The 570,609-nt window shown below is 43.7% G+C and overlaps 10 protein-coding genes and 1 long non-coding RNA gene across 34 annotated transcripts; 5 read left to right on the top strand and 6 right to left on the bottom strand.

Moving 5' to 3' along the window:
• Positions 1–2,004: 2,004 nt before the first annotated feature.
• Positions 2,005–45,777, bottom strand: DPYSL2 (dihydropyrimidinase like 2). Of its 3 annotated transcripts, XR_014887949.1 has the most exons (15): positions 45,390–45,777; positions 33,964–34,052; positions 32,565–32,749; positions 18,873–19,037; positions 18,211–18,272; positions 17,396–17,476; positions 16,490–16,558; positions 13,053–13,173; positions 10,286–10,442; positions 10,043–10,184; positions 9,749–9,919; positions 6,924–7,103; positions 5,497–5,662; positions 4,138–4,872; positions 2,005–2,940 (listed from the first exon to the last, which is right to left on the bottom strand). XR_014887949.1 is itself a non-coding variant. In XM_085242761.1 (14 exons), exons 1-14 carry the CDS (start codon positions 45,738–45,740, stop codon positions 4,781–4,783), a joined length of 2,031 nt encoding a protein of 676 aa, XP_085098887.1. In that variant the 5' UTR covers positions 45,741–45,777; the 3' UTR covers positions 2,005–4,780. The 3 variants fall into 3 exon arrangements, 2 of the variants coding, with proteins under 2 accessions (XP_085098887.1, XP_085098888.1); XM_085242761.1 differs by having other exon boundaries at positions 2,005–4,872; XM_085242762.1 differs by lacking the exon at positions 45,390–45,777 and adding an exon at positions 36,417–36,807 and having other exon boundaries at positions 2,005–4,872.
• A 22,336-nt stretch (positions 45,778–68,113) lies between these two features.
• On the bottom strand, positions 68,114–81,275 carry BNIP3L (BCL2 interacting protein 3 like). Its single transcript, XM_085242820.1, has 6 exons — positions 81,066–81,275; positions 75,576–75,762; positions 74,696–74,768; positions 73,440–73,543; positions 72,447–72,596; positions 68,114–71,345 (listed from the first exon to the last, which is right to left on the bottom strand). The coding sequence occupies exons 1-6, from the start codon at positions 81,148–81,150 to the stop codon at positions 71,297–71,299; spliced, it is 648 nt and encodes a 215-aa protein (XP_085098946.1). The 5' UTR covers positions 81,151–81,275; the 3' UTR covers positions 68,114–71,296.
• A 3,762-nt stretch (positions 81,276–85,037) lies between these two features.
• On the bottom strand, positions 85,038–120,089 carry PPP2R2A (protein phosphatase 2 regulatory subunit Balpha). 3 transcript variants are annotated; one of them, XM_085242760.1, is made up of 10 exons: positions 119,849–120,089; positions 117,822–117,896; positions 95,030–95,127; positions 90,995–91,160; positions 90,537–90,649; positions 90,058–90,235; positions 89,632–89,796; positions 88,840–89,009; positions 88,217–88,308; positions 85,038–87,929 (listed from the first exon to the last, which is right to left on the bottom strand). In XM_085242760.1, exons 1-10 carry the CDS (start codon positions 119,853–119,855, stop codon positions 87,650–87,652), a joined length of 1,344 nt encoding a protein of 447 aa, XP_085098886.1. In that variant the 5' UTR covers positions 119,856–120,089; the 3' UTR covers positions 85,038–87,649. The 3 variants fall into 3 exon arrangements, with proteins under 3 accessions (XP_085098886.1, XP_085098885.1, XP_010721395.4); XM_085242759.1 differs by lacking the exon at positions 119,849–120,089 and adding an exon at positions 118,489–118,570; XM_010723093.4 differs by lacking the exons at positions 117,822–117,896; positions 119,849–120,089 and adding an exon at positions 113,754–113,838.
• A 10,645-nt stretch (positions 120,090–130,734) lies between these two features.
• On the top strand, positions 130,735–269,703 carry EBF2 (EBF transcription factor 2). 5 transcript variants are annotated; one of them, XM_085242754.1, is made up of 16 exons: positions 130,735–131,007; positions 151,295–151,451; positions 152,372–152,435; positions 152,710–152,765; positions 153,105–153,178; positions 158,804–158,872; positions 237,009–237,090; positions 246,850–246,967; positions 248,734–248,864; positions 249,410–249,536; positions 256,459–256,547; positions 257,367–257,432; positions 257,520–257,697; positions 259,008–259,193; positions 259,894–260,061; positions 266,293–269,703. In XM_085242754.1, exons 1-16 carry the CDS (start codon positions 130,820–130,822, stop codon positions 266,319–266,321), a joined length of 1,782 nt encoding a protein of 593 aa, XP_085098880.1. In that variant the 5' UTR covers positions 130,735–130,819; the 3' UTR covers positions 266,322–269,703. The 5 variants fall into 5 exon arrangements, with proteins under 5 accessions (XP_085098880.1, XP_085098879.1, XP_085098881.1 ...); XM_085242753.1 differs by having other exon boundaries at positions 130,736–131,007; positions 268,803–269,703; XM_085242755.1 differs by having other exon boundaries at positions 130,736–131,007; positions 268,902–269,703.
• On the bottom strand, positions 266,315–355,875 carry CDCA2 (cell division cycle associated 2). 7 transcript variants are annotated; one of them, XR_014887947.1, is made up of 21 exons: positions 355,765–355,875; positions 354,692–355,224; positions 353,923–354,053; positions 353,287–353,434; positions 352,248–352,444; positions 351,788–351,866; positions 350,992–351,227; positions 350,610–350,691; positions 349,887–350,110; positions 349,716–349,794; positions 349,051–349,106; positions 348,449–348,589; positions 347,939–348,113; positions 347,329–347,483; positions 346,024–346,908; positions 275,949–276,076; positions 271,254–271,371; positions 267,924–267,998; positions 267,375–267,470; positions 267,193–267,254; positions 266,315–266,450 (listed from the first exon to the last, which is right to left on the bottom strand). XR_014887947.1 is itself a non-coding variant. In XM_085242751.1 (16 exons), the coding sequence occupies exons 2-15, from the start codon at positions 355,038–355,040 to the stop codon at positions 346,060–346,062; spliced, it is 2,901 nt and encodes a 966-aa protein (XP_085098877.1). In that variant the 5' UTR covers positions 355,041–355,224; positions 355,765–355,875; the 3' UTR covers positions 337,500–337,743; positions 346,024–346,059. The 7 variants fall into 7 exon arrangements, 5 of the variants coding, with proteins under 5 accessions (XP_085098877.1, XP_085098878.1, XP_085098874.1 ...); XR_014887948.1 differs by lacking the exon at positions 275,949–276,076; XM_085242751.1 differs by lacking the exons at positions 266,315–266,450; positions 267,193–267,254; positions 267,375–267,470; ... (1 more) ...; positions 271,254–271,371; positions 275,949–276,076 and adding an exon at positions 337,500–337,743.
• A 93-nt stretch (positions 355,876–355,968) lies between these two features.
• KCTD9 (potassium channel tetramerization domain containing 9) lies at positions 355,969–364,058 on the top strand. 2 transcript variants are annotated; one of them, XM_003212393.5, is made up of 12 exons: positions 355,969–356,116; positions 356,562–356,683; positions 357,696–357,739; positions 358,153–358,249; positions 358,731–358,789; positions 359,320–359,448; positions 359,967–360,034; positions 360,137–360,232; positions 360,648–360,797; positions 361,067–361,172; positions 361,427–361,560; positions 361,818–364,058. In XM_003212393.5, the coding sequence occupies exons 1-12, from the start codon at positions 356,069–356,071 to the stop codon at positions 361,932–361,934; spliced, it is 1,170 nt and encodes a 389-aa protein (XP_003212441.1). In that variant the 5' UTR covers positions 355,969–356,068; the 3' UTR covers positions 361,935–364,058. The 2 variants fall into 2 exon arrangements, with proteins under 2 accessions (XP_003212441.1, XP_085064589.1); XM_085208463.1 differs by having other exon boundaries at positions 356,054–356,143.
• A 148-nt stretch (positions 364,059–364,206) lies between these two features.
• Positions 364,207–369,283, top strand: GNRH1 (gonadotropin releasing hormone 1). Of its 4 annotated transcripts, XM_019622611.3 has the most exons (4): positions 364,207–366,160; positions 366,603–366,744; positions 367,426–367,521; positions 369,028–369,283. In XM_019622611.3, the coding sequence occupies exons 2-4, from the start codon at positions 366,604–366,606 to the stop codon at positions 369,067–369,069; spliced, it is 279 nt and encodes a 92-aa protein (XP_019478156.1). In that variant the 5' UTR covers positions 364,207–366,160; position 366,603; the 3' UTR covers positions 369,070–369,283. The 4 variants fall into 4 exon arrangements, with proteins under 4 accessions (XP_019478156.1, XP_019478155.1, XP_085064591.1 ...); XM_019622610.3 differs by having other exon boundaries at positions 364,207–366,744; XM_085208465.1 differs by having other exon boundaries at positions 367,426–369,283.
• Positions 369,284–369,432: 149 nt separating this feature from the next.
• DOCK5 (dedicator of cytokinesis 5) lies at positions 369,433–459,188 on the bottom strand. Of its 5 annotated transcripts, none has more exons than XM_085208458.1 (53): positions 441,902–442,242; positions 441,581–441,762; positions 426,149–426,232; positions 421,930–421,970; positions 420,891–420,946; positions 419,965–420,061; positions 416,533–416,681; positions 415,534–415,669; positions 415,231–415,388; positions 414,479–414,560; positions 414,056–414,185; positions 413,245–413,317; positions 411,641–411,783; positions 411,109–411,234; positions 410,422–410,546; positions 409,962–410,060; positions 409,751–409,823; positions 408,850–408,953; positions 407,987–408,179; positions 407,346–407,443; positions 406,866–406,955; positions 406,609–406,709; positions 404,276–404,410; positions 403,801–403,912; positions 402,639–402,709; positions 401,632–401,738; positions 401,062–401,198; positions 400,288–400,383; positions 399,296–399,394; positions 396,706–396,800; positions 396,142–396,220; positions 395,503–395,603; positions 395,334–395,392; positions 394,663–394,817; positions 393,172–393,257; positions 392,386–392,542; positions 391,693–391,733; positions 391,491–391,581; positions 390,760–390,879; positions 389,971–390,060; positions 389,086–389,190; positions 387,328–387,469; positions 384,930–385,011; positions 384,640–384,724; positions 383,932–384,018; positions 383,623–383,799; positions 381,784–381,867; positions 380,938–381,075; positions 380,671–380,837; positions 380,015–380,192; positions 377,540–377,681; positions 376,357–376,472; positions 369,433–374,233 (listed from the first exon to the last, which is right to left on the bottom strand). In XM_085208458.1, the coding sequence occupies exons 2-53, from the start codon at positions 441,729–441,731 to the stop codon at positions 374,132–374,134; spliced, it is 5,745 nt and encodes a 1,914-aa protein (XP_085064584.1). In that variant the 5' UTR covers positions 441,732–441,762; positions 441,902–442,242; the 3' UTR covers positions 369,433–374,131. The 5 variants fall into 5 exon arrangements, with proteins under 5 accessions (XP_085064584.1, XP_085064585.1, XP_085064587.1 ...); XM_085208459.1 differs by having other exon boundaries at positions 377,540–377,678; positions 441,902–442,240; XM_085208461.1 differs by lacking the exons at positions 441,581–441,762; positions 441,902–442,242 and adding an exon at positions 459,167–459,188.
• On the top strand, positions 435,926–441,536 carry LOC146542818 (uncharacterized). 2 transcript variants are annotated; one of them, XR_014879518.1, is made up of 2 exons: positions 435,926–440,804; positions 440,923–441,536. It is a non-coding gene; the product is annotated as an uncharacterized LOC146542818 (long non-coding RNA). The 2 variants fall into 2 exon arrangements; XR_014879519.1 differs by having other exon boundaries at positions 440,968–441,536.
• Positions 459,189–478,354: 19,166 nt separating the features above from the next.
• NEFL (neurofilament light chain) lies at positions 478,355–483,153 on the top strand. Its single transcript, XM_003212395.5, has 4 exons — positions 478,355–479,458; positions 480,223–480,347; positions 481,228–481,550; positions 482,582–483,153. The coding sequence occupies exons 1-4, from the start codon at positions 478,409–478,411 to the stop codon at positions 482,752–482,754; spliced, it is 1,671 nt and encodes a 556-aa protein (XP_003212443.1). The 5' UTR covers positions 478,355–478,408; the 3' UTR covers positions 482,755–483,153.
• A 4,172-nt stretch (positions 483,154–487,325) lies between these two features.
• On the bottom strand, positions 487,326–491,871 carry NEFM (neurofilament medium chain). Its single transcript, XM_010723089.3, has 3 exons — positions 490,785–491,871; positions 490,456–490,580; positions 487,326–489,323 (listed from the first exon to the last, which is right to left on the bottom strand). Exons 1-3 carry the CDS (start codon positions 491,847–491,849, stop codon positions 487,940–487,942), a joined length of 2,574 nt encoding a protein of 857 aa, XP_010721391.2. The 5' UTR covers positions 491,850–491,871; the 3' UTR covers positions 487,326–487,939.
• Positions 491,872–570,609: the final 78,738 nt, after the last annotated feature.

The raw sequence follows: 570,609 nt of genomic DNA on the forward strand, positions 1-570,609 counted from the left end.
GCACAAACTGAACAGGGATGGCCTAGGAGACCTCTCAGGCACTTGAGGAAGACTCCTGGGGGACCTAGAGCTCTGCAGGTGCATTTGGATGCCCAAGAGCACACAAGGGTGGCCCTGGGAGGTCTCAAGGGCACTTTGGAGGACAAAGAAGAGCTCTTGGGTGCCTCTGAGCACACAGTGGGGCACTGGGTGGCCCCTTGGGCGCCAGGAGAGGTCTCTCAGACTCCCTGCCAAACTCTGCTGGTACTCTCAGACACCTGAAAGCACACAAGTGGCCTTGGGAGGCCACTCAGACACACATGGAAGCACCTCAGGCACCCTGGAGCACTGAGAAAACTCTACTGGTACTCCTGCATGCCTTTGGGATCACCAAGGGTCCCTCAGAGAGCTCACTGGTGTGCTCCAGGGCACCCCAGAGGCCTCCCTGTACCCCAGCCTGTACTCTTGGGTGCCCAAGGGTACCCACAGTGCTCAAATGCATGCTCCATGGCGGCCCAGAGGCTTCCCCAGGTGCCCTAGGGGCCTCGCAGGGCACCCTGGTGTCCTACCAGGTGTCCAAGGGCACTTGCAGAGCTCAGCGTACTGCAGGGCCTCCCCAGTTTGCTCCAAAGGCCTTCGCAGTGCGCCCGACAGGACGTGCTTTTCCTGGGGCGGAAGGTCTTAAGCTGCATGAACACTGGTTTTACCCATCACAAAATGCAAAACAGTGCAAATCAACAGTGAAAAACTTGCTGGGTCAGAGATGTTCTTTTACTTACCTACTTGGAAGATAGATATGAAAAAGCCCCGGGTCACAATAGCTTTGGTTTTGAAAATCCTGTGCTACTTCTACTTCCTTTTTCTGCTTTTAGCTGCTAATTCTGTATCAATACTAAGCTCAGATTAGACCTATATTTGGCCTTATATGCACACAGAGCAGTTAATGGCAGGCTCGCAGCCTAATGAGCTGTGAGCTGGATCTCAGTGCTGCCAGCATAAGGCATTACCTGGATTAGTGGGCTGACAACACAGCTATTCCTGTGCTCTTCTGCAGCAGCACAGCCCCACCGACCTCAACGTCCTTCTGTGATTTATGGCTGCTCTGTTCCTCAGTGCATTAAGGTCAGTTAATGAATTAAGATTGATTACTTCTTCCTGACCTCAGGTTCTATACACTTGTGTTAATTTCCCCCCCCACAGCATTGCTCTATCACAGGCTCAGAGTCCCTGGCACTGATTTCCTGAAGGAGACATTTCTTCCTTCCAATTCAGAATCTTGAGGAAGAAATAATGACAGAACAAAACCAAATGGAAGTTCCACAGATGTGTGTTAACCAAACAGCAGCGCTTTAGGCTGCATCTATTGCTGTGATAAGCTAATATACCATACAGCTACCCAGCAAACCTGAACTACGCCATTTCACCATGGGTGCTGATGCCTGAGCCCAAAAACCACACCTCACTGCTAAGAGTCAGGAACCCCACACCAATCCAAGTGCTTTATTAGCAGCTGACTGCTGCGTAGTGCTTCTCGTGAAATGCTCACCCAACGATGTTCCACACCATGGATGGGTGACCTTCACCGTGAAGTGGGTAGAAGTTGGCAAAACCCCTCCTCCATCCATGCCCAGTGCCATCTCCAGCACATCTCTTGGACACGACCCAACCACTATCACTGGAAGCTTCACTGGTTCTCTTCCAGTCAGCCCCATCGCCCCCCAGTCCATTATTTGTGTGTAGCTTCCACTGACGGCTGTTTCTCTCTCCTCCACCACCACTGTGATGAGGTTCAAATAGAATGGCTGAGGATATGGCAATAATACAGGAAATCACACTGTTGGCATCTTTGCTATCACCTTCCAAGGAACCATATGTCTGCTGCAGTCTTCCTCCCTCCTACTCAAGACCACGACCAGCCCACATTACAGCAATCTGAGAGCCCAGGCACTTCTTGTCTGCTGGAGGCACCAGCCCAGGTGAGCAGTTACACAAACACATACCGCCTCAAGACACAGATGCACCTAGTGAAACAACAACATTTTGTCTTTATTAGGAGTTCCCATGGTAATATAACACAGAGTTCTTCAGGAATAAAACACAAGACTTGGGGTTGGGTGTTTTTTTGTTGTTTTTTTTCTTTTTTTTTTTTTTTTTGCCATTGAGACAATGGTCAAATATCAGTACTTCTGTTTGTCTACACACATGATCAGCTTTAGCACTTACAGCTCCTCCACTCATGGTTCACAATCACAAATCCAAGGGTTAAATCCAGCTAGTATTAAATCCTACTTTTTTTTTAATTATTATTATTATTATTTTTAGAGCTTCAAGTCACTGCGGTTAATTAATTAAGTCGTGTTTTTTTTTCTTTAAGCATTTACATATGACATTCAGTAAACAGACACAAAGCAGACGAGCTCTCACAGGAAAAAACATGCTTACACAGCCTGCAAAAAATCTCTTTTTTTTTGTGATTTTTTTTTGCTTTTTTTTTTTCCTTTACCCTTTCGAAGAACAAATTGAAATCCAAAAGTCATCGTGAGTCAATGAAGGAAAATAAAAGGAAGACTTAAGTGAATACTGAAGAGCCGCGTGTGTTTTGCAGAATCGACATGGATCCCAATTTCTTTCTTTCTCTCCCCAACTCGTTCAGATTGGTTTTAACACACAGGTGAAAGACAGCTGCAATATATATTACGCTCACAGATTACTTCACAAAGTGCAAACTCTTATGCAAAACTAACCACCCAAGGGTTAAACCTAGATACAAAAGGCATGGATGAGTATGGCAAAGTCTTAGCATTGATGTTCAAAGGGGCCTATGGGAATTGTGCTGGGAGGGGTTGGGTACCTACATTGCTCCCAGATCCTTTGACAATCCCAGCGTTGCTACTGCATCACAACAAATTTGGTGGCTGCTTCTTAAAAGCCTTCTCATATATAGTTTTTCATTACAAGAACCTGTAAACACCATTTAAGAAAATGCTCACAAATAGGGAAAATGAGGTCCATGCACATGGTGAAGGACAAACAGAAGAGAAAGCAGAAGACATAGCCAAGCACCAGGGCTACAGACAGTGGAGGCAATGCTTTGTTAACTGTGGGTAGAAAAGCTCTCTGTGCTCAGACAGTCCAAGCCCTTGGGACCATCAAGCCCTGCAGCGAAGCGTAAGTGGGACTCAAACAGTGCAGATTTATGCTCCATGCCCTGAAAACCTGAAAACATGAGCCTCCAATACTAGGGCGAAAAGACCTCTAAGTCCTGGGTTCAAATGATCCTGATGATCAATGATTAGTTGGAGGACCACTCCTACCCTCCGGTGCCCAAACCTGAGGCACATACCCGAGCAGGGCCGGGGTCTTCTCAGGAATATTTGCACAAAGGCAGATCCCTGAAGGAATGACAGACTGTGAAATTCGCACATGGATGAGAGATTCTCAGCTGCTGTTGACCCATCGAGCTGCTTGGAGGCTCCCAGTTACAACAGCTGGGCTAACTGGAATTGCCACAGATGCTCAGGCATGCACACAACAGAGCAGCCTTCCAACAAGAGCTAAAGATAAGCTCTCAGAGTTTTAAATAACCACTCATTAATGGCCAGGAAAGGGGATGTGGCTGCTACAGAAATCTTTCAGGCAAAGCATTGCCCGTTGCCTATGGCCCTCTGCTCACTGACTGCTACCTGTGGGAAATAAACCAACTGCTAAGAGCTCCTCCAAGGCTCTGCCCAGCTCTGCAGCTGGCGCCCAGCCCCGGTGTTTGCACCAGCTCAAGACCCAGTATGCTGAAGTGAAGATCATAGCTTACGAACCTGCACTGCTACCTCCTATTGCAGCTAAGTGGGAAGAGTTGGCTGGAATGATGCATCCTAGGAGCACCAAAGTGCCAAAGGGGCAGTGACACCGGTGGGGGTCCGTAACTCGAATGAGGCTCGGGAAGGAGCAGGGAGAACTGGGAGATGCCCAGTTCTGAGATAAGGCTTTATAAACATGATGAGACAAACGTATTAGAAACACACACAGACATTCAAAAAAAAAAAAAAAAAAAGGAAAAAACTCCTCAAGGACCTAATTTGCAGCAGAATCAGGAAGGAAAAAAAAAAAAAAAGGAAAAAAAAAAACCCAACAGAACAAAAGTCTCCAATAGTTCTAGCTCACCCGATGGCGGGGTGCCATGTGCTCTGTCAGCTCCTAGTGCTGGGTCCTGGTTCTCTTGGCAGCAAACAGCTGTTCTGTGGCCTCAGAGGTGGTGGTGGGGAATGGTGCCAGACTGGGATTCGTGGCCCTCCGTTCTCTCCTAGCTATGCTGCTGGAACACAGAACCCTAAAGAACATCCAGTTTATAACCCTTGAACTACTCTTCTGCTTGACATTGGGGAAAAAAAAAAAAAAAAAAAAAGCTATTTTTTTTACATTTAAAATTTATTTACTCTTTTTTCTTTTCGTCTGTGTCTTAAAGGCAGCTCCGGGGAAATTCACTTTATCCTTCCTTTATTAAAAGAAAGATGCTGAATGGGACATAGGCCACATATCTCAAACATCCTCTTCACATTTACTTTTGCGTGTCAGAGGTGTCAAAACAGGGTTGGTTGCTTTTTCTTTAAACGTGTAGGGGCTGACAGGGAAGTGAGAGGGGTTGGTGAAGATGAGGAGGGAATCTGAGGGGACCGAAAGAGGCGCATTACTTCAGCCCCCCCCATTGCCCGCAGTAACCATCACAGGCTCTAAAAGGATCAAAAAGGGTCTCCAGGTGCCCCCATCCCCTCCCCTGGTCCGCTGGGCGGGCGGAAGGGGTCGGTCCTTAACCCAAGCTGGTGATGTTGGCACGTCCGCCCGGCGGTGCCACGATGCGCTGGGTGGTGCGGCGTGGGATGTTGTCGTCAATCTGTGCGCCTGTGGGAGACAGGAGGGACGTTGGGTTCACCACGGAGACTGTGTGAGATGGAAGGGGTCTGGAACAGGTTGCCCCGTCCCTGCAGACCCCCGTGGATGGGGCTGCTCTGAGCACCTGATCGAGCTGTGGGTGTTCACTGCACAGGAGCTGGAGCACACAGCCTTCCTTCCAACTCAAACCATTCTATGGGCAAAGTGCATTGGTTTCCAGTGCCTTAATTCTGCTGAAATCTGCTCTGCATTGATACCACCACACTGAACACGGGCACCCAGCCCAATGCAGAACTTACGCAGGTGAGAACTGGCTAAATGCTTTTCCCTTCACAAGCCCCTGTCTCCAACTTTCCTTGCTGCTGAGCCTCTTGCCCTGTAACACTCGGCTTCTTTTCTAGTCTACTTGTCCTGACCCTGTTAAGACACTTGCGTCCTGTCCAAACTATTCCACCCTCAGTGCGTGGAGAAATCCACCTGCTGCATGCCAGACCCACAGCTGCTCTCAGCTGGCAACTGGCACTGGTGCAATCAGCCCTGCTCACACACCCAGCTGAGCACCGAGCTACAGGGCACACAGCACTCAAGAAAATGAACAGGGCTCTATGAGAGCTGCTATACAAGAATACGTACCAGACAAGCTAAAGCCAGACTGGTGCAGGTTCCTCACGGGTGGGGCTTGCTGTTTGGCAGGAGATGTTTTAGCGGAAGATGCAGGAGTGACCGTCTTCGGCGTCACCGACACTTCGCAGACCGGCCCATCATAGAGACCTCGAGGCACACCGCGCAGCTCGGCCAGCTGCAACACACAGCAGCGGGGAGCTTTAGGGTCAGACAGCCTTCAGAACGGCCCTAAGCAGCTGGCCAGATGTTGCTAAGCCAAAGATGCGTATTTCAAGATTCATCTCTACGAAGAGGATTTGAAAGCAAACAGGATCTTCCTTTCCCTTCCTTCTGGTCCCCTTTCCTTTTCCCCTTCATTTTCTCCTTCCTTTCCCCTTTCTTTTCCCCTTCCTTTTATGACCTCAGCCAACCTGCTGTTGTATTAAATGCTCCTGGCCACTCTAAGGAGCTTATTGCTCCTGCCCCAGAAGGAAACCACGCTGCTGCAGAGCAGAGCTGCACGAACAGAAGCCAGGGCAACTTCACTTCTTCAGCTTCAGAGCTTTACATTGGGTTAAACATAATTATTCCAGCTGAGATACTGCCCAATTGGATTTATAGGTCAAACATACATTTCTGCAGGAGGGCAGAACACAACAGAATCTACAGATCTCTTCTCCCCAGTGCTGAATTATCTGTGTTTGTAATTCTGGTAACTTGTAATTCATTCAACAGAGTAATTAAGGAAAAATCTGCAAGGGATGAGCAGATTGCCTACGGTCAGCAAACCAAAACAGCTCTGGTTTTGTCCAGGAGAGGGCAATACTTCAGACTCTGAAACATCTCAGAAACCCGACTTTGTCTGGAAATAAACTTCTCAAATCCCCTGCAGTTCATTTGCAACTGATTTTAGCACCAGCTTTTCACCAACTAAAGGCATATCAGAAGGCAGTCTGTTTCGAATGGGTGCATTTTAGCCTCTTAAAAATAGAAATGTTCCCACTTTTAAGCAGTCGTGGGCTGTGCCTGTGACTCACCAGTCACCAGACAAGAGCATCTGATTGTACCTGACAGAAGGGAAAGGAGCATCTTTAGCAACAAACCAGAATGCTAAACTGTTGCTGGAAGATTTGATGCATAACTGCTATCAATATCAGCACGTTCTGTTGGCAATCTGCAGATTGACTCAAATCCAATGCACACAGCTCTCACTCTGCCCAGGGGTCTCTAAGATAGCAAAGAATCACAGAGCAAAAGGAACAAAATTTGCAGAAAACCCAATCTGAAGTCAAAGTAGTGACTCAAGTGAACAGCAGAAATGAAAGAGGAATGAGCTACACGTGGCTTCTATCCAGGCAACGTTCCCTCTTGCAGAGTGCATGCATTGAGCCAGGGACAGCCTCTGCTTTCCACCCACTTCAACTGGGGAGTTCCGTGGGACAGCTGCTTGCACTCACCCTGCTCCTTGCTTTGATGCGCTTGTAAACGAAGTCAGGGAATGGTTTCCTGGGGATATACCGCCCAGATCCCTCCGTTACGTGGAGATTCCCATCCTCCAGCACGATCTTCCCTTGGCTGATAACCACCAGGGGAGACCCACGGCACTCCATGCCTTCGAAGATATTGTACTCCAGAGACTAGAACAGACAAAGAGACAGCGTGAGGCAAACATTCACACCAGCAAAGCCCAGCAACCAACGGTCATGCTCATTCCTCAAGGCCTGGAAGCAGTGCCAATAGCATTTACCTCAGCTGTGCACACAGTGCTTCAACAGAATTCGTTTTAAATGAGAGCACTTTCAAGCACACCTGGTTGAGATGGACGTCAGCACGTGCCTTCTCTGCACTGCATGGGATTTAAGAGCCAAATTAAGTTTTATCTGAGTTTCATATTAAAAATGATGGTTATTCTCAAAGACTGTACTTGGAGCCAGAGTTTTGGTTGATGGGTCAGGGACCAGGACAATCTTTTTACTCTAATGGGATTGCTCATCTTCAACTAATAGGATTTGAAACATCACACCATGGAAAAAAAGAGAAGTTTTAAAGGAATCGCTGGTAGATGTCCCACCCAAGAAGGGTCCTGGAAGGAGATGCACTACAACCAGGCTATTTGGGGACTCTTACTCAGGCAGCCAGCTCTGAAAGGAATCCAAGTCTTTTTCACTGAGTTAATGATGGAGTTGAACCTTGAAGTGTGTTATAAGTATGGGTAGGCCTGAGTGCAGATTTACAATTAGCTAGAATGGTGGTTAAACCGACAGCAAACCGGTTCCAGTATGAAAAAAGTTGTGGTGGCAAAGGAGGAGGCTTGGTTAGAAACTTACGAGTTAGGCTGTTCCAAGAACAACACCATCTCCCCCTCCAGCTCCTAACGTTTCCCTGCCAGACAGTGGCAACAGCAGTGTGAATTCTTGGAAAATGTTTGCATGTTGCTCTAGCATTAAAAAATGTAACAATCATCCGATGCCACATAATCAGTATGTCTCCTTGTGTCGTGGCAACGGCTCTGCCCGACTTTCAAAGGGCTTTTGTTTTATCCTTGTGATTTAAATAGGATGCCTTGACTCTATGGGCATCGCTCCTCTACATTTCTTCTTTCGCAGTGTGTGAGATGCACTGCAGGAGTTGCAGTGGGGATCTGCAGTCTCCAGCCCACAGACCATTTCTGAGGAGTGGCCTCGAGATCATACAGTCATGGAATCATTAAGGTTGGAAAAGACCATGAAGATCATCTGTGTCTGGTGGTCCTTCAGCCTAGCCCAGATAAATGGCAAAATGAGGAGGTGATGAGCGGTTGGTCCTGATTGTGCTGGAGAACATCTGCAAAAGATACCTGAATTTTGTGTTAGGAAATGTCGAAGGCTCCACTTCCTAAAAACAACACCCATTAAAATGCAGTGGCTGTCAAATATTCAATCCAGCAAGCTCCTTCCAGCTCTCAGAGCTCGTCAGCTCCCATATGCACAGACTCAGGTTTAGACCACTAAATCCAGCACTCTGTACGTGAGCAAGTCTTCTCTCTTCAGACTGAATGTGATGAGTCTGGAAGAACTCAAAAGCAACCAAACTTCTGAGTCTGGACGCCTGTGTTGGACGTTACGCACAGGTAAAATGAATCCAGGTCATCTGTGCCCAATTCTGACACAGAGTTAAGTCACAGGAAAGCAAACCAAACCTTTAAAAAAAAAAAAAAAAAAAAAAGGCTTCTTTGTGAATGTGCCCAGGGATCCAAGTGTGGAAGAAAATTTTGCTCCTTCAGCTCCGGAGTGAATGAAAGCATTCATGGAAAAAAGAACAAGGAGTTTTTTTCCATGGAAACATTCCATAGGTTCATCGCCAGCAGTGAAACAAGTTGTCAACAAATGCAAACAGGGGTTGCTTTCTCTGAGACAGAGCTAAAATGTCACAGGGAGACTCCAACCGGTACTTTGTGCGGGGACAGTGCTGCCACTGCGTGCAGGCTGGGATGGTTCTAGCACTGCAGGAGCCAGGTGTGAGGTCTGGGACACTGCTGTGGGCCACAAACCTCCACCAGTGCCACCATAAAGAGACAGGGGAAGGGCTGCTTGGTTTGGGAGCTGCCCTGTGCCTCTGTGCCAGCTAATGTTGGGATGAGCATCAGGAAAATCATGTCTGGCTCCACACGTGTTTCCCCTATGGCTTCACTCAGCTAATGGTCCCTGCCATGGTTCTTCGCAACTTCCCTCATCCTCATGGATATTCACCAAGTTCAGGGCCTCCACCACAACACTAACCCTGCTTCTCCATGCTCCCAAGGTGCAGGACATCTGCATCAAAGCCTGAATGCTGCCAGAAGCCTGCAGCAATCAGGGACAGATTAGTGCTCAATGTAAATCCACTCAGACTCACTGACCTGGATCACATCTCCAGAAAAGGTGTCTGGAGTTGATGTGCTTCACTGGGAAAGGCACAATCCTCATTCCCAGTGCTGCTGAGCCAAAAGGTCATCAGTGACACATTGTGATGAGTGGCCTTTTGGTGTTTTAAAAGATTCAAAGAGCCAGATCCACACGTCCAACACTCAGAAGCTCTTTGCTTTGAGAGGAATATCTGGGTGTTCATGTGATTTCAGCTTTGGACTCACACAGCTGAGCTGTACTGGGTGTAAGACCACAAAGGGCTTGGGGCAAAGGCTTAAAGAAAAATAAATTAAGTTTAAAAGCCCTCAGTTGTCACAGGCTCTGGTTCCTATCAGCACAGTCTGAAGGAGAGAGAACAAAACATGCAGGAGAAATCACATCATAGAAAACATCCTTACTATGTTGTGGGTCTTGGCAGAGATTGTCTTGACGCAGTCAGGATCCCAGATAACCAAATCAGCATCAGAGCCCACAGCGATGCGGCCCTTCCGTGGGTACAGGTTAAAGATTTTAGCTGCATTTGTGCTGGTCACAGCCACAAACTGGTTCTCATCCATCTTGCCAGTCACCTGCGGAGAGGTGGAAGGAGGCGCAGCATTAACCAGGGTGGGAGCACTATGGAAACCAGCCCCAGGGCTCACAAGAGCTCCTTCTCCAGCCATAATACAACCAGTCCGTGACGTGTGACATACCACAGCCTTGTCCCAGATGATGGACATCCTCTCCTCGGTCCCGTTGGTTCCCTCAGGGATCAGGGTAAAGTTGTCCTTCCCAACAGCTTTCTGAGCAGTGTTGAAGGTGCAGTGGGCACTGCCAGTAACTTGGAGGTCTCCGCTGGAAAAAGATACCAGCAGATGGGTTTTGTGTTGTCACAGCCTTTTGCTAGCTGGCATGATGAGACACATCTTGTAATGAACACAAAGAGCTCTACTCACCAGGACAGCAGTGAGTTGAGGAAATCAGGAGTGGTTGGGTCAGGACTCAGTGGTGGGGAAGTGACAAAAGCGGCCGCCTTCGCCCAATTCTTGCTCCAATAATGAGATCCATCAGTGCCCAAGCTGGCTGTGATGGGCTCCCCGTACACCACAGTGCCTACAAGACAGGAATACAGGCAAACCCACTGTAACTGCTGAGCAACGTGCATCTCTAACCTGGCTTCCAGGAGCAAAGCCTCTTTCTGGAAATGAATGTTTCCAAACCTTTACACTCCTGAGTTTATTATAAAGATATTGCTACAGATAAAAGCATGGAGCAGCAAAAGATGCCTGCAGTATTTTTATAAACATACATGCAATTGAGATCTAACAAGGCTGGGTTTATTGCAGCAGGCTCTGTGCGCAGATCAGATAAGAGAAAACTCGTGTTAGAAAAGCTTACAGCCTAAAGAGAAAGCACATCACTGAGAGGAAGCATCAGTGTTTCTGGTTCCTGAATGCAGCTCAGGAAAACTAATTCCCCCAGTGGTTCATGGTAAATCCGTGGCAGAACCAGGAAATGAAATCAGATCTTCTGACTCTCTGTCCAGTGCATTAACCACCAGTGCACCCCTCCTCTTCATTAACATTTCTGGAACCACATGAAGGAAGAGCTGATCCGTAAGGCCACGATTCTTTGCACGTTGGAATACAGCAGCACATCTGCACGCCAACCAGATGCAAGGCACTGCGACTTCAAAAGCAGCACAGGCTGCAGCCCCGTGGGTCTGCTCACCAAATGAAACCCTCCCAAAACCCCTGCAAAGTGCCTGTCCATCTGGCTTCTGGGTCCAGACACCCCGTGCATTCACAGCAGCCTGCAGAGGATGTGGCTCAGTCAGAACCAAGGCAACCCAAGAACGGGTCAGCAGGGTCTTGCACAGCTCACCATGCAAATACAGCCTTCCACCATACTGTCCATATCTCTGAATGGGAAAGAGTGTATCAGCTGAGGCTGAACAATGCACGAAGTGCCTTCGTGCTGCTTCCAGAACCCAGTGACACCAGAGGAGTAGGATCAGTGAGATCAGAGGGGATCCACCAGCAAAGGAAGGGGCTGCCTGACATCGCCTGCCCCTATTTGGGTTATGAAACCAGAACAAGGCAAAAAACACACGCTGCCTATTAATGGGAGGCCTGTTGTGGGCCAGAACATTGGGAGGATTGTTCTGCAGAGAATGAGCTCCAAGATCTGCCAGCGATGGAGTCTGCGGGGAATCTCCTCCATACAAATGCCACTGGGAGCATCTGGCTTTAAATAACAGCCCCTCTTTTCCATCTAGCCAATCAGTTCTGTTCTGTTTTTGCTTTGGATAGTCCTCAGCTATGTTTCCTCTGTTGCTTGGGAGGGCAAGGATGATGTGTGTGGCCCTCCTGGGCTATCCAGCTGGGTAATTGCACAGCATTTAAATTGAATTATTTGAATAAAGGAGCAGAGAATGGCGTGCCATTTATACCCCTAATTCTCCTTATAAGGAGAAAATGCAATCCAGAGTCGGCTTCCCTGGCCTATAGGATTAAGTTGCACAGACACATCAAGTTGTTTTTTGGGGGTAATGCAACGTGCAGCCACTTTGCCATGTCAACACATCTTCTCATTTCAGTGTGATCTCCACTACAATGGAGCTAGGGGAGGAAAGTTCATTCAAAACAGCTTGAACTGCTTCCACATCATGAACAGAGAGAGATGCCTTGGAGCTCAGTCCCCTTACCAGCTCTAATCTCTCTGAACAGGAATCATGAGATCAAAACACTCCTGAGCTAATACACACACACACACACACACACACACAAGCCTGTTTGCTGCAGTAGGAAATCAGCTCCTCGAGCACCAAGCACCCAGATGGAAAGTGATGTCATCTGTGTATCTGTTCAGGCTTACTGAGACTGCATACAATTAAACACAACCCTTCCAAGGAAAGGAGGGGAACCATCATCCCTCGTGCTTACTCACCCACCCAGAACCACTTTAAATAGAAAAGAAGGGTTTAGTTACAGAAGAAGGGAGACAGGCGCTCACTGCGCTCTGCAGCCTTTGCTTCTTGGGGGCAAGGCAGCATGGACAGGACCTGGAGGAGCTCCTGCACCACTCAGAGCAGTACAGCTCCCTCATGGACCTCACCATGAGAAGCAGCCCTCGAGGTCTGGGTCCTTCCTGCAGCATCCTTAGAGGCAACAGGAACTCCAGCCAACCCCAAACTACCAATCCCAATTCCTGCTTGGATGCCAGGCTGTGAGCTACAGCACCAGGAGCGTCTATTTCACAAGCAAAGAGCTGGAACTGGTAACCACATCAGCTACTCCAACCAAAACCAAGAGGGCCCACGAGTCACAGAGCTCCATCAGGACTCCTGGCATCGCTTCTGACCCCAGAAGCAGCTCAGCAGGAAGCAGTAAGGGAAGAGCACAGGACTGGAGAGAGGACACAGCTTGCTGTCTCCATGGAGATTTGTCAAGCAGGGAATTACTCTGTGATGGCACATGGCTCAGTGTAGTGGGATGGGTGCGAAGAGGCTGAACAGAAAAAACAGCTTCTGGCACTGATAACGATCCCTGAATACTTCTCTGCAGGAGATGAGACAGAAGCAGCTGCTTGGGACCTTTTGAACAACAGCCTGGACAGTAACACTGGAAAAAGAAACTCCTCCTGTAGGGTTGAAGCTTATGTTGGCAAGGATTTGCACGGAATGAGCTAATAGGTTGCTTCCATCCAAGGGTAATAACTTACCCTTTTTCCTGGCTTGAGCAATGACTTCAGCAGCGCTTTTGCTCATCACCTTGGTGATATAGAGAGGGCAGTTGGTTTGGTTGGCGATGGTGATTGCCCGGTTCACAGCTTCTGCCTCCACCTGAGAAACAAAATCAGCAAATCAGCAACATCCCTGTGTGACAGCATAACCCATCCTCCTCGTAGGGGAAATCAGGGTGTGCAGGAGTGAGGTGAGCTCTCACCTCTCCAAACCTGAGCCAGAAAAATGTACCATGTAATCAGGATAATTAAGATGGCATCAAGCTACACTCCCCTCTCATTACTCCCTTTCCTCCCAGGCTGCTTCTGAATTTCTCTGCAAGCAGGCTAAGTCCTAAAGCAGCCCCCCAGGTGCTTGGGGTCAGTATGGTTAAGCCCCTCCTTTAACCTAAGCAAAAATAAGCAACTAAATGTTAGCTCAGCAGAACTATTCGTGTTCCAGCCCACACGGAAGAGAGATGCTGTAGCCACATATTCTGGTAAGCCACATTTGCAAGCAAGCCTTCTAAATTGTACCCTCCACTACGATATCTGGCTTGGGATCTGACAGAGCAGTGAACCACCCCATAAATCAACTACTTTGATACTCGTAGGGAGAGCCTGAGCAAGGCTGAGGCACTACATGCTAGCTGCTCTTAGAATGAATGCAATCAGGAGTTTCCCAAGTCACATATCCCAATCAAAGCAGTCCAGCTGACAAACTTAATGAGAGGAATTCTCATAGTGCCTACTACTATGAAGAGCTGCAATGCCATGGACATCTTCCATGCAAAAAAAAGGAAAACCCACAGCAACCAGGCACCTGACTTCCAAAAGGAACCCCCCAGGGCTGGCACACGCTCAGCACTCTGGAGATCAGCTCTGCAGTGCTTTGTGTCAGAAGCAGCCCCAGAAGCAGAACGCAGCAGCTCTGGGCCATGCACTGAAAGGAGCACCTGAAATAAAGGAGCTGGCAGCTGAATTTGGCACAAGGATGCCCAAACAGCTCCCCAAACCCAGCAGGGTTAGAGGGCCACGGCCCAGGCCTGTCGTCACTGCAGGGCTGCTGACAACCTTCCCTAGAGAGTGCTGCTGCCAGAACAGGGACATGTCTGCCCCAAAAGGGATAGGCTGCAAGGAAGGCTATTTTCTCTTTAAGGTTCCACAGTTAGCAGCAGGAAAAGGGAGGCTGAAAGAAAGAGCAAAGAAAAGCGTGATTGTCCATCCTGAGAAGCAAAGAGCAACGCCAGATGGGCTGATGTTCCCAATGGCACCAGTTTGCAGGCACACGCACTGCTCCTCCGCTGCAGCACTCACATTTCCACCCCATGCTTCAGTTTCCTCACTTGCAAACAGGGATAAAACAACGCCCAGCTCCGCAGCTCTGACCAAAACGCCTCCAAGCAGCTGCTGAGCAGGAAGAGGATCATTTCTGCCCAGAAGAAAACGAGGCTGCTGAATTCCTGCCTTGTGCCCAGATGCTATGGTGACAGGCACATAACAATAACCCAGCGACTAGTCCAAAGGGGAATGTTTGCAATTACCAGCATGCATCAGAAGCCCTAACACAGCAGTTCTCCTGAAAAAAAAAAAAGAAAAGAAAAGAAAGAAAAAAGAAGACAGACATTTCCTGGAGCGTTCGGGCTTTCGGCGTTCTTGTGGCTGAAACAGAAACAGCAAAAAAAGTGATGGATGGCTCTGAGAAGTCATCACAGAACGATCCGCTCTGTGAGGCTGGGAGCTACAGAAAGTGACGGGCGATGCTGCCTCGGGACGGGGTGGCTTTGTGAAGGATGGGACCGAAGGCTGGCTGTGACACCAGAGCCAGCAGCAAAATGCAAGGCTCCATTCGTGCCTCCTGCCCAACCTGCAGGCTCACAGGGGGCGCAGGACATGGCCTCGATCAGCCAACGTAAACAGCGCTGCGTGCTTTGAAAAACACAACAGGGAAAAAGGAGGGGAGGGAACCAGATGACATCGTTTCCTGCTCTGTTTCCTACGACTTTGAAGGAGGAGAATGTGGGCTGAGGGCTTCCACCCTGCGCAGACGGCACAGCTGAGCTCAGAGCTGCCCAGCTGCTGGGCCGTGTGTCCTGGGGCAGCCCTCCTCACCCCACCACCACCAACACACTCCTGCACAGTGCAGGAGCAGACGGAGCACCAAACCCGAGCCAGGGGAGCACACGGTTCATGCTTTGAAGCTCCTGCTCTGCTAATGATGGTCTTTGAAGCAGCCAGACGAGACCGGGCTAATTTGATGAGATAGGAGCAGCCTTTCCTAAGTCCACAGCAGCTACGGGGTGCTCCACAGATGAGCCCTTAAGTGTCGAGTCGGCATCTGTTCCCGCTCTCCTGATGCAAGGCAAGAAATATGTCCCATTGAAAAAAATGCAGGAGTGGGTGGAAGGCTCGGTGTGTGAGCTCACAACTTCCAGGAAGCAAGAATCCCAGCTCCTGAGGCCAAGCAGCTCTGCAAGGGCTCAGCCCAAGCTGAGAGCGTTCCCTTCACTCTGCCTGCAGCAGTTGAATGATTTATGTTCCTACTGAAACGCCTCTGGATGCTGCTTGTCTGAACCAAGGGGAGGAAACAGGGAGCGTGAGGGCACGTGCAGATGATCTCACACATCCAGCTTCCAGCAGGACCACATCTGGCAGACAGCACAGCCCCGTTATCTTGGGGGAACAGAGATAACTTATGGTGTATAAGTACACAGATGGACATCCCAAACCTCAAATGCCGTGGTAAGGTACTGAGCTCAGAGATACAGAAAGAAAGGAAATGAAGGACTGAAAGGGCAACTTGAAAGAATGTGAAGAGCAGGAAAGAACTCACAAGGACTTAGAGAGAGGGAGATAAATGGGATTAGGGTGCTCAACCCCAGAGAAGATGAGGGGTGAGGTGTGCAGAGGTGCTTGCCTAGGACCTGAAACTCAGCTCCCCTCTCTGGTACACATTTTCTGTGCCTTCAGTACATCCTTTGGGTCCCTTGTGGTAAAAAAATCCACCATCTGTACAACATGTATAACAATCAAATACAACAGAAGATACAAGTGTCTAAAACAGTGTCACTCTGCTTTAGACACCTTATGTGAAAACATCTTCCCAGACCCTCTCCAATAACCTACAGAAAGAGATGGGCATTTCCAGAGGGTGAATTAAACCTTAGGGTGGAAGAATTGTTCCCTGAAAGCACTCCTCTCTCCAGCAGAAAAGCTGAGGGGGGTTCCTCAATTTCTCATAAGTACCCACTGTAGTTAAGGCAGCAGTTAGAAGGGAGCAGTTACTGATTATTTAGTAGGAGTTAGTCCCTAGAAGAGTCCTTGTCTCCTCCCTTATCCCACACAGCAATACTGCTTATAGCCTGGATGAAATCCTGCTTCTGGCTACATCCATCCCAATGGGAGCCTCCCAATGGTAAAGGTAAAGGCATCCTCACCTCTTCAGGTCTGCTCAACACGTGCCCTTCAGGGCCTGTGATTCCCAGCTCCAGGATCCTTTGCTGCTCCTAAGGCAGATTAAAAAAAAGAGCAGAAAAAACAAGATTTAAAGCAACGTGCATTATTCTTGCAGCAAACACAGCTGTTTGAAAGAGGGACAAGCGAGATCCTGAGCATCTGTCCCAGTTAATGGTCACATGGGGCTTTGCATGAGGGCCTTAGAACCAGAGTTCTGTCCAATATGCACTGCTGAGAATAACCAGAGCTCTACAACAGCCCAGCTGATTTGCTCACAGGAGCTCGGGGAAGCCTTGTATATTAATTTGCTTCACAATGGGCTCATAGTCCCCTCAGCTTTCACTGCTCATTCACATCTATAAAATGGTCTCTCTACGATGTCAAAAAACAGCATCTCATGGAAACATCATCCAGCGACTGCAGGCAGCTGGGCTCAAGGACTCAGGTGGTCTTCTCCACACCGAGACAATGCAGAAACCCTTTACGATGCCACATGCAAGAGGCACAACGTGTAAAACGAGCTGCAGATCAGATTACATCCAATTAGCAACACTCCCTTTTTGTGGCTATTTCAAGGATTCCAAGTGTCAGCATCCCAGGTACTACACGAAGTTGTTTTCTTTCCCTGTTATTGCAAAGCATTTTTCTGCATGCAGTAGCAGCCACAGCCAGGCACAGTCTTTCAGTTATGGCCAGAAAGGCAGGGATGGCCAACAGCTGCCCCAGAAACCTGACTTATCCCTGACAATGAAGGGAATGACATTCAATGCACAGCTGCGTTGTGCTTTTAAGTGGCTCAGAGATATCCTGGTTGCAAAGAAGGATGTTGAGTTTAAACCTCTCCCAGCAGTTTGAAGCTGATAATCCACAGAATAAACAGAACATACCTCGGCAATGATGTCACCATTCTCAGCATGCACTTGAGCTGTGGCACCAATATCCCGGATAACGCTCAGGACCTCATAGATCTGAAAGAGGGAGAATACACATAACAATATACACCAGGTCTGTGGTCTACAGCTGTACATTTGACCTCCTTCAGCATACAGAATTTGTCAGAATGGAGGAGAGAGGGGCGTGATTTCCCACTCTGCAATGAGTTTGAGAGGGCTCAGGTTGACCAACCCACAACTGATGCCTGCTCTGTTAATGGCCGCTCATTAAAATGCTCAGCAGAGTCATTAGAGGTAACTGTCATCCACCACTGCCTCCCACACGGTTCCCAATGACTCCCAGGCATTCCTCTCCTCCCTCCACATTTAGAAATATAAACTATCCATCTCAGCTCAATTAGCTGTGCTCAGATGGATCCGCTGGAAGGGCAAACAGGAGGGCAGTTCCTTTCGAAGGTCCCAGTGGTTCCAACACAACAGCCCCAAACCCACTTTCCGGACCAGGATGTGTTTGTAAACTGAAACTCATGCCAGGGATCTCATTGTCCTGCCCTGTATTGATGCAGAAAGCAGCAATTTATAAAACTGCCACTGCTTCCACATGAAAGGAGTTGGGATAAACCCTCAAAATGAATTTTACCATTGCTGCCCCTTAGCCAAGACTTGAAAGAATTCTTCGAGGCAGAGCTCTGGGTACTGTTACAAACCTCAGGTACTGTTACACATACAAAGATAGAAACCAGAAGAATGCTATCTACAAATATAGTGAATTAAACCCTGATAGAGACTGATGCACTGATCCTTCCTACCTGGGAGTCAGACAGCTGGAAGCGGTCTTTGAAAGCCATGTAAACCAGGAAGGAGTTCACACCTAGAAGAGAGCGATGGAACTGTGTTTAGCATACAGACTGCAGGCACAGATAAGGCTCAGGACAGAAAAAAGACATCCCACTCCATCAGCCCCTTATCAAGCAGTAATTATAGATACAGAAATTACTTTAACCTGCTGTGAAATGCATGCACGTGATATATGTGCTCTCTTAGCAAATTGGTGTGAAGGCAGTGAAACTACAAGCAGGATGGAAAACGACTCAAGCTTAAGGATGAAATGTCATGGAAATCACAGAGGGGAAAAGCCTGTGAGGTTGCTTAATTCAGCTCTTCCGACCCTGATTCTTCCTTTGTTTCACATCTGAAGCGATCACCCACCTGCACTCACGACACAGAGCACTTGATTCTCAAGCTGATGGGTTTCCACTGAACAAAGGTGCTCCTCTGCATGGCAGCAGCCAAAGGCTCACCTCTGTACATCAGTGCTCCCCACATCAGTGGGACAAGATAACAACAGGGCCTGATGTCGTGAGGATGTAAGGATAAAGCACATCTGAAAAGCCAGTCTTCAAACATAGGAGGCAATTCTGAAGAATAAGGAGGGGAAAGGCTTCCCTCAGCTCTCTCTAACTGCACGTACCGTGATCTTTAACCAGAGCTTCCATCTCCTCCTGGACACCTTTGTGCCACTCGGTGATGTCCACGTGCAGGGAGTAATCGCAGCAGGATTTGCTGTCTGCCCATTCTCGCCACTGGTCAAACGCAGTCAGCAAACTGGTCCCCGGCTCAGGAACAACATGATCAACTGGGAAAGACAACAAAAACACCAGTAAGCTGCTGCAAAACCGAACCATCCCTTTTACCCCTTAGGATATGAGCTGGTTTTTACTCCACATCCCCAACAAGAGGCAGTGCAAAGTGAAGAACAAGCAGGACCAACAGCCTGTCCTGAACGCAGACACAGCCCCGCTGCCCACGCCATCCCTTCGGTCTGATTTCAGCCCAGCACATTGGGTCTAACAGCACCAGGGCTCATAGGCAGCTATGGCATATTCCACCAGTCCTACAGAACCGCCTCAAAAGGTAACTGAGGGGATTTGGTAACGATGCCTCCAGTTTCTGAGGTGTGTAAAGGCTGTACAAAGGCAAGAGGATTACCCAAACCAACCCTATTTCCTGCAAAGTTACCCACTCCCTCTCTGCCTTTTACATGACAGCTAGCAGACAGCTGTTCAAATATTTGCTTTTTTCCAAAAGGCCATGCCTGCCCCTCAGGGCACTGCTCTGGTTTGCAAGGGAAGGATGTGACGTGCAGCTCTTTGTACCACTGGCACAACTTGCACCTCTGGGGGCTGAAGGGTTCAGGACCAGGAGGGCTCTATCTGCTCATGAGGATACAGGCTTCTGCCCATTAAAGAAATCTGTGCTACGGGTGAAAGCTCTGACATTTGCTTGGCATCAGCTCACGGATGTCGTTTTCATCACCTCTGGGAAAATGAAGCCAAACTCAGCTGACAAACAGTCCTGCTGTTGGAAAAACCATCCGATTTCTCCTCCACCAGCTCCTCCTCTCCAATGGTCAGAACCCTTCCACGAGCTTCCAGACTGAATTGTTTCCTGGCCACTCTGCAGCCCACTGTCACTCTGCCAAAGTTAATCTTCAGCTTAAACAGTGCGAACAACAAGGAGAAAAATAACATTCCCTCTGCATTACCAAAGGGACATGGAGAAAACCCAGGTTTGCAGACATGGCCCAGTCTTAACACAAGAGCTGTCTTCCTCAGCCTGCTAACTAATTAAAAAGCCAAAAAATCCCCTTTAATCTCAATGGCACCACAGTCATAAATCCATCTCTGCTCAGATGAAAGGTGCTGTAAAAGTGCTTTCAGCCCCCAGACAACACGTGGCCTATGGACATTAGGGAATTCTGCCTGAGGGCAGCAAGGGTTAACACTATGGTCTCTGCACCCAACAGAGTCCCTAGGACTGACTCTGGTGTTTAGGATCAGAGCTTTACTTTATCACCATCCCATTCCTTGCACTGCCCAAGTATGACTATATGACTAATGGGAGTGCAGGGAGGGGGGAAAGGGACCGGATCTCTGACAAAGTCAGACTACAGCTGGTTATAATAAGGATAAGGGATGGGGGTAATAGGGCACGCGTGCATGAAAGTCAGCTCTGTGGATTTGGGATGCGCCACATGGAAGCTGTACCACCAGCACATCCTGTAGCAGCTCCCTGGGGCTCACTGGCAGCCATACAACCCACTGGCCCCATCCAAACACACTGCTTTGCTTCCATCGCAGCTCCCTGCCAGGCAAATGCTACCAGTGATCCACTTGGTTACATCCACGTGGAAGGACCCAGCAAGAGGCAGGCTCAGGTGTGCAAGGTAACCACCAGCCTCCCCGAAACTGGGATCAAACAGCTCCAAAGAGATCTGGGGAAGCAGCACAGTGCTGCTCTGCAGCCACATCTGACCTGCAGCACAGGGGAAAGAGCTGCATTCGTAGAGTCACAAAGGCTGGGAAACCACGAAGATCACCGAGTCCAACCATCACCCACCTGTGCTGCTGCAGAGGCAGCAGATGCTGCACAGAAGGCACAAGAAACACGGACGTAAGGCCCAAGTTCCAGTCTAGAGCTAATTCAGGCACGCACACTGCTTCTCAATTTTATCTCCTCTCATTACTCCACTGCAAGATCACGTCCTGCATTCCTCCATGCTAGGGCTTGGGGCTTAGTTCTTGTTTGGTTGTGTTTTAGTTAAAACATAATAGCTAGAGCCCAAACAAGCAAGAATGAGCCCAGGTCCCTTCAAGGAGAAGAGTTAAGACTGGTTCTTTGCCTGCTGTTAAATCAACCAAGTATTGCAGCTACTTCTGCTTACTGGGCACGGGTAGGGATTGCCCTCACACAGCTCAGAGCTCCTTCCAGCCCTCGGGCAGAGCTCAGACTGCAACAAAAAGCTTTTTCTTTACGGTCCCCTTGCAGAGAGCAGCACAGAGCAGCAAATGAAAGCTCCATCTGCCCCGTTCCCACAGCCCCGAGCTTCCTGAGATGACCCCCGGGTAGCAGCACGGACGCGAGGTCTCCTGACCCAGCGGAGCACACAGTGGGGGTTTGCCATGTGAAAAGCAGAGAGCTTTGCCCTCAGTGAGCGCTGCTCCCCAGGGAACCCCCCCAGCTCACTGTCGTGCCTGCAGGACGCGTTCAAGGCAAACTGTTGCAATGCACTGCAGTCACCCCTTTGCTCTCCAGACCACTGCAACCTTCATCTCGCCTTGCTTCCAAGCCCAGATGTTTTCTTCCTGCTGTACAAATGATGTCAGCTGCTGAGTACCGAGGAGGAAGCTGCCAACTCACTTCGAGCTCAAAGCATGCACCAAAAAAGAAACAAAAGGAAGAAGAAAAGGCAGAAAAGGAAAGATCGTTTCAGTATCACTTCATTAATGCCGAAACCTCGAGGAGGAACTGCAGAGCTGAGGTCCTCAGAGCAGCTCCCTGCATGGCACTGAACTTCAGCTCCAATCCTCCTTGCTTCTCAGTGGCAAAGCCGGGGTTTGGATTGCAGTGGTTTCTCAGCTCAGAGCAGAAAACATTCGGTAGATTTATCTTTTACCCTTCTGGGACACAGAATCCAAACTGCAAGAGGCTGTAAAGCAAGCTGGTCTGCATCAGGAAAGCAACTGCTCCACAGGAAGAAAAACAAAAAGATGATGTATTTTACAAATCATCTCATTTTTCTCTTGATAAGAAACCGATGGGATTCCAGCATTACTGGACAGTTTATTTGTCTTTTTCTCAGACAAAGCAAAAGTTCACCGCCCTTTGGAATGCAGTGGGATTTGAGCACCTGTGCACCCACATGCCATCATCAAACAGCCTTTAATTACCCCTTTGATGTGCTGGGTTTTGCTCTCCCCCCATAACACTGTTTATGAGGTGCATCTGTGCTTACTTCCACCTCTTTGGGCTCCCACCCACTCACCACCCATGGCTGTTCTCTGCCCCTCTCCTGATCCTTTGCTCCCCTCCTTGGGCAGATTAATCAGCTCAAGATTAAAAGCAGACAATAAGCCAAAGTGAGACAACAGCACTAACCACTGTGAGCTTATCCGTGTGGCTCCCACGTCCAGGGCTGGCGTTCAGCCACATGAAACATCGTGTATCCTACCATCCCATAAGGCTGAATGCTGCAGAGAAGAGTTAACACTCAGCGTTAAGTCGAAGGGGAAGGAGAAAACGTAGAGGCACCGATTTAAAGGAAACTCTGAGTCGCAGAATGGTTTGAGTTGGAAGGGACCCTTAAAGGCCATCTGCTCCAACTCCCTGTAGTGCACAGGGACACCCACAGGTGCTCAGAGCTCCATCCAGGCTGACCCTGGGTGTCTCCAGGGATGGGGCATCCACCATCTCTCGGGGCATACTGGTTTCCTCCTCCCACTGGAGCTTTCCCAAAGCAGGGGCTGCCTGCAGCTCTCCCCCAGCAGCACCCAGTTGGAGAACAGAAGTAATGGGCAGATGGGATCACGGGCCACTTCACCAACAGCCTACAGGATGCTCTGGGACTGACAGACATCACTTCAAAGAGCTCTCTGGCACCTGAAGATCTCAAAAAAAATGCAGGTTAAGAACTCAGCTTAAGAGAAACAATTGCTTTTCTAGACCTCAGTGGCACAGCTGAATGCAGCCCTGCGTTGGAAACACAACGTTATTTGCTGGATGGATGCCCTGATGGGTGGGGATTAATGGGTTTTATGGCTTCCTGGTATTGTGGCATGTTCTGATTTTTTTTCTTTTCTTTACATCCTGCCTCATTTGAGCAGGGCTTGGCTCACTGACTGCTCTTCCTGGAGTTTCTATTAATAGTTTTTTGCTTCCAGCTTTGCCCTCTAAAGCCTTTTTTCAACCTGTTTAATTATGTGACATCTAAAGCATGCACAAAACTCTTCCTCCATCTTCAGCTAATGAATGCCACTACCAGGAAAGAGAAAAACTATTCGATATGGACAATATAAAACTGAATTAGGCCAAAAAAATTGGATATGTCATACAACCACGTGTGCAGGGTTCCATTCACTGTTATAAACTGCAGTTGCATGCATTATTTCAGGCAATGACCCGCACAGAATGCACCTATTGTGTAAGACCAGTTTATAAGGTGTAAATCCTCAATATTTAACTGTTAGCAGTCAGGTTTTAAATAGCAGCTTGATTACTACAAACACATCTGCCTTTTTAATACTACTTAATCCTCGTAGCCACTGTGTGTGATCAAATCTGGTGTATTTATTGAGTTGTATGTACTGTTGGAAGGCATTTTATGGAAGGGTTGTAATTAAATTCAGCCCTGGTAATTGCAGAGCTCCCTGGAACGAGGACTGGAGCTGCTGCTGCAGCAGTGCTCTCCTGGCACTGGGGTGGACTGGGAGAGATGCTGTGGAAGCGAATGGGATGCAGTCAATACACACAAAGGGGAAGTCAGGCCCCTGACCAACCCAAGAGAAGATTATGCCATAATCTCCACGCCGTAATCAGAGACCATTATAACCAAGGTCAAGGCAACGTGCCTTGTCCAGTGACAGCGCTGTTCTAAAGCCAACTCTCAGCTACAGGACAGAGACCTCAGCATGTCTTCTGAGCTCCAAAATCCCCAATCAAGCGACCTGGAAGTGCCTCACATCCCCTACATTCCCATTACAGACAGTTCTTCCCCTAGAACACACTCCAGGGTGTGTTTATTCCATCTAGAAGGAGGAAGGATCGCTACCAGCTCACCTTTAAGGTCCCTGCTTCACCTACCTGTCGTACCCAAGCTGATGCATTGCCCATAGAAAGACAGTGAGGATATAAACAAAGAAACCGCTTAACAGCTCACAATGAGATTCAGTTTGCATAGCTGGGGGTCCTATCCCCAAATTATGCTTTTTGAAGCACAGAAGGGATCATCCCGAGGAGTAACAGCTCTCTGCACCCATGGCACAGCCCATGCTAACACAAACACGCCGAGGTCATTCGCTTGGAAGCATCTGCTGGACCAACAGAGGGAAAGGCAGAGTCAGTGACACCACGGGTTGTTTTCTGTCAGTCTTGGTGCAGTTTATTAGGCTCCATGCAGAGAAAGTCAGGAACTGGACAGGACTCAGAAGGACTGGATATATCCAGGCTGGTGACATTTTCAGACTGCAATGTTCTGTTACTCCCCTGCTGATGTCACGTAGATATTTCCCTTGTCTTTTCAGCCGTCTGATCAGATCCAAAATATGATTAATAATGTCTTCTGGACACAAGTTTAAGGAACAGCAGGCTGTATGTCCAAACAATAATTACTAACCCCAATTCCACAGTCGGAATGACTGCATCTTTAGTTCCTTACAGAGCAGGTTTACTGCACACCCAGGTCATGGTAAAGGAGCAGGGGAGCCAAGTTCAGATGAGATATTCCAATGATTCCAAAACTTACACCCGACTGTAGGCACACTCCACACTTGAAGCCCAACACTTCAAAGGCAAATTGGCCCGAATGCTTTGTGGAATGGGACTGAGCAAAATGCTGCTGTGGAGCTCAGGTCAAGGCAACGCACAACCACAACAACAAATGCAACCACAACAGCACCCAGGGGCAAAAGTGTGATCAGAAAGAAGCGGACACGCTGTCCCTCTCAGGTCAGCAGAGCTATGCCCTGCCCAGCAGGCTTTTTCCACTGGTTGGGAAGCTGGAACAGCTCTGGGTCTGCACTGCTGTCCCCAGCATCATGCTCTGGCTCTCTGCCTTCTTTCATTGCCCATCACTGCCTCACGGGAGCACAGAGATGAAGAGGAGCACAGTTGTAAATGGGAATTTTTGCAGCGAGGCTCCTCCAACCCACACTAATGGCAGAAGCTTGCACAGACGAGGCTCTGTCTTTTGTTTCCACCACGGACCAAACCTTTACAGCCATCTCTCACATTCGTGACTTCAGTTTCTTTGCTGGTAGCAAACAGATCCAGAGCTGCAGGGCGGCTTTATGGGACATTTCCCCATTCTATCCAGCTGCCGTTTCCCCCTTCTTTAGGGTGTCTGCACAGCAAACTGCTCCACAAACTAACAGGAGCAAACACTGATCTTGGAGCCACTGCCAAATTCTACGTGACAGAAGAGCATCTATGGATTTTCCAGCTCCAACGATTTCACCAAACTACTCTGCTTCATGGTGGGCAAAGAGCCTCCATGCAAAGAGCCTCCATCCATCAGTCTGAGAAGTCATCTGAACCCCATCAGGGGCTGAACTCATCCCTTCGGACACTGCTACAGATCCTGAAAAACTCCATCTGAAATAAATAAAACTCTTGGAAAGGGATGGATCAGTTCCCATGCCCCGAGCTGGGAAGAATCCTAAAAGGACACGTTTATGGGGTGAGATGTTGTAACTGCTGGGTTACTCTACCTCTTGCCGTGCAATTATTTGGGAATTTCCCCCCTTCCTCCTCTTTGTGCTGTGTAACAGCATGGGATGGTTCTCACAGAGCTCCTCCACCAGCTCCTGCTGCCCATAGGCTGCACCAGGGGATGGCATTCATGTGTAAACCACCACAGAGACCCCCAAAAACACACAGACAGCACACATGGAACTGCTTTCAGGAAAAGAGCAATCTGCTGAAAATATGTCCAGGAAGGGGAACTTGCAATAGCACAGCCCTTTTGGATGGGCTTTGAAAATTCACCGTCAGGTTCCCCATTTGCATCAAACCCAACGGTTCCTCCCACTGCTTAAAACAGGGAATTCAGAAGCACGGAGAAATTAAACGATGTGCCCATTGGCAGCACCAACAGCGTTGTACCAAAGGAAGAAAAGAGAGTTCCCAGCAGCCATAACTCCTCAGTGCCCATTGCTGCATTCCTTCCCATTGCGCACGGCTGCCACGGCAGAGAGATGCACACCCAGCCCCAGCAGCCAGCAAGCAAAGCATGATTAGATTATACCAGACAGGGGGGCTAATTGGTATTCCTCTAACACTTCTTCTCAGCAGAAAGATTAAAAAGGTCCCGTTTCTAAGAAACAGAGGGGATCCCTGAACTGAAGGCACAGTGGCTGAGAGATGGAAAAGGGCTCTGCTGACTCAGGGCACCAAATTCCACTGCGCCCACGCGAGAAATAACGTGTTTTGTTCTGCCATCCTTTCTTTCAGGCATCATTTGCTTCCTTCCCCTGACAAGCAAAGCTAATTCCCAGTGTGGAAAGCTAAAGTTCCTGTCTGACAAGGATGATTTCTGCTGAGTCAAGCTCACAAGAGGGCAAAAGAAGCCAAAGAAGGCCAGCAGGAAGGCAGCAACCCATGCAGAGCCAACCGTGCCAAAGGAAGGGCTGGAGGCACCATTTCCTGCTGCTTTTATGACCTTGTCTTAATCACCCTCAAGTTGAGACAGGCTATCTAGCAAGATTTGATACGTGCCCTGAAAACCCATCACAGACAGCGCTGATGGAGGTGGGTTTTTGTTGTTTGGGTTTTTTTGATAGGTTTTTTTGTTGTTTTTTCAGACTGCTTTTCAGTCTCCAGTAGACAAGCTTTAGACAATGATCATCTGCTCAGGCAGCTGAGGACCCAGCTCAAACTTGGCAGCACACAAGAGGCACTGTCAAGTGACACCCATTAGCTCCATCCTTCTGTGTGTCATCCGTAAGGCATGGGACTTGGGGCTGAGAGCAGTGGGCACATGAAAGGAAGGGAAGCATTTAAAAGCAGCTTTTCAAAGAAAAGAACGTGGACTTCATGCAGCGGGAAAGCAGTACAGCCATCCCGACCACTACATGGAATAAGAGGGATTAAGTGCTATTGCATAAACATACAACGCTGGTTACTTCTCTTGAGCGAGAGCCAAATCCCTCTTTTCAGATGCATGGAAAAATGTAGGTCAGTTCCATCTGCAGGAAGACGGCTGCACTGTCAGCGCTGTGGACATTTCAGCACTCATTTGTGCACAGCTACATTGGATGCGCTGGAGTATCCAGGCTGCAGCACGTGCAGGACAGCCTGCAGCCACTCCTTCCTCCTCATGGAACAAAACAAACAGTGCTAGGGCCTCTGTCAGAAATCGGGGCTGCCAAGGATGCAGGAGACCAGAGAGAAGGCAGGCACGGTGCGCAGAGCAGCTCTGGAAAAGACAGAAGATGGGAAAATACGGGAAATCTACTTACAGGCAAGCTGTGCTGAACAGCAGTGGCTCACAGGACTCCATCCCCAAGCTGCTGATGCTCTAAGAAAGGAAGATGGCTCAGCCAACAGATAGGGCCACTGGGCAGGGCCAGCAAGTACGGCCATCAGCCAGGGACCACCAGCTCCTGCACAACCTCAGGCAAAGCAGCACAGCTCTTAATTGTTCTCTGCAGCAGCAGCAAAGATGCTACAATCACTGCAGCCCAAAGGGAATCCAGCGCACAGAACAACGCACAACGTGAGCAGCTGCTTCCTTCTGTGCTAACTGGCAAGAGACATCAAGGACTTGGCAGATTGGCTCCAGAGAGACCTCTTAGCAAATCCCAGCAGAACAACAGGCACAATCCCACCCAGCAGAAAGCAAAGAGGGGACAGCAGGAAGCACGGGCAGCAGGGCAGGCTGTCAGCCCATGGGCACCACGATGCCTAATGGCCTTAGAGGGGCTTAAAGCCAGAGCAGTGCAGCAGCCCACAGGGGACTGCCCATCCCTGCATGCTGACGGACTTTCTCATGAATGATTTTAAGCCTGGTCTGAATGAAAGCACCAAACACATCAGCAGGGAGCTGGAGGGCAACAAAGCAAGTGAGGTTAAGCATGAATTGGGGCAGAGCCCAAGGAGCAGGAGGGTATAAAAGGCACTGAGAACTGGAGAGAGGAGAGAAACGGCCGGAGGAACTTTGTACTCCTGTGTGGTCACATCATTATCTTAATACCAGCATCCAAGGGAAGCCTCTCCCCATACAAACATCCAACTTTCAAACAAGTGGATGTTTCCATTACATTTCTAGAGAATTAAACATTTCTCTGCTGCAGAACTGCCAGCAGCTGCTGGAGGTGAAGCAGGCATGCACCGCTGCCTGGCATGGCTGTCCCTCCCTGCACAGTTCCTCTTTATCTTTGCTTCTGGGTGCAAAAAGGAACAAAATTCAGGCTGGTCTCTGTACAACAGTGCAATGCACGCACACACTGCCATAGGTTCCCCATCCATTGCAGGGGGGTGGACTAAACGACCTGTAAGGGTCTCTTCCAACCCAAACCATTCTGTGATCGGGTGAGGTGCCGCAGCTCTGTGGCCACTGCCCTTGGACTCAATTGCTTGATTTATGCTCTGTGCACGACTGCTGGGTCACCTCCCTCCCTGTTTGCATCCTTTTCCTTTCCCCACCATCCAGACTCTTCCTCTCTACCAGGACAGGACTCCCTCACAGCAACCCAGCAACCACACACGTAGGTGATCCCCACGTGCGGATCCAACATCACACCGTGCCAGCCTGCCATTGCCCCAGAGCGCTGCCTGGCCCTTCCTTCAGCCCCTCTCCAACCTCCCTCTATTACACCTGCATTTCTGAAGCCCAAAAACTGAGAGGTGAGGCACCACACTAGGTTGGGATCGCCCTTCTAAGCAGATGAACTTTGAGATGGGGAGCCCTCAGGATGACCCAGGAGCTGTGAAGTCACCCTGCCTGCACTGCTGAGTGGAGCCCAGCAGCCAGCACTCTCCTGAAGAGCCCTGCCATCCTGCTCCAGCCTCCCTGTAACAGCAGGATAAAGCATTAAGAAGCAGAGTGCATTCCATTCAAAGTTCCCCTTCGTATTCTGAACCTCCCCAGATACAAAGCTCATATCCCAAGTGCATATTCTCCATGTTATTAGGATAACTGCTAGTCAAGTTCAAAAGGCAGCTGGCTCCCAAGTCACCAAGCCAAACAGAGCTATAATTTCTCCTCACTGTAATTTCTCCCTATGATTATAACAGCGGTTGACTGAGTCAACACAGGCAATGTCAGCAAGCAGTTGGACTCAAAGACTGCAGATACCCAGGAAGAAGCAGCGTTGGGGAGGATGAAACGTGTGTGGGAGCTGCCCTGGATGGACATTCAACAGGCCAGAGGATCGGGGAGCCAATAAATACACACAGCTTAGCTTTGTCCTTTCTGCAGGGTAAGAAGCAGAGAGGGGAAATCCTGCCTCTGCTGAAGTCAGGGGGAGTCAGACCGTGGGTGTCGAAGGGGATTTCACCCATCACAACTAACAAGCAAGCACACGATCACAGGGCTTTAAGAGACCACCCTGCTCTTAATTTCTCCAGCAGCTCCAGCGAATGCCAGAGGGCATCAGCCTCTCTCAGGCCGAGACAAAGGGTGCTCACAAATGCCATCTTGAGCTCAACATAAACTCCATAGGCTACACAGGTGAGAAAAACACTCGCAAAGGACAACTTCAGCTGAGCCCTTTTCCCAAACTCCAGAGGATCTTTCCACATAACATGGAATCATTATGGCTGGAAAGACCTCTGAGACCACCACGCCCACCCCACAGCGCCCACTGACCTCCAGTGCCACATCTCCATAGAACAGCTCCCAGACGATGGCCCCAGCACCCCTGGGCAGCTGTGCCACTGCATCACTGCTCTTTCAGAGAACAAATTGTCCCTAATACCCAACCTGGCACAACTTAATGCCACCCTCCCCTGTCCTACTGAATACAGGAATAGGGGGAGCTCAGGGAAGCTGGACGAGCTACAGCCCCATACAGCCTCCTCTTCCAAAATCAGCTGCGGATCATCCTGGAATCCTTCTCCCCTCAACCACTTCATTCCAACGTTAGAAATGGGCCAGAATCCAAGTCTTCCCAGAGCAATATTCTCCTGAGACACGCAGCGCTGCTCGCCCTCTGCTGACACAACCCGCAGCAATGCTGTTCTAAGGCAGGGATGGAGAAAGGAGTGCAGCAAATTACGCTTTCAGAAGAACAACTGCATCACGGTGCCTCTCTTCAGCCTCGCACAGCAAACCTGGTTTTGCTTCTTTGCATGCCAGCCAGGCCAGCCGGAGCCTCGCAATGTGCCTTTGGCACCGGGGGCAGAGACAGAAGGATCACAGCAGGAATTCCTGCTCAGAAATCGGCCCCAGTTTGTGAGGAGAGGCTCAGGAAGAGAAGGGCTGGACAAAAATCAGGGCTGCTCTGTTTAATACCCATCGATAACCCGATGTTCCCATCATGGATGTGCAGCAATGGGATTACTGTAGAGGGGAAGTAAATAGGAACAGGGCTTGGAAACAATAGATTACATTCTGGAATTCCTGCGTGCTTCCCTCGGATGCCGTCCATGTGAGAATTAAAGGGACAACGTTCATGTGATACGAGCCGAAAGAGACAGCACAACCAACCCAGGCAAACCAGGTGAGAAAAACATACAGATGAGACTGGGAAGCGTGGGGGAAGCTCTAAAGGGGGGCTTCCCTCCAGTTTCCCCAACTCAGAGTCACGTTATGAGCACCATTACACAGACATTTAGGCACTGCAGTCGTAAAGCCAACCAGCGTGTGTGCAAACAGAGGCTTAAGCACTTCTGAAGTACAACTGGGCCCCAGCTGATCCCTCTGAAGTAAAGGGCTGCTTTAGAAAACTTGACTTTCTGCTTGCAATGGTTTCCCCCGTTGAGGGAAATAGTGCTCCCAGAGCCCAGATGCAAACGATAGGGAAAGTTATTTTGGTCTAATTCAACTTAACAAGGAAGAACAAAGCGACGACTCAGGTGGACAACGTGAACCAGGTGTGCTAAAAACACAGACAACCAATTAAACACAATCAATGAACTGAAGCTGGAAAGCAAATCCCATTTAAGCCGTATTAACTTAGACTGACAGCAAAGATTTAGAGGGGAAAAATGGATTTTAGTGATAAAATTGAGACCATCCACAGCTGCATTCCCAGTTTACATTCCCTGAACGCGTGAGGTTATCTCCACACTCAAACCTCATGCCCCAATTGGTAACATGATGCAAAATAACTTCCCAGGTTATTTCCTGGCCACGTTCACACACCATTCAGTGTGGGCCAGGTCCAGAACAAGCTCTGTTTCCAAAACAGATCCTGGCTGCGTTGGCACCAGTGGCTCCTACTCCCAGTGTCAGTCAATCCCAGTCCCCCCCCCATTGGGACAGGGATCAGAGAGCTCTTCTCTAAGAGCTGAGGATGTTCTCAATCATATGGAGCTGGGTTTGAACCAAGGAGAGCGAGGGCAGCTCCTGGCTGTGCCTCACATCCCTTTATATACACCTGGGTGGGACAAAAGCCACCAGAACTTCTGATTTGTATTCTTTCATTTCTCTGCATCTCAGCTCCCTTCCTGTGGAATGGCAGCACCTCAGAGTACATGAAAAAAAAAAAAAATGCAGTGTTCAGATACTGGGCTGCTTTACACCTTTGTCCCTCATTGCCACGTGCAGCAACACGCTGCAGGATGCCCTGCTTTACATGTGACCAATTGCACTGCAGTGTTTTATTTTATATTCTCTTTTTCCACACCTCCAGCCCAAACAAAGGCAACACCAAACTTCTGCAGCCAGCATCAGTGGGGTCAGATAGTCTGGAAGTCACCTAGGAGACACTGGAGAGCCAGAGGGGAACACGATGGGTGTCTGACCCTGCAGGACGCCCAGTGCATGTCTGTCTTTATTTTGAGATGTTTTCATTTCCCGATTTCTGTCTTCCTCCAAAAGAGGATATGAGCACAAAAGGAACAGCACTTAATTGATGATTCAATGTGTGTTAGATTGGGACCGTGCAAACCTCAAATAAGTGGCCCAGTTTTTAAAGACACATCAGCACGCAGCTGCTCACCAAGAACTGCACTACGGACACCAACCCTTCCCCTGACAGCCCTGCACGATGCAGCTGTCCTTTCTCTCGCTGTAAATGCAGCAACTGCTGTTCCAGAAAGGCTGAGCTCTGCAGGTGAGCGAGCACAAACCTCGGACATCACTGAGAAAGGGAACAGACACGGGGTGTCCGAGGTGCTGCTCGTACTGGAGCCAGAGCTCCAAGTCTCACTGCTTTCAGTAGGAGCAGACCTATGGGAAAAGCAGCAAAGTCACAAAGTACCAAAGTCAAACTGTGCCAGCAGGGACAGCGGGAGGGAAGTGGCTGACAGCTGCAGATGTGGAGACTGCAGTGTTTCATCCCCACTCCCTGCCCCTACACAAGCTTTGCTCAGCAACCTGACCAGCCATGGGAAATCCCCTGCTGCTGGTACACCCCTCACAGCTCACAGCCTCTCTGCAGGCTTTCTGATTACCACCAGAGAAAGGTAAAGCTCTCCTGGAACAGAGAAGCGGCCAGCTTACTGATCATGGTGGTGCCCCCAGCCAGCGCAGCCTTGGTCCCTTGGAAGAAGTCATCAGCAGAAGTCATCCCCTGCTCCGGCATCTGGAAGCGGGTGTGAACATCAATCCCTCCAGGAATCACCATCCTGCCGTGGGCTTCGATGGTTTTCACTCCTCCGGGCACGATGAGATTCTCTCCTATTTGCCTGGTACACAGGTTGCAAACAGGTCAGACAGACAGCAGCCGAGGCACACGCTCTGCAAACACACACCCTGCGCTGCTGAACCCGGCCACTGTTTTCCTTTTCCATATAAAGCAAAGCACAGGGCTGGCAGACCCAGCTGATACAGTTTTATTCTTCCCCTTGAAGCAGCTGCATAATTGAGAGCAAAGCATGCAATTACTTCGGGACCTGGGGGGAACATTAGGTATAAGAGGAAGGAAAAGTCGGAGCCACACTGGCAGCCAGCTGGAGGAGGGACCAAGCACAACAAGCAATGCTCTGCTAGGACAGGAGTGGGTCACCAAGTGGCAACGCAACACCCAGTGCTGGCTGTCCAGCAGCAAGATGGATGTTAACACAGGTTTGGAAGCACGGGCAGAACTTTGGCCCCTGTACTCTCCTTCCATGCACAAGTATCACGCAGCTCCTGCACAAACAGGAGGACACGCAGTGCTGGTGGGAGCTCCTCTCACCCGCGGGTTGTGAAAAACGCAATGGTGGGTGACAAGGGGCAATTAATGAGCTGCCTGTGGCTGGCTCCTCCAACTTCTAACCTTGATGAACAAAGCACATGTGCCGCCTGGGAGAGCCAGCACAGGAAAACTCCTTGTTTGTAACCTCTGGCTTGGCTGCTTTTTTCCTAAGTGTAATTTTCCTGAGAAACCTCTGATCTACTTAACGTGCCAGAAATGCGTGCTTTGGGAATGCAAACACAGAAGTGCGCTGGGAAGAAGTTTGTCCACACAACAACAGCATCCTTATTAACTCAAAGGGATTTCGGATTGATCCCTGCATCACTGAATTGCAAAAAACAGCATTGCAAGAGACCCCGAGAGGTCACCTCAGTCCAATTTCCTGCCCTAAAACAGAATTAAAGGCATCCGGGTACTGAATCCTGCGTTCAAAATGCCTTCAGCCATAACTCAGCTCACTGTACAACACAGATAACTCCAAACATATGCGCCATCTCAGCATGGGGCTGTTTGCATGGCTAAAATTAAGCACATTTAAAGCACCTCCTTCAAACCACACTCGAATGCCAGATCAGTTTGGTTGTGTTTTCAAGGTTCCCGCATTGATCAGTGTGTAGGTGTGCAAAATACTCACTTCTCTTGGCAACCCAACCCAACGCACTGAGGGTCCAAGCAGTGCCTTTCCCCACACTCCAATCGCAGCATGCCATCACGTTCACTTACTTGATGAGCCCATCTTCCATGTAGATGTCTGCATAGAAAGACTGGTCGTCATTGACAATCTTCCCACCTTTGATCAGAAGACGATCGCTCTGCAACAAAGAAGCACACGGCAATTCCTAATTACACTGACAGTCTGCAGTGTCACCCCTGAGATGAAAGAGGAGGGCTGGAAAGAAGCCCTGCATTATTCAGGAGTCAGAACGCAGCTCCATCCGTCGCCGTGCTTTCAACTGCAGAGATAGAAATGCTTTGTTTCAGTGCAAGTCCTTTCATCGTGCAAACGATCCCAAGGAATCAGAAGGGAAAAAGGCATCGGGTTGAGGCTTGGCAGCTTCACTCAGCCCTGCAGCACCACCATCACCTGCAGCAAAGGCAGCGCACAGAGCTCTCTGGGGATGCTTAATGGCCACCGCGCTGCTGCTTCCAATGCCTCGGTCGCATGCAAAGTTTCCCATGTGCACCCACAGGCTGCAGCCACCACTCGGCCAACTGTGAGTCAACGGCTGTCAGGGAAATGGCCCAAAGTCTGTTGCCAGGGGTTACTCCACACAAACAAACCCCGTTTGTCCAACTCGGGGACGTTTGGGCGCAGCGGATGCTTTTACTGCCTGTCCAGATCACTGCCGCATGATCGGATGGAAAACAAGCCCAGATGAGCAAAGCAAGCTGGAAAGAAGGGCTTTAAGCACGGCCTCATTAAAACACCCGCAGACTGGGAGGCAGCTTGGCAGGAACAGAAAGGTAGCTGTGACAAGGCAGCTGCTGGGCACTCTTTCATACACCACCCAGGTCACCTCCTGCCTTCCCAGCCGGGGCAGCTCCAAAGCAAATCCGCCCTTTTTTGCAGCTGTGAGCAACAGCAGAGCAGGCGCTGCAGAGCTGTGCTTGGGGACACAAGCTGGAAGTGACTTCTGTTCTGCTGGCTCCTCCACCCCTGCTATGACCTACGCTTCAATCACGGCGCATACAGAGATGCAGCACTGCGTTCAATCTGCAATTGGCCCCAGTGCAGCACTCCGTCCCCGTCCCCCCATATGACAAAGCTACAGCACAGCGTGGTGATGCCAAAAGTGACTGCAAGAAAGGGCAGAAAGCAGAACAGGAACTCAGAGCTGCCTCAAACTCAAGCAAATGGACGCACGACTGCGCAGCTCAGAGCCCTTATTCTGAATTAGGTCTGACAGAAGAAAGGAATCGAGCATCCTCCCGAGGAGCTCATAAGCTGGAGAGGCACATTTTCAGCAGTCTGAGTGCTAAAACTGCACCAGCTCCTAACTGACACCCTTAGATCCATCCTTTATGCAGCAACTATAGGAGACGTTAAATGCTTCTCCTTCCCCCTCCCTTTTTCTCCCCCTGCTGCAATGGAGAGCTTCCCCCAACAACGCCTGCTTATGAAAACCAACACACCAAAACCGCAGGAAAAGCTGAGATTTAAACACAGGAGCAGCTACAAACACCAACAGGACCAAACAAATTAACTCAGGGCGTGAAAAGCTGCCCACCTCCCAGTGCCAGGCAACAGAGCACTGCCCTACATGCTTTCCATTCCCAGAAGCATTGCAGTGTCGGTGCCCACCTCCAATGCAGGCTCCCCGTGCTGCTACAAAGGCTGCAGCCATGGGGATGGGTTGAGCTTTGGCCACCTGCATCACGGGCAGCAGAAAGCCCAACACAGCCAGCAGTGGGGGCCCAAAGAGCGTCACGGACCGCTCGCCTGGAGGATGCTCTGCTGCTAACCGGGGCTCGGGAAGGCTCTGAAAGGAGCACGGATCCTTCTGCTCGCTTCGGCCGCCCCCGAGACAAAAGCAGCACCTGCACGCACGGATGCGGTCTGCAGCAAAACGATGGGAACGGGGCTGGGCTGCCGCCCCGCACGGCGCATCCAGCACGGAAACCCGAGCGTTCCGTCAGCACAAAAACGCGTCAGGCGGCTCCCGGCCCACGGGAACCATCGCCACACCGTTACGTCCCTGCGGGCATCCTGCCGTGCGGGTGGAAAGCTCTTATTTGTCCCCGAAACACCTCGACGGGAGGCGAGGGCAGCGCCGCTGTCACGGCTCGGAAGGCGACGGCGCTGGGTGTGTCCGCGGGGGGGGCCGACGGAGCGGCCGGTGCCCGCAGCGCTCCGACGAGGGGAGCGCCCACCTTACGTAAGGAAAAGTTGGGGCCGCAATACCTGCCCTACATCGGCTCCGCAACGGGGGGAAGCGAGGGAGGGGCTTTACATAACGGCGCCGGCCCCGCTCCCCCAGGATCGCGTTGCGAGAAGCTTCGGGGGAAGGGAAGGAGGGATCCGCCGGGCTGGGGGCTGCGTGTCCCCGTCCGGCCCCCGGCGCAGGAAGGGCCGCGCGCGGCGCTGATCTCATTACCCGGCCCCGAGCCCCGGCCGCCGGCACACAAAGGGCTTTAATCCCCGCCACCCCTCCCCCTTCCCCGCGCCCCCCACTCACCGTGATCCGCGGGATGTTCTTCTTCCCCTGGTAAGACATGGTGCGAGCTCGCCTCCGCTCTATTTATCCACCTATTATTATTATTTGTTTAAATAAAGAAAAAGCAGCGGGGCGGATGCTGTATCCCTATTGTCTCGCGTGCGGCAAACGCTTCCCAAAGGAAAAAAAAAAAAAAGAAAAAGAAAAAAGAAAAAAACCAACAGAGGAAACAATACCAAAAAAATAAAACAACAACGATCGGCACGAGCCCAAATCACCGCGATGCTACGGAAAGGGGCGCGGGGTGCGCCGGGGAGGCGAGCGCGGCTCTCCGCAGCGCAGTCAGCAGCAGCCCAGCGCCGCGCCGCCTTTCTTCGCTCTGCGCGCAGCTCCGCGCCGCCCCGCCCCGCCCCGCCCCGCCCGCGCAGGGAGGGGCCGAGCGCCGACGCAGCGCCAGCGGCGGAGCGCGCCGCGCACGCGCAGAGAGCCGCTCTTTTCGCTCGCTCCAGCCGACGCGGAGCGCCATTGGCTGCGCGCGCGGCGGGATGCAAATGAGGCGCGGTGCGAATTGGCGCAAAGGAAGGGAGCGGGAGACGCCCGCGCGGCGCCGCGCTCCGGATCGGAGGGGGGGGGGGGGGGGTCGCGGGGCACCGAGCGCGGCTCCGCCGGCGGAGGACGCACCGCCCTCCATCTTCTTTGTCCCACCCGCCCTTCTTGGCGCTGCCGACGCCTTAGCGGAAGAAGGGGAAAAATAAGGCGCAGCCGCTCCCGGCTCTTTCGTATCCCAGCTGACAGCTCTGCTTTCTCGCTAAGGCGCAGAACGAAGCCCCTTCCTGCAGCCACAGCCGAGCTGAGCGCCCGTGGGGCGATTCCTGCCCTTGTGCTGCTCTCAGTGCTTCTGCCGCACTGGGAGATTTCCGTGTCCCTGTCCTTGTTCTTAAGGAAAGAAAAGCATCAGGCAGCACATCTCCCTCCTTCCTCGCACGTGCGACACAAAGAAATGGGTTCGTGGCTGCAGTGCAGGACAGGTGATGGGGACCCATTGCACATCTATCCTGCCTTCTGGAGAGCCCCAGCATCACAGGGTTGGGTTGGAAGGGACCTCAAGGATTATGAATCTCCAGCCCTCCCCATACACACACACCGCATGCAGGGCCGCCAACCTCCCCATTTCATACCAGCCCAGGCTGCCCAGGGCCCCATCCAGCCTGGCCTTGGACACATCCAGGAGGGGGCATCCAATACATCAGCCCGAGCCCACCGTGTCTGGGGGTCGGGACAGCCCCAATAATGGCCAACCAGCACTTACCTCCTTCCCTCAGTCACGTGCGAATTCCACGTCCCACAAAGCAAACCAAAGCTGCTCCTATCGCACAACAGAGCGCTCCTTACACACCCAAGCTGCTCACAAGCCGTCACGACCCTGCTGCAGTTAATCATTATAGAGGCAACATCTGTGCAAGCAGATGACTACCAGGACCTTCCATGTGTGTTAGTTCACAGGAGCCTATGAGGGAAAAAAGAGCTTTTCCTGAGTATAGGTGGGGCAGCAGGCACTGTTTAAATAGCTAATATGCCAATCAGTTAGTATCCAATTAGTAGCTAATGATAAAGCGTCTCATCACGACAGCAGCAAAATGATTAATTTGTCAGCCTGCCGGGATTTATTTTGATTAGAACTGACAATATTAAAGGGGTTATATCCTGCAACTTTCTGGTCTGCACTGATGTTTGGAAACCTCGGCACATTTTTGCTCAAAGCACCTACACCACATCCCTACACGTAGGCAGTGCAGCTGGGCCTTTTCTCTCTTTAATGCTGGTTTTGCTCCTCACTTTTGTTTCTGAATGGCTTCTTGCCTTTGCTTGCCAGGTAACGGAGTGTCGGCAGCTATCAAGGAAGCCAACAGTAAGAGTTTGAGAGAGCATCAATGCTATGATTCTGTGATCAAAGCAGCGGATCTGAGACGTGCAAAGCCCAGCTACCATCTCAAAACCCTGCCTGAGAGCAGAAAATTCACTACAGACAAACGAACACAACAATGGGTGTAGGAAACCATCAATCTCCAGCACTCACTTGCATTCCTGAGCAGCTCATTTCTTTCCCAAGCTGTGAAGCAACAGCACTGGTAGCAGAAATAGAAGCACCTCTAAAGGGAAGAGGTCAGCAACACACCAATACTCCTAAAGCTATTCTCACCTGCTCAAACATATCTAAAATACTTTTTGGAAAGGTAATCCTTACTGCATATGGGCCTAATTTGGAGCAGGAGTTCTTGAACTTGGAATATTTTCCATAACTTGGATCCAATCGTGACAAAAAGAAATAATGAATCTTTACGTGACTCTGAGCTTTTCCTTCCCATCACCGTGCTGCAAGAGCCTAAGTAGCATAGAATAAAAGGAGAGATTAAGTGGCTAGAAACCATGGTTGTTTGACATTCAGCATCTACACAGCACCTAGTTTTAAAATCTCTGCGGCTCAGTGTGTGCCTAAAGGACCAGAAGTGCATCTTTCCCTGAGATAGATGTAATTGGGAGGGATGAACACGGGCGAGCAAAGCCACAGAACGACGTCCAGATGAGAACAAGTGGGAACTGAGCCTGGTCATACAGAGATGCACCACCACGTCTCTTACAGAAGCTGATTCATTCTCCCAGTAAAGCCACCATTTGTGTATAAACGCTTCCCATTAAGTCAAATTTAGGAAGATGAATCCTTACGAGAAGCCAGCTGCAGCTCCTGGGTTAGCAGCAGTGCACTGGGCTCCATAAATCCTTGCAGCCTCACATCCAGTCTCACTGCCGTAATGCTGTGCCATTACCTGCTGAGGTGCTGTGATGGGTGCTCTAGATAATGCTTGCACACTGGGTCTTCCACAGGTCTAGGAGAGGGCTAATAAGGTGCTATAGAGAATACTCCGATCTTCCTTGCTAGAACGGAAGCATGAAGGACAGCTGCCCAGCCCAGTGCCCTGGCAGCAGTCATTGCAGTGGTGGAAGAACCCCAAAGCAACAGAAATACCTTGAATTACACAATGTGAGCACAGCTTCACTTAATGGCAGGGCAGGGGAGGAGCGCATCGTGCCCAACCCCCAGCCCCACCCTGACTGCATGCAGAAGAGTTCTGTGTTAAAGGAATATCTCTGTCTAAATGTGCCTTCTGGAAAGGTCGAGAAGGAGAACTGCACAACAGTAGGAGAGTCTCGGAGCAGCAATAAAACAAATCATCACAGGCATGGGAACCAGTCTCCATCAGCTCTGAATCTTAACTTCACGTGGTCTGTGGGAGACCACCATGCACCTAGCAGGGAGCATCATTCCCACAGCAGAGTCACTGGGAAAAAATACCAGAAGTCTCTCTTTCTTTGTGGCATTTTAGTGTCATTGCAACAAATCCCACAGAATTTCTGCAACAACCAATTGCTTTTACTCCTACTGAATTCTTAAAGGTCTCTCCAGAAGGACACGTTGCTGGGAAGTCTTAACACTCAGAAACAGAAATAGACATTTAAAAACGTAACAGAAATTGAGATCAGAGTTGGACTGAAAGCATCCCTGGAAGTAGATCTGAAATTCTAGCACTCGTGCATCGACAGCCTCTCCATTTCCCTTTGGGCTGCTGGCTGCTCACAATCCTCACCCCTGCTGGGGAATCGCCCACTGCCCAGGCCAGAAAGGCTCTTCTCACTGCTCTGGGGGCAGCAGGACTGGGCTAAAGGCTTCAAGCACTCACTGGTCAGGCTCTAGTTTTCTCTCTTGATTCTGCCATGCCAATTGCTGCGTTGGCTCTTAGTCTCGATGACTTCAGAAGTTTCCTATGGACCAGCAGTGCTTCTTATTGAGCACTGGGAAGACGAAATGCAAGCTGGTGCATGGCAGAGTACTAGAGAATGATAGAATCAGATGATTCGGTGAGATAGTACATTCTGCCTTTCCTAAAAGGCTACCAAAGAATTGCCCTTACTTAATCTCTGTAAATTAAATTCGATTACAGACATAAACTACCCTCGCCAATGGGCATCTTTGCTTTATTGTCCTACAGGAGAAAATCAGAATTAAGTGGCATGCTATGGAAATGACCATAGGGGTCAACTGTGAAATCATGAACTTCTCAGAGAAGTAACCTCTGAATACACAGCATCTGAGTTTGTGAGGGAGCAATTCACTTTGCAGCCACACAAATAGGTCAGTTAAAAAAATGATCCACAAATGAGAATTAACTGCTCCTCCCTTACATCCAGAGCAAAGAGATGAGCACCTCCAGCACAATGGAAACCAAGAGCAGGGTCCAAGAAACAGTTGTTCTTGGTGATTTACACCATTTCTTATCATTCCTTCCCCTTCCCCAGAAATACAGGCCAAAGCCTTGGGCTCTCAGCTATCACTCTATCAGCCAGCTGTGTCCACCTGTAGGGCACAGCACAGTCATCACTCCAGACACAGAAACACTCAGACCTGCATTCTCCCCCCTAAGAATCAGTCCAGCTCTCCAGGAGGTGCACTGAAGAACAGGATAATGCATTTGTACGTGAATCTTACAGTAGCAAAGTTTGATATTTTTGGTAATTTGCTACAGCTCTGCTCCCGAATGCCATCCCTTCTCACAGGAGGAGAGGGGCAGAGCTACACAACTGCTCCATGCCTGCTAAAAACAAACTGCTCGTGTCAGATGAGCCCCAGCACTGGCACGAGGGTGGCACGCAGAGCTGCCAGGCACCACATCTACCCCTGTTTCACCAGGTGCTGCCGAAAGCCCAGACCTCCAAATTAGTTCTGCTCCAAACTGGGAGGAATAGGATTTGGCCCAACGTGTTTATGTTTTCCTTCCAAATCAGCTGGCCTTGTGTCAAAGCCCTCTGCTCTGTGTTTCTGTGTCAGAGGGAGCGGTAGCGGAGGATTCCTCGCATAGCACTGCAGACCACTTGGTGATCCGCTCCCTGGGCGCACAGTGCATTCCAGCCATGCATGTTGATAGCTTGAGGGGAATCTGAGAAGTCAGAGGAATGTGACATTTGTGCTCATTATCATTTTTTTCCCCCCTATGGTTTATTTTTCTAGTAGCCAGATAAATTACTGTGCTCCATTGGAAAATCGTGCAAGTCACCCTCCTGTATCATTATTTTGAAAGCAATAGTGTTGAAACAAGACTAAAGAAATTACAGGCAAATTAAAATCCTAACTGCATTTGCAGCTGTCTGGAACGAGGCCTTTGCTTTACACAACAGTTCCATCAGTGCTCCGGAGTCTGTGATTTTTGGGCACTGACCGTGGTGTCATCCACCACTCCTCTCCAGGAATGACCAACCACGACCCTGAGAGATTCAAGGTTTTAGTGAGAGTTGCACCCGAAGCTTCAGGTGCTTTAGGATTCTTTCCTCTCGTGTCAGCTCTAAAATAATTCCTAGCCTACTTTTGTTATTTTTATTTCCCATATGTAGCTTTTTTTTTTTCTGTTAGACCAATTGTTTGCACTCAGTGCTCTACACATCCCAAAGGCCTATGGACTGGTTTCAAGAGAGCAAAAGAAGGTGAAGACAGTGGCTTATCACACAGGAAATCACGTGGATAAGTTTGGCATCTGAAGATGGGTGGTCCCAGGGCCTGTGTTTGGATTGAAGGCTCTTAGGACCCATTCAGGGGTTGATAGGACAAGGGGAATGGTTTTAAACTGAGACAGGGGAGGTTTAGGTCGGATATTAGGAGGAAGTTTTTTCCCCCAGAGGGTGGTGAGGCACTGGAACAGGTCGCCCAAGGAGGCTGTGGATGCCCCATCCCTGCAGGCATCCAAGGCCAGGCTGGATGTGGCTCTGGGCAGCCTGGGCTGCTGGTTGGGGACCTGCACACAGCAGGGGGTTGGGACTGGATGAGCGCTGTGGGCCTTTTAACCCAGGCCATTCTGTGATGCTGTGATTCAGGCTCTGTAGAAATGAGATTAAAGCAGGCCATGAGCTTACTGCTCCCTGCCCCAGCTGGTGAAAGCCAGGCTGCATGTTGGTCGTCTCATCCACGCAAACCCTGGGCTTGAATGTGACATCCTCACCACAGCAGCGTTGGCCCAGTGGAGGCACAGCCTCAAAGCACAAAGCAGTGCTCCAACACTGAGCAAACAGCTGCAGGACCGGGCAGAAACCATCCAAACAGGGACAGTGAGAAGGATTTCAGACTGGAGACGGAAGTGTGGTGAATTCTGGAAGGCAGGGAGCAAACTCACCTCATCTCCCAAGTATCCGCCTGTTGCCTGGGCCGCGCTGCCTCGTTGTGAGGAGCTGCTTAAACTCAGACAGAAAGCCTTCCTGCTGCCTCTAGAGATGGTCTTAACCCTGAATTATGAGGCAGCATGGCCCAGAGGCAATAAAGCAAGGCTGTGATAGATGCCTATAGAATAGCCCAGAATAGGCACAAATAGATTTGATTACCCTTATCTGTGTCTGCAGAACAATATACTGAAATTTAACGTGGAATAATTACATTCCTTTCTTTATCCTCTGGAAAGTTAAGACCCCTGAACAATAAAAAAATAGCTTGTCATTCTTGCTTTGTTAATTACTTCCATGGAGATTAATGCAAGATCTTTCTATAGAGTGACAGAAAGGATGACTGTGCTTTAAACCCACTTGGATCCAGTCACTGGCTACACACTTCCATGTATCTTCACTGAACCCAACCATCCTCTATGCCTGTATGTTTTCAGCCTCAAGTTAAAGAAAAAAAGAAAACGAAGCATTAAGATTTCTAGCCCATTGTAAAATATTTTGTATAATTTCAAGATCTTATCTATTAGAATACTATTTCTTTCCACTACAGTTTAGATTCACATCACATGAAAATAACATCCAGTCAATGCAGGTTTGAAAATACTGGGCCAAATTCAGTTGCAGAGTTTCAGAAGGCCTTCAGCATTTCAACTCCTACCTGATTTTAATACAGTGCTGCCTTTAATGCCATTTCTTGCAGTATCTTTATTTTAATGTATTTGATCATTTTTTGTAAATGCATTCCTACTAATTGCACTGAAGCAAAGCCAGCTTTACTTGCTGAGACTCTGACCACTGATTCAAGCTATAGATGCAGTCAGCTGGAAAACCATTAAAGCTAAAACACTCTCGCTATAAAGTGCCAATCCACAGCAAGACTAATAGAAGACTGCACTTACCCAGATGCACACAATCCCTCACAGCACAATCCACTGGCACCAGTGCTACACAAAGGTAAGAAGAAACAACTCCAGTGTTGCACTATCCCATCATTTCACACCTTCACAGTTAACATTCTATGATAAACCTCAAAAATAGAACCAAAAGAAAACCCTTTAACAAAAATGTGATTAATATTCTGTGTAGATACCTGATTTTTTGCCATTTTATACTTGCAGGTTTTAATATCCTGTGCCCCTCAACCACACAGTAATTCATCTTTTCAGAATGAATACGTTACCTGTTTACATTTGCATCTTTTCGGACATCAACACACCAAAGTATTCCAAATCAGTCCTGAAAATGTCCCAAATTGTAAAACCTTTGACTTCCCAAGATACATAGGCCTTTATTCCTAAGGTGCTCCTTTGCCAGTCTAAGACAACTAATTAACCACAGAGGGTGAGCAGGATCATAACCATATTCAAATCAAGCCACAGGTATCAGTGGAGGCAAACTTTTCCTTGACCTGATGAGAAGAGGCGTGGAGCATCACCCACTTCTAATTAAAGGTCGATGTGTAGAACTTCTGAAAATCAGGGCCTACCTTTGTGATCTCACAGTAAACCACAGCTGTTCACACACATAAGCGTGGCTGGCTGGAGCCCTCAGGTTACTGTAGTAGGAAGAATCAGAGAAGGGTCTGACGTGGGGAGGGTAAGACCCCAGCAATGCTCCTGGTAACATTTCACATTTCTGACAGCAGGTGAAACCAGGGAACGAGCCCATGTTACCAATTCCAGACAAACCCCCACCCTCTGTATGCAAACTGTATCACTAGTGAAAATCAAGAGGCTCATCTCAGAAGCTCAGAAGAAAGGAATGCTCTTTAAGCCCACTGGGGCACCACTCAATGAAACTCTATCCCAGAATACTACTAGAAATCTACCAGTTTGCTGGTGGGTGCTTCATTCATTCTAGCTCTTCCAGACTATGCATAGGAGCCAGCATTGTCAGAGGAGCACACTGAGTATTTCATGGCTCGGATATGAATAAAGCCTGCTTAAATCTATTTATGGAGGGGGAAAAAAATTGTGCACGGTCAGCTTGAACCACGTGGCTTAAAAGGCTTTTGCCTCAGGAAAAGGATAGGTTTGTTATACCATGACACACACAAAGAGTGAGAAAATAGCTTCAGGAGTCTTAAAGGACTGGGACGAGTTCAGCAGATTTCTTGAGAGAACACCACATTCCTGCTAAAGTCCTGGCACGTTTTCCTGAGGCAAAAATTGCCCCCGTAGCCAAAGGCCTTCATCAAAATTGGTACTGAAATATAGCTCCCATGGGTCACTCCTCCCTTGGGAGGAGGAGGAGGAGTGCATTGCTGAGCTTCCCCTGGAAGAAACCTGCAGGGAATCGATCCCTGTGGGTGGAGGCTCATTGATGTTCTTTTGCTTACAGTACGTTTCTGTTCCCGTGAGCTGCATTCAGTATCTGGGTGGGGCATTTTGCTACCGTTGTGCTGGGGAAACAAAAAAAGTCAGTCTCTACCACCAAATGGGAAGGCAGGGCGGGGAAAGGGAGGGTGTTTGTGTGTGCAGGGGCTCCTTTCTTCTTCTGCCCTCCTCCCCGTGCACATACACACACACCTGCAGAGAGCACAGGGATAACATTAAAGGTCTGCCAAGAAGGCTGTAGCAGAGATGCTGCTTTTTAGGGGAAGACATTGACCACTACATACATGCAAGTGACAAAAGCAGGAAACCGCAGGGTGGAAATGATGCATCCCTCCTGCAGCCTACTGCGTGTGCAAGTTGCATCCCTGTATCAGACACACACACACACATGTGCACCCACCTTGTCATTCAGGTTCTGCAGTGCCTCCTTCCCAGTGGCACTCCTGATCTCCACCTTTCTTCCGAAATCAACAGATGGTTCCCCTCCCTTCCCACTCTGTCTGGAATAGACAGACTGAGCATCCGGACCCAAGTGGGCGACATCCTTCTGCTTTGCCACCACTTTGTTAGATCCGCGGCCCACCGAGAGGGAGTCGAAGTCGATGGTCTTGTTCTCCAGGGAGCCTTCCACTGGGCAGAACATGCCACAGAATTTCTGCCGGGGCTTCGGACTGCCCGAGCCCAGGTTTTTGAAGAAGGCTGGCACTTCTTCCTCCTCGCCTTGCCGGCCAGACTGCTTCTTCTCAGCCATGGCTCGTGTGATCTCCCTGCTAAGGGGAAATAACAACAGCGGTAACCAGGAGGATCCTTCACACACACACACACACTCACACACACACACACACACACACACACACACACGCACACAAGCAAAAAGAGGAAGAAAAAAAAAAAAAGATCGCTCAGGGTCCTAGAGACACGGCAGCATCAATTGCAAAGGGCTGTGCCTGGCAAATCCCCTGCCCCCATCGATACAATATAGTCTGTGGCTCGCTCTCTTTTCTTTGATGCAGTGCAAAGTTGAGGGAAGGTTGGGGCAGATCCTGCTGCAATCAAGGGAGGAGGGTTCAAGTTCCCAGCATCCAGATGGGGAGGGAGGGAGAAGGAGAGAGAGAGAGAAAAAAAATCCTCACTCTGCAGCAGAAACTGGGGACCGATCCGGAAGTGATGCGAGTGGTGAATTGGCAAATGGACTCGATCAGGTTGGAGCAACGGCCCCCATCGGTGCTCGCCGCCTCCTCCAGCGCGCTGCTCTCGCTACAAGTTGCGGAGAGGCTGGCGGAGCCCGAGCCGCCCCCGCACCTCCGGAGGCGTGTTCCCCACGCGGGGGAGAAAGGATCGCTTCCTTCCTCCCACCACCCTCTCTCCTACCTCCCCCAGCCCCGCAATGGTGGAGTCGGGGAGTGCTCCGGGAATCCTATTGTTCCTCACTTTTCTCAAGGCAGCGCAGCCGGAGGGCGGGGAGCGGCGGAGATCGCGGCTGGGCTCCTGGGGCCGGCGGGAGGCTGAGCGCTGACTCATCTTTCAGGGGTTTGGGGCATCGCTGGTGCCGGGCCTCTGATAGCCCCTTTTGGGGGGGGGAGGGGGAGAGAAGGGGCTGATAGATGGCACTGGAGAGAGAATGAAAAAGAGAAACAGATGGGAGAGGGGTGTGGGAACCGAGGGAGGGGAGAAAATGAGCCGTTAACCAGTACTTACCTCGCGAAAGCGAAATTAGTGACCTAGCGAGTCAATTAAGCCTGGGCAACGCCAGAAGCCCCCCAGTCCCTCCCCGGGGGGGGGGAGGGCGGCGGTCCGCAGCCGTGCGGGGGGGCAGAGCGGCAGCGGCCCCGCCCGGCGGAGCTGTCCGTTCAGCACCACCCGCGCCGCGGGGCTCGGCCGCCTCCCGCTGCTGCAGCCGGGATCATCGCCGCCTCGTCCCGCCGGGTTGTCGCTAAACACGACGGCCCCAGAGGGTGCCGACGCCGAGGGAGAGTTGTCCTTGTCGTTTCTATGGGGCATTTTCTGCGAGGCCGGGGAGATGGGTTTTTCTTGGGAGATGTTTTTATTGCAAAGGTAAGAGGTGAAGCACACAGTGCTGTTCACTTGGTCTCCACCTTTATCACCACCACTGACTCGGGCCCTTAAGGCTAATTCATGTGCAGTATTGCTCTGAACCAAGCCCAACCACCAAGCTATGTATTACTATGCATTATTCATTGATATGCATCTTTGCACATGCACATTAAATGGTAATTTAGAGGCATCTGTGTCCAAATGGTTACCAAGCACCTTAGCAAGACTCAGACCCCAAAAATATCAAAAGCAGTAAATAAATAATTAAAAATAAAGAAATCTCAGAGCTCTCTCTCCCTGTGAGCAACACCCAACTCAACGCATTTTTACCAATAGGTGGATGGAGAAAAAAAGAATCACCCAAGGTCACAAACAAGTGAAGCCCTATAATAAATGCACAACACAATGCATTAAGACTCCAGACTAAAAGGAAAGAAAGAAGCCTGCAGCTTGGCCTTGAAGGATGATGGCGATGTGCTCTGGTAACTAATGAAGGAGGGAGGAGGCCTTCGATAGACGCCCTTGGGGGAAAAGCTCCAACCCTTCCCCTTCTGGGACTTGGACAGAAGATCAGCCAGGCTTGTGGTCACAAGGATCGCAGGTGCTTTGCTGGGAATTGGAGGCCAACATATGGTCTCTCAGGTACCCTGAAGTCCTGTATTATTTAAGGTTTATAAATATTAATGCTCATAGCATTGCTGATCAGGCAATCCACAGAAGCTGCAGAGTGCTGATGGGCCCCAGCGAGCCGAAAGCCTTGAAGCGACTGTGTTGACACGTTCTGCAGTTTGCTGAAATGCATGCAGTGGCTTTCAGGGAGAGCCTTAAATCGAGCTCATTCATCACTTGGCACATCCTTGGAAGACACTCAGATGGCCCCTTGTGAAAGGACAGCAAGAGAACAATCTGCCAAAAAAGCCAGGCTGGGGGCTGGGAAATGGCTGAGACAAGAATCAAATCCTGCAGATGAATCTGCAACTTCCAAACATCTCAGACCTGATGAAGGTCACTCCCAAAAGGACAGTGGAATTACTAAAAGGCATCTTCTTTGACTACATCCCTCTTACTGGCTATTTCACAGCAGTGGGACGTGCAAACACTCTGTATCTCTATGGTCCACTTATGGATGCTGAAAAACGGTGGGGTAACTTTTAAAAAGTTTCTACTCCCACACCTGAAACTCAGGTAACAAATCTTGAGAAATGTTTAGTAGTAGCTAATTCAATTCTTCTTTTTGTTGTTGTTGTTGCTATTGTTATACTTGAACTAAAACATTTTGATACGTCTACATGCCCCCATAGTTCTACTACTTCTCTTGTAAAAGGAATGCTACTGTGACTAAAGCTTAAGCTTAAGCTCAGAGATAACCAAACTTTTCTGAAACATCACCAGGATCTGATAATCTGCCTGCTCAGTAATCCCATAGGGTGCCTATTTTCACTTGGAATCTTAGAAGTGACTGAAACTGACTCTGGTCCTCATCTGAATTTCATACACCTGGCATCAATAAGAGCTCCATAGGTAACAGCAGACGGCCCCATCAGCAACACTGGAGAACCACAGACCAGCCCATAAATATAAGCCTGAGAAAACAATCAGACCAATCTAAGTTACATGGCAACCTCCAGCCTCTGTGCAACAGATTTTGTGTTCCAATCATGCAATGAATATCAGCTGGCAGTAACAATATCAGAGCAGTATAGGTATGCAGAGAATAAATAACTTCAACAATTATTTGCAGATAAACTATTGAGTGATACATGGAAAAAAAAAAAAAAGATCTTCAGTTAATATTATCCACACCTGCTATAACAGAGATGGAAGTTGAATGTTATCACAACGTTGGCTTTTCCCAATATCAAAACACTCCGGACAAGTGACTTCTAGTCATATTATCTCAACACTGAAATAAATAAAGTGATGAATTGAGGACTTGCACAGCTTACCCCAAACTGCAGAGGAAAGAAGTGGCAGAATAAGCTTAAATTAAGGTTCTTTTATGTTAGTACACAGAAGTTCTAAGTGACACAAGTACTCACTACCTTAAGCACTGCAGCAGCACATGAGAGAAGACAACTCCTAACTGAAGTTTACAGCTGAGTCTACAAAGACAAGAAAAAGGACCACATGGAGAACAGAAGGACTTCACAAAGATCCCTTTCCCAAAGGGGAAAAACAAACAAACAAACAAACAAAAAAACCCAACCTGATGCAGAGGGGAAAATGTGAGCACAAAGACATGAAGTAGGCAGACTCTTTGTCAACAAAGTGGAAAACGGAGTCTCTTCCCTTACATACTAATGCTTCCACTGTGCCACCAAATTCCAACATCTGTGGCCTGCCCAGACAAATCCAGGAGCTCAGGGCTCCTCTGCCAACCTGCCCTGCATCAATGGCTCCAGTGATTCCTGATCTCCAGTTCCATCTGGCTGAGATGTGCCCACTTCTTGTGCATCACATGATGAATGGTGCTCTATTAAATTTCAGTGCTGTAGTTACTTGCACATTTGAAATGGAAACAACGCAGTGTAGCTTGATGCTGACTTATTTGTCTACCGTCCCCTTAGGTGAGGGGGCTGCTGCAAAAATAAACTTCAGATACTAAGAATGCAGTCAGAAATTACAGCAGTATATTTACAGCCATTAAACTGACATTATCAAATTGACAGCAACCACTTCCAAATCTGGGGCTCTTCCTACTGCAGATGATTGTTAATATTTCCACTGGGTGCAAGATTTATCGTGAAAAGATCCCATGGAAATGCAGATTCTTGCGGAGGCAGAGCTCCATAAAGTCAAAGCCTTACCAGGGAAAACAGCAGCCACCCATAGAAAGGAAGCAGGTGTATGTGCCAAACCACAGGCTTACATCGAGTGAAGCACAGGAGCAAATTCTAGTGAAGAACTCTTTACTTTAATGCCAGCCCTTCCATTAAGTCTAATTGGCTCATAACTTAAGAACACAGCTTTGTTCTCAGAACGACATCAAGTTGATATGGCATTTTCAGCTGGGTCCAGTGAGAGAGAGGGGACACAGCAGTGAAGTCAGCTGATTGCCCATACTGAACGTAGAGGAAAATGGTGGTGCCTGGGAGCAGGGGGTGAAAAGCACAGCTTCATCGAATTTCCCTGCCTGACCAGAGGCTGGGGTAGCCCACCCTTCCTCTCTACCTTACCTACTGCTGATCTCTGCATCTGATTCTGGAATTTTCCTTTTCTAAGGTGTAGGTTCACCACAAGAGGTGGCAGTGATTAACTGCGCTTCCAGAATATTCTTGAACATCACAAGTCAAGCCAAATCTTTAAATGCTTGACTGGGTTGGAATTGTTCTGGCACAACACAAAGACTGAAAGACCAAGTTGTGTGCAGAGGAATCATTAACCAAGTTCCCTTTGGGATATGATAATTGCTGGAGTGGTTGACAGCTTTTTTTGGCACTGAGCACTCAAAGATGAGACATTATTTCAAAAACACTGAAGAACAGAAGAAAATCTTTTGATAAATGAGTGAAGTCCATTCAAATGCAGACACAAAGCTCATTTATTTCCACGGACCTTCTTTATTTCTGCCTATCCTATGCCTCTGTTTTGCTTTATGGTTTTGTCCTCAGCAACCTCAACTGATGTAAATCAGCCTCGGTGAGTTTCTGCCAATCAAGGTTTGTTGCCAGTGGGTTTTAGTCCCTGAAAACAGATGGTTTGAAAGCCACATTGTGCCACCATGCCCAAAGCCAACAGTACAAATATTTAGCCAATTAGAAGGGGATTTTCCAAAGGCACAAATGGAAATTAGGTGTACAACTCCCATTGACTTCCAGAGAGAGTGGAGAGCCTTACTGCCTTCAAAACCTGTTTATTAATTCAGCCTCCACAAAATAAATGCAGTGAAGGGCCCCGGACTGCTCTGAAGTCAGACATTTTCAGCTATTCTCAAGATGATAATCCTGGGTAACAGCAGCAGGAATCATTCTGAACTGCTCAGTGCTTAAGACAAAAGTTCCACCAAAACTGCTGATTGCATCATGGTCCATAAACGTCCTATGACATTTTGAAGCCCTAACAATAGGCTGGCGTGGATGGATTACAGCTGAGTATTGAAGCATCTTTCTTCCAGACAATGTCATTAAGAGAACTCACCCGTCTGACCACAAAAAGGCATCATTAAATATTAACATCTCCTCTGAACACCTCTCTAAGAATATGACAGCTCTTGGTGTACTGTCATTAAAATCTGTACGGAACTGGGACTGAGCAGGAAATGAGTATTGATGTGTGAAGTGGGACTTCTCTACAGTTTTGCCAGCGGGTTCCCAAAAGGACCCAAAATGGACACTGGCAATCTCTACCACTGCATCCCTGCTTTAAAACAGAGACCTTCCAAGTCAGGGGCTCCCGTCAAGGTGGGGAGGAGAATGGGTGAATGTTACTGCTTCCCTGTTGCTGGAGCCGCTCTCTCCCCCTCCAGATAAGATCTTCTTACTGAAAGCATGCCAGAGCCGTGATCCACATGGCTTCACACACCTTCTAAGCACTGTGTTAATAAATTATGATGACAACAGTAACACTAAGGGTCCTAAAGCATTTCATGCTCTATGAATGATTCACTCATTTGACTTTGAGCATTACAGCTCTCTGGCTTGCTCTAAGAGGGAACACAGTATCACTGAAAATAAAAGTCAGCAGTAAACTAGACACTAGAAATAGCCCATACTTGGGATAAACAAATACTATTTGGCTTAATATGGTGCTACTGTACCAAAGATGCAAAGTGAAGCTCCACCTTCCCTTTCTGTTTCATCCTCGCCCTTTCAGCAGCTCTATAATTGCTCTCTCCCATTCCAGCTATTTCATAGCAATTCATGTAGTACTTCCAGCAGACAGAAAAGCCTCCCCATTTACTGGGATGGAAATACTCAACCCCACAAAATATCTTGGAATATTATCTACGATGTTGCAACCACAACATGTAATGATGGTTTGGAAAAGTAAAGACTTCCTTAGGCTCTGGAACCAGTTTTCTGCGCTCACAGGCAGCAACGTCATCAACGTTTGGACCAGAATCGTGCTTAGAATACTCTTCACATGCACAGAAACCTGTGTTGGTCTGTCTCGTACTGCTCAGTTTCTTCATTTTGCTGACACAGCTTGAAAACCTTGCCAGGCCTTACTGCTCAGCAGGAGAGCGCTCAGTCACTTCTGAAGACGCCTTCAGCAAAGCACTCATATGGGGCACTGAAAACCATTTGTCATTTTTTAAAATCTCATTACATTTTAAACAGACAGGACAGACAAAGGCAGCATTATTAGCCTCACTGTACGCATGGGAAATGAGGCATAGAAATTCAAATGGCCCACCTCAAACCACAGAGGAGCACTGTGTCACGTGGAGCAGAAGCAAGACGGTCCAGGTTCTCCTTTGCCTGCAGTCAGCCCAGTCTGGGGATCTTCCTAATCACCACCACTGCTCTGTTCACGCTGCCTTTTCAGCCCTTCTCTGCCTCCAGAAATGAGCAAAACCCAGGAATAAGGAATAACAGCAGTAGTATGAAGGAAGACTAAAACCAGTAACAGCAGTGGAAAAACCAGATCTCTGTGCTGCTCTGTAGAACCCATTAGGTCAGGGGGCTTTGCTGCTGCTACTAACATGAGCTGATGTCCTCATGTTGCACTTATTAAATAAATCTAATCTTATTAAACTGCATTACAAGCTTTTATTTCATAAATCTGTATGCTCTCAGACTGCCCAGAGAATTAACTCCTGCAGGGATGATGCCTTCCCTCTCCTTGGCCTTGCAGAAGGCACTCCTGTCAAAACCACCATCCCTACTCATTATGCTGCTCGCTGCCAAGGAGGGGAATGGGCCCAGAGCGCTTTGCAGGCGATATGGGCTGAGAAATGCCCTAAGCTGTGACCACCAGAACTGGAAACCCCAGCAAGCAGCAACGGGCTCCCTTGGGTTAAGGGAGGGAAAAGACAAGGAGGAGTTTGCTCTGGCAAGGGGCTGGTGGAGGGCACTTGCATTCTGCTGCCATCTGTGGCATCTCTGACTCTCATCAGAGGGCTGCCAGCTGCTGCTTTGGAAAGGAACAGCCGTGTGTCACCAGCACACAGAGACCCCTCAGCATCCCTGCCAGGATGTCCCTGCACAGCGAGGGGGTCGTGCCAGCGGTACACATCGCTTTCCTTGGGCAGGATGAGGCATGCAGGGCAATTGTCCCACTCACCAATGAGATGTGCACTCCTTCAAGTGAGGAAGGAGGGGAGCATTAAATTTAAACATCCAGACAAATTTGGTACCGGTGCTTAAAAAAAAAAACAAAAAAAAACCAAGATTTATACCCTCAGATTTGGGCTGCATACTTGAAAAGGCTTGTCTCAAATCATCCAAAGACCTTCCTGCAATACAGCACATTACTAAATCACAGAGAAGCAGTGCTAAGAGGTCAGGCTCCGTATTACTTTCTGCACAAAACAACCTTTCCTCCCCCCTTGCATTCTACTATTGCACTTGGGTGATCCGAGGTCAGCATGAAACAAACTTCAGTGAATCAAAGTAAAACACGACAGACTGACCTGCCTATCGTGACACGAGACATCCCATGTGAGGGCTGAGCAGAGCTGTACTGCTCACTGAATCCAGGGAAATGTTTGCAGAGAAAGACATGCTGATTTCAAAATGATGAAATCTGTTGTGTTTTTTTTCCCCCCAAGTATCGGCATGAATATTTTAACCCTTAAAAAAAAAAAAAAAAAAAGAAGGAAAAGAAATTCTCTCTCCAGCAAACTGAAGAAGTGTTCAAGTCCATTCGGAGGATGGCTAAATGGATGGGCTGGATACACAAGCGTTTGGATGAAGAATACTCACAAGGGCTTTGCACTAACTGCTGCACATCTCCAGGCCTGTTCAGCTGAGCTGGTGTGTGGAAGGCATATGCAGTTTGGGAACGCCCCAGGGATCCCCACACTGCTAACACCACCCCACTGCAGCATTTCCAAACAGCGAGCATTTCTTAATATGCCAGCAATCCCAGCTCCTGAGTCCTTCCACAGTTCCTATGTTCATTCTGTTGACCTAAGCAAGGTGCTTTCATTCTGTGGCACCCACCTATGCATTTGTTAGACTGCAGTGATAATACTGACCCGCTGCTCACAACTGGTTAAAGAACAGATTCGCTCGTGCTTGATTCTGTTTTCCATGGTAGCAGCAAATCCCATAGGGAGAGTGTGCTGGCAGAAGGAAAAGAGCTGCATTGTGTCTGGAGAGGGGATGCCTGGATCGTGATAAAGCAAGACAAAGTCAGCCTTCAGAGCCCAGTGCTGGTAGCTGCTAAACCCCACTGGCTCTCATTCTTCCCAGAGAAAAACACCACACACTAGCACTCCCCCAAAACACCCAGCACTTTCTCCCCTGTAGACTCAGATCTTTGCCTGCATAAAGCTGCTCGCTCCAAATCACCCCTCCTGGTTACAGTGGACATATGGCGTGGTGTTGAATGCACAGAGACAAAAGAAAGAGAACAGATTCACAAAGGAACCCCAGCTAAAAGGCACCATCCGTTCATGGGTTAAAAAGGAAAGCAAGCCTTGAGGATGTTGGAAGCAGCAGGGTATCAGCTGGAGCCTGCACAGAGGCTTTCCTACCGCCATTCATAACAAAATCAGGAGGCAGAAAGTTACTATAGCGATGGCTACAGAATGCAGAGCGGGTGCTCTTCAGAGGGCAGCAAGAGCTCTTAAAGAAATGCAATGGTCTGTTTCTCTGCATCCTTCAGGGCTGCCAAACACAGATCAGCTGCAGTTCGCCCACACGTTCCCCTCCCTATGCAGGGCTCACCGTGCATAGCCGAGTTTTAACTTCAGCACCTTCAGCACTGAACTGAGACCCTGCTGAAGACAAAAGATGCCAATTCACCCCACTACTCTCCAGGTACCCAAGTAGCCAGAAAGCAACCCATGGCTGCACAATAAAAAGGCTGTGCTCACTTTATGCTGCCAGAAGCACAGGCAGTAACAACTGCTGTGTCTGCGGATCCCTCCTGCCACTGCTGCCTTTGTTCAGACCAACGTGGCCCCTTCCAGGCTGAAAGTCTGAAGGTGAACGGCTGCGATCTCACAGGCCAGCAGTGGGACAGGAGCACTGCAAGGGATTCTGCAGCACAGATGCTGAGTATCAGAGTTAAATCTTGTGGTGAGGTCACCTGCAGAGCTGGACTGACTGAACTCCTACAATGGGACACAGCACAGCTGAGGCTCATCTGAAACACATACAGTACTGCTGTGTAAACTCCAGGGATCAAAGCTTCCGTTCGTGCTTAACCAAAACTAAGCTTGTCTCTCAGCAGACCTAATTGTGCAGGCAAACTCGGGAGCGCCTGGGGGACACCGGATCAGAAGAACCCACTGGGACAGAGAACAGCCCCTGCAAATGCAAGGATCCACAGCACCGAGATTCAGAGGCACCCATACAGCATCCTCTCCTTACTGTGCAGATCAGTTTCTACAAGACTAAAATCACAACGTGAGTAAAGACCAGGAGAGATGCAGGGCGTGTTGCAGGGATACCAAGGGAAGAGCACCAACCAAGGAACATTATATCGTGGCTGTAAATTAAAGCAGCCACAACAGCTGCTTACCCAAAAGCCTTTAGCAGATGATCACAGCACAGAGCTAACTTGAAATTGCCACTCTGGACTCAACTCCCATTTATCTCTATGTCAAATCAAGCAACCTGCAGGAATTTTTCCCTTAAGTGAAGGGCTAAGTTCACACAGACTTACAGCATAAACAAGACCAGGCTGTGGCCACTTTGTTTTGCATCAAACCTTTCTTTGCCATCTGTATTTTCATTTCTCCATCAGCTGTAACAACCATCCACAGGGCAGCAATGAAAAAACCATCCATGAACATTCATCCCTACGTGGGATGTGCTTTAATTTAGTCAGCTGGACAGCAGGTCCTTCCGACTGCCTGGCAGCTTTCTTTGCCCAAAAGATCTTACCTCGTCTCCTCTAATTTTCAATGCTGACCATCTCTGTGCACAAAACGGGGGTCTGTAGCATGCACTTATTTCAAAAGAGCCCTCGTTGCCTTGGTTACCACTAATCAAGCTCTGCAAGCTCGATCAGAGCCTTCCTTCTCCTTGCTTCCCTCCTGTTTCCTGTAACACTTGAAGATTTCTGCCCTCAGACAGCAAAGCAGAAAGCTGGACCTAAATAAAAGAATCAATACACAGGAAAATGCCCTAGGATGTGTGTCGGGTCTTGGGTCTTGTCTGAATGACAAGATCAGTGAGAAATAAAAACAGCAGCAGAACGCAACATCAGTAGCTGACCAACAATGCTATCACAGTAATACAGAATCATACAATCTCCTGGCTTGGAAGGGACGCACTGTGCAAAATACCCTCAGCCTGCATCCCGAGGAGCTGGCGCTCGCTCTGCTGTCAATTAGCAGCAGTGGAGAGAAGTAAAATGGAGCACTGCTGGTGCTGGGTGTGCCTGGAGTCCTGGGCAGCCCCCGGTGCTCACAGACCACATCCCTGCAGTCCAAGAAGGGCAAAGGAGGAAAGAAACCTCGTCACACCCACTTACAGAAGCAGGACGGAAGCTCAGAGTGTGGTTTCTAGAAGTGCAGCAGATGGGGGTCTGCAAAGTTTGGGGCTGAGGGAGGGATAAAGACAGAGAAAGGCAAAGCTGTGGCAGCCCGCTGGAGATCCTTACTGGGCACACAGACACTGGATCCAGCCTGTGCCCCTTAGCTGAGACCCACACAATCCCCACGATCAGCTTCTGTGCATGTGTTCCTTTGGCACACGTACTCAAAGCAGCTTGGATTTCGAATGCTGAACGCTCACCAAAGCGCAGACCAACATTCCCCCAGTGATTAGTCAACGTCTGCTTCAGATAAACAGATGTGTTAATAAACAGCCCCCAAAAATGACACCCTCCGTGCATCAGCAGATAAACATCAAGGAGAAAAAGCCAAATCCAGTGAAAACAGTGCTCACTGCTTCTACGAACTTCCCAGAACCCAGCCATCTTCACAGTTAAAAATAACATTAGGTTTTATTTCTGAGCACTGGCTGGCAGGATTGATTCAGGGCCCACTAAAATGTTAATGCATGCTGAGAAAGTCCACGTTCTTCTGCATGGAGAGGCCCGAGTTGGTTAATCCCGCTTTTGGAAAGGGCAAGGCACGTCTTTAGTGCTGTGTGTCAATGTGACTCCACTAAACGACCATTCTTATCTCTGTTTACGGCATTTCAAATTGTCACATCAAGTGCAAACGATACGAGAACTTGAAATAAATAAGATATCGTGCAGCTCTCATGCCCTACCTATGCCGAATGGAAAAGGCCACCTCCACCTCTTTATCATCTTTCAGTGCTGCAAGCTTAATTAGATCTTCCAGACAGAAACAACCTACCCTACATACAGGAGTGCCAGAAAGGGAAAAAGAAAAAGGACGAGGAATTTTAATTGCACTGTAATCCTTTCAGCTGGGTTTCTTGCAAACGCTGCATTTCAGGAACCTAACAGACTAGAACCAAGCAAAATTCAACACGAACCTTTAAGAAGAAAACACATTAAAATAAATGGGATCTGCAAGATCCATAGACTGTGCTAATCTCCAGGCAGTGGGACACGCTGTCGTTTAATGTAAGGAAGTAATGTAAATTAAACCACTTGTCACTGCTAACTGAATGGAAAAAAGGAAACGGCCAATTTGTCGGCTGACTTTGCCTCCGACCTGATTGCTGCATCCATCTTCCCTGCAGGTCTGAACCACCAAAGGCACAGCCCGAGCTGCCAGCAGCTCTTACAGGGTTGTCACCGAACGCCTCGTTCTATAGATCATATATCTTGATGAGAGGCCTATAAATAGCCACTATTTCCTGCCCGTTACTGTGCTGTATCCATCACAGTAACAGCAAAATTACCTTTCAGCAAGGCATTAAGTCATCCATTCTCCAACTACAAAGTGCTAATGTCTGACCAAGGGAAGCGGCCCACCGAGCTGCCCCACGCAGCAAAACAAACATTTTCATTATGAGTTCCATTACAGTGGTCCCAAACTCCACGCGATATTCAGTGTTGACTACAGGCTGCCATCCAGTTCCTGGCAGTAGGCAGATCCTTCCTCACTTTACCCGTTGAGACCAAAAGGGTCCTGGCAGCAAAGGCTTATTCCAAGACCTGCAAACACAGGTGGAGCAGTTCAGCTGCTTTTCCAGACAGCAGGATTTGATGACGTGGGACTTCAAAGGGGTTCTGTGTGTACATGAGGGTGTTTTGAAACCCTCGGGAAAAATCAAATTGCATGTGCTTGTTGTGCTTGTCCCTGATTGCCCTTTTTAATGAGTTTTCAGTGCACTGAACCCTACTTAATACGTTGCTTAATAAAATGAAAATAATTAATCAATTATCCAAGAGGGCCCAGTTTATGGCCGCTCTTACAAACTCATCCCATCAGACAGAGCCTGCTCTCCAGCATCACAGACCACCCCATTTCAGTGACTAGATACAAAGAGGGTCTTTGCTTCTCCAGGGCAGTGGCAGGATGAGTGGCTTAACATATCTGCCAGCCATGCTTTGCTCCTTGCACAGACACACTTGCCTGCTTCCAAGCACCGTGTTGCCCACTGTCCCTTTCCAATGCTCTCAGGTGGGCTCTGCTGCTCAGAAGTCCCAGACTGGGTGACACCTTTGCAGTGTTATGACTACACTCTGTGATGAAGGGGAGATTTTTACCTAGACTGAACTCTGCTAGGCTGTCAGTGCTGCTATCAGTCTGGAACTCGTGGCTTTGTTGCAGCTGTTTGTCTTCCAGTTGTGAAGTGCAAATCCATTGCACCGCCCTGCAGTCGGGCAGAGCTGCTCCGATCTCCTCACCATTTAAATAGGAAGGGAAAGAGAGGATGACACAGAAGCAATTGACTCAGGTTAGAAGGGTCTCTGAGCACTCAATAAGCTGTACATGTCCCTGCTCATTGCAAAGGAATTGGACTAGGCGACCTTTGAAGCTCCCTTCCAGCTCATCTCAAGTCACACACCAAATTAGTGGTGGAAACAATCTCAATCCACAGTTTTAACCAGCGGGTCACAGCTTTTCCCATAATGATCTCGCTGTGCATCTTGCAATCAAGTGTCTCAGACCAATGACAAGACAGCATTTGTTTCAATACATAAAATTGCTACTGCTGGTAGAGCCCCAGGCATCTTTTCGCTATTCCTACCTGGGTTCAGTTTTCAGAACATCTACTGTGCCAGTCATGACCTCTCCTCCTAGTTTGGACCGCTGAAGCTTCCAACCTTCTTGAACATCGTGGTATAACTGCCACACTTTTGAGCTTTCTGCTTTGTAGGAGGACAAGACAGCGCCTGTGTGGCAATCCAGCCTTCAAACACATGAGGTGTGCAGAATAACCTTTAGGTAGAGATATGAAAGGAAACAGAAGAGACTTAAATGTCCGACCTCCACCGGGCAGGAGGAGCCCTCATTTAGGCAAAGATCATCAGAGAACTTCAGACCATTCCATTTCATTCAGTTATGCCTGGATACATCCGAATACACCCAGGTCAGGCTGCCAGAACAATTCATCCACTCAGTGACTCTGCAGCTCCTCTTCCCTGTGCTCAGACACAGTAAAGGAGGGCTCTCAGCCACAGAACTCCTTCCTTCAGCTCATCCCTGCGAGGCAGGGAGGCACTGAAACCTGCAGGTCTCAATAATTCTGTGGGATTCTTTGCCCCTGAATAAACGCACAAGCAAAGCTAAATTCAGCAGCAGCAGACACAAGTCTGATCAAGGAGCACCTAGCAGAAAGAACAGGCTAGAGCAAACAGACCCACATACCAGCAAGGGTGGATCGGCTGTGACAACTCAGAAAATATCGGGTCTGACAGCCAGGCTGCAGCGCTGGAGGGCAGCAACTTCCTGCCACCGAGTTTGTTTTTCTTGTGATTCCTCAGCCAGGGCAGTCAGACAGCTGATCCCAGGAACAACAGCTGGGAGCAGCCCAGCACTCAACACCACTGTCATGAACATCTCTTCTGAAGGCCCTGATGTTAAAGGGAGGGTGCAGAACAGAACCCACTGGCCAGACGCCCATCCTAACTGGAAAAGCCCTCAAGTGTTTACAGCAAGGATTTCAGAAGTGCTCGGCAATTAAGATTCTCAACTTGAGACGTCTCACAGAGGCCCAGACTATTAGTGTGCCTGCCTCCAGCAAACTGTGCATCAAACTCCCTGGCACACAGACAAGGAAACCGAAGGAGAAGCAGCAGGGAAAGAAGATTTTATTATTCCCTCCCCTTCGTCTGCCAGAGCCTGAAAGAGGCAGAAGGATGCCACCAAGCAGTGGCCTCAGCTGCAAGGAGATTTAAAGCCCAGGAGACACCTTTAAATGGTGGCAAGAGCCCGTACTGCTTTGCTAACACCAAAAGCAGAGAGAAGCACGCATGCTAGCAATGCACACAGAGCAGTTCTGCAACAGCCCTCTGAAGAAGAGTTCTTCAGCTCCTCCAAGTAAACCCACGGTACCCCAGAATCAACCTATGGCATAAGAGGCTCCAATCCATAGGAATCTCTCTCCATTTTCTCTCCATTTTCCTGAAAAGGTCTTGGAAAATTACATTTTCTGGAAAGGAAATGTTTTTGTTAGTCAACCAGACAGCGGAAGAACAGCCTGCAGCAGGATCAGGGCATTAATTGACACAGAATGGGTACATGGTTCAGTGGCAAGAGTCTGCGAAAGCACAAAACGCTTATTGCTTGAATCTAGGGAACTCTGTGTCCCTCTTGAAGAGGGAGAACAGTGCCTTAGGAGACATGTGGCATCCCACTCCATACCCCTGATAAGTTTAGGTACCAACAGATAGCAAAAAAATACAGCCTAGCACATAAAACAGAAGGCTGCCCCGCCTGCTGTGCTTTAATGCTTCACAGAAGCATCTTCAGGCTAAAACCTACTCCTTACTTTCCTCACCGGTCCTAACACTAAGAGTATCACACCTTTTCCCTTATTCATACGACCAAATCCATTGGAATGAGACAGATTTTACTCATTTCAGTCCCCTTCACCTTGGGCCAAATCTTGTACTTATCCTCAAGGTGAAACACCGTCCAGTTTGTGCACTGAGCAAAACTTCTTGTCTCAGAGAAGCATCCCTCAGGCCCCAGCGCAAGAAGACTGCACACTTCCTTTTAAACCTTCAAAGTAACAGTGAAACATCTCTGCAGCTGGGAGAAAACGTGGCACCAGTTTTGCCTTCATTAATCTGATTTAAAAAAACAAAAATGTTGGGTTTCCTTCACGAGCCACAAAGGACCAGCACGCACCCATAGCTCACATGAAGCATCAATTTCCATGGACTCAACTTCTGGGGGGGAAAAAATCAAGTCAGAATGAGAAGCAAGTGTGGTTTTCTAAGAAAGTTGCTGCTTTATCAGGAAGGATGCTTGGTTAATCAAGCTGCTGAATGGTTATCTGTCTCTCAGAATACACATGGGATGGGGAAGAAATGATTATGAGGCACTGGGTTGCTAGGGAGTAGAGGTTTTAGGAACAAAAGGCAAGCGGGTGCTCGGGGCAAGGAATCGCCATCCCTCTCTTTGCAAAGCGTCGTGAGCATCTGCAGCATGGTATTAGAGCTGGTTAATAATGAACTGCAGTGCTCGGCACCTGCTAGGCTAATTGCAGCACAGCATGTCTGAGTGCTGCATGGAGAGCATCTGGAGACAGCGCTGAGCTCAGCCTGGCATTTTAAGAGCTCACAGGAAGAAACCTTGCTCCTGTGCTGGCTGTCGAGTGCCTGACCACTACTAAATCTCTGCTCTGGGGTGAGGAATGCAGGTTGCTTTAACAAGAAGACAGAAGGAACAGATGTCTACTGTGACTCCAGAGCTCCGTTCCTCACCCTGAAGTCTGCCGAGGCCAGTGGGAAAACACCCCAGCTTTTCTCACCACTACCACACTGTGTGGTCATGGCAACTCAGAATCACTTGGGAGGTCACAGAGCTGGAGAAGGGCATTGCATTTGCTTCCTAAGAGCTGAGTGAGGTTCAGTTCCGAGCAGAGAGCTGGCACGAGGCCTGAGCAGCACCTACGTCCCACAAAAGGAGGTCTGTACACAGGGAACTTGACTCGCATCTCTTATCACTGCAGATGAATTAAACCTGCTTGTGTTTCATACATTCTTTAGAAAATAAGCCTTTGCTTGAAATCTGCAACTCTCAATAAAGGTTAGGCATGGCAAAACTTGGGTTACAGTAATGCTAACCCAGCGCCCAGCACGCCTGTGGGTCTTTTGGTCTCTGTTTCTGATTCCTGAAACCAGAGGGAGAGAAACCGTTTTTTTGACAGCTCCAAGAACACTGGACAACCTCCACTGCTTCTCCAGAATCCTTGTAGGGATTTTCCCCATCTTTCTCTGCCACAGTCTTCTCCAGAAGCCCAGCTGTGTGGCCCAGCACAGCATCACCAACCCTGGAGAGCAGGTCTTGCAGCGAGCACAGTCCATCCAAGCTGCTGTTTCACAGGCAGAGATGATAAAACAGAATATATTCAGTCAGTCTTTAGAAGCTTAACCTTAAGACATAAAAACTTACTTCAGCAGAAGGAAAAAGCGGCTGATTATTAAATTTAATCACATTTTTATAGAAGAAACCACTGACAGCAGCAAAACACCTGAACCTCAATCAAGCCTGGTGTCTCAGAGTAAAAGAAGATATTCAGTGGTGTGTTGGAGAAGAGCCTTTAGGGGGTTTTAACTATTCTATCCAACCAATTTTCTAATTGCTCTGCCTAACCTCTAGAGATTATCATTAGGTTTCTGGCTCACTGCCCCACTGTGTGTGACAAAAGCATTTCAGGCTTATCAATGAGGTTTTCAACACTCTCCATAGGAGGTCTGAGAGGACCACTGGATTCTGCAGCAAGAACAATGCAGATTTCTTTGCTGATGAGAATGGTAGGAAAAAAGCATACAACAGGCTCTGTGCATGCACTGAAACAGAAAGGATCTTAGCCTGACAGCATCAGTCACCCCACTTCACATCACCAGCATTCTAATGCACAAATGTGACTCGGCTTGAGTTGTGCTGCATGGGTTGGCCCCAATTCCCCCGCGTGGCTCACCTCAACTCTCCGATGCCCACAGACACTGAACAGAGCCCCACTGCTCTCCAGCAAGGGTTCACATTTATTTAGTAACCGCAGAAACAAAAGCAACAGATTTTCAGTTTCAGAGACCTGAACCTTATGGTAGAGCACACGTGACACCAACCACACAGGGATCAAAACGAACAGCACAGTACTGTACACTGTCAGAAAGAGGCCAGGAGTGCCCTTATTTACTGTGCATGCTAACACGTGAGCCAGCCTGAAATTAAACAGCACTGCTCCATACGGACAGCAGAAACAACTCACCAAAAATCACTTGAGTTCCACACAGATTTGAGTCTCACTGGAATATTTTTCTACAGAGATATAAATTTAGTCATCAATATGTTGTCAAATCTGTCCTTATGAGCAAAGACACAGACACCATGTCATCTATTTCCAAAACTAATCAAATGGGAACAGGTTAGAGAGCACAGATCAGCAGAGCATTTACTGACACTGCACTCATTTACACTGGTTAAGAATCTGGAAAGAATATCATTGCTGGCTGAGATCTTCACACAGAAGGATTATAGAAATCCTTCGCTTTTAAATGAAGTCATTAACACTTTTCTACAGCAGATTAACATTTCCATTTCACAGATGAGGATCAAGTCACAAAGACTTTCCTACAGTCATTATGAAGTCAGTGGCACGAAGGCAGCTGTCCCTTTAAGTTCTCATCCTGGAAAAAAAAACAAAACAAAACAAGTCACATTTCTAAGCCCAGTCAAAATAAAAAAAAAACAGCAACCCTTAGCACTTGGGGAACAAATTCCAAGCGAACCACACAAAATCTGGTCAAAATCACCAAACAGGGTGAGTTAGCAGACTGGTGAGAACGAGCTGTAAGCAGTGACGCTGTACAAGTGGTGCTGATTGGCTTTCTGTGGCTGTGTTCATTGTACACATCTGCACGCTCAGCTACGAGTGCCCAACAGGAACAGCGAGTGCTTTGGGCAAAAAAGAGCCCTTCTTGGTTTGTTTTGGAGTCACGAAACCCAATAAGAGGGTGCAGCCATGGACTGGAGGACAATTTCTTCTGTTGAGCTCCACCCCTCTTTTTTCGTGTGTCAATCATTCATCTGTAAAGGCTCACGGCTCACACGATGCTGCCAGCAGTGCTGTTTGTCTGAGCCCTGCTCACCATCCATCCGCGTAAGCGCTTCTGGCAGCTCTGCTTACTGCATAATTCTTGTGCAGAAATATGAAAACCTAATTCTCCCCTCCACTAATTTGCATTAGCTTTGCTCCTAAGTGGAACGGAAACGATTTATAACCGGCTCTTGCTTTAGCAGCAGGAAATGGAAGTTGGCACTTTCTGCATAACGCACATTTCTGCCCCAGCCCAGGCTGAGAAGTGCCAAACGCTACTTGTGAACGTCCCGCCGGTGACATCACTTATCATGGTGACATCACTTATCATGCCACCGTGCTGCCGGCCAATCGGGGAGGCAGCTCACGCAGCCCTCAGCTCTCACCTCGCCGGGAAGCCTATAGGAAAAAGCTCAGCTCTGCCAATGGACCCCACTTTGCGCCGATGCTTATCTGGCCACACCTCCTCCTTCCCATTTCCCACTCCTGTATGCACACACACCACACACAGAAAACACAGCAGAGGCAGAACAGCCACACACTGCAAAAATCCATTTCCGAGCATTAGGCTTTTGGCAGCGATTCAGATATGAACTTACTTTTGTCCTGGAGATTTATGGTTTTGAGCAGCAGTGTCAGTGAAGGACGCCTCCTCTTCCAAGTCGCTGATGATTTTAACTCATTGGTATCACACTGCACCGCCTTGGTGTTTCTGTCCAACTCACGTGCAGCCAGAGCCAGCCCAATCGAGGCTGCAACCCCATGAGCAGGCAGTGAATTGTGCTGTAATCGGTTGATTTGGCCACTCAGGAGCTGATCACACTCAGCACACAGAAGCAAAGCCCAACAGTGGAAGAGGCAGAGCTGCAAACCAAGGCTTGGAAGTGCATGCAGTGTTTCCAGCACAGAGATGCTTCACTGTAGGTGTGTTCTGGTAGGAGAAATAGGAAATGGGCACACGAAGTCGTGGGATGAAGCAAGCCATTAAAACATCAGTAGGAACCAGAATCCCAGGGACCTCATCTACTCTTCAAACAGTGCTCAGGAAGAAGGTGCAATTGTCTATTAAGTCTCATCCTAAAGCAATAAGGCAGTTGGTACATCCAAGTACAGCCTGTATAGTCTGCTGGAACCAGTACTGCCTACTTGTGAGAGAGGGAAATAACCACGGGTGTGCTGTGAAATTCAAAGGGAGGCTGGAGGTTGTACTCCAGACACACAGACCCAGGTAACTCAGCAGCACTAAACGATTTCACTCTAAGTCCACAGAGGCCATGCAGCATTTTCCAGGCCTTCAGGAGGACTTCTCTGGCAGAAAAGTCCAGAAGATTTCTGAGATGAAACCAATTTAGATTACTTATTAAACCCTCTTACCTCTGACCATAACAGACTGCTTTCTTTATAACTTATTTCATTTGAGGTGACAGCAAAACAAGCGATTCCTGAACAAACCCTTCTGGACAACAGTAGAGAACAGAGAAACCAAAAATTTATGAGTCCAAATGTAAAACCATGGGATATCTACAAATACCCACCTGAATAAACTGTGGGTCTCAAGGGATCAGAAAGCAGGCAAAACAAGGCAGTGTTTTGTCTCAATAATTCAAATTCTTCATGGAATTGGTGGGAACTCAGAGTGTGAGCTTCTGTTACTTGAGGAGCAATGAGCAGCAGCACGAGAACACAAGCAAATAAAGGAAAAAGGAGTCACCAACAAACAAGAGCGGGCAGACCATAAGAAAGAGGAAGATTGGAACAGAAGGCACCCAAGCAATGCACAAAGGGTTTCACAGGTCAACAATGGAAAAGCAAAACCAGAAGTTCTCAATAAATAGTAAGCTGCAGGAACAGGCATGCTGTCCTAGCTGAGCATCTGTCAGAATGGCCCAAAAAACTTCACACGAGCTGAAAGACAACCTGATTGTTTGCTCCTGTTCACAAAAGCACCTGGAGGAACGATGCACCTTTTGGATTCTGCTTGGTCAAACGTTCGTGAGACATTTTTGAAGGCAGAATACATCTTCTCAGTGATGGGGGAGGAACAAATAAACAAGCATTTAAAGATTTCTACAAGCTTGCAATTGTCAGCATTTAACCATACAAATTCTACATTTTTTCACAGAAATATGAGAGAGATAAAACAAAGGATGGCATTTCCAAATGGAAATGCAATAAACTGAGCCACCAATCCCAAATGAAGTTAATTGGAGTACATCCACAGTCATCTCAAGGCTGCAACCAGCACTCCACATGCTGAAATCTTTGTGAGGTTACGTGCCCTTCTTACTCACCCCAGCTTTAAGAGAACTTAAGCTGTTGTAGGACTCACACTATCCTTGCCCTTCACTATATACAAAAGAATAAGCACTCGTGGAATTTTCTGCCCTTAAGGTTCATTAATTTCTCCCTAGACACCAAACTGCAAGTTAAACAAATGGTACTAATGCAAAAAAAAAAGTCTCTCTGTAATCTCTGTAACTCCACAATCTTATCATAAAGGTGTTAGGGAATGGTCTGAAATAGAAAATGCTACTTTCCAAACTCAATCTTCTGGCAGCAGCTCAAGAAGTCAAGTCATGTTTACTTTCCTTAATGGAAACCCACCCCTCGCTCCCCCCACCGCCAGCAGATCACACCGAGAGCCGCAGGCAGCTGGGCTGAGCCGAGCTGAGATCCAGTGCAGGGCACACAGAGCGACTGAGGGAGACAGAAAGTAACACAGCTGTTCCTTTTTCACATGCACATTTGGTGGATGGAGCATGAGATTCTTCCAGAAGTGTTTAAGGTACTACAGACTGCTTTTCAAGTGAGGACAGAAGTACACAGCAGTTCAAAAGTCCAAAACACAGAGGAGCCCTGGTATCCAAACACTCGCACGGAGCCAGGATTTCACTTTTAGACAGAATTTTCACACGTATACTCACACACATCAGTATATAAAGAACCTTTTAATATAGGGGAACTTTTCATAAAGCACAGAATTCAAAGTTAATTGTAATATTTTCATCTGCATACAGCTAATAACAAAAACAGGGTAAGTAGGAGTCAATATCCCACGTTGTGTGAACAGATAACTTGGAAAAACCTCCAGGTGCATTATAGTAAGTCAGGATAGCAGGTATCTCCCCCTGAATGTAACATAAAACACTTGGTACTGATAACAGGGAGAACGAAGACACTACAGTGCTAACTTGCCCAGCTTATCAGCTGCACAGATAAGCAAGATCAGCACGTTGCTCTAAATGAAATATGCAAGTCCCTTCTCTTCGGGTCTTACTTGAGTATTCTTGCAGCAGAATGGAAAGAAGCTTGAATGAAATAGTAAAGTTCAGTCCAGCAACATTCCACTGCAATGTGATTTGTAACAGAAAACCCAATGGTTGTGCAGAGGCACTGCTGCTCTGTGCAGTCCCTCCTGCACTCTTTCTCCTGCAGAACGCCTCGTTAGACTCAATCGAGTGTGTGACACATGTTTGTCCTCCAGTAACTGCTGCAAAAACGCAAACACCACAAACCTGTTCTGTAGAATTGCTTCAAAGAATTGGTCATTCAAAACCTCCAGCACAAGTTGCACCAGGAGCTCATGAAATCTAGTAGATTTATAATGCTATACATGTAGCTCCCCTGGGGGAAAAAATCGTCTTCCAAGAATTCTGGATTTTTTTTTAACATTAAAACCACGGAAGAAACCTCCAGGTAAATAAAACAGGCAGTAAGAGCGTCGGAATCACATCTCTAACTACCAGCTGAATTCCTCCAATGTGATGCTCCCAGAAGTAAACGGTGCTTGAACCAAGAACATGGAGGCAGATTAACAACGAGGGATTACGTCCCTTATTCTTTAATCCACAAATTTAACAGAATTGGAAAACAGGAAAGGAACAAACAGAGCAGAGTTGACCAACAGTACAAAACCTTATCAATTCTACTTTACATCTCATATGCTGCTATGTTATTTTGCTTTAGATCCTCCCTTTGACACAGTGCTGGAGGGAGAGCACAGGTATACGCTGCCAACAGAAGTATTTTTATTAAGTGCTTCAGAAAAAGAAGCTGATGGTATTGAGACACTCAAATAAACCAACCCAAGCCACCTTTAAGAAGAATTATTCCAGTCTATAAATAGCAGCTTCCACATTCACATAACCCATGCGTTACACAAGGAACACGGAGTGCAAGTCCCATACAACATGATGCAAAGCAGCCCTGCTTTTAAAAGAGGAGAAAGCAAAGAAAAAGGCGCAGCATGAAGTAATGTCAGACAAGGGGTTTTGTGAGAGCTTTAATGGCACAAAATGTTTATAAGCTACAACTTATACATGTACTGTAAACTGTATAGAATGTTACAAAGTGCTAACTAATTTATGAGGAATGCATAATCACTTTGGCTCAGTTCACTCCAATATTTCAATAAATGTCAATTAAAAAATTTTGAGTTTCTTATGATCTTCAGCTTTCACTTTTTAAAACAGTAAATGTGTTCTGACTGCAGTTACATTACCTGCTGCATTTTCAATGTGTGAGTTTATGCAATCTTTAGTTGATCGTATTTACAAATATTGTAGGCCAGTTTTCAATGCATGTAAGAAAAATGAAGCCTGTTTTTTTTTTTCCAAAACTGTAAACAGGTATAAAGCTTTTTAAACATCTACCTTAACAAAACCTCAACTATCAACAGCTGAAACCCCTTTTCAAATGAAATAGTCTGTTTCTGTTCCTTGTAAAACTAGAAGTTGTAGACTTTCATTCCAAGTTTATAGTAGGGCATCAATAAATATGCATCGTATCATGGTACAGTGATCATGGACTCATCCCTCAGCTGTAATCATTACCATTTTTTATTTCACGGCTCCTTCAAATATTATAAACTAAATGTTGATACTCCAGCCACAAGCTTGCAGTGTTACTTATCAGATATTCTAAGAAACATCTTCTAATTTAGAAAGGGGTAATTTTATTTTGTCAAAGGAAAGTATTCCCTACTCAGAAAAAATCTACTTTTTCCACTATTCCAATTTTGATACAAAACAAGGTGCTACAATTAGAACTGAAAGTGTATCAGCCTTTCCCCATCCCCTTTCCAGGACTACAAAGCTCTGCACTGGGTAGCACCTAAACCACCCTCACCACTTCCTCCTTACCTCCCCCACCTCTGGGTGAAACCCAACATCCACACTTTAAACAAAGATGCAGTTGTAGCAACTCGGGTGCCAGCAGCACTCCCAGCTACAAGCAGCAGCAGATGTCTTCAACAGAATGGCTGGACTGCTTTTACCCCGAAAGCATTCTCCAGCAGCATTCAGAAGTAGAGGATACAAATGAATGCAGGTTAGCAGTGGATTTATGCTCAGCTGTGCCTCTTCCTGGGAGCTAACTACGCCCTCTCAAACCAAACCTCAGTTGGGATTTAGCTGCTATGTAAGCTGGTCCAAGTGATCACTGCTGAATCAAATATTCAACTTCAGAAAATCTGATGCAAGCAAACAATCCAGGTGGCTGTTCTCTCCAAACCAGCTGACTGTATTTTCTTAATGTTTTCTACAAGTCAGACTACTAAAGTTTTTATTTAAATGAGATTTTTGCTAGCCTTAAAATTAGCATTGTTCCCTAAATACTTAGTATTAAAGTCTATGCCATATTTTTTATATATTCATATATATATATATAAAAGAGTATTCTATCCTTCAGAGTCATGCTACATGTTCTGAAATCCAATAAAATCTATTCAAGGACACAGACGTCCCAATGCTTTGTAACAATTTGGTACTAAAGCTTCACATTTTGAAAAGAAGTGTCACTGAAGGAGGACAAGGCTTAATGTTCCCTAAGGTAAAAGTTCAACACCATGAGCAAGGAGTCTACCTAACATGAGACATCACAAGCGACGTTCAGGTTCCGTGTGCCCCCGAAGGAGATTGTACAGTAAACAGTGAGAGAGGAATATTGAAAACTCATTTGCAAAAGACATTTCAGAGCCTTACAACCTCTGAATCTTTACACACCTGCAAGATTGTCCCCCTTGAAGACTGGTCAACCACTTCATCTTCTGAAACTGCCCCGTTATCGTAATTGTAAAATGGGTCCACGACAAACGGAATCATATCCTCTTACACAGAGTCTCACTACACCTACAGCTGCTGGGTTTTTCCTTAATTTAAAACTACATTTCATAGGAAGAGTTCACATTTAAAATTCTCCCTCAAGAAAACAAGTAAGGAAAAGAAAAAGCTTCTTCACATGCAAACAATGCATTTTTTTCTAATCACTTCTAGGCATCAGACAGATTTCCTACAAGGAATAAGGAGCTGACTTCATAGAAAAGACAAAATTACAACAATTATCTAATATTAAAATATGCTGATGGATTTAGGTATTCTACTTTAAAACTTATGCAGTCTTTGCCTCCTGCAAATCAAATGGTGATAGCCAACGTAAGGGGGAGCATATAGGAAATTCCCCTGTGAGCTGATTTAAATCATGTTTTATTGCCAGGAATTTCTTAGTTTATTTCACAACCGGTTTGTTTTTCAAAAGCAGAATTCAATTTCACTCCAATCAATAATTTTCTTCAGAAGATACTTAATTTTATCACTATAACACAGTCAACATTTACACCATGCACAACTGCAATTTAAGTCAGGTTGCACTAAGGAGGCAACAGCATCACTGATAAAATTAAAACTTGCTGGTGGCATTTTGCATTGAGAGAAGCCCTTGCAACATATAGACAGTTGTAAACTCTGTTCAGCAACTCTGACGTGTCTTGCAGGCCAAGAGGCAAGGGAATGGGAGGAGAGAGGAAAAGAATGTGGATAGCAAAACACCTCAACAGAGTTCCAACACAATACTGAATTCCAGAATTAGCAAAAACCTGGATATGTAAAGAAAGGGTGAAGTCAGGGTCATGCTTAGAACGGTCTCAAGTCAAATGTACTAAACGAGACAGAAACACCTTCACAGGTCACGTGGGTTTCCAGGTTCTGCCCCCCGTCTTTCAGTAAGTGCTGGCTGAAGGTGTGGTCAGTCGTTTTCCGATGTAGATGCTGAAACAGAAAGTATACAGCACATCACAGCTCACAGGAATACCCCCTGCCTCGCACAGTTCTCATGCACTCTGCTATTCCGAGTTGTCTTTCAAGCTTGATGAGGTTCATCCAAGGACTTCGTTTCATTTCTAAAATGACTTACGAGTGACACTGTCAGGTGAGCCCAGGACTGATGTTACCAGTGTTCAGTAAAAGCGGGCTGCTTACAGTTCCAAGCTCATCTGAAACACCCAGCCCAGGAGCTCTGATGCACTTTGTAGGCCACCTGTCTGAGGGGCTCTTGAAGAGCTCAGCAACACTCCCTGATGATATTATAGCAAAACAAAGTATTGCTATAACAATAAGCACTGAGACCTACAGAAACGTGGGCCTCTGACATTCAGATATTCAGGCACATTTCACAACTCATGCATTCAACATTTCACACTTAAGCACTAGTACAACTATCTTACAGTATACTTTCATAGATTCTATCCTCCTAATTTACTCAATGCACGCCTTTCCCTCCTTCACAAAAGAATATAAGATGGATAAATGTGTTAGAACTTAAGCTCAGAAATGTCAGATTTCGCAGGCATGGAAAACACTGCTGAGCAAATCAGCAGCTGATCTCACAGGACACATCCAGAATTTCATGCATCAAGCATTCAAACCTTTATATTTGCTAATATCAGAGAACTACAGCATGAGACAGAAAATGCACCATACAGAGATCTTCAGCAGCCAGTATTTGTACACTGTGGTTTTGTGATGGTTAATAAACATTGCAGCAGCTTTCCACCTGCTCTTACTTTCCCTACATAACCTCAAGTATTTGAGAATGCATGGATAACCAAATGGTACATGTTGTAACTGCAAAGGTTATCTGCAAATTCATGATAATCCATGCATTTTCAGTATAAGAAACTTGACTATCATTGCTGCAACGTTTTCCTGCATTTAAAAACAAAAGCAAAAGGGCAATTCTCTTGAGCAAGGTGCAACAACACTCGAGTTACTCCAGACAAAGCCCTTTTCAGCAAGCACCCAACATTCAAGTAAAGCAGAAAATCAAAGCCAGATGCAAAAAGTTGAAGTGAGAATGAGGTTAATACTTACCCTAGTCCCAAAGCCAAAACATGAGATATGAACAGAGATGGAATGAAAACCTTAAGAAATTCTGCAGAGAAAATGCCACCTTTCTTCATTGCTCCACTTTTCCTCATACTTAAAGACACTGAACGTTTAGGATGTCTGAAATGAAATTCCCTGAAAGAAAAGGGGGAGGAGAGAAAAAAATTCAACACTTTCTTCTTGTTGCCTTTTTTTATTGCACACATGTGCACAGACCTCTGCAGAAACTTTTTTTTTTTTTTTTTAAAGTACAAAGAGCTGCAGATCAAAGCACGAGATCCCTTACAGAGTAGGGGACCAAAGAGAAAAATAGGAGGTATTGTGAAGAGACCACTTACATAGACAGTATAGAGACAAAGGGAGCAGTAGTGAAGAGAGGGAAGTCAGAGAGATGGATGGGATTTGTTAGCAAGAGCCTCATTTTTTGTTCCAAAGAGATACAGAAGTCTGCCAGATACAGACAGCATCCTCTACTTTAATAAAAATGCTCTGCATCCAAGGTTCTCAATGTTTACCTCCAGTGGATGAACATTACATATTTTACACAGAAAGAAAAAAGGCACAGAGAATTTGTGAGACTTGCTCAAAGCTCTTCCATTCAATAACCCAGAACGAAATCCCATTAATACCAGCTCCAAGCAACCAAGTCTCCCAGTAATTCTGCAAAGAAACCTTGTAATCAACTTGCCATAGATTCAGGTTACTTTCAGCAAAAGGCAATTCTGATGTTATTATGATTTGCAAACTTCACTGCCCCAACTTTTTGTAGCCTCCCAAAAGAAAACTCTTTTTTCCAGAGATGGTCTCATTTGCACAGACAGAATAAGTGCTTCTGAGTGAGTCTCACGGTTCTTCCCTCCTCCATACAGAGGAACTCTAGGGAACCTGCTTTAGCAGGGAGGTTGCACTAGATGATCTCCAGAGGTCCCTTCCAACCCACACAGTTCTGTAAAATTCATTTTAAAAAGTTTAACTCACTTGGGAGGAATGTTTTCAGGCCTACTCGACCAGTCTGACACCCAGTCAGCACTTTTCTTCAACACTTCCAACTCTTTCTCTCCTTCTACTGCTTCTTCTTCAGACTGAAAACACACGAGACAAACTGTAACAGCCAGTTAGCTCCTGCTCATGGCATTCAGTTGAGAGCAACAACAGGACTAAACTGATAAGCACCAAATGGCAGCACCTGATAAATAAGCAAGTGTTCTCAGGCTACCCTCTATTTAAAAGAGATTTCACTGTTCTAAAAGAAGGCATTGCAGACGTCAGCATGTCACTAATTATGTTATTACATCTAGGAGCCCAACATCACAGTAAGTTGGGTTTTTTGCACATGGATCTTGTTGTTTGGGTATTTTTGTTTGGGTTTTTTTGTTGTTTGTTTAATGATAATTGTAACTAAACACAGTTTTTACAAAAAAAAAAACCAACAATTTCATGACATTTGATTTAAAGCATACAGAATGTAGATAAAGCACAGAAAGGCAAAATAAAAATGCTTCAAAAACAATACATGGAAGGTCTTAAAGGAGTTACTTAAAATTATTGTTACATGCAAGCAGGGGACTCTCGTGGGTGCACCTCAGGTGCAGAAGGGAAAGTCAAGCACTCAGCTGCCTTCACCCAAGGAGTTAACATTACATCATTTGATATAAGAAAAAAAAAAAGTTAGCAAAAAGGACCAGAGAATTTAGAAGAATAAGACACATGACTTTTAAGATAAGTGGGAACCATGTTAAAAGTAATCAAATTCAACAAAATAGAGATGGCAGACCTAGCCAGCAACTTCATTCAGAGAGCTCTGGCTCTCTGCAGGGCTCCAGGCTCCAGTGCTACTCTTTGGCCAGATCTTAGACACAATTAAATGCAAGGTTTCATTCTTCCAGAATTGCTTTCTTATGCTGCTGAAGACAGCAAATTCCATTTCATTAGCAAACTAACTCCGGCATCAGTCTCCTCTCACTCTGCACTATGCAGACTGCTCACTATCTTGTGAGCTGGTTGATTCCTACAGCCATCCATCGGGGTCCCAAAATGAAAAACCTGCTGGAAAGCAGTAGTTTAATGGATTTCTTTTGACGGGTAAAATATGTAGTATTAAAGACCTTCTGAGGTGACAGAAAACTCGCTCTGCCCTTCAGGTACTCCAGGATCGACCTATGCATGATTTATATGCACAACACCTACAACTTTAGCATATTTCTCACAGTTAATTGATTTAAAATGTTAAATACCTGAGAACTACTGTCTTTACTTGTGTGCATTTCCACATCAAATGTTATCTGTCCATCTTCTTGAGGTGAAGGGCTAAAGAAAAATTGATTTCATTATGTCACTTTTGTCACACTGTATTGTCAGCTGAAGAATAATTAGCATTAATAGCATCTCAGCTCAATCATTTCCACACGTGCTTCTGCACACTATTCAAATGACAGGCTACAGTCACAATCACCAGGATAAGAATGTCTTCAAAAAACCTTTGCTTTCCCCCCCCACCCCCTTTTTTTTTTTTTTTTTTTTTAAATAATCCCACCTCTCTCAGCAGGGCTGACTGCCATTCCACAGAATTTGGACTGAAAATACTAAACTACTGGCAGTTAAGAAAACAAGCTAGTTCCTTATAAACAGTTTCTTACCTCTTTGTTGATTTTCTATTAAAGCAAGAGTTCTGTTTTAAATATTGTATGAAGTGTCTTCAAAGATTGCCTACTACGGTCTGTAATTAAATCAGGCCTAACTAATTTTAAATATCTTTTATTACTGATCAGCTACTTAATGTGTACAGTAGACAGGAGAGTTCAACAGACAGTCATCATTCAGAACATCCATAGGAGACATAAGCAGATGAATATATAATATTTCATATCCTAAATGGCTTATGACAATGTAAAATTTAAATGTAGTGTAGATGCAACGGCTGCTCCTAGAGTCCATGGCTTTCTGTAACAGTGACTGTAACAGTGAAATGATTTATTTGATAGTCAAGAGCAAGCAAGTGCTCCAAATGCTGGGGCATGTCACACTTAAGCTGCAGAAAAAACATCACCTTCAATTAACAACTACAGGATTAAAGCCTGCAAACAACAGAATGCAGGACAGCAAGCGTTCACTTACCTGTCACAGTGGGAACTGCCTCTTGAACTGCTCTGTCCCGATTCATGCTGGGCATCCAGAAGAATTTTCTCCATGTCTCCATTGTGGATGGAGGATGATGATGGGACGTGCTCCAGCCCTCCGTTTTTCCCATTGCCATTGTCATTGCTATTGCCATTGCCGTTCATCTGCAACTCCACCCAGGAACCTGTTGGGCAAGCCAGACATCATTTCATTAAAGGCAGTGAAGCTAAAACCACGTCAAGTTTATCAACTGCACACAGAAAAAGGGCCCTGAACGTGGTGAATTCAGATAACACACACTGTGCTGGGAAAAAGCTCATAAACACGTACTGAAGACAAGGCCGATGTGTTTCTTCCTTGCATAAAAAAGCCACCTCTGAAATGTTATGTTGCTTCCTACCTCTGGAGCTGGGCACACCAACTGTCCCCCACCTCCCCACATATCACATTTCTCCCTACAGTTTGAAGTTTCCATTACCTGTGTATCACCCAACTACACTGATCACTCCCCTTTCCCTGTTCTACTCCCACGTTCCTTTTTCAAAGGAAATTCTATTCAGCCCGTTTCCATACAATTCCCCAACCTACAATTTTATACTATCCTTCTTCCTTCCACTTCCAAAGGTCCTCATTTCCAAACCAGCCTCCGACTTCACATTTACTTACACAGAAGTCACACCATAAAAAAGACCCCATACAGCCCCAGACCCACAACACAGCTGAGGGTTGATGCCCATCAAGTCCGAGCCCAGCCAGCCCCGCAGGGCCACCCAGAGCTGCTGCCAGCACCACATCAGGCAGCTGCTGAACATCTGTGTAAGATCTCACACCTTCCTGGGCAATCCCTGCTCAGCCACCCCCTCAATAAAGAAATGCTTCCTGAGATTGAAATGGAACTTCTTGTGTTCCTGCTGCAATTTAATGTGCAGGTTAACTAAACAAAAAAAGTGTTTACCACCATGTTCCCAAGAGCCGTGTTTCAATTTGCACCACTCAGTGTCCCGAGGGGTGAAGGTAAAACAGATCTCCACCCTTCAATCTGTTGCAAATATTTAAATACATTCCTTATCTGACTGCAGCCCCAACCTCCTCATTAAGATATAGCCAAGAGTCCTATGACTGCAGGGCCACAGAAGACCTCTTGGCCTGACACAGCTGACAACTGACAGATTTCTCTTGCAGTCACCACCTCAATTTCTGAATTTCGCACTGCATTTACCCATGCTATAGAATTCTGTCCTTTAGCTATGTTCCAAGGCTCTGTGTAAGAAAACACTTGCAGTTAGAACCTTCTGGTGTTCCATTTTGTCAGTTTTGTTAGGAAAGCTGCAAGGTCTTCAGACACTGCTGCTGTTAAAGCCTCTTCAACTACATTAATAACCTTATAAAGTAGTCTTGCATTTGATGCAGCCACCGTTTCAAATACTTGATTAAAAACTGAGCTGCAAACACAATGAACTACTTGAAACATCATCAGAACATCAAGAACACACAGCATTAATTCCATCATCTCTAAAGTTTCTGTGTCCTCCCAAAGAGGTCACAGCAGTTCCTGAACATAAATACTGCTTCTGTTTAATGCTGCACAGCACATGGAGCATAAATAGCGCTTTCCTGTGAGGAGATCCTGATTAGGGAGAGCAAAGATCTCTGTTTCTCACAAGTATCACGCCTTCAGTGCAACATTATTCCCCATTATCAGTGAGACAATGATTTCACACCTATATTATATCACCACTGACACTACCCGAGGGCGAATGGTTTATCACTGAGGTAAAAACAGTCAAAAAGAAAGAGAAAATGAAGCCTAAAAATACAAACATAGCGGCTGAAATGACTTCTTAGAATTACCTGCATTGGTTCAAAACTTCAACACTGGCTTCTTGTCTTATGAAATGCACCTTTAAGGGCTCCATTGGTTTTAACAGCCAAGCTCCAGCTCTGTGAACTCCTCAGTGACACAGGAAGGAGCATATGACCAAGTTCACAGATTATCAGCTTGTTTTTGTCAACCTGGAATAGTTTATCCATGGTATCAGTTACTAACACACCGCTGTACATCACGCTCTGCCGAGTCCCGGCGGTTTACAGCCTGTTTTCCCCACGCCGTGTTCACAAGCAAGGAATCTGGGCGTGCACAGAGCTTACACTCAATTACACCGTGCCCAACCAACCCCAGGAGATACTGGGCTGCTTCAATCAGCCTCCAGACAGCCCTGCGCAGCACTGGGTTTCACGGAGGTTTTATTGCTGTTCAGTCTGGACTGACAAAACTCGCTGTTTATCTCAAACGTGCTGCAGCCACGCCAGGCAGAGCAGCGAAATTAGCTGTGAGCACAGAGCCCCAGCGCGCCGAGCAGTGGTTTACATGACCAGCAGCACGTTCCCTGTCTGACCTCACTTTTAATGAATCAAAACACACTCACGGAAGCCTAATCTGACATCAAGCCACAACACGCCACATCCTCCCACTGGGAACTGCAGCCAGCAAACCCTGCAGCCTCTCGGAGCCACGCAGGGACGGCAGCCTCTGCCTGCGGAGCAGCAGCAGCAGGAAACACTGCAGGGCAACCCGGGCTGTCGATCACCCACAGAGTGCCCAATTTACTGCATTTCCCATCGGGTTCAGCTGGAGGTACGGCAGACCTCGGCACTCTCACGCGAGCCATCGATGGAGCCTCCTCAGTTTGTTTCCTCCTCCCTTCCGAAATCACAAAATTTGGGGGAAAAAAATAAAAAAATCCAGAGCCTGTTTATAAAAACGGTATTTCTCTCCCAAATTCTGTATACTCTGGCCATCTCTAATGCAAATTATGTCATTATGAATGAATACATACAAAATTTTTGTAGCTATTTATGAAGAAATTAACCACATTGCACGCTTAGTGTTTTTCTGAAGAATTTCAATATTTGTGAAAAAGTGACAAAGTTTTTTTCATAAGTTTGGTAGGAAACAGCATTCAGATCGTGTTCTTAAGAGAAAAGCCAGCAGAAATACCTGTTAGCCATTTCATACCAGGCCTCTGGTTAATGTAAATTGCACTATCATAAGGAGTTACACCTCCTTACTTTTCTTCTCTAAGAGCCAGGCTGACATACTTTCTTGCCCAAGTAGAAATAATTAAAATAATTGAAGTGTGGAGTATTTGCTCCCCATTTCTACTGCACTGCAGCCAATCCAGCAGGACCCCACGCAGTCAGGGGGAGCCCACAGCGTGCCGACCAGCCCAGGGTCAGCTTTAACAAGGACTTACGCAGAAGCATTAAGTCGGTTCACAGGCAAGCCCTCCCAAATCCTGTTGCAAAACTGAAGCATCAACAGGCTGGCACCTGGCGTGCAGCCACCCTGCACACATAGCTTTCATTAAATAGAGAAATCCAGAGTATTTTCAGGTATGTGCATATGCAGAAATAAAAGCAGTAAACAGCTCACGAGTCTGAGCCATGATCAACCTGAATAAACTAAGAAACAGCAGTTCTTACAAAGAAGTACAACATTATCAAGGAAAAAAAAAAAAAGAAAAAAGAAAAGCAAGCTGTTCAGACTCCCACAGCAGTAATTATTAAGCAAGTTTTCCATGACAGAGCTAGATGGGCTCCTGCCTGAGGTGGGACTGATGCCTTGTCAATATGTAACAGAGTCCTATAATAATTAAAATGGAAGAAGCATCTAGGATTCCCAGTAAGCTTTTTTCGTTTTCTTTTCGGTGAACCCAACAAAGCTAAGATTCAGTTACCAGTTTTATTCCCAGGTCTTCTGCCCTTCGATTCAACTGCTTGGAGATCTCTGAATGAAAGGCCTTAAACACGCACAAATGACACACAGAGCAAAATGAATAGAAGTCTAAACTCATTAGCCTGAAAAGGGACACTGAAAAGCTTATATAATGGCAGAAAATGCACCTATAACACCAAAGCATTGTGGAGCACTGAACATCTGAAAGCAGGACTAAAGCCATGTGCTTTGGTTGCACTCGTTTTGTTCACCAAGCACAGATTATTGAGCATTTCCTCTCATACCTTGTGCTCACCACCTCCAGTAATCACACTGATTTTGCTAAGCCTTTATGCACTGACCCAGCAGCAAGATCTACGTGGGCAGATCCAGCCTGGGCTTACAGTGCTCATCCCTCGTGGTTCCCATCTTACAGCTGATTAATGTGTTTCACAGAGTAACTGAATGTACCAGCAGAAAACAGCGTGGAAACACTGAAGTACAGAAGCAGAGATGGCAATTTATAAATGAAGCATCAACACATCAAGATAGAATCATAGAATCCTAGAGTGAAAAGGCCCACAGCGCTCATCCAGTCCCAACCCCCTGCTGTGTGCAGGTCCCCAACCAGCAGCCCAGGCTGCCCTGAGCCACATCCAGCCTGGCCTTGGATGCCTGCAGGGATGGGGCATCCACAGCCTCCTTGGGCGACCTGTTCCAGTGCCTCACCACCCTCTGGCTGAAAAACTTCCTCCTTATATCCAACCTAAACCTCCCCTGTCTCAGTTTAAAACCATTCCCCTTGTCCTATCACCACCCACCCTCACAAACAGCCGTTCTCCCTCCTGTTTATCCGCTCTTTTCAAGTACTGGTAGGCCACACTGAGGTCTCCACTCTGCAAATTTAAGCCATCACAACTGTTATTTAGCAACCCTGAATAACTGGGAAGAAATACCCGTTTTGCACAGGTGGGCACAAACTGCACTCCTTATCACAAGGCGTAACACCACCATCACACAACAGCAGCGTTACGAGACAGCCGCCGTTTATTCCTTATTGCAATTCTCAGCGAGTGACAAGAGCTCAGCCAACCCCTGCATCTCATCGTCGGTTTGACTCCATCATAAACCCCGAGGGGACGGTTGATCACTGACACCATTTATCCGGCTCTTCACCCGGGCCATCCTCAGCACTCACACCGAGGCCGCAGTTTCGCACACGGGATAAGCGCCGCCAGCTGAGCACCGGAGCCCACGGGCAGCGCAGGCAGGGATGCTCCAGGTGAGCGTTATCCCGGGAACAAAAGGATGCAGCGAGCAGCTGACACAGATGCCGGATATAGAGGAAAACAGCTCACGTCAGCGGTATCGACTCAGTCACTGAATAAACTCATTCCCACAGCCGCGCTCCTCCCCCCGCCGTGCCGTGTCCCCATCTTAGCTCCTGAATAAACTCAGTTCAACCACAGCACAAAGCCTCTCCGCTCCCCTCGGCTTCGCCCCGTTCAGCGCAGCCCCTCCGGCCGCACGTCGGCCCAGACCCCGACACCCTGAGCTCCTCGCGGCTCCCATCCCTGCCCCCCTCAGCCCGCCCTGCCCGCCTCAGCGCCCGCTCCTCGCAGCCCCTCCGGACGCCGCCGATTGGCCCCCGGTGGCTCGCGCGGCCCTGCGCTCCGCCAATCGCAGCCCGGAGCGGGGGAAGGGGCTCCGGGCCCCGCCGCCCCCCGCCTGCTCGCGCTCCGCTCCCGCACGCCGGCCGGGGCCGCACTCACTGTTGAGGCCCGGTTCGGTTTGCGTCCCCTCAGCCGGCGGGTTGTTGTTGTTGTTGTGCTGCGGCGGCTCCTGAGGGCTGGACATGGCGGCGCAGGAGCGGCGGCCGAGGAGACGGAGAGCCGCTGGGGCTGGGACAACAACAACAAACCCGGACTCCGCTCCGGGCCCCGCCGCCCCGCCTCCTCGCTCTGCGCGTGCGCGAGCTGCGCCGTTCCCACCCTCCGCCGCTGCGCACGCGCCGCCCGCCCCGAGGCGCGTGCCGCGCAGCATGGCGCCCTCTGTGCTTGCGCACGTCCCGCTACCGCCGCCCCGCGCATGCGCCGCTTCGCAATCGGAGCGCCGCGCCTGCGGATGAGTGCGCGTACGCCCTGGGTGGGCGGGAAGAGCGGACCGTGAGGGGAAAGGCGCGAAGCGTGAGGGGGGGGAGCAGAGCCTCAGACACAGAGTAACTGTGAAACGAGTCCCCACGGCGTCTGCTCCTCACTGATCCTTAACAGAGAGAAGCAATCGCATTTCCCTCTATTCCAAGCCTTCCTGGATCCCGTTCTACCATTCACAGCCCAACAATGTCGGCCTACACCACTTCAGCCACCCAGGGTCCAGTTGTGCCGCCTCTCTATGAAGGATGCAGGCGTCCTCCTCCCCGGGCTCAGCTGCTGTGAGGGAAGCAGTCGAACCCGTGCAGCCAAAGCGTCGTTCTCCAAAACCTCTCCCCCTGCTCAGCCATCTTGATTTTGCCTCAAATAATTTAAAGCCAACAAAACTAGTAGCCCTAAAAAACATAATTAGGTCTCCCAGTATTAATTAACTGAATTTTTAAGACTTTGGCCAAATAAACCTCTAAGACTTAGCCTAAGTCAGCAAAGTGCAGCAGTTTACTTAAATAGTGGCAGAGTTAAGAGAGAAGAGGGCACCTATGTAACAAAACTGGACTTGTTCTTAGCTATAAAAAGTGAAATTGTCTGCACCCATTTTCTCTCAATATGAAAATGAGAAATAACCTCAGGCTACTTATGCACCTACTGCTGTACTGTGAACAAGAATAACACTGAATTTCCAGGGAAAACAGACCTGAAAATGCAATGAAATACTTAAAATGCAGTGAAATACAGGTGCCAACACGTACCTTACCTTGCTGAGATTTCTTCAGAGTAGCTTCTGCATCAATCACGTATTCTAAGTAGCTAATATGAAACAGCCATATATAGAACATGAGGTTCTTCTAAAACATTTGACTTTTAAGATAACAGTCAACATCATCTTGAAGATCAAGTGTATAAATGCCTGAAGGCAGAGCCAGTTCCCACAGATACTTTGTATTGCAGATAGCAGAACTTTTACGAGGATCATTCTGCTTCCAATCTCCTTTTTCATGGAGACTCTTGGGGAATGATCCAGCAAGACTAACTTCACTACAGACGATTTAGCTTGCCTTCATTTCTCAATAAATCAGTTTTACTACCTTCATTCCATGTGATATCACCCAAACTCCAATGTCTGTTTTGAGGCCTAAAGTATCTCTGATGGAACTCTGTAACCAATCCCATCCCACACAAATACATACAGCGTTCTACTTCCTAACAGCTCTAATGGAGGCCTTCACACAAAACCAATCCAAGCAGCCTTGAGGATATAAATAGGGGCAGGGGATCACTGTTTTGTGTGATAGTGCCACTATTGCTATCAGAAACTGAAACAAATTCAGACAGACCCATTTGCATTAATGTTTTCCTTTATCTCCTCATTACTCAGCAAAAAAGATGACTTTTTATCAGGACTTTATCAGGACTAGGGTGTGTACAACTGTCAGAGTTATTCCATCCTAGATTATCATTAGCAAGTATTTTTCTTCGTTTTTTCATCTATGCTATGCTGCCTAGCATCCAAATAGTGATGTGTGGACATTATAAATCTGCCTTATGTGACACTGATCTTTCCTACCAAACTGACTGTATGTGCTCACAGGTCCATACCAAATGTCTGATCTTGTCAAAAATCTGGATGCCCCTCGGTTATCACTGGTACAGAATTCGCTGTGTGTTATGAAAAGACAGCAGCAATTTAGACGTTCTAATAAAACATCCCTTCACAGGTAGAAGGCCCACAGATGTGTTCTAGATTAGAATCAGAAAAACAAGCTGCTTATGATGCTGAACAGAGCCCCATCCCACTTTGCAATCCTAACAATCCCAGGCTAACATCAAGCATCATTTGTCATCTCCATCATCCAGGAAGTGTTTGCCATAATGCTCATGGCATGAATATTTATCAGCAAAGTGGGACTATTAAAATTTCTGAGTCAGACAAATTAATCGAGATTACAGAGTGAGTCAATGCAGAGCCAGAAATAGCATTCAGAAGTCCTGACTTTCAGACCTGTTCTCTAACCACTACACAGGTTCCCTAAGGCAGCTGAATGACTTAATTCATGCTTATAAAGTAATTGAATCCTCAGATGGAAAATGCTATGACAATAGCTAAGGCGGAGGGACAAAAAGCCACGTGATCACAGAAGAGGAACAGAGGCTGTAAACTTCTGGGGAAGGCCTTTTGTGCAAGAAAAAGGTTTTTCTTATAGAAAGCCTATCAGTCAACTCAAGTCAAACACATAACAAGCTACCTGATCATCTCTCAAGAGCTGCCAAACTAATGGCAGTTTTATGCTCACTGCTCCAAGGTGTTTTTTGTCCACCCACTTCTTCAGCAACATTTTGCCTCCTAGTGGAGGAGACCAATATAGAAGCACCTGCTTTTTCTTGTGAAAGAAAAATAGATGTATTGTTTGCAAAAAGCAGAGGTTGTTAGAATTCAAAGGTAGGCCATACAGAAAATCCAGGCCGCTTCTTGGCTCTGAGCTGCATCACACTAGAAAGAAATGCCTGCTGTTTCTATTCCAGCCACTACTGTGACTTCTACCGTTAAGTCCTTTCTCTACAAACCCAAACCTTCTATACCAGGTTAAATAAGGCATTTGCTGTGAGCGAACAATAGAAACTATTCAAGACACCGGTAGTCATTAACAGCAACCTCGGTCCCAGCACACCTCTCCCCACCTCAACTCTCTACATCAATAGTTCAACTTACAACTGCTAATTATATGGGAAAGGGCAAAAGGAAACACCTCCTACTGCTCAGTCTAAGTCAGAAGTTATGGTGGGAATGCCAGAGATGAAGAAACGAAGACACGAAATCCAGCACACAGGAAATTACTGCTTCTTGCTATGTCACCCCTATGACCGCCCAATTCCAGAGCAGTAACGATAAATCAGCCTTCCAACAGGCAGCAGCCTCTCCCCAGGGGGACAAAGCTACCAGTTTCTGCTCACCAACACCAGCATTTCCAAGGTAAGCTGAGAAAAAGATAAATGTATTTAAATTTGGGACAACTGAGTGGAAACTACAGCCCTGCCCCAACAGAACCCTGAGCACAGAGTAGGATGCTGCCACAATCAACACATTTGATGGCTTAGCTACTCCTCACCAGAAAAGCAGCAAAGGGACTTCAGCCTGCACCGCAGCCCTGTAGCAGGCAGGTAACAATAGGCTGCACATTAATTGCTGGCAGTATCACTGTGGTCTGAAGTGTGGTTGCCATTCCGCAAATATTAACCACCTAAGTGCAGTTGTAAGTGATCTGGCAGTATCAAAGCCTTCAAGACAGACCCTAGGGAAGGGTTTGGTTCAGAATTTAAGGGCTGAACAGCTGCACAGGTTGTACTGGGAAGCGAGGGAGAGCACTAGAACGAAGCAGCTGCTTTCCTCTAACCGTACATGATGGAGGAGGGCAGGATTGCCTTAACAGCCACCCACCCTGTCTGGCAAGCTCTCCGGGCTAAGGCCCAGAAATAACACCACAGAACCTAGCAAGAGGGGTAATACTCAACGTGCAGCAAGAAGGATGAGTAATTTCAAAACGCCTGTAAGTAGAGAAAAGGGATGGGAAGAAAGATAAAAAGCAACCTGACAAGATGTATTCTATGCATACTTTTATTAATAAAATATAAGATTTACAGCATATGTCAATGGACAGTGTTTTTAGAGAAGTATCTAGTTGGATAGCATGACACCAAAGTCAGTAGCTGGTTTTGTTGAGGACAGGTTAAACCTCAAGCGACATGCCAGAGATCACCGCTACTGCTGAAAGCAAAAGTATTTCCCAAGACTAGCCTTAAAATTCCTGAAACCCAACAAGCACAGCTGAGGTCCAAGAGGCAGTTCTGCTTGAGTGTAGTATTGCTAGAAGGCTGCACTTCCATCTACGAGAAACCTACGTGTTCAGTTCTGTCTGTGCAGCTTTTCATGTATTCAGTGCATCATTCAGGATATACAGACACACAAGTAAAAGCAGCAATCTTGCTCTCGCAAACCTCAATACTCCCAAAATAACAATTAAACCTTCTATGCGAAAACGGAGATGAATTTTTACCAGCTCTGTTGCTGAAGCAGTGCCTGATTTTCTCTTTGCTCTCGTGATAAGGTAACAAACAAATGTTGGGCCTGATCCCGTGAAACACCTCTATGGACGACAACCAACATGTTTCTTCAACTGCTAGCAAGTATTATTCACCCACTGGAAAACAGCTGCTGTTCCTGGGGCTGTTATTCTTTGTTAAAAAGAAAACAAAAAAAACAAGGCTAACAGGTGGAATATGGTAAAATCCTTACAAAGGCTCATGGTCAGGCATGCATGTTACAAGACAAATACTGTATTTAAGAGAACCAGATCTAATATTACAATCTTTACATTTTCAAACCTCTGCACAAGGACTTAAACTAAAGTATGGTTGCAAGTGCAGTCTTGTTAACAATCTCTAACTCAGCCATAATTTTACAGCAGAAACAGTATCTTAGTTGATCAAATAATAGAGGCATTATCATAACCACCTATAACTAAGCCATAGAAAAATTTAAATCTAGGTAACTGAAAAGTGAAAGTCCTCCAAGTCAAGGTGAGTTCACTACGACTTTAAGCTTCATTCTGAACACCTCCCTGAAGGAAGAGTAAACCTAAAAGCACAATTAGCAAAAATATCTGGAGGTAAAAACTCATGAGCCTTATAAAGCATCAGTATCTAGTTCATCTTTGGATAAGCCTTATTTGCTGAAGAGTTTAAATCTCTCAAATAGCTATGAACACTTATTTCATGCAGCTTCTGTACTCCACATATTTTCTGATCATTGCACCATTTAACATTTCTGTAAGTGCAATAACATTGCAAAGCCAAAAGCCAGAAGAAACACTTGCATGGTAAAACTACATTTCCACTCAGTTACTGATAGCAATAAAATACAGAAAATAGAGCATCTCAGAATGCAGTGTAGTAGTTATCTATGTCATCACTTGTTATTTTGAACTACATAACATCATACTGCTAGACAAGAATTCAAACAACTCGTTAAAAAACCACAGGGGACTTTGTACTCTAAACAAGGCATTAAAGGTATTGTATCCTAAAACAAGGCATTAAAGAAACCAGGGTGAAACGAAACATTAAAAGTGAGTCCCGTAGTGTAGATTTTAAACCTGCAAATTCTATTCCTGTTCCAGCTTAAGCAATAGTTTAAGAAAAAAGAGCTTTTAAGGATACTGGAACAGTACCTGGTCTGTTCAGATAATGGCAAATCTGACAGGAGTTCATGATTTTGAAATGAAAGTGGTCAACACATCCTAAGGCTGGTATTATTGTCATTCATGAATGAATGCAGATACTTGTGAAATCCCTCCCTCTCTTCATTCCCATTAAAAATAATTAATACTGGTTAAAATCATTACAAAAAACATCATTTTATTTTCATGCATCTAAGGTAAAACACAGAGTATTTGTATAAAGAGGTAGATTAAAAAAAGAAAACAGATTCTCCATTCTTTGTCACTTTTATTCAGTAGTTTTTTTTTTTTTCTCCTTATTTTCTCTCTTTTTTTTTTGGTGCCAGACACGGCAAGGAGTGATTACAGTCAACTGTTTATTAAAACATTTGTTGCAACACAGACCCCCTTTACCACTGACCCCAAACGGACCCATCTCATGTGCTTTATTTTGTGTTTTTTGTTTTTTTTCCTCTATACACCACCACCAGGGCGAGGTGGAGGGGGATGAAAGGGAAAGGGGGAGTCCAGGAAGCCAGAAGGAGGAATGCTACAAGCCACAGCAAGAATGAGCTGTATTTAATAAAAAAAGGGGCCACAAATGATACAGTAATGAGGTTACACAATTAAATCCCATAGCATGATTGAAGGCTTTCCCTGTGTTTGACGTCATCACAATGGAAGGCATAAAAAGTGGAGTAAACCGATGTTGATACAGTCCAATCTAGTCCATTAGGCAAGATGGTGCAAGTAGTCATTTAAATTAAAAAGTGCCCTATCCTCACCTAAATGGCTAGCAGACATGGAGAGCTCAGCGACACATCAGCAGAGCTTTCTCCATGTAGCTATAAAAGTGTGTTGTCATATGGCACATTTTAAACACTGGAAAGGGGTGCCATAATGGACCTCTCATTCTCTTTCGTTTACAGGTACAAATGCTAGATTCAACTATTTCAACTATGCAGGAAGTGGACTCTTCAGTTAGGAATGCCAACCCTAATTCATTTTGTCTTGAAATATATACAAGTTGTTTGTAGTAGCTACAGCAATGATGTTTTCCTTAGGATGCCAGGCCGTGTGTAGAATCTTCTTGTTGAAGTCTAAGCTGTCAACACTAATTTCATCCTTCTTTCTCTTACCACTCGCACACACTTTGCGTGGCTTCAGAACCGTGCGGGGTTTGTTGTTTTCCCGCGACGCCTCTAAGGTGATGTCACGTTTTGTGTTTCTGTCAAACATTCTGAAGAAGTTGTTGTAAGATCCTGTCATGACAATGCTGCAGAGAAGGTGGACAGAAGGAAAGGTTCAATTGAACATCATTCCAATTCTACATCTGTTTAACTAAGGCCATTCCAATAATCCAGCGCTACGGGTCAGCTAATTAAAAGCTAACACACATATGTTACAGTCTCTTTATCTCAAGTACGTGGACAGTAATTACAAGAATAGCACCCAACCCAGTCCAGGAATAAAAGCAAATACATTTGAGGCTTCAGGCTGTCTGCCTGTTTCGATAACAACTTGGAAAAGCCTTACATGCATACAGAGGAGCATTCAACTTACCTGTCTGATCCATTCCAGCAGCATTCAAATTTGTCAAAAATGCAATCGTTTTCATACAGTGAACAAAGTTTACTTCTGAGGTATTCATGCACCTGCGAAAGAGTTAAAACAATCAACACTGAGCATGACAAGCCTGTAAAATAACCTCTAGAACAGTGTCTGGCAAACCTGGCTGCTTCCTAGAAGTCCTGTTTTGGTGACCCATCACCTTCCTACAGATGATGAAAAGGATCCCTTCAAAAGTTTTCTTATAAGATAGCTTGGAAATTCAGCAAGTGTCAGTGCTAGCTGAAAACCTGTTCTACAAAGCAGAGGTTTTACCTCCATGTACTCCAGGAGGTAACAGGACACTATGAAATCAACTGAAGACTAAAAGAGACGAGCTATCTCACAGCTGGAAATTTCCCTTCCTGCATTTCCACTGTATAAGAGGAAGACTTTCACACCAAAACACAGTTTGAGGTTCTGCCATCAGCCTGCAAACAGCAAAGTCCTTTAGCACGTGTGGAACCCACTCACCTCACTGACGCTCTGTCTGGCCAGTCACTTACAGACACATCTAACAGCTGCATCAGGACTAGTAGTAAGACCATCAAGTGTCCACCAGTGTTTCAACCAAATACCTGGTATGTTTCCACAGGTCTGTTCTCCATATTTAAATCCCAGATCTTCACTGACAGATAATCTCTAGTCATCATGTAACGACCACTATGGCTAAATTTGACATCAGATATGGAAGAGATGATTTCAGAGAAAAACGATCTGTTGCTAGGATCTTCTGGTTCTTCAAACACTGCAAGGAAATAAAGCAGGCATTTCAAGAGGTAAGCTTCTCTCTCTCCCAGAATGCACTCAAATTAGGTGTTTTTTTTTTTTTTAAGCACACCACGTTGGACTATAATACCTTATGAAACTCTTTCAAAGGTTTCATCTCACTGCCATATTTTGGAAACTCTCTGAAATGCTTTATTGCCATTGCAAATCGAGGTTAACTTCTAAATAAGCCAACTGTCTGGTAGTATTTGAAGGCTTCATTCACAACGTGAGATTTCTGGATTCAGGTGCAGAACAAACAATTCTGCAGCTCCAATACTCATCAAGTCTACGGAGGTCATTCCTAGCCCTGCTGTCTGGGCAGACTCCCACCTTAAGCTGCTTTTTATTCACGACTTTAATTCTACCAAATAGGAAATCTAATTTTAAGACTCATTTAGATTTTTGGTTTTAGATCTACTGAACATACTACAGCAACTACAGCAACCCCATCTAAAGATGCGTCACACACGATTTACTACTCAGTATTTTAACACTATTCACTGCTTAGCAGTTTAATACGTGCTTACTGAGTGCTCAGTTTCACCTAGCAGCACGATACCAGAGTCCACAAACGATGAACACCACAGGCCAGAACTTACATTTCGAATGCCTGTCACAGAGTGCTGATGCTCTCATATCACAGAGACGAATCGTTCCTTTACTGCTGCTGTATACAAACGTATTACAGCTGTTTGGGTGGAACTCCGCAGCTGTTATCACCTCCGTCAGCTCCTCCATGTTGGCAGGCTTAATATCTACAATATCTAAACCATTTTGTTAAGGAATTTCCTCCAGTTTCCACAACATATTTTCTAGTTTAAAGGTATTCAACAATTCATCAAAACACATCTGAAATAGCCAAGCAGAATTAACACAAGCCAACAAAAATACAAAAGGAAGACTGTGCTTGAAATCTGGAAGCAGAGCAACGCTTCAAAGCCAAAGCCATGCTACACAAACACTTCTCATGAAATAGAAAAGCTTTTTTTATACATATGCCATACAAAACAATGCAAAAAAGATACTAAAACTTCTGTCTGTAATTTCTAGGTGCCACAAATTAATCCGCAGGTCATCTGCAGACAGGTACGTTTCATAATCACTATTAATGGAGATGGAATTGATGTGGTACGTGTGAGCATTGGCAAATATTCTTCGTGGACTAGCTTCAACCATGAGGTCCATGGGCCTAAATACTGGCACCTGCAAAACACACAGCAATGCAAGTTCGAATCGTAAACGTACTATAGACATTAGCACAGTCCTGCAATACACCAAGGCTCGTTAAGTTATCTAAGTAAATATCCCTGCAAAACAGCAGGCACAGAAAAAGAGTTCCAGCAGACAACACCCAGAGCATCACAGAAAATGTGAACGCAGCTGAGGGAGTGAGTCCCCATCACAAGGCTCACATGAGCTCAGGAAAGAGAGCACCTCTCCAATGCGTGTTCGCCTGCCCTCAGATGGAAACAGTGATGGCCAGTCCATGGAGGAAACCACTCACCCGTAGTGTTGTAACTGTAGTAGGATCCCTATACCGCCCATCCTCTTCCTTTAAGTTATAGCCCTCTGGTCTTTTGTCCCTTTCACTGATTTTCCATAACTTTATTGTTTTATCTGGAATAAAACAGCCACAGTTGCAAATCAAGGCTCTAGCAACGACACCAGCCTTCACGGCTGACGCTCTTTAACACAAAGCCTTCAAACAAGACAAAAATACTTGGAGATAAGGAACTCATTTAGATATAAATTTTGCTTCATCTCAAAATTACGCAAAGAAAAAAAAGACAGGATAAGAAGCATTAAAAAGACCTCCTCCACAGTTTGTTCTTTTAAGAAAGTTAGAGCAAGTTTTTTTTGCTTGTTATGAATGACTAATGGAAGAACTCACACAGTTCACACACCAACAGCCCGCCCATGCAACAACAGGTCATGCAGAATTAATATTAAGTCATCACTTACCGTTTGTAGACAATAAAAATTGAGCAGCATTTTTCTGGGGTAACCACCTAATTTTGTTGATCTTCTCTTCAATTTCTAAACTTTTCAAGTAGTCAAACTCTGGTTCATGGCTTTGAAAGGTACTGTAAACATTGTATTCTCCCCTACTGTGAGACTGGGTTTTGTTCTAAAAAGAGAATTAAATGATCAAGATAGGTATGCAATGTACAGAATGCTTTGCAAGGCTGCAGAGAGAAGCCAGAACTAGATATTTAGGCAGCAGCACACAGGCCCACTGCTAATTAACACAAAAGCTGGATGAGATTTCTACACTCCACCACTGCCCACATCAGATTTGCTGCAAGGATCCTTTGGTGTAAAGTTCACCTTATTTTAACAAGCCTGCAGATCAGACTAAAGAAGGATCATCTCTACTGCAAGAGCTTCAGTTTTCATTGGATTAAAGACAAGAAGTCTACCACTCCCTCATCACTAGTTTTCCCACCTTTTGTTTACGGAGGAGATTTTCCTCACGAGAAACACAGCACCTGGAAGGCAAATCCATCCAGCGCCACATTCAGCTTGTTTGGCACCACAGCATTCCTACATCTCACCTCTCCAAGCAGCTCTGCTATTCTGATGAACAACGTCCACACTCCCTGAAGAGTTTTCAACTGTTTTAAGAAGTTTTTCCTCCCTCCTCATTCTGAAGGAAAAAAAAACCAACAAAACCTCTCTCATGAATCCATCTTTGCTAGTCCCAGTCCCAGCTGCAGCTGCCTGCTAAGGATGGAGGGACTGCTTGGGGCACTGAGAGGTCGCCAAACTTGAAAAAAAATCCCTCATCTTTCTAAAAGCTGTGTTTCAGACAGGGGCCTTCTAGCTCTAATACTGCGCTGCAGGAATGGAACCCAACATTTCCTCCAGTGCGTGACAGAACTGGAATCCTTCCTGTTCCACCCCTTTCAAGAGGCTGCACCATCAGATGCCTTTCCTCTGAGATGTTCTTGACTACAGACTTCATTTCCCTGTGCATCTCATGTCCACCCGTTCATTCAGTCCCTTAACATGGCACAAAAATGCTTCTCCATAAGATCCCAGCTAGTCCACATTTGTCATATTCCTTGCAGTGTTGTTTCACTTCACACCCCTACCTAAAATGGTTGGCAGGAATTCTTATTTTTTCCAGTATGCTTATGGGGGGAGAAGAAAAAAATGGCAAAAATGCCTCAGAAGTAGGACTTGGCACTAGAATATTGTACCACACCTATCAATTACACTGGCCTTCCACCCTAGAGAAGAGAAGAAACTTTGTTCCAAGTTTCAGTTATACCTAACGAATGAAGCAGGGTCACTGCATTCAATGGGCAACTTCTAAAGTCAACCTACTGAGCTTTAGGAGATGCTGGCCACAATTCAGTGACCTTTTCTTCCATCCCACACTTACCACACTGATTTACTCTCAGACATACTTGCGTTAAAACTCTACAGAACTAGAACATGTAGGATCAGCAATACATGAAATCCATCCTTGGGATTTAAAAGCAAAATTTAAACCAACAGATCGTCTCATGGCACTCTTAAAAATCAAAACAAGAAGGTGTTGGCCCAAGTGCCTTATGTGAAATTCCAATTTTGGCAACTGCAGGCTGCCTACGCGAATTCCGCCTTCAGTTTCAATGAGATTCAGCATTCATTTCCTGCCTCTGAGTTATGTAAAGTCGCTTGCTTCACTACAAGAAGGGCTGCCACGTTCCAGCCCAGAGATGGCAGCAGCTCAGCAGTGGGCGAAGTTGCACAAGGCTGAGAAACTCAAGAGCTTGTGCTTCCAGGGGCTGCCTTCCTGTATGCATGGCTCGTAATGCAGTCTGGTGAGAGCTGCTGCTTAAATCCAACCAAAAGACATAAAGCCACAGTCTTGTGGGCAGTCTTAGACACAACTTGCCCTGGCCAGTCAGCTAATAAATTAGCCTCAGTGTACCTTCAAGTAAAAGAATCTGTGAAGTACACGAGCAAACTGAAACCCCACGAGTTTATGCCTGCCTGCAAAGCAGTGGATAAGGAAACCACGTGCCACATTCGTCACGAGCTCTGGCCAAAGCTTAGAGGTTGGTCAGCCAGGAGGGCCCCACTAGATGGCACCAAGTGACCAACGAGATTTATTCGCAAGTCACTGCGCTCCAACCGCCTGCATACCTGCAGCAGAGAGCAACTCACGCTGGGGAACTGGGGCTTTAAACTGTAATTGCATGAAACAACGATGAAAGAAGTACCAGCACGGATGGCAGAGTGCCTTTCTCCAAGCGCCGCCTTCTCTTCCCCTTCAGTAAATTCTCATCAGGTCGACTTCTACCTATGGACTTCAAATCAAACACTTCATCTCAGCTTTCCCACTTTTAAGATAAGAGTGGGGACCCTTCCCTGGCATCACAGGAGTTGTCAGTAGAACTCCAAAAGAACAAGTATAAAATGGAAACAAACCCTTACTTCTGCAGTGTGAAGCAGTTAGGTTACAGCTCTTACGGCTCCCTGCACCACAAGAGCTTTTGCTTGGTTGATTCTGTGTTGGGGTGTTGTTGGCTTTTTTGTTTTCATCTCCCACCCATTTGTTTTCGATTCTCCTTAAAATGTCATCTGTCACATACAAGACATAACTAGATGGATTCCGTTTTTAGCAGGTTTTTTTCATCTCTGATTTTAGTATTGCTCAGCTGCGCACTGCGTAAACTTGGCAACACGAGATCTTGCTTCAAGCCTGCATCCTAACACTTCCACACTAAAATAATAAGTAGAGGAAAAATATTTAGTCATCTCTCTTAATAAAAGCAGATTGCTTTGTCAGGTAGGCTAATAACAAACCTTATTATTGCTCCCATGCAAATACTGACTGCTTATTTGAACACTAACTTCCAGTATCAGAGTGATGCCAGAGATTTAGTGAGCTGTTTTCTCTGAAGATCAGATAATAACAAATAGATTTTGCATTACTTTGCTGAGAAATAGAAGCATGTCTGTGCTGGACACTACTTTCTAACTCAGGCCTTGGAGAAACAGAGTGCTTGTGCAGGAACATTGGCAAGTACACGTGTGAAGAAACAAGCTCACACTCTAAAAGAGGAGATGGAGGAGTTCTGTACCTGATGCAGAGATGGGGAGCATCAGAGAAAGCGTATCTCACAGGGGGACAAAAAGCTGTACTCAGTATATTTACAGCTCAAAAACAGAAGTAAATGCACTGAGTGCAGCAACCCATACTGTTTATATTCAGAAAGAATAATGCAGACCCACCCACAAACACCTTCTGAGGGGAGAACATCTGTTAAGTACTGGCGTTTATAAGATCAACTAGGAGTCAAACTAAAGCCTGCTTTCCTTCCATGTTTCCCATGGCTGTACTTTAAGTCATACACGAAACACTACCAACAAACACCGTTCTGCATCAAAGAGAGCAGCTGGTCAGTTCAACAGCCAGCTTCAGATGTGAACAGAATTACTGCAGACACAGGAAAAAATACCTCCAGTTCCACAGCAGCACGAGGGATGCAGCCAAACAGTTTTAAAGGAAAACTCCCTCTGGCACAAAGACTTGCATGAGATACACTTTAACTGCACGAAATCCTAGGTCTTGGTAAGAAATGAGTGTTGACAGAACCTTCAAATATTTTACCTGATTGATATCAAAGCAGAAAAGGACATCTTAGGCCACAGCTACAAATACATTTAAGGGCAATTTTTATTTCCCCAACTACAGTGAAATCTGAAATAATCGCAGCCAAGCAGCGCTCTGTAAGGCGATGAATTTCAGCCTCCCTGGGGTCTTCACGTGTCCTCCCCTTCCTTTTTAACAGTGTCTACACTACAGCTGAAGGCCACACTCTTAAAATTCAACTCATTGCTAACACTGTCTCAGCTTTCAGTAATTCCTTTAAATTTCATCATCGTTTATTACACAAACACACGCTGCCCACGAGGCAGCTATAAAAGCACACACCTTTCCTTTAAAAGAGCGAATGGGAACAGAGGTAAACGTGACATCTACTTTAATTAAGCACTCACCTCCTGCTCCTGTTGAAAGATGACGACTCGCCCTCCTTTGTCTCCTGTTGCTAACAGCTCTCCAGAATGGTTAAATTCTACCGTAGAAATTATATCCGCTGCGTAGGAAAACAAAGCCCACAGGTTAATCACACCTCTGCGCCCAAGCGGTGAAGAAAGCTGTGATGATAGGTAAAAAAACAACAGCAGTCTACGTGAATAAAGCAACTGAGGTACGAAATACAACGAGGAGCTCCTTGGAACGCACAGAAGCTGTTTGGAGAAGTTCTGCATTTGAAACCAGATCAGTGAGAGTTCAGGATTTGTGTAGTTACTTCTCAGAACTGTTTTTCTGTTAGGAAAGTAACTAAGCATAGAAACAGATTTTCAGTACTGCAACACCAGTGAGAATCTGTAGCAATACCTGTCTTGCTACATCTCCTCCACTCTCATCAAGGCAGGGGACAGGAGCAGCACCCATCTGACAGCACGGCTGCCTTGCTGGGAGCACGGAAAAGCTGCCAGGGTGGGGACAGTCAGACCTGGGCATGTAAGGAATGCAAGGATGTGGGACAAACAGCCAGAGCAGGATCCAAGTTTAACACAATGACTCAAAAACCCGAATACCTCTTCTGGATGAGCAAGCTTTACATTACCACCTGTTTTTACACAGAGTGCTAAAATTAAATGGCAGATATACAGAGACAAAAGAAGTCGTATCTAACACTGAATTCATCCTATTTGTGAGGCAAAAAGACAGAAGGGTTAAGGACAACCTCCCAGCTCTCAAACACACCCACACCCCGCAGTGTCTTCTGATGCCAGAATCAGAACCCAGGCCATCTTCTGAACAACATCAGACTGCCATTGCACTGCACTATAACAAATCCAGCTTTCTGCAGAAGGAAGTACCCAGGGTTTTTTACACGTGCAATTCAGGCTGCTGCACATCCATGCCAGTCCGTGGCAGACAGCAATGCGCCCATCTTCCCCACTGCTCAGTTCCTTCATTCTGTGTCTTAGAGTTAAAAAATGAAGTCCAGTATCTGCTCTACAAACTGCAAGCTGCTGCTAAACATCAGCTCACAGCTCTTAAGGCAGCACGTTGAGGAAGTGAAACACGTAAGGTTTTCCTCTTATTTAATAACAAAATGAGACTTACATCATTCTCCGGCTGCCTTAAACACACGGGCGGTGGCCTCTGAGGACATCAGCAATCTGCTCTTTAATAACTGCATTACACAGCAGCTCCAAGCACCCTGTGCATCTGTCTGGGAGCTGCACAACAAACACAGCCCAGACAAGCAGGCCAAACCCCGCTGCAAAATCCTCCAAGGTAAAAGATGCAGAGTCAGAAGCCTGGCACGAAGCTCAGCTGTGTTTGCTAACATACAGCAGTGCCACATCACAAAGCACGAACAGGAGCCCATCTTCACTGCCACAACTACGTGGCATTGCTGCAACAAACAGGCTGAACTTTCTGATCTGAGCGCACACCAGGAGGCACGCTGTTTTTGCCTACTGCCACCTGGGCCATTTATTCACACACCTGTGAACAAGAAGCGATTTCTCATGTCTGTAAGACTTGAGACTGCACAGCACTTAAATGAAGATGTGCCATTCAGTTCTACCTTTCACATCTGGGCAGTAAGCAGAAAAGTGCAAACCAACCTAATTTTGACTATAGCACACAATGCAAACCTCCTTGCTGTGATCCTCTGACAGGAGGAGACCTTAAGGGAGCCATCAATTACATCAGGAAAAATAACTCCTCTTAATACAGACGAGTCTACAAACTGTGACCATTCTGAAAAGCATTCAGAAACAACACTGCCAGTCTTCAAACTGATAATCCAGCACTTTATCATCAGATTTAAGTATGCACATGGAAGGAGAACAAAAACTGTCTTTGAAATCTAGCATACACGTCTAAGAACATTCTCACCACATTCTTTTTTGATGTAATTTACCAGAAAGTTTTGCAAGGTCAAAAGCCTGAAGTTTGAAAGCCTTACAATCTATACAAGAACAGTCTGGAAGTTCAAATGCACCTTTAGCATTTATTTTAAGACCATCCAGCCTTGAGATCAGCAATCTGCAAGTCGGTGCAACTCCTGCTGTCTGCAGGCTCACAAACCTCCAGCAGCAAACTTCCAATGCTCGCATCCCCTGCCCTCCAAAAGCAGAGTGCTGACATGACTCCCGTCATCAGCTCTACGCAAAAGGTATTTGCAAGTACATGGACCAAATGTAGCATTTAGTTCAGAAAAAACGCATTCCTTTTATCAGCAATTGCAAGAGGAAAAGTAGTTTTCTAAGCTCAAGATACATCTACAGAATTCCATGTGCCTTTACTGTAAGCCTGGGCTGCTCCTTCTCCAAGGACACAACAAACGTGCCAAGGAAGGAGGCAGAAGGCTGCCTTACAGCAGCCCCACAGCAGGGCTCAGATGCACATTTATCCAAAGTCAGCGCTGAAGAGCAAAGCGACCAATCATGCATTTTAAATCCAGTAACTCACCATTAGGACTGTCGTATTGCCATACCTTGCTCAAAGACAGACATCAAGGCACTGGTGTTGAACTGGGTGGATTTAACAGTGTTTGAGAATTGACAGGGGAAGCATTTCATCTTCCGCAGCGCACCGATTCGCCTGTGTATTTTCATCTGTATTAACACTCTTGTTGCCAGACAAAATCGATGTTATCCCTTGTTTTTCCAACAGCAACTGTAATTCCCATGAATTACGTGTAGGGCTGATTTCAGTCTTTCGATGCTGCAACGGGCAGAGCAGGAACAGAGCACTGCCTGCCCCCTGCCTCCTCCCTGCTGCGATGCTGTTTCTGTTGCTGTCTCTAGGTGGGAGTCGCGCAAACACAGGGCTGCTCACTGCCCAGGAGCTCTGACACGATCCCTACACCAACAGCTCTAAGGGGAAACAGCCCAGGGAGCAGAGGCATTGGTGCCCTGCACTGCTAACACCAATAGCTTTTGGAAAGAGACGTTCCACGTCCACTGCTGCTGTCACCCGAACGCCTCCCCTTCAAACACCAGACTGTCAGAGAGAAGAAACCACCACACCCTTATCTGATAACCACAGCCCCACACTGTGCAGCTCCTCAGCACCCCATGCTAAGAGACGTCCATGAAGTTACCAGTACGTCCGCAGTGCCCAAACGCTGAGGGATGTTTCTCCTCCCCCCAGGCATCCTAAGACATCTCTGACACCAGGATGAAGGACGACAACTTTGACTGCTGCAATTTCGGAATGCTACAGCACAGCATCAAGCACACAGGACGAAGACATCTCTCTACCAAGACCAAAAAGCAGGACAGAAAAGTATATTTACCCTACAGTGCTCCTCCAAATCTGTACTGAGTTTATTTGCTTGGGTAATGCAGGACAGACAGCTCAGGGCTTACCACAGAGCTTAACTGCAACTTTGCATGGATGAACACAGCTGTCATCTGGCTCCCCTTCACACTCCTGGTATCACTGTAGACCATTAAATACTTCAAAATAATGGCTTTCATTCATATGAAAGCAGAGGAAGAATATGCACGACCCAAAGCCCATTTATGTGCCATGGCACATACACAGCCAATAGAAAATGCTGTGCAACGCTGACTGAAATGCTACAGACCCCAGATAGAAGCACTGTGCAGGTCAATTCCTGCTTCCAAGAAGCAAACCACACTACTGCCAAACTCAGCCAGCAAACTAAGCATGTTACAGAAGTGTAAGAAGGTCCTGGTCCGTCACCTGGCATCACACAGCAGCAGGACAGAGTCTGCTTTCTCAGGAGTGCTCAAAGCCTGGTGTTCTTCCCTGATGCAGCACCTACAAGCTGATTTCTCACAGCTGCTTCCAAAGTTACTTTTCTTCTGCACATCACCTTTATTTTTACAGCCAGCTCTAAGCTTTTTATGTATGGCATCAGTGATGCATCTTCACTTGAAGTGCTCCAATAAACTTGTTGCCTCAGGAGGAGTGGCTTCACAGGTTTTCCTTCAGAGATGCGGAGACAAGAACCTGAAGCTCTCCAGCTTGGCTGGAACCAAAGGAACCTGAACAAGGTGTTTGTGGGAGAACCAGAGAAGACATTCATCTCCAAGCTCTAGTAATGGTTAAATTAAGTGTTCACAACTCACTGTGCCAGAGGGAGCCATGCCAGAAGCCCCCAAGCAGTTCTTAGCAGCAGCAGACACCTCTTGCTACATTAGTCTTGAGAAGAAAACAGCCACTCAATACAAGCCTGATTTGTTCCCTAGAGTTCAGAATTTTTACCCAATATTTGTTACACCAACTTCTGCTATTCTGGGCAACTCACCTTACAAGAAAGTGACAGGAATGAACGCCCAGTGCTGTAACACATGAATTCAGGGGCAGCTGCATTACACTGGGACCGGGTAAATACAAGCAGATAAAAAGGCCCAAAAACCGACTAAAATAAGGCCACATGGGACAAGAACAGAACTGAAATCCTGCACGGTATCAGAAGGTGGGAGCCAAGGTCGCCTTCATCTCAAGCCAGAAAGTCCTCTTGTCTTAAAAATGTTTTCAAGTGGGACCAACAGCACAATGATTACCAAGGCACAAACCCTGCAACTGTTAGGAAATGCTCCCTTCTGTGACTGTTTTGTTACCGCATTTCATTCTGCTAGTAGATGTATCTGCAGCTTGAAGCACACAAGTTGCATCTGTGTCATAAGCATCTCACGAATGTTGCTCTGCTCGCAGCCCCTCACGTGCCAACGCTGAACCACTTCTGAAGAGCCAGAAGAGAAACTGCTCAGTCTGGGTTTGAGAAGTAAAAGGTCCTTAAACTCCCAAATAACTCGACTCCAAGACCCAGCGCAGAAAGGGAGGGCTGTCAGACACAATTCGGACGATTTGAAAACTGAAGCTTATGAAAGATGACCGGTTTAAATGAAAATAGGCAGAACACGTCGTTCTAAAATTGGTGAAGAAACGTATCTGGCATCAGAAATGCTGCTGCTTCCCTCCGCTTTAAAGGAGAGCAATGTTTGCAATCAGCAGGGACCAAAAACGCTCTCACACTTCAGGGGCTCTCCGTGCTTTTCAACGAAGGGATCTGAATGCTGAATGAGAATCACAGGTTCAAAACTATCAGCAATTTTTTTTTTTGGCTGACGTTTTTCCACTGTTGACAAGGCAATGAAACAGCTTCATCAATTCAAACAGGCAAAAGATATTTTAACCCAATGATTCGGTTTCCAGAAAGCCCATTGTGAGCCTGAAAAACAATTCTGTATAAAAATTTGTTTCCAATAATAGAATAAAAGCTATTTTATTAGTACAGAAGAGGCTATCTATTTTAATGTACCATGAACTTATAAACTCTGCTTGTAGAACATGCTTGGTAGGCAAAACGTGTCACCTACTCTCCAGCAGCAAGTCAATCACAGCAGCCAACAAAGAGCCTCTTTATTCCAGCAGACCTGGAAGGTTTCTGTGCAAGTTTTTGGAATCACGTTGATCTGCTGCCCCAGCAGCCAGCAGTAAATCGGGGTGTTTACACAAGTGGAGCGATATCCTGATGTGTCCAAGTACTGAACAAAGAATTGTAGTATTGAAATGCCTTTTGCTGCTCCCTCATTGTTTATACACCTTCCCAGTGGCTCCAAGTGCTGCCCTGGGAATTTTCCACAGGAGCCACTGAAACATCTCGGCTGCAGAGCAGATTGCTTACAGGTTGCAATTCTGTCCTAAGGAGCAAGAAGACAACTTGCTGACCACGTGTGCGGGCTGTGATCTCAGTTTGCCAGCCTTATCTATTGTCAAATCTCTTTTTGATCCAACTAAACATCAACTCATCATCCCAAGGACACTTCAGAAACCATCTGGAATGGGAGCACTTCAAGAAAGCAACTTTTAGGATTACTACTAAAATCCAAGGAAGCTCAAGCAGTCTCCAACTGAGGAGGCAGAACAGGAATGGAAAAACATAATGAGCTACAAAGGCATCATAATACACTGCATTCAACAAACAGCAGCGTGTGCCTCTTCTTCCCAGGTTACCCCCAGAGATGAAGTCAGCATGTCCAGAACTGAGCAGGAGCATCTGCACAGAACTCGCGTGCCTTCGGTGGCTGGAAATAACTTGTGGATGGTTTGGCACTTTCTAACCAAGGGTTATTTATCATGCTTATCAAGAGTCCTAATTTATTGCTTGTTAGGTATCTGAAGCTAGATAGTAAAGTGTTCATCTCAAAGTGAATGGGAAAGCTGTATAACAAGATTAAAGAGAGTGACAATGCGTGTATCTGCGGAGGTCTCCCAACACAACTACACACACCAGGAAAAGCAGAGAACCAAATGATGAGCACTGTTTAGTACTGACAGTATGAGAGAACACCCGCTGCATTCCAGCCTCATCCCTAATTTGTGTGTGCAGAGGGGGAAGGGAGCTCCAGGATTCTGTAAAGTCACCATGACCAGTTTTGCTATTGACTTCATTTCCCTTTTCTTCACTCACTTTCAAGAGTGATTCTCCACACTGATCCCATCTCTCAGAAGTGACCAGGCAACAAAAGCAAAGGCAGCCAGGGGAAGGCATTCCAACTGCCCAAAGGACTTCTCAGAGTCATCCCACGCTGCTTTTTAAAAGATCTTCTCTTTGCTAGGAGGGGGCATTAGAAATATATTATTTCTTGAGAAACACGGGGATGGGATGGAAATATATGCAAGACAGAAGGAAAGAAAGGGGTTGTCGTCTGTGGCAGCGCTTTTCATTCCGGTGCCATGCAGCAGTGCAAGGGGCAGCTGGTTACTTGGTCCCTACTAGGTACCAGCCTGCAATACTGCTGCACAAAGAACACAAAGCACTCAAACACAGAGGGGAGGGGAGTTCCTACGATCCCCAGCTTTGTGCTGGAGCTGGCCCTACCAGAGTCAGAACACAAACATGCAGAAGCCGGAGCTGCAGTTCAAGCAACCAAGATGGTTTTGTTGGCCTCTGGAAGTCTGGGAAATCCACACACAGGGAAAACGTTCAGAGTATTCTCCATCTCCCACAGAGAACTGCTAGTCCTCCAGGCCGTTGTGCTACAAATAATAAGCACATCTCACTAAAAAGCTTATCTCCCAATTTCCCCATTCCTTCTCTTCCACCCAACCATGCCAAACTTTGAAGGAAAAAAAATAAAGCACTCTATGTAATTAAACTGGGACTTGTCTGTTACATGTTCAACTCTGTATTTGAAAGCCTGACTGATTTACTCACTGTTATCACATACTTACCTTTAACTTTCTACCCAGTTCCCTAAATCAAAGGCTGGACCCCTCCTCATTAAGCAGATCCCCTCCCCCTGCAATGACAGCGACAGGAACTCCAACCTTGCTGGCGTGGTTTGATGCACGGCTGATAGTTCTCCGATAGCTCTGCTAAGCTCAACAACCAGAGAGAAAAACAACCCCGAGTCCATCTGCTCTGCACAAAAGCAGCTGCTCCTGTCTGCAAAGCAACTGCAATGACATTAAAATTGCAGAAAGAACTGAAATAGAATTAAATCTCACGTTCCCTTACAGAAGCGCTACTTGTGAAGTGGAACGAGAGCTGAATGTACAGGTGAAATGTTTCAGCAAGGTAATAGCAGAAACAGAACAGTCACCAACAGTCACCTACCAACACAGTGCTTCCACCTGGGAAACCACCTCCTCAAGCTCCCTGATGCTCTGTTTTCAAACTAACCCTGTTTGCAGGCACTTCACAGAAAGCCCACCCAGCGAGCCATACAACAACTGACACTGGGCAGGGAGCAGCACCTGCCTGCTTTATTACTTCTGTGTCACTGGGCTGCTGTCTGTGGGTCAGCACTGCTGAGCTCCCACCCCCCAGCCGCTCAGCGCAGGTTTCCCCAGCAGTCATCACCCATTTCCTTTATGTCCCACCTCCAGATGAGGCGAGAGCCCAACCAACAGCCCTGCTGCAACTTCCACAGATCACAACAGCACAGAAAGGCACTGCCATCACCTCACGCTTTTTTGAGTGACCTGCCACATCTCTCAGTTACACTAAGCAGCTTTTTGCTCAACCACCTGAACTCCGTTTGCTGGGGGCAAGAGGGAGAAGAGGAACAATCTCACCTCCAAAGGCCACAGCTGGATTTGCAAAACACCACTGAGCTCACAGCCAACACTCAATGCATTCTGCCCACCTGTACAGTGAGTTCACACTTCCAACAACAGCTCCCTAGAAGTAACAATTTGGTGATGCCGAGACAGAAAGGAAACGTATTTAAACCTCAGCCCAGCAGCTTCCTCCCTGACTATAGAAGGAAATTCTACGTCTCCAGCACACACAGCTCCAGGGCCCCTGTGGTGGCACAGGGAAAACAGGACGAAGTCACAGCAGCCCTGAAAACAGGTGGGATGGACGTGCAACAGCTCAGTGCTTGTCACTGAAAATGACAAAATTACATGTTTCATCTCCGCAAAATGAGTTAAAGCATTCACAAATTAGTACAAGCTTTGGGAAAGAACTTTTAAGTCTTAAATTGATTTAAAAATTGATTGATCCACTATGGACCTGGTGAAGCATCCGCTGTACCACAATTACTGCAACCACAGGGTTTTATTCCTGCTCACCAAGTCTGGAACTGTTTCTGTAATCCCCTCTGTGCACACAGCAATCACTGTAAATTTACAGAGGAGAAAAGCTAGAGGTGAGCAGCTGAAAAGAATCTGAGCAGCTGTCCCGAAGCCATTCCATCTGATGAAAGCACTAAATAGAGTTTGGGGGCTGTTTTTATTTTTTAAACCCCAGATTAGTTTATTAATAAGAACTTCAGAAACTACTGTGAAAATCTTCCCTTAGTAAACTCATAACAACAGCAGATAAAAGAATGTTGTCTCAACAGAAACAAATGCAAAGCTGTTTGGTTTCCAGGTAGAAACCATTAACCCTCATCACCCTGATTAATTACTTTCTATTTTTAAACCTTGAAAAGGACATCACTGCAGCTCCTTTCAGAACACAGCACGGACAAATCCCCACCTTCCCAGAGGTGGAGCAGCACAGTGACCACAGCAGCATCTTCAGCTCACCAGGTGCTGCACACCAACACACGTCCAGCAGCTGCGCCTTCCTGCAGCAGCCAAACGTCACCGCACGAAGGGTCCATCGAGCTGCAGTCGGAGCACACAGCCACAGTTACAACATCAGCCCAGATGCAAACAACAAAAACACCCGCTGTCACGGCTGCTCAGCACTGCGTATCTAACAAGCGGGGTCAGACTGGCTCCAGCAATGAGAAAAACACAAACTGGAACGAAGGGAGCACTGGGGCTGTTCCCAAGTCCTCTGGTGGCTGCCTCACCTCCGTGCTGCTCAGAGAGAACATTTTCTGCACACACCTGAGCTGATCTACCTGCGATCCTCTCCCCACCCTGAAACTGTGGGGGAAGAAAACCTTTCCAGAGCCCTGCACATGAAGAGGAAAGAGGCTCTGAGCGTTAACCAAACCCACCGCAAAACGGAGTAGAGCCGTTCTTCAATTCAACCAGCTAGACCAGCCTGGCAATAGCACAAACCCAGTAAAAATGGACTGCTTAATGCCTAGCAGGAATTCCCTTCAGTCTCCAAAGGCATCTTCTATCCTGCAGCTTCAAGTACTGTTGCTGGGGACCTTTACAACACTCTTGGAAAGCCTCGTGAGCCTCAAGGCAGTCCAAAAGCTTTGCAAAAGTCCAAAACCGAAGAAGGAGCCTGCTTAGGAAAACAGCTGAGACACGTCCCCCCTTCATGCTGTTTGGTTTTTCCCTTGAACGTCATCCTAAAGAATCTATCAAGCAAGCGAGACTATGTTAATTTATTAGCTCAGCAAACATATTTAGAAAGGCCACCATACACAACATGGGAAATTTTACTTGGAAAAAAGCTGGAGCACTCAGTCCTAATCCACACGCTTCCCCAAACTCCAGTATTCCTTAAAATATGCCAGGAAGTGCCTATTTGCTTTTCCTATTCACGCTAATTCAGGTCTATTGTTGGCTGAAACAAAGGTCTTTCAACCCGCATCACCCGTTCCCAGGACATTTGACACCGGTTTATTAATATCATAAACAGAAGAGGCACAAGTGGCAGAAATCCAGACCCACTCCTGGTGCCCGTCTTAAATAACCTCAGAAAGGCGGGTGAATAAATCCCATCGCTCGTGGAGCTGCGGTATTTATTCACAATTAGGAACAAGCACTTAAAGGTCACAGTTTCTCCTCGGGCCCGTTCTGTACAGCCACTGCAGCAACGCCTTCCCAAGCAGCAGCTCAGCTCTGCCCCAAGCTTTCCTCCCTCCAACCAGCAGCACTGCCCTGCCTTCAACAAAAAGTAACCAGTGGCAAAAATCAACATTTCAGCATTCTTAAATACCAGCCAGCTGCTTCATGCGAGTGCTTGTGTGGGGCTGGCTTCCAAGTCACAAAATGCAGTTGCTGAGAGCTTCCAGCCTGTGAAGTTTGCATCTGCTTGGAGGTAGAAGAAGGGGAAGAGCCAACTGGGCCTCCTGCTGGGCCGGGCACAACCCCTCCCACTGAAGGGAAGCTCCTCTCCCTGCAGGGCTGGGATGACCAGGATGACCCCAAACAGTAGTTGCTAATCTGAGTAACATCACTTCCAGAGGCTGTGCACCGTACGTTGAGTTGCCCTCTAATACTCCATCAGAAGGAACGCTTTGGATGTAAGGAAAAAAAGGACAGAACAGTGCATCATCTCTGCTTCATAAGTAACACCTGTATTTGAAGGAAATCTGAGCACGCTGCAGCTGGAAAACTTTTTCCTTCTGAAAGTATCTATTAAATAAAATGCCACCTAACATTTTGGATTTGTGGCTTTGGGACGTAGCTTCCCCCAGCATACAACAGTCACACCTCACCTGGAGGAATCGACTGCCCCGTTAAATGCAGACAGAGCAACCCAAACACCATTACTGATACAAGAAATGATAGTGGCTGCCATTATGGCAACGCCGTATCCCACCCACAGAACAGTTTGCAGCAGCCCAGAACACTCACATAACCGAGCTTTGGCTGGTTCACACACACCAAAAGTAAGTGGAATAAGCACATGCTCCTTGGTGCTGCAGTACAGCACTTAAAAAGTCTTTTTTAACCCTAAGTGACACCTGAGCTAGAATGCAAGCCCAGCAGAACACAAAGCTCGTGGTTTGCTGGAAGGGAGGAGCTGGCAGTGCTGCTGTTCTCTGCATCCCTACTACTGAGGGAGCATTTAAATACTCCTGAAAATGGAGCCATGACTAAGTGGCACAAGAAAGTACAGGGCCTCCTCCATTTTGAACCTTCTTGCTCCAGGTACTCAGTATCACAGCGCTGCGCCTTCCCAGCACACACGAGTCCTTTAGAGAAGGTAATTGGACCAAGCAGTAACAAACACAGCCCACGCCAGTTACATTTCCAGTACTGAAACCCTATTTAGCTAACAAAATCTACAGAGATTTACGAGATGCTTTCCTGGAAGACGATGACAGAAGGGTTAAGCTATATTTGTATCATGCAGAATTTACAGTTTCTTGTCCTTTATACAACTACAGGCAGATCAGGCATTAGTTAATTATAAGGGAATGAAATTAACCCAAGCAGCAACGATCCTTGTGCAACTCTGCTGGAAAACCTGCAGCCCTGGAGCTCAGCTGCACTACTATGCATGCAGCTCCTTCAGGATGGATGCTGCTTCAACCAGCACTCCACGTTTCTCAGGTAAGACAACACTGATGTTCAGGTTATACCTAATATCAGGATTCCCCAAAGTCTTTTAAAAGAATTAGTGTTACCGAAGCTTTATTTTTACTGAGATAAAGATAACACACTGGCACTGCAGCCCTTTCCAAGAACAGCTAATTACTCCTTGTGGCAGAAGTGTTTTACTGTATTGCCAAGCTGTTTTATTTATATATTCTCCTACTTTGGGATCTGTTCTCAACATGCCTGGGAGGAACAAAGAATGTTCTCGAAACATCTTACACTCAGAAGTACCACGTAGGTCCTAAAAAAGGCAGACGTGTCAGCAGCTAAGCTGCTCTTCCCATCCAGATACACCCATCCCCACTCCCATGGGTACCCAGGCTACTATCCGAGACCAGGGTGCAATCCCCACGCATAAACTTTACCTGCACCTTCGCTAAGCGTGACTTTAAACATTATGAAAAAACACCATTCAAGAATACGGGAGGCTGTGCTTTAAGCACACGTTTCCCAGGCTGTTCACTATCCCTAGATGAAGGCTTTTTACTAAACATCCATCAGCAGTAACGTGGGAAGCTGGAAGCTCCGCATTAAAGGCAGCACTAACGAGCTCCCAAGGCCTTCCCAGCTCTCTTCTACGGTTCCACCCTCATTCTGTGCTGACAGCTGATAAACAGGTTTGATAAGCAGGACTGAGCCTAACGCTGCAGAGCACGCTGCTCAGAGCACAGATTGCACAAGGGCCAAACTCACATTCAAGCTCTTTGACTTCTTTTAAATGAGGTTCTCTGCTTGATAAAATATTCAGTAGCAACAGGCCTAGAGGGACAGCAGCCCTGGGAACCAGGTGAATCACTGAAGTGTTTGCTCACCTCTCCACGCTCAGATGGTTTAGAAGCTTCTCAACACAGTAAGGTATCTTACTCGAGACAGCTCGCACCCATTAGAACAGAACACATCCGCACCAAAACTGCCCCCCATCACTTATCCAAGGGTTCACCCACTGAGATGGCACTGAAAAACCTGCACCAAGTGAGCTACGTATCAACTCACAGCACCAAACACCCGCTCAGTACGGAATGTTAAAAGGATGCTTTCACTTGGATGGCTGCTCTTTAAAAGAATCAATTGTTTCTACTTCATGCTGTATTTACCTACTACATGGCATTTGCTTGTATATTTGGAGTTTTTGATTAAAATACCAATATAGTTTCTGCACTACTGAGGAAAACACACCTGTTTCTGCCTACATTTGTGCATTTTATCACCTTTTTCTTCCTTTACTTGAATCAGGTGATGGAGGAGCCCTTGAATTCACAGACTCACAGAATTGTAGAATGCCCTGGGTTAGAAGGCCCACAGCACTCATCCAGTCCCAACCCCCTGCTGTGTGCAGGTCCCCAACCAGCAGCCCAGGCTGCCCAGAGCCACATCCAGCCTGGCCTTGGATGCCTGCAGGGATGGGGCATCCACAGCCTCCTTGGGCGACCTGTTCCAGTGCCTCACCACCCTCTGGCTGAAAAACTTCCTCCTTATATCCAACTCAAACCTCCCCTGTCTCAGTTTAAAACCATTCCCCATGTCCTATCACCACCCACCCTCACAAACAGCCGTTCCCCCTCCTGTTTATCCGCTCCCTTCAAGTACTGGAAGGCCACACTGAGGTCTCCCTGCAGCCTTCTCTTCTCCCAGCTCAACAATCCCAGTTCCCTCAATCTTTCCTCATAGGAGAGGTGCTTCCAGCCCTCTGAGCATCTTAGTGGCCCTCCTCTGGGCTCGTTGCAAGAGCTCCATGTCCCTCTTGTACTGTTCTGAGCTCCTGCTCACAGTCCCACCCCTCAGCCCATGGAGGCATTCATTCCTCACCTCCATCACAGCACCCACACCGCAGCACCAGCCACTAACAAAGGCCAAGCAGCCCTCTCTGAAGACTTACTTCAGGTATTTTCAGGAGCTTGTTTGTGTTCTGAAGTATTGCAGAGCTATTTATGGAAAAAGTCTGCTGGAATCGCAGCCAGAATTTCAATAGGCTGCACAGCACAGAAAAGCCAGTGGCTCATTCTGTTTGCAAATAACAATATATTTGGAAATAACACGCTGCACCATTGTTCTGCTTGGATGTAACAGAAGCCTCTGGGCAATGCCCTTCTTGATTTGTCACTGAGAATGCCAGTTAAGAGCATGGGAGTATCTTGATTTTCTTTTTGCTGAAGCCATTACAAAACACACAGCAAGTTAGCAGGACGTTAGGAAAATATCAGGATTTGACTGCCTTTTAGAATGAGCAAATGGAACTCTGCAGCCTGGTTGGCATTTCAGCAGAAAGCAATTCTTGGAAACTATCGTGCTGTTTCGGGCTCTTCCCATACATTCTTTGACTAGAGCTTTTATTTCAGGGAAAAAAGCCAAGGCCAAGAATTCCTATGGCTCTTCATCTTCAAGTATCGCATTGTAGAATGTGAGAAACCTCTGCCTATCAGACACATCCACTGCCTCCTGCTAAGGAAGGAAAATAAAAGTAAGAAAATAAGAAAACCACTCTCCCTGCTCTGCGTTCTGGTAGTAAGAGGCACAGCACGCAGGTGAATGCCAGGCAGCGTGCCGAGCAGCTCACAAGTCCTGCTGGTGTTTCCAGCTGAGATGAATGCACAATTCTGACTATTAAGAGACTGTGGAATAGAAACTTCTGATTGCTTCACTATGGACAACTTCTCCAGGTGATACAAAATGGAATGGATGCATCTTAACACCTCTGTAAGGCAGGTCTTCATGCCGCAGAAAAAAGGACCCCACAAATCTGAACAAAACACTGACCCGAATTCTTAAGGGAGTTACTTTACATCTCATCTCCTCTATCTATAGATGAGGATCCCTTCTCTGATCTCAGAGAAGTTTTACAACAGCTATAAAACCAAGGTTTGGAACAATTAGTTACATGACTACCCTGCACGCATCTCCAAGATTCAGAAGCCCATTTGGGAACAGGCAAACCAGCCTTACAGATAAAGAACGCAAAGCACTGAGGGTTGAAATGATTTACTGCCCTTTATGAATCCTGACTCATACGATTGCTTTTCATTACCTTACTTTTCACTCCCCCTTATCCCTTCAGGATAATTAAATGTAAGTTTTAAACTTGGTTTAAAAAAAAAACACCACCACCACGCGGGTATTCAAGAAATTTAAGCCCCATTTGAGAGACACTGGTTGAAAAGAGCAGGAATTGCATGGCACAAAGCAGCTTCCACTTTAGTAAGGCTTCTCGAAAAAGAATCTCAGCACAAAGGTTACACGACAGAGGAGGGCTGTGCACACGTGCACTTCTTCATAGTGACAGCAGCCAGCAAGGAGGGCAGGTGAAGCCAGAAGTGCTCCTACACGGGCTGTACTCCTCTGTGCCATCGTTTTTTTCCCTATCACCATCACCACGCTTAGTCCTCGCACAGGAACACTGAGTAACAGCACAGAGGTGACCTCAGAGCACAGTCATAGATGACAATTTAGATCAGAGATTTGCAGGAACAGCAGAGGGATGAGGATGTTATACAAGCAAGCAGGTGAGGGACTCCCAGGTTTGGGATGAGCATCACGTCGAGCTCCAGGGAGCCAGCAGTGACACCATGCAACGTTCTGGTTCTGAAATGCTGCCTGCTTGCTCTTTGCCAGAGACAGAACTGCTGGGCAGCACACATCCTGCTCCAGTAACAGCACCAGGTTAACCCTTCCAGAAGGGGCTGCTGCAGAATGAAGACGTTACCATGAGAAATGCACGCTTCAGCCAATGCCTCCAGAAGCAGCTGCCAGCTCTATGACAGCCAGCCTGGAGGGGAGGATTCAGGCTGCATTGTGCCTAACTTCTCATCCCACTCCCAGGCCACATTTCAGTACAAATGAGCTTACCAGTAGTTATTCAAAGATTTTTTTCAGTCCTTTCAATGTTTCTAAGTGACCCCGTACACGATGCACTAAGAGCACTATCTGATCGTTTCAGTTTCAGGAGAAGGTCCAGCAACTCTCAGAAGGGTCTGTCAGAATCAGACATCTAGAGTTGAAGATTTAAAAAAGTATTTTAATAGACGGATTTTGTCTGAACATACACAGTTCTATTTCCTGAACTTTTCAGAGCCATGCAGCATAACTGTGTGCCTGGGCAGCACGCAATTCCAGAGCTGCAATGCAAGACACTACAACCAAAAACACAAGGGGAAACACATCCAAACAAAATGCATTCTGCATACCTGGGAAACCAGTCTTTCTTACAGCACAACTCTTAAATCCTCTCCTCCTGACCCTGATTTTTTTTCCTCCACAAATAGATGCAAGCCTATCTGCCAGAGGGGTTAACACATGACCCCAATAGGCTGGGTTCCTTAATGGTGCTATCACTTGTGGATTGCTGGGAGGAAAATACATTTTTCCAAAGGATGCCTGACCACATTAATAATTTCTCCTCCAGTGCTTCCCAAAAGCACGAGAAGTTGGAAGAAAAAAGCTCACAGCTACTTTTATTTCTGTAATCAAATCACAGCCACGCACAGAAACCTCCAGTAATTACCTTCAGTAATGTTATCAACCTATACTAACAACACCTCCCTGATGTCTTGGTTGCTCTCTGTACTACAAATATTCTAAGTATTTATGGTGCTGTGCATTATAAAACAAAGAAAGGTCTGGAAAATATCCTTGTCTGGAAAATACCCTTAAAGCAGTAGAAAATTAAGTATATATATGGATGTTGTAGTAATGAAACAGCTTCAAGAGCAGCATTTCCTAAGGAGCACATGGAACGAGTTTGGTGCCATCACTAATTGATATTTTTTTTCTGGGGGTGAAACGGGACATCACAGGTTTAATTGTGTGCACAGCAGCCTCCTTCTACAGCATCTAAATAGAAGACAATACATTAATTTAAATGAAGGAAAAACCCCAAACAAGGGATCAGTTTTTCAAATCATATTAAGAGCGGTAAGACACAGCAAGAGAAGATTATCATTCGTTAGATTATCTAAAGTGCTTTACTGTAAAGCAATCAGTAAGTAATCCAGCTCCCAATTAACTGCTATTCTTTTCTACGAGAAACTAAACCATACTGGTAGCAAGACAGCTGGAGAAAACAACCAAACAACAAAGCTAATGGCAATGCTAAACACGTCAAGTACGGCTTCTCTTTTCACACACTGCTCGTGTGGGTGCTGGGGGAAAAGTATCTGTCCTATGCACACTAGTTCTGTGTAGCTCAGCAGTACTGACAGCCGGTGATGGATGGCACCGTGCTCAGCATCGCTGGGTGTGCGCTCACACACGTGTGTGACTGGAAAATCAACAGCTGTCAGTGCAAAGCAGCTTGACCACTGGTGTGTCCCTCCATCCACACCAGGCAGTTCTGCACTCCCAGCCCCCCAGGCACATCTTCATCTCCCTCTCTCTGCACTGTCAGTGTCTGCACACCCACACATCCGTGGAAGTTCCAGCTACCTTATCAGACTGAACTAAAATCCAGCCTGGGATCACCACCACAGCAGTGGTAGTCGATATATTTATTGCTGGCCTTCAAACAGCACAAAGCACATCTCAAACAGCAAAGTTCTAAGTCCCTTTTGCTCACTTAGTTTACCATTTGCAGTAGCACAGCACTGGAGATCAGCTTCTTGTACTGACTGTACTTAAAATCCTATAGGGAGACTGACTCTGCCAGAGTTCCTCCTCTTCCTCGAGCTGCTTCATCTCTTCACTCCATGCTGTCGCCAGCACACAGCATTGAGAACCAGATCAGGGTTCAGTTCAGCTGAGAAAGAATCCAGTCAAAAGCACAATTTTAAGCATTTTTCAGCTGGATCAGCTTCCCAGGCGAGTTCATTGTGCAGTTACATGAATGCTGGTGCCAGCAAAGTGGGAAGGAGTGCCTCTTTAAGCAGAAATGCTGCCAAACATGTAGCCATGGCCTAAATAGGCAAGTCAGAAGACAGCAGGAGCAAAAGAAAGGCAAACAGCACAGCTAGGAACACCCAGCTCTTAACTCTTACATCAGCACTGCATCTGCCAGCTCTCCTGATTTTAGCTCTGCCCTGCACACGTTTTGTGTAGCTACAGCTACCACAGAAGCCCACTGTGAGGATAGAAGTAACCAAAAGAGAACCTCGAGGAAGCACCTTTAAAATTCAAAGCCACAGAGCTGTAATCCAGCAGGGCTTCAACAGACAGCAGAGCTGTGTTCCTTCGTACGGCGGCTGTCTGATGGCCTGATCATTAACTGCTATATTAACAACACAGAAATAAATTAAAAATCAGACGGGAAAAGGAGTGTTAAGTGCAAAAGATCCCAAGAACAGCAGAATGCCACAGAAAGAAATAGCACAACACTGGCATGACTGCCAAGACATTTCAAGCTGGCATTTAAAACCTGTTTGCAGTCCTTGCTCTTCTGCACTAATGCTACTTTATGGGCACAGACAACTTCAGCCCAGCCCTCAGAAAGGGAAGTTAAGCTCCTCACTACAACGGCACCCCAAGCTTCTGGGGGGGAAAGAACTCCTCCTCCCTCCTGCTGCAGCAGCGCCTATTACCGAAAAGCCCAACCACTGCTTCTGTAACAGTGCCACCGTGTTTATTCTGTGACCGCTGCCCACAGGCCCAGCTGGGTAGGAGCCCTCCTTCCCAAGTGATCCCAGCAGCATCCCTCGATCCAAAGTCAGTTAGCAGCTCAGCCAACAGAACAGATGTGCCACAGCCACTCAGGGCACAGAGGAGGTTCTGCAGCCCTAACCGCAGTACTGACAGACGCGACTTGACAAGGAGAAAGTTTTCTGATAAGCCAGGAGAAGATAACAAACTTCACAAGGTGGTAAACTGCTCCTTACAGCAGTTCCCATTCCTGATTTCAGTTTTCCTCACTGCTAATGGCAGCTATTTTGGTGTACTGAAGGCAAACCACCAGCACTACCGAAGCAGTAAGAGCCCACAGCTGCTCTGCAATTTTGAAGTCAGCCAAAAATAAACACAAAACTACATTTGAAAGTTATAACATACCTAGAATCAGACAGAGAAAACATTCCCGAACAAGAGAAATGTCAAGCCTTGTTCTTATCTCTGACCACATGCAATTTGTCCAGGGACAGAAATGTCAGGGACTTCATCTGTCCATCATGTCACCAACTGCAGACTACAGCACCGCTGTGGCTATAAAGAAACACAAACAAGTGACAGATCAACAAAGCAGCACAGAACAGCGTCAGAGCCAGCAGCACCACACCTCCTGCAGAGGCACCCAGGCACCAAGGAGTTAAACAACTTGTCAAAGACCATGGGTAATCACTCAGGGCCAAAGCTTAGGACTTAAGTTCCTGGCTTCCAGCCTTGGATGGAGACTATCAGACTTTTACGTATCTTTGGATTACACTTGAAAGAACATTTAGATAGAGCAGCTTGACTCTTCTCCCTCTGCCAAGTAATTAAACAAATTTGACTTAATTTGTTCTGAAGTATGAACTCATTCCATTAAGCCAGCATCCAGTTTTCAGGCAGTCTAAACTTAGTTCCTAAGTTGCTTCCAAGCAGAGCTGCCACCATGCTGTATCTTGGAGAACTTAACAACAGAAGAACAAAAACAAACCACGTAACAAAGAGACAGAAGAAAATCTCTCATCCTTTTCAGCAGCCATTCCCACAAAGGAAACTTCTAAGAAAATACGGTAATGTCTCCTTTCGAGCACTTCTGGACAGCGAAACAGCGATGGCACCCAGGGGACAACACTCACACATTACAGCTGCTTTGAACACCCTGACCACTGAGCTCACAGTCTCTGAGCTCGTGTCCTGGCTCTGGATCCTCCAGAGCTGATAGAACAAGATGAGCACATCTGCAGTGGGACTGAGCTCCAGCAAGACAAAGGTAAATGGAGAAGCGAGGAAGGCTTCTGCGGAGCAAAGAATTTGCTGTTTGAGAAGCAGAGACAGCAGAAGCCGTGCTCCCCCTGCCCTGACACAAGGGACAGCCACGTGACAAAAAAAGGCAGCATTAAAACACCATCAGCTAGAATTAAAGACCAAAGCGTAACAAAGCTGATGCTCAGATTTCAACTCAGAACCCAATTTCTGTATCTAACCTTGATGTGACAGAGCCAGGCCAAAGCTTACAACCAAAGAGCAGCTCCATACGCACTGAGAGGCTCTTCTCCACCGCTCCTCATGGAACCAAAGCCCTTCCAGTCGTGAAGTCTTTGCCAAAGCAGAGTGGCACTGAAAGGCCCTTAACAATCACTGCCATCTTCACTCCTCAGGCTTTAGTAACAGCTTCCCCCTCCTTTTCCTTCCATCCCTCGAAGAAATACTGTCACATCCACCTACCACACTGCACTTAGAAAGCCAAAAATTAAGAATTGTCTCATGTGACAGTTTGTGCTTCAGCCATCAAAGCCACCAACTCCGACTCAGAAGGAGCCGCTCTGGCCAAAGCTGAGAGCTGTCGGTGCTCCTGCTGCTGAAGGCGAGGAGCTCACACCTGACTCACACGTGCTGGAAGCTGCACACCAGCACTCTCCACAAACTTTATTCATTTGTAACTATCATCGTATTATCACTGCTCTCCCCTGGCTTATTTATAGGCAACATTTCAGGGAGTCTATTGGGTTAAACTCTACTGCTGCTGCAATTAAGCAGATGCAGTTTTCTTGATTGACACTCCCTGGTTTACGTTAACTTTTCTATTTAAATATCCTAACATTCTATTAAGAACAGGAAGAAAACAGACAGTGAAACTCCTTCCATTTCAGCTTTGTTTTTCCCCCCTCACTTTCTGTGAGCGAAGTTTCAGTATTCCACAAAAGTCAGCTTTCTAAATTTGAGTTCCAATGCTATTTCATAAGCCAGAAACCCACCCCCTGGTACCACCTCAGCAAACTGGCACTGCCTTCACTCAGGGGCACGCAGAGCCCACACTCATTAGCTTGCAGACCACAGCAGCTAAAGGAGCATTGAAGTCTCAGACAGCACCGTTTTCTTAAGGTCTGGCCGTGGAGCCTGCCACAAGAAAGCAGACAGGGGAGGGAAAAAGGTCACAGCAGGCTCAGAGCCACTGACAACTTGTCTGCTGGTATTCTGAAGGAGGACCAGAAGCCTGCAAAACTGCTGTTCTAATTCTACAAGAACTACACAAGGCTTCATCTTGTTCAAGTGAGTTTAACTTAAAGCCAGAAATGTAACTTCAGAAAAAAAAAAAAAGGTTTAAGTTTTAGCTTGATGCATTATTAACCTTTACAACAGTACTATGGAGAAACATTACAAAGCTTAGGAGAACTCCAAGGATTGCATGGAAGGTAAAACTGCATTACAGTTACGACAGCCAGCTTCCAATAAATTTCAGCAAGCATCCTGAGACCCAAACACCCAGAAGAGCTCAGAACTTCAGCTCCAGATTGATTACAACCAACTATAACCCCAACTCCGAGACCCTGGCCCAGACACACATCAGATGTTCAGCAGAACAGTGAAGCTTTTGGGTCTGCACTGTAAGCTGGCAATGACACCAAACTCTTCTCTGGATCACAGAACCACAAGCCTTTGTATTCCATACTCCTAAAAACTTTCTGGAAAGCATCAGGACTGGCTTGCCAGCACTGAAGGCAGCTAAGCTGGTTCCCCTGCAGCAGAGGCTCCCCTGACCTCCACCCGGGCTCACAGCACAGCTCACCTGCCAGGAAGCAGAAAGCTTTGCAGTCACCTCTCATGGTGCAAAGTACGAGGCCCTGCAGCAGCCAAGGACAAGCAGCTTCCTGACCCCTGCCTTCCCACATCCCTGTAAAAGCCACCACCGTAGCTCATTACTATTACATGCAGTCAACGTGTTTTAATGAAGAATTATTTGCAAGCATCTGCCACACAACCATCATTCTTCCAGTATTTGCACCTTGAGGATTTAGCTTGATGTGCAATTAAAATAAAGGTTAGAGAATTTAAACTTGATCAGAGGAAAAATTTACTCCTTTTAACAGTAGTTCACAGCTCGTGCCTCTAAAGATACTTTCTCAAAAACTCTTAATTTAAGCTTTAAAATAAACTTGCAATATTTTTGCTTCCAAAGGTCATCCTTCAGCTCACAAAGTAACAGCAGCCTTTTAAAGTGCCTTGTCTGCCACGTGCTGTAGCTAATAAATAAAAATCAGACTCTTATTTTCTGCCTTTTAAAATTCATCTGAATCACACATCGAATGGGGAAATAAAAGGAACTGCAGCTACTGCCCATCTAAACCCAACATTCATCTCACTTGTCAGCAAGTCAGAGCATTTGGGACACATTAAAGAAAAGTTACAAACTGCACAATTGACAAGGCCAACTGCCTGCAAAAGAAAAACTCCTGATCTTACAGGTTGTATCATGCAAACTTGTGGCCAAATGCACTGAGAAGTCCAAAACTTTCTCAAAGCAGAGAGGAAAGCAGAAGCGCTGCCCACCAGCACGGCCATCCGAGCAGCACACAGCACTCCTCCAAGGATGCCCAACCAGATAACAGCAAACATTTCTTGCAGTCACAATCAGAAGCAGACATCTTGTAAGAGATGACATTTGTCACTGCCAGCCCTGTTGCTGCGTATTTATGCAATTTCCGTACTGTTTCTAACACAGAACCCCCCGGCAGCTTTGAGGTAAGCAAGCACACACAGATATTCTGATTTCATCCTCCTCTGGTTAATAGAAGCTGGGAAGACCGGGAAAAGTCACTCCATCTTTATCAAATACTTGGATCTTCAAAGAATATCAACATTAATTAATTGCTACACCACCTCCCTGTGGAACGCAAGCATCGCATGCCCCATTCTGCAGGTTAGGAACAGCAGAAGGCAAAAGCTGAGCGATGGGGAATCTAACAGTTTGGGAAAACAGCTACAGGTGAACACTTCATAAGGCTGAATGGAGTCCTTCAAAGCACGAGGAGAACCCTGCTGGTGTGGTCTGATCCTGACCAGAGGGCTCTGAACGCACATAAATGCCCATCTGCTGTACCCAAGTCGCATATGATTGAGATTGGAAAGATTAAGATCTCCTAAAGAGCAGCTACAGGAAGCTGGGGGAAAAAAGATACTCTGAAAGATTGCTCTTACCTTCTGCTACATCATCATCCACAGCGCCTTTCACCTGAGAAAAACACCACTGAATGTCATTTCCTCCTCCAGCTCCTGAAAAACACAATACAAAAGTGAGACCCCCCACCGCAGCAGGAGCCGCCAATTGAAGCTTTCAGACAACACTGCTCACACCCACTTCCTCAGCAGCGGGGCTGGCACGGCCACCCCTCCCCACCTTTTCCCTTTACAGATATTGTTTTTGTCCTCAGCAGTTTGCTGGCATCCAAAGCAGCGTTAGAGGGAAAGAGCAGAGGCAGAAGTGGACGGGAGCAGCTCGCAGGGCTCACAGGCTGGCACCAAACCCACAGCGGGCGCTCAGCACCAGCATCCTATTTCACACAGAGCTGCTTCCTACTTTAGAAATCAGAGCCCTCTCCCAGCAAACACAAAACTCGGTTGGTAAGCGGCAGAAAAGCTCTGAGTTTTCAGAAGATTGCAATCGACACAAACCAAGCATGCCAATCATTCCCTCCCATCCCAAAAGCCCCGAGCTGAACTTACACGCTGAAGGCTAAAGAAAATAATTCTACCACAAGTTTAGCTCTCTTAACAGCAGTAATGAAAGCAATTATCAGCTTAAAAAAAAAGCAGCAAACCCGAGCAGAAACACAAAGCAGCAATGTGAGGTAATGAGCTCTACTACCATAGAACACGGATCGGAGCGAAAACTTCAGGAACATCCCTGCCCCGGCGGGAGGCGGCGATTCATTTGAACCCTGAACCAAAACACGCACAAAAACCACCACCCATTTCTTTTGCATTGCGTTCTGAGCAAATCACCGCCGGGCTGAGGACACACAGGAAGGGGCTGACATGGGCCTGCCCTGCTGCCTCACCATTTGTGTTTGCTTTTTTTTTTTTTTTTTGGCAAGCCAATGTCAAAATGGAACTTTTCCTCAACGCGATTCAAGCAGGCTGAGCAACAGATGGCATTTACACGTTAATCCAGAGGGCTGCAACCGCTCCTGGCACAACAAAGAATGCAGGAGGGATTTCACCCCTCTCCTATATCCATCCGAGGGGTTAAAAAAAGAGCAAAAGAGGTGGGAATCCGAAGCTCAAAGCAGTCCTTCCAAGGGCAACCCAGCGCTTCAGCCGTGCTGAATGCAATCGGTGGGTGCTCGCTGCTCGCTCTGCTTTCCTTCCTGAAGGATTACAGCGAAGCAAAGCAGGCAGCCGGCGAGGGCTCCAGCAGCGCTCAGCTGTACCAGAGATGCCAAAACGTCTTTAACAGCAACGGGGCTGCAGCCACAGCCCCCCCAGCCCCGCACAACCCGCTCTCCTCCTCCTCCCCAACCTCCTCCTCCGCCATTCCACGCTGCCATGGTGCCTGCTGCTAAGAGGTGACGGCTGCTAAGAGAAATCAATCACTGCCCTCTTTGCACGGTGGCGAAACGCTGCCTTTCGCACGGCTACCTCGAACCGTGGCATTTTCTCCGCTTATTTTTAATAAAACAAAAAGAGGAGGGCGGAGCGTGGGAGAGCGGCGGAGGGAGGAAAAGGCGAAGCACAAACCCGGCACGGCCGCCCTCGCTCCGCTGGAAGGGCGATGCAACCTGCAGGAGAAGGAACGCGCTTCCAAACGCAGCTGCCAGGAAAAGTGAGGAGGAAGGGATCCCGCATCGCACGCGGCAACAGAGCGCTCCGGGATGCGAAACGGGGAGCGAGCAGCGCAAGCGATGAGAAGGGGCGCCCCGAAAGCCGCGTTACCGCATTACAGCCCGCGTTACCGTATTACAGCCCGTCATTCGCACAGCTGCGCCCGCGGCCCCAGCGCCAAGCGGCCGGGAGGGCGGCGGGCAGAGCGCCCAACTTCCCCGCCGCTCCCTCGTGCCATTTTCAGGCAGGCCGGCAGGAAGGGACGCGGGGCCGGCCGGGCAATCGCCGACCCGGGGGCGGCTCCGCCGTTGCGGCCCGACCGCCGCCCCCCCCCCCCCTCAGCCCCGGCCGGCCGCAGCCCCACCCGCGCCCCCCGCCCCGCGGCAGCCGCCCCTTCCCCTTACCTGCCATGTTGGGCTCGCGAGAGCGGCCGCGGCGGGTCGGGCGGGCTCGGCGCTACGCGGCGGTGCCGGCGGTGCCGCGCTCGGGGCGGCCGCGGGGGGCGGATGGCGGCGGATGGCGGCGGGGGTGCGGCCGGCTCCGCTCCTGGGGCTGCCCCCGCTCCGCGCCTCGCTCCGGCCCCCCCCCGGCAGCTCCACTTTCAAAATGGCGCCGGGCGAGCTGGGGGTGACGTCACCCGGAGGGGGGGCGGCGGGGCGGAGGGGGGCGGGGCGGCGCGGCCCTGCGCGGCTTCCGTAGCGTTGCGCCGCTCCGCGTGCCGCGCTCCGGGCTGTCCCTGCGCTTTGCTCATTCATTCCCTTTTTTTTTTTCCCCCTCCTTTTTTCCCCTCCCCTCCCTCCTTCCCTCTCTCCCTCCTGCCATTTCCTCGCGCTGCCGTCGCACAGCTTCCCGCTGCGCCTTCCCCGCCCTCCTGGACGCTTCCATCCCACCCGCACGCTCGGGCTCTGATTTCACCCTCACTGCCGTTCCCCCCTCGGAGCCATTTTTAGCCGCCTTTCCCCGCGCAGAGCCCCGGCCCGGCCCTCCTGCACCCACCGGCCGTCGCTTCGGCACCATCTGTTGAAAATCTCGTGAAAGTCATCGGTTGGCAGACATTTGTGCAAACGCTGCCATTCTTGGCGGGCAGGGCAGGGTTTGCTCATCCAGGTTGCGCTTTGAGCGTCATGAGCTCATCCCGCAAACCGGGCGCCCCATTGACGTGCCTTCACACGACTCTTGTGCACTTCCAGCTCAAAGAAAGACCGCCATCAACCACAGCACAACAGGGGCCATAGAATGGTTAGAAGGGACCCCAAGGATCATTGAGTTCCAACCCCCTGCCACAAGCAGGGCCACCAACCTGCAGACCTGCTAGCCCAGTTTGCCCAGGGCTCCATCCTGCTTCCCTCAGATACCTCCAGAGCCAGAGCATCCACAGCCTCCCTGCATTTGGGCCCATTGAGCACCCCAAACAGGCTCCCCATGCCTGGTGCACACCAGAAACCCAGAACCAGTCCAGCCTGGGGGCTGCTTTGTAGAAAAGCATCTTTATCAGTACATTCCTCAAAGGCCATGAGTGCAAATCAATTCTTGGGAACGAAAAGCAGTATTGGGAACTCACCACGTATGGGGTGTGCTTTAGAGAGGCAACTCACCTAAGTTTGGGAATATCTGGAGCCACATGTTTTGCTTAGTCCATTTTGAGAGCAAGGCAGAAACCTAGAGAAGCAAACACATTGGAAAGCGTTCACAATCAAGAGCTCCTCCTGGATCACTGAGGTGCTGAGGGCCTTCCCTTAACACATGGCCCACATTTCCCAGAGCTCAGGAACAAATCCACTCTACAGATTTCTGTTTTCACTTTATTCCAAAGCTTGCACTGAAGCTGCCATCCCTCGTGCTTCAGGATCCCTCTAAGCCATCCTCACCCCTACACAGAAGGAACCATTCCAAGCAAAGCCCCATTTATCCATTGCATTCTGTAGTGCTACTATAGAATTTGGCCCTTGTAGCAGAACGAGCTTTGTTGAAAAGGACTTGCAATTAGCTCTGTAATATAAATTAATGAAGCTTTAGCACATACCTTATAATTAGAACAAAGTCCTTCTTAGAAAAGATTTAATATCACGCTGCCAGAACGAAGGATCATAATTCCAACATTTCAGGTTTTTGTTTTGAGCTAACTGAGCTATAGAACATAATGAAGTATAATAAATAATTAACATTAAATCACAGCCATGGTAATTAGTAAGACATCTTGGGAATCACAGCCTTTGCTTGCTTGCTAATTCAGACACACGCATTCACCATAGCATTAATGGTTGGGGCAAATTAGCAGCAGCATTTTGCAGCCTGGAAGTTTGTAAGCACATACAGGGGACCCTTTGATTTCACTGCAGTTTAAGCATTTCTTCAGGTGCTCTGGGGAGATGGTAACTGTGAGATGTTCAGTTCACAACCAACAGCACAAAGGTTCCTTGGATGTTTGTTCTAATTATGCTTGAATCATTAATTCTTGCTACACATCGAACCCCTTCAATTCAGAGCAAAGGGCCGCATCAGGAAATGAGAACACTGCAGGGACAAAGACTCACAGAAAAACATCTCCAGTTCTGCTTGTTAAGGACCAGTGCCGTACACAGGCAGCTCGCAGCAGCATCAGGAGCTGCAGAAATTCAATTTAAAACCAGAATGTGACCAATGGCCAATTAAAAACTACACAGTGGTGTCAAATCACTGATCAAACAGCTATGGCCCCAAGAACTCTGCTACCAATCCATTTTCTATCTGCTTCACTTTCCTAGTAATTTGACCCATTAGACAAGACTATAATGAATTACAACAACTCACTTTAGAAATAAAGGGAGTAATTATCACCAAAATTATCACTGGAATTGAGTAATAGCTGGGTCACCGCAAGTTAACATCAGGGCGACGTGGTTCGCTCCTGCAGCACGTTCTTTGGGGCTTCATATGGTCTGAGCACAAAGTATCTCAGCAACAGGGGTTTCTGCTGCTTTTTGGGAGAGCAGTGCTTGCTGACATTCACCCCGTGTTCCCCCATTTGATTTCACATGACTGCCTCTGTGCACGTAGCACTGAATGAACAGCCATTATCAAACAGCACTGCCTTTAACGCTGCCAGGTGGAGCCCACACAAGAGGTCAGGCAGCCCCTGCTTTTTGATAAGCAAGCAGCTCACGCCATCTCCAAAGTGTCAACTTCATTGGATTAAAGCTCTGCCATAACAAGGGGAAGCCTCAGCTTTCTCTTTCAGGAATTACAAAGGATTTTTTCTTGTCTCCAGTCTGGTGCAAGCAAACCGAAAGACTAATTAGACTTGGAAAGAATTTTGTGCATTCATTAAAGTTGTAGTTTGCAAGACCGGTTTAAAACCAGCTCTGAACTTGATCTGGTTAGAGCAGGTTTAGATTGTAGCAGCTGAGACACAACTTGCAAAATACTAGTTTAAAGGATTGTTTAAGCCCAATTTGTAGAGGATTTGTGCACCTGAATTTTGGCAGGAGATTCGTTTTAAAGAATTTAAAATTCTTTAGATTCTATCTCCTGAAGAATTGCAGGCAAGAATGCAAGGAAAGCAGGGCTTCTGGGAAAGAAGAATGGTCCTGGAGGTGGTGGGCAGGAAACACCTGTTGGGGTGCAAAACGAGTGTTTTAATTAGGAGGCATCCCAGAATTTCTAGTTAAAAAAAAAAGGATAGTAAGAGAGATGGCTAACTTGACACCCATCTGAAGCTGCATTCTTACCATCTTCAATTTTCTCACTAGGTTTTGGTTAGTTCTGGTTACCTCTAGGGGAAAATGAATCTGACCACAAAATAAGAGACTTATGATGGGAAATTAGCTTGAAACTGAAACCACGGCTACAGGGCAAGAGAGGAGATCCACCTGACATAGGTTTAGTGCTTCTCATCATCTCCTAGGAGAGAACAACAAAGCATGCAGTTCAGGATCACCTGGAACCTCTTCAGCTTCAAGTCTTCCACCTCAGGGTGATTTGATCTTAAACCAGAGCTCTGAAACCTGTGAGCAGCAGAAAACAGACCATATAAACAAGAAAATAAGACCAGAGGAAAACAGAGATCTTAAACTGAGCACCAGAAACACAAAGCGAGACATCAGGAAAGCACTTCAGTCTGCTAAGAGCAGTTGAACACCAGACTGCAATACAAAAAAAGACCTTTCCCTACTGGGAATATTCTCAGCAGAGCTGCTCTGTGCCCGAGGGCAGAGCTGCCACAGCCCTTCCCAGCCCCAATTTTCACCACTGATGCAGAGAATCTCCATTCCTCAGCTTGAAAAATGCCCATTCTTTGGTACCACTTCTGAAGATGCTCCAAAGCAGATAAATCCAAACACATAGAAGGATTCAAAAACTATTAGCTTGGCTGCTGGAAGAAAGATGATTAACATTCCTCAATCTTGGAATATACTGAGATAGAATGAACATTGCAATAACACAATCTTTACGAAACACGAATTTCTGGAAAAACACCATTTTGTGCAGAGACTTAACTGAGAACCTGCTGCATCACCCAGAAGCACAAAGCAGCTCCCAGGTGAGAAGAGCTTTGCTCACTACCACCTTAATGAGGCACTTGGCAGGAAGGGGAGGAGCTGAGACAAGAAACATGAAGGCCATTGCATTGGTCTTTTTGTTTTTTTTTTCCTTTTTCTCTATTTTTTTTTTACCCTCTACACCTCCTGACCTATACACTAAAATTTTTATTCTGGGGGGAAGGGTTGCAGTGGTGTTGAGGGAACAGAACTGCTCATTCCTTACTAGTAAACTTAAATAGGGGATGTAAGTAATAGCCTCAGAAACCTCTGTGAAACAAATCCCCTTAACAAAAGCAGGAAGCTGAAGCAAGTGTGTTACAAACATTGCTGTCTGTGGGATTTCCCTGTTACCTTTAATAGTGGGGTTCAGTATCTTCTATTTAAAATCCTTCCTGAAGCAATGTATCTATATGCATTAATTAACAAGCTATTATCCTTTGCTGTGTATTGGAATAATTACGCCAGTGCAGGTTTATTTCAAAAGGCGTAAGTAAATAGGAGCCTTAGTTTGAGTGCTGTAGTTATTCTTTGTGTATCGCTGAAGCTGTTAATAAAACATATATAAAAGCCAGTTGATCTTGAAAGAGCTCCACTGGCTCTTTGGAACTGTGTTTTTCTGCTATTTTAATAGCACTCTGCAGTAAGGAAATTAATTGCCAGCTCCATGGGTTCCAGCAGGGTGTGCGCACTCAGCACACCACGATCTGACTGTGCCAGGAGAAATGTGCCTTGAACACCACGGGCTGTGGGAAGAGATGATTGAATATAATCTGGGATTGAGTATAATCTGGGATAAAATGCCCTTCCAGTCTTTAAACTTGAGTATTTTTGCTCTTGATCCTCACCTCTGGTGAAGCCTCATGCTTTTGGTCTCTCATTGCACACAGAGGATAGTTTTAAAGTGAGACAGGGGAGGTTTAGGTCGGATATTAGGAGGAAGTTTTTCAGCCAGAGGGTGGTGAGGCACTGGAACAGGTCGCCCAAGGAGGCTGTGGATGCCCCATCCCTGCAGGCATCCAAGGCCAGGCTGGATGTGGCTCTGGGCAGCCTGGGCTGCTGGTTGGGGACCTGCACACAGCAGGGGGTTGGGACTGGATGAGCGCTGTGGGCCTTTTAACCCAGGGCATTCTGTGATGATTCTAGTTTCTGGGATTCTAGAGGGAAACACAACTTCTAAATCTAAACAAAAGGAAAAAGAAAGGGAAAGGGAATGCAAAGAGCCTCAAGATATCTCTTTAAAACTCTCTTGATTGAGATTATACGTGCTGAGTATAGCAGTAGCGATGCTGCTCTGCTACTCCTGGAGTCACATGTGCAGAAAATGCCTGAGCAGGTAACCTGCACCATTGGTTGCAGTCATCCATTGACTTATTCCTCGAGCTGCCTTGACCTTTTGGTTTCATTTTTCATTTCATTAATAACAGCACTGTATTTCCAAGGCACTTTTTAAGTTTTAAACTTTTTTTTCCATTTTGGTGAACAGTATTCAAATCTTTGGAGCTGAAACTGTTGGGAAACACCCCTTGCTTTGCTTTGCTTTGCTTTGCTTTGCTTTGCTTTGCTTTGCTTTGCTGTCCAGTTCTGGTTGCAGGTTTGTAAGTCTGAAGGTAATGCCAGGAATGAACTGAGAAGGGAAGGAAGGGAGGCTGAAATAGCAGACTGAATTGTTCCATTCACATGGCTTTTCTGCTAGGGAATAAGTTAGCACTGTAAACAGGAGAGAGGTGTGGTTTGCAGATTGGACAGGAAATCCTTAGTTCTAATCCTTGCTGTGTTGTTGATTCCCTTGGAGACTTTGGAGACCTTGGAGCAAAAGCTTTCTGCTCCTATTTTTTTCCTTGGAAATGAACTGGGGATGACAGCACTTCACGAGCTGCTAGGAGCAGCCTTTCAGTTAAAACATTTATAACATGCTTTAAAAAGAGCTCGTGGTGCATGGGCTTGAAATCAACTTGGCTTTGTGCTTGAGGTTATTTCCTTACACTGCTCTGAGCTCCAGGGACCTTTGGGGGCCCAAAACAGCCTTTGTTTTTCTTGCTTGTAACAATACAAAGCAGATGATTTGCCCAGGATATAAGGAAATGTAGCCCCACCAATAGCCATTGTCCAGAGTGATTGGTGCTCAGGCATTGCTCTGCTGCCCTTAGCACACAGCGTGGCTGCATTTGGCCCCAGTGCCAAAACGTATCTCCTCTCATTCTCTCCTTTGGTAAAACCAAAATGAGGCTTACGTCTTCATGCTTGACAGGACGAGGGGAAATGGCTTTAAACTGGAAGGGGGTAGATTTAGACTGGATATTAGGAAGAAACTCTTTACTGTAAGGGTGGTGAAACACAGGAACAGATTGCCCAGAGAGGCTGCGGATGCCCCCTCCCTGCAGGCATTCATATCCAGGCTGGCTGGGGCTGCGAGCAGCCTGGTCTGGAGGGAGGTGTCCCTGCTTATAGCGGGGGGTTGGAATGAGATGATCTTCAAGGTCCCTTCCAACCCAAACCATTCTGTGATTCCATGCCTATCCACTTCCCCACAGTAGCTTTTGACGCAATGCCCGATTCCAATTTGGTCTCATAGGAACGGATGCTTCAAGGAAATCCCACTGCCTACAGGTTTCAAGGAAAGCTGATAGACAGACAGATTGATTTGAGCGTGGACCTCATTAAACTTCAGGGCATCCATCCAGGCAAAGTAGTGTTATAATGCTTCTTGTGTGGCAAAAGCCTTCACCCAAGTCTGCATCCTACTCGACCCAGAGAACCCAGCTGTAAGGCTCAGGGATCAGACGCCAAGTTCCTCTGCTTACAGAACTGCTTTTTGCAGCTTTTGCTGTGTGCAGAGCCTCCCCTACTTGCCCCCTGTTGGTGACATTGAATCCAAGGCTGAACAGCTCTGAGGCAGGGAACTGCAAGGTTGGAATCAGTCAGTTTGTCATATGACATGTTTATCGTAATTGTAGAAAGCTATAAGAGACTGACCATAAGGTAAATGAGAGATGCTCCTTAAAAGAGAGCTGTTTTCCAGGCAAATTTGAACAACAAAACAGTACTTCTAGGTATTCGGTGCTAGAAAGTTGCCCCTCCCCAATTAAAAAAAATAAGGATTTTCTGATTTGAGCAAAATTTCATCTTTACAAAAACTTGGTTACGGTCCAAACTGGACAGCAACTAGAAATATTTTCAAATTCCCACCAACTGGAAGTTCCCTGTGCTCTGCAGGGGCTCTAAGAAACCAACAGCCTTATCAGATGTGTTTCCCAGTAGCAGGCAGGAAATCAACAAGAACATCAATTCATGGGGCAGCTACAGGGGGTTCCCGTGGGATCAGACCTTCCCCTGCACCAACAGAACTGTCTTGCTGCTAAATACCATAAACCCTCGCGATCCATGTCACCAAACCAAACGAGGGCTCTGTTCCTCTGTGGACCCTGCAGAACCAAAACTCTGGTTCCTCTTGGTCGTAGGCAGCCCTGAGTGAGCAGAAGTCTGATCGATAGGGTGAACACAGAGGTGAGTTTATTCAAAGACGTTGGCAGCTGTGCTGCACCCAGAGACAAAGCTAATTCTAACCCAGTATTTAAAGAATGAATGTAACACCCATGAAAGGATCCAAGATGGAAGGAAGGATATGATGTATTCCTCTGATTTGTTTTCTAACACGTATTTCCCACAAGAGTCTTCGTTCAAGTTCCTGCTCACCTCATTCTGTCCAAGATCTTGATTAAACTTAATCAAACTTGATGCTGCCCATCCTCAGCAGCAGGTGGGTCTTTCTTTCCTTCTTTCCTTCTTTCTCTGTATTTTGCCAAACAACCACAGCGACAAAAGGGTTTTGAAGGGCCTTGGTTTTCCTCCACACTGTAAAGAAAATGCATTTGGAAACCTGGAAAACTGTCAGGAACTGACGCTTAACTTTCTTAATACCATAAGAATAAAATGCAAAATCCATCCAAAGTCGTGTCTGCCCAAATGTGAAACTGGAGGATGAACAGTTCCCACAACTTGGCAAAGGAAGATCTGGAAAGTGAAGTTTCTGCATTTCCAGCCCGCTGTCCTATGAACAGAGAAGAGGAGGTGGTGACGTGCAGATTTTCCCCGTTGCTCAATACTCAGGATTGCACACTGAGCTGCAAGGTGCTCTGTATTTTGGGAAATGCTTCCTTGGTCTGACTTCAGTTCTGGGTTTTGGACCCTTGAAAATCTGTTTGTGGCCACTCAGATCTCTTTAGTACTTCGTTGCAGAGGCAAGAGTAGATCTCAGATTATTACCTGTTTAGCAGAGTTTGACTTATGATCTCTTGAGGTCCCTTCCAACCCCTGCAATTCTGTGATTCTGTGATTTCATAACCCTTTCTTCTGCACCTCTGTCTCCCTGCTCTCAAGCTCAAAAAAGATTCCTTTCCTTCCTAATTGCTCCATTTACCCACTGTCATTTTCCTATTTACTCATTTCTTGGCCATGTTTTTTTCAGCCTTCCCCTTCTTGTACTAGATTGAACATTACATAAGGAGGCAATTGTTTGCTTAATGCACTGTATCTCTGTTGTCCTTTTAGAGCAGTAATGAGCACGAGCCAAATGGACTTTGGATCTACCACAAGAAACCAAAACGGCCATCACAAAAAGTGATGCTCTGGTGCTCATCTGCAGAGGTGTTTTCTGCAGGAAAGCCAACCAAGGCTGGGTGCTTTACCAGATTCCTCTGCAACCAGTGTGATACTGGTCTTAATGTGAGGGTGGGAAGGTTAACTGACCCTGGGAACAGGCTTTATTCCCACTCGATCTGCACATCCAGGGATGGTATTTATTATTATTTACTATGTTTTACTGCATTAAAAGGCAGACTTTTAAAAACAGAAAGTGCTTTCTTTGATTTGCAGGTTGTATCAGTGCAGGGTCTGCTTTGGATAGCACTGAAAAGCAGCCATTTCCAGGGTAGGTTTTTAAATCGGTTCAGTAGTGAATAGCATTACAGCACAGATCAAAAAGGGACTCATTCTATACTTTTTCGTTTCCAAAATCAAAGGTATGCTCAAAATTAGAAGGCTCACAGGAGCTGGGTTTTGTTCTGCTGCACATTCATGGCACGACTGAGGCAAATGATCTGATTTCTTACTTCCCATTTTCTAAGCCCTTTAGCAAGGTTGGTGTGTTTGGGTCCTCTGACTGCCCCTAACATTAAGGATCCTGACTTCTTTCTGTACCTCTTGATGCTACGTGAGTGACACTAATTATTCCTTGCTAAGTAAGGATTGAAGTTCCCTCAGATTTCTGTGCAAAATGTAGGTTGGGTTAAGATTCAATGCAGCGTCAGAAAAATTGGGAAAGACACCATAAAAACATCAGATAAAACTGCTTGGGAAATGCAAGGTAGAAAGCAAACACCTTTGGTGGAATATAAAAATAACTCTAGGAACAACAGTGGCAAAGAGACGCAGGGACCATAGGCACTTTAAAAACACATAACATCTGGAGGAAAAGAAAGCTTTTGTCCCTTTAAATGTCTACAAGGAGTCACGATCTTGATTTTTTTTTATATTCCCATCTGAGAAGGTGTAGGATTTCAAGGGATGTGCCAAGCACGAGGACACGATGCTGGGTGGCTCCAATGGGCACTGGCTTTGGTTATTTTTGGACACATGAGTACTCTTGTCAATGACGCCAGTGTTGCAGCTGGAACAAAGAGAGGCTTCTGTTTTGTCATGGAGATAAAACTTGAGTGGATGCATGGAGGAGGGGCAGCAAAGGAGAGGAAGGCTGCATGGCATGACCCATATCACGTTTTGCTAACAACAGCGTCCATTCATTGCTTAATTAAATAGCTAATTAAGTTCCGTGCGTGGACTCGACAGAACAATTAATTGTGGGCTCATTGCGTTTTTCAATCTGTAGAGGAAAACAGAAATCAATTCGTTGTCATTCCCTGGATGTTGCCCACCTCACGGAGCACCGATCGATGTGACATCGTTGGCTGCCCTTCATGGCACGAGTGGGCCGTGCTGCATGAGATCCCCGTGCCCTGGGGGGAGTGTTTAATATGGACCAGGATAGCATCCCAAAATAGGAACAGCAATTTGTAGGTCGGTTTTTAAAAGAGGGGGTGTTGGTATCGTGGTCGGAGCAGAGAGAGGAGCAGGGAAAAAAGCTTGCAGTTTATGCTACAGTTAGCTTCCAAACGTTGGGATTTTTGGTGAGGACTGGACAAAATTCTCCCAAATGCTTCAAGTGGAAACCCCTCCCCTCTTTCCCCTTTGTTGAAATCTGTTGTGAGTCCCCAAAAATAACTCGTAGAGGTCAGATCCCTCCCATTTATATGTTCACAATGGTATGTGGCATTTCAGTTAATGCTTAGAGCCAAGAATACTTCCAAGTTCTTCGGGGCAGCTCTGGGTATTTGTCCTCGATGAACCCAACGCTGGCGCTCAGCGCGTGCACAGGATAGGAGCTCTATCAGGCTGCTGGGGGAATTTGAGAAGGGAGATCATAAACACTGGACAATTTCCACTTTAAGTCGTGTTTGATGACTGATGAGCCAACACGGCTCGTAGAACAGGGGATGTCTTGTCTTCAGCCTTCTCTAAAAGTATTTGTTTATACACCTGTGTTTTTCTCTGTATTTTTTAGGATAAAACCCGTCAGGAGAGGAAAGCAGAAGATGAAACAGATGAGGCAGATGTGAAACAGCAGCAGCGGGATAACAAGCGGCTTCCTTTGAGATATTTCTTTCCCAGTGTCCTAAATACAAGAGGTGAGAGGGTAAGCAGGAACCCTGAATCCCTGCACACGTGAGTCTGGTTAAGCAGAGACCCAGCAAGCTCAGGAACATCCATCGTGGAGTCTTCTGTGTGCATCACGGTGGGACAATGCAACTTTGCCCACGGCCAAACGTTGTGCTGTCTGTGTGCTTGTGTTGGGGAGCAGCACCCAGAATCTCCTTCCTTTATCTCCACCTGCAGGCGGCCACAGCACTGGCCTGTGCCTGCCAGCACGGCCAAGGAAAACTAAATTGCACAAAAAGTGTGCTTCGTGGTACTCTAACTGCAGGATACGGGTAAGCTTTCTATCTGTTCTGTTTTGGTGTAATAACTGCGTAGCCAAACTCTCTGATATATTGCATAACTATAACATCTGTACATTCATTGATTGTACAAGGGTAACAAAAAGCAGCCCCAGCTGTGGGGAGGTCAGGACGTGTTACTGGTGGGGTGTTTTGGGAGTAGGCCCCTTATCTTTAGTTTACTCCCTAAACTGAAAGCATAGATGGCTAAAAGAGCTCTGAACACAGCAGAATGCACATTCCCAAAGTCATAACTCAGTTTCTAAAATGTAGGCAATGCTTTTTTCTGATGTTTACCAGTGCAGGGGTGCAGTAACCACAGAATTCAGAGCAATATGCTGCCAAACAAATGGACCTTTGGACATGTGATGGGGCTTGCAATGCTGAAACTCAAAATGTGCATTCAACTGGTTTAAAATATTGTAGATGTTGGTCTTGATTCCCATGATGTTTGCACCTTTCATGGTTCTTTTTCACTGCTTTGAAAAGGTTGATCTTGATAGTTCTTTTGCTTCAGGTAGGTTTCTGTATTAATTACATTGCTAGTTTAACTTCCAAATCAGAGCTGGATGAATGACTCAGCTGCTATTTTATCGCTACCCTTTCAATTTTGGGTGGGAAATATTTTATGTAACTGCACCGTGTCACGTTTCCAGCTGAGAAAAGACATCTTACTTTGCTGCCTCATGTCCTGAGAGACCTTCTAGCCCACAAAAATGGCAACGTTGCGTTATCCTCTCCTATTAGGCACGCAAGGAAATATATCCACTGATTGTTTCTTTTCCAAAGAGATGAAAGATCACGACTGACATATTCTCCTTCCCTTCCTCCCCACCTTTATCTGCCCTACATCTATCCAGGACAGTGAGGAATGCTCAGGAGTTTAGAGATGAAATGTGTAAACTTTCAATGCTGGGATCCCAAATTTGAGATTGAGATGACTGAGTTGTTAACTTTTATCAACCGTTTGTCGGCCTGAAATGTGATGATCTGTCTCTGGGTTTCAGTCTGATTCCTGCAGGATGGCTGCCCTTGAAAGCAAAAGCCATCATCCTGGCTGATGGCCTTCATTCATGGGAACATCTGAAAAATTAAAGAATGAGTCATGGAAATCCTTTCTGTGTGGTAACCCTCAAAAGGAGCTGCTCAATCAGTCCAATCCGAATCATAGCATCGCAGAATGCCCTGGGTTAAAAGGTCCACAATGCTCATCCAGTCCCAACCCCCTGCTGTGTGCAGGTCCCCAACCAGCAGCCCAGGCTGCCCAGAGCCACATCCAGCCTGGCCTTGGATGCCTGCAGGGCTGGGGCATCCACAGCCTCCTTGGGCGACCTGTTCCACTGCCTCACCACCCTCTGGCTGAAAAACTTCCTCCCAGTGTCCAACCTAATCTGAGACGGGAGGTTTAGAACCATTCCCCCTTGTCCTATCACTATCCAACTTGTAAATGACCAGATGCTAGTGCTTGGCTCTAGAATAGCGGTCTCTTCAGATCTCTATTCAGAAAAGACTCATTCGCACGTGAAACAATTCTGTACAAGTGTGGCAGTGCTGATCTCTCCTCCTTCCCAAGCACACAGGAGGTTCCATCTCCTTGCAGCATGGTGCCAGCAGTGCAATCTGAGGATCCTTGCTCTGTCACTACGTGCACTGTGGATAGAAGCAGAGAACTTCAGGCAGCGGTTAAGCCAGTGCTCTGCACAAACTCCAGTTTGGTGGTAATTGCTAATAGCTTCTCGTGGAGATTACAGTAATCACTTTAAACAGCCCGTAGCGCACAGTGCAAACATAACAGAGGGATGTGAGAATTACCAAATTCCTTCCTTCCTGTCAGCCATTTCATACAGTATGTTTCAAAGAATATATTAGGTACATTGTTCAAAGGCAAAGAAACCCCAAAGAAAACCTTTAGGGCAAAAATAGCTCCTTTCAGAGGAGCCTCATAATAAACCCTAACAGAATCTCAGTAAAGCTCTGAAAGGAAAGGTTTGTTTCGTGGGCAGTGATGCACCTATCAAAAGCTATAAATTAGCAGTGCACATACCCTGCTCGTTATTAAGCCTCGTTCAGACACGATTACAACCCTTCTATTGGATGTTTTTCTTCTTTAATCCATCCTCTATGTTCACATTGCTGCCTGTGCTGCCTGTGCCTATGTGCACCATAGGAAAGTAATTAATTCCTCGAAGGTTTTTCCCATTAGGGGGTTTGTCTATCAGTGCCGTATTTCAGTAGGAAATGCAGTAATGCTGCCACCTATGGAAAATTTCCCAAACCTGACCTTTGCAGCCCAGCAAACGCTTCTGCAGCTGTGAAAACAGGATCTGAACGTGCACCATTGATCTGCAGATAAAACCACGCATTTGTTACGGGGTCTCTGTTAATCCAGACGTGAGGTGGCTCAAATTCTCTTCCTTTCAAATAAATTAGTTTTGAAATTGAAATTGTTTCCGGAAATTGGTCCTTAAGACAATATTTTTGCTTGATGGTGGCACCTGGAGGCCTCAGCATAAAATACCGCTGCCCTGTGATGGTTAAGTGCTGTGAAAACACCAGGCAGAGCTGGGCAGCGCTTCCAGCCCCCATCTTTCCTCACAGAGGTGTGGAAGATGTCAAGGAAAATTAAGTTCTTCAAGGATCAATCTGACTTCTGCACACGTGCAGGGATTTTGTTTGCTTTGGGTGTCGTCCTGTGGGTCGGTGCTGTTCTGCAGTAGGCAGCTGGCAGGGATGTGGGGTGTCACACAGGGCATGGAAATGCACCAGGGATGTGCTGAAAATCATAGAATTATGCAATTGTTACAGTTGGAAAAGCCCACTGAGATCATCTGATCCAACCAGCCACCTACCACCAGCACTGCCCACGTCCCTGCGTACCACATCCATGGTTCTGGAACACCCCCAAGGACAGTGACTCCACCACGTCCCTGGGCAGCCTATGCCACTGCCTGGCCACTCTTTCAGAGAAGAATTTTTTCCTAATATCCAGCCTGAACCTCCCCTGGCACAACTCAAGGCCGTAATGTCTTGTCCTGTTGCTGTTTTTGGGAGGAGAGGCCGACCCCCACCTCACCACCACTCTGCCCCAGGTCTGCAGCAACACATTCTGATTTTTTTTTTTAATTTATTTTGCTTTTTTTTGTTGTTTTTTATTTTTTTCCTTAACGAAGGAGACAAGTGTAAGGTGCTTTTACTGGGGAGGGGTGGAAGTACAGCGGCTGCAGGCCTACCCACAGACTTTGTGTTTTAATCTGCTTCAGTTCAAGCGAACATTCTATTGTTCTGAAGTTACCCCTTCTGTGAATTCTTGTTTTCTTTTTTTCCTCCTTCTAGCTGTGAGGTGGGGCTGGGAGGAGGCACGTTGTTGTAGGGTGCTTCTAAGCCTTAGCCAAGCATGGGAGGGTTGTGTCTCCTGCCAAACAGAAAGCGGCTGTTATGCGGAGAACGGAGGGGTGAGGATGGGCAATGCGTGGTGTGGCCTTAGCCCTGGAAGCTGTTCCAGGTTTTCTGGATTAGCTGCTCAGCACACTGTGATTTGGCAGCTGTGCTGCCTGCCCTGCTCAGGGCTGTTACAGGGAGCAAAGGAGGCAATGTGGAGGAACACATAAAAATCCAATCCGGTGTTAACGACGGCAGTGCTGGCGTACAGTGGAGTAATGAGAGCTGAGCAGGGAGCAAAGGTCTGAATGCTCAGGTGATGCTCATAAGACAAGGCTAGCAATCAGCAGTGTGGGTTGTTACCTTAAAAAGCATTGCTAATTGCTGTGGGTGAGATTGGACTTGAAGCTCATGGCTCTGTAGTTTTGCTTTTGTTAAGTGATGTGCTTATGTTGTTTTCCTTTCCTATCACCAAGAACGCAGTGAATGCGTGTTGTCGTACCTTGATGAGTCTTAGTCTTGTTTTTTTGAGGTATAAAAATGTTTATTTCATGCTTGCTGCAAGGACTGCCTGAGGGATGAACGCGATCCTTGCAAGTGTTATTGGGTAATGTGTTCAGTCTCAGTGGGAAGTCTGTGCTGAGCTGGAGGCTAACTGAGGTTTTGCATGGGTGTATCTATTTCTGCCTGGGGAGGAGCAAGGTGTGTTTCTGGAGGGGAGCTGCTGTGGGTCTGAGTGTTTTGAACACTGAGTGATGCCCGTGGATGATGAGGCGAATTTCTTCTTCTCAGTAAGAAGCAGCAGCATGTGCCTCTCCACGCTGAGTGTAAGCAGTGGACCTGGAGCACATGCTGTGCATACAGCTGTGTGCTGAGGGCTGGGCTCACTTCTGTGATGTATAAAACTTATGATCCTACTGATCTCCAGAGCATCTGCTTCTGACCTGGGATGTTGGCAAGGCTTAATCAGTCCATCTGAGTGTTCTCCCTTCTGGAGGTGATGCAGGGACGGGTTGAAGGGAAGCAACTCCTGCCCTGCTTCCTTGGGGTGCCTGTGCTTCATTTGCTGGCAGAACAGAACCAGCAGTCTGGAATTGTGGTGTGGTGGTACACTGATGCTGTGATTGTCCTCTGGGAGACAAATAATAATTAATGGTACACCAAGGCAGGCTTTGTTCCCAATGTTTTACTTGCTCCATCTAATGGCTCGTTATGCAGCAGGTCAAATACATGGAGGTGTATTGTGGCAGGCCTTTTTAGCCCAAGGTCTGTGCTGCAGGGTGCGGTGAGGAAGTGAAGCTGGAATTTTCAGTCACTGTTGCTGGAATTTGGGCACAAGAATATAGTGCTTTATGGGGCTTGATGCCAGTGTTTCTGTGTCTTTTGTGTAGGATGTGCCCGGTGCAATCTAGGCTGCTCGAGCTTGCAGTTTTTCATTAGGACTGCCACCATGTCCTCAAACATAACACAAGTCTTCTGGGAGAATTGAGTAGACATGAGAAAACGTAATGTATAAACGTATTGGAAAAGTTGGACTTGTGTGTAGTTACCTGCATTGTATTTGACAAAGTATTTCACGTTGACTCCTAATTCTGTCAGGTATTTACGCTGTGTTTCAGTTGCAAACAATCCCTAAATTATAAGGCTACTTTTCTCTAAGTGTTACTGGATCTAAGTGCAGGAATGCAAACTGGCAGCGAGGGCCCTTTTGCGTTGAGTGTATTGTGGAGGCTGTAGGATCTAATGTTTGTCATTTAGATTAAAATATAGTTTGTTGATGTTGTGAATGTTAGCGGGCTTTGGGAAAAAGGGCAGGGGCTGAAACTTGCAAAGAGACTGTTTGAAATGTGTTGAAATGCCAGTGGAAATCAGACCTTGGAGTTTATCTCAGTGGGAAAACAGACAGGAATGGCTGCAGTGCTGATGATCTTCATCACTTCCAAAGCAGATGTTTCTAGTCCAGAAATCCTAACTTGTCTTGATCGGCTTTGGAGGAAACCAAGAGCAGTTCTGAAATGGCTGATTCTGTAATTAAATCATTCCATCATCTTTCCCCTTAGATCACAGCCTTCATTATCTCACTCACATCTGCTCCATTTGGGCCTGAGAGGAGAGGTAAAAAGAGAAAAGGCAGCTTCTGATACTTTTGGAAGGAGTTTGACTGTGATGTAAAACTCTCTGGGGCCTGTGATTATTTGGCAAATGGAAGATGAACTGCAGAATTGCTTGGTAAATACAAATGCAAAGCCAGCAAGGTAGCATGCAAGGAGTGGTGGTGCAAATGGAGGAAATAAGTCTGCCTCTGAGGAGGACACTGCAGACTGTCAATGTCTGGGTTTTTGGAAGGTGTATTCCTGACTCCAGTGTTATCCTGAACCTGTTCTGTGTTGGTCACTGTGGGGAAAAACTGTTGTAAATGCTTCTGCGTGCTGGTATCCTGGAACACTGCCTGGCTTTACGTCATACAGGATGTCTTGATTCTATCAGTAGCAGATAACTAAAGTATTTTTATTTCTTCGTGGCAGTTTCAGATAAACTTTTCCTATTTGGAGCTGAGCTGAATTTTTTCAAGAAATAGTCATGTGTTTCCACTATGGCCAAATATGAGAATTCTTCTATATCTACTTTCCATTTTTGCTTGTGATCTGTGGATCTTCAGTCATGCTGCAGAGGCACAGCATGCTGATTTAACAGGTAGGGGAGAAGGAGATGGGCATTCTTCAGGCTATGGAATAACTTGCTAGTGGAACCTGAGGTTGTTGAGCCTCAACTTGTCGCTACAAGTTGTTCCTGATGCAGTCTATGCACCAGAAGCTGAGTTTAATCTAGGTGGTAACTCCTCACTGTGGGGAGCTCCTCTGGGCTGCTGCTTGGGTAGCAGGTGCACTGCAGTGCAATGTTCTCAGTCTGCAGAGGGTTAATTTTTGTGGTCCTGTTTACCTGAGAGGCAAACCACTGGTGCCAAACTGACCACGCTGTGTAGGTGGGGGTACTTTATGTGTCATGATGTGGACAGAAGCTTTCTGCTGTCTTGGAGGTCAGACAAAGCTGTCAGTGGTGCCAGGGAGAGTAGTGGCAGAATAGTATCTGCTCTGAGCATAGAGGCTGAACAAGCATTTCTATTAAGTGCTACTTGGGAAACCAAGTGTGTACTGGCAGTATCCAAAGCGGGGAGCAGCAGAGCTCCTAGGAATCTGCTTAACCTTGAGGTGCTGCAAGGAAAAAGTCAAGTTTGGAGGGGAAAGCCTATAGGAGTACAGTGTGCTTCAGAAGCCAAAGAAAGGAGCCTATATCAGAGTAACAGCATCAGGGAGGCTTTCTGGGGGCTGGGAGGAGCAGAGTCGTGCTCCTTAAGTGCATGTGGCCTTGTTCACTGATGGTGATGAGGGCAGTTATTAGCTCTGTGACAACAATATGCTGTTAAATTATGTCATTACCTACTGGAAAGATGCTCAGTTTGTTTGTGAGTGAAACTGAAGTAAATCTTCCTCGAAAGCAGACAGCAAAAGAGCATTCATTAGGAAAGAAAACTGATTAGCTTTGCTTGCAGTCAAAGAAAGGAAGATGCTGGTGGTGCTGCGGTTGTGCAGACCACAAGATGGTGGCATTGCACAGGTAAACGGTATCACAGCAGTGGCTTCTGCTGCAGGTTCGTCTTGCAGGGCTGTTTTAGGAATGGAAATCCTATGTTTAATATTTTCGTCTGTTCCTCTGCGAACCGAGAGTCTGAAGGACCGTTCCTGATGGAAGGGCCACTTTTTAAGAACGAGAATCCTTTCCTTGCCTCTTTTCCCCAACCCAAGTTATTAAGCAATCTGAATATGTTTCTGCCCTACAAGAGGACTGAATGCAGTTCTACTTGGAGGACCGGCAGAATTCCTGGCTTCCTGGGCAATTTCAGATGAGTGGCTTAACTTCTGTAGACCTCTGTTTCCAAACAGAGTAAATAAATCATCCTTCTGTTCCCCCCTACTGACTGTTCAGCCTCTTCAAGCACTGCGTGCATATGTAATGCCTAACTCACATCCTTTCTCTTTTCAAGTAATTGAAGTGCCCTTGTCATTTTTTAACTGCTAATGAACTGTGCAAACGATGGGTGCAGTGATGGCTCACCAGTGGCTGCCCTGCACTAAGGGCGAGGAGCCTTTCCTCTTGGCACGTGGACTCGTTGCACTCGAATTGCACTCTGCAGATCTGCCTCTTGTCTCACTACCCAAATGGTTGGGGCTCTGCTGCCAGCTTCCCGTGTCCCTCCGCTGTTGGAAGTGCTGCTATTGGGATCGGCTCATCAGTTTATTCTGCCTCCTGTTCCCCCAGCTGTCCAAATCTTTCTCCAGGACCCTTCCATTGCCTCTTCAGGGCCTTTCTCCTATCAGAACTGCTCCCTTATCAGCATGTTTGTCAGCACCTTGACTCAGAGGGGTGAGGGCTCAGTGGCACTCTCCTCCTTTGTGTACACACGCCCACTTCTACATCACTTTATCAGCTACTGAGGGGAAAGTTGCCTGCCAGACTCCTTAGACTTAGGATGGTAATAATTTTCCTTCATTAAGAATTATCTTTCTCGATTAGAAGGTGATTCTCATTGTGGTGCTGGGAAAATGCAGGTCAGAACTAAGCTGCTATGCAATGGAGAGCCTTGAACTTTATTACATGGATTAAATCATCAAGTTGTGATTTTAAATTTTCATGGCTGGCATATGTCAAGTGAGGATTCCTATTTTCTGCTCAGTCCTGTTTTTTTTTATGTTGAACATTCAGTAAAACACCTTTTTATTTCCTCACCCATGTTTGTTGACTGTGACGCAGATTAAACTCTTGGGCATGAAGGCTTTCTTGCTAGAGCTGACTGCACAGCATCTGTACAAGGCATATTTGGGTTTCTCCTGAAACAGCACTGGGTGTTGTGAACTCAGTGATCAGATGTGAAGCTGCTCTAGGACCGTTGCTGGAACCAATGGCTAAACTTTCCCTGATCGAATCTCTGATTTCTCTATCTGTTACACTTATAAACAACAAATGTACCTCAGAGACCAGGGGAAAGGAAACTGGTGCAGATGTTGAAATGCATCAGATGATCAAATGTCCAGTTTCTATCTTAAAAAAAAAAAAAAGTCCAGTGTAAAACAGCAGTTCTGTTCAGGTCTGTTAACTTTAAGACCTGTAAGCTACATTCCCCACTTTAAGAGTATAGAAACCTTTGCAACTGTTGAATAATATTGTCAAATTCCATAATATTTTATCACTATCTTAAGTTGTATAGATTGGTTTTATATACATATATAGCATATACATTATGTATGTATGTTTGTATGCTTTATGCATGTTAGTGTGCAAGTGGTTGTTCAAGTCCTTACTTAACATTTGAAATACAAATCAGTATAACTGGCTCGTTCAACCAAAACTTGATGGAAAGGCAAAGGTTGTCTTGTTCCCAGCTCACAGCACGTCCCTTAGAACAGATGTTTGTCTATTGGTTGTTGGAGGTTTTTTTCCTTAAATGTTCTTATTTTGCAGGGTATATGGCAAATGGGCCAAGAGTTGAGCCGAGGGGAAATATTTTCCCTCTCTGTGGATAGCACTGTGCAGAATCAGGAGCTCCTGAGATTGAATCCCTCCTTTGCAGCTGACCTGCTGTAACTTTGTGCTCCTTGCTTCCTCTGTGACTGAGCAGGAATATACAGCCTAATGAGGGTGTTGAAAAACTTGCCTTGGTGCTTGTGTTGAGAGGGAAAAAGAAAAATCAAGGAAGGGCTTCTTTATTATAAGAATGGAGGTATTCAACTTACAGGCTAACCTGACTGCAGTGAAGTGTGGGGGCTTTGGATGACTGCATTCTTATTATTTAAGGGTATTTCTTAAAATGGATTTGTTAACTTGCTTATGAATAATGAGGGAACATCCTGATTGACCATTTCTGTGTCGTACTGTGACTAGTTGGTGGCCCTGCCTGGTTAAATTATGGGCTAGCAGGGAAACAGTGAAACACATTGAGGTTGTTGCTAGCTTTGGGATGTAAGCACTTACCAGCTGGCCCAACATGCTTAATTTAAGTGTGGTACAAGACAAACGATGCCCAGAAAAATACTTGTATTTCAAATTGCAGTTTATTTCTTGCAATAATAAAGCTCTCTTTGGAACTCTTTTACAAATGCATATTGAGAGAGGAGCCATCACTCTTAGTTTGGGCCTTACGTGTTGTTTCAACAAGGGATAATGATCCAAGAAGCAGTTCTCACTGTCTGGCTTCCCAACCAGTACTTGCTTTGACCCTTCTCAGCTAATAATGAGAATAGTAAGAACTTCCTTGCACGGTAGATATGTATCAAATCAGTGGCAGATAAGCATGAAATACCAGTTTTCTCTTTTAGTTTGTCATCTTTTAAATCAAAACACAGCTTCCTGTTTGCCAGTCTCACTGAAGCCAGTAAGGCCATGTCATTACTTGCTGGACACTGGTCCTAGGCTCCAATAGGAAGTGCTGGCTGGCTGCAGCAGCTGGCGGAGAGCCAAAGCAAAGTTTGAAGCTGTTTGATACCTGCGAAGGCCTTTTATTGCCTGTAGGCTCTGTCACCATTAACGTTATTCATATTCTACGTGGGAGGGGGGGAAAAAAAGATGATGCCATAAACCATCTTGTAAAATGCTTCACCCCTCTGGAGGCTGCGCTGCTGTGCAGTCTGGCATTCTGCACGGTGTGTTGTGGCACCCAGCCCCTCCTGCTGCTCACAGCACAGTCGAGGTCAGTGCAGGCAGCCCTGGGTGTGGGGGTGCCTGTGGGGGAGAGCTGATTGCATCCTCCTCTGGAAGGCTCTCTGAAGTGACGACCCAGACCAACCACGTGGCAGAAAATCGTGAGAATCTCAAGAGTTGGAGCTGTTGGGCCATGAGATTCTCTTCCAGGTGAAGGATAAAGCGTGGCCTCTTTGGAGATGTTTGAGGCAGCTGTGGTCACCGTAGGTTTTCCCATGGATTACTTGGAGAATTCTTTCACCAAATAAGTGATTACAGTGAAAGGGAAAGTAAATGGATACAGAGTCCTGAAAAATGAGTGACTGTCCTAGGGTGACTTCATGCTATAGTGGGGGGTCCTCAGGTGAAATCATATTTTCTCTTGGTTTTCCTTTTGTGAGCCTCTGCTTTCTTGTGAAGTTTGGACAAAGCAGTGCAGTGAAGGAGCTTTATTCCATCTGTTAGGCACCAGTCATGAGGGTGGCACATAAGCAGAATACCTTCCTAGCTCCATCCCACAGTTTGTACTTGCAACCCAGCGGTGGAAGTAGCAAGCAGGAGAGCCTTAAAGCTGTATGGCATGGACTTGCTATAGGCACATCCCACAGCCCATCCACTGCCACAAAAACATCCAGCTGCTTCAATAATTGTCTAGATGATGCCTAAGTAGGCCTGCTGGAAGGACTTCACACTGGAAATGTTTTCAAATGAAAGCTGGAGTCTGTACTTAGTAGAACTGATTTTTGCTGTCTTGCTGCAGATTATGAATGGAGAGAGAAACTGTATGCCATATGCTCCAACATATTCTGCCCTTCAGGTGCTCAGAACACATGCTCTTGGAAACAACAGTGTGTTTTCCTTCTCTGAAGCCAAATACATGTGGATGGCAAAGCTTTGTCTGCTTGGGGTGCTCTTCTGAGCCCCTCTGAACCCATTCATCAGTTCTGTTGTCGCTGACGTCCTGTGGACTTGGAGTGACCAAAGGTTTATTGTACTGCTTTCTCCAGTAGCTCAATGCCAGGGGAGGATGCATGTGGAAAACTGGTTTTCTTCCATTCCCCTTTGTGACCTGGTATTATCCAAATGGTGTGCAATGACTATAAAACTAGGGTGGCCTGCCTTGGAAGGACTGTTCCAAACAGAGACATCTGATGAACTGTGGCCAATGGGACAATTCTTACTCTCCCATCTATGGGAGAAACACTAAATAAGGAAAACATGCCTGAGCTGATCTCAGGGCTTGTTACTACTTAAAATATCCCATGGCTCAAGTGAAATCTGCTTTGGGCACCCCTACCTGCTGCACAGCCTGCCTCTGATTGTTTTAAAGGTGCCTTTTTGTGTTGTGCTAACAGTGATCCTTCACCAGTGATACTCCAGTCTGACTTCTGCTCTTATCAGATATCAGGTAATCTGAATTTGATGCCCTTAGCTTGATTGCTTGATCTGGACTGACTGAATCCTAGAGCTTGTAGAAAGAGATCTGCTTTTCGTGCTGTCTGTTCATATTTGGCTGTTGCCCTGGAATGCCTTCAGAAGAGCCTTATCTGTGTGCCCAAGCATGATAACAGCCATCAGCCTTGGGCCATCGTCTTTGCAGGTGTGTGCAGACTTCACCTGTCCTCAGGCTTCATCTTTGCTGGTCTGAGTTTCTGCTTATGGAAAACATGCTTGAGAAGCTGCAGTTAAACTGCTGTATTTGGATGTATGATAGATCTGTCAGGCAAAGTTAAAGGATGTGCTTTCCTTCTGTTGCAGTATCTCAGCTTGGTTGCAGGGGCGTGTGGTGCAGCCTTTCGTTTTAAGTGTATTAGCAATGCTCTTTCCTAGGAGTAGTATCAGGTTATTTAGTAAAACATTGCTTTTCCCCATCTAACTAATACTGATGATGGAGATGTAACGATGTCCAGTCAGGCTGCCCAGATCCTTTTAAGTAGCAGAACCATTTAGGTATGTGTAAATTTTAAAGCATCTCTGTTTACTCTAAAAATGAATACTGAAGAAGTAGTGATGAAAGAAACAGTTCAGATGGTAAATGGTAACTGAATAGCACAGAGGGTGTAAAAACTCGTGGTAGATTGCTCCTTCTCCTAGGAAGGGCCTGGGATGGAGGTAGGTGCTAATGATTCAGAATGAACTCTCAAAAAATGGAAGCTTGGAGTTGTGGGACCCTCACCCTGCAGAAATCTATTGTGAACCATTGGTGCCATGGATCCTCACTGCCTGTGTTAAAGTGCAAACATTTGCAGGATCAGAATCTGGTCACAGACTGGCAGCTGCTGAAACGTGGTTTGCTGAGGGAGGAGTCCAGGAGTGCAATGGTTCAGTTCCACCAAATCAAGAAAAAACCACTGCAGCACTCTTCAAATTATTAAATACACTTCAGAGAAGAGCAGAGCTGTCTCTCCAAGGTTGTGAAGCTCTAATTATGATATACTGAGCTTCTAACTACTTCCTTCTTGCCTTATGGAAAGAACATAGGACTAGTCAGATTAGATTAAGCTTCTTGTATGTTATATCTTAGCTTCAAGTACCAGATGCTTTAGAAGGAGGCGTGGGAGGCAGATGTTTTGATTATTGACCGTCCCCAAGAGAGATCTTCTCCATCCTGGTAATTTGTGTGATGGCAGCACCAATAACCTCCAGCAGATTCAGAATCTTGATAACTGAGTTTCCTCACTCATTGGGTTCAGGTCCCTCCCGCAAAAAGTTGTGTTCACAGTTCTCTATATTTTGAAACACGGGGAAAAAATCAAATTATCATCCAGCGAGGGGCTTAAGGAGGGGAAGTCAGTAGGCAGAGTGTCCCTGTGGCATGGCTTCAGATTGAGTATTCATGTAATTGGAATTAGACACCTGTTTAAGACAGAATTGAGTTGAGTCACGAAATAAAAAGGAGGCCCCCGCTGTACAGATGGTTAAGCATGTGTATATTGTCAGGTAATTCTTGTAAGACCACTCTGGTGGCTAATATAGGTTAAAGATAAGAATGTTTGTAGGACTGGGGACTGCTTTAGGCTCGTGTTAATGACTGGATGTGATTCTGCTCTTCAGTGTGCCTGCGTTTGTCTGGTTTTGTATGGGGGATGCATTTCCCAGCTGGAGCTGCGTCACACTGTGTGTGGTGGACCTATAAAGGTTCTGATAACCAAATTTTGCTTCTCAAGTCGAAGATCAATATGGGTAATTGATATCCTAAGACATGTTGAAAGCTGACCGTAATTGTTTTCCATAAGTTGGAAGATGAGGGAGGCTTCCAGCACAAATATGCACCCACCTGAAGTGTTCTTCCCCTGTGTGCTTGTTGGTTTGAGGCTCCTTGTGCTTAGAAAAACAAACTCAGCGCTGAGGCTTCTGAGTCTGCATTATAAAATAAAATGGAACATACACTCCCAATGGTAAAATATTATTTGCTAATGTGTTCCAAAAGCTATGCTAGGCAAAAGGCAGTAAAAGTATCTTAAAAAGCTGGATGTAAAACCTAGCAGATGTGCTTTTCTGTTCTGGTGAGAAAAGCACCTATTTACTGGAATGAATGGGAGACTCGAAGGAGGATGTGATGGTTACAATATTTTCTCTTTTGGGAAAGATGAGGTGGAAGAGAAGTTATTAAATGCTTACTTATGCATTTGTAAGTTGGAAAGCATTCTTTTGTTCATGCTTGTAAATGTGATGTGTGCATCTCAAAACTTGCACTGATCAGTAGGGAGAGTTGGCTCTGGTTGGCATTTCTTCTATGGCACAAAGGGAGGGAGCGGGTACAGCTCAGGATCTGACAGCTGTGAGACCTTATTTCTAAATGCTTCCAAACAGCACAGAGAGCAGTCCTATATTTGGAGATGAAACTTTTTCCAGCCATCAAATCAAGCCTTCTGCTCCTGAAATAAGGCAGAACTTAGAGCAAACAAAAGGTTCTAGAACGGATGTAACCCAAAGCTCCGCATTTTTACAGCCCTGTCTTGCACACAGCATTCCCAGTTAAGAGCCCAGCCTGTATTTATGATTTAGTTGCACCCACCTGCACTGTTTTAAACCTCTTGTATTGAACGTTTTAATAGGCTGTCCTTCTTGCTCCAGACATTCCTATTTCCGTGAAATGGGCCATCCCGTAAACGAGGTTTACATTAAATCGGAGCAGCCGTGCAAAGCAGAGCTGTGTGTGCTGCAGTGCCCCGTGCCCTTCAGACCCGAGTCAGCATCACCAGCCCTCATTGCTTCCCGGCACCGCGTGCTCCCAGGGCGTTCTTGGCTCTGCTGTTGGGCTCCAGGAATCGGGGAGCTCTTCGTTTCTCAAATACCGTTGTGTGCTTTCAAAACCACGGCTGCGTGTTTGCATGCGAGCAGCTTGTTTTGTGAAGGCTTAAATGTGAAGTGTTTGTCAACAGGGGCGTTGATTTTTTTCTGGTGCGGTTGTGAATGAAACTCGCTGAGATTGCCGGGCGAAGAGGAAAAGAGGAATTATCCTTTCCCCTCTGATACTGATAATTTTAACCTACGATTTGTTCCCTTGGGAATCTGAAGGATTCGGAACTCTCACGAATTCAAGAGCGAGAACGAAGTGCTTCCATCTCAGTGCCTTCATTGGCCGTAGCCTCACTTTCCTCCTTCACTTTTTTGCCGTAAGAGTGGGAGGAAATAACAGCAGTTTTAAGGTTATGCTTTCAAGGAGTTACGTATACATTGAAGATAATTCTTTCCTTCCTCCTGGGAGCTCCTAAGGCGTGATGAAAGTTGATTCTGGTGCCTAAAACCTCTCGAGGAAGGCGAGCATCTTGCTTTACCGCATCCAAACAGGGCTCACCTGTCCCACTGAGACGGGCGTGCGGCAACGAGAAGAGCCAGAAGGAAACGATCAGCTCTCCCTGAACAGTCGCTTTTTTCCTCCTCTCTTCCTCCTTAGGATGAGGAAGAGGAGCGCTCCGGGCGATTCCCGAATGGGGTCGGGGTTCTCCCGTGGGGGGCTGCGCGGCTCCGTTCCCCCCCGGGCTGCCCTCCCCGAGCCTCGCACTCGCTTCTGCCTCTAAATTCTCTTTGGAGCGAGTTGTGTGCGCGGTGGAGATGGGCTGCTCGAGGCTTTCGTCTATTTAAGAAAAGCTTTCTGTTTGTTCCCCCCCACACCCTCCCCCCAGGCTCTCCTCCGTCCCGCAGTTCGTGGTGCCGTTTACCTGCGGCTTGCCGCTGGAACGGACTCCCTTAAGCGATCCGCAGCCATCTCCGCAGCGGCTGCACCGATGTCAGTGCTGATTTCGCTGGGAGCGCTTACATCGGGAGAGGCTGAGGGATTTGCTTTTTCTGTGTCTAACCCGGCTGCTCGAAGTAGGGATTCCAGACTCGGAGTTCAGGATTTAGAAGTGTTTAAGTGCTGCATTATTGAGATATGTTGCGAAGGAGAGAAACTTTATGTTGGGGTGAAGGAAATCCCCCCCCCACCCCTCCGGGATCGCCCCTTCTCCCCGGTGCGGGGCTGAGCCCACGATCCCTCCCCATCCCGCGGGCACTGCGTGGGGATCCCGGGCTGTCCCACGGCCACAGCCCCGCTGAGCCACTGGGGAACGGCTCCGCTCGTTTGTCCCCGAAGTGCCGAATTCAGGTGACAGCTGTTCGGGGCGAGGGGAGCGCGTCTCCTCTGACCCGCGCCGCTGCCCCCTGACCCGCTATGAATCCCTAAAAGCTCCGCTCCCCCGGGGCCACGGCACACGAGTCCCCATTGTCCCCAAAGCTGGCACGGTCCCGGAGCCCAGCGGGCTTTCCTGAGCATCTCGCTGGGACTGAATGAGCAGTTGCCTTCAATGCGACCGGAGCGCCTCTAAGGCGGTACGGACTCGGCTGTATCGCTGCGAGCGAGAGACTTCGGCTCTTAGGAAACACTTTCTCCTTACGAATACATCAGCCGAGGTTCCACGGCCGCCCCCTCCCATCCCTGCCCCGGCTTCAGGAATTGATGCGGAAACGATCGGGGTGGCTCTGCCAAAAACGCTGCTGGTACCAAGGGGGGGCACTGAGCCGAGGGGACGGACCCGTGCCTGTTGTGGGGTGGCAACAAAAAGTCCCTTCAGTTGTACGTTTTATTCTCTCATACCTTTGTTCGGAATAGACCGACCTCTTTTCCTAAGTTTTAATCTCGGAGCCGTGAAGTGCGGTTTCTCAGCCGCCCTATCGCAGCACCGAACTGCTGCTGCTTTTATTCAGTAATGCCCCTTCTGCTGCCCTGCTCGAAGCGCTCATTGCGCACGGATCGCTTTGGGGAGGTGCGTTCGGGTGGTAAATCTCCTTAACCGAGCCGGCGTGGGATGGATGGGTTCATCTCCTGCCATATCTGTCACTCATGTGGACAGAATAATTCAGTCCCGGCTTCGGGCTGAATTAAGGGTGCGTTTCTATGAAAGCCTTATAGGAAGAGTTTTATTTGTGATGTTTTTTGGTAATTTTTTTTTAGGAGAGCCGTATCAAACGTCACAAAAACTGCATCAGTCTGACACGTGTTACAAAGGTGGCTCTGCGAAATGGAAATGGAAGCAGGAGCTGAAAACACTGCTTGAATTTCGGTCTGAATCTCATCCCGTTATAAAATAAAGCGGGTTGGAGAGGAGCTGCGCATAATGAATGGAAGAAATCCTCGCGCTGTCCCTTTAACTACCGAACATCTGATTCCCTCATCTGGCAGATGGTCTCTGAGCACAGATTTGCATTCATTGTCTTGAAATCTGTTTTCGCGTTGGTGTTATATGGATTTCGGAGGCAGATCTGCGCCCGGATCAGAACACAGAAGGAAAATAGCAGCGAGCCCAAACGGCTTTATAAAGTAAAACCGTAGCGGCCCGCCGTGCAGCCGGCCGGGCCAACTCCGCTTTCCTTTCCCGGGGGACGTTTTCCTCCATCGCTTTCCCGGGAATTGTTCAGGCTCGAGCTGACAGCCCCGTGCGCGGCGAGTGCTGCGGGTGGGGCGGCCTCTCGCGCCCCCTTCCCTTCACTCGGAGCCCCCTCCGACCGTTTCGGGGTGCGTGGCGGTGTCGTTTTCAAATATCGCGCCCGAAAGCCATCAGCCGGCCGCGCCTGCGGCTGCTTTACGATGCCGCTCCTGCGGGGCGCTGCGCTGCGCTGCCCGCTGGGACGCCGCGGTTTCGCCCCGCGCCGGGACGGCCGCGCTCCGGGGGTTGATCGGGGCCGAGCGGCTCGGAACCGCCCTCAGCCCTCCAATCGGAGCGCGACATGCAAATGAGAATCCCTTATATGGCAGCGGGCTCCGCCCCCTTCCCGGCGCGCCCGCTCCCGGCGCTGTAACCCATTCATGGTGCCGGGGCGGGGAGCGGCGGCTCTTCCCGGCGCGGTGTCATCAGCCGCCGCAGCTCCGCTCTCTTTTCTTCCCCAAATCATCCCGAGCCTTTTTTTTTTTTTTTTTTTTTTTTTTTTCTTTTCTTCTTTCCCCTTCTGGATCAGGCAGCGATCAACTCCTTCTCTCAGTGTCTTTCTCGAAACAGGTGATCCTTGTTAACGGCCGTCGGTTTCTGGATGCGGTTCCCTGCGTTTGGAAGATGACGATGCCAGGAGAGACCGAATCGGCGTGACTCACTTTGCGAGAGGAGAAACTTTTTCCCCCATTTGAAGGCACTCAAACACACGCAGCACTTACAGCTGAAGTTGGTTTCAAAGCTGAAGTTCTCTGCTTTCCCGGGATTTGTGTGTCAATTTTCAGAAGCTGCTTACTTTTATTTTTCCTCCTCCCCGATCCCCCCCCGAAGGAAACTGTTGCTCTTTGGAGTAGACTTCTTAAATGTTTGGGATCCAAGATACTTTGGGAAGAGGACCGATTCTGAAAGACAAATCTCTGGGTTCTGAGATGGATTCCGTCAGGTCCTGGGTCAGAAACGTTGGGGTTGTGGATGCAAATGTAGCTGCACAAAGGTAACCGGAGCGGTTTTCTCCCCCTTCTTCCTTCTTTTTTCTTTTCCTTTATTCTCCCCTTTTTCAGCAGCCTTTTCTTTCCTCTCTCTTATTTGCATTTGATATCAAATTGATTTTCTCCCTTTCTGTCCCCCATCCCCCTCTTTCCCCCTCAGACTTCTCTTGTCAGTGAGGGTTCCGGGCAGTGCAGGCAGAGATGGGGACACAGCAGAGCATCAGAACTCCTCAAATCCACTGCAGCTCAGACATCAGACATCGGCTCATCTCCCCCACACCCCCCCCTTGTTTTGCTCTACACAAGAGCAGTGTCAGAGGGAATCTCTTCTTCCAGCGATACCAACGACTCTTTCCCACTTTCCGAGCCATGCAGCAGAATAGGAGCAGCCCAAGTTTAAAGATCAACTCAAACGCAGATCGTCTCCCCCCCCTCCCCCGTCCCATCTTGTTTTACTTAATTCAAGTGCCTGTCGCTACCGTGAGCGCCGGCGAAATGTTAACCCGTGGATGCAGGGAGGGGTAACAGCACGGCATGCCGCGCTCCCACTGCTCACACCCCTCCTGTGCTTTGGCCCTTGGCTTTGTCGTTCAATTATTTCTTCCTCTGGTTCGTTTAGTACTTAGTATCATCCCCCGCGCACCACTTTTTCCCATTTATTTTCTTTTTTTTTTTTTTTTTTAAGCCTCTTCCCACCCAAGTTGGTGCAGGACCGCTGCTCCGCTCTTTTCCCTTTTAGGATGAGATGATAAAAACTCCTTTAACTAACATATATGTCTTTCTCTCATCACTTTCTGGGTGCACAAACGCCGGGAGGGGAAGGCTGAATCAGCCCCCCGAGTACGTTGGGTTTTATTTTATACAGAGGCAAAGCAAAGGGCACGCAGAGCAGCGGATGGGACTCCAAAGCGAGAGAGGGACCTTTCAGAAACAGCCCAGCCACGGCCCGATCCGTGAGCGAGGTTTTCCGAGCACCATGGAGGGAGTTATCGGAGTTTTGTGAATGTCGATAGATGGGTTTAATAAACGGTGTGAGGGGGGGAGACGTTTATTAAACCATCGCCATCCACGGGGAAAGCGAAAGGAAAAGGAAACGGTTCCTTTGGAGCCTCCAATTCGCGGCAGCGGTCGCACAGGGTTGGGGGGGGGGAGCAGCGCTGGGTTATTTTTGAGAGCGGTAACGAACCGAGAAATCAAAGCCCCAAAGTGGGCGCAGTTGTGGCGGATGCGGTGAGTTCACACCGAACCTATTTGGCAATGGAAAAGGCAGGGAAACATCTGCAGTTCTGCGAAAGAGTTGAATGCTTTTTGCCAGCACAGCTCTGGAGGCTGAAAATTGAACAGTTCTGACTCCGGGCTTGTCAGGCTTTAGATTTAACCCGTGCGATCGGTGCTGTGAGATGCTGCTCTGCACCCCTTTGCTCCGTGTTTTGGAGAGGGAGCTGTGACCCATTTCGCTGCCCAACGCAGCTCGCGGTGCTGCGGAGACACAAAAGCGTTTCCAGCATCCCGAGCTGGGAAACATCGCCGCTTTTTCCGCGGTCCGTAGGGAGGATGAGGGAAGGGGCAAATGAACCCAGATCCCCTCTGTTTAAATCTGAAGAGCCGAGCAGCTCTGCGAGGTCCGTCATTAAAGACTTCGTGACAAACTTCGCTGCTGAGCAGAGCAGATGTTGTGCCGGAACGGGCTGCTTCTCTCCGGGGTGTCCTCGGGCGGTCGGTCCGCTCGTAGGAACCGCTTTTAGTCCGTTTGTATTCTGCAGGAGAAGCAAACGAGGCTGGGCTGTGCGGCCATCAGAGCGCCTGGAAGCGCTGTGCTGTCTGTACTTCCCACTTCGGGGGGCAGAAATGTGACAGCCGGGAGGAAAACGGGTAAAGGAGGCAGGAAAGCAGCTATTGCGACCAGCAAGAAAGCAAAGAGTAGAGTTTGGCAGGAAAAGCATTATTGCATCCAGCAAAAAAACCGGGTAGAGCAGAGGCAGGAAAGCAACTATTGCGTCCAGCAATTTTTTGAAATTATTTTTTGCGAATTATTTTTGTCCTCCGAGCGCAGCTCGGATGCTCGGGGCTGCGTGTGCCCCAGTGGCACCGAATGGGGCAGAGCCCTTTCCCGGCGCTGCCTCGGAGCCGCAGCGGAGCGGCTGTTCTCACCTCGCCGGGCATCTCGCACCGCTGGGCTCCGGGGCTCCCCGAGCTCCTCCTGCCCCGTCTGGTGTTGCTCTGCACGACCTCTTTGTTTCTCCCCTCACCCCGTCCCGTGTGTTTCCTCCACAGCGGCGTAGCCCTGTCCAGAGCTCACTTTGAGAAGCAGCCGCCCTCCAACTTGAGGAAATCCAATTTCTTTCACTTCGTTCTGGCGCTCTACGACAGACAAGGGCAGCCCGTGGAAATAGAGAGGACAGCTTTTGTGGACTTTGTAGAAAACGATAAAGTAAGGCTGCTTATCTTTCTTTTCTCTTTAGACTGAATACCTGTTGTACCACCCGGCCGGCTCGTGGGGAAGGGTTCAGGTGTTCGGAAGGGCTGCTGGGGCTGCAAAGCTTTCAAGCCCCCGCAGTGCCAGCAGCACAATGGGAGTTTCCTACATTATCTAAAAACAGGATAAAATTTTTCATTTGGGGAAAGAGGGGCGGGGGGGCGCGGGGGGCACAAATCATTTTTTATTTTGATTAATTCGACCAGAGCAGCCAAGTTTTATTAGTTCCCCAACAGGAGCAGGATGTGACCTGAATTACGTCCTATCATCCACTGTGCTGTGTGCTTCTCAAGGCTCCACAGTCGGTGGCAGGGCTGCAAAGCATTTGCTTTTATGCTTTAAATCCGCACGTGAAGTATTTTGCGTTGCTTCGTGCTGTTGTTTTTATGGTCGCTTTTCTGAGTTGTGGAAAAGACGATTGTGATTGGAAAATGTGCTCAGAGATGTACATCTTCTAGGGAATGAAGGGGGAAAAAGAAAATAAAACACTGTAATGTAACCTGCGGGAAATAAGTATCATAGTGACAGCGCTGGGAAGTAATCGAACACGTTTAAAGCAAGAAAAACCACCGAGCATTTCTGCTATCAATCTGCTTGATGTTAACTGCCTCAAAACGTCCCCTTCATCGTGTGCTGTATTGCCTTGGGAGCTTAATAGCGACTGAGAAAGGAAAAGAAGTTCTTGAACTCCCGCAGAAGGAGATGTCAGCGGTATTTCGTAGTTCCTCCTGGGTCACTCAGGAGGTGAATTTATCCCAATCACTGAATTCACCATTTTAATGCACTTCATTTTGGCTCCCACCGCACTGATCAGCTCTCGCGTTTGTGATGCGCCCGATAAGTTGTTGGAGAATTGAGTTTTGATTCTCTTTCAGGAGCAAGGCAACGAAAAGACCAACAACGGCACGCATTACAAACTGCAGCTCCTGTACAGCAACGGTGAGTTGCGCTCCGCTGCTCCTCCCGCAGGCGATGAACCCAGGCGGGGTTTGCAGGCGCTGCCGCTGTGGTTTCTAAAGGACAGTGGAAATCCATTGGGTTCCCTTCCGTAGCATCCCCTCGTCGTCGGGCTGAGCTCTGCTGTGCGTCGGTGGCTTCGGGGAGGGAAGTGTAGGAAACGAAACCAAGCGGCGTTTAACAGGGCTCTGTCAAAGCGCTGTGTTGTGCTGTGCTGACGGACGTGTCGGCGCTGATCGCTCCTCTCTCGCTGTAGGTGTCAGGACTGAACAGGATCTGTATGTCAGACTCATTGATTCCGTCACCAAGCAGGTGAGCGTGGCTCAAATACCCCCATCCCATTTATCCGGGCTCTTTGCATAATTCTTCCTCTTGTTTGGTTTTGTCTCCTTGGCGTTTTATTTGCTAATAAACTTTTATGTTTTTACGTCATTCTTTTTTTATTTTTTCCCCTCTGTGCATTATAAGCTCCTATCCACTCCTTACCAATATTTCTGTATAAGCTGCCCTCCTGTTCCAAAGGGCTTTTGGGGAAGGCATCTATTTGCAAACCATGGTGAAAAACAGAAAAAAACACCTCTAATTTGGCTGTGATCAGAATGAAGTGATGCCCAAATGCTGCCCACTGACCTCTTGTCTTCATTTTTGTAGCCCATAACTTATGAAGGACAGAACAAGAATCCTGAGATGTGCAGAGTGCTGCTCACTCATGAAGTCATGTGCAGGTAAGATGCTTCTGTTCGTGGCCGGGGATTACACAGATGCTGAAATGGCCTTTCCAATGAACTCATAGGTAGGGTTTGTTTTTATCTTATTATTTGTCAGAGTGATTCCATGTCAAAATACTTCTTATACAAGCCTTTCCTTTGCATTATTTTAACTTATTAAATTAACGTGATCGACATTCTTTAATTTTGCTTAGTTGTTCTCCTTCCCAAAAAATCCATCCAGGCAAGAAAGCTCTCAGCCCAAAACCCAGATCCTTCCTACACTTTGTAAGCCATACTTACAGGGTTTGTATCTTTTAATTATGCATGAAAATTGGGTCTTTTTTAATGTTATAAATTAGAGGGTGACATGAGGATGTTTTTAATATCATTTTTATAACCCTGAAGTTGCCTTACTTCAGTACCTTATATACTTACATCATGCTTCCATGGTAACTTATTACTTACCCTGTTCTCACATCATTAGTTTTTTTTCCAATAAATGTAACAATGCAAACAGTCAATGTTCTTAGATTAAGAACACTATGCAGAATTTAATATATTTTACATGAAATGAAAAGCAAAGCCCATCTTAACCTGCACTGAAGGCGCTTTGTGATGGATGGCACTGGTGGGGTGGTGAGGTCACTGCTCCATGTGCTGCCGGTGGCCACGTTGTAAAATAGTCTCCTGACTATCAGAGATATTAATAGCCTTTAATTTTTTTTTTCAGACTATTTTTTTTATTAGTGACTATTAATAGAGTGGTAATAGCAACATGTTTGGGCGACTTCTTGTTCAGAGAATGTCTCAGCGCTTAAAGGAAGAGGAATAGTTGGTGCAAGTAGAATGAGAATCACATTAAAGCACAGTTCTGTTTTGCTCCCACTATTTCAGATGAGCGTTGTTACTTTCCATCAGCAGTCACACGTTGTGAGATGCACACAGTGTGTGCTCTACATAGAGATGCAGCAGCAAAAATCCACGGGCTGTCGTTACCTTCTGGCACCCCGAGAATTGTGCACATGTTCGTACACTCGTGCTTTCACTGCTTGTGAAAGTCCACTCCGTGGTGGGTGAGTGACAGAGAAGGAACGGCCTTGTTTTGATAGCACAGAAACCCAGCTGCACAAGTTGGCACACTTGGTCTTTATCTGCTTTTCCTCTTTGCAGACAGGTTCTGTTCCAGAACTTACGTTATCTCAGCCGACGCCGTCCCATCAGATGCACTCCTTTAAATGAAAAGGAGTTTCTTTGCCTTCCACGCCTCCTCTCTGTGGTTTCCAAGTGTGAAACTCTGTTCATCTCTTTACACACCTGGCCTGTGCTGGTGCCTGGAAGCACATCCAGGGCTTGATTTCAGCTAGCATCCCAAAACACAAACTGTCATTCAGATTGTACTCAACTTTCCAGCTTGACCAATTAGCCAAGGAAGAATTACAACTCAGGGACGTCCTTTCCACGCGAAGCACTTCTCATTCCGTGTGTTGTGTCCTCACCAAGACGTTCCACTTTAAAGCTCTTGTTTTCCTAAAGCGTGGTGCTGTGAGTCCCAGCAAGGCCTGACCCCATCGCTTTGAATAACGCCCAGGGAACGGATCCAACTCGACTTAAACTTGACATTTTATTTTCTTTCTTTTTAAGTGCGATAATCAAATGTTCCTCATTGTGTGCTGCTTAAGTGGCAGCATCAATTTTTAAAGCCCCAGTTCGGTTTGCAATCGTAACAGTGTATAAAAATTTAATGCACTGTACCCGCTCTGCTGTCCAAATTGATGCCTACTGTTTTTATAAAGAAGGGTCTGTCTGGCTGCCTGCTCCCCTCCTTCCCATCCTTGCTAGTTGAAGGTAGGCTTTTTTTTTTTTTTTGCTATTTTTTCATACTTTTTATATATATTCACAACACAGATCTATTTTTTTGCTGCATAGAGATGAGTGCACCCGAAGCTCCACATCTCCCACTCAGACAGTGACAGATGTGTGCTGAGCAGCAGAGTTGTCTCACTATTGATACGGCTGCGCCGATCTGTCATACCCATTTCATACCCATTGGAAGTTAAGCTCTCAGCTCCCAATAATTAGCGCTTTCCGCGAGAGGGAGAGGTTTTATTACTTATTTATTGGCCGTTCTGAAGGTGGTTTTATTTTTTTCCCCCCCATTTGGGTTATTACAACCTGTTCCTGTTGGGCGCATCTCTCCCAAACGGGCGGTAGATGGAAATCAAAGTAAAAGCTCCCATCTCCCGGAATAACTTTTTTTTCCCGTCCTTTTCTTTTCATTTCTTCTCCCAATTACCAACCCGGAGGAAGCCGGCAAACCCTCCCCTACGCCCTCAATGCTCAGAGGGTTAAAAGGTATTATAATTCGAACAGAAGTAGTCTCAGGGTCTACAGCTGGCTAATAACAGAGCTGCATTGAGCGCAGGCGAGCCCCACAGCTGTGACTTTCGCCACAAGGCTCGGAGCAGACAGCAGCTCTAATCAGCTGGGCCAGGCGGCCGCTGGGGCCCGTGGCTTTATCGGCCAGATGGTGTGAATTTAGACACTTTTGTTATGCAATTGCAGGGAGGAGTTGGGGAGAAGAAAACAAAACAAAGGCCACCATGCTGCGAGCTTATTTGAGTTTGAAATTAGAGACAGATTTTTTTTTTGGGGGGGGGGGGGGGAGAGGGGAGGTTGTTGGGTTGGGAAGTTGAGGGTTGAATTTTAAAAGCATTTTAGTCAAGTTTTTCCCTTGGAGGGGGGGAAGGGTGTAAGTTTGCAAGTTTGCCTGTGACACGGACCCAAGGGGTTGTGGGTCTGGTGCTGCCTGCAAGAGGTTTTTGTTTCTGTTTGCTTGTAGTTTTGTTTTCAGGGCTGTTGGTACTGAAAACCGTAGAGGAAGTTAAATAGGAAAGTGCTGCAATGGAAAATGTGTAGGAAAGAAATCGTTGGCCCTTAATATCCTTGTTTTAAGGAAATGAACACCTCTAGAGTTGTGTCCCTAAAGCAGTGTGGAAGCAGAAGCTGAAGTGTTGGCATATTTCAGCAATAATCTGCTCCAGGATTGTACTGTAGGCTCGATCTTGGACCTACCAGAATTTGGGATTTTTGCCATTGACTGAAATTGGAAGGAGTCAATTCTGTTAGGCAGCACATGTGAAACAAACCCCGTGGAGCTTTGGGAGTTGGGTGCAGCAGTAAAATATTTGGAGATTTGGGATTGAAAGATCTGAGAGGTGCTTCTGCTAAAGCTTCAGGCTCAGACTCCCTTGGTCCTCATGAGCTGCTCTGATGGACCTCTAAATTGGTCCATCGCTGGGAAGGAGCGGCTGCTCTGCATCTTTGTGCTTGTTGTGGCTCCAAAAGTACGGATGGCTCAGAGGTAGCAACGTAGCAAAGATCTGCTATGAGGGTAGTGATAAGAGTGCAGATATCTGCGGAACATTTGGAAAACTTTAGCCATAAGCCGTGGTTTTAGAAGGCAGAAGTTTGAAGTATTACTAAACGTATAGTTCCCAATAACTGTGATAGCTGTGCAATAAGACAAGATGCACTTATTACAGAACCCAGCCCCACTGCACTCTGATCTCACAGAATTCATCCTGAACACTATGCCAACACGTGGCTTAGGGGATGAGAGGACAAATGTGCTGCTGGTTTATTCTGCCCAGACAATGCTGTGGTGTGGGGCTATCAAATATACTTTTGTTACAACCATCTGCATAAGTTCCATGGCTGAAGGATACCTCACGTAGCATTGCTGCAGGCAGAGGAAATGTCTGCTAAAAAAAAAAGTAGAACTCAATATTTTTTGGAAATACTTTCTCTTGTTTTATTGGAGCAGCACAGGAACCAGAAGGCGTTTTGTTCCCAGTGTGATTTCCAATGCATTTTAACACTGGGCATGTCAAAAGTCATGGCAAATTTATGTTCCTCTGAGCTACTGTTTTCTGCTGTCCTTTTAGCACGAAAAAAAAAAGAAGCAATTCTATATAAACAATCATTTGGCAGTGAACTGCATTAAAGATGCACTTAAATAAAGCAAAGTTGAGAGGAGGAGGGATTGGAGATACTTTTAGCTAGTGTGAATTACCATAGGTGCACCGAAGCCGATGGAGCTATGACAATTTACAGCAGCTCCAGGGTCTGCCCCAGGGATTTTTAAATATTTAGCATCTCCTTTTATTTTAAAAGGGCTGGCATCGATGAGTAAGTGCAGGTTTGAGGCAAGGGGAACGTGTAGAGATGTTGGAATGGTTAGAGCTGCTGTTCACATGGCTCCGTTGGATCCCAGCACGCGAATGGGAAGATCCTGCTGCACTGCAACTCGTGGAGAAAACACTCCCACTTGAATAGTTTTCATACCCACAAGAGGTGTGGGTTTTTTTTGTTGTTGTTGTTTTTTTTTTGGTCTGAGTGCTTATTTTAAGTATTCAGAGTTGAATATTCAAGGAAAAGAAAAGCTGCTCTTTCATATTTTATCCCAATTTCAGTGAATTCGAGCATCTTGTCTTAACTCCTCTGCTTGGAGTTGTCTAATGCCTAACGCAGTGCAGTGGGATTTAGGTTGAGTCTGACTCAAGTATTTTGTGAACATACTCAGCACCTATTGTACCACAGTACGAAAAACCAGAAATATTTCTTGGTTCCATAGGTGTACATTTGAAAGACCTCAGCAATGGAAATGCAACCTCAGATTTGATCTGGTAGATCTGAGGCATGTGGGGGTTCAGAACAAATGATTGGATCCTTAAAACTTTAAGGGGTTCTAGTGCTGCTCTAAGACAAATGTTTAAAACAGAGTCATTCAGAGCACAGACTCATTTTTTAATATATATGATAAGTGCAGGGGGCACCATTTGCATCAGTGGATACATCCATGCAAATCAAGCAATGAACTGGCTCTTTGTTAATTTTTTTTAAATTATTATTATTTTTTTTTTTAAAGGAAAGTAAATGCAGCATTCTGTCCCTTCCCTGGATTTACTTTATTTATGTTGCTCTCACCAGAGAGGGTTATCACTTTTATGCAGTCCTGCAGGTGCTGCTCAGTATGAAAGGTGTGTAAATTCAGCATTGATTGGAAGGGCTCATCGCTGAGCCCATGGCAAGGGGATTTACAGACAAAATGCCAACATTAACAAGCTGTTTGGATCCTCAGTGTGATCCAACTGTAATGCTGAAGCTTTTTTTTGGTAAGCATAGATTCTAAAAAGTTTGTAGGTATTCAGTGAACAACAGTTCAGTTATTGAAATGTAAGAAATTATGTTTTCTTACAGTCGGGTTGAAGACCTTTGGATGGATTGATTGTACATAACGTGACATTCATGCCTGTAATGTTGTGTTGACGTCTGTGAATCATTTATAAACCTTCTATAAGTGGTGCCTTAGTGTGACCACTGTGTGTTTGCCTTGGGAATGTTGGAGCAGATGGAGGGGAGCCGACTGCCCAGCTCCAGCCAAACCAACTGGGATTTGGGCACCCAAATTTGGGACGTCTTGTAGCTCTTCTCCCTTCATAATCGTAGCCAGAATTCTCTCAGTTGCTCTTCCAGGTGTACGTTGAGTCCTGAAGCTTCTTGGAGGAGACTTGGAGCTCATTGCTTTGCCTACCAGATGTTGTGGTGGTCTTTCAGTCTTGGTTTTCTTCCTCTCTTTAGTCGGTGCTGCGAGAAGAAGAGTTGTGGCAACAGAAACGAGACTCCATCAGACCCTGTGATCATCGACAGGTAGGAAAGGATTCCTTGTTTTTCCACAAAGTGACTCCTACAGGGCTGTGTGTAGGGACTGATGGTTCTGTCACTGTCTGCTGTTTGGGGATACCTGTGCTTTGTTATCATTAAAACCTGGTCACCTTTGGTCCACCCGGACTTGGACAAAATGGAGTTCAGTTTTCTCAGTTATGTTCCACGTGCACCATTTTTGTTGCAGTTAAGTATCTGTGGGTATATCTGGAGTATTTCCTGCTCACCAGTTACGTGATCCGAACGGATCACGGGGAGGATAAAGCTCGGAGCAGCCTGGCAGCTTCAACAGCATTCTTTCACAACATATTCACAGCAATATTCCCCAAGAAATGCAGGGAGGAAGGAAAGGGTAAAGGCAGACATGCAGCGTGTTAGCAAGGATTAAAACAGATGGTCTGGGGATTGTGAGTGATTTTATATGCAACAACTTCATATATGACTTTCTTCCAGGTCCAGGCCTGGTTTCTACTTGCAATTTTTGGGTAAAAAATCTTAAATGAGGAGAGAGCAGTTTGTTCAATCACAGATTGGTACCTTCAAGATTGTCAGTATTGGTGGAAGCTGAGGAAACCAGCCTGGGGAATTCAGTGACTCAAAGTATTGCTTGATTTGGAATTCAGTAAAGTGAAAAGGGGAAGAAAAAAAAAGAAAAAAAAAAAATAGTAACAGCGCTTGTAAACCAAGATTTCAAGAAGGAAAATAGTAAATAAGACAAGGTGGGAAGAAACCTTTCTCCCCATGCAGATTTTTCTATGGTAACTGTTTTATAGAGTTTCTTCTCCCTGGAGCAGCTGGCATTAGGGGCCTTTGCTGATCTGATGCTGGGATGGACTGACTGCAGATTCATTTCCTATGTCTGTATGTGTTTGGCATCACCTGCCTACATTCTGATAGGTGTTATTTGTCATAATATTTACTGTGAATTTGTCCTGGCATCCAGAATGGTCAAGCTGCATTGAAGGAAGGTCTACAATTATCTCCTTCCCTTTTTCGTTGGGGAGTTAATGTGATTTGTTTGGTGCTGTGGTGGAGTTGCTCCCACTCCTGTACTCCACTGTTTTCCTTTTATTATTTTACACTACAGGCCGTGGTTGGGCCAAAGCTGCTGCCAGCCAACTCAGCTGTCTGTGCATGGGGGGTGGTGGTGGGACCATATCCCAGCTAACAGCAGATAGGAAAGGTGATGTTATCATATGAGTTTTCCAGCAAACTTTGGGCTGTCTTAAAGGTAAAGACTGAATCTGGTATGAATCTGCACTTGGGAATCTTCCCGTTTGAAGTCTGAATTCTGTGAAGCTTGTCTCACTGCTGGAGAAGCAGCATGGCTGCTGTGTGGGTTTGGGCAGTTAACCACAAAGGAGGGAGGGAGGTACTTCCTACACCAGCTGAACTTCTCATCTTGAGCCAGAGCCATCCGTTCCCATACAAAATGTGGGATCTGATGCTTTCTGTGAGGATTGGAGACCTGTATGAAACATGGTGGAAGTGAAACAAGAAAAGAAATTGCAGCATGGGTGTGTTTTTTGTTGTTGGGTTTCGTGTTTTTTGTTGTTGATTTGAGTTTTTTTTTTTTAATGATGTGCAAAATACACACCAGGAGCAGAGCCTTACATTTAGAAGGAGAATGGAGGCCAGCCATGAACACAACTGTCTGAAGGTGCTGGGTTCTCCCTTCGAGCTCAGGCTGATTAACATGCATTGCTCCTGCTGCAGTGCGTGAGAAAACTGACTGACGTTCCAGAATTGTCACCTGCATGGTGATTCTAGCTATGTGAGGGGATCTGTGTGGTTAAAACCTGGTCCAGAAAGCACCAAAACCTTCAAAACTGCGAACAGGAGTCTGTCCTAAAGTGTGGGAGTGGAGATGGAACCCGGTTTCAGGATGATGGGCTATGTAGAGCTTAGTGCCTACCAAACAGAGAGGATTCAGGAGGTCACCAGGTTGTTAATTGCTCATCTCTGAGCTGCTCTGCGGTAAAAGTAGTGGGGCGTGCAGGTTGCCTCCAGAGATGCACAGTACAACCCTTGCTGGGCTGACTAAGGCACCACATCAGTGTTTTATAATCTCCCAGCTGATGTTGTGATGAATGAAAGCATCAGATTTAGCAAATTTTCTCCCTTTGTTGGTTCCTCTTCCCTCTCCCTCCCTTGCTGTGTTTTCAGAGACTGATGCTGTGCTGGCTTACCTGCTCCTTGCTGCAGGGAGACACAACTCAGTTGTGTTTGCCAAACCATGGAAGCTGTGTCCCTCTTTAGAAAGGAAGAAATATTTCAGTTAAGAAAAAAACACTCAGCCATGCTGTTGTGTTTTTTTTTTTTTTCCTACTCTTTGAATGAATTCCAAAAGTTTTCATGCTGAATAAAACATTTCTGCAGTGACCTTTGCTCTGCAGACTACATTTAGATCCTAAGGCCCTTGCATTTATTTTTTTCCTTTGCTTTTGGAAACGAATGATTACATTATATGAAATGGAGCTTCTTCCATTTCTGACGTTTGCCACGTGCCCTCTCCTGCTGGCAGCTGTCTTTGAGATGCACTGCAGTATCTGTGTTCCTGCAACCTTCTTCTGATCCAGAATTCCAGCGTAACTCAGGTCAGGCTCCAACCACCTCCTCTGCACTGACGCAGTTCAGATCCTCCCATGCTGCTACTGCAGATGTTCTGGCACTGGAACCTCGGACTGGGAGGACCACTGGAACACATGCAGGAAAATAACGATGGATCTTTAGTCCAGACATGTTCCCAAAATACGGGCTGCAACTTTTTTAGATCTTATGAGCCACAGTCATGTTTCAGAATGTCAGGGCAAGCTTGGAATTTATGCAGGAGGTCAAAATTCACCAGAGCTAAACTGGTTGTTCTCTCAATGAATCCTAGTGGTGAATTCCCAGTGATACAAATTCCTATTTTCTTCTACTTCATTTTTGAAGTTAATATCTGTGGTAGTCATAATTTTGGGACTACAGATTGTTTTCTTTGTGGCTGAAGTGGTTCTCCTCATGGAATCACCATGGTTGGGAAGGACCCCCAAGGTCATCCAGTCCAACCATCCGCCTACCACCAATATTTCCCCACTAAACCAACATTTCAACAATTCTCAACACTTCTCATCATTCGTAGCAGTCAATTTGATCTTTTCCTGCTAACTTTTTTTCTCTGAATTTGTAGGCAATGATATGAAGTGGATGGGGTGTAGTTGAGAGTGACGTATAAGGGTAATTAATTTCTATATGATACTTCCCAAATGAAAGCTATATTTTGTCACTCTTGTAGTCATTTAATTTGCTGCTTTCCCCCCTGTGATGCAAATGAAAGGAATTTGGTCACGTGATGAAAAGGCCAGGAATACTGCAAATGATTTCCTCATTTCATTGCAGATTTTGTCATTTCAGGTGAGTTGTACAGGTTTGGATGTAAATTACCCACCCATCAAATGCAAGTTAGATATCTATGTTTTTTAACACTTTGTTTCCTTCAGATTTAAGTTCTGTAGAGCAGGTTACTTTGTCTGCTTTTCACTCATAGTGCTTTTTCTAGTTTACAGAAGCTACCATTGACTTACAGCCTCCGGGGTACTGGAGAGAACTGGGTGGCTTTTTTGGTTGATCAGTTTATTTGCTTATTATTACTTTTGCTTCTAATAATAGATGAATTGTCAAGAGAAATTTCTACTTAATTAAGAAAAAAAAAATTAATTCACTTGAAACAATGGAATGTAATTGGCACGAGACAGTCTTTTCTGTTACTACAGTGGAATTACTTGGAGCAATGCTGCAACACGTGAGTGTGAGCTCTGTGCTGTGCTGCATGAAGGCTCTGGGGTTCTGCTCTATCTTTGAACTGGTGGAGAGAGGTCATTCAGGTCAGATATGCTTCTGGAATAAGATGCTAGGTTCGATCCCTGCTGAAGTTTACCCACGCTTCTCTTAATTGCCCTGTAGAGTATCAGGTGGTTTTTGTTTCTACTTCTATTTATTGCAACTGAAGGGCAAGGGCTGCTGTGATGGATGGGGCTGGGTGAGCTGCTGGGGTGTACCTTGGGTTGAGATGTGCATTAGCCAGTGGGTGAGGCTTGGAGCCAGACCTGCAGCTGGGTTGGCAGCGTGGCAGGGATGTGCACCAGCTGAGCCCTTGGCATGGTGAGTTTGGTAGATGGGGAGATACAGCATGGTCAGCTGGCTCATGCTGTAAATATTTAGGCCTTTTTATTACCATTTTTAGAGAAATACCCCAAACCATGAACGCAGCTGGTGTGCTTGTTAGCATCTCTATAAGAAGCCACAGGGACTGGATTACATTCTTGCAGCGTGGGGGTCTGTCCCTTCAGCACAGAAACGGGGCAGCACGGATGGAGATTTTCTTCCCTGCTGATACTCATGCTCTACCTGCTGTACAGATAAACAGAGGGCTGAACTCTCCCAGGCTGGCTGTCTGGCACATTTCACAAGCACTAAAACTCACTTCAGGAAATACATCCCTTGCCAGGCATATAAATATTCTGACTATGCCACCGTAGTTTTCACGCTGTGTGTTAAAGTGCTCTGCATGAAATGTCCACATTCATAGCACTGGGCTTTACGTCTTCTTGCATTGTGTCCCCCTGCCCACCCTACAGCTTGGCTTTCATTGTCATTCCCATCTTCCTGAAAGATCTGGCTTGAAAAAAGTACAGACTTTGGCTCTTTTTGCCTCTTTATGTCAATCATCCAAAAAGGACTTTATGAGGTACTCTTAAGGGAAAAGATAACACTTAAAGGCAGAACTGCATGAACAGCTTCCATCAAATTCCCACTGACAACTGTCCCATCATCTTAAGCAAATTGCACAACTCTGTGCCTCAGTTTCCCCATTAATGCCAAGTGCCAGCAGCTGCCTAGCTATGCAAATAGGAGGGCTCTTTTATTTTGACTTAATTCTTTCCTCTCCCTCAGATTTCTACTGCAGGGAGTGTTTCCAATACGCAGCAGTGTTGGATCACTTGTATTCTATTCTCCTTCCTCCTTGTATGCCTGCCAGAGTAGAGTAAATGTCTCAAACCTGCTGCTATGGGGTGAAAGTAGGAGCTGCAGATAGATGCAGCCCCTCTCAGCTCCCCACGTGCACCAATCCCCCTTCCAAGCCTCCAAAACCCACAGTGATCGCTCCTCTTGTCCCAAGGAGTCAAAGTCCTTTGTTCACCGCTAAACCCTGCTCTCCTGCAAAGAGCTGCTGTTGTGCCATCTGTCTCTTTATGAATTTTTTAGTAGACTGCATGTTTGTGGGGAGTTGGTAACTTAGTGCTCAGTGCTGGCCATTTCCATTTAACAAGTGGTTCTCCTAGTGATTAACTTTTTTCTCCTCTTCTTTTTGGCTCACTGAAAATTTTCTTAGAAGTTTGCCATCCAATGAATTCTGAAATCTTTAATGTGTACAGTCACTTTGGCTTGTAAATGGAGCAAACTGAGGGCCAGCTTGTGTTGCTCTATTTTTTCAGCGTAGACAGCTGTATGGGAACTGCTGAATGATCTGATTGATCACCTGGGTGAGCGCTGAGTCAGCCTGGGAGCACAGGTGAAGGCAATTCTCCTGTGCTGCTGGAAGTGGTGGAGCCTGGCTGCACCTCTCCTAGACCCATTTAAGAGCTGACTGCCAGTGGGGAAGGATCTCTTTCTGGAGATCCCTTCTCTGGAGTTTTGCAGTGTGCCCAGGATGTGGGTAAGCATTCTATCTGTTCTCTTTTTGTTATTATAATCTGCTTTGTCAAACTCTCTTGTTTATTTCATGACTATAACATCTTTATATTCATTGATTATACAACAGCCAACAGATTCTTCCAGGAGACTGATGAGCCAAAAACATAAAGAGCTCTTTGAGCAGAAAGTAAAGGATTGACTTGTGGTCAAGGAATTAATTTGGGCTATGGAAGCCCTGGGTTCTGCTTCTTTTTCCTTCCTTGGTGCATGGTGGGCTGCCTGTATTTGTCTGGATGTTCGCTTGCTCTCTACCAGCCAGCCCAGGCTGCTTTTCCTGATGACATAAGGATACATATGATGAAAATGGTGTGTAAATACTTTGTCGTGGGAACTGTTGCTATTAAGGCAGAGATTGTACTGGGATGCTTTGAGTTGCCTTACCTCCAGCCTGTTGGTTGCAGTCACCTGGGCTGAAGGTTACTGCTGTTGAAACGAAGCCAGCAATAAATCAGATCAGCGCAAATCGCTGCTGATTTCATGCACAGATTCATTAGGAAGCTTATAGAACTGGAACCTCTTTTCCACTAGTTTTTTTCTCAGTTAGCTGCCATTGCATAGCTGTTCTGTCTTGAGCCTTTTGGGATATGTTGGAAGGAAATGTGATGCTAGAAAAGGGGACTGTGGAGAGTATGTGATGGGTAGGAGTGTTGGCTGCTTGAGTCCCATTCGGTCTATAGCTGGAACAGTTAGCACGTGTTCTGGTTTGAGATCCAGAAAGCGAATAGTTAGTTAGTTCTGAGCTTAGACATATAATAATATAATTTAAAGAAATAATCTGATTATTGCTACTACTGCCTGGAAGCCTTAAGGAAATAAGTCCAGTGAAAGCAAAACCCAAAGAGTTTTAGCAGCTCTAGATTAGATGAACTTCATGTCTTAGTGTACTTTGGATAACAAGCATGGATGAATTCCAATCTTGGAGTAATTCTGCTTCAGCTAAGATAAAGAACACTGGTGGTGCTGGGTGGGTTAATCTTGACTGAAATATGCAAACATTTTGGTAAAGTTAAAACCCGGTGTGGAAAATTCCTTGTTCTCTTTTAAATGGAAGCTTTGCCACTGTAATTAGGAGAGATTTGTTCTGTGCAGATGCAGTGTTCTTTCAGACAGCAAGTGGGGAGGTTAAATGGCTGCACAGCCAGCTGATAATAAGAGGTCTCAGAAGGACAGATGAGGTAGTGTGAGGAGCCATTAGAATCAATGGTTTTGGTAGCAGTGGAGAGGGGAATGGAGTAAGTTTCCCATGAACTAAAGCACCCCTGGGAACAGGAGCTGATGATAAATCCACCATGCAAGCAGCACGAAGGAAATTCTGGATGTGTGATGTGGGATCTCTGCAGTTCAGTTTTTTGAAATGTCTGTGCTCCCTGGATCTGTCTGCACTCGCCACTGGACGTGCCAGTACTTCAGAGCATCTGCATCTTAATGAAAGCATCCCCCATATTTATGACCTGAAACGGTCTTCCCTATCACCTTTCCACTCCTTGGCCTCTGTCTAGACCTGATTTTATGGACTTGTCACTTCATCGGCCCTGAGTCTTTTTGTTACTGCCTCTTGCCTCCCTTTTGAACCTTTTGTTTCTGCCCATTCCTTCCTTGTGTGCTTCTCTCGCCATCTGTTTCTGGTGAGATCTCATCTATTTTTCTACCCTGCCAACACACTAAGATTTCAGCCTCTCCCAAGTGTGTCCTCCCTGTCTGAAGAAAGCCTCCCAGTGAATGTATCGTGTCTGTTAATGCACAAAAAAAAGTCTCTCCTACTCTGAACATCACCCAAAGCACTTGTAGGAGAGAAAGGTTTAGGCTGAAGGTATGTGGTATGTAACTGAAACTCAAATCAGTTGGACTGGGCTCGTGATCTTAAAGAGGTGAAGTCCCTGTGTGCACAACACAGGTAGGAGCTCTGTGCCACGCTGAGGAGTGGGATCCAAGTTTTGTGTATTCCAGATTGGGTAAAATAAGCATTTCCTCTCTGTCAGTGTGATCTGTATTTCTCTGGTTTGATTTGGATTGCTAATGTGCTGCTGTCATCCAACCCCCTCCCTCCCCCTTTCGTTCCCCCTCCCATCTTCTCTGCTAATTTCCTTCCCAAATAAAGAGCTCCATGGGCGTTCCATTTATAACTTCATGTTTGGTGGCTTTTCCTTCAAGTGGAGTCCATTGAGCTTGTAAATTGTATTGGATCAGTGAGCCTATAATGAGGCTTCTAAGTCCAAACAGTGCGAGTCTGCTGGGATTTTATTGTTCATAAAGCTTCTTCCCTGGGGAGTGATAGAGCCATTAGGTGTGCGCTGTGTTTAATATTTGGCCATGACAGGAAGCAATAATTTTCTATCTTTTACTGTGGCTCCGGAGTTGTTTTTAAGCAGTCAGCTTATTTGAGTCTCGATGGCTGTGAACCTATTAGGCAAAGGGAGTTGCTCTTTCCTGCGTGGGTTTGTGTCTTTCTGACAAAGGCTGTTTTGGCAAAATAGAACAAAACGGAATGGGAACGGATTGCTCCGTGGTGCCTTTTAATCACTTGCCCCTCTTGTGGGCAATCAGCGCTGTCACACCTGACAGAGATGGCACGAAGCTGATCCCACCAGATGATGGCATTTCTCGTGCCGAAGGGATCTTTTATTTATTCCAGCACACACAACTGCTAGCTTTCCTATTTATGGGATATGGTTTGGGATTTCTCTTGTGGAAAGCCGCATCAAGACTGGCTTTAATTTCAGTGGAAACAGCAGCAAGGTTGTATTCAAGTATCTTGGCAGTTACTGTATAGAACTTAGCAAGAAAAAAATAATCCAAAAGCAGCTAACAATTTTGGGTGCCTCCAGTTTTTTTCCAAGATCCATAAATGAGCCATTTTCAGAAGGTTCCTTTCCCAGATGCCACTACATTGTGCACAACCACTTCCATTGAAGTAGTTAAAAACAAATGAACTTATTATAAATACATATTTTAAAATATTGTTACTTTCACTAGAAGGGGGTGGGGGGGGCATGGGGGGGGGGAATGCATAAAAATCCAAAAAAGGAAAACAAAACCCTATGAATACTGAAAAGAAGTTTGCTCTTCCAGGAAAGAAAAGCAGTAGTCCAGTGTCCTCTTTTTGGCTTCCTGTTGCCCTGTTTATTTAAGATCCTTCAGCAAAATGGAAGGAATGAGCCCAACCTGTTTCTGTTCTAGGATATCTGTGCTCCAAGGGCCTGGGTTAGAGCATCCTAACCTCGTACCTGCATGGCCTGGAGTGATCAGTGAGCAGAGCAACTCTGGCTCTGCAGCCTCTGGAGTGTTGAGCCCTTTTCCCTCTGCTCAGTTTTTTTTTTGCATGAAGGCAGAAATCCCTGCTTTGTGGACTTTTCTTCCCTTCAAAGAAAAAAAAAAAAATAGAGCAAGTATTCTCATTGGAAACGTGAATCTCGAGCAAGCGAAAATGATATCCTCAATTGCCACAAGTCCCTTCAGCATTCAGGCTCTTTAGACTGCTCGGAAGTGACTCCTCAGATCTTTCCCTCTTATTCTGCTGCTGCCCTCCAAGAAGTCGCTGCCTTTTCCCCAGGACGTGCTACCAGTTCTGCACACCTGTGCTTTCTGTTGTTTCTCTGCCTGCACCACCGAGCTGCTTTCTTCTCCTCCACTCTGATTGTTGCAGGCGCTCGCTCTAGTTAGGTCTGTTTCTTTGCTCCAGGGGAAAAGTTTTCCGCTACCATATTTTCCCTCTGGGTTCTTGTCTTGATCTTGGGAGCTCTGTGCAGGAGGCTTGTATCAGAAAGGAAGGAAATAATTGCCTTGCTCTTATGGCTCTGTACCCCTGAGCCATGTTGCAAGAGCACAGTTGCACAAGGCACGGCCGCGTTGGGCGGATGCACACGAGTTCCTTTTAAAGAGCCAAATCTTACAGAAAGATGACCGAGTGTTTGCAAGGAAGTGGCACAGGGAGTGTAACTGTGGAGGTGGTTAAAGCAGCTGAAAGCCGATACACAGCAAGCAGATGAAATGAGCTGATGCCATAAAGAGATTGGACTCGAAGCCGGGATTGTTGATGCCAATGCAAATTGGATTGAATTATTTTTGAAGGGATGTGGTTAAGTTTTCCTATGCAGCGTTGATAAAAAGCTATTTCAGCAAATGGGTCCTGATTCAGCAAAGCAATTAGTGCTTGGTATTTGTTAGCATCAGTACCAAGAAGCACACAAACATTTTGTTGGAAATCAGGTCTGAAATGAAAAATGGAACCGCAGAAAAACCCCCTCTGAGCTTCTGGCTTGGGTTGTGTTTGGGAACTTTTAATAAGAAGTCACAATTTTCAGTTTCTCTTTTTGAGAAGAGCAGACTTAGGAGTCTCACCTTCATGTAAATCTGAGACAAACAAGCAGCTGGGTGTTGTTGTGGGTAGCAGGTAACATTGAGGAGATCTGTGCCTTCCTATGCCCCATGGCTAGAGTTCTCTTAAGCTCTTATGGACAGCTTCAACTGATGCTTGAATTCCTTGCTACTAGAGATTTCACTGGGACCTCAAACTGGACCGTGCGAGATACTGAATTTGAGTATGAATATCCACTGGAATAATGATGTTTTCTTAAATCTCTATTCTCATTAAGAACATGGGTGCTCAGTACCTTGAAGGAAAATAATCACTCCGTATGTTGAACCCTTGCCAGCGTAAATCATTCTGCTTGATGCTGACAAAATATCTGGTCAGTCAAAATTCCTCTGCTAAAGAGGGGAGAAAAGTATACAGTGTTGTGTCAGTGTCACTTGTTGACACAGAACCTCAAAAAAATCCTCTGGGATGTTTTTGTTAGGGATTTTTTTTTCTTTCCCCTTTATCTCGAGCGTTTCCCAGCATTCCTTCAGGACATCTGCTTCTCTCATTTTCTAGCTTTACTTCAGTGCTTTCAGAAAATGTCCCTGCTTCTTTCTATTTAGCCAAGCAACACAAGCGGGACGATAGCCTGGGACCACAGCCCTGCCTGATAACTTGCTGGAAACAGAGCTGCCCTTCAGAAGCAGCAAACTTAACCATTTGTCTGATGGATGAAACAACTGTATTTCTTGTTTTTTCTTCTGTAGCTTCTGTTTTTTTTTTTTTTTTTTTTTTTTTAATAGGCAAAGCCGATGAAGAGACGCAAAACTGTCATTTTCTGCACTCCTACATTGGATGGCTGTTTTGCTTTGCTTGAGAGCAGAGAAAAGCAGACATCACTTCAGACATTTGCAAAGATCAAAGCTGACTTTAGATTCTGATTTTTGGCTCATGTGGAGTGTCGTGCAGCTGGGCAGGGTCTGTCAGCTAAGGCTGCCCGTAGTGCTGGGTGTGTATGGTGCATGGTTTGGAAGCATCCTCTTGACGGCTCTTACTGCAGTTTGGGGAAGTGATTCTTCTGGCCAAGAGAAATTGGATTTGGTGTTGGGTGAGGAATTCTTTACTGGAATGGAGCCTTGGTTGAAAGATGAGCACCTGATAGCAGGCAGGGAGTAGCTGGAGCCTGGGGAAGAGATAAGTAGCAAGAATAAGGTAAAAGTGGGGAAGGAAGACTGGTTGGACAAAGTCTTTATGGTATATGCTGGCATGCGGGGAGAAAATACAAAGCTAAGCATTATATTTTACGTATATGTATACACACACACATCAATTATGTGTATGTCAAAAGGATTTAAATGAGAGTCACTACTTCAGCTTTCATTTAAGCATTTCTTTGCTTCTAAATACATTTTTAAGAGCTCAGTAGTATTCTTTTACTTTAGGTCTGGGGTATCCTATTAAAATTACCTTCAGCTGTAGACGTAGGTAAAGTTTTGTTTCTCTGCGAGGCTTAAGGTGTGTATTTAAATATCTCCTGTGTTATTTTCTGTCTATAAGAAATCTAGAGCTGTTTCATGAGCTGTTTTGGGACAGTAAGTGTTGGCAAAGAACAACGTAAGGTGGTTTTTAATGCAGTAGTTCTACGTAGCTGCATAGAATAGCCTGAAGCACAGCTGTGATCCCACCCGCGTACAGACTTTAACAGAAGACCAAGATTGTGTTTAGCTTAACCCCACGTAAATTGAGCCTGTCTTCCTCTTCTTTATGCCCTCAGACAACATTTCAAACGCCCCTTGCATATCGACAGTGTCCTGAGCAGCACTTAGAGCTGAAGTCAGTTGAGAAACAACTCGGTCTGATTGCAGCCCTTCCCTGCCGAGACGTGGATCTGAACTTGAAAAATTAACCGCGTCTGTTTCTCCCTGCAGCTGCTTCTAGCCCACACTAAATACAAGTCTGCAGGATGGAAGGTGTTGGCAGCTCCCTCCTCCAGCAGTGGAGGCCCCAAGGAGGACGGTGTGCAGATAATGAATTGGTGGCTTTAACCCAGGAGGCTGAGCCTGGCACCGCAGCACCCGCTCTGTTCTCCTGTCACCCGTGGTGCATCGTATCCCCCGGATACAAAGGGAGCTTCAGGTTTTAGTGTCATAAATCGAAGTTTTCATGCTTTTCTTGCTGTGAGAGAACTCAGCACTGTTGTGGGTATCTTTATGGAGTATTCTGACGCTTGGGTGGGGAAGAGGGATGCTCAGCACATCCCTCTGTCACTGACCTGGGCTGACAGCTTGTGCAAGTTGTGTTCTCACTGCTGCCTTACCTCCATCCATTACTTGGTGTCAGAGTGATGTCGGACGTCTCTATGAGCCTCTGTGCTTGGATCTTCAACAAAACTGGATTAACATTAGAGTTGCGTGTGGTAAGAACTGGTCTAGAGATGTGTGGTGCAGTGTGTTACATCAGCATTTGGGAATGCGCTTCCTAAAGGGAGAGAAAATGCTAATATGTGGTGAAACCTAAGATCCAGATCTTGTGCTATGACTTTTTTGTGGTTTGGAAGTATTAAAAGATTTAAGTTGGGTTCTTGTTTACATTGATTTTCAGCTCCCTTTCAGGCAGTGAATGCTTTAAGCTTGCCTGGTCAGTTGGCCCATTTTCTTGCATTTCAGTCGTTCCTTCTCCATCTTCTCTGTTTAGATTGGATGCTCTGCAATGCAGGGCTTCTTGTGCCTTGATTTTATACAGTGCCTAATGGACTGGAGTCTGGCTGCAGAGTGGGTCTCAAACTGCTCCTAAAACAACACAGTTGTTGCTGTTGTCCATTGAGATAAATTTATTTATTATGTGAACTTGATGGGAGGAATTCCTTTTCTCCCTGCCACTCTGTTGTTTGAACAAATGTGATATATTGAGAAGGAGTTGATAGAACTAGCTAAATAACCACTGAAATATCTTCAATTAAAAAAAAAAAAAACAACTGGCTTTCAATTTTTTTTCACAAAAACACTTTAGTAGGTTCTATCATTTGTTGAAACCATTTTTATGAAGAAAAAAAGATCTTCTCTATTAAAACCTTCTCGCCCAGCATGCTGTAGCAAAATTCTGGTAATTCTGATTTTTCACCCCAAAAATACAGCCTTAGATTAAAAGTTTAGAAACCTGAAGCTGCTTTAAGTGTTTCATGAAAATGATTCTCTTTCTATGCCCCAACTGTAAGCACTAATGATAGGATCTCGTATTTCTGGACTGCTGGTACTAATTGGCGTTATTTGATCGCATCTGTTTGCTGGTCATTGGGTGGCAGCTGAAACATGAGATGGCTTTTGAGGACCTCTGTGAGCAATAATTTACTGCTCTGGTAGTGTCACTGAGGAACTTCTGGTTGTGGATGAGAATCCTGTTAAGTGCTGTGCAAACACAAAACCCGGTCTTTTTTCGGTCGTGCCCATGCTGGGGCCTCCTGTAGCATTAGAAATAGTGGCTCTGCATCATTGCTGTCATCCTTATGGACAACTTCCCACTAGCGTTACCCACCAAGAAGTCCACCAATAAAAGAGGCTCCTCCCTTGTCCCATTGAAAATTTCCTATGTTGTAGAGTCTCATCTCTTTCCTAAGCCGTGTTTTCTCCTGGAGTTCACTATTGTTTTGTCAGCCCACCCATCACAAAGCAGAGGTCACGTCAACATGACCTTTTGCTGGTACGAGGAGGCTGCTAAATAATTCACGTGGCCAACTTGATTTCGGGGTCCACATTTGTTTTTTCCACTCTCCTAATCAAGACGCTCATTTAATTCTATCCCAGCACCTGTTCAGCAATTAACACCCTACAATTTGCATCTTACCCTGACATTTGCTATCTTTCCAATTAGTTTTTATATCAGTATAATTAGGTAGGGTTATTACAGTGCATCAAGCAGGGTCGAGGATATTCCCAAGCCTTTAAGCTCTTTCCCAGATTTGTTTAGGGAAGCCACTAAGGGTAAACGGTTGATTAGGATCACTGTTTTTCTTCTTCATTCAGATCAGGCGAAAACTGTTTCCCCATGTGGCTCATGAAAGATCAGGGAAATATGTCAGTCTGTAAGAACTAATATTATGTAGTTCATGACTTTTTGGGTGAATTTACAGGGGATTATAAGTAAGGGTCAGGCTACGTTGCCACTTGCAGTAGTGTTCATGAGGGGACCTCAGTCTTACTCTATATTAAGCTAAGCAAATTGTAACAATCGTTTTAATTTTTAAAATCAACTTTTGGTGTTAACGTGTGGACAGGGAACAAACAAATCAAAATTGAAGGGTGGCCTGACCACACCGAACACTCAGCTTAATTGCTAAAGATGATGGAAGTGAAATGACTTTTTGTAACGCCTTTCAATTTAAACTTCACACAAGGAAGGTCTTGCTGTTCTGCCCTGCTTGGTTTAGATTTGAGGCTCTCAGGGTCAAAAACATAGATGGTGTCCAGCACAGTGGACCTTCCTGATCCGTACGTACTGCCAATAGTAAATGAGGTGGGTGCTGTGCTGCTTTTTTTTTTTTCCCCTCCATTGATAACAGTGCTGACATAAGGGAGACTTTATGTGTATGTGGGAAACTGGGAGGCAAGATCTATAGTATGGATCAGAGAGGAGAAGTTTTATCTGATCTCACCCCTCCCCGCTCTGCACGGTGCTTCGTTTTTGGTTTGAAACCACCTCTCTCCAACTCCCCAATTCCCCTGCATCTCTCTTAATTCTGTAGGTGCACGCAAGGGCTGTATTATCAAGAGGCAGTATTGCCCTTGGCAAAGAAGTGATTGTAGGAAGTTCGCTTCTTGCTGGGCGCAGTGAAAGGGTGGCTTAAAAAGGAAAGAAAAATGTATCTGATTAATTGTTCCTAATTTGGTTGTTCTGGGCCTTTCTGCAACAGACCTTACTGATGCTCTTCAGGCAGTAAGGGGAGGGCATACTGGGAGCCTGGGGAGACAAGGACAGTTAACGGGAATGGTAAGATCTGGAGTAAGAAAACAGACCAGTAACAAGACCAACAGACAGGAGAAATTGAGCACAACATTTCATTTTTGTGGGGGGTCTCAGCGTTGGCTGCTTTCTCCAATGTCTTGATGTTATGGCTAATTTTTAAGGTTCTATCTCTTGCTGTTTCTTCATAATATCAAATCCTTGTGAATGAGTTTCCATGAGCTACTGCTAAAGAAATGTCTAAGCCACTAAGAGGGTTTCCGTGGGAGTGCTTAAAGAAAAAGCAGTGAAGTGTTTTGCATTACTTTTGTGTGCCTGTGTGTAATATGTGCCTATACATACGTGCACATTCATATATATTGCTTCTTCTCCAAAGGAGATGAAGGGTGTTTGCTTTCCTTGGATAGTGCAGGTGGGTGCATGCAAAAGACACAAATCTAAATCCTATTCTAGAGAACTTTAAATCTGAGAAACACTTTGTTTGGACTGAAAAGTCCAAATATACAACCTCTTTTTGACTTATACTGTTGGCTATTCTGGATGTTTTCCATTTTCTGCTTTGGAAATAGGGCTGAAGAACAGGCAACAGGGAGTCGGAAGAATAAGGCACTAAGGAATTTCCATTTGAAATGTTTCTTAAACCATAGATAAGAAGGAAAGGCGTGCATTACTGGTGGAACAAGTAACCATAAGGAGAAAATAAGGCTCTCAGATTGGAGTATCCTGGTACTGGGGGAAGGATGGAGCAGGGAGCTGAATGGTGGAATCAGAACACAGCAGTGCTGTTTTTAATGGTCTGGTGACAGGAGAAAACAGAACGGGGGAAGGCTGAATATTTGCTCTCCCTTGAAGTCTGCGTTAAGCTTTGGTTGCATCTCCAGGTTTGTCTTTGTTAGGAGAGAGGAGGAAGAATCCAGGATGGTTATGACATGGAGTGGAAAGAAGGGTTAGGTTTAAAGAGGGCAGAGCAGAACGCGTTGATGCTGGGATTCGCTCCCTCTGCTGGTGCAGAGGAACCAGCGTTTGCTGATGGCCTCAGTTCGTTGCTCTCAGTCTGCGTGAGCAGGATCTGGTCTGAACATCAAGGTAGCAAAGCACTGCTGTTTGTCCCTCTGAACTCTGTGGTTGAGTTTGGTTTTGAGCTTTTGTCTGTGCCGGTGACCTGGTGCTCAGACGGAGCTCTTTTGAGAACAACAAGCCACTTGTGAACGAAGCACTATAGCTGAATGACTGGAAATGGGAGGGACAATCTATATCCAATTGAAGTGGGCAGGCAGTCTATATTGAGGAGATTTCCTATCATAGGCTTCAGCTGGATGCTTATCTAAGCTAAACCTTGAACACCAAGCAGCTTTACCCCAGTGTGCAGCTCCTTCTATCACACTGATATCGAGAGCCTCGTGTGCTTGCAAGTGGTGGAGGATAACAATACAGAATAAACAAACAGCTCAGTTTAAAATGGTAACCATATCCTGCGTTGTGCAGGGTGATGTCATTATCTGACCTCCTTGTCTGCACCAAAATCTCACGCTTCATCTTTTCCCCTTAATAGATTTCACCTTGGAATGCAAATACACCTCGTTGCTGCTGAGCAATCTGGTTAATAGGAGCATGGTTATGCTGGGCTGGAAGGAGATGTTTCCAGTATTTAGACTGAGATTTTCAGTGTTGCCTAAGAGTTTATGATGGGAATTGGAATCCAATCCAGCAGTTAACTTGGAAACAGCTGCAGAAGACAGCAGTGCCGTCAGCTTACTGAGAGCAGCAGCTCTTAGGGTCTTATGGCAGCAGTGCCCCTTCTAACCTGTTGCTTTTGAATTTAAGGATTTAGAGCCAAATCATCACCTAGTCTAAAGATGCACAACAGCAGTGAGTTCTTTCCAGAAGAGAGCATGAAGTCAGTGTAAGTAATCTTTTGTCGGTGTCCAAGGAGAATTGGAACACTGGTGCTCAGCTGCGCTGATGGGATTTTTCTCTCTGAATCCTCAACTTTGTGGCTGATCTGTCAATGCAATTATGGAACTGTGGAAGTTAGGGCTTTCTGTCTCCATTTGGTCACCCAGCGTGGCCCAGCTAAGGGATCTCTCACTGTATTTTATTAATATCTCCCCTGCTGTAACTTGGTGCCTTGCTTCCCCGCAGGCGGGTGTCCAACATTAATGGCAGTCGCATCTGCCAGCGGAGGGACGCGTTGTGTCCATGGTGCGATGTCTCTGGGAATGGAAGGAGGAAGAAATGAATTAAGGAAGTGAATAATAACATTAATGATGTCTGCTAAATCTCTCCTCTACTGTACTGGCCGGTGTAATTGCTTCAGTGCTTTGTGTGCAAGCCAGCAGGCTGATTGAGAAATATAACCTGAATTATTCCTTCCCTTTTTCCCAATCAAGCAGATAGCCACTAGTAAGGGCTTCTTGTTACCTAAAAACAGGAGCATGGTGTGTGAGGGGGCACAGTTTGTATGTCTAATCCGCACAGCTATGCTGCCAGCTGTGTAAAGAGTCCTTGAGTTTTTGGGGATCTGTCAGTGACTACAGTTGCGTTTATAGCGATGAAATTCCTCTATGTGAACGTGTAAGTTTGTCTGAGAGCCTCCAGTGATCAGTTTGACCTGATTTTGTTTTTCAAGCCCCCGTTTATTAATGTTACTAAACTGAAACAATGGGGAAAGTGCTGATCCTTTTCTGATGTATAAAAAGCCAATTTGGGGGGGGAGGTGGAGGGGAGAAGGGTAATAAAAATGGCTTATTTTAAAAGTTGAAACCAGAGTTTAAAGAAGAAAGAAATCGCTCTGGTTCAGTAATACCAGGAGCATGTACAGCGTCTCTGTTTCTCCTCCTTTTAAATCTTTTTGGACGAGTTCAGCCATTCGGAGCCGTCAGGTACAGAAGGAGCTGGCTGCCGTCTGGAAGCAAATTAATTTGTAAGAGGAAAGGCCACACAAAATATTTGGGAGTTTTGGAGGCTCTGCAGCTGAACTCGGTTGGCACCGGGAGCAGCTGCTTGGCTGCTGCTTTCCTTTCTGGGTTGCTGCTGTGTAATTATTTTTTGGGGAGGGAGGGACTGTGTGTGGAAAAAGGGGAAATCTGTGCTGTTCTGCAGCCTGGAGCAGGTGACCCAATGCACGATTTGTTTGGGGGGGAGTGGAAGGAGGGGGTCAGGGAAGAAAATGGGGGGAGGCTCTGCGTGGTTGGATTTTAACACCTTCTCTGCTAAGCAGGAGGCCGGCTCGGGGTGCTAAATTCCTGTCTGTGAAATAAATCTGTGTGTTGTGTAGTCCCAAGCTGTCAGCAACGCTTTGCACTGATGGACTCTGAAGGAGGTTTCCTCTCAGTTCCTGGAGTAGTCAGCAGCCGCTAGGGAGCTGTCTTTAGCTCATATTTCAGAGTTAGCTCATTAGACCAATAACAGCAGGCACTTGCTTCCCCCCCCCCCTTCCTTCAAGAATTTGTGAAGTCGGGTTGTGTTTATGGAGTTATGGCTAGACAATAGTGAAACTGCATTTCCCTTCACCTTCTGTAGCAGCCTGGTGAGTTGGATGGTGCCTGAGTTTTCCCAGAGCCCGGCGTTCTCCTTTGTCATCGTACCCACGTGCTGTGCTGCTTTTTGGGCTCTCTCTCTTTATAAGGACTTTGGATTGCCAAGTTCTGTCTCTTGACCCCTGATTTTGACCACTCGCATTGAGGAATCCCTGCCTGATGACTTTTCTCCCCTTTGCACAGATAATCCATCTGTTGAATGGGCTCTCATTCCCATTTCTCTTTCTAAACCCTCTCTCTACCCCCCTCTCCCTTCCTCCCGGCTGTGTAATGCCAATAATATTCAGTGCTGGTTCTCAGCAGCCTTCTTGTGATTCATGAACCAGTGCCAGCAAGAAGTGCTGAGCCGAGCTCTTTTCAGCTCCCCCTGTGAAGCTGCAGCTTGGCCTCCTCCTGCACAAGCCCATTGACCAGTTACTTGGCATTGCAGCATTTCTGGTGTCAGTTTCTGTGTTTTTCCTCTTAGCATGAAGGTGGCTGCAGTGCAGACAGACTCAATAGGTAAATGTTAAAGGTCTGGCTGTTAATAAGTCTTATTCTGTAGGATGTGGCTGTGCTCTCTGAGAGATGGGAGTCCTGGTCACTGTTTAGCAGGGAAGCTTTGGAATAAATGGAGGAGGAGAAGCCAGGAACAGTTCTGCTGTCATCTTCGTATCTCTTGCAGCTTCCCCTTCTAATCTTACCCAGTTATTTAATGTCTCAGGTCTTTATTTCAGTTGCAGTAGCCAATGTTGATTGTGTTCCATTGGAAGCGTTCAGTTAACAAAGAGGAAGGAAGATGTGAAATAAAAACAATATGGAAGTGTTTTTTTAATTGCAATTTGAACGTATGAACAACTTGATCTTGTTTCATGGGACAGCTGAGGTTGGTAAATCACAATGGCTTTAGGTCCCAGAGCATAGGAAGCCACTGGAAATGTTCTGGGGATGTTACTGGGGGCTTGCAAACTGTGCTGGTGAGCAGGTAGGAATGCCATAGCCCATCTGTTGTGTCTGGGAAGGCAGGATATGATTTCAGAAGGAAGGATGTGAATGCACTGTGACCCCTGCTGTAAGAAGTCAACCCCCAAATCTGACTGTGCCTGGGAAGCAGGGATGTGCATCAGGGCTGGTTCACACCTCTCTGCTGTCAGACCTCAGTGCTCTGCAGTTCCATCCCAAAGGAGGAGTGACTCAGAGTTCCCAGGTGGGCGTACCTGATGTATTCAAGCCTGGAACAGAGAAGGTTGTAAATAAGATGGTGCCATATTGCAAGGAGTGCTCTGTGTCTGAGTCACTGGTCTGGGGAGATCTCCAGGTCCCTGTGACTCAGCTGATGCCCGAGGGCTGAGGCAGGAGTGGGGACTCCTTCAGCAGGTGAATCGGTGGGGTCGATGCCAGCAATCTCGATTGATGAGTGTTAGCCCCTCAGCTACAGATCACCTCCTTCTCTCCTCCTCCAAGGACGTCTCAGTGTGAGCTGATGCACCTCGCTGGACACGAGCGGGTGCTTGGAGCTCGCTGCTCACGGCAGCAAAGGATGAACAAATCCAACACAGTGCTCTCTGGCAAAAAGCACTGGCAAGCTGAGTATTAATTAAACAGCTGATAAAGTTTCATTTGGTTAATTTTCCCTGCAATAAAGGACTAATTATTTTCAAAATGAGGACATTTCTGAGCGTTGCAGCAGAATGGGACTGAATGACCGTGATTACAGCACTGCACACAAAACCCCCCCCGTGCTCCCACACACTGCCACACTGAAAGGAGCAGAGGCACAAATATTCCCAGAGCCAAAAAACATGAGGTCTAGCTCAACAGAAGGAGGAAATGATGTTTTGTTTTGTTAAATCTTTCATTAAGTCTTTTCAAGAAATAATATCCCTATAGTTGGGCTGTTGTGGGGCAAACTTCAAATGCATCGTAATTATAGTAATTAGCAATGATTGGAAAGTTAGTTGCTGCTTTTTTTCTTTTTTTTTTTCTTTTTCTTTTTTTTTTTTTTTTTTTTTTGCAACCATTAATTTTTAGACTCTATATGCAAAGTTTCCTTTCTCAACGAGAAGCTCTTGAGACTGGAAAGTGTATTTTCAATTATTGGAAGGAAAAAAAAACACAACACTTTTTTCTCTGCCAAGAAATGCTTAGATGATGATGAACATTTGTATTACAGTACTTGAGGTCAAAATATTTCCTGGAAGGAGCATAACTAATAATGGAGATAACTGTGATAACAGTTTCAGATCTTTTTTTTTAGGGTAGAATATCTGAAAAGGTCTTGAGATCCACAGACAAAAAGAAGACAGAACTGTGGGAGATGGGGTGGGATTGATTAACAGTGTTTCTGCAGTGAATTTAATTAGCATCTTTCAGAGCTTTAAAAAATAAATCTGAAAAGTGTATTTTTTTTTTCTTTCGTGAGTGGCTGGCTGCGTGCTGCTTTCAGGGCATCTTAATTAAGAACCTTTTTATTTACCACCTTTGAATTAGGTTAATGGCTTTTGCTTTTGAATGTGTAAAGTGGCCAATATCAGAGTGCCAAGGTTGATCTGCCATTCGGGCTTTGATCTGTGCCTTTGGAATGTAAAGTCTGTACAACAGGAGAACATGCTGAGCATTCAAGGAATGGTCCCATCCTGAAGGACGTTGTGACAAGAAATGTGGGTTTAACCCTGGTTCTTCACTGCTGTGTTACAGCCTGGGTTCCTTCTCCAGGCTGCCAGTCTTTATTTTGACAGCTATGTGTGGCCCAAGGGCTGAAATGGATCAACACAGCTGACGTCTGCGGGTTTGCTCAGACCAATCTGCCTTTCTTACAACAATTAGCCTGCTTCCATTTACCCCATCTGTTTGCTGTGTGTTGTCAGCAGAATGCTGTGGTTCTTTTAGGTTGTTTTACATGGGTAAACAACCAGCCTACAGCTTTGTGTCTTACTCCTCCTGCTCCTGAGGGCTGGCACATCTCTGCAAATACCACTGCTCTGAGTGCATCAGGCATGATGGCAGGAGGAGGAACCCAAATCCTCTCCAGGTGTCTTCCAGCGTTATGTTTTTAGTGGCTGAGTGCAGCATAACCCAACGTCCTTGCAGTGATGATGGTGATGGACATTGAGTGATGCTGTGCTGGTAGGGGCATCCCTGCACCCACCTGGTGTTGCAGGTGAGCTCTTCCCAGGCTGCTGCTTTCACCTGTGATTTTCTTTCAAGGAAACCATATATTTTGGCTGCCTATCTCATCCTTTCTCCTCCCGCAGCCCAGAGCCGTTGTTGTTTCTCCTCTGAGGTTCTTTGTAGTTAAAGAGAATAAAATAATGAATGCAAGAAAGAAAGGAAACCGGAGTTTCTTTTTAGCGTTTCAATTTTATTTCTGTCAAATGACACTTGAGGAGCTGGAGCCCGTTAATGCTCTCTCCAAGGAGCCGAGATTTCTTTTGAGAGAAGGACGAGGGGGAAATGCAGCAGCAACAACAAAAGTCTGCTGGGGTCCTTCAGACCTGGGCACTCTCTGAAGAGCTCCGGCTGTCATAATTTACACACCTTGCCTAATTCAGAGCACATGTCTCAGCTACAAGAGGCATTCAGTAGACGTGCTGCTGTCTTCCTCTCAGTGGGCCTGCTGTGAGTTTGTCAGCAGTGCTGTTAACAGTGACAAAGTAGTTCATCAATAGATAGATATATATTTTTTAAACATCCATGTCCTAGAAGCAGCAAAAAAAAAAAAACCCTTTTTTGTGCTCTTCTTGTGCAGCCTGCAGCCTTGGAGAGGAACGTGGTACTCAGCAGAGCCAGCTGTTGGGGCAGCTCCTGCTGCTGGATGCGTTTCAGTGCCATGTTTTGTGTTCTCCTTTAATCAAGGGATTGGCAGTTTGTCTTTTTAATTCAGTGCTGTCTGTGGTTCTTTCTCGGATCCGGGAGGGAGGTTATCTGGATTGTTTGTAAGCCGTTCCATTAGCGCAGAGCTCAGAAACCCTGCTGGGCCAAGGATTGCAGTGAGCTGGAAGCGGCGTTAAACGCATTGCTTACACGTCTGCACTGGTTCCAGGCAGAGCTTCGTGTTTTTCTGCATCATAATTTCCAGCTCTTCCAGATCAGAAAGGATGTACTGCCTTGGATATGGGGTTGGCAGGATGTGACAGTCCAGCATTTGGACCTAAGCCCGCCCTGTGTCTTCTGTGTGGTACGCAACTGAGTTAGCAAGTCCTCCTGGATCCATCAGCGCTTGCAAATATGATGCAGAGATATTCGAGCTGGCTCTGCAGGAAATCCATCCAGATGATTCTATTTCCTGGGGATTTTCTGACCACCGTGGTAACTTATATCACCTGAGTTACATTTCATAGTCCAAAAATCATTACTTGCACTTAAACTGTGGACCTTTGAGCTGTACGTTTACCTCAATGGTGCAGACTTGAATGGGCTAGATGTTGGCTAAAATTAGAGGCCAATAACTTTATGTATGGAATATACACAAATATATGAAGGCATAGCTGAAAAGTGTTTCTGAGAGTTGAAATACGTTTATGTGGGGGGGAAATGAGTGGGACAAAAATCCTCTCTAGCCTGAAGCTTTTGATAGACGCCTGTTGCATAACGGACTGTGGGTTTCATCCAAGAGGGAGCAGTGTAAAAATAAATAGGAAAAGTAACATAAAAGAATAAGAAAATAATGCATACTGTGAAGTAGGAACATGCTTTATCATACTTGTAGCAAAGAGGGATACTAAATCAAATGTAAAGACCTCAGAAAAAGACAGGATGAAATAGTGTTATTTGAGGTGTGGTTGGCCTCTGGCATTCCTTCCCAGTTGGTATTGCAGATTACATGAGATTATCAATGTTTTCAAGTATTTTGTATGCATGCTATATTGAGAATAGAGACCTTTGTTTCCGGAAGGGCAGAGCCAACTGCCTGGTGAGTCCTGATACTGATCAATAGCTCTGTAGTCATTCACTGCAGGACTTTCTAGGAGAGCCCATCACCCAGGGCAAGGTAGGATTTGAAAGGCCAAATATCCTGTTGGATACAACCAAAGCCTTTGTTATTTGCACTGCTTCTGAAAGGTGTCCTGTGCACAACAGAATGCAGGACCAAGTTAAGCAAACAAAACAATAAATGTGAGGGGAGGGAGCAGACAGAACCCACTCCATGGCCTTAAGCCATGTTTCAGTATAGGAGCGTCATGTGGTTTGTAAGACCTTCCTCATCCTCACTCTTCATGTATGGCACTGATTGGAGAGCATCCAGGACCCCCTGCATCTAAACCCATCAGCTGTTTGTCATTTGGGATATGACCCACTAGAAATTTATTGACAATAAATGAGCAAGTTCTCCATTTTTTTTTTTTTTGGACTGCTTTTATGAGCTTCTTGTCGGCCCTCAGTTTTCAGCCTCTTGGCAGGACTTTTATTTAATGGGTGTAGTGTATCACTGCCATTCTCTGGTGCTATGGGATGTAGCACTGGAATATGGAATGGGCAGTCAGAGAGATTTCCCCTCTTTTAGCTGATAAAGGAACCCTGCTTACCTCCTCCCTCCTCTCCCTGCTGCTTAAGGAGCTTTGTCTGATTCATGCCTGGCCTTTACAACATGTGGTAAGAGTTAGGAGGAGGGGGGGGGGAAAAAAAGCAAGAAAGTTGTTAAGCGTAGGATGGGAAGGTTCCATAGTGCTTAATAGGACTGCATAGAACTGATATTAAAATCATACAGGAAAAGCATCCAACCTGGATGTTTGTGAAAATCTTGAGCCAAGAAATGTAAAATTTGGGCGGAGGTGTCGGAGGAGATTCAGAGATGGGGCTCGCAGGTAGGAAAATAAAATGAATAAAGGGATTTTAAAAAAGAACGTTAGACCCTGTGTTTGGTGGAAATAGAGTTGTGGAGGTTGCATTCCATTTAATGTCACCTGGAGGTCCATTCCCCTCCCAGACAGCTGTGAGGAAGACTAAATGAATTTGCTCTTGACTGCAATGTTGAATAAGTATTGAAATAAGTGAAGTGAGTGTTCTTCAAGCCAAAGTTGTTTCAGCCCCGTGGAAGGTGGCTTGGAATTTCTTCTAAATGCATGGATTTGTTAAAAAATATAGATCAGCTGCAAAAGTTCAAGCCTGGCTTTGCTTTATACTCTGCCTTTCCACTGCATTGGTCCAAGGTTTATAGAAATTGGTCTCAAGTGCATTGCTAAGTAGGGTCTTAATGGTGTGCCTGCTAGTGTAGATCCTACAGGGAGTGTTTGTGTTTTCTCTTGAATGTCTTAAGGACACATTTGCTTATGTTACCTCTGTGTGGGCTTTTTGGCTGCTCAAGTACTAATTTGTTGACACAAGAATAAAACCATCTTTTCAAGCAGCATCTGCTTGTCTTTCTTCCATGAATTTTGCATATTTTCTTCTCTGTTTTTCCAAAAGCGTTGGGCCACATCCAACAACTTCTCCTCAACTCTTCCAAAAAGTGTTTCCGGTGATTGCCCAACAGCCTGAATGAGGCAAAAAAGGGATTTAACTACATGAGAACAATTGCAAGCGTGCAGCAACTTCGAATGCAATAAAACCACTGCCACCAAAACCTCCACAGCAACAAAAATAAAACACTGCATGATGAGCAGAGGTCCACAACCGTGACATTTAAAAGCAAGACCTTAGAGTACAGTTGCAGCAATACTATAAAATCAATTTAAGCCTTCTCACTTAGGGCTTTGATTTGTGTTTGTTTCTGGTACATTAATTTCAGATGGTGCCTCTTTTTCACTGCGGAGGTGGTGGTGTGAGATGCGTGCCTGCGCTGCTCTGTTATGGGTGAAGGCTGTGCTGCTGAAGATGTGTTTCAGCCAAGCAAGGCAGCTTTCACAGGCAGGCAGCCCAGGTTAGTGCTGCTTATTGCACTCTCCCAGCTGTGCTTGGGGATAGGTAAGCCTCAAAGAAGGAAGCAAGCAGTCTGAACTGCACCAAGCAGGAACTTATTTCCAACCATACAGGTGGAGTTGGGAGCGTTTGGCTGACAGCATTTTACTCGTGTGAGATCCTTGCTGAAAACCAACTTGGTGATACATAAAGTAGGTAAGGGATGAGCTTCCAGGCCACCCTCATGCTTCATGGGGTGTGAATCCAGATCATCAGGCTCCATTTGAAATGAGATCAATCTTCTCATGCAGTGCCAGATATAGCTCTTAATTGCCCTGTCGTAATGCGTTATTCCTTTGCTAATAGTTTGAGTTATTTCTTTGTTAACCTTTACACAGCCAATAACAAATTAAACATCGTTATCTGAGTTTAAAATAGGCTGTAAATCTCAAAGCCCTGGTTAATACTCAGGTACTTACAATGAGGGAGCAATAAAAAGGACATTTAATGACAGTCTGAAAATGCAACATGGGAAGTGTTACAAGCAAGAGAGAAGAAAACAGGGCAGTTATGAATTGTCCACGGCAAGATGAGTTTACGTAAATGTTGTTCTTAAAATGGGGCTCTGATCACAGGCAAAACAAATGGTAAGAAAAGCTCTCCACAATCTTTGGGTGAATATCATTGTTCCGTTGCTCTGCGTTGGTAGATGATGAGGTTACAAGTAGATCTGATTGGGTGCCAGGCCATGGATTTGTGGCTGGAGGTCTGAGAAGGGGCTTTGTGACAAAGTGTCTCATTAAAGCTCTGACCTATGGTATTTAGACATTTCTTTATAAATTAAGGAATGGGGTGAGTGGTTTCGTGTTGTAAGCGGGATGAGTTGAGGCATCAAAAATATGCCTTGTCCCACATCTAGGCTGTGTGAGTGACACGTGGGACATTGGATTTGGATCACTTGAGCACAAATAGCTGCCATGCAGGTGAGTGCACAGGGCTCTTTGTGACCTGTGAATGCTGACGGGTGCCATAAAGTGCTTTTTTCCCTTGGGGTGGGGGTTGCACCAAGGCATAGTTATATGTTATATGGGACTCGGATGTAAATATTGGACGTGGGATAAAAATTTTAGTGCTTTTGGGCTGGGAAATGACAGGAGAAGTGATGGTGATGAATTCGGTAAGCTTTTTCCTTCTGGTGTTGAGAGAACAGTTCCCCCACAGATGTGCTAATAACCTGATGCTTTCAACTGCATAAGCCATTCTCCTCACAGCGTTTCTTTACAAAAAGAAAAAACTGAGTAACCTCAGAAACTGCGTGTAGAGCCATCCATCCGAGTGCATGAAGGCAGTAGCAGTTGCCATAGAAGTAAGGAAGGTATTGCTGGTGGTCTGAGAATGATGAGAGGTTGCTAGAGGTAGCCTTGAGGTGAGCCAATATATTTGTCTGCCTACAGCATCTCTTGTGCCCACTTTGGGAATAAACAGCTTACGACAGGACCAAATGTCATCTGATTTTCCTCAGCGTTTCGCTAAAATTGGAAGCAAGGGGGTTAACGGGTTTTTAGCTGTAACCTTGGGATCGCTGTGTGCTTGCAAGTCTGTGTGCCCACAAATTCTTTTCCTCCTTAGAGCAGAGTCTAAAATCTGGCTAGTCAGCAGTCTCTTGGTCTTCTCTGTACTGGGCCTCAGAGGTGGAGACCTGGACCATGGCCTTTTCTGTGCTGGGAGCCTTGCAATTCCCATCTCTTCTAACCCTGCTTATCCAAAGGAACCTGGTTTCCCTCGAGGCAGGGGATAAATGGGCCAGCTTAGCTGAGAGGTTTCAGCGGAATCTAATGAGACAGTCTGTCCAAATTGGGGATGGAGGGCTGCGAGGGCAAGAAGCCCTTTCTAGCTCGGTGTATTTCTTGGGGGCTTAGAATGATTTTTACCTCTATAATTGGAATTCATCTTTCTTGGGAAGTCAAGTCTGCCCTCCTGTAACTCAATGTACCCCAGTATAGAGGCAAATTTCCTTTCAGCAGCACAGGAATACTTCGTCTGAGGGCTCAGAACTTTTCTTGCTCAAGGGATAAATCAATTCACAGGAGGAGAGCTGCACTGCGGAAGATCTTAAAGAGTAACAAACAGACTTTATTCTTTTTTTAAGCATAGGCACATGTATATTTATGTATTACAGCGACAAAAGGCTGTTGCTTGTTAGTCTTGATTACTTATGTCAGGCTAGCATTGAGGAAGTCCAGCTGTTATTAGGACTAGGCTTTGAGGATCTGAACTAGAGCCGTGGGTTTAATTCACCTGTCTGTGCTCGGACTCTATAGCACCACTGGGAATGGAACCCAGTTTTCAGTGGTGTCTTTACATGGCCACAGAACCTGAACCTTGTGCCATTTCTTCAGAAAATCCTGGGGTCAGAGACCAAGGAAACAAACCCAACATCTGACACCCACTGCTTAACTGGGTGGTGGTTGGCTTGGTGGAAGACAGGTTTCATGTAGACTGTTTTTTTTTTTAAATATGTTTCCAGGGACCGAAATTTGCTAAGCTCTGTTATATTTTTATTTTATGCTGAAAATACATTGTGGCATTATGATCTTATGATGGTTTGTTTTGGAAGAGGAAATGTTGGCGCTGATGCTCTAGCCAGATCCCAATTTAGGAACTGGGTCACTGCATTTTCCTACCTATGATTCCTTATGAGATTATTGAATAACATCTGTCCTGCATGGTATGACCTAAACTGTTTTAAATGCATTCCACTCCAGAAGTAACTGCATTTCCATCAGAGGCAAAGTAATTCCTGCTCCTACTGGCGCTACTTGAAGATACTCCTTCACCCACGTTTTCCTAAAAATACCTAAAGATGTGATGAACTGCAGTGATACAAGTTGTTTTGCCCTGGGCATGGCCTCTGTGTTTTCTGCTGGAAGTGGGCAGCTATTGCTACCACCAGCGTGAGCTGGAGATGGGAAGAGTGTGGGGAGAGGGCAGGTTGTGGAGGTGCCCATTGCTGAGCTCTACGCAGCTCTTCCAACCTCCTGCATATCAACAGGGAACATTTTAGCTTGATAACTGTTTAACATCCATCTGTGTTAGGCATTGGAAATGGCAGCTGCTTGGTTTTGGGCACTGCATGGTCAAATAGCATGGGCTTTAGATCAGAACCTATGCAGAGGAGTTGATGGCAAGAACACAGTTGTCCCTTAGTTCTGCTGTATTGCAGTGTGTAGAGATGAGTGGAGATGTGAATATTTGCACGCTGCACCCACTTCCATGGGCCAAAGCTTCAGCACAGCCTCCCTGTGCTGCTTGACTCCATTATTCATTTCGTACCTGAAGGAACTTTGGAAATTTTGGGGTGCAGGGGGCAGCAGGACGTCAAGGAGGTGGACTGCGGGCATCATTAGAGGTGTTGGAGGTCGGTGATCCCAAAACTGACACACTTGACCCATTTCCTTGCCCCGCTGGACCTCGAGTCTGGAGGGAGTTCCCCCGGGAACAGCGCAGTGGGTTTGAAGCTGAATCTTCAACCCTTTCTTCCCATGAGGTGTATAATTCGATATTTATAGCCTTTCTCTCCAACAAGGTCTATGGCACCTCAGGGACCCATTCGGTAAAGAATGCTGATTCCCTTTATGAATTTTTGATGGGGGAGGAGGAGCAAGGGAGGCCACGAGGGGAACTCGTGAAATGTTAATATTTTCTTCTTTTTAGCAACATTATGAGCAGCCTCTCTGATTGCGTTTGCTGGATGAAGTTGTCTGAATTTTCCTTCTCCTCCCTTGCCCCATTCTCGCCTACAAAGCAAGACCACAGAAACAAACATCTCCCCCTCCGCAAATCCTCAGCAATACATAGATTTTTTTTTTTTTTTTCAGCTGCTGCCTTCCTCTCAGAATCCTGATGATCTGTAAACAAGATATTTTCCTTGAACAAGGTCTAAGTGAGCCTCCTTTGTTCTGCTTTCTTTTGGTGGTCCATGGGGGTGGCACCCCAGGGACTGGGAGCGTCTGACTTTATTTCAGTGCAGAGGAGGAAATGAGGGTTTTGCTTTTACTTAGCACATATCAGTGCACATTACTCATAGCTGTAATTTTTCTTCTTCTAATCATGCACACAAACAAGTGTACACCCCTGCTTTCTCTTTGTGAGTGAAGTATCCACTTCCATGACTTTAACCACAGTTTCCATCAGAGAATGGTGTTTGCAATCGTTGTTTTTAAAGTGTAAACGAAGCTTTGCATAAATAAATCTACTTCCTTGTATTTTTCTATTGTGGCATTTCTTTTCCATAATTTAGTTGTCCTTTCCTTTTTCTTTGGCTGATGTACAGGTCACCACAGAGTAAAGGGAGAGGACCCACCAGCGTTTAATATTTGCAAGAGAACATCAGGAAAGGGTCAAACCCTGCAGATGTGCCATCAGTAGGGCGAGGGTTTGGTCTGGGGGAAGAAAGGAAATGGCAACCCTGGTGTTCAGAAGGGATTTTTGTGGGGGAAGGATAACTTTGATTTTTGAGTAGTGGTGTATGTGTGTGTCTGCTTCAGCTGTGCAGATTTTTGGGGTGTCTGTGGTCCAAGTGCCCCATCCAGGCAGCTCCCTGCCTTTGGCTCCAGCAGCTCATGCATTGCAAACAGTAATAAAGTAGCCATGGGGTGTCTTGTGGCTAGCTGAAGTCAGTGGGCTTTGCACTGTCACCTTCAGGCCAAATATTGATGTGCTCCCTTTACTGCTGTGAAAATAAGTGTCTGTGATGAATGGCAATGAGAGATGCAGGGCCGGGTCTGAGTAACCTCCTGCAGGCACAGCACCACCTCCTTTGCTGTCAGTGTGAATGCAGGGTGCTGTGCCTCTGTCATGAGCTTGGAATACAAGCCTTGGGTTTGCTTCACATTCTAAGTCAGATTTTGTTTTAGCTCTGAGGGCAGTTTGTCAATCATGTTTCCCCATCTCTCATCCCATCTTCCAAGGGAGGGTGTTGGACAGAAGAAGTTTGGATTCAACACGTTGGTAGGTAGACCTTTTTCTGAGCTGAATGCATAGTTAACCCATGACCTCCCCCTGCCACGTGGTTTTCTTGGGGCTAAGTATGACACACCATAATATTCTTCTGTTCCTGGCATTATTCTAATGTTAGATCAAACGTTAAGAATAAATAAGCTCTTTTTGGATAGGACTAGTGATGATCTCTCTAGTTTATCATGACAATTTCTGTATTTATTTAATTGGTGTTCCTCGGATACTCATGTTCACCCTTTCCTGCCCTGAGATGCAGTTTTGTGCTTGCCTGGACATACCATTTAAATGTTCTTAGCTGGATCTGCCCCCAGAAACCTTAGCCACTTTCCTCCCCCTTAAATGAGAGTAAGACCTGCTCTCTATGAACTATGAAACCTCAAAGGTGATGTAAAATGATGTTGGAAAGCCCTTTTGTCAAAGCTTTGCACGCTGTGATGGCTTGAGCCTCCTTTGCAGTGCAGGGTGGTGCAGGCATTGCTGCGCTCAGACAGAGAACTCCAAACGTCTGCAGGGAATTGAGACTTTGAGACCATTAAGAGATTTTTACTTTGGATGAGGGAGGTAGCGTGTCTAACATCTGTAATGCGTTGGGGTTTTCCTATTGATTAACATGTACAGCAGTATTTGTGAAAAAGGGCAATTACTGACTGAGCCTTGATCCTGCAGACTTGTAAGACACGTGCTCGGCTCTGCTGCCATGGGTTGTGCTGGGAAGGAAGCTGCTGCCTGTTGTTGCACTGGTACGGCAGAAATCTGGAAATTAGGACTCTCAGCATGCTGTGTTTCACTGAGGGTCAAGTATTGCGTTCAAGGAAAGAACATAAGGGAACAGACAGGTCTGCTGTGACTCAATCTCGTCTCAGTTTGTGACTTGAGAGAGAGAAGGAGAGGGCTGGATCTTTGGCTTAGGTTTCCCCATCTGTTAAATACGGATTAAGAAACTTTCTCTGCCTCCCAGCAGGGTGTAAGAGTTAATGGATTCAGTTGTTTGGCCGCTTGTTGATTCCACCTGCTACGTGCTGTGTGATCAAACTTGGTAGATGCTATGTTCTCCAACAGTTTCCCCCTGCATAATCTGTGTCCTCATTATGTTTTGCCAATTTTTTTTTTTTTACTCTTCATTTCTTAGAGTGGTCTTCCAGAGTTTGACTTTGTTCCAACATTTGCTTTCAACTTACCCAATCCTCTTCTGTATTTTTTTTCAAGTATTCCTTCTTTCTGTTTCTTACCTATGCTAGTTGACAACATTTGTTGCCATAGCTTTTAATGCACATAGATGCAGCTGTGCAAGATAAATCTGACCATATGACTTTATTCTATGTTCTTTCCTGAGATGTTTTTTTGTTGCTTGCTTACCTTAAAGAAGAGCAGGCAAATCTTGGCTTCTTGGTTCTCAGTGACTCCAGGCAATATTCTTCCCTTGGTCCTGTGTGCCCATTCTCTCAATTTAATCTTCAGGTTTTCTCTTTTCACCCTTGTTTTGCACTGCATGCTGCTCTCTCACTGTTGTTGCTGATCCCTCTTTAAAACAGAGCTCTTTCTTTCCCATTTTCAGTCATGGCCCTTGGTACAGCTTTTTGTCCTCCATAGACAACGAAACCATTCCCATCATTGTAACTTTGCTTCATTCTGGGTTTGAAAACCATTCCTCCCTCTGTGTGACTCTTGTGCAGTGCCTCTTCCATTTCACCATGCCCTTTTGCTGCATCCAGAGCTGTTTCTTACCATTCACTGCTGTTATCCATTTCAGTGCCCTCTATGGGCTTTTTCTTTAATCCTTGTTTCCCGTTCCCAGCTTTTAAACCCCCATGGGAACTTAGCAAAGTTCTTTCAGCCTTTTTATCAAAATAACCTTTAACACCAACCTCTGTGATGAGCCACCCTGCCATCTTGATACTGCATGGGTTGACTTCCTCTTCCTTCTTTCTTCCTTGGTACTGCTAGCTTATGAGTATGAATATGAAGCCCAGCGGACAGCCGGTGTTTGTGCAGCATATTGCCAGCTGCACGTAAATTTCTACCAGTGCTTTGCAAATATTTGCAAAGGGTTGCTTTGCATTGAGTTCTTGTTGGGAATGGTCTATGGATGTAGAAAGCTTTAAGTATGAGCGGAGATACGTGCAACAACTTTTCTGCCTAATGAAAGCAGCTGAATACAAAAGGCTTCATGCAAATGTGTTACCTGTAGGCAGTGAGGAACTCTTAAATAAAGCATCTGCTGTAATTCAAGTGAAGTAGGATTAAAAACATTCACCCCTATCCTGATGAAAGTAGTCTAATACAAACAAGGATAAGATCCCCCACTGTCACAAAGGTAGACACAGATCTGCAAACACCTATAGAAGCTTCCCCATCATTATAAATGCGAAGTAGTCAGCAAACATTTAACAGCAACCTTGTTCACCGTAATAAAAGCGAATTAGCCAGGCAAATACCAAAGGCATCTGTCAGTAGAATCCCTGATCTATTTTGAGTAACTTGAAGCATCTTGGTTCCCACCAGCCATCTTGACATGTGGCTGCACTGTAAATTGCTTAGGGAGAAAGCCAGGCATTTAGCAGTCATAAAAAGGAAATGTGGCCTGCTGCTGCTGCTTGAAAGGAGCACTGCTTTGTGTGCTTTAAAGCTCCTGCAGGCCTGACTCTTGTTTAGCTTCAGGCAAATGTGTCTCGGTTTCTCTCTGGCATGTCTGTCTGTCTGTATCAAGCTTTCTCTTTATGGAGAGAGAAGGGCAGGTGAATAGGAGCGAGAGGAGAGGTGCAGATTTACTCCCGTTCCTTCTTTCTGTTCAGCATCCTGGTCTGCTTCCTCCTTAGCCAGTGCCAAAGCTCATGGGGGAGTTAAAAAGATAAAGGAGACAGACTCTTTAGCAGGGTTTATTGTCACAGGACAAGAGGAAATGGTTTCAAACTCAAAGCGGGGAGATTTAGACTGGATATAAGGAAGAAATTGTTGATGATGTTGCCCAGAGAGGTGGTGGATGCCCCATCCCTTGAGACACCCACAGTCAGGCTGACAGGGCTCTGAGCACTGATGGGGCTGTGGCTGTCCCTGTGCATTGCAGAGTTGGACCAGATGGCCTCTAATGGCCCCTTCCAACTCAACCATTCTGTGGCCCTATGAAGGGGCCACAAGACACTGGAGTTTGTCAGAGGTCGGTACATGGGTTGTTGGTACTGGCAATTTTATCTGGTGGGGAAGAGGAGGAGTTATTCTCTGTCTTAATTTAAAATTCAGTGCTCATGTGGCCTGGTTTCAACTCAGTATTTTGTCATGAGCTTCCTCAGTGACTTGGGGTTATTCACATCACTTCTGGAAGCTCTTTATCTTTCCAGTCTATGAAATGGTCATTATGGTGCTTTTCTCAGCAGTGTGTTTGGGTTGCTGAGGTTCTGTGCTGGTGCAATTTAATGTATGGCTTGGTAAGAAAGATCCCAAATGGACTAAAAGTTCAATGCTCAGTGCACACAATATTTTGCATAGTTTGTTCTGAAGCAGTTACATGAATGAAATCCTGGTCCTGCTTTACTCTGTGGCTATTTAAGAGAACCTGAGTTATTCTGTTTTCAACCCAAACCCTTCCCAGCCTATCTGGTTAGTAAATAGAAAGTGCTGGCTGTGATGGTGGCTGTCAGTTTGGTACTGCTCTGCCTTACTTTGTTCTACTCCAGCCTTGGAAATGCCTCTTTTCCCTATTTCCTAATTGGATATCAGTCAGAAAACAACCCAGTCCTGGGAACACGAGATTTTAATGTGCAGTGAATGAGTACCTTGAGACTGAAGCCTGTCACTGGAGCTCATCTGGAATTGCTTATCATGGGGTAAATTTACCAGAAGCTGTGGCTTAATACCCAAGTTTAAAAGGTGGCACCCCAAGAAATCCTCCTAATGGCCCAACAAGCTGATGTCGACAAGTCCTTTGCATTAAGGTCTTGTGGCAAAGTCCAAATCCTCACCCAGCATGTTAGACCAATAATTACAGGGAATTTTTGTCTTGATACTTTGCTCTGAGGTATCCGTTCATAAAATATTTACAGTATCTGCAGAGAATGCAACAACCATCTTTTTTTTTGTTGTTCCTTCTTCCTTCTTAAAACTGCTTCTTATCACCATAGAACTGTAAGAACTAGAAATCAGGCATTATGTTTTCAGTAAGGATGTTTCCTAAGTGAGAATTAATATATTTGTAAACTTTTTTTTTTTTTAAACTATACAAAACCTTGGAATTCCCAAGCAGTGGAAAATAGATCAGAATAACTAATAAATAAAAGAAAATGTGAGGAATCAGACCCAAATAATACCACGTTCAGCTGAAGCAGGCTGTATATTTTTTCAGCAAACTCCCTCTTTATGTCATTTTCCTAAGTCTCTTGCCCAGAATGTTATGAGTGCTTCTAAAGATGTCAAACTGCCATTCGGCATCTATTGGGGCCTACAAACCTTTATGGAAGTCAGAAAGCTTAGCACTTGAATAGTGTTTAATAGCAGCCTATGGTGGGAGATTGCCAAATTGGCTCAACGGCACCGAGTTTGATTCTGAAGTGGGGAAAGAACATGGAAAAAGTGTATGTGGTTTTTGAGAATTATATTCAATAATGATTTAATAATTTTAACCACATCCTATTCAGAAAAAAAATTAATTTATTTTATGAAACACGTGATGCAGCGTGATTTACCTTCTGAGAAGTAGTTTATTCATTAGAACCAGAAAGAACGAATCAGAAGTGACTCCTAATAAATACTGTTTATGTGTGCATGGGTGTCTATTTTTTTTTATTTGGGTGTTCGTATGAAAATTAATTAGGACTCACAGATTTAAAGCAGAAGCATCCATTCCTTTTTTGGATTTTATGTAATTTTTTTAATTTATGTAATTTTTGTTTTTTTATATATAATTGTTTTTGGATTTGATGTAACTTTTAATGTAATTATTTATATTTTTGATGCTATTTATTTTTTTGGATTTTGTTTTTTTGGATTTTGTTGCTAGCCGTTAATCTCCAACCAACCTCCATGAGAAACCAGCATTACTGAAAATGACAGAAATGCACAGCCTGCTGGTATTTAGGTGCACATTTGGATGGTGCCCAAGCTTTTTCTTTTGGAAGTCGGCGTTGACATCAAGGAGCTCACAAGAGGTTGATGGTTCTTTTTGGCTCCGTTGGGAATTCTTGTGGAATGTATTGTGAAAATTATGTAGGTGAATAGAAAAACACGTGCGTGCATTCGGTTCTTCTTCTCCCTTATTTTGCACGCAGAGATGAATGTTCTTTCAGAGGTGGGTCAGATGGGGTATTTATGATATAGATTTAATTAGTTGTTGATCACATTGATGGAACACACAAATATATGTATCAGAGATGGAAACTGTAGTATGGATTCATAGTTAAGATATGAAGGGATAGTCCAGAAAACAGACTTGTAGTGCTTATGGGAGATCCTAATCTTCCATCAGATGGGGCTGTACGAAATGGAGCAGTTCGTCCCTCGGAGCCGGAGGTGCCTGGGGATGGGGTTACTTTCAGGCGGGGATCGGTCGCAACTTGCGTTTGTATTTTTTGATAGAAGTGGGTCTGAAAAGAACAAAACCGCTGAAAGAGACGCGGCTCAGATTAATCTCTTGGATTTCTCACTCCTGGTGCTGCGGCTATTTCTCTACCCCGGTGTCAGTTGGTAACGAGGGGGGAGGACCGGGCGGGAGCACGATTGTTCTGGATGAACTACCAGCGACCCACCGGGAATACTGGTACCTTGACCTCCCTGACCCTCAAAGTGCTGAGTGTGGAAAACGCGAGGTCTCCATGGACCTCAATATGCACAAGATGTCAGAAAAATGCAGTTCTTGGAAAACTGTACCTTTTTTTTTTTTTTTTTCTTTCTTTTTTAAGGTTGCATCATTGTGCTAACATTACAAGTTTTCCTTCTTTTTGTTTTGTTTTCTCCCCAAATGTGTGCTTTCCCTTTCTCACATCCTTTCAGTAACGTTCCCGTTTTTATGGCATTTAGGGTGTTTGCAGTTGTCCCAGGAGAAAAAAAAATGCAATAGAAGATTTTAAACACAGTTACATTGCAAGATTGCATTGTGTTTCTTCTTCTGCCTCTGCCACGGAGCTGAGATCTCTTTTAATAATGTCTTCCCCACATTTAGCCAAAATCTCCGCTGAACTTGAGTAAACTTCCTACAGCTCCTTTTGGGCTCATTAAGGGCCAAGCTATATTTCAATTCTGATATTTGGGTGTTTCCTTGGCAACAGTTTTTTCATTTGGACACATAGGAGGTTATGGATCATACACTTGCTTCTCCGAATTCCCAAGCTTTGTTCGGCGTAGTAAAGCACAGCCTGAGACTGTACAATAACAGAGCTGATTGCAGGCTAGCTGTTTGTGACTGATGTTGCAATTTAGGATTTATAAGCACTTCCAGATTATTATTTTTTGCCAATATCCAGAAATGTGTATGGTGAGCATACAACTCACAGAAAGTTTAGTCAACAGTTTAAGATTTCAGTCAGCGAGCCAAGATTTTTATTTTTTCTCCCCTTTTGAGGAGAGAAGGGTGTATTTGATTGAAAGTTTGTACAGGGTACCTCTATGGGGTTTGGTTGTGTTTTTCCTTGCTCCCCATTCATGCTGTCAGCACACCTGCCCTTTCTATTATGCTCTGCACAGATACCCTCTCCTGTGTTCTGACGTGTGATATGTAATGCTGTCTGTGCACTTTGAGAGTAAAACTTAATATTAGGCTTGAGCAAATTATTTTTGATTGTGTTTGCCTTGGTTTGTCAATTGGAGGAGACAAAAAAAAAAAAAAAGGATTCTTGGAGGAACTGGGACCTGATTTTTGCAGGAGCCTGAATGTTTTTCTCTTATAGAAAACGGTGCTATCTCAGCATAGATAGTCTATTTGCCAAACGAGTGCCAGCATTCTTGGAGTGACTTCATTAGTGGAGCTCAGTGCGTCTTGCTGAGGACATACAGTTGTATGTTCATGTGAGTGTTTCTGGTATGGATGACGTTGGGTTTTTGTTTGTAAGATGCTACTCCGTAATGAGGTGCAATCAGTGAGACGTGGAGAAAACCCCCAGTCCTTAATTAACTGAAGAAATCAACGGACATAAATAATAGAGTTTTAAAACACGTGCGTTGGGTGCAGGAGATCCTGTTCTCTCTCTGCCGTTCCCACTTGAAACAGGAATCATTTTTATGAACTAAACTTTGCTACTTGAGGGTTAAACGGCGCGGAGGCTGCCAGAGGGGTTGTGCTGTTTTAAGGCACGCAGGAAAGGCAGAGGGTTTCTCCCATTACCACGATCCCTTTACACCACTCTGAAGGTGTAAATCACGGCTGCTTCTGGCTTCCAACCGCTTTAACATCATCCAAACAATGCAAGGAGCCCCAAAAGAAAGAAAAGCCGGGCTTATCGCGCTCCGTTGGAGAAATAACCGTGTCATTTCTATGCAGTATTTTTCCAAAGGAGCCTTTAAAAAAGGTGTTTAAATTCTTGCAGACCTAACCCGTGTTTACCTGAGAGACCGAACGCCTCCACTGGTGGTTTTCTGGTCTTCCAGGTAAATAAGGAACACTTAATAAAGGCGCTTCGTTAGCGCACTCAGCCCTGATACAGCGCTGCTCCCTGGTGTAAATTATCTGCTTTATGAACCAGGTAAGAATTAAGTACACAAAACAGCATTTAAATAACAGGACTAGGATCGTGTGTTTGTGCTTGCATTTCCATCCGTGTCCAAGAGGGCTTGATCCTAAAGGTGAGAAGTTTTGGCAGGCGTTATTTTTGGCTCAGACCATTTTTGTCTTTGCCTTTTATCGTTTGTGAGAGCCTCAATTTGTTACTATCAGCCTTCACTTCCAATTCCCTGCATTTTGTCAGCTTAGGGCAGATGTTTACCCCTATTCAAAAACATTTTGCGTTGTTCAACTTTTTGTAGGGTTTTCTCAAGGGACAAATGTGGCAAAAAGAAAAAGATTTGGCTCGAGCAGCAACACTGGAGGCTAAAGCTATTTTTTCAGTTGCTTGAGACAAAGGTGAGTTGAGAAATGCTGAATTTTTACCCCTTAACCCAAGTAGAAAAAGGGGAGACCTGGGAAGGCAAAGTAGCTCTGCTGTCTGTTTATGGCTTTTCAGATATAACTCTGAAATCCATCTCTGTGTGTGCGTTGGCTTACAGGCAGTGCCGAACAGAACAGGAGGGTTTCTTGGTTCATGAACCTCCACTGAGTGTGACACACATGAACTTATCAGTTTTAGTGAGTGATTTAAAACCCTGCCCTCCATTTCCCTGCAATAATTTGCTTTGTGAACTACTCCTTCTGGACTTTCCTGCAGTACCATTCTGGGTCTATAAATCAGTACCCAGAGCCACCGTGGCCTCGGTTTCCCACCCGTAAGAATCACAGCGCTTCTCTCCCATAGTGCAGAACTTCAGGTGCTCTCTTTACCAATAAGAGCAATGCTGTCACCAGCACTCCCTGCTTAAGCAGTGCGTTCTTTCTTCCAAAGGTGTGAAACCAGGGTGAGCTGACCCAGGAGCAGCCCTGTTTGTTGTGGGCTGTTTTATTGGGGAGAGGAAAGCAACACTCGCCGTTTGCAAGTCCGAGGAGAGTTTAATTAAACTGATTTTTCTGTTGCTTAAAATACACCCACACCTGCTTCTGTGGTGCTCTGAGAGGCTCCTGTTCCCAGAAGGCTGAGGCAGATGGGGGAAGGAGTGGGGAGTCCCACTGCGGGTTGTTTTCCTGCAGCCGGGCTGTGCGTCTCAGGCTCGTATGTCTGGGCCCAAATGTTTGCACAATGGAAGGGAAAAAAGGGAAGCTTCACCTCTAAGGGGAAAGGAACAAATAGTGGCAAATTCTGCAGGTTAAAAAAATCTGAAAAATAAAACCCCACCAACCACCTCTTATGAAGCTTTTCATTTTATTCACGTAGTTTGTAAAATAGGAACTGGTGAGAGGTATTGCAGTGGTTTCTCCTTGGACAGCTGAACAGGATTTCACCACCGTGTTGCAAATGAGGGAGCATCGAGTAAGAAGTAAACTGTGCTCTATGCAAAGTGCTCGTTATGGTCACATTCCACCTGTCATAAAGTGCATGTAATGACCGATGAGAGAAATTGCATGTGAAAAGTGAAATGTTAAAGTGCTGCCCTCAAAATGAATCGTATCCTTAAAGAGTGCTTTCTGCTGAAGGGATTTCCTGTGGGATTGCTGCTTCTGTTCTCCTTTACAAACAAGGAAGCTGAAGGATGATGGCTTTGCCATCACACCTTGCAGTGTTCAAGCGTTCCTCTGCCTCGTCGGCGTTTGCATGCTTGGAATGGAAGCTTAAACAGAGAGAAGCCACAACCCGGTGTGTCACTGGGTCCAGGAATATCTGGAGCAGATTTTGGAAGCCACCTTGTGTGATGCTGAGGTATTGCACTTCTGTGATCCCAATCGTTAGCATCCAGGTGCCCATCAGAAAGCCAGGACTTTTTCCTTGAAGGGAATGCCGCTCTTCCCCTGCTGGGTGGGATGCAGACTGAGGGTTTGGCATCGCTCCCTGGGGTCTTGGTTAACAGCAGGAAGGAAAAAGGTTGTGTTGAGGTCAGGGTTAGAGCCCAGGCTTCCCAAAGGACCTACAGGTGAGGAGGGACTCATTTGTGGCCATCTTGGAGCCATGGCTCAGTTGCACTGGGCACAGTCCCTGGAGAAGAGGGCTTGTGGTCCGTGCCCCAGTGCCTGCAGGCAGCTGCTCCCATGGATATGCCAAGGGCTGCATTAGCATGTTCCTGGGTAATGAGTACTGCAAAAGCTAATTAAAGGGAGTTGTCCTGTTGGAAACGGGCGGGACATCCCATGTGCTGGTTCTCTGGAAGGAATTTGTAGGGTAGCATCCGAAAGTTGCGCTGTCTGGCTGATTCCTGTGCTATCTCTTTAAATCAAATCGTGCTGTTTCTTGGAGGTGAAACGTGAAAATTTGGGGATATTTTTGTTTTTTTACATGACTTTCCTGTAGTGTGCACGCACTGTGGTCTCCCTTTGTCTTCTCCCCAGCTGAGCCTCAGCTGCAGATTCCCAGGCTCTTCTTTCCCCCCTCTGTTCTCAGCAGTGATTTAATAAATATAGTTTAAAAAATCACTTTTTCCTTTCTCCTGCACCCGGCTGCCAACTCCCACCCCCATCCATGTGCGTATGCATGTGAGCTGAATTCACATCCGCAGCCAGCAGTAGGTCTGATTTCACCAGAACCAAACACAATCATGCTGCTTTCCATAATTTTCCCCTCCACGTCCTTTGGGCAGCTCAGATCTGGGGAGAGCGTGACCTAGAGAAGGGCAGACCAGGATGACAAAGTCCTTGCTCCCAGCAGGCAGCTGAATCTTTGGAGAAACCCTGTCAGCACCACATGGAATTCCCTACCCAAATTTGCTCAGTGCTACAGTAAATATTTTAGTTCTTGTTGCTGAACATTGAAAAACATGCTTGAATGCAGTCTGTCATGGGATTGCCTAATGTATATGTGTAGTTCTGCTTTCCAGTGCTTGGATATTTATGGGAATTTTCTGCTTCTGAGATCTCAAATCCAGTGTTCCCTGGCACAGATCTATCAGGATTCCCACGGGCTTCAGTGGCACTTCCAGCACAGAAGCTCCCAATGCATTGAAGCATTGGAGGGCAGGGATTCTGCCAGGACATTATGTTCATACAGAGCACGGTGCAGCTCCACGATCACACCCTGCTGAGGGTGTGCACACATGGAGGTGAGAGGTTTGCACATCGGGGTGCTTGTAGTGTGAATGGACCAGACTGATGCAAAGCAAGACCAGGGAAACTGAGGCATGGTGGAATGAGCAGACAATTAAGCTAGGCTGTCCAGAGAAAAGTGAATGCCCCATCCCTGGAGAGGCCCAGGGATGGGGCTCTGGGCAGCCAGATCTGGTGGGTGGCAACCAGGCCATAGCAGGGTTGGAAGTGGATGATCCTTAAGGTCCCTTCCAACCGAAGCCATTCTGTGATACAAGCCTCAAACTTTCCATTCCTGTCCCTGGACTGTTTTATGGGAAGTAATCCTTAGCTGAAACTTCCTTTAGCTTCTCCTGTGCAATCAGTTTAGATCAAATGAATGTGTAGCAAGGAATTAGGTACAATTCTTTTCTTCTGTTCATGGCATTCATTCACCCCAATGGTTATAATGACTGGCAGTAAAAATTAATGCAAAATACAGAGCAGTTGACCACGAATAAACTGGAGAAAAAAATATAGCCCCAAGATTTTTGCATTTCATGGACTTCTGAAACATGTATATCTAAGCCAGTCCTGCTGCCTTATTGCTGCACTGGTGTACAGCAAAAGCATTAAGGGTCTGAATGTAAGTGAAGTAATGTAAGACAAGATCTGTCAGCACAGGCTTTAATGTTGCTTAACAAAATATGTTACAGTAAATCTTTATAGACTGTATAAGTACGTTGAGTTCCAACAAAGTAAACCAAAGTAAACATTTCTCTTATGGGAAATTAAATTCCATGTGGTTAGGGCAGAGCTATGATTAATTCAATGGCAATGAGAATATAGTAAAGTTATTGACTGTGTCTGAGAAACAATTTAACGTCAGAAAGAAGAAGAAAGTCAAAACACCAAATAGTAGGAGGGGAAAAATAGAGCAGGAGTTTCTGATCTTTAATTATAAATTAAAGCTCTGATGCTGTAGGTATTAAAGCCCCATCAATTATTGATAACGAGCTCGCTGCAGTGTTAGCACACAGCCATCATCTGCACCGAAGGGGTGTGTGTGTGTGTGCCCATGTGTGCGTGTGATTTCGTTTACTCCCTGCATATCAACAGGAACAGTGAGCACTCGGAGGGCTGTTGGACTGCAGCCTCAACCGGAGTGCATGGTTTCATAATGTTCGTTTTAGCTTTAAATGATTTTTAATATTCTACATATGGTTTCATGGTTTTAAGCCTCCTCACTGGGAATGAACAAGGCTGCGGTATTATGATGAATAGTGGATCAAATCCAGGAACACCCACTTGCTTCCCTACATATCAAACATGTGGCGCTCCCATTAAATATGGGAATCTCTCTGGGGATTGGAGTTGTCCTATCTAATCCAGTCCTATTTTGTTCCCCCGACCCGGATTGAGTAGGATGCATTGTTCCCATACATTCTTCTTTTAATTAAATGCAGTAGATATGTCATGTCAATGAAATATCCCAGGTCTGTTTTTACATCTGTAGCCATTTTCTCCTCCTTTACTTCCATTTGCCTCCTTGGAAAGAAATTCTACGTTAAATACAGTTTTGGATCAGTTGATTGACCATGTGCTTGCTGCCAAAAGCGTCCAAATAAAAATCTTAATGTTGTTTTTCTTTTATTTTTTGCTTGCCGGCGTGAAACTGGACTATAATGTCATAGAGGCGCTGCTCCTCCGAGAAGTTTTAGACCCACCAGAAAACAGCCTCAGAATTAGGAAACCACCTTATCTTGCTGTTTGTTGTGTTAATGGTTTTTGCAGCCATCCCACCAACCCACGTCCCTCCCCATCTCCATTACTTCTCCCATCCCTGCAGGTATTGGTGTGACGGACGCTGGGCTCGGTTGGGTTTTATATTTGCTGGGATCATTTGATAGCGGATCCAATGGACACAAATGTTCATCGTTAATAAAACAAAGCCCCTCCCTGCACGTAATGCTGGGCAGATCACTCAGGTTTGAAAACCGATCTGCTTTTTAACAACGTCGCGTTCAATTATTATTCTTTAAAAAGCTGGATTACAGCTAGGAATTCTCTGGAGGTTAAACTGGAGCCTTATTATAGGGGGAACTACAAGTAAACATTATTAATTATAAAAAAAAAAAAAGGCTTGAATTAGGTTTTTTTTCACACCTGCTTCTTTCTTAATTAGCTAGTAGTGCACATATTTCAGTCAGTTGAACTCTTTAGTATTTATTCAAGCATACTTGACATTAACATACTGTTTGATGTTTGATATCCTGAGTTTTTAATTTAACCACATGACAACAAATGGTATTTATGAAATATCAGTGAGCTGGAAAAACATCCCGTGTTGCAGTTGTGCGCTGTGGTGAGCTGAAAGCTGTTTCCTTTCTGAGGTTTAAGAAGGGTTTAGAAGCACAGAGGGGATGCATACCTGCATTGATGCCCCTATTTTGGATCTTCGGTGAGATTTAGGGGCAGAGCTGCCAGGAGAGGAGCAGAGCAGAACACAAATGCTTCTGGGGTGATGTCATAAGTGAGAGGGCTCTTACAGAATGGGATTTGTACCGACTGACAAGTCATCAAGCAAATATGTGACATCTCTGTGCCTGGGTTTAGGACAGTTATTAGCTTAGTGTCTGGATCGTTACCCCTTCCCTCCCTCATTTGCAAACTTTCCATCGAAATGTGCAGCATTCAGTGGTGTTTCAGTTGTGCCCAAAGCTGAGCTGCCATCAGGTCTGTCAGCTCCGGGTACCGCTCCCATCACCAGGCACAGCTCCTGCCAGGGGGAGTTTGCATTCAAACCAGATTGTATAAACACGGGGTGCTGAGCCCAGAAACCACATCGGCATGTGAAACAACTTCCTTAGGATTTCACAGCGGGGCAGCGGCAGCGCGAGGATTAGCGCAGAGCCCTGAAATCCCAACCTCTGCTATGAGAGCATTGCCCCGTGGATTTTTATGTATTTATTTACTTATTTTTAATGGGGAAACTGAGGTATGAAGTGGTCAGTCAGGTCCGTCACAGCGGCTCCGCGTTAAGGACAAAATCCAGTCCTTCAGGTTGAGTTTGGGTAAGGCGTTGACTTCAGGATGTGTCAGTTGTCTCTGAGTGAATAATCCAACATCTGTAACTACGAAGCCAACAGTGACGGCTTCTCAAACTGGCTGAGCCTTTGCCAAAATCTCGATACCTGCTGTTTTGGTCTTCATATATCATCCTGCACAAGGTTTACAGGGAAACGGTTGGCTTCGTGGGTAAACGAAAGGGTGTGGAAGGTCTGAGTCATTTGTTAAATCTGCTGCAGATTCTCTTGTGCAAGTCTCATTCTCTTCGGTCTGTTTCCCATCTGACAGCGAAGTTTTCTGATTTGGTTTACGGTTGTTACATTAAGCAGAACGCAACTGTTTGGAAAAGACTGTCGTTAAGGGTTTGTCGGTTAATGTTTTTGAGATCCCACATGAAAAATTTCAGGAATGGAATAGCGTGAAGTCGAAATTTCAGGCTGGCTTAGAATGGAGTTTGTGTTTGTTTTAAAGTTAAAAACAATCTCATTTTAAGATCAAAGCTCTTACTTTTATTGAATCATAGAATGGCTTGGGTTGGAAGGGATCTCAAGGGTCATCAGGTTCCAACCTCCTGCCGTGGCTGATTTGCCAACCACCAGACCAAGCACCAGATCAGGCTGCCCAGGGCCCCATCCACCCTGGTCACAAAGACTTTTGTGCATTTGATACTTCTGCCCTCTATGAAAAATAGAACAAATTGCAGGTGTCGCTACCCTACCTAGCGTTTTTGCTTTTTCTCTTGATATATGTAGTTTATTGTTAAGATACTATTGATTGTTAGGATGGCATTTTATATTTTTGAAGCCGTTGGGGACCATCGCTCAGGTACGAACCACAAAACATTCAGCAATAACTACTGCATGGCTTTTATCGCATTTCCTTCTGCGTCAGGTAGAGTCTTCTGATGAGGAAAAAATGGTATCCTGCAATGACTGAGACTTATTTTATTAAGGCTCCTGGTGTTGTAAGAGATGCCAGTTTATGTATTCTGTTGATCTGTCAGTAAATCACTTTAACCTTTGTCACATCAACGTGTGTCTACTTTTCTTCTCCCTGCCTGGCTGTTGCAGTGTGACACCAGGCACTGGCTGTGCTTTCATTGCCACGAACACATTGGCAATGGAAAGAAAGCAACAAAAGAGTGGTTGTGTTTGCACCCAGCACCTCAAGGAGTGTGCGATGGGGAAATATCTGCTCCCGGGGTGGGGTTTGCTCCGAACCCAGCCGTGCTGTGTAACAAATGAAGCATGCGTAAGAAATATTAAGAATGGGTTTAGAGAAAATCCCTCATGTTTGTGGAATGTTCAAAACCGAGAAGAATATCTTCATAAAAATAAATGGGAGACAGATGCATGAATTTGGAGTGGCAGAGTAAATCCTGAGCGAAGAGAAACTTGGGTTGAATGTCTGCACGTGCTGGCAGGTCAGGATAACTGCAGAGATGAGACTATTCAGACTTGATTTGCATCATCTTTGCTAGGATCTTACATTACCTTTGAGTTAATTAATGTGGGGTAAGAGTGCATTTATCAGCTATTTTGCTACTTTTCTGGGGGGGGGGGGGGGGGGGGGGGGGAAAAAGCTGAACTTCCATCATCCTCTGTATCTCAGAAGAAGTGATGGCATTATCTGAGCCTGTCAAAACCTGGGACCTCCATGACTGCTTTTGCTTTAATGCATTTTTTTCCTATGCTAATATAACATTCTTCAGTTGATGAAGGCTGAAAGACAAAACCAAATCTGAAGGTTTTGGCTTTGATTGCTTAGCATTGGCCTGTCATGGCTGTGTAACAGTTGGCTCCTAGGGAGGCTTAATGTATGGTTCAAAAAATGAAGTCTAAAGGCCACTGATGGCAGTGAAAGCCTTTTACTCACCTTGATGGAGTTTGTCTGGCTGGAGACCGAAGTGGAGACTGAAGTGTTATGTTATGGTGTCATTGTCCTTGGGTAGAATGGGAAGGAGCTGTGAGCTGTGCTGTTAGTCACGAGGCTGCTAGGAAACATGGAAACGGGACCAACGTTGCAAAGGTGCTGCTTCTAAAACTCTGAACAGAATAATTAAATGAAAGGAGATCGCAGCCCAGCCAAGTGTGCAACACATCTGTGTCATAAAACCTTACAAGGAGGCAAACTCCCTTTGAAAGCCTGAGATATAAAACCATTTCTGTGCGAGCCAGCGACAGGGGAAAGTGTTGGAGCACGTTTTGGGCACCCTCACACCATGGGCCTGATATTTTCATCTGTGCCTGGCTGTGTTTTTAACATAGGCATTGCTGGAGCCCTCTGGTATTCGCTCACAGTGAGGTCAATGAATGAAGATGTTTGTGCAACCATCAGCTCCTGCAGGAGTGGGATAGAACGCTTAGGTTCTCTTCCTAAGGGAGAAGCCTTCACTTGAGGGTAGGACAGCTGATTTGGGGGACATCCTGAGCTTTCCCAGCAGCTGAGATGGGCAGCTTTTGCCTCAGCATTGCAATCCTTCACCTGCTCCTCTGCTCATCTGTTGGTAGCTTCCCTCTGCGTAGGGTGAGCACCAAAACTCCAGTTACCATTTATTCCAAGTATTTCCCTACGTCTGAGATGAAGAGGGAAGCTTTGCAAACCCACCAGAATAGTTCTGTGTAATTTAGAACCTGGGGAGTTCCTGTGCTCTCAGCAGCTGCAGCGAGGGCTTAAGTTCTGCTGTAGCTTTTGGGCTTCACCTGCATGAAACATAACTCTTGTCGAACCGCTAGGAGGATGGTTTTCCTTGAAAGACCACAATCTTAATATCTTAATCCCACTTTATTCCACAGGTAGGAACAGAGCCAGATCGACTGACTGGTGTAAAGAAGACACCACAGACTCTTTTTTGAACTCTTCTTTTAAGTTTTATATACCTGTACATATATATGTATATATACGTGCATACATACACATATTCACGTGTACGTACATAAAAGAGGCTACTTCAGATTCTGCAGAAGTAATAATAAAACCAGACCTAATGGGTCACCATATGTGGAGAGGAGTTCTCTTGGGTCTTAGGATATACACTTAAAGAGTGAAATAAAGAAAAGGAAAAAAGCAGTCATATTGGCAACTGTTGTTAGGTAGTATAAACAATAGCCAGCCATTGGCTTGGAGCAGAGGATCAAGTTCCAATAGCACTCAATAGGGAGCCTTCCTTAAAAAATTAGAAGAAGCTGGGTTGGAGCTGGTCCATGCTGGGAATGGCAGAAGAAGCAAAAACAAGAGTAAATGAATGGAAATTAAGCAGCAGGAAATGGGGATTTGGCACAAGGTTGGAATTTGAAACTGCAGAGAGGTGTCAGTGATAAAGGTTGGATAGAGTTTCTGGCCAAAAACAGAGAGAAAGAATGCAGATGTGTTCATTGAATAAAGTGCAGATGTAGAATGTAGGGGAGTTGATGGAGGGGGGGAGTGGAATAAAGACAAGGAAAAAGGAGAAAATGGAGGAGAAATAATGCTGCAAGTCAGCACCTTCATGTTTAGTGGTTTTCTGAAGTGATTTTTTCTTGGGTTGTGCAGAGAACAGCAGCTCTGGGTCGTGTTTGCATTGCTGTGCTCTGCAGGGAGCACCTTGCTGCCTATAACTTGCTCTTGCCCCATGTTCTTTTGCATCGTGCAGCGGCAGCACCCAGGTGTGCTGTGGCTGAGGAGCTGCTCGCTTCTCCTCTGGCTGTATCTGTAGGAAAAGAAGGTGATGTCATTGCAGGAACAACAGTGTTTCTGCTTCTTGTAGAGGTTGCAGGATGTCACAGTCTCGTTTACAGGCTTTTTGCTGTCGCTGTTTTCCTCAATTGTTTTTTGCTCCTCTCTGCCTCTTTTCTGTATAGCGTCTATGCCTAAATCCAGCATATGGCCAACAATCAAAATTTATCATGTATTATTTAAATAAAGCCTCACTATGGCAATTGACAGTGGGTATTTTCTTCCTAATTACAAAGCAGGCTTATTTTCTTAAACTGTTGTGAATATGAACCCATTTTTCCCTGCAGTTGGGCAGGCTAATTGCAGTTTTGTTTCCGTTTCTGCAGCTCATCTGATGAGTAATGCTGTTGTATTCTTTCCCTAAAGTCCTTTTATGGCACACATTGCAATTGCTTCTGAGTGCTCCTCTGTACATCTGGCTTCAGACTGCTGCAGTGACAGAGGGAAGTCCTGCCATCCGTGTTGCACTGCTGCACGCTTGGTAAACCAAAACACTGCGAGCTTTGAAGGCATTGAGCCATTGTCTCCTACTGGTTTGAGCGCATAAAACAAGAGAGATGCTCTCTGTGAGTCGCCAAATGTTCTCATAAGCTGCAGCAGAGCTCAGATTAGGATCTGGATCTACGTGTTTTGTCTGGGTCCGTTGTGCAGTTCTCTGCCAGTTCTGTGCTCACGGAGCTGTAGCTTTGGGATGGGGATGAAGCTGTGTCCATGTGGTCTCCCCTACCTACCTGGCATTCACATCACAACATTATAGTTATTTATTTAACTATGTGTTAATTACAGTGTCATGGTGGCTTTCTGGAGGGCCTGCTTCTCCCTTACCCCTTGTCTTGTGCATTGTGTGCTAAGTAGGAGAGCCAGCACAGGACCTCAGCCCTCTGAAAACATCAGGAAAAATGAATGGCGGCCTTTGGGTTGTATTTGGCCCATTCACAGATTGGTTATGGATCCATACTGTGAAATCCTCCTTTCTAACTCAGTGTGCACCAGCCTGTCCGAATGAAATTGTTTTACTGCACTGGGAGCCAACCCAAGGCAGTTGCAAAGGATGGCACTCACTGATGGATTAGGCATTCAGGTGGGTAACCTGCTGGTTATTTTCCTTCAGAGTTCAATGTAAAGCTCACAAACAGAACTTCATGCACTGTTGTGATGCTTACAAAATCGATGTGGAAGGAGAAAATGTGCAGAGGTTGAACAGAAGGCAGAAATAATGGAGTTTAATGGAAGAAACAGACTTAAAAAGACAGTAATATATCAATCATATTACTTAAAATAATTTAATTTTCAGCAATTAGGTAAATCATTGTAGGCTTGTTTACTATTTTATTCTAATTGCAGCATTTTAGGACTTGGACATCTAATTCTGTACAAATAAGACAGAAAATAAAGGATGTTCTGGTGTCTGAGTATCATTTAATAATTTGCTCAAGTATAAAATGTTTTGAATCCAGAAACTCTTTATTGTCTTTTAAACTCTTGAAGGAATTGTAGTGCTTTTTCACAGCTGTTGTTTTGCTCTTAACCACAAGTAGTTGTTGCACAACATCTCCTTTATATTTCAGGGTATTATTAAAAAAAAGCAACAACAACAAAACAACAGAAACAAAAAGTACAGAAATAAATATTTTTCTTATGCTATTGTCTATTATGAATTTTACTACTCGTTTCTGCCAGAACCATCATCCTGGAACCCTGGAGAACTCTAAAACTAGGAATTGGAGGGTGGGGAAGGCTTCCCCATCCTGCAATAACAACCCCTTCCCAGCCTCAGTGTTCACGTGGCTTTGGCTCTCAATTAATGGGTTGTTATAGGATTTACCATTAAGGTGTCTGGCGACTTTTGTGTGCCCAACTCCTGCGCAAATTTGGGGGCCCCTGGCATGTTAGAATAAGGTGTTATATTGATTACATTCCTTTACTTAGGGGCAGTCCTGCAAAGCACTGTGTATTCTCTGCCCTGAGTTTCAAGACTTTGGCCAAGTGCACAAATGCAAACGTGAATGGATGGCAATGCTAAGGATTTTGCAGTTGAACTCCCTCAAACTCCTCTGTGAAACCATTGTTAGGTGGCCCGGATACTTGCTGAGAGCTCTTGCCTTTTCCTATGTCAGATCCTGGATGACATCAATAAACAAGGCAATAAACTACAAAATGGAATACATTTTTAAAGGGGCACAAATCCTGGTCATGAAAAGGATTGTTATCCCTGCTTTTAAAGCAGCATCTGGCCACCTTCCTTTTTCTATTTTTCCATTTCTGCTTCATCCCTCATTCCCTTTCCCTCCCACCCTTCCCTTCTGGAGTCTTTTAAGTATAGATGCTACTTACATGCCTAAACAGCTGTAAAACTACCAGCACAGCCCCCTGTAAATGCTGACCAGATGCGTGGCGGTGAGACGTACACACGGACAGCACTATCACCACGTCAGGAGCCTGAACTCATCACCTCTTCCCCTGCTCATGGGGCAGCATGAAGGAGAACTGCAGCAGTGCTGAGCTCTGCATGCTGGGGCAGGAGAGGCGGTGGTGGAGCCTGGGACCGGGGGGCTTGCAGAGCTAGAGATGGGGAATTTCTGGCAGTGGGAGCATTGGTTTGCATGGGGAGATCCAACCTGTTGCTGTTCAGCAGTGCACCTTTGCACAGCTTGGCACTGCAGTGGTTGGTGGGCTGATGCTCTGTGCTTTGCTCCTCCCCATCCTGCGTGCCCAGACATGGGCTTATCGCGTTCAGCTCTATATAATGCTTGCATCTGTGGGTTCTTTGTAATTTGGCACAGGGCTCTTAGTTTCAAAGCTAGGCTCTTAATGCTCCATTCTCATGTGAACTCTCAAGTTTTGCTGTCTTTGCACCCCCTCCACCCTTTCTGACCATCTCCTTCTCGCTAAGGAGTGCTGTAGCTAGCAGGTATCTGACTGAAAGGGCTTGTTTACTTCATTTAAAAACACAGAGAGATTCATATTTTGATCTGAGCTCTCCCAAATACTTGGGGGTGCTGGCATCAAGGAGTTTGACATCTGGCTTGTGTGAAATTAGAAGAGAGACCAAAGATGGAAAAACTCTTACTGCTTCTCAGAGCAGGACCTTTTCCTTCCTACAAAAGTGGTGGCAGAACTTCGGACTTGAGAGACCCAATTTCCCATAAGGTAACCAGAAAATAGAGAAAAAACTCTGTCTCACTTGTACCTTTCAGTACCAGCAGGGCCACGGGGGGGACAGATGGGGGGAGGGGGGAGATGCTCCTGGTTGCCTTGCAGAGGTGCAGAGGGTTGATGTCATAGAATCATTACCTTGGGAAAGACGTCTAAGATCATCAGGAGGTCTGTCTGGTGCATATTGATAGTAAGTTTGTTGCTGCATAGAGCACCTTTTAATTGCAAAGCCGTATTTCAGTTCCCATATACATGAATGTGCAGAATGCAGCCACCTCTGCAACACAGCACAGCAGTTTGGTGGAGTGTGCTGTGCACCCATGGAAAGAACTCAGCATAGCAGCATAACAGGGCCAGCTCCTTGCCCTGCAGCAAAAGGGAATGCGTGGACTGACCATAAAACCTTATGCAAGTGTAAAGGTTTTAACTGAGAGCCCCATAATGCACTAAGAGTGGTGTTCACTGCTGGAGGTGAGTCGTGCATCTTAATCACCCAATGCATGATCTTAAAAAATCTTTTGCTGACAAAGAAGCAGTGGTTTGTTGAGAAGCAGTTGCTTACTTTAGGATGCAAAGTTAATGCTGCGTGGTATCTATATCAGTGACTCGAAGGTGATGTCACCAACCAGGATCAGAAACGTTTCCACAGCTGAGATCCTCACTCTGTTATGAAGACATGTGAAATTCTGACTGTGACACAATTGGTCCCAGCCTTAAAACTGCAGATGTTAGCACGCAGACTTAGCTCTGACCTAGCTTGTTGGTGAAAGCTAGCTCTGAGGGAAGGACAGCCTGGGTGTGATTCCCATTTAACTCATTCACTGGTTTGGGAGGGACATCCCAGGTTACTGATTTAAACGCCTCTGGGAGCTTTTGGCCCGCAGGGTAAGTGTTGTAACACAGTGGGGTCACCTCTAGCTGAGGTTCTCGATGGTTGTGCTGTATTAACAGTGGAGGAAGGTCAGTCCTCACCAGTTTTTGTGCTAAGTTACACAGATGCATATTTATATCTTCACCTTTAAGTTTGCCTGGGGAGATTGATGTGGCAGTGGCTGGGGAAGGAAGGTGGTACTTTTCCAGACTCAAAAATAGGAGCAGATTTGCTAATGAGGTTGAGAGGACTTCCTGACCTGTGTGGGTGGCTAATGGTGCTGTTTTTGTGTAAAATTATGCAAAAACTGCAGCTGTGAGTAAGGATATGTCTGAGCCACGAGGCTTGGATGCAATTCCAGTTTCACAGTCATGGGCGTTGGGATGTGATATTGCAGTCTGAGCTGCTCCTTGGTCCCCATCCAGTTGAGGTTGTTGTGTTTTCTTTTCTAGCTTGTTTTGTTCCCTTAGACTCAGTGTAAGTTCGTGAAGGTTTGCAGAGCTCTTGGATTTGGAGTGCATTGTCAGCGGGTGCAGAATTGGGATGGGGAGCCACAGCCAGTGCACGTAGCTGCTGTTAGGAGGGGTCTGGCTTGCAAAAATGCAGAGCTATTGCATGCATGATGAAACAATCATGGGTTAGATGTGCAAGAATGCCTTTGACGAGGCACGGTGCTTCCATTACATTGGAATAATTGTTTATTGCATCGCATACGTGTGATCCTTGCACGTTTCCCCGGTTTTGGATTGTAATGTGCAGATTGCAGTTTTGGTGACATGGAATTGAAGTTCTGTGCAAACAATTATTCCTGTTTGAGCCGTGCTTCAGAGAGCTCTCTGGAAGTGAGTGTGCCTGCAGCAGGCAGTGCCATTCTGTTTGTCCCCTAAACTGCTGCCTACACCCCTGATTTTAGCAGTTTGGCCAAATGTTTAATTACTGCGATTACAGCAGGGCTTCATACTGCACATCAATCATCTTGCATTGCAAATGTTTGCACATAACCAAGATTGAGAAGAAAACAAATAGACCAAACATGCATATGTTCTAACTTCAATGTGAAATAATCATCTTCGAGCCTGTTAATATGCAGCGAGTTTGGAGCAACGCTGTTATCAAGGAATCTCCCTAAGATGGCAAAGCTCAGGCTGAGCTCCTTTTGTTAGCAATGCTGAGAGTTGTCCATTGAGTTACCTGGGGAGGGAGACCCTTTCTATGGGGCTTTCAGATCTTCCATTTGTGTATCGTTGAGTTCTGTGTTATTAATTTTGTGGTTGAATTCATGAGAGTCGCTGGGAAAAATATTTATTCCTTCCCTCTTGGAATTCTGCAGAGTAAATATCCATAGGATCCTGTGTGCTAAATTATGATGGGGCCATATGGTTTATTCCCAGCTGAATATAGGACTTTTGAAAAGGAGGATGGTTGCATCAATTTTTTTTTTTTTTTTTTTCTGCATAACCATAATTGTCTCACGAGTGGATATTGGGGGGGAAATTAAGCTGTTTTTCTTTCTTTTTCTTTTTTTTTTTTAAGGATCACTGGGATTTTGGGGGGTCACTTTCGATTTAGGAACAGAGACATTCTGGCGGTCGAGCTTATAAACAAATAAGGAAAAAAGTCTATAAATGTGTGACTTTGGGCTGATATTCTGATTCTCTGTCACAGCAAAAAATTGCTTTTATTGAAAGCAAACTCTCTGAGCAGCTGCTGGAAACCTCAGCAACGTGACATACCGCTGCACTCCCACTCCTCTGCTTTTTTCTCTCGAAATACAGCTGATGTCATTAGGTCTTCCTTCCTGGTGCCTCGTGCTTTTCAGGTGTGGGTTTGGTTCTGTGTCACCGCAGCCCAACCGTGCTGGCTGTGATGGATTCATCTGCATCTCTAAAATATTACGCGGGGCTGAGATATGACTCATCTCTGTGTGTTTTAACCCAGGCAGAGACTCAGCAGCTGTGGAGCTTTACAGATTTATTATTTTTTTTCCCTTTCTCCTTGATTTCTTTTGACTTTTGGACAGGCGGGGGAATAGGCAGAGAGGGAAGAGGAAAAAAATAACATTAACACAAAGAAGCACTTCTTATTAAGAGTAGGTGGGTTGAGGCACTGGAAAAATAATACCTCGAGATGCATTGAAACATTTTAGGGAATTAGGGAATTCTGATCTCCTGCAAAATAAAAAAAAAAAAGGAAAAAAAAAGAAAAAAAAAAAAAAGAGTGAAAAAAAAAAAAAGAAAAAAAAAAGGAGGGGGAGAGAGAAAATTAATATTAAAGACAAGCTGTGAGTTTCCATCTGGCCTTGCCGCTTTCGACTAACGCTTCCATGACGGAATTCATCTGTCCATCAACTGTCAGAAATTCTCCTGTCAGTAAATCCCTGGGCACTCCTGGCAGCCCCCCCAGCCCCCCCAACAAGGAAATATTCCGCAGCACAAAATGCTCTGCGCTCCAGCTCTGCTCTCAGCACTGGGATCGCAGCTCCCTCTCTTCCTTCCTCTCCATCCTATCCCAAAAGTTGGGGTTCGGGGCTGGTGGAAGGAGAGCACTCCGTCACCCGGAGATTAAATTCTCACCAAGATCCTCCTAAGTCTTTCTATTACAGCCTGACAGCAGACAGCCCACATCTGTTTTAAAACACTGAGTGGTTGTGAAGTGTGAACTCCCCACTGTTTAATGTAACTACATGACTATTTAATGTACACAGTGGTAGAGCGGCTCAGAACGCCAAACTGTTGTGACATGCCTGAAGGACATATATAAACATAATATACAGTGGTTTATTGTGACAAAGTGCATCGATGCCGCTAATAGGGAGAGATCAGCTTGCTCTTGAGTGGAGTCAAATGGGAGCAGAACGCTATTTACCATGGGTATTTTTTTTCAGTGCCGACGTAAGGCAGATCTACATGAAACGTATGTTCCTTAAAATTGCATGGAGTCTATTTAAATTCTCCAAAGAAGGCATTTAGCTGAGGAGCCATCCTTGTACCTGCATCCCTTGTTGTTATCAGTGCAGGGGGAGCAGAGTGGGGATTTTATATGTCTGCATTCAACTCCATCACTTTCCTTTGGGCGTCTTCCCATCCCATGTCCTCAGGGGTCAAACACGGCACCAAGAGCCTTTTTGGGGTGCTTGGATGGAGGGATTTCTTTCTTTCTTTCTTGGCCACGCTGAACAGTGAAACTGCATTTGAAGCAGTGATGGGAAGAGGAGTGAGAGAAATGTGAAATCTCTAAAGGTACATTTTATGTCAGTGTTTTTCCTTCCAAAAAAAAAAAAAAAAAAAGCGTTGGTTACTCGTGGCCTCTGACACCTCATTAATCAAGTGATCAGGATTCAGTATTTTACAGCAGTAAGGCCAATTAACCTTTGCTAGCTACGTAGCAGCCAAAAATAATTTCTAATTGTCAAATGAGGGGGGAAGAAAAACCCCAAACACTGAACTTCTGTAGCATATAAATATTGGGGGGGGAAAAAAAAAAGAAAAAGTGGGATTTCTTGTTTTTTTTGCAATCAGAGAGAAATCCTAAACTCTGCATGTATGGATTTCTCTCTTGGACTTGTGAAAGTAGTGAAGAAATTGGGAGCGAAGAAAGTTCAAAGGTTTGACTCTGCACAGAGTGCCAGCCTGGAACGTATCTCTAAATTCCTTCAGATGAAAGATTGGGCTTTCCTGCCCTGTAACTTGAGATGCTGTTTGCTAAAAAATATCCCTTTCACAGCTAGGATGTTAGTAGGAGACAAAAGATGACGTGAAAATCTCGTCTCGTCAAATTTTATTTTATTTTTGCTAAAAAAACCCAGACTGTCTGACAGTCCCTGCTGGGATGTAAGTTGGCGCGTAGCAGTCAGGTTGGGGCCATGAGTGGCAGATCCACAGAGCAGTGATGGAATGACTGCTCCCAGGTTTGGCCTTTGGACTTTGTTCTCTGCCCCATACCTGGCAACGTCAAACCAAAACTGGGGGTTACTTCCAAGGGGTCACTTGGCAGCGAAGGCTTCATGCACTGCCTCCTTCAGTTTTTACTTATGAAATATATTCTATTGGTGCCAGATGCTGGAACTGGGTGGTGGTGGAGTCACCATCCCTGAAGGTGTTCAAGAAACATTTAGATGTTGTACTTAGATACGTGGTTTAGTGGGAATTACTGCTGGTAGGTGAATGGTTGGACTGGATGATCTTGGAGGTCTTTTCCAACCTTGGCGATTCTATGATTTTATATTAAGTGCAGGGAATGACTGTAAAGAAAATCTTCATAAAGAAGAGAAGCTAACCAAATATTTCTTATTTTCTTTTTTTCTGAAGATGAAATCCATAGGCTTTACCAGCATTTCATTTTGGGCCTCCAAATGTGCACTCACCCATTTGGAGTGGGACCTCTGCCCACTGTATGGCAGCGGTGATCCTGTTTTCTCTTTTACCATCAGTATGAGCTCTCCTTACTCACTTAATATGTGTTTTTTTTTTATACTATTGCATAATTATCTATTTTTTTATTATTATCATCAGCTATCAGATGATCTGAATATGAGGTTCAGATTCTGCTTTTGCTTTGGCTCAGACTTGCCTGCCTGCATTGAGGTTGTGATGCTGTTTGTATCAGAATGGGTCTCAAGAGTCGTTGCCTCCTTAAGCCGGACTTGAGGGTTTTTTCCTTATAGACTGCTGGCTTTCATTTTATCCATTCATTATAAAACAAAACCCAATCCAAACATTTGGTTGAAGTCCTCTTTAGGAAATATTTCAAATCCTGGGTTTTCCTGGTGGTTACGTTTCATCAATCGCACTTTTAATTAAGGATAAGGGCATCACCATCCTCACATCAGACAAAGTGTGTAATGAAACTGTGCATCGGGGAGGACCTGTGAGTTTTGTAGGTTTTTTGTCGTCGTCGTTGTTGTTGTTTTTTTCCCCTCCAGGTTTCCCAGCCTCCCTTTCCAGGGTTGCTCAATGTATTCCAAGCAGAAGAGGTCAAAAACACTGGTGCATATGCAAGAGCCAAACAAATAGCCTTTCTGATAGGGTTGGGTGACATGTGTCAACCCCTGTCATCCAGGAACAAGGGAGGCAATGTGCCCAGACAAAGGAGAGGGTGGGATCTCGGCTCGCTGGCAGCCCCCGACCCACACGCCAGGCTTTGTGCAGCAGATGCCGCCTCGTATTGTTCCCCAGCCTCTCCCCACCACCCCTGACAACAGCCACTGCCGCTGGCATTCCACCCTGACATCTGTTCAGCTTTATTGATGCTCTCCTGGAGGAATTCCCAGTGTAAACAGGGAATTCTCTACGGGAACCCCATGTTGTAAAAGGGATGAGCTGCATAATGCAAAGATTTAACCACTATTTAAAGGTGTGACACTTGATTGAAAGTAACTTGATTTTTTTTTTTCCCTCCCCCACGCTCCCCAACCACTCTTAAATGTATTTGGCACTGCGTTGGACTCTTCTCTTTTTTCTTTCTTTCTTTTTTTTTTTTTTTTTTTTTTGTGGGATTCCTCCTCCTCCCTTTCCTTTCTCCCCCTCCTCCTGCCTTTTGTTTTTGTGAAACGGAATTGTCAGGAAGGATGAAAACTAGGAGATGAAATACACCAAAAATGGAAAACAAAGCCAAAACTAGAAAAAGCCACGGGGAGGTGGGAAGGAAACCCAGGTTTGTATGGCACAGGGTCTGATTACCTCTCTAAAAGCTGTTGGAGCCCACCCACCCTTAGGGCTGGCAGCTCGGAGGTCTTTGTGCCTCCTGGACCTATGGAGGATTCCTTCTGTGGTTCTGAACTGGGACAGCAATGCAAGGCAGGGGGACAACATCCTGAGCCAAAGCACCTTTATGTTCCTTTCCTACTTATAAAGAAATCCTACCTGTTCCCAGCCCACATGCTGTGTTGTATGGGTTGCCAGGCTTGGCCCTATGAGAATGCAGATCTGCTCCTGCAAAAAACATTCAGCCAAGTTTTGGCACCAAAGGAGCTGATCCAAAATCCATAGCAGCTGATGAGAATCAGTCCATTGATTTGAATTGGCTTTGGGGCAGGATATTAGATGCTGAAGTGGCCAAAATAGCATGAGGACTGGGAATTGCTGTGTGTTCTTGCCATCTAGGGACCGCTACGAAGAGACTAGAGCTGGCATTATTTTGACTCCCTGATTTGTTTAAATAAATGTATGAAAATAAACATGGATACTTGAAGTGCAAACAGCGGGCTGTCTGCTCATCAGATCCACCGAAAATATACAGAAAACCACAGATTATGAAAATCCTTTAGAAATTTAGCAGGATGTAAACTAATATTATTGCGTTGAAATTGCTCCATGAAGCCAATGGGTCTGATTTTGGAAGTACAGCTGAGGTTCTACCATGCACACAAGCATATGCGTATTGAAATTAGCTAATCTGGCCCATAAACTCCTCATTCTTTGTTAAAATTCCTTCTGTGTTCTTTATTCTTCTAGGTGAAATTATAGGTTGGGTACAAACATTTCGGCTGCTGGATACAGTATAGAAACACCCCCAAAAAATTAAGAGCAATAAAAGAGACGACAATAAAAATTACATAGAAGGAAATAAAATGACAGAAATATATGAGAGGAACAAGTGCTGTCTCCCAGACCTGATGATGTTACAGTTAAAATCATTTCACTGTTTGGCTCAGAGAACACTCTGCAGCGATTTGTGTTCTACGTGTGATATGATGATCCAGAGTAGGGTTGTTATCAGGTTTATTGTATGGGATGAGCAAAGTGATCCCCAACTCATTCGGAGGCTGCATTGGTTCAATGGAAGAAGCATTTCGGTGGGAGTTGTGTCAAAGGAAGGTCTTATTGCATCGATAGTGGGAAACCTTAGTGGGCTGCTTACAGGATTTCACTGGGAATTGTGTATTTATTCTGTTATTCTGCTGGTCTGCTTTAAAAATGTTGCTAATCTATGGATAGCATCTCATTTATATGTATATGTAAATTTTAGAGGATTTTCGAGGAATTTCTTTTTGGCTTCTTTGGCTAAGTTGCGTTATCATCTTCTGGACTTGTCTGTGAGGAAGGGAGTAAATTTCAAAGCATGTTTAAAGCAAAAAGATGAAGCAACAATTCTCCCAGTAAAGCCAGTGGCCAGCAGGGAAAGCTCTGCACCCAGAGCTCCATCTGGGTTGGAGCTGTTGGCTTTGGAGGAGGTGGAGATCCCAGTGACACCCCAGAAAAAGGATCAGGCCCTCGTTCTGCTGAGGCTGAACAGAGGATTGTATGGAGGGGCTCCTAGTGAAGTTAGAGCGGGAGTGTGGCTAATTAGAATGTCTTATTTTTCCCCTCACGTCTGCTTTTCCCTTACCTCTGGTAGCTGAAAAGCATCGAGCTCAAACACCGAAGCGTTGATGGATGGCCGAAGTCGTGGCCAAATCCCTCTTTGCTTCCTGCACCGCTTCAACTGAAACACAAAGAGAAGTGGCGACCAGAATCCTCAGCAGCAGTCAGTCAGGAACAAATCCATGACAGAAATGCTGCTCCCCCTAGGAACAAATCACTTAAAGGTTTAAAGACGTAAACAAATATCTTGTGAGATGCGTTTGAAGCATGAAGTGAGGCTTCGTTAGGAGAGCCCTCTTGATGGTGTTCTTCAAGACAGCTTCCCCCCTGTGCTCTGTGTGTATGTGCTGGGGAGACATTTATTTTCTTAGAAGTTAGCAAACATTCTGTGTATTTGTCTTAATGTGAGAAGAGTGATGAGAGTAATATGGAAACGCACTTAATATGTGTGTATGTGGGGAACATATATATAATATTTGTATGTGTATATGTGCGCAAATGTATTTGCATCCAGACCAAATAACAGCTGTTATGATTAAGCTCAGCTTTTATAATCAATTTGTCGATGGATTCAGGCACTGTTAAAAAGAAAAAAAAAAAAAAAAAAAGAAGGGAAGAAAAGGAAGAAGTCCACATCTGAGCTTTTTCCTAATCAGTTCCCTCGTTTTGCTAATATTCTAACGACTGTCAATTTACTTCAGTGGTGCCATTTGCAGAATTTTCCAATTAGCAGGAAACCTGTTCCACCTTCTCCCATAATTACAGGGGCCTCGCTTCAGATCAGCTGTGGCCAGACAGCATGTGATGTACTTGCCAAAATCTGTGCACTGTGGGTTCTCGCGGGTGTGCGGAGCTTTTTTTCACCTTTGCATGAGCTGGCACAGGCTTTACGTCTCTGTTTGTAGGCAGGGAGCTCCCTCAGTAGTGGCATGTGTCAAAATATCCAAATAATTTCTAATAAACACGCCGCAGTGAAAACACAAATAGGAGCCCATCCGTGTTGCCATGGCTTTGGTGTGTGAGGAGCATTCGGCGCATCGTAGTTCCATGAGTCCATGGAAATTGGGTGAATATTCAGGTGATGTTATCCAGGCAGCATCCGTTTGGTCACTTCTTATCACCTTTATCCCTTCAGCATCCCGTCGAGCCGTGCAGTGAGGGCAGTGCTGCTGTGATGCTCTCTGCTATCACTGATCAAAAAGCAATCAGCCCCTTTTTGGAGAGCGGCTTCACCCGCCGATAGCGCAGCTCCCACAATGGAGAGGCAATAACTATTATTGTTACACGAAAAGAAAATATATTTAATAATAAGCTCATTGATTTTTAACAGCGTCTCTGTGTTGCCTAATTGATGGGAAGTTGTATGTTTGTGTAGCCAACGGGGGTTATGAATTAAATATGGTCGTCATTCCTTGAGGGATGCATGTCAATGCAAGAAGGATGGAGGATCTACATCTCCCCCAAGCTAAACAATCCCCTTGTAACAGACATAGGGAAGCCTGGAACAGGAGGAAGGGGGGAAAGGGAATAAAAAGCATCCATCACTGTTTATTAAGTGCTGCTACTTGAAGGTAAAAGGGGTATCGAACTGTTTTTAAATTGGAAGGAATGTAGCTAGACAAAACATTGATGGTAATATTAGGCTGGTGACAAATTTTATTCTTTCGTCCACATTTATTACGGTAGCAATTTGAAGTGATTTATGCCCCTTAACTCTCTAAGCCTCTCTTTGTACATACACACACGCACGCAGACACAAATCCAGTGTCTCCAAGTAATAAAACGAGCTCTTCTGGTAACGGCCGTGAAAGTGCAGGGAAAAGTGTCTGGAATGCTGAGCTGTAAACTTTGGGCACTGCAGAGGCTGATGCTCAGCACCTGGAGAAAATTAGGCTGTGCTGCAGATGTTCCTGGCCCTTGGCACGGGGTTCCCCGCTCGGCTGCAAGGTTGCAGGTATGCCGAGCTCTCCCTAAACAAAAATGCACTCCTGCATGTCTGTATTGGTGGTGTACAGCCAGGAGGATTCTCCAGATCAGACAGCCTCTCCCTTTTGGGGTCAGCTCTGTCTTTGTGGATGCGGTTGCTGTTACCCACCTCATCCCAAGTCCTTTTTGCCTGGGTTTTGTCTTCCCCTGCTGTAAGATTGGTGTCTGCTGAGCAGTGTTGGCAAGGGCTGGTCAATGAGCAGCTGTAGGAGTGCATACAAAGGGGGAAGGAGAGGTTGTCCTTCAGCTAAAGAAAGAACTGAGGATAGGTGGAGTGAGTGAGGCTGGGGACTTCATCCCATGCTGAACTGCTCAGTGATCATTCTTAGGATGTTTACACATCCTTCATCTCCAGTAGCATCCAATAAGTTACTAAACTCCTCAAATTCTGAACACCACCCAATTTTCTTTTGAGTGCTGCTGTTCTCTGGTCAGATCTTTGATTTTCCTGTGATTTATAGGGAAGAACATCAGGCAGAGCAAGATTTTGGACAGCCATTATGTTGGCAGGGTGTATGCACTGGAGCTCACAGATACATGGGGTTTGTGTAATCCTGGTTGCACCAGGATCTGGAGTCTTACTGTATTCATCAAAGAATCCTATTGAGTAAGACTGCTGGAAATCAAGGCTAAGGGGTGGTGTTTCTTAGAGTCGGATTTGTTCTTGCAAACAGCTTTTGCAACACAGCTGTTAACTCCTGCTGGGGATGCTGATGGAAGGGCTGGGTGCACACAGCTTGAGGTGGGCAGTTGGCAGCGTTCAGCCCAAGCAGGGAGTTCTGTCCAGAAAGCCTTCTGGAAACAAAAATCACCATCCCACCCCAAAATGAACAGAGAGCAACTGGTGAGAGGATGGCTCTGAGAAACCAGGAGCTTAATAAACACAGGGAAGGATCAGCTTCACTTCCCACTTCTGACTTCACCTCAAGGTTGCGGTGACTGAGCTGCGAATCTCAGAGATGGGAACACTTGTCTGTAAACCCAAACTGTTGTTGTATCTAAGACAGGTTTGGGAACAATTTCTCCTCATCGTTGCATTCTTGGAGGCTCAGGAAGGGGTCAGAGCCTCCTGCTCTGTTCTGACTGCTGTAGCAGCGAGCCCTGATCCCACTCTAAAGCTTTTGCACAGCCTCTTAGTAAAAACAAATCCTGCCAGAGGAGGGACCGATGTTCACAAGTTGCTATGCATGAGCCAGTGCCTCTCGCCAGCCTGGCACACTGCAGCGCTATCCGGAGCGGCGGTGGAGGAAAGACCCCTTAGGAAAACAATTTCATTTCTTTTCAAAGTCATCTTGTTTCTGAAGCTAAGGTAAAAGCATTGCCAAAAATAATAGTTGCACTGTTTTTTGTTTTTGTTTTTTTTTTCCTTGTTTGGGAGCATGAGCTTACTCATCAAGTTAAAAACTGAGCAGTGTTGTGTGGCACTGTGTTGTGCGTTAGAGATGCTTAATTTTTCCCTGCCTGTTTTATGTCCTGACAGACAAATACAAAGTAATTATGTAGGATGGATTAAAAGGTTTATAATGTCTTACTTCAGGAGTTGTAGCGAATGTTTTCCTAAACAATCCTGCAAATTGCATTGGCTGTCTAATGAAGCAACAAACATTATGTTGTTGTTTCGTGAATTACTGGAAAAACAGAATTCAGACTGAACTGTTGGCTGATTTATTTAATTTTTTGAAGGGAAGGGGAAATAGAGAAGGGACAGATCTATTACTGGGGGGACTGATTAATCTTATAAAGATCTCCTGGCAGGGATCAGACTTTCTGCCTTGACATTCATTGGTTTGATGGTTCCTTATGACTGTGATTAGTAGGCTTAAGCCCCATGAGCTTTAAGCTATGGCACATCCTTTTAGCATGTGTATTAAGATGTGCAAGCCTTCTAACTGGCCTCTCTAGCAAATGGTGGACTTCTAAAAAGAGTTCTAACAGCATTTTTCCAAGAGGTCCCCAACAAAACTGCATTTTTCAAGCTGGGGGAAAACGCACTTATGCCATGGGTGGAGGGAGTGAATTTGCAGTAGCTGCTCCCAAGGAACAAGTTTTTACCTGGTTCATTTTATTATTGTAACTTGCAATTTTTGTGTCCGGTTACAGAGCTGAGGTAGGGCTGCAGGTATTTAAACCACTGGAAATAACTGTAAGAAGTCCTGCAGAGTTCAGCAGACAATGACTTGATTTCACGGTGCCTAATGTTGATTTTTAAGGGGTTCAACTGAAAACAGAGCAGTTGAATGACAGAGACAAAAATTAGGACAACCAAAGGGTGAGGATGCAGATTCTCAGCACCGTGTAAGGTCTGTGTTCAGCCTTGCTCAGCAGTCTCTGCATCATCATGGTCTCACAGTGATGGGTGATGCTTTCCAACAAACTGCGCTCTTCTGTTCCTGTAACCCGTCCTGACATTGCAGGGCTGACTCCTTAGTCTAATGCCTCATCATACAAGTTCTTCCTAATGACAGTGCTACTCCCATTAGCCTCCCTTGATGTCTATTTGCCATAGCAGCTTTTCAATTATTTAAAATGCAAACATCTGGATTAAATAAATGAAGAAAACGTTCGGTGAATGTTGCATGCGTTCTAAAGCTTCTTTCCAGAAATTACAACTGCAGGAGAACTTGAGAAGGAAAAAAATTAGATTTCACTGCATGCATCAACTTCTTAGTGCAGCGGAGACAAGGGCAGGAAGTCTGGAAGTTGGGGACTGCCAAGAGATTTTTTTCAGTAGAGCACATTGTGATGATGCACGTGGAATGATGCCCTGTTAGTCAGAGGCTCAAAAGATGAATATTTTCCAATCAGTAAGCCAACTGCAGGCATAAAACCTGTGCTCTGCATGTATTTGAGTATGGCTGCAGTTGGGAGTATGTGGAACATGTCACACATAGGCGTAGAAACGTGTTGTACGTCTTCAAGAGATAATGTGGGCTGGATTTACTTCCCGAGAAGTCTTTTAAAGTCAGCCATGTGTAGGGTTTGCGTCCAGCTCTCACACTGCCAAACTCTTGGAAGAGCCCCAGCTCCAGCCTCTGCAGTACCTGTGCATCTGTCCCTATGATCCCCACAGATCAGGGACTGGTGGAATTTGAAGGGAAGGAGGAACACAGCTCTCAGTTGCTGCAGCTGCCAACATCTGGAGCCCTCCCACAGGCTTATTAGCCCGGTCATAAAGCACAGCACTGCAGGGGTCTTACCCCGATGAGCTTAAGCAAACAGCCCAGCATGGGAATGACCGCTTCGGCGAGGCACAGGGAGCTGCTGGTGGCACTGGATGGAAACGGTGTTAAGCTGGAGGGGTGTAATGGAAGCTGGGGTTAGGATGGGAAGTGGGGAATCCAGGCTGGTCCCAGGCTGTCAGCATTCTGCAATTCCTCTTGGGGTAATGTGGTCCAAACCAGGGCTCTGTCTGCCCAAGGGAGAGGCCCAGGGTAAGGTGTTTGGTTTTGCCTTCAGTACATTTCCCAGCCGTTGTTCAGCTTCCATAGGTGGAAGGTCAGGAGCTGCAATTGCTGAGCATTCACTCAGGATCTCTCACAGAAGCCCCAGGAATGTGTTTTGCTTTAGCCTCTGAGGCTGCATAGCTGGAAACAAAGCTCTGTAGCAACTCTATGAATATATACATGGATCAAGGGGAAATAACACTGTCGCATTCACTGGCACCTATGGCTGCACTCTGGAAAGAACTCGGTCACCAGATAGCTGTCACGAAGGAGGCCCAGCTAAACACAACCAAACATGTGCACCCATTCAAGTGAGCAGCAGATTTTGCATTGTCTAAAGCGATGTGGGAAAAAGTATTACATATATACACTAAAATGAAACCAATCTCATGCTTCAGGGTGTAAATTGATCACTGGGAAGGTCAGGAAGCAATTTTCCTCTCCTGTTAACATTGCTGTGCGAACTTGGGGTTGTCTGTGTGAGAGAGAGGGATGGAGTGAAGAGAAGCAATTTCTCCTATAGCATGAAGTATTTGCCAGAGGCAAAATAACTTGCTGCTGCTTTGAGTTTATAGCAAACTAATTGCCCAGGTGTTTGAATCTTGCTTTATCTTGACGCCTGCGTGCCCAATATGAAGAAGTATGGTTTCATGACGTGTTTTGTGGAAATCCAGGCTTCTTTTGAATACTGATGTTTTGAGTGCTATATGCAGTGGCACAGAGTGGCTTCTTTTGCATGAAACCTGAGTTGTGAGCTGGGGGGAGGCGTGGATGTACAATCACAGTGTTCTGTATGCGCTCAGAAATTGCAGGCTGGTGTTTTGACTCCTTCCACTCCAGGGCTTTGCACTTTTGGAGACCATGACTTTATGTCATTTCTGAGGAGCCTCACACTGAGCCTGCTGAAAACTGGTGCTATGCATCCTCATAATCTTTGTAACTTCTTAGGATGAGACAGTTGCTCAGAAACAACTGAGGGAGTCACAACAGGGGACGTCAAGTTCCACTCAAATCCTAGATCATCCAGTCCAACCATCCATCACCAATATTTCCCCTCTAAACCACGTCCCTTAGTACCACACCTAAACGTTTCTTGAACGTCTCCATGGATGGTGACTCCACCACTTCCCTGGGCAGCCCATTTCAGTGTCTGGCCACTCTTTTGGAGAAGAAATTTTTCTTAATGTCCAACCTGAATCCTCCCTGTTGCAACTTCCCTCTAATCCTATCGCTGTTGACACCTATTGAGTGTCACCCCAGCAGAGGTGGGAATGAAGGATTTCCCTTTCTCCCTTCCTCCCTTATTTCTTTTCACTTCAGCCTCGCAATTTGGTCCTTGGAAAGGCACAGGAACGATGTGTTTCTTCACATCAAAACTCAGTTCAAGGCAAAGTTCAGTTGCCAATTAGCAGTTTACCCTGGTGATCTCTCATTTGAGTCCCTACCCCAAAATTCTGCTGCTTCTTCGTATGTATGTGCATATGAAAGAGTACTGAAAAGATTAATTAAATTTGGAGGCTAGTAAGCAGGGGTGAATTAAATGTTTTTAGTGAAATTTAGAATGACTTTAAATGTATTAATTTATTTACTACATGCTGGAAATTTTTGTATTGCTCACAAATCCAAGGCTGTCTGCTATTTTCCAATGGAAAATCAGTTGATTTCTGAGAACAGTAAAAAACAGGACGAGGTGAGTTTCAGAGGCCATAATTTTCCTTGTAAAGCAGAATTTTCTCTCTGTATGTATGCACAAATGTTTGTTTTTTTTTTTCTTTGAGTTGAAATAATAACGAACTGCATAAAGCGTATGATGCAAAGTAAATATCAGCTGTGGAAAAATCCACAGCTAATGAACTGGAAGGTAGTAGTAAGTCCTGGCTATCAGAAGTCTCCTGAAAGATGTGGATGCTGACATTCGGTTGTGGCAATATAATATGGCTGGAAAAGGTCTTAGAAACGTCTTATTCTGGCAAAACAAGAATAGCTTGAAACAAAATCAGAATTTCAGTGATGTGCTCGTGTGGCTCTGGAGAGACAAATTCTATTTCTGAGTTTATTCAATGACCCAGATATCTTTGGGCCAATTCATTCACAGTCTAAATTGAGGAGCAGGCAGAAATGAGGGGAGAAAGCAACCGACCTAATCCTTCAGTCTTTATTTTTGTTTTACTCATTACGCTGTCTCTTTCTGCTAGGCTGGGTTATGAGAAGATAAGAAATAGAGACAAATAAGACAGAAAGCAGAATGTTTTCTGTTTATATTATTTATTGCCTTCGTCTTTAGCTTCCTTTGTTGTACGTTCAGTGGCCACTAGAAAAACAATGTGTACTGGGGCTGTCCAAAGTGAACGAAGCACACAAAGCACAGAAGCTGTTCCCTCTTTGGAGTCCTTCACTCCCACAGTAATCTGCCACAATGGATGCATCCCATGGTATTGCTGTGCTTCTGGAGTTTGCAGTTGTTCTGTATTTAATTTCTAGATATTGATTCTTCTCCTAAATTTGTCTTTCTTAAACAAGTGCCATTTGCAAGCACTTACCTTTCCTGATAAGGTCAACAGTGAGCTAAAGGACAGCTAAAGGACCACATCCAGTCTTCCTTAGGCAAAAATTGTTTGTTTGCTTGTTTGTTTTAAAAAAGGGAGAGATTTCCCTCTGTCTGTCCAATAGGAAATACTAGGAAGCGGTTTGATTGGCACCCAGTGCCAAGAACTTGTCCTGTGCAAGCTGAGTCCCTTTTGAGTTTTCTATTTATGTATGGCATGCAAAACCCTCGTCAATTTAGAAGATATATTTATATGAACAAGGGCATTCATCTGATTTTTAAGAATAAAAAGAAAGGAAGAGTTTTCAGGCAGGAGTGGCTGATAAGTATTTTGCCCGTATCATTCGCTGCAGACCTTTGCAGGCTGCAAGTGGTCCAGTATTCTCTTAGTGTAGGAATCTTTTTTTTTCTTTTCATCTTGCTTTTTAATTTGGGTCAGCTCATGAAGTCGTGCTTTGGATTTTGCGTGGCAGCATTCACCCGGTGAAGTTACTGTGTGCTGCCTTTGAGAAGGATTGAATGGAGACTAATTAACAATGCTGGTGACGGAGCTGAAGTACATATCCAAAAGTAAATGAATCAATACAACAGTTATCAAATGGGATTACAAACAGTGCCTGTGTGTAATTCCCCTGTAGTACTGTTTGCGTTCTCATTTGCAAAACATCCCGTGATATTTTGAGATGCTCTCTCCTCTTATCTGCATGGTTATGTGACTGGATGAGGTCTGAGGACCCGTCTGCTCGATGTGGAACATTGCTTTGTGCACCAGGAGTGGCCTCCCTGCACAGGGGGTGTAACACGAGGCATTTTACAAACCATACTGGCACGCATATTTCTCTGAATCCAAGCTCTTCAACATTAAAGCGCGACCCTTCATTTTAATCATTACAGAATGAATCCAGTGCTAATAGCACTTAATTGTTTCGCTAGAATGATCTCCGTTGGCTTTGGCAGCTGAAATGAAAACAATTCCAAATACCATCAAAGGAGCTTATCCACAAACAGCATGTACAGGGAGAGTGTTTTGATATACAACGGTGTGTTAATATCATAACATCTCCTAACACTGCACACGGCTCTGTAATCCTTCTCTGCCTCGCTCTGTGATCTTGGAAGATCCGATGGGCGAAGCAGAAGGAATAAAACAGACCAGGGAAGTCGTGCTCTTTGCCCCTGGAAATAAAGCGTTGCCGATCCCTTTGCTCCAGCCGTGTCCCTATATTAATCTTGACTTTCTTGAAGCTTGCCCGCTAGTTTGAATTTGTATGCGACATCAAACATACCTTTTCACATATGTTCTTTCCAGATTTTTTTTAACAGTTACTTAGCAGTTTATAGAAGGAAGTGAATGATCTCATCAAGCTGCTTAGAAATTAAAAAAAAATCTGTGCTTATTAATTATGCAGGATTAGTCTAATTATAATTCAGCAAATTAATTAGCGACAGAAGGTGTTCTGAAACATTGGAGTACATTTGCATGTTAAATGGAGAGGCTAGTCTGTAATATATGTAAATTTATGCATGGCTTCATAGTTTAATTTAAAAATTTGCAGCTGCATATGGTATGGGAGCAGGTGAAAAGTCAGTTTTAGTTTAATGATGCTAACAAACATTGGATGCTGTCCTGTCTTAGGGAAGGAATGCTCTGAATGCACCCCTATCTGCCAATCTATAAATCTGTCATAGGAATATAATGTTACACCAATGTTCAGGCTCAAGGTCATCTGTGAGTAGACCCAGAAGCACAACGGGTGCAAACCTGCTGGCTGAGCAGCCCTTGGAGGAGGGAGGAGACGGATGTGCGCGGAGGCAAGTTGCTCAGATGTCAATTTGCCTCTTTAGCAAATGAATGCTTTCTTATTCCATACAAAAACCGTTTAGGGACAGGCAATACTCCCCACCTAGTCAATGAGTGAGAGCTTTCAGCTGAGCAATATCCACTCTGGCAGGTGTAAAATAGGTGCCTAACCTTGGTTCCGTCGCTAGTGTTCGCATCGGTGCTGCTTTCTGATCTCTCAGAGTCACAGGGAAGTTGTTATCAAGTTCCACATTAACTGCAGGGTAAAGAGCTTTTATGTGCTGGCCTCTACCATCTGGCAGGAATAGTAAAAACCAGCAGACCCATCAGCAGCAAAAAGGCTGGAGGTGTAATTGGTGCTCACTGTTCAGCCTAGCATGGTTCAGCACAGGCATTCCAAGAGCAGTGAGAAATGAGGAGAGGGGAACCAGAAGATAAAGTGGGCATAGGTTTCCCCAGATACGGAGAAAAATAAGTGGGGATCAGACTTTGTGCTTGCCTGATATCTATATGTGTCTGCTTTGTGGGCCGTAGCACTCTCCCTATTCATTGCAGGGGAGTTGGATCGGGTGACCTTTAATGGTCCCTTCCAACTCAAATGGTTCTTTGATTCTGTGACTGGCAGAGTCAAACGCGGGTTAACTTGGCACCTGCGTAGAGCTATAGCAATCCCAACCGTGGGCCTGTGGGAATGCTGTGTGGTTTTTGGCTGAAGGAACAGCTTGATCCGCCTATGGAGTAAGTCGCCTAATTTCCAGGTGCCTTGACTTCCTCAGCAGTGGAATGAGTCTAAAAGCCTTTCTTTCCTCCTGTCCTTGGTGTGTCTTGTCTCCCATAACAATTTCTCAACGGGACTGTGCCATGCTTAGCACAGGTGGAGCCCGTAGACACTGTAATGAACCAGGGAATATTATCGGAACGTCCCTTTCAACAGCCCACTAGCCCAATCCTCTGCTATATTACCTCCCTGTCTATTGACTTTTGATTATGCTATGGTATTTGGTTGTGTGCCAAGTGGCATGAATAATATGGATCTTACAGTGTAAATCAGCTTTTAGCCGTTGTCTTGTAACCTACTGGAAAGTTTTGGTGCGAGGGGAAGAAGGAAAACCCAAAGGAAAAGGGAAACTGCTCAGGTTGCAGAGAGTTCTCCAAAGGTTTTTTGGAGAATAATTGCAATTACAAACGTGCTGTTAGTGTTGTGTTTCATTTTCAATTCGAACCCATGGAGTTCAATTATTATTTTCATTAATGGTGTCAGGTTTTCATCAGAGCGCACAAACAAGGAGGTTCTCCTTGGAGATTTTTTTTTCTCTAGCAAATGTGGCCTTGCCAAATAACTGCATTCAGCGCCGAGAAATGACTGTCTCTATAACTGGCAGTGCACTCTCCTCCAGCCCTTGGAATCACTTTGCAAGACAGAATGAGCATTTACCAAATGAGCGTGAATTGTAGTTGTGGATGTGTGTGCCTGCTGCTGCTCAGGAGGAGCAGAATCTGCTTCAGAGATGGAAATTGTGCAGAAGGTGGAAAATGTACAGAATATAAACATCGAGTTTACAGACATGTTCTGGGTTTGGATGACATATTGCAGCTTATGTTCAGACACGATTAGTTTGGAAACTAAGCTCTTCCAAAGCAAAAGCCCATTAGATGTGGGTGGTGAGAAGTATGGTGTTCTAGGCTGCAGAGAGATGGGATATTTCTGAAGGAATGGTTCAGTGGTTTGGGCACGGCACTATGAAGAGGACATGAGTTCAAGTCCAGTCTTTGCTATGGCCTCTGGGCACGCTGTTCTCACTCGGTGGCATCCTGTCCTTCAGATGGATCACTTTCATCCCATACTTTTGGTTAATACATTGCACAGAGTGTTATTCACCACAGTGTGGTTCAGAGCCTGGCATGACAATCAGAAGCAGGTTTAAGATGGGTGCTGCCAACCTGTAATTTTAAGGTAGGCTCCTCTGTTGGCTTCCCTTATAATCGTTTTGTTTCGCTTTCGTGCCCACCTAATGTTGGACCATTAGATTTGTAAAACAGAGCTGTTTTGATAAATAACATTTTTGGATGTTTCTGATTTATTTGTGGGATACAGTGCCTTGAGGTATTTGAAAGTCTTCTTTTTGAATTTTTCTCCCTTTTAAAATAGGAACAGTAATTCCACCTGTTCTCTATTACACTTATCTGATCTGCATGTTCTCATATGCTTTGCATTGCAAGCATCTTGGAATGAGCATGATGTTATTGATTGATTGGATACTGACTTAATAATAAAGATGGGCCAAAACAGAAAACTTCTGATGTAGACTTCCGTCAGTGCAAAGGATATTTAGTCCTATAGATTTTGGTCCAAAGCACCTTGATTTAATAATACAAATATGAATACACAAAAGCCTCACATCTTAAAGCCAGCTTCATGTTTGCTATTGCAGCTCTGCTAGCATCAGTGCAGTTACTCCTGAGCTACATTTTTCAGACCTCTGCAGACCTTACCTTGGCAGGCTTCTGTTCCAAAGGAATGCAGAGCACAGGAAGAAGTTCCCATAGAAAGGAATTGGGATCCATGCCTAGAAGCTGAGAGGCAGTCAGAGAGGTGAGCTGAGGAGAAAGACGTAATGGCGATGTAAGGGGCTGAGTGTAGCAGAGCAGAAAAGAAGGAAGAATCAGAGAAATTGATAAGGAAGGGACTTCAAGCCATCGCTTAGCCCAGTTCCCTTAGGCTTTGCATGTACCAATAGTGTTCACTCTATACCTTCTTCCAGCCCAGCTGTGGAGAAGGTACAAAGAATGGATAGGAGACTGACTGGGTAGCAAAGGGCAAAAAGAGGTTAGGAAATACGTGAGCCTGATAACTGAAGCATTAGTTTAAAGAAAAACAAGTGATTTGGGAACATGGCATTCTTTAGAAGCAAGTGAGGACATGGGATCGTACTCTGCAAAGTTCCTTTGGTGGTTCAGTGCTCATCTTGTGCACAGCTGAGGAGCTCTTGCATAGACTGGAGAAAAGACTAACCAGTCTAGTGCTCCCAGAGCTGAAGAAATTACTTTGGATGAAGGCAGGAAGGTAGGGAAGTGTTTGTCCTTTTTCATTGTTGGGGCAGGAATGGAAGGCATAATATTTGTGTGTGTTTCTTGGTACTACTGCTCTACTGAAAAATGAGTGCCAAATGAGCAGCCAGGCCCAGGCTGGGGACCTGCTACTGTCTGAGTTCCACTCTCTTCTCTCACAGCAAGTCCCTGACAAACTCAGAAGTCTTCTGACCTACATATGTTGGCTTTCATATTTGTTAAACTGGGTTCACGACTTATGCACAGGAGTTTTGTGAAGATTAATTAGCTGCTGTTTGTGGAGTATCATATAAATACTCTGGATTATTGTAATAACTTCAATCATTTCTCAGACATTATATGGTGTGTGTTCATGTAGAATGCTTTTGTGCAATGCCTGATCCCACATTGACCATAACTGCTGAAATGAGTAGGAAATTTTCTCATCAGGACTCTAATAATATACCCTGACATAATAGAGCAGAATGACTCCAGAGATAAATATTCAGATTATAAAGAAGCCTTCTACTGTGATAGTCATTAAAGTCAAAACGATGATTTCAGATAAATGCAATTAATAGATTTTAAATATGAACCTTCAAATGTATGTGCAAAATCTGATCTGGTCCCTTTGGAAGGAAGGGTTTCCAAGTGAAGCCTTTTGCTCTGTCATGCATCGTGGCATGGTATGGTCCCTTGTCACACTTATCTCAGAGTTCACAGTGCCAAGACGCACATGAGTGAGTCCAGGAGACAATGGGAGACTCTGATCTCAGAATTTACTTGCGTTGGTGTTGCTGCCTTCAATGTAACGATGGTTTTGTGGTTCATAGCATGGTCGCTCTTGGTACTGTCCAACTGGAGGAAAGATATTCTTATAAAAACTTCCAGTTTTTCATTTTAATTCACTTTGTGACTTCTTGAAAGCACTTCAGTTACTAAGTCAGATTGCTACGATATCTTTATATTCTCATTAGGTTTTAGCATCACAGACTTACTGATAAATCACACTGATGAAAAGCGTATTCTGGTGCCATAGAATTGCTGGGGCCGGGAATCCAACTTCTACAGCAACCCAAACAAGACAGGACTACCAGTGTTTGCTTTACAAGGGATGTTTTTCTTGTCTCCAGAGGCTGCTCAGGAGATTACAACAAGTTGTATCTCTTGATTCTGTACCTGTACTTTAAGAAAGCACACAAGGTGGATAGGAAGCTTAGTTAAGATGTAGAAGCGGGAATTAAGAGACTGTGTCCCAGCCGCAGGCCTGCGATGAGCAATTCCCTTCCAGCTCCCAGGTCCCGACTTCCTTGTTGCACGGTGCTTAGTGACACCACCTGCTGCAAAGGGCTTTGGTGAGGCTGAGTTAATTGAAGCTGAAGTCCCACAGAATGGTGCTGCAAAAGCACAAGGCACATTATCTAGTGCTGCGTCTCCATGAGGGGAGACTAATCAGTCCCAGGTCCTGTGGCAGGGTTTTGAAAAACAGTAATGGATTTTTTTTTAAAAGAAACCTACACTTCCTCTTGCACATGGGAGTGCTCTTTAGGGCCTCTGCCTCGTCCTGTTGAAGTCATGAGGAACGCTATTCTGACTCCAACAGGATTTGATTAAGGTTCTTCTCAGTCAGCTCAGATGGAGGATGAACATCCTCAAAGTTGGAGTTCCAGCCACCTAGAAGCACAGGGGGTTGGAAGGGCTCCTCGGAGGTCATGCAATCCACCCCCCTTGCTAAAGCAGTTCCCTGGGGCAGATTACACATCCTAAAGTTGCCTCTGTTTCAGAGCCTTGTAAGGTGGGTATACGGACACAAAGTGACAGCATGGGCCAGCATCACAGGGAACAGCCTGATAGATACAAGACCTCACCTGCTCTGCCCTCACCCTTCCTCTCTGTCCATTGACCCCACCTGCGGGGGAATTTGTCCCTCTACTCTGAGCATTATGGGATGTCTGAGCACTCCCACCCCGCTACCCATGCGGCCAGGCAGGCTGCCCTGCAGCACTGCAGAGATAACACAGCTGTCTCTGCACTGAAGTGAAAAAGGGGCACTTAAATGATTCATCAGCCGGACTCCCCAGCATGGTGACAACTCCCAATAGGAGGAGCAGAAACTTTTAGAAGAGCTCCCTTGAAATCCTAGAAGAGGGAATGTTTTTAAGGCGGTGTTTTGGAGACCTCTGCAAGTGTATCAGTCTGTGGATGGAAGGCTTGGCCATATTGAAGTGAATGTCTGTAGCATGTCTTAATTAATTTTACATCTACACATGAAGTTAATCAGGCTTTCTATAGAGATGCCAGAGGTTCTTTGTGGTAGTTATTCAAAGTGTTCAAGTTTTCCCTCATTGCCCTTCAGTGTTGATCTATGGGAGGACCGTGCCGCACTCCCTCTTCTTGGCTGCAGTCTGCTAAACCCGTAGCTGGTGCTGTCCTTTGGAAGGAACAAAGGTCAGCTGAGAAGCATGAAAATCAGCATTGTTTAACTTTTTAAAAATTATTTTTATTTTTTGATGTATGTATAAGTCCATGCCAAAAACTGGCTAAAAAAATTAATACAGCCCTTCTGCAATTCTCCTGTTACCCCTAAATCAGCTTCATTTAGTGCTAATCCTTCTCTCTGCTCCCCCCAAGTCATTTTTATTCTAATGCTGCAATAAATATTAATACCTTTCCCAGATGCAACCACTTAAAAATATATATGTATATCTAACGACCTAGCAAATACTTGATGTGAGTGCCCAGCTGCAGCTAAAATTTGACTGGAAAAACTCTGAAAGGAGAAACAGAAATAAAGCACATCCAGTGATATGCTAAAGAAACCGTGGATAAGTTGGCACGGCGATGGATGGATTCTGCTCCAATGCTGCAACCTCAGAGCTGAGGCAGCACTTTGAAAAGTGAGGTGAGGGATTACTGATGCCCACCTTGTGATATCTTAGAGGTGCACAATTTTCAGCAGCTTGAGGGGCTCAAGAACTCCACTAAACCAGGCATCTTGCACTTGCTGCATGTGGAAATTGCTCCTGGTTACAAATCCTGGCTGAGTGCTTCGATGCTGAATATTTGTCCCCAACCACTGGGAAAGGCTGTGATGCTCTGCTCCTCCAAGGAGGCATCCAGCTCTTAGAGAAGGAGAGTTCTGTTCTCTGTGTAGTTTTAATGGTCAGTACACCCAGTGGGATGAATCAGTGCAGATCTAATTGAAATGCACGTTAATTTCCACATATGGCTCTGATTTACGCTAGCTGGGCATCCACACCCAAATATTCTAGAGATACTTAACAGAAAATATGAATTTCATTAATTGCCATGTGATGTTACAGAGTTCAGTCCTGGGTGCTGTTAAACGCAGATTAGCGTGGAATTTTTATCTCTTGTGCCTGTGCTGTAGGGTTTGGAGCAGCACTTGATGCTGTGGGACTCAGCTCTTCCCAGGGCAGCTCCACTGGCACGGCGATGTTGGATTCGTCTGTGCTCTGATCTTTGTCCCTTAGCTTGCCTCGTTTCTCTGATCTGAAAGGCATACAAGAATTTTTAAAAAATTACAAAGCAAACAGAACATTTCCCTGATTAATTCGATCTTTTATTTTTCCTTGAAAACAACAACAGGCCATCAATCTTGTGGATTTTTGTTTGCATTTTTTCTCCCAAACAAGCAGATATCCATGGGCTCACTGAGTTCCATGCAGAAGTTGCTTGCCTTGGTTTCATTACACAGTTTGGTGTCATTCTGTAGTTTCTCCCTGCACAGCAAGATCTCAGCAACATAAGCAGTTTATGTATCTGCAAATATTTTTTGATATCTGTAAGAAGAGGGCAGGATAACAAGGAGTTTGTGAGCAACATCTCTGGCTGGAATTCTCCTGTGAATGTCTGAGTGTGCCAGTATGCATAATATTGTTCGTTCTGAAAACGTTCTTACAGATAAAATCTTGCTTGCTGATCATTCAAATTAAAGAAGTCACAGTTTCAGCATGAGGAATCGATACAACTTGTTTGATAGAATACATGCAGCATGCTCCTGAGGCATGAAGATCTGTGTGACTTCAGCTCAGGGTGTGAGTGACCAGGGCTGGGATCCCAGGAGCTGCCCAAGGGAGCTGGACCCACCTCCCATTGCTCCTGGATCCCAACTTGGGCTCCCAACACCTGGATCCCAGTGGGATCAGTGGGGACATCTGGGTCCCAATGAGATCAGTTTTGATGTTGGGCTCCCAACACCTGGATCCCAATGGGGTCAGTGAGGATGTTGGGCTCCCATCGCAGCCCATGCACTCAGAGCTGCTAAGTCGTAACCAAGAAGGGATAATGGAGACAAAAATACTGGTCTGCAAAATGCACTCACACAGCAAATAAACATTTTAGATATGTTTAAAGTGTTTGTGACAGATTTAAAGCAAACAAATGCTCGCTAGAAGGATGTGTTTTGTGACAGTCATTGTATGTGACGTTCCCTGGGTCGTTTTTGTGGGTTTGGTTGTAGGGAGGTCTGTGAAGGGTTTTGTTTGTTCAAGCCACACTTAAATGGATCAGATCCTTCGGTATTTCTTTGTATTCTTGGGGCAGAAGGAAGAGAAATACCACACCGTAAGTGATGCAAAGAAGTAGCAATAACAAGGAGAAGTGAATTTCTGCTTTTTTGTGTGTTGCATTAGGACTATTTTGGCAGTTGTTGTTGGTAAACCCTAGGAAATATACATCTTTCTCCTTTAAAGTTCTAATTCAAGGCATGAATGTGTGAGTTCTGAAGGGACTTAGGGACTGCGGTAAAAAATCGTTGTCATAGTAACAGAAAGGGAAATAGGCCTGGCTCACCTGGGACTTTAACTTACTGCAAAAGCTGATTTTTTTTTTTTTTTTTTTTTTAAGAAAAGCACTCAGTAAGAGAAATAAATAAATAAGTTCTTTGTATTCTGAACCAATTCTTCAACTGTACCTTTTTTTTCCTCATATCTGTACCTTTTCCGTTCAAACCTATCCTAAAATCTCTGATTATTATTTTTTTTTAATTGTTGCTGCTAAACCCATTTTGTTCTACAAATGGAAACACAGAAAATATTTTTGCTTATGGTAGACTGAAGAATCTGTGAGATTTTTTTTGCCTGTTTTGTCTGAATTGTGAAGATTTGCATGTTTTTAATCCAACAACTGTGATCTTTCATGTAAAATTGGCTTCTTTACCTCGGAAATTCGAAATGTAATCAGATGAATCAGATAATAAAGGGATGAATCCTAATGAAAGATTTTGTGGAGTACCCAAATTTGATAAATGCCTCCTAACATTGCTGAAATGTGAGATCTGTGTGTTATAACACATGGTGCTGGGTGAGCCCATCAGCATCCTGAAGGTTCAACTTACATCCACAACAAGCTGAACTTGATGGGAGAATAATGTATAAAGATAGATATATGTGACAGGGCAAAAATAATTGGCACGGACACATTGTATGATGTTAATGGGTTTATCTGCTTGGACAGCGTGAGCTGTCACCTATTACTTCCATTTGTGTTTTTGTTATCCTCTCTCAAAATCAGCGTAAGATTCCGATCTGGGCTCTTTTTTTTGCTTTAGTTACCGAAATCTTAACAGCTAAAAACATCATCAGGATGAAATCTCATCAGCTTCTTCTGGGAGCTCTGTTTGTCTCCACGTTTTTTTATATGTTCTTAGTAGTCTCAAGGCTTATCAGCCGCAGAGTTGCCCTGTCGGTTTTTGTGGTTATCACAATAACATTATCCTTCTATATTGTTTCATGGAAAACCCATTCAGACAGCGAAAGAAAGCCCTTGCATGCACAAGAGAGATAAAGGAACAGACTCAAATCGTGTGGTCAAATGTGCAGTGGAGAAATGGGCATAGATAAAAGTAGTTGCGTTGACTCGTATCAACTAAAAGCCCATCTCAGAGCTGATTATAGTCAGTTGAGTGCAGTTCACACAATTTTTCCAAATTTTTGTGTGTTTTTTTGTTTGTTGGGGTTGGCTGTGTGGGTTTTTTTTCTGAGTTCTCCCAGTCCTGGATGGCTGACATACCTCCATGTAAATCAGAACACGAGAGCGCGTTTCGTTATGGTTAATAACAGTGGCACAATTCTTTACCGTTACAGATTCTTCTTAAAATTTTTTCTCAAGTGCAATCAGAATTGTTTGAAAACAGCAGGAAACCCCCGAGATATGAGGCGGTTCCAGGTAAGTCTCAGCATTAAGCTGTCTCTTTCGTTCTCTTTTTCTCCTCTCCCCTACATTGCTCGTAATAAATATGATGACGGTCTATGATAAGCCATATCGGATATTGTTAAAGTTTTTCTCCATTTGTTGTGGTTAAACCTTTTTTTTCCCCTCTCCTCTCTCTTTTCCCACTCCGAATCCCCAAGGGGAAGTGATGTACTGTACCAACCAGCAGTGGATATTTGATTTGACACCCTCGGGCAAAGCACTCGCACATACAGCTGCCCACAGCAGGGATCGTGTTTGTGATACTTAGATGCCTCAGAATTTTTCAAAGTAGCTCTGTACGTGGTACAGAAGCATCTCCCTATTTCCCTCCACTCTCTCTTCCCATCTCTTTTGCCTTTTAACTCATTCACGCCCTCCTTTCAGCTTCTTAAAAAAAGAATAATAGCCCGAATAGCGATGGTCACTTTAAGATCTCACTCAGGAAAGCAACAAGACCCAGGGGACGATGACCCAGCTGCTTTGCAGTAAAATCTGCCACTGGTTTCATCATAGCTGTCGCTGATGTATTGTGAACACCAGCTAATAAAAACACAGAAGGAGGTGAAGTGTGTCAGGTTAGAAGCAGAGAAGGGAAGGGCTGACGCAGTCCCTCTTCTTCCACACTCCAATCTTTAAGCAGCTATGTCTAATAGTTTAGTATTTTACCTGTAAAAGGGTAAAATGGTTTTACTGCTTGTTGCCATTTTTATCGTGCCCTCATTGCTACCCATCCGTGACACAAAGTGGGTTTTAGCTGCAGGGGGATGCATGGCCTTCCTGTAGACCCATCAGGTCTGTGGAGGGCAGTGACATCCTGAGGTCTGCCAGCTCATGGTTGGTTATTGGGCTCTTGCCTCAGTTTCCTCATTTAGAAACCAAGTAAAACTCCATAGAAATCTACAGCCCCATGTCAAACTTTCCACGAAATGATGCATTTTGGTTTATATTTTTAGTGAGAATACAGTTTCACAAGAGGGATGTTTTTTTCTCAAAGAAAAAGAAAAAGCTCGTGTTGATGAAAACAAAAATCCACTCTGGTATCTCTGAAAGCTCTAAAAATTTTAGAAGAGTGTTGGCTAAAGATATAAAAATAGTTATTTTTTGGTTTTCAGTGGAAATAAAAAAAAAAAAAAAGTCCAACCCAACGTTGTTTTTTTGGCACCAGTGGTTTGACGAGACTGTAGTTTCTCCTCGTGTTTTTTTGAGATGATAAGATATGAAAAAATTTAATAGTAGTAATTTAAAAAAATAGAGGTGGCAATTGTTAGCAAATTGTACTGGTTTTTATTTCAATCGGTAATTTCCATCAAGAAAAAAAATGCCATTATCATCTTCCATGAATGCCAAAAAGGAGAGTAAAGGAAAACTCAAATGATAGCATGTGAACAGGTCTTGTTAGATCTTAGGGCTGGTTAGGATGGCTGAGGGCAGAGTATAATGAAGCATGAATCCAGAGACTCTTCATTTGGTTATGAGTTTGTAGGAAATCGTGCATAAGGGCATCCTGGTAAGCATTGCCGTAATACCAGTAATAGAGTTACAAGAGTGAAAAAAATGAACTTTATATTGTGATTGAAGCAAATTGTAGATTTCAGGTGAATGCTGAATTGCATGAGGATTTTGGGTTCTTTTTTTTTTTTTCTGGTGGAGATCTCTCTCTACTCTCAGCTTTACTCTTTGTTTGACCTCCACGTCTCCAGGGTAAAAATAGCTATTTTATTAAGGATCTAAGCAGCTTCACATTTTTAGTGGGACATAGAAAAGTGAAACTAAAAGGAGCTTTACAGCATGCACATGTACCAATGGAATGCCTTCAGCCCATCCACCTGGCATTCCTCTTGTACATGGGGAAGCATTGACTTGCTTTTGATCTTTGTACCAAAATCAGCAGCTTACTGGAGACGAAAGTGAGCTGGGGCAGACTCCTCCTGATCTGGATTTTCTGCCTTACAACAACCAAGCCTGAAGAAAAGAGCCAAGTAAAATTCTGGTTCTATTTTGCAGAGATTGCTTAAACTCTTCTTGCACTTGCAGTCAATGTGGATTCGTATCCTTTCCAGTTTTGTTGTGAGATTTAAGTTCAAACCTCAACATTAATCAAGATTAGACAAAGCTTCTACATTCATCTGTCTGTCGAAATCCAAAACGTTCACAAGACTTTGTTTGGGTGTTATGAGAATGAGCCCTTTGAAGCAAATTGTCAAATGCTTGAGGTTTTGAGGGAAAGCAGAATCTTTGTTCAGGCACCTTCAGCATGGGGCGCGTTGGTTGATGAGCTTGGTTCTGGGCTGTGGAGCTCAGAATGTATGAATAAAGTTACCAAAAAAAAAAAAAAAAAGGTAGTTCCATTGCTAAAATTGTATGCATTCAGAGTAAAAAGTTCAGTGTTCCAATGGAAATTAGCCAGGATGGACTGCAGAGAGAGCTTGTTTTCAGTCTGCTGGATTGCTTCTAAGGATTATTGCATGACTTCCATGGTTGTGATGTAAAAAAAAGCACTCTTGAGTGGTCTGCTGTGTCGTCAGGATCCTCCTCCAATTTATTATTATTGTTTTTAATTTAGGCAAACACTTTTTTTGCCTGATTCTTGCTGTGTCAGCTACCTTTGAAGTCTTAAGTGGAAAAAGAGGCGTTGTTCCAAATATTAGCAGTATACACTTGTGCACCATGAGTATGGTCGTGTTCATTTTAGTTTTTAAGATTTGTATTTGTAATTAATGGGCAGAATTGCTTCTTGGGTTTGAAAGGATGGATGTTTGTCCAGGAATGTACAATCAGTGTAAAAGCAAGGTCAAAAAGTCCAGTACAGGTGACTGCTTTACTGATTTTATTATTTAGCTCATTATTAAAAAAATCAAACAAACACAGAAGAGAGAATCCCAGTCTCCAAGTTCCCATTGCTACTGAAATCTGGAATTGAAAGGGTCTCATCAAAACGTTTCTGCTCTTTAATGGAGATGGAATGAAAGCCCAAAGCTCTGGCTTTGTTGTTGAGACAGAAATGTAAATAAGAGACATGGAAATTATGCAGTACAACACAGCTTTCTGAGTTCTCCAAGCAGGGAAGAATGGTTACTCATGTCTGGAAGAGTGTCAAGTCAATGCTTCTGATTAGAGATGGATGTGAAGCTGCTCGTTTTGGTTCCAGGGAACTGGGATGCAGATCCTGGCCTCGGCCTCTGTATTTCTAGATACAAGATTTAGCTCTCGTGCTCTCATGTAGCATAGTTACAGTTTGTTAAACTAAATTAAATGTTAAATTTCATTTATATCACACCCACTTAAAAAAAAAAAAAACACAACCTGGAGGTGGGGAGAAAAAAGGGTGGAAAGGTTACATTAACACTACATTGTAATTTTAATATAGCTCCAGATGCCTGAAGAGTTGTGGTTGGGATTTTTTTAGTTTTTGTTTTTTGTTTGTTTTTAAGAATAATTCTTTGGTTTGGAAGCAACACCAGCTGCTTTGTGATCACGTTAACTGTTTGAAATTTGCTTTGATATTAATTAGAGCTTCGCAGATGAAATGAAGATCTCTCAACTTTTACAGACCTTATACACCTAATATTTTTCTACTGTTGAAATGTGTTGCACCTCAGAAGTTAAAGGACATGTGATCATTATTTTAATGTTCCCTCCCCAGTAATAATGTAATTTTACTGTGACTCAGTAAGGATGGGAAATCTTTCTATTGCCAATGGATGTTTTCATGGTTACTTGTTGGCTGCCCACATGCACACATGAACACATTCTTGCCAATTCAGCTGAAGCAAATATTGATTATTTATCAGTTAAAACATTTCTGAATGAAAGGGAAAGGTGAAAAATGAAACAAACAAACAACCAAAAAAGGAATGTTTAAGTTACCTGCTTAAACACAGTGCTATTTGAGTTCAACTAATCTGCAAATCTGAGCTTTCATGTGTATTGTCATTACTGTCACTGCTGCACTCTCAGTGGGCGATGTCCCTGAAACAGAATTAAAAAAGAAATGGTGATGCCCTCCACTTAATGAGGACTTCTCCTGGAGAACTTGATTGAAGCCCAGTGACACTTAATGGGAACGACCGGTGTGTAATGGGGGACAATAATTCTGTGGAATTAAGATGAGGCACTTCAGCTAAAATGCTTCAGCTGAGACCTGGTGCTAGAGCATTAGCCTCCTGTTGATTGGGAATTCTGCTGCATACACTCACAGTGTTGAACAGATCCTACAGTGCTGTGGTTGTGAATGGGACCAGGCAACAGAACAGCTAATGATGGTCATCTTTGAATCAACATCATTTTTTAGTAAGAGAAAAGAGAAAGGTTGGCAACTGTCCTCTATTTTCTGTAGAAATCATGACATGGAATGTTTCCTGGCAAGTATTCCCCTCTAGGTGCTCTAGGGAGAAAGAGAAAGGAAAAATAACAAGGTATGTCCCTGGGGAGATTTCCTTCCTGACCTCGGAGTGGTTGGATCAGTTCATCATCAGGCACCTGAGCCAAGCTGGCTGTGTTTGAGAATTCACCCAGCTCGGCTCAGTATGAAGCACAGAAGGATCTGTATTGTTTGGGAAGGAATAAAACGGGTCAGAGCAGTTGGATGGTGCTGAGGCTTAGGAATGCTGTACTCTGTGAAGAAACAGAAAGGGATGGCAGGAGGAAAGCAGAACTGGTCTAAATCAAAATCACTTTCAGACTGATGGTGAGAGAACGTGCTAAGGACCCCCACAGTCAGATCTGGATGTGGACAGAGATCTCTGTTAGAGAGATGAATACTACAGGAACTGATGTCATTACGGGAGATTCATTTCCCAGCTATAGCTCGCAAAATGAGAACTTCTACCAGCAGAGTCCAGCTACTGCTGGCAGAATTCTTCACTGGAGGTGATGTTATTTTAGAGTCTATATATGTAAGGGTGGTACTGATTGCAAGTGAACCACTCAAGTTGCTTAATGTGCTCAGATTGGAGGCCAAATCCTCCAAATTGGGCCAACCATGGGTTGCCACACTTGTGTATCATCCATTAAAGCAAACCATAAATGAGATCCTACTGGATCTCAGGTAAACTCTGCTGACAGAAAGAAGGACGTGTTTGTGTCAGGAATACAGTGTGCTGGTTTAACCGATTTTAAACAGAATGGAAATGGAATTGGTGCAGGTGCAGGACTGGAGCATTGTGGATAGGAGGGCTACTTAGCTCTCATACTTCAGGAACACGCACTGAGAAAGGGCATAACTGCTCTCTGAAAATATCCTGAGGTAGGTCGGAATGGAAAATAGTGATCTCAGAGCCAGTGCTGTGTGTGAACTGACTACAAATAAACTTAGGCTGTAAACCATTAGGTCCCTCACCATCAGGAGATGTAGGCTTTAAAACAGGATGAGATCCAAAGGCACCAGATCGACTGGTTTAAGACAATTGTTTAGAAGTGGCTGCATTGTTTAGTTGTCTGTAATAGCAGGAGATGGGATGGCCGTGACCCAGGAGTTATCTCCTACCCAGTGCCCCTAAAATGGCAGGAGGCCCCACTCCCAAAATGAAGGCCATGTGCAGAGCTCCTATCAGCTCCCAGTTTTCAGCAGGCTTAGGGTTTCAGAGGGGATTTCCTGAAGAATCTGATGGAAGTTTTGAGCAGAGAGAAGCTGCTGGCATTTTCCTCTCTGTTTATCTTATTCCTAATCCAGCTATGAAGCAAACACATATTATAGCATCTACTCCTGTATTACTCGACCCAAACGCCTGTTGACATCAATGGGAGCCCCATCCAAGTGAAGACAGCAGGATGAGGCCTGACATCTTTTCTTCCACCCAGCTGGAAAATAATAATAACGCTAATAATTTTTAAAATCCTCCTAGTAGTTATTCTTCTGAAAAGTTAAAATAACATGGTGCTGTGACTAGAGAGATGTAAGGGAAAGTGCATCAGGAATGTAATATTGTTTCCAGATGTACAATGTCATAAGAATTTTTTCCACACTTGGAATGGTAACAGGAATTTTTTGAGAGAGATCATTTACACAGTGATGAGATATGTTACATGTAAATAAACGTCTCTATGCCTAGAATGTTTGTACCATATGTCTAAATAGGTGTCTCTGAGTGATGCAGCTTTTGTACGTAGATGCTGGGTATTTCCTTGCGCGTATGCGATTTGAAGAGGAGCAGGCTTTATATTAATGAAGTATCAATATAATGTATAGATGGGGGAGAAACGATTGTAGTGCCTCTGACCAAGAATTTGTAGTATTTCTGGACTTTTCATCAAGATACCATTAGGTAGGTGTAGAACGTGCCTTCCCCACTACCCACCCTTCAGTGGGCTTCTGCAGGGGACGCAGTCATTAACGAAGAACGGCTGCTGCCAGAGCTGAAGATTTTAGTCTGAAAACGGGTAATGTGAACTGTTAGACTGATTGGTGCTGTCAGTACTGGCGAGTCAGAGAGGTAATCTTTAAGGTAAAGTAATACCAACACTTTGAACTGCGCAGGGAAATGGAAGAGGCGCAATCCAGCTCGGGGAACCTGAGTGCCATGTGCTAAACCCGGTCTGACTGAATGTCACAGGAGGTGATGAGCCCTCACTGTGGCTTTTGAGGAGGGAGCACATTACAGAAATCCACCTGGGAAACAAAAGCAACCACGCATTTCTTCAGCACTGCTGCAGAATCATTGCTCCAGGCCTGTGGCTTCATAGCTGGTTCTGAGACCCTTGCAGATGTGCAAAGAGATTCTGGAGAACTGCTGGAAACCCTGCTGAAAAGCTGGCACCTCCCTTGGTGTTGCTGTGGATGGAACCCACGTTTGGTGGCTGCAGCACTTTGCTGTGTTGGTTTCTTGCTCAGGTGGTTGTCCTCTGAAGCTCCACTGGAGGTGACTGGTTGATCCAGCTGTTTAGGAGCATAACGTCGTCTTTATTTATGCCATCTACGTCAAATTTGGCCTTAAGCTACAATTACCAGAATGCATTTTCTAGCTGGCATATTTTGATGTTCTCAGGTCGTTTCCTCAGAATTGTGTTTTGCATTAACTACTGATTTTAGTAAGAAGATCTCAAATGGAATTGGTGTAGAAGCTGAATTTCCACACATTAGAAGTAGTGCCATCAGATCTGGAAACAGAAACCCCAAAACATTTGTCAATAATTTGCCAGTGCTGTGGGCAAATCTGAGAACTTAAATCTCCAGAGAAGTTTGCACATTGCCTTTCAGCAGCACAAAACACAGGTTTACAAAAAGGCCTGGGATGTTTTATGATGTTAGGAGAACAAGTGTTATTGATAAATATGTGTTCAGAAAGGTATTGGCAAAAAAAAAAAAAAAAAAAAAAAAGCCTAGAAATGGTTAACAAGGTAATGGTAAGAAGCGTTGACCTTGATTTGTTTAGCTAAGATGTAAAGATTTTTGAAGGTCAAAGGTGTTCTTGTGTAGTGTTTTGGAGTCTAACTGTGTCTGACCCTCTAACATTAAGCTGCTGTGGCCTGCAGTTTTGAAGAGTGAAGCAAACCAGGGGGAAAGGGAGAAGGGGGAGAGAACAGGAAATGGAGTGAGGTGTTTCAGGAAGTTGTCAGGAGTTGACTGATTGATTCCAGATGGAAAGGGTCACCCTTCATGACCCAGGAAATACTCACTGGGGGAAAGCAGTTGGCTTGTGAAAGGGAAGGGCCTGGGAGTTAGAGACCAGAGCGGAATGCGCATTCCTCTTCCCTTTATCCATAAAACATTGTTTTTTAATCTTCAGTATAAAACAATTGGGTTGCCATCTTCACCAGCCAAGAAGGAATGACCAAACCAAAGTAGAGAAGCTCAGGAGTTGTTACGTCCATAATCTTGCATATTCTTACTCCACAGCACTGGTAATGAGTTGGTTTGCTGTGCCGTAATAATGATGACAAAGATGTGCGCTGAATTTCAGTAGTACCTTAAAGATTACTGCAAAGAAGGTCTAAAACTTTGAGAAGGTTCTGGTCCAGATCTGCACTTTGCTTTTGTCCTATCCCTGAGGATTGCAGTTATTTACCATAAGGCCCAGCTGATGCAATGCCAACTGGGTTTGACTCTCCTGTGATAAACAGGAGAGGTAAATAGAAATGGAGCCATTCATGGAGAGAGGTCTTCAGCTGGGATAGAGGATGCTCGACACTCAGCTTCTAAACGCAGGACTATTTTCTTGCTATTACTCTTGAAATAGGACTCATTTTTTTGTGCAACATTGACACCCAAGTGGGTTTTCAAACAGGGAGTGTGCATACTTGCAGTCTGCAGATACTATAAAAAATCCCATACCGAGGGCACATGGGTGTGCATTTATCACATACGCACCTTGTGTATGTGAGGTCAGGTATGTATATATTATATAATGTAACTGTATATATATGATATACTTCTGATTTACATTTGGTTGCAATTTAAACACTTGTCGTAAATATTTCAGACACTGGAATAATTCAGGCCTATTCCCCTGTTGCCACAGTGCGCTCTGTGCTGGCCAGTGAGAGATTAAAATTTATTTCCATTGTTTAACGGAAAATAATGAAGTGCATCTGAGTGGGTTCAGCTATGTCATGCGGGAAGCGTTCACCCTGGATAGGAGTCTCACTCCACCCAAATGTGCAATGATGAAATCCGTTGGCACACGGAAAGCAACACATTTTGTGACAAGAATGCTTGGGAAATATAAGAGCACGGTATGACAAGAGCCTTTTGGAATGAATTAAACTTGTCTCGAGAAAGAAAGTATTCTTTAAACTCGCAGAATCCTGCCGGAGGGCAAGGTTTCTCATGGTGTATGATGAGTATTGCTTCATCAGCAATTAGAGCCTGTTCTCTTACCTGGGCCACGCCAGCTGTGTCTGTGAAAATTCTTGAACGCGTCCAGGGTCAAATCCTCAATGGCTGCGAGTTTCTATTGCTGCGTGGGGCTGTGCTGATTGACACCAACTAATGGCCATAACCCCAAGGTTTCAACAAGATGCATCTTTTTTCAGTTGTTAAAATGCAGGATTGTTTTTTTTTATTTTATTTTTTTTTCTTTAAAGTTTGTGGTTTAAAGACGTTGTGTTTGAAAGGGAGAGTGAAGCAGGATTCATTTACATATTCAATTACTCTAAGAATTCCTATGCCTTCAGAGCCCAGCAGCGAAGCCACGGAGGCCAAGGCTTTCAAATCTGGTGCTTGACTCTGTGTGCTCAGGCTCAGGTGTTTTCTGAGAGGCACTCAGTCTGTACATGTAAAAACCAGCCATCGTATTAGGTACTTTTTTCACGTCGCAGGAGTTTCTCTTTTGCTCGGTCAATGGAGACCTTTATTTCTGAAGCAGATGCAGATGCATTTGCATGTGTGTGCAGTACAGCAGATGGCTCTGAATCTGCATGTATGTATCAGAGGGCAAATTGCTGCGGTGCTCTGCAGCCTGTCCTCCTGGTTGCTGTATACAGACCTCTTTGCCATCAGCTATGCTACAGTGCATCATAGGAAACGAAATTTAGGGCCATCTGCAGTAGCTGGTTCATTATACATGAAGGACTTTATATGGCCCTTAGGATGCTGTGTTAAATGGAATTAATGCACAGAGTAAAGGCTGAGAATATTTTCTCCCATTCTTGCTAGGGAGTAAACCCTGCAGGACATGATTTCATTTTACAAACAGAATAAGATTTTAACTAAACTGAATAATTAATACATTATAAGCTGAATATCCAACTAAGCTGTTTACCTGCCTCCTTTTTCTTCCCTTTGAAAATATCTAGGTTGTGCTATCCACAACAGTGAATGTTGATGGGCACGTGCTGGCAGTGTCTGACAACATGTTTGTTCACAACAACTCCAAGCATGGACGGAGAGCAAGGAGACTCGACCCCTCTGAAGGTAGGATGCTGTATGAAGAGTGGTACACAAATGAGTGCAAAAGCATGTTACCCATTCTTCAATTTCTGTTTATTTTCAGGAGGAAAGGAGAGCTAAGAGGGAACTACAGAACCTCAGGGGGCTTAGAGAAGGAAAAGGCAGGAACAGTCTACTGCATGCAAAATATCGTCCTCTTCACATATAAGATGCTGGCTTCCCTCCTCCCCCTCCCAGTTCATTTACTAGTTTGTCCTGAAGAGATGAAAAACGCAAAAAAAACTGAGTATTATCTAAAATTTGGACTTCTTTTTCAGCTGGGATTGATTTGATTTCAGGCAAATTAGGCAACATGACATCTTAGTTAAACAGCACTGTTATAGCACAAGATGTGTATGAAAAAGTGTCACTGGTTCCCTTAAACAAACTATGTGCAAAGCATAACAATGCACAGAAGGAAACTGACACTAATTGATTTTAGTTTGTTTGGCTAACCAAGGCTCACGGCCGTCTACAGGATGGTTTTGGACTATATTAATTACAAATACTTGTGTCTGTTACGTTTCAGAGTGGTTGGCCCCTCCTCTCCCTCTTCTCGTGCATTCATTACCAATGTGTTCTGCCCTCTCATGCAGACAGTACTCCAAATTACTAGCAAATGCTCTATGTGTCTACTTTTCCCTCCCCTGCAGCTAGTGAAAGTGAGAAGAGCTAGTGATGTTAGCAGAAAAGACAAGCAGGGATATTATTTCATTATAATGTTTTGCTGCCCCACTCCTTAAATGTGCCCTATATCAACCTATAAGAAGAATTAATGAACTGGAAGAAAATGATTGAATCAGTAAAGAATTCGGAGTGGTGTTAATTCTCCCCCAGCGGGCAGTGAAATGGTAGAAGGAAAATCCCAGGATTCCTAGCCTAGGAAGCCATCCAGTTTTTCCTTGACTGATTGGATGTGATTGACTGGCTGTTCAAAGGAGTCTCATGTTTTTGGAGCCCTGCCAAAGTTCCCCTCCACCTCTGACCCTGTCAACATTGGGAATGGAGTGATGGATTGACTTTGGTTATGGCCTGGAAACCATATTGGGTTCCTGATGGGATGTATAGTCCAGAGGCCTTGAACATATGGAAGAGAGAAGGAAAAAAAATCTATTCCACAAAACCAAGAAAATTGTTAGAAATTGTCTCCTGATAAGAATTGGAGGAAACATTTGATATTTCCGTATCTCTCTTACCCATTGATAAACCTAATAAATCTTAATCTACGTCTCTTTGCACAGAGTTTAGCTTTTGTATGATCATATGCTAATGAGTGTGGGTGTTTTTTGTTGTTTTTTTTTTTTTTTAAAAAACACCTCTGCATGATCATTTAAGCATTTCATTTTTACACCCACTACAGTTGGCCTATTAGGGCTTTAATGACACAGTGTTAAGTGCTGGTAATGAATAGGCAAGTAATTAACACTAGCAAGGCAGAAAACATGCATTTATTCGTATTTATTTATTTATTTACTCCCTTCTTTGGCTTTCTGAAATGGAAAAGCAGCCTTCACGGGTGACTGGCTGGAGGGACTTGTCCTGGGCCTCTGTCAGCACTGGGGAATTCATGGCAGTGTGAATCTGCAGCAGTGCAGAAAGTCCCAGGAGCAGACAGGTGAAGCTACAGTTTGCCCCAGTATGACTTAGGACTGCTTAACGTGCATAGAGGTCACTTGCACTTCTGCAAGGGTTTACACCCAGCATGTTAAATCCCTTATCTGACGCTCTGCTCTTCTTTTGGTTTTGTTCAGCCACACCTTGCATCAAAGCAATCAGCCCAAGCGAAGGGTGGACAACGGGAGGAGCAATGGTGATCATTATTGGAGACAACTTCTTTGATGGGCTTCAAGTAGTGTTTGGAACCATGCTTGTGTGGAGTGAGGTAGGTAGAAGCACCTCCCAAGCTGAAGGAGCACTGCTGTTCTTTGGAAAGTAGAGAGGGAGCACATTATTTCCCATTCCAGTAATGCTACAAAAATGGTGGTGTGTAAGATGGGCCGTGTAAAACTCCAGGAAGGTGATTCATAGAAATCTACTCTGGGGAACTACTTGCTCTGTGATACTATTGAGGCCAACTGCTCAGTAATATCCAGGGTAGGACTGAGTAACTCTCGGGGTCTGGAGACAGGTAAAGGTATAGAAGGAAAGAAAGAGGGAGTGAACATAGGAACAGTTTATAAACTGTTCTGGGTCCAGAAATAATGGGTATAAGTAACACTATTTTTCCTTGATGACGATTTATCCTAAAATGCGCTTTCCTTTCCTGGAGGTAAGAAACTACACGAGATGTATCAGTTGCCTGATCTGTAGCATCTGCTACACAGCATTAAGCAATGCACTTACTCATAAAGCACATTTGGAGGTTGCAGGTAAGCAGGGGGAATAACACAGCCGTGTAATTGTGTCTCTCCTTTTGTTGTTTCCCAGCTTATCACGCCTCATGCCATTCGAGTTCAGACGCCTCCACGTCACATTCCCGGAGTGGTTGAAGTGACATTATCATACAAATCCAAACAGTTTTGCAAAGGCGCCCCAGGCAGGTTTATTTACACAGGTAGGTGCTTGTGATTTGCACTGGAGGAGCTCGAGCTCTGAGCCTCTTTGTTTTGGTAAGCACTGACAACTCTGTGCTTTCCTTGTTTGTTTGTTTGTTCTGCCTCTTGCTGTTTGAGGGCCACTCTGCCACTTGTGACATTTGGATAGGGTAGCTTCATTGCTGTGCAGAGGTGTTAAGCAACTGTTACTACAGTTAACAGTTTTTCTAGAATAGAGAATAGAGCTCATGCTGTTGTGTTTTGGGTCTGCCCGTACATATATTGGATGTACAGTGACACAACAGCATTGCTCTGTGTATCAGAAGATGTTTTATTTATAGCAGTATTTATTTTACATTTCTTCCTCTCTGAGGGTAACCTTTCATTCTCAATGTAATCCCAGAGGACAAGGAGTGTCTTCTATTGAGAGAAGCCAATGAACTGAGTAGGAAATAAGTACAATTGTTTGTTTTTTTTTTATTCTTAAATGGATTATCAACTTGTTTAGTGCCATACATTCACCTCAGAGAGTGTTAATTATTTAGTTATTATTACAGATAGAAAATGTCAAGTTTTCCTATACTTTTTTTTGCTTGTTTAGGCCTGGGTTGTGCAGTTCTTCAACACAAAGTGAGGGCCATTCTCTGAGTGCTGTTGATACCAGTGCTGAAAGAGCTTTAGGAACAGAGTGATGCAGAGACGTGTAAAATAGAAATGTGCATCTGTCTATGAAAATACAATATTCTTATTGTGAAGCTGTCTTGATTGCAAGACTTACCTGTACCAGCTAGGGGACTGGAGTCAGACTGTAGTGCAGTTCTTTGACATATTAATTAGTGTGCTTCCATTAAAAGGGACATGAAGACGTATGTAGGAGCTGGCGGAAGAGAGGAAAGTTAAATCTACTATCCCTGTGTTACTGCTGTTGCTGGCATAGGGATATCTGTTAGCATTCTCTGAGGAGTGAGTGGGTGCTCACTGCCATATGTTACAAAACATCACTTCATGAAAGATGCCGAGTGAGGGTAGAATAGACAACATTTCAATCTGTCTGTATGGGAACCTGCAGCTCTCCCACCATGGCAGGCAAAATGATAAACACAGCTATTAGGTAGAGGCTCACCTGTGTAATCAATTCCCCCAGGTCGTTGCTGCTAATAGCAATAAAAACAACTTCTTAGCTATGAAAATAACATGGTGGCTTTTTATTTATTTTTTTCTTTCCACAATTGTGAGATCAGAAAACTGCTGTGAACAAACACCAGTCCTTAACCCCAGGCAAGCTGTGCTCATGCAGTCAAGGTCCTTCCACTTGTGAGTCCTTTTAGGACCCTCCCAAAACTTTTGAACCATCAATTTCTGCCAGAAAGGTGGAGGCATCAAAGATGCACAGCTCTAGCATGCTTTATAGAAATGGGAATTCATAGGAGAGATCTGAATCAGTCCTCTACTGAAGGAAAGGCTGCAGAGCTCCAATTATATTGTAGGACAGGAGAGAAGCTACCAACCCCAGGAAACCAGGTTATCTAAATGGCAGAGAACATGTATGTGTCCATAGCACTCTGGCAAATATACTGAGTAGCACCACAGAAGTGCAGGTCTTTGCTGGGAAGAATAGAGCAGACAAAATATATTAAGTATTGAACAGGAAAGTTCAATATATTTTCTATTATTGAGGAGGTAGCCCAGTGCATCACAATGAAAATCTATTTTCTTGTGAGAATTGAAGCTTATTATTTTTGTGTTACTCTTAGTACTTTATATTGCGATGTAGCTGTAACACAGCTTCTGTCTGACAAACATCAGAGAATGGGGCAGCTTGGAGATACAAATGAGACCACTTCTCCCTTGAACTGTGGTTGTCTCTATAAACAGGAATTTCTCCTCTAAATATATCCCCTTTATATCCAACCTGCGCTTGGCAAAAGCTGAAGAAATGTGGAGACATTAATATCTAGCCCAGGAGACTGAGGAGTGTGAAATTCTGCAAAGTGAAAGCATGGGAAGATGTACTTCTGTCAGAATTAATAACAGCAGCACCAACGAGCAGCTCCACTACCAGCAGGGTCATGTCATATTAAGTCCTTAATAATTATTAAGTGCTGAGATAACCTCAGATGGAAAGTACGAAGGGTCAAGTCATTTAAAACTACTGAGCAGCTGGCTATAGGCACATCACAGGTATAGCAAGGATAATTATTCATAGAAAACCAGACCTTGAAAGGTTCATCAGGGCCCCACTGCGTCAGACACGTGCTTCCATTCTATACATGAGGAACTGCCACGGGAAGAAGAAGGATTAACCACTGCCTGTGGTTGTGCAGGAAGGCTGAAGATAGACAGGGGAACAGATCTCCCAGGTCCTAGGCAGATCCTTTTGTCACCAGGCTACCAATACTTTCCTACAATGTGGAAGCAGAAAAGCAGTGATCTTAGTATTGTGAAGCGTGTTTCTGTTTGTGACCTCAATATTTAGTATACCATCAAATATTAATGTTTGACCTGATTATACTTGGTCTTTTTTTTTTTTTTTTAGTAACAATACAGGTTATTGGAAGAAGAAAATGGTAAAGTGTTAAAAAGATGAGTATAAAAATTAGATATAAATTTCAAGGGTAAATCTAAATGCCACAGCAGAGCTGTTATGGGAGCTCATATGCATCCTGTAATGTGTATTTATAATGGGCTCCTTGCAAAGTGTGCTGTGCTAGCATTGCTGTAGTTATGGTTCTGTCAGCATTTCCACTCTTAAGTGCTATCATTCAGGGTGCTGCATCTCACCCATCAAATTCCTCTCATCACCAAAATGTTATGTGTGGACTTTTCCCTACAGATGCCAGATGGAAAACCCTTCTAAGAGTGAAGCCAGTAGGATTCTGTGGGTGTCTAACAGTGTCCTGGAGTATGGCAAAAATCTAGTGGAATGGCTTGTTACTAGCAATGGCAGTTGCTGAACCAACTTACATCAGTAGTTAGTATAATAAGGGTGATAAGTCTGTTTTTAAATCACTATAATTAAATATTTATCCTCCATATAAACCTTAAACCGGTGTGAATACAGGTTACACATACACCTCCATGTTCTGTATTACTTCTCTATCATCAGTTGTTCCTAGAACAGGGCATTTGTTCCCTGCTGCTAATCCAGCAGTAGCCTCATATTCTGCTTTAATACTGCAGAAATTCACATTCTCTGCTCCTTTAAGTAGTGCCATTATAGCTCCATTGACTTTAATAACGCTTACCTCAGTTTACGCCAGCTGCAGATATGTCTCGTAGGCTTTCATATCTTAAGTTTGATCACAGCTCTGCATTCACTTTGTCGTACAGTTTCTAACCTGGAAATGTGTATTTCAGGGAGATTTTGAACATAATTCTCCTTGCTGAGCAAAAATCCTTCCGGAGTTAACTTGTCAGAGCAATGCAATATAAACTAATCTGTAGGATATGTTGGTCTCCCAGGCTGTGGTGTTTCACTTTCTGTGCCAGGTACCAAGGATAGGAGGTACTGTTTTGCTAAAGCTTGTAAGTAGATTTGAGAAGGTCTTGTTATCTGCTTGTGGAAAGCAAGGCTTACAAGGATACAATGAGTTCTAGAAATTGGAAAAGTGAGTTCAGTTGGCCCGAACACAGCTGATGTGATCTGTAAGCATTTGCACAGAGCATCTACTGTGCTCCTTCAGCCTATTGAAGACATTGCTGTGTTGGGAGGGTGATGTTTGAGAAAGCTGTTACTGAAACAGCAAATATAGCACAGGTGTGTACTTCTGGTAGCATCCTTCCAATTCTAGATCTCTAGGTCCTAATAGTCTGAGTAGACTGACCAGATGCACATACTTCCCAATGCACAGGATTGCTGTTGACTGTAAGCAAAGATCTTCTGTAGTCAGCAATGTGAAAATAAATATTTTATTCTGTAGGGTGAATACTAAGCATCTCTTCACTGTAGGTTTGAGTGATGGTTGTCCTCAGAGCAAAGCTGGAATCCAAGACTTTAAGACCACGGGTGCTTTGTTTTCTGTACGTTAAGCTCTTGAAGGTTAGGTGTCATGCTCTAAATATTAAATATGCTCCCTAGGTCAGCTTTCTATGCTCCAGATACGTCTAGAAGTATGTATACCTTGTTTCCTCTCATTTATGCTTTGCAAACAGTGGGCTTGTTGGCATTTGCTCTGTGTCATGGAGTAAGGCAAAGGCGAGCTGCAGAACTTTGCCAAGGGCTTTGACTGAGGCCCTTTTTTGACTGGCTGAGAGGGAGAACACGGATCTCCCAGGACATCACTGTGATATCAGAGCGAGCTGTCACTCATGGTAAATTGTGCAGATCTTCAAAACATCCTCCTCCTTCAGCAGTCTTATGTGCTTTGATGTGTGGTGAAATAATTAATACTTTAAATGTCAGCACTGTTATCATTGGGTATCTGAGTTAGTCCCCATTGAGATGAATGGGACTGAGCTGTTGTTTCAGGTTGTGCAAATGCAGACAGGTGTCGTGGCATCAGTTGTGTTCAAGTGTAAGAGATTTTTTTCATATTCCAGTGAGTCATAGTAACTGGAGGCTTGTATTTAAAATGGAACTGTGGTTCATATAGGATAAGTAATGATAGAAAAGAGGCAGCATTATGCCATACTCTGTTTGGGTCTTGTCATAAATTGCCAGGCAGGCTGTGGGGCATTCAGGCCTCTCCCTGCTGCTGACTGTGACAATTCTGTAACATAATTCTAACAATTATGTCAGAGTGCAGTTTATAAACTAACCAACAATATAGTTTATTTTCTAGATGAGTGCTCTTTTTTGCTCGTACCGTCTTATGTCATGAACAATTTTTTAAGTTACTTTTTGGGAAATTCAAGAGATCCTTAGTGCCTGAAACATTGGATCTGTGGGTGGTCAAAGGGATTTTGCTATGCCTCAGTCAGTTTCTGAGGGGTTTCATTTTGGATACCTATCTCTTTGTGGTCTCAAAATCCAGAAACCAAAAAGCATTTGGATATAATTTTGACATATGGTCTATGTAACACATAGATAAATCACTGCTGATCCAATAGTTCTTTTCTCCGTGGAAGTGGTATTGTGGTGAAGCTGTTTAAACTTGCTGGTGGAGTCTACATCTCACCTCTCCTGTTGCAGCTTCAGTTGAAAAGGTACCATCTATTTCCAAAAATGTCATATGTTGTTCCTTTGCAGGATTTCATGACAGAGATAGTTTTGTTTCATTAATGAGTAAAATAAGCAGTAATCTTTTTTACTACAGATCATACAGAAAGCCTTTTGTGCCAAGAGGCATAATATCTGCATTAACTATAAATGGTTGAGTTCTTCTTAGACAGTTCAACATTGTTGAGAATTTATTTGTTGCTATTTATTTGTCTGAATAGAATTTAAAAAAATCCATGTCAGTATTTTGGAAAAATGTTTGTTGAATAACAGCCTATTTCTTTTTCCTGAATTAGAATGCTGTATATTTCCGTTAGCTAATTTTATTTAACTATATATAGATATATGTTATAATTCTTGTATATTTTACATTGCTTTTGCTTATATCTAAAAAAATGCAACATAACTCATTAGGCTTGTAATCAAGAAGAGAAATGGCACACAATGATGTATAGGCTCGTGAGAGAATTGGCCTATAATTCTCAGGATTATTGGCAAAAAAAAACCCCAACAAAAACAACCCACCCCCTCAAAAAAACCTCTTCCCAAATGGGATGTAGATTCTGTGGCAGTTGAAATGTGTATTATTAAACTCCTTAAGCAAACCAGAATGTCTCCCAGTGGAGAGCAAAGACATTCTAAGTATAGCCAAGACTAAATTCTCAGGTCTGGGTTTTCTCTTCACAATTCCCACTTGATTATCTCCTGTAATATTTAAACTTCATGCCATGCCATAATTATTTAATAAAAAGTAAATATAAAGTGTATCTCGGTGGGGAATATGACCTTTTACCTTCATGTTGTTATACCAAAGATAGACACAGATAAACAGAGAATTTGGATCGGTATAATCGTCTGTCTCACTTGATAGTTTAATTCTCCCGGTGTTTGAAATGGTTATCCTGAAAGATGCTGAGAATATTTCAGAGGATTCAGTAAATGCCATCTGCATTTCTTGGAATCAGGTATTTTTTCAGCTGTGCTGATGTCACCAGTTCTTAAAAAAAAATAAAGTTGTGGAAGAAGGAAAAATTGTGCAAAACGGAGAAAGAAGCACTGAATGAGGATATTGCTACAGGAGTTACATGCGTCACTTATTAAATGGCTCATGGTATTCTAAGCAAGATTCTTTGCATAAGATTGCATGAATGTGTTGTTTACATTACAATGCACATTCTGAAGTATAAAGAAATTCTAAACATGTATATATTTATTACTAATCACTAATAATCCTAACTATTAGAGGCGAATCCTACCAGCGTGCAAAATTCTAAAGAGCTGATGTTGGTTTCTATATTAATTTTAAACAGATTTTAATTTTGAATAATCAGAAACTACATGACTACTGTCAAAGTAGATATTATCAGCATGTCTGAAGTTTTATGAAATTATCAACGATACCATCAAGGCTCCACCAGCTTGTACTAAGGATATCTTGGTTTGTCCATTAGAGATTAACATTGTTACAGTGAAGTGGTTATGTATGCATAATAGCCACATACAGTTAAAGAATTTAATGTGTCTAATGAATAGCTGCGCCCTAGTTTGTGACAGCAGAGTGTATGCAGGGTGGGTGACGAGTTTATTAGATGACCAAATATGGTACTCTTGATTTCTGACTGTATAATCAATACCGTATGTGATTTTTTTTTTATTTTTATTTTTTTGGCCGTAACTTGTGGCAATGGAGAAGCTGTGAAACTCATCTTTCTTTGCAAGACTTTAAGTCTGTCTTGCCTGAAATACATAATCGTGTAATACATTGTTTTTTGTTTTCCTTTCAGCTTTAAATGAACCTACTATAGATTACGGTTTCCAAAGACTGCAAAAGGTCATCCCAAGACATCCTGGGGACCCTGAAAGATTAGCTAAGGTAAAAACATTTTTAAGCGTTCCAACCAAGCCCAGTAAGTATTTTCTTTCACTTTTAAATAACTCATAAAGATGGAAAATTGTACCTTAACTAACGATTATATCTAAACATAAGTAAAAGTTCACTAATTGATTGTAGATCCAAACAACAATTTGATCATGTTGACTCTATAGCTACCAGTAAGTTTTACCTGTTAGAGCTCAAGCACTGTCTGTGAACTTCTTTTACTGCTAAAATGTGCATTGACTGCAGATATCTTCTCAATTCATATTCATATTCTGTTTGTCTTCATCCACGCTGGCAGATCTCTGAACCTAAATATGATAAGCAAAAAGGTATTGTTGCAGAGGTTTAGTCTGAAGGGAATCTTTCATTAAAAATCACTTGAAAGTCAGCTTTCTGCAGCCACAACTGCAGCATGCATGTGTTGAAATTGCTGTATCTGTAATCTTACAGCGTGTTGATGCAGTGCCTAGTGCTACAAGAGCGGCATTAATGACTTTACTCCTCTATTTCAGTTCAGTAGAAGACTAACTATTATTATCTATCTCTGCGTGATGATAAGCGATCGGGTTCTGCGTTCTTGTCTGATGTGTCTATGCAAAAAGATGTACTGAAATCCAGCAGGAAGCCGAGTCGCTGTTGGGAATAGGGGATGGCCGAACGGCTTCAGGACGCTGGAGAGCTCCGGGCCCGGCACGCCGCGCAGCCACCGCCCGCTGCCGTCCAGCGCCCGCACCGCACCGCACCGCTTCCCTTGCACGGGGCTCCTTTCCTTTCCAACTGTTTTATGTATTTCTCTATCTGGTCCTTCCCTAGGAAATGCTGTTGAAACGAGCTGCTGACCTAGTTGAAGCACTGTACGGAACGCCGCATAACAACCAGGTCAGAGTAACTACTCTGGGCAGGGTAGTGGGATACCTTGAGATTTTCTCCCAGCACTTTGCTGAAGTTGTGCCCTTCATTCTGCAGGACATCATTCTGAAACGAGCTGCAGACATCGCAGAAGCTCTCTACAGCGTACCGCGGAATCCCGCGCAGATCCCTGCGCTGTCCAGCTCCCCGGCGCACAGCAGTATGATGGGTATTAACTCCTACGGCAGCCAGCTGGGGGTCAGCATCTCAGAGTCAACACAGGGAAACAACCAAGGTGAGCAGTGCAAGCGGTACAGTGTTAATTCACACAGTGAGAAATTGAATTTCAATTATTTCAATAGCAGTGCCTCAACTTGAGTCTCCTTCGATGGAGATACTAAAGACCCATCTGGATGTCTACCTCTGTGACCTGTTGTAGGGAACCTGCTTTAGCAAGGGGGTTGGACTCGATCACTTGAGCCTTGCAACTCTGATTCTTTACCTGCCACATTAAGAACAGGAAGATTGCTTTAAACTGTTGGCATCAGAAGTGGATGTGTGGTTCTGTTTTGGATAATATGCCAAGTTTTGGTTACCAGACTAGCTATGGCTAAAGCAATTCTTGAGTACTGTTTGAAATCAGCTTAATGCTAAATTCTCTCTCTGCTCCACTCAATGTATTTTTTAGATAGATCTCTGTTCTTATAAAAGACAAGAATAACAACTGGAAATAACTCATAGTTCAAGAGGCATATATATACACACACACACACACACATACATATTTATATATATATATATGTATATAAATATAAAGGTTTCTTAATGTTAATTTTACCAGTTTGCATAGGTTGTACATACTACACTTACTTACAGTATTGATTTTTAGGTGACTTATTAATAGCACTACTAGCATCATGGGAATATGTAAACTTTGGGCAGTTTCTGAAACTTGAATAACTAATTTCTCAATAATTAATTTATCTAACATACAAATCTGTAATATCTGACTGCACAGGTAGCTGTGTTGTTTAACACTATATGATATGGTTTTACTGCCTTACAGTTAACATTAAATATATCACACTTAAAAGTTATAATATAGATATTTTTACTAGATTTTTTTTTTTTTTTTAAATAAGATCTTACTGATCCTGAGTTAGAGCTTCAAAATAACAATGGGCAGAAATAATTTGATTTGGTATCTAAACGGTAACCAATGTTAAGAGTACTGGATCACACCCTTCTAATGAAGTCTTTTCAGTGGAAAAATCCTTTTGCGGATGTAATAATAGCCTGGTACTTCAATGATGATAGTTGTAGTATTCTTCAAATCTCTTTCTGGAGGAAAAGAAGGCTAAGAAAAATACCACAAATTTTTTGCAACCAAACATGAAAGACACCAAATGGCTTTTATTTACTCACTTTGTTCTTTCCCCCTCACAGTTTAATTACACTTACTTGACTGTTTTATTTAAGCTGGATTTAAATAAATAATTTAACCACGAGGCAGGGATGGTTTTTTTTTTTATTATTATTTATTTATACGGGAGAAAGTTTTAAGCTAAATTCCTTGGCATTCCATGAAATATGTTTTATTTGTAGGTTACATTCGTAATACAAGCAGCATCTCACCCCGCGGTTACTCATCCAGTTCCACACCTCAACAGTCCAATTACAGCACTTCCAGCAATAGCATGAACGGCTACAGCAACGTCCCCATGTCAAACCTGGGTGTTCCAGGCTCCCCCGGTTTCATTAACGGCTCTCCAACAGGATCCCCTTATGGAAGTAAGTGCTTTGCTTCTTTTAGCTTTGTGCCTGGTCCCGTTTAATTTCATTTACTGCATCAAATAATAGAGCAATATCTTTCAAAAAAAGTTTTTGAGATTCAGTGAAAATTCTGTAAGAGGCTTAGAATTTGTGTTCTAGTATACCTAGAAACATTCCCCTCTCAAGAATAACAGAGGAATATTGAACCCTACCTGTGAATTGAATATCCTTAGTAAAAGGCATTCTGAAATGAGTTCTGTGTCCAGGAAGAAGTGCATGAACTACATTAGCAATAACTAAGAGCTGAACTTTGGATTAATTTCGTGTGAAATTATTTTTACTTTGATAAAGTAAGTATTATTGCACTTCCAGTTACGAGAGTGACCACAGGCAAGTCACTCTTCCTTCCATGACTTGATTTCCCTCTGTAGGATTTCATTAAGGAAAGGACCAAGTCTGCAGCATATTGTTATTCTTCTTTCTAACTAATACTTAAAGGAGACTTGGGGATTCATTTGAAAACACAAGAAATATTGGTTAATTCTTCTTACAGTTTAGGCTGATTAGACATATTTTCTTTGACCTAGCTGTTCAATATAACTACCTACCTTTTTACTTTAGACTTAACTCAGCCAAGCCAACGGGACAGACATATAAAGCAATACCAAACATGTCTTACTGTATCTCTGACGAGGAATAACTTTTTCTTCTCTTGCAGTAATGTCTTCAAGTCCAACAGTTGGCTCCTCCAGCACTTCTTCCATCCTTCCGTTCTCCTCTTCCGTCTTTCCTGCTGTCAAACAGAAGAGTGCCTTTGCTCCCGTCATCAGACCCCAAGGGTCTCCTTCTCCTGCCTGCTCCAGTGGCAATGGAAATGGGTTTAGAGGTAAGAAATGTACAATTCATATTCAGCTGGCATATACAAAGCACACTGTGTTAGCCTATAGCCAATACAATAATCACCTGAAAGGCCATTACGCCGTTAGAGGACTCTATAGTGAAAGTCTGACCCAACTCAGCTGGATTAAAGCATTGCTCCATGTTTTGTCTTTTTCATGTTAAAGCAATGAGGGACAGATACTCATTTATACCAAGAAGGATTTCACCCATGCTTCTTTTAAATACCAGCTCTTTTGTGAGCAATGGCTTCTCCTTAAGCTGCAGGGACTTGTAAAACAAATGTCTGCCCTGCAGAGTTAATAGACAGCTCTGCACACAATGGCCAATGTCTTGAAACCTGCTGCAAGGTTTAGGCTCATGCAGGGAATTAAGCCCTATAGTACATTTACAGCCTTTTTAAAGGTGATCTGCAAAACAAATGTGAGTATTAAGATAAGAATGGAAACCTGTATTAAATTCTTTGCTTTAACAGGCTGTGGGAGGGGGGGGGGGTTGTGCAGCACATAAATACACTCCAAGTCTCCATAAAAGAAAGCTTTTATAGGGCCTTAGAAGTCATCTGGCTCCTTCAGACTTCACTAGAGATATCATAGAAAAAAAACAAATCTGGGAACTCAGCCATGCCAAGAGCCAGTGGTAATTCTAAAAATGAGTCCTACAAACCGCACCTGTTGATTTGGGTGCATTATAAATCCTTAGCTAGGCCACAGGGACCTACATAAGCTGTGATTATTTTATATAATAAGGAAATTTTAGGTGTGTTGAACAAAAATAATTACATTTTTAAAAGCTAGCATGCAGAATTCTGCTATATATGTGAAACAGCTTCTTCCCATGCTGCAATTACCTGAAACTTTGTGCCTCTTTAAGATCATCTCCTCCCCATTAATGAAACACATTGCCCCATCCATGTAAATGCACAGGCACCATGTTGACAAGGAACACAATTTCTTTCCCACTCTGTTTAAAGGAGAAGGGCAGGAGTATTTGAAGCAATTTTTGTGTACAGATTTGTACATAAAGAAAGCTTTGTTGACCCAACAGCTGGGGCTATTTATCTAAGCTGTTTACAGGCAAATTTATCTTTGTGTCAGGTATGATCATGGACTCTGAAGAGTTATCATCACTACCTGGTCTGCAGTTACCTTTGTTTTTTTTTGAGTTCTATCAGCTAATAGTGGAACGTATTGATTTCACTGTATATATAAAAGCAAACAAAACCCATGGTGAGATTTTAGCCGTTTTGGGGAACTGTTCCAAGGCCACGTGATTGTAAACAGGTTTGAACATCGAACTAGGAAGGCCTGTCAAGCTCAGGAGTAGTTTGGTTCTTTAGCTTGAAGCAGTTGGACATAATCTAAAGAGAAATCACTCAAGGGCAGCTGTGTGTTCAGAGTAGATTTAAATTGGATTTAAATTTAAACTTGTGTACCCACCAGGCTAGAAGGGCTAATTTTAAGAAATTACCAAAGGTAGTGCTAACTGCAGGTCAGTTCAGGGAAAAATCATTTTCAAGACACTTCCTGGGAGAAAGGAAAAGATCAGGTAATAAAAACCACACCGACTATTTATGAACTTTAGTTAATACTGGCCCTCAATTTACTGTGTCTGTCCCATCTGCTTAAGATGCTGCTTAGCAAGAGTTTTTTATTTTTCTTTAACCCCTTTTGTAAACAAGTGAAGTAACAGAGTTCATTTTGTGCTATTAATGCCATTTAATGTTTACAACGTCTTTTATTCAATCTATTAATTGGAAATAAGAGATTCTAGTAATGGAACTTCAATATAACATAAAATCTTACAACTGAAAACCCAGCACTCACATCTTTGCATTTTTCACTGATAGAAGTCCACTGTATCTCCTTCACTGTGGGAAATCTTATACTTCAGCACTGCACTACATAATAACAGTAATAAAGCCACAAGTGACTTCAGCAGATACAGGACCTGCACAGTGAGACTTGTCAGTCAGGCTGCGACAGCAAACCACAGCTCTGACTCGCAGCAAAGACAGCAGTTGATTCACAGACCACTCTGCCCCCGGTTCATTATGTCAGGTTTTCGTAGCTATTTAACTATTTCAGCCAGAGATGGAAAGGTTTTTTTTCCAACTGAACTGCTTAAATTGATGCTGAGGAGCACATAATTTGGAAAGGATCCAGCTACGCACAGCCTGATATCCAAATTAATGTTCCCACAGTGCTGACAGACAGATGTGGCCAGAAAGTCAACAGGAGGGTCCCAAATAGGCTTCCTGAATGGACTTACTGTGCTGCAGTAATGGGACACTGTTAATCTCCATTGCTATGCCATTGCCCTGTAATATATAAGCTAAGAACAGGCACACTGTTAATATATATTTTTTTATTTTATTTTTAACACGGGCATCAGCAAAAGCACAGAACAAGCTGTAAGTATATTCAGGCTCCAACTGAAAGCACATCACGCAGTTGTTTTGACATCACCTCCCAGTTTCCCTACCCATAATACAGCAAAAACATCCTTCCAGCTGGGATTTTTTTAAGCTCTATTGTAACATCTGCAGTGTTGTACTTTGCCTACATCTATTGTCGAAAGGCAAAAAGTTTCCTAGGGATACAACCTCCATCCTACTTATCACATCCTGTTGCAGTGATAGTATCAAAAATACTACCTGGCCCCCAGGGCATGTCACTCTGCTTACAAGCAGCAACAGAAATCTTGAATGCAGCTTCTGTGTACGTTAACTACAGCAGTGTTTAAGCCTGGATAAAAACTAGTCTAAACAGGAGAAGCCTTAGGAGCTTAATCCTCAGATTAGCACTCTCATTATTCCTGGCCATTTAGAGATGCAAAGATGTATTTTTGAGGGACAATCTTGTGCTGGAAATAATAGGACAGCTTGAGGAAAATACATTGTGAATCAAAACTATGAGGTAAGCATGAGATGTGCCTATCTACTGGCTTTCAGCTTTGGGCTGCACAATTCAGCCAAGACCTGTGGAATGCCCTCTGATAACCCCATCCTGTGCCATGTGTTCTTGCTTACCCCTTCCACCTACCATCTGCTATACATTCTTACACTGTTATAGGACATGATAGGTAGAGAACAAGCAGCAATCCATACTGGATGCCACTCAGTTCTATATGTTACCCAAATTGAGAGCAGGTGATCCTGATCAGAACAATTGTATTCTCCATTCATGTCAGATGTCAAGGGAGTTTAAAAAAGGCATTGGGAAGATATAATGTGACGTGATGCAACACGGCATGATTAGTACACAAATGCCTAATCAACTCATTTCAGATGGAGGACAGCTGATGGGGAAAAGTAAGCAAATTGGAAACTGCTGGAACAGCATGGACCGCTGACTGCCTAGATTACCTTTGGCCAGCTCAGCACATCTCAACATAAAAATGCAAGCTCAGTTACAAGGAATAGCAGGCAAGCCCCAGAAGGTCAGGTGTTCCATTAACCATCAGGATCCTAGCCAACCCAAAAAGTATTGAAGTCTGATACCCATAGGAACAGTCCCAATTTAGCAAAAGGGACATCTGTGCTATTTCCCAAGGAAATAGAGGTATTTGAGTTGAAGACCGTAATTATTCATATCTTGTCTTGACAAAGTCAGAGGTGCTAACACGAGGGATTCTTGCATTGAACATTTGCACAAACGGGTAATGAGAGAAAAGTTGCTCAGAAGTTTGTAGAGGGTGGGATTCAGATGGAACGACTGGCTCACATTTACAGAGCACTGTTCCTGACTGCTACCAGTGCAGTGCCTGACCTGCCTGCTGGAATCTTAGCTCCAGTCAGCACTTACAACACAGCTCTTCAAACCAACTCTTAGCAGCCATAACCGGGTGAAAATAAAAGTGGGCATTTCCTTGCTAGGAACCTTCAGTGATATGCTGCTGAATCAGAGTGATTCCAGAGCCTAGACAGTGCTTTAAGTACCTTTCAGACCGTAAATGATATATTCATGATGTCAACATATAAGAAACCTATATATATGTCATTTAATTAAATTTGATATATAAGGATAAAGTACATTTTTCTCTGCAGCTTATTAGCAGAGACGTATGGGACACAAACTGTTTCAAAATAAAGTCAGTCGTAAAAGATATTTCAAATTTCTTGTTAGAAGTCAGCTGAACACAAATCCTATTATTTACTTATCCTTCATTTGATGGGATGTTAATTATAGTAGCTCATTATATGTCACAACTTACTCAAGCTAGACAAGAGCTCCATTTTTAATGGGAGAACATAAAAATCTGCCTTTTACTTATAGAAGGATGGATTCGAGACTCTTATGAGTCACCAAAGAAAGAGATATAATATTGACCTCTACTTTACAGGTAGGAAAACTAGCACTTCCCAGCCCATCTGGAACCATAACTGCAGAGGGGTTTATTACATTCCTGTGCTCTTTAACAATTAAACTAATGCATATCACTTTGCAAACAGATTTTGATTTCTAACACTGTTCCTAACTGTGTTGAACTAAATCAGTGTTCAGGCAGCCTTTTGCACATCTACAACTTAGTACAACACTGAGATCTTTAACCACAACAGTACAACTCCGTGGGTGAGACCAAGTTAACTTCTGTGTCACCTACCTGGCAAAGGCTTTGTCTACATTTTTAGAAACATTTTATGGTTTTAAAATATGACTTAACCTGCTTATCATCTAAAAGAGACAAAACCATGACTTCATTGATAATATTTTACCTGCTTGTGGTTAGCACATCACAAATGGGAGAATGAAAATCTTCCATCCAGGTACAGGCAAATTTTTGCCCCCAGAATGACATCAATTTCCTATGGAGGAAAATATAAAAATAAATTATTCAGGAAAAACAAGTATTTAGTGACTTTTTAGTGTCTTTGTTGGAACTATCCTCACGGGTCCTTCACAAAAACTGCAGTTTAGTTTGCTTATATTCTAGAATGAAGGACAATGGTGCCCTTCATCCAAACTACTGATGTTTAAATGAGTCAGCTATGATTTCTGGAGGAAAACACTCCTTTTTGCTATCCTTCCCAGCCTATTGCTCATTTGTAAAACAGTGCATTGTTTTACAAATAGCTCCCCAGTCTTAATATTAAAAGTGAAACTATGCATTTTCTAGTGGTAGCCATGATGGGAAGCAAAGATAGCAATAGGGTAAAGCTTGCACCTACCAGCTGCATCTGGTACCAACAGCTTGGTGGCCTTTGCAATTACAAACCTACCTCTCTGTGTGCAGGACACCTCATGCATAGAGGTATTTCTGACGTTGCAGGATAGCAGCCTTCATTTAAGATGCTCAAAATTGCACCACCACAGACTTTGTTCACCTCTGTGAAGAGCCGTAGAAATGTAAGATTGCAGTTCACTGAAAACAGTGGCAAAAGAGGAAAACAAAGAGTCATACAACCAAAGGACAGAGCAAGACACAGTGGCTGAAAACGCTCGACACCCTTCTTTAGAAAGTGGAGTTTGTAAAACAGGTCATAATTTAGCCACCAAAGCACCTGTGCTATCTGAAGAATGCATAAGCAGTGCAGAGCCCATCCCCAGTTCTTACCAAATGGTTGTGTGAACTGCAGAGTTCTTTCCACTGCAGAGCAAGATGGCATTTTCAGGAGCCACTCGTGTACACTAGGCTTATGATCATTATTAATTACACCCATTAAAGGTGCCTATCACCATAGCATCTGGGTACTATCCATGTTTGATTATTTATTTATAAAAAAATTCTCCAACCTTGTGACAATTTTAATCAAGTGTTTCAGTTGATAATTGCAAGCTGTCAAGGTTAATACAATAAGGCTCATCTCTAATTCTTTTTCCATTTCCCTCCAAGAAAAAAAAAAAAAAAAAACCCACCCTCTGGGATAATGACTGTGGTTTCTATATTCCCAACTCATCAGGGAGTGTCCTGCATTGAACCACCTTTATTGAAAAGTTACATCGATTCAATATATAGTAATACAGGCAAAAATAATTACAGCTTTGCTAGCAGTGTAAGACCTTAATCCAAACCTCACAAACATTCAATAAAAAGCGATACAGGCTGGGAATAGGCTTTTGACAGTGCAGCCCCAAAGGGGAGTGGAGGTGGGGTGGAAATGGACAGAAAAGGGTAGGCAGAAAGAGAGAACCACAGAGCAAAGGCATTTATGTGAGCTGGGGAAGAACAGGTGAGAATCCCAGCCAACAGTTCTCAACCTACTTGTTTTTTGTTGCAGAAAGAGGTGAAGCTGCAACTTTCAGATGAAACACCAGGGCAGCAATAAAGCTCGTTGCCTGTCCTTATTATCTTACAGTTCCACCTCGATTTCTCCACGGGCAGATTCCATCCTAACAGCTTCCAAGGGCTATCTCACCACTCCAGAGCATTTACAGCCTGCAATGACAAACCAAACTTTTTGAGGGGGGCAAAAGGAGAGGATAGAAAGACTTCCTCAGGGGAAAAGGTGGCAAAAGAGGGATCAGAGCCCCAGAAGTAATAACACAGTGGGTTGCAGATGGCAGTTTTGTTGTTGCTGGCAGCAGTCTGAGTCCAGGACTGCTGGATCTAAACGTCACCTCTTTAATTACGCCGTGAAAATGTGCTCTTCCCTCACTGTAAGGGGCTTTACAAAATGCTGCCTCTGCAAGCATTCCTAAAATATTGTTGAAGACTCCTGGAAGAAACTCAGACTTGATCCTTGTTTTGATCTGCTGGAAATTTAACTTGATTAAAAGAACGACAATAACGTTGGTAAGAGTATCAGAAGTGGCTCTTATGCCAGTGTGATCTCTCCCACTTAGGAACAGAGTTTAAACTACACTGATAGCAGACTCTGCATGTCTCAAATTAAGCCATGTTAGCTGTAACAGGGACTGCTGCTTCTCTGCAGAGTCATCCAAACAGCCGCGTGCAGAGCGGAGAGGAGACTGGATGTATGGACCGACCAGGCACAGTCTGTGCAAGCGCTGCTTTCTTTGCTTCAGGCAAAAGACCCAGCCAGGATACTTCAGACAAACAACTTAAATTCTTTGAGCTAACTTGGATGATTTTGCCCGAAGCAGATTAGGAAGTGCTCGCACAGATTGCTTCACTGGGAAACCTGTGGATGGCGGTGAGCAGCCGAGGGAGTGCGTACCTCTTCCACCAGCTCTGCAGAATCCAGACAAGGGCATCAACCCAAGGCTTAAATCCAGTTTTCTAGAGGGGAGAAAGGCAGGTCAGTGGTTAACTCTTCAGTGTCCCAGCCCTCCAGGAAATTAAGGTCATTTTTCAGTTTGGGGGAGTGAGGAAGAGGAGAGGAGCAGCCCCTCATCTGACCAGAAAACCTCTCTTCTTCAGATGCACTCTCTTCCCCCTTGACCTTCAGTAGGCATGCAAATGTTTACCTTCCTCATTTAGGGTTATATCAATTGCCTGTTTGAAAAAAATTTCCATTTGAAAAAACACCAACAAATTTGTACGCCATTAAGAACAGCAGATATTTGCGTCAAGATTGTTCAGTTTCACTTTCTTTTTCAGCTGTCAAGATTGGCAGGAAATTTTAGCCCTAGTCACTTGGAAAATATGAAAATATTTGTTTTCCTATTGTATTAAATCACAGACCATGTCCACAGTTGTTTAAAATCAACAGAGCTCCAATAAAAGAGTCATGTTAGCTGAGGATCTTGCCCTGAGCATTTTTTTTTAAACACTGTGAACATAAGGGTGAAATTAATTCTCGGAGGACAGGGCTTTAAACACATGAATAATCCCACAAATTTCAATGAACGTAAATCTTCACAGGATTAGGACCTTGCACTACACTGAGGCCCCTTTGAAAATATGACTCACTCATTTGTTATATAAATACATATAAACTTAACTTACCCCTCAAAACCTTTGGGAACAGCACCAGTTCCAGGCAGCTTCAAATGTTGCTGTTGTCAGTTATGAAGAATATAACTGCAATTAAAGGCAGTGAGAGTGACTAATAAATAATTTACATAAGCCCGGTGTTCTGGGAATGTGCCAGGTAAGACTACAGTGATTCAGACATATGGGGTAAACCAAGCGAGAAAGAGAGGCTGGTCCATTATTTCCACTGAAACTAAATTAGTAAACCTCAGCTCTGGTCATTCTCCAATGAATCAGCACTCACAGTTCCATGGCGAGGTCCCATAAGTGGTTCCTGGGTAAATTCCCATTTGCTTTCACATTATCCTTCCTCACTCACACCATAACCTTTTCTTGCAAGCAAATTAGCAGGTTGAATGAGAAACAAGGACCCCACTTGGTCCTGACAGTTCAAGAATGATTTTGAGTGCTCAACTTGAGAAAGCATGAGAAATCTGCTAGGAACTGTCCCAAAAAATTCAGTGTCCATTTCCAAGAAGTCTTAGGACACGTGCACCAAAAAATTATTAGGCATTTCTGAAAGTTCACATACTAAGGCTTCAGTTAATCCATTCTCTCCTTTATTGACTTAAAAGCCACCATGGGCCTGGCCTTGTGGAACCTACAGTGAAGTTGCACATTGTCCAATTTCTGTGGCTGCTGTCAGGCTTGCACTGTTGGTTCTTCTCACTAAAGCACAAATCAAGCATAAAAACGTTCAGAGACATTGAAGGTCTTTTAATATCATCATTTAACCTGCAAATAGATGCACTGCTGCAATGTGTGACTGCACACAGAAGGGTGAAGGGCTCAAATAAACTTTGTTCCATAAAAATATGCCAGCATTTCATCTTTGTCAATTTTCTTTTTCAGCCATGACTGGTCTTGTCGTTCCCCCGATGTAAGGAAGAGGCAGCTTTGCTCCTCTCCCTCTTCCCTTTTTTCCTCTTTTTTTTCATTTTTCTTTTACAGCACAAAACTACTTATTGTGATGGACCACTAAAAAGAAAAAAAAAAAATAGCACTACAAGCTCTTTTTGGGGGGAAAGCCAGGCCCAGGAAATAAAAGGAACATTTTTTATGGATTGGACAAGATAGAAGGCTGCATCTTTTACCTGTTTGATATTTCTGACACAACCACGTCAACTCCTAGAACACTGCGAACGAGAATCAGCCAAGAGCCAGAGGACAAACAACAGTTGGCAGAATGGGATCAGAAATGCAAAGTCTTTCTTGAAAGACGCGAAACCTTCCTAAGATTTGTAAAATATTAAAAGGAAAAAGAAATTGGCAAAAATGATTCAAGCTTGATATTTTGGATACAATTTGTTTTACTTTGTAGGGGAAAAAAGTTGAAGTTTCTATTTTATATGGAGCCTTTCAGATATCAATTTAGTTTATGCAGAAAAAAAAAAAAAAAATCAACAAAACAGGGTACCAGCATGAAAGAATTTCTAGGACAAACTGACACGAGTGATGGAACTTTGGTGTATGTGTGTATTTGCTTATAGTTTAACCTCTTTAAAAATGTAAGATGTTTTACAATTATTTAAATAAATAAACTTGTAACTTATTGTATGTAGAGGTAGAAATTAAACCTTTTTTGGATTTTTTCCTCCAGTTGTACAATGAAGAAAAATGATGCAAAAATGTAGTGACAAGTTCAAGATATATTATTACTGCTGCGGTCGCTCCTCACTTCTTCCCTCTTAGTGAATTCATGTGCAAGGATATCATAGGATTCTTTCTAATCAATTAACAAAATCGTCAGAAACTGATATACACGTGATGATATACAGAACACAGATTCATGTATAAATTTTCATCCTCCTCATCTTCCCCCCCACTTCCTGTGTTTTGTTTCAATTAAGATATTCAGGTACTAAGATGAACTGGTAAGTTTCAAAGACCCTATTGGCAGATGAGTGGCACACGTAGGGATTTGAACCATTTGGAGTTTTCATGAGGTACTGAGTTTACTTTATACACTCAGTGTATGAACTGGGGAGAGAAAGAGTTCTCTCAAACATTGTTCTTCTGTGCAGTTGGAACACCTTTCATTCAGTTATACTTCATGTTAAGGGCGCATTTATAAAGGGAAAATATGTTTTTGAATAACTTATGCACTTTTATCTTGAGTCATTACAAGCGGTAAGTATTTTCCTTTTATATACTAAAGTTTGTAGAAGTATTCAGTGTGATTTTTTTCTGCATTTTGGCCTAAAACTGACATTTAGTTCTCCTTTGCTTATCCCTTCCTGAAGTTGGAAGGTGAGAATGCAAGGAAAGCAATCACAACTTATCTGATAAAGCAGAGACCACTAAAAAGAAATTGATTTTGTTGGAAAGCCATTTTTTGAGGAAAATAAAAGTCAGCTACACTATTTACTCCCTACTAAAACACCATTCAAGCTGCATGAATAGTTGTTCCTATGATAGCATCTTTCTGTTGATAAATAAATCCTTATTATATGGTCCCTAGAATTACTTGTCCAATGCCCAGTATTTTTACCAATATGTTAAATAGTATTTTTGTGATTCAACAATTTATGGTAGAAGATGTTCTCCATCTTGAGTCCATCCTGAACTGGATGGCTGGGACAGCAATGGCTGAGGCCATTTGGAGCAAATTTGGATTAGTAATAGATTAGAAGGTCTCTGTGGTTCAAAGCCAGCTGCAACGATTAGTGACTAAGGCTCGGTGTTGTGTGGTATGACTGTTATAGGCTCCCACCTTACAGACAGGGTTTTGGCATAGGACTGCATTCTGCAAACGTGTAAAATCATTCCTGTAAACAGCCTGGTGGAGGGAAGCTGACTTCTTGTGACTGCACTTCTGGTTCAAACTGCTAAAAAATGGGGCCTCCTCAAAGCTTAATTTGGTGAAGCATACAGGTCACCTTCTGAGAAATGTATTTAGTATACAGACATGTTTACAGGATGTGTTTCTAAACCAGAATGCAGCACAGCAGGGAAGCCAGTGGACTGCAAAGACAACGGAACTGAGCTATTCCTGTGTTCCTAATGGTGATCCACATATTGGGAAGCAGCTCTGTGCTGCTCCTGACTGCTCTGATATTTCAGGAGGGAATTTGTTAGGTGTCTTCTCATGTCATGTTTTAGAAAGGGAAGAGAGAGGGTACTGTCTTCTAAAACTCATGGCCCAATTTATCAGAAAAAGTAGCAATTTAAAGCAGCTTTAAAAAGAAATTTGCTGGGAATAATGTGCTTTTAAGAAGCACAGATACAGTTAGTCAGAGTCTTACAGCCAGGATACTAAAAAAAAGTGTCTCATTCCAGAAAAGATGAAACAAAATCACTCACCGTTAATCGTGGTTGCAAGTTCATTGACACTGCAGGTTCTGTGCATGTCCTTCGTGCCATCAAGGAAGGAGCAACCACTGGAGGTCAGCAACACAACCAGCACTGAAGCCAAGAACTCCTGAAATACAAAAGAATGAGTCTTACCAGACTTGTTTCCAGTAGACCATCTCCGTTCACCCCACTCTGATGTAGTAAAAAATTTTCAAGCAGCTCCAGTGCATAGAAGTATTGCATTTTTCCACCAGTCTCCCTCTCTCTTCAGGCTACTTTCTAATTTTATCCTAATTATACTCAAAATTCCATGCGCAGGAAACACTCCAGATACAAACTTCTAGAACACAGGCTGAAATGCAGCACCTTGCTTCCTTGATCCCTCACATGTTTAACAAACACGTTCCCTTCACATCTCAGTCACTTTCATTAGCTCCGTCAGTCCCACAACTGGGGGAGCTGTGAAAATGAAAAAGAAAACCTCCCCAGGAAGGTACCTCCAGTGCTCTTCATGGGACAAGAACCAAGTCTGGCTGCCTGAGATATAATTTGTTGGGGTTTGATATGAGCCAAAAGAATGAAAGAAGTCAACATAGGAGTGATTTAGAACACAAATTTTGCTCTCGTGTGTAAATCCTTGTATTGAAATGAGCGTAGAAGTTACCAGTAGCTTTACAAAGAGAAACGATGTGTAAATAAATACAATCAAAAAATCCTTGAACGTGAATGGAGGACATTGGCAGTAGAAAAACACCCAGCAAAAAGGAAAAGGCAATGTAAAAAAAGATATATATGTAAGGATTTTTTCCAATGTAAGAAGCAAATCTGTCCTCTTTTAGTTATCGCTGTTTAATATTCCCATATGACTTTCCTTTTTGCCACTAGAAAGATGAAAGTGTTGCAATAGGTAATTACAGATCCTATCATAACTTTGAAAGAGTACATTTTATTTCATTATTTATCTTGGTATAGCATCTTACTCTCCCTATTTCTTTGCACACTTCCAATATGCATGGTTTTTTAAAGACCGTTTTCTCCCTTCTGTAAATTAAGGCCTCACTTCTCCCTACTGTATAGTTTTGGGGTTTGTTTGGGGTTGGCTGGTTGAGTTTTTTGGTTTGGTTTTGTTTGTTTTTTGCTTTGTCAGTTACACTCAGTATGAAGTTGCTATGCACAGAGCTTTTGTAAAGATAGCATTTTTTTTGTTTTGTTTACTGTTTTTAATGGTCCTACTTATGGAAGAATATCTTGTTTGTAAAATGAATATGTCTACTTCCGTTTTAAACTTTAAATTATCCTAACAAAAAAAATAAAATTTTTGTACTGTAAACAAGGGGGGGGAATTATCTTAATTTCAGAGTATCCAGTCTGCTTTATTCTTCGTCTTTGTCATCTTCGTGAGTCACTCAAGGCTCTGTTATGGCAATAACTCTTTAAAAATAAGGATTTTGTGCTGTGCAGCAGTTTTTCAGATCAAGCCTTCATGCTGGTCTGTAGGATGCCCATCCACAATTGGGAGAGACAGCTGTAGGTTATAGTATTCACAGAATAAGGCAGTAATGGTTTCATCTGACCTCTCCCTTTACCACACCTGGCTGCCGAATCCCAGCTGAAGCACGTGTAAAACAGGGAATTTGTGTTCCCTTTCTATGAATGCTGGTCAGAAAGGCAAAATGGCTTTATTTTATCAGGGGAAAATAAAATGCCAAAAAACTGGACTGCTGAGAAGTACCTTGGGAAATGATAGCCAACTGCCAAAGCCAGGAATATTTAGTTTTCTTCTGTGAAATCACAGGAAAGAATAAAGATTTGGTTCAATGACAAAAGCCCCTTTTACTGACCTTTTTTTGCCTAACAAGTGACAGAATACGTGTCAGTCTTTAAACTACTGCAGATGCCCATGAAAGGAACTGAAATTGTAAGGCACTATCGACTAAATGCAGAGAAGAAAACAGGTTTTTTTTGGTCATCTGCTTCAATTAGTCATACGGGGATAAAAGCAATTAGTAGATGACCTTCTTCCCGGCAGTGATGCCAAAGTTGCCCACTGCTGTACTGCAACACCCTTCAACAGAGCCCATTCTACTTAAGACCTGATTCAGCTTTTTTTCCTCCCTGTGAACTCCCAGCAGTGCACTCAGTGACGACTGCAGCCATAAAACAAACAGCTCCTTTGAAAGAGCCTTGGTCTGTACCAACGACCTACTTTTGTATTCAGGCAAGGAAGTTTATTATGCAGATGGAAGCCTGGAGATCTCCTGTGCTCTGCCGATCTGTTGCCTCCCGATGCTGTATAATACAGTGTACTGCATTGTCTTGCCTGGGATGGGTTATTGCTGTCACTTTGGAGCTGTCCTGTAGTCTGAGCAGATTTCCTGTGAGCAGTTTCCTAATAAAACACTACATGGGGGAAGGAGATGCATGAAGAACCCCAGCAAAAGAGTGTCAGAAAAGATACTAGCTACTAAACTCAAAAAGCATATGCACAGCTCCCCCCAACCCCAAGTAACCTAGATGGCATCATCAAAGAATATCTGTGCTTAAAGAGAATCCCTGTTAAACACAAACAAACCCAACGTCAAGGATCATCACGATGAACATATGTAAATACCAATATCTTGCCTGATTTGTTCATCTTTCCTTTGTAAGATTGCTCTGGAAAGAGTTTAATGATGTTTGCCACATTAAAAAGGCCATTTTGAAAGGCAAGTCATATGAACAGCCTTTAGCTTGTACAGCATCAGGAACACCAAAGGAATTTTTCTCCTAATATTGGTGACAAAGCAAAGCTCTCCCATCAGCTGCCACTGAAGGTACAGCAAGATTTGCACGTGAGCAGCTGGTTGTAGCCACCCTGTAGGTGCTCTGGTTAAGAAAAGCCCTGCAGATAACCAACCCCACTCCCACCCTTGTTTTTCCTTCACAGGTTTTTTCTGGAGGGTTGTTTTGTCAGAACTTGAATTTCACTTTAATAAATGGGGAAACAAAAGCCACTCCTTCAACCACTTACTGAGGGCAGCTAGGGAATTGCCAGACCAGTTAAAATATTTATCTCAGTGACAACACACAGCTGTTGAGGTGCAAAGATCTGAAGCTTTAATCGCACCAGGTTAGTTAAGGAGGAATGTCTCATTAACTCCACTTGCAGCACTGGATTAAACAGACAGCTGGCGGCCATAGCAGAGGTGCAGACAGAGCACCGTGGCAGAGAAACGCTCAGCAAACATTGGTGTAGATGGGGGGAAGTGGGAAACCCAACACTTCCCCATCCCAAAATGGAAGGCACCCAAACACCATCCAGTGGAGGATAGATAAGGAGATAAGGGGAAATCATATCTGCTGCCCCGCTTCCCTTGGGGCTGTGCTAAGGTACCTCTTGTTTACAACAATCACAGAAAAAGACATGGTGACAAAACACAAGCCTGGCCATTGCCAGCTCCTTCTCCTGTGATAGTAGATGGATGCAGAATGCTATTTTTATTATTGGGTGAGTTCTACAGCATGCCTGCTTGGGGAAACTCATCCCACTTCATTCTTGTCCGTAGCCTTAAGCTCAATCCCACATAGCTGTCAATACTCAGTTTTGAATAAAAGTTGGTAGGTCAGTCTGTGATGAGAAAGTGAAATCCTGACACCATTAAAATTAGTGGGAGCTTCAAAGCTACCATACTAAACCTGGATCAAAGCTTTAATGTGATGCTGGTCTGAAATGGGGATTTTTCTTCCCTGGAAAAACACATTTTGGTCCAATAAGATCACATCTTTGGCTGCAGGTTAAACAATGTCACAACATTTTCCTCCTATTGAGATGAAACAAGTCTGCCCTTTCTTCAGTACTGAGGTGAGAAAAAAAAATATCCAGCAGACTTCAACTACAGCGTGCTGACCACAAAACAGACCAGAGGAAGTAAGTAATTACCTTTCACACTTCAGGAAAGAGTTGTTCTTAGCCACAGCCACCACCCCGCATTTAGGTCCTGTGATAAAGGACTTCCTATTGAACAGCAGTTCATGAAGTAGGTTTCTACACACGGCATGGTGTGTAGAATGCAGCTGACTGCATGCCTTTTGTCTGTTTTGTAATTGCCAACCTTCCATAGTACTTGAGGAATGGCAAAACGAGAGAGAAGAACTGGGGAACAAATAGCCAGCATCAGCCAGCAACTCTCTGTAGGTAATAATACCACCTGGCTCTGTTCACAAGCTGAAAACTTGACAAAATGTGGGCCAGATCCTCAGCTATCACAAACCTGACCAAGTGAAGTACCACCAATTTGTGCCATCGATAGATCTGCCCATAAAATTGCTTTCCCCTCTGGCCTGCAAACCAGAAGCACAGCTACAAAACAAAAGAAAAATAAATACAAGCATTGGGTTTCTCTCCCATTCCTGTTTGTTCTAGCACAGCAACCCAGTGTGAATACGTCACCTTCATTGCTTACAAGACAATGGCATATGAGGGGTTGAGAATCCATGCCCACCATGGAGGGCAATATATAAACAAGTAATGAAGCCAATTCCTGACCCAGGGACGTTACAATCATTTTTCATGCTGACAACACAGTTATCAGGAGATGGAAAGCACAGGGAGGTGGGACAGGAAGAAGAAATAACTGAAATGTGTCTTTCCTTACATTATTTCCATACATAAGTACTTCTTATTTGAATTAAGGTTCTTTGCAGCAATTTGACTTAAATACTTACCGTCATATTCTATAATAATGGTGTGTTGTCCATTCTCATGCCTACGGCTACTCTGATTTTGAAGGTCTTTTGTAAATCTCCAACTTCTGGAGGCAGAGGAACGTCGGCTTCTTAAGTAACTCCCTGGTCTGCTAATTTAAAGAGGAGGATCCTTAAAAACACTATCAAGCTTTTCAAAAAGGCATCCATGATTAAGATAAATAAATCAGAACTGTACAAAACAATACCATTTTGCAAGATATGATAATTATTTCTAGGATTAGTAGAGCCAACAGTATAAAGAAATATTTCCAGCAGCAAGTAGGCTTTGGAGAATGCTTCATATCAGTGTTGAGGATGTAACTCATCCTGAAGAGAAATTCAAGCACCCTACTTTGCCCATCAGGTTCTAGTGGCCGCAGCAACACATCCAGCCAGACGATGCTTCTGCCAGACTCAGATGTAGGAGTTATCCCAACACTTCACTGAGGCTGTAGGATCTTGATTGAAATTTACCAGCAGGGTCCCTATGACACTGCAATTGCTGTAGTCATTTCTTTGTCTTTAAAATGCCATATAATTGCTAATGTAATTAGTGATGTATACAGAGGGGGCCCGTGCAATTACCAAGTCCTAAGATCAAGTAATTAATGTTCTGTCAACAAAACTGCAACTGTTTCATTAACAACTGTCTGGATCTGAAAACAGATCAACTTGGAACGTTACCACTTGGCTGAATTTTGCACTAGCAGCCAATTCATGCACCAAACACACCAGCCCAGATCAGCTCCTGACATCCACCTGCCTCTGCATCTCCTACCAGGAAGAGGAAACTTTAACAGTGCTCAGAGAGGTTTCACATCTTTCTCGTCTGCTTCCTTGCCTTCAATTGATGTTTCTAGTTTAATGAATGGTCTCAATGAAGTAAGTAAGGCCTCTGACTTTTTAGTCTTTGGGCTTTGTTTCTTATCTCCAAACTTTTCTCTACCACCACCACCAACACTTAACTCAACGTAGAAGTAGGAGCTTGTAGTCACCTTGACTTAATTTTTCATTCTCCTTCATTTACAACATTTATACACTCTATAGAGAGTAAACACAGACTTACCTTGTCTTTTTCCCTATGGCTACTTTTGCTCTGACATGTCCCATTCCACCAAGTGTCAACTAAACTCTTTCGTGTCTCTTACTTATCTCTTCATTTCAATGCCTACGTTAAGAGGTCATTTTCAATGCTAAACCCAGCCATGTAAAGCCAAGGAGGAGGCCCTGGGTGACTAAGCCCTGTGCTATGCAATCTTGAGCACCATCTACTGGTCCTTTATCTCCCAGTTTGCTGTTTAGAAAGGGATTCAAAGTCTTCCCAGAACAAAATACAGGCTCAATGTACCAAGATGCTCTTCAAACTTCAACTACAGGAGTGGTCCCAGCAGCTTAAATACCCCATTTGCTAAGCAAAGGGCTTTAGCACCATCACAGCTGGGGGCTGACAGCAGTCAAGGTTCTTCACAGCCTCTCCAAGGATGAGGTTTCCATTGCTGTGGATCTGGGGGCTGGCTGGGAAACCAGACCTGCACTCTCAGTAGTTGCAGATGGTTAACAGAGCTCAGTGCTGAACAATAGCTGTGGTGGTAGAACGGAATTAAGCAGCAGAAGCAAGAGGGATCAGTGAGGATTTCCGGAGAGATTTGAAACACAAACAAGCACGAGGAACTCTAAAAGTACACAATCTTTCCTCCCGCTCTGCGCGTGTCATTTTATTACAGAGTAATTAAAGAACGCTTTAAAATTGTGATTAATAGGCTTTTTAGCTTCAGAGAAATCAAATCTTTGATGTCAGTTGCTTAAACATTCAGTTTACCATTGAGGAATGCAAATAAATAAAGAACGGCAACTGTGTTTTTTCCTCCTTTCATTTTACTCAGAGGAAAGTTTTGGAAATTTTTCTTAACTTTTTCTTTTAAAAAGGAATAACATTTAGATGGCAGGTCTCAGGGTTTGATCTGATATACCAAACCATTAAATACACTTACAAGTTTATTATTTTTTATTTCTTAAGCACTATTGGCAGCAATTTTTCTTACAGTTCTGTTGTAGCCTTCTTTTGAATCCTGCCTGACGAACTCTTTTCCTCCCAGATATTTGTACCCTGTCACACCTACATGCAGATTAAAAATTACGGTTGCTTTTCATTCGATTGCTCTTGGAAGAAACGCCACGTTTAATACCCTACAGTAGCACAAACCTCTTGGGCATAAAACATCGTTCAGGTAGACATCTGGTGAAATGCATCACATCAAATTAGTATCAAGGGTATTGAGATTCTAAGACGACTGGCAGACAATTCCCTTTCTAATGTACTGCTTTTTAGATTGTTGAAGAAACTTGATCCCAAATCTCCTGTGAAATGAGTGATACTAAACATGCCTGCTCAAATACTGAAAGTGAAGATCAAAGACGCAGTGTCCAAATTGGCTTTGCAAACAAAGCAAGCCCGGAGATCCCCAAGAGAACATGGTGCTAATTTTATCAGATCTCCTTGACTTCTTCCTCCTAGCATTTTGTCATTTAAGAAAAATAATAGCAAGGAGAATGCAGAAGCCTTGTTTTCAGACCAACAAATTCATTCCCTTTTAAATATCTGCTCTGCAACTCACCTAATAGTCTTAATCTAGCTTAAATGAAAAATGAGCGCGTTTCATCCTCTGAAAGCTACCTACATTTCGGTCCCCCAACCACACATATACAAACACACACACACAGCCATGAATATTTCAATACAGCTCAGCCCTTCAGATCAATACAGGCAACTCTCAAGTTCCATTGATTTTTCAGAGGTTTGGCTCACAAGGGTGATAAAATATTTCTCAAGTTATGAAACCCAAGTTAAGGAGCTTTTGCTGACACTTCAGCATTTACCAGACACATCTCTCTCTCTCTCTGTCTCGATTTATGACTAAGCAATAAGTCTTGGTAAGGTGGGCAGTATCATCCCATAGGGCCCACTTAAGGTCAAAAAGAGAAGTCAGAATAATAGGACAGCCCTTAAGGTCCCTAAACTTCTGTTTTCTGAGGCAATCACTTATTCTTTTCCACATGGCCTCAAAGTCCTTATTCCAACATTCATTAGGCAGCGAGTGAAATTCCCTTTCAGTGTACCTCTGTAAGCTGTCAGAAAGAAAGGGACACCAAAGCAGACACCAAATAAAGCAACTCCCTGCTGAGGCAGGGAAGCTAATCCCCTCCATATGGAAAGGAAATATACTTAATTATGTATTTATGCATGTCATTGCAGGCTTATATCTCGTTTCACTTTCATCCACAATGATCCAAACCAATTTAAATATAATGAGTAAACATTTCTGTTTTTACAATAACATAAGCAAATGCTTTCTCAACATCTCCTGACCATTTCCTTGCAGGACGTGGCAATTCAGTGCAGCAGTCATTATTTGCACAGCACCTGGGAAGCCAGCCACAGACCATGACTCCATTGTGTTAAGGTGTTTATAATTACTAAAAGCAGAAGGCAATCATCGGCCCCAAAGAACTTGCCATCAAATTGAGAAAGTACTTTCAGTCTAAAGATGGAACCTGTGGATTCTGGATCCAATATTCCAATTATTCCATCCCCAAATGGGTACCTCTGCACAACAAAGAATCACATTTTTGACCTGGTGGATAGCACGCAGGCTGACATACTGCAGTGCAAGGACCAAGGCTCTGTGCTGAACCCCACCACGAGACCTGTTGCACATGGCTAATAATGCCATATGTACCTCAGTTTCTCTTTATCCTCTTACAGCTGTTCCATCTGCTTATATAACAGATTCCTTGGTGCAAGGGTTGGCTATATCACGTCCAGGCAAAGGTCTGATCTCAAGGAGAATAGGATAAACACAAGCAACAAGCCTGACATTAGAATCTATCCAGGCAACAATAATAAACACATGTCAAGTACTAGAATTCTACGGATGAAAACAAAAGCAGCACCCATTGTTGCAGGTATTTAGGGGCAGGCTGAATGAAATAAGAATCAGAAATCAGTTTGCTGCACACAAGCAGAAACGAGGGCCAAGACTTCATTCTGTTCCCCTATTCCTGAACCTTGTCGGTAGTTTTACACCTAACATGACACATATCACTGAAGCATCCCAAGGCATATTTTTGTAAGAAGAAGGGTATTATTTCTTCCTTGTGTGCTGATAACAGCATAAAGAAATTAGAAAAAAAAAAAAAAAAAAAAAAAAAAAGAGGTTAACTGACTTGACCCATGTAAGCAATCCAGCCCCTTAGCAGCTCTATTGATTCCCCACTGCCTTCTCCAGCCTTCCCTCCATTTTGTATTAGCTCTTTTGTTTTCAGGAATGAGGATTCATCTTTCACCACCTGAAACGTAAAGACCTTTGTCTTAGAACAACCTCATTAAGCAGGACAAGTCCTACAGACTCTCATTAGACACCAACACCTCCTCCTCCCCACATATCTGCTGTTTACTGCATACAGAGGGCCAGGCACTTTCTAGCATTATAGGAAATATGTTTGTTAAAATGAAACGGAAGATCTGAAATTGCAGAGTTGCATATTAAGAGATATTAGCAGTATGTTAATTGCTGACGATTAAACACAGAAGCCATATTACTTTGCACATGGGTCATTTTCCTTCTGTTTGACCACAGAAGGCCTCTGGTCCCTGTTTCCCTAGGTGAAATAACATCAGCTGCATGACTGTCTTCTGTTCCAAAACCCAGGAAAAGGTGAGGAATCCGTACTCCATGTTTCTGACTTCTCCCCTACAGCAAATTGTTTGCTTCCTATGAGGAACGAGCATATTTTTGAAGCCTCAAGGAAGAAATGGCACAATGCGATGTTCATCCATTTAATTTTCCTCTTCTTTCCTACTGATGCTTTACACAATGCTACTTTTTTTTTTTCTTTCTTTCTTTCTTTTCCATTTGTTTGGTATTTTCTTCCAGCTGCTGCAGTATGATGGCACGATGGCTTGAAGGACTTTTCTACCAGAGCCCCTAAATCCCCTCCCTGATCAGTATGCTGTGCGGCTCTTCCATTTAATATGTAGTCTCACTTTTGGTGCATTGCCCCCAAGACTTAGCATTTTATATTTATCTGCATTAAAACTACATTCTCCATTTACTGGCCTCAGAGTCGAGCCCTTCTAAAGGGGGTAGCAGTGCTACCTCAGTAAATCCTCTGCTTCCAGAAAAAAATAAAATAAAGTGTATACATTTATATATACACAAGGCGATACTAAACAGAAGAATTCTCAAGAACATCTGCAATGCAGGTAACTTTTGGAATACCGTGCCTACAGAGCCTGAAGTGCTAAGCATTTCGTTATTACGATGCTTTATATTTTTGGGGAAAAAACAACAATAACAAATAACCAAACAATTATTTAGTGTAAAGCACAGATTAGTATCTTAACTTCTGCCTCATCCCTGAAATTACCAGCGAATCTATTCTGAAATCTAAGTAAAAGAATAAATTGAACCTTGTTCCAGGTCCTACACTGCTTTTTCAGTAACTTAGGAATATGATACCTCTGTTTCTTCATTTAAAGCTATTTTATTATTAACATTTTCTACCCAGTAGCATGAAGAAGCCTTGAGGACTCTGAGGTCAGGGACAGGCTGTGCTACCACTGCATTTCACGTGGCAGGAACCTGTCCCAGCCACCTGCTCACTACAGAGGAGGTTTGAGAGCACACAGGAGCACAGGAAAACTTGGCCAGCTTCATGGGTTCAGTGGCCAAGGCAAGAGTGGAAGCCACAAGAGACATTCTCTGAGCTTCAGCCTGTAATTTAGAAGGCAACACAAAGAACAGCAGCATTTTACCTCCAAAGTCATTCACACAAATAGATCTGTGTACCTGAGCAAAGGCCCACTGACAGTCACACCGTTCTGAACTAGGGGTGACCTCAAGAAGGCATCAGAGTTGCAGCTGGGTATCACAGCGCACCCAGAAGAGCTCATCTGAGAGAACCTTCCCTGCAGAACTGCCATGAGGTCACAGCTTAGCACGAGTTCAGCTCCTCCACGTTCCGTCCCTTTGCCCTGCGTGCTGATCTTTAAGACTAGCAGGAAGTAGAAGGAAGAAAACAAATCCACTTCATTTCGTTCTCAAAACAAAACCTGGCTTTCACCCCCTTACTTGGCTGGAAGGACTCATCGCTCCCTTTTAAGCACATTTCAAATAGGTTCAGCAGCACAGCTCAACGAAAGTAAGAGAAGCATCCCAGTTTGCCACTTCAAAACTGCAGCACAACTGCACGCCATCCAATCAAAGTCCATTGTCTCCCATGCCAGCAATACCTTTCAAGAATTCTGAGTTAGTTAAAACCTCCTTCAAAAACCCACGTTGGCCATCTCTAATCAAATTACACTTTTCAAGCTGTTCACTCCCAAACCCTCGTAAAAAGCTTTCTAATATTTTTCCCACAACTGGTGTTAAACCGTAATTGCTTGCAGTATCTTTTTGCCCCTCTTGAATAATGGGTGTTAGATTTGCCACTTTATAGTCCTTGGGAATGTGACCTGTCATTATAAAGCTTCTAAAAATATCAGTTAACACTTCACAATTTTCTCTCCTTTATTTCCTTTAACAGCAATGGATGTACCCTCCCTGGACCAGATACCTGATCTGCCTTTGAGCGTAAAACCTTTCAGCAATAATTTTTGCAGTCATTTGCACACTAACACCTTTAACGTGCCTGGAAATACAAAGTCAGATGTGTAACTGATGTAAACTGATGTAACTCCATTGATTTTAGCAGTTACGTGTTTGCATCACTTGAGGAGTTTGGTACAAATTTCTATATCTTTACCTCATTTAAAAGCCCCAAAAACCTCATTTCTCCTTATTTAAAAGACTGATGCAATTAGCTGGAATACTTCATAGAACATCAAACTCCTACAATGACAATAGCTATTATTAAGCAGGGTTGCACAGAAGTTGGATTTTTCAACAGCAGCAGCCACAAGAATTCTCAGATAAAAAAGGTTCTACATAGGTTCCTTTCTTGAGACGTGAGATTTGAATACAGAAATTTTCCTGAAAGCCCATATATTTCCTAACACAAACAAATGCTTTCAAGCCTTCGCCATCCCACCAGCTGCTTCGTCCTGTTCTCAGCCGTGGCTGGTGCTCTGATTCCTGCCTCCTGAATCCTTCAACCACAACCACTGTTATCAGTGGGGCTACAACCCTGCTGCTCTAACGAGCAGACTCTTTGTAGGTTTACCCTCCGACATCTCAGGGCACAGCGTCCAGCTGCAATATTTAGAAGCACATCTGTTGACCAAGGATCGAAAAAAGGCCAATTTATGCCTAAGCAACCCCAGACTTTATACATTTCTCCTTCTTAGCATAGCCCCCAGGTGGTCCTAGCACAGCCTCATCTCTATGTTTACGCACAGGAACCATCCTACCCCTCTCATACAATAAGCCCAGACCTCAAGAGGAAGGGGAGAGAGTCGGCTACATTCAGCACTGTTGCTAAAACTCCACAGTAGGCTGACCTCATGGCCTTTTCCAACAATCTTTAATACCCAGTGTTACATGATTCCTCACGGCACTTTTTTGGCGCTGGACAGGGCAGAGGTCAAGGTCTGGAATGTCACCAGGGCTGCTACTTACCGAGCAAAGACAATTAGACGATTGTCTGGACAACTGAGCTGTGTGCTGTGCGCGATAAGCACCCCATCAGCTCTCGGAGGTGATATAAACAAGCTGCCTGGGCACTGCCTTTTCCTTTACAGCCTCCTCTTTCTTTTCCTGGGAATCTCTTGTATTCTTCTGTAAGTGCTCTTCTCTACAGCTCTCCTCTGCAGCTGGAAGCTCTGGTGTTAGAAACAAGCCAGCTGTGGACGTTGCAGAACACAGACAGCACTTGAGCCACTGAGACAAAGAGCTGGCTACCGTGATACTTACTGCATAAGAAAACAACAAAAGTGCTCATCCAAACCATTTTCTTCTAACACATAAAAAAATATATATACTTAGTCAGGCAATGAAAGTCTTAGAGTACTTTAGCATCTCGACTCCAATGATTTTAAAGTATTTGGTAAACTACGACCACCAAAAGCAATGTAATCACAGAACTAAAATCCCATTGACTCCAACAGAATGTGCTCAAGTGCTTTGCTGAAGTGGGGACTAAGCTATTAAAATTTACATGCCCTCAAGGCAGAAGTTATCTATCCTGCTCCGCAGACAAGAGGAACATGAGTCTTGCAGAGAAACTCACTCAGACTTACATGCCCAGATCAAGCAAAAGGATGCACCAGAATCCAAAACCAATAGTCAGGAAGCAGAGTTGGACTCATGAGGAGAAAGAAGAGCATATGAGAAAGATAAGTGCATAAGCCTAGAAATGTTATCTTAATGGTTCACTTCCTTCAAAATGGGCACTCAGTTCCAGTTTTAGACATGGCAAAGTGGCACAAACCCAACACGTTAAACCCAAATCTTGCCTCTGGTTTCACAGAAGGATTTATAGGAACACGACTCTTTTCAGACTCTAGGGCCTGCAGGAAACCCCTCATGGATGTCTGTCTTACACAGAGCTCTTTCACAGGACCTTTTCAAGCCAAACTTGCAACACATGGGAATCCTTCCCCCAAATTTCTAAACAGGACTCAGGAAGAAATGTGCCTCAGGAGAATCCTCTTTGGGCTTTTACACAGAACCCACCCACACATAAAGGGAGGTACTTTTCAGCCCCATGCTGTGCAGATACAATCAATAAAGCTCACAGCTCTCTCCCTCACTATCCATTCTCACCGCCTCGATTTAAAGAGCTCCCAATAACTCGGGACATAGCATCAAACTTCACACAGAGAGAGCATTAAATGAGGGCAAATTCCCTCTTACATCATCCAAAGGCTGACTATATACCAGTTAACAGAATATCCAGAACGTGTTTTATTTACATTCCTCAAATCAGGCACTTGGGTTTTTATTATTTTATTTTAAACCAACTTTAGTCAGATGAGTTTGTCTGAAAAGTTCTTTTAAAGCCCTGAATAAGTTCTGCTGAGCAAAGCCAGGCCTCTCTTTACTATTCTCCAAGCTTCCAAGGCACCTTCTTGCACCATAACAGCACCATGACAGAGCAATGACATAAAACCAAGGGAAATCAATCAAGGCTGAGTATCCATACTATTAAATGTAAGACTTCTGTTTGTGAGCCTCAAAGGTTTCTTAAGGCGTAAAGAACGTCATCAGCCCAACCGTGCTAGGAACGGTGAGTTGTGTAAAGCCTGATTTAGCACAGCTTCTTATCGGTGCAGAGGCACTCAGGATGAAATCCTGACTCGCATGAAGTTGGACGTTTTATTAAAATTGAGAAAGAATGGCTCACCTGAAAAACATCTGTTCAAATATTCTTTGTTGTCTAGATCAGTGATAGGTTCAGATCCAGAGGAGTCCAACAGATATGCTCAGAAGATTGAAAGGACTTCTCAGAGGAGGAGAAATTTTAAAAAATAAAATTAAATTTAAAAAGGACTTTGGGAGAGGGAAGAGGGCATTTTTCAAAAGCATTCAAAATGCCGTAGAAGCTTATTTGCTAAATACCAAGAGGAGCGTACTTGTAGGGAGATTAATTGACCCATCTAGGTGACAGAAGCTAAACAAGCCCATTCCAACATCTGCCATTGGCACAGAGCTTCCAGTGCCACACTACTCAGCAGCTTTTCAAGCTTTCAGCAAAGGAATAACGTGAAAGAGAGAAATAAACTCCCTGCCTCCAGTAGAGTTTCAAGATGTGGTGCTCAATATGATTAAAGTCTTTTCTAGCTACTTCTAGATGCCTGTCCACATGTTTCTGTGCCCAGCTAAGCTCTGGGCTTTTGGTTCTTAGAAAATGGTTATTTTCTAAGAAATAACCATTAAATGGTTTGGAGGAAAATCTACACATGCTCAGTTCGATTCTTAAATTACTTTTAGCTCACAAGAAGTAATTTATATGTAGTAATCAAGACACAAAAGAGAAGTAAAAGAACATTTAAATGAAGACCAGTACCTGTTCAGACTTTACAGCAATTAGCTGTGCTGAACGAAAATGAAATCTGTAATCTGCGTTAAATCAGCTTCCATTGGTAGCAGTTCTCCTGCAGTAAGAGGGCCCTTCCTCCTCCCTTCATATAATTTGACCCCTGGGGCATAAGAGCTTTCTCCTCTGCAGCTCTTGCCCGCCGGTGCATCTTCTTTGCATCTCTTTTTCCCTTCAACTCATTCACACTCTCTTCTAAACTCAGCTGGAAGCATCTCTTTTCCCCCTTGCCCACGACTCTTAATTTCTCTCTCCCTTGGCAGTTATTTAACTCATTAACTGAATTAATTTTAACCCTAAAGCACTTTGGGTGAATAGATTTTATGAAAGATCTGATACAAAATAAAGTCTTGGGGGTTTTATGCCACTGTAGGTGCACAAAGGAGCCTCAGTGTAACTGAGAATCAGACCCTTATTTCCCAGATTCCGCACAGAGTTCAATCGCAGTGCGACTCACAGATTCCATTTAATGACAAAGTGGCTCTGTGATTGATAAAGGTCCCGTGCCTCTGCTGCAGACTAAGTAGCCAAGCATCCTGACTGGTGGAAAAATTATTCTTGGATCTGTTTGAAACAGCATTCTCCATCATTTTTCCTCACAAACTTGCTTCTTAGCAAAACTCTGATTCATTTTAGAATGCTTTTTTATTAGGTAATATTTAGAGGAAAGTAGAGTCTGATGAGGTGGCTTTGCCTTTTGCTCTGAGAGGTGGCTGCTTGGCAAGGGAAAAAAACAGAAATTCTGCATAGAAATAACATGGAAGTTGCCCTCCAGAATGTTTGTTTTACTAGGTGTGCTGACGGCTTTGAAAATCAGCTAGGTTTCTTTTTCAGGTCAATTAAACTTCTGTTCAGCAAAACTGCGCTGGAGACAAGAGCCGACCAACATGAGGTATTGATTGTAACCTGCTAGCACCCAAAAAGGGGCATTTTGTCTGGCTGTGCACAAACAGTTCCTGAGCTTACAGGTTTCCATATAAATGCTCAGGAAAGGAGGAGGGGAGTCAGCAGCGCCTGCAGAAGTGTGCTTGGGACAACCAGGGGGAACTGTGGCCCTGCAGCAATGGTTGCACTCCACAGAGCATCACACAACTTCACAGCACTCACGTTACGTAAAATTGTATAGATACGTAGGCTGCTCTGAAAGTAATGCCTCCTACTTATTTCCATGGAAACTACAGCAGATGCAAAGAGAACAGTAACACTTTGATAGTTTGGTAGCTGAGAATTCACACTATTTTTCAGCACGGCCACAACCATTAGCTATGCATTTTCACCAGTGATGAACAAGAGGCCCTGCTTCTAAAAGTCTGACTGGCTGTCCAGAACGTGGCTTTTGTTATCTCTGGAGCTAAATGATTTGCTACCATTGTAAACATGCATACAAGAACACAAAGACTTCGGCTGGATTTTCAGATATAAGGGACAGAAACAAGTCCTGTGTGGCATCATCGTAATTGCCAAAAGGAAAACAGTATCAGCTTGCAGAGCTAATGTGGCACATGTATGTCTCATCCCATTTTTATTACTATATACTTATCTGTGCATTCGTAAATTTCATTAACTTCTGTAGCATCACTACTATTGTTGGCTGACCAACAAAGAAGAAGAGAGAAAGAGGAAGGAAAAGAGAGGAAAAGGGAGAGAGAGGAAAAAAATTTAAAGACAAAAGGATGAGGTAGAGGAAATTGAAAGAAATAAAAAAAAAAGGAAGCTGTCTGCGACTGCGGTTAGTTTCTCCATTACAGATACTCACACTATAATCACGAGCACTAAAGAACTTGCTCTGATCTCCTCAGAATAGATGACCTTGCAGCTCTTTCCTCATCTGTAATTTCTAGATTTCAGCTGATTTAAAAGACAGGTAGGAAGCAAAATAGTGTTCACAGATCAGCGCCAAAGAGAAGTCCTTGTATCAGGAACACGTCTGTCTGTTTCTGATACATGGAGCAAATTGACCCCAAATACAGCCCTGGACTCGTCGGTCGTTTTCCCTGGGAGCAGTAAATAAGGAGCAGGGCTGAGAAGCTAAGCCAAACTAATTTGGCCAGTTATTATTTGACTGAAAGGTGATACTGAACGTTTAAATGGTTTATCCCCTTCTTGTTAGTGGCATCATTCAATCAGGAGTACTAAGCCTCCAAGTGAATGGATTGCAACCATCGAGGGAATTACTCACTCCAACCAGGAAACGTGGGGTTTGTTAGTTCAAACAGCATCTGTAGGAAGCTGGTAAACAACAGCTGAGATGATGAAAGATCACATCAAGTCCTTGCTTTGAAGTAAAAGATATTAAAACTACGAGCGTACGAGTTCTTATTACAGCTTAGCCTCCTCCGCCTGCTCATCCCCGAGAACCTGGCATGGTTGTTCTTGCTGCATAACAAGCCATGTAATAAAATTCCATAAAAACATCAACGATGCGTTTGAAAGTGACATGAAAAGGCGAGGGAGGCCTATTGCTGGTGCTGCTGCCATTAAAGGCGATTTGTTCCTTTTCACCTGGAATGAAATCAAACATTCTGCTAGGCCCAGAGTGACATCCATAGCCTCAGAAACTTAAGGTATGTTGTCACTCGTGTGCACGTTCTGAAGATGCAGCAGCAGAACCATTAGCACCGTTGGTACACGGAGTGCATGTTGGGTGCTTTGCAAATGAGCTCAAGGACGAGGGGTCACATTTTAACAGCAGGCTCATAAGGCACTGAAGTGCAAATTCTCCCATTTGCAGAGTTGCTCAGATATTTGCTGATAATTACAGAGCTACAAGAGCGAGTGAGGTGCCTCCTTCTCCTGCACGTTAAAGGGCTACAGGTTACTGCCTGCAATGGTTTTGAAAAACAAAATCATTGGAAGTCCTGTCCAACTCCCTGAAAACTACCTCAACATTCAAGTACTGAAAAAATCAGAGTATATGCATCTTAAATTTCTGTTGCTGTCAGCTTCTATGACATCAGTCCACTCCAATTGCAGAGAAAGATCTCTTCTCTTACTCCTTACCCAAGATCAACTCTCTCCATCTGTTTAAACCCCCTCCAAATTTACTACTGGGTTTCTTCTTTCCCTGCCAATAATCCCCCCACCTTGCTTTCTCTTTCTCACTAATACATCCCATCAAGTTTTTCAATCTTCACAAAAATGGTATCCAATGGCTGAGGCACTGGGCTGGGTCTGTGGAGGGTCAGGCTTGAGTTTCAGGTCTCAAGTGGGCCCACAGTCATTTCTCTCTAAGCCATTCCTGTATAAAATAAGGGTAACAACTTACATCTTCATTTGCAAAATGCTTTGAGATCTCTGCATGAAAGTGCCAAACAGCAAGCATGAATAATATATGAGAGATGCAGGACAAGAGATGGGTTTTGTTTCTGGTCCTAACACACAGAGGGAAATGTTTTGTCTATGTAAATATTTTTCTACAATATCTTATTGTTCATAGTAGTCTTTTCCCCTTACTTTTTAAAGCCCTGAGCTTTGAAAACTTAAACTTGCCTCATTGGAAAGATCTCTAAAACTGTCACCCTGACAACATGGACTCAGTTTCTGGAGTTACTGCAGAGCCTCATACTTCCCACCAACCATTTTCCTCCTCTTCTCCTTTGAGCCACTTTTGTAACCATCCCTTTATGTGTATCTTCGCTATAGCAGCATCAATGATTTTAATATGTTAAAAATAACAGGTGTTCCCCAACGAAGGAATGCTGAGGGATGCAGAGCCAGCTATGAATCTGCATCTCAGAGCCTCTGTATTCAGCCAATACCTTCCAGAAAATGGGATTTTCTGAACCTCCTCCTCTTTGCCCTTAAAAATAGTAGTCAAAGCAATTGTAATCCATCCTTCCTTACAGAGGCTATAAACTGTCACATTCATTTGCCAAATGCTTACGCATAAACCTGAGCCAGAGACTGGTGGCAAGTAATGGGTTATTAATTAAGGCTGATAGATGTAGCCAGTAGGTTTCTGCTCATTTCCATTTCTGGGTGGAAAACTGCACGCTTCCCTTGAGCAGGCAGAGTGCCGTAGCACGTCCTGCTTCGAGCTACCAAGTTGAGCACATACAGGTCCCGATTTTGCTCATCACAGAGTGCCTACCTCTGCTGACAGCATCAAGCATATGTTGCAGGAGTTGGGGATAAAGAAGTGAGGCACGAGGAGGGCTCGACTGCACAGTCCTGCCTTAGTGCTGCTGTTTGTCTACAGGAACACCTCTTTTTCCACCACAGAGCTGGTGGGTCCGATTCAATCAGCTTTGCAATGTAGAACATGAAAACAAATCTGTTCAGGTTCTCTCCCTCTCATTACAAGACTTAGCACCTTTGCAGAATGAGCGCAGAGAGAAACACACACTCTGCAAATGAATTAATTAGACATCATGAAAGAATATGCAAGGCTGGGAAGGGTGTCTTACAGAGCAGATTCCAAAGTAACAACGGGTGAAAAAATTAAATTGGATTCTCCAGTGCCCCGAGTATGACAGATTAGAGCAGCCAAGATAGGGAGAAACATACGTGTGTTAGGACTGATGCATTGATCACCATGCATACAGATCTGTGAGCATTGCCCTTTTCCCTACTCTGATGGTATCTGCCTGCATTATGGGGCTACAAGTCATGCAATAAAAAAACTTCAGGTTTCATTTGACTCTTGTTGCACTGCACACCAGAGCTGCATGCTTTACAAGTCTACTAGAGGGAAATAAAAAGTAAGACTTCCTGCACGTCTGCACCGCTTCTCAGGTTATGAGGCAAAGAGAAAGAAAAAAAAACAGCAGTAATTGCTTTACATATAAATGTGAAAACAATTTTAGAACTCCCTGGTCCTGTATCAACATGCATGCATATGTCTTTTACCAGCTCTGAACTGCACATTATCATAACACCTACGAGTAATGATAAAGGAAAAAGTTATACTCCACGGTTCTGTGTTAACCTGTTTAGATCTGAGCATTTGCAGAATTGCTCTTTTCCCCTTGAGGTGCACATGGGGATGCTAAGGGCTCTACAGCTTGTTTTATTTTGCAGTGGGTAGTTAAAATTTAGGGTTATCTCCCCTAGTCCTGCCACAGTGTGCAGCAGGAGGAAGAACCAGTGCACAAACTACAGCCCCATATGCAGACATGGTATCAGTTCAGAGGTACTGATGGCTGAGCTGGATTGCTGCGATGCTACAGTGATGCAGAAAGTATGACAGAGAAAGAGAGAAGTGCTGGTATGTGCATTTCATTAAACAAATCCAAAGAAAAGACAAATTCCGTGCGACAAACAAGCAGACTTTCCCCAAAATAACCGAATGGGTTTTTAATTCAATTGTATTGTTATTTCAGTGCTAATCTATCCACATAAACCAGCCGTGAATTCTACTACATCCATCAGCAACAGAACATACGCTCCAGCAAGAAAAAGGAAAATCAATACTATGCAATTAAAAATATTTCTTTTAAGTAGCAGTAACCTAACCTTGGCAAAGACAGCCAAAAGCTTGTATAGCACACACGTAACTAAAATAAACCCAAGTGGACGTTCTCCTCAAGCATTCATAAGGAAGCCCCAGGGAGGTGAGTGCCACTTGAGGGAGAAACAAAGCACTTACCTCAGTGTAATGCATTGCCAGAATCCATTAAAAAAAAAAAAAAAAATACAACCCAGAGCACTATTTGCCATGCCTGCTGCATATGGCCCCATGTTCCAGTTAGATCTATGGAGCAGTCCTTACAGCTCTTTGAAAGAGGATTGAAACTCAACAGCTATAGTAATTAATGCATTGAATAGTGAGCATGTGTGCTGCTGACAGACTGGGTTTGATTATTATTGTGTGGGGAAGTCCTTCTGGCCAGACCTTGTGCAAACCCACTGTAATTAATAGGATCTGCGAAAGTCTTTGCGTGGGCCCAGGAGCTTGTGGAATTATTTCTTAGATTTTAAGGCCAGTCGGTGCCATTAGATCATGTTGTCCAATCCAGTACAGCACAGCACAGCCTAGAGAAATTCCATCAGTCAGCCTTGCACTGAGCTTGCCAACTTGGTGTTCATTAAAGGACACCCATCAAACTGTGGAGAAGCCTAAACAGCAGACAAGCCAAGCTTCAGCCAAACTGATGACAAACTCATTGGTAGAAGAAAAGAATTTTGTTGCAATCTGCTCTCTCTGACCCTAAAAACATTAGAGTCCTTTCTGAGCCAACTAAACTTCTTTCAGGTTGAAAGAAATGCAGAGTTAGAAAGCAGATGATAGGGCATCACGACAAAAACATGGATGCTATTTGTAATGAGCTGCAGTTTGAGATTCTCCTGCCCTTTTATGCGATGCTTTCATTTCAAAACCCAATTAATTTTGTATCCCAACACATGAGAGCAGTCCTTTCAATACGTTCTCCTATCACTGGCTTGTGGAAAGTACTGAGAAAGAATTTTCAGTGCAATCATTATCATTTCCACACTCTGGAAGTTACCTTTTCCCCCCCCAAATCCTCATCCTTTCCATTCTCATTCTTTAAACATTTCAACTCATCATGCTATATTTAAGGTTAAAAAAATGCAGCAACACAGTGACAAATTTCAGTACCTGAAGGCAGTGATAGACTTCTCAAGGTGCTGTATCTTTAGCTCTGTGAAGCTGCTTGTACTGGATTTAGCAAACCTTTTTAATGTAAAGATCTGAAAAGGAACATGGTACAAACCCTACTCTTGAGGAGCTCAAGGGCCTCACAAAACAAAGAGAGTGTTTTATTCCTAAGCAGAGTAGATCAACAGGCAAACTAAGCTGAATTTGAACTTGAAATGTCATAGTCTGCTTGGATGCCAAAGACGGCAGTCTGAACACTGTCCAGAATGCTTAAGGCTCTGATTTAGTGCCCACTGAAATCAATTATTGATTGGAGCAAGCGTTGGAAGATGTCTTATGTGAGCCGCCCAAAGGGACATGGGAAGTTCATGGCAGAGCTGAAGCCAGCCCCAATCTCCAGACTTTCCATTTTAACCATATGTCCATCTGTCCTTTTAAATTTTTCTGTATTCTTTTTTAAAAGCAATTCCCCCCACTTCTGCCCCCCCTGCTCTGCTAGGAAGAAGAAGATGGCACTTTAACTCTCCTAGCTGCGCTCTGTCAGCTCTCACTGCCACTTGGGATGTGCTGTCGCTTCCATGGAAACAGAATCATGAATCTTTTTCCTAGGAAATGCCTCCAAACTGCCTTCATTTTGTTTTGTTGTTGTTTCTAGGCAAGCCTGTGTGTGCATGTGCACATATGCATGCTGAGGCTGTAGGACTTCTGCTGCTATTTAATGTAGAAACACCCTTTTGGAAACAGAATTAGGTGTAACGTATTACACTCATCCTAATATTATCGCAATTTTTAAAGGACTTCCCCACTTCTGAGTGGGACTTTTTTTGCCAATATTGGTTTTGCAGTTTGGATGGCATGCAAGTATTAAAATACTCAGATTTATCTGCATCTCTCATGCTATAGGAAACATAGATCTCTGCTGCAATCAAAGAAAAGGGGAATCTCTGCCATGGCAGGTCTAGGTAAAGCTCTGCAGCTCACTCTGACCTCTCCCTTTAACATGGCATGTCCTTTCCACCACCTTGGTCAGTGCTGGGGATTGGACTGGAACAGAAAACTTGACAGTCTGCAGCTTGGGCTGCCACGGCAGATCCCACTGCTTGGAGTAGGAAAGGATCAGCATCACATACTGAATCAAACCCCAAAGAGGCCATATCATGCACATTGACAGTGATTTACAGCCAGGCAGGTTCTCTTACACCTGAGGAGAAATTTAAGAGGAAAGAAGTCCATAGAAAAGGCTGCAGAGCATATCAAGTCACACGGTTGCAGAGATAAGGGTCAGCTTTACCCATCCTGTACAGGTTTTTCCCCATCAATATCACTATGCAAAGCTGCCAGCTCTAAGCCATGATTTACCAACCAGGTTTACACTGTGGCAATCTGAAACAGAATATGAGACTGAAATCCTGAGCTCTGCTCCACAAGAGCTCTTAGCAGAACAACAGGACCCTGCAGGGCATTAGTGCTTGCATATTTTCAACTTCAATTCTTCCCCATGTATTTTTACTGGCTCTCTCGTGGTATATACTCTGTATAGGGAGAAATATATGCATAGTATATTGTGTACCCACGTGTTACTGTAATTGACTTTTTTTTGTACCTGAAAAAATGCAGATGCAACCGAAATTTGTCATAAATTTCTTAAACTTTGAAACCAAAGTGTTTAAAGATTATCTAGAAACGAACATATCCTTGCTGCTCATATAGAAATCATACTTCATTATGATATTGATGTCAGTTTTACTTCTAAAACTCTTAGCGATAAGATAGAGCCCTAGAAGAAGTCTGTACCACTGCCTCTATATCAGTCTCTAGTAAGCGTCAACCATAAGAAATCCTTAAAATACTGATATTTAAGAGGATCTGCTGTAGATTCTGGTGGCAATGACACCATGCTGACCCAAGACATTGGCATAATTCTGCCGATTAGCAAATTAGAGAATTTAGTGCGTCTGGGGCACTCATCCCCATGCAATTCCATCCGACATGAATAATAATCCTCTCCTGCCTTCTACTGCTCACCTTCCCTTTTATTTGAACAGTCAACTCCAAGGGGCATGCACCAAATAGAATTATCCAACATCAGTCACTTGAACTTAAGTGCTCCTATCATGGACATCATCCAAGAAGTCTAAGCTAATTCCAAAACAGGGCCTTAGCTTGTGAGTTAACGTCACAGTTTGGTGAGATGCAAGTTCTTCTGATTGCAGACCCCCAGTCTTACAGTGTTTTCAGCCATTCCCAGAAAAAAATAGAAACCACTGGTAGTGACCAAGGTAGAATCATTGAGTTGGGAAAGATCTTCAAGATCATCTCATCCAACAGCCAGCCCATCACCACTACACCCAACAAACCACATCCCTCAATAAAACATATTCCTTTTAAAAGCAGCTGATGAAGTCAACTCAAACATGGCAAGGGTTAAGCTATCTGACATAGTAAAGCTGTATGAAATGGGCAGAGAGGCTTTGCTGTCATGTCCTCGTACCAACTTGCATTGTACAACAAATGATTTTGGCTGCAAAGAATTCTCCCACTGTTATATCTGCAATTCTAGTGCAATCCACAGAAACCGTGTTGGTTTCATGTATCATAACAGCCTGAGGGAAACTTTACTTTTTCTTTATTTCATTTCTATCTCTTCCTATTTTTCCCTTCCGTCTTGCTAACAATTAATTATAAAGCTACACCTAAATTATAAATTACTAACTTTAGAAGGGAAAAATTTACTTGAAATTCTGAAGGGCTGATATGTCAAGATTGGAGAGAAGCAGCTGTTTTGGAAATGTTGCCTTTTTCTTTGTTCCGAATGCTATTTAAACATTGGCAGGGGGCCTCATTAAAGATGAATTGATGAATTAGTAAGTAGTGTTGTAGCCAGAAGAGACAGCATGTGCTCCTGTGGTGAAAACAGATTTACACAAAAGAAAGGAAGGGGGGAGAAAATATCCCATCTCAATGTGTAACAAAGTCAGTTTTACAATATTCTATCAGAGCTGCACCAATCCCAAGCAGGATCCATTAGAATTTCCAATATAAATTCATATTTGGGGATGGAAGTTGGAACTGGATGCAAAGTTTCCTCTGGGCTAAAAATGTAATAGACAAGTTTTGGGCCCTAGAGCATTTTAGTTACCAAAATGTTATGAAGTGTGAAATAATAATAATTAGGGATATAACATGGGAATCACAAAACACGATAATACAATCCAGCTGAGAAAGCAAAGAGAAACATCAGATGAGCTATCACAATAGGTGCATGTGTGCCTTAATGTTAAGAGCACCTTAAGTTTTGGCAACTGACTTCAGTGAAAGTCTAAGAAGGAAGAATCAGACAGGCCAAGATGATAAGGGAAGAAATACCAAGGGACAGACCCAAGGTGGAACTGTTTATGTGACTGAAACACAAAGAAGTCAAAGACAAAAGACCTGTCACATCTCCTGCCTGAGATACTCACTCCTCTGGCCTTCATCTCTTGCTCCAGCACCAGGAGATGCAGAACAAGAGAGATGGGGCAGTTCCACACTGCAAAAACCAGTGGCGTTTCCCACGGTGGGACTGAGCACACCTCACACAGCCCTCATCACAAACGTGCACCCATCACCCAATTGGACACCAACCCATCTTCTCATGTGATGTTTTATGAGACTGTGACTGACCTTAATAACAGAAACCAAATCCAGGTGCCCAAGAAGACTTCTGTGTGGGAAGAGTTGCAAGTATTTGTCATTAAAATCTTCCTCAGACCTCCTTCTTGAAAGGCACTTCAACATTTTGCCTATATATGTATTTTGATTCAAAAGTTACTAAGAGTTGCATTTGTATTTTAGGCAAATGGAAGAGAAGGCCCTTCCACTGACCTATGCACTACATAAGTGAATCCCATGCTATTCCTTGACGCTTGATTTCCCTGCTAATTACAATAATTTGGCCTCTAACAAGTAGAACTGTGAAAATTTAGCTGATATTTTTTTAAAGACTTTAGAATGATGAGGGAGAAATAATCCATTATTATTATTTTACCACCTGTGAGCTGCTACTAATTATTCTCCTTCTGTGCTAGGCACTATACTGGCATAGGTTAAATTAAAAATGTACACAGCCCACAGAGTATTTTAAGTAACTTGGCTTAAAAAAAAATTAAAAAATGAGAGCAAATATAATTTCTGAGTTCTGAAAATGAAGTATTGAGTCACAAAGAGGCTTTGTGATTTACTCAAGGTCACCCTGGCGATCTGTAGCACAGCCACAGGCTGCATCCAGACCTCTCATAGTCAATATCTTTTCATCTGTGACTGATCTTGCAAATTATGAAACAAAGGAACATAACCAACTACCAAGAAAACAGATCTGAGTGACTCCGGTGGGTGTTCAACGCTTATAAAAGTATATATATATAAAAATAGAGAGAGAGCTCCAGGTTCCTACACTGATTCATTTCAGATCTATCACTATTAATAAACCTCAAGAAGAGTCCTAAAATCTTGCAAGACATTAGTTGCTCTTCTACAGTTACCACCAGGACCATTTATCCTACTTTGTTAAGTGTATAGAGTCGAGCTTTTCAATTGCTTTAATTTTTTATCCATGTCAAGGATTTGGGACAAAATAAAAAAAAAAAAGTGTCATCTGTGCCTTGATTGGTACGAGGCTGGGCTTCCTCTGTTGTTTTGTTCTGTTAAATCATTTATGAATTCAAATCTGGTTAGAGACATTTTGCATCTGATTTATTTTGCTTTCTTTAAGAGGAAAAAACGCAAAACTTTCATGGTGAACACCACCAAAGTTACTGACGGTCACAAAGGAGAAACTGAGGCACGGAGCAGTTACTGACTTAGCGTTGGCTTGTGAGCATCCTGAGCCAGAACTCGGACTCAACCTCGAAACGCTGCTGCTTTCTCAGAACCCCAAACCAGACAGCACAGCTGGAACATCCCTGCACAAGGGCTATATGCCCATTTTTCAGCTTGAATTCTATTCTTCCCCATTTGGAGGCACAGGAGGACAAATATAAAGAATAACAGAAAGTTCCTTACAAAATAACCAGCCCTACTCTTACATACACAAGCAATAACAGCAGGCAGTTTATGTTAAAGATGAGGAGTGTAGAATTTGACTACCTTTTTAAACCAACTTTGGAGATCTTTATGTCATTTTAAGTTTGTTATTAAGGGACGGTAGGAACAGATTTTTTTTTAATTAACTTTATGTCCCCTGACTCCTCCTCAACTGCTCCATGTACTTTATTACTCACGTTGACTCCCTGTGACCATGACCCAGATTCTCACCGACGCAGAGATTTGATCAGGCAGAGCTGAGACCATGGAGAAGCAAGAGGAGCCTCCCAAAGACACACTGGGCAGCCGCACCAGGCCTAACTTGATGGCTTAAGTTAGAGCAACCCAGAGGTTCCTCCAACTCCATTCAGGCTATCAGTCTGATTGAGACCCAACAGCACACGAAAATTTGGTGTCAGATTTTCTGTCCTTTATAACACACACCTGTACAACAGCACACTAACTTGGAATTCCCCTATGTGAATAACTGCCATTGATGGTTAAAGCCTCACTGCTTTGCATCATCTGGGAAAAGTAAAATGGAAGAATATGGAAAGCTTTGCTCTGCTCTTGTCCATGTTAAATAGCATTTTACTCCTTAAAAGTCAACTGAATTACTAACAAAATAAAATACCACCTAGCATAAACAAAGGGAGTGATACTTGGCCCAGAAATAATACCCTAATTTAAATGAGCTACCAAGAAAATAGAGATGGAGAAAATTCTCCATCAGATTGTTTTCTAGCTCACACTAAGAATCACCAAATGAAATGACAAATGGAAGATTAAATCTGAAGTACTATAATTATTTAAATCAAGGAGACCAAAAAAAAAATGCTAAGGGAAGAAGAGAGATAACAGCATTTAAGAAAAAAATGGAGGTAGATAATCTGGGCATTTAATGTCAAAATAATTTTGGGGCTGCAGCCCAGAAATAGTTAATGCACACTTATGGCAGAACACGTTTTTTTAAAAAAAAAAAAATAAATGAATAAAACTGAGCTGCCTATTCTTCTAAAGCAAGATAGCTCCCATTCAAAATGTTTGTTTCATACCATTGCTGCTTCTCTGGCTTTGCTGTACTTTCTCTGGGTAGGGTCATAAAAAAATATTGTACCTTAAAAAAAAATGTACTTGAATCTATTGATTTCTGCTGTACTAAAGCCCCTGACATTCCGGCGCGATGAAGATATTGCTCTGGACCCTGTGTGCCTCCTCATACTTCTCCTCTGCTTATGAGGGTCTCTAAGGATGGTATTAAAGATATTGTAGTTCCCACTTTCCGACTCTGGGATATCAGCGAGATTCTCCTGTGTAAAGAATAATTATCAGCACTGCTGTTACCTCTAGTAAGTGTGTAATTACATGCTCTGTTTTGTGGGCTGTAGGCTGTGCAATTTTAAATTATACAGTAATGACAAATTCTCTCTTTTTCACCACCTTCTTCCAAATAATAATAATAATCGTAATCATCAACATCGTAATGAAAGAAAGAAATCCTTCTCGCGTTACGATTGGCAGTTTGCATTTGGTTGTGGATTTTTTTTCTTTAAGATAGAAAGGGGCATTGAAGTCTAAAGAATCTACCACAAAATAGAAGAAAAAAGCTGATAGAGAAAGGGAATGAATAAAAACAGAGAGATAGGGAATATAGAACAAACCTTAAGAGAGAGGGGAGGCACAGAAGAATATTCGATTCTGTTCACCCAACAGAGTTTGCCCTGCTTTTATTGGAAAATCTAGTCAATAAAAGGAGCCAAATGCATACTGGAATCCTCCAGAAATGGAAAGAATCTCTTTACAAGTCCCGAATTGAGATTTCTTTACAAGAAAGAAATCAGCACTCGGTGAAGGAAATTAGCCCGACCATGATAAACAACATGTAGTGCAAAGTGCGTGTAATCAGTTCAAGAGATCAGATGTCAGAGAGCTCCCTTGTCTGTCCCTGGATCATCACACCAATTAGCGATTAAATATTAAACCAAGACCACTGTATACATGCAGAGATCACTAGAAGCTATCCTAAGAGTGCTTTATGCCCACACAGACAAAGGCAGAAGAGACGTTCAGCAGTACTCCAAGCCTGTTTGGAAAAGAGGAACCACCACCAAAAAGTGACAGCACCCATTAGCTGCAATGCCAAAGCAACATTTTTCTCTGCAATAGGGAGAAGCTTTCCTTCCTGATTGCAGCAGCAGATCTTCAGCTTGTTTTTGGTTTAAAGTTAAACCAGTTTATACTTGCTGAAAATTTTTAAATTGATTTTTGTTTTCTTGCTCCTACTGTATGGTTTACATACAACCACATTCCCTTTGGGATAAGACTTAGGCAGATTACAAGGGAGAAATGCGAAAGGGAGGTATAGAAAAACCCCTCTAAAACCTACAGGATTTGCATTAGATCATTTCCATAGGTTATCTCAGGGTTGAGGCTGAATGGTTAGGAGACAATCCTCAGTGAAGTTGGATAGGAAAGCTACAAAAAAGAAAACTCGTTATGATATAATTTGCTATACAGGCTTCTTTTTATTTCCAAGAGCAGGTTGTTGGTTTTGCTCCCATTGCAATCACATATAACCACACAAACGTTAATGTAACTTGCTGCTTACATTAACGTTCCCAATAATACTATTCACACAAGGAAAACACGATGGGTCAGATGCTAAGAGCGTTCAGGTATCGTGGTTGCTGTCATCAGAATAGCCTCACAACAACAGAAACCTATGGAAATTTCGGCATGCAAGCCACCAAAGACTCTTTAGAAATAGAAACTCGTAGTTACTTTTGCAGAACAACTACAGAAGCCTACCTGGGACCCTAAGTCTGTATTTTACTACTTGGGCTTCACTTCAACTCCATCCTCAATGTCCTACTAGGAATTCAGTCTTCCACCGCTGTACTATTGAGAGGCTCTGATCTGATAGCATTATGTCAGGCCACATGACATAAACTGCAAGAAATATGAATTAAAACATCTATGAGACAACCGGTGGTAGGACAATCCCACCTCAGCACTGCCTGCACAAAGACCAAGTTCAACAGAAGCATCCCATTCACTGGCTTTCCGATCACCTTCTGACTTTTTCTTCCCGTCTCCAAGCCCTAAAAGAAGCAGTTTTTTGTCTGTAGCAGGGGAAAGTAATAGAAAATGATTTCCTTTTGCTCTATTTCTTGTGCATCCTGTAGGCCTTAATGCAGGACTCCAGAACTAGCACTAAGAGATTTCTTCTCTTCCTCAGTGTTATGGGTCTTTTAGCTGCTGTGTCAAAATACTACTGACATGGGAGGCAAAGGGCAGCTTGGAGTCAAGCCCCATTGAAAGTCAGTTGGATTTGGGGACTAACATGCCTTGGAAAAATACCCTGCATTAACATCTGTGGGACTAGTTATGTACTTATGTGAGTTATTGGATCAGACTCAAAAGACAAGCAGCAAGCCCTAAAAGAACAAGGTGAGGGATATGCATGACTGGGACATGAAAAATAGGAATTAAGTCAAGCGTGCAAAATTGTCATTAAAATTTACCAGTCCAGGGACTAAATATATGTCTCTCCCTTACAAAGCCTCATGGAGAAAGTCTTGTAAAAATTAATAGGCACTGAGTCAATCGCAGTCTACAGGAACAGAATAGGGTGCCATATAAATTACTCTAAAATCCACAAGGAAATATGAAGTTTGAGAGTTTTATTTTCTTAAATAACAATATTTTAAAAACTCTGCAATCACAATAAAAGCCTAAGATAAGTTTAGAAGAGGAAATAATTTACAATTAAATATGTTGAAGATACTGGAAAAGTACTTATATAGCTCAAGACAAGTTATACTTGTCTTGAAAAAAACATGGCTTGCCTGTAGATAGTAGGATTTTATTCTCAAGTTTGACCTCACTTAAATTTGCCAGGTATTCTACCATTCTTGATAAATTCTGAAGGAAATGACACGAAAGCAGTTCTGCACTGGTTTACCATTGGGTACATCAGACCCACAAAAATGCTAATGTTTCATTACAATTAACGAACAGGACCGTGAGTAAAATGGTTTGGATGCGCTGCAGTAGATGCTCATATCCTTTCCAACCAGAAGTTTGATAAAACTACGTTGTGCTGTGAGAAGTTACCACGCCACACAAATGGAATACCTTTCCCATGAGAGCTTGTTGTCTGCCGCAAGAGCTATTTAAGAACTCTGGATGATGCACTGGAAAATCATCTGCTGGGAGTGCTGCTGCATCAGTGGGAGGGAATGGCCTGATTATCTAACAGGTGTTCTCCATGTCTAATAATTAAACTTGGGCAAGGAATTGAAGGGAACAAAAAGAACACAGAAAAAAAAAAAATCAAAAACATTTCAGAAAATATTAAGAATGTTTTCAACACAATTACAGAAGAATTTTGTGATCTTTACAAAGCAGGTCTCTGTCTGACCAGCATTAAGTTCTGTGCTTTCAACCTGCCCACACTTCCAAGAGGTTCTGTGCTCCAGCAAAGGAAGCCTTGACTGAATGCCCAACCTAATGCCAGCCAAGGACATTTTGAAAGATACTACATTGGAGCCTCAAGTACATGAGTGTTGGAGAATCATAAGCAAACAGTAAATGGAAACCAAACCCTAATGAGGCTACAATAAAATATATTAAAAAAAAAAAATCATTTCACCTGGTGCCTCAATGCCCCTTTTCTCAAAACAAGCACTGTTCCTCAGCTTGACTCCCTTGCGTATCGCTTTGCAGCCAACGAGATTCAAGCAGCAGGTGGAAGCTGTGATTCGTTATTACAAGGAATGAACTGCAGACAAAATTCTTTTGGACTGGTTCTGTATGGCCATAGGTTAAGTCACAAGCAGCTTCTGTTCAAGGCAATCTGGGGGCTCAACAGCTTTCAGGATCAAAAATATATACAAGTAATGCAGTCTTTCTGTATCTGTATGTCTAGTTTGACCATTACAACAAGCACAAAGCAGTGATTTGTTCCACAACATCAAAAGGTTCATCAGTGTACACAGCACATTCAAGATCCTGTTGAAAGATGCCCCACAACTGCCAAACATTATTCATTAATAAATACCTTCTATATGCACAAGAGAATTATTTAACTCTCCAAAAATAATAGGCTGTTTTCCTGCCTGTTCTGCCACATATCCACACAGATACTAGGTGCGGAGTTTTTTTTCCGTAGCACCTCTTCAGAATTTGTTAGGACAGATTTGGCTCCTCTGTTTCAGCTCAGTTAGGAGGAAGGCCACGGTCAAAATTTTTCCTCTCAGAGACAGAAAGTGATCTGATCTCTCTGCAGAGTTTCAAAAAGCATCATCATCCTCCCCATCCTCTACCTGGGGTTCACGTTTCAGATTTTTGAATGGATCTCTTCTCCCAGATTTTAATTGACAGTGAAAACCTGATTTCTGAAGCCAAGGTAAGGTACTGAAGGTAAGTGATCAAAACACTGCCCCTGTAATAAATCACTGCAGTCCAGGTCACGGTTTAGAGTGTGAATGCAGCGTTCAATAAAGAAACACACTCCACCTTTCAGCTTCAAGCCGACCCCAGCTAATTGACCTCATTGTGGTCCCACCATTAATCATTCTGGCACAAGGGGGCAAGAGGCTGCTCCACTGCATAGACTTGCACAGGGTGGGGGTGGAAATAAAAGGTAAGAGGAAATCATAGACAATTCTTCCATAATTAACTCATTGGATTTCCTGCTTTGTTAAATGTCACTGTTTTACCAATAGGGTACGAAGAACAACATGAGTGGTTAGTCTAGTTTGTGTTTGCTTAGCCCACGGATGCCCAACACAGCAAATGAAAAAATATGGGGCCAACTGCCTGGCACCAGGTGATACAAAGACACAGGAGAGCAAGGCAGAGCTACACAGTTGTTTGAACACCCAGAGAAAAAAAAAAATAAATAAAACAAAACACACCCCTCACTCATGAAACCTTCAAATATTTTCAGCTCAGTTCTGTGTGTGCCCCTGCTGTCACTTGCACGAGACCAGAGCAAATGACATTAGAGCTGAATCTGCATAGGGTTTCTCGTAAACCCTGTGTCAAAGAGTCTTGTGCCAGCACACTTTGGGAAACAAAGAATCCAGCCCTGCATTCGTCACACCAGGTCTTAGCAATCCAAGATTTAAAGTCACTTTGTTTGCAGCTATAACCAATAAAAACTAAATGTTTATCTATTTATCTAATAAGTTAGAGCAATCATCTGGAGACCTGCGGCCACACTCGTGTGAATTATTTCAACAATTTAAATGAAGGAAGCAATGTTATTCACAATCATCTTCAGAGATTGTTGAGAATTTAGAAAGAGGATAAAATACGTAGGAGCCATATAGTCCTTCTTTCACACAAAATGTTCAGTTGAGCAAGCTCAGCGGGACAAGTGTTATTACACTGCAGAGATTTCACAGTCTGTAGTGCCCAATGAATGCACAGATTTGGAATCAACTTCTAGCTCAAGCAATTGTTATGGTGTTGGGGTATTAGAAAAATCACAAATCACAGATGATCAGTGTTTGATTTTCAAAGGCCCTGAGTACAGGCACCCAATTTCTGGAAACAAGAGCATCAGTTTTTCTGCCAAGTCAGATCCCTAGTCTTAACATTTTTGAAGATATGCTCCAGTCTTTCCTGAAACACTCTTCTTTCTTTCTTCATTTTTCTCCATTTACATTGAGTGAATGCTTGAATGCCTCCCCGCTAGCAATTCAAAAGAAAGGACAATCCCCTTGGAGTGCAAGACACAGAACCTATTAATAAGCAAATGGAAAGAGCTGGCATATATTCCTCATTGTTTAATTCGTCAGCCACTAGAGTCTGAAGTATTTCTCTCCGGGGCCTCAGCCACGTAGAGTCAGTGTGGGAGATGACTTAATGCTATTGTCTTGAGCAAACTATCTCAAAGTCTCACACACAGCAAGGACTTGCAGGATGAAGGCACTCATTTAAACAGACAAGTCTATGTTTTAGGGGAAACAAGCCTTTAAGCCTCTACATACCGCCCACATCTGTGCAAGATTCAATTGTGTGGGTGAAAAGGAGTGCAGAGCTTTAGGGAAATGACACGCTCTGCAGAACTGATGAACTGTGTGAGGATGGCTGGTGAGAAGATCAAGCCCTTATCCCCACCTGGAAAACTATCACTTCAGTTTGTGCTTCTGGAGCTGTCTTAACCCTCTCCTCTCTTTAATCTGATTTCCCCTTCCCCTCCTGCAATACTGAGCAGTCTGAACTGATTACAAGTAAATGCTGTCTGATACACAACTTCCTAGCTCCCAATTTCTACTTTGGAGGTAACGGAGCCCAACTTTTGTATTGCATTATAATGTGCTGGATTATTTTCATTAACGGAAAAAATAGAAAGGAGAGACTATTCCACTTAATAATTTCTTTGCCCCCTTGCTTCATAGATCTTGAATAACTCTAGGATCTGATCCAGAGAAACATCACTCACTGGGAAAGGAATGCTGGGTTTTAAATCAGGCAGAAGGAGAGATGTTGCGCTAAGTTCTGCTCTCACTGAGTTCTCCACCTTATAAGAATTTTCACTGCTCCGCATTAAAAAGCACTGTTCTGGCAAGCAACAAGAAATGTCAACACTGATAGAGCAAAATTAAAGCACAAGAACCCACTGGAACATCCAACTGATGGACCCAACAAAGTGTTGTATCCATCCAAGACCCAACTCCTGCTCAACAGGTTGACTACTTCAGCTTCGGTCCCTTTGGCAGTTGCCGCATTCCTGCATCTAACAAACCCAATTTGTTTGTGGGCACACCAGAAACCCGTGAAGAAAAAAACCAACACCACCACCCAAACCAACAGCCAACCACCGGGATAATTCATTCCCCTCAGAAAACACTTCCCCCACCTGCTCGCTGTGCCTCCCTAAAGCTTCTGTCTTGGCTCTTCCCACTGTGTGTGATCTGCTGTGTATTTAAATTTCAGTCTGTGCGACAATACTACTGGGTATAGCCTGTACTTAAATCATTTACTTGTCTTTCATATTGACACTTCTCAAACGCAATGCCATCACACAAGTGCTTCAGTGACACACTGAATACATAACAGACTCCCTAGCGGACACTGGTCATTTTAATGTTGTGAACAGCTCGTCACACCTTTCATCCTCCTTCCACCTTGCTGCATTTGCTATTTCTACTGTATAAATTGGGGTGACCGCAGAATGACAATAATCTCACATTCATGCACCACTTTTCATCCCTCTGGATTCCTAAGTGATTTACAGATTTCACATATGATTCACTGCATCATTTCTGTGACAGAACATAGGCTGAACCAGAGCTCAGATTAGGTGAAGCTATCACTGTTTGAAATTGCAGGTTATGTTTTAGGAAGAGAGAATTTGAATAACCCTGCTGGAAAAACACACCAGTCAAAATGCCTGAGAAAAAAAAAAAACAACAACAAAACACGGGAATTAAAATTATCCCAACTCTTGATAGTTTGTGATTCGTGTTCAAGCAAATAATAATAAATAAAGAGCAAATAATGCTCTTGGCATTGCACATAGAGGACAGAGCATTTGAGCTGGGAAGAGGGAAATGCAGATAATGAAATGTGTATACGAACACCTTGCCTATTTAGCGTGGGTTTATTTTATCTATATGTTCTGCCTATATATACATAGACACAGGCATTCAAGTGAAGAAATATATCCACTTTTATGAATATTAACTCATGCACTTAACTGTGTAGAGCAATGGGACAAGAACTGAATTCTCCTGCTGGCCATTACAAAAAATAGATGTAGCTCAGACTTGGAACACACAAAGAACCTTTCATGATGAATTTGCATAGAACACTGAAAAAATTACAGTTAACTCTGAATGTGTTGATGAAAACAGTCATGGGAAATCCACACAAAAGAAGCCAATCTGTCCAAGCAAGCTCCATACTTACTTATTGCTGCCTCCACATCAACTTCTGAGTTTCATTCAGTAAAGTAAGCCAAAATTGTCCACAAGTAAGAGTTGCGAGGACTCCATATCATTTCAAAACTTCACAGTCTGACAGAAGGCAGGCATGCTTTCGGATAAATGCTGGTGTGAGATAGATTGCCTCACCTGGCATCACCAGGCCAACAGGACAGCTGCACTACAACAACCTGTGGTGCAGCCTGATGAGCTCCTTTAGCCTGACCAAGTGTAACATAAAATATGCCACAATTAGCATAAAGCTACGCTTCACCTTTATCAAGCTTTGCCATTAGAATAACATTCTGATAAATCCTGGATGTTTCATCATTTTAAAGCCAAGTCTTCACAGTGGACCCTGCAAAGTGAAGCCACTTGTTTCACTGCTCTTCTTGAATATCAAGAAATTACACATTTCCTCATTAAATCAGCACTAAAGATCCCAATTCACTCTGCTTAGGTATTCTTATGCCAACGTAGAGAAGACATCTTTTAAAAGAAAACCATGTTCTGCATACACAGATACAGTCCCTTGTCCAAACAAGGGCAGCAAGTTTAACACCCCATTTGCTGAAGTTTTACAAAGAACTACTCAAAGCCTAGTCCAGAGTTAGCACAACAAACCCAAATGCATTCACTTACAGCAGAAGAGCTTGGAAATTGCCTTAGGGGAAGGCTCAGGGACTGCACGTATATCATCAGCACAGTGGAAATAAGCAGCCTTTAATGCACTTCAGATTTTCTCAATGATCTCAATGTGCTGGCTTCATAAACGTTGGAACATGCAGATAGTTTTTAAGCCCCCCATCTCAACTTCTACAGTCAGCCAAAACAGGAAGAGTAATGAATGGCGACACTGCCCTTAAGAGGACCGAAGTTATTAGCCTAATGCATCGGGAGGAATGATGCATTAAGACATTAAGAATCAAAACAATCACATTAATGCTTGACAGCGTAAGGAGGAAACAAAAGATGAGAGCTGTAATACAAACCATATGGCTTAATAACTAATCTCTCATTTAAGAACCATTATTAAAACACCTCCTAAATGTTGAGGCCTTAACAGAATATCTCAGCATCATTATTTTACATATTTATCCTTTTATTCCCTCCTCCCCCGGTCTTCTCCCTACTCTTTCCTCTCCCTAAAAATATTTTCTCTGAAAAGATCCTCAAACTGCTTCTCCTTTCACAAAGTCCAAATCCTACGTCAACCCAATTAAGCCTACACAGTCATAATAAATGAGTGTTGTCAGTTAGTCTCACTTGAGACACAAACTGCAGCTAATATTACTCAATATGCAGATGTTTTCTGTCTCTTTCTGTTGGGGAAAAAAAAAAAAGTATTATTCAGATGGATTAATGATAAATTGCTATTAAAATGAAGAAGATATGCTACAGGATGACACAAGGTTGCAGAAATGTCAAGTGGAGATGTGTATGAACAATGAAGTCCTCTCAACATGATGCGTTTCAGTAATTTATGGATTGCTGTGTTTCTGGACCACGCCAGCCAGCCCTTAAAACAAAACAAAACAGGTTGCATACAAACGTTAGACCCTCTTACGTGGGTTCCAGCACGCAGATGGTGCTCAAACTGATTTCAGATGGGGACCTGTCAGAGGGAGGCCTTCCAGTTGAAATTGCTGAGCTCGTTTTCAGCTCTTCGGGAAGTTGCTGGGAGTTACAAGTGCTCTGAATTCCTGAAGACACCTTGCACCTGATTCTAGAAAGCAAAGTGGCTGCAGTACAAACCCAGTGGTAGCTGCTCAAATGACTCCAACGAAGATCATCTCTACCCAAATTAAAAAATTGTCTCTGATGTGTTTTCAGCATCCTCAGTGGTATCAAGACCAATTTCAAGTATTAAAAGTTGTCTCCAAAACCATCAGCATTTGTTTGAAAACCATTCTTTGATTTTATGCTGCTTTTTCTATGATCCTTGAGGTCCCTTCCAGCACAAGCCATTTTATGCTTTTATGATTCTACAGTTTTCCTGATTTTTCTGTCATTATTTCCCAGATCAATGCATACCGCTAATGGCAGAAAACTGAAGCTGAATTTCAGACATTTCAGAGCTTAGGAAAGCATTCAAATCCCAAGTCCAAGACTTATCTTCAAAACAGAAAATGTATATTTGAGTAACAGATGCAGGAAGAAACCACCCAAACAGGTCTGGGAAAGCACTTGGAGCAATTTTTTAAAATAGTATCTTTAAATTTATTTTTAATTGAAGACATCGCTGCTTGGAGGAGCTGCAGGGATTTAAGAGGAAGAAATACAGACCATTCTGTACTGCACTGCTGCTCGGCCAGCATTAAGGCATAATGCAAATAATTCCAAGTTCCGCAAGTTTTGCACAAAAAGAATCAGAAAGGACCTTCAGTTTGCTTCCCCCTCAAGTACCAGCAGCTGCATTTTGTACTTTACCAATCAGATATTCCTGCTGAGCAGAAATATAAACACTAATGATCATGATCATTCTTTTCTTTCTCCCTGTCCTACCGTTAAAGATTTCTGCAGTGTAACCGAATGCACGAATATGTTTACATTACAGCCAGTATTTAACTGAAGACAGAGTAGTGTTTTCATTCAAGAACAGCTTGCTGGAAAGCACCCAGAGCTTGAAATTTTGATGATGGGTGGTTTTCTTTTCCTCTTTTCCCCCCCCCTTTTTTTTTTTCTTTTCTGTTTCCTGCATTGTTTTCAAAGTAATTTAATAGGGCATGAAATGTTATGGAAAAGTCAAATTTTCAATAGAAATTAACACTAAAAAAAGAATCTCTTCTATTTAACCAGTCTTGGCATGAAAGCAGATGCACTAAATGTTGAAATTCCAGCTATATCTGCCGTTACATAAACAATAACATATTTCACCAAAAGCCAATTTCTATCAAGCCTTTTAAATGAGGTTCCAATAACTACCTTGGGCTGATACTTCTGTTGAATTACAGTTCTCCAGAATGAAAGCAGGAGTTACCATTTTGTCTCTGGATTAGGTGTGCAACTCCTCAATTGTGCAAAATTGACCATAATTTGTTACTGCAATAAGTCACCTATCTTTCAACATTTAAAGCTTCTTTTCTAGAGAGAGGGAAATGGATTTGATTACAGTTACTGGTAAATAGATACAGACTATTTGTGGTTCCAAAATTGAGATACTGTTGATCTTAAATTATAACGGTGTCATTTGTAGCAGTTACAGGAGGGTAAGTTCATTTACTTAAGACATGAGGACGAAAGGGGGAAAGGTCCCATAGAAATGAACATGAAGGTTATCTGCTTGGACTTCTACATTACTTAGCACCACCTGTGCTTTGGTGTAGCTTAACAAAACAAGCTTCCTCATAGAATCATAGAATCTTTAGGGTTGAAAGGGACCCTAAAGGACCATGTGGTCCAACTCCCCTGCAAGACATAGGGAACTCACAGCTCCATCAGCGCTCAGAGCCTGATCCAGCCTGACCTTGGCTGACCCAGGGATGGGACATTACCACCTTTCTTGGCAAACTGTTCCAGCATCTCATCACCCTTGCTGTAAAAGACTTCTAACTCATATCCAAATCTAAACCTCCTCTCTTTTAGCTCAGAATCATTTCCCCTTGTTCTATCACAACAACCCTGCTAAAGAGCCCTCCCTTCTTATAGTCCCTTAAGATATTGAAAGGCATAGAGGAATCACAAAGAAATGATGGTTCCAGACTGCATAAGAAAATGAGGGAAAGTTTAGATTATCTTATTTAATTTTTTATTCCCTCATTTTGCATCCTCTGTTCAGAAAGAGTTGGCTAAGTGTGTCAATTTCCTGCCTTAATTGGAGTCTCTGTCTACTGAGATCTACAGTAAGTAATAAATAGATTCTCACCTACCTACTTTCTGAAGCTATTCAGAGCCCACCTGGGCTACCGATGTTCTTGCTTACAATGGAGAATAGAGAAGGAGCTGAAGGATTTGACACTGCCTGAAACAGACACTTAATAAATAGTGTTCTCTTGGAATGATTAAAACCAGCTGGCCTCAGTGAAAGAGTGTAGAATTTAACTTGGGAGGCTGAAATAAAGATAAAGTCAGAATAAATTCATCTTCTCTTCCCAGCCTCACCTTCCTCATCCTTTTCCCTTCCCCCAGAACAGCAAACCTGTTTTTCATAACTGTAGAAGAAGGAAAAAAAAGAAATAATAATAATCCTGGAATTCCTACTAAAAGAGATGAGCCAAAATTCAGCTGTTCCAAAAAACATGAAAACCATTTGAAAATCTTCTGCATCTCCAAGAGAATTGTAATTCCCAACATTTGGCTGCTTAGCTTCAAAAATTGAGGGGGGAAGGAAAATTTAAAACACAGGAACAAGATTTCCAGTCATGAGTGATGATTTTCAGGGACCTAGACTGAAATGCACTGAAAAACACCTGCCTGACTGATAACCAGTTCCCTTTAAGAAACATCAGATTGGACTGCCTGGCACAGATTCACCTAAAGTGAATTTTTTTTTTTTTCCACTTTGAAAAAAAAAAAAAAAGAAAGAAAGAAAAAATCTGAGCTCTGAGATCTTCCATTAAAATAACATCAATCTTTTTTATCCCTAAAGGAGTCGCAAAGTGTTTCAGAACCAGCACATAAGGGAACCTCTGTGCTCAAGTGAAGTCCAGCTGCCACTTGGGTGATGAGCAGCAGCTGCCAGGCAGCACACAGCAGTGCTGCTCAGCCCATTTAGCAGAGCAGAGCGTGTCAGCTCAGTGGAAGCACAGAGCAAGACGAAGAAGTTAGAGCATCGTTAACTGGCATCGAGTTTCACCAGCATGACAGGGCCAGTATCCGTACTTACGAAAGGCTTTGTGAAGGTCTTCAGTTCCAGAGAGGGGTTGGTGCCTGTTTTACTGGTGGGGGTCCAACACTTGTATTGGTAGAGCCAGCACTGCAGTAACCCAAGGCAGCACTACTATCAGCTCCTTTCACAGATAGTGAAAGGCTGACTATGATCAGACTGGAGAAAAATCAGCTCTGTGTGTATCAAACAAGACCAAAACAAACCTAACCATTTGTTTCCATTTGGGTTTGCAGGAACATTCACCCTCTTGGCCAGGAGCTGAACACATCCATCAGAGGGGGCACACCTAAAAGCTATTGCATAGTTAAGGAGACTCACTGAAGGGTTTTCTGCACAAAGACTAAGAGAACAAAAGTTGTTTTTCAGACAGAACGCAGTGAAAAAGAAAAATATTCTTAGAACTTTCAGCGTTCTAGAAGCTCATTTGTCATGCAACACATTATAACTGACTTGAAGAAATACAGACACAGGCAGAAAAAAACAAAACCAAGCAGTAATTTTTGAGCTTGTGTTCAGAGGTCACAGGCTTGAGGTTGAAAGGCAGGGGAAGAACGTTAACACATGCAGACAGAGAGGGAAGGAGTCTGATCTTTCTTAGTAATATCAAGCTAGAATGATCCCTCCAGTGAGTTAGCAGCAATATTCTTGAGATTAACCTCATTATGAAAGCTGCTTCAAGATATTCAGAAGTTCAGAATTTAGTTAGGATGTCTGATGGCCACACCTTGAATACCTCTCATTCCCAAGACACTGGATTTATTCTTTTATCCCTTTCCCTAGGACATCAATGAAAATTACACACCTACGTCTAAGGGAGAGGGACAGCCTGATGTAGCCTACAAAAAAAGCCAGACAGCATTTCCACAGCCTTGAGCAGCCAGGTGAATGGATAAAGCTGTCAATAAACCAAGGCCCTCCATTTCTGGCAGCCCACACTGCCTCCCTGCTCTTCCTTGCCTATAGCATCCCTGCTTTTGCAGGGCAACGCTTCCCCATGTATTCCAGAGTTCTTTGCTTGATCCAATGATAACATGATTTGGAAAAGAATGGAATCGTCCCGTATTTTTTTCCCCATAGCTAGAACTGCTTTTCTCATAAACTTTAAAGTATAGCAGCATGGTGTGTTGTCTTACTTAGATAACAGAAGGTGTACACATATTCCTCTCCCAAGGCAGAGAAATTAGCTACACACCAAAATGCTGCGTTTTATACTAATTTTATGTATTTTTTTCCATTTTAAAAACGAAGGTTCTATTAAAATACTTTGCTGAAAAGCAGCAGCACCTTTTGTTTCCCAGAACATTTGCTGGAACGCTTCCCTATGCCTTTCAGAATTACATGGCAAGCATGATCTAAAATCAGAAAGCTTCTCCAAAAACAGCAAGTCTATGTGTACAAAGGACCCCACTTAGCTCCTTCAGCCCCATTTCCCAGTTAAGCAAGGCTGTTATCTAAAAAGAACAAAACACCAATACTAATTTTTACTGCATCCACGAGGGTTTAGGCTTCCAGTTGCATTTATTTTATTAGGAACCGGGTGATCAAATTCCTTGGGCGGCCTGGGACATTCTGAAAGGAACATTCTCACCACCTTATAACGAGAATAAAAATCCCAGTTGGTGAAAGTAAAATACTTGTAAAGAACGTGTCACCTCCTCAGCTGCTGGGGGTGCTTGAAGCGCTCTGTAAGTTCCCTTTCGCAGCCACTTAACAGAACGACGCCTCCAGTGCCATTCACTGAAGTCTATTGGTGCCAAAGTCTACGGTTCAACTCCTGCCAACCACCTGCTGCAGTGGTTTCTTTTCACAAGATCTCTGTTAGGGTTGTTAATCTGGGGGCAAATTTATGACCCATTATGCACCACTGTTAGAGCTGAGAGTCAAAGAATGAAACCAATGAGGCTGACTAGGAACAGGTCCTAAACATGCATGCTTTCATTTAATTTTAATAAACCAGTGTTCAGTTCTGGCAATAAATAAATAAATAAATAAATCTCTCTCTTCTGCAGATTTTAAAACTGTTTGTAGGACAGAGCCCAAGTCTTTATGTCACAGATAGGGAAACTGAGGCAGTAAGCTGCATAATGACTTGCCTAGAGCCATATAGGAAGCCTGTTCGAGAAGCAGAAGTAGATCCTGACAGATCCACATTCCAGCTCTCTCCATTGGGTTGACAGAATCCCATGGCCATTGGAATACAATAAATGAGCTGTGATGCACTGAAGTCGAAATGCGGCCTCATTGCAAGAGCAGAACAAGTGCTGAGAGGGAATGTCCTCGTCCTGAAAAACGTCCTCCAGACAGAGTGGAAATGGGGAAACCAAGGCAGAAGAAATAGTGGGTGCAAAAAGCAACTGCTGTACAGGAGATGCAGAACAGAAAGCAACCTCCCCTATCCACAGCTCCATCAGAATGGCAACAGTCCAATTTGAGGTCTGCCTGACTTACCAAGGGTACAAAACAGAAAGGGGAGAAGAGAAAGAAAAAGAGGAGAAAAATGCAGAGCAAAGAAAAAGAACTTCCCCCCAAAAAAACAAACATACGGAGCCTCACCAGTGCTGGTGTGAGCAGCACAGCTGTCCCAGCAACAGGGCAGACCTCCCACACCTGACGTGTTGCAGAGCTTACCAGCACTCCATAGGACTATCAAGAGACTGCAAATCACGATGCCAGCAACGCTCAGCCCGACAGGAGTGAGCCCCCTGACATGCCATTAACGGTATGAAATTAGAACACCAGCCTTGATTTATGGAGGCTGGATGATTCCATGTCACTCACTCACTGTAAATCGATTAGGAGACAGCGAGGTCCTATTAGAGAGATGTCATATTCATGCAGTATTTATTGCCTGATCTCACAGAAGCACATGGGGAGACCGCTAATTGGGATCAGCCTTCCCAGGGACAGAAGCCCTGAGAGCCACCACAGCTCCTAACAGAGGGCTGGGACACGTGGGAGGGAGGTGCTCCAAGGTGGGACCTGCAGACAGAAGGACCCGGGCAGCACGAGCCGCTTCAGACCTCATTGCTAATTAGCAACAAGCTTCTAATTGCTTTCAGTAGGCTTTGAATCAGGATGAGCAGGTAGAGAGCTGGCAGCTCCCCAGAGCCAGAAACCTGAAATAGTCACTGGAAGGTGGAATCCCAGCGTGGCTCGTGCATTGCTGCAGCCACATCCTTGCTTACGGGGAGAAGCATTTCAAACCCATTTCCCATGTGTTCTACCTGTTTGCCGCTGTGTGCGAGCGCCAAGACGATCTGCACGGAGATTTTCATCTTCAAAGAATTTTGCAAACCTGCATGTCTTTGTCACTGCTACAGAAGGATAATTACCGTCAAGCAGACAGCATGGATTTGTTTAAGTGAGAGAAGACTCTCAGTCTAATTTTAGGGATTTGAACAGAAGGCGACACTCCAGCTGGGAGAAGATTTCCACCGAAAAGAATTTTTTGATGAAAACCAGAGGGCGAAGGGGGAGTTTCACAACATTATTTCCCTCCTTTTCCTAACCTGCTCAGTGAAATACACACGGGACACCCATTGGTAACAGCCATTATCACTGAGGGAACTGCGATGGTCCCCGCAAAGGCTGTCAGCAGAATGCGAACCAGAGACCTTCTGGAACAAATACAGATCTCTGCCAGAGAGTTTAACAGAAAGCTGGTGGGCCAGGCAGCACAGACAGAGCACACTTTGCAAGTTGCTTTCATGGCAAGTGGTTCAAACTGGTGGCCACAAAGTAGAGAACTTTGGGGACAGCAAACACAAGCAGAGCACCACAACCTTGCCTTTCCTATTAGTGAACAGCCCAACACAGCACAGTGAGGAGCAGCCATTGCCTTTACCTGTGGCAAAAAGAGAAGGTCCTCCACCTGCTGAAATGTATGTCCTTCTGCTCCTCCCAAAGAGTAGGACTACAAGAATCTACCTGAACTTTGTTGCCATTGCATTTGCGTTGGTTTTTCCCCAGAGAAAGCAGATATTTGGCAGAAACATTCAGTTAGTGAAAACTGTGATGCTTTCCAAAGAGTTAAGAAGTGAGGTGTTGTTGATCAACCCTGGTTCTGCTTCACGTGCTCCATAAATAATAAAGTCCACTTTTTAAGGGCAAGACAAAGGCAGAAAATTCTCAAGCCAAGGAAGGAATTATTCATTCTAAATCACAGAAGTCAATTCTCTGCAGAACACACACTTAAAGTACAAAAATAAAATAAAATTAAATCACCAAAGTGCAAAATACTGCAAAACTCTGAGTTACTCTTTGAATTGATCATCTAGGAATAACGACGCCAAAGCAGGAAATGCTGGAGGAAATGCTGGGCAACATTCATCTCCTCCTTCTCATACACACCGCAGCAATGCACCCCTGTGCACTTTGCTTTCCCTCTCCTTGCAGTGCATGCCAAAAATAAATGAGACAATGGACCCGGGGCAAGTGTCCCTTGGTGCCCATCCAGCTCTGTTCCAACTCAAAGAAAAAATATATATATAAAATTCAAGTTGCTTAAAAAACCCAAACGAGTATTTATAGCTTCCTGATAGACTGGATTGCACGAAGGTTTAAATTCGCTGCAGTCTGCCTTCCCTTCTGCTTCTCCTCTCCCCTTCTAAATGATAAAACTCGCAGCTCTTCAGGGACATCCATTGCTCCCCCAGATCCAGAAACAATGGCTGGCATCTGAAGACACCCCTCACTTTTAACAGCACCTTGCTGTCAGCATCCCGAGCTGTCAAATCGCTCTGCCTCTCCCGTGGCCATCTCAGGGCTCTGAGTTCCATTAACGAGTGTTTCTTGAGCAGCCCTGATTTAGAAGATAGTGGAAGGCACAAGAGGAAAGCCTTCCAAGTAGTAGGTTTAAGCGATACAATGAGCATGAATCCTGGCAAAAGCCACGGTGGGACTGCCAAGAAATTCTATATGATGCAGGTGCAAATAGTTTTTTTTTTTTTTTCTTTTAATTCAGACTCATTAAAATATGTATTTTGCAAAGCAAATTAAATTAAAACATCTGGTAAGTAGGGGGAAAGGCTGGGGGGGTTGAGAGAAGAGGGCTAGGCATGCGTGTGCACACACACAAACACACACAATATCTTTGTTTCCAGTTAAAAAGTGGGTTTGAAGGCCCCAGACTTCATCAGGATCCATAATTGTGGGAAAGTAACCTGAAGATGCCAAACAACAGGAAATTACCAGAAGAATCTGTCAGCACAATCAGATGCTATTTTCATTGTTCTTTGGCAAATTTATACACAGTCGGGAACACCTGGGCTGGCACACAGCCCGGCCTTGACTAATTGCCAGGGGAGAGGAGCAGTCATTTGTCTTCAGTGGGGTTTCCTACACTCGCTCCTCAAAACATGTGGTTTCACTTTTCCCCTCTCTCTGCAGGAAATGGCAGGACAGTGAAACGCAGAATAAATGAGTTCGATTCCAAGAGGTTGCCTCCTCAGAGGCCACTCCAAAAATAACTGTCTTGTGAGAGGCTGTTAATAACCAAGATTCTATATACTGTCTTCAGCAAACAACATTTCAAAGGCACACTGTTCCTTTCCTGTCCCCAGACCCTATGTACATTAAAAACATTGTGGGGAGAAGAAAAGGGAAGGAGAGAAGGAAGAACCTCAGCAGTTAAGAGCCCTATATATTTTTGTGGGGAATTCACACTCTGCAAGATTGCACCAACCTCAAGGAAGTTGCTTGGGTTTTGCTTCATAGCTGAGCAGAGCATCACTACGTGTTTCCAGCATTGCTTCTGGACGAGCCTGCGAGTGTCGGTTAAGCAGCCGTGTCCATCCCAATGGTCATCTGTTGGGGCATTCCTCTTAGTTTGACATTAAGGACGTCTCCCTCCAAGTCATGCTTGCCATCCCTCATCTCAGTAAGGGTCACACCAATTTTCAACAGGCAATTGTTCAGCATGCGGGCACTGGCCCACCAGGTTATCAGCATGAAGTTACCAACGCTACCGAGGGCTCCGCTGAGATCTGCAAACCCGTTGTTTCCATGCCCTGCGTTTCAAGGATCCGTTTCCAACTCGCTGACTGCTCCAAACAAACACACAGTGCATGTGTCTTGTATTAAAAAACCAACTCCCTTTCCAAACTCAACTTTTGAAGCAGATTTTAAAGCGTTATGACAGACAACAGAAGAGTCCCTGCAATCACCTGCATTATAGCTTTATCTCTGCCGAGACGTCGGCTTTGACATGCTAAGACTGCACTTTAAAAGATCACCTCTTTACAAGAACCACCTGTCTAAAGCGACAGCTTTTTCCTTTAACCTCAGAACATATTTTTAAGGTTAGCATACCACTAAAATAAATAAATAAATAGGTGGTCCCCTCCTCCCATTCCCACTGGTTCTTAACAAATCCAGGCCAAGATGTCCCCTCCATACAACAAAAGCGTTTTGTGCATTTCTCTTTTCAACCCGAGTGCTTTCTAATCTAAGTTGCATCGTGCTTCACCATTTTGGATGGTGTTATGTCACAGCAGCAGCATGCTTTATATTGAAGTGCATATTCGGGTTTAGTATATTTTCACCTGCATCTTGTCCAAATCCCACAATGATTTAGTGTCTTGGCACTCTGACAGCAAAGAATCAACTCAAGGGGAAAAAAAAAAAAAAGTTCTTAAAAAAAACATTTAAAACATACAGCAGATGATCATTAGGTTGGGCAAAGGAGCTGAAGAACATTTGGGTTTCATTTGGTTTCGGTTGCAGACTCCTTAGCAGGGCAGAACTAAACTGTAATTCTAAACTGACCCACCTCTCCTTCCCTCCTCCACAAAAGGTGAAAAACGTGATAGAACATTTTACAGCATGCAGCACATTGGTTACACTGCAGCACTGATAGAGTTCAGACTTGGCTTATTTTCTCTACGACTGAGATATTTTGACATGTTTATTTGTTTAATTTGTTTATTTTGACTAGCTCTGATTATAATTGGCAGCAATGAGCAGAATTAACATTAGACAGTGTCTTAGGCTTGTCGGTAACAATAACGCAAAAGGCATGTGAAGGCAAATTCTCCAAAGAAGTGACAATAGAGAGTTTGGTTCAGCTGCATTGTGGCTTTGCTGATGGGTGCTGAATACAGGCAGAGCAGTGCTGGAAATACACACTTCTACTGACTTCAGTGATACGGGATAAGAGCCTAAAACAGCTGAGAACACATCTCTCAAAGCTAGAAAATTTCTTGTTTGTTGCTGAGAAAGCAGCAATCAAATCCCTATTGAAATAAACGGGAGAACCTCCAAAGCAACAGGATTTGGATCAGAGCTTCGCCATGAATATTAGAGTTCAAGGATAGTGCCTTTACCCCGTGATGTGAGGTACACTTGCACTCACAAGCATTGTGGACTGTAAAACAAGAGCTCCTCGTCTCCAGAACCAGACCCTTGGTTGGCTTTTTATTCATATCAGCAAAGGAAGCCTCATCAGCTTCACTTGGCTGTGAGCTTCACTCATCATCATCTCTACTCCCTTGCACTAGAGCAATGCAATGACTTTTAGGGTAACAAACTTCTGGGTTTTTTTTGTTCTTAGTTGTAGCCACTGAAATATGGGGAGAAGGGAGTGATCTATTCAAGACCCTGTGAAGCATTTTCTTCAAGCCATAGCAATCCAAGTGTTTTGCTTCCGTTCAGTTTTAAACAGCATGTCTTTAAACTGTCAAAAGCAAGACTATTTTCTGAGCTGCTACATCCTTCACACAGGCTACTCTGCCATGATATTGCAGCCCATATGTTCCACGATATCACACTTCTCAGTGCTACCTAGGTAAACGATCATGCTAACAAATCCCCTTCTGTGCATGTAGACAATGCAGCATGCGGGGGAGAAATCTGGACCCAACCAACAGTTTGCTTTCCAAATCTTAAGGCGCTCAGTACAAGTGAAGGCACCCTACCCTTCTAAGTTTCTCCCCTGCTCCCTGCCCTAAAACAGTATTGCAGGCCACATTCTTGGCATCAGAAGACATTCTGAGTGCAGATGTTATTACAACACAGGGTTGCTGCCCTGCTGAGCACCCAAAGCATTTCCTGAGCTGCTGAACCTTAAACAGCAACCACAGCCTCTATCAGTTGGACCCAATACTCCATCCGCACCCTTCCATGATTCCCCCACCTCCCAGACCCTGGCTGCAAGGTCTGGATACTAACACACCTTTCTGAAAGCCTGACATTTCTAAATTCAGAGTCCATGCACCATCACAGTGCAACAGATACCCAGGCCAGATATCTGTTTCTTCCACCTTCTCAAAAGGGACGCTCAGATCTGAGATCAGAGAGAATCTTACGACACTCCACCTGCAAATCACTTTAGAGAATTTTAGAAGGGGAATGAATATAAAGTAATTCCTTAAAAAAAAACAACAACACACACACAAAAAATAATAATTGAGTTTCTGAAGCACAAATTCAAATGTGATGTCAAACATAAGACCATAGAATTCAGTACATTTCTTGGTTTCACAAAATCATTGCTTTTTTTTCTAGAAATAGGCATTATCACTAAGCAAGCTTGCTGATGCCCACTGGTAATACAAGGTGTAGAAAGAAAATAAATGTAAAAGACAACAACAGCTCAGTAACCAGGCTGTCTAAACACAAATAATACAATTCATGTCCCAACAAAGGTGGTAATAGCATGGAGAAAACAAAGCAAACGAAGCCTTTGAGCAACTGACTGGATTAAATCTGTATTTACCATATTGAACACAAAGGTAGTTTTTTTTTCCACACGAAGCCTCTCCAAGAAAAGCAAATCATCTACATATCCCACCACTAATTAGCCAGGAAAAGCAAAGATGCTGCTTTACTCATATTTTCAACAAAATATTTTCTCAGTGTGCAGCATGTCACATTATTATGTGTGAGACCATATGTGTGGCAGTGCAGGGGGCCAAGGGAAGGTTCTCACGTTCGCACCGAGTGCTACAGAGAGTTCACCACATGGAAAAGGGTTGCTTTCGATACCTTTGCTCACTTGCTTTGTACTTTTTAATTATTTCAAAGGGGGTTAAATACACGCTTGCCCCTCCACCAAGCCCTGTCTTCAGTTTTGGGGTCTCTCCAACGCCATTTAAAATATCAACACCACCTGGAGCTACACCGAAGCAGTGCACTTGCACTTGGAGTCGGTTGTAGCAGAAGGCAACAGACATGAATACAACAGAAAGGTGAAATCAAATTGTTTTAGACTAAAAAAAAAAAAAAAAAAAAAAAAAAAAAAAAAAGCAAAGATACCAAGAATTTCTTCTCGCATTGAGACAGAAAGATGAGGCCCTACTGAGGAATGCATTGTGCTTATTCACCTGAAAGTTGTATGTATGTGAAATAAAAGAAACAAAATGGAACTAAACCTTAGCACCCTTTCTGTGAATTTCTGTGACAGTCACGTTCTTCTTGCTGCAATTATTGGGCCTGTCTGTCAAATATAAAACATGCTTTAAAAAAACAACAAAACTTTTGGGCAAAATCTACAGAGTTAAATGGAAGGTAACTGCTTTGCAGTTGTCAGAGCAGTTCTTTGCAGTGGGGGCAGCTTCATCATAGCTGTGAAACTCAACTTTTAAGTGAAGTCAACATTTGTACAGCTCTGATGCTATCAAGGCACTTCTCAGCCCAGAAGGTGGCTGCTCCTCTCTTGGAACACAATGCCTATTTTTTGAGAGCACAGGCAACAGAAACACAAATTGAAGCAAAAAAGAACCCAAGAACCAAATTTCTTCTTAAAAGCCATCCAAACAAAAGACAGCCCTAAAACTTTGACATGTAAACACATGCCAGAGTTTGGAGGCTTGTAGACTGAAACGATTCATCCTGGCAAATTATTTGCCTAGCTCTGCTCTTTGCCTAGGAACACATTGTCAGTGCTTACGTAGTAAAGAAGTCTAACTGGCTTCAAACAAGGTAAAATTTTATCATTGATTTCACAGAAAACATTGGGGTATAGTGGTTAATTCTGAACAGCATCACAATGAAGTATCTCTGCACTTACATGGCAGTTGTGCCTCTTATTCAGCAATTATCTCTATTTCGTGCAACTGGAAAGTTAACTACATTAGAAAATAAGGTACCATCATACTCTTGTTTTCATACCCCAACAAAAGAAGACACATCTGCCAAAAAATCACACTTGCTCATAATGTGCAGTTTCAGAGTGTACCATTACCATGAGCTTCCATTAATTTCAACATATGTACAGACTGCAAGGACAGTGCAGTTGTAATGGTGGAACCCATCTGTTAAGGGCCCTGAAGGCACAATATTCTTCTTTAGAGGTAGAGCAGGTGGCTTCCCTTACTCAGCCTGTAATCAAAACTCTGTGAAAGATTATATCTAAAGTAGAAAAGCCAAGAAAGCTAAACCCATCCATCTCCAGATTTCCAGCAAGAGCTCGGTAGAGAAATGGAGATGTTCTATTCACACAGGTCCGGATTGAGCCCTTCCAAAGCAGCTCCCACACGAGCACAGTCTCTGCATGCTGTGATTCAGCTTAAAGACAGCTGAAGGTGAAGCTTCATACATCAGTTGCTTAAACTAAACAAAGCTGCCTGACTCTAAGGCTGCCTTCACTCCTTGTTTTGACCACCAAGCCTTTCTAAGGGCATCAGATCCAGCACCTGTAATCAACAGCTGAAAAACCTGGCATCAGGCCTCTGGCCAGAGTCTGACTGGTGCTGCTAAAAGGCTTGAGAGTCCCTCATAACTTTCTCTGACCACTACAGTCCCCCAAACTGGACAGACTCAATCAAGTAATTGACATCTTGATAGCAAGATGGTTCATATCCCCCCCCAACCACACACACAGCCTGTGGCAGAAGGGTTGGAACTTGATGATCCTTGAGGTCCCTTCCAACCCAAGCCATTCTATGATATGTAAGCAGATAGGCAGTTAAGAGCACAGTTTGGGATCAACCCTCACCTGCCAGTCAGTAGGACTTTGTGAATAAGGTGAGCAGGTTTTGGCCTCGTGGTGAAGAACAAGATAACCAGCTGCATGCATTCAGCTTAAATATTCAGCCAATCTTTCAGTGAAGATTTGTTTGTCACATCTGTTGGCACTTCCTAGCCTAATTATTCCAGGCTATACATCCCCTCCATCTATTGCTTTTAAAGTGATAGCATACAGCTCAATTGAAACAGAGAAAAAGTACAGGTGGAAATAGTCAGAATTTTCCATTTCTATTCTGCACTTCTGGGGAGGATAAGAGGCAATGGACTCAGGCCTGCATTGCACAGACAGCGTTTGCTCTATAGAGGACAGCATTGAAGTCCACCTGAATACAAAATGAAAATACCCCATTGGTCTTCACAACAACAGCTTGGAAGATGAACATGCCTCAGTAGAGAAATGCCTTCCAGAGGAGTCACAGAGAAGGTATTTCTCATATTGTTCATGCTTTCGATCCCTCAATATTAACCAATATAAATATATTTTTATATTTAACTATATATTAACTAATATAAAATAGCATTTTGCCACCCCACAGCACCTTTCCAGAATTGATGTTTTTATGCTCCCTTTGTATATGACCTTCTAAAAAGGCAAGCTTACAAACAAGCTAAAATCCCAACATCTGCTCAGGAATGGTACTCATTCAACATCATGGTCCAGATCTTCTATAGAGTTTTCACAAAACCTTCATCCTGTTTTGCAGGTAGGAAATGGACAAAGAGTCATTTGGAGAAAAGAGACATCCACCAAGGTCATATCTTAAATTGCCAATGAGTTGGAAATGCATCTTTCTCTCAAAGCATCAGATGACAGGCCTTTCCAAACAATTCTACATGTGCAAAGGGGATAAAATACCTGTAAGAAAATTTGTTCTACTGGTGAGCATCCCAGGGGGGGGTTGAATGACAGAGCATACAACACCTTGACAGTGTCTATTTAAACAAAGGAAGCACATTGTACATGTCTCAGACATTTCTCCATAGAGTTCAAGGCAGCAAAGGTCACTGTATACCATACCCTTAAATAAAGTAACTGAGATAAAGGGAAGGAGCCCAAGCTGGAGACTGCCTGCTGCTCTGACAGAGCTCTGTAAGCAGCTGTCTGTTGCCATCTAGTGGATTTAAAAAATTAAACCAAAATCAGAGTAGTGAGGATCCTCAAGAAAATTCAGTATCTTTCCTTTGGACAACCTTTGAACTTCAGCTCCACCATGTCACTAGCTGCTTGCTGTTTGCTTGAAAGCTGATGAGTTTTTGCTGTTGTTGACTGAAAAATCCAATGAAAGAACAGCTTGGATCAAATACAGATTTCCCATGATTTGTTTGAAAGAGGCTGGATGAGAGAAGGGGAAAAACAGATTAAGCTCTGACATTGCATGGCAAACAAAGGGTCTGCTTTACAATTTCATGGGTCAAGCAGTGGTAAAAGGATGAACACAACGAGAAGTTTAAAAAGGTACTAAATTAATGTATGTTGGAAAACCAGCTAGAAGTTTTCCTTTGTCATTAACAGCTGTGACTCAAGTTACCTCCTGGCTCTTCCTCTCCCCTACAGTTTACCCAGAGGTGAAAGTGCTCAGTGTGATTTATGCAATGCCAAGCCATGGGACTATGTTGACTAACTCTGTAAAACAGGATCTTTTTATGCCTGGCAGCCCTTTTCAAGTCACAGGTTCACAAGAGTGAACAGCAAGAGAGGGAACCGGGAACTCTGCCTGTAGGAGTTGTTATTCCTAATCCCACCCTTTGAGATTTATGCATGTTGGCTCAGATCACGAGATCGGACGAGCTCAGCAGCCCGCCAATAACAACAGCTCATACATTTGCATCACTTGCCATGCAATCCAGAAAAAGCCTGCCTCAGTTTCCCCACAGAAGCAAACACCATTCCATGCCCAAGTCTGAAACATCAGCACATCAGAGCAGTAATTTTGCAAAGTTACTGTGATCTTCAGTGGAATATCAGCCCCACACCTCCGTGCTCTGCTCAGAATACAAACGCACAGAACCCCTAATTCTTACCTGGCAACACTAAGCAGGATTTGCTCATATGCTTTGATTCTTCTAAAGCACTTCTGGCTCTGATTACCAGCATAAAAACTGGAGAAGCCCTTCCTGAGTGCATCACTACCCTCAAACGACATGCTGGGAACACACAGCGTGGAACCATTAAAGACAGACCTTAATTTGAAATGACCTGCTCAGCACCACTACCTATTAGCCAAACACCCACAGATCTCTAATAAGTGTATTGACATCTTACACTGCTTGTCTCTTAAGCAGAACTTCAGTTAAGTAAATTAACGTCCAGTGGACAATATAGAAGTAGTGGGGAAAATGTTTTCCCATTATACCATGTCCCCAGGCAATGGAGGCGATCATTTTCAACCTGCTACAAAGGGTTCTATTAAGTGGTAACAAATTACTTAGGGTTACATGCTTGTACTTTTTAGTAACCCCACAGTAACCAAACTTTGGTGTTATTCCACTGAAAAGCAGATCAGAAATGGTTGGATTTTGTGTTGAGAGACATGGTTTAGTGAGTACTATTGGTGATAGGTGGATGGTTGGACTGGATGATCTTGAAGGTCTTTTCCAACCTTGGTGATTCTGTGGTTCTGTCCATACAGTGGGGCAGACTCAGAGAACAGCAATCACACCTTGCTCATTGCTGGGCTGAAATCAAGTCTCAGAATGGCTTACAGAAGAACATCCACACTTACCTGGGTCCCTTACCCTGCAAATACGCCATCAAATTCAGAAGGAGTACTCGAAGAGCACCATGTTCAGCAGAAGCTGGGTTTTGTTCATCTTCCCTCTCTACCTGTCCTTTTTACTTGCTGAAAGCATCTGGAAAATGCAGTCCAGCAGACTCCAGAAATTTATGGAATTGAGTCCTTCTCTTGGTTTTGATGGATGGATGAAGGAAAAAATAAATAAAACAGTCTTTGTGTTTTCTGTGTCCTCAAATCATGTCTTGAGGTGCTAAGCTGTTTGGGCAAGAAATGCTCCTTAATGAATGTATGGAACTTCAAATACAGACTCAGGAAGAAGCACTGAATCTACTCCAAAGGCACCAGCTGGAGAACTGGAAACAGAAAAATGGTGTTGTGGTCCTACATCTGCACGTGTTCCATGGAGGAAGTTGAACTGTGAGCCCAGACTGCTGCAGTGAGCTGGATGAATAACCCAAATCTTCCCCCATACTCGTTTGCCTTTCAGATGCTGTTATTTGTTTGGCAAACCAGGCTCTGACTTCTTAGAAGGGCTCCTGAGTTCAGATCTGGTTCCCAGTCTTACTGCAGAGATCTCCAACTGTTCACACAGCAGCTGTTGAACCAATGCAGTTTTCAGCTCACCGCATATAGATGATTTTGGATTACCCTAACACTTAAGATTACACAGTTTGAAAAGGGAATTGCCACCAATATTTCAACTTAAATTCATCAGTCAGATTCCTCACTTTGCCAGGATTGCATTCCTGGCACACTTATTTCCATGTGATTAAAGTGTCCAGGAACATTTTCAGCTGGTAAATCAGCAAGGTTTTCACATTGCCCCCAGAGCTCAGGGAGTTCTGTCACCCTCAGCCTAAGCTGACACAGGAGCAGGAACCCAGCTGCACAGCATCTCAAGGGAGCAGACCACGAAGTAAAGCGTCCTGAGGGAAATGTTTTTTTCTGACCATAGCGAGTTCCTCGTTGATGATGCATTCAATATTTACAGGGGTCAAACGCACAACCGGATCCATCAGCATCAAACGAAGTAACTCGCTTGAATCTGGTAAGTCAGTTGACGCTGCTGCAGGATATTAACCTCAAAACTTTAACCCGGGGTTCACGCACACCAAACAGAGCTCTAGCAGCGCATGATGGCCATAAGTTCCACCAGTTGACTTCCCACATGCTGGCGAGTACAAGAAATCTAATAAGTAAACTACTGTGGCGAGACCTCCAATGCAATTTCTGCAGATGTCCTGATAAACATCCATTTAGGCAGTTCTCCAAGCGTTCGCTGCGTTCAAAACCTTTGCAAGACCTGCTCTATTGTTATTCCTCTAAGCTTCATCCAGTTCGGAGCGTGAGGCATTTAGAGACTCTTTTTCCCCCCCCTTTTTAAAGTGCAAAGTGAGTGATGTGAAGGGGGAGCGATACATTAGAAACCCACCCAGCCATATTTATCCTGTTTTGTATCATTTAAAAAAGGAGCACTAAAAGGCCGAGTGGAGCTCACCCGACTTTTTTAATGTACTGTAATTTCTCAGGAAAACGCTTTGTGAAAAGTAAGCAATATATCCTGGCCTATAAGTATGTAACCATAGTTTCCCCCACCATGCAAAACATCTGTGACCTTGCATAGAGGTCATCACTGCAGCAGTGTTTCTCTTTACTTTTAAAGAAATGTCAGGCCATTTTTTATACAAGACTTATGACAGGGTGCTGTTTATTGTATCACAAAGCCACTATAACTCCAGCACAAGGAAACTGCTATTATTTGGAGAGCATATATCTTTTTGACTTGCAGTAAAGATGAAAATGAGAAGGGTCCTTTCCAGAGAGGGCAAATCAGAGTCTCCCTCAATGATACCAGCATCTTCCCCACGTCTGAAAGCAGAATCATTACTGGGCTGCTGGGTCTGATTCAAACTCAGATTTTATGCTAGGATTTTCTATCAGGCCATGCAGGGTTTGTGCTCATCATTCCCTGAAAAGAGCATCCAGTTCCTATTTTTTGAGGTTTCTAAGCAGACAATATCATCGCTTTAACCATCAGACTTAAAATCCCAGCTCCCCACAGCACCACTTGTTTCCCTCCCACACTACTTTACATTGAATCAAACTTTTTGTTTCACATGGAAAACGTTGGAAAAAATGCCAAGGACAATTAGGGGCAGAAAGAAAAAAATGATTCCCAGTCACCTCTATTTCCTTTTCACCTTTATCATGAAAAATTGCTTGTGGCTTTTTGTGGTAGCTCTGATTCAGTCCTGAGTGAGTACACTGGGGGCACCAGGCTGGGAGGGCTGCATCTTTTAAATCAGGAGTCTAACTGAGATCCTAACTAGTTGTGTTCATTGAAGGTCCCTTGGTACTTTTTGCAAGACTAACCTCTGTATCCTGGCCAAATTCCAGCTCAAGTAATTACAATCCACTTTCCTAAATACCCCTCTTCTTTCCCTGCAGCACTTTCAATTGCATATGAAATTATTCTATTATCTAATTATAATAATGCCCACAGACTCCTGTCAAGCTTGGGGATTCTGTGAGGTGCTATGGAGAGAACAAATGCATACACAGACCTCTGGTTTCCCAGCAGCACACTATGCAAGTGCTGAGAGCTGGGACTGCCTTACCATGAGGCTGAAACGCAAGACTGAAGAGCGGAGTTCAATCTGAAACACAACAGCAGAATAACTGGAAAAAGTGGAAAAAATGGGAAAGTTTCAGAAAAGCTAAACAAGGCCAAGTCTCTGCTAGTGGTGCTTTAGGCTGCATGCTGTTTGCTCTGTATCTCCCCTCATAGCAGTTAGATGGGACAACAAAGTTTTTCCTAACCATTCTCCATCACCTTTGGGATGTTTAGAACAGAACCAACTGCAGAACATTCACTGATGACAAAACATCCCAGCAACACAAAGGACAGGACAAAATAAAGCAATCAGAAAAATGTCATCAGCTCTACTGAAACATCTGTACGTGGTTCACTGTCACGAGAGAAACTCATTTGTGGCTTTCTGTGGGGAGAAGAATCGCTTGTTTGTTGTTTCCCACTGTTACTCTTCGTAAGTCTTATATTTCTGTAGTGCTATGAAGACATTCCCGTTTGGATTTTTGTTGCTTGTGTACCTTTAAGCACAGGTTTTGAAGTGTGTAAGCTTATAAGGCTATAATTTAACTTCAACATTTTAAAATGAAAATGGCAGCAGGATGCAGCCAGCATATGCTATGTAGTCCACAGAGGGCAATTATTAATTTCCCAGTGGATACCTTTTCTTATGGTGACTGGCAGTGTTGGGGTTTTTTTTGTTGTTTGCTTTCTTATATTATTATTATTACTCATGCCCTTTATTTAAAGCATTACTAGATGTCTGTATCTCAATACACCTGCTGTGCCAGTGATTACACTGTGTTTAATGGCATGTCTATCTTGGGAGAGCATAGCCAAGCATAAGAGGAGACTGCAGAGGACAATAAAATGGCTGTTGAATTTGTACATCCCTGCATTCCATTAGAAGAGCTGTCACCAACCTGCTAGGGCCTGGAAAGGGCCGTGGTGATATCTGAGCTCCTGCCCTGATTCTGACATTAATGAACTGTTGGGTAACTAAAGGCTGAAATGGTGCAGGAAAGAAACCAGCATGAGCTCTTGCAGAGATAGCCCCAGCCCGAATCTTCTGTTTAAACACAACGGATATAAGGATAACACAACTCCAGTAATCACAGCACCTCCAGTGCTAATGAAAACATTTCAACAATGAATTTCCAAGGTACAGTGAGCTCATCCCTAAAGATGTAAGTCATCATTACAGGTCAAAATCCATTGATGTCTGAACACAGACTCTGGCAGTCAGCAAATACGAATGACAAGAAAGCATGCAGAGCGTCAGAGCTGTGTATAACTGCAGGTCTACAGCAGTGGCTTTGCCATAGGTCACTTCAACACTTCAGGTTGGTCCCTTGCCTTGGAAAGATGAAGCCTGGAGATGGGTGGTTCCTTGTTTCAAACATGCCAGTCCTCTGTAGCTACCAAACACCTGCCATCAGAGCTGGGAGATAAGTTACACATTACAGACACCAGCAAAAATAAATAAATAAAATCAGTGGGAGTAAAGGTTGGATTCTCATAATGCTTGGACAATTCTTTATTAAAAAAAGCATTCCATTAACTGCATCTTTTCTAAGTGGCCTCTTGTCATACTTGAGGCTGAAGTAGTTACTGAAGAAAGATCAAGGGTTAAGCTGCATGCTGCACAATAACACGAGACTTTAAAAGAAATAATAAAAAAAGACTCATCCAATTTTTTTTTTTTTCCAAATTAAATCAAGAACATTCATAATTAGTTTTTACACCAGAGACATCTAGTGGGAAATGAAAGAACTGAAAGAGCCATAAGCTGCCTTCGCCCTTTCATTAATATTTGCTCCCAAATGCAGGTCAAATAAATCTAACTCACAGTTTGAAATGAGTAGCTTTAAAACTGATGTATTACTTTCTGCTCGGATTTATGCCACCCATTTTGGATAATTACTCCCAACGCTTTTTCCCTATTGTATTCAAAGCTTCTTCATAAGAATGAAACGAAGTTGGGCTCCTTGAGATCTCTTCTGCTTTTAATAACTTTTCATTCTCTCCCAGCCCCTCCCCACCCTCAAAGATTACTTCCACCTTTGCAATCTGAGGCAACTGGATTTGTGCTGGCAGACACCTTGCACACATTTATATACGGGGTTTGTTTCATTATGATAAATTGCAGCATCCAGGCACACAGTAAAAGACCATCCTGCCCTACATCCAAGATGCTATGAGCATTTACCCATGTGCTTGAGTTTATACACTGAATAAATTCACTGAAACACGTGTGTGAGCCCTATTCTCACAAGATTTATGCACACCAATAGGGTTACACATAGAGCACAAAGCTAAGCACGTGTTTAAGTCATTACAGGACTAGGAACGAAGGAGGGAAAGGGTGAAAGGGAAAATGGATGCACAGAAAGGTGGAGTAACTTGCCCGATGTCATCAAAGCTGTATCCAGGTGGCATAACGCAGCAACTGTCCTCAGACACCTGAACTAGTTCTAAAGACTGAACTCTGTTACAGAAAGCAGTTTAGTCCCACTAGCATAGCAGCCTGCTCAGGCTAATATACCTACCAGGCATAAGAGCTAATTAGTCTCAGCAAAGCATCATGCCAACACAGCTCTACAGCTTTAGAAGCCAAACCAAAATAGCTGTCACTGAGGAGCATCAGATTATGCTCGTTAAGGGCGCAGAGAGCACCAGTAGGAACAGGATTAGGTTGTGGTTGGACTCGATGATCTTTAATGTCTTTTCCAACCTGAGAGATTCTATCATCTGCCTTTCTGCTCAGTGTTTCATTTTGTGTCTACTTTTCTACATCAGTACGAACTGTGGTGAACCCATCCTGGTAAAATCCACCATAGGATTATGTCTGTACGTCTCAGTGTGGCAAGAAAATGAACCCGAAGGAAATATCTACTAACTTTTGTTCAAAACATCGCAGTGTAGAGAGGAACAATGTTAAGAAGTCAACCACTACAAATTCAACATAACTTAGGAGCTAACTCGGAGAGTCTGGTGCTGCAAAGAATACAAAGCAGTCTTTAAGCACGAGCTGCCTATGCCCACATAGAGGAGCCTAAATACTCAAAGAAGTCCTTCCCTACTGGGAAGCAGCACTGAGGCATTCCAAGTTGATGCACTGGGAACATTTACATTTCATGTCAACTTAGGAAATAAAAGCCTTTTCTGCTTTCCCTCCGTTGATATCTGCAGGCTGTTAGGGGTTCCTTAAATACTGTATTGCAAAGGAGTTAAATTGCACTCCTTAAACAAAGGGTGCTTGCTTTTTATTGGTTTCTGGCTCCTACGTACACAGAAAATTAAAGAGAGGAGCAGACTAATGACTATTTGCAGGCTATACTTAGAGTTAACAATTGCATAACATTGAATTAGCCTACTGCTGAACTTTCTATTTAATTATTTGACTTCCAAGATATAAATAACTGTTTAGCCAAGGCATTTCCCTCCTCAGTCGTTCTCTGCAATATGTAAACCAACCTGCTTCCTCCCCCCCCATCAAAACAACATGTACCCAGGTATCTTAAACCAGGGATAACAGACCCAGACCCTTTTTGCAGCTGCTAACATGCAGAACAGGAGAAAGGAACCATAGATGGTTGCCTGAATTCAGCCCATCTCAAACCAGCAGGGCGCACAGAAATGACCTTATTTGCACAGTTCTTAGTCTAAATCTCAAACTAAAACCACACCTTTCCTTTGGCTGTTTTACAGGCAGCACATCCTGCACAAGCAAAACTACACCCTCTGAGGGCTTCAAAACCCAATTTCATGCTTGGCTTTTATCTTCACTGAGCAAACACCCCCAGTACTCTGCTCTAATTGCAATCAGGAGCTACTGATTTACACCCTAAAGTTCATCAAGGTTGTGGCTGGTATCTATGAGCATTTCACATTGAGTCCTTTCACTCAGCAGTAAGTGAAATTTCAAAGTTGTTCTACAACAGCAGCACCTGAGCCCAGCCAGCCCCACAGGCGGCTCCTCAGCCCACAGCTCAGCAGTTCCCCTCCCTTTGTGAAACAGGTGTGTTTGGGCTGATCCCACAAACGTTTGTGCAGGGAAAGAGGTATTTTGCTTTCTAAACTTCAGCATATCTGGAGTTACCATCACTTCTTGTGATGGGGAACGCTTGTGAACTTTTGGAGCCCATTTGGGGTTCATCACAGTCATTTAATCACTGTGGCATTGATTCCCATGCACGTGTATACATTCCTTTACAAAGTATTGCTCTTTGACCGTGCTAGATGTCCAAAAGGGACAAGGCAGCGTGTCCCAGCCTTCCTTCTCTCTGCACACTGTGCCTGCTGAATCTTTGGTTTGCAAAGATCGACTGTAGTGAGGTGTGGTTTTTGAGCAGCACTTTAGAGGAAGCGCACGCCCTTGGCAGCCACGAAACTGATTTCTCCACTTGTTTATTTCTTTGCCTTCAGCACATTTAGCGAGTAATTGTGAAAGGAAAGCTCTCCCAGAATTGGAAGCTCTATGATATTTGAAAGCTGTATATATGTGTGTGTATTTATATGGAACAAACAACAAGAAAGCAACAAAAGATCACATTTGCTTACTTCTCTGGAGAGAATAACTGAAGTCCTGCAAGTTAACAGCAAAAAACCATGAAGAGTTAGAAGATGATAAATGGAAGGGAAAATAGGAATGGTTTGGGTGTGCAGACTTTTTCCTCTTGCTGAAGAGAGGAAATGAAATTGTTCCTCTTTGTTTTGGTTCTTCCTCCATTATGAGGGGGCAAATGCTGTGTATTCCTTGTCTCCACCTGGTAGCAGAGCAGTATGTGTTTCCTAGGCAGGACTGTAGAAGATGTTTGAAATGGAAAACCAAGCGGTACGGTGATGTGAAGGAAGGGGAAATTTGAGATAGACTGAGGAGTTTGCTGAAGTGCAGCTTTGGCTGAAGCAGGTAAGATGCATGTGGCACTTGGGCTTAATCGTGAGTCAGGCAGGCTATTTTCCACAGGCCAGAGTGACTTGCAGCTGCCCTGAATGAAAGCAGGAAATTGCATTTTTGCTATTTATAAACTGTGAGACTGAAATAACATGCATACTGTATGCCTCTCCCAATCCCCATCTGTAGGGTTTTATGTATCTCATAACCCCCAGTAGATTTTGCTTTTCATATCTTATAAGGGCACTCTTATTGTACCAACTCATATTGTGGTTCAGTATAATTGCACCATTATCTTCCGTTGTATTAAGTTGGAGAAGTTATCTTTTGGGTCGTAGCTCCTGAGGAGCTCAAGCTGAAGTCCTTCTCGTTGTTTCAATTAGTGGGAGCCAAGGATTTTGGAACCTCTGCTTCCTCTGCATTGACTTTGTTACCAGTGTAACAATGAATGACAATCAGACATAAAATCCTAATGGCTACAGCTTGCTTACAGGGCTTATTTCTCCTGGACTAATTCATGCTCTGTAACTTCATGTATATCAGAAATGCAATATAAAAACCAAGTGCAGCCTCCTGTGAAGTCAGTGCAGCAATGATTCTCTCAAGTCAACCCAGCCTGCATGTAGCTTAGTATGAAAGTGTTTCAACGACTCTGTGACGTTGCAATAAAAGTGAATGGGTCTTTTCCCATTCTAAATGTGAGTTATTCCATCAGCTAAAGATTAATAACAGATTTAGCATCATGCTGCAAACAAACATTCAACTTTGGTTGGCATTACAGTAAGATGTACACATACAGACTGCATACCTTGTGTAAGGAGCACAGCTTGGATTGCAAGCAAGATCCTATATTTTGCAGCATTGCTTTTCGTTGCTATTCCCCAAATGAGTCCCCTATGAGAGTTTACAATGAAGCATGAGTTGTTGCCCAAGTGAGTTGTTCAAATAGATTATGGCTTGTAAAATTCCCCAAGTTGAGCACTGTTAACTAGAGACTCTGGTGCTGCACTGCTAACCAGCTGGGAAAAAAATGCAGTTCCTACCAGATATTGTGAAGTTCAGCATTTCAGGGCAGAGAAATTCCCACAGGGATGGGAAAAGCTATGGCTGATGAGCACATCCATAAAAATAATAAAAAAGTGCTTGTGATTGTAGCGAGATAATGGCAGGAAATAAAAAAGATTTCATGCACTGAACACTGCAGTATATTTAATCAAAATGTTTTGCCAAAATGGCATCGTAACTAAAAATTTGCTCTGGCATTTTGGAGTTCGTGCAGTGGGACCCCTCCTGTGCTGTCATAGGTAGCAATCAGCTCTGTAGCCTGTGCAAATCTCATGCCCTTCCATGGCAGACACTTTTTCCCTGTTGCCAGGAAGCTTGTTAAGACTGATGTCTCCAAAGAAATGGGGAAAAGGACACAATTTTCCCCACAATGCAGCATCCTCAGATCCCCCAAAATGCGCAAACCTGCTTTGCAAAGCAATGAAAAGACAAACTAACTGTCATTAAACAAGTTGTAACATAAACATGCTGCCTATAAATGGAATAAAAATGGGAGAAAGTGTCTAAGGGAAGGGGTTACATAAAGTAATGCTTCAGGGCACAAAAAGAGCAAGCAGAACAGCCCATCAGTGAACATGCAGCTCCAAGAGTGCCAGCTGATCTAGCCAGCACGGTGCAGTCCTTTCTCAGACGTTGCTTGCGAGCGAGAGCCCTTAATCTGACTTCTTTTCGTTCTACAGAATCCTTGTAAGAGAAGACTAAAAGGTGTCTATGGTCTTTTTGTTTATTTTTCCCCTTCCCTATTGGACAGCTTTCAGCCCAGGGCCCTCATGCACTGCCCGCAGGACAACCAACGCGCAGCCATGAGGCTGTGGCTCGGTGCACCATTAAACCAGTTAGATCAAATCAGAGTCCAGAAAGAAGTGATTACCTCCCTTCACTTACACATCTATTCTTTCTTAATAAAGTATCCCAGGCATTAAATTTCAGGCCCAGTGTTTTCAGGGATATACGGGTTATTTCCAAGCCGAGCTATTACTAGTGAATGCGGTGACATTAATATGAGTAAATGCAGGAAAAAGGATGAAATAAAACATATCCTATTGAAGGAAATGAGAGCTCCTTAAGAAAGAAAAACACACATAGGAAAGACGTGGGCATATCAGGATACAAATGGGACACTGGGGAGTGCCGGATTCCACAAGCATGATGTTATTGAAGTGTTTGATACCAGAGTAAGCACCTGCAGATATGAATTACATCCTTGTTCAGACCACTAACATCGGAGTACTGACATCTCAGGAAGTGCTTATGTTATATTTCAAATCCCACTGCCAACTGCATAAATATCAAATAAATCAATCATAGATATAAAAGACATTATCTTAAGGACTTTAAAAAGCTGAACAAGCCACCTCTCTTCTGAAAGCAGCACCGCCCTTAAATCATTGGGGCTTTTCCTGTCAGTCACACCTGAACAGCAATAACGTTAATGCTGCTGACCATCAGACATTAACTACTTCACCTCTGTACCCACAGATAGAATTGGGATAGAAATAGTTAAAACCAGCAGCAGTTCACTGATAGCGTCTGAGTGGCTGGCACGCTTTCCATAGCCTTCAAGAGGTGTAGAGCATCTCATTTTACACACGTAGAAACCGAGGCACAAACCTATGAATTGAGCTGGCCGGTATCAAAGAGCTGCAGAATGCCATGAGCTGAACAAGAGCAGAACTCAGAGTCCTTGTAATGCTTATCACAGGGGCAGAGCAGAGCAGGCAGTCTTTATTTTCAGTGAAGGTATTCCTGACTGAGACAGAAAATGCAATGTAGATCTGTTTTTGAGACAGAAGCACATTTTGTCCCATGCAAGTAAGTATCAGATCAAAAGAGAGTTAAAACATAACTATAGAGTTAATCTCATTTTAAAGAAATCTTGTCATCCAACTGAAAGCATCCATTTTGTGTTGAAAAACTCAGGTCTTATGAGTCTTAAAATTTAAATTAAAAATTATTAAAATTATTAAAATGCATTTTAAAAAGAGTGGAAAATGTACAAATACTGAAATACACACAGGGAAATTAATTTGGTTTTTAATAACTCTTCAAGCTTTAATAAGATTTTACTTGTGTTAAGGAGTTCTGGATTTTAAGTATGCCTTTCATTTTAAGAGTTTCCCCATAAGCTCTTATTAGATTAATTTGTTATTTTTCTTTGCTTGCCATGGGAGTCTTAATTACTATTGCTCCAAATACAGCTACCATCCATCTTAATCAAGCAGGGACTATTTGGCCATACTGCTAAATCATCTGGTGCAAGCAGTTTTAAGAAGTTTGTTTCTGCAGTGAAAAAATGGTTGAGAAGGGAAGCACGAATAAATGTATCTTTTCACTTCTTGTTAACAGCAGCAGGAAGATTAAGTGACCATCCTACTAAAAATTCCTAGCAGTTCAGAATTGCTAGGAGATGTATCAAGAGGCTCCTTCTGGGAGACATGGAAAAGAAGCATCTGCTGCAAAGGACAGTTGTTGGATTGGAATGGGTTTGTGCATTAAAACTAAAGTGTAGAGCCTAACTGTCAGTACTGGTGATAATTTTACTCCAACTCCTAAGGACACACATTCTCCACAAGAAGGTAATTTCCAATCAGAAACATTTGTAGGATCTCTATCTTGCATGGATTTTGTGGGGAAGTACAGAAGCTCTCTTCCAACCTCATGGCTGCTTATGCTGTGCAAGGGACTGAAATCTATTTTCAGAGCAGCACCCACACTAGAGAACACTAACACGACTTGTCACTTTCTCCAGAGATGGCATAAGTCTTGCACACCAAATACCCCCATCTGCTGCATTAGAGAGCTTGGATGCAGTGGGAATTGCCATTGTCAGAAGTATGCACCGTTATCAACTTTGCTGCAATCATCATATGGCAGAAATGAGTCATCTAAACTTACATCAAGGTTTGGGACAACAGGGCAAAGCACTGATGCTAAAATCACAGCCTTTTTATATTAGAATACAGTATCACTGATCTATGCTCACCTGGAGCACGCTGCAGCCAACATGAGCACGGCCATTGATTTCAGTTTATCTCCTTTTCCAATCATACATTATCTACTATATGACTTCATAACCGGAATCCAGCACACAGAATAATTAGTGTGTGTATGATTACATAATTCCAATCTATTTTGGCAGAAGAATTTTACAATCCCATGCCAATTTCCAGTCATCAGTTTTACTACCAGACCCTCAGCAGCTGGACCAGCTTAATGGTCCTCCTTGTTAGGAACAGCAAAAGTCTGCCCTTTCTTTGGGTTTTGTTTTAATGAGAAAAAACATCTTTTAGAAAGCACAGATATCAAACAGGAACAGAGAAAGCATTTCCAGGGCTTGACCTTCCCTTTAGCCCCTTACAGCTATAGAGTATCATATCATTTGAGAGGGAGGATACAAATTTAATCAAGCTTTTGCTCCTTTTTGATTCCTAAGGAGTGATTGAAGGTGTCTGACAAAAGGCTCAGGACACAAAAATTGTCTTTCTGTCCATCAGCCAAACCTGGGGTAGCAGAACATGTTTTGCCCTGATAACCTGACTCGGAAGTATTGCCTCCTTTCTTGCTCAGCTCCATGCACCATTTGGGCCACTCATGAACCACCAGCATGCCCTGCCCTGGGGCATGTTTGTTTAGGAAGTTATTCTGGTAATATCTGACTTCTAAGTTTTATTGCTTGAGTATCTATTTTCATGCCCTGAAATGCAACTGTACAAATGAAAGATGAAGAAATTGAAAGTTTCCTAATCAAACTTGCACCTTGAGTAGGCTTTTAGATGTTTAATTTCTCTGAAAAACAAAATGCAGACCTTTATGAAACTGCAGGCTTACCGGGTTTCAAAGAACAGAGTAAAACTGCTATATTTTAAAAAATCTGTTGATTTGCATGACTAAATATGAGGAGTACATTCCTCCTTCTGCTATTTTCGTTTGATAAAGCAAACTGTATCAAGTGCCTCCATCTTTGATGCAGAACCATCCCGTGCACAAGAGGTAACACAAAACTGCTCCAGCTCAGACGGTGATCACAAGGCTGCCTTCCCACAAATCCACCCAAATCCCTCCGTCCTCCAGTCTTCTCAGAGGTTCCTCTCATTTTAATCCTGAAACAAAAACGAAATCCAAAGTTTCCACGGAAACTTTCATAATTAAGATTTCGTTCACAGTTTGCATACAAGACAAAAGCTCCTTTACCCAGCACTGCTGTCAAAAATGAGACGTTCCCTTATCAGAGTTCAGTTCACAAGATACAATAAGGGGAAAAAAATAAAATCCTGTAATGACAAAAACAAAGAAGTTTCAAGTTTCTTTAAAAAAGCCTAACCACCCCCTACCCTCTCTGTTCAGCTGCAGTAAGGTGAAAGGCTAAATGTGGACAGAATGGTAATATGTAAGCGGTTTCTAAGCTTTCTGGTGGGAATACTTAACAGCATAAGTATGTTTCCCCTGGAGACCTTCTCCACCATTTGGTCCAATTTCTTACTCCAAGAACTGAACCAATTCATGATGTAATGCTCTAGGGAAAACATTCCTCTCAAAAAAGAGTATCTTCCTAGGGAGAAGTTTGAAGAAAACATCTTAATATTGTTTAAACAGCTTTTGGCACAGTCATACTACTTGCACTGCATTCAATGCTGAAAGCAGAGAAAAGCACACTAAAAATATGGAAATGGAAAGTTTTAGGATTTAGTTTAAGACTTCTCTTCAACTACCACCTCCAGCGCCTAGCTCTTGCTGATCCTTAACGGAATGAGAAAAAAGACATTTTCAGGAGCAGAGGTTTTCTTTGTAATAAAAGAGGAACAATTTGTAGCTTTGGCTATTCTGTGTGTTAGTGTGAAACCACATAATTAATTCTGCCTGTGGCCTTATCATTTGCTTTAACTCCTATACAAGAGTGAAATCCCAAGGCACTTAACACCAAAGCTCTGGTTGTGCCTTAAACTTTTTGTGGCTCTACTCGGAGGCACTACATTACAGGCACTAGGAGTTCCTAGAAGCAATGCTTCCATTTGCTATCTCGTGTATACACACATTCTCTGTGCTACAACTGCATTGCTTTCCTTTTTGGACCATTGCTCTGCAAACCAACTTGTCACATTCCAAACCAGGGGCAGTAGAGCACTGTGAAACAGGAAAACTCAGCAAGGTACAGCAGATGTATATCTACTGTGAGAAGCAAGCAGCAGGAATGATGCAAGAGACCAAAGTACATTAAGGTTTACATTCTCTAGCTTACATTACGTACTGCTCAGCATTACCTTATATGTTCGTTACATACTGGTTATATAAACCTTACAAAGCTTTCCTTGCCAAACATGCCATGAGTACTCACAATTTTTTTCTTGAGGAGAGGGTGAAAGGATCTTTTTATTAATCATAAATCAATATTAGTAACCACGTAATTCCTTTTCTCAATAGTACACGTGAAGACGCTGAACATTTCCAAGTCGTACTTCAAATAAGAATTCCAAAACTCAGTATTACTGACCTTCTGAGGATGGCACTGAGCACATTTGTTTGTTCAAATATTTGTATAAGATTGACAAGTTATTTATGACAGAGTGAAGCATGACTTCAAAAGTATCTTCAGTACAACTCAGATGCTGTAATGGTGATATTAGATTTCTATTTTTCATCCTGATGCTACAATACTGGCAAGTAAATGAAAAAAAACAAAGCAAGGAAACTGAGTAACACTTAATTCAAAACCACCATAAAATCAAACCCTGACCTCAGAAGGACCAAAAAGCCCAATCTCCTAATTCTGAGCTCGTTTAATTTACTACGTCATCAGGTCTTTCAACCACCATTTGTCCCAGCAAAATCTCTTCAGGCTTTGAGATATCTTGTTGTAATCTTCAGTGATTTCATCATAATGATTTTGAAAATGAGGTCATTTATCTACTTAAAAACCTTTGGAGTTTTGTATTTCATTTGCACAAAGGGATTTTTGCTTGGAGGGTAGGATTGTGAAGAATAGAAGACTTGTTTGCAGGGCTGGCAGGGAGGTGTTGTCCAGGCACGGTGTCTGCTTCAATAGTTTACGCTTTCAGTTCTTCATTGTTACAATACCTGAAGGCCTCTGGGCATAGGTGTCTAAATTTCAAATTATTATTATTATTAATAATAAATACGGTTGCTCAAGCTGTAAAAGACATTGCACAACGTGAATTATCTCAGTAACACACAGCAAGGTCTTCACTGAACTGATTGGCACTGCCAAAAACCAGCAGTAAGCCTCCACCATAAAGAGGGTATTTAAACTAAACTTTAGTGGAGTTGGAAGCCAGTCCATAGCAGGTTTCTGTCAGGAGGTTTTACTGCTGGTTTGCTGGGTCTCATGTTTGTAGAATTTTCAGTTTCTTGGTAGACCCTAAACTTTTAAAGCCTTGAATCACAGCTATTTATCACCCATCAGGGAGCTACATAAAGTGTGTTTTCCTTCAGAATGACTATTTTCTTTTTTTTTTAAACCCTCATTTAAAAAAAAAGAGACAAGAATATTTTTTAACATTTACAATATATCCCAACCAACAAGGATTCTAAAAAACTAAACAGTACGAACTGCAAAAATTAATGCCACCTGCAAGCTGTAAATATGTGTATTATTTAATTTTTTTCCAAGTATTTTCTTTGGCTGTTACATTCAGCTGAACAAGGCCTAAAAATTGTCAAACTGAATTCTTGTTTAAGAGTAGAGCTCTAACTACTGCCAGTTTGAGTGAAACACACATCCAGGTTTAGGGAATATGTTTTGTTTGTTTTGGCTGCAGCACAGGGTAGAACATTTTCCATCCCATCCGAATGCAGTCAAAAAGGTTTTGAAATATTGCACAATAAAAGCCATTCATTATATCTGTCTCCTCTCCCTTCCAAAAACAAAAATGGCTGACCAGTTCCAAATCTGTGCAGGGGGCAGGAAGATGGGAGTCAAGGGGTCACTGGAAATAACCCAAGACTAACACCAGGTTTTTCAGGTTTGAGTTAGGGAATATGTTCCATACCCTCATTCCCAGTGCACATAGGTTTTTCTTCTTCTCCCTGCAAAGCTTGGTTAAAGTAGTTAATTGCTCTGTTATGCACAATTTACAGGACTTAATTACAAAACTAATACATTAGCCTTTTTGTCTATAAGTTAAAGGCACAACTTCATCTTTTCCACGGGGACACAGCAGAGTTAGACCTCACCTAACTGCAAGTTAAAACTGTGATTTGCACTATTTACCTCCTAATCTTAGAAGTGTGCAATCTGAAGGAATATTCAGCCACACACTGCAGTTGCTTTTAAAGTTATTTCCATTGCTTACATACCTGTAGGCTTGAAAATGAAATCTCTTCGCTGCCCACTCCTGTTCTATGTGCTTAAGCTATACTTGGCATACCTCACTGGCTTTATTTTTTTTTTTTCTTCCTCTCTCCATCTCCTTGTATGTAGATCTACTTTCTGTTTGCTTCTTTGTGTGTAGGTCAGCTCATCACTAATTACTTCCCTGGTCTTAGTGAATTGTGAGTGCTAGAGGGATGCAGAGTTGGAAAGAAGAGCTACAGCACAAAATTTACAGGAGTTCTAAAGAACCACACAGTTATCACAATTAAATGACTATAAAATAGCAGCATTTATATCCAGCACGGAGGTGCTTCAATATCCACTTTATCAAGTTGGTCAGAAGCAAGGAGAGAAAAATAAACCAAAGCCATGAAGGTTTATTTACAATTATTTTAAAATACAGCTTATCAGTAAATCAGAAAAATAGCACAAGTTGTTCTCATTGTTTACTTTCCCTGCCTGTAGTAACTACCAAGTTGAGAAAGTTGTTTTAATTCTGTTAAATCACACGTGAGAAAACTTGAAAATATAGTCTCCACTTTTGTAACTGATTCTTAAGTACAGCAAAATATTAGCATAAAATAATGACTGGGAAAGAATAATACAATGATCCTGCTCTTTCACTTTAAAGTTTTCTGAAGGACGAGATGGAACACCTCCCCTGCAAGGACAGGCTGAGAGCTGGGGCTGTGCAGCATGGAGCAGAGAAGGCTCTGGGGAGAGCTGATAGCAGCCTTCCAGTATCCAAAGGGGCTGTGAGAACGAAGGGGACAGACTGCAGGGTTTGCAGTGACACAGCAAGAGGAAATTGTTTCAAACTAAAAGAGGGAAGATTTGGAATGGATACAAGGAAGTTTTTAAAATGCGGGCAGTGAGGCACTGGCACGGGCTGCTCACAGAAGTGGTGGATGCCCCATCCCTGGACACCCAAGGACAGGGGATGGGCTCTGAGCACTGATGGAGCTGCAGGTGTCCCTGCGCACTGCAGGGCAGTTGGATTCGATGACCTTTAGGGGTCCCTTTTAACTCAAATGACTCTATGAAAACACATATTACTGTTCTTTGCATTCTCAACTCACTAACATGATGCAAATTTAGGAAAAGACCATCCCAAGTGTGATGTACTTTTTGCTAGCTTCTGCATAGTCAGCTGACTATCTACAAACACATGAAGACTGTGCTTCATAGGACAGAGTAAGCAAAAGCAATATGATTACTCTTACTTATTAGTTACATCATAATTACATTGGACTGGCAAGATAATCAGCCTTTCTAGGACTCACCACTTGTTCTGTTAATCAGACCATGATTGTTTCATGGCAATCAGCTGAATACAGTTCCTTGGCAATGTACACTTGAAGCCATTTCATGTCTATGCAACCCAAAATGCAACGTTGGTGAATACTTTGAAATACAAAACAGCCTTTCATAACAACCTTCTCTTAAGAGAAAAAAGTCTCCTTTTGGAAGAACGGGGAGAACAAATGAGAGCTGAAGGAGACTGTCCAACACCAAAGATTTCATTATAGTGCTGCAATAGCTGAGAACTAGAACTACACACTTAAAATATCTTGAATCTGCACACAATATACCTACAATTAAATTGCTATACCCTTACTCAGAAATAAAGGCAAGAGACCAACTTGGGAAGTACTTTTGTTCGCTGGATAAGATTGTGAAGTTGTTGGTCCTTCAAAGACTAATGGTAACTCAGACAACAGCACTCCGTGGTTCACATTTCTGTGTAACAGCACAGCCATCAAATCATAGGTTCCACAATTGCTGGGGTCTGTAGAGATGGTTTGTTCAGAAGAGCAAATCACATGAGAGCTGAATGTTTAAAATACTAGGACCATCTCACTAGCCTTACTTGAAGGGCTCTTCCCCAATTCCCCAGTTAGTTCCCTTGCTACACAGCCCTCAACGTTAGTAATCTCCTACTCCCTATTCCATGACAGATTCTAGCTCAGACCTTCTCTATTAGCCAATCTCAATTCACTTTGTAACCCTAATCTCTAGCAATCAGCAAACACAGCCAGAAGGGATCTTGAGAGCCTGTCCAGGCCCCATCCTTACCCCAAGAAAATATCGTATGTCATTTCAGACAGATATTTGTTTAAACTGTTCTTGAAAGCCTCCAGTGATAGAGATTCCACAGCTTCCCAAGGCAATCTGCTATCTCTGGTGCTGGAGCTTCCTCTTGCTGCTTAACCAGACATTTTTTTTTTCTTCCTAATTTAAAAACATTTATTGTACCATTTGGTAGATACAAAGAACCAACCAGTAACCTCCACCAAGCTTCTGCATAACTGAAGACTTGCCTCCTCTCAAGTCCTCTGCATATTAAACCCAGTTACTGTAACCTGTTATTTTCTGCAGGTTCCAACCTCACCTTGACGTAAGGCAAATTGCCAGTGAGTACGTGGGATCCAACTCTTTATTTACCACGTTGTGCCAGGAGGCAAAGCCCAGCTTTGTTTTAATTCTCCTTACCCTGGCTCTTCTACTTCTGATTTCATTTACACTTCACATCTGAAGTGCACTTAACACATCCACCCAAGGAACCTCAGGGGAGAATACTCTTCCACTGCTGCTGTGAGTGATGCATAGGACAGCAGCACCACAAAAAGCAGGTTCTAGGCAGATTAAGCCCTGTAGTATCATCCGTGCTAATTTACTGCCTCTCCCTCCAGGATATTTCAATGCTTGACCTGTTTAAGGCAGAACTTCAATCTCTGACATCCACAGCCTCAAAAGGTTTGCCTTGCTGCGTGATTTAACAGGTACACCTTAACATCTCTGCTGCAGCTCTAGAGAGCAATGCTGTATTTTAAAGTGCTATATGATTTCCACATGTAAAGTCATATCTGAATACAGTGCTTAAGTGTTTCACTTCTCTGGTGAAGTGACTAATTTGACTAATTTCAGTGCTTAGTTTAGTTGTTATTTTGATTTTTCTGAACATTAAATGGTAGCAGTTATTATTACTTAGTTTTGATGTCACACAGCATCTGTTCAAAGACTTTATACATTACAGTTTCAAAATAATTCAGCTATGACCACAAAACTCATGTCAGAGTGCCCTCTCCTGGTAAGCCAAAATCCTGCTATCACAGCAAAACAACCCCAGTAACTGTTGCCATCTCGATTCCAAGCCTAAAAATTGCACTGCGACACAAACCCAAAGCCCGAAATAAAACATCAGGGAGACTGTTCTGACAACTTCAGTAATGTTTCTATAGAAGTACAGGATGAACAGCATTTAATTAGTGAAGTTTCTTTCAAGTTGCCTTAGGAGTTCTTGTCTCGGGAAAAGCTGATGATGTCTGTAGAGAAAAGTAAAACACGCATAAAAATGAAACTGTTCTGTTTGCTTTTCACCTTTATAACAGCAGCCAAGTTCATGAAATATTTTATTCCATCTCAACAATGGTAAAAACAAGGTCACAGAAGAGATCATTTTCAGCAGGAAGCTCTATTTACTGAAAGGTGACACAGGTATTTCACTGGGGCTGACACAGAATGGAATGAGAAATGAAAGCAACACCAACTATTCAAATAGGCACCTACAGTCATCATTTCTTATTTTTACACTGCTCAAACCAGGAGTACTGAAAAGATAAGATGACAGCTCAGCTGCTGGGTATTATGCAGTGTATGCACAGCACACACACAAGATTAGAAGGGCCCAGAAATGAAACACAGCCTCATCATATTATGAATATTTTGCTCTCCTCTGCCAGTTTCATTTTTAATTGTTATATGCAATGCAATTTTAAAATGTATTTTGGTTGTGCTTGTTTAAAACCAACGTTTTGGTCTTTCCCAGCCTCAGCTGCAGGAACCATACCCTTCACAAAGGCAAGCAAAGTCCCTAAACATTTGGTTACAGCTCTGCTGCCTTGCACTCCTCCCCTTCGAGTCAGAGGTTGTTTCTTATTTCCTGAACTCTAAATTCTTTTATGGCATTTTTGAAACGTGGAATACAGGTTTCAAAAATAATTTACAAGGAATGACCTATCACAGGGGAAATACCACCACGTCAAACAATTCAAGCTAAAAGGGCATACTGTAGAACATTTGTGGCTTGACTACTGAATAGAAATTCATGTTTTATTTGATTAGACTTCCAAAACTAACAAATCCATAAGTTTGAGTCCTGGTCTTTTGAGAAAAAAATAAAAAGAAAGAAGCCCTTTTGGCAAAAAATGGATTAATATCAACATTAGTTCATAGGAAAAGTAACTTTTTACCATAAGACTGCAACTTTGAAGTAATAACTTTGTTACTCTTTATTTAAAATGGCCAAAAGCTCCATTTGTTTTCTGATCACTCTTCATTTAACAACTTCATGTAATGATTGTGCATTTGTGAGCAGGGCAAACATGCCACGATAAATAAAACTAATCCAGTCCAATAATCACTATCAAGTTTCACAGGCAGAAAACACAAACTGCTGGGCAGGTTCCACAGCTGTAAGCATATTCATCCTAACATTAAGAAAACCCATGCATGTAAACATGCACAAGATTTATGTATGCATTTTAAGGTGATTTGTTTTGTCCTTATTGTATCTTCCTAAAAAGGAAATTCATTACCCCCTACAGCAACTCTTGCAGCTGACAGACAGACATTCATCCTTGCTTTCTTGAAATGGCTGAGCCTGGTGTTGCAGAGAAAGTCTTTTGCTGAGTTTTTAATAACGTGCACAGTATTAAACTGCAATTGCTCTATAGACAGAGCTAATGTGTGAAAACACACAAGCAAAGATGTAGAACACAATGAAGAGTTTATGTCAGAATGCAGTTCATCATGAATAAAAGCTATCCCTTGGTTACCTGCCATGACTGCCTATGGACCAAAGCACTGAGCCAAGCTGGGTCTTCCATGCAGCTCTGACCCTCAACCATTTTATTCATCATAACTAGCAAAATCAGTTCTAAGTTACTCAGAATATTAATAAGGAAATAACAAGAATTTAAATGGAATAGAGAATTAATATCTTATTTCTAAATAGAACTCACAAGAGAGAATATAAGAATCTAATACTGACCTTCACTTAAGAAAATGAGAGGTAGCTGAAACCTCACTACGTGGTAGTGTTATTTTGAAGAGGTATGTTCATTTCTTCAGAGTATTCTTGGCTACTGCTGTCTCTCCTACGTACAGAATTTGTTATGCTCCTTTTCCTGGTTTGAGAGCAAGTTCTTGTTTCTTGAGGTGTGGATACACAAATGCTTTTCCTCCTCCTTCTGCAAGGACCACCAGCAACATGAACAGATTCACTGTTCTCCTTTCCTGATGCTGCAAACTGGATGAGATTTTCTTCTCGATGGTGAATATTCTCAGATTCTGTAAGGACAGATGTGCTTATTCTTCTCCTGGTTTTACAAGCAGGAGCTAGCAGAGAAGGGTTCTGCAGAATCTCATTGGTTACTTCAATCCATGCAAGTCCTTCCGTTTCTGTATCTTTCTGTAGTCTCATGCTGCGTCTCACCCGACTTGTTTCACTGCTCAGACTTGACTTTCTTCTCAAAGGCTTTTTTAAGGAGTTACTTTTTAGCTGTGGAGCAGATAAAACTTCTTCAACATCAAAAGAAGAAAACTGAAGATTGTCTCCAGTCATTTCAAAATGAGACTTTTCAACAGGAGGAATATTCACAGTACTGCTACTTCTTCTTCTTGGTGGTCTACCTCTTGAAGACCTTTTAGGTGGACACTCAGTTCTTTGGAGAGTCTCATGTACATCAGTGACCTCTTGGTTTGGAAATTCTAGCTCTGTCAACCACTCCTCCTTCTTTGGGAAATCTCCCTGTAATTTCTCATGTTCTATCAATAAATCACTTTCTGTTTTCCCTTTTAAACATGCAGTCTCTTCAGCTTGCTGGAAACAGTCATATGTATTGAGAACATTGTTTGTGTCTGGCACATTTGGAAACTGCAAAGAAAAAAAATTAGAGGCAAAAATAATCATACAAAATTTCTTTCAAACAGCTGATAATTAAGCAAACACTCTAGATTTCCTCACAAAGTTGAGTCATTCTTGAAAATAAAAGCTAAACAACTAAAAAAAAAATCCAAATTCATAGAACCCCACACCTTGGAAAGAACCTGCTCCAAAGAGGAGTGCAGTTTATGCTGCTTGAGGCCTTTTCAGCCAAGTTCAGAATGACTCCTTCCAAGGATGCAGATTCCATGATCTCTCCGGCCATCTTCTTTCAGTGTTTGACAATTAACAGCTAATTATTTCTTTTTCAATTTCCCTTTTTTTTTTTTTTTTTTTTAATATAACAAAACCAAGCACAAGACTTACTTTCTAGCACTAACATTAAGTAGATCAGAAACAGGATCAGATCACCTGAAATACTGTATTTCTGGGGCTGCCTTCTTCCACAATATCCAGTTCCTCAGAGCTTGGATACACATCAACAACAGGGATGATTTTCTCTCTCATTCTTTCAGTCACTTGCTCCTGTTGAACATCGTTATGAACATCCCTGAGTGTGGAATGATCTAAAAATACAAAGAATGATACATGGTTACTTGGCTCCAGTTGTGAATGTACAATTTCTGAAGTATTACAATAAAAAGTTTCTAGTATTTTACCAAATAGAAGACTACTAAATAAGCATTCCACATAAACAGCATTAAAAAAAAAATCTCCCCAGAAAGCTACTGCACATCATGTTCCTATTTGTCTGTATCCAGTGAAAGTATAGAATCTTTTCACTGGAGCCCTATAAGAGTTAAATTTATGCAGCTGGAGACTAATAATCTATTAGATGCTTTGGACTCTGTTTTATTTATTTCTACTTCATTTTACTCCAGAAGCCATTAAAAGTGAAAAATGCAGACTGGGCTCTTTATCTGTGCACAGAACTGAAGGTAGCTCTCAACAGTTTTATAAATAGCTATGAAATAAAAGCAAAGGAAAAACTAAGGTAAAATAAGACTAAAGAACACATTACCTGGAAAATGTGCAATTGTCTTTGGTGAATTTGGAGATGAGGAAGAAGAGAAAACTTCTGGAATCTCAAGGATAGGACTCAGAAGAGGTTTCTTTGAAGCCATTTCTCTTTCCCCATACAAGGATTTATTCACTTTTCTCTTTCTTCTTTTGCCAAAGGTTGCACGTTTTGTTTTCTGAAGAGATCAAGAGGACCACATTAGAGCACAATGCAAATACAAGGATCCTTGTTGGAAAATACCACAAAGTAATTTGCACCATTACTGGATTTTATGGAAAATAATTATCTCCCTAGAAATTATGCCCTGCTTGTTCTGCTCTCTTCACATTAATCTAAAAACTACAATATAAAGAATTATTTTTCCAATGAGAACTGATTTTTAACTTAACCAAATTAAGAAAACAATCAAAATAATTGTGGAAAACATACAAGAAAGAAGACTAATTGTGTGAGATGTTGGGACAGAGAAATAAAGGCAGTATTCACCAGCTGCACTGGGCTGTCACTTACTTGCTTCTTTTTGGCAGCAGATACAGTCATACTCTTTGGTCTTTGAAGTTCATTCTTCCTTGGATTTTTAATGTCTTTAGCATTCTTAGTGCTGGTTGTTCTTGAGATGCTACAGTCAGTCCCCTCGGAAATGGCGCTGTACTGTTGAAGAATAGGAATTTTAAGTTATTGGGGTGAATGTCTATGTTTAGGTGCATGTTTGTTTTTTCAAAAAAGAAACAGTGCAACAACCCTAAGAACGCTCTGTGATTACGTGTCAGTGACTGAAGCCCTTGATCCCATGAATGAAAGCCTATGGATATATCTCTTCCAACTTTTTGCTATGGCTAGGCTCTTTGGGAAAGTTCCTCCAACAGTTAACAGAAATAGTAAACTTAAGCATCAGATTGTAATCCAAGCTGGTTTTAATAACTGAAAATCCACTTTCTGTCAAAAATGAGATTTCCTTCGCTGCACCAAGTCATAGATATTTCCATCTACCTGGATATCTATAATTCTCATATCTGAGGATGCAAAAGCTCTGATGTACTTCAACAGGTATACAAAAATATCCTCATTGGAAGAAGTAGAGAAAACAAAACCCCACCATTGAAGAACCTTACCTTCCTTTTAGTAGAGGAGCGAGTCGTTTTCACGTCTGATTTGTCAGTTTCTGCTTCTATACATAAAGAAAATAAGAATATTGGTTCAGATCAACAGAAGTCAATCATGTTTTGTGGAAATTATTCACACCATTTTAACACTACACACAGTATGTTTAGATCTTAGCCTTGAGTAACATTTTGTGCACATAGTTATCAAACATGGCAAGATAAAAAAAAGACTTGCTTTACAAAGTAGATCAGAACAGAAGAAAATAATACTCAGTAACAAAATAATTAACACTTACCAAGTTTTCTTTGAGACACAAAATTACAAATATCCTTCTCTATTTTCTTACAGCTTTGCTCGCTATTTTAAAACCATCAGTACCAGAACATCATAAATCCAGATAGTAAGCCCAGTTATTTGAAGCAGTAAGCCTGATTAGATCGGCCACTTGTGCGGAAAAACACAACCTCAAATAACATCCAGTTAATCTAAACAGTAGGCAAACTCTGGCAGCTACTGCAATGACCTTCACAGGAAAGGAAGAGCATTTAACTTCAGGCACAATACATCCTATGTCGAGCAAACAAACAAAAAAAACAACACAATTGTGTCATCTCTCAGTTTTCAGATACAGAAAGATGTACTGTCTAATGACAAAAACACGACTCAAGGTTACCTTGTGTATTTTCAACAGGTAAGAGCTTTTCTGAAGCAACAGAGCCCTCCTGTTGTTCCTGAGGAGGCTCAATACATTCCTGAAAGATAAAGGAAAAAAAGTTCATACATTGAACACTTAAAGAGACTGTGAGAAGCTATTTGTGTAGTTGTAAAGAAAACAAAAACTTACATCACTGCAATCAAAGTTAGGCTGAGTTAATGGTTCTTCAGTGAGCCCTGCCCTTGTGAAAGGGCTGCCACGTTCTGACCCCGAGCGGCAGACTGGTGTTGATCCTTTGCGCAATGGAGTATTTGCAGGCAAAGTTTTATCAAATATTTCTGGGCTGAGATCTTCTCCAAAAGTCACTTTTTTCTTCTTTGCCCTTTTGGAGCTGTACTGTTCAGTTTTCTCTACTGCAATAAAATACGACGACTGCTTAGCAGACTTAAAGCAGAGCTTTCACAGAGCAGAGATGTTTCAAGGCCTTTCTACAGATCTTAATATTCCCTTAAATAATCATCCACTAACCAAACAACAAAATATTGCCCTTAGACATCAATTCTACAAGAATTTTTAGTTTAGCATTACTATAATATCAAGAAATGAGGAAAAAAGAAAATAGAAGTCTAGAAAACACCAGCTATCTCTCAAGTTGTATCTGGTAACTGTAAAATCTCATGAATAACAGGATTTTTTGTAATATTTTTATCAATACCATTATTTTTCTATATTAAATATTTTCTAAAGTGTACTTTTTTTTCCCTTGGTAACTTCATTTTCCACTTCACACCATGTGTTACCACTTATGAGCTATTTCAGTGGTGGTTAATCCATAATACCCTTCAGATCTTGCAAATCTTCCAATTTACAGAACAACAACAGAAGAAAAAAACAAAAAAAACTGAATCAAACCTGTTTGCAGTGCTTCACAGATGTGATCAGAGACTGTAAAAGATTCACCTCCTCCTCTGTGAACAGTATTGTTTGAATATTCCTGTCAAATGTGATAATAACATTTATTAAGTACCATTTAAGGACTGTCCTTTTTCACATCAAAAGTGAAAATAACTTCCTCTGAAAGCAAAATCTGCAATCAGTGCAACTCTTTAACAAACCTATTTGTTTTTCTGGGTAAAACTTAAAAGCATAAAAATGGATCTTCTCATAAGAAAGCTTCAAATCAACCACGACACAAAAATAAACCATTGATAACCATCTCCAGTGCATACAAATAGTCAGGAAGCATCCTGAAATACGAATCAATTTCTACTGCGACGTAAGTTAATTAACCAACCTTCATGCAGTCCATCAGTTGCTCCACTGGTGTTTTCTTCAGCACAGATCGCAGCTGGGAGCCGCTCGGTGTGGATTCCCTTAACGAAGCATTCCTCGTTTGCAGCGGTGTGACAGGCGGCTTGCTTCCATCATACACCCCCACAATTAGATCTTCTGCAAAATTAACCTTTGTCCTGCTTTGATCTGCTATGACATTACTTCTGACTTCTTTACTGATACGGTCAGGACTGAAATCTTTAAAGCAAGTATATATGACAATTAAAGACTGAAGTAAAATTGAGAAGCATTCAGTATTAGCTCTATGGAAAACACGTGTACACCCCTCAACTACATTCAGTGTCTGAAGAAAAATCCATTCTTCTCTGAATCTTTGCTGCTGTTGTGCCATATTTACATTCCACATTTTGAGCAATTTATGAAATAAAAATGTGAAAATTGAGTGTTACGTGAAGGATAAGGGTTGTGGGGAGGATTTCTCTCCCCAGGAGTCTCTACACTCTCCTCTGCTTCACAAACACAAAATGCTCAACTATACTTTTCCTTAAGCATGGCCCAAACAACAAAATTAAGGGCTGAATGGACGGCAGTATGAAGTATTTTTTTCCTGTTATTATATGCTCCGTTAGCTTTTATCTCAAACTTATTTCAGGTTTCTGCTGTATTAAAAATTGTAGCCAAGATGATGAGCATGGAGTGAGTGCTTGTCAAACATTTCTTTAGAGACATTCTATTTTTTTTTCTTTTTTTCTTTAATAAGAATATAACAAGATTGTAATAGTGATGAATCCTCTTACCATGGCTTGTTTCTAAGATATCTCTAATTAGAACAGCCTCCGAATACTCGATAGGATTGCCTTGCTTGTAAGTCCGTTCCTACAGAAGTAACAAGAATAGATAGATGATACAAAAAAGCACATATATGATAAGGCAGAGGTCAAATTGATCTGCTGAGTTTTGTGAAGCTCTTCACATTTCTGACACCTGTATTTGCCAAACGTGTGAAGTCAACGTGCCACACAGTGACACAGCTGTGGACTCAAAAGGAACTTATACATATTTAAATTTTATTAATAGAATAAAATGAGCTTTCTTTGTAATTATCAGAATAACCTTGCTGACTAGGGCAGCTTACAGCATTCCCACCATCCATAACATCAGTGTCTATACCAGATTTTGCTTCCCTTAATAAGACAAATTCTTCCAAGGGAGATTTGCTGTGAAGTTTACTTTCTTTGCCCACACTTGGATAAGTACCTTTGAAACAGCAGCTGGTTCAGTGACATCTTGCTGTAAAGACAAGATGGTGCATATCCTCCTACCAGACTTACTGCTATTGGTTAAATTTTCTTTTAAATTTTCTTTTAAATCAGCTCCGTTGCAGTCAGACATGAAAGCTTCGCTCTTCTGACCCAGACTGTGTTCTTTTGTGACAGGTGCTTTGTTCTGAGCTACTGTGATTAAAAATAAACCACAATTTCAGATTATTCAGTTAATGCTATTTTTGTGTTTCTTCACACACGCAAAATAAAGATTAAAGAAGCTATTTTTTGAATCAGTAAAAAAAAATCCATGAAATTTTTACTTCTACTTTGAAAATAACATTAGCAAATCTTCAAAAAATAGAAAAAGTTCTTCTATAAACGTCATCAAGACCAGCACAGAATCATAGCAATACAGCTTCTCACAGTTGCCACAGCACTGCCCTGACTTGCTTTTGCAATATGTACTTTTTTAATTAGGAAATAAGGAAATGCACAGTAATGGAACCTGATTCCTAAGTGTACCTGTATGAGGCTGCTGAATCACAGCCTGAACCTCTGATTGATCACCTGAGGCAAGCAATGAGTCAGCCACGGGAGCACAGGTGAAGGCAATTCAGCTGTGCTGCAGGAAGGGGTGGAGCCTGGCTGCACCTCTCCTAGAGCCGTTTAAGAGCTGACTGCCAGTGGGGAAGGATCTCTCTGGAGATCTGCTCTACTGGCATCTATTTTGTGAGCCTAGGATAAGGTTTTTTTTTTTTTTTTTTTTCTTACTCCAATATAACAATTACATCAGCCAAGCTGGATATATTATATCATCTGTATATCCATTGATTATACAGTACCTAAAAGCTGTTGAACAGAAGACTTCACATCACATTAAGGACAGGTAAGAGTTACAAACAATTAAAACCAAGAAAACCTTAAGCCAAGCAAAAACTCCCAAACCATCATCAGCTCTCACAAAAGAAAATATTTTCATTTCATATTTATTGGCTGAAAGGAAGACTTAATATTTAAATCAATGAACTTACAACAGCCATCTTCCTGAAAAGCAGCAGATACTTGTGAGAGTCCAGAGAAACCCCTCTTCCCTTCAGCTTCTTGAACTGACCTAAAAGTTCTTTGAAAGATATCCATTTTGCTCCTCAGTGACCTGGCAAACTGACAAGGATTAGCCTGCTAAAAGAAAACTCAATGTCAGCAGGCACTTTTTCTGAGATGACATGCAATTTTTTTTCAGTTCTTATTCATACTTTTGACATAAAGCATACTCAGGGAAGAAGCAAGTATTTTATCTCACTGCTACTTTACTCACATGGTGAAAAAAGAACAGTATCAAGAAATTTGTTGTTCTTTTTTCTAATCTGTCCCCCTAGGCCATTACCAGAATTTATTTACTGTGAGTCTATGTTGGTTTGAAATAAAACCAAGTCTGAATTAAAAAAAAAAAAAATCACTGATGTTAGTATTGACTTAAATCTGAACCATCTAAGTTTAATTTGCCAGATATCTAAGTGCAGTGAATGCACTCTGATGTGAATGCGTCTACTGACCCCTTCCTTGGGGTTGTAGTTTCTTTCTGCCAGCAGGTGTTAAATTGGAAGACTTGCAAATCAATCCCTAGGGGAATTAAAATGATGCATTAGACACTTGAGAACAACCCTCACCTGTGTAAAATCTTCTTTTTGCCTGTTGCTTTTCTGCTGGGCAAGATATTGAATGAGTGTATTGTTTTCTGGAGACCCCCGGGCTCCAATGGCTGATCTTCGTCTCAGCTTTAGTGCAGCTGGAGACTTAGCTGAAATGGAGATGGGGAAAAAAATGCAGTGAAGATAAACACTAAAACAGTGTTCTGCTGTACATTTCTTTTTTTAAGGAGTGTTTTATGTTATTTATGGAAACAATTCTTATTTAGCTGCTCGGCTCAGAAAACTGTTAGAGAATCAAAGAATCACTAAGGGTGGAAAAGACTGACAAGATCATCCAGTCAACCCCTTCTCTTTCATGTTGTTTTTCAATCAGGTCCCTAAAAACAGACTCTAGAACTGTGTACAACAGAAAAATAAGACGTGGACCCTTGTTTTTCCAGGTAAGAAAATAAGAAAGAATAAAAAGCAACTATATCATATACCAAGAGAGAAACTGAAGTGGTTTTTTTGTTTTTCAGTTGTGAATTAAGGAACTCAAACAGTACTTGCAGGACTCATATGACTACTCTGATACTAAACTCGCTGACAGCTGATCACCAGAACAGAAGAAAAGTAAAATAAAGAATTAGAGCAAATAGGGAATGAAGTCAAATTCCTACCCTTGGACTTACTCTAACTGAGCTGGTCACCGTGAACCTGACTGAACTCTGAAGCTTTTGATAAGGGATTGAACTGGACGGTCTTCAGAGAACAGCAGACAGCACTGATCACTCCAGCCTTGCCTTACCTGTAGATCCATTAACAAAGCTTTCTGGAGTAATCCCAAAATCAGCACTTGTTACAGTTGCAAAATCAACACTTTTCCTCCTCTGTTTCTCTGATAATCCACAGTAGGATTTTTCTTCTGCTTTGACTCTTGCAGGTGTTGAGTAGCACTCATCTCCCAGAGGCACGGGTCTGCCTGAAACATTCTCCTTGCTGCTCAGTGGCCAGGCAGCTTCACCAACCACAGCCCTTTTTGGAGTATCAGAGGGGCATTCTGCACCCTGATGTCTTTCAGCATCCCCTGCATCATGCTGCGATTCCTGCTCTCGGCCTTCAGCCCCATTGCTTACATTCTCTTTCTCAGATGCCATTTAGGCTTTGGGCTCAGTCACTCTGCAAAGCTTGCACTCTTCTGACTGGGATCTCTTTCTTCACTGCAGGATTTCTGCTCTCCTTGCCTTCAGCTTCCAGCACAGCATCTATCACCTTTGACCATGATGTGTTTTAAGCCTAAAAAACAGCTGACTCACTCCGTTCTCCTACGACGACAGCTCCCTGTCAAAAAGGACAAGAAATTTTAAGCTATCTGATAAGGAAGAGTCCTCTGACATGTGAAATGACTGCAGATCCAGGAATTCCCTGAGGGGGGGAACAGGGAAAGCCTTCAGCCCAGAGCACACACAGAAACACCAAGGAAACACAGGGCTGTGCCTTTACTTCGTGACAAACGTATAAATCCCGCGTTTAAACACACGTTTTAAACGCAATCACATTGCAATTGCGTTACAAGAGGTACGAGCAGTTTAAAGGGGAAGGGAGGCTGTTTAGGACGCTCACACCTTTCGCGCTCGGTTTCTCAGATTTTAAAGCTTAGGGAAACGGGCAGGGAGCTTTTAGTTCCACAGCAGCCCAAGCAGCCACGCGTTCGGTTCCACGGACGGGCCAGGCAGCGCAGGGCGGGAGCGGCCACACGGGGCGTTCCCCCATACCTTCAGAGCTTCCCGCTTCCCTCACCGCAGCCCCAACAGCCCCCGCTCCCCTCAGCCGCCGGCCCCGCTCGCGCCTCTCACATTCAAAGCGCAGTGGCCCACTGACCGTTATTCTCGCGCCGCGGTGCCATTTTGAAAGTAACGGTCGGCGCCGCGAGCCGCGTCCGCGTGACAGCGCGCACCAATCGCGGACAGCACTCGGCTTCAAGGACCCAACTCCTCCTTTGATTGGCTGTCGGCAGCACTGCCCCCGCCCTCCAACCCGCCCACCCGTCGTTTCCCCGCCCCTCCGGTGGGGCACGTTTCTCATAGGCCAGCGGCTTGTCTGCGATTGGTCTCAGTTCCCGTCGCTCAGGGAGCGCTGCCTTCCGGGTTCGGCGGCAGGAGGAGCGGGGCGCCGTCGGCGCAGCATGAGGCGGGTCACGCTGTTCGTTAACGGCAGTCCCCGGAACGGGAAGGTGAGGGGCGGGGGTTGCGGCCTGCGGGTAGGCTTTGGGGGCCTGCGCATGGATTTCTGAGGCGTTCTATTTCCCTCTGCTCGGTTTGGGGCCGGAGGGCTGCTCGCTGTGGCCGCGATTGGGGGCCTGGGGGCTGGGGTCGGGGCCGGGCCGGGGCTCAGGCCGTGTGCGGAGCTGTGAGGAAGAGTCCTGAGCTGCTGGCTGCGGCTCCCTGCAGCTCAGTTCCTCTTCAGTGGTGCTGTGCTGATGGAACCGTGCCCTGAGCAGGTCAGGGATGTGCTGCGGCCTTCCCGTGCCGTGCTTTCTGTTGGATAGCTGAGAAATAATCCTCCTTCCGCTCTGCTCAGAGCTGTGAGGCAGCGTCTGTAGTGAAAGCGATGGGTTTTAAGGCTCAGCGTTGCTCTGGGATGGCAGCAGCCCCAGTGTGGTTCCCTTCTCTTTGCAGGTGGTGGCTGTGTATGGCACGCTGTCGGATTTGCTGTCTGTGGCGAGCAATAAGCTGGGAATCAAAGCAACCAGTGTTTACAATGGGAAAGGTGGACTCATCGATGATATTGCTTTGATTAGGTAAGGTCGACCCCATAAATGCCAAATCGTGGATGGAGATTAATAGCCTGCTAATAGTCTAAGGGCTGGAGCGCCTTTCCTATGAAGAAAGGCTCAGGGAGATGGGCTTGTCTAGCTTGGAGAAGACTCCAAGGAGACCTCATGGTGGCCTTTCAGTACTGGAAGGGAGTTTACAAGCAAAAGGGGGGCTGACTTCTTACATGCTGTAATAGAACAGAGGGGAACGGCTTTAAACTAAAAGATGAGATCTACATTGGATGTTAGGAAGAAGCTGCTTACTCAGAGGGTGATGAGGCTCTGGCAGTGCTGTCCACACAAGCTATGGATGCCCCATCCCTGTGGTTGTTGTTGGTGGGGGGAGCCTGGATGGGGCCCTGGACAGCCTGATCTGGGGCAGGGGGATTGGAGCTTGATGGCCTTCCTAAGCCGTTCTGTGAATAACAAGTCCTTTTCATAAAACCAGATCTTTTCCAGCCTGTATGCTCAATGGAATACTCACCTCAAGGAAAAATAATGCTGCCTACAGAACATCAAAGAATTTCTATTTTGACGAATCTGAATTTGATGCAAGCTGCACTGTGTGCTTATTAATGTCCTTCTGAGTGGATTCACAAATGCCAGAAAGTCCCAATAGTCTGTTCAGCTCTCAGATGAGATTTTTTGAAAAGGAGACAAACTGTGGCATGGCTTTGGCTTCATGTAACATTAAGCCCTTCAGAGTGGGGAGAAAAGGAACTATCTCATAAAACTAAAGCTGCTGAATATCAGAAGTGATCCCTACCTGGCTGATACAGGTCTCTATTGGTAGCATCTCTAATGCAGCTGGTAGAATTGCAGTCATCTGGAACCTGCAAAATTAAGAGAACAATCGGGTTCTTAATTCTAAGTAATGGCATCTGATTATCAGGCACCTGAAACTAATCAGGAGGGGATCCCAATGTCACTTAGATGAACAAAAAGCTGTTTAATCTTTTTTTTTTGTTTCTCTTCCCCCTGCCCTATCCCCTTCCAGAGATGATGATGTTCTGTTTGTCTGTGAAGGAGAACCGTTCATTGGTAAGTCTCTTAATTCTTCAGCCTTCTGTTTACATAGGCAGATAGTGACAGGATAAGGGGAAAAGGATTTAAACTAAAAGTGGGAAAAATTAGTTTAAATGTTAGGAGGAAATTCTCTACTCAGAGGGCAGTGAGGCCCTGGCACTGCTGCCCAGGGGAGCTGTGGGTGCCTCATTCCTGGAGATGCCCTAGGCCATGCTGGATGGGACCCTGGGTACCCTGATCTGACGATAGCAGTGGCAGGGGATGGGTGGGCTTTGAGGTCCCTCCAACCCAAGCCACTCTATAATTCTGCTTTGCTTTAGTGTAAGTTTGAAATTTAATTTTCTAGTGTTTTCAGAAACCTGTTACCATATGGAGGATTTGGAAACGTTCTAACAATTCTAACATCTGTGTTCTTATCACCTATGTAGATCCTCAGACTGATGCAAGACCTCATGAAGAGCTAACAGGGGCACACACAGACTGGTTAACACTTAATGTTGGAGGTCGATACTTCACCACCACACGGTAAAAATGGGGCTAGTTGAGCTGGAATTACCTTCAGTAAGGTTGCTGTAGTAGTTGGTGTGTGTTCAGGTGGTGAGACTTTGGATGCTCTTGAGAAAGAACAAGAAAAGTCATTTGCTTTGGAGTAGGAGGCCTTCTGCAGCTTTTTCAGTATTAGGCATTAGTTGCCACCATTCTGAAATGAATGCTTAAACCGTTCACACATGTGCTAACAGTGGTGAAAAGCCTGAACAGGCCTGCATTTATCCCTGGAATACTTCAGCTAACGAAGTGCTTTGTATTTAAAATACCTTTGATACGCCTTAGATCAGAAGTGTGTTTTGTTATCTCTTCTGAAATAAAATCAGTACAGAGTTGGAATGCATATCACACACCATTAATTACCTTCAAGGTGCCAAGGAAATGCATTCCCTCCAGCAAATGGGTCTTGTAGCAAAACATTCCATTTGAAAAATAAAATTGCACTGCCTTTATTTTCTAGGAGTACTTTGGTTAATAAAGAACCTGACAGTATGTTGGCCCACATGTTTAAAGATAAAGGTTAGTATCTCGAAATAAAACTCGCCCTTCAAGCTAACGAATAGCCAAACAGGTAAAAGGCACTATTAAGTTAAAGGTTATTTATATGTTAAAGTATTGAAAGTATGTTAAAGCATCAAAGCACAACATACGATCATCTCATGAATTGAAACTAGAACTCCCACCCAGAGTTAATACTTTTTTTTTCTAGTCTTTTTTTTCTAGTTTAGACTTTTCTGACTGTTGCGTTTTACTCAGTTTTGTGAACACCAGATGAGATTTGTTTACCAATCCAGGGCAGATTAAAATCTTAATGCTGCTTTTACTGTAGTAATGGTTCTTAGGCACACTGTGAAATGTGTTTTAGGTATTTATAGCAGGAAGGGGTTAGATGTAAGGGGGATTTTCCCCTCCACTCCTATTTTCCTTCCTTCTCTCTAAGAAACGCCCTTTCATGTGGGAGGCTTCAATCCTGTAACCCCTCGGTGGTAACAATGTGAAACCTGAAGCAAACGTTTTCAGATTTAATTATGTGTATTTTGTGGCAACAGATGCTTGGGGAAATAAGCAAGATCACAGAGGAGCATTCCTAATTGATCGCAGCCCAGAGTATTTTGAGCCTATTTTGAACTATTTGCGTCATGGACAGCTCATTGTAAACGATGGCATCAATCTGCTAGGTAGGTATTACCTGCATGACACCTCCTCAGTTAATACTCTTTAAAAGTCTAACTTTGTCCTGAGGTAAATATGATAAAATCACTGGGACTTGTATCTGCTTATCTAAATGTTTGATATTTTACTGTGGAGAATTTATTCTCAAACAGTGCCCTGGATTTGATATCTTAATACTTATATATGAAATTCATTTTTTCTTCTTGACTGGAAGCTCACTTTTCCTCTGTCCCATTACAACGTAATATAATGTGCATGACTGACAGTTCTATTAGCTCATGCATTGGTTAGGCATTTCCTAAGGTTCAGCAGGTGCTCTGTTCATCTGTTGGTTACTGTAGCTAAAAGAGAGTTATGACAAACAGAGGAAGTCAGTTGAATTGGCAGTCTTCTGATAGTAAGGTTAGATTAACCTGAAGCTTATGTTCTTGGCATGGCTGTACATTGCCTTTTCCAATAGGGAAGAGTGGTATCTCATTTAATGGCTCTGTGTAAATAACAAATAACTGCTTTGTTTTGTTAGGTGTTTTGGAAGAAGCCAGGTTTTTTGGTATCGATTCATTAATTGAACATCTAGAAATAGCTATTAAGGTAACTTGCTTGCTTTTATACATGAATGTGCATGTCCTGCTCTTCCAGGCAATATATAAGTTAGTCCTATCCGTATTAGCTTGTAAACAACTCTCTCAACAGAACTCACAGCCAGCAGAGGACCACTCCCCTATATCTCGAAAAGAGTTTGTGCGATTCCTGCTGGCAACCCCAACCAAGTCTGAGCTGCGATGTCAGGTGTGGAAATGCAAAGTTTGCCTCGATCTGTAGCGTTGATGTCAGGTGTTGGAATGCCCTGCAGCATCATGTGATGATGTGAAATTCAAGCATGTGCTTCCCCACCCCTGTCTTCCTCTTTTTAACTGAGTTTTGATTCCAAGCTGCGGCAGAGTAACTTTAGTATGAAATTTGAGTGCAGTGTTTGGGCTGCTTTACTTTAGATCAGTTTGTTAAGCTGTTCTATTTAAACGTAGGATGCATTCCAGTAACTAAAGTCAGTGCTTTACAGCTTCGCATTAGCTTTAGACTGATGTAATAGAATAGGTGCTCTTGTTCTGTATGTATGTATCATTGCGTGTGAGAAATGATGCTCTGAACTGTTCTGTATTCAGAGCTACACCTTACCTGTTGTAACTTTTGGTTTTGGTTTTAGGGTCTCAACTTCAGTGGAGCAGATCTTTCACGACTAGATCTTCGATACATCAACTTCAAGATGGCTAACCTAAGCCGCTGCAACCTCGCACATGCCAATTTATGTTGTGCAAATCTTGAAAGAGCTGACCTCTCTGGATCGGTGCTTGATGTAAGAATTGTGCTGTGGAAGATTTGGGCTGTCCTGTTATCTTAAGAGGAATTAGAATAAGTTGGGGAGAGGGGAGGAGAAGGAGGGTGTGGAATTACCTGTTGTCCCAATGAAGTAACTCAAGTTCTTACACTGCCTCAAAACAATAAGGCTGTTTTGCTTTAGTAGTTTCACTTCCTAAGCATAAATGAAGACTACAGTCTGACTACTTCTGGCGTTGTTCAATTCTGTACTTGCATGAATTTCACTGATGCATTTATCTCTATCAGTGTGCGAACCTCCAAGGGGTGAAGATGTTGTGTTCCAATGCAGAAGGAGCATCTCTAAAAGGGTGCAATTTTGAAGACCCATCAGGCATTAAAGCTAATTTAGAAGGTAAGAGGTTTTTGTATGTTAAATATTTCATGGAAACTGAGCTGCGTGCGTTTTAAGATCCATATGTTATGTACAAGATTGAGCCATGATTTGTGCAATTGTTTATATTAGAAGAGCCATACATATATGTAAGACTGAGTGCAACTGCAGAATCATTACATGTAGATACCAATTTACATGGCACTGAAGAAGCATTTCTCTGGAATCCCATGTTTCTAACTGTTCTTCCTTGTAAAAGTACTTTTGTGTTCTAGGTGCTAACCTGAAAGGTGTTGACATGGAAGGCAGTCAAATGACAGGAATTAATCTCAGAGTTGCAACACTGAAAAATGCAAAACTAAAGAACTGTAATCTTAGAGGAGCAACTTTAGCAGGAACTGATTTGGAAGTGAGTTACAATTCATTTTATATGCTAAATGGTCAACTGATAGAATTCTGGGGATTGCTGGCATTCAGCAAAACCAAATCCAGTTGTTACTGTGAAAAGCAGTCACTGTCTTACTCTAGTTTTAGTTGTATCTTGTGACAGAGTCAGGAGATTGAAGTTCCAGAAGCATATGTGGCTTCTGCATAAACGCATTTAAAGTTTTTGAACCCCAAGTTCTGTGTGCATTCAACTAATACTTGATCTCTTTTACCCTTTAGAACTGTGATCTTTCAGGTTGTGATCTACAAGAAGCTAACTTGAGGGGATCTAACGTAAAAGGAGCTATTTTTGAAGAGATGCTGACACCTTTGCACATGTCTCAGAGCGTCAGATAAGGAAGAGAACATGCTAAAGACAAAGGAATCAAAACATGGTGACTTTCTTCATGTCCTCCCCTTATTAAGTTAGAAGTATTGGTTATTAGACAACTTATATTTGCAGTAGTGCCTAAGTAAAATATTTTGATTGCTTTTTGGGGAGAGAGCTTTAACTGAAAAGGTAGAAATAGATAAATACTGTTTCTACCTCTGAACAGAGTGAGGAAATGGACTGCTTCTAGGATTGGTATGTGTGGCTTTTTGTTGACAAGCATTGCCTCACTTTGGAATTTATTTTAATTTATAAAGCACAATATATGCAATTCTATTTATTAAATCTGTAGCTGCAATATGAATAGAAGATGTTTTTCATGTATAGTAGCATCAAAGTTCAGGTTTACAGTTGGACTAACTGTAAATACACTAGTTTCTTCATTCATGCACAGTACATTAAATGAAATGTGGTTTAGATAATGTCCACAGGATGTTTTCAGGTACTCTTCTGCATTGAAAACAGTAGTTAACTGTCATCATAGGTAATATATTGCCTTGTAGTAGTTAGGATTCAGGTATAGAACAGCTTTATTATCTTCTAAAATGTGCTGTGGAAGCCGCTTCCATGGAAGGGATCTGCATACAGCAGATTTGGTTATAACAAAACCATCCTTGTTTAAACTGGGATTGCATATTTAATCTTTTCCAAATTAGTATACGATTGCACTATCAATTACAGCTGCTAAAGAAATATTCTTTTGCTTTCAAATGTCCTATCCATTCCCAACCTGGAGTACCTGTACGTTTTCTTCGTTCTTGGTGGGGAATTAAATGGGCACAGGAAAATCCAATCCACTGTCACCAGAGATGAGCACTGCGGCTGCAGCACCCACTCCATTCTCCCCCTGCCATGTCTCCAGTATGTGAATAAATGGCACTTGTTTCCCTTCCATGTACTATGCAAATACTGTTGTACACTGCATCCTTGACCATATGGGCATAATCCTTTCCCCAGCCAGATGTCAGTGTACCACTTTGGGCCTGCTTACAAGTGGCTGTGAAAGCTTTTTTGGATGGGGTGGAGTGCCCTTTCCACAGCTGCTTTACATGTGAGTCAAATATGGAATTACGTGACTTCTGGAGTGCAGAAAGCCTCACAGCACTGCTTTAGGTAGTGGTGCACTTCATCTCATAAGCTGTTTCCACTGTAGTATCAAGCTGAGTTCTCATCTAATGTTTGTTTTATACACAATCAAAAAGCACATCAAGAACCTATACCAAAAAAAGGTGCATCAAGAACTCTTACCTCAGATGCTTCTTTAAAGTACCCTAAAGTTAAAACTAACATTGAATCTATGAAAATAGAACTGTCACTGAAGTCCAGGACGGATGTATCCTAACACTTACAGAACACGATCTGTTAGCAGTGGTTTGAGTTCCAGTTATTTTGGTGCGTTGCCTCTTCTTACATGCAGTGCAGAATTTCCCATCTTCTGAAGTCATATTTGTTGTCTCAGTGGTTGCTATGAAAATGCTGCTTTGCCATCAGTCTAGAAAGATTAGTTTAGGAACAGTTTATGATGTATTTGGGGGAGAAGTGTGGGATTATTATCAAGTTGGGTTTGATGATACTCAGGCATATCATGTGAACTTCCAGGACTCAAAATCCACAGCCCTGTGGTTCTGAATTGGGATTTTTTTTCTGGATTCCCTGGCCTCTTTAATTTGGCTCTGGGATAACCCCCTATCCTTGGTCAAAAACACCCATAGGGAAATACTTCATGATTTTTGGAGTCCTGTCTCCCACCTCATCACTTTCACTGAGTGATGTATGTGTTGCAGAAGAAGAAGATTCCTAGGGCTAGAGAAACAAATGAATTATTTTTCTTTATCATATTTTGTAGCTAGAAGTAAAATATTGTATGGGAAAATATATTTTCATAATCACTGTGTATAAAATATATTTGAACTTTCACTGAAGTACTATGTTTTAAATAATCACTGCATGTGGCATCATTCATTTGCAGATGAATTTAAGGTACCTCTTTTGCTATGACAGAGCTGTACGAATAGCCTCAAGTGGCATATTCAGAACATGCAGGTTCCAGCCTAATTCAAATTGCATTAATAAAAATGGGAAATACACAAGTGTCTTTGTCTTACTTAATCTTACTTAGAAGGACAAGAAGTTAGAAAAGATGCTGGATCTTAAAATTCACCTCTGCTTGTATACAAGCTGTAGCTAAAGTTGGATTTTACCTTTCATGAGACCCTTAGCCTGCATTTGTATGTGCTCTCTCAAAAGGACTACTTGGCATGTACTTAATTACTTACTTCATGAGAAGACAGAATTTTAGACATCTCTCTTTTTGAGCAGGCAGTTTGTGCTCTATGGCAGAAAGTATAGAGTTTTTATGCTCAAGAATAAAGTTTACCTGTTAGAAAAGCAAACACAAGACATGCAGAAAGTCAACATCTAGGAGCAATTCTGGAGAGTCTGTGCCAACCATATTTACCAGTGGCTGAAACTGAAGAGAAGTCACGTGCAAAAGCCAGCTCTGCTCTTTGATTTCTGCTGACTGAAGCTCTCCCAGACCTTGGATCAGCCTTCCACATGGGCTCCACCTCTGCCAAAATCAGGGTCCTTTGTTGGTTTCCATTACATGGGGCTGTAGAAGTATTTGTGGGCAACCAGAACCAGCTGTAGTCTTCTCCCCAACCTCCCACCTCCTTTATGTAACTTGGGACCGTGGCCCAGAGTGGAACATGAGACAGGAACAGCTTGCTCACTGCTGTGCTTCCTTCCTGATGTGCTTCAGGAGCAGCTCTAAGGAGACCCACTGAGAAGCACAGCTGCTGGCAGCCAGCGAGGGCAGGTTGGCAGACTTGGCTTCCCCTGGTGGGTTAATAAGAGGTGCAATTACCTGGCTAAGCAGCCCCCTTCCCTTCTTTAAATGCCATCTTTCAGGATGAGCAAAATCTTCCATTTCCTTTGTAATGTTAATTTCTGCTAGGAAGAGCAGGGAAGGAAGTAGTCATAAAACAAAATCTCCCTTCTCAAGTGATCTGCCTACGCTAAAGTAACCTTTCTCCCACTGAAACCAACTATTTTCACAGCTTGATCAGTTCATCAGCTGAACCACTGCTGGCTCTTCTTGCTGTGAGTAGGAGCATTACAGCAGGAATTACTCTTTGCTACAGTCACTAAATCCTCCTTCAACTATTTACTTATTAAATTACATTTAAGCCATTAATCTCAACGAGGTCACGGGGCAGGAAGAGAGGATGTTTAAAGACCACTAAACATGATACACCCAACTGCACGTAAAACAGTGCAAAGCAAGACAGAACAGTGGACAGGTGGATAAAAAAAATCAGGTTTCTGCCATCAAAATTGTTGAATTAGAGTTCTGAATGCAGATGGCTACCATGACCTCTTCAAAAGCTGCAGTGCACGAAGTTTCAAGAACAAAAAAGCTCCATAAGTGTTTTGATGCCTAACTTCACACACCCATATATATGTGTGTATCTCTATATACATACACATACATATGAATAGGATTCTCCATTACCTGTACACAGAGGGTCCTATTCAAGCAGGAGAGCCCCTTCCTCAGCACGTTCACAACCTCATCATCGTGTCTATTTGATCCATTTAGTACTGCTTTGCATGTTATAGAGCACAGAATGTGAAGGCATTTTCATTTAAGCATTAAGGACTTATAAAGAGCATGCAAAATGCCACGTGCTTGTGCAACCTCTTGTTTATGCACCGAAGGTCTGTTTCCTTCTGATCTAGAGAGAATAAACCGAATTCCTCATCCATTTCAACCCCTGTAAGACACTCTTCAGAAATTCAAACCCACACAAGAGCTTTTGCTTATTGCTAAAAAACCAGAAGCCATTGAAAGACCATCTATTTTCCATGGGGCAACGGCAGCCAGCTAGGTTTGAACATCAGGTTTATGGCCTCTTAAAAGGAAAGCTGTAACTTTCACGGCTCTAAGAGAAAACAGCCGTAGGTAACAGCTACACCCAGCTGCTCCAATTATGTGCTTTACTTCTTTAGTACACGACAGCAACTTTAAGAACAAAATTGCAGTCCGTAGGATAGAATGAGGCAGCGTTACCTGCTGTGAAGGGTTTGGTGGTGGGGTGGCTGGATATAAAGGGAGACAAGAAGCCAACGCACAGGACATTTTCCAGCGAAGAAGAGTTGGAGCAGTTCTGCAGCCTCTCTCAGCAAGCAGGTAATGTACTTGAACAGCCATATCCATTCCACCTTTTCAGTCCTCACAGATGCTTGCACTGGAAGGAACTTGCATTAGAAAGCACTGCAAAGAGCTCTTCTTAGAACAGAAACTGGCTACACCAAACCCGTCTGCCAAACATCAGCAGGGATTTTCACTGAACCTTTGAGGTCCAGGCGTTCCCAAAGCTCTGAAAGGGCGCTCAAAAATCCTAATTTAGATCTCTATCCAAACGTCTCGGATGTCAGATCTCTCTGTGATGATCTAATCCATGCTCTGAGGGGCTCAGAACCCAGCTGTGACCCACGCGTAGGCACAGTGCCACCGGGGTGCAGGGGTCAGAGCTGAAGATCCACTCCAAAAACTTTCCCATGATTCTGTAAGATAAAAATTGAGCTGTGATGACACAGGTCCAGAAATACGCTTTGTTCTCTCATCACAGAATGGAGAAGGCCAGGAAGATCTCGGTTGGTGTCCTCCTGTTTACCACGTCTGTGGCAATCTGCTTGGCTCAACACTGGTCTTATGGCCTGCAACCGGGAGGAAAAAGGAATGTCGAAAATCTGGTGGAATCATTTCAAGAGGTAAGTTCAGGACTGTAAAACAGCTCTTGTTTTTGCTCCGATCCCTTATCTGTACTAGATGCAAGCAAAAAGCCATATGGCAGTATCAGAGGTGACAGACTATACCGGGAGCCTCTCTCTCTCAGCACACTTGTGTGTGTCATACAATACACGTGTAGACTTTGTGTCAAGTAGGAACTGGAAAGCAGATCGTGCCGTGGTGGTACAGGGACCACTGAGAGCCTTGCACACACAGCAGTGCTTCTGTGACAGACAAAAAGCTTCGTCAGTTTGCTCTAAAGGAGGGATGGAAGTGTGATTCCAGGTCAAACCTGATTTCACCATCCCTTGCTTGAGCTGCCCTTCTGATCAGCTGCTTTGTGCCAACACCCATCCATCTCCGTGAGAAGGTGGCAATGGCAGCTGGTGTGGGATTCGATGGAAAGTGCTTCACTGAAGGACTCAAACCACAGAGCAGATGGGAAAGGTTCTGTCCACCAATGGTTTTTCTTATGATTTCTAATATTCCACGTGTACTCCCTTGTAATTACAATTCCAACGTTCTACAGCTGCTATAGCACGTGTAACATGTAGGAAACAGGTAAATGCAACTGTGCAGTAGAAACTTCGCCTTTAACCTAGGGAGATTTGCCTTAGGAGAAAAATCTATTTTCATGAAGGCTGTGTTTATTCCCCATTCAGATTGCAAACGAAATGGAAAATCTTGGGGAAGCGCAGAAGGCTGAATGCCCTGGATCATACCAGCATCCCAGCCTGAGCAATCTGAAGGAAACCATGGTAAGTAGCGTGGATTTTCTCTTATTGCTGTGGGAAAATCTCAGACCAGTCCAGGCTGGGAAAGCATGGGGTGGAGGTGTGTGAGTGGTGGGGGAGAAGAGGCAGGAAAGCTTAGTTCACACGTGGCAATCCCAGCTTTGCATCACTCTCAGTATGTCCGAGTTATGGCGCTAGAATATGACCACATTAATCTTGATGCTCTGCTGTAACTATGTCATTACTTACTGAATTAAAACCAAAATAAAGCCAAGCACGTACTTCCTTCATACAAATGTAGGCAGCAATCGCAGATGCTCAACTTCAAAGGCACGCTCTGCCAGCTGAAGGATTGAGCCATATGGAAGTGCTGCTCCCAAGGTCCCTGGACTGGGAAATGTATTTTCCATTAGATGCTCTAATGCAGTGACAGCAGAGACTTCACATACACACGATCTGCCACAGAAACAACACTCTCAAGCAGAAGAGTGCTCTTCAAACAATATAGCAGCACCTTGACCTGCCCAGATGGTCCTCACTTTCTGGGAAACATCTCTGAGTCGTCCTGAAGTCGTAACTCTTCATCTCCAACTAATTTTTGAAGCCCAAACAAAAAAATTTCAATTACATAACTCTCACTTCTGAATACACACTCAAACACACATCTGGCCTACCTTGCTCCTGCGGTATAGCCTGAAATGTGTGGCTTGCTTACTTCTAGCTGCTTAATGATGCTGAGAACGAATTAAAGCTTTTCCAGATGTAGGTTTTCCAACGTTAACACATTGCTGAAGTTGACACGGGAACATTATGCAAAGAGAGGGGAGGTGTCAGGAAACAAACCAGCCCATGGAAATAGCTTTTCAGATTGCCTTCATCACTTCCTGGAGCTGCCAGTAGTGAGCACAGAAATACAATGAGCTGAGATACAAAAGGGAAAGAATAACATAGCGAGTACCTCTACCCAAAGCACCTTGGGCTTTCAGTTCCAAGGGAACAACATAAATAGATGCACAAATAGGAGACCAGGTCCAGCAGGATGTGACGCAGGAACTCTGTTTCCATTCAAAAAGAACTGATGTATACAGAGATGGGAATGGGACAACTGTCCCACCCTGTAACACTTCTGCAAGCAAAGCTTTCTTCTGCTTGGTATCTTGGCCAGCTGCTTAAGTTGACAGAGACATTTTGCATAGTGATGCTTTGTGTAAGGTCATGCCAAAGCGGAGTGTTCTGCAGCTGCTGGGCTGCCCTCTAAAAGCTGCTGTGGCCATGGGCCCCTTAACAGATGTAAAGCTGGTCACGGACTTTGGGATGAAAAGGGCTATTATAAGTGTCAGTTACATTATACTGCATGATCAGATCCATGGGCAGGTGCAGAGAGATCATGTCGGGTCAGATTTATGTCATTCTAATCCTCCTTCCAACGGAGACCTCAGTAGGAATATGTTAGCATCTGAGCAGGCTTTAAAATTCCATCATCAAAGTTCTTTCTTCTCTTTTAAAATAATATATGGTGTGTGCTTACAGGCAAGTCTGATCGAAGGAGAAGCCAGAAGAAAGAAGATTTAAATGCACAAATCCAACAACAGACTCAGAATAAAATTTCAAAGCAATGTTGAAAACAGATCCTCCTGCCTCTGCTTTGATTGCAATATGTGAATAAGTATGTGAAATTAGTTGGGAATAGTGGAAGATACCGTTGTCTAGACAACTTGCTTGTAGGTAAAAGAAAACCTGGAGGGGGAATCAGCTCTATGGGGTTGGCTTTGCATTCTATAATGCAAACTTGGCAGTGACAACTTTTGTTTCACACCCACACACAATGCCTGGGCATTGTCTGATCTCAACAGTAATACAACTTCATTACGAATTACAAATAATTTTACTGCTGGAATGGAATTCTGCTCACACATCAGCAGATCACACATGAAAGACTTTTGTATGCTTCATTTTTTTTACTGGTTCACACATAAAAACTACATTTATATTAAAAAGGTATTTACAAACTTTACAATAGTTAATACATTAAAAAAAAATTATACACCTTGCTTTACAGATCTAGTGAATCCTATGCCATTTACTCAGAGAGATGCAGCCTCCTTTCCCCACCTCCTACCCTTCTTTCAGAGCCAGTTTAAAAGCCATATTTTCTGCTGCTTCAACTGCAGAGGATGAAAAGAGGAAAAAAGGATTTGCAGCCTGGAGAGGTGGCTGTTTCCTAACTAAACCATCACACAGAGCATCTCTAAATGTTAACAAGGACGTGTTACACAACACCCACGTTCTCCTGAACTCAAGACAAACACGTCCTGTGGTTCCTCATGTCATTAAAATCTTTACAATACCAACAGGGAACGACTACATCCATTGACACCATGGATGCTGGGGTCGTATCACACCAGGAACCTCACTCTGCTCTAACTGGGATATCCATCCTCACATCAAAACCAGTTAAATACACTCTGTAATGCATTGTGAAGATTAATGAGAACATTAACAGGAGCAGAATTGGGTGAACCTCACGTGCTTCTGAACAGCCCACCTCCCGCTGTGCAAGAAATGAAATCACATCTATGTGTGGTTTGTTTTTTCCTGACTCAGTCCCAGGAAAAGCTCATGCCATTCCACTAGATAACGTACTCTGCAATGGTAAACATAAGATAGAGAAGTTTTTAATTAAAAGAAACAAAAAAAATGGTAGCCAGTAGTAGTCAGGAATGTTTTTACATTTGAGAAAAAGGTTACAGTTAAGTTACAGACATTTCAAAACTTCTTATTTCCATTTACAACTATAAGAATAAATAAGGAGAGGAATTCTGAGCCATTATCACTACAGGTTCAACCTGCTGCTCACGGGCTGCACAGCGTGGTGGGGTTGGATACAGGTTCTCAACAACTGCTACATGCACACGATGGCATTTCTGCTGCTGCAGATCACAGAGCTGCTCTCAGTGGAATCGGTGTCCTTTCCTAATCCAATAATCCACTGAAATGGAAAGCTGTCTGTTTCTCTCTTCCCTGATGTGGATTAGAGCCTGTAACATTTTTAAAGGAATTTATCACAGCGTGACGAGTTTTAATTAAAAGCTCCAGAAAACAAGTGCTGAGCATATTTCTCCAAAGGAAAAAAAAAGATCCTCTCTCTGACTTGAAATTCACCACTAGCTGTGGACAGCACGGATTTGAGATGGGATTCAGATCTGGTCTCCTCTGCAGACTGCATATTGCACCCGATCTTATCCAAAGCAAGGAGCTCGGTACAAATGCCACTGTTTGCTTTCACTTCTGCTGCGTGGAGATCAGCATACGGATAATGGACTCCCATTTTCAGTCCTGTGCTTTCAATGGCATTGAGTGATGTGAAAAACTGATTCTCATCTTGAAAATGAATTACTGAGATCTTAAACAGTCTCTGAAGATTAAGTATCAGAACTTGTAGCAAAGAGCAGAACATTTTAATTTAAAAAAAAAAGTTTTAAAATCGGAGGCCTGGTAGAATTTTGCACTAAATTCTCCTTAATTAAAACCAGCCAGGCCCTGTGCTTACACACTTAAATGCCCAATTGCTTTTAAAAACCCAACACTGAGGACAATGCTGTTTTCCAAAACTGGCCCAAAGGCCCGCATCACTCGGGCACAGCACAGAAATCCCATCGTGCAGCTCTGTGGAGGCTCTGCTGACTTGTATCAGCTAAGAACAGAACTCTTCACAGCCAGTAATACTGACTGGCAGGCAGAACCAAACATCCTCAGGTTCAAAAGCATTGCATAAAGGGACACTGAAGAACTATTCCCAAGGTCAGGCTTCCCCCAGGCCTTTCTGCATGGACTAGCTTCCTGCTGCAGGAAAAATACCCACTGGCTGCACAAGGTACATCTACAAGTTGAAGTTAATAAAACAGATCAGAAAAGCGGGGAATTATGACTCAAATGCCACTTAGAATTGAAACAACCAATCCAGATCACTGTGCTGTCAGCCCATGAGAAGCCTCCAGCTGAGCTTCCTGCTGCCTTACCAAAGGAGTTAAAAGCAAACCTGCTCTGGAAAGGAAAAGCACCTCAGAATGAGGGAGCAGGCAGATACAAAGGCAAGGCACTGAATTACAAACGGTGGTGTTAAGGTACAGGTTTCTATCACTCACACCTCACCCTACCTGAAGACAAAAGTTCTTGTTCAAGGGAAGAGCTTCAGAGGATCCTTTAGTTTGTGCAACAGCAGCAGAAGGGAGACAGTGCTTACAAGTGGGACAAGTGGACAAAAAGGAAGGATGAGAAAACCCTGTGGTGCTCCAGTCAGGCAGCATCTGTGGTCAGGAATGTAACACAGAGCTGACAAGTCCTACAACACACAGCAGAGGCACTGAAACATGCTCAGGTTGTCCAGAAAGGTTTCAAAGATTTCCCCTGAGAAGGCAACAGCCCAGAAGACAATTGCATGTGAGCTACTGTGAGCACAACTGTGACTGCAGTGCAACTTCCCCGACGTCTCCATCCTGCTCTGTGATGGGAATCTGATCTGACCCCTTAATGAGTGCAATCTGTTTGCAGAGCCATACACGCAGCAAAATAAATGCAGCTCCTGCAGGTTTCCTTAACTGGAGTCACACAGAAGGCAAAGGAAGCATAAGAACAAGCGAAAGGGCAACTTTGGTCCTCACAGCAAGAATAGGGTTTCTTTCTTTTTTACCTGAAAAGGAGTTTAAACCTAATTAAAGCCTATCTCAAACAACTTGAGATTTTCAGTAAGGCAATAAAGCTCATTTAAGTCACGTGAGCAGAAGATTGGTGCAGTGGTCTGTAAAAAAAAGAAACAAGCCACAGCAAAACAAAACAAAAAAATGGTACCTTTGAGCAACATCCCCAGCAGGGATTTAAATGCATCTCCATAAATTACACCCAATAATCAGGAGCTTAATGACAGTGACAGGTAACAAGCAGTATTGTTTGCTGGATGAAATAAATGTGGCACCAAGTGGCAGTGACAACTCTGGGGGGATATATAAGAAATAATTATGCTGCTTGAAAAGATAACAGTGATGTTCCTCACAAGCAATGAGTTCCGAAATGGGGAGTTTAGGAAGATCCTGATCCACACAGCAAGAAAAGGCTGCTGAAGCTCTTGCTGGGATGATCTAGATAATTCTGTGGTAGAACAGTGCTGAAATGCACGCTGCAAGACAACTTTCTGTTGAACTTCCTTCCAGCTTAAGTACTGCACAAAGCCCATCTGGTCCATATGGAGTAAAGATATTTGTGCTCTATCTTTGGTCACTATAGAGCTGAGGAAAGGCAGGAATTTTAAAAGGTTAAAACCCAAGATCAGGACATTTTTCTTCTTCAGAATAAATAAAATGAAAAAACTTGTTGACATCCTGAGAGAGCAGGAAATAAATAACTAAGAGAGAATAATTAAGCAGATTAATAACATACTTATAAATAACATAATTATCTTGTTCTCCAAAGGAAAAAAAAGCTGCAGAGCTGGAATAATCCAAGCAACAGGAAGCACGGTGGTTGATTGTCAAGTCTTCCACAAGTCCCAGATCCAAGTGGTTCCTTCAAGTCTAGTGGCTGTGAACAACTCAGACCAAGGGAGGCTACAAAACAAAGTGCAAGTACTGCCCTAAATGGGGACGGGGAGAGGGAGGATGATGTTTATTTCTATTTGTAAGGATCTAGCCAGCCAAAGTGTTACAGTACACACTCCATCCTCCCCAAGTTGCTGGTATCAATACAGTGCTGGTATCAACACAACCTCTATCCATTCCAAGACATTCACAGGAGAAAAGTCACTTTCTACGCCCTATTTGAAAAGCATAAAGATGAAGTCTTTGTCCCAGGTGCAAAACAAAGTAGCAACACAACAAAGGAAGGGATATCAGCTGCTCTGTAGTGTTAAAACCAGAACCAACAGTGAAACTATAATTAAGTACTGGCAAACCTAAACTCTCCATTGGGAGTGAGCAACTGCCACTACTTGAGCAGAGACGTGTAAGGCAGAACGTCTGCACTTCATCTTCAATACATGTGATGAGTAGCAGAAAAGAGGTTTCTTATCCTGCTAACAGTGCTCAGGTCTCTGCCTGCAATCACGAATCTTAGGAGACCACACATCACACACCAACACCTGACACTGCACGGCTGCAATCCGTCTCACTTCATGCAAATCAGGACTTGACTACAGCGACAGGAGGAGGGATTTGTGCTTTAGCATAAAGCTGGAATGAACCCACGTGAAAATACTGCAGAACACGTCTCATACTGGTGTGGCTTACCTCAGTTAAGCCCTGGTTTCAAATCACTACTGTGATAGTTTCACATTAGGAACGAGCTGCTGAAATTGCATCAGTGAAAAAAATTCAGGATAGACAAGGCTAATATAAGAATTCCAGTAGGCTGACTTCTTCCCTTCTGTGATTAGTGTCTCATTAGTGGAAAAATAAATCAGAGGTTGGGAATATAGTTACACTCAGAGTTCCTTTTGCTATTTCCCAGGGAGAACTTCAATGGAAGTGAATGGAATGGCAACTGAGATCACTAGTCTTTAGGATAGAAAACCCCAGCACATCAGTGAAGAGAAAGCAGCCATCTCTCTTCAGGTACTTGCTGTTAGACAAGCAAGTAATAATCCTCACTGCAATCCTTGCTCTGACGAGAGGACACTGGATTTTCTGGTTTTTGGGGGTGGAGGGGGAGGTTTGGATTCACGTCTGCTGGGCAGTGGTGGAGCAACCTGAGAAGATAAAACGAAGACACACGGGAAAAACAAACCATTACCAGGCAAGTAAAGACATTTGGCTTGACCAAACAGAAACAAAGCAAAAACTCCTGTTCTTCCTGATTGTTCTTTCAGGATCACATCCCTGAATTCATCCTTTCAGTTCTTCGTGCAATCAATGAGAGGGGCAAAGAAGGACACATCCCCCAGAGATAATAAAACAGATGTGTTTTAGTTGTTAGAGAAATCTTTAGTGGTAAATATGCTTTGCTTGCTTCCGATCCACAGCCTGATTGAGTCAGTTATTTGCCCAGTGTCCCAAGTTTTATCAGTAAAATGGAAATAAATCCATTTCTTGGGGTTTCAGGATTCAACCATTTTTATCTTGCTGGCTTGACCTCCTGGTGAACTGCACCACACACCAAAGGGATGTAAAATGCTTCCAAATCAGAAAGGTGCAACTAACTCCATAAACAGAAAGAACAGAAAGTTCTGCTAAAAAAAGCCACACAATTCCTGCCCAACACATGGGGTTGTGGAATTCTTGTTGTTCTTGCACAAAACCACACTAAATGGGTCTTTTGAAGTTGGCTCTTTGCTTGTTTCAAGGCACATCCTGGAAACACATGAAAAATGAAGGCCAGGTGAAGAAGAAACTCACGTGGTTCACTTCTTGTTTAGCTGAAACCACCAAGATTTCATGACTATTTTAACCAAATAAGGACACACTCAACTTTACATCAACAGCAAAAGGAGTAAAACGCCTCAGAAAACACTTCTACGATCTCTCTTTACAGCCCTTCAAATTCATCCCATTTGGCTATAAGCCAAGGTCAACGTTGTGAGCCAGAGCATGTTAGTAATTAGTTTTCTTACAAGACTCAAGGGAAGGGGGCTCTTTCATTAATCCTCTTGAACCAGCAACTCCCACAGCATCCCCAGGGCTGCCACATTTCCGCCATCCACACCACCTACATCAGTTACAGTGCCCCTTCTGAGAAAAACAGTCTACTTGCAAATGTAGGTCTGAGCAGAAAACATCCCACTTATCCCACATGTCAAGACTTGATGCCATTGTCAGTGTGAAATAAATGATCAACTGCTGCACTGTCTTTCTGTGATGTGGAAGTAACGTATTTGGGAAGTGTCATCACTCTTCAAATTCACTATTTTTGGTGAAAATCCGTATCTTGTTACTTAGGTACTCCACAATTGTAAATAGCACTGGGAAAGACATTGCTGTCACAGCTCCAAAAGGAACTGTGCTGCACAGTGGTAAGCAACTACTTTCATATCAGAAGCAGCAACATTTCAGGGGCTGGTGAAATGATTTTGACACAACTGATGTCTCCAACGCTGATTATCTGACATTTTTGCCTGGCTGAGGCATTTTACTCAAGGTTGAAGCTCTGAGTTCCAGATAAGTTGCTTTTCTACGATAAACAACCTTCCCAAGATGGGATGTTTCTCTTCGAAGACCTAAGAATGCCATAAATAAGAAACTAAAAGGACAGACATCCCTGAGATGAGGCACAAATCCAGAACAGGAACCAATCAGAAGAGATTAAGTGCCCTTGTGCCAATTATGGATGAAGCAAGGAGTGGGATACCTCCCCAAACAGCCACAGAAGAGCCCCACACAAGAGCAGAAGACTCAACTATGCTATGTAACCTTGTTCTTACATAACCCTTTGAATATTTAACAGGTGTGAGTTATGCATTAGGAAGGCATATAGCGAAAACATTTTGACTACTAACAGAAACCGGTGCAAAGATTTGGGGTGCTGGACTTATTCTGTGCAGGGCACAAGGTGGAATATTTCCACAAATCCATCTCCGGCAGCATGTAAACCAGATTACTGTACTATTCTACATGTTGATCATATTTTGGAAAATCTTCCCTGCCCCACCCCACACAGTTTGCCTAATCAAGGACAGCACAGTCACCACTTGAAAATGGGGCTGCATTTGACAGCGCTCTCTCAAAACTTCTTATTCTTCTGTGGTTTCAGGGGGTGAACCAGTAAAACGACTAGACAAGTTCCAAGCAGCACCATCTGAGAAGCAGCTTGGCAAATTCCACTGGTGTCTTTCTCAAATGCTGCCTTCCAGAGAAATGTCAGCTCTCATTTCCTTACCTCCACAGAGTTCCTCGGGTTGCTATTCTCATAGGGTTTGCTCTTGGGAGGAGGTGGGGGTGGGGTGCTCTGCAGGCAAGCAGCTGGCAATCCATCCGACTGCAATGAGGGAAAACCTAGAAGAAGAGTAAGACAAGACATTAAAGTAGGAGGAAAAGGAGTGGGAAAATGAATTGACCATGTATTTGTTCTAGCAGCCAAATCTGAAAAGAGACGTCAACGCAGAATCAAAGTTTTATCTCCCTCAAGTTCAAAATGCCCCAAAGAATTCTGTCTCCATCAAATGAATCTAAGCTTATGTGAAAAATGCATGCCTGAGAGAACAGAAAATTGAATCCATTATCACATCTGCAATGTTCGCTGGGGTTTCCTTTCAGCCAGGACCTCAACCTGAGAATTCACTTTGATTTTAACTCCAGTTGATGGGGTAGATAAGTACTGAAACTTCAGAAGAATTCTTGGGAAGCTGTCCTGCTACTAATGGCAATTAGAACTGCTTGCTATGAGGTTTTGTATTCCTTTCACAGATCTCTCTTTTAGTATTACTTCTACATTTGTTTGTATTCCTGGTTCTCTCCTCCCTACTCCCTTACCCCAATATTTTTTGTTTTAAACCTCCCATACAGGTTTTATGCTCTTCACTTTGTTATTCAGAAACATTGGATTCTGAATTTATATCCAGGTAAGAAGAAGATCCTACATATCACTTTCTATCAATTTAAGAAACAGAGCAGTAGTAGAGTGAGAAACTTCACACCAAGAACAGCAAGGAAACCAGGAGTGGTGAGAATACAGCTGCATTTTTACCTTGGCCATTTATTCATATGTTGCTTCAGAATTAATGACACAGCCTAGCGGAGGTTTGTTAATTCTTCAAGATAAACTCTTCCTTCAAGTGTAACATTACCTAGGTGAGTGCTCAAGCTGCAGAGCATTATCTCCTTTAAAATGTTTAACAAAGCCTGCAGGGTTGTGCTATTCAGCCAGAAACCTGCTCAGAACCCAAACAAAGTGACCAAGCAGCATCGATGCAATTCCCTTCAGTGGATTCACTGCAGGTGTTCCAACAGTGTGTTTTGTTATCATCCCACTTGATTTACTTCCCTCCTTCCCTTCCCAGTGAGGTGACCTCAGCAAAGTTACGTTAACCCATACTGCTCAACTGCTGTATTGCAGAACTTACTGTGGGTTCTTGGGGTTTTGGGAGTGATGGGTGGTGGGCTGAGAGGCGTTGACTGCTGGAGAGAAGAACTCTGAAGCAAAGTCAGCCTGTTGTCTCCTAACTGAAGACTCTTTGGCCTTTGAGCTTTTCCTGACGTGCTCTGCTTAAAACAAAGAGTAAACAAAGCCTTTAGGAGTCAGCAAAGTTGCTGCACACATATCAGATCATCAGACCTGTCACAAAGGCACCAAGATGCTCCAGGAGAGCTGTGTGTAAGAGAGAAAGGTGCATTCAGGTGAAACCACAACTCTGGCTAAGCCATCTCAAAAGGCATCCACTGTGCTCCTGTGACACGTTCAGAATTCTCTGGGACCTCAGGAAACGGGTAGCAATATTAAACAGTTTTTAATGACATCAATATATACAGTAAAAAAGGAAGATGCCAGGGAAGGAAACCTACGGCCAGTTTAAAGAGGAGCTGGCACCCAGCATCTTTGAGGACCTCTTCCCAAAGCCTCGACCAGCTGACTGTTAAATGGCTGTAATGACATCTACGTACTGCTGCCAAGGGGTAAACTGAGCCACTCCAACTGTCACAAGTGCTACAGCTGTGCAGGGGTCCTTAGGTGGACAACCCAACACCACACTCAGCTTGGTGGTAACTGCAGTGATAGGTGGTGCTTTGGCCAGGTCGACTCAGAGTGCCTCCAATTAGCAAACCTGCCTCCTCACAGTGCTGTTAATTAAAAGTGTCAGTAAGACAAGAGACATCAAAAGCTTCATTCGGCCATCAGAGTTCCACCTCAATCCCCATGCCCAGGTTTCCTAACAGCACTGCATGCCTGAACACAGAGGCAGCCAAAAGGACTTTCCAGCCAAGTAGACAAAGGCGAAATTTATTCTTTCTGAACATGGACCGGAGAGTCCTGAACATATCCAAACCTCTTTAAGTATTATTTATTGCTTTACAGAGAAGGCTGTGATGCTTACATACGTAATTAAACTCACTGAACTCCTGGAGATCAATTCTCACTGAGCAATTCTCACTGCACATTAAGGAGTGCACATTGGTGTGCAGTGAATATAAAACGAACAGAGCCCAAAGCTGCTGGACATACAGTAAGCCTTTGGTTCCCTCTGGCTTTCTGGCTCCCACACAGCTTATTCAAGAGCTGCATAAAATCACTCTGCCTGATTCCTGTGCTGCACAACGCAGACATGGAACAAACCAGCTATTAAAAAAAGCTTTCTGTATACTTTGCAACGTTCCTCAGCATGAGTATAACCCTTAACTGCTCATATACTTCTGTAAGCTTATCACACCTGCAACATGTCCTCAGAGAGATGGTGGGAAGGGTGGGTGGGTGTTCTGGTTTGCATCTCTCAGCTCTCTGCAAAGCAAAGTCTTGCACACACTTGCCTTACTGTCCCAGGGAACCGGTCAATAATACAGGCTTTCTGCCAGAAACTTTCCATCTAGCTTTACTTAATGAAGCAATCAGCAGCTGACCTCACAGTTTGTGGGTTAAACCCATTTAATTCAACAGCACCATTTCCAAAGGCAGAGGGCCAGGCCTCCTGAATCACTAATATTTACAATCCCAGATTTTCCTATCAACACCAAATGGCAAGATTCTAGAACTACACTTCCCCTTTTCAGAAATATCCTGGCAGCATCGCTCAGATTTGATGAGAATTTCTCAGTCTATAGCAACATAACCCATTCCTGCTAGATCCAGCTGAGGCCTGGTCAAGAAAAGGGAATCAGAGGAGCTGATGGGTTTTTATTATTTATACGACTTGTGTTGTGTCAAATCACTATCACTGAGCCACCAGCTTAAATACTAACACGTCTCATTATTGCATACTCTCTGACAGTGCAACGCAGCCTTAGCTATAGGGGTGTAATTCTCTTTTATTCTTCTTTTGCAAAAACCTTTCTCACAGAATAAACACTCCTGCTCTCATGCAGGAGGTCTGGAGCACAGTGCAGACTTGGAAAACCTGTTTCTCAAAGTGCCAAGCTAATGACCTAACTAGCATACCATCTTTTTTCATCTCCCAAAAGAACCAAACTGATGCAGTACATTTGATTTGTGCAGTGATGCTGACTGACAGCAGCTGAACATCTGGCTTGCCAGCTGCATTTTTGTGTGGGCTAGCAATATCTGCTTGCTCCAATACAAACAGAACAATTCTACACAGCTCTGAGTGTATTGGAGTCCTCCATCTCCTAGAAGAAATGAGAGAATTGAGATGAAACATCAGTGTCTCATGCTTCCAGTTTTTGTACTTTAAGTCAAACTGCAGATTGGTCTGTGACACAAATATTCCAAATAAAAAGGCAGGAATTACTCAGATGACCAAGCTTTTGGTATTTGAACCCCTCCCATTATTTAATGAAATTCCCAATGACAAACATGGCTGAAAGGAATGGAAACACAAATCTCCTGCTGGGATTTTATTACTGCTGTTCTTCTCTTGTTGTTGCATTACCATTTTGGAAGTCAGTTCCATTTCTGGCTCCTTCTCCACGATAACTTGAGACTTGCTGATACTCCATTCCTTCCGCTTCAGTTTGCAAATCCTGTTATCACCATCTTCTTTCACGGGCAGTTCTTCAGCTCTGGAAGCTGTTGATATTCTTCTCTCCAAGAGAGGCTCCAGGATTGATCTTCAGCCCACCCCAAAGGAGTGAAAGAACAAAATATTACTCCATCATCAGACATTCCATGTTCTGTCAAAAATCCATTCTCTCTTATTTTGCGGAACAGATTACCATGAAAAACTGAACTAGGGCCATGGAATTTTCAGCGAAATTTGTTCTTCTCAGTTGCTTGAGCAATTTTGACTATTCTTTTTTTAAAGATAGAGTGCGATCCACTGGCAGAGGGAGCCAGACAGGCATTTTATGATTAAACCTGCCGTTCATTTTAAGAGTAACTAATTCATAGAATTAGACAGAACGGCCTGGGTTAGAAGGGACCCCAACAATCACCAAGTTCCAGCCCCCCAGCCACAGGCAGGGCCACCAACCTCCAGATCTGCTACTAGACCAGGTTTTTCTAATTACGTTAGGCAAATCTCATCTTTTGAAAGAAACAAACCCGTTCTAGCAAAGGCATATCTCTACCCAAAGGCTGACTACTCACCCATCTGAACCCGGCCTGGAGGAAGTGCTATCAGATGACGTGGAAGATGTAGAGACCACAGAAGAGGCCACAGATGTGACAGAGAGCCGTCTCAGCGTGGAAGACATGATGTAGGGCAACACGACAGAGCCGGACCTGCTTGGTTTCCTTTCGGTCAGGGAGGGAGGCTGCAGAGAAACACATCCATGACAAATCACACAATGTGAATTCAGAAGCTGTATGGGCAGAGTCGTGTTTCTTCGAGGCAAAACATCAGACTTTGCTTACCAAAGTTATTACACCGTACTGCTTCTCCACCTTCTTCTTCAGCTCTTTGAAGCAGGCTGTCAGTCTTTCGTGCAGAGGCTTCAGCTGCTCTGTCAGCTTCTCGCCATGGATTCTTATTCCCTCTGCTAACAATGGCATCTGAGAGCAGGAGCAACATAAAGATATGAAAGGGCAAATCTGATCTCCTGCAAGGAATCTTCTATGCATGTCATACAGATACAAGCAAAGGACTTGAATCAGTATGTTTTAAGTTTGCAGAGGAGAAAAAAGCAATCAAAGTATTCAGTTACTGACTCATAACTTGTGATACTACAATAACCTGACATCTGTTTGAGTTGTGTGTGTATTACCAAGAAATACGAACCCTGTCTACACCAATGGTTCCCTCTTCCACACTCAGATTCCATATTCTGCTTTGGGAAACATGGCACGTTAAACATTCAGGCATCACAGCTCAGCTTCCAGAGCTGTGTGACTGTGAAGCAGCTTCACCTGCACTCTGCTGGATCAGAGGTATACACAAACTGGTCTGTGGGGCCATTTACAGATCTGCAAATTTAGGGCAATTTTTCATTGCTATGCAGATGAAAACAGACAACTTTCAATGGTCAGGCTGAGAAAACATTAGGCCTAATGACTTCAGGAAAAGTTAACATGTTTTGTAAGTGTACATGCAACATTCTAGGCCACAATTTTAGAATATGACTACTCTTAAAATAAAAATCAATTCTACACATATAGAGATTGCTCTCAGAGTATCCAGTTGCATTTTCTCCCTCCAAAAACGATGCTGGAAAAACACCTGCACTCATACATAGCACATCTCTATCTTTGCCAAGGTGATACCTGTAGAGCAATCAATTGCTTAAGCAGTTCAATTTTATCTTGATCTTCAGGATGCTCTTGAAGATATTTCTCTGTGAAAAAGGCCTGAAACAAAGGGAGAAGATGATTTAGACATGATGCTGTTTGCAAAGCCAGCTTTTCAATGAAGATTTCATTATATTGTCAGTGAAAACTGTAAGTTACAAAACTCCCTTCTGCTGGTATTGGCTTGAATAATCAAAGCTACATTACTTGTCACCCAAACACGAGTAGCAGAATCAGTCTCAGTGTGTTCTCACCTTGTTTTCAGCACTCAATGACCTACAGTACACAAAGATATGCAAAGAACTGGAGTCTCAGGAAGGTGAACAGAACAGTGTTCCCTATGGATTCCTTGAGATCTAACCTTTAAATCCTGAAGTACAACACTTTCATATGGGTTTTGCTACAAAGAGACAGTAGAAATAAGACTGCTGAGATTCTGACTCGCAGTTTAGCACCCTTAGTCCACACTTCCCATGTATCTGCCTTCAGACCAACTGAATTTGGCAATGGTTTAAAAGCTGAACAAAAACATACAGACTTCCCTCGACTGAAATGCTAAAATTGTGCCAACTCACCCCATGTGCTGCAGAGCATCGCACTGAGATGTATCACAATTCCCAGTCAGAAGAATTTCATTTTTCTTTTCCTAGATAAAATCCTTTATAATTTTCCACTTGGTTTCCAAACACGCTCTCTGATCTATTTCAGCCTTTGCATGTGTTTCTAAGTTCTGCACTCCATTAACTGGACTGCATGCACAAGTGTTTGCAGGGCTAGAGGTAGGATTCGGCGTAGGATGTCAAGAGGAGGTGAGCCACGAAGGGATGGCTGGGTAAGTCCCAATGGATTTTTCTTGAAAGTGTTTAATTATTGCAAGGAGGCACATGTTAAAAATGCAGACTTTGGCTTTTGGCTACGATGAAACAATTAAAACTTTTTAGCCGCCCACAAAAGCCGAATGTTCTGCAGTGATCTCTAGTTGAAATAGGAAAATGTGAACCAGAAATGAGTATTTCCAGATGTGGTTACAGATACTTTGTGTTTCCTAGTTTTAACTGCTTTCCCACTTTCGTAATTCTAAACTTTATGTCAACCTTAATTCGTGAAATGGGAGGATTCAGGGCCAAATTCACCACTGGTGAAGCATGCAGCTCTAGTTATACCCCAGATATTTCAGATCCTCTCCTATTCAACTTTTTCACTTCATTTTGTGTGACTGCAACACATTTGAGAGGAATTAAACATCTTTTAACACCATCCATTCAGTTCAGTGAAATAAGCAACGCATTTCTTGCTCGGGAGATCATAGCTAAATATTGGGAATAAACAGCTTAAGTTAACGTCGCAGAAGGAAGGAACTCACACCATGTCAACTGAATAACTGAATAAACATGGATGAGAAACATTCCCTCTCTTTTTTTCTTCTTTTTCCCCCTGAAATACGTGCTCTTTTCTGCAACACTGTAATGAGAGATGATTTGCTGGACAGAAAAATCTTCACTTACCTTTCCATTCTGTATTAATGGACAAATGTTATCTATTTGGCTTCTATTTCTTGCACTGCTCGTTGGGCTAAGCACCTCACCACGCTCCCACAAGGCAGGGCCACATTATCACCACCAATGTAAATATGGCCTCAAAGAGGAGGCCTACTCCTTAACTCTGTGGCAGTGCACACCACTAAAACTTAACACTGAAACACTCAACACTACATCTGAGTAACTGCTGAAAACTCAACCTTGATGTCCCACGCTTCAATCCAGACCTCCAACACTGAGGAAGTCACACTGAGCTACCAATAAATGTGAAAAAGACCTTTTCATAGTTGGTGTATCCCCCCATGACCGCCGGGTCCACGATCCCATTGAGGAGCATGGAGAGAGGATGCACAGGAAGGCTCCGGTCCCAGACATGCTGTTGGACAATGTTGCTGATTTTCTCATTGGTGAGCTCCATCGTTTCTATGGCGTTCTCCAATGGGCTGATCTCTTCCTGGGAGAAAGTAGGAGAAGACAAATTATTGGTGTGCCCTACCATTGGTGGAACAGATAGCCCTGAGTCTGGAAAGACTTCATCCCACGAAAGATCACAGAGGGTGAAAAACAACCTATGTGCAGAACTCACCGTTGAAACCTGTCTGACTTCAAACCACTTGAGGATGCCTGGAAACGAATACGCTGTCGTGTAGGTTGTCCTTTCTATCCACATAGTCTGGAAGGAAAAAATTACAAGATCTAACGAAAACATTGGTCTTGCAATTCAATCCTCTTCTGCACTACAGCATGGAACGTGGGCTTCCAGCACTAAGCTGGCAAGATTTACACAATAACATTCATTTTCACTGAGTGGGGTTTTGGCAAGAAATGGTATCAACACAGGCAGCAGAAGGCAGTTGTCTTCCACATAAACCACTACTAGAGACACGATTATGGTACATTTAGCCAGAGTCGAATGCAATATGCCCAACCACTACATGTGAGCCAGAGAATGCCTCACAGACAGCAAGGAAATATGCTATTAACCTACACCCAAGGCTCACTCTCCACTGCACAGCTTAAAAGTTGGCCTGAAGTTGATCCTTCATAGTCAAATGTTGGCCTCTTTAAGGACAGCTGCATCACCCACAGGCAATAGCAGGCACCAGCAGACACCAGACCACACTCTGTAGAATGTTATGGTTAAAAAACACAGTAGTTGTGGATCCCACATCAAGGACTTGAGCACAGGTATAGAATACCTCAGTATATCACATTATCTTTGCATTCACATATCTTTGTTTTCACATACAGCACAGACAACTGAGGCAGCTGGCACTAAAACTGAAGGACTCACAGCAAATTCGTTCTCTGGGTCCTTTTCTCCTTTTCTGAATGGTCGTGAGTGTGTGAACTGCTGCACCTCGTTTGCTCTGTAGTAGCTACAAAGAAGCAGAGACATTAGTGAGTTTTCTCATCACCCATCTTCCTTACATCACTATTCTTCTGTTGCCCCTCAAAAATAATTAAGTTTAGACTGGAACAGGATACAAATTCACATGAGACAAACAGACACTCCATCTCAGTGTAGTGACTACACTGAGAAAAATACAGAGGACGTGTTGAGAGAAAAGGAAAAGAAATTACTTTAGGATCTGCTCAGGAACAGGTTTGTCCTTATAATTAGGTGGCAGGTTCATCACAGGCTTCACTATAAAGCACTGCACATCTGAGATGCTACAGTTAAGGATGAAAAACTACAAATTCTTTTGGGAAAAGAGAATGGGGGAGAAAAGTGCCCTTTCTGTTTTCATCAAACATCAGATTTCTCAATAATTCCCTATGCTCTTGTCACGTTTGAAGAGAAATACTTAGTGTTGATCAGTGATAACAGAAATCACATTGCTTGTTGTGGTCAGTATGCTACGCATGAACTAAAAGTCCTGAAAAAGATAAGGGCTAAATGAATGCTTCCAACTAGATAAATTCCCCTGGTGAAATGCATGGGAAGCCTGGGTGCTAAAGATTTCTACCTCAGGGACAGGAGGACAGGATTCTGTACAAGGTTCTGTAATGCATGCATCCATCTCCTCCCTCTACCTGCCCAGTTATCTGTCAGATTCTTCCAGGACAGTGCAAATGCTGCCCATGCAATTCCTAGATCAATAAAGCGACTTGTTTTTAACCAATGAACACCTATGCCATCTTCATCTTCCACATCTGAGAACCTTAACAGAAATTCAAGACAAATTAGTAACAGAATCCCCAAGCACAATGTTATTCCTGCAATATTCAGTTTTAAGGACTGCACTGAAGGCTTTATGTAAGTAAAAATCTGTATGGAAAAGTGAAGTACAGACAGTTTGGCTCACATTAATAGAGCATTCCTGCCAATCCTACTCTGAAGAGGCAATGTTTTACTGGTGGATAGGGTAGCCCCTTACATCCTTTATTCCACCATGGATATTTCTATACGGTATTCTGAAAGCAAAGGCAAGGTCATTCTGCCCGCTTTGAAGAGCCAGCTGGATATTTGCCAACCTGACCAAAACCACACAGCTACAGTCGATCAAGCACTGAGCCCAAGCTAATATTCTCCTTCTCTCAGGAGAGCTTATTAGCTTGGGCTTTGTGCCATTGCTAAGCATTCTATACAGCTTCTAGCTCCAAAATGGTGGAAGAGTGGCCAGTTTGTGTGTGCAGGCATTCCCTGAGATGGTGAACAGCTTAATTAGCTCCAGTACACTGTTACGAAACAACCAAAGGAAGCACAGGGCATTATATCATACAAGTGCAGGGAAATAGATTACAAGCAAAAGTTAAAAAGAGCCCAAGACCAAGGAGGTTTCCAGCATAAAACCAAACAAACATGAAATTAAAACAAACTACAGAACCTTCAAGCCCTGCCTAATATAACAGTGATTTGGGCACTCAAACCTCTCATCTTTTCAGATGGTGTTTGTAAAGTCCGAGAAGGACCTGTACCACATCCAAGCTATGCAGCTGCTCCCCTTTATAATGGGGCTATGCCAAAGACCCGGAACCAAACACCCCCAAACTTTTGGGAGAGTTCAGATCTGGATCCAAATCTTGCAGTTCAGGTTCATCTCGAGCCAAAACCATTAGAACAAACACAAACAGATGCAAAGGAAGTAGCTGAAACAAAGCAACAACAGAGAAGGCATTTTTTGATACCAAGTTTGGTCTTGAATGAATTTTAATTTCCTATGTGGATTGAGTGCTTGGCAGGCTTAGTGCAAGGGAAGCATCTGGTATCACTGCTTGAGTTGCGCCTTTGTACACAGACTTTTAAGGCAAAGTAGACCATCAGATTCTCTAGCCTGGCCTGTACAACACAGGCCAGCAGCCTAGCAGCTTGGTGTTCACTAACATGTGTCTTCCAGGAGCATTTCTGACACAGACTAGAAGTTACAAACAGAAGAGTTTGAAGCATCTTCACTCAATTGCATTTGGGCAAGCTCAGAAGAGAAAGATCTTATGCCTAGCAAGCACTCTGTCCAACCAGCACAAAGGAGTAAGAAAAAGGAGGGCTGCTCACCCAACAGCTTTCATCAGAATAAAGAAATCATTTCATGTTTCTTACAAAGCGATTTATAGGAGGAAAAAAAACAAACAACAGGCATTTCATAAAAGCTAGTGAACTGCAAGCAAGAAGACAGCATAGCTCCCTCCTCCCACCTTCACTGCCTGTAATTTATGTCTTCCACCTGGACGTACCAAGTGGATCACACACACAGCAGTCAGCACTACTTGCTTGAGAGAAGGGTACAAGAAATCCTTCTCTGCAACATACAAAGCCCTCACTCCAACAGCAACTCATTTAATTCTCACAGCGCCAAGTCATCTCCCTGTCTAAGCTGACCACTACAGTTCTGGATCATCTTATTTTCATGCACTGTGTCTGTTCCAAGGTTCTCCTGGAATACTAAATCCCTTGCTTACTGATCCGTTGTTTAGTAATTCCATAATTCCAGGAAGGAGACAGATCTTGAGCGTGTCAAAGCATTTTAGAACCAAAAGATACACTGTTTAGGAGAAGATTTGATCTCCTCTCCTGGAGGGGCAGTGCTGGTCATCTTCTCAGCACTAGGAAACTGGGTGAGGAGCTTCAGGTTGAAGTCTTCCCTCCGTTCATACTCCTTGCCACGGTAGATAAAAATTTTGTTCTGTGGGCAGCAGAAAAAAAAGCACAGAATTAACATCAAAAGCACTGAGAAAGAGCTTTCCAAACACGCATCAAGAAGTGACAGAGGTCTATATGAAAGATTTTCTCCTAGTTTAACAGTAGGAAATTATGAGAGAATAAACACAGGTTAAACTGACAACACAGCAGCTCACAGGAGCAAGGCACTGCATTGGCATCCTCATATTTGCCTAGAAAGTCAATATTCCACACACCAGTGTTATGGAACATGCTCATGCTCTCTAGCAATTCTGCTTTATCCCACTTGCTTTGAAGTGCTGCATATTTTCCAGAATGTATATTGGACACGATTGCCATTGGTAAGCCACAACACCTATAGCTCACCACAGACAGTGCTGCTGTTCCAGGCTTGTTCCATTTATCCACCAGGAGGTTTCAACAGTGTGTTTGACTGATGGACAGAGATTGCCCCACTGACAGCAACTGCGTGTTCATTCATTCAGATATGCTTGGGCACACGACATAACATGTTTTATGGAGTGCACATCTCCCTCCATGCCTCAAGTCACACTTGCAGGCTTGTTATCAGACAGCAAAACATCTTTGGGGTGCCCTACACGGACAGCAAAGACACAGGAACTGATTTTAAAGGGTAGAACTCAGCAGTAGGATTATCTATCCATCCTTAGCAAAAGCCATTGTGTGATTGCCATCTTCTGGTACGAGCCAACTGAAGGACCTCTCTGTGACTTCTACACCTGGTTCTCTCCAGCTACCCCAAACAAAACGACCAGCCATGAAAGTTCTGTACTTAAAAGAAGTCCACAGCACATTTTTCTTCATACTGGCCACCAAGCAGAGGTGGTTTGTGAAAGAACTGGATTCAAAAACATGACCTAAAGACAAAAGCTTTACTATGCCATCCAGTTCCACAGTTCTATGTTAACATACACACACACACATATATATATATATATATATTTTTTTTTTTAAATAAAACTAGGCTTTGATTTAAGGACAGCAGCTTCAAACAACTCCAGGTTGGAAATGTAAATGTTCTCTGATTTTAAATAATAGTTGGGAAAATGTTCCAGTATGCTGCACCCTGCCCATCTGACTCACTTTGGCTGGGTTCTCCTGTTACGGTTAGCACACTTCCAGCAGTGCTCAGCAGCAAACAGGAAGCATCTCTGCATTTTAATTCCTCTGCGTGGGACCCACACTCTCACTAATGTGCTTGAGCAATGCAATGAGCCCTGTCCTTAAAATAAAGTTCAGACTAAAAAGAGATGGGCAAGCTCTTTACAAGCTGCACCTTTTCTAACAGCAACAATAATTCTGAAGTATTTATAGGGTACTAATACCAAAGGTAGATTCTGTTTAAGCTCATATGTAAACACAACAGCGATCTAACAGACCCAACTGCACTACAGTAACTTTAATAAAGCAGTTAATACCAAAAAAATCAGACTAACTTGTCTTTTTTTCTATGCTGAACAGTTTTGAAATACTTCAGGGATTCCTATCTCTCAGTAGCATTCAAAGGACAAAAAGAGTTTGGCATCTGAATCTCCCCGGGGGAGTTCTGGATTTTAGGGTACCCACAACTCCAGATGTTGAGTTCTGAACAACTCTTACCCGGAGGAAGGAGGGGAAACCCTGACCGTAGTATCCAACTGCAAAGTACTCTGGTTGAGGTCTCATTGCCTTCATAATATTTTCATAAAAAGTAGCTCGTTTTTTCTGAAAAAGAAAAGTCAGCATTTTCACTCCGGAGTGCCCAATGACATTGCCAGACTGCAGCTCACATTCCCAGTGACAAGAGCTGATCTATCAGTTCTCCCCTCCAGAACACTTTCTACCATTTCTTTTTCCTTACAGACAATATTTATCCATTTACTTGGTTAAATATTTGGTCTGCCTGGGCCAGAATCAACTCCATCTCCCAGTCTGCAGAACAATGCCATGTTTTTTGGGATTCCAGAAGGATACTTGAAATCTTTCACCAGTGCAACACAAATTAAAAGTAAACATATTCCAAAGCTGAGCAGACACAAATGGCGACAAATGTCAGAGAACTGGCAGAAATAATATTGGGCAGATGATTCTCGTATGAAAGGACATAAAGACCATCTGGTTACATTCTTATCAATTAAAAAAAGTCATTCAGAACCAGGGCCATTCTATAGGTCTGCATTGATGCACAGCAATTTTACAGCAGGAATGAAAAAGTGATGAATTTATGGAGCCTGATAACACGCTATGCAAATGTTAGCTTATTTGATTAACATTAAGGATGCTAAACGTCTTCACACAATATCGTCATGCTAATTGCAAGGTCAAAACCTCATACTCTTAAAGACAGAAAAAAGTTAAGAAAACATTCTTAAATAGCCCCTCTGGTTTTGGAAAGGTCAATATGTTGGTTTGTTCTTAACATAATCCTACCTGGGGCTTATCTTGCTCAATGATATTAATTTAAGCAATTAGCAGCCTGCAAAAAATAGAGAGAAAAGTCCTTACCAAGACATTACTGAGTCCTTCGTAATCGAAAACCTTGTTTTCATACATGTCAGCCAACTCTTTGCTTAGCTGAATGGCTTTTTCCCACATCTCCAAGGAAGATGAAGGGAGGGAAGTAGGGGAAGAAGAGCACAAAGAAAAGATTCAGTTAAAAGCATTCACCACCACAGGCAGGTCACAGAAAAATTCAGCTGATTTTAATTCACACAGCAGTTTAATGCACTGCCAATGTTCTCTTCGACTCCACATTGTACGTTTTTTGCCAATGATTGTCATAATCACACAGCTTTTCACATTTGTCAATCAGTAAATTAGAGAAGCCCAGGTGTTCTCCTCCTGCACTGCATCATCCCATTCACCAGGCATCCCTGGGTCTGTCTCGTTTAGACTTCATAGAACCATCCAGCCAAAAGGCAACTAACACAAGTTTGGTATCAGCCAGATAAAACATATTTATTGCAATGCAAAAAAAAAAAAAACAACAAACAACAAAACAACCACCAAACCAGTAACAAAAGCCACCAGCCAGGAAAAGAAGAGAAAACCACAGGTATTTTCCTATCTAGACTGTATTGAGAATAGGACTAATCTTACAGATCTTCAACTAACAAGGAAACAGGACTGAAACATGTCAAATACAAACAGGTGCCCTGCTCATGCTAAAGCCTGGTTTGTTTAAAAGTCAGGCCTTAATCATCACAGCTCATTATTCCCCTTAAAAACAACTTCTGGCAGCTATTTTCACCAATCTAAGTACCAGTGAACCCCAAGAACACCACAGAAACTCACCTTGCCCCTGTCGAAGAAGGAGATAATTTCTTGGTAGAGCTTCTCCTTCAGTTCCTGTTGTGAGTAGACGTAGTAGCTGTCCCTCTGCAGCAGATGAGGGACACACGGCTTCTCAGACCACTAGCAGAGAGGAAAAGAGGCAAAGCTGAAAGAACTGGAATATATGCAGATGAATAAATCTTTACATTGGACACACTAACCTACTGCATGGATGCACTCGAGACAAACCAGGCATCAATGCTAAGAGAGGGCAAGAAAGTTCTGCAATGATGTTAAGTTCCAATATATCTGCAAAAAGTGTGAGATTGTGGCTTAAGGTCTTACACTGAGACACTAAATGAACTTGTGTGCTCTTTTACTTCATGCCCTCCATAAATTAACTGAAGCTGACTTAAATCCAGATTGCAATGACATGCTAATGCACTTACACTGTTCACAAAGAAGTGGAAGAAGCAGTACCTTGACATGGGTATTTCCACCCAGTTCTCTACAGTTTACTGTTCACCAAATGCATGTAATAGATGGATGCTAATAATATTTTTGCATTTAGCTGCTATGTAATTTGCAACATTAGGAAGCTCCTTAGCGACCAGTGGAGCCTAACTTATGCAAAGCCTCTTTAAGAACAAATAGAAGAAGGAAAAAAAAAAAGTGAATTCTTTATTCTGTATGCACTTCCTTTAAGACTTACCCTCTGATAAAGGAAACTAAAACTGCCTTCAGTGCATTACCTGGAGCAGCTCTGCATGCAGGAGGAGGGTGTATGCGGCCTCAGTGAAGTTCTCACAGTCTGTGTGCAGATCCCGGAGTTTATACAGATATCTGCATGAATGAAAAGCAATTGTTACCTTATGGGATGGACTGCTTTTAAGTGTGATGAAAAATGAGGGAAGTAAAGGCTTCCGTCCAGGTCTATGGAAGGAGTCAGCCTACCTGATATAAATGTCCTCTCGTTTCTTCTCTTTGTAAAAATTCTGCCAAAAAGTACAGAAAGAAATAGTCCAATAGATGTAAACCACCATGGATCTGCATAATCATTGCTAGACAAGTAACCTGAGGATCAATCTCAGATTTCAAAGATGTTTGCTATCACTTTGCCCACTAAGAGGTATATATGCTTCAAATCACCCCCCTGACATAAGACGGGGCTACAAAAAGGGCTAAGGGAAAAAGAGAAAGCAGTTTGTCCAAAGGTTCACAGTTAATCTTTGCAGTGGAGCAGGGAATTAAGTTCACATCTCCCAGACTATCAGCTAGCCATTTTTCCTGCACATACTTCAGGGCCTCAGGTTACCATGTAAGCGAGGCTCAGACACATTATTTGCTTTTGGATTATATACCTATGTTTTATAGCTGCCAATAGATGGTAGCCTGATTTGGACCCACAATTACCAAAAAGAAACAGAGAATATTATTTAAAATCCTAAAAAAATTATTTTAATGCCCTCTTGCTTGATGGTTTTCTTCCTGGAGATCAACAAAGAAATTACTTTTCCAGTGAATTACTTTGCATGGCAAACTGAGGTCACCAAATTCATACTGCAGCACTCAATCCACCCCAGGACCAGAACACAAAAGCCAGGTCACTAAAGCAGCACCCACATCCAAACCCAGCCTTCCCCATACCAGCACATTGACAGTGCAGCTCATGCGGTTCTCCTTGCTTTCATCATGCATGATTGTTCTGTAGTCCAGCAGGTTCTCCAGCAAGCTGCTGACCAGCCAAGCAAACTTTTCTCCGGAAGCAGACAGATATTTATGCTTCCGACAGTGCTCCAGGAGGCTGTAGACAAAAATCCAATGAGATGAAAGGCAACATATCCAGGTCAGATGTCCAAACTGGACAGGTCAAAGCTTGTCTTGTCAAGCCCTACTCTTGGTGCTCTAAGGCTCTGACTGGGTTAGCTCTGAGCCTGCTGCTCCCAAGATGCTCCCCAGGGTGCCACTGGCCTTCTTGGCCACAAGGAGGTCAACCTGTTGTCCACTAGGACACCCAGGCCCTTTTCCCCATGAGTTCCTCTCCAGCAGCTCGGCCCCTAACCTGCACTGATAAAGTTATTCCTCCCCAGGTAAGACTCTACACTTGCTCATCCTGAACCTCAGCAGGTTTGTCTCTGCCCAACTCTCTGGTCTTGCTGAATGGCAGCACAGCTTCGTGGTGTGTCAGTCACTCTTCCCAACTTTGCATCATCAGCAAACCTGCTGAGGGTGGACTCCATCCCTTCATGCAGGTCGTTGATGTGGATGCTGATAGAGATCCAAGCCAGCACCAACCCCTGGGGACACCACTAGTTACAGGCTTCCAACTGGACTCTGAGCCACTGATTACATTAGGGTTTCTGTTTCTTTGCTTTAGAAAAATAGCCAGCTACACTGTAAACAAAGAGCCTCCATCTTCACTATAAAACTTACAGTTTCTCCAGCAAAATCTTGTACTGTTCATCCCCTCGGCCGCCCTCGACTTCCTGATCCAGTCTGGTTATTAACTCGTTTTCAAACTGAAAAGGCAAAAAAAACCTGTTAAGTGGCCAGCAGCTCCATAAGGCATGATGAGTAATGCTTGTGGCTGGTGCTTCTGAACTACCATCAGGCACTGGTCTTACAAGCCAAGCTAGAGAATGCTTTCACTGTTAACCAGAACAAAAATGGTAAGAAGTCAAGACAAGGATCGAGCAAGGAGATACAAGTTCTCCCTTTCTCATCCCACAAACACTGGAAAGTGATGCTCTGGGTAGTGCCTTCCCTTCTCCCCCATCGATCAGCAGTTCAGTTTTGCTAGGAAGGAAAAGTAACTTTAATGACCAGCTACAAATGAGAATGATGATTCACTCACCCTAAAGAAACTGCTCTACTACCACCAGTTAAGGGCCAGTCATCACCCTCTGATCAACATAAAAGCTGGGACTGCTAATTGAAGCAACTTCTTATGCAACAAGAACAAGCCATGAAGATACGCTCTGTTACACACAAGCAAGTCAAGTACATAGCTTTAGCTATAATTCAGTTACTGAGGTATAAAACATTCCTGTTCCAAAACATGAAGAATATCATAAATTTTACATATACTGCTGGAACAGAAAATCCATGCCAAATAACCAGTTTCCAAAAACCCCTGAGACCCCAGGGCCAACCATGCCAAACACTGATGACCTCAAGGGAAGAAAGATCCCAATACACGCAGTGAAGCTGGGGTCTGAACTGGACAGAGTATGGTGCTTAGGGAGATGCACATCACATCTGACAACAATCTGAAATGCCAAGGTGGCTGCCTCTTGGATGGATGCCTCCTATCCATCTCCAGGGAGAAGTCTGCCTGCAGCATAACTAGAGGGTCCCCTGTCTGCCAGCTGAGATGTTAAGGTCTGATATTCCCAGAGGAAAAATGGAAGAAAAAGACCTTTGAAACTGCAGAGAAAAGTTAACTTTAGGGCTAAAGAGAAGACCCTCATTTTCTTCCTTTCTGTCTGGTGCTTTCTCAGTAGCAATGAAAGGGAACTTCCAGAGAAATTAGCATAGGGTTGGAACTCAGAGAACAGGTCCCGTTCCCTGCTCTGTCCTTTGACTTGCACAGCCTCAAGCAAATTGTGTCTGTACCCTGTGTGACTGTTCTCCATTTCATAATGAGAGAAACTGCACTCACAACCCTTCCCATCTGCAAATACAGAAAGATACCAGAACAGAGGAGTTTATTAATTATTAAAGACATGCAAGGTAAAACCATTTAATAATTACTTCAAAAGTGTTGAGCACAATGTTTGTGTATTTGGTGGTTTGTTTTTTGGTTTGTGTTTTTGGTAGGTTTGTTTTCTTCTGGTTTGTTGGGTTTTGTTCAAATATTCTCTTCTCCTTCTTGCCCAGTGCACACTGCAGAACATTTGCCCTTAACATATGGGGCTCCCTTACCATATGAAAGTTTCTGTTCCCACTGAAGTTGTACTCGCACTGCATCATATCAAAGAAGATGGGAATGGTAGCTTTCCGTAGCTCAGGCTCTGGGACCAAAGTTACCTCCAGGATTGGCCCTACCATTGCTGGAATAAACTTTATTTTGTGGGGACCTGCAAGAAAGGTGATGTCAGATACATCCTAATGGAACATGGTTGCTTGAAGTCATGTGATACATGGATATTCAAATGTGCAAACGCATTAGTCCAATAAAATAAATACCATGAAACACTGACATTTAGATTAGAAGGCGTTTTTGTTAGTAATATTTTGTCATTCATGTGCTGCAGCTCCAACACTCAAAAACAGTCCAAAGAAAGAGAATAGAACTGAATTGCATGAATAATGCGTATCACAAGGGCTCCCTGGAAAATTCTCCTCTTGGCATTCATACGATGGTAGAACTTCCTTTGTAAGGAATATCTTAAAGATCATCTCATCAGCAGACACGAAAAAGGATCACTTTTGAAGGTTATTCAGTGAAAAAGGAAAATAAACTTTGTCCTTTTGAACAGTTGGACTTAAATGTATTTCCCCACATTAAATACAAAAAGCTTATATGAAGAAATAAGCTATTAGAAATCCAGCTTAGCAGCTTGAATAAAGATAATTCCTTAGATGGAACTCACCCAGATTATACCACATATCCCTTATTTTGAAGCCAATTTCTTTCCTCATGTCCCCATACCTAGAAGAAGCAGAAGAAGATGAAGAAGGCCTGTTTATTGAAGTCACCTCTGCAAAGCTGATGTTCCTTAAAAATAAAAAGGTCTGGCAACTTTTTAAGTGTAAACTCACTTCTTGATAATTTTGCTGCGCTTGGCTTGTGAGAAGGTCTCCAGCTGGAGGGACTCATGAGTGAGAAAGGCCACTGCCAAATGGAAATAGTTATTCCAGAGCTGTGGAACAGAAACAAATCCAAAATAGGAGAAGGCAAAGGAAAAGCAGCAAACAAAACAACAGAGATATACAGGTCCAAATGCTGTGGGTCTCACAGTCCAGTTAACGAGGAAGGTTACCAACAAATAAGTGCAGTAGCACAGATGAGTCTGTCTTGGCCAACACAGAATCATAGAATGGCTTGGGTTGAAAGAGACCCCAAGGACCCCATATAGCAACTTAAAATCGACCAATCCTTTTACCTTGGACTTTCCAGCCTAAAGAAGTGACAGTAAGTTACATCCCATAGTATTTTAACCAGTCAAGCACAATTCAGCTTTAGCCAACCGACCACCCAACTTGACCTTATAAATCCTATAGCAGTTGCATTGGTTTGTGCTCACTGCTGCACTAACCACTGCTCTGTAATTCAGAATGCAGTGCACTCAGTTGACTCTACAGACATTTTCCACTGGCAGCAGTGGGATTTCTTGCTCTCCATGCCCCTCAGGAAACACTGATGTCCAAAAGAAAATTGAGAAACAATGGAACTGTTACCTGGAGTTCAAAATTTGTTTGATCCAGGAAGAAGCGGTTGAGCACAGAGGTAAACTGGTTCACTGCCCGAAGGAAAACCCTGAAAGAGGTAAAAATATCAGAAAAAAGGTGACTTTAGGGAAAAAAAAAAAAACAGTAATGCTGCATTCTGGGTTTACATGTCTCCTAAAGGTAAGCTCAATTGAAAAGAGCACGTCTCCAAATGAGATTTGGGAAGAACTTCTTTTGCAGTAAAGAGACACTGAGGAGAAGCTATTCCTCTGTTTCTAACCTCAACTGGAGGCAGATGAAGAAACAAAACATATTTTGGCTCAGTCTGTTTGAGAATGCAGTGCTGTTCAGGATGGTAGCTCCTCCTGAGCTCAGCCTACCCTCACCACTGATACATTCAAATAACTTGTCACCTCCAAGTCCTCCTCCACCCCTATGACAAACTTTGTATCACAGGACAGAAATCAATCTGGATTTGCAGGCCAGCACAATGAATCTGTGACCATGGGAACCACCCTCCTTTCAGAAGCAAGATGACTCCAAACCAGACTTAAAATAGCAGCAACTACATACCTGCTCTGCATCATATTCATCACCATCCAGTCAGATGCATAGACATTTTTTCCAATCAAATCCTTAAACATAATGAATGTTTCCATCAGGAAGTCCTGTTGGTAAAATAAAAAGCACAGGTTGAAATGAGAAGTCTTTTTATTTGCACAAAAGTATAGGGAAATGTAAGCATTTGCAACTGCAGAGATTAACTACTGCATTGATTACCTATCAGTACACTGAACTTCCTAAGAAGGATCTCTTACTGCAGGAATATATTCCAATAACTAAATTATTTCTGACATCTCATCCATTCAATTGCAGAAGGAGATCAGGTTCTACGGAATTATTCCTGTTTAATTAAATCTACCTTTACTGTTCCAAATTAAGCCATGCTGTAATGAATTCTGGTGCACAAGATGGACTGAAAAGCAAAACCAACGTTTGAGCACTTGTATCCAGAAGCCTGAATAACAACAGCATAGCAGCCCTACACAGTACCTTCTATGAAGATGGAAACCTTTATGTTTAAGAACATTTTATTTGTTTTCCAACCACGTAAGTCTTATTTTAGAAATGCTGTTACAAAGAGGTAATTAACAGAGCTTCAGATGCATGGTTTAGAATATTATCATAGAAAAGATGCACTCTGCACAAGTGTCAATCTGCCCCCAACAAAGTTGTCAAGGACTTCAGGTGTGCTAAGGCAAGGATAAGAAAAAAGGAGAAAGACAAGATGAGTGAAAGGAGATATATATATCAATAATATTGATCTCTCTGTATTGTGGTCTCTACAGACAAAAATGCTAACTGTGGGAATTTAAATAGATGCTGTCTTCTGCAAAGACAGCAGATCAGCATTCAAAAATAGAGGGACACAAAGGTCACACAAGAAATCACTACCTTGCAAAGAACAGCACCCAAAAAAAAATTATTCTGTGAGGTTGAACAGCTTGCTCTGTAGAATTGGCAAGCAATTTGGATGTGATGAGAGAAATGGGCATTTGGTGCTGCCTCAGTGAAAACCCTCCAGGCGTTATTAAATCAAAGCTTGACTGAGGATACCTTGAGGATATGAATTAACTTATTTGTGTTAAACCAACCAAGTCATGATGCTACGCCAGGGTTGAAAAGAACCAGAGCATGTAAAAACCAACAGTAAGCAACAGAAAGCAAGAAAAACAATTATTGCAATACCAAAAATAAAGCAACTTTGTATTGGCATTAACAACTCGTACATCGTCACAAATGGAGACTTGCTTCTGTAGATTCTGAGATTCAGGAATTATAAGCTGGTATTTTGGATCAATATTTCTTTAAATTATATTCAGGCAGCTTTAATAATTCCATAAATTCACTCTCCTGATATGCCCCTGTGCAGAAGCTGTACATAAACACAGAAACATACAAGAAATACTTCATTTCAGGCAGAAGATGCAGAGCTAACAGGGCAAAACAAGATGCACCTTGAATTCTGTTTTCTAATGAACCCTTCATAAAATATATCTGCATAACATATTATATGCAGCTCTAGAACTAGATGCTGAATGCTCCCTATTGACTGTCAGCCTGTGGGTGCAGAAGTGACAGAAATGTGTGTGTCCTGTAGGTGGCTACGTTGCTCTACAGATTGCAAGCAATTCCAGCTGCATAGGGAACCAAAGGATCACCTTCCCATCCAAAATGAATTACAGGCCTTTTTGTGTGAGTTTTGATGTATCTTTTACAGGAAGAACACAACTCCTGGCTCCTTCCCAGGCAATATTTCAATAAGCAAGCACCTTAAGCTGCAAAACTAGGAGCACAAAGACGTGTTGTGCTATGGAGACTTGAATAAATCCTGCTTTCGGTTCTGACTTTTCCTAGAGCCATTTGCTGACAAGTCTGGTCAGAACAGTTGGTTCTAAGGTCCTCAAAAACCAAAACTCCCCCCCAGAATCAAAGCCTGATGTGTCCCCTGGTTTTATACTGAAAGTCTCTGAGAAGATGAATTGTACACAGCTTTTAACAGGGAGAGAACTACTTCCACTGCCAGCCACTAAAGCAAGACAAAGCATTCTGGTTTAAATTAGAATTCAGTTTTAGGGTTTTAGCCTTTATCCCATAGGACTTCATTAATAGAAGTCCTCCTTGTTTTCAGAAATTAATGCAGATACATTTTCAAAATTGCTGTCTTCTCTTTCCTTTAGATGCACTTGAAAGCTTTCTAATCTCTTAATTAAGCTGGGAGGTGGGATGGACTAGAAAGAAGTAGATAAAGAAACAATCAAAAAGACATACACACAGTGAGAGCATCTTCATTCACTCCTTTGGTTCCTTTTACTTGCAAGGACTTGAAAGTTATTAATCATGTTTTTATCAATGCTACGAATGCTAATATCTCAGGCTTGAGTCTCAGCAACATCCATACCCATACCCATACCCAACTGCCCCTGCCAGCAGGGGTGATGTGAAAATATCCCCACTGGTTGCAGCTCTAGGAACACAGAAGTCATTGCTGATGAATGCATTCTCATCACTCTAAACCGAATACAGTAACTTGAAATGACCTTTCAGAAGGAGAAAATAATTCTTTATGGACTAAGCTAATCCCTTAGCCAAGCTGACTTACAATAATGTCCTGCCTGGTTTTGAAAGTATTGATGTAATGGTTGTAATGGTGGTCATCCATCTGCCTCAGGATGGCTGTCATGCAGGCCACAAAAATACCCTAGAATATAAAAAACAAAAACATTTGATTATTTTTCTGTATTAAGCCCCAAAGCTCAAAGTGCAGCACGTGGCTGCAGGGTTCCACCCAATCAAATATCACTAGGCTTAATCCTGCACATATAGGTCCGTCCTGGCACTGCGTGTCTGGCTGCTTTCTCTTCTCCCTCATACCAGTTCAATTCCTCATTTTCAAGAATGAAGTCAGAGTACAGCTTTCTTTTTCACCCAGGGATCACAGTTTGCAAGAAAAACATATCCTCTAAACATCAGAATGAATATTTATGTATGTGTGTGTGTACATATATAAATGAATCACTACATTTTTAGTTGATCATATCCATCTATAATTCCCATGGCTGACATGCTGGCAATAGCAACAACCTGACCTTGTTGTTAAACCAATGAAATGGCTATCTATGCTTGCCCTTAATCTTTCCATCTTTCTGCACTCTTATACACAGTGCAAATCAGGACATAAAGCCTTCCTACACTTTTAAGATGCAACACAGTGTTCACAATTCCCATTTAGAGATGCCAAATCCTTCAGCATTTAGTCCTTTTTAGCAAAGGTGGCAAAAGAGCATTTTCTTCTGAGCAGAGATTCCTCGTGTGTTAGAAAACGGGCTGAAACCAAATTCTCTGTACATGGTAGCCCAAAGGAACTCAGAATCACAGCCAACTGTGACTCAGCTGATCTGCTGCTGGAATGGAACGATTTGAATCCCAATGCCCATCCACAGACAGCAAGCAGAAGCCATGTTGGAGTGGTACAGAAGCGCTGCAGGAAGTGATGATTTCACAAACCACTCTTGACACCGAAACCTCCCAGGAGAATAAATTCCAATATTACAGATGGGAATGAAGTAAACGAAGGAAGGAAAGGGCTCTCACAATGTGTGGAGATTGTCTGCTCATTCCTATCACCGTGCGGTTTATTCTCCTCAGCAGGCGTTCCATGATCTGCTGGATGTGCTTGGCTGTGGGCCCCTGGGGATGTTCAAAAAGGAAAATCAGACTATTTTCTACATATACTGTTCTACAGAGAGCTCCCTGACGTGGGAGGACTGCCCCAGCAGTGCTTAATTGCTACCTGAGGATGCAAAGATGACGACTTACTACGCAACAGCTGATTTGAGTACTGTTGGTACAGACTTAGAGAAGAGCTAACAGCACAATTCATCTGTTCCAGCTTCATCCTGGCTCATCCCAGCACAGCTGAACTGAACAATTTTATTTGACATTTGTCCCTTGAACAATTCTTCATTTCAAATTACTCTTTTCAAAGCAACTTAGAATTAATTTCCATGAGTCATGGGGTGCATAACTGTATTCCCCCAACTGAATGACTGTTGTCTCTATTTCAGTGAGAAACCAAATACTCAAATCAGTGGTTCCATAATAATCCACCAAGCCACCAAAGTAACTGAGAACTGCATTTTGGTTCCCAGGAAGGAAAGCACTTTTCTTTGTACACAGCAATAACCACCAATTCAATCTCTGCATGACATCTTTTTGGACACAGCTACTTTGTGTGAAGAGATTGAAAAAAATACAGAGCAACACAATAAAATTTCTGTAAACATCTGTTTTGGTTGGGCTTTTTTTGAGGAGCTGGGGAAAAGAAAGAATTAACCTTAATTTGCACCCTTGAGAGTTCATGCTCACCACATCTTTCCTATCCAGCACTTCCAGAATGCTGCTCAGTAGCTGTGAGCTGGCCTCGTGGTCGGGCTTGTTTGAGTTGTCATCCAACTGGCCGCTCAGCTGGTCAATCAACAGAGGGAGAAGAGCATCTCTGCATTCTGAAAATGAAACACAGCACCATATCTTGTTGGTTCTTCAGAAGTCCATGTAAACAAGTAACACACTGCAGCTTTCTGCTCTTAACTTTAGCTCTGACACCAAAATACACACTTTAATCCACTCTGACAGACTAAGAGAGACAAGTAATTCATAATGGTATGTGTTACACCAAACAGGTCACACTCTTCCTTGATTTTTAAACCAACAGGGATTTAAATCCATCAGGATCCCACCATAGTTAACATTGCATAAACACTGAACAACAAAAAGTTTCAAGTTCTGGAGCCACTAAGGCAAAAAATATTTCTGCAGATGGATTTAATTGCGGATTACTGCTGATGATTGATTTAAATGCAAAAATGTAAAAGATGTTTTTGTTTGCAAAGGTGCACAGCTCCACAAAGAAACCACTGACCTCCATTCACTACTCACCAGGCTGCTTAAACAGATCACTTTCAACAATCTTGGTCATGCAGTTCAGCTTCTGTCGAACCAACTGGTTGTCAGGAATACTTTGGATGAAGTTGCCGAAGAGGTTGCTAACATGCAAACCACAAAGCAAACAGATCAGCATTTTCACCCAGTGTGTCTCCATCCACACTTACACTGCCCTGCACCTGGGCAAGTCAAGGAGTTTTGTCCCTGTGTTAAATTGTTATTTTCTTATTAACTTATTTTCTACAAACTTAGCAATCAGTAGAACTGAACAGTACCCAAAAACTGCAGGCAAAAGGCTCTTAAAATAAAGTCTGCAATAGACATGCCATAAAAGCTTATAAATAGGAAGTAATGTACATCCCCCATTGCCAGGGTAAAATAATCATAGTCTCACATAAAATGAAACCAGAATTTTGCACTGCTGAAGCCTGAGACACTGCTAGGCACAATGGCCCATCCTTCCAGATGCCCCTTTCATCACGAATGATGACTCATGTTAATCTTAGACTCCATTAAATTAAATTCTATGTACATTTGCTGTCTGTCTGCTGTTGAGAGCAAATTATCTGTGTCAGAACAAGGAAGCATGAAAGGGAGGTTCCTGGTAAAGCTACGAATGCCAAAGAATAGAAGTCCACAGTGTCATGAATTTCTTGAAATAGTACAAGTTCTGTTTTCTGACCAAGGTTATGTCACACATTTCAGTCTGCTTCAGAAGCAATCATTAAGAATTGGAAACTTGCATATTTCCATACATGGCTCTCCAGTCCTTAGATTTTGGATTAGAACAAATTCTCAAAGCTCCTAAGAAAAAGCAGTTGAATGGCATAGACTGCTTTGAAGTAATCTGAGTTCCTCCAGAGCCCTGGAAGGAGTTTCCTATGAAATCATGCACTACATGCATGAGCACACCATAATCAGAGCAGCTGTTTTTAGGAAAGTTTCCCATTTTTTTCCCCAGCAGATGAGTTGAGTTTGGAGGACAAACTTCATATGGTTACCTGAGTTGAACAGGGTCAAAGACTAGTTTGACATCGTTTATGATGCTTGGCAAATACTTTAAAGCTGCACCCTGGAAGAAAAAGAGAGACATAAAGCACACATGGAAACTGAGTGAGATTGGGTAGTTCATTCTGAAAGGGTGTAAAGCCTCAACTGCAATGGCCATGGCTCACGTGGCAAATCTAGTTCTGTCAAGAGCAAATAAGCAGACACCTGCAAAGACCTGGCTTGAGATCAAATCGATGCGTCCAAAAAGCCTCCAGCAACTACACAACTGCAGCACAGAGTGGAAAAAGTGAAGGAGGAAGGATTCGGAGCCAAGTTGGTTGGTTTTTTTTTTGCAAACATCCTGCAGTTCCAGGATTAAGCTCCTTCAGCATGTCCACATACAGAGGAATATGTTAAATAGTTCCCACAATGGCTTTTACAGATTCTATAGCATCCAAGCACCTGGGTGCAACCGTAACTAACGGCCTCTGGGTGATGGATGCTCCATGGCTGCTGCCAGCAGGAACTCCACTTATCATAAAATCAAAGCTGGACTTCAAATGACCCAAATACTCATTCAAAGTCTAGAATCAATCTTTCCTTTAAGCAGAGAAGGACATATGGTTAGAAGAACTGAAATAAACCATTTAGAGGACTCACTTTACCAATTTAGCCAGGCTTACTGCATGGTTGCTCTGCTCCTCCTTGGAGCCCAAACACAAGGTACATAATCCAGTCCAGGCCATAAAAACAAGCAAGTATACAACCTAAGATACATTTAGGAACCATCTGCTTTTTCAGTACTTTCATTTCTAGCATTATGTTCATTTTTGTGGTATATGTGGTATAACATTTGCATCACCATCACTTGGCACTAGTGGTTGAAGAGTCTTTCATGCCATGCTATGTTACATCTTAGTTGGTTGCTAGCTTTCATCCTAGCAGTTGCTGTAGGGTTTTCAGCAAGAAGCTCACATCTTTATTTGATAAACTTTATGGTTTAAACGCTTTTTTCCTTTTGCATTCAGCACTGCAACAGACATTCTGAAGACTCTGGTGTGACTCATCTGAGTGGGATGATGCACCTCAAAGCTTGACCCTTTTTCTGCCTTCCCCCAAATGTATCAGTTGATGTAATAAAAGGTATTAGCTCTTCCTGCAAATTATGCATACCTTAATCTTGACAGCCTCCTCTAAAGGACGGTCCATGAGGACATTGAAGGAGAAGAACAGCTTGCGTATTGCATCATTAAATTCATCACCATCTTCACTTTTCCCATAAAACCTATAAAAAACAGAAAGGGATATAGTTACACACGTAAATCTAGGCTAACAGAGTCACAGCAGCTGAAATATTTTATAGTTTGGAAGAATATCTTACAGTTATATCTTCTACAAAGAAATGAGTGCAAAAATGGCATTTGGGATTCTGCAGTTACTATGGGAGTAATTTCCTGATGAAACCTGTAACAGAAAAGCTGCATTTCTCTAGCTGCCAATGCCTCAAAATCCACTTGGGTTCCAAGAATCAAGTCGCTCATTTCTGTCTTAAAACGAGTTTCAACAAAGCTGAAGATATTCTCTCCAGTGATACTGACTGGAAGCACTGACTTCCATAAAGAGGCACATTGAAGATGACAAAGCTCACCTCAGGTACAATATTCTCGACTGAACGATGAATCGGAAGAGGTATTTCAAGGCTTTCAGAGCAGCAAACAGCAGTTCTGTCTTGCTGGAGTCATCAGCATTTCCCACATAACAGTTCAGCACTTTAGTGAGTTTCCTTTGGAAAACCAACAAGGGGAATAAATAAAGACAGAATTCAATTTCTGTGCATGTTCAGCTTCCTTATTCCAGAGAGGACCTACATCTAATTGTCTGAAAGCAGAAGTTATTCTTTACAGTTTATTTTCTTCTGAAGCTTTAGGCTTCCTTGGGTGCCATGTTTTTACGACCAGCTCCATGGATGAACCACGGCTGCCACATCTACCTACAAATCCTAGTTGCGTTTTTCTTATTCCCTAAAACAAAGGAATCAGGGATTTGGAAAACCCATTTTAAAGTGGACTGACACCTTCTGCATGTGTCAGCTTTCTACTACGCAGAACTCAAAGTGCTTCTCAAGCAACCTTACAGTTGCATGACACTTACAAGTATTCACTATCCAGTCTCTCTTGAATTAAAGGATGGGAATCTTACTGTCCTTCAACCAAAATCCTCTTCATTAAACAACTCCCAGCACTCCAAGTGATGTGAGAGCAATAGATAAGTATATGACAGCTTTTGCACTTGCTCTGCTTCCACACTACCAGCTTCCAATTCCCTGCTTTGTCAAATTCTGGCACATGGAGCACACAAAGGACACCACATAATATCACAGCCCACTTGGCATTATGCAAGTATCACACTGTCAGGCTAAGCTGGAAAGCAAGACTAGGGAACATCAAAGCTAAGATGCAGCATGTCCATTAATCAGACAAAGAAGTTTATTTATAGTAAAGAGAAAGAAGAATGAAGAATTTTCCTCCAGGAAATTTTCGTCAGGCTACAGGGAAGCAGAAAAGGAAATCATCTGCACACAGTGAGTGCAGCCAGGACCAGGAAGAAGAAAGCAATCCAGGAGGAGGGAACCTCAGAGCTTTGCTGTATCATATTTCCAGCCAGAGGCTTCACACCGAGGGCTGGGAATTAACACTTACTGTTAAAAAGAAGGGATTTCTAGAGGGGAAAAGGAGTTTGGTTTTTTGCCTCTACTGGCCAGAGTTTTAAAACTTGAGCTCCCTCTTACCATGAAGGTAATCACCACTGGGCTCAGGGGCTCCAAAGCAAGGGGAGCTGCAGAGTCAAGAGACCTGGATGTTGCTCCTGTCCTCCTCCAATTTCCTGCATATCCCTGGGCACATAATCCACAATAGGCACTTCAACCAATACCTCTCTTTAAGCACACAAAGTCACTGGGCTGCCCAACAGGACTAGAAGTCTTCACCTCCAAGTAAATAAATTCTGGCTCAGCTTTTTCCTTCCTTGATGAAGTAAGACTAACGATTGTGAGCTGAATTCTTTAAACTGCTTTGAAGTTCAAAAATGCAACTGCTACAGGAAAACAAAATTACTCCCATCGTCCTCAACTGCATTTCTGAATGTGAAGAACTGCAAATTTGTTCTAAATAAAACACCTACTTGAGAGTTTTGATATGTAGAGCATAACCTGTGTGTGTAAACCCCCCCCCCCCCACGACATCTGGCCCTTCTCTGAAGTCTGTGGCCACCACAACCTGCCTGCTGTTGGCAGACGGGTGGGAGCAAACTTCATTTTAGTTCTGCTACCATCAACCACAACGTCAGCCATGCACGGTTCTGCTTCTGCTCCCCATAACACCATTCAAACATACTACAAAGACTGCAGCCACATAGAGTATGTCAAACTTCCTTCTGCTCAAAGTACTTTGAAGGACCTGGGTGGATACCAGCAAGGCAAAATAGTTCCAGCAGCAGCAATACCTATTAGATCAGACTTTTAATGAATTTATCCTCCTTGATCAATTTCCCCAGCCCCTGCAGTGACTTACAATGACAGCTCCCATACAGACAGACTGCAATAAGCCTGTTTTTGATAGGAAAGCAGGCTGATAAGCACAAAGACCCTTTTGTAACACACACACACACACACGTGCACAAAATAAAAATAAAGTGTGAGTACTACAGGTCAAAAGAGAGTCTGAATCACATGCCCTTAATGCAGCATTTGCCATGCCAGCAGCATCTTGTCCTTGCAGAAAAGAATTCTGACAATGGAAACTTTTAACAAAGTAAAAAAGCTAACTGCAGAGTTTTTTTCTTTCCTGGAAGCAGAGAAGAATAGGACAAAAAACAATCATCTGGGGCCTAAGCTGTTTTGACCACATTAGTTTAATTCACTATCAGAATCAGAGAGATGCTGTCTGGAGGTCACTCTGTAGGTCTGTGGTCACCAATACTCACACGTATGCGAGAGTTGCACTGAAGTGTTTGTAAATGTAAGTTTCAAGTACAGGGTTGAAATGCTGGAACTTTATGTCTCCGATCAAAGAAATAATAAATACCTGCAAAAAAAATTAAGAGGAGAGAGATGATACACAGATGCACAATCTTCAACTAACTGCAACACAACTTAGTCTCCAATCATGTCATTGGTTCTGCTGGGTCCTAATTTTTGTTGATTTCTTTTTCTAATAATATTGATGCAAAAACTCACTCACCAGTGCATCAAACACAAGGAAGTCATACGTTTCATTTTCTGACATTTCCATCATTATGTTGAAAAGTGCATCAAGAGTGTCTTGCAAAAACTAGAGGAATGAATAGCAAAAGTGTCAGAAAGGAGGACTGGAGCACTGCACAGAAGTCTGTTCTTTTGGATCATGGTTCCCTTCCAGCCTAGCTCAGTTGAACTGCAAAAGTCATACACAAAAGACCATTTTTAAAAGAATCTTAGCTGTATGTTCATTCACATGCTGCTCGTGATGATCATCCTATTCTCAGTTGTAAGAGTGAGGATCTTTTCTTATCAGCTCTGATTGTCCCCACTTCATTTCTGCTCTATTGCCTTTTTAACCAGCCATTACTCTGCAGCTAGAACAACAGCTATCCCTAGCCCATACAGGGAGCTTCTGGGTACAACACAATGATAAACCTTCAAAGTATTTGCACAACAAGGAGATTCAAATCTCTATGTATACCTTTACAATTTCTCCTCCTTCCACCTCCATCAACTTCCTCAGGTTGTGGGCAATGTTCTGAGAGTTGGAACGCCAGTTCAACAAACCCAGCAGGTCAACTAGCAAGGACAGAACATCAGCAATTAGAAACAGATTACAACAACACAGCTGACTTAATGGCTGTAGAATAGTACAGAGTAAGTACTAGAGGTTATTTTTAGAATCAGCTTACAAGGAAAAGTCACACTGTGTTGTGCAGAAAATTACCTTGAGGTGGCTCTTTTGTCTTGGCAAGAAAGTCAGCTTTGCTATTAATGGAAAACCTTGATGTATTTTGATAGCATAAAGCATTCAGTAGACAATTCTGCAGGATTCTCATTCACTCAGGAGAAGACACCTCAAACCAGGACATTTATAAGAGTACATGATTTTTCTTGTGCTCTGCTCTGTGTTTGCTTAAGAGCAGGAACTCTAAAGCAAATAAGGGCAATACTGATGCCAACAATGCTGGGACTGGGCTGTCATTGATGAAGCAGCAAGATTAAAGTTAAAGCAGTATGCTCACATGTGCCACAAATGCCATAGACATCTGCAGAAAGAAATTGCCCTTTTAAATTCAAATACACGGCATGATACCACTGGGATGCTAAAACAAGACCTACCATTCTGGGTGAGTTTGGTAGAGCAGATTAAAGTGGCAATCTGGAAGCTGTCTTTTGTACTGTCTTTACTGGGTGTAAAGTTGGCTAGATGGTGCAGACTTTTCCCTGAGGGGGTCTCCTTCTCCTCCATTTCCACTTTTGTATAAGGAAGAGTTAAATAGCATTTTGCATCTTCCATTTTCTTGTTATCACCCTGTTGGTTGACCACAAGAACAAAGAGCGTTATCTCACACACTGAGCACTTCTCTGAACTCTTGCAGTTCTCATCTGCAGATACATTATCCACACAAACACTTAAACACAGGGATGGCCACAGAAGGCTTTCAACACATTTTCATGTCTATAATCATTTACTTGCATTGTTTGGACTTCTAACTTTAAGGAATAGAAGTTGCCTGCATACTGCCGATGAACTCAGCTCTTTGAGAGAGTGAATAAAGCCACACAACGTAGGAGTTCAACCCACCCCATCCCACTGTGGCTTTCTACAGCAATGCATTAGCTTCTTCCTCTTACTGTGATGAAAGGTACCATATCTCCCTCCTTGTCACACACTGATCTTCTAAATGAGGTGTTCACCAGGCCTGTTTGCTGTTTGTTGTCCAGGTGAATAATGTGAGAGGAAAAGGACTGTACAGACACACACTAGTATGTACTAGATTTGTGCCCACCAAGTCAGAAATCTTAAAGCTGTGCTGATGGTAACTTACCAAAACAGGCTACTCTGCCATCATCCTGAAAGAAATTACTTAACATTTTCACAATGATACAGCAGTGTTTACATTGCTTGGAAAAAATGAAGGCAGTCAAAAGAGATACTTTCATTAGTTACACCAAAGTGAGGACTGCAGATCCAGAGCTACCTTATAAATAATCAAGTTGTGTTTGCCATCCTGTAGTGTTGTTCCATCTGCATTCATCAGTTTCACAAAGCCCATGCCAAAAGCTCTCTCAGACTTATCCCTAGCTATAAGTAGAAAGAAAAAAAAATTTATTAGGAATTATCCTAATTATGTCCATACTGCTCATAATTCATGCAGCATCTTTATTTAGCACCATCACAAGATAACGTGTTGGAGGTAGAATGCTTCATGATCCACAGCAGAAAGAGCTCATCTCAGGCACTTAGCTGATATCTGCAATTACACACAAAAACTTCCTCTCTGAATCTTCCTTCTCCACGCAATTTCGGTGGCTAGTTTTTTGCTGGATGGACAAACACAATTGTGCACACAGATTTTGGTTGGGATTTTACAAATTTACATGCGACTACGGACGCAGAAGCATGTCACTGCAGTTCTCAACTGCCTTAAAAGATTTCTTCCAAGAGATCAGTTTGACTTTACTGATCCTGTTTCACGTGGTTCTGAAGAAGTCTGCTGAAGTTTTGGCTTTAAATTTCTTATTTGCCTTTCACCAGTGTAATCAGAAAACCTGCTGTAAGATCACTAGACTGAACTGGACTGAATTGTGTGAAGGGCTCAAAAGAAATTAAAAGCACAGTTATACACAGAGAAGCACAGACAGAAGACATCCAAGGGGGCTAACACTCTGCTCCCTACTTAACTCCAGTTTTTGAACAAAACCAGCACTGAACCTTTTATTAAGGCTATAAAAAGCTTCAGTTACTTGTCTTTGCTTCCAATGACATCCCAACGTTGGAAACAAGCAGAATGCAAACTGGTACAGCACTGTAGAAACTCAAAAATCTCAATGGAGTAGGAAGAGTGCAGTGTTCTGTTGGGCTTCTCTTTGAATACTTACATTCCTGTGATGATCGATGACGGAAAGTGAATCTTAAATGGCAACGACTGACTTCCTCTATTGCAATGGATACCTACAAATGATGGGACATCATCATCAATTTACAGGACATTATGGTTTTAGATTAGTTTTATATAATTTTAATTAGCTGATTTTAAATTAGGTCTTTTTTCTACGCAAAGAAACAAGATTATAAATTATGCACTCTTACCTTTACAGTTTCATACCAGTATGGTTGCTTGACTTGATAATAAACAACAGACTTATACTCAGAGACACCTTCGTAACCAGCACCAGGATGGATAGCTTTCTTTGGGGAAAGAAAAAAAAAAAAAAAAATAAGGGGAGGGGGAAAAAGAAAAGGTGAGGTTTAGAATGGAAGACAGAAGGTATTTGAGGTTGAAAGTTTTCAAAGCATAGAGCTTGCAGGGTTGCTCAAAATCTATGCTTTCCAATCAAGGGAACTGTGTCACTTCATTTTTTCCTCACACTTGATAGTAACGTAGAAAATTAGTGACTTCAAATGTACTCATTGAGATCTCCTCTAATCTCTCTTGTTCATTATCATGCAGCGCTTGCATACAAGTTGAAGAATGAAAAAGATCCTATGCACCAGAGCTACCACCTATCCAAATGAGCAGCTTTGTTCTCCTCTGCAAAGGCCATCATACCTCTTGGAGATTGCCATCTTCATCATGGACAGACATGGTGACTTCCACATTCTTAGGAGTCTTCTTCTTCCCTTTGTCAAACTCTCCTTGTATCAGGGTGACATAGATATCATTTCGAACATCACCTAAAATCCACAGCACTCAATGAGCTCTTTTTATTGTATGGAGAGTCATAGAAGTTCCCCAGTTAATATTTAACATCATAGGGTAAGACATCATCCTTTTCCTCTTCACAGCTATTGATAGCAGCTAATTCATGGCACCCAACATCACACCATTTCATCTTCATTTCCAACTGTAGAAAAGTTTTTACAACGTACCACTCTCTTTTTATTTTCAGAGACTTCTTTTTATGCAACATCTTTTTAAATGCAGTGAGCTGTACAGGTCTAAAGCAGTTCCGAATGGACAAAGCAAAGCAGGGTCAGAACTGTAAGCAACAAAATTATCCTTTCAACTAAAGAGAGATTTTCCTCCAAGGTGTACTGATGCTATCATTTTTCAGTATTTCTCAAAAAAAGCATTTTCACCAAAAAAAAACCACCTGGGCATCACCTTGAAATATCAAGAAAAGTAAAAACAAATTGGTTTTAAGCTATCTTTGATATAAACCTGTTCATGGCAGAAACTCCAGAATTTCACATGTCTCTTTTACTCCACAGAAGAATGGAAGAATATGGGACCTACCAGGAAGAATTATCTCAGGAAATCCCATTTTGCGAGCCACAGCAGTGGATCTGTCTACAAGGTGGGAAAAATCCTTCTGAACCTGTGCCAGGTCACCAGGAAGCAGCTTCAGGGAGACCCAAAGACCTAAAAAAAGAAGGGTAACATTTGCTTACAGGGGTAAAAACCAGACATACAAGAGCAGGAGAACCCAGGTACAAAGTACCTGGAATATGCAGTCAGTTGTGTTCACTTAAAAATATTTTATGCCACAATTGATAAAACAAAATAAAATGACATAAGTTGCAAGCATCAGCTAGAAAAGGAGGGTGTATTTTCACTCAAGTAAGAACAGATCCTATTTTTAATCTCTCTAGCTCCCAAAGTGCTGGGGTGACAGCCATTAGTACAAAGACCATTGGCTTAGCTTGGTGAAGATAGCAAAGTCCATTAAACATCGATCTCTGGACTTTCATGAGCCATTTACTTTCCTCTGTAAGCAAGAGGAACCTCTCCCCACACCAGCTTCTCACGTCCCGCCTGACTGCTGTACCTTGCCCTTTATGGTTCACTTCCTTTGCAGCGATGACTTTGTTGAAGACAGAAGTGAGGGGCTCATTTTCTCCAATCACATGGGAAGTTATCAGCGGGGACATAATTAGCTGTCGCTGTCTGATGTATGTTTCCATGGCAATCCTGAGAAGAACAACAGACTGGGAAGTAGATAAACTAACATCAAGCATGTACTCTGCGTGACAAGGGCTGGCCAACAGCTAACTGTTTTCCAAGTAGTGTAATCACTTCTAAATTAAGATTTTTTCTTCACCTGCCTAAACCCTCCTGAAAAAAACCATCTGAACTCTCATCAGTGCTAGTCTAGGATTAGGATCAGTAACTTGTGCCTAGTTAAAAGCTCTGTGAATACATTTGTACCATGCTGAACCAGCAGCCTTCAGGAAAACCACAAAGGCAGCCAGTTCTACTTTGTTCCTTTTTCCATCCACAGACTGCCTTCTAGAGCAGCTATGGCTATGGGGAACCGCACAGGAACACAGCTCAGCAGGCGGGGTCTTTTGCTCCCATTAGATGAACTGAGCTCTGTCTTCAGCTGTGCCTCAGAGCTGTCCCCAGGAGATTACGTTCATTAACCAGCCTTAAATTAACACGACTAATGACACCACAGGAGTGTTGAACCTGTCCCTAGCAAACACATCTGGTGAGCCTGGATCTGGAACCAGATTACACTCCTGTTCCCACACCATCAGTAATGAACTAAAGCATATAAACATCCCCACAGACTCCCCCCCCCTGCAGAGATGACCAGATTTGGGTCTAAACTCAATCTGATTATAACGAAAGAAAAACAGGGTAAAAAAAAAAAAAAAGAAAAAGAAGACTCGTGCTATTCTGCAAATTAAAATACATCCTTTTTTGCAGTCTTGCAGGTGCTAAAATGGTAGAGACATACAACAACCTCTCCTGAAAATACCTCGCAACAACATAAGCTACACCAAATGGATCACTATATTTAGGACAGTAATAAGCTGAGTCTACCCAAACAAGCTCCATTCTAATTACTGTAATGTGCTGAGAAAGTGAGCAATGGCAGAGCAGGCAGAACACACACAAGTTCTAGCATTACAGAAATTCACACCGCAGTGGGGCTTGAATTTCTTTTCCAGGAAGAGGGAGAAATCTCTTTCTTAACTCTTCTCTGACTCACCCTGAAAAGCTACAGGCTGGCAGTGCCCAGGGAACCACACAATGCTGACAAGGAGCAATGCTCCTTGCCTGCTCAGGTGCTCCTCAAAATCTTGCCTCACTTCCATGACAGTTTTTAAGGTCACATCCCCTAGACCCACATTATTTTGCTCTCTGCTCCTTTCCTCCTTCATATGATATGAATATCTACCAACTCCAGCAGCACTGCTAAGACTCCCTAAGAAACTTACTGTATAGACGTGTAAATTCAGGGGAACAAAAGCATCAGAGGACTGACAAAAATCTTTTCCTTCAAAAAGCTGACTACAGCCATTAGCTAATCTATTTGTAGAGACCTTGGTCGGCTGCCAGGCTCCCATACAAATTTGTCCTTCTCTGAAGGACAAGTGCCTTAAAAGAGCCGGATATGTGATGAACTCCACGTATAATACTTACTGCTGAAATGGAATAAAATGTTGCTTTTCCTCATCGTCCACCTTCCCATGTATGATATCTGTTATGTCCATCACTGAAACAACACAAACCCAACACACAGTTCTGCCAAGTGGCTAAAGAGAATACAGAGAGAGCTCTCCCTATCAGAATGGAAACAATTGCTGCTTGTTTTGGTCCAAGACCACTCATGACAGCAATGCAGAAGGCCACTCTCATCGTTTTAACTTTTTAACAAGCATATTTTTATTGATGCTTAAGTCAGCACATGGAGTGAATGTGAATATTCTCTATGATAAAAAAAAAAAACAAACAACCACAGCTGGGATTCAGGCATTTCAAGACAAAAAAAACCTCTCCAAACGTTTAGGTTTCAAATGCTGATTGCTTTGAAATTGTTTTCCCCACAGATCTCAAGCAAGCCTCTTCACAAGCGATCACAGCAACTGAACAGGAATTGGATGTCTCATTCACCAAAGCTCCTTTGAAAAAATCCATCTTTATCCTATTAGTTGGGGGGAGCAAATCCCTCTTTTTCCAAGATCTGAAAAGTCCACTGTACTGACAGCAGTGTGTTATCTATTTTGATGGAGACAAACCAAAAAAGCAAGCACTGACAGCGTGTCACCTTCATGTATGTGAAGACTGAAAGATCTCAAAGGAGTATCAAACAGCTCAGCATCATATTCTCAGTCCTCAAGAGATGCTGACACGAAAGAGTTAGCAGGTTTGCTGGCATACAGCCTATGTTTCCTAATTCACCCTCCCAACCACTGGACCATGCTCTTCTCTCCTGTATCTGAATTTGCCATACCTGCCACACCAAAGGGTCTCCGGAGTCCACACGTGTGTTTCTTCCCATCTTTCAGCTCCATATGCCCCACTCTCACAATCTGACACACCAAGCTGATTTTCGGCCTGATCAAATCCGAACTGCTTAAATCCTGGAAGTTATTTAAAAAAAAGTTACATCAATCTGCTTTATAAATGGGGGAGAAGAGGACAGAGCAAAAGGCTTTTTGCTTTGTTAGACTGTACGCATTTAAAAGGAAATCTACTCTTAAAAAAACACTTCTCAGGAGCATTCCTCTGAGGCTGCCCATGAGATCTTAAGTGCCCATAAAACCAACCTAAATTGCCACTTCCACTAGAAGCAGAGGGGCAAGAAGGGGAAAGAATCCCAAACTCCAATTTCTGCAGCATGGGGAAGAATCTCCAGGATGTAAATACAACTTACAGTAAAGACTGCTTGAAGGTTATTTAGCTTCTCAATTTCCTTAGGCATCCCATTACTGCCCCAACGAACAAGGTAATTTTCACTGCAAATGAAGCAAAAAAAAAAGCAAAAATCAACATCTAACATTCCAATTATCCGAGAGTAGTTTGATCTTTTCGGAGTGTTTGAAAAGCTCTGCCAAAATATGCTATGCCAACATGATTCTCTAGAGGCTCGTTCCACTGAAGGCAGAAGCCAAGCACAGGGGGAATGGCTACTCTCAGTTATTTCCTCTTGTAACTGACTGCATCTCCACACCTGATAACTTCAGTGATAGAGACAGATGGTGCCTGACACCTAAACGCCTCCTTATACCTTGTATCCTCCCTGACTGGTACAAGATAGCCAGCTTTAAAAGTGTGAACTTGCACTAATTTGACAGAAAACAATCTGTGTATACTTCATTAAAAGAGAAGCAATGAATCAAATCCCTCAAAACAGTGAAAACAACAGGGAAATTAAAGACCATAAAAGACACAGTCTGGGATTTGCCTACTGTATCATAGAAACACCCAGCTTTAAGAAGCAGAGTGCAAGTGCTCATGATCTTCACTTCTTAGCTGAAGTTAAATAACCCCCTTTCAAATCACTACTGGAACAGCAACCAACAGAACTGAAAACACTTCTCTGCTGACTCTTGCTTTCTAACTTGCACTGGCTTCTTCAGAACGACTAAATTGCTCGTGTATATACAAAGAACCCCAACACCCTACCTGATGAATTTGGAGAGGTCAGGGTCATAGAGGCTCATTAAGAGCTCTGCATCTTCTCCAATATTACAGACAAAATTCTTGAAGTTTACATAGAGGCTGTATGTGTGTGTTGTGTTAAATATTGGCTGCCCTCGGAGTTCCAAATTCTGTTGCAGGGACTGCAAAGAAGAACAGTACTCCCATTAAAAACAACATAAGACATTTTAGTTCTGCTGCCAAAGTAGCACAATATCCCTAAGAGGAATGTCCAAACACAGCAGGTACTAGTTCTGCGAGGAGGGTAAAGAGCAGCAAGAGATGTACCTTTTCTTCCTGGATTCTTTCATCAATCCTTTTGGATGCAGTTTCATGGGCCTTGAAAAGAGAGATTGTGCTGGTTTCATCTGGGTCCAAGATGTTCCCATTGTCATCTCGTACAACCAGGTCCAAACCCAGGATCCTGAGTAGCATGCGAATCAGAGGACAAAAGCAGCAACACAGTGTGTAAGAAGCAAAGGTGACTGAGGGAGCACAAATGACAGATCAAGCTGTGGGCTGCACAAGGCAGCCAATATTCATTGATTCTATTCCTTCTAATAATCACATTAATGGTTTTCCCACTCAGAAACAGAGCTTCCTCATCCCTCACTACCCAGTTTTCCCATTAAAGGGAAAAATAATTAGCCTTGTAACTTTATGCTAAGATGACATCTTGTTCTCACTTACATGTATTTAATATAAAAAGGTAGGTATTTCTATGAAGCTCACGGGTTGTGGCTAATTACTATTCTTTGCCATAAGCTTTCTTCTTAATTGACTTATTTGACCTGAATCAAGTCTGACAGGTAGATAAATGAGTATTGGAGACAATCCCTATTCTGTATAAACCAATGAAAGATGTGGTTTTGATGGCCTATAGGACTGTATTACTCAGTTGCTGATAAAGCAGTTCAGTTCACAACCAGCATCCAAATCCCAGCTCCAGTCAGCTGGGCACAAACTATGCTGGCAATCATGTGCCAGCATTTCTGCAGAATTAAGACAGGTAAGCTTTGCTGCCAAATCTAAAGAGAATGCTGGCATATGAAGAGCCAACTGCCACATGCCCACCTGTCAGATTAGTCACGTTCTGATGGGAACAGAAAGCTGCAATCACCTCCTTTCCAAGGCAAAACATACAGCCTGATTCAGTGTTGTTCTTGTGTGCTTTTTTACACCGTTTTGTATTAATAGCCACTTACATCCATCCTCATAACACAGTTCCACAACCTGCAGTGGGATCTGGGACCCCCCCCCGCCCTCTGGATGTAGTTTGGAGTTTACCTGTTGCCATAGTCAATTTTAGCAGTAACTTTCTTCTTGAGTTCAGCCAGCTCATCTTTGGGAAGAGTCCCAGATAGTATCTGTGATCTCCACTCTATCAGGCTGTAAGTTAACTGTTGGACATGACGAAACTGTGTTGTTTTGTTATCCTACAGGAAGAAAAGAGACCATTTCAAGCTAATAAGAACCCGAAAACTACAACCTCAGATAACTTCCTGAAATGTACTCATCTGAATCCACCGTACAAGTTGCATTTAATTAAAAATATCTGAGCAAAAGGCATCATATGACACAAGAAGATTAAATCATGGGGACAACTCTCCAGCACTTTGCACTGCCAAGGTTTAAGTGCCTCAAGATTTGGGGTCTGTCACTCTCAGAAAGTGTGGCATAGCCTAACATTTTTTATGCACGCCTCCCATTTGTTTCACCTATTTATATATTAAGACTCCGTGGCAAACTCTTTACTTGTAGAAGCCTAACAATGACACCAAAACATAAATAATAATGGCACTGAAGCCCACACAAGCTTTGTCTTCACACCTTCTACAGCCTAAAGAACACTTCAATCCAATTATTACGCATAAAAAAGGAACAGCAACAAAACGCAGCATTATTTGAGATACACTGCCACAATATTTCAAGGTTCCTCTCCTACCCACCACTAACTCACATGTGGATTGCTGTGCCCATGCCTCACCTCCAGACAAGAGTCTCATGGAAACCAGAGCAGCTCTGTTGAAACACAATAATCTCCCTGACTGGAGCCTATCAGCAAATAAAGTGAAGATTATCTGCTCTTCAGAGCACTCGTTTTTATTTGCGTTTGCACAGAATTCAGTGCAATGCAGTCGTGAATCACACAATGCTTTTAAGCACTGGCAAAGGCAGAATAGCAACAGAGGTTTCTGGAAGTTCTATATACTGGTTGCTCAAAACCCACCAAAGCAGAGATCAACCAAATAATGCAATCAGACCATGAGACTGAAGTAAGCTTCCCAGATACCATCTGCCCAATCTACCCAGGTATTCATTTGTCTTTGCCACAGTCACTCCATTTTCATCTTTTGTTATGAATGCAGCATCTGTAATCATGAAGAGGACATCAAAACCTGCATTGTTAAGTTTCCTTCTCCCATTTCTACTGTCATCATCTTTGATTAATGAAAATATTTTTTATGCTATTAACTGGTTCCACACTCTTAAAAATTAGTTATCCACACCTCCTTCATAGAGCTTCAGATTCCAAGGCTGACAGTGTAATTACAAAGTGGATAGTGATGTGATAACCATATTTGCAGCAGAACGTGCCTAGATAAGTGATTAAGCCTTTTAAAGCATCAGCTGTCAGACTGAAGGAGGAAGCCAGGCCTTGTCCTCACTCACCACCACTCAGTTAGCTGGGCACTGCAACAACTCTGACCCACATCAAGCTTCAAGGACAGCTCATTTTCAGAAGGAAGGTGCCACAAATCAACTTGCATCAGCTCTACTGGGAAAAAGTTTGTGGTTATGCAGCTCTAAAATAGTGGTTAAGAGCGGGGCTTTTTTCTACCAACAGCTAGCAGGAACTGGTCAATTGTGTACTGCAGGGACAGTCACCAGCAGCTGACTAATGGCAGCATGTGGTATCAAAGCTGTTAATGTTTAACTATGAGCACCAACTGCTCACACACACCTGACAAAGAGGCTCACTGAAGTTACTGCCCCGTTCTGTAAAGGGGACGGAAGATGAAATGACACCAAGTTTGCCCCTCAGAACATAAACCCAAAGGGAGATATGAACTGGGAGCCATCTTCCATTGGTAATTGGGTGAAGGTGCTGGGGGAAGCTGGGTTAGCCTACAGTTGATGAAGGGAAGATACAGCAGGTGTATTTAGGAAACAAAAAATAAAAGTGCACTGTTAACTTGCAGCTTAAGTCGCCTAAAGGGACAGCAGCTTGGGTGAGCTTTGAGAGAAATTCAGAGCAGGCCTCAATTTGGCAGCTAGCTAAACCTGAGTTATCTCTCCGGCTGTTTACATTTGTTAACTGCTATTAACTAGCCCAAGCTAAAAGTGCCACCCATTTTTGTATTTATTTGCAGTAGAGATATACCCGATGGTACAACATCTGCAGAAAAACACAGAAATTAAAGGGAAATAAAGCGCTGCCAAATAAAGAAATCCTCTGTATTTCCTTTCTCTCCTCAAATATCCCCATCCTCCTTCAGTGGCGTCCTGTTTCTTTATTCTTCTTTCTTTTAATACATGCTGCAAGGGAAAATAAAATAAATCCATTTCAAACCACAACATTTTCCAAGGCTATTTTAGGACTTATGTTGGTTAATCACAGGAACGCGAAAGATTTCTGCTCTTAGGAAAAAGAGATTCTGAAACAAGAAATGCATTAAAAAAATAAAAGCCTATAAATAAAGCCAGGATCAAAAGTCTGTTTTCACACAGTAATAATGTCACAAACACTTTCTCATTAAGTTAAGAGGGTGGAATGAATTTCTGTGGTTTCGTAGTCCACAAACAAAGTGTACTTGTGGCCCTGTAACATTTTCAATAGAAAAGCTTGTTCTGGATACATTGAATGGTTAGAGCTAATTTAAAATAATTCTCTCATCTTAATTAGAGTCTCAGAGCACACAGTACCATGCAGGCTGAACTCATTACTGACCAAAGAAAAATCGTTTGACTCTTCTTAGCATGCCTTAATAACCACCTTTGAAAGACAGCAAGTCGTTGTGAACACCAGTTTCTCTGTGCAAGAATTTCACCTATCTTAGCAAAACTATCAAATCCACGCACTAACTTGGTTTGACTTTTCCACACTCATTTTATTACTTGGCCAGACCACTACACAGATCACCACTCTAGCTCTTCTTCTCATCCCTTGACTTTCTGACCAGTAGGCACTCCATGGCAAGGATGAGTCATTCCATTTAGTATTTACACTATGTCTAGAGAAAGAGTTTCTACTTGTTAAACGTTGTTAAAACAACATGATGGTTTCTCACCTAACTTCACTGAGACATCCTGTCCTCATACCGGACAATGCAAGGCAGGAACCTTTATTCAGGCAGTAAATTGTGACTCACTCACACAATCCCAACCAGCTGACACAAAGCTGAGTGTGACTTGTGCCAGGTCAGCGCTGAGAGTCAAGTCTTCATCAGTGCTGCATCATCACCCAATTATTTATGTACAGGGAACGCTTTGCAGCATGGATTAAAGCTCCATTCCCTCTGTGCTTGTAGACCTTGTCTAGAGGAGGGCTGAACATTTTCAGCCTTTCCTAAGAGCAGAAATGGGCACACAAGTTCTAGCTGCACAGACGGAAATAAGAGCCTTTAAAAGACTTGCAAGCTGTCTGCATTTCAACCTGAATGGTACAGCCCTTCTTCCAATTCCTCCACCAAACACCAACCACTGAAACAGACTTACCACATATAACCTGTGCCAGATAACTGCCCACTCCCTCAGGGTGGAAGTAAGCTCTTGCCCAAGTGGCAATTCACCCGGAATCACTGTTTCATGTTGTCTAAAGATGGAGAACACAGAAAAAGGGTGTTACAATTAATATCCATACCCAGTTATAAAACATCTTTCAGTTGTAAATACGTAACTGGAGAAGCAGCCTAGATTTTCATACAATTCACTCATGAATTGTATGAACTTCACACAGTTTCTACATTGTTCAATTGGTTCTCCAACAAATCATTATCCATTTTTAACGTGAAAATGATTCCAATTTCTTTCTGTCTTGTTATGCTCAATGGATCCATTCCAGGAACTCCGTGCTCAGAAGTTCTCAGCAATCACTGCCTCCAATGGTAACTTGGCCACATACACTTAAGGAAAAAAAAAAAAAAAGAGAAGATGTACTTTCTAAAATCTCTTCCTATTGCAACTGGTGTTTTCCTCACACAGGATTCATCACAGAATCCTTTGTAAGAATCAAATGAGGAGTCACTTCCTACAGCGTTTTCCAAGACAGGAAGGAGTCCACACTCCTGCTGGCTCCTTGGCTGTGAGCAGGAACACGTTATGATTTGCAGGATTCCCCAGAGGGCTCAGTGTAACTTGTCTGTCCTGTCTTGCTACTCACTTGTCTAACAGACCTCTTTTATTTTTGCAAACAGTATTCTCTTGCCTCTCTGCCCACAGTTGTTTTGAGATGTACCATGCTCTGAAAAAAGGAGAAGTTACGCAGCTCCAGAAGCCTAGCACAGCCTAGTAACAACACTCATGACAATGACCACTAAAGTTTCTGCTCTCTTTTTAAATATATTTTTTTAAAACTACAATAAAATGAAACGGTATTCCTTTGGTTCTGCTCTCAGAGCACATCTCAAAAAGCTCCAACCTACCCCCGGTCCTTCACGGTTGCCTCTTTTAAGTGGATATACGTTTCTGGGAAAATGCCCTGAAAATAAATAAATAGAATAAGTGAAAGAAAACAACAAATCACACTGTAGCATATGACATAAGTGCATTCAACAAAAAAACAGGGGAAGGGGTTATGAGCACAAGCAGCAGAGCAGTAACCACGATATTTACTGTTTACCCACAACAGAAAGGTGTCAGGTCAGGCAGACAGAGCATCACAGGAGAACTCTGCCAGTGTTCAAGCCTTCTATTTGATGTTAGCACCCCAGCTAAGTTAATTTGTTCTTCGCTGTGTTGATACTCATCTTCCTGTGCAAAACACTGTAAGGTCCTGCAGGCTATCAGTTGTACCCAACGCACTTGCTACAGAGTGGACTTGTGGTTCCCTAGGAAAGCTCACAGCTCATGACAGCATTTGTAGGAATTCACCAGTTCCCAAGCTTTAACAGAAATGACCCTTCTAGGAGCATTCATTCCCCTTCAGGGCTAAAAAATGGAGACAGTGAAGGATGTCACCACGTGAGAAGTGGCAGGACTCCTATGAGAAAACAGATTCCACGCATTGTTCAGACTGAATTTGCAAACCTCAAGCAGCCTGGCTGTGATCCACAGATGTATTGTTTTTGGAATATTTTCTAAGTCAAATCAAAATCATGATCTCGCCATCATAGAGATAGCTGGATCACACAGTTAATGCTGGATGTGTTCATGTCCAAAACTGTAATAATAAGGCAATATGCTAGTATATACAGATATACAACAGTCAGCTTCCCCACTTCAAACTGCATTACACATGCCTACGTTGGGGAAGTACCCCATTAATGGGTCTGAAATGTTCACCTCAACCTTATGTGAATGCCCAAACCTTAAGGGCATTTATTTCTATTGCTGAGGAAAAGGGGATATTGATCAGGAGACCTGCATACAACAGAAATACAGCAGCAGCACAGCCTTTACAACACTGGGTGGGATCTGGTGAGGTGCAAAATGAAAGTCAGCTACTGACAAGTGAGGTCATACCTTCTTTGATTTATTGCGGAGCGTGTATCCTCGGTACCAGCCTGTCAAAGAGAAACAAAAACAGATTTTTTCCTACCTATAGCAGTTAAGTACACATTGTCATTCTCACTGCAATCCTACAGCATTTATCTCTTCATCTTGTTCACTCGAGATCTGCTACTGAGCAGACATTTCTGTTGTTTGCAGGAAGCTTGGTCCATAGACAGAAGGCTGCACAAACTGACATCCTCTATTTGAGTTACACTGATTGGGCTGAATACAACATCAGGCCACCCTGTGCTATACAATTTCAGGGTGACAATCCTTGTTCTGCAAAGCTTATAAATTCCCAACACAGAATTGCTGCTTGCAGCATCTGACAGAAGAGCACAGAGGCAAATACAGCTGCGCACACACAGTTCCTGGTTGAAGATGCTGCAGCATCAACAGCCCAACTCCATCACTGGTAAAGTTTTCTTTCCAACGAAGGACATTTTCACCCAAATCATCACCACACAGATGTGAATGAGCTTCATGTTATATAGGTTCTTTAGACTGGGTCACAGAAAAAGGTCTTTCTTCAAAGGAAGACTTGAATAAACATTTTATTAGATAACGAGAGGTACAATGCTTCAGTCTTCAGCACCTGGGATTAGACCAGTATTTTGATTTCAAGGTCACTGAAATGCAAGTGTGTGAAAGAACTGCTGTATTTCCTTCTCGTGCCTTCCAGCAAGCCTTGCTTTATGAGCAGACAGAAGAGAAGTGTAGCTGTGGGAAGTCACGTCCACTCTTCTTCCACCCTCACTTTTGTCATTTGTCCTGGCTATGTCAGAGCTGCACACAATCAAGCACTCCTGTCCCTGCGGAATGCTTCTTGGGCTATCTGACAGGTGGACTGAAAGTGATTGGAAACTGAAGTCAATGCACTGGAAATAAGAGCACTAAACATTTCTGAAGAAGAATCTACTCTGTTTGAAAAGCTGATGTGCAGATGCAGACAGAACGTGCCCTGTACTGCCCAAGTACAGAATGCAAACCTGCATTCTGAAAGTGAAGGCACTCAGCAACCCCAAGTCTGTTGCTGCTTTTGGAGCACCCTTTTTGGTTCCTCTGAATGCGGGTAGAGCCTTAGGAAACTGAAAACACCAACCCTACCTCTTGGAAAACATGAAGGTAAAAGATCATGGTGTCTAGAGTTATCAAGATAGACATCACTGATCCACAACGATTACGATCAGCCAGCTGGCACAGGGAGCATCAAAAAGGCAAGGAGATTTAAGAGAACAGGCAAAGAATATGCCTTTAAAATATATATACATTTATTTAAGCAAAGAAGATTCCATTCAGAGTCATGGATCCAAGAGTTCTCACTCCTGGAGAACAAAGAAGGGATTGCTTCGTTTGCTCACTGCAGTTACAGGAACGAGGACCTAAGCCAGGAACATATTCAATGCAAACTTATTTGCATCAGGGAAAAGAAACTGGTCTGAATCACAGTGTGTGGGAACACATGCCTTCTATCCATGATGTGGCCACTTCCCACTACATGCAAAAAAAAAAAAAAATAAGAATACATATTGCAGATTAGGGAAGATTCAACCCTGAACAGAAATGTACCCCCACTGCTCACCACCACTCAAGGGCGAACTTCCAGAGAAACTGAAGTCTGCCCTGAAGAACTCTTCAAAGCTCTGAGGGCAGCAAGTTTCCTTCTCCCTTCGGACCCTGCAGAATGATCCCAATCTTGCAATACTTAGCAAACAACAGGATAAGTGGTATTTATGTTATTACCAAGTGGAAGAAGTCATTTTGTACCAAGATCTCTTGCCCTCCTGCAACCAGCTATCCAGGGAAAGAAGGAAAAACATCACAGTTTCACTCGGCACAGAGGTCTGCACCACAAACTACACCCACGACTTTAATTCACTTTATTGCTCTTAGCTTCTCACCCAGCTCCTCCAGCAGCTCAGCTGCAGCACTGTTATGTCTTGAAACTATTTGGCCAGCTGGGAGTCAGATAACATTTGTTAACACAAAAGTGAGCTTGAGCATCAACCTTGCAGCCTCACTGTTAGGAACAAACTCTGTACTTCTTTAATCCAATTCTTCAAGGCCAGAGCTAGCCAAAACTCCAGATGCAGAAAATAGAGAGCTTTCAAGTGAAGGCTGCTTCATGCACAGACAGCCTTCACTGAACACAGAGACATTCTGACTTCAAGCAGGAGGAAAAATGTAAGAATTTTCAGGACAACAGAGCAGGAAGGGAACTGTAGTACAACAGCCCTCTGCTACCTCACAAAGATGCTCCTGTGCAGTCTGACACAGGGAACAATAGGAAGGAGTAAGATTTTCCAAGTCACTGCTACCATTACACAAGAGCCTTTGGACAACCCTGACCCACTTAATTCCCTGCAGAACACACCAAGAGCTGCAGGGATAACTTACACCTGAAAGAAGAACTGAATGAGGCATCCCTGAGCCTTTCTTGCAAAGCCAACACCTTGATTAAAGGGAACTTTATTTTAATTGAGACTTGTGCATGCAGATAAGAGCAGCGATTACAGGAACAAAAACCCACTTTTATTACATTGGAGTTATGTTTCTAAGTAGACATCATTAGCATAAGAAGAAATAGGGAAGTATTCTTTTAAGAACACTAATTCTCAGAAACACCTACAAACCTACAAATACCTGGAAACAAAGCAAAAGAGACAATAAGTCAGCAGAGTTTCCTCCCAAGCAGACTGAATTCTAAGTTTTTAAGACAAATTATATGGGAAATCAGACTAGTCCCAGAGCAGAGCCACCATCTCAGAGAATCTATATTTTTTCCATTGGGTTCACAAATAAATGTGTGGCTCAAATTTTTGGCTTGTGTTTCCAGGAAAAGTATCTAGTAGTTCTGCAGGAATTTCTAAGTCCTCAGCCACAAGCCAGGATGCCACACTGATGGCTCAGCCTATGAAAACAACCCCGATGCGTTTGCTTTCCCCAACAATTTACAGATCTGTCCTCCCAGGCTGAAGTTTCAAAGTGGGACATTTCAGGTAAAAAAGGCATGCATTCATTTCCTATTCTTGAATGTCACTCCTTTTGAACAGCTTATTACAGACCAAGCAATAGGACTGAGCAACAGCCCTCCTGTAAAAAACAAAGAAATAAAATACTCCAACATTTTGGATCATGCAAGATGCATCCTTTTCATCACAGCAGTTTTTACTGACGAAAGCAGCTCCTAAGTTAGTTGTATTAAGCACCATATTCACCTCCAGCTCCAAACACACTCCCCACTTTGACACATATCAGTCTAAATGCTAAATAGTCTGCTGTGCCACGGAGGAACCAGCTGGCCATTTCAATTGCCACAAAGAGATACTGAAAGAGAACAAACTGCTCAACAAGCAGCTTGCAATAGCAGTGATACTGAAGAAATTTTGTACAAAGAGTCTCTTCCAAACTGATGCTGCTTGTGAAAATGAACACTTTTTTTTTTTGGAAAGAGCATTTAGACTTTGGGGAGCGCAGACACAACGTTCCAAGTGAAGTAGGTACTGGATTGTTCTTTAATTAAATGGCTTCATTCCATGCTTTCATCTACCACCTCCTTTGTGTCAGATCAAAGAACTAATTGGGGTTAAAAGTTACTTATTTTTTTCTTGCTTCAGCTGGATTCGTTCATCACATGACTAGGCACTGGGCCTAGCATAAGGAGGAGCTAAGATAAACAGGTGTGGTGTAAAACCAGGAATGAACAGCCAGAAGGGAAAGCATTTCCTTCTCCAACAGTGCTGCCTTGAGTTGCTGGTGAAATCTTACCTTGGCAAACCTCTACCAGGAACAGCAGAGATGTGTATTTTAATACTCTTTAACAAAAAAAAAAAAATTAAGTTCATCCAGCAAGCATCGCACAGAAAGCTTTGTGCATGGGAGATGTATCAGCAGTTCAAAACCTTGATCTGAAGTTTGCACTTTAGAAACGCTGAGTTGTTATATTTAGTTTCGAGAACACAGAGGGTGGTGAGGCATGGAACAAGTCACCCAAGGAGGCTGTGGATGCCCCATCCCTGCAGGCATCCAAGGCCAGGCTGGATGTGGCTCTGGGCAGCCTGGGCTGCTGGTTGGGGACCTGCACACAGCAGGGGGTTGGGACTGGATGAGCGCTGTGGGCCTTTTAACCCAGGGCATTCTGTGATTCTATGAACTACTGAGAAGTAGTAGGGAGTGATTCACAACCTACCTTCATACATCTCCAAAATGTGAACAGTGTCGCCGACCTGCAGGGAGAGCTCCACATCTTGGACAGCATCGTAGTTGTAGATTGCTAGAAAGGAAGGAGATGGGAGAGAGTTGAAAAACACATCAGGAAACCTTGAGGTAATCAGGTTCTGAGATCTCGTACCTTAGCAGCTGTCAGAGGCAGAACAGGATTTTGGAAAAGTGCTCTAAAGTTAGTAAGCTATCCTGTATGTATGGTACACTGGAGGAGTGTGCAGCATATCTACGTCCAGATTTTATCATTGGCTCCTGCAAGCTTCAGAAACATCCTTCTCACCAGCCCAGGTCAGTCTTTTACCTATAGGAATAAAGGCCCACGACACCTGCCCAGAGGTCTCTATTACTCCAGGCAGAGGCTTTGGATCAATTAGATAATTGTCATTTTTTATTAGCATTTCACAGGGCTAACTATGACACAGCACTCACACGCATAGGTAAAACACTATAAATATTCTGTCATATGCATAAGTGGCACTGTGCTGTATCAAACAGTTCAGGCTGTTTGCTACAAATGGGTCTTCCCAGACAAGAACCAACCTCAGCATGAAAACTTGAGATTCTCTGCAAATTTAATCCCTACTGAAGATAAAGCTAATCTGAACGCTTATCGGATTTCCAGCACGAAGAGGATTAAGTCTCGAAGCCCATGCTTCTGAACTGCCTTGTCCCTGGAACTTTTCTTCCACCTGGCAAAGCAGAGCCGACCTCAGAGCTTCCTCAAGGCCTGACAAGGCAAGAAAGCTGAAGCTGAATTTGCTTTCCAACCAATACAAGTAAAAAGGTGCATAAAGCAGCAGGGAAACGCTTTGCTGTGGTTGAATGAACTGATAAATCACGTCACATTAGACCACTCCTTTACCATAGTGACATTATTTTACGCACTCTGTTAGAAAAGTGGTGTGTAAGAACAGATGATAAAATCCACATCTCACACGTAGCAACAGAGCCTTCTCAAACGTACTGCATTTGCATCCCTAACTGCTTCTAGGAAGCTTTATCCCAAGAACAGCGTTAGTGGAGCACGCACTGCTTATTTTTAACACGGCAAATCCATCAGGCAAACTTTTTCGCAGGAATTTGGAGAAACTCATCTGGCTTCAGAGGGCCAGTATGTGAAGAACGCTCTGAAAATTAAACACAAGAACTTGGGCTCCTACGTCAGGCAATTCACATCAAGCGCCTATGGGATCCACCAAGACGAGGTGCTTTGCTTCCTGGCCAGGATCCAGCACAAACAAACGACTGTGGTTCACCACGCCGGAAATTATCTCACATACACTTTTCTTTAAAATCCTGTAACTATAAATAATCCAGGCGATGCTGGCAGGCTGTGAGAATCCCCCGCCGGATCGGAAATAAATGCTGGTCACAGACAGACGCTCTTACACTGCAAGGGCACTGCGTCCTCGTGTGCAGAGATCCACATGTGCCATGTGCAATCTATGACACAGTCATCCAGAGGGGTACGGGTGTGTTACTGGACTTTTGCTCCTACACCATTAATTACTCCAACATCCAAGTTTCCCCTCCCTCCCCACAGCAGAGCTGTGAGCCAAGATAATCAGAATGAACTGCTGAGCTGCATATTCAGTTCAGACACCAAAAGGCCCCAGAAAAGTAGAAACTTCCATCAATATTTTTGCAGAAAAACTTGTATAATGTTGAAGGGCAAAGTGAAACAAACACACGCAGGAGGAGTTCAGAGTATTCCATTGAGCTCTAGCATGTATTGACAGATGCTGAGGCCACAAATTAATTGGAGAGAAGAACTGGTTAACGTTGAATGCAGCTCAGTTAAAAAGAAACCATTCTGCTAGATGCAGCAAATAATTCTGCAAGGATTTGCAGAGGTCAGCTTAAAAGCGCAGCGCCCAAGCCAAAGGAGAGCAAACTCCCTGCAGCTTTGCCTCCTGCCAAATCACTCCTAGCCCAAATCTCCCCCATGTGCAGCAGGAAGTGGTGTGCATCAATAAAACCATTCAGGCTTCCTAGCTGGGGATGCTGCAGTGCTCAGGAGGGGTCGTTCCCCAGGTGGAGTCCAAGCATCAAAGCCTATGGACAGACACTGACAATGCTTCAGCACTGGCAGAGGTAGGAGATTTAAACCACTGCACCTCAGCCAATTTCCAGCTCAGCTGATTGCATTCTGTCCTCTGAAGTTTCCTCCTGTGGTTACAAACAGGCTGCCTCGCTTTCTGTCTTTAAATGCTGTTTGGAATTCTGGTTTCATGGCTGTGCTCTGCTTTTTAGGAATGCACACGTGCTCGTACTCACAGGGATTCCCACGTGGGATTTCTAGATATCTTGGGTTTTTTGGGGACAAACAGACATTATATAAATGCAAGCCTGTATTTTTCCATAAAGTGCCACTTCAGCTCTGGACAAAAGCAGTCTGACCAGCAGCAACAGAAAGGTGGGCGGGCATCAGACCAGCCTTTCTTTGGAGAGCACAGACAGCTAATTCAAAAGCCAAGAGCACAAGAAGAGGGAGAAGCAACACAGCTCCCTTCTCCTTGGACAACACTGCAGCCACAGGAGAAAGAGCCACTGCAGCTCCTTCTCTCCCCCTGCTTCCCATGAAAGATTTCCCATCCCAACAGACTGCAATTTATAAGCCAAATGAACACGCTTTCACCACTGTACATCAAAGAAAAGCAAGATTTGTAGCATCTTGCTTTGCTAGATTGAATTAAACAAGAATAGAGGGCCAGGGTACATAAAAACTCCTACCCAGCAGTTATGTGCAAGATTATAAAAGACAAATTGCTGGCATATTTTCCCTGGGAGCTTTGCTGTTTGCAACTGATGCTTCCTGCTGCTTCAAGCCAATCCCTCTGAAACAGTCCATCCGCAGCTATTTGAACTGGTTAGCCTCTTCTTTGTCGTGTGTATTTAATCTGACCTCTTTTCAACTTGAAAGAGAAAGGAAGCAGCACATAACAAACATTGTCATAGCATGAAAAAATAGAAATCCTGCACAGAAAAACCCGATGGTGCAGCAAGAAGAGAAGAAAAAGGGACTTCTGCCCCAGAATTTGTAGGAATATTGGAACATAAGTCTTTTCCCTTCAAGCTAAACTTGCTGAGATTTCATCCTTTGAAATTCACTTCAGAACAGTAATTGTTCCTTTTATTATCCTGAAAGAAAAGCAGCATTGAAGTCTCAACAAATTTATTCTGAGGAAAGAGACAGAGAAAGAAATCATGATCCAGGTAAGAGAGATTGGGTGCTTTTAATGATCGCATTCTTTGCACTGCAGGCAACGTATGGCATTATTTCATTCTTGTGAAGGAATTTGTTAAACAAAAAGCAAGTTTAAGAATTATTTTCTCCAGCCCTTGCACTGCATTGGCAGGGAAGGGCAGAGCAGCAAAGGTTTGAAGAGGGCAGCTGATAACTTTATGGCTGGTGACAGCAGCCAGAGTTATGTAGGGAGATAAGGAGAAGCAATTTTCATGCTTGAGGGCAGAAGGCAAATCCCCAAAACAGAAGCAGGAGGAGCTCCACCAGGATTGTGCAACTGGGATGGAAGGCTGGATGTTGGGACACGCTGCTCTGTGCAGGAACATCAGCCAGCAGTCATCACCAGCAACAAGGGCTGCAAAGGAAGCCTTCGAGGCAGCTGGGGCTTTCCAGCATTGCCAGGGCCCCACGTGAAGGCCAGCAGTGAGTTTCTGAAGGTAGAGTTTGATACGGGCCAGCACAGCATGGGGTTAGGATGGGAAGAGCAGGTTTGGTTATGTCACTCCCTCCAATTGTACGAAGGCACTGCATTAATCACAGCACATTCCTGAACAGTAAGAAGCCTCAATGTCATGGAAAACCAGGCAAAGCACAATTACACAGATAGTTTTGGCAAATATTTCAGTGAAACAGTGTCAGGCTCACTCCCTTCAGCTCCTAACACCAACATCCATTTGGAGGAAGGTGGAAACGCAGCCAATTCCAGTGCTACAGACATACCTGTCCTCTTTTGAAGAGCCATGTCCTTGCAGAGAGTAATACCAACAGGTCAGGCAGGTACAATCACAGAATGGCTTTGGGTTGGAAGGAACCCCCAGGATCATCAACTTCCAACCCCCTGCCACCAGTAGGACCAACCTCCAGATCTGCTAATAGCCCAGACTGTCTAGGACTCCATCCAAGCTGGTCTGGAACACCTCCAGGGATGGGTAGCAATTGTTCTCTTTTATGTGCAAAGAAACGAAGGACAGAAAAAAAAAAAAAACCTGAACAGCACATGCAATTAATCTGAAGATAGCAATTAAAGATGAAAACCAACTATTAATTCCTTGACCCTTTTTAATCTTAAGACCATAACTCATTTGCAGGACTCTTCTAACGGAGAGGCTTAGTTATAGCATCTGAAACTAAAATGAAGGAGGCAGAAACTGTTGCATAGCATTTTGTGTATAATTCGAAGTAGAATAACTTGCTTAAACGCCCTGGAAATGTGGATTATTGGCCTGGAAAACACGGCAAGATTCGTTATCTCTCACTTGGCTCAAAATAATCACCCCTCCACCCATTACAAAGACACGATAACAGCTTCCAAATGCCACTTCTCTGAAGCCTGCCCTCACCACTATCTGATAGCAGAGGGCTGTGCCTTGCTTCCTCTGAACAAAGACTTGCATTCAGTGCTGGAGCAATAACCAGACTTCATCTCATTACATCTTTCAACAGAGGAGTCAAAAACTACTGCATGGAAACAGAAGTATGTGCTTTTATGCTGCACCAACCCTGTGTTAAGCAGCAGCATTTAGGCTGGACAGCCCCATTTGAAGAAGCCTGGTATGCTGTCTGTTGCCAAGACATACCCAAAAAAACAGTGGTTTTATTTAAAACCAAGGAACTGTCCAAGGAATTAATTCTTATTGGGAACAAAGGCTTTTTGATGTCAGAGCAAAAACCGTCTTGTAACTGCCCAGGAATTTGTGTCTGAAGAACTGAAAACAGCATAATTAAGATTTATGACAGTTTGAAAAAATAAATAAATAAATAAGAGGATGTGATTCAACACTGCGAAGCTCAAATATTGTTATGCAAAAAATGACTGCTCCTGAATGGGCTGATGTTGACAGTCAGCGTTGATTCCACAAAGTTCTGAGTGAACACTTAGCGCTTTGGATGCAAACCACTGACAATAATGGCATTATTGGATAGGAATGCTTTCGTTATCAGCCACCATTAGGCTTCAGAGTAAACCATCTCACGAGCTAGAGGTGGGCTCTCAACATGCTGCCCACTTACTGCTCCAAGGTTGACCTCACACACGTGAATACATTTGGAAGGATTTTCACTCATTCATAAAATCATTCTGAGTTAGCTTAAAAATGAGCACTAAAAATCAGCTGAAAAATTAGACGAGATAGATAGCACAGGAGGACACAGCGTGACCTAAGCTGAATTCTGTAATTGTTTGTTTCTCTATTATTTCCTTTCTTTTGAGAACTGTAAAATAGCAAGAGGATTCACACGGTCCTCAACATGCTTCTGACACTCAGAATTCCACCCTATGACTGTCAAAAACCAAATCCAAAAAAAGATGGTAGCTGCTCACCTGCCAAGCTCAGAAAAATGCCTTTCTAGATGCACAGTCGATAAAAAGCATGCTAAGGCTAATAATCTAAGGCTTAGCAGAGTCTGCCCTGCACAAATAGCCTCACTGCCAGACTGGGACTGGGAAAGATTTTCTCTTTCACTCACGCCATCATCAACACTGGGATATTCCTTTCTCTCCCCACCACAGACTGTGGATCATATGCCAGGATCAATGGTTTAATCTCTTAAAAGTCTGCTTTGCAGAAACCCAACTTAACAACCTCAGCCCATGGGAATAGGAATGGCTTCACAAGCATTTCACCAGCGTTCCAGCAGGATTATCTAATGGCCTCTTATGGCTTTCAACCTCACCGACTAAAACCACACTCCATACCACAACAATACTCTGCAGCAAGTGGCAGATCCAAAGACAAATTAGCCCATGGATTTTAATTAGAGCTTCTTAGTAGCTTCAGATCAGATGAACTGAGATAATTCAGAACCACTGAAGCAAAAGACATACAAATATAAAGAAAAAAGAAATAACCTCCATCTTTTTATGTCTACAGAATTCCCGTTACTCATCTTCTCTTCAATTATTTATAGTAAATTGTTTACACCACAGTAGCTGCCTGAAAATAAAGGAGATTTTGTTCTTGCGGCACATCTATACTGCAATCAAGGAACAGAGATATAAATCCAAAACACAATGCTTGTTTGGATACCAAGCAATAATGTCATCTCAGCATAAGCTGTTCTGCCCACTGCAGCTGCTTCTGTGACCTGAGCCACACCGATAGCCACAGCTACACTGAAATGACTTCAGAGTCAGTTTTCAGATGATCAGTGACTCTTCTGGGCTTACTTTTCTATCAGTGGCTAGGAGAGAGAGTACAAAGCATTGGTTATAGCATTACGACATGCTAGATCAGTGTGTGCAGATGTAACACTGCAACAGCACGTCTGTGTCCGTTGGAACGAGTGAATGCAGGAGTAGCCAACCTACTCACATCCAAGTGCACAGAGATGACAATGCAGTTTGTTGGGTCTGGAAGGTGTTCCATGACTTTCTGGTTCAAAATCCAGCTGCCACAAGTTCTCTGCTCATTCATCAAGCCAGCTATCCTTCAGTTAACAAGGGAGAAAAGAAGCCAGCGACACCAAAATGCCATTCTAATCTGAGTGGTACTCAGCTCTGAAAGGTGCAACAACAGCTGTCAATGTTATAATTACTGCTGCACCACAGAGAAATCTCAGATCCCAAAGCTATCAAAGCTGCACCTTCCACCAGCTCTCACTTCACAGAACACATCTACCTGGTGTGTTAATTATTATTATTATTTTTTTTTTTTTTTTTTTAACTGAGATACACATTCAACTGCTTTCATGGCAGCAACTTTCCCAAGATGCAGGATGCAAGACAGGACTGCTCCTTTTCATCTGCTGGTGAGGCGCAGGAACCAGGCACCAAAGGACAGGTGCCCTATAGATCTTAGTGTTAAAGGGTGCTCAATATTACTCTAAGATGCACATCTTCTGGGCCCTGCAGGTTTATTTCACTTCTTTGAGCCATAGGACCTGGCCTGAAAGATCCCCAAAACGTATCAAATCATAGTCTTGTCCTTTCGAGCAATCATTATAACTTTGCATAATCATCTCTTAGGGGACCACAGAAATCAGGAGTTTTGCCACTGGCTTGAACTGCACCAGAGCCTGGTTTACATTCAGGTTAGCCTAAAGGTATCACAAGAGTTCCATGTAACCAGAATCCTCCAACTTCACAACTTCCATTCAGACACAGAAATTAGAGGAGTAACTTCTGAAACAAGTTTTTCAAGCAGATGTGTAGAAGCAAAAACAAAATCCCAACACCAAAGCCATCCCTTGATAAATGGGACCACTCAGCTAATTCCCAACTTGAAAGCGTGAGGCACTTTCAAAAGCATTAAGCGAATTTGCCACTGGCTTTAAATTACTGTCCTAGATCTTACTGGGCAAAACATCAAAGGAAAGAAAAAGAGAACTTGGAAATACAACTGTACAGAATGGAGTGTTGCTATCTAATGAGTTTTCACTGTATGCATAACTTCCAGAGGGAGTGAGGACAGAGATGAGAGGAGGTCTAATGAGTAAAACACTTGGGCACGGGGTCCAAGAGTGCCTACAGGCTCATCCTCACCATAAAGTTCACATGAGTTAAAACTTCAGGATTGCATCTTGCTGGCACCACACCTACACACAGCGACTCTGAACTCAAGCTGAGAGACCCACGGGGAAAATAACGCTAGGGGATTCCATTCCACCAGCTGCAAACCCAACTCACCAGGAAGACAGACACAAATTTGTGTATGAGTGTTCCCAGGCCGCCGATAATTCCCCCTTCCCATCCATGAGCTCAGAAAGAGACAGACGAGCTCTGCCACAATTTGCATGAGATGAATTCATAGCACGGCTTGGCCCTCTCTATTTCAAGAAAGAGGAGATGCTGCCAAAAGCCTCTCTGCTGCCAGCAGACAGCACCTCTGTGCAAACTCCCCTGAGCTAAGTCATGCTGGCAGGGCTAACGCAAGCAGCGCTTCTAATAGGGATAACCATAGGGATTTCAGTTGGCCTCTGTACCTTCAGCATTTCCCATTCCACGTGGATCTCGCTCTCATGGATGCCTGTGGTCTCATGGATTCACATCTACAGAATGACCCCAAGCCCACGCAGGGAACTGGCATGGTGAGACACACAGCTCCTCACTGCCAGAGGCCTTCCATCCCAAGCATTCTCACCTTGCCGTGTGCCCCAGGTAACGAGCAAAGGAAAAATAGGCTGTAACTACACTGCACAAGTTGCAAGGAGATAAACAGTTTGGAATCAGGTACAACAGCCTTCCATTCATTTTCTTATGTTATTTTATTCCTGTACGTCATCTCCATGCAGTCTGAAGCTCCCATTACACTGTCAGAGCAATTTAAGCACTGCAAGAATAAGGGCTTATTCCTTCTCTCACCTGTTCTTCATGCGAGCTAATTACTGGTATAAAGAGCAAACAAACAAAAAACACTCTTTCCAAGCAAACTGGCCACTATTTATGACATTCTGAAACCATATTAGAACTATATAGCTGAAGCTGAGCTGTTTTATCACTGAGGAGGATTAAGGTTCCAAGCTTCCCAAGAGCATGAAATTATTACTATTCCTACTGGATCTCAGTGAACATTTCAGCCAGATTCAGCACTTTCCAAACCAACGTCCATTTTTATTGTAGCAACACCTCCAAAAATCTGAGTGTAAGAAGTGGCTGAAGACTCTCCATGGAACAATCACAACTTGTTTTAGATCCATCCTGACAACGTGCCAGACACCTTTCCAAGAGGTTCGAGAGGCTGCCAGAACAAGTCATCCTTTAAGCAGCATTCTGTCCTCTACTCCTGGGAGATCCTTCTAGGAGGTACAGCCTGTACCAAAGAGACATTCATTATCATTTAGGCTGAAAAACTCTATTTGCAACTGACCCAACAAGCACTCAACTTCTTCAGTCTTTGAAGCCAACTATGAACTGTCTGCCCAGCAAGCTGTCCAGCAATTCCTATTTATGTTTTCCACTTCTATTAGCACAGTTTTCCTGGCAAATGGGCCAAAATTAATTACATTATTTTAGGTATTCTATAATAAATGAGATGCAGTGCATGTGAAAGCACAGCTCTCATGTGGTGGTGAGGGGATAAATGCAGTTATGTCTTCAAACTGAGGTGGGTTTACGTTTGGCCATGCTTGCACCTAACCATGGTAGCACATACAGTGTTTTCTGGGGAAGGATCCTAACTCAAACTGTCCTATCAGTCAAGTTAAGTGCAAGTTAATTGGCAATAGAGAAGCTGATTTAAATTAAGGGAGCTTTGGCAAACTTCCGCTGTGTATCTTTTAGCTTTCGAATGACAGGGGAAGATTATTTTCCCTTTATTCTTTCTTGATTGATAAGCTATTGGTTGAAGTTTTTCCAATTTATGAATTTGTCTTAACTTTTTTTTTAATTGCCTTAGTTCCTAACTGCATTTGTGCCAGCAAATAAAGCCCCATAGCAAAAGACCTGCAAGAATATGCAAGAGACCAGTGTGAAATTCAGAACCTCCCACACAATCACCACGAGTGGATGCAGATACCTACAGCCTGCTGACACCTCTGAATAATTAGGCTTGCACCTAATTAATAGGAGCTCAGCAAAAGCCCCTGAAGGCAAGTGGCCATTTGGATGCCTCACAAGAGCAGATCTGGAGGTTTGTTCATTGTTAAGATGAACAGACCCTGAAAATCAAGGCTTGTAGTCACATTTTAAGCTGGATATCAAAGAACTGAAGCACCCAAAGTCACAAGATGCTTGCAGAAATACCACATCTACTTTTCAAAGTAAGAACGAGGCAGGGAACGGTTACAAGTCTTGTTCTTGTCAGCAGTGCCTTTGAAGTCCACACCATTAGTTTCACAGGGAACTGCTTAGGAAACAGTCATCACTGAAAGCAAGAGACGACAGACTCAGGCTAACATGGATTAACAAAAAAGAGGAAGGACCCTGGAAGCAAGAAGCCATACAGTCAACTCACCCACCAAATAAACTTCACACACAGATAAATTGAGAAAGCAAATTAAAAGAATCTGTTCTTCTACACATAGCTGAGTTGTTCTGCTGGGGTAGCTCAGAATTTCTACCAAGCTGGAGCAAAACTTAAAAATATGCCAACATGAAAAACAAATCTCGGGAGAGAGCTCAAGGCTCTCCCAGGATCTTCTATATAAAGATTCCCATGCACTGGATGTGCATGTAGGCTCCTCTCTTACTGACTGAGCAGAGAGGAAGTTCCTTTCAGAGCCATGCAGAGGAGAAGAATGCCCGTACAAACAAATCTCAAAGCACACAAGTTTATTTTTTGTTGAGTGAAAGCCACTGGAAGGCTGTAACTACACAGAGCAGAAATCAGGAAGGACAGCGTGAGAATGCTGAGCCCGAGAGCTCGTAAGAAAAGTTGTTAAAATCATTGCAAATCTGCTTGTTAGCAAATAGTGCAGTGTGCTTTGCTGAATGAGGCTGAATGAAAGAGAAGAGGATGTCAGTGTTCTCGTGGCAATGAGCAGCCCTTCAGTTCTGCTCGAGTTTATTGCAAACTGATTAGCCTACAACAAAATAAGCCTTCAACTCAAGAATGACACTCATGCAGGGTTTGCAATAATTTAAACGTTTTGTTCTTCTTCTTTCTCCCTTCAAAAGCAACATCTCACATGCAGCTGATGTGAAGCAGTTCTGAATTTCTACTTTAAGATCCTTAAGCACACTTTCCTGCAAAAGGTAAAAGGGTTTTCCTCCATCTGGGCTTTTTTCTACGTACGTCTTTCTGGAGCCCTTCTCTCTGTGGGACACCACAGAGCGTACCTAAAACTCAGCAGCAGTCTGCAGATAGGGCAGCACACGGCAAGTTGAAACAAAGATGACATCTGCTCTAATTTGACGCGAAGCACCACAATCAGCAGCGCAGCTCCTTTGATCACAGGCTGTATTTCAAGACTACTTTCTGGAAGATATATGAAGTCTGAACACGAAGCCAACACCTGATGGCCAAATGCATCAGAAGCGATCACAAATCAAACCATTAGTAAGAAAATCTTCTTCTGCAGCACTCTCTCTTCCTCCCCAATCCTTTGCGTTTCTGCTCACATAAATCACAACTGTAGCTGGCAGGCACTGGTTTACATTTGAAAAATTACTGCCATTCCTAAGACATGACGCAGCTGATTGTAACTCAACCACCACATGGTATTTCAACAGAGTAAATACTTTTTTGCAGCAAGAGCAGTCCTATGTGCTGCTCCTTGCAGCAGGGAGAAGTAATGAGTTTAAAAGGTCACCGATAACTACTAGGGGTAATTACCTGTCAGTTTACCCAAAAAATCTATTTGATGCCCCCCCCTAAATAAAAGATGATAGATTGCAAATGAAAGGCTGCTATTTGCGCCTGTTACAGGTAGTTTCTATTAGTAACATGGCTAAGGTATTTTAGCCATAGCAAACTATGGCACATATATTGGAACTGGGTCAGAACAAGCCATCCTCTCTCAAAGAGCCGCCCCTGAGTGCAGAGTTGAAATGCAACACAGAAATCCCTGGAATGGGATGTGAAGAGGCAGAGAAAGCTTGGGAAATAAAGCTGCTCCAACGTTCATCAGTCTTTTTCTTGCCTTTAAAATGCACCAGATGAACCCAAATACTTCCTGCAGAGCTGCTTTGTTCCATCAGCTTCCCTCCAACCCAACGTTTTCTAAATAAAACATTATGATTTAGCTAAGAGTCTAAAGATTACAAAAACACACTGAATTCATTGATACACCTCACTGACCAGTGAAGTTCTTGCAGGCTGAAAATAATATATGAAGTTACACATTTAACAGTTTGAGAAGACCACAGGCAGCAAATAATGCTTTTGGTTTCTCCAGCCCTTTCTAAGCAGAACAACACATATTGTGGCTTTCAGACTTCTGCCGCAAGCCCTGTGTTTGCTGCTGGCTTGAACCATTTGGTGATGTGTGGAGTGAGTGCTCCATGAGAGCCTCCAGCTGCAGAGGACCAGATGTGATAACCTGCCCAGTCCTTCCCATAGAGCATGCGAGCTCTATGGAGCTCCTGGTGCAAAACCAGAGTGAACACCCATTTCAGTAGACAGCCACACCACTGTATGCAAGTGCAAGCCACCAACCTCACCCAAACACAACCGTTCTGGGCTCAGGTGTAAAGCTTCTCCAACAAACTCCAGCTGGTTTCTCACTCTAGAAGACCATCTGAAGAACAGATGCCTACCCAAACCAGCACGGAACTGTACACAGCACTTCTCATCCTGTTTGTTCACAAGGGTGACATGGAAAGCATACGTACCTGATGCATTGTTACAGTCATCTGGAAACTTTCTGGCTAGAAACTCAGCACTTTTTCTTTCTGAATTGGTTTTGAACTGGCTCAGTTCCCTGCGCTGGCTTCCACCAGCACTGCTCCTTTTCTTCAGACTGTTATTGCATGAGGTAGGAATCAGAAAAAGGGGTGCAGAGGCTTTTTCTGATAGCAGCCTGGATTTATACCGGAATAGAACTGTTAATGATTCCACAGACTCCAAACTCTCTCATATTTGGTGCTGAAGCCATTAATACATTTTTTTTCCAGTACTCAAAGAACACTTTCATGTTAAGAACAGATGATAACTAAAGAAAGAATTGCTTTTACAACTGAAGTGCAATACTTAGAAGTTCATACAAGCCCGTGTTACAGCCAGCAGGAAAAAACAATTACGTTGTGGATTCCCTAAGTTAATCATTTTAAAACAAGCAGAAAACAGAAGCTGAAACCTGGGGCGTCATTCCAAGATTCTTTCCTGCAACACAAAAAGTTTGCTCAAAAGGCATTCTGCAATGACAACTGTATTAAAGAAGCCCCAGTCCACAACCAGGCTATTTCATTTCGTTTGGAGCAGACCATCCAACTTCAGCATCCTTCCTTCCCGAGCCAGAGGTGAAGCACATTGCAAGGAAGCTTAACAAAACCCCAGCAATCCCATTGCTCCAAGAGGCATAATGCTGCCCGTCAGACCATCAGCAGCATCTTCATCCCTTTACAAAGCTGAACTCCCAAACCCAGATCTGTTATTGGATTGAAAATTCATTGGGAGTGAGGAGCTGTGAGTCATTTGCATCTCATGTATGTTTCCCTTAGGATGCTGTAATTTCCAATTTTGATGTTTTCCAATCTCTCTGCTGCCTGCAGTTTCAAACTCAGTCCATACACCATCTGTATTAATGATACTAAAGGCAGCAGTCTCTGGGCTTAACCAACTGAGAACAAAACTCCTGGAGGGCAGCAAATCCATCTGAACCCACAAGTAGCAGATCTGTAGACTGATCCAGATGATCAGCTATTCTGAACTGCAAAAATTAGGCACATGGCACTGAATCAGATGTTAACTTCTTGGAATTTCTTTGTGTTTTGGTATGATTTACAGGGTTGCGTTTTAAAAAACGCAAGCACTTCTGTATTAGTTTCCAAAGCACAGCTTGGTAACAACCACAGCATGTGTCTGTTTCTAAAATCAGTGAACTTTCTGTATTTATACTTTACAGTCACCAACCCTCCCCCTAACAGCGAATGGAAGTTCTTACCCTCACAAGAAGCTCACAGTTTCCTTTCAATCCACATCAGCCTCTTGAAACTGAGGTATCAAGAGAAAATGCTTAAAGCCCTCTATGTTTTCCAGACAGAAGTGGACCTTTTCCATCTCATGGGATCACAGAATCACAGGATGGCTTGGGTTGAAAAGGATCACAATGATCATCTGGTTCCAACCCCCTGCTATGTGCAGGGTCACCAACCACCAGGCTGCCCAGAGCCACATCCAGCCTGGCCTTGAATGCCTCCAGGGATGGGGCATCCACAGCCTCCTTAAAGACCTGAAAAACAGCCATTTACACCCCTATGTGATGAGCAGGCCCTACTGTTACTCCTGACAGTCAAGTTAAGCACAGAAGCAAAGAGGATTGGCATCTGGGTGCAACGCTTCAGCACAGCACAGGGCACAACCGTAGATGGGAAAGTGACAAGTCTGAGAATTCCAAATTGACAGAATTAAGATTCATTAACACCACGTATCAAGCACTGCCTGACAAAGTTTGTCGCTGCATAAATAATTCTGCTTGCTGCCTGTGGGTTAACCCTATCGGCGGTGTTATGAAATAAAGGCAATGGACTCCACGCCGGCTGGGTCCATGAGCCCATCCAGGGGATATAAGGATCAGCTGGCAAACACACAGACCCACACGGAGACTTCCTACCAGCACATCTTATGGTTGTTTAACATAAGGAAGAAATAGTTTGTTCTCCACCCTGCTTACTCACCAGCCAATGCCCTTTGCGGAGAGGAGCTTTCATAATCAGCAGTTGGCTCAGGCCAACAACACAAAAAAAATCACCCTGGAAGCAAGAAGAAATGTTGAGAGGAGTGCCTCTGATTCACCCTCCTGCCCAAGGCCATTCTTCAGGTAGAAGAGCCTCAGAAAGGTATGTTTTAAAAACAACAAAAACAACACATATAAAACACATCTAGCTCAGCCATTCGGGTTACAATTCTAGAATTTGCTTGATTATAATACCAACATTTTCTAACCCTGACGTCCAGAGCAATCTCACCAAGTCACACACGTGCTCTCCCACGTACAAACAGGCTGCTCCCTACCAGAAAGAAACAAAGTTCAGGCTGTAGGATATTCCACACCCTCCCTGTTACCTCGATAAGATTGTGCTGCATGCAGTTCCTCTGAACTTATTTAGCCAAACTGAACCCGCAGTCCTTGCAGAGCCACCTGGAAATAGTTCACTTCAAACTCAACGTGCAGACATGCAGGACAGGGTTCTTCCCTCCTCAGCTCACAGACCGAACAACCGACCTCATAGGATCTGAAGGAACCGACCCTCCGCGTGCTTGCAATCAAAAACTCTCCCTGCATCACTTGTGGAATGCACGGGGCGCAAACGATCACCCTTTGTTAAACGATCTTTAAGAGTTGAAATCGACTGGAAGGAATTGTTTCTGTCATTAGTGGTTTCCTGCCTTCTTTTCTGCACCCAAAGCTTGCAATCGAGCTCAAAATTGTGTGGTTTTCTATTTGTCACGCTCTCACGAAAACGGGAACTTGTCTGTGGGTTTGGTTCCTCCTAAGGAAAACGGAGCCAGCATTCAGACACCCTCTGTGAGCCCCAGGAGGAGGGCAGGCAGCAGGCACAGGGTGTCATCCCCAGCAAGGACGTTACCGATCCTGACTTACAACCTTCTTAACCTGTCATCGCTGCTTCCACGCGCATCTCCTTTGGGGAGAGCAGCTCCGTTCGTTGTCTGCCACTGTTACAGCGCTGCAGAGCCACGATCACAAACGTCAGCCTTGAGCGCAGCTCCCCGGGCGGCAGCCGAAGGCGCACCGCTGCCTCCATCCGCGCGGGTCCAGAGAGTGCAAGCCCGCAACTTGAAAGAGGGGAGGCTGAGATAAACATCCAAAGGAGGAAAAAAGAGCGAGGGGCTGCGGCGGGCGGGGGGAGCAAAGCGCCGTGCGGGAGCCGCGACGCGAGAGGGGAACGGGGCGGGGGTCCGGGCTGGCACTCACCGACCCCGTACTTCTCCCGCTTGGTGGGGATCCAGCGGGCCATGCCGGCGGCCGCTTCCCCGACGGCTCGGCTCAGAGCGGCCGTTCGCCCTCCGCCCCTCCGCGCCGCCTCAGCCCGGGCCGCTCCGCCATGCTACGGAACTTCCCGACAGCCGCTCTCAACTTTGCAGCCTCCCCGCTGCGCCGAGCGGAGCGGAGCCGCACGGAGGAGGAGGGGAGAAGTGGGGGGAGGTGGCTCGGCTCGGCTCGGCTCGGCTCGGCTCGGCCCGCCCCGCCCCGCCCCGCGCTCCGTGCTGATGGTGCGGGGCTCCCAGACGGGTGTTTTAATATCAAACCCTGAATCGGTAAGGAAAAAAAAAAAAAAAAGGGTTGTTTTAAAAGAATTCCAAGCATCTGGGGAATAAATAAATAAAAGCGGTCACAGGGCTGCGCTTTGCAAAAAAAAAAAACAACCACCCCGGTGTTCTTGTTTGAGTTGGCACTGATGATGTCAGCCTGCACTGAAGTGCGGTGAGCTGGGACGTGATAAAGTGCTTAAAAGTGGTGATAGAGAGAAGCTGTGTCCTGCCCGGATCCTGCTGTGCAGCTCTGAGGTTCTGACCCGAACCAGACTGGCCGGCTTCCAGAGCTGCGCTGCCTGTGCTGCGTCTCAGCACCACCCACTGCTGATAGCCTCAATTCAGCCCTGAGAATCGCACCCGTCGTATCGAAACGGGGTGGAGCTGAGAATGTCCCGGGGTCCTTACAACCCCATCTCCTTGGGAAGTAACGAGACCTCATCTCTGCCTTTGCAGCATGCCTGTGTCCCGTGGCAGGCAATGAAAACTGTAAGCATTCTGAATACCTGAAAACTCAACCACCTGTTTAATTGCATTGAAGCATGGAAATCCAGGGAGATCAGCGTTATTCATTACTTTCCATTACAAGTCAGAAGCACTGGGGATAGCTCTTGTGCTCAGCTGCTGCATTGCCCTGGGCAGATCACTTCATCTGAGCCCCAGATGCATCCCTTGTGCATCTTCAGAGCAGCTTTCCACACTACAGCCTCTCCCATCCATGCTTCTACTAAATTTAATTTGCCTTCATCTTCACTGGCGCCTCTAAGTGGTAGAGAGATATAAATAATAATTAATTACTAGTAATTTGCACTCTCCGACAAATAACCTTGATCCCTGCCAGCCCAACATAAGCACACTTGATATCACTACACACCGTAGTACCAGCATTTTCACAATACCTGCTGATCTGGTCAGACGCTCAGCCCATGCACAGCACATTACTCATCCAGCTGTGATGCACTGCAGTGTTACCCTCACTAAAAAGACAAACCCTGCTCTGAAGTGACGTGCTCTGCTCCCAAGGGATGCTCACAACAGGACTGACATGCTCCCAGCTATGCTCAGGTGTCTGCTTCTGAGCCACTGAACATCGTAACACTGCAGCTTAGAGGTTGAATGTGGACTCTTTCAATACCTGCACAGCACCTGAAGCTTCCACAGAGAATGTCAGTGGAAGTTGGAACTGGTTAACTAATTTGTTCTTCATAAAAACCCTAATTGAACTCAGCCACCTGTGCATCAGATGCTGTACTGAGATGTACTTGAAGCCATTGTTCTAACCCATAAAACCCTGTCGTTGCTCGAGCTGAAGATGCAGTAGTGCCACTGAATGTAGTCCCATAGGGATTCCATGGGGAGCTGAGGGCTGACAGGAACTGCACAGTGCTGCCCAGGGCCCCCTCACCAGCTCAGGGACACCTAACAGCTTCTACAAGTTTGGGGAAGGTATACTGGGATATTTTACAGATCCTTTTATTCTGAAGATTCACTTGTTCCTCAGACAAGGTTAATGCTGCAGCCGCTCCAGACCTTAATACAAAGAGCAATGCAATAATGCTGTCAAGGCAATCAAAGGGGTGATGGTTGTTCTGAGCCCCTCTGATCTGATACCAGACTGTCTGGATGAGGCCGTTTGCAATGTGTGGCAGAGCAAGGGAAGCAGAGAAGGCTGCTTTTTTGCATCACCCTGCATTCCTCTCTGTCCAGGGAACTCTCCATCCACCCACCCACCCCTGAAGTGCTGTTTTAGCAATGCCTGAAGTGTTCTTCGTGTAAAAGCTTCAGTACTTCAAGCCAAACATTCCTCGCGCCGTAACACCAATGTTAGTTAAAATTACTCTCTTTAGAAAGAGGGGAAAAAAATATCTCTTTCCTTGCTGGTAAAGTTTGCTTCCTTTCCTTTTTCCTTATGCTAGGCAATGGCTTTCCATAGCATCACACCAAATAAAGCAGCAGCTTGATGAGTGTCTCACTGATGACCAGAGAGGGACTGTGGAAAGTGGCTGGATCTGAGGCCAGAACAGCAAAGCGTTAGGAAGGCTGTGACATGAGTTTTCAAAAGAAGACCCACATTGTGGCTGCCAAGGCCTTTGGCTGGAGGTTCTCTAATGGAGAGTCTGCCAGCCTAAAAACTTCATTTTACTGAAGATTCCTGTTGTGAGAGTTAAGCTGGCTGAACTGAGCAGTATTTTCCAGCCCAGGTAAAGCAAATTCTTGGCAGCAAATGAAAAACAGAGCAAAAGATGAAAGACAGACAAGCAGCAACTAGAGTAGCTGGAGATAGTTGAATGCTTTGTTAAATACAATGATTTGCAAGTGTTAGGGGCACAGGGAACAGGAAGCTGCAGCTTCCACTGAAAGTAGGTTTTGTTGAGGAAAGGCTTTTATTAATCTTATTTTACCAAATATCTTTCTTTTTATCTTTCAGTGCTTATGTGCTGCTTAAGCAGGGATGTTAATGGCAGAGTCTGGACCCTGTTCTTCTCTGCCCCTAACAACAGCAAGATAGATAATTAAATTATCATCAGGTTTACAGCAGAGATTATCCCTCTTTACATAAATCCCACCTCAAACCCACAAGACTGATGTCATGTTGCAGGTGAAAGTTGGGGGCAATTTGGGTGACCAGGGTTCATAGGCATTCATAGGCCCTGAGAATGTTGTATTACTTTCACATTTCATAGGTGCCATTTATCTGACAGCTGGAGTAAATCTTTTCTCTAAAGTGAGCATTTCAGAACTTGAAGTTAGAAAGAACCCTGGGTCCTACAAACATTTCTAAAGCGCTGCATAACTGCATCCCTTGCTTTGTGCATAATTAGAGATGAAGAAATGTAATTCTAGTGCCCTCCTATGTTCCAAGTAAGAACTTCAATAGCTGAAGAATGTGCTGACCTTCACTGGATGAATGGAAACAGCAATGGAAAGCTTTTCCTAAGGTAACACTTAGAATCCAGGTGACTGCAATAGTTCTCATCTTGCTGGGTTCTGTGCATAGATAAAGAAAAAGGTGGCACTGGGATCAAGCAGCTTACACTGCAATTTAAGAGAAAGAAGAGAAGCAGTGGAGAAAATAATAAAAGTCTTGTTCAGCACAGTACTAAGTGCACAACCACACAGCAAAAAAACCCCTTCTACCACAATTCAAGCCCTCCACCTGATGAATGATCAGGTACAGATCAGAAACGAGCCCTTATTTTCCAATCACCAGCAGAAGTCATAAATAAAAAGCGACAGAGGAAGCCATGTATGCAATTAAACATGCAAATACATACACTACAATAGAAGTTTTTACCTATCTGCCTGTACGTGTTTCATCACGCAATACTGTTTTGTTTTATCTGAAGATCTCGCAGCCCGGATATATGTAGATGTAGCTGACTATTTCACCACATATTTTGTTACCCAAATAAGGCAAATGCTGTATAACAATACTAGCTTGCATTATCACATTGTCAGCTCATTCTGTTGTTCTGTTAAAGCAACAGTGATATTTCTAAGCAACTTTTCAACAAAACCACCAACACTGTTTTTTTCTGGATTGTTCTCTACCAACACAGCTGTGAGGAAGTGCAAGCATTCCTGACCTACAGTCAGGTTCACAGCTGCTAGTACCCATCTTCTGATTATCACATAGAACTAAGGTACAACAAACTCATGTAGAAATGCCCTCTCCGATTTAGGAGTAATGAAAAAGCAAACGACTGTTTATGAATTATTGCAAGATTTGCTCCTCTGCAAATACAGTTTGTTCTGTCTTCCTGCAGTGATGGAAGGAAACACTTCCTTCAGTGGAAAAAATACACAGCAGCTCTATGCACAGCCCATTGACCCAAGGTCTAATGTGAATGGGTGTTCCCTGTCTCTGTTTTATTTATATACAGTAGAAATCACTTCTTAAGGAGGGCATACAGTATTTCTTTTAAGAAGGCAGAGTAGCAAACTCCCTGGGAGATAAAAACTGTCATCTTGTGTGATATTTTGGGTTGACAAACAAGGAGAACAGTGGGTAAGCAATGTTTCTGAGAGAGCCAATAGAGAAGATGCTACGTAAAGTTATTGCTTTTGTCTAAAAATCCCAAAAGCAGTTATGGAGTTTCCTTTTCCAGAACTGATACATGTCTTGGGGACAGATTTGTAAAGGTGTTCGGATGCTTAATGACATGAAAGGTGTCTAGTAGGAATTTGGAAGCACCTCAAATGCTAAATCCTGTGGAGTAAGTTTGGAGTCTTGACTTCTCCTTAGCAGCAGCAGCCGGCACGACCAGCAGCCCCAGCATGGGACAAGTCTGAAGCTACCAAGTTATGCAGTTTCACTGGATTTCCTCCACGTCATCCCTGCATTTCTTCAGTCCTGGTGGTGCAGAGTTGTTGATTTTGGTAGCTATGCATTACTGAGCTGGAGTAACACAGCACTGTGTAGCGTAGTGCTTCATTAGATAGGCTTATCACTTTTTTCTCAGGAAGAATTCCAGATGAAAAGTGATCATCTCTGTTTCATGATTTGGTGTGAAAAATTCCAAAGCCATCTGAGTACTGAAACCTGACTCTTTTTCAATTAGACAGGAATGGGGACTATAACAACCCTTAGGCAGCTTTGGAAAAGTCTGCCTTATTGTATCCCTAGGTCAGCTGAACAGGTTCTGAGTAATCAGTTAGTTGGTGTTTCCATTTTAATAGCTTTGTATTTTTATGTCTGAGTTTATTACAGTTTCAAAGCAGTCTCCCTCCTCCTCCTCCATCTGTCTCTTATTAAGGATTGATAGAAGAATCTTCCCATCTACTCTGCATTTTCTCCAGATGGTAATCTCTTCCTTTGTTCAGACATGAATCCCACCCATGCAAATCAAAGGACCAATCATGCAATCAACTTCTACAATTGCTGCAAAACTCCAGTTTTGCAAAATATGCCAAGGAAAGTGCAAATGTAATAGGGTGTCTGTAACAATTAAGAGTATCTCCACTGCTGTATGATGCATGGAAACATTCACTTACCTGCACCAATACAAGCAGGCCAATACCTTACTCCTGTAGGTTCTGTTAAGTTGCAAATTCAATATTCCTGATGTAAAATGCAAGGAGATATGGCACCTCAAAGTGTGCAGCATGCAGAGATCTGGCTTTAAAACTGCTTTTAACTACCTTCATCATCTATAATTCACCTGAGCCCATTTACTGCTGCCACGTGCACTGCTCTTCTTCTTATAAATTCTGCTCTTCAGCTCATGAATGAGCTCCTGTTGGAAGCCACATTAGTAACTCATTCAGTGAACATCATCTTCGGTGGATGTAAATCAGCACAACTTCATTGAAATCAATTGCTTTGTTTGCCTTTCACATTTCATGCTCCAAATGTTGATCTCAACAATGACAAATAGGGTTGTGATATTCAAATGTTGGTCTCAGCAATGACAAATAGGGTTGTGACATTAATTTCAGTTGGAGATCACCTGACTGCTATGTTTCAACTTGGGATTACAAGATCTTTCCCAACAACTGGATATTAAATTGTTTTATCTTGCTTTTGAACTTCTTATAAAAAGATTAGCAGAAAGCATAGGTAAAGGTTATCTTGCTGTTCCCTTTCTCAAAAAGATTGCTGCATGTTGGATGAAAGGTTTTGCAAATCAGGGGCCTCAGGTAAAATCTCAATCAAAATTGCTAGACTTAAATTTGTGGCTATTTCTAGGGAAAAACAGAACGAGCAAGTTTGACAGAAATAGACTTCAAGCTTTTATTGCAAAATCTGTGAAGATAAAGATCTCTGTAACCTTGTTCTGTCAACAATAGATCTGAAGAGGTATGTGTTACCCAAACGAAGTCTGCCATAAAACTGTGAGCAATGTCAGCACATTTAAGGAAACAGCAGAACACGTTATCAGCTGATAGAAGCGAGCAGTCCTTTACCAACGGTGGTGTTTCTGTGCAGATTTGCATGAGCTGATGTTGTGCCAGAGGGGAAGATGCAGATCTTCAGTGCGTGACTGAAACGGGACAGAAACTTCCACAAGAAATGATCACTATGAACTCATGTGACTGGTTGGTATTTCATCAGAGATGGAGAGAGAAAGACATTTGTGTTCGTGTCCCAGTCTTGTCCCTAGTTACATTCTGGGTTACTTAGAACTCCCTCAGCTACTGATGGGAGCTTTACAAGTTAAGAATGACAGAAAGCAAGAAGCAAGCAACTCTTTCTTCAAAACTAAAGCCATTTCCATTCTTCACAGTAAATCAGCCTAAAGCCCAAGAAAATACAGAGTATGGGCTTAAAGAAACCATCTTCACTTGTTTTTTTTTTCTAAAGGGACACTCTAAATCATAGAGGAAGAACACTTTCAATGGCAGCACCATTTAGAACTAGATTCCATGGCTAATCGCTGTGAAGTGAAGAGCAAAATCTCATTTCTTTCAGTCCATTATTAGAGACTTGTTCAGAGCCTGCAACACAAACCTAAGGATTCCAGATTCCCATACTCTGCTTTGGCCATTTTATTTTACCCATTAGCTATTTTATGACAAGAAAAATTGAGGCTGGAGGAGGAACTCTATCAGTTGAAGAAAGATGAATTTCACAACTGGTAGAGTCATTTATACTCCTGTCTCACACTGGTACTGGTCTACCAAAAAGCCATGAACTGCTAACTCTTCCCTCATCTAGTTGCTGGTTTCTACATAGCTAATGCTCATAGGGTTATATTTTCTACTCCTTATTCATTATTGTATTATGACAGTTATTCACTTTCTACCATTGTTTCTATATGATATAGCAGCTTCATCAATGGTTTGGAACTGTGATAAGAAAGCACAGAGTCCTGCTAGATTTGAAACAGAAAAAAGCATCTCCAGGGCAATATTTGTTTTATGACATCATTTCACACTGTGAATATCTCTGGGCTCCTTTCTTCTATCTGACTGAATAATTGCTGTGGAGATAAATGTTTTGTAGAAATGTATAGCTGATAAAATACTTTAAATTCAAGGGGTTTGTTATGCTATATTGTTCCTATTTACTATGGAAAATTAAACCAGTTTTATCATCGGTGAGATGCAACAGAGCTCAGTTAATTTCAGGATGAGAGAACAAACATGCTGCTGCTGCTGGGCACTCTTCACCCACCCATAAGAGACACTTCATTGCAAAAGATGAGAGGATAAAAGATTACTGAATCTCTAATTACTCCATTTACAAAGCATGGAACAGCAAGGAACGCTGTGATGAAATTTGGTTTTAGCACTCTACATAGATAGAAAGAGATTTTGCAACACTTGAGTTGAAAGATGAAGTACAACGATGGATGTATTTGGGTCAAGCTGGCAGTCTGGTATCTCAGACATTCACTCTGCTTATTTACACCAGTAAGAAAAACTCAGCCTGCTTTCATTCTGTTCCTGCTTCTTTCCTACCATGTAGGCCAGAACTCTCAACTGGGGCCACTATGGCACAAGTGCAATAGAACAAGTGCAATAGAGCTACCAAGAGGCTTGCAAACTCTCATTTTGTATTTTACTTTTGTTCCAGTGATGCCAGTCCTCCCTCCTCTTTGAGATCATGTGAAAGATTAAAAGGAGGAAGTGCTGGCAGGCATTTTCATTAAGAATCACTGGCTAATTCCAAAGTGGCTATTAGTAGAAGCCCTCTTGCAATGCCTGTGGTATCTATCCATCACAGATGAATCATGGATATCGACTATTTTATATTTTAATGCAACTCTTACATCTTTAATGTCTGAAGAGCTTGTTCCCGAAAGTGTCCTCAGCAGGGAGCTGTGTGGTCAGATTTAATCAAAATGGGCTGGAAATGAGCTTCCAATAATTCTTCGGATTCGTGAGCAAATGTCATACTTCTCTTCAGCAGACTGCAATCAATAATTCCTTGCATAAAAGCAATACTCCTCCTTCCTCTGCTCCTGGGAAGTCTCTATGTTGTGTGTTATCACAAGTCCAAACCTCTGATTTTGGCACTTAAGGTACCAGAAAGCTAGAAACACCTCCCTGAGTTGGATGCCTTGTTACATACAAGAGTAGAACGTTGTTCTCCCAAGGAGTTCAGACATTTTGTAAAAAAGAATAAATATTTTTACTGTAGAGCAGAGGTCACCTCCTGACACAACCAGCACAGAGATTTGGCTGGTGAATGGAAGATGTAGACTGAGATGCACAAAGTACAGCAAGAGCAGAAGAATCTGACTGATCCCACATGAGTTTGGTGCTCACCTGTCTCTGCTGTCACATGTGATTATTTCTCAAACAATAAACTTATGCTAATTAAAAAAAAATGACATCTAGATCTCAGAACAGGTGAACTCAAGCTAAAATTAAGTGCTGTAGTTTCAAGACCCGGACACAAACAGTAAAGGCAACCAAGGTATCACCCAATCTAATAACCAAATACAGATGTTGTGGCTCAGACTAATCTCCACTTAGCATGAATTTAAGTTAAAATGAGGTGGATATGGTTTATTTTGTTATTAAAAAAAAAAAAAAGGTTATATGAAGTCTTCATAAGTATTAATCTACAACTGAAGGGTTCTGGATATAGCATATTCCTAGCATCATCCAAAGGTAAACTCCTTATATTTACTAAGGGGATTTGATTAACTTACATAAGGAGTTCTGAAATCTTTAGAGGAAATACTCTGAATAAGCACTAAGTTTTACATGATGCACACTCACTAATAAAAAATGAAGACTATATTTCTTATGAGTCAGTTTCATTTGCATAGGAATAAACGAATAAATGCTTGAATGACATATTCATTGTCCTAAGAATTTCTCCATGCATCTAATCCTGGTTCTTTTTACAAGTTTTATCTTTTTCTTCAACTTTGCTCCTTTTCTGCATTGGAAAGGAGGAAAGATGTATTCAGAATATGGACAAACAAAACAGAGACAATACCAATGCATAACCACTTTTTCTGGGACACTGCCTGATGCATGCAGCACTGCTGTTAACAAATTCCCCCTGGAGCTTTACACATCCTCTATACAAGTCAACGCTCTCCGTTTTGAAACAGGCTTTCATTCTTAAAGGAAACTTCTTGCAAAGTCTCCCTCAGTTTTTACTTTCCAGAGGTAGAATCTCTCTCTTCCTGGGAGCCCCTCCATTCTAGAAATAACTTCAAAAGACATTGAAAGTTTTGTTATTGCATTCAAAGAGATGCACATTCATCTCTCACGTACGCAGAACGGCAGGTGCTGGCTCTATGCAGTGCATCAGCTGCACGATATCCTGAACGTGAACGTCTTTTTTTCCTGTAACAAAATGAGCCAGAGAAGAGAAAAAGAGGAAGCAAAGTAAGCTTGGTTCTCACTGCTCACGGAGATGGGGTCGAAGAGCTGAAATAATAAGCACCTTTTAGCAGAAGAGTGCACAGGTTTGAAGATCTCCAGCACCAGCCATTAAGCTCTCAGCTTACATTGCTCTTCTCTCAGCTGTGACAATACTGCCTTCTTCCTCTGCCTTTCATGAAAGGAGCACAGAGCCTGAATACAGTTCTGCCAGTAACATTCACAGACACCTTCTGTTGTCTCAGTGCTCGATAGCACGAGGTTAATTCTAACACAGGGTCCAATAGATTGTTTCATCCCTTCAGAGGAGCAAAACTGTTACAGCTGTTGGGAGGGAAAAGAATCTCAGCTTAGAACCGAGGGCAGCAGAGATCATAAATCCCCGAGAGCGAGGATTAATGACAGATGTATCAAAGATGAAGAAAAAACTCACTAAGTGCCAAAAATCAAAGGAAAGCACTGGGATAGAGGGAGGGGGGGCTTTAGAAATCGTTTCTTTTAAAAGGTCTGAGCATACGGCCCTCATAGGGGTTGATATGCGGCACAAAAAGAGATCTACAAATGTTTAATCTCAAGTCCTCAAGGTTACCGCAGTCCCACTTGCGAGTAGACGCTGTTACACACTTGAAACGCTAGATGCCACCAAGAGATCAACGTGGAACACGGTTTGCTCTGCAGAGCTCTCAGCCCTCAGACCCCCTTCTGACAAAGCTGCAGCACAGCTGGGGGCAATGGCCTGCTCCTTTGCGGGAGAAAAAGAAAAGCAGTTGAAAACTGCTCCACAAACGCATTGTGCACAACTGATGAATCAGCATGCAGGATTTCAGTTTCTGCAGTGTTGTTTCCTACCAAATTACTTGCCTAACTCAAGTATTTCTGCAGCAGATATTTCTATCTTCTGCATGAAAACCTACCTCCTCCAGCACACAGAAATGACACGAGATATAACTGAATGACAGTTCTACTCTCAGTATTTACTATGTGAAAACAAAAGGGGCATTTGTAGAATCAAGATCCTTAAGGATTTCTTATAGACAAGCACATCAACTTCAACCATCTTTGCTTTTCAAAGCCTGAACAGGCAGTTCAAAACTCAGACAGCGATTACGTGATTCCTACAAAGCACACTGAAGATAAACCTCAGAGCAATGCAACAAATACCTGCTCTGTAAACTACGCCACCCTCCCTGTATTCCGAGCACTCTGCATGCCTATTTTTCAGTACAACTTCACGTTCCGAGTCACCGGGGAAGCAGCGCCGTCGGTGAGGTGTGACAGTGCCAACCGGCTGAGCGGTGCCTCAGTGCAGCTCTGTGGGTCCCACAGCAAACGGGAACCACTGCCTTGCACGGGATGTTTTGTGCACTGCGGAAGACAGCAGCTCTGCCACTTTGCTATGCACAGCAGTGGGCAGCAGCTGACAAGGAGTCGCTTGTTCCAGTAGGAAACGCTCGTGCTGTGCTCAGACCCGTGCCCCCAACACGCACCACGCTGCCACTGCCAGCACTGCCTGTAACCCCCCTCCGTAGCTGGGTGAGCACCTCGTTTGCATTTCTCTCTGCAGGCGATTTAAGACAGACTGTCCCTGCAGCAGCATAATGCAGCTGACGCCCAAGGAGAACACGGTGACAAGGCACTATTTCTGCTGCTCTGTGCCTGGGCTGACGTCAGATCACTGTTGCCAGGCATTCGGGGTACGTGCGCTGCCTGTGGCAAAGCAAAAGCAACCAACCAAGCAAAAGAAAATAAAATTACTTGCTGGCAAATGGTAACTCTCTGTGGTAGGTAAGAAAAAGCCCCATCTTCCTATTATTCTGGATTTTAATTAGTGAGTTCAGTGTAGAAATCATATAGGAACAGATTGCCAGCACCCTGCCCAAACAGTCCTCTCTAACACAGTGGTCTAAAAACACTGATTTGTTCATCAAAACTGCACGGTAAGAAAGGGAGGAAGACTTAATTGTATTATTTCTTTACTAACATTAAAGATTAATCTTAGCAAGACAACGCCTGATCCAATGCCAACTCTCACGCTGAAGGATTAAACACTGCAGGACTCCAAAAATCAGACCTATATTCTTTTATAAGTGTATGCAGTAGCACAAGTACAGAGATCACAGACGATGGCCTTTAGCCCAGGCCGCAGTATAACAAATAATAAAAAAAAAAAAAACTGCACAAAAGATGGAGTCTTTTGTCCTTAAGAGCATTTTGTGCGAGTGTGCTTACGTGCGATCTATAATTACTTGTCTGAAGTCTGCAGGAGAAAACAAATGAGAGCGCTGGATCTCAGCTGCTGTCAGTCAGTCCCACTCTGCTGCCTTCAGTGACATGCTGACACCTCTCAGGGCTTTGAACGTTTCTCCATATTAAGACATAAATCCACAATTAAGCAGCCAGCTCCAGCTCTATTCAGTTTGGTGATTCAGCTCTTTGGTTTCAGTGAGCACCAGATGGGACGGCTGATTCATAGGTAGCAGTTCAATATATTGTTTGAGGGAAGGAAAGCAGAAGCAGATTTGATTTGCAATTTGACGAAGCCATCCCTGGCCCCACAAACCTGGCAGTGTTTGTTTCAGCACTGCAGGGAACAGGCAGATCTCCTGGTGAGGCACACCATTGTTTTCCCTGGGCTCTCTGCATTCCTTCTTCTAAGAAGGAAAATTCACAGTGCTTTACCTTCTGCTTGGCTACTTCCAGTTTTTGCCTACCTAGGAAAAATTCAGTTAGGTTCCACTGCAAACCATAAAATACACTGTAGGGAACAATTTCTCAATTAGCTACAGCCCCCATTCTGAGTGGGATCTGCTCTCATGCTCACATTTCGGTCAGTAGGCTTATCTTCCTAAACACGTGTTCCAATCTTATTAACAGCACTGTTTAATAGCACAGTGCAAGTAGCCAGTAAATCTCTACTGACAGGAAGAGAACAGCGTTTCTATTACTTGATCTCAGATGTGATACAGATTACTTGATACAGACGTTATTCCCTTCTTGTAACTCAGAGGAAGGAATGCAGGACAAACGTGGATCACCTTGAGTGTATTAAAAAAAAAAAAAAAAAAAAAAAAGCCAGCACAGTGAGTCCTGGCAGAGTCCACTTGAGAATCAAATAGAGTATATACCTAGAAATGTTCCAGATTTCTATTTACGTCAGTTTTGGCAAGTTTCCTTCTCTGAAATTACATAAGATTAATGCATTCATATGATGTATTGTCTCATCATTCAAGGCTGCCACAATCTTATATTAGTATCATCTTTTCTTTTCTCCATCTATCACCACAGGACCAGTGTTTTAGAGGCCAACAGATAAGGTCCCTTCTAGCTCATCAGTTTTGCACATTTGCTTTCAGACTCCATTTCTGGTTTGTGAGGAATTGGTCATAAACAAAGCACCTGCTACTACCTTCTGGTCTTAGCTGTGCTGTAGGATCAGTACCCAGTGTATTAACTACTGAGCCATTATTTCTGTCAGTCAACAGTTCTAAGCTGAGAACATTCCTAAATCTGTTCCTGATAGTTACAGTGAGTGTTGAGGCTTTGGAAGAATCCATGCTGTTATGCCAACTTCAAGCCTTCATCTTTCTGTTTCAGAGACGACGTTTTAGCTCTGGTCCCACCTGCTGCGGAGCTGCATTCCCCGGAAAGGATCATCTGGAAGCTGCCTGTTTCGATCAGGCAGGGCTGCTGCCTTCCTGCGGATTGACGCTTGGTGGCACCACAGCTCAGATAAGAGAAAGCAAAGTTAGAGATGAATCAGCAGCATTTCACTGCTCGTATGGCTGATGCACTGTGTCATCTAAAAGGGTTTGCGCTGTTCCAGAGGTAACATTGCTCAATGAGCTTTGAAGTCTGGCTCTGCACTTCCTCTGAAAATATATGTGCTCCTTAACTCTAAGTGAAATCCTGCAATCTCCTCTGAAGTCTCTGCAGGACTTCAAATAGAGAACTCTCACGACATTGGAGGAGATTAAACAAGTGCTGTCTCATTTTCAGTGCCAGAAGTACTGTGAATGCTTCACAGATGAGCAGAAATTATGCCTGCTGCTTTATAATTACAGAGGCTGATCTTGCAAACTGTCCTTAATATTAACAAGAAGCCTGATTAGTTTTTAGTGGACTCCACATATTCTGCAGGAGCCCATGCATACAAATGTGTTAGCAGCATGAGTCTGTAAGAATACACAAGTTGCTATTAAAATGATAGCCTCAATTATTTAAGATTTGGTTAAATATCACCTTTTGATTTCAGTGAACAAAATAGTTGACACTGCTTCGACTTGGTAGAAGAAAGACCAAGTCATGGATGCACATTATGATCAGAAGTTCAATTAAAAGGATTAGATGTGAGTGTGAAACCACAAGTACATTTAGTGACATTGGAGCTCTTCTTATAGCAACACCATATGTCAGAGAAGTAATAAATTACAAGGTAGTTTAAAAAAAGTCTTCTTTAAACACAAAAATAGCTGTGAACACTAAGTTGGTAATAGACAAATTCACAGGTTTTAAATATGATAATTCTGTCCTAGATGGATGTTTATATATAATGGGAGCAAGCACTCAGGAGACTACAGAAAGCTTTATCCAATGTGCAATGATTTTGTATGTGGCTCTGGACCTGCCCAGTACAGTCAGCACTGCAGTCCTGAAGGCAGAGGATACAATTTCAAAATCTCTTCTTTTAATCCTCTAACACCTGCTTCTCAACACTTTAAGAAACCTTTTATGACTGCAGGTAAAATGAGCTTGAGGGACTGTTAAAAATCTCAGGGATATTCAATAGCCTTGATAATCTCCTTTATATAAGAGCCAAGTCGATCCAGTAACATTCAGCAACTGCTGCAAAATACATTTGATGACTACGTTTAGTTGCTAACAGGGTAAGATAGTACAGTGTGCCCAAATCCCTGCCTAGCCCCTTTTTATATGCAACAGAGCCTTAAACTCACTGAAAGCTCAGAATCACTGACAAAAGTTTTCGGTTTAAGCAATGGGTGACAGAGCTGGGGATGTGTGCTACACCACGGTTCCCACCCTTCATGGGCTACTGCTCAGCTTCAGATCAACGGCCATGCTTGTTCTATCTCCAATTATCATAAAATAAGGAGAGTTAACAAAGACAGACGGAGCCCAAATTGAACCTCACTGCAGCAGAGACTGCAGCAAGTGGATTAGACACACCCTATTAAAGATGCAGTACATCATTTCTGCCCTTCAAGCTTGCTTTATCCCCTTTGCTGCAATGCTGTCGGCAAACACAAAGCTTAACCCTTCTCTGGGCAAAGAAAAGCAGGCATTAAACTTTGTGGTGTTTGAGCTAAAAGCACCAGAACATGAAGGATCTAGATTCACTTACCTCAGAACCTCAATGTTTGTATATAAAAGCGTCTGTAAAGAATATTTTGGTTTGTTACTTTTCACATAGCAAATGTTTGCTGCAGAGGAACAGGATTTGCAAATGCCTGCCTGAGAATCCGAATTGCTGGATGTTCACTGCAAAGATTCCCTACAAGGCTTGCATGACAGTGCAGTTTTCCCCAATCCATCTGATTTGTATGGCAAACTTAGGCGCGGGTTCCACCCAAATTCTTTGGTTAAACTTTGTTGAAATTTATATTTTCAAATCACTGAAAAAAATAAAATGCATTTTTGGTGGAAGATTGGCTATTCGTAAATTCAGGTCAACCCTCAGTAAACAGTTCAGCTGGGGAATGAAGGAAAAGTAGAACTTTACTGAAGCTGGAGCAGAGAAATATTTTCTATAGAAACTCCTTAAAATCTTCATTTCACAGCTGACCTGAATTTCTTCCAACATCAAAATTTTGCCTGCCAAACAAATCCATCTATTACACTCACATCTTTGTCTCTTCTTCCTTGATGCTGACTAAAATTCCTATGCAAGGATTTAAGAAATGCAGAGAAAATATTTTGTAGTTCACCAATTCTAGGTTGTCTGTCACTGGCCTTCAAGGGAGCTGCTGTAGGCAATAAATTGGAGCAGTCCCAGAGGTTAGACCTATTTGAATTTGGGAAGAGCCAAGCCAGCATTATCCTCTATCCTGTGAAGGGCAGCCCAGATTCTGAGCCTGAGAGCACACAGTGAGAAACCTATGGGGCTTTGTTAGTGACAAAGCAGTATGGACAAGAGGGTTGTGCTGCACCAACACGTGCCTTGCTGTCCTGTTTCAGAGCCTACATTTCTTCCTTCCTCCCACCCCTTACCTAACTGCATTAACAGTCCAATCACCTGAGGCTGCTGGGGGAAAAACAAAATGAAGTGTAGCACCATGCAGAGGAAAGCAGCGATGCTCCTTTTAGAGAACATCCAGCTAGAGGAACAAAGAAGAAATGTCACGTGCAAACAAGAATGGCAATGAGGCATTATGTGTAAGCCACACATACCTAACAAAAGCGTTCTTTTGTATTCACATCAATGCCTCAAGCTCCCAGTAATGGAAATGAAAAGCTGTCAATAGCTTCTCAGTGCTCTCGCTTGTCTGGAAGAGCTCCACAGGTGGTATCTACTGTCTCACTGCTGACAGCTGAAGCACCAAATCTCTCGTTTCAAACAGAATAGAAATAAAGTACAATGCTCTCTGTTCAGTGGGTGGGTCTGATTCTCCTTTCACACTCAGGTAATTTAGTAATGATTCAACCAAGCCAATGGAATCAGTGTGGTTATACAGACGTAGAAGAGGGAGAGAGATTCAAAGCAGTTAGTGTCAGGTGAGGCTGCTGTACAGTTTTTATACCGATATTTAGAGATGCCTTTCGCAATAACTGGCAATGACAGCAAGCCTTTGTCTACTAACAGAGATAATTGGTTGGAGGACTTTATGCTGTAGACTGGAATAACAAGCAAAATAACAGAAAGTTCCATGTAGAACAGGGGAGGACATGAGCACTTGATATTTTCTTAAAGGTTCTCTGTTAGTAGGCAGGGCTGGAGAAAGCTACATGGACTAGAAATTAGTTTCTTCATTCTGTTGACACTATAAAAAAATAGCGTCCTTAATTTCTGCTGGCTAAAGATGCTCTCTATTTTGTTCAATTTCAGTTGTTGACTGGATACCTGAAAAGTTGGCTTCTGTTCCCCAGTAATTGACTTCTCATCCAGTATGAGAACATTTGGGGGCTAACCACTAGAAATTCTGGTCATTTTGCCTTTAACATGAATGAGTTCTACCTGAATAGATCTAAGGCTTGAATGTAAGAGACCTAGAGATCAACGTTCCTGGTTTGTTTAATGAGCTTTGGAAGTGCAACAGGTGATTAGGAAGGAACTACTGGTCACCTGAGTTGAAAGCAACTTCTGCATGCTTTGATCTGGTGAATTTCAGAATTCAACCCCAACACCAGGATATGTTTTGCAAGCTGCAGCTTCTGTTTGGCTCTCAACCCAGTTTTTCACCACCAATTCTTATCTTAAGCTTAAATAAGAGAATTTATGACTACATGCCTTTGAATTCTCTTGGATGTGATTAGCTGTCATGTCAGAGATGATGCATAGTTATTCTTTCAAGACCAGGGAAGCTCTGGTACTAATTCATTCAAGGTACTGTAAATTATGCCAGCAAGAAGCACAGAGGCACTGGCATTAAAGAAATAAAGTCCAGATATCCCTGATGCTACTCACCATGCATTGTCTGCCCATTCCTGAATGTATCCTTGATGCTTTCCAATGCTGAACTGAAGCCTCAGACATGCAAGCTCTAAAGCACCTCAGCGTTTTCCATTTTTATCCTAGTTCTAAAAATAAATTAAAAAAATCCCAAATTACTTGACATAACATACATCAAATTTAAATGAGAACAGTTCAGGATGAGATCTGATAGTACACTGAACTGAGAGCTACAGAAAAGAGTATGTACCATATAAGATAAGTATCATGATACAGAATGGGGTAGAGAAAGTGAATCTGCTTATAACAAAGAAAGTCATTCTATTTTCTGTTGTTGTTCTTTGGTAAAGGAATAAAAGACATCTGAAGGCAAAGAACTCAGCTTGGAAGAGACCTTATTACCCGATCATAAATAGGAATAACGTGCAGCAACTTTGGACTTTTTACCCTCAAAATAAACACTCAAAACTGGAAGATTTGTAACCTGGTTGTGAAGGGTATCTAAACCAAACCTGAAGTATCTAAAGCTAGCACCACTGCAGACGTGTGTAGGGGGAGAGAGAAAAGGAGAACAGGGAGGAGAGCAGTTATTTTTCAAAAGAATAGAGTTGCTTGGTTTATTGACATGCTTGATATATAAGGTCAATTTGTTGGCTGTTATCTGTAAACACACAACAGAGTCATGTTTTGCTGTTACTGCTGATTGCTAGGCAACTCAAAGTGACATTTCTGCAGACATCCCACAGCTGGACTCAACTAAAGTGACAAAAAAATAAGGCCAAATCCCTCTTGAACCTATTCATACAAAACACTCTGACTAAAATAGAAGCCAGCAAGATTTAGTCCGTAGTGACAGTGATGCAACAGAATGCACAGCAATGACAGCAGAGCAGCAAGTGAGGATTTGCTCAAACACAACAGCTGTAGGCACAAAACTAAAGGAAAGAAGGTGCTTACCTTCAGAAGGCCTCACGTGTGCAGAGACCTCCAGCAAGATCCCCTTATCTCCACTGCCAACCCTTAAATGAGGGCTGGATCCCTGCTCCAGCCCTTCAGGTCATTCAGGTACATTGCACTGCATGCACCTGAGCTCCCCTGGGTTGATCCTGCCTTCCCACCAGGTGCTCCATCACTGGTGCAAGCTGTGACTTAGCATTTCTGCTACAGTGACTAAAAAGTGAAATCCTCTAGGACGGTTCTTGCTTATTCTGAAAACATTACTCACAGTGGCCCTGTGGTCTATGAACAGATATCCCTACCATTTAAAAGTAATGAAAAACATCCGGACTGAAAAATGATGTCTGCTGGAACACAGTGATTCAAAGCAAGTGAAGCTGAGAATATGTTAGCAGCCTGATAAGACAGGCCTGTTCCACTCAACAGCTTTTTCTTTCATGTTTGTTAACCTCCTTGATTCTAAAATAAAAATTCATCACAGCTTCAGTCATCACAGAGTCATCTCCACACAACCATTTCTGCCACTGTTTTGCATTTCAAAAGAACACATTTGTTGCACATGTGAAAGAGTAGAATACAGAAAGTATTAAGTGTAAGAAAGTGTAAGGACACAGGTGTGAAGAAATAAGCATTGCTGAGTGCTGAAACAGTATTGAATAGACAGATATTTAGGATAGAAGGTTAGTTTAATATGCCTGGTCCTCAGGCACTGCTGTTACTGACTTAAAAGCGTTGGTGTAGCAGCTCAAAGTTCCCCAAACATTTATGACCCTTCCATAGTGCAATAGAGTGGTGCACAGAGACATTTTCAGTTCCACAGCAAGTTCTGTGCCGAACTTATGAGCATAAATATTCTTGATTGGGCAGAACTGTTGAAAAAGCCCCCAGTAACTCTAATGGATTGAGGCAGGTTTGTGTAAGGACCTAATCAAAAGTCTATAGAAATCAATAAAAAGAGTCCCACTTTCTTTAGCTAATTTAGGCTCATACAATATGTTAGGACAGGCTGCTGATAAAGATGGAGTTAAACAATTATGGGCAAGATGAGATCCAGCACTAGAACCTGCTTTCTTATATGGATCATGCATTATGTTGTGGGGTTGTATGGCAGCATAGTAGCATCAGTTAATGGATAACTCATAGTAACAAGTCCAGATTGGCCTTCCTTACTGCTCTGTGCCATTTGGGGCAAAACTTCTATCATTATTTGCTCACCTTATCAATGTAAAACAATCTCAATGGAAATCTTGTGCACTTCCTCCTACAAGACTTTCATAAAGCTTTATTCTGCACACCTAGGAAAAGGGAAAATCATAATTACGGCATGCTAGGAGATGCACCAAACTGTTCCCCTCCATCAAAACTGCAATGGGTGCAACACTGCTTGCAGCTAGTCCCTTCAGGAGAGGAATTAGGCAAAATAATGAGTTAATCATTCATGCTGGTGTATACAGTAACACTTTGTCCAATGATATCAGCCCACAAACGTGAGCTACAGTGTGCTCACCTTGAATGTGATGTGAAATTCTATTCGCCTGAGACAAAGAACAGAACAGTAAGAAAAGCTGTGGTTGTGGCAGCCACATCACATAGGAAGGTGTTGACACAACTGCTTTCTAGTGAAAGATGGAGCAGGAAGGCCACTTTTAAAGCCAGAGAGCATAGATGCAGGGAGATGGTTTTATTTTTAAATCACGTTTGCATGCAAAAATCACAGCTTGCAGCCACATCTGCTGAGCCCACGTTAGCCATTGCTCCTGTAACATGATCTGCAGGCTTGTAAAAACCACCCATTGATCAGCTGCAGGACAGCAGGGTGATTTTGTTTATTTATTTACGCCTGGAGCATCACACTCAATCAATAAACACTGGCAAAAATCAGGGGGAAAAAAGCAGCAGTAATCTAATAGCAAAGGCAACTTCTGTGCATGATACCATTAATCAAATCAGCTTTCACAACTACCTAGGATGAAATTTAACCTTAAATGTGACTCCAAGTCACTTAGTAAGACTCTGCAAGTAATTATGTTCTAGATAGCTTCCTTCTTGACATTATGGGTTATTTCTACTGTGGAGGTACACTGAAATCTTGTCCTGAGCCAGCAAACCATGAGAAGAGATACCTAATGCCTCATGAAGTGAAAGCAAAATAATGTAATCAGAGCAGTCTAAACAGACCTGAAATTCCCCTAAAAAGCTTTTGAAAGAAACAGTATAACCAAAGAGCTAGAATAAGGGTCTGATTGGGTTTTATTCCTAGTTTTTGGAAATTAGGGGCTAATTAGAGCAGCCTCAGGACACTCTGATTATGGTTTTACTTTCTGGGCAGGAAGGTAGACCAGTAATTAGGCCACTACATGGGAGAAGAGTACTGCAAGTCAGGACATCTGAGGGATATTTCATAAGGTGTACCTGTAGAGCAGTCATTTTAGAGCAGAGGATAAAAATTCTCTAACACCAGCCCACCTTTATCTATAAAGTACTAACATGAGCATGTGCAAGTGTTCTTGGTGGCTTTTTATCTCTTAAGGGGAATAGTGAAGCTGTATGCTAATATTAGCCAGTGTCTGATACTGGGCATTATTTTCCTGTCTTTCCAATCAGTGGCAAAACTCCTGCTGGATGCAAAGGTAGCAGATTGGGCTCATTAAATTTTGAGTAAATTCGCAGCAGCAAGCTCTGCATGACCTTCTCTTCAGCTATTGTTCATGCTGTAATCAGGCATATCCATCACACAGCTTTGCATCTGTCTGCGTCCTCTTTCCTTTACCTAACTCTCTTCCTTCAATCCACGTGAACAATGGGCGTGATGACCCTGTAGGTCTCTTCCATGTGAGTTAACTGCATTTGGGAATATGCCTTTGTTCATAACTCATATTATAGTGCGGGCATGGCTGAGGTTAGCATATGGCATTTGCTAATGGTCTTTCCTATTCTGCATTTCTCATAGGCTGATAACTTAATAGAGATGTCTATATCCCTTAACAAATCAAATTAAAAATGTTGCAGCAGCTGCATATGTTACAATCTACAAGCTCTTTAGTAACCTACTTAATTATAGGGTATTATTTTAGCCAGTAATAAAGAGTGCACAAGCGAAGATGTGCAGAATTTGGGGCTATGGCTGATAAACCACCTGCTTTCAACAGTATCACTATATAAAAGTCAAATGCACCTACTTTGTGATGAATGCAGATATGTACCCATCTCTTATTTTTCATTAGAACCAATAGTAAGGTACCACAGGAAAAGGGTATTTTAGGGTAAAAATGTTGATGTAAAACTGGACTAAATTCAAGTTTCCACTCTCCTGGGTACATCCTCAGAAAATTACTTAAAGCCACAACTACAAAGATCTTTGGGACTACAAAACTGCTAGAAGGTGCTTTGTGGAACTCAGAGGATTGCAGAAACACATTATGTGACTAACTCTTTGGAAGTCCAGGGTTTTTATGTGTACCATAAGCAGGGGTAATGGTGTACCATCCCCTTAGAGGTGATAAGGATGCATGCACTAATGTTTTGTGCAGTTCACATACTATATAAACAGGAGCCAGCTGGTTCACACCAATGAACTGTTCACTGAGTACTTTACATTCTTTAAAGTGAGGCTTATACTTACATACCTCTTTAAACTGGCACGTACCTAACAGGTTTTCTAAGCTATTCTGCCAATAGAACACCAAATTCACTGAGATGTGAGACAAAAATATACCTGCTATACCCAACAGATCCACTGTGATGGGCTATGGCGTATTTCCTCATGCTGCCATTTCATCTAATACAGGAGATCCATGCAGGTGCACAGTCATAGAATCATAGAATGATTTGGGTTGGAAGAGATCTTCAAGATCATCTAGTTCCAACCACCCTGCTATAGACAGGGCACCTCCCCTAATGGTAGCTTATAACCAGTTCTACCTGCTGATGCATCTGCTTTGTAGCTAATTTTACCTTGGTCTATAAATGAAGCCACATACTCATGCATTTTTCCCTCTTCGAAGCTGCCAGGACAAAGAAACCGCATAAATAATTCACAGCATGTTAAAAGAAAAGCAGGAAAGCTGGAGCACTTACCTATTATCTGAGTTGCACCACTGGTCCAATGATGTGCCTTCTAAGTGAACTGTCCTGAAGAACACTGTGGTTGGAACAGCCTCATTGTGGAAAGCCAGCATTTGTAGAACCTGAAGGCAACCTATCTGAAATAAACAATCGTGCTGAGCCTTTCTTTGTATTTATTTGTTGGTATGACAACAGCAGATTGAAAGATTTAGCCAAAGCCTCAAATGAGTGCTCAGGTTCTGTGGGAAGTAATGCCACAGACTCCTGCCACGCTGCCATCTTTGCCTCTGAAGTTCACAGATCCCAATCTGAGCTCAGAGCAAGGCAGCAGGTAATAGACAACATCATATCCACATCCTACAGGTAGCCTTGGGCATTAATGAGTCTTGTCTAACAAGCAGACAGACTCTTTGTGCTGTTAGTTCTGCTTCCCTCCCAGTGAAGTCATTTCATGTAATAAAAAGTTATTTCCAAATTCTTGTCCCAGTTCCAGACCTCCAGTTCCATAAGTGTGAAGGTCAGGGTGTTAAAGGGGCTCCTGCTCTCAGGGGATTCTGATGAGGCCCATCTGTGACTCCCCAGCCAGGAGGCAGCTTGTGAGCTGTGTGTGAGCCCTTTTAAAACACGGTGCAGCCAAACCTTGCAAATCTAATCTGCGCTGGTGACTGCAGCAAGGGCTCAGATGGCAGATATTTATTCCAATTATTCATAGGATGGCAAGCCAATTTTGTGCCTTGTTAAGTAAATTAGTCCTTTAATAAGACAGGTTTACATGTCTGGTGTACTAGCCGGGGGAAATAAGAGTTTCATCTTGAACATAATCATTCCAAATACTGACAGACTACAGGAAAGACACAGCTAAGTATTCTTCATTTGAATGTTCTTAAACCACGACTCAGGTAGGACAATTCAACTTTCTTCTGAAGCTACTCAATTAGTATTCCTGGTGCATCTTGAGATCTGTAGATGAAAAGCTCCAGAATAAGACAATATTTTACGCTGTTAGTCAATCAAACATAGAAACACACACTGAAATTAAATTGCTGGAAAAGCCTTGATGCTTCTTCTCCCCTTTCCTTTTCTTTATCCTTTAATTCTGCTTCTTTGATAAACTATTACATTTCAAGAGCCAGGTCTTTAATGCTCCTTTTGTGCACTACGAATGATCTGCCCATTAGCTATCAGTGAAGATTCATAGGCAACAATTCCAAATGTTCTAAATCAGTTTACTAGGATCAGAGACTTCGCTAAGTGTGGGAGGAAGACAGAGACACACAGTGAAGGGAAGACCTGCACTGCTGCTACACACACTCCTTATTAACTTGAGTAATCCCCTTAAAGCTATTCAAGTGACATATTGAAGCCTGATGAAACTGACGTTCAGGCAGACAGATAGTTCTGTCTGTATAAATAACTTCATGAAAACTGCAGAACTCAACAAAAAAAAGATTTCCTAATTCCAAGTGTCTACTTTAATCCTCTCGTCTTCCTCCACATAAGATGACTTATTCATTGTGTAACATCTGCATACTCCTCAAGATTTGCAGCTAGAAACAGCTGAGCTGAAAATAGATTTGAGAAAGGAAACAATAATTATGTGAGCAGGTTCTGGAATACAGGAGGAAAAAAAAACAAACAAGTTTTTCCTGCATCTGACAAGCACAGTTCCCAAGAAGCCAGAATTGCAGAGCTCAGAAATGCATTGAAGTTATTACTTACCCCAGAAATCATGTTCCCAAATAAGATAGCATTAGAATACGATGGGATTTACAGCACGTTTGCATCAAGGCCAGCTGGCTAGATTTACATTTGTGGCTAGCAGTGACCACTGAACTAAAATTAATGCTGGAGTTAAAAGCAGAAGGGACAAATGATTGAGATATTTATTTTGTGTAGGTGATAAACACTGCTGCTTTCAAGGATCTGTTATAAGACTACAGCTAGATTTTGGACTGGGAAGAATCAACGAGCCAGAGTTATTGTGGGGCTGCCTACAACTGGAAGCAGCAGGAGCTGGCATTCAATAGTTAAACAGTGGAATGTTTTTTTCTTGCATGTATGTCAATATTTTATGCATTTTAAAATTAGCATGATCACCAAGGGAAAAAGAAATAGAAAACCTACTGCTAATCCATGCAGAAATTGGATTGCATGCTGTACACTGTCCAGAGCACTAAACACTAGAGGAGAATAAGTATATCTATACACATACAGGTACATTTGTGTATTTCTACAAGCAATCTGGAAATATTTATTATCATATTTAAAAGGCTTCTTTGTAACAGACAACTGAAATAAAGCCCATCATTATTTAATTTCAAGGTCCTGTTTTAAAATATGGGAAGACTACAGGGCTTCTAAAGCAAAGGTTAGTTTGAAAAAAAAATTACATATAGGAGTTCTGAACAAATGAAAACAGGATTTTAAATAGGAAGTACGAGCTGATCTTAAGAAATAAGTAGTGCTACTATATCTGTAATAACATGAAGGAGGTAAGATTACAGGAGAGTTCAATGTGGAGCTTAAGGCACAAAGCAATGAATCATCATTCGCCGATGAGAAAGCTTACTCAAACAAGTACATAGATTTTGAGGAGACCAGGACCTTTCATTTAATGAATTCCAGTCACTGCAGATGTTACCTGCCACTAGCAGTTGGAAAGGGAAGTTTTTTCTATGCAAGCTTATAGTGATCAGACAGCACCCTCTTCTCCCCGAGCCCCTGCCTCAGTGCAACAGGGATTCATGGCTCACCTTCCTGCAGAGCAGCTTCCCCAGAGCTGCACACTGGGAGCTCTGCAGTTTTACTGGGATGCTCTGGAGCAATCCCTAAGGAAACAAAGGTTAAAGGAACAGCTTGCATAGCAGACAGGAGAAAGTAGTGGTACAGAGGGCTTTACTGCTTGCAAAAAATATATAGATGTCACATCTCCTCTCCACCCCAGCCTTTTTTCCAAGAAATGTCTGCTCGATAGATAATCAGTGCTGACTCAATGCCCAAGGCTCCCCTAAAGAAGAAAATTGCTGCAGTGTTCTCTGTATTCATCAAATATTCTTGCTGTCCTCTGGAGGAACAGAAAGATCCACTACCAAAGGAAAAGATATATTCAGCATCTCTTTATGGTGGCTACATATATTTCTTTGTTTGTTTGTTTAAAAGCAATGTCTTTCTTTGATTGGGACCCAGAAAAGAAAATAAAAAGAGGGAGAGAAAAAAGTCAGGCTGGAGGGGAAAAAAAGAGCCTGCCCTGTGTCTCCAGCAGTTTCACTGCGGTGAGGAGGAAGGATTGGAAGTTCAAACCAACAGGAGCAGCGCTGCAGGAGTGACTCAGCATCCTCCTGCGGCAGGAGGGGAGCGTGGCAGCAGTCACCGCCCTTCTCTTTAAGCTGCAGAGACTGCAGCCAAGCCAGACCCACTTCCACAGAGAGCTGATCCACTCCTGCCTGGAAATAAACAACAACAAGCACCACAGCCTCCCCCCCCATTGCCTTCCCTGAGCACCCATGGGATCCCATTCCCTTGGGTGGGCTCCAGAAAGAGCATCAAAGCTGCCGTACCCCACTCCTTATCTTCCCACTGCAGTCAGGAGATGCCACTGTGTTCCCTCAGAGCTGCAGAAAAGCTATTAACTCCCACTCTGCCACGTTCACCTCCTACTCACTGGGAGCAGCAGAGCAGCTGATTGCTCTTCCTCTCCCGCACCCCGTCTGATTCTCACATAGCTGTACACCACCGCCTTCAATAACCTGCAGAGGATGGAAAAGGAACAAAAGGGCCAAAGAGTCTTACATACACAGAGCCCCGTGACTGAAGCTGCTCTCCTGCAGGAGGTGTGTAACCAAGGTGCGTGTGGGAAAGGAATCTCATGCTTTATTTCAGTTGCTCGGTGAGGAAGGTCAGTAGCAGGCAGAGAAATTAACCCCCATCACACAGACTGGAGTTGGAAATAGCCCTTCCCACTCCCACTGCAGACGTGGGCTCAGCTCCTGCAATCTGGACTCAGTAGGGAAAAGCACAAATGTTATCTTGCAAGGAACGCAGCACCTGGCAAAGGCCTTGGGAAGGAAAGAAGAGACCTGTGAATGGTACAGAGCCCACGCAGCTGCTTCTCAGCCATTTGCTCATTTCCTACTAGGTTTGTCCTGACTGATACGCACCCTACCTTTCTATTTCTGATTTAACACCTTCCTCGCAGATGTTCTTTTCTGGGGAGGGGTAAATAGATGCCCCTCACTGCCCAATTTCACCCCAATCCTTCTCTCAGGGTACTTCAGCAATACCAACCCTGGGAGAAAATCATTCGAAACCCCTGGATACTCCCATCACCTGCCCCATTTTGTTATATCATTTCTAGCTACTTTGGGGAGAGTTTTACATAGTATCAAGCACAAACACTGGCTTTTGGGGGGAGGTCTGTGTGCGATAAAGCCACACTTCTGTTATTTGTGTAAAGAGGTTTGCTCTTTCCAGTTCTTTTCTTGCAGCAGTCAGGCTTATGTCCAGAGGGAGCCTGGGCCGTGGTGGCTCCTCCTCTATGCGGGACTCTCCTCCTCTCTCCCTCCCTTCTCTTGGAAAGTTGGTGCAGTGTTGAACTTTTGCCAGGAACCGGACCTGCTGCAGAAGCGGCAGCTCCCCAGCAGGAGCAGAGGAGAGGCAGTGAGTAATGCTTTCTCGAAGCTCCGCTCCAACAGCAGCCACTCAATCACTTTCGTCCCTTCCTTCACCTCCCTGCTCGTAGCTGGGCTCTGTCAGTACAGAAATCTCACTTCAGACAGCAGTGCAGGATCCCACCACCACACCTCTGCAGTGACACGCAGAGGGCACCGCCAAGGGCCGCTCAACAGAGGCTGCTCCCTCCTTTCCCATTTGCAAAAATCCTCCCTTGTCCCATCCTTCCCCAAGGATGTGCAGAGAAACTTCACTTAAATTAACTCCTTAAGTTGCAGCTGCCTCTGCTGTTCCTGACACAGCAATCTCAGGCCCTTTATGTCACCTCATGCAGGCAGATTCCTTGAGAAGCCCAGGAAAAAAAGTTTCTGTTCCCTTTCAGTCCCCTCCTCAACCCTAAATTACAGCTTCACAGGGGTAAATTCCCAGCAAGAGGATCTACCAGAGCTCCAAACACAGGGGTTGACCCCCAAGGAACTACAAATCCAGAATTAACCCTTCCTTCAGGCATTTTCCCATCTCGCTGTGCTCAGCACTTTCAGTCCAGTGCAGGCTGCTCTGAGGCATGACAACCCTCCTGAAGGAATGATTTAGGTCAGATAATATGGATAGTAACTCTGCCCCTCAAGGCAAGCCCTAGATGCAGCTAGTCTTGGCCAGCCTAAATGAAATCTGCAATGCGTTTTTCTCTGAGCACAGCAGTAGCAAACCCAGGGGGACACTGAACTCAGTCGGCTGCCTCCCATCTCACCGCTCGGTCTGCACTAATATGACAACTCCTCCCTTTCTCCTTCCTCCCCCCCTCACTCATCCCACACTCACGTACTGAAGGGACAGCCCAGAAATGCACCTTCCCCTCTCTGACTGCGCTGTGCCTACAGACAGAGCCATTGTTTTCTGCTGGCAGTGCTGGAGGAGCAGCTGTTTGCAGGGATGTGAGCTGACACAGGCTTCTCTTAGCAAAACACACAGAGCCACAGCATCTGATCAGCATCTGGCCTCCAGGCTTAACCTCCTGTTCTTAACCTAAACTTCAGATGTTCCCGTATCTAAAGATCATATTAATTGCGGGAAGAAGCTGGTTCCACTTCTCTCCTCACATTAGTAGAAGTGAGCCCTGCCATGCTCACAGATCATTTTAACAAATGGAATAGCAGGCACATCCACACGGAGCTACAAGTCCCTAACTTTGATAGGACAGAATCAGACATTGTGGATTACGTGACAATTTAACAAAAGGAACTAAGGAAAAACTGCAATGGGTGTTAGAAAGAACAAAGCAGCTTTTCCTGAAATTGGAAAGTAGCTTGAAACCTTTTTCCCAGTACTCCAAAGGCACAAGTTGCTCTGCTCCTGTGCCCTCAGGCAGAGAATCCCTTTGTCAATTGAAAGTTTCTAGGAATTCTAGTTCTAAACAGGTTGGGTTTGCAGTGCTTGAACTGATGCAAGTGTGGCAACTCATGAGCTAGTAAGAAAAACACTTGGTTTGGTAGTTTAGCAAATCACATATTTGATATGAGATTGTAGCAAACCATTCTCTTTTTGTTGTTGTTGTTGCTGTTATTTCTTGTTCACATCCATTTTATAATTTTGAGACCAACCTACCAGAAAAAAAGAGCGCTGTTCAAGGACAAATAACCATTAATTAGATGTGCTGCAGGTCAAAGAGCTCAAACCAACTCTCAGCTTTCCCAAAGGTCATCTTATCTCAACACAGGAGACTCCATTCATAAAACCTTCACTGCAAACAAAAGGGTTTTTCCCTACTACCCAACTCTATCACTCTGTAATGCAGCCTGCTGTACTGAAAGGTGAAACGTGACCTTTCATGTTTGCCTGCAGTATTTGAAATATCCCTGTTATAGCTTCACAAACATCCTCTTTTAGATTCTACCAAGAGAAGCAGAGAAATGTGAGATAAAAGGATCTGGCTGCCTCATCTTTCCTAATACCCTGTCTACTCAAAGCTATTTCTACAACATCATCAAGTGCTTTATCCAACCTTATAATAAATGGCCAAGTTGCTCTCCTCGAAAAGCAAAGTTAATACCATTTCTAGTTGGTTCTGACGGCCTTGTTTGCGAATCAGCAGACCCTTGAAGATTTATCTCTTATCTTACCCCAGAGATCCAGAAACTGCACTCCTTTCAGCTGCAGCAGGAATTTCATCTGAATTGCAATGCACCTGCCAAATAATTCACTGGTTAAATACCAGGGCTCACAGAAGTGCTCAGCTCACCAGTCCTGCTGTCAGACACCAAGCAGGCTATCACTTAAAAGGTAACTCTTGTAACCATCTGCTCAACAGCCACAGCAACCCTTTGAGATTTTGGAAGGATTCAAACAAATGACTGAGTAGCTTTTGGCAATGTCAAACAGAGACTCAGCTATGATGCTAAGTGCTTCTGGGGTTGTTTCAAGAATATGTTTCTGTGATACAAAAGTGAAAGTTGTGCTGAAAGTTGTCAGTAACCTGAGATCAGGTCCAGATCTGCAGGAAAAAGTAGGCAACAAACTCCCCTGGCAACAATGAAACATAGAGAGAACTGCCTTGGGAACAGGATTGGATAGAGCATAAGAATGAAAAGAGTTAATGAATTTTTATTAAAGAAACTAGAAAAATGTGATCTGATTAAGCCAACTGAAAGGAGTCAGCAAAGTGATTCAAGTAAACATTCTGCAGGTGCTGAGAAGGCACAAACAAGAACAGCTACATTTAGCTCTCCAGTTTTCACTAGTCTCAGGAAGGCCTAGGAGGTTATTATTTAAGAGAATAGATATTTCAGAGCATCACAGATCCTGATCTGACTGAAGTGAGGATGGCAGAATACCCAGAGGCAGAAGGCATTGCTTAGCAGCTGCACAGGGCTCCCCAAAGTTCCTCAGCATGCACTATGCTCTTGCTACTAACAGAAAGCTGAGACTGTTCTCAGGCTGGGTATATTCTCCTACCCCACGAGACTAACTGTATTTTAGTCCTCTATCATAGAAGGAGATGGCTGTCACATAACATTATAGCTTTTCAGATACAGCAATGTGACAAATACCTGGGAACTTGTCACAGCTCCAAACCTGGAATAATTACCTCTGTATCACTCAGGAATGGAAGACCCTGAGACCTGCCTCTGACTCACGAAGAGTCTCTCTTTTCACTCCTCCATATCCAAAAAGAAAAGAAGTTAACATCAGTTTTAATGGTAGCAGAATGCTTCTGTTTATCTGAAAAAAATAAAAATAAAATAAAAAAATTGGTACATATAAAACCAGTAACTTCTTATCTGCCCTTAAGTATTATAATCAAGAACACTTGAATCCTCACTGCTAATATATGCCACGAGAGCCTTACGGGCACTGTCATCCAGGCTGTTTAATTTACAAATAGTCCTGCATTAGAGTGCTGCAAAGCCATTTTCTCTCTAGGAGCAGTGCCAGAGATTAAACCTCTGCAGACCTCTGCAAATGTTTCAGTGAAGCTGTACTAGCGTAAAACTGGAGCAATGGGATGCATTCCATATTCCATCAAACAGGTGCATGCCCTTGACTATCATCCTTGATTATCAAAGGCAGTACCAAGAATGTGATTCATGCAACAACTGATGTAGGAAATTGGGTGCACTGGCTGCAGAAGTTCAGTCATTTTTATTCATGTGCTGCAGAGCTGAACATCTTCAGCTCGCTGCTGTGAAGCTTAAGCAGAGAACACACTGCAGTACAACAGTCAGACACTTTTATGGCTCACTTTCCATCTGTGTTTTATGGTCAGCTGTATGTGCCAGACTACTAAATAATGGCATGCTTATGTCTTGCTAAGAAATGCTTGCGCATATGCGCGTGGAAAGATTATATCAGTATTAAAAGGTAGGAGTGCATTTGTGTATACCCCACATAAATCTTATTGCTACCTACGTGGTAAGGAGAAAAACCTCTCAAAAGTTCAAAAATAAATGAGCTACAGGGGATGAATTTCCCAACTGTTCATTGAGATTCCTGATCAGTTGAAGCACACATCCTGGTTAGGAGGAATTCAGACTATGCTCGAGTTCATACAAACCATAGATATAAGATATTGCCTCTTAATTGTGCTTGCAGATCACAAATAAACACTGATTTTGTCTCCCTTTTTATTTTTATTGTCCTGCATACTGGAAAGTTTTTGGAAGGAGAGAAGGTATATGGCTGCCTTGTGAGCCTTTCATATACTCTTAATGGCATAGGAAACGCAGACTCTTCTTTGCACTGTATCACTAATAAAGCATAAGCAGAAAACACCACTGTATAACAGCACAGGGATGTAAAGGTTTGCATGCTTACATATTCATCAGCTTCTACAGCTGAAGGCACATGCAGTAACCAATGTACTCATCTACTTCTGCAAGAATTCTAAAAACCTGAATTTTTTCTAAGGAGCTGGGTCCAAATTCTTTGGGATTCAATGGGAATTTGGCATTTAGAGATATGTGGAACTCCTATCTGAATCATGATGCTCAGGATATATTAGATACTTACACAGAGCCCCTGTTCTCAGCCAGCTCGCACATATGCATTCATTTTAATTCAATATTAGTTTGAGAAAGAATTGGGTAAAAACAATCGTTCAAAAACAGCGACAACTGAAAACTATTAAAATGCTCTTTCCAATGTCACTGTGGTGTGGGGAAAAACTATTTCCAACAAAATTTTAAAACAAGCAAGAAGAGACTTAGAGAAGTACTGGGTGGGAAAACCACAATAGAAGTTACAAATGTCAGCTAGATAAAGAGACAGACATTGATTCTATCGCTCTCTTCCAACCCCAGCACATTATTGCTATGGAATACCCATGTAGAGGAAATTGATGGGCACTTATACATATATACACATATATACATATATAGCATACTGTATAATTTGCCTGATTCCAATCCTGCACACTGCAGTGTGAATGGGATGTTACAACATTAAGGTTGAGTTAATACTAATGAGCACAGACTGAGAAATTCAAATCAAATCATGCGAGGGGCAAAAAGGAATCAGCTGCAATTCATCAGAAGTTTATTTATCTGAGAAATGTCTGCGATTATTCTTTCATATTTTATGGCATCATAAAATAATACTTTTCAGCTGGCAGCTTTAAGACAGGTGAAATCATTCACAACAAAACATGTTTGGAAAGATGGAGCTCAGATCCTCAGCTAGCCTAAGCTGTCAGGGCTTCAGTGACAGTGATGGGCCATTGCCAATGTAGGCAAGCTCCTAACATGGCCCTCAGTTAGGAGGCTAACCCCTTACTTCTCATGTTGTTGGCAAAGGGCCCATTCGATGCAATGAGGTGTTATAAAGGAGTAAATAATCTCTTTTTGAATGGGCTGGACTGCTGCACATTGTTCTGCAGCTGGCAAGGTAATCTTCTTACCTCTCCAGTAACTTCTTGTTATTCACACTTAATTCCTGCAATCAAACAAAAGTAAATCACCTACGTAGCTGACTGGGAATTAAGAACTAACCCTTGAAACTGCAGGAGGGAATCTGCCATCGGATTTTGTAGTCCTGAATCCAAAGAGTAAACAAAGCTAATGAATCTTCTAATTAAGGATTCACTGATAGAGCTCAGCTGGCTTGTTGTTTCCTCTAGTCCTTGTAATCAAGAGGCAGAACAAACTCAAAGTGAGCAAATTAATGTTACTGTGTGCAGCAAAACAGAATTGGTGTGATAATAAGATAATGTAAGCCGCTCAGGCACTTACTGTAGTAGCACAAACAAAGCAAATAGCAGTTCAAAAGAAATAAATACTCATGGACATCTCTTCTGTGACTTTCAGATCTTATATTTCAGTCCTTGGGATCAAAATTCCTCATGGACTTCAACAATTCATGTTGGTGTTGTCTCATTTTAAATGGGCTATTTAGAATATAGGAAGCAGATTTTCTAAAAAGTCACACATTTTCAAGTGTGTTCAGCTTGTGGTCAAAGATTCAAAATACCCCAGAGATGTAGAAATCGCAGCATACGTGGAAATAAAGCCCAGAGAAAATTATTTGAGGTTCCCATTCATCCTCACAAAGGGGACGAAAGAGAGAAGTAGTTATAAACAAACAAAGAAACACATTGTAGGAAAACTGAAATCCTCAATCAGACTTTTCTTACTCAGGGGCTTCAGTGAGAATTCTCTTATTCAGTTTTTACAGCAGAGCTCTCTGTGGTGAGATCAATAAAAGGACCTATAGGGACAGCTCAGCAGAACGCATGCCTTACTGCAATCCCTCAGCAGGAAGGTACTGGCACAAAACATGGACTGCTACAGTGGACCTTTTCCAGCTCTTTCCCTTCTCCTTCAAAACTGCTCTGATCAATCTTATCAATTAAAAAAAAACCAACCAATGAAACATGGTGTCAATGAGTGCTAATATGTGGAATTTTGGACTTGCAGTAAAATTGAGAAAATAAGTTTAATCACACTTTGCCACATGTAATATCTCTCAGCTGCCTGCTTTGTGAAAATAGGTACCATGCACAGAACAAGCTCTCACCCTCTCATTCTACATTGTGTTGTGCAGTGTCATACGTTACATCAGAGCTATGAAACTTCTGTAGTGGGAATACCTGATCCTCTACTTTCCAAGTTGTGCCTTTAAAGAAGAGAAAAAAAAATAAAAGGATAAGCAATGTATTTATTTTTCTGACTCAGGAACGTGCAATTTCTGTGCAAATTCAAGTGGAGCACACCAAACTCATTTTATGCTTCTGAAACCAGGTGCAGACAATGCACGCTTGCTTCTCCCATCTATCACAACCCCAGTCACACCTGTTAGATTTTCTGCTGGGGAAGCCAATCTTTGATAAAAAAAGCAAAAGGCAAACCCCACTGGGTTTCAATGCCTGAGTGTTTTCCAGTACAGAATTCTTCACTGACTCTGCTTGCACTCAGTTTATTCCCTGATGCTCATGAAGCCCTACCACAGGAGAAAGTTTGGCCCTAGACCCGAACTTTTGCTGGCTTCATGCTTATAGGAAAGGGAATTTTGCCAACAGTGATGTGCTGTTCCGGAGCCATTTGCTTTTGCTTATGCAGCACTAGTAAATGATTGCACAGCTGCCATTTTATCATATTATGAATAATAGAGAAATGATATTAAAGGCAATCCACTCTCATTTAGGTCAGCCAATTCAGGGGAGGTTTTCAAGGGATGAACCTGGCCTTACAATTCTTCTTTCTAAAGTCTGTAGTAGATGAAATCAGGAGATTCACACCTAATTAAAACAGCAAGACAGCAGCTGTAGGAAAGTTCAGCAGATGGAAATACAGGTAATGCTAGCAGCTGGGTGACTCAGCTCATCTCCAGTGACCGCCTGTGTACTTTTTTTCAATGCAGTCTTAAACAGATAAGGTAAATAGCAAAAAGGAATAAAAGAGAGCACAAAAAACAGAGTCAACGTTAATAACTCCGTATCTGAAAATTTGAATTTGCAAGGTAGGATGCAATGAGCATTGGCTTTCCCTTCATGATAGTAACAAAAATTCATCCTTACTTCTGAATCACGCTGAAATTCAACACTGCAGGGCTGCCTGCAGACATGCTGTCACATCTTGGCATTGCTGGAGAAGAAGAAGGGGTTTTCCATCATTTTCCCTCTCTAAAATTATATCAAAAAGACATACAAATAAGAATAATAATGGACTACAATTACAACCGTTATTTCCTGGGATACGGAGTGAAGGGGTTTTAGAAGCTGAGGTATATTCATTTATTAATACATAGCATAGTAATTGATACTATTAATAATTAAATCTTATGCTCAAATTAAATTTGGAAGAGAGTAAGATTAATCCATTGACTTGACACAAAGTATGACAGTTTGCATTTCTTGAGCATCCCATAACTATTTGTTATCTAGAAGCTCACTGAATTTCCAACCAAACCTACTGTGAATCTTCCCATCTGCTACAGTGCCTACATTGCTCATTTACTTCCCCACGTGAAAAGTGAAAAATAAGTGAAAAATAACCACTCAGTTAGTTATAATTTATTAGCACATAAAACCATACCTGTGCAGATGTAGCCTGCATATTTAATACCTGAATAATGGCAAGCTGTTCTAATATGCATGAATGTAGCTGCTACTGAATGGTTTTTTTGAATCAAACTTAAGTAGAAGCCTCACTTGCAACACTTGTAAAATGAAAGCAATTCCATCGATCTTCATGGGGACATTTTAGATTTGCAAAACAACTCAGATTTACTATGAAAGAGCAATGTGTGAGCTTTTATTTGCTCTTTGCATACTTGATTCCATGCAGCGCTCAAATGAAAGAGATTATAGCTTTCTGCCTTTGACGGGCCATTGCCTTTCACAGCTTAATACCCCTCATCTTTAAGTATGCTGTAACCTATGGAAGTGACACCAAACAATAGGTAATATTCTGAGAGCACTACAAGACAGAAGGAAACACGATGAAACCATCCCTGCCTCACTTTCATTAGACGATTCACATTAGACAAGCGTATCTTTATGCAAGAAATATCTGAGCACCATTGCAATTAGTCACAGGTACACAGATTCTACATCTTTTCTCCTTTAGGGAGCAAGAAAACTTTTTTTGCAGTACTTCCTTCTAGTAAACGTTGCTTCAGCATTTACTCCTTCCTCAAGCAAAACATGGAAAGAAAACATTTTGTACTAAAATTAGCCTTTCTAGCTCAGAGAGACAACATACCAACACCTTTTGCAACACCCGTGGAAATAGGTTTCCCTATTTTACCATTAAGATGCAATCTCTGCTGTGTAAATACTGTTTTATTTTAATTAACAGCAGCTCATTACCTGGGCCAGGGGTAGCTGTGATGGAGCTGTGCAGCTTTAGTCTCTGCTGTAGTCAGATTGTGCCAAATATTCAGTCCTTATGGTCCAAGTCTCAGGCAGATTTGCCTCTGTGAGTATCTCAAGGGACGAAGCAAAGCTAGATAACCAGAAATCAGTGCATTTTTGCTGGTACAACAAACCACATACTACGTTTTCTTTCACCATTAGCTGGTCATTAGGAACCACTGGTGACAAGGCACGTGGTGAGGACAGAGGGAGAAGGCTGAGCCTCGCTGTAACTGCAAACATACAGGGGAAAGGAAGGAGAAACGGGCTATTTATAAACACATTCGGGGGTTTCTGAGGCACAAGAGGGGGGCTGCGGTGACGGCTTAATGTGGCAGTCCGAGGTCGGGCTTTGTAACCCCGGGATTCCGTCAGAGCGGCGCGAAGGGGAGAACGGAGAGAAAATGGCGGCACAGCTCTGAGGGAGGCGGCGCGGGGCAGGTGTGGGGCGAGCGCAAGAGAGCTGCGAGGTGAAGGAAGCCCCAGAGGAGCCTGAAGACAGCCCACCCGCCTCAGCCCTCTCTCTAGGGAGCACCAGACCGAACACACCGGACCGAAGAAACCATCTCAGAGCATCACAGACCCCCACCAACACCACAGCCGCGCCCGCAGCGCTCCGCCCCGGCCCCGCCCGGCGGTCGTTCCTCCCGCCCTCCCCGCCCATAAATAGCGGCGCTCGGGCGGCGCCGATCCGCAGAGCCCTCGCCGAGCCCCCCGCAACAATGAGCTCGTACGGCTACGACCCGTTCTTCCCCTCCTACAAGCGGCGCTACGCCGACAGCCCGCGGCTGCACGTCTCCGCGATGCGGAGCGGCGGTTACAGCTCGGCGCGCTCGGCATATTCCAGCCTCTCCGCGCCCGTCTCCTCCGTGTCGGTGCGCCGCAGCTATGCCACCTCCAGCGCTTCGGGCTCCCTCCTGCACTCCGTGGACAGCCTCGACCTGAGCCAGGTGGCCGCTATCAGCAACGACCTCAAGTCGATCCGCAGCCAGGAGCGGGCCCAGCTGCAGGACCTGAACGACCGCTTCGCCTGCTTCATCGAGCGGGTGCACGAGCTGGAGCAGCAGAACAAAGTGCTGGAGGCGGAGCTGCTGGTGCTGCGGCAGAAGCACGCCGAGCCGTCCCGCTTCAGAGCCCTCTACGAGCAGGAGATCCGCGAGCTGCGCTTGGCCGCCGAGGAGGCGACGAGTGAGAAGCAGGCGCTGCAGGGCGAGAGGGAGAGCCTGGAGGAGACCCTGAGGGGGCTGCAGGCTCGCTACGAAGAGGAGGTGCTGAGCCGCGAGGACGCCGAGGCCCGGCTGCTGGAGGTGCGCAAAGGGGCGGACGAGGCGGCGCTGGCGCGGGCGGAGCTGGAGAAGCGCGTGGACAGCCTGCTGGACGAGCTGGCCTTCCTCAAGAAGGTGCACGAGGAGGAGCTGGCCGAGCTGCAGGCTCAGATCCAGTACGCGCACCTGTCGGTGGAGATGGACGTGTCGGCCAAACCCGACCTGTCGGCCGCGCTGCGCGACATCCGCGCGCAGTACGAGAAGCTGGCGGCGCGCAACATGCAGAACGCCGAGGAATGGTTCCGCAGCCGCTTCACCGTGCTCAGCGAAAGCGCCGCCAAGAACACCGACGCCGTCCGCGCCGCCAAGGACGAGGTGTCCGAGAGCCGCCGGCTGCTCAAGGCCAAGACGCTGGAGATCGAGGCCACCCGCGGCATGAACGAGGCGCTGGAGAAGCAGCTGCAGGAGCTGGAGGAGAAACAGAGCGCCGACATCTCCGCGCTGCAGGTGGGGGGCGGGGGGCGGGGGATGCGGCCGCGTAGCGTTATCTCGTGGCATCGTGCCGCTTTGTGGTTGTGGGCCGTGAGGATGCTGCTATAAATCGGCTTAGAAATTGCCCGAAAGGTAGAAAAAGCATAAGGGGGAAAGCACGAGCGTCAGAACCAGCAGCAAAACAAAGCCTTACACATAGCCTTAGCCCTTAAATAAGAGAATTAGTACAAATTCACTTAAAATATCCCGGTAACGCTGGGGATAGGTGTTAGAAATAAGGCGAAGCGTGCACAGCTCATGGATGCTTTGGTGCTTAAATAATCAATAATCAAAATTGGCTTGAAAATAGCCTTAGCTTAGAGAGAGCATAAGGGGAATGCATAGAGGTCAGAAATAAAGTGAGGCATATGCAGCTCATAGATGCTTCATTCTTCAAATAACAGAGTTGCAGTGGATTCACTTAAAGTTAGAAAAAGCACGAGGGGGAAGCGCAGATGTCAAATAATGAAGCATGCACAGCTCATGAATGGTTTAGCCCTTGCATCATAGGAAATCTTATTCCTTAAATGATAGGGAATAAAGCTATTGATAGAGATGTAGGGGTTGAAGATGTCATTGAGGTGGGCATTGCTAAGCGGTGCTGCTTTGTGCAATTTGGAATTTGGAGCTGTTCTCCTTCTACAGGAAGGTGAAGTGATGAGGGTGCTGAAATTGCTTGCAAGCAAGGACGTTGTTGCTAGACAAAGGTCTTTGCATTGCTGTGTTCTTCCTTCCAACAGGATACAATCAACAAACTAGAGAACGAATTGAGAACCACAAAGAGTGAAATGGCTCGGTACCTAAAGGAATACCAGGATCTGCTCAACGTGAAAATGGCCCTGGACATTGAGATTGCTGCATACAGGTATGATGGGGATGCGTTTCAATAAATCATAACACGGGTCAGGTTCTCCTTTCTATGGTTACTTCTACTTAGCCTTTCTCTAGCAGAGAGCAGAATTTAATCAGATTTTCTCGTTGGCTTTCTGTTTGGAAGAAGCAGAGCTTTTAAGGTAACAGCTTGTGTTAAGCAAAATCTGTGCTGCATAGCAAACATGCACATCATACTATGCATATATATGCATACAGAATTAGGAACTCAGCTGTGTAAGTGTGTTCTGTACCTAGGAGCTCAGAAATCTCTTCACTCTAAAATGTTTTTACGTCATTAAGACTTGTTAATATAGGTGGCTTTGTTCTCAGAACTAGAAATCCCTTAGATACTTTTAACAACGGGATTTCTTTCTAACTCACAAACTGTCTTGCTAAGCCAAGAATTGCTTTTAAATAGCAAAAAAAAAAAATCATCCCTGATACCAGTAGCAATTGTAAATGCTGAAATGGTTTCTATGAGTGCCACAAAGGGAATACTGAAGGTGGCTATAAATCTTGTCTTACAGTTAACTGTAAGCACAGAGCTGTTGCATCCATGCTGTTCTCTGGAACAACATAGGTTATCAAAACACATCTATATCTACACTTGTTGCAGAAACCTAACCCTGGGGGTGTTTTCCCAATTATTTCTCCCAATGGGAATTACTAATTCCAAAGTAACACACATCTCTGAAGCTTTAAAATTCTCCCTAGAAGATCAGGCTGCTATTGCTACACCATTACTGGGGTTATATTTGCACTCCCAAGTATGCAGTCTCTAGGGCTTGTGCTGCTCAAAGCATATTGGCTGATAGTTGAGTCTGCTGTACGCTGCAGCGTAGCAATACATCTGCTTGCTTTTTTTCTGCTAGGAAACTGCTGGAAGGTGAAGAGACCCGACTCAGTTTCACCAGTGTTGGAAGCATCACCAGTGGCTACACCCAGACTGCCCCCACCTTTGGCAGGTCTGCCTACAGCGGGCTGCAGTCCACCTCCTACTTGATGACAACCCGTTCCTTCCCCACATACTACTCTAGTCATGTCCAGGAAGAACAGATTGAAATAGAGGAAACAATTGAAGCTGCTAAAGCAGGAGAAGCCAAGGCAGCCCCTGCAGAGGAAGGTGAGGAGGAAGAGAAAGAGGAAGGTGAGGAGGAAGAAGCAGGAGGTGAAGAGGCTGAAGAAGAGGAGGAAGGTACTTACAGCTTCTTTCAAAGCCTTCTCTTCCATGCTTCACCCTGCTTATGTCGGGCTAAAACAAAACCCCAAAATTCTGTAAGTTAGCTCTAATGAGTAGAACTCTCTCACTACCCCTTCATAAACAAAGATTGGAGAGATGAAGCCCATAGTATTTGAGCAAGAATAGCTGAATTTAGAACAGAAGGTAAGGTAAATGTTCAATAGCAGACATTACAGAGCTGATTGTATTCCCTTGGAAACTGCTGGTTGTTTCCATTCTGTTTTTCTAAGAGATGAGAGTACATTAAAAGCAGGTAATGCTGTATTCATCTGGCAGCAAGCAATGTTCAGCTGTTACAGATATCCTTGTAAGAAAAGAAAGAAAAATCCTGAAATGTTATCAGAGTGCCTGGAAGAATGGGCCATTAGCTGATGTCTGTGGGCATAACCATTGGGTTCAGCAGACAGCAGTTTCTGTTGCCTGGTAGTTTTCTTGCTTTCTTAACCAAAGTCCATGCAGGTCAATTGCTGCCACCCTATTTATTTAATAAACTCATTTTTAAAGGATAAAATAGAAAAGGAATGTTGTGTAGCTCTGGCTTTAGACATATCTGATAAGCATTGTTTACCACTGAAATATTCCACAAATTAATTAACATTACAGTAAAGCAATGGCTGAAGAGCCAGCTGGAGAGCAATAGCAAAAGCTGTTTTTGAACTAAAATATTTAGATAAGGCTTAAACAATAAGCCTACAGTTAATTAGTATTTCTCAGGACTGATTTTTTTGAAAAAGTTATATGAAGTGTTTAACTCAATCTGAAATCTGGGGTAAGCTGGTTGTGTGGGTTTGTCTGTCACCTTTATGTGTCCTAGATAGGTCCCTGCTTTCATACAGAAATCCACTGCTAGCCCCATCAAGCTTAGGTTGGCTGTTGTCTGCATGCATGGGGATGAAGGGTGCAGGTATGCTGGCTTGTGTGGAATTGGGGTTGGGAATTGATTTGAAGCAGTGTAGGAGATGTGGAATTCTTCTTGCCTTTGAAAGGTGCTAAGGAAGAATCAGAAGAAGGCAAAGAAGGTGAGGAGGAGGAAGGAGAAGAAACAGCAGCTGAAGATGGAGAGGAGTCTCAAGAAACTGCTGAGGAAACTGGAGAGGAGGAGAAGGAAGAGAAAGAAGCAGCAGGAAAGGAAGAAACTGAAGTGAAGAAAAAGGCTTGAATTCCAGGCAGCCTGGCTCTCATCAAGTTAAACTATGATTGACTGAGCTAAAATTGCAGTCTCACATATTTATTTCAGTGACCACTGAGGTTTAAAGTTAATGATCTATGATGTTTCTCTCTATGTGGAGTATCAGTATGCTGCTTGCAGAGCACTCACTGGCTTGCTCCCTGAGTGCTGCATGGTCTACACGTATGAATTCAGGGGTTATGTCCTACTTGGGTGATTCAGAATCATTACATTAAAAAAGGGGGGCAAAAAATAAGTCATGGGAATGAAAGTTATCTCTAATGTGCATTAAAAATAATTATGGAAACCTTGGGTGGGTAAAATAATGGAGGCTTCAATAAGTACGTGCAATAAAGCTAGTCAATAAAGTTACAGAAATGCTTACACAGATTCCTTGTATGTGTTCTATCACTAATGCATTTAATATTGGTAAAGTGGTGTACTGTGCTTATCTTTCATACCTGCTTGTTGGGGTGGGATTCTATCCCATGCTGATATGCTTTGAGAGCTGCTATGTGGAGCAGTGCTGCGTGCATTAACTCCTCTAGCAGGAAATTGCCAGGGGCTCTTAAGGTTTTTGACATGAACCAAAGAAAGCTGTAACAAACCTGTGGTCAGACACAAAAAAGGAACAGCATGAAGAGCAGCAAGGCCTGGCAGTTCAGAACAACGTCAAGTTTGAACCCATTTGTTATCAGTTAGCTGAAGGTGATACATGCAATTGAAATTCATGCCAAAAGTAATCACTGGGCCAATGCTACAAATTAATTTGTTGTTAATTTGCTTATAGTCAGAAAGCCAGGTTAAAAGAAGTGTGTGATTGTACACTTCCCACAGTCGGGTTCAGCTGGATGGATTTTTGCATAAAATCTTGGGGTCCTCACTGCCTCAGGTAGTGAGTGCTTCCAGTACCGTGGATGAGAAATTTGGCAGCAGGGCTGGTGTGAAGCTCTGCATTGCTGCTCCTTGGCACGCAGAGCCTTGCAGCTCAGTAGCACCTCTGCATTGCTGCTCCTTGGCACGCAGAGCCTTGCAGCTCAGCAGCACCTCTGCATTGCTGCTCCTTGGCACACAGAGCCTTGCAGCTCAGCAGCACAGCACTGTGTGTGAGAGGTGGCACTTGGAAGTGCTGTCAGAAAATGCTGAGTGTGGCACTTCAGGAAGAGAGAATCTGCTCCCACAGAGCGAAAGCATGTTATGTGCCAGATTGGAGCTCACTGAAGCCAAACCACTGTCAAATAGATCAGCATATACTAGAGCTACTGCCCTGTCCCTCCCTTTGTCCAAGCCTCTGAGCTCCTCCTGACTTTGTAATATCTGATTTTTGTCCAATTTCTCATTTTTCCTATGCATAAACCCCTTTTGCTCTCAGTTTTTTGCACCCCTCTCGCTCCTGGGAAGCAGCACGTTTGCAGGTTGCCAAATCTCAGCTGCTAGGGATGCTCTCAAGCAGCACGTTCAGAGGCACGGCAACAAAACACAGCTCTCCCCGCAGTGTATCTCATCCTGCGTTATTTTTAATGTATTACAGCTGAAGGACAGATCTCACTGCTCTTTGCAGGAGATGTGTGAGTCACAGCACAGCAATGAGCTGCAGAGGGCTGTGTCCGCAGTGGCAACCCAGCTGGTTTGTTAGCCCTGTCCTGCCTTGTGCTAAGGTAAACTGGTGCAGGGAAGGTGGAAACGTGCATTTTCCTGCCGAGATGCTCTCAGGGTTATGGAGATCCTGCTGGCAATGCTTGTTTTACCTTAGAAAATCCAGGAGCTCACTTTGACGCAATGCAGTAGAAGCAGGCAGAGGGAGGCACGGAAACTTTAACCCAAGTTGCAGCTGCAGTAAAGCAGCAAGGCTGTCCTTGAGCATTGCTGGGCTGCTCGGGCAGGCTGGGGCTGGGTCAGATTGAGTTCCTGTTGCAGGGGAGGCAAACACAAGAAGGTCCTTCTTGACACACACGTATCCCCCTTCTACTTGGCAAGAAAGGAAAACTTGTACAGATACAATATCCAGATTCTAAGATTGCCTCCCAGTCACTTAGTCCTTGGCAATTTATCGTTTGCTTCCTTGCTGGATGAACTGAGAGCGTAGCTTAGTGCTGGGCAGAGAACAGCCCCTCAGTGCATGGTCAAAGCACGGACCCTGAAGTGCGGAGAAAATTCCAGTGCCTGACTCAGCATCCTGGCAAAAGCAACCTAGTTGGGTTTCATAACACTCCCTGCTTTGTTTCTGCCTGGATTTTCATTCTGGGATGCTGAAAGAGCCACAATCATAGCTCCCCAACAACCCCATATGATACCAAGCTCCCATCCTAGAGCCCTCTGTTCCCAAAGCCATTGGGTGGCCCACACGAAAGTCAGACTCGCATCTTCACACATATCTTCTGTTCATTGTTTTTTCCTCTCCCAGAGCCTTTTGTACTGGTTAATGAACTCGTGTGTCTGAAAATAATTAATCCCCTCAGTGGTTATTCACAGCCTCAAAAAGTAATTGTTGCAGTACAGGCAACCAGCACATATTTATGCATCTCTGCCCTGGAATTATGCTATCTTTTGAAACTGTTTGATTGCAGATGTCAGTAGACAAAACCTCTTGGCAAAATTAAATATTAATTGGATCTTATAGTTTTATAAATATTTAGAAATGTGCTAACGGGTTGCTTATTTCCCCTAGGATTGGATGGAAACATTTGCAGTGGGAGATTGGCCAAATTAATGAATTTATATGTTAGGGAACAACACAGACAACAGTCCTTAGGTTCTGTCCTTGTAATATCCTACCAGAACTGAAGGGAAAGCATAACAAAAAACCCAAGCCAGCTCAGGATCCCACCTGCACCTGTGTAAGCCCACATTTGCTGTGTATTCCTGAGTCTCCCATGGATGTCAGATTAATGGTGCGCCATGGTAATTAATGGTGCGAGATGACCCAACTTTGGATGCTGGAGATGCCCAACTTTCACTGAGACTTGGTGACATTTCAGCAGATGCTGGCAGCACTGTTGGCAGGTGTGATTGTGGTTGTTAGCGTCTTATTCCTAAAGGTGTGGTCATTGGTTATTTTATCTCCATATACCCACGTAACTTTCACAACAAAGCTTGTTACAGAGAAACTGCCATCTAATTTGCCAGCTCTGCCGTAATTAAACATCACTCAAGCTGCAATCTGTTGAGCACAGATTTCCATTATTGATATCAGCAGGAGAAGCATTCATTGCTTTGCTACACAAAGGCATTCATGTTTATTTGAAAGACTTATCTGCTGTGGATTTTGTGCATTTTCTCCAGTCAAGAATATGAGTAAGACTTCCAATTAAAATCTACTTGATCTTCCATTATTAGCAGGGCAAAGAATTGGCAGGCATATGCAAGGCATCGATTTTGATCAGATTTTCCCTATTAGCCTTCAGATTTCAGGACGGTTCATTTGCTGACCCCAGGCTGCTGAAAAAATGATTTGCATTTCTTTGCTATACGTGGCATGTAAAACAGTGCATGAAAACTGTAAATGCAATATTAATCCTTGAATAGAAGAGATTATCTCCCCAGTCTGGAGTCATGGCCATCCCTTTTCATTTCGTCTCCATTGTTTTCAATATATTGGGATTTTTAAGAGCTCGTTAGTAGGCTTTCCTCTTAATGAAGGCAGCCTACAAGTGGCAGTAGGCATAAGCCACTGTTTTAAAGACCTTCCCATTGGAAATGAAAAAAATGCCCTCATTTGGTTTTATCTGCCAGTCCCACCAGGTGTTATCTGAGCCCCACTTCAGACTCTAGAATAATTTCCTTTCTACAGCTATTTTTAATGGACAAATTTGTAAGAAAGAAAAAAAAAAAAAAAAAAGGTGATATTTTTTGATACCCAAAGCAGCATCGTCTATGGGGCACTTTCCTTTACCAGGAATTTGCTCTCAATTTCAGAACTTTGTGTTTAGAAACAGATTTCACCTGTGGATCATTTGAGAGAGGGAGGTTATAAGAAGGACATTCCCATGTAATTAAGGTAGGAGACAAAAATTAACGCCAAATCCCCCATCTTTTGATAAATACAGCATCTGGGTCAGGATGATTTAGTCAAGCGAAGACCCACTAAGCTGCAGATGGGTGTCATAGAAGATACTATGACCAATCATGGTCCATACACAGGCCATCATCACAGGAAAGCCAAGGAACAATCTGGAAATTGCTCCATTTTTACGGCTCTCCTAAAACACTGAGAGAAACACAGAGCTAAGTGTATCTTGGATTACCTAGATAAGCAGTGTTAGCAGCCATGGCTTTCCTCCATTATCCATAGGGACTGCAACCCCACTGAGCACCTGAAAGCCAACCCATAGAACTCAACAGATTCCCCTTTACTCTACAAAGCAGAGGATACAGCTCTCATGCACGGCTTAAACCAGATTAACTATTTGTGTCACTTAACCCTGTCACAGGATGTTTCTAGAAGGAGAAATGAAGAGAAGGGAAGCCTCAAGCAACTCTTCTGCCCACACCACTCTGCCGTCCAGGAGAAGCTCCCAGTCCCTAAGGGAACAACAGTTGGAAGAGAAGCACCACACAAGCCATGTTTTCATATTGACCTTTATTGAGCAAGAACTGCTGTGACGGTTTTACATCAAACAACAAAAGGTTGCGTACTGTGCATGTCAACTAGGTTCTCCCATGAGCAAAAGTCCACCCTAATTGCACCAGTGAGGTAAACATAATTACTTATAAGTAGCTTTTTTTTTAATTATTATTAAGGCTAGGAGAGTTCTGGTTCTCATGAATATTCTAGTACTGTTTTCTGTTTGGTTTTGGCTCAGTTGGTTCTTTGCATAATACATCTTAAGTCATTCCTCAGATAAGTCCCTCCAACAGCTCAGGAAATTCAAAAGGTTCCTTTGCACATTTCAACTCATGCACTATTATTAGTATTTTATTTTTATTTTTTATTTTTTGTTCCCCAAGCTCTGTGGAGGGAGCACATCTTGAGCCTGCATGCATTCCCCCCCCTCCCCTATATTGCACAAAAAAGTAAAATACTGTGTGTCTGGAGCCTCCATGAGAGAACCCGTTCTGCTTTAAAGCCGTCACTCACATGCATTTTGCAGCTGTCATATGGCTTAACCTTTTGCACCGACCCAAGCTCTTTGATTTTTATTTTTTTTTTTTTAATTTAGCTATAATTGAGTTTAATTCACTCTTTAATCTCTTTTACTACAGCATGTGAAGTAACTTTCTCCACTTTCTTAGTGGACACCAATTTCTCCTCAAAGCTCTCTTCATGTTCCTCCACCTTCTGAGTGACCGTCACCGACTTTGTGATGTAGGTGGTTGTACTGTCCCCTCCTTCACTTGTGATTTTCTCTGCTTTTTTGGTTACTACAACTTTCTCACCCTTCTCATCGACAGGGCTCACGTCGAGGCCATTGGTGACAACGCTCTTCTCTTCCTCCTCAGCCTCCTTCTCCTTGGCCTCATCCTTCTTCTCCTCCACTTCGCCATTCACCGCAATGTCTTCTTTCCTGGCTTCCTTCGACACCTCCACCTCAGCGGTGACTTTTGTTACCTTTGTGACAGTGACGCTCTCCTCCACCACAGCCTTTTCATCTTTGAGCGGGGAGGACGGCTTCTCTGGAGAGCGAGGCTTCTCTGGCGTCGCTGGCTTCTCAGGAGTGCGGGGCTTCTCCGGTGTCGCCGGCTTTTCGGGGCTGGCTGCTTTCTCTGGGGTTCGGGGCTTCTCTGGGCTCGCTGGTTTCTCTGGGCTCACCACTTTCTCTGGGGTTGTTGGTTTTTCTGGGGAGCGGAGCTTCTCCGGGCTGACCGCTTTCTCTGGGGTTGATGGTTTCTCCGGAGACGCCGGTTTCTCTGGGGAGGTCACCTTCGGTGTCACCGGCTTCTCAGGGGATGCTGCCTTCTCCTCCTCCTTGGCTGCCTTCTCAGCAGCTTTCTCTACTTTCTGATCCTTTCCTACCTCTGCTGCTCCTTTCTGGGCGGCCTTGGCTTGCTCTGTTACGGGGGATTTAGGGGGGGATTTAGGGGGTGACTTTGCCGGAGGTGTTTTCACTTTTTCCACCTTTGCACCTGCCTCTTCAGCTTTGCCCTTGGCTTCAGCTTCTTCTTCAGCCTCCTCCCCTTCTTCCTTTTCCTCTATTTCTTCCTTTTCAGAGCCTCCTTCTTCTGCAGCATCTGATTTTGCAGCTTCTTCCTCCTCTGCTTCTTCTTCCTCCTTCTCTTCTTCTTCAGCTGCCTGTTCTGCAGCCTTCTCAGAAACAGCTTCTTCCTCTACAGCTTCTTCTGCCTTTTCCTCCTCCTGTTCTTCCTGCTGAGCCTTTGCTGCCATTTCTTCTGCAATAGCTGTGAGGGCATCTTCCATTTCAGACTTCTCATCCTCTACTTTTGTCTCTTCAATGATTTCTTCTACAAATTTGTGCTGGACCTTCAGCTTTGGTGGCTCAATTTTGGTTTTCTGTATTTTAGTGGATGCTATTGTGACCGATGGTTGTCTGTGTGTGAATATGGGTCCAGTGATGCTTCCAGAGAAGGCACTGAATCTTGTCTCCTCACCCTCCAGCAGCTTCCTAAGGGAATCAGGAAGAAGAAAGAAAGTGAGCGTAGAAACCCAACCTAGGGGACAGCATTTCCCTCTGTCAGCAGGATGAGCTCAGCACATGTAGAATATGCTAGAGCAGACCAGCATCATCCATCGCTCACAGTCCAAGATCTGCTTTTCTCCAATCAGCTCTTTTGGTAAATTCTCATTGAACAAGCACCTTTGGGCTTGCTCTGCAGGTAGCAAGCACATCACCTTTAGCTGAGCAGTTGAAATTCATCCTTAGTATCAAAGAAAGTGATCGACTTCATAGGATGCATCATGACTCAGGTGAACTGAGAATGGAGTGGACCCAAATGGAACACTGTTGCTGAGATTTTCAAAGCCAACCAAACGTACAGCCTAGCTCATTGTGGGCACCCACCTCTGTGTATGGCTCAAAGCAGGAGGCTGCAGAGCAATACAAGTGATACTAGGCAGCAAAGAGCTGCAGAGCCTATATTGTCTATGTTTGCCTCAACAGCCTCAAGTTTACAGGGATCTGAAAGCAGCTTTCTGTTTTGACTGATTTTATATTCAAATGCATGTTTTTCATCTAAGCCTCTGACCCAGAAACATCAGCAGTTCTGATGAGGGTTCTGAAGTGATACAGGGAGACCAAAAGCCTGCCAGGTGATGGCAATAGCACACAGCTTTCCTGCTCCAGATCAGAGTGCGTGACAAAGGAAAGTTGAGCAAGGAAAGCAAAAGTGTTTGTGACAAGCAGATTAGCACTGCCTGCTTAAACCGTGATCAAGCAAAGCACAGCATCTCTCTCAAGTGAGAAAAGGGAATGGAAGTGACGAGCACTGCTTGCATGGCATATGCAAAGTATCAGGAATTAAAAATAAACTCGTCTACTGCAGAACAGGCACAGGATGCAGCACTGGGGTGCACTGTGCACACAGGGAGTTCTGCACCATCAGAGAGGATGGGCTCCTTCTGGCTTTTCAGACACTTCTGAGTCTGTGCATTCCAAAAGGGCTGCAGTACTTCAGTCAAGCTCTAATTTGGCTCGTGTTCAATGCATACAGATACTTCTCGCTGGTGGTAAAGCATCTCAGAGCAGCCTCTGCAGTGCTATTAATATTCCAGACATGCCCACAACAATCCCCCTGTACCTGTATGCAGCAATTTCGATATCCAGGGCCATCTTGACATTGAGGAGATCCTGGTACTCCCTCAAATGACGCGCCATCTCCCACTTCGTTCCTCTGAGCTCATTTTCCAGCTGATGGATCGTGTCCTGCAGCCGAGACAGAATAAACCACCGTGACAAAGACGTACAGAAAGGGAACGGGGAAAAAAAAAAAAAGTTGCTGCGCGACTTTCCCGAAGTCCTTCCCACCCACTGGGCGGCAGCAGCGGATTGGGACCGCACCCCCGGCCTCCCCCCCGCCCGCATCCCACATCCCGCGGCCCCCAGCCCCCAGCCCACTCCCCGCAGCACCTGGTAGGTGGTCAGGTCGTTGTTGTGACGCTCCTCGATGTCGCTCAGCTGCCGCTCCAGCGATTCCTTGGTGCCGCGCACGGACTCCAGCTCGATGCTCTTGGACTGCAGCTGCCGCCGGTACTCGGCGATCTCCTCCTTGGCGGATCGGATGGCCTCCTTGTTCTGCTCGGCCGCCTCCGTCAGCTTGGCGTAGCGGCACTTGAACCACTCCTCGGCCTGGTGCATGTTGTGGTCGGACTGGCACTCCAGCTGAGCGCGGATCTCCTTCAGCGCCGTGGTCAGGTCGGTCTTCAGGTAGTCCTTCCTCTCCACCGTGGCGTGGGACGCCTGCAGCTGGGCCAGCAGCTCGGCCACCTCCTCCTCGTGGTTGCCCCGCAGGAAGGCCACCTCGTCCTGCAGCGACTGCACCTTCTTGTCCAGCTCCGCCCGCATCAGCGAGGCCTCCTCCATCTCCTTGCGCAGGGCGCGGATGGTGGCCTCCGTCTCGTCGCGCAGCCGCGCCTCATCCTCGAAGCGCTCCCGCAGCCGCTGGATGTCCTCCTCGATGTGTTCCGAGTCCAGCTGGATCTGCGCCTTCTCGTGGCTCACCTGCTCCAGGGCCCCGCGCAGCTCCCGCAGCTCCTGCTCGTAGGCGTCCCCCAGCTGAGCCCTCCCGGCGTGCTTCTGCCGCAGCGCCGCCAGCTCCGCCTCGATCTCCTTGTTCTGCTGCTCCAGGTAATGCACCTTCTCGATGTACCCCGCGAAACGGTCGTTCAGCCCCTGCAGCTGCTCCTTCTCGTTGGAGCGGCTCAGCTTCAGCTCGGCCGCCCCGTTCAGCAGCGAGGACTGGCTCACGTCGAGGCTCTCTGCGGAGCTCAGCACGGTGGAGCCGTAAGCGGTTCGCGGAGCGCCGAGGTTGGTGCGTTTGTAGGACGAGGACACGGTGCTGCCGGAGCCCCGCGACCACGACTGCGAGCGGAAGCCGCTGGACGGGGACGCGCTGGCCCGGCTGTACGTGGCGCGGGTCTCGGTCATCACCCTGCGGTACGAGGGGTTGCCCAAGGGCTCCATGGTGTAGCTCATGGTGGGGGCACTCGGGGGTGGCGGGCGGGAGCGCAGCGTTGCTCTGGCCGCCGCCGCCCCTTTTATAGCCCCGCCGGGCGGCTCCGGGGCGGCCCCGCACACGTGTGCGAGGATGTGTCCGCCCCCGGCCCTACCTCAGCTCCGCCCCTCAGCTCCGCCCTCCCTTCCGCTCCTCCCTCATCCCATCCCGGCCCCCGCTCCCTGCTCCCGACTCCCCGACCCCCGCTCCCCCTTCCCCCTGCACCCTCTTTCGTCTACACTCCTTCCCCCCTTCACCTCTTCCCTCCTTCCCGCTGTTTCCCATTCCCTATTCCCCATCCTCTTTCTCCTTTCCCTATCCTCATTCTTCTCTTCCCACCTTCTTCTCTCTTCCTCTTTCTCCCTTCTTCCCTTCTCCGTGTTCCTTCCCTCATGCTTCATTTCCCTTCTCTCCTCTCCTTCCTTCAGATCCTCACTTTCTTTCCTCTTTCCTATTTTCCCTTTCCTTTCCTTTCCTTTCCTTTCCTTTCCTTTCCTTTCCTTTCCTTTCCTTTCCTTTCCTTTCCTTTCCTTTCCTTTCCTTTCCTTTCCTTTCCTTTCCTTTCCTTTCCTTTCCTTTCCTTTCCTTTCCTTTCCTTTCCTTTCCTTTCCTTTCCTTTCCTTTCCTTTCCTTTCCTTTCCTTTCCTTTCCTTTCCTTTCCTTTCCTTTCCTTTCCTTTCCTTTCCTTTCCTTTCCTTTCCTTTCCTTTCCTTTCCTTTCCTTTCCTTTCCTTTCTCTGTTCTTTTTTTCTACCCCCCCGCAGAGCCCATGGCGGAGCGCGGCGCGGTGCCGGCCGCGATCAGCGGAGCCCGCAGGGTAGGGCCGGGGCCGGGATCGGGGTTTCAGCACCACGGACAGCTCCCGTTGGCCCCGGGCGGGGGGTTGAGTTGCGGCCCCAACGCAGTCGCCCCCCCCCCCCCCAACTCCCCCCACCAAATCCCCCTCCCCAGTTCCCCATCCTCAGGCAGTAACTGACATTTGAAGGTCAAAAAAGTGTCCGGGGAAGGGAGACTGCGTGGGCAGCGGGCGGCTTTGCAGTACTGCAAACGCTATGGGGTAGGGGCTGCAGGCGGGGCAGTGCTGGAAGGCTCCCTGCAGTCCTGGCTCGTGGTTCTTTCTCTCGCTTTCATCCCCCCTTTTCCTTCCCCACCCCGCTGCACGTTTCCCCGTAACGCTTGGTGCATTGCTTAGAAATAAATTCCCCTACTTTGAAACACTGCTAAGAATAATGTTTACACGGTGCAGACTTTCTGTGAGCTGCATACGGTGACTTGCACTATCTAACAGCCAGACTTTGAACTCCTCGTGGATGGATCAGCTACACGGGCAATGGATCATTAAACTGGAAAATAAAGAAATGAATAAATAAAGAAATAAATTGCTGGTGCTGGAAAAAGCACTGCACTGCTACAGCTCCATTGCAGTGCAAAGCTGCAAAGCTGAGGGGGTTTGGTTTTAACTCCTCATTTGGAAAGGTGCTGAAAACATATGTCTGTCTGTGTTCAGCAATCTGTGAGTTTTTGAGGTGATTTGCTAAGGGACAAAATCCTTCCCCGAAATTCTTTTTCGGCACACACAGCTCGTGCTGCTGCTGCTGCTGCTGCTGTGGAGAGTTGGGGAAGTCCGAGGGACAGGGTTAAACTTTGCAAACCACATGGAAAGTCGGACCTCTGCTGGCTCATTAATATGATGCTGTCATAGGACTGCAGCACTGCAGTCGGTGGAGAAGTCAGAACTATATGAGGTTTCTGCTGGGCTGTCTTTGCAGGCATGGGCAGCCAGATTTGCTGTGTAACCCCTCTGGAGTTTTATATGGCAAACAGAGAGAGGTTTTCTGGTAATCAAAGCAATCATGGATTCTAAATCTGTCCCATTAATTTTGGTAGTTTTCTCCATAGGCAAACAGCATCCCTTTTGACTTGCTTGGAAGTCAAAACAAAAATGCTGTCTATTATGGCATTGCATTTTCTTTCATTTTCATAACTTATGAGCTGGTTTATTGCTCTTCTTTCCACTGATAAGAAAATATATTGAGGGGAGGGCAGAGCCTGCTTTTATATGTATATAAAACTTACAGAAAAGCAAACATATGGTTAACAGAAGTGCTTGGCAATTTTTATTATCCTTTTAATGCTCTGAAAACAAATTAATGGAGTTGAACAGAGAGTTAAGGAGGGGCAGCTCAACTTAGTAACAGAATTCCCTTTAATTAAATACATTGAGGCATGGACTCTTTTAAATCCATTTACCCTGTATGCAAAGTGAATTGTTGCTTTATAATCAAGCAGTGATAGCAATTGATTTATTTACTGCATATTGAAATCCAAGCAGTGCAATCTTTTATAGAATACAGTAATATTTGTGCTATTGACTGCCTTAAAAATAAAGCTATTCAGATGAGAAAAGCTTTTATGCACACAGGCATTCACAAGCATGTAGAGAAATCCTGAAACACGGAATGTGGTTTTCATTTAAATACATTCTTGTCATATGCATTTATGATCAGAATGAGCTGCAGGTGGGCTGTGCTCCTGCTCTGTGATCCTGAAGGTGATCTGAAGGTTAGAATGAGTCAGGGAAATCAGCTGAAAAGATTGCATTGCTTCTGATGAACACCCAACTCCTTTTTATCCGCATCCCTTTTGGAGGTTTTCAAATGAAGACGAACATTTCTGCTCATGGAGAACTTTCTGCCTCCAACTTTAACAAGAGCTGCTGCTTTGGGGCAAACAGCAACACAATGGAGCAAGGCATGGGAGGAGCAGGCACTGCTCAGAGCTGGGGATGGGCCAAATTGATTCTCATCTTGATTACACACTTCTGACAAACCTGCAGTAAAGAAATACTATAGAAGGATGGCACTGAGTTCTGCAGGTTCCTTAAGGAAAGGGAAATGTAGCACAGGAGGTGGAGCTGCACAGCAGCCTGGCTGCTTCCAGATAAAGAGATTTTAAAATGTATTCAGTGATGATGGACTAACTTCAATGGCTTTTTAAAAGTGATAAAATCAGATAAAGAGTTTTTATTTTTATTTTTTTTTATGGAGAGACAACCAAATGAAGAGCACTGGGGAGATCATCCAATGGAGATGGGTGGAACTATCAAAAATATTTACCAGCTTAAAGTCATTTTCTCTTAGTGAGTGTCTGCTTGTTTGTAATATAAGTCAGACTTAAGCTTAAGCACAAGAAATTTAAGCCTAAGTAAATAGTGACTTTCACTCAAAGGTGTAACTTCAGTTGTGTCAAGAGAAGGAAGAATAAAGCAACGGGAGTTTGGTCCCCCCCTACATCCCATAGCAGAGGGCAAAGTCAGGCAGTGTGACTCTCACTTCTGCCAATCTTATCAGCAGAAGACCTTGGCATCCTGGCACCTTATCTGATCACCATAAACTGCGAATAAATAATGGCCCAGATAATCAGCTGCCATAAATTGGTCCCATTCCAGTGGTGTCAACAGAACAAGGACGCCTCAGTCTGGCTGAGATGCCCTAATAACATTTATACACAGACAGCTTTAGGAGAAAACACTTAGATTTACGCAACGAGGGCCTGATCCTATATATACCCTATATATATCCTATATATATGTTGCTGGATACCTTCAGTCTCACCCATGCAATGAAGGGAGTGCAATGGGATCCATGCAATGCAAAGGGGATGAAACAAAAAGGACTCAACTGTGGGTGTTTTGCTTTGGCACATCTCAGTCTCTCTGGACGTGGGGATGAGCAGAGCCCTAGTGATGCAGCGGGGGCTGTTTGGTAACAGCACAGCACAAAGCACAGAGCATTTGTGCTTTGAAAAATTTATACCTGTTTTCCTCCTGCTCTGCATTGGACTTTTTCAAGGCAGAGCTCCAAGGCAGCAGGGTTTGCCCAATGCCATCCCACTTCACGTTGTTCTTCAGACAGTGGTCTCAATTCAGGGCCTTCAATCAAACATTTCCAGGTGCTTGCAGTATTTTTTTCATGCAGGAACGCATTGTGTTGCATCTGAAGGTAATAAATTCCTGAAAGCACAGTCCTAAAGCAACATTTACATTCAGTTTATGGAGATTCCTTACAAATTTCTGCAGATCATCATTAAGCTCATTGCTGCTATTCCCTTTCCTGGATTTATTTGCTGCAAAAGCAGTTATACTTACAGAGCTGATTTTCACTCCATGTCAATACCAAGAAGGATCTCACAGCTAGGAGCTTACTTCAGTAATTTACTGACATAAAACAGCCAAACTTTGACTGTATCACCCACGTTTTTCATCAATGTTTTCCTTGCATTTTGAAAACACTGCACTGCACATCTTGATTCCTACTAGAGAATTATTTGTAGATACCCGTAGCAGAAAAGCCAAAACGTGACAAAGCACAAATAAAATTGTCTGGAACAGCTTTTTTAGGTAGAAAGTCTGGAGGTGAAGGTTAATGACATAATCCACAGTGAATGTGCACCTTTGACAGAAAGGGAATGAGCTTAGGTGACAACTCTGAGCCTCATTTTCCCTCCTGGTGCTCTTCTACAGCATCAGCAGAACAGAGATGACCCCCAGTGCTATGGCTCTGTTGTAATGCATAGTGAGGTAAATGGATTTGGGTCCAGATGGGCCATCAGCTGCAGTGAATGTCCAGCCCAGCCTCCAGTGAGACCAAACACGGTGTTATATCCCCAAAAGAAGTCTGTAACAGAGAAGCATTGTCAGAGTTTGCACGGTTAGAAACAAGCACCAGTGGGATGCTGCAAAACAATTTGTTTGAGAGACCTGGAGTGGGTGGGGAGAACACGGTGGGTGAGTTGGGGAATCACTGCACTGTGCCCAGGGCTTGGAGAGCTGCAGGGCTTGACAGCACAAGTGAGGTCCATCAGCTTCACTCGCCCTGCCTTTCTGCTTGTAATTCAGGCCACTTCTTGATCCCATGCTGAGCTTCACATGTGATGTCTCGGTAAAGCCACAGCTCTGAAAGGAACTGGATGAGGAACTGCAGTCTGCAATAACCTGCTGCCTGCAGACGTAACTTGGAGTTACAGATAGCAGGAAGGCAGGGGAGTGGGATGGGGAGTATCTGCTGATGTTCTCTCATCAATAGGAAGGAAATGGTTGCTCTCAGGCTCTCCTATCTGTATTCGCAGCATTAAATCACCCAATTCTGCCTTCTGATCCAGGCCCACAAGGATGTGAAGGATCAGCTCTGTGCTGCAGCCCAGGTGAAGAAAAACTCCATTTTAATTGGCTTAGATGGAAAGCAAAGGAAATAACTCATCTTTGTTCCCTCGGCGCTTCTATGCTCATTGCTTCATGGCTCGTTGGTCATTTTCCCTCTGTGTATTGTTATTATCTGACACATCAAACCGATCTGCCCTGAAAGTCGCCGTACAGAAAATAGCACAGGTCAGGGGAGCAGCCTTTTGGTGATGGAGTGATCAAAAATAGCTCTTCCTACCTAGTTTTGAGAGGTTTTTTCCTAGCCTCCCCTTTCTAAAAATATCACTTTGAAAGGCCTCCATTGCTTCCTTCTGCAGGTACTTTTCCTGAGGCCGTGCATAGCACAGGGCAGAACCATTTCCAGGGAGTTAGATTAAAGGGTGATGCTCTGAGTGCGTGGCCATCCCTCTGCAGGCAATCACTAGGCTATATATGGCAGCTGTTCCAGTTTGTTTGTGGCACTGGCTCCTTTGTATGCATTTGGGTTTACGTCCCATGTTTTATCAGCTTTTGCTTTAGTACTTTCTGTGCAAAAAGCAATCGCTGTATCCTGCTTCCCCACTGTGACATTTGACTTTTCTTTCTTTTATTGACTTGTGGGCTTAAATATGGATGATTCTCATGTTAAAAATAAAAAAGCCTGATGCAAGAAAACACGTTCTCCCCGCTAGTCTAATTTGTATCTAGGTTAATTGCTTTCCTGGTGGATGTTTAATTGATTCACATAGAGAAACCCAATGGAAAGCTGTATGATGTTGACGACTCTTTATAACTGCAGTGACTCCCTTTTCTTTTTAATTAGTCCTAGAGAAGGAAGCTACCTGATGGAAGGCTACGGAGATCTCCTAGGGGTGATGTTTTGGCCTTTTCTTGCTTAGATTCTGTACATAATGATGGTTTAGTTTTTTTTTATGCAAATCTTTACAGTGAACGTTGAGCAGAGACGGAGTGGTTTTCCAGGTAAGGACCTTTTATAGCAAAATAAAGAAACAAGGGACCATGAAAGTGGCCTTGATTGGAAGTCTTACCTCATGCAAGGGCTTCATGGGTGAAAAATCTGAGAATTTCATGCTCTGAATTATCAATTTGTCTGAGGAGCCGTCCAGTGATTCTACTTTCCATCTAATTACAAGAGCATGTTGGTATTTTACCTCTTCATATTCATTGCAATGAGTCCTGTTTGGCTTTCTGGCCTAACCAAATGCCTGTAGCCACTGAATATTGCTGGGACCACACTGTAATCCGCAAATGTACAATTGCACGAGGGCTGCTGTAGCATTGGGACCAACTCTTACTTGTTGTCCACGTTTCACTGCATCACCTTTTGAAACTGTTCCTTATCCACCCACGAACTGAGAACACTGCCTGGTGCCTTTCATGGTAGAAATGTGCACTGTGCATATCGAATTCCTGATCTCTCTTTGAATTTAATAAGGAATTATGGGGACGGGCGTGCTTTGTAAGGTATTCTTTCCATTTTTAAGACTGCATACAGAAATCTGAGCTGCTTTTTGGCCAGAACGTCAGCTCAATTTCTCCAGCCGTATAATATCTGAAGAATATTCTCAGAAGAAATATCTATAAGCTGATTAGGAGGAGAGCAATAAATACAAATCAAATCAAATCATGCAGACACTTGCAGGAAGAAAATCAATAATTTTAGTAATGCATTTTGCAAACTCATTTTATTGTTAAAAAAAAATACATATATATATCTATATATAGCTCCTTAGAAGTCTTGATGAAGCAATCCTCCTTCTTGTCTCAAGGTTCTCAGCTCTGAAGTTTTTAAACAGAATTTAAAGCCATGGGGTCAATGTAGAGCAAGCAGAAGTTGCAGTGTGCAGAATATACACACGAGATGGACCAGAGGTGCCCACCCAAAGGTGCACTGCCCCATCCAAAGGGATAGAGCACAAGAGAGATGTTTATAGGGAGCTGCCCATGGAAATTCTGAAATGATTTCATAATGTGATTTAAACATGAAAAAAAAAAAAGGTAATTTTTAGTGTTGTATGTTTTTTTGTCATTGGTGACTGCTTTGGATGATCAATCATTTGATTATATCAATGACTCTGTAGATTTGTGGTAAGACCGGAGATTGTTTTCAATTTGGGATGGAAGGAAAAGTTTTTGAAAACATGTTTTTCTAAATTTGGCAGTATAAAATGTAATTATATATTCACTGGGAGAATTACATTTGTTGGAGTCCTGGAGCATTTCATTGCTCTGAGGATCCCTCATTTCTGCTCTGTGTGTATTTGAATGCTCCTCTATCAGCACATTCCCCACTCTGACTTCTTTTCTTTTTCTCCCCCCATAACAGGTGACTGTGAGAAGGACCTGCAGGTATAGAAAAGATATCAGAAACTCAAATGAACATCAGCAATACTGTGATCAGCGATGCTGCAAGACCACAACATGCAGACTTGGTAGAATTTGCTGCATTGCTTTTTATTTTTGTTTTATTTTCCATTTTAAGATTAGCCTTATATCTTCACTAAGTGGCTCCATCACAATTAAGTGCATTTAGAAAACACTTTCCTAAAAGAATGTGAGTTATCATCTATGAATTTCAAGGTCGTCTTTCAATTTTCATCATCGTCCCTTGAATGGCTCCTTGTGTGGGTATTGCAGGTTATGTCTGAAGACTCAAACGTACATTTTAGAATTAAAGAACAAAGCAAACAAAACACCCCCATCTGATCTCCTAACCTGATTTTCTTTAATAGCCAGTGGGAATTATTTAATGTTTGCGGAGCCCGAGAGGATGCTCTAATAACCCCATCTCTTCTGATATGCCATAGTCTGTTCTCATCCCTTCCCCATGTCACTGCCTTGAAGTGACCTCTCACTCATTATACCAGTGGCCATGATGTCAACAAGCAGTTCCAGTGATTTACACTGCTTTTTTCCTACTGATTTTTCCCTTTTCAAAGCAGTGCCCTCTTCCACTGATAGTAGAACCACATCAGTTCTGTAGGTGCTGCTGTTCCCTTGTTCCTATGCTGAGAAATGTCAAAATGGTGAGCTGGGGATCCTGCCTGCCCATGGTAACATTTCTCAGTTTTTCCATGCTCTCTGGAGCTACCAGCTCTCTTCTTTGTCCTTAGAGAGGCATTGATTGCTGATGTCAGCTGTACATCGCTTGTGCTTTGAGTGGAATTCAATGGGAGTTTCCTTAAGGTCGGGTTTGGGCAGCCAGCAAGATTTCACTGGGATTTAATGATCTTGTCCAAGGTAGAAACCAATTGATGAAGCTCACCTCTGGTTCAACAGACCTTGCACTGCCATAGATCATTCTCCTTAACTATCTTCCCCCAGCCAGCAGCTTATTCCAAATGAAACAGTCTATCCTGGTATCTCAGCCATTTGGGGAATCCAGGCATTTTCCATGCACTTTGTGTATTAGGGAGAAGTGGTACCTGCATGCTATATCTGCTTGGTTGCAGCTCATCAGGCTGTAATTTAGATTAATTGTGCAACTCCTTCCATCTGTGCTATGAGCACTGTTTGTACAACACAGACACAAACTATGGAATATTTTCTATGTGCATGCGGAGCCAGTGAGCCTGCTTTCAATCTTCATCCATGAGCAGTTATTTCAATAACTGCAGTTCTTGCTAATGAAATCGTTATCCCAGCAAGGAAGTGGCATGGTCTGCATGGTGGTCAGTCAGGACTCTGCATCTGGGCCACCTGGTAGTGGAGAGCTGCAGCTGCATCGTTCCATCTGGCTGTGCTCCTGTTCCTGCCTAATGAATACAGAGATAATGAGACTAATGAAACTGTCCTCATCACAATGCACTTGAGCTGCACTGATGAGAATTGCTAGATTAAAGGCAGGCCTTCTTATCATCTCTCAGTAATGAGAGCAACTCATGGATGAAGGTCTCTCCTTCTGCCTCGGTCTCATCTCTACCCCCACAACAAAGCAGGTTTTACTGGCGGTGCCATGGGGTGTCCATTGAATGAGTGCTATTATGGACATAGAGCTCTTCCCATCTTAGGAAAAAAAAAAGAGTTTGCTGGACATCCATTGGATTTGTGAAATAAAGTCGGTACTTAAAAACATCTTTTTCCTCTCCTGAATATTTCGGTACAATTATTCCATCATCATCACTCTGCTCCCACCAGAAATAGGGTGAACAGACCTTTTATTACTCCATACAGAAAGATGTGGCTATCGCAGATTCTTACTGAAGGGGAAAGTGATCCAGCTGCCTCCAGCCCAGGGAGATCACTGCTCCATTTTCTGCATTGCCAGCAGTGATTGTTGCCCCTGGGGCTGCCGAGATAATAACTCTACTGTGCAGCATTCAGCTCAGCAATTTGTTTACTCGTGTGATGCATTTATTAGATTTAAATCTTCTCCATCTCTTTGCTAAACCCTAATTACAGCAATATTTAAAAATGTCCCTGTGAGTTTAATGGTTTTGGAAACTTTTGTAAGGGGGGAATGAGCAAATTTGTTGGGTTGAGTTTTTAGCGCATTTCCATCTTAAGCCAAAACCACCCTTTCTGGTCTTGGGTTTTAATTAATTCAATTAATTGTTTGAACAGGTCTGTAAATCAAAAGGTGCGATATGAACATTTCTGTCAAGATGAAAAGCTGTAATGAAAAATTAATGATTCTCATCAGCTGTCTGGCTTCTCTGATGCTTTGTCCTGATGCAGGCTGGTTGCAAGGAGAAATCACTCTGGGACTCACGCCAAGCTGCTTTGTCCAGAAGGAGCCTCATTACATTTCGAGATGGTCAGCTTGGTTGGTTTCCCACCCAATGCTCTGCTCACTGCCTTCAGCTCCTGGCGGGTGACTGACCTTGTGCAATTTCATTCTTGCACCAAATCCTCTTTATAAGAACAGCTTAATGACAGTCTTTATTTTTTGTCTGAATGCATCCCAGCTTCTTTCTCAAAAAACTGTGGAGCTGCATTCTCTAACCCCATACCTGGTGTATTTAACAGGAGAGAAGCTGATGATGGCTGGTGCTGCTTTAAACATTGCCCCATGCAAGGCCCTCTTTTTTTTTTTTTTAATTTGTATTTACCGAAAAATAGTTGGATTCTTTTTGGATGATCATTTTCTACCATTTTTCTGCATTACCTCTTCAGAAATGTAGAATCATAGAAGCCTCTTGGCTGAGAAATACCTCCATGATCATTAAGTCCAACTAGAATCATTAAGGTTGGGAATGACCTCTAAGACCATCTAGTCCAACCACCAACCCATCCCCACTATTCTCACTCATAGAATCGTTAATGTTGGAGAAGTTCTCCAAGATTCCCAAGTCCAACCCCAGCCCACCCCCACCATGCCCACCACGTCCCTCAGTGCCACATCTCCGTGCCCTTGGCAATGAGCTCCAATTCTTGGCCATTCAAGCACCTGGCATAGTGCATTGCTTTGTACTCAGGTTGGGTGGTTTTAGAGCAAACTGAGTGGTTGAAAAGCAGAATTAAAGTGTTCTTCAGAGACAGACCTGACTGAGTCAGCATGAGCTGGGCTGGAGTTTTTCTTCCAAAAATCCCAGCTACTGCTTGATGAATTAAACATATCCCAGCCCTCTCTTCATCAGGGAGCTCACCACTATTCTGCTTTCTAGGCTTTTTTTTTTGTTGTTGTTCCATCTGCAAAATCTAGACAAAAACTGGGAAACCCTTGGTGTGTAGCTTATGAACGCTGAGGTTCTTCTGATTTCAGAGGAAAGGCAGCTGAGTGCAGAGGTGTGCACCTTCTTAGTTCCTGGTTGCAGGAGGGGATTTTTTTCCTTTTCAGCCTTAAGAAAAGATGGAAACTGCTGAGCTGCACAGGAGTGGTGCATCAGATGTGTGAGCATCAGACGTCAGTAGGAAGAGAGGTGTGGAGGATGTTCTGGGTGATAATGGATGCGTCTAAGTGATAATGGGCTTGGAGCATGATTAATGGTAATGGATAGCATTTATACGTGATGCAAGGAACATGTTCTGAAAGATATGAAAATAGAGTTGTTTTTTTTTAAGATACAGAGTTTTAAGCTCTGAGGACTAGACACAGGAACTGCTATGCAGTTATTTCATGCATTTTATCTATGGAAAAGCTCTGCTAATTAGAAGCTTATGAGGACTGGGAATTCTGTAGCCAGTTTTATTGCCATCATGACAAATATATGACATTCCATCCACTTGGCAGTATCCTTAGGCTGATATGGCAAAATAACAATTCTTAATTTGGTTTCGTGCATCGAAATCCAGCAACAGAGCTCAGATAAGACAAATAAAACTGAGGAGTTCTGCAGGCAGTGTGAAAACCCAGGAAGGAGATTGCAGCCCGTGGGGGTTGAAGAACACCAGAGAAGCTCTTCTCCTGGCTCTGATGGCTCTGATGGCAGACAGGGATGCTCTTGGGGCTGGAAATCTCAGATGCATTTGTTAAGCTGGAAACATCATTTTCCCATGCACAGCAATGTTACAATTCTTCAGAGCGATTGTGTGCAATGCTGCTGCCCTTGCTGGCTTTGTACCTCTGGATATTTATAGATGATGAACTATATGTCATGTTACTTCTCTAGTAACAAGACAAGGCAAGAAACATCTGTGTCTGTCTGCACCATGAAATAGTTGCAGTAGGCTGCACACTTCTTATTGTTTGCCTTGACTTGTGCTCCTTTGGTATATATGTATTGATGCTCACTGTATACTTCCCACTGAAAATCTCTTGGCTTGCAACTTGCCATGAATATTCATCAACCACATTTGAGACAACTTCCCTACTATGGCAAATATTTCATTACCTTTAATTCTGCTGTCTCGTGATTTATTTATTTTTGCCAAAAGAAAAAAGGGTGTAGAGTCTTGTGAGAATACTTTGAGAGAAGTGTTTCATTGCTGAATTCTTCAGAGCTTTGGTTGCATTGAATTGTGGAGGAAAACAAGCTCAGGTGCATTTGTGTCACTTCTCAAGGGGTTGTGTGCTGGCCATCAAGGGTCTCTATTTATTGATGGGAGGGCTGCACAGGTAGGAAAGAGAATTATTTTGTTATAGTTAAGGATACAGGCACTGAGTTGTGTCTACAAGAGCTGTCACTGCCCTGCTATTGCACTGCAGCCACAGCACTGCATTCCCTCCTCCCTTCTGCTGAACCGACACAAGACGCAGAGCTCAACACACAGGGGAAGATCACTGATGAGCTGCCATTGGTATGCATGAAAATTAATGTGTGACACAAATAAATGAAGGCTGAAATGGTCCAGGAAAAGCCAGCAAGATGAATAACAACCAAGGGCTTTTTTCTGTGGTGGTTGAATCTGACTCCACAGACCTTTTGCCTCCCTCTTGATGGTTCCCATTAGGTTTCTAACCATCAGCATTTTACAGTCCCCTTCTGCATTGACCCTAAAGACCAAAGCTTGAGATGGGATTAATAATAGCTCAGATCCAGCCCCATCTGCATTAGATGACTTCAGCTTTGCAGGGCCAATGCTAATTAAGTCCTTGGACCCAGCACTGCTAATGGCACAGCTTCCTTGATGTATTCTGAACAGAATTAGCTGAAGTGTTGCAGTGGGTGACTGGTCCCCAAGGGCTGCAGAGCATGGAATCGAAGGGGAGGGTGGTGTCCCAGATTCTGCCTCCTCATTTCAGTTCTGCATGTTTCCCTTTTGGGCAGGAGACGGCCTTTTTGTCTTACCTCTCTGAAAACACAGGGATGTTCTTGCAGGGGATGTCACTACTCACCCAGAGACCACTCACAGTGTGAATTAAAAACTCACCAAGAGCAAGTACTGCGAGCCCAGACTCCCTCTAACGATCCCAGTAACCCTCTGCATCCCCCAGTTTGTAGACTGGGAAGCAATGTGGTGCAGTGTGACCATGCCCAGAGCAGCTCAGGCAGGGATGCTGCTCCCCAGCATTTTTCATTAATCATCCTCAAAAAGATTTAAAGGGGAAGCAGAAGGGGTCAGTAGCTTTATGCCTCTTCCACAGATGGAGACATTGAGCCAAGAGAAGAATGAGAATTAGAAAAACACGACTTAACGAGTCTCGTGCCCTGCCCGTTAGGAAACACTTCCATCTGTTCTACAGGGAATCAGCCACAGATATTCGAACAGATAAGCTGTTCCCATCTCTTTTGTCAGTGCTGGCATATTTACAGTACTTTGCTGGCACATTGCTTGGGAATTACAGGCAGATCCTCTCCAGCATAGTGGGAACAGGCGCATCACATGCTCCATGTTCCTGTCTAGAGACTGCTGGCAAACCTCGACTTGGAGTCAATCAAGGCAGGATTTTATAACCACTTCTACCCCCACCCCCTTCTCACATCCCTTATTTGCATCCTTCAAAGCAGGATGATTCACATGGTATAGTAACCTACATTTGGCTTTGGCACCACTTAGGGGCTATATATAGAGTCACCCTGCTCCTCCTCGTTGATCCTTTTTGCTTTTTTCAAGGCATGCCCATGGTTCAGAGGGAGCTGGGAGGTCAAAAGAGCCGTCTGACATCGGGTTTGGTTCAGGTCTGCTCTAGGGCTAAGGTCGGGTTGGTGTCTTTTGTGGCATCCATAGCCATGGAAGAGCTCTGAGTGCACCCTGAGTGCTCTCCCTGCAGCAGCCATCTCTCTCTGAGCTGTTTTAGATGGAGAGCATAAAAATATGGGCAGGCAGCATTGCAGCACTCTGCAGTGGGGAGCAGGCAGTCAGTTCCCACTGGCAGATGTTGGTGTTTGTGTATTTCTGTGTGGGTGTAATGGCTCTGCTGTTATCTTCTGCACTCTGAGCAGCACCAGACTGGCCACAGAAGTGTGCCTTATTTTATTCTTTTTTATTCAGTTCCTCCTTTCACATCAGCTTCAGGAGCCTTTGTTTCAGTGACTTCCCAGTGGGAAATACTGCCCTATGTGCCCTGATAGAAAATAACCTATTGACAGCACCAGAGGGAAAGCCCAGCTGATCTATCCCTTGACCCCTCCCCAGAACTTGGCCTCTCTATTCCCAGGTCAGCATGCAGGGGACAGCAGCTGTGCTGCTAAAGGAGCTTTATCGACACAGCTGCGACGTTCCATGGCCCAGTAGCTCTGGGACCCCACCTGCAGCATCCTCACATGCATCCCAATGAAAGCATCACTGGGGATGGGGTGAGGGGCATCTCCAGTCCCTCCACCCACTCATCAATCAATGCAGTGTGGCAGGGAGGCTCTTGATGAGAAAGCTATTGGGAAGGTGAGGTTTTGCTAATGGCAAGCACAGTACTACAAGGGGAATTCAGCCTCTGGCTTTTAGCTGGGTGATTCTCATGTCAGACAAGGGGCTCTGTTACACCAACCCCCCAAAGGGAGAGTGGGGAATGTTGCACCCTGTCCTGCAGACCCTCAGCCCATGCACCCCACAGTGGCCCCTCTCACCTGGGTTGCATTTCCCACATCAGACTCTGGCTTTGGGAATCTTTGCCATGTACTGCCCATGCTTTTAATACAAAGAATCAAAGGAGCTGGAGGGAGGATGCAAAGGTTGCTCACGGCTTGCTTGCCTTTCTCTGCATGCACCTGTCAAAAGATGGATGGATCTGCTTTCAGGACACCAAACTCCAGTTAGGGAGGGGAGATTTTGTTCTCTATCCTGCTTGATGTGTTCTTTGGGATCCTGCACAAACCTGAACTCTCTCTTTGCAAAATGCAGGTACCAGTACTCTCCTTAGGGAGTTCCCAGGAGGAGCAATGCATTAGGCAGCCTTGGAACCCAGACGTCCTGCTTTGCTTGGTTCATAATGAGTCTCTGTGCACAGCTTTATGGTATATCTCATTCCTGTAGAACTGAAATATTAGAGTGTGTGAAAGGGCCAAAGTTTGCTTTCCTGCCTGCAATGTTTTATTGCTTGCTGGAGCAGACTCTCCCCATCTCCCATTAATCAGAAATGTCTCAATCATCTGCAGCCTGCTGACCACAACGAAAAGCCCAACTGCGGGGCCAGCAGCGGGGCTGATAAACTTCGTCTGCAAGCACACAGTGGGGAGGGTCCTCACGCAGCACAAATCAATGGCTGGCAGGGAAGGGAGAAGACGAAACAGGCACCAGATTGAAGGCAAAACAATAGGGTTTCTGCCTCCTTCTTGCAACCCAGCTTGTCCTGTGCTGTCCCCATCCCAAATGCTGTGATATCTTGGGATGTCAAACCCCTTCCATTGTAGCAGCAGCTGTGCAGGAGCTGGAGGTCAGTGATTGAGACCATTGCTCCCACTGGAAAAAGCAATCCCAGCAACTTATTGATTGACTGCACAGTTTTATGAGCAAAACTCAACACTATTCCCTGCTGGTATTGATTTTGATGCCTGGAGCAGATGGGCACAGCAGGTAAGGTTTGGGGACGAATGCATGTCACAGACAGGCAATAGCAGGGGAACCCCCATGTGTTTAGGCTCAGAATCCCTGAAAGCATCCATTTGTGCAGAGCTGCTGCTGGCAGCAGATGCTGAGCTGCCGCACATCAGCGTCAGTTGGCAAATCTGTCGTGGTTTCGAGGACTTCCCAGTTTCCAGGGGAAGACCAAGCCCACATGGGAGCACTCCCTGCCAGCTGCCAGCCTCAGTGGGATTTCAGTTTGGGACTGAGCATCCTTCATCACCACCAAACCTCACCCAGGGGCAAACCTCCCCCTCAGCATTGCCTGTGTTGGGAGCAAAGCTCCTGCTCAGGAAAACATTGCTTTTATTAAAGGTCTCACTTGCTCTTCAGGCACACTGCCCTTTCCGAGCACTGCTGCTGCATTGATGTATTATTCTCATTCTGCCTCCTGCCCTGACACATTGCTGGCAGGGTGTTTTCTTTACTGGGCATCACTCGGTGAGAAAGCGGGGCTTGGATGTGCATCAGCGCTCATTAATCAAACGAGTTCAGCTGCTGCCCTGCTGCAGCCTGGTGGTTCTTTGCCTTCTGCTTTTTTTTTATGGGAGAGGCAGAGCAATGGGGAACTTCTGGGATGGGGGCAAAGACAGCGTGTGTGATGGGACCAACCCCCCCAGCAAGGACACTGCAGAAAGGGAGCACAGGAGCAAGCAGGATCTTCCCTTAAAATGTGCTGAGTTGTAAGGCAGGTTTTCCCTTTTAAAGAGACAAACACAAGAAATGCACCTTAATGGCAAAGAAATGCAGCTTTCTCCTTCTGTAAGATTAAATGCTTTCGTGTAATTGTGCATTAACCTTTGATCCTGCATTAGGCTGCTGCCGCCTTGCACCCTCAGTGCTTTTAAGCCAGGATTGCAATTAGCCAAAGTGGCTCCTGACAGCCTTCCAGGCAACCTCCAGGGCTGTGCTCCCTGGGGGGGGGTGGATCATCACTCCTGTTTCTGGGGGCTGTCAGAGGGGCTCCTTCCCTGCAGGCTGACCATAAGTGGAGGCTGTTGTGGGCAGGGGGGGTTCAATGTGGCTTTTGGCCCAAAGAGCTTCCTGCTCACATGCGTTTCTTTGCTGCTCTCCCACTCCCACAATTAGATTACAGCGGTGCAGGGACCCTCCCCTGGGCCTGATGTACAGCAGGGATATTTATAGGAAAAGCTTTTTAATAGCCTGAGTTGAAAAATCCGGTTTGAAGCAAGCCCATCCCCAGGTAATTAAATAACCCAGCAATGATTAAGAGTATTGATCGGGCACTTGAGCCTCCTCCCTCTTCTGTATATGAGAAGTGAATCAGAGTGAAACATTCTGGGTGAAATATCCCAAATTTTCCATTCAAAATATATTTTCTTTCTTTATTCTTATTATAAACTCCATTTACAGGAAAGCGTTGAAGTCGCTCCCAAATGGCTTCTCTCTTTTTTCCTCCGCAGACTGATGCCGACTAAGAATGAAAACAAAATGTCAATGCAAAGGACTGACTGCAAATGCCACTTTCCATGCAGTTATTTCCCAAGCTAAATTCCCTGTCAGTGTTACATATTAGAGTCCATATCCTTCGGTAATCAAAATGTTTATTTGGTAATAAATGTTAATCGCCAGAACTGATATTCAACTTTTTAATTACGTGGGCTCATGTAGAAGGAATCTTACATCTCTATCAGTGTATAGCACAGCTTAAACACTCCATTTCATATTATTTAGGTCGCATATTTGCATAGGATAACACATCAATGCAAACCTCTTTTGTTAAGAAACTCTGTGCCTGGTCCAGGTACGTCTGACATCAGTAAGAGTTTTCATACATATTTATGCAAGTTGGATTCAGCCTTCAGCACAGGGATACAGCACAGAGAAATAAATGCATTTGGAAAACGAGCAACCTAATTTTGGTGCCGGTTGTTGAGAATATAGAGATTACCTACCACTAAAAGATGTGCTCTGTGCTTTGAAGGCTGCATCTGTTGTTTTAGATCACACATTGAAAAAAAGGGAAATGTATGAAAACCACTGCTGTGCTGCTTTGGGCTCTGGGGCTCCGACAGAGAGGAGCTTCTTGCGAGGATTCTGCCTGGTGTCCTAACAAAGAGATCAGAAACTGTTTGTGCTGGGTTTTGTGCTCCTTCATTTTCTTTTGTGTGCAAAAATTGCTCTGATTTTCCACGTGGGAAGGCAGGGTCAGAGGCGCCTTGAACTCCAGTGAGAAGAATTGCTCTGTCCTTGCATCCTTTGCTTGGGCAATCTAATGGGGACGGCTGCTGTTCAATCACAGGAGCTGTTTACCTCGGGAAGATCCTGAAGGTCAAACTGCAGCTTTCTTTTTCTTTTTGTGAAGCCAGAAATGAGCAGATCTCACCGGGACCATACCTCCTTGTGATTGTTGGCAGCATGATGGGATGTTTCCAAAGGTTTCCCACTTGTCCGCTGTTGCTGTCCAACACCCCTCAGTCTGTACGTATCCCATTCAAGAGGGATCCCAGGCAAGAGCAGAAGGAAATTTGATATCCAGCGCCTGTCCTGAAATAATGAATCGTAGAATGGTTTGAGTTGGAAGGGACTCTTAAAGGCCATCTGGTCCAACTCCCTGCACTGAACAGGGGCACCCACAGCTCCATCAGTGCTCAGAGCCCCACCTCTTTGATTCTGAGTGTCTCCACTGAAGGGGAATCCACCACCTCTCTGAGCAACCTGTGCCAGTGCCCCGCCACTCTTATTTTAAAAGCTTCTTTATATCCAATCTAAACCCCCCCTCTTTTAGTCTGAAGTCATTTCCCCTTGCTCTGTCGCAACAGACCCTGCTAAAGAGTCCATCCCCTTCCTTCTTACATCATCCCTTTAGGAACTGAAAGGCCGCTGCCATGAAAGAGTCCTAGCAGTGCTTGGCATCTGCTGGTGGTGCTCGGGCACTGTCTGCATTGTTTCCAGCTTATTAGCTGACTGTAGGGAAGAACATCACCTCCTCGTGCATCAGCTGTTCTGTTTGCAAGCACTCAATCATATTAGTAAAATGGTTTGGGACTGAGAGCTATGACAGCTCCTGTCAGCAGTGTGGGATTGCTGGATGCTGCAGTGGAAGGCTGTGATTTCCTAACCAGACCCCATCGGATTTTCTGCTTCTTAATTTGTTCGCTTAAATTCTTTGCTGTTAAAATCAGCTTTATTAACAATGTGACTTTCAGCTGGAATTAGAGTTTTAATTGACAGGCGGCCACTTAGTGGTTTGTACAATTTGGTAAACCTCACAATTAGCCATTTGTCCCCTGATGTTTCAGTGATTATAAGAGGAGAGAAATGTTGGCTCTCCAACCAACCATCACACGAGTGATTAATGGAGCATCAGCCTTGCTCTTCTATGGAGGCTTGATGGGAATAGGAGAGTGTTTATTGTCTTCCTGAAATGAAGTCGGAGGTAAAAGTGCTGCAAGATGTTTTGGCAATTTGCTCTTATCTTGTCTGATGTGTTGAGTTCAGGAGACAAATAAAAAGCAGCTGGAAGTATTTTGGTACACACAATACGTTTTGGAAATTGAGCTGTAAGAGGGAGAGTCGAGGGTTAGACACTGATGTCTTGATCCTGCTCAGGAGGCAAAAACTCAAGCTGGGATGTCTTGCTGAACCATCTGCAAAATTACCTCTGAGTCATGGCATGATGATCCGTACCTGACCCGTGCTGCCACCTAATTTCCATGTGGCCTTTTCCTGCAGCATTCTAGCATGTCAGCTGCATTCAGGAGCTGGAGCCACCCATGGTGGGCCTTTTCCTGATGGAAGTTTGAGAGATTATAGCATAAAATGGGAAGAAAGTTATTCTGTTTTAATGCAAGGCACTGAAGGGTAAGAAAACACATACAGACACACTGAGACTTCACAATCAGGAGCTTTTTAGAGGTGATGAGTCTGGCCAGAGGTTGGTCTGCATTTGCAAAGCACCCAGCACAACCCAGTGAGCCCAGTAACAATTGTGGCCATTGAACAGTGGGCAACTGGGAACCAAAGTGGAGGTGGAGCCACCGTTCCTGGAGTTACTCAAGAAATGTGTAGAAGTAGTGCTTAGGGACAGGAGAGAGGGCAATATTGGTGGTAGGTGGACAGTTGGAATGGATGATTTTGGAGGTCTTTTCCAACCTTCATGATTCTATGATTCAAAAGAATGAGTCCTCAACAAGCTTCAACGTAAGGACGGCGTAGTACAAAACCTCACACAAGTCATGTGCTGAGAGATGCTGGCCTGGGAGCATTAATTTCATCCTCTGTGAGCAAACCTATTGAGGGAAAAGGTTCATTTTCACAGTCACTTTCCCAGCTGTAACTGTGCTCTGACTGCTGTGGAAATTTACCTTGCAGGGTTCAATTCACAGCAATTTTTGAAGCTTGTATAATAATTTGCTTCTATTAATACCATTCACTGCCCCACTGCCATTTGCGTGATGGATAAATCTGCAAGTCACAGATGGAGAAAGTTAGAATAATATGAAGAGCCCAGTTTCATCCCACACAAACCCACCTGGAAAGCTGGAAGGAGAGCACTTCCTTAAGCTGTTCAAGACCAAATAAAAGCACACTTAGAGTCAATGGGGTACATTTGGGTGGATGCAGGGTCAGATCAGCGATCCCATGGACAGCAATACAGAGCTTGCTAGAAAGTCCTTGCATTTTATCATTCTGGGTGACTTTGAGTTACATTTCAGTGTTTTAAAGACTCAGACTCTTCCTAATTCAATGGAGAAGCCTTGGTTGTCTGTTCCATGGCGAACTGACTCTGTACAGCTGTATTCATCCACTTGAAAATGCAAATATTTCATGTCATGAAAATGCAAATGAGGATAAAGAAACGCTCACTTCTATTCTATTTATACTGTTTTTATCCAGAGAGCCCCAATCCTTTACTTTAACGTCAGCCTTCCCTGTCTGCCAAGATTCAGCTTTCAGTTCTGAGTGGATTTGCTTGTTTTATCCAGGTTATAATTCCACAAGAAAGCAGCATCATAAAAGAAAACGTGACAACCTCTACTTCACCACTGAAATGAAAAGAGATTTACGAAGCCTGTATTGCTTTGTATATACTCCATATATTTTGTTTTCTAAACTAATCAAAAGGAAATAAAACAGAGTCAGCTGAAGTCTCCACTGTTTATTTATTTGTATGAATGTCATTTCCCAAATGTAACTTTTTCTATCCCCTCTCTTGTTTGGTCTGGCTTAAAATACAATGCGTTCCCACTGAACCATGAAAGCTTAAACAAAAGTGATTAGAGATGGAGCAGAGAACAAAGCCCACTTCTGAGAAGGTTCAGATCATAAATGATCCCCTGACCTTGAAAACAACCCTGCTCCAGGAGCAGAATTCAAATTTGGATTCTAACTAAGCAGCACCAAGGACGTCTGCATTTTAAAGCATTTCGAAGTGCTCTATATAAAGTCCTTGGTACTCGTTGTGGATTTACTTTGCAGCAGAAGAGCTGCAGTTCCCTCTTCAGCTGAACGATGACGATTTTGAGCAGCTGGTGCAAGGTGTTTCTCATCCATCTTATGTTACCACCTGCCTTTATCCTTGTACTTCTTTATTCAGGTTGCTCGGAGAAGCTGTGGATGCCCCATCCCTGGAGGTGCCCAAAGCCAGGTTGGATGGGCCCTGGGCAACCTGATCTGGTGGGTGGCAACCAGCCCAGGGCAGCGGGGTTGAAACTGGATGATCTTTAAGGTCCCTTCCAACCTAAGTCATTCTATAATTCTTGCTAACCCCACTTAACCAGTGCTGTTCCTCCCACCCAATCTTGCTCAGCTATATTCTGCTCAGGGGTATTTATCTCCTGCATGGCAATGGCAGCAGCCTATACTGAGCAATCCTGAGATGTGAGGGACTGCTGGGTGTTAATTAAGCTTTCTTCCCTAGGTCACTGGCGAAATGTTGTCTGTTTTAACTTGGCTTCTTTCTTTACAAAGACAGAAATCAAGCATCTAGAAATTAAAAGACAGTGCAAGAAAGATACAATAATCAATCAAATCCTTTCCAAGGCAGGAGTGACTGACTCTATGGGACACTGAGAAAACAGAAGCAACTTCCTTCCTAGATTAAAGGTGAAGTGAGAGGATCTCATTAGCATATTTTAATGAGCTGCTGCCCTTTTGGCTGACAGACAGTGACTTCCATGTGTGTGGATCGGCTTGTTGGGAAGAGGATTGGCTTCAGCTCCTTTGTACTGCTGGGAGCTCTCCTGCTGCAGATGGAGTCTTGCTGTGCCCAAAGGTGGGAGCTGTAAGCTTCTGAAAACGTGTTAATGTAATCACAGCAGGCTTCAGAGCAGGAGGAGCGAGGCAGAAAGATCTGAGTAAGCATAGTCATTGGATTTGGGACTGAATCCCACTTTCCTACAGCTTCGACTTGCCATCGCCCTGAAAGAGCAGCTGTGAGGTTTAAGAATGCTGATAGCTTTGTGAAGATGCCTTTGTCAGCCCCTGGTGCACATCTCGGGTGAGACATCCTGAAGGTTGAATAAAATCATTTTCACTCATCACACAGTGCTTTCTTCTTACCTGCTCTGAATCTCCTTTCAATAACTGATTGCAGAAGTGTTTGGTGTGGCTTCCTGCTCAATATCCCGGAGAGATATTAAAAAGTAGCCCTGGGAGATAAGGGGTGGTGATTGTGGGAGCTTGAATGGGTCCTACCCGAGACTTTCAGTCCACTGAAAATAAAAGTTTGCTTGGCATAAAAGCACATGTCTCTCCAGAGATTTATTCTATTCCATCAGTTTAAGATTATAATCATCAAAGGTTTGTTTCATAAGTCTGTTTCAAGACATTACTTCAAGGGGGGAAGTGATTATTATTATTACATATATACATTTCTGGGAGCAAAGAGCCCAAGGATTGCCTTGCTGCCATGACAAATGACATCTTCTGCAGCTTCTTCAAAGGATCCAAACTACAAGCTCCTGCCACACACCCTGGTTATGCACACTGTTCTAGGGAAGCTTGCTTAAAATTAACTTGCCTTTTCCTGTACCAACGGGATAACTTGCAATGCTTTCAGTTTATAAACAGGTTTAACATCAGCTGAAAGTAAAAGCCACGACCGTGGTCACAACCAATGGATATAACTCTTTAGCAAGGCCACCTGGGGGAATGTTACAGTCATGATATGCTTCGAGATGTTGGCCCTCCAGAACAGCTTTACTGCTGGCACTGCAAATTAGGGCTCCCTGTTATCTAAGTAGTTGATCAAAAGCTTTTTGTCAGGAAGAATTAGTAGCTAGGCAAAAAGAACCTGAAAATCTCAGGCTTGAGGCAGGCTGATAAATGATGTGTTTTTATTTCTGAATCATCCATCAGTTTGTTTTCTGGATCATACTGACGTAGAGGATGGATGAGTTGTTTCTCTCAGCTTGCTTGACTTAGCACGTGCAAAATGTTCATGTATAGGTGCTGGGCTTTGTTCTCAAATGTGCCCCCAGCCAACCCGAGCAACCTGTCCAAGAGTTTATACCTACGTGAGTTTTCCCTTCAAGCTGGAACTCCACTGGAGTTTTGAGGTGTACTGGTGAGATATATTTTTAGATGCTTTTTTAATGCACTACTGGATCACAAAAGCACGTGAGCTGTCAATATCTAACAAGGTAACAGTGCAGTAAGGGGCTTAAAAGCAAACCTGACCAACAACAGGGATGAGAGCTTTCATAAGCCAATAGAAAAGCGTATACATTGCTGCAGTATTACTCAAAATGGTGAATGAAACTACAGTCTCAACTATTCTTGTTGGTGAAAGTACATGCAAAATTTGGCATGTGTGCTAATTGTTGAGTGATGACATGAACATACCAACACATGAAGCAGAGTGCTTTCAGTTCATTGCTTGCTTCAGCTGTCTTACAACTGATGTCTTTATTTGACGTAGCCCTCAGGAAGGATTTCTTTAATTCACTTACAGACCTTGAAGTGTAAAATTGATCTTTTCAGGCTGTTTCTGTAACTTCTCAGCAAACAAATGCTTCTTCCCCAAGGAAGGGCTTCTATATACTTAGATTAAAGGTATGTAGAGTTACGGAAACTCTTCAGTCAGCAGTCTAAAGGATAAGTCTTGAAATATGACTGTTTCTTGCTTATTAGGTAAGGAATGCATTAATTTTGAGTCAAGCAGGAAGCATTCGGTTGTGATGTTTATCTCAAGTAGTGCTGTATCTGGATGCTGTTAGGTGATTTAGTTATCTTTCTGCCCTCTACTTGCAAACCGAGTTCAAACACGGTATAAGGGAGCAAATCCCAGTCAATTTGTTATGGGATTATTTTACAAAGGTTATTTGTGGAACTGCTGGTTTTTGGCTTGTTGGAACAGGAAGCATTGCACTGTTTTGTGCATTCTGGAATCTTGGAGCACGTTATATTTCTTTCTGAAGAACTTCAGGAGAAGCACAGCCCTAAATCTCCGTAAGAGACTCAACAATGTCTCCTCCTTTGGAAGAAACTTGTTAATGCTGAAGACAAGACAGATAATGTAATATGGTTCATTAATTATAGTAATTACGTTAGAGCTGCAGTGCAATTCTAATTATAAAATGCAACTCAAACATGAAGCTTTTATGTCAGGGTACAAATGAAGTTCTCAAAGTCTCAGACACTCCGGTGCAAACAGAGGTGCTTCAGGCTTTCATACACATTTGGGCACCTAATTCTCCACTGAAAAGCTTAATCTTGTCCATCAGAAACTCCAAATATGGACAAGATGCCCTTGACAACCGTGTACTAAAGCAGGGTCTTGTGTGGGCTTGAGTGATGGCATAGAAATAAGTATTTGATGGAATAAATCCATACTGCCAGAACGCAATGTGGTGGTGTTTTTTTTTTTTAGTTTCTGGATGGATTTGATCTTTTCTTTTGCAGGAGCAGTGTGAGTGGCATGTATAAGCAGCAGGAAAACACTAGACAGCAGGATAATTCCACAAGGAAAGAGAAAGAAGGGCAAGTCAACTCATGTATTTTAATTGCACTTCTGAAAGATGCCTCACCATGGAAATGGATAGCACGTCGATAATGAAACAGCAGAAACGAACCCAGCATAGCAAGCAACTTTGCCCTTTGTTAATTAACAAATCTGCTAGAAAATGCCAGGCAGACACTGTTCAAGGGACTTCGTGTTGCTGTCACCCAGAGATGTCAGCAAGTCAATGCAGAGTTAAACACTGGCTGTGTAGATAAAACAGAACTGGAAGGTTACTTATATGGATGTGATTGTAGCCTGCTGGAGACAGTAATAAGAACAAGAGTTCTTAGCTACACCAGTAGGATGGTGTTTGACTCTGTTTTGACTTCTTCCTTTACCTGTTAGACTAATTAAAGGCTGTGTGAACTCAGTTGTGATTTGAATCATACAGGAGAGTGGTTTGCTTGAACTTCTGCATGAACATCAGGGGTTTGGTGTGGTCTGTACCTGTAACATAGCTTGCTTGTTCTCTGGCCTCTGTAGACAACATCCTTACATGACAGCTCCAAAAGCCATCAAAGCCTGTCTGTAAGCAGCAGGCAACTGCAAATACTTCCATAAAGGCACAGATAGAAACAATGAGCCTCTCAAAGCCCACAGAAGGAAAGGAAACAGGAAGGTGCCTGGCCTTGGATGTGGTATTTTTAATATTATGCAGGTTTTCCTTGAAATACTATAATGTGTGGAATCCCATATATACTGAGGTCCTCAGAAGAGCTCGCCACTAGAAAAACCCTTCCTGAAGTCTGGTGATGGCTTTCAGTCACTGCAAAGCCAAGCCCTTAAATGTGATCAGATGCTTGGCAGGCAAAATTTGTCTGTAAAATGTGTGAACTGCAAAAACTAATTAAGTTAACAGATCCTGATGTCTTAAGTCCTACTCAAAGCTTGACGGCTTTTAATAACCACGACTTTGCTTCAGATTTGCTATGAAATCAATCAATGCCAACGTTCAGCTAATGCAGGAAAAAGGGGAAAAGATGTACTGGGAGAAGTTACAGTGAATGTTTTTCTGTACTCTGTATCTCAGTCACCAAAAAAATACACAGATGGTTGCATATCTGTTGTGAACACAGCAAGAGCAGTCTAGCAATTTAGTGCTGGAGTTGTCATTGAATAATGCAGATGCATCCACAGGTTTGTGCTACTCAGGCCCAGGGTTTGAGATCCCCTCGGCTTCCAAGTTAATCTCATGGAGTGCTTCAGCCTGGAGATGTGATTCAAAGTGACTGGGCTGATAGAGAGAATTACAGCAAAATGGATAAGATAGCAAGCGCAGCGGTGAGGTCTCTGAAGGAAAATCTGTGTTAAGCTATTTAAAAATAGATAATAAAAGAAAATCAATAGTACTTCATGTCTTGACTTGGTATTAGCAGAGAATTTTGTGTAACCGCTCAGAATTCTTTCTGAGTTGCATAGGAGTTTAACTTCTGTTCTGCAAAAAAAAAAACAACCAACAGCTCTTCAAATATTTGGGGGATGGAATGATATTTGTAGCAGTAGTTCTTTGTGCCTTTATGATTCTTCCTTGGGAATCAACAAAGGAATGTTTAATGTTCTTCTCGGTTAAAAGTGTAACTTACAATCTTTAGGACTTGTGTTCTGCATTTGATGCATGAACTGAGAGCTGGTCACTAAAACCTGAATATTTGAAAGTATTGCACATTCCTTAGGTCTTGAGGACCGTAGTTCATACACCTCTGACAGAGTTGTGGGCTTGCTGACAACACATGGATGAGATTTGCTGTTTGCTGTCCCTACTAATGTTCCTGTTGTAGCAAAACCCCAAAGAAGACTGAACAAAGTCCTGACTGCAGAATTCACTCACGGTGTGTGTGAACTGGGAGCATTCGAGAGACAAAAGGATGGGATGTGGCAGAATTGCATTTGCTTCTAGTGAGGAATGAAAGATGTATTATCAAAAATGGTTTTTCTTTGTCTCACATAACTACAATAAAATGTTCAGGCCGCAGAACCTTGAAAAGAAATTCATTTCATGGACTATGCAAAGAATTATGATGAGATTTCTAGCTAATGGCCTTTGACAGACAGAAGGGGTAACAGAAATGCAACTGGATTCTCAATCAAAGAAGAAAAGAAATGAGGTTTTTAAATGATAAACTTTGTCACACTGAAGCCATTTGTTTTGCAGAAGAAGCAGTTTCTGACTGTGCAGGAAAGGGAACCGAGGAGGTCAGGGGAGCAAACCTCAAAGAGCAAAGCAATTAGGGGACACCAACCTCAATTTAGCATCGCTATTACTGTCACCCTTTCCAAAAGCAATCAGTATCTGTACAAAGATGCAGCTCATTAGTATCTGGTGCTGCCCCACTGCTAAACTTCTCGTTAGCTTACACATCATACTCTTGACCACCATCTACAACAAAAGAAACTGGGCTACCATGCAGTAGGTTGAGTGCCAACTGAGTTGCACAGCTTGCAGTAGGAATAAACCACAGTGGAGTTACTGTCTGGATTGGAAGGTTGAGTGTTGGTCAGCAGGAAATAAGAGCAAGTACAGTGTTCTTTTTACAGGTCACTTCAAGGCTGTCTAGATCAGGTTTTGCTCTAACCAGACACACTAGCTGCCGCTCAATTGATCCGTGTCTGATACAGGGGAAATAAAAGCCTTGGAAAGCAATACTGAGGAGCAGGAAAAGGAAATTATATGTATATATATGTACATTTAAGGTGATAGAGGAAAATGGTGCCTCTGGGAATTAGTTTTCAAAAGAAATGCCAAAATTGCTGACAAGAAATGCATGACCTTTTCCTGCCCCAGCAACAAGAAACTAACAATAACCATTGGATTACCAGGGAGAATTAAGAAGGAAAAATAGAAAGGTGCTAAATAGGGAACATCAGCGAGGGACCCAATTTTGTGCTTCTGTGAAGTGAAAAATAATTTCATAATTGTTTTCCAGTGAATGCTGACTTAGAGACCAATATTCTGCAAAGCTATGCATGGGCTGGACCACCATTATTTAGAGAGTCTTTGCAGAGAGCTCAGCAACACAACAACTGTGTTCTGGGTGATGCAGACCTGATAAATCTTCGGAATGAGCATACGATTTACAGGAAGGAAAAATAAACCTTTTGAACCACGAGATGAAGACAAAGCCCGTTACTAAACATAGCTCTGGTTGTGAAAGGATAATTTGATTTGCAGAAATATACTGAGGTGGGGAACTGCAAACTGAATATAAAGTAACATAACAGGGTATGTGTCAGCAGCATGCATACAGAACTGCAGAACAGGAGGATGAAGACAGACATTAGAGAGCTGCAAGCTTCCAAGAAACAGAATTAGCTTGAAGTCAGAGTATTTGTTTCATCAAGATGGCAGCAGCCATGGGAGGCAGCTGAATTTCACAGGTTTTCATCTGTAGAGAACATCTCTCACTTCTTCCTTACCCCAAGGTATCATCATTTTTCACTGCCTGAGTGTCTAAAGCAACACCATATGTCCCAGTGGAGCTGTACTTAATTCACGCCTGTTGAAGTGGTATGCTTAGAAATCTTACGTGACCCAAGGGCTGGATCCAGAGCCCGTGGATTTCAGCAGTGATGCTGTGCTAGCTGAAGGAGCTTTGTATGTCCTATATCATAGAATCATAGAATCATGGACTATCCCAAGCTGGAAGGGAGCAATAAGGGTCAGTGAGTCCAACTCCTGGCTCCACACCATAAGACTGATCTGATTTAGCTTCCAAGGAGAACTAATTAAAACTAATGTGAGTCAAGCTCTTTTTTGTGACCACATTTTATTAATAGCTTCTACAGACTTTAGCTAAATGTGAGATTGGCATCAACACCATGAAGCTGGATTGATGCTCCTGTGCTACTAACAACTGCTCATTGATTTCAGACATCTACAGCATTCAAGTAAACAAAAGTGCATTGCATTTTTAGCCTTGCACATTAATTGTAAAAGCCTTGGTTCATGTCAAAGATGAAAGATGAGGACTGAGAAGGCTACTAGTGCACTTTCAGATGCACCAGGCAGGAAGACACTAGGAAAGACATATTTCAGCTGAAAAGAGAGTAGTAACAGCAGAGCAAACAACACACACAGCCTCTACAAAAATGTAAAATCTAAATTATTTTTTAAAAAACAACAACCATAGTGGTACTTTTTCAATATAGCCAACTTTCAGGTACAAATATCTTCAAAAATGCGTGTCTTTTTTTGCAAAATCACTGCACTATTTGACAATGCTGGTCCTAAACACTCTGTTTACTCTATGTTTTGAAGCTGCTACAGCAAACTAAGAGTGATGAATGCTCTTTAGAGATGCCATGGATTGCTGTAGGGAATATCAGGGGCTCAGATGGGAATAAATCTTGCTTTATTGTCTTTGTAGCAGAACATATCTTTTAAAAGTACAGAGAAGAAGACAACTAAAAATTGGTCAGGAAAAGATAACATCAGTTGAGAATAACAAAAATGAAAGTGAGTATTAAAGTCACTAAGTAATGCATTGAGCCAGAAATTTTAAAAGAAATACAACTTAATATTCTATCACTTTAGGACAGAACAATTTTTTTTCTTCTGATAGTGGAATCCATCTTAAGACTTTTTGAATTTGGAAGAAATTAATGCTAGGACTCCTTTTTTCTTTTTCCAACTGAATTTTGGTATATTTGGTGGGTATTAAATGTGTAACAGTGCTAAGATGCCAGATATCTGCCAAATAATCTCTCCTGGATCTGGAAACATAATTGCTACTGAGACAAAAAATGATTGAAAACCACTTGAACCATTCAAAGCCCGACTGAGGCACAGACGTGTATTCTGGTTCTTTATTCTCACAATGACTGCATATCCATTGAAGTCAGATAAAACAGCCAGCATTACTCAACATTTGAAAGATTGAATGGCATTTATGCTGCACTTGGATTGTTCTTAAGAAATGACTAGAATTTCAAGCCCTCAGCTGCTTTACTGCAAACTGATGCTGTCCCAACTCATGCAAGCTTAATGAAACCCAGTGTCCTTTTAACCAGAAAAGAAAGCGAGAAGAATCAGGTGTCCTCATTCTGTAAAGAAGTAGAGTTGATATTCCACAGGCTTTGCAAGGACTGTGTTTTTCACAGATAATGGAGCGTACCGGTATGTACTGTTCAAACAGTCTTAAAGAAAAGGCACATGTAAAGGTCGGCTGTCACCCAGATTTCTCTCTGATAGCTCTTCACTTAGGAGAAAGCCATCGGCCCTGCTAGCATTATTAATGCCAGAAGAAGAGACGCAAGAAATGACTGAGTACTGACTTTTCCCCTCATCCTTACAGGCAATTTCCCCACTGCTCACAGCAGTAACTCCTGTGTCCTCACATCTGCCTTGAACACTGCTATAGTCTGAGTGAAGAAACTGGCCATTGAGGGTCTGATGTTCAGATTAGGGAGACGCAGATTAGGGAAATTCTGCTGAGCTGCACTGATTTGTGACATGTGCTGTTGGAAATCGAGGCGCATTGAAACCAGCAGCACAGAGATTTATAACAATTTGGATTCCACTGCTTTTTTTGCTTCTTTTCAGAATTGGGCTTTCATATGGATTTGTATGAATGACTTTTCTACGTGATCCCTACAGTACAACCTAAATCACTGTAGCATGTTTATCTGGTAGATGCTGTAGATGCTATCATCCCCTTTGCTGCACACTGCCTATCTCATCACATGCAATTGGATGCTTATATAGTGCACAACTGACTCAGTTAGTGGGGTCCTGATCTGACTGGGAGGTCCCATAGGTGTGTGATGGATGATGAGGATAAAAGGCAAGGAAATACAGAATAGAGATCTTGAAAAATGTGATTTCAGATTTTGTTAGGTGGCATAAAGATGATTTTGTTATACCTAACCGGAAAGGATAACCAAAATAGGAACAAATTATATAAAAATCCCATAAAGGCCACTTTAAAGCACATCTATTGAAAGGCTTTTTTTTTTTTTTTTTTTTTTTTTTTTGTCTGTGTAGAATTTGGTGCAAAGGCTTTTATAATTTTTTCCACTTTGTAAAAAATAAATCTCCAGTGCATAGTGGTGTCAGAAAACCAGACTTTCTTATTAGAGCCATAAAACTTCACCCATCTAAACTCAACTGCTTATCTGAAACAGCTGAAATTCAGCCTTAAGGCAAATTTTTTCCCAGTGTTATACATTTACTGCAACTTAGTTATAAAGGACTGGGTGCTATCTATCCCTAGCTGTGCCCAAATGCATTTATTTACTTGCTCCCTTCTCTACTTTTCATTCTGGCTATAATTGAAGATATAATTTGAAGAGTGTCGTTAAATGGAACCAGTGCAGCTGATGATGTTGTTGCTGTTGTAGGTAAAACTTTTAGTAGAAATAAAAATTTTGAAGAGCCCTTCATTTGTATGCCTGATATTGGTTCTAAAAATACGAGAAAATGAAGTGATAATTTATCCAATTCCTGTTGATCCTGGAATGCCTAAGAGGTTTTTTAATAACAGAAATAAAACAGATTGAAATGCGTTCCACCACCTACTAAGTTTGATGGGTTTGTTCATCTCTGGGATAAATCAGCAAAGGACTCGTATAAGCAAGGTATTGATGCTGGCAGCTTGCAAAAAAAACCACAATACAAGAGGATTAATGTGCTTCTAAATTTGTTTTGAAAACGACATGCACATTAAACTGATCAACTCAGCTGCAGAGTTCTTGTCCAAAGGGTTTTGCAATCCAATAATCACATAAAAGATTTTCCTAGACATCTTAACTAATGGCAGACAGAAAAGGGGGAACAAAGAGAAGGGCGGGGTATGAGAAGAAGGATTACTGCAGTCCTCCACTTCTGGGAATTGCTATCCACTGTCTGGGGATCTGGATCTCTCTTCTGTAGGATGCTTGCCAATGGATGCTGCACCTTCAGGCCAGACATAAAAAGGGGTACACAACTCAGGGGTCGATAATGGGGCCTGTCCTGTTTAATATCTTTATAGATCATCTAGATGAGGGAATTGGGTGCACCCTCAGTACGTTTGCAGATGACACCATGCTGGGGCCATCTTACATGCTACAGATCAGGTTTACGTGTGGAACATTGAAGATACGCTCAGGACTGCATTCCTCACAGTTCTCGGAGCAGAGGGAAGCTTCTTTTTTGTGGCATTAGGCTGCCCTTGCCAACAGACACCCACCCAAAGGGGAATCTCTGCTCCAGAACCCCTCCTTCTCACACTTCAGTGTTCACAGAACTGTTTATTGCACTTCTTTTTCTCTCATGCTTGCATGTTTTTGCTTAAATATGCTTTCACAGCAGCTTCTGGCCTGTAGCCAGCAGCCGCCCTGGGCCCTCCTCACAAAGGCCTCTGCTGCCAACACCTCACATGAGCATTAATTAGCAGCGTGGTGGCATATCTGAAAGCCTTACTATGAGTATAGGAGCAGTGGTTTTGTCAGGCATGGTGGTGAAGGGTGAACGTGCAACAAGATGGCTGCATTCCGCAGTCAGGCCCTGGTAGAACTCCTCATAGCAGAACAGTGGGTGAGATAACGACAAGCCACCTCATTAATTACCACTCAGTCCCTCTGTGCCCACTCTTGGAATCCAGCCCTTTTGTTTTCTGTAATAATACAGTGCCACTCTGGGAATAGTGCCAGGCAAGGTAGCAGCTAAGCTAAGCTCTCTTCACCAAACCCCTAGGCCTGGTGTTTTCCATCCTGCCAAAGTTGTTTTATTTATAATCAATAAGGAACTCCTTAACTTAGCTTGGTTTAGTGGAGACGGTGGTGATGGGCTGGACTTGGATTTGATGGTTGTCTTTTTTAACCTTAATATTTTTATAGTTCAGCATTATCTGGTGTATCCAACCTTACTGAATTTCTTTTTATTCCCCAGTATCTCTGGAGTACTTAACACCTGCAGATGCTGCTGAAAAATGCTGATCTACAAGTGGACCAGGTATGAAATGAAGAAAAGCACTAAAATGCTCTTTCAGCCTTCCCCCAGACTGCCTGCAGCCAGACTGTGATTGCACTCTCTTTGGTTTTCGTGAACTGCAGCTCAGTAATGTTCTTAAGGACACTGTGGTGTAAGGCATAATTTCTCTCCTTGTCTGCTGAGTTTATTTATTCTTACTGCTACAGCTAAACCCTGAAGGTGTTTTTAGATGTGAACTTGTTGGGAGCATTCTGATCCTGGAGGAATATGTATCATTTGTCTAAAAAAGTGCTGAAAGAATTCTGCAGGAGGTGCAGAACAGCACTGAGCAGGTGTCTGGCCCGAGGGGTACCCAGAGAGAGGCAGTGATGCAGGCACGCTGAGCTGTGCTTTGGTGCTTTAATTAGGTACAGGAAGGAAGATGAGTAAAAACCCATTGTTATTCTATTCGGAGATCAGTTTTGCCAACGCAGCACAGCCTACACTTCTGAGTCACTGGTCTCTGCTGTGCAGAGGACTTCCTTCCCAGCAGAGCTACTTGACTCGAAGTCCAAGAGGAGCATTTCTAGGGCTGCTCAATAGGCAGCTGCCATCTCATCTTCCTTGCCTCTTGCTTTCCTCTAGACAGCTTGTCATTAGATTTCATGAGGCAGGCAGCGAGGAAGAGAGGTTGTCAACCAGTACAGACTTCTTTCATTAATCTCTTGATGTTTTGAAAGGCATTTGAAATAGGAACGTTAAAATTAGAAGGTCCTGGGTCATGTAATGTGTGTAAGTCAGCCAAACTGGCAGTGTTTTTGTTCCATGCCCTACTTGGTTCAGCAAGAGGTATTTTTACAATATTGCAAAGGTGTCTCTCTGGCATCCTGAGCTGGCTGCCTGCCTGCGTGGCTGTTGGGAGCTTGTCAAAAGAGTTACTCCATTGCAGGAGGATGAAGCTGTGAAAGGGAGCAACTGTGCCTCTGTATGTGAGCAGAATCTGTGACTTCAGACTCCTTTTGTGTGGAGGACATTTCAGTGTGGGCATGTCTAGCAGGCTGGTGTTGTGATCTCCTTTCTTAGGAAGAATGCTTAGTACCTGACACTTCTTGCAGTGTCAGTCTGGGCCTCCTGTGCTTTCAAAATATTTTTCCTGGATCTGGGAGCTAAGGCACAACTGGTATAATTGCTATTGCTTTGTATGCCAGTAGACCACTTGGTATCAGTTGAATATAACTGACAGCTCCCGTGCTCTTGTAGGCTAGTTCAGATAGTACTTGGGAAGAAAATGGAAACATACCTTCAAGCAGTGATCAAAGGCCTGAAGACTGGAGTAATAGGAAGACTGAGGTGATGTGATGTAGGAAAGGAAATATTTCCTTCTGGTTTTTGTGGCAGGAATTCTTATTTGTACGTTGTCAATAGTAAATCAGAAGCTTGCTCAGGCTGTAATGTGGAAATAGTTTAGTTAGTCTTATCACTAGCTGTACCTCTAGGGCTGATTCTTCTCACAGCTGCCTTAGAAAATGGAACCAGGCTGCAGCAATTTAAATTTCATCAGAATCCATCATGTTTCCACGCCATGGTAAGGGCTAGCTGAACTGAATGTCATGTGTACAATTACAGCATGGACTACTATAACAACCTGGAGGAAATGCACCATTCTCTAATAGGGCTGGACAAGGCTTCATTAGGTTGGTTATTGGAATGATTTGAAATTCAATCTTTGCTCCAGAGAATTAGAGAACTGATTATGATACCGCAATAATATCTTCTTGCCAGAGATCTGAGAGTACTCAATGAATGCTTGTTATGCCTCTTGTGTGGAAGGTGAGAATAGCTGTTTTTTGAAATGGAAAAACCAGGGGGCTATGTGGTTATGACAGGCAAGAGGGGGGAGGAGGGTCTCCCCTAATGAACTCCAGTCCCTTTGTGTAGTTCCTTTGTTCTGAAGGATTTTTGGCTCAGCACAATGCAGAGTAACAGCGCTTGTATCCTTGGGGCACACCTTCCTGTGCACTCACTGATAGGCATTTCAGAGCCTGTTCTGCAGAATCACTGTCACTGTGTTTACCACTGGCTATACATGGTGTACTTTTTGAGAAAGGATTGGACTAAAACTATAATAAGAAAAGAATTTGGCTGGTTCCTTCTTGTGGTTATTACTCAGAAAGCAAAATTGAATTTCATATATATATGTTTTGTTTGCTTTTCCCTTTGGCACTGTATTTTGGGTGGCTAAGCAACTTTCTTTGGAATAATTTTCTTGCTAGCACACAGGAGATTTTTCTCTACCAAAGTTACATTGAATTTGGTAGCAAATATTTCTTTGTGTGGCAGAGTAGTTTTAGTTGTGCGTATGCAATGTGGAACAGGGAGTGAGAAACTGATTTGGTCTCTTAATACCTTCGAGGATCTGGGCAAGAATGTGTGAGTGCTGGTGTAAAAGGAGATGAAATAACCTGAGGTACATAATTTCAAGTCAGATTCTCAACTGCATGGGGTGTTTTGAACTGATAAAAGCATCCAGGAAGTTTGAGATAGGCAAGATTGCACAGGACTGGGAAGGTGACCACAATACCATCTCTGTCTTCAGTATATCTAATGCAGAGAGCTAAGAATTTCTGGTTTTCAAGACCCCAAAGTGTATTTCCATCCCAGTTTTCTTGTTAGGAGGGAGACAGCTCTTTCTGTTGGAGCTGGAAGTGTTGTATTGACATGAAAATGTAACTCTTACTCAGCCTTGTGTATTCAGTCACTGATAAGGATGAATCTTGAACCAAGCCAGAACTATTGTCATTGATTATGCATGTTTGGAGTAGTTACTTCTAGCAGTTTAATAAGCACAGGTATATAACAGCTGCTCCCAACTAATAAATTGCCTTGGGGAAACCATTCAGTTGGTGGGAAATAAGACCCATCTTCTCCTCAGTGCTAATTTCAATAGTTTATATTCAATGAACCTGCTCTTGTGTGGCCCCCAAAAATGGGATCTATCTGTGTAATATTATCAATGTCATCTCAGCCTTTTCTCTGCTCCTGCAGGTGAGCTGAAATTAAATACTAATTAATGCTAACAATAGACTGCAGCTGTCTCACCGTGAGTTTCTCTGCTAGCCAACTAATACTGTATGAGATAAAAGGTGTCTGTCCCTTGCCCCTTGCCTTCATGTCACAAATGAGGCCTTAGCATGGGATTTTGGATAGGAGCTGTGTTAGTTGTCATTTTGCTCATTCATCTCCAGGGCCAGGAGGTTAATTTGGGTAGCCAAGAGATTAAATGCAGATTCTTGGATACGTTTGAAGGCCTGCTCTGGCACTGGAAATACCCTAGCTGCTGCCAGCACTGTTGCTTGCCATTTCTTTCACTCTGTTCTAGTATGCAGAGCACAATTCAGTGGTATGGAAGGCTGTTATGGGGTAATGTTCATAGGAAGCTGAGCACCCACAACCCTTGTGACAGTATCTCCCCCAGCAGAATGGCTTTTTGGCCATATGCTTGTACTTGGCTATGGTACAAGTGGCTGAAAGGCAGCCACAGCGAGGAGCTAACAAGTCTGTAGGGCTGCATGGAGAGGAGGATAGGGGAGAACTAACACAGCCATCCAAGAAGTGATTTAACTTCTGGTGTGCCATTTTTTTCTCCTTATAAAGTGTCAATCTTCAAGAAGGTAATTCCTCTCTGAGAGAGAGTGATAAGAGTCACAAGTTTCCTTAATGTGCACAGCCCATGGAATGGATTGAGTCCAATAACCAGGACTAGACTTCTAGTCCTCTTTTCCCAGATAACTGAGAGTCTCACCAATTGGGAATTTTTGGGTATGAAACAAATGCTTGGAGAACATCAAATCCATAAAACAAGCAACGCTGGAATCAAAGCACCACTTATCTGCTCTGCTAGAAACTTCCTTTGTGATCCAAAGCAGCTTAAATCCAGACCTTCAAAATGTGCAGAGGTTCCTCTTCCACAGCTTTCAATGCTGCTGTGGTGCACATGCAGCTTTGGATTTGGGGGCATTACCTCTTTGGTATAAAAATCCTGAGGTCAGTGGTAATTCAGAGCCAAGGCAGTTTGATGGCTGTGAGTTTTAGTTGCTTTGTGCTGTATCTATAAAATTGAGTTTGTAATTTTCTGCTCCTCCCACTCGTAATCCTCTGACCTGCTCAGCCTCTCCTTTCTGGAGGAGTGCAATTGTTTCTATGGGTGGCGGGGTCGTTCCTCAGCAGTTCAACGCGAGAACATCCACATTGTGATGATAATTGAGCTTCAGTTCTCTCCAGTGCAATGGAGGGCAGAGACCCACCAGTCCTCCGGTTGCAGCAGGAGCAACTGAAGGCTCGTTCAGGAAAACCTGTCGGAGCCGTGCAATCAGGAGGTAAGTTTTACATGCTAAGGTTAGAAACAACCTTTGGGTAAAAAGGAACTGGAAAGAGAAGCCGTGTTAAACTGGACTGTCGCTATTACATAATGTATTGCAGCAGCATGACTCTACAGTTCCCTTACAGCACTCTGCTGGTTACTACATTTTATTACCCTGTGAATGCCAGGATTTGGAGATGGGGTTTTATCGATTGCTGTTGCAGCAAACTGATGTTCAGCCAGTTGAAAATGGTTTCAAAGAAAGTTTATTTTGCTGTTTTGTACGTTTTGGGTTTAGTTCAGTTTAGTGTGGATTTCTTCTTTTTGGGCCTCTAAATCTGATCCCAGTCTGTGCTCTGTGATGGGTCCGAATGTAGCAAGAGACCTTTGTCTTAAGTTGATTGGTGTCATGGAACACGCATAAATAAAGCAAAGCTCTTTTTACAGCAGAAGATAAAGGAAGCTGGTGTGACACAATACACAAACTACTGGAGACGGTGGACAAAATGTTGACATGGCAATTTCTAGATTTTCAAATTGAGCTTAGAGTTAGAACACTGCGCAAATAGAATCAAATCCATGGAGCATAGCATTTGTAGTGGCTTGGGGAAGTGCAGGAGCTGAAATCTGAAGCTCTAAAGTGAGTCAAAGCTACCACTCCATTCATGAGGGTATAAAGCAGGGAGGGTTGCTTGCTTTATGTCCTCTGCATACCCACCAGAGTTCAGAATTTCAATAAGTGAGTGCTATTGAACATTTCTTCTGTGGTCAGTAATGACCTGTGTGCCACAAATGAGATTTAAACACAAGGCAAAAAGCTCCCCACCATCACACACTGCCAATTTGAGAACATGCCAGGCTTTCCAGGCAGTAGACTGAAATTCAAGTGGTTTTCGTTACCCACGTTTGCAGATAACATAAACAATAGCTAACAACTCTCACAAAATGGAAGAGATTCCTGGAATTGCAGATGGTTTTCTCAAATTCACAGTCTCTCTCATTTGTTTTCATGAGGCATGAAAGGAAGTGTGAAGTGAGAAGAATGGAGGCTTTCTGTAAGAAAGCATTTCTGGTTGCAGATGAAAATTATGTCTATTTTCAGATTGTGGGTTTTGTTTCAGCACATTGTGGTGCTATATATGAAATGCAGAGTTCACAGCTACTTGTGGGTCTGGATTCAAAATTTCACTGAATTCATTGGAGAGCACTAGGGAATGTGAACATAAAGATGTTATTTTTCCCCAAGAAAACAGTGAAATCTTGCAAAACCTGAGGGGTTGTGTACGTTTTTCTAATTGAGGAAATTAAGAAAAAAATGCATTGACAGCAACAGGGCCTCAAAAGATGCCAGAATTTGTCTTCATCTCAAGTACAGCAACAGTGGAGAAAAGTCTGTACCCACTTGCTTATCAAGTGGCTTTTCCCCTCACTTAGGCAGGCAATAAGATTCAGAGGCGATGTGGAAAAAGCTGTTGTGAGTCCTGGTAGCTGTTTCCTGTGATATTCTTCCCGCTAATATCAGTAAGTTCTGCATCTTAATTCAGTGATGTGACTTTCAGCTCTGCTTGACCCGGCACTTTGGAAGGGGCCGTGGTGTCACTGGCGTTCCTTTCTTAGTTTCACTGTGCGTACAGTAGGACTAAAGATACTGCTATGTGTTTCCTGAAGTCTACAATTAACAGCTATATAAGTGATAAAAATGGACAATTCATGTAATTATGTAGGAGTGTTGCCTAATTAAATGATTATACCTCTTCTAAAGATGGAGTATTTGCATAAACATAAAAGGAAAGCTGCACTGAATATCCAAGTCTGAGCTGAGTGAAACAGCTGCAGGCTACTTGCACACCTGTGCTTCCTAGAGCCAATTTTGGGTGTTTAAAATATTGTCAATGTGGGATAAAGAAGGGAGAATTGGGAACATGTATGTTTTCACCCCAGAGGCAGAAATGCTGATCTCCGCTCCAACAGGATTGCTGCCAAAACAGCTCGGCTGATCTACATTTTATCTGCAATGCATCAATAGTCTGTGCAGCCCTTTTCTGGCATCACTCTCATTCTGTGTGCGTAGATGCAACCTCACCAGCCCACCTCAATGAAATGCTGCAGTCATCTGTAACTCTTGGATTGCTGTGCATTAGTCAACGGATGCTTTCCTGCGTTGAAACTGCTGTGTTCTGGAGTAACTAAATTGCAGGAAGATGTTTCTCTTTGGGGTTGTCTGAAAATTGCTACAGCTGTGAGGAAACACCACAGAAATGATAAGATGGAACATACAAAGAAGGAAACCCTCAAGGTTTTGATGAGTCCTTGATTTGCACTGTAAGACCAGCAGCATGTTTTCCATAATGGATAGGGATAAATACAAACCTTGGGTTTCTTGCTTGCACCAAATCTGCTGCATTTTGAATGCATTGCGCTCATGTTTTGTGCAAGGTGTATCTGCACTGCTGTTGGCAGATGGGAAGGCAACACGAACTCATGGACCAAGATTTATTGCATGCTTTAGCTGTTCAACAGAAACCTTGAAGCAGAGTAGAAAAATACTCAGCTGGGAGCCCCACTCTGACCAGTACACCTCTTCTGCCTTTTGCAGAACTCAGCATCCTTTCAGAAAATGCCTTTAATGTAAAGGCAATTTCATTTGAAAGAGATGACCACGAATCCTACCTTGGGCTGTAGTGGTAGGAAAAACTAATATTAAAGAGAGGACCTAACCAATACTGTTTTCCTTGGCCAAAGGCAGAGCAATTTGCAGATAGATGGATCTGTTATAAATTATGCTCATTTAATATAACTGTTGAAAGCACAGAATGTAAATGTAATGTAAACTTAATATGTTGGGTGAATTGGAGACAGTTAGGTATTATCTGTACCTAATAGGGGCATAACCTCAGGTGGTATAAATTGTTCTTTGCGTAGATACTTCTCTACTTCATACTGTGAAGAATCTGGAACTTTTTTTGGATTTTAAGTCTGAATACTCTTCTTTTGTGTGTATTGGTGGTCAGTTATGACAGTGGTATTTCCAAAAAGCTGCTGGTGAAATAAATGATCCGTTTGCTTACCATCTTCCCATGGAAATATCCCATAGTTTCCTTGCCGGTACAGCTCTTGGATCTTCAGAAGTCTTGAGTATTTCAAAGCCAAGCTGAAATTAATGGCAAAGAGCCCTAAAAATGGGCAGTGTTGGAGTCTATTAAGAATCATAATGTTACATATCTTCTAAAAAGTGTGTTTTGCACAGTTAACTTTTTTGTCTGACTGGAAGACATAACGACAGACTTGAATCTTGTTCATTAGCTATCTCTGGAGATGGAAGAAACAGTGATTTAGCAAACTGGGGGGGTAAAGTAGCAATAAATTTAAACGTTGTCCAGGTTTCAATTTCATATTGTGGTGGTAATGGAATATTAATGCACAAATCAATATACTGAATTAATGCCAAATCCCCAGTTAGACTTTAAGCTCCACAAACCTTAACCCTGGGTTCTCTTTTCTTAGCAAAGCAATAAGGCTTGGTGGAAGGGGTATCTTTAACATCTTGCTGGTAGTGAAGAATCCTGTTTTCTTCAGAATTTTGCAGGGAAAAGCATTTTGTTGACGCTACAAGGCAAAGAAAACTTTGCCCTGTTGAATTCAGAGCCTTAGCCATGTATCTCTCCACACAAATCACTCTCAGATTGATGCTGGCAGTGCAATATCATTTCGCTCTCATTTTGATTAAATGAAGCACATCTGAGCAAGGCACGAAACGGCTTTAATAAGAATGGGTGGAGGACTGTGCCTTCATGCATGGCTTCCAATCCTGTCTTATGCTGAAAGCAGTTCATCTTGGGCCAAGATGCCCATTTTTGGCAGTCGGGCTCATCACTGCTTTAAGTGCTTAACTGTTTATGACTAAACTGCTCCTCTGTTTTGTCCCTAAGTGGGAGCAAAGGAGGTAAAGCAGCTCACCAGACAGTGGGTAGAAATTACGCAAACTGTCTAGCCTGAAATCTCCAGAATGGCTTGAGAGGCTGTTGTGCAAGAAGTCTTACTTGGGTTGTTGGCATGATGTCTGTTTTATATGGTCTTGACATACATCTTGAACACAAGGGCGTTATTTGAGCTGTTTGCCCTGTATATGCACACAAACTGTATCAAACATCTGTATCACACGTGGACTGTGCTTACTGTATGGTGCCTTGATGTATAGGTCCTTCTTCAAGGACATCTCCTTCCTCTGCCCTCTCCTTTTTAACCTCAAGCACTGAGAAATGCACTTCAGTGAGGGACATTTCTGGAGCTCTCCCAGCTCAGCTTATCCTTGCTGAGGAGCTCAGCCTGATTTTAGCTTTATTTCTCAGGTGGATCCCTTAAACTGCAGGAAAACCTTGAATTGGGACAGTAGATGGCACTCTATCAATCCTCATAGCATATCGTGCTGGGCGTGGAAGGAGCTGGAAGCAAAAGTGTGTTTTAGGTGTTAGAAAGCAAGTGAGGACTACCAGTAACAGGGATCAATGCTCTTGCTCTCAGAACAGTGCTTTCTCTGCAGTGCTTCTCTGTGTTCAGAGCCATGAGTTTAAAAGCCCTCAGCAATGTGGTCTGATGTGTGACAGTGGCATTTCAGCCCTTTTTTTTGTGACAATCACACAAATATGCATCATTTAAGAGGTTCTGCACAGTGCTCCCAGCGTGCTTCGTACATCCAAGCCTTTCTCTGCTGATTTGGCATTTGTTCTCAGCCACGAATCCGAGGTGTATAACTGAAACGCTGCTGTGCAGATTATGGCAACTATTTTCTCTTTACTATTTATGAAAATGCTGCAAAGGGGAAAAATCTTAAGCAGAACTTAAGAGATTTGGAATTACTAGATAAAATTATAGATATTAAAAGCATCTTATCGATGAATATTAATCAGCAGCTCTGCAGTACACTGGAGCTGAGATGTTCTGGGGGTTTTGAAGACTTCTCAGCTGAGGCAAACTGGCATCAGTGAAACATTTCTCATTGGAAGGTGAGAGAATATCAGGGTTTTCTGCCATATGTTTTGGAGCTAATTTTGCATACTCTGATGGGGTTGCCAGAGAAAATTCCTCTGGGAGACTGAAAAGCTGAAAGAAGTAGAAACACAGCCAGTGTCTTCTCTGCAAGGTGATAATATATGGTCACCTGGCTTGAGGAACGGAATTTAGTTAATGGGAACAAAAGCTTTGCCTGTCGGTGACCTTCAGGGACAGAGTGAAGGTAATGCAGTGTCCCAAACGCTTTATTAGCACTGTGCAAAGCAGCTTGCCACAAATTCCCTGTGTTAGTGAGAGCTATACAAGTGTCCCTTAACAAATTCTCTGCTTCCATTGAAATTCTCAGTGTAGGTCAGGTTATTCAGCCTCAGCCCTTCTATCAGCTATGGATAAGTTGTCCAAATGTACACACCATTTTGCACTGATAGTGTAGTTTCACTGGATATACTGAAGGCAATTGGGCAATTGGTGCTATGTTACGTTTTTTTATATTTGCACTACATATTCAGGTAATGTGTAAAGGTGTAAAAACACATTTAGGGCAGATTTTGAGTGTATTTCATCTTGTTCCTGTTTTACATTTAGATTGTTTCTTGACAGACGGCAGATGGCTGTTAATTCTTGAGAGCATTTGTTTCACTGTAACTCCTGATAAAATTACCAACTTGATGAACTGCAATATCTGTCACTTCAGGATACCCCAAAATGCTGTGGGGAGCATTTTACCTTGGGTAAAATGAGCGGCCTGGTAGGAATTGCCATATTGATCCAAGTGGTGCCCCTGCAAGTCCAATACCCTTGCTGTGACTGCGGTCACTCTCTGCTGCTTCAGCAAGAAATGGAATAAGTCCTTTGAGAAATGTCTGTACGAGGGATTACTCTCAGGGCAGTCTGCTCCCTTACCTATTCGACTTTGGAGGCAGGCAGGGTTTATGTCCACTCTAAAACATAATCAGTGAGTGGCTGCTCATACACGAAGGCGTTCAGTCAACGTCTGAAGCTAAGCAGGGAAGAGCAGTGGTCAAACCCAAGGGCACTGCAATCAAATCATTGATTGTAAGGGTGAGGACTGCAGCAATCTGCTGTGTTAGCAGAATTGGTCCAGTGTAAGAATTTCTTAATTCCTACAATGTGTTATCTTTTTTAAAAAACAGACGTTTAATTGCAGTATTCTTTTCCCTAGAAATAAATATAGTTATTCATTATTTACATAGTGGTCTGTTTAAATGGAAGTGTGACTGTGCTGGAGGAATTAACTAGCACACCCCTTTCATAACGAAGGTTAAACTGGCTTCTGATGAGTAATGTGGAATCGTGAAGCTTTATAAATGCATTGTAAAGGGAAAGTCTTTGTTGGGAGGGTGGAGAGGTGCTGCATAAGCTTAACTCTTACTGAAAGCTGCTTCATATCCGTCCATCCTGTGCTGCTGATCACGTGTATCCCTTTAGATGCTGAATCCTCATTATAAGGGCGGATTGTAAGAAAAGAATAAGATCAGCAATATTTGAATCTAAATTGTGTGCATTTTTCCTAATAGAAGTGTAATGGCAGGTTGTTGTGAAGAAGCTCTCCTGGAGGGATGTGCATCTAATAGAAATACTGAAATACATGTGTGAATCTATGCTGTTACAGCAGAATAGAGCTGAACAAATAACCTCATTTGAAAACTGAAACCAGGATGATCTGGCCAAAAACAGTTTTGAAGGAGACTTGACTAACATTCTTCTGTTCAGTCTGAATTTCCAAGCTTCTGAAGCTTAGATCTCCATGTAGGCTGAGCAAGTTTGGTTTTAGCATGGAGATGCTCATAACAATCCCTCCTAGTGGTGACATCTCTGAATGAGAGCTCTTGCTCTTGGAAGTTGAACATTGAGGATGTGGTGGAGAAGGTCTCAATTGCAAACTGCTCCCCCAGGTTGCTCCATCATTTTAAGAAATGGATTTAGATCTTGAATGAGTTGTCCCCATTTTCTGTCTGTTTTGCTCAGTACTAATCACCCTAAATCTAAGGCATGTTTCACCCAGTTTCAGTACATCTTTTTTGCTGCGCTACACTTGAGAATACTTTTTTGTATTTCTTGGCTTATTGTTACAATGAGATGGTTGTAAGATGGTGATGCATGGGGATGTCTGAGGTGTAGTAAATCTGCAGTTTAATGTATCAGCTTATGGGTATTCCTGGCTAGCTTCTGCTTTACTTGCACCTTTTGCATTATTGATAAGAAAAGCTCAGCATTGCATATTAAAAACAGAGGAAGGAAGGCTTAACTGCAGAAAGGTTGGAGTCAGCTGAAAATAAATGTGACTTTACAGCTCGGAGTGGCGATTCCACCATTTCAGTGCTCCAATCTGCTGGTTTTATGCGGTGTGAACCGAATGCTAAAGGAGGAGTACAGTCAGACTTCAGAGATGTATAAAGTTGAAAAATAAAAAAAAAATTACAAGGAGCAGAGTTCAGGAGGATCAGTAAGATCCTCATCACGGTGCTAAATAAATGGCTTTGCCTGGAAGCATCACTAGTTGGCACTTTGCCTAGTTAAATCTCACGCATGTTTGAGAGCTGACAAAACAATACCTCTTAAGCTATCACAAATGGGCTTATTTCCTGGAACAGAAAATAGATTCCTTAAAGTCATGTAAAAATTGTCGTGTGTAGGCTGGGAGATGATTAGTGCAGGGTTACTCTGTGTTCTTACATGCCCAGAAATAAAAAGAGAATCTCTTCTTGCTGATTTAATACTATGCTGCTGAACAAAACCTGGTTCAATGGAGTGCCTTACAAGCATCTAATAGCTGCTTTGAGCTGAGCCCCATTTTTCTAGTCTCATTCAGTACCTCTGTGGTATCGTGTGGGCTCTCTGCACTGAGATGGTATCCCTTAGCCAATTAAAGCAGACATCAAAAGCAAAGTTGCATATAAAGACATCTCTTGCTTTCCCTGTGTCCTGTTCTCCTTAGTAATACTTTGTCAGACTAGATACAGTTTTCATGAGTTATTTCTTAAAGCTCAAATTCACTTCAAATTTACTTTTGTTAATAAATATTTTTTAAAATATTTTTTCAGACCCTCACTGACTTTATTGAATTTTAGTGAAAAATGCCTAAATTCTTTCTGCATCTTTGACAGTCTATTCTTTAAAATATTGATTACACCCAGTGAGACTCAGCTCTAAAATTCCTTGCATGTGAAGCTTGGATGTTCTGTACAGCTTAGAGTAGGTAAGGACCAAGCACAATTCTAATTCAGTAAACATCCTTTACATCCTACTCATGATGGTGTAAGAGCGTTGCAGGGTAACTTCAAGCTCTCAGTACCAACCATCTTCCACATGTTTACATTGGTCCCATTACTCCCATTTTGTGCATTATGAGCTGGAGAGACAGAAATTGGTTCCCTGTGTTAAATCACTTTTGTCACTAGACAATTTTTGCTTCAAACTTGGAATATCAAAGCAGACGGTTTTTTGTTTGTAAATAGGTTTTCATCCTAATGCAATCATATTTCAGGGATTATTTTTTTTTTCCTGTTAGTTTCTCATGCTAATTTTTTTTGCTAGTTCTTCACAAAATATTGTTTCCTGTCAAATAATGTAATACCTCCCTAAGACCCTAAATTCTGACATATGGTTCTGTGCTGGATATGCTTGAGTGTTACATTTTGCTGCAATGTAGGCCATGACAGAGCAGCATCAGCCTTCCCCTGTGTTTTGTCATCCCCTGGGATGGCTGAAGAGTGGTATGGCTGAAAAGGGAGAAGTGGGGAAGGCAGGTGAAGGGTTTGGGCTGGATGTACCGCTGTTCTCATGCTGGATGTGGGCAGTAGGCAAGGTCTTCTGTGCTGTTCTTGGGTTCTTTCCCAGCAGCTTTTCTTCATGGATGACCTTTAGAAGGAAGTGACTTGCTTGGTCTGTGTGTTCCCAACCAACACAAAGAGGCCAATTATTGTAGTGGCTTTGTGGTTAAAAGCATTTACCATTTTCAAGGCTGGAGTGAGGCCAAGGAACTCATTTCATCCATCAGAGCCTTTCATTGGGAATTGATGTTCAGGGTACAGCCTGGTGCAGGTGGAGAGCAGGCTTCTGGGCAATTTCTGCAAGGACATAAAGGTCAAATTGTGCAGTATGGAAGGAAGAGATTTGGTAACTGATCAGCTATCACACTACCAACAGGCTGTTCATCAGTAACTGACGATGAGCAATACCTGCTTCGTAGCACCCATAGCTCACGTAATCCAAAGCCTCGCTTCAAGTCCTGTGGCTCCTGACCATGGAGCAGAGCTGTGGCTTTGAGGCAGCTCTTGTAGCCATAAAAATGCTCGCTTGCACAAAATTCAAAGCTGAGATGAACTTATTAAACATTTATTAAATGTCACGCCACTCTCTCAGGAGTTCTCAGGAGAATGGCTGAGGAAGGCCATAAATATTGTATTTTAACTGGATTCAGAAAAATGATATATTTAGTCAAGACAGCAATCGTGTAGATGAAACCCATCACACAATAGTGGCAAAATGCTGCCTTGCCCAAACAAGCTATCACACTGCAAATCTCTCAAAGTCATTGTGAAAGTTGTAATGCACAAAATCATGCTGAAATACAGGGTTCTCCCATGGACCTAGCAGGCTGTCTGACTGGCATACCAAATTGGTGCCAAAGGTGATTATTTTTATCAGCATGTAGCTGTTTGGATACTAGAGCATGAGGTACAGAGAGGGTGCTGATGGATACAGAACTGTTAGTTATTTGGGACTGATCTCAGCACAGTGAAGCAGGAGCTCATTGTTCTGTCTGGAGTTTTAACCACATTGTATACAGTTACGAACGATAGCGATGAAAATTGAACTACTGCAATAGGAGTCCTTGGTTGTAGTGAATCTTTCACTCATTTGCTTAAAGATAAGCATGTGCTCAATGCCTTTACAACTTCAGGGTGTCTGGTTATCTCTCGTGCTCTTCTTAGCTATAATTTGTGAAGGACAAAAGCCTTCCAAAGAGCAAATATGTAACCCATTGGTGAAGGCATATTTGAAGTCGTGTCTCTTTCCAAGTCACAGAGGAGATGACTTGTTTTTGCCCCTAGTCATAGAGCCCTAGCTGTTCAGCTGATGTTGTAGCAGAACATGCTGTTATTTTTGTCAGGCCAAGCCATGGGTATCAGCCAAAAATCAGCGGTTGTGCAAGCACAGCAGCCTCTACATTACAGCAGGGGTAGTATTTAATTTTCTCTAATAAAGGCTTGCATGGCACAGAAGTAGAGGAGAACACAGCTGGGCTCACAGCTTCCTTGGAGCTGCCCTCAAACCCCTGCAAATCAATAAACAGATTATACACTGCTGACCCTCCTCTGCGGTTAATAATCACAGACAAAGGCAAAGCTTTTATGTCTTTGTGTTTTCAGATGGATGCCTGTCTGCTGATTGGGTGAGACAGCTTCTCAAGTGTATGAAGCTCATCAAATGCAGCTGAAATTCAGATTTGCAGGCAGATGACTCAGTGGACATAGGTCTGGCCTCAGCTGTGTGTTCTGAGCACCAGTCACATCTGATGCATGACAGCAGGGAAGGGAATTCTTGATGTTAATCTTGAGAGTCGAGAGTACTGATTTTTATGTGCACTGTGCTCTGTTTATTTTTCCTTTCCTGGGTTGTCCAGGACTGCTGTAAAGCAACAGTCGTTAATGTTTGTCCAGTAAAACCCTCAAGAAAGGTAGATGGCTGTAGAGCAATGATGTGTTTTTAAGCCTTGATCATGTAAGTAGCAAGAGATGTAACTTAATCTTGAATATTGTCTTGTTTCTTCTGGCAAAGGGGAAAAAATCAAAGGCGAATAAATCAGAGCTATGTGATCTTGCAAGACAGCAGTATACGCTTAATTAAAAAGAAACACCTTTTATATCAAATTAGAAAAAAGAAAACTTTGAGGGAAGAGAAGACAAAGAAAAGTTCTCTTCTGGTATGACTCACTCTCAGCAGTAGCTGCACTGGGAAACTGCACAGCTTTGAGAGCTGGCTGAATGAAACCACCCTGTGCTTAACTTTATGACCCACTGAATCCCAAAGAATTGAAGTATAGGCACAAGTCAGGCAGGACAGATTTTTGCTTTGTAATACTCAGAGTGGGAGTGCATCTCGAGTTTGAGCAAGCAGTAGCTGTTTCTAAGTGATTTTTTTTTCCGGGTTGCCTTTAGCAAAAGTCTTTCCTGCTGTAGAGCCAGTTGGAAAATATCCCTTTTATCACTAGAGGAGATGGCCATGGATGTAGCAAGAAAATCGGCCTGTTTTCAAGTCAGTATACCAGTAAATATCATATCTGAACGTCTGTCACATCTCTGTAGGCAGTACGGTAAATTAGAAGAAATTGAACATCCCTAGGACTGTGAATGATGTCTCAACCAGTTGAAAGGAGTCTCTTAGGCTGATGTTGGCTGAGAAAAAGAGGCTGATGTTTCTTGTTTCCTTATCTACTCTGCAGTGGTCAGCATAATATAGCTGTATGGTGCCTTGAAGTAATGACTGTGATCCATCCATTTCCTGCACTTCTCATCTCAGGATGAATTATAGAGAGACTTCTGCTGTAGCCACTGGTACACAACAGATGAAGCAGGGATTTGGTGCATGTGGAAACCTCCTGTTTTTCTTTAATATGTTTCAGGGGCCAAACTTCAGCTGGCAGAAGCAAGTGCAGTTCTGCTATGCTGCAGTATTACACCCATTTATACGTGCCTAAAAACAAACCTTTGGCTCGTTCAGTGACACTTGGGGAAGTGAAAACATGGCAGCAAAGATGAGAGGGAGTCATTTAGGGGACGTGAGCAGCTCTTGGTTTTTTGTTGTATAGTTGAGGACATATTCCAAAAAATAGCTGAAGTCATAATAATTTAATTAATGCACTCGTTAATTGCATTTGGAAAGTAATTTTGGAGACATGTGGAGCGCAGAAGGAGAAAGAGGGAAGCTTATAAAAACGCATGAAGAGCCAAGGTTGCAGAAGAAGAATAGCTTATTAAGAAAAGCAGAGTCACCCTATGGTGTGTTATGAAGGAACGTATGTTGCTGTGTCCTTTAGAGGTGATTTGTTACATGGTTATAAGCAGTTCTATCCCAGTACAGCTGGAAGGCAGAGTATATGCTCTTCAATCATGTTTTTGAATGTAGAGCTCCTTTTACTAAATATTATCCTGCAGTGCAAATAGTTATATAACCTGTCCTGTGGTAAACTGGCTCTGCAGTATTAAATGAATTGTTTGAACCTTCTAATTCCAACGAATGGAGGAGTTATACAATTTGTTTCTTGTGGGCATCGGGGCTGAGCTGGAGATGGTTAAATCTTCGGGATGAACTTGTGGGAATTTACAGCTTGCTCATTCATTGCATGCTAGAATTCTGTATCTCTTCTCCAGATAGGTGTCCTGTCCCCCACTGCTGCCACTCTCTTGGGGTTGGCGGTGCACTTGTCACCCCCCTCTGCCAATGCAAGTCTTGGTTGGGAAGTTCATCTTCTACAAGGGAAAGGTGGATCGTGGTACCTCCTATACCTGGTTTGGAAGCACAGGATGCCAAACATCTCAGCTGTAACCAAGTCCTGCAGTGAAGGCTTCCTCCTGTACCTGTGAGCACAGTGGGAGCCTGCAGAGAATAGGAGATAGGAGTTTTCCAATATTCTCCAACAAAAAGTCGGAGTTGACTATCTGAGCTAAGTGAATTAAGGTGAGATCCACGAATGCCTTCAGTTCGGATGGATCACTTAAAAATATTAATATAGGTTTTGCAGAAGCAGTTAAATTTTAGTATTTTTCACTGTGGAGACATGCTACGCTGATTTATTTCATTCCATCATCAGAGACATGAAAATCTCCTTCTCCCAAAATAATAATTGTAATCTACAGTGTACTGATGTATGAGGCAGTATCAGCCTGGATTTGCTGACCTTCAGACAATGGAGCTTTTGAAGCTTAACAACAGATGCAGTGTCCCTAGAGAGAGACTTGGTAATGAGGGCTGAGAGGGGAATGGGGGTCTTGAAGTCAAAAATATATGGGGTAGAACATAGTGGATATATCACCGTTTGGGCTTATGCTCCAATTCTGCCCTTCTGCGTGTGACTGAGAAGTGATGACGTGGCATTCTGCTCTCCTCAGTGCATAGCTGGTGGAATGAATTGCCTATTTGGAAGAAATCCTGCCATCGTTAATAAATAGTGAAGGTGCATTAGTAATTGAGATGGATTTCTCACATTCTACACATTTTACTTTCAGCTGCGTTGTATTGTGCTGTCATCTTCTTTCCTGCAAAATAGGAGTGAATTGAAGCCAGACCCCTGAAAGTTCTCATTCAGAAGAAACACTTGCAGCTGTATCTTTACAAGGGGGAGAATGAGAATGAAGCCGTGCTCACATCCTTTCCATCCTGGGCTCTTTCCTTTGCAGTTAAACCAGTGTTAAGAGGAGGGGCTTTAATGAAAAAAACACTGTTTACAGAATATTTGCTTTCCAAACACTTACAGTTTCCTCTTGAATACAAGTGATGAGTTCTGAGCAATTCCTCCTAATTCTCTTACAAATGGAAAACACTCCGTAAGCAAAAAACAAAAAATATTCTGCTTTGTTGTTTAAGTCACAAATAATTACTGCTTTAAATGATGATGTTGTAGTTACTTTTCATGCTGAATAATGCGTCCTTTGGATTTGATTATATATTGCATTTATAACGTTTAAAATGTCATTAATTTTGAGCTGCAGCCAATTGTTTTCTAATTTCATTTCACTTTGCATGGCTGCAGAAATGCTGTGATTGCTTCTTTCAATGAATGTTGCGGATTACATTTTCCTACACAAAGACATTCCCATTAATTTTATCACTTAATCCTGTAAAGATTTGTATGAAAGTACTCTTGGTTCCGACTCCTGAATTCCTGGAGCAAGATTTAATTGAGATGGTGACAGTGGGAAGTTGTGGGAGTGCAATGGGAGTTCACTCCTGTACTTCCCATGCTGTTACTTCTGTAACTTCAGAATGTGAAAGCTTCAACTCCAGTTAAGAAGTTTCATTTCAAAGTGTTCTTTCATCAAAAGTTATTTAGTTATCCTTCTTCAGAATGTCGTCTTTTAAATTTTCAAGTACTGAAGAGCATTGCTGTGGTGACGAATGGGATATTTCAGAATGGGGTTGTTTTCAGCAAATCTTTTTGTTTTTGAAATAAAAATGCTCTCTTTCTCGCCACAGCCCCTCCTCCCTCTGCCTGGATCTGAAGGTAGTGAATAAGGATGAATGATCATTAACTGTTGTCTCTAATTAAAAATGATTCTGGTGGTTCCAGGGGAGATGTTGCATTTAGTTTCAGCATTTGGGGGACCCTTGGAGTAACTCGGTATCATCTACACCAATCCAATGAATGAGGAAGGTTTCCTGCATTAGCATCAGCCTAGCCTGGGGACAGTCATTTCTCCATCTCTAAAAGGCTTGCTTTTGTGTCTCTGTACATGATATAATTGTATCCTCATTAACTCTACGGGGGATGTCTTATTTAGGTCAAGATGTCAGAGATGATGTATAGCTGAGCTAGCTCCCAGGCTTTTCCTTAGGATTCTTACAAATCTTTTGATCACAAAGGCAGTAGCTCTCCAATGGAAAAGTAATCTTTTGGGAAGTCTGATGAAAGCATATGACTTTCTATAGCTGGCAGGGATGTGGCTCCTGCCATATTTGGCTGCCTTTGATTTCTTACCCTGAGGAAGCAGGTACCAACAGAGCAAATCTTGTCTGATGCTGCTATTGCCATTGTGAGGTGCCTCCCATCCTTTGCTTAATCCTAGCACTGTTGGATCATTCCAGAGGGTGGTGATGCTGGGAAACAGCCTTTGTGATGATCTCCAAAGGTGAGAGAAGAAATGAAATGAACATGGGAAGGGGAGATGGATTGAGGTTGGTAGCTTGTTGGCTGGTGGTTGGTTGATGGTTTTTTTTTTTGGTGAATTTAATCAGCAGTGCACTTGGGTTGAACGAGTTTGGTTGTGCTTTCTCCAGCGTGATGCTACCTGAAGAGAGCTTAATGCAGCATTTTGGGATATTGCCATGGGCCCAGAGCTCAGCACAGTCATGAAGGCTGGGTTTGCAGCTGTTAGTGTAGCACCACAGTGGCCGGGCTCCAGATTCAAGTGGCACCAGATGCTCTGTTAGACAGGGATAGTTCATTGGGAAGGAGCGCTGGAAGCTGAAACACTTGCTTAGAGTCTGGAGAATTAATCCCATTTTAAGCCCAACAAATAAAACCAAACAAAATATCTAACACTGCCAATTGCTAACTTCTCTCGAGAGAGAACATAGCCAAGGCTTTACAAGTAGAAACTGAGTCAAGAGCTTAGTTTGTTAATTGCAGTCACATGTTATTTCCACAATGGAGTGGATTTGGGCTCATCCTAAAATGTCAACGTAGGTTATTTTGACCACAGATCTGATCTGAATCTTCTCCCTTGTACTACAGATGCAATATACAGCCATTTTAATTAAGCACCCATCTCTGTAATCAAATGCTTGGCTTCTGGAGATGTCACCTTGTGTAACTTGATTAGATCTTCTGCTGGAGGATGGAATCAATTTTTCTTCTAGTTGTTTGCTAAGAGGTTTTTTATTAATAACACAAATGGAAATTTAACTTGGAAGGTCTCCTCCTTTTATAGATCTGGTTCTTCTTGCCAAGTCTATGTTCTTGGCTCTGTTGCTGACTCAGTGATGACTTTCATGGCTCATTCCGGGCCCTAGCTTTTCCCACATCATTTTCTTGTGCCAGATCGTCATCTGTGGAATGCAAGCAGTTCTTTCCTAAACTCGTAGTCCCTTCACTACCATTAAGTATCTCAGTCTTATGGCAATGAGGGCTGCATCTTGATGGGATTTATACTCTAAGATTTGCTTAATCAAGAGCTCAGGTTATACAAAGTCAAACCAAAGGAGAATAGACAAATGCACTTCTAAAGCAAACTTTGACGTTTAGAAAGCAAGCAGGGTTTTCTAGGGTAAAATCAGGCTTGTCTGGATTAAGTGGCTCTGGCACATTGCGTGACTGCCTCTTTCTAGAGCTCTCACTCATTTATGCAGTAAAACATTTATGTTTTACAGCATCAGGGCATGTTTGTATATGTGGAGTAAAACTGCTCAGGTAGAAAATGCTGCTGTGGGCTTCTGTCCTCTGTAGACAGCAGATCTGCCTGCAGATGCTCAGCACCAACACTTGAAATGTCTGCATTTGGTGCCTGCTCAGCACTAGGGATGTATAATTGATAGGGATGTGTCCCTGCTGCAGGCTTCCAGTGAGGCTCCCATACGTGAATGGCTCTTACCAGGCCATAGGGACTTGGTTTGTGTGCATGTGTGGGTTATGTGGGGTAAATCTGTAGCCTCAGCTATTCCATGAGAGGCTGTTCCTGCAGTGGATGTGAGGAAGCTTGCTTGATTTCACTGGGAGGAAAGTAATTTTCTTTACATATAGAAGAGACAGGAGGAGGGAACGTGCCATGGTTGATATCCTAAGGAATCACTCCTGATCCTTCCCTGCGTGGTTGGTTCTGTGCCAGTGTCTCTGTTCTGGGGAAGAAGAAATGGGGTGGGGTTGTGTCGTTCCCTATGACTTTGAAACAAAGCAGATGCAGGAAATCAGGGTAGGTGGTAAATGATTACATGGGGACATCACAGAAAAGCAGGTTAGCTGGTGCTCATCTGGTTAGTGCCAGCTGTCGTGGTGAAGCCGGGCTGTCTTTGACAAGTATCATTCATACTAGTTCAATGGAGGTTGGGAATATTTAATGGAATTTACTAATTTGATCAGCAGTGGAAACTGCTACTCAGTGGAGAAAGAAAATGGATTCCCTCAAGACTAGAGTGCAGCAATACCTAATTATCTCATGCTTGCTGTTGCCCTCTATGCCCACATGTCTTCAATCATTCTCATTTAGATCTAGCACCACAAGGATTTGTCATCTAATAATTTGTTTTACTTGTAGCCATTTCCTTTTGATAAAGCAAGTGTCAGGTGGCTGTTCTGGGGCATTTTGCTGATGATCTGATCATTGGAAGAAAAAAAATGTTAAAGTTTCTGCATTGATTAAATTAACATAAAGGGAAAGTTGCATGTGCTGCCATAAATTAACCAATTAGTCATTTATTTTTGCTTACTGCTGCTGTAGAGATCTGTCAGAGCCCATTGTTTAATCCTTTGCCAATACTTTGGCTTAGAAATAATATCTCTGTTTGTCATTTTTGTCAACATACAGACCCACAAGTTCTAACAATAGCCAGGGATGGTCATAGATGTAAGATTGGAGGATGCCACACTTGGAAACTTTCTTGCTCACCTGAGTGTAGCAAGGAAGTGTTACCTGACAGCAATTGCTGTGCTTAAGAAATGGATCCTCCTTCTCTTCCACGCTATTTCAAGAAGTAATTGTAGCTTTCTTATTATGGTCAGATGTGAAGCTTTGCATAAGTTGTGAATCTTAATTTGAGATGTTGATTTTCTATATTTAAAAACCTACGTGGGGATGTGCGTGTGCAGGGAATGAATTATAAATATTTAGTTATGCTTTCTACATCTCTGTATCACATCTGAGAGCTGAAAGCAAATGTAATCAATCAAATTTACTGCTAACATGTGACAGGCAGTTACATTAGGGAATTAACTGTAGATTCCTGGAGATGCTCTGAAACAAAAGGCTGAGAAGGGCTTGGTTCAAATGTGCTGCTGTAGGAATTCTTACTGGCTGGTGTCTGCAGTAATGTGCAGGAACAAGTCACAGCAAAGTGGTGGCCTTCAGGTCATATCAAATAAAGACTTAAGATGATGTGTTGAGAGACAAAGCAATGCCAGATTTTTGATTTTCTCTTTAGATTGTGTGGCTTTTCATTTTTTTTAATAATCTGATGAGCTGATTTGCATATGCCCCAGAGGAGAGGCAAAATAATGGGAAGCTATTGGCCAAGGTTATAGATAACAATTGACTTCAACTAGAAGGTGAATGGATAAAAAAATCCATTACAATTTGTAATCAGTCACACTTCGTGTGCCTTGCTTATAGTCCAGGACACATCTGATATATACTGTGCAAAATAGAAGCAAATATTGGTGCACAGGTAAGCTTGTATTTTTCTTCTACTTTGGTCTTGCCTAGAGTGAAAATTGCAATACCACAATTTTTCAGAGTAATCTCAAGGAATTTCCATGGTTTTTCTTAGAACTAAGTTATTTCTCTTGTTGCAATTTTCTGTTCTGTATTCTAAATGTACCAATATTTCATTTTTGGCTCTTCTCTTGGGTCTAAGCATCCACTGGCCTCTTCCCTTGTGGATGTCTGATGTCCAACAAAATAAGAATTTGCTCATTAGCTGAGGATTTGGGGCGAGGATTTCGTGTTTCTGAGGAATGTTTAGTAGCTTTTAGTAGCCTCTCTGAGATGATCTCACGTCCACCTCTCAAAACCCATTGCTGCATATCCACAGATGGTGCAAATCCACCCTTAATCATTCTGCCTACCTAACCAATCCCTAATGTGTCTATTTTCAGACAGATAAAGAATATTTACTCTTTTATTTCAGTGGAAGCCTTATGTTGCATCCTACTCAGCAACACCACCACAGATCTTTCTCCTGTATTTTGTCCTTCCTCTCTCATCACCTTTTGCTAAAGATCCCAATGCAAAGTGTTCCTTTCGTTCTGTAGTGACAACTCAAATGAATTCCCCTGCAAAAGGCATTGGTATGGTGTTTACTTAGGGAAATTGCAAACCTGTAGGCTTTAATAATGCACAAGATTTGTTGCACTACAATCCCTGGTGTAATTGTTATAATAAATAGATATTATAGATAAGCATAAGCTGTAAATAAATGACTTCTGGGTTTAATTTCATTTGGCTGTGGGGGGAAAAATGCTGTGAATATTTTTATCCTGTGACTTACATTAGTTTCAGATATAACCAAGGCCATTTTTCAAATACATAAGCCTAAATTGGAGGCACAAATCTCACCTTGTTGTGACTTGAATGTCACCATCCCATGAACGACCATTTTTACATGTCTGCAGCCTTAATCCAAAAGGTGCATTTCCAAGTGCAGAACAGACAACCTACACTTCTATTTTTCATCTGCTTGGAACTCAGCATGTGGGTTTCAGACCAACTACAACTAATTGACACTTTCCCACTGAAGTCAATGTAGCTACGCCAATTAACGCTAACAAATTCTTAGGATCGTACCTATTTTATTTAATCCAAACTATTTACTTATGTCTGGTGCTTAATTCTTAAATGTAACATCACTGTGAATTGCATGCCACCAGCTCTGTGTAGGTACTTTTGGGTTACCCAGTAACCCTAAGAATAATGCCGGGTGACTCAAAAGCTTTTCTTATTGTTGAGGTATCCCTGTGTGATCCCTCATAGGGATGTGAGACACAGGAATACCTCAATGATCACAGAATCATTAGAAGGGTTGGAAGGGACCTCAAGGATCATGAATCTCCAACCCCCTGCCACTCCCCATTTAATACCAGGCTGCCCAGGGCCCCATACAGCCTGGCCTTGAACACCTCCAGGGATGGACGGGGGGCATCCACAGCTCTCTGGGCAGCAGTTCCAGTATGATAAGGGAAGCTTTTGAGTCTTGGTGCCGTAATTTCTTAGAGCTAGGGAGGGTGCCATTGGATATTCCAGTGTCTGCTTTACTTTTCAGTGGGTTAGTTCAACACATCACATAGATTAGTGCTGCCAACACAGGTTTCAGAGTTGCATAAGCTACAGTGAAATACTTTTTAGTAAGTGGGCTAACTCCTGCTATTGTGTACTGGGAGGAAGAAAAAGATTCCAGGAAACCAATTGAAGGGTTTGTAATAGGAATTTGAAATCAGACTCAGGCTGTTGTTCCCTTGAGTTTGGGCAATGTTTCACTTCATCATTAGTGATCTCAGGAAGTGTTAATTCGTGTGATGTGGCTTTTGTGGGAAGCACCTGTGCTTTTTGCAGCATACAAATTAAAAAACAACGAAAAACCTGAAAGAATTTATAAGCTCAGGGGAAGGGTACTAAAGGGGACTCAGGCTTGGATCGATGCTATAAAAATTGTATGAAGCTTTGCTGATGGCTGAGTGTAAATCTCCTGTCTCGCTACCTATGCTCTTACATCTCATAGCTAAATATAGGCGAGCATTTCCTTGGCTGGCGTCAGTCTGCTGAGCACCAGGGATGTTGATCAGCTTACACCAGCAGATTGCTGCTTAGTGATGGAAAGCAGCAAACCAGAAGTGAGCCAGGTTTGAGTTGTTTTGCTGAAAACGTGGCCTGCAGCACAGGTTGGCATCTCCTGTGGTTTGGCCCTGTGGATTATACCACAGAATCTACAAGTGAACAGTGTTGTATCTGTATGTATGTTTCTGAAAGGCTGCACTACTTATGAAGACAACACTTAAAAGTTTTCTGACAAAAATGCTTTCTTGCATCATGATATTTGTTTTTATCCATAAATTAACATGTGGCCCGTAAAGCAAAAGCAGAGAGGGAAGATAAGAAAAACCAGGCGCTTATCTTCCACAATTGTGATGTCCACACTGATATTGAGTTACTGGATGTATCAAGCTAATTGCTGTAATGAATGGATAATAATCCTATAGCAGCCTGAGAGATGGCTTGATGACATACTTTAATCTGTATTTAGTTGATGACTAATGAACTGCAATACAGCTCTCTATTATGAATGCTTTTATTGAAATAATATAAATCAGCTATTTATGATATGTTTCCTGTGTTAGTTCCCTGTGTAGGTGCAACTGAGTGTCTGGAATAAAAGGATGGGTTTTCAATTCCAGTATGGCTCTGTGCATAGATAAATAACCATTAGGACATGGAAGAATGATCAATCCTGGGTGAAACCCCACTTGTGCATCTGATTTGTTGCTTCCCTTGTGCAGACAAACAGACCTTCAGGCACTGAATGTTATTTTGTATGTAATTTGATTAAGGTGGGCATTTCCTTCCTGGCAGCTCTGCCTTGCAGCAAAGGAGCTGATGGCCCATGTAGCTAATATGCTGCTTAAATCTGCACTTCAGTACAATAAATGGAGCAAAAAGTGCTTGGCTGCTGAGTCAGTATGAGCCAAAATGGTGTGAGGTTGTCTCTCTTCCTTTGATTTGCTAAATGCAGGCTTTTGCTTGCATCTGTCACATAAACAGGACGTGCATCTTCTGACGTGGTGAGCCAAAAAGCTGTTAGAAATCACAAGTCTGGAGTTAGCACTGCTGCTCTTCTCTATGCAGTGGTGTAGGGATGGAGTGAATGGGAGCTGAGCTACAACCATGGCGTGTTGCTTTGGGTGTGAGTGGCAGCACTGGGTGTAGTGCAGTGAAGTCTGTTCTGCGGAGCAGAGGAGTTGATAACGAAAATCACCATTTATTTCCTTGAGACGCTTTGGGTCTATGTGAAGTCAGTATGAAAATAAAGGCAGAAGCTCTAAGTGCTGTTTTCCCTTGGGGGATTGAATGTGGTTTATTCCTTTCCTGTCCATGAACATCAGAGCAGAGTGCAGGAGACAATGTTATCTGAGAGTCTGTGGTGCTATGCTTTGTACTTACTGCTTAGGTCCTGGTGTGATTATACTTTTATTACAGTCTAACAGCAAATGTGTGTTTCAGTGGGTACGTATCTAGGAACAGAGTTTGTGTTTTTGCTGTTTTGTTGTATATTAGGGTATAAAAAAACCTCAGGGAGCAGATACTGCAGTGTTCACAGCAGAGTTCCAGAAAATTACAAAATCCTTCATTAGCATGAGATTGCACTGTGATTCTTTCTCATAATTAGCTGAGTTGTTAAGTGCTTGAAACAGGGCTGTTTTAAAGTAAGGAAAGCAGCAGAAATCAGGGGACTGATAGAAGGAAGAGGTTCAGAGAAGCAAATCCCCAAGCCATCTCCAAGGCGCAGTAGCTACGAACGCTCTGTTCGCTCTTGCAGGATCCAGCCCTGCAGAGCTCTGTCAAAGCTTTGAGGGAACCTTGGCAGCTGTGTAAAATGCATCTCTAATTTCTACCCTTAGGGCTGTGAGCCCGTCACTGAATTGCATGTGGCACTGCAGCACAGAAATCGTACGCAGAAGGTTAATATCACTGCAGAGGGTTAAGTGTGATGTAGAACTCAGCAGAGCTGCAGTACTGCCCAGCTGCTACTGTGTTCCCTATTCCAAGCAGGGCTATGTCCAAAGTCCAGAGCAAACCCGTGGCAGCTGCTGCAGCAACTCCAGCTTTGCAGCATCAAGCTGCATCAGAGGGAGTGTCCCTTCCTCTGCAAGGACAAAACCCAGTACCAAAGAAGTGTGAAATTCTGCAGTGCACAGAGGGCTCGGTCTGCAGTAGTGCATGGCACCAAAACAGCTCCAACTGCTGATGGCTGGGGCCGCTTCCACTTGTGGGTTGGGTCCTGTTGGGCTCTTCGCCCCCACGCCATGGGCTCTGCTGTGTTGTGCAGTCGAGGAGGGCTCTGAAGCAGCAGAAATTGAACTGCCCGGTGTGATTTTCTTGCTGACTTGTTCGTCTAGCCTGCTGCTGCTCCTTGTGTTATTTTTAAATCTTCACAGTGTAGTGGTGGTGGAGGAAAGGCTGCCTTAATTACTGCAGATAAAATAAATCAGGGAAATCTCATTGCAAATGCAGGGAGATGAGACATGCCTAACTACATCTCCCTGAGTCATCCTGCCAATAAGGCTATTAATTTCAGTCTGAGGGAACAGGCTGCATATTCAGAGGCGCTGTTAAGAGGTATTGCAGGCTTTCAGATCTATGGGGTGCTTGTTCCCATGCTGATGGCTGGAAGGATCCAGCCAGGTGATGTAATGCTCTCTTGGATGAGAGCTGCCAAAACCAAGAGCTGTGCATGGAAAGATTCCCAGCTGGATGATCTTGAACCCTGTTTTCCTTTGTGGTGAGACTGAGGGAAGTAGCCTGTCGTGCATTTCTATAGGGTACCTATTTATAAGATGCTTTTATTGTAAAGAAATATAGTCCTTCTTGGACCCCATGGCATTCTGCTTATTAAGGTGTGCAAGCAAGTAAACTTGATGACTAGAGCACTGACCTTAGAAGGGAACCTTGTGTTTGTTCCCAGCTCTACCACTTGGCTAAGTCACCTTTCTCATCACATTAGCTTCCATCCTTTTGCTTTCTCTCTCCCTCTGAGATCACTGTAGAAACTCCCAGAGACTCAGCAGTGGTCCTCAGCTGTGTCCTTGAGATCTGGCACTTGCTCTGTCTGAAGTGTGAAGGGATGTGTCTGAGGTCATTCATAATTAATTTGTTCTGTGACCAGCCTTGGTCTAATGCATTCCAATCTCCTGCTTTGTAGCTTTGACATTATTAGCCAACAGAAAGGAATGATACATCCGTCAAGAGGTGCTCTAAATGTTTTATGTACCTGAAGTCTAGGACCAGAAAAAGCAATGTAGGGTGGGAAGCGCGAGGATGGGAGGAAGCTGGTTGCACAGGGATTGCATTGGCTGCTTTGGGAGATGTTAATGCTTCCAGTGAGGACAGTGAAACCCAGAAATCCTCTGCACTGTGCGAGATCGGATTCAAACGTGGGGATGATTGAGACATTGAGTTATTTAAATAAAAATTAAATGGTCTTTTTAAAAAGATTCCAGTGCAGTGGGGGTGGGAAATGTGAACATAGATGATTGTTTTCCCCTCAGTCTGCCCAGTTATTTTCCCCACACACTAAATGAGTGATCGGCCAATCTCTTCTTAGTGAAACAAAGACCCTGTGACAATAGGCTGTACTGAACAGCAGTGTTCCTGCATTGCTTCCTATTTACTTGTTGCTGTGAAGGAGTGTTTTCTGGTGTTTACTCTGTTATTACTCTGTTACTCTGGATTTCTTTCTCTGCTTGTGCTTTGTTTTCAAAAAACAATGCAAAGTAGATTTGTATGCGGTAAAAAACAAAGCAATGGTAGAATTTACTTGGAGCACAAAGGCAACGTGGTGTCAGACCATTAGTTATTATAATTAGCGCTGCACCGTTATTAAGGCTGTGCATTCCTGCCAAGAAACCCTCATGGGTTTCTCATCAGTCCTGAGTGTCAGCAAAGTGGTGCTGTCTGGTGAAACGAGCTCGGTGCCCAGTGCTGTGTCTGCACTGGTGCAAATCAGTGCTGGCTCAGTGGGGTGTGATGCTGGTGGGAAAGTAACAGGGTTTGCACAGCCTTGGAACACTGCAGGTTTGCCACAGAACTGGAACACCAGCCCAGGGACTAAGAAATGGGAGCTTGCTATTGCCCAAGCAAGAAAGAGCAAACTGTTTTCCTGACTGTTGTGTCTGCTGGCCGTGCCTTTGTGCTGGGCAGCTGAGTGTCCATAGAGGGCTGTAAGTACTTCCTTCAGTGCCTTCTGAAAGCAGTGGGGCTTTGTGCTGACAGGTTGTTATGCCTGCAGTCGTGGGTGCTTGTGCTACACTGACTGCTTCCATTTCACTCCGTGTGCCAAGTGCAGAAGGTTCAGGGAAGGGCTGTGAAGCAAACCAAGGAGTGGAGATAGACTCAAGTTTTCCCACAGAGTACAGAAATTGTGCTGGTAAAATCCTGCTTCCTTAGCCTGGGAAAATGAAGGACAAGAACAGAGATAAATCTCTATACAGAATGGAGGCAGATATGTGGGGGGTGATAAAGGAGTGCTTTTAAGACCAGCAAGTGAAGCTGGCAAAACAAGAAAAACAGGCAAAAACGTTTTGCCAAATCTGCCAGCTGGTCAATAGGTTTGATCTGATGTGGTCTGGGCTTTGAGTCAGATGTGCTGTGTAGGTGGAAGCACTGAGTATCCAGGTGAGACGGCAGAAGAATGTCTATAAATTGGGAGGAAACATTGGACCCCAGGCTGAGTGCTCCATTCATTTCCATACCCCAGAGCACAGAGATTTGAGCTGATCACAGAAGCAAAACTAAATATTATTCCTTCTCTTAATTTTCCAGGTCTGTGCTCCTACATACAGTGTTTCTATAGCCCCTATCTGTTTTAAACAAACAAAACCCCAACGAGTGGAAAAATTCAGTATAAAAGCGCTCTGTGCTGGATTAGGCCTGGTTTGCAGAAATCAGACATAGGCACATGTATGGAATTATTTTAAAAAGGAATCTACATAAGACAGGTCTGATTTAAGTCACTTTCCCCAAGATACAGCAGATCCAGGAGCTCTCGGGCTGAGCCATGTGGTTATATCTTTAAATCTCTTCCTTCAACAGAAGATATTTTTCCCCATATAGAAAACCCCACCCATATCTCTGCAGTATCTGCAGCGTGAATTAGGAAGTCCATGGGGACATCTAGGTCAGCATGAGCAGATCTGACATCAGCCTGCAGATTATGCCCATAATCAACAGTGCTGCAGTTGTTTTTCTTGCCTCCCTTTGCACTTAGAGAAAATCATCCTCAAATGGCAATTCTAAGAAATGTTAAGCTGCCTCTGTGGATGCTCTTGTCAAAATGCCATTCACTGCATCAGCAGCACCTCCTATACCTTGTGTGTAGAGAATGTATATAATCCAGTAATGTGTATTTGCTAATGCAATATTAACTGGCAGAGATGTGAAAGGGGGGAAGCTGAAAGCTGATGATGGTGCAAAGAGGAAAAATGGAACTGTTATTTGATAGGAAGAGCTCACAGCAGAACTGATGGCCGGACTCAGCTCAGTTGCATTGCTGTCTGATGAGATGTGCTCTGCTGAGCTGCTGCATCTGCTTCTGTAAATGAATTTGTCCCAGACTGACAAATCCATGTAAAAGTCCCTCTTCTGTGTTTGCTGTCAGGAAAGCACTGCCTATGTAACCCCCTCCCCCCATGTCTGTATATTAAGATCTAGTTCTTAATTCTTCAATTAAGGAAATTCTTCAATTTCCTGTGCTTTTTGCAACCTCAGGGTCTGTCTCTTCCATCCTTGTGCTATTTCTATAACATTCTAATTATACTGACCTTAAGAAATAGGAATAATTCCACTAGGATAAAACCAAACTCAAGTTCCCTGATTCTGAGCTCAGTTATACCTCAGCATAATTCAATGGAATTAATCTTAATTTACTACTTTATACCATGGGACAAAACTCATCCCTAAGGATAAGTTAATAAAGCAGGTGGGAATAGAAGCATTCACTAGCAGCTTGCTTTGAAGTGAGGGGGAAGCCTTAAAGATGTCTGTATTCCATATGGAATGGGAACTTATGTTGTACTTCGACTGTAGATCATCCAAAACTGGAGTGAGGTTGAGGTTGGATGAGCCAGCTTATTGCTTAGCATAGCTGACAGGCTGAGATGGGATGGGGGGAAGGAAGCTGGTCAGTGGAAATGCAGCTCAGCTATGAGGTCCAAGTCGCACTTTCTATTAGAAGAAATTCCTTTTTGTTTTTTTTTTCCTCCCCTGGGAGCTTTGGCACAGTGTAAGTAGCATTTCCCTTCTAATGCAAAATCATTTCAAAGTATGGAAAGTTTACAGGGGATGTGCCAGGATTACACCCCACCTCCCACGTCTCACCCAGTGAATGTGTCCCTGAACCTGCCTGCGTTCCCAGTGACCTTGTGTGTTTGAGCCAATAACCAGCACCTGAATACATGAACGTGGACCCAGAAACTGGAGCGTGCTCACGTACAGACTTCACTTCAGCCTGTGATAGAATGGCGTTATCTTATCACTGCATTATCAATTATCTGGTAGTAGTTGTGTCTCTTCCTGCTGATACATACAGATTAGCAGAGCCAGATTTAAGATGCTATGCTGATGGTGGGATAAATAATGAATCAAAGATGGATGGGATGGCTTTTTCTTAACCAAGGGCCACTACTGGACATGGTGCTTTTTCATCACTGATGGCACACTTGGACTGCTGGCCAGGGGGGACTTTGTTCCCCTGCAGAGTCCCATTAGCTTCCTATGGGCATAATGGTCTGCCTCTGAGGGCTCAGTGCAAGCTTTGTCTTCTGCTGGAGATAACAGAATACTTTCTTTTATTATTTTCCTGAATTGAACACCTTCCAATGCTTGAATGCAGTAAAAACGACATTTAGAGAACAAATTGGGGCATAATTCTAAGTTATGAAGTATACTGGCATGGAAAGCCGGAAAGCTGCGTGGATGGAATTCAAAAGAAAAAGTTCCCCTAAAACCCATAACCTTGTTCTAGAAATACTTGTAAGTTTCTCTACTTTATAATTGTGGTACACTGCATTTATTCTCATTTCTTTGTCTTCTGAAAATTCCACTTGGGCATGACAAAGATATGAATGATCAGCTAGAGAATCACCTTAATGCCTTTTTTCCTTCACTTTTTTTCTGATGATGGATCAGGAGGGAGAGGTAAGCAGAAGCCTTGAGTGTGATTGTAAAAAGAAAGTCGTCTTTGCAATGCTTTGCCCACTACATGCCAGTAACCAACAGAGAGGAAGAGTCCTCTCTGCCTCCCTTGGTGCTGTCAGACTTCCCTCTGGATCAGATAAGTGATCTGTGACTGAGTTGGCCAGTACACTGTTGGGCTAAATATGCCCTAAAAGGTCTTCTGTGTTCAAGACCCAGGAGGGGATTTGAAGCCTGGCAGGTCAGTTGATGCTTCCCTGATGATAAGGGAACGCTAATTTAGTCTCTCTTGTCCCTACGAATTGTATTTTGCAAAGATGAGTAGCAGTAGGTACTGAAAATTGACATTTCAAAGCACTCGCAAGCAGGGCTCCTAGTTTGCAGGTGTGTCCTGAGCATCCTGGGTACACAGGTGGAATAAAGCAGCATCTCTTCCCAGGATCTTGAAGGCCTATGTGCTTGACCTCCCTCTTGAGTTGGTATGAGGAATTATAATTCAGAGCTCAGTGAGCCAGCAGAGAAAAGAAAACTTACACCTAGAGCTGCTGTGGAGTTGAAACTAGAGAATTTTTGAAATCCATACCAAGCCATTCTATGATTTCCAACCCCACTCACTGCAGAGCAAAAACAACTGTCAAGCTTAGAAATAGAAAATACACCAAAGGAATCCCGAATTCTATACGAGCTTAGTGTTGTCTTCCCAGGCTGTACTCCAGCTCCCAGTGGTTTAACTGTTTTTCTTCAGGAACTGTTGAATAGGAAGCAGAGCAGTTTGATGTTAAAAATGGAGCCTGGAATCTGAGAGACTTTTCTCTCTGGCAAAGAAATGAGCAGTGCTCATGGAATGTCACTTAAAAAGGCAAGCAATGCAGGAGCTGGTTGAAATGTGCTGGGTTACAGTCAAAGGACAGTCTGATGTCCCAGACCCTGCAGACTGATATATAAATGTGGGAGGTGTGCCCAGTTGAGGTAATGTGGTTATCTCTTCCATATTCCCCAGAGTCTGTGCTAATGCTCTGCAGGCAGACAAAGGAAATTGTGCTAAATGACAGCATCCAGCTGTGGCTGCTATTACTTCAGTCATTCAAAAGTGCTTTTTTTTTTCCCCTGCAACTCCCCATTGCAAGCAGAATGACTTTCAGCTTGTGATTTATTTGCATTTTTAGAGGTGAAAATAATTCATTGCGGATCAAAATATCAAGCAGTAAGACCCCAGCTGTGCTCACAACTGTGCAAACACAGTCCCTGCCCCCAGAGACCTGCAGGACTGAGCAGATACAGAGGTTTAAGGTAAATGCAACATAGCATGCAGGGGTAGAGTCCAGGGCTTCTGCTTTTGTTCAGGGCATAAACAAAGCCCCGACAATCTCAGCTTGGCTGATTGTTTTGGAAGTGACATTAATTAGTGTTTACACTGTGCTTTGATTTCATCCCTGCAGCACCTGTAATGAGTTTGCTCTGCTGAAATAGCTGATGTCAAGCTTGGCCTCTGCGTTGCAGATTCAAGGGCAATATCAAATCATCTTAAAACAGTGCTGCCATCTCAATTGCTTTTTGTTGAAGGCACAGCAATGTGAGCCTTATTCATCTTTGAACTTAATATATTATCCATCTAAAAGTCTGAGGCAAAGTTTAGGCAGTGATGGGGAAGTAGCTCCATTGATGCTGATTGTCTGGGCGAGTATTGCTGGTCTAGAATTAATTATTAGAGCTTAATAAAATAAGATTTTAAGGATCCAGATCCTTGAACATGATTCATGCACGCAATCATTGTTTTAATGATATCTTTTAGATTGCAACCTAAATAAATTTCAATAAATTTCAATCTAGTCAAAATCCAAGATCAGAAAGAAACCTTATGTGGCAGAAAAAATGAAAATGATGCGAAGGGGTTTGGTTGCAATTCATCAAGGCTAAATGCCTGCTAGAATTCATACATTTTTCTGTGAACAACAATGCTACATCTGTTACGAAATGTTGGGGACAATCTGTAGAATATGAATTGGCAAGAACCACCGTGCTATAGCTAATATTCCTTGGCTATTAATGGATTAGCTGAGCTCATAACTTTTCTCTTTCTGGCTGACTTTCATATCTTTCTTAATCGACACAGGCCTAGCTGCTCTCCCATTAGTTGGGCTTGGCTGGCATGACTCAATTACACCAATGCAGGGTGGTAGAGAGCCAAGCCCATGGAAGCCCATCTCCAGCAGCAAGGCAGCGTGCTGGGGATGCGTTTTGCTGAGCTCTGACATTCAGCCCTTGCTGCAGGGATTGATGGAAGTCACTTGCAGAGAAAGTCAGGCTGCCTGGAACTGGTTGTTCTTTCCAGACAAATATTGCCTCATTAAGGAAGTAAATGGTGATAACATCTTAAAACTTCAGCTGGGGTTTGCCTTTGAATAAGATCAAGTCCTGACCTTTTTTCTTCTTTTCTGATAAGCTTGGAAGATATCCAGGAATGTGTTGAATTCCTTTGTGACCTGAGCAAGTTTATCTTTGGAGCATCGTAATTATCGTACTGAATGAACACTTTCTCTCTGACTGCATGAGTATGTGACCTGCTAGTTTTGCAATTCTGCATTTTCCAATAGGGTTTTCCACTGGTCCTTCTGAAGATGAGGGAAGTCTGGGTAGTTCATGATGCGAGATCTTTTGTGAAACCACTGAGCTACTGCAGTTAAGTTGGTTTATTTGGATGAGGACATGCTGTTGTACGTCTGTGTGTGTGCAGGGCAGCTGATGAGCTCAGGAGTCCAACACTGACACACAAACATCCAGCTCCTTGGTTTGTCTCAATGGGCAAAGCTTTGATTCTGCCATAACGGTTGGAACTAGATGATCTTTGGTCCCTTCCAGCCCAGCCATTCTAAATTTCTATAATTGGACTAGGGAAAGAGCTAGGGCTGAAAAAAGCTCGTGATGGACTGGGGACCCCAGTGACTGTGAATGAATGATGCATAAGGAGCCCATAGGCGCTGTGCAAACTGTACAGGGAAGAGTTCTGCCCTAAAGTGTTGGAAGATGAAAGCAGGGAGTGGAGGGGGGATCTGTGTTTAGTTTAAGGAGATATTAGAAATGCTGTGCTGTCTTATGATGTGCTTGGTATAATTATTAATCGCATGATTAAGTGTTTGATGTTCTTCAGAGCCAAGTTATCAACATGTTCAACATTCATTTTGCTTGTACTGCTTTATGCAACTTTCATGCCCCATAAAATGCATGTTAAGCAATAAGGATGTTTAATAATAATGTTTTCACTAGGGCATGATTGTAAAAACTCCCTTAGGCTGAAGAAAGGTGAAAATAGCAATGGTTAAACTTAATTTGGCAGCTTGGGTGACAGAACAGGCCAGCTGCTATCTTAGAAAGGATCTTGAAACAATGCAGGCAAATGGTGAAGAAGTTTTTATTTACATTGTCGGTGGCACAGATTTTAACTGGCATCTAAATCAAAGTAGTGATTGATTTTAGTTTTATTAGAGTATGACATAAATTATTACATAATCATAATGAATGAAGTGAAAGGCTCTGTTAGTGGGAATGAAAAACCTGATTGAATAGGAGCAGATCTTTTTTCAGTTATCTGTTCTCTTGTGCCATGCACGCCTTTGATAGCAGGAGTAATTTCTCTGGCCACTTCAGGATGTGTATATTCATACATGTACTTAGCATTGGCAGATGTTAAGTGGGTAACAAATGGGATACAGCTTTCTTTAAGCTGCTCATTGACAAAATGAGATGGGCAAGATTCTCTGCTTGAGAATCTGAGGAACGTAGTTAAAAGCTTAAAGCAATGTTGTTTGAGATTATTACTGCAATTTTATGGGCCAATGGAAAGCAAAAAGTCTATTTCTCATACCCTGCTACTCGGTATAGTAAATCAATAAATAACTAATGGCAGTCATTTTAACTGCATTGCTAATGGACTGTTGTCCTGTTATTAAATGTGAGCAAATTGAAAGTCTAACGAGACTAGAGGAAAAATGATCTCGGATGGTGGTTACCTCAGAACTTCCAGGAAATCTCAAATATAATTGAGGACTGTTTGAGTTAAATACTTGTAATGCAATCCAAACGTATCAAGAACAACTGGAAAGAAGAGCTTGGACTCATAACAGTTCTTTATGGCAGAAAAGTAATTCAGAACTATGAGCTGAGCTTTCTTGAAGTCATGCTGAGGGCAGCTGCTGGTGTGAGTGAGAATGGGAAATGGCCCTTAAGGTGACCAAGGAGATATTAAAATGGAAAGTAAATAAAATGAATTGCAGGTCTAAATGCTGAAACGTGTTTATTCTGTAGTTTCAGCTGGGAATGTAGTTTGCTTTCATTTCTGGCCATAACTTGATTTTTCAGCATTGCTGTTGAACAGCTCTTGTCCTACCATGCCTGTCCCTTTCGGTGTTGGATGGAACGGTTTTCTCATATGCTGTAGTTTACTCTGTAAGTACACTAAGCCTTTGTAATGTTTTATAAAATCCCTGATGTATTTACTGCGTACCAAAATGAGCTGCAGAAGGGGAGCATTAATCAATGGATATCTGTGCCTGGTATTTTTTGCCCATCTCTCTGAAGCAAAACTGTAAAGGCTGCAGGCCAATTCCCCTGAATGGAGCTGATGGAGCTGACTCACCTCCCGATTTCAATGTCTTCGTTTGTGGTAGAGGGAGAACTGCCTCAAAACCACTCAGCTTATATGTTTTCTGATGCTGAGACTTTTTGTTCTGTTCTTCCCCAGCTCTCAACTAGAAACACTATGGAAAATCATCTAACTTGTCCACGTCTTCAAAATGTTACTCATCTCTGCAAAGAAAGCTCATCCATTCCACTTTCTCTTCTGTGTACTTTTGCCCTTGGAAAGGAAGCTGTTAATCTCTTAAGAAGGGGAAAAAAGCCAACATAACAAATTCACCATTGATATTTGCAGGCTTGCCGCCACCCTCATCAGTGAGGTCGCATCTGTTTATCCCCGTAGCTCAATTCATCTCTGAGCTTCAGTCTTCATTTTCCTTCCTAGCTGGGATGACTGTTGTTCCTGCTCTGCTGCTGACAAAGGGACTATTGTCTGCACAGCACAATGCAACGCCAAAGATAGCTGAATTTGCTTTGAAAAAGGAGCCTTACTGGTTGTGTGTGGTTTCTCCAGAGTGTGATTGCTTCTGATACCCACTGTAACTCTGTTCAAATCAAATAACTTGATTTTCTGCTTAGCACTGTAGTGGAGGTGTACTTGGAGCCCATATTAGCTAAACCCATATCTTGGCTAGTGAAATACCCTGCATTCACATTGGTACAGACTGGGAGGTTGGTATTTAGTTAGCAGATATATTTGCATTTATAATGAAGTCAGTGTACAAGAGAGTTAAAGAGGGGTGGTACGTGATTTCATTGGCTTGGACGTGTTAACTCAGCTTTGCATGGCGACTTTAACAAACTGCCAGATTGCTTACAAGTGAGAGAACTCCTATGGAATAACTTAATGTATTTGACAGCGTTGCAGTATGCAATGATTTTGTTCCTGCAGCTGAGACTTCATCTTGCCACAGTGCCAGTGATCATTATTCATCTCTTCCCGTGCATAAGGCCAGACCTTCTGTCTAACACACATCCCTGCAACCTTCAAGAGCTTGTCAAGAGTACCCAAAAGTAGGACGGAGCTGAGTGATGGCCTACTAATGTGTTGCAACATTTGGTTTCAGTTTCCTGCCAGTCTAAATTGCAGTCCCAATGTATAAACATCTCTGTGCAGGCGTAGTAGCAAAGTGTCGCTGTTCAGCTTCATGCAAATGGCACAGTAGTTTCTAGGAGCTTGGAGCAGATGTCATCGTTAGGGTGATTCTTACATTAATTTGGTTTCAAGACTGAAAATTCAGGTGCCAGAGAGAATAACTCATTAGGTTTGTAGCAGCTTTGGCCTTGCTGGCTTGTCATGCATGGACTGAGATGTCTAAACTTCAGGTAGTTCCAGCTCGATAAATGAAGTTTATTACTCTGGCTCTTATTGATTTTGAGATCCTCAGTGGTGCAGTGGCAAAGATTTTCCAAGTTTCTTAATGTGGCCTTCAGGTGATGTTCTCTTGCTTTACAGGAATGCCTTTTATAATAGAATATGACAGCACTAGTGTACTTAAAGCACATTATAACGTTTACTTACCCGTTATATTTGTAAAAAGTTTGGATGTTAAATGATCTAATCAGCAAAATTAGAACGTGAATACTTGAATTCTTTCTGTTAAGCTGAAAAGAAACCTGAGGTCCAGATAGCATTTCCTTATCTGGATCTTGCTTCAGACAAACTCTGTTCATGGGTGCAACTGGTTTTGGGTGTTCAGAACTGGTTTGCTTCCCAATATCATCAATTGCATTAAAACGATGTTTATTTTTGCTAAGAGGCTGAAGCATTTTGGTTAGGTCTCTTTTTAACTAAGACATCAAACACAGGACTGTCACAGGAGTGGCTCACGAGTTGAGATGTTTGCAGTGTACTGGAGCAGCAGAGCACGAGGCATCTGGCACTGAGCAAAGGGAAGGATAAGCACCAGAAAGTACCTGCCACAACTTACTTGTGCCTTTTCTGAGCACGCATCCGCTTTCCTAAAACAAACAGCACTTCTCATTGACTATAATTGCAGTTTCTCTTTGCTCAGTGCTGGGCCAGAGTGCATAGCAGTCCAAATGCAAGGTCTGAAAATCTAGGGTTGAATTTGATAGCTCCAGTCCATGCCCACCCTCATTCTGTGAGCTGGTCTTTGATGCTGCATGCGTTTTTGCTGAAGCTGACAACATTCACAACAGCCCACTCTGTCAGGTATCAAGAGGAAAATGATAAAAACCACCCAGAGGATCAATGATATGTTGATGTAATGGCACTCAGCTGCTCCTACACTTAGCCAAAGTGATGGCAAGGAAACTTGTAACCAGCTTGACAGGAAGAGCTGTAGTGGTTTGACCCCAGCACAAACCATTAGTGTGACTGACAGTAAACATCCATCTGAAAACTCAGAAGTCAGAGGGCAGCTATGAGCCCTGAAGTCTCTGCAAAAGGCAGAGAAATGGGATCTCCAGTACCTGGGGGTTACAAACGCCAGCATGCAGCTGGCTCCTGTTTTTGGTGTCTGTGGCATCTTTGAGCACTGTTCCTACTGGGTTGCTTCTGGGCATGGTGCCGGTGCAAATGGTAAATAGTGATGTCAGCATGGTGCACATATATAAAAGAGGCTGAAATATTTAAGTAGAGTCAGTGTCCAAAGACACTTGTGTACAAATCATGTGTTTTGCAGCAGGTGAGATCACACTGTGCCATTGCCACAGAACTCATATGGGAGGATTCCATGCCCTGTGTGGAGCAGGTGATGTTCATTTATTGGTGTTCAAGAAATGTTTAGTTCTTGTACTGAGGGATGTGGTTTAGTGGAAAAATATCGGTGATGAGTGGATGGTTGGACTTGGATCATCTTGGAGGTATTTTCCAACCTTGGTGATTCTATGATTCAATCCCTACTTAGTGAAGAATGTTCAGAAGGTTAAGTGTTGGTTTTTGTCTTACAGATTTCACTCTCTGTTCTTAGGTGTTCTGCAATCTACAGTACAGCTGGCTTCATACATTTTAAAGTATTTTTGTGTATTTTTCAGAATTAATACTTGATCACTGTTAACCTCATTAAAATGCATTGCTTCTAAATCCCATTACGAATACTTATAATCAAATGGACAGCTTGAGTTGCAGGCAGCAATTTAGTGAGTTGTAGCAAGGATTCAGCTGCAATGCAGAAGAACTCAGTGTGCAGGGGGGAGATCCATGATTTGATACATAATTCAGAAATTAATTTGCATTGAACTGTCTTCTTACATCTACAGTGCAGACTGCTTTACATCAATGCAGGGTTTGGCACCAGCAGGTTTCTTACTGCTCACTTTTTCCTTTTGGGAGGGGGAGGTGCTGTTCTGTGTATCTGAGTACAGTAAGTAGCTGAAGAAGGTCAGACTGTGAAAACGTGACATAATTTGTCCTTTCAGTGCTAGGGACAAATGCTGATGCCATCACTTAGCAAGTGAATTGCTGTACCTCTGCCTTGTTGAGGTGGAGTGGGAGAAATGCAGCAGGGTGAAGGGGATCTACGAGTGGGTGAGATAAGATGCTCTTTAATTAAAAGCTGAATCCATGCTAAGATGCTATGCTGTGTTCAGAAGCTTTAAATTAAGCTAAACAGGCAAAGCAGTCCAGACAGTTCACATGCTACAGGTTGCCTTCTTGTAAGCAAAGTGGCTTTTTAACCATGGCTGAATAGAGAAAGGCTTGCAGCAAAACTGCTGCCAATTAAGTGGGTCTCCTAAATAGGAATGTTAAGAAACATCTCCAATTGTCAGCTGTGTCTGCAGGCCTTAGATTGATGCTTAAAACAAAACAAATGTTATGGGGAAAATAAGCCTGCTGTGTTTATCTATGTAATTCTTCATCTATCACTCCGTGCTGTGAAATCGAGTCCCATAAATTCTCCAGATGAAGTAATCAGAGTGTGGTTCCACTTAATCCATCCGTTATTTTTAACCTTGACATGAAGTTTCTTGATGCTGCTTTTCTCCCTTTTTCTGTTAGTTTTCCTTAATTGCTTCTCTTGGCAGCAGGACATTTCAGCTGTCCCAGTGTAATCTACAATACCCTCCGGGAATGTTCCAACAAAGGTTTCTGCAGAGTCAGCTTTTCTTAAAATAAAGCAGATACTGAGGTTAACATAAGAGTGCACGCCTTGAGGTCACATTGTATTTTTTTCCCTACATATAGAAGGACAAGATTGCCTTGAAATCCTCTCTTTCCCTGGATACCTCAAAAAGAAACTTACCTTAGACATTAAGAGGTTTCTTGCTTATTTGGAACCTAGTTTTCAAGTTAAAATTCCCTTGTATTCTTCAAAACTAATCAGAGCTCTGAATTGTATGATGACAGAAAAAAAGCTGTTGTCATTTTGTCCTGACCCATGTGATTATTTTTGTTAAAAATTTTGCTTAAAAAAGGGAATGGAGGATGAACCACAACCTATGAGCAGCACAAACATCTCGAGCTCTGCCACAAATACGCACTTAGCAAGATGGATTCTTTGAAATGAAGCAGCCTGCTGCTCTCCCCTGCCTGCTGTGGAAGGATTCCCATCAATTGTGCTGTTTTGAGACATTAATAAAGAGGCTGAAGGTGTTGGGTTTAAGCAGGGGATGTTTCATCTCTGAGCTGCAGCAGCCTGAGATGTACGAGACCCTCCTGCAACAGGCGTTTTGTTAAAGACAGATCTGAAGATTTATAGGGCACACATTCAGCCTATTTGTTACAGGTGCGAGATGAGAGCAATTCTGCATTGCCTCATTTCAATGAAGCCCTGCTATAGGTACAGTTCAACATCTCTGCCTTTGTCAAAGTTCCTTGATTATGGGATTTCTTGGGCACTGATTCTTTTCCAGACAAGGGAATGTCATCCATACTTTGTTTGAAAGCTGATCTTACAGAAAAAATACCCCCTTAATGTCACAGAATTGCCCCCTAGGCAGCTTGTTGGGCATTTCACCGATGGTTTGTGTTGCTGTGCAGGTCAGCATTTCTTCAAAGAGCTGACCTTACTGACACAGCACACTCCTGCCTCTGCCTGCAGGTGAGCACAGCACTGCATGAACGCCCAACTCGGCATTTCTTTCTTGCAAAGTGTAGGTTTTTCTCAGAGGCTGATGGTAATAACTCTAAATCAAACTCAGAAAGCAAACACCTTGTTTATAGCAGATGTTTAGCTTTGGGAATAGACTGCTTTCTGCAGGCCTATGGACCAAGAATTTGAGGTGTATGTGAAAAGTGAGGAAACTGCCTTGTGAGCACAGACTTGATCTCTAGAGGTCCCTTCCAACCCCTCCAATGCTGTGATTCTGTGAAACCTGAGTTCTTACAACTTCCTATTTTGCCTTTGACAGCTGCTTCCCTTGTGACTTTGGGAAGATCATGTAAAGCTGCAGCCTTCCAGATGGGGAAAAGTGAGGCTGTAACACTGAACTCCAATATGCTGACTGTGCAGGGCTATTTGGAGGATTAATTAATGCTTTCAAAGTACTTTGTAAATCCCAGGTGCTGGTCAGGCAATACAAATGCAAGCAATAGTCTGACTCCTTCAGTATGTGCTACTCGATGCTGAGCTGTTCTTTGGCAGCAATGCATGGTGCCGTGATGCACAGTGGTTTCTATTTCCATCTTCACACACAGTTTACATTCCTGTTTATAGGATGTAAACAACAGTGCAGGACCCAGAGCAGTTTTGGCAGCTTCCCCTTACTGAGTCATCACTTAATCTGTGCAGCAGCCTCTGGAAATTGGGTTCCAGCTTGCATGTGAAGAAGCCCACGTTGCTATTGCATGTGGTAGAGGCAATGGTGGGATATTTTATTTCTTAGAGTGGGAATCTGGAAGTTGTGTTACCCATCACAATCCTCATGTTATGTTTTAATTGAATTTCCATGGTGGGACTGCACCAGAAAACCCCCTAGATAGTAGCATCCTTCTGAAGAGGTTTGCATGGCAGGATGCAAGGGCAAGGCTTAACTGAACTTAACTGAAGGGAGGCAGATGTTGTAGGGTAGAATTATGGACATAAGGTTGGAAAATACCTCTAAGATCATGAAAGGCAACCCCAGCCCATCCCCACCATGCCTTCTAACCCTGTCCCCCCCTGCCACACGTCCACATCTATTGAATGTCTCTAGGGATGTTCTTCTCTATGGAATATCCAGGAGCTTTTCTATGCGCTGTGGAATCACACTTCATCTTGCAGCAGCTCTATCATCCTTAGGCCAGGAAACAGTCTTGTATGATGGCTGCTGCTGTACTAGTTGGAAGAGCTCTGTGAGGAGGGCTGGCTGACAAGTTCCCATGCAAATCCTGTTTTTAAACAGCAAATCACTTGTCAAGTAAATGGAAGCTGGCACAAATTATTCTTGTTCACATATAAAACTGATTCTCAGAGATTAAAAACTATGACATGAGTGTGACGTGCTCTGAATTCTTAATTCATAGGGTTTGGATTTTTTTGGTGAACTGACGAGGGAAGATATATATGTGTTGGGTGGTTTGTTTTTTGTTTTTGTTTTTTTTTTTTGGCAAGGAATGAAGGCTTAGGTTGCTTAAACCTGCAAGAAGTCTGACTTTTTATTTTCCCCTCCAAAGAGTGGGAGCAGCCAAGGGAGTGATCTTGGAGAGAGGTCACAGCTTGCATGCTTGTCTGCTGAAACAAGCATCTCTTACCCATTGCACAGCTCTGCAATGTCTTGGTGGGCCAAAGCTCTTAGAATTAGGTGCAGGTATTATTTAGGAAGTGGAGACACAAAAGCATGTAGAAAATGAGGTATGTGATTCAGGAGGAGTTTTCTGTTGTGTGGATGCCTTCAGCCCCAGCAAAAAGGTTTTACATCAATCACTCCTCTGCAGCCTGAGGAACAGGATCCTTGTATGCCCTGAGATTAATTGCTCAAACCACAGCTATAGTCTAAGGTAAATTATTTTCTGTATACCTTAACTATGACTCTTAAAGCTAACATAACAAAGCTAGAGACTGCTACAGCCATCCATTCCACTCCACTTGCACAGCCATCTCAAGAAATTCTTGAGGCCATGTCACTGTACATCAACCTGTTGATGTAGATTTTATAAGTATCATAGCATTTTTTTTAGCTGAAACAATTTGTTTCTTTCTGCTGTTTGCAGAATAATCCCCTCCACACTTTGAATTATGAATTTCCCTTCATTCTGCATGTCCTTTCAAAATCCTTTCTGAAGATGGGGTTTTGGATACATTTTTTCAGGTGTCCCCACCTGCTAACGTTTAATATAAATGTACTGCCTGTCCTTGCTGATTACATTATGCATTCTGGAGTGATGGACTTCTTAATAAAGTGAATATGGGAGACAGATTTGATAAAAGACATGCCACATATAATGAAGTTTAATGAAAATAAAAGCTTTTGGTTTTGGTGCCCTGCCCATTAACTGAAGTGTGATTATATTTATTGTCTGTCAGACAGCTCAACAGAAGCTTAGTCAGAAAATGCAATTTTTGTGTTGCAGTATAAAGAGAGGAAAGGTTGGGAGGGAAATAGGGTTTGTGAGCGGTGGGCTATTGGCACAGACTGCCCAGGGAGGTGGTGGAGACACTGTCCATGGAGGTGTTCAAGAACCATGTAAGTGTGGCACTGATGTGTTCTAGAGCAGTTACAGGCATGGGTTGGCCTAGAGGTTGGCCTCAGTTGGGCTAGACGACCTTAGTGGTCTTTCCAACCTTAACGATTCTGTGATTCACAAAGCAAATCCTGGCTGAAGGGGATGGGAAATACCATTAATGGCAACAGCAGCTGACTGGGAAAGGAGCAACGTTAGCAGTTTCAGCCAGGGTCTCGTGTCTCCCAAGCTTGGAGACAGGACACACTGCAGCACCCACGCCTTGCAGCAGGGTTGAGCACCAGCAGCTCTCACTTCACAGCAGAAGGGTGGTCCAAATCCCAGCTTTTGCAAAACCTCCCACTTTCTGCCTTCCCCTGCAGCTGCTGAGATACGGTTTGCATCAACACAGTTTGCTAAACATGTCAAAATCAATCTGAGTGAAAGATGCTCTGCAGCGTAAGGATGGATTCCCATACCCAACATCATGTTGTGACTTTCCTAACGAGGCACAATGTGGAAGCTCAGCAGGCCAAATGTTACCACCTCTTTTTTCATATTGAGTAGCACTTTCTAACAGGTTTATTCTTGGTGTGAAGAGGCAACTGCTGGTCCATGAATATTTTAAAAACTAATATTGGAGCTTCTGTGTTACTCCCACGCACCGTGGTGTACTTTGCAGATGCTCAGAATTTGCTTTTTTTCCCCTCTTTCTGTTTGGGGGTAATTTGGCACGTATCTCACAAACATCCATGCTGCTCGGCACATTTTAAATAAGCAATGAGAAGACTCTTCTGATTGCTGTGTTTCTAGTGATGGCAGTGATTGTGTAAATGAGTTTAACTCCATGTCAGGACGGCTTTTAAGGCAGGGAAATAGTAATATGAAGAAAGAGGAGGTAAATTTCCTAGTATCATCATAGAATGGTTTGGTTTGGAAGGGGTGCTTAAGATCATCCAGTTCTCCCCCTCCTGCTATAGGCAGGAGCACCTCCCAGTTAAACAGACTGCTCAAAGCAATTCAGCAGAAACCAAATAATGTTACTTTGGGTGAATTGGAGCTCCTTTTTGTACTGATTGTGAGGTCTTGTGTTAAGTTTAAAGAATTTTGGGTCCAATTTTATCAGTGAAAGGGAGAAATCTGTCTGCGTGGTGCATGCAGACCCACTGTGGATGGACCCACGCCTGGAATCCACCTTTTTCCCTTCCCACTGCATTTGGGACAGCACAAGGTGTTTTAATTCACCAGTTTTACACTAAAAAAAGAAGGAGCAATTCCACCAGGCTACCTAAGGTTCCCTGTCCTCATTTGTAGAGCTTTTCCTGCCAGCACTCTGCTGTGGGTCATTAATATTTCAGGTATATTTCCCATCCGGCTACATGCCTGCAGCACACAGCTGATTCTAGCATGAAAAATTCACAGCAAATTACAGCTCTCTGATGGTTGCTGGGTGATTTGGGGTCCTGCTGTGCTTTATCTCTTCCTCTTGTTCTTTCTGGGTGTCCCTCCCCCTTTTTGAGTGGTGGTCTGCTGCAGTGTGTTGGGACCTGTGCAGGGTTATTTGTGTCATTCATACAGATTCTCAAAGATTCATCTCTTGCAAAAATGATGTTAGAGAGGCGGTTATATGGGAATTTTTTTTATAAATGCTTTAGTGATCCTTATGGTTCCATTCCAACGCAGGACATTCTGTGATTCTTGTCGTTATTGCATTAAATGAACCAGTACAGGAGCTGTTGTGTGAGCTAATCTAAGTGCTCAAAAAAGAAGGAGAATAGGAGAGGCACAGACATGTGGTACCAAAGGCTCAGAATGTGGCCCCTGTGGGCTCAGCTCAACGTGGTGCTGAGCATCCCCTCTGCAGCCAGCTGAGATTTGAGAGACAGTCAAGGAGAGGAAAGGGGAACTGGTGTCCTCATTTCAAACACGTGGAGATAAAGCATGGGGAACTGAAGGCTGGAACTGAGTTTCCAGGTGAGTGAGCATAATGTACTGGGTGCACAGAAGATGCTAAACCCTTCTGAAAAGCCAGCTCTTGACTGCAGATGTTAAGTGCCAAGAAATCTGACCACTGGCCTGGGAGTTGATCCCTTGGCACCTTCTGAGAGGCAAAGAGGGAGTCTTGCCATGAGATCTGGCTGTAAACCAGAAGTGAAGGCGCTGTATGTAGAAAGTGGAGAGGTGTGGACTTGTAACAGATGCCTACAGCGCAGTATGTAGGTGCTCACTTGGCATTTCTGCATCTGTTTCAATACTTTGACAGCGACTGCGTTTTTCTGTTTTCTGTTCAAGTCATCTCATGGGTTTTCTACTGTTACAAAGCCTTATTGTAGAGCAGGACTGGGCAGCAGGGCTTTTTGGATGAAAGTTATAAAGCATCTTTAGCAATTCATTGCAGCACTTGCA

The sequence above is a fragment of the Meleagris gallopavo genome, chromosome 24, assembly GCF_905368555.1.
Source record: "Meleagris gallopavo chromosome 24, MGAL_WU_HG_1.1, whole genome shotgun sequence".
Classification (NCBI taxonomy): Eukaryota; Metazoa; Chordata; class Aves; order Galliformes; family Phasianidae; genus Meleagris; species Meleagris gallopavo.

Bases quoted from the DNA above. Each gene is read 5' to 3' on its own strand.
- NEFL (XM_003212395.5), top strand. From the start codon at position 478,409: ATGAGCTCGTACGGCTACGACCCGTTCTTCCCCTCCTACAAGCGGCGC. The intron at 480,348-481,227 runs GTATGATGGGGA...TTTTTCTGCTAG, and splicing joins ATTGAGATTGCTGCATACAG to GAAACTGCTGGAAGGTGAAG. The intron at 481,551-482,581 runs GTACTTACAGCT...TGCCTTTGAAAG, and splicing joins GGCTGAAGAAGAGGAGGAAG to GTGCTAAGGAAGAATCAGAA.
- DPYSL2 (XM_085242761.1), bottom strand. From the start codon at position 45,740: ATGGCTGAGAAGAAGCAGTCTGGCCGGCAAGGCGAGGAGGAAGAAGTG. The intron at 13,174-16,489 runs GTGAGGATGCCT...TTTGTTTCTCAG, and splicing joins TGTTGAGCAGACCTGAAGAG to GTGGAGGCAGAAGCTGTGAA. The intron at 10,443-13,052 runs GTAAGTTATTAC...CCTGTCTTGTAG, and splicing joins TGCTCAAGCCAGGAAAAAGG to GCACTGTGGTGTACGGGGAG.
- NEFM (XM_010723089.3), bottom strand. From the start codon at position 491,849: ATGAGCTACACCATGGAGCCCTTGGGCAACCCCTCGTACCGCAGGGTG. The intron at 490,581-490,784 runs GTGCTGCGGGGA...TCTCGGCTGCAG, and splicing joins ACGACCTGACCACCTACCAG to GACACGATCCATCAGCTGGA. The intron at 489,324-490,455 runs GTACAGGGGGAT...TGATTCCCTTAG, and splicing joins ATCGAAATTGCTGCATACAG to GAAGCTGCTGGAGGGTGAGG.
- DOCK5 (XM_085208458.1), bottom strand. From the start codon at position 441,731: ATGGAGGCAGCGGTGCGCCTTCGGCTGCCGCCCGGGGAGCTGCGCTCA. The intron at 421,971-426,148 runs GTAGGTTGTGAA...TCTCTTTGACAG, and splicing joins CATTTTGGAGATGTATGAAG to GCTGGTACCGAGGATACACG. The intron at 416,682-419,964 runs GTAAGTCTGTTT...TTCTTCCTGTAG, and splicing joins TCTGGCACAGGTTATATGTG to GATAACAAAACAACACAGTT.
- BNIP3L (XM_085242820.1), bottom strand. From the start codon at position 81,150: ATGTCCAGCCCTCAGGAGCCGCCGCAGCACAACAACAACAACAACCCG. The intron at 74,769-75,575 runs GTAAGTGAACGC...ATTTTTCTTTAG, and splicing joins GGCAGTTCCCACTGTGACAG to CCCTTCACCTCAAGAAGATG. The intron at 73,544-74,695 runs GTATTTAACATT...GTGTGTTTTCAG, and splicing joins GTAAAGACAGTAGTTCTCAG to TCTGAAGAAGAAGCAGTAGA.
- PPP2R2A (XM_085242759.1), bottom strand. From the start codon at position 118,525: ATGTTCCTGAAGTTTTCGCTCCGATCCGTGTTCTATG. The intron at 91,161-95,029 runs GTGAGTGCTTAA...TTCTCTTTTTAG, and splicing joins TCTTTCAACAGGAGCAGGAG to AACAAAACCCAGTCTCACAG. The intron at 90,650-90,994 runs GTAAGTGATGAC...GTTTTATTCCAG, and splicing joins ATTTTTATTGTCTACAAACG to ATAAAACAATAAAGTTATGG.
- CDCA2 (XM_085242751.1), bottom strand. From the start codon at position 355,040: ATGGCATCTGAGAAAGAGAATGTAAGCAATGGGGCTGAAGGCCGAGAG. The intron at 353,435-353,922 runs GTGAGGGTTGTT...GTTTTCTTTTAG, and splicing joins AAAAAGAAGATTTTACACAG to CAGGCTAATCCTTGTCAGTT. The intron at 352,445-353,286 runs GTAAGTTCATTG...TTTTAATCACAG, and splicing joins TTTTCAGGAAGATGGCTGTT to TAGCTCAGAACAAAGCACCT.
- KCTD9 (XM_085208463.1), top strand. From the start codon at position 356,069: ATGAGGCGGGTCACGCTGTTCGTTAACGGCAGTCCCCGGAACGGGAAG. The intron at 356,684-357,695 runs GTAAGGTCGACC...ATCCCCTTCCAG, and splicing joins GATGATATTGCTTTGATTAG to AGATGATGATGTTCTGTTTG. The intron at 360,035-360,136 runs GTAACTTGCTTG...CTCTCTCAACAG, and splicing joins ATCTAGAAATAGCTATTAAG to AACTCACAGCCAGCAGAGGA.
- GNRH1 (XM_085208464.1), top strand. From the start codon at position 366,562: ATGACACAGGTCCAGAAATACGCTTTGTTCTCTCATCACAGAATGGAG. The intron at 366,745-367,425 runs GTAAGTTCAGGA...TTCCCCATTCAG, and splicing joins TGGTGGAATCATTTCAAGAG to ATTGCAAACGAAATGGAAAA.
- EBF2 (XM_085242758.1), top strand. From the start codon at position 148,895: ATGTTTGGGATCCAAGATACTTTGGGAAGAGGACCGATTCTGAAAGAC. The intron at 152,766-153,104 runs GTGAGCGTGGCT...TCATTTTTGTAG, and splicing joins TTGATTCCGTCACCAAGCAG to CCCATAACTTATGAAGGACA. The intron at 158,873-237,008 runs GTAGGAAAGGAT...TTACCGTTACAG, and splicing joins GACCCTGTGATCATCGACAG to ATTCTTCTTAAAATTTTTTC.